At 42.3% G+C, this 576,716-nt stretch overlaps 2 protein-coding genes and 1 non-coding gene across 19 annotated transcripts; 1 reads left to right on the top strand and 2 right to left on the bottom strand.

The window, feature by feature from the left end:
- Positions 1-8,931: 8,931 nt before the first annotated feature.
- RASGRP3 (RAS guanyl releasing protein 3) lies at positions 8,932-115,776 on the bottom strand. 5 transcript variants are annotated; one of them, XM_044261759.1, is made up of 19 exons: positions 115,534-115,776; positions 51,565-51,697; positions 51,238-51,375; positions 48,657-48,851; positions 47,577-47,679; positions 46,306-46,368; positions 45,590-45,721; positions 44,683-44,830; positions 42,823-42,996; positions 42,098-42,214; positions 39,607-39,882; positions 33,805-33,882; positions 30,121-30,237; positions 26,056-26,171; positions 22,487-22,634; positions 17,514-17,550; positions 15,276-15,401; positions 14,573-14,937; positions 8,932-10,815 (listed from the first exon to the last, which is right to left on the bottom strand). In XM_044261759.1, exons 4-19 carry the CDS (start codon positions 48,724-48,726, stop codon positions 10,807-10,809), a joined length of 2,079 nt encoding a protein of 692 aa, XP_044117694.1. In that variant the 5' UTR covers positions 48,727-48,851; positions 51,238-51,375; positions 51,565-51,697; positions 115,534-115,776; the 3' UTR covers positions 8,932-10,806. The 5 variants fall into 5 exon arrangements, with proteins under 5 accessions (XP_044117694.1, XP_044117693.1, XP_044117697.1 ...); XM_044261758.1 differs by lacking the exon at positions 51,238-51,375; XM_044261762.1 differs by lacking the exon at positions 51,238-51,375 and having other exon boundaries at positions 14,596-14,937.
- A 31,288-nt stretch (positions 115,777-147,064) lies between these two features.
- On the top strand, positions 147,065-147,255 carry LOC122916552. Its single transcript, XR_006386218.1, has one exon. It is a non-coding gene; the product is annotated as a U2 spliceosomal RNA (small nuclear RNA).
- Positions 147,256-158,870: 11,615 nt separating this feature from the next.
- LTBP1 (latent transforming growth factor beta binding protein 1) lies at positions 158,871-565,841 on the bottom strand. 13 transcript variants are annotated; one of them, XM_044261743.1, is made up of 34 exons: positions 565,351-565,841; positions 564,252-564,322; positions 520,734-521,031; positions 425,778-425,947; positions 399,747-399,914; positions 356,648-356,872; positions 355,184-355,458; positions 333,316-333,418; positions 328,523-328,594; positions 306,786-306,908; positions 297,470-297,637; positions 294,366-294,593; positions 292,263-292,285; positions 289,147-289,246; positions 288,536-288,634; positions 277,335-277,460; positions 275,910-276,035; positions 275,384-275,506; positions 271,804-271,923; positions 260,385-260,507; positions 254,881-255,003; positions 252,562-252,684; positions 244,592-244,714; positions 238,297-238,422; positions 208,948-209,073; positions 205,451-205,594; positions 192,076-192,252; positions 191,241-191,327; positions 189,134-189,262; positions 188,310-188,450; positions 187,518-187,688; positions 165,439-165,561; positions 161,058-161,207; positions 158,871-159,885 (listed from the first exon to the last, which is right to left on the bottom strand). In XM_044261743.1, the coding sequence occupies exons 1-34, from the start codon at positions 565,839-565,841 to the stop codon at positions 159,704-159,706; spliced, it is 5,157 nt and encodes a 1,718-aa protein (XP_044117678.1). In that variant the 3' UTR covers positions 158,871-159,703. The 13 variants fall into 13 exon arrangements, with proteins under 13 accessions (XP_044117678.1, XP_044117680.1, XP_044117682.1 ...); XM_044261745.1 differs by having other exon boundaries at positions 288,536-288,631; XM_044261747.1 differs by having other exon boundaries at positions 294,366-294,434.
- Positions 565,842-576,716: the final 10,875 nt, after the last annotated feature.

The following is a 576,716-nucleotide window of genomic DNA, read 5'->3' as shown; positions in this document are numbered from 1 at the left end:
CCCTGCTGAGCAGGGAGTCTGATGTGGGACTCAATCCCAGAACTGCGGGATCACGACCTGAGCCAAAGGCAGCGGCTTAACCCACTGAGCCACCCAGGTGCCCCCCCCCCCGTTTTTTTTTTTTTTTTTTTTTTGAGAGAGAGAGCGCCAGTTGGGGGAGGGCAGAGGGAGAAGCAGACTCCCTGCAGAGCAGGGAGCCTGACGTCGACTTGATCCCAGGACTCTGGGATCATGACCTGAGCCCAAGGCAGACACTTAACTGACTGAGCCATCCAGGTGACAGAAAACTGAAATCTTCATGATGTTTTCTTCTTATCCAAAAATGTAATGCTTTTCCATTCATTTCAATCTTCTTTCATGTTTCTTGGAAGCATATTAAAGTTGTATTTGTTTTCTTTTTCTTTTTTAATTATTATTAAGGTTTTATTTATTTATTTATTTGAGAGAGAGAGAGTGCATAAGTGGGAAAAAGAGAAAAAGAATCTCAAGATCTTAAGCAGACTGTGTGCTGAGTGCAGAGCCTAACTCTGGGCTCAGTCCCAGGACCCTGAGATCATGACCTGAGCCAAAATCCACAGTCAGCTGCTTAACCAACCGAGCCACTTAAATGCCCCTGCTTGCTTCTTACTAAGTTTTTTCCTTGATATCTTAACTTCTTTCTGTCACTCACAGATGAGGTCTTTTATCTTGTTAGATCTCCATATTGCTGTCTGTATTCAGGAAAATTATTTCTGTCTTTAATATCCAACTACCTTATTGATTTTTTTATTGTAGTATGTTTTCAGTCAATTCTCTTGGGTTTCTAAAAATAGAGTCATATCATAATAATGATTTTACCTACTTTTAAATGTTGCTATCCCCAGGGCACCTGGATGGCTTGGTGGGTTAAGTAGCTGCCTTCAGTTCAGGTCATGATCCCAGGGTCTTGGGATCCCAGGGTCCTCATGTCCAGCTCCCTGCTCAGTGGGGAGTCTGCTTTTCCCTAGCCCTCTGCCCTTCCCTCTGCTTAGGCTTTGGCTCTCTCTTTCTCTCTGTCAAATAAATTAAACCTATAAAAAGAGAGAAAGAAAGAAAAAAGTTTACCAAAAAAAAGAATAAAAATTGATAACCCTATCAAATCAAAGAATGTTTTTCTCTATTTTATTACCTAATACTTCTCAAAGCAATGTTAGGTCATAGTGAGGATAGGCCTTCTTTTTTTTCCCCCTTTTTAAAAGATTTTATTTATTTATTTATTTGTCAGAGAGAGAGAGAGAGCAAGCGCACAAGCAGGCAGAGGCGGAGAGAGAAGCAGGCCCCCTGCAGAACAAGGAGACAGATGCGGGACTTGATCGCAGGACTCTGGGATCATGACCTGAGCTGAAGGCAGCAGCTTAACCCACTGAGCCACCCAGACATCCCGGATAGGCATTCTTCTTATTTTATTTTACTTTATTTTATTTTATTTTTTTAAAGGTTTTATTTATTTATTTGACAGAGAGAGAGACAGAGATCACAAGCAGGCAGAGGCAGAGAGAGAAGCAGGCTCCCCGCTGAGCAAGGAGCCCGATGCGGGGCTCGATCCCAGGACCCCGAGATCATGACCTGAGCTGAAGGCAGCGGCTTAACCCACTGAGCCACCCAGGCGCCCCTTCTTCTTATTTTAGATAAGACTTTAGCATAAATGCTTGTGGTGTTTTCTTACTAGGAATCATGCTGGTTTTGGGGTTGAGATAGGTAAATTTTAATCACATTCAGGAATTTTATCTATTTTTATTTTTAATACTATTTACATTAAAACATGTTGAATTTTTCAAATGTTTACTTAGCATTTATTAAGATGATCATATATTTTCACTTTTTTGATTTATTAACATAATCACATATTCATAGATATATGAATATTGAACCATCCTTAAAACTCTAGTATAAACTTTCATCTGTGATTATTCTAGTTTTCTTATTTGGGGCAATACTTACTGAGTTTTATTGCCAATACTATGTTTGCTTAATTTAAAAGATTTTAGAAATTCTTTTCTTCCGTTCTAGAACAATATAAGTTATTCTGAAACTATACTTTAAAAAGTCTGATAATATTTTCTAGTAGAACCATCTGATGATAACTTTGAACAGTAACTCTTCAACAATGCCACTTTTTTATTAAGCCAGTTTTTGCAGATTTTCCTATAAAATTATCCATTTTAAGTGGGTTTTTTTTCTAGATTTGAGCAAAATAGCCATTTATTTTACTTCCTTAATGACTATTCATGTTCTCATGTATTTAAGACTTTAACTTTCCTTCTGAGTACTGCCTATGCTGAATCCTGTAGGCAGTTTGTACAACGTTTTCATTCACATATGTTAAACTTTCTTCAATTTCAATTTCCTCCCTGAGTCAGAAATTGTTTGAATGATTTAAAGAGGTGGGCTTTGTTTTTTGTTTTTGTTTTTTTTAATATTTTATTTATTCATTTGACAGAGATCACAAGTAGGCAGAGAGGCAGGCAGAGAGAGAGGAGGAAGCAGGCTCCCTGTTGAGCAGAGAGCCTGATGTGGGGCTCGATCCCAGGACCCTGGGATCATGACCTGAGCTGAAGGCAGAGGCTTTAAACCACTGAGCCACCCAGGTGCCCCATAAATAAATAAAATCTTTTTTTTTAAAGATTTTATTTATTTATTTGACAGAGAGAAATCACAAGTAGATGGAGAGGCAGGCAGAGAGAGAGAGGGAAACAGGCTCCCTGCTGAGCAGAGAGCCCGATGCGGGACTCGATCCCAGGACCCTGAGATCATGACCTGAGCCGAAGGCAGCAGCTTAACCCACTGAGCCACCCAGGCGCCCCAAATAAAATCTTTTTCAAAAAAGTGAAAAAGGTAAAATTATTTTTAATACTATATTTTAACCCATTGTATCAACATGTAATCAATATTCAGAATTTCTTAAGTAACATATTTTACCTTTTTTGTGTGTGCTATCTTTGAAATCAGGCATGTTTTATACCTACAGCACATTTTATTTTGGAGTAGCAATGTTTCAAGTGCTTGACAGCCACAGTGGGTAGTACCTGGTGTTTTGGATGGCATAGGTCAGAACTTAATTTCTGTGTACTTGGTCTATTATGAACTGAAGAGGTGAAAATAAATTTCTTATACCATTAATATATTTGTGTTTTTCTTGTTAAATCTCCTATACTTTTTGGTCTATAAATAAATGTGAGGTGCCTGGGTGGCTCAGTGGGTTAAGCTTCTGGCTTTGACTCAGGTCAAAGTACTAGGATTGAGCCCCACATGGGGGGGGGGTCTCTGCTCAGCAGGGAGCCTGCTCCCCCCTCTCTGCCTGCCTCTCTGCCTATTTGTGATCTCTCTCTCTCTCTCTCTGTTAAGTAAAATAAAATCTTAAAAAAATAATAAATAGGGGTGCCTGGGTGGCTCGGTGGGTTAAAGCCTCTGCCTTCAGCTCAGGTCATGATCCCAGGATCCTGGGATCAAGCCCCACATCGGGCTTTCTGCTCGTCAGGGAGCCTGCTTCCTCCTCTCTCTCTCTGCCTGCTTCTCTGCCTACTTGTGATCTCTGTCAAATGAATAAATAAAATCTTAAAAAATAATAATAATAAATAAATGTCGATGCTCTGTAATTTGGTGAAAAAATATTTGTAATTATTATATTTTCATTGTGGGCTATATTCTTTAGCATTAAAATAAGCCTGCCTTTGTCTCTTTGTGTCTTTTGCCTGGCATTTAATTTTGTGTGATACTATATTTATGAGTAATGTTTTATCTTTGTTTTCATTTACCTGATATATCTTTGCCTGTTTTCTAACTTTTCAAACACTGAATCACTTATGCCCGTGTCTCATACATAGCTTAGAACTGGATTTTTCTTTACCAGTCTGAGAATCTTTTTACTAGTTGAGTTTAGCCCATTTACATTTATATGACAGATATATTTGAACTTAGTTCTGTCTTATTATTTTAGGATAGGTTTTCCATTTTTATGACTTTCAAAATTTATAAGGTCTCTTGGCTTTGTTTTTGTATTCTGGTATATAGAAATTTTGTTTTGTTCCAGTGTTCACCTTTGTAACTATGCAGAACTGCCTCCACCTTCCATTTTCCTAGAATTACAAAGAAAAGTCATTGGAAATCTGGAAATAAAGCCAAAGATGGCTTCACAGCTTTTGGGTCTCAGTCTAAGGGTCATCTGACTTTCTGGAGCAGTGATTCGCAAATGCTATATCCAACTAGCAGCATCTGCGCCAACATCACAAACAATTAGAAATGCAAGTTCCCAGCCCCTAGTCTGGACCAGCAAAATCAGGAACTCTATGGACAGTGCCCAGCCAAGTGTTTGAGTGACACCTGAAGATCATTCTGATGCATGGGTCCTGTTTCTCTGACAAGAGCAATTCTTCCCCATAGAGAACATTTGGAAACGTCTGGAGACATTTTTATTTGTTACAACTTAAGGGAGAAGAGGATGTGCTCCTGGCATCTAGTGGTATCGCCTGCAACGTACAGGAAAGCCCTCCCCCTCCCCCCCAAATCATCTGCAAACGAATGTCAGTCAAGCAGGGCTTGAGAAACTCTCTTCTAGGGCAACAGAACTTTGTTTGCTATGCTATTTATTACGGATTAGGACCCAGACACCAACTTGTAGAAAACGTGAGGAGAATGATTTTTATCTGGTAGAGATTCAACTTATTTCTGTGCAATAGAGAAGATAATCTAAATCTTAGGGTTGGATTGTCCAGCAAGATAGTTCTCTATTGTCCAGCCTTAGTTCTCTATTATTGTGTAACACGATACCCTAAAACTTAGTGGCTTAGAACAACACTATGCATTTATTATTATTTTTTTAAGATTTTTATTTATGTATTTGACAGACAGAGATCACAAGTAGGCAGAGAGGTAGGCAGAGAGAGGAAGAAGCGGGCTCCCCACTGAATAGAGAGCCCGATGCAGGGCTCTATCCCAGGACCCTGAGATCATGACCTGAGCCGAAGGCAGAGGCTTTTTAACCCACTGAGCCACCCAGGAGCCCCTAAGCATTTATTATTATCGTGGATTCTGTGATTTAGGAATTCATTAAGTGGCTTTGATATGTGGAGAAACAATTTTCAGATGCTCTGTAACAATGTGGCTTGTTTTCCGGTGAGAGGTCTTCTGACATTAACTATCCTTTCCCCCCCCCTCCTCTACTATGCCCCTGGGGTTTTTGTTTTGCCTTAACTGTTAATTTTGAGCTTTTATCCAAAATTTGTGCAAAGTTCGGTTAGGAAAGGAGCCAGGATAATGTCCAGGCCAGGTGAAATTTGTCATGATCCTGGGTTTCGCATGTAAATTCAATTAGCAAAGGCTAATTGGCAGAGATTGGCAATTGTGGATCCCCCCACCCCCCACCACAAGACTGTAGCACTCTGCTATCGTAGAGACAGATGGTTTTCTTGCAAATATTCCATGTCTGTGTGCTCTGCTTCTTAGAACAAACCAGGTTCTACTATTTCCTACCACTGGCTGGTTGGTGCATTCCTTCTACTGTAAACAAAGGATGAGGCTAGTACTTCTGAATGTGCCTCTTTGTGTTGAGAGGGGTTTTTGTAGTGGTCTTTGTTTATAATCTCTCTACTACAGCGTCTTCTCTCCAGGCTCTCCTGTAAACCTCTGATCAATCTCTCATGTTTTGGGCCCATCTATCCCGTTGGGCCCAGGATTTCAGATCCCTCCTTAGTTGCTCTGCAAGTGGAATTTGTTTCTTGTTTTTATTCTCGTTGTTGTTTTAATGATTTCCAGTAGATTAGAAGTAATGATTTCTTTTTCTGTAAATTTTTTTTTTTTTTTTTTGACAGGGAGAGCCAAAGAGCAGAAGTGGGGAAAATGGCAGAGGAAGAGGGAGAAGCAGGCTCCCCGCTGAGCAGGGGGCCTGATGCGGAGGCTCCATCCCAGGACCCTGGGATCATAACCTGGGCCAAAGGCAGACGCGTAACTGACTGAACCATCCAGGCGCCCCTTCCCTACTTTTTTTTTTTGACAGAGAGAGATCACAAATAGGCAGAGAGGCAGGCAGAGAGAGAGAGGAGGAAGCAGGCTCCCTGCCGAGCAGAGAGCCCGATGCGGAACTCGATCCCAGGACCCTGAGATCATGACCTGAGCCGAAGGCAGCGGCTTAACCCACTGAGCCACCCAGGCGCCCCTACTTTTTTTTTTTTTTTTAAACTACAAAACGTCAGAAAAGCTGAAGATAGTACAATGAATATCCAGACCATTTACATAGATTTAACTGTAATTAACATCTTGCCACATTCGCTTTCTCTACGCAAAAATTTTTTCTTCACTGAAAATTTTTTTTTTTATTTTTTTTAAAGATTTTTTTTTTTTTTTTAAGATTTTATTTTATTTATTTGAGAGAGAGAGACAGTGAGAGAGAGCATGAGCGAGGAGAAGGTCAGAGGGAGAAGCAGACTCCCCATGGAGCTGGGAGCCTGATGTGGGACTCGATCCCGGGACTCCAGGATCACGCCCCGAGCCGGAGGCAGTCGTTCAACCAACTGCGCCACCCAGGCGTCCCTTCACTGAAAATTTTAAAGTAAATACAGATATACTTCAACCCTAAGTACATTAGCAGGCATTTCCCCAAAATGAAAATGTTCTCTTATGTAATCATAAAGTCATTATCACTCTGAAGTGAATAAACTTTCATTCAGTAAGTTATTTAACATACACACTTTGTCCCCTCAGAGGAGAATATGTTCTAGGAGCCCCCTAAAACTGCAGATAGTACTGAAACCTATGGGTGTTACATTTCCTCCTCTACATATGTACCTATGATAAAGCTTTATTTTATTTTATTTTATTTTGTGTGTGTGAGAGAGTATGTGCACAAGCAGGGGGAGCAGCAGGCAGAGGGAGAGACAGGCAGGAGAAGCAGCCTCCCCACTAAGCCAGGAGCCCGATGTGGAAGTCGATTCCAAGACCCTGGGATCATGACCCGAGCTGAAGGAAGGTGCTTAACCAACTGAGCCACCCAGGCATTCCTATGATAAAGTTTAATATATAAATTAGGCATAGTAAGAGCTTAACAACAATACCGAATAACCAAATGGAGCATAACAAAATCACTGTAATGAAAATATGTGAATGTGGTCGCTCTCAAAATATCTTATTGGGCTGTACTCACCCTTCGTCCTCTGTCACATGACAATCTGCCTCCATGATGGTGAGAGGAAGTGAAGTGACGCCTGCGTTGTGAGGCTAAATGTTGCCGCGTCTGACGTCCAACGCCCAACGTCTGACGTTGCATTAGGCCACTATTGACCTCTGAATGGGTCAGAAGGAGAAGCACCTGCTCCCAGCAGTGTTGCCTACAGGTGACTGGAACTGTGGAAATCAGAGCTGCAGAGAAGGGGGATTGCTGACGTCCGTATTTAAATTTCCCTAATTGCTGCCCCCAAAGTGTCTGCTTTATTTATTTTTTGATCCAAAATCCCATCAAGGTTTACAACATATTATGTGGCTGTTGTGTTTCATTTGGTTAATGCGTTTCATGTGATCCAGAACTGCTCCGTCCCTCTTTTTTTTTTTTTTAAAGATTTTATTTATTTATTTGACAGAGAGAAATCACAAGTAGACAGAGAGGCAGGCAGAGAGAGAGAGGGAAGCAGGCTCCCTGCTGAGCAGAGAGCCCGATGCGGGACTCGATCCCAGGACTCTGAGAGCATGACCTGAGCCAAAGGCAGCGGCTTAACCCACTGAGCCACCCAGGCGCCCCCTCTTTTTTTTTTAATTACATTTTATTTTTGAAGTTTCAAGCCAGCTGCCATAGAGTATTCGACCTGATCTTTCCAACAGCTCTGTGAAGTAGTTGAGGAAGGTGGTGAAATCTCTTGTTGTCAAAGGAGGAAATTGAGCCTCCAACAGATGTACATGACTTGCCCAGGGTTTCACAACTATAACTGGCAGAGACGGGATTTATTTTTTTAACTTTTTAATTTTTTTGTTCAGAGACAGGATTTATTTATTTATTTATTTATTTAAAAGATTTTATTTATTTATTTGACAGAGAGAGATTACAAGTAGGCAGAGAGGCAGGCAGAGAGAGAGAGGAGGAAGCAGGCTCCCTGCTGAGCAGAGAGCCCGATGCGGGACTCGATCCCAGGACCCTGAGATCATGACCTGAGCCGAAGGCAGCGGCTCAATCCACTGAGGCACCCAGGCACCCCCAGAGACAGGATTTAAATCTGATTGCGAATTAGATGCCAGCGGCATGTTGCAATATCTCTCTTCACCGAATTTACCTTCTTAATCAAAAATCAGTGTGTTTGTTTTAGGAATGCTAAGGTTTCTACCACCAACAACAGTTGGGTGCTCCCTTTCATAGGTGTCCTACCTTCACTGTTACACAGCAAGCCCTTTGGACCTTTGGAAAGACTCCGTTACCCTGGACATCTGGGGACATTATTGCATCAGGAGGCCACCACTAACATAAAGTGTTCAACAACAATTAGGCCCACCCTCTGATTAGGCAGATCTAAAAAAAAAAAAAAAAGCATCAGTCCAATTTGTACATTCTTTAAGGTAGTCCCGGTTGCAGCGTCTAACATACTCTCTCCTGGTATCTAAAGACAGTCACTGTGAAGAGTCTGGTTTCGCTTTTGCCTTTCACCTAAAAGGTATTAATGATCATTAAAGCTACAAAAGGGAGGTCTGGAGGGACCAGACGTCATAGTTCTTTTCCCTTCACTGATAAGTAAGAATTTACTTATCTTACTAGTAATGGGAAACTGACAGATCGGAAACCTCAGAGTCACCACCGATTGTGAGTAAATAATGTAACCAACATTACAAAGAAGCTTCATTGTGGACACAGATTCTTCTTTAGCAAATTCGTAACAGTAGTGTGTGTGTGTACCTGTGTACCTGTGTGTGTATACACGTCTGCACACAAATATACATTTGTTTCATTTTCTTTGTTGTTTATATTTCTTTCTTTTTTAGTTGAAGTACATTTAGCATCTTTGTCACAGGAAGGCTGACAATATAAAACTCTTCTTATATATGAAAACTCAAAAATAACCCAAACTAAGTGACTAGTGAAATAATCACTTTGAGAGGAAAAAGAACAATCCAAGTTTTCTTCCTGAATTTTCTTAAAATAAAAAAAAAAAAAACAAGAATGTTTCATGTACTTCAATGGCCATTTTCTGTTTGTATTTCATTGCATTTGTGACTAGGAATAGATAATATATACACACAGAGCCAACACTTGGGGATGGCTGCTTGCTTTCTGAGGTGCTTTGCAAATGGTGAGTTCTCTTATTACGTAGCTTGTTCAAAGCTCCCTCAACTAATAACTTCATTTAATTTGCAATATTTCTGCAAATCGATTTCTCAATCTGTTTGGCACAATTAAGTCTGTCTTAGCAAATCCAGAAGTGTACTTTAAGGCACCATCTCTTCAGAGGGTAGAAATCAAATGTTGCTTGTCTTTGTGATCTACCACAGGACCTGCCCCAAGCAGGTGGTCAAGTGTTGGGTGAGTAGAACTGTCCTCAATTTTATATAATGGAAAAAAAGAAGAAAGGTATTTCTTTACTGAAGTGACTGCGCCAAACAGAAATAAATTCAGTCTTACATGGTAGACACATCTGAACTCCCAGTGCACTTCTGTGGGTACAATTTCTCACTGGCCACATGGCAGCAGGTCATTCCCCTCGTCCAGTGGCTCAATCTATTTTCCCTATTTGAACACCTTGAACTAAGTTCTTTGTCCTCTGATCATGTAAAAACCAGACCCATGTGTAGTTGTTTAGGTAAAAGGGAGACACTGAAAATACTGATACTTGAAAAGCTGAAATGAAATAGTATTAATCCAAGGTGGTTCCTGATGATTTGATTTCTATGATTATTCTTTAATTATGGATGGAAATTTCTTAGGAAGAGGACAAAAGCTCTCTTTTATAACCCAAATTTTTCATTTTCAATAAAGTTCTTAAAACTGTTTTGAGTTTTTAAAGAATTGCTGGTTGTTTTTCATTTCACTAAGTGGTTTGCTTTTCTCCTAAATTTTATTCCCCGAAAACTTAATTGATTTTGTAATCACTATCCACATTTTTTACTGGCAATCTTAACGGGAGTCTTAAGAAAGACAAAGACAAAGCTAAGACAAGTACACTTAATTTTCCCTCACAACAATTATAAATATCAGGAGAGTTTTCATGGCTGTGTCATAGCTTCCTTATGATGCAGAACTAGTAAGACTTATGTGAATATAAATGTATGACTTGTTACACATTGTAATAGCCACTGTAGGATAAGAACAATGTAAACATCTCTTTGTGTTAGAAGAAACACCTCATTCCAGGATCTAAAGAGCTTTCTTGTCCCTCAAGAAAATAAGTCCTGGTCCCATCCAAAAAGTACAAAACAACAACAACAACAAAACCCCTCTAAACTGACTTCTCCACCAAAAGTTTACAAAAATACTGAAATAATATTCTCACAAAAAAGTAGAGTTTAGAGAATGTGTATCAAGTACATGCAGAAAGGCTTTCACTTCACTCATATATAAATGGGAAAGATACAGGATACATCTACCAACTACATCACCCAGACCTGGTGACACCTGAACTAGGGCCTGGGAGGAGGAAATAAATAGTTCATATGGTAAATCCTCGGTCCCATAGTCCAATCAGGGAAACCATGGAGTCATCAGGCAGTAAAAGTCCAAGATATATTTCCAGATAACTTCCTGAGTTGGAGAATTCTTCACACTTTCTCATCGTGCTCCTTCCAAATGCTGACATCATTGCCTCCAGTGTCCTCAGCCCGAAGTCAGCCATCCTGAAATATGAATCAGAATCTGTTGTATGGCTGGGTCACATTTAACCAAACAAGAATATTCTTAGATAGTGGCTTATCGGTTACATTTGAGGGAATATCTCAAATCATTAGTACTTTGTACCCTTAAGATTTAGAGGGAATGAAAAGACCATGTAGTCTATCTACCCAGCTAATGAAATCTTAAATCTTATGGAGTCCAACAAGGTCCTTTACATTAATGCCCCTTAAATAAGGTGCATCCCAAGACACTGGTCTATGAAATACTTCTTGTTGAAGTTTCCCTCTTAGAAATCCACAGCATAAATCTGTATAAGGATACTGAGAAAATCTGTGAGGGAATACAATATGGATCTGCATAGATATATAGAGAGATACATAGGGAGAGATATACATAAACATATCAGACTGTTTACTCCAGGATTTCCTAGCCCTTCTACAATATTTGTTAACTAGATTTAACAGAAGATAAGGGAAAACAAAGAAGCATTATAAGGAAAATAGACATGTTCTTACTGCCAAGAGAGCAATCATGACCTGACATTTGTCCCTGCCATCCAGTGCCTCAGTGATCATTGGTGAAATGATATACATAGTCACAAAAAATGTTCAGACCCTCAGATTTTAAAATGAGTTTAAATCCTGGAACTCCACCAAAGGAAATACACAGATTACAAACATAGCTTTCTTTTCTGTCAGTTTCTCATTTTTACTCATAGGACCACAGACATTATCTGAGTCTACATAATAAATCTGTAGATCACTTCTCCGAATGCCAGTCATTGCCTTGCCTGGCAGAAAAAAGGTTCTTAAATATGAAAACCCCTTTGTCTACATATTCAACTCTGATGTAATTTCATCACATTTTTTCCTTTTTCCTCAACAAGGGTAATTATCTTTTCATCTGTTACTGATTTGGATGAGGACACTGTATACCATATGCATTACATATACAAACATATTGTGTTCTTTAATTAGCACACATGAAATTAAATACTAGTAGTCAGTGAACCATCCCTATGATTTATGACATGAGAAAATTGAAAGGATGAGACAATACTTGAATATAAATACTTGATTTTCAAAGAATAAAATTAAATTTAAAAAATCCAGATCTTTGTCTCTATTTCCTTATAAAGACTGAAGATCAGGAAATCCTACTCATGTAAGTGATTGTCCTACATTGAACAGGTCATGAATTTCTCCTAGTCCCGGAGCAAGGTTTAAGTACCCTGAACAGTGCTAGGAGAATAGAAGTGAGCTCATAGCTCATTTCACTATTTATTAAGCAAAAGCAGGTACTCCCCTGAATTCAGAGGTGGTCTACAAGGTGAGCACCATCTTGAAAGCTCTAGGTAGGCATCCTATGACTCTGCCTGTAGAATCTCTTGTTTTTCCTGAGATTTTAATTATAACTCCATTGCTCATGGAAACAGCCTCTATAGGCTGAGGCAGTAATGGAATGACTAGCACTATTTCAAAGAATCTTGCACAGCAGCTTCTCACTTTTTTGAGGGGTCATAGACCCCCTTCAGCATCTGCTCAATACTGTGGACCCTTTTTCCAAAATGAGCATATATCCATAATTTCATATAAAATATAATACAGTTTCATGAATTCCTTGAGGCCCTTCTTGAGACTGCAAGTTAAGATCCCTTCCCCTAGATATCTTCTTCTGTCATAGTATCAGGAACATTTTCTTATTCACCTTTATATTCCCAGTTTGAACTATGCCAGGCCAGTAGAAGAAATGGAAGGATAGGACTGAAATACTTGCCAAGATGATCAACGAAGAAATGTTAAAAATAAAGTTGGCATTGCAAATCTATAGGGACAGAGAGTAAATTAGTGGTTTACTTAGGGTTGGGATGAGGTAGGGGAGATGAGCTGTGACTGCTAATGGGTATGTTCGGAGATGATGTAAATGTTCTTTTTCTTTTTTTGAACAATTTAATTTACTTATTTTAGAGCAAGAGAGAGCACGAGTGGGTGGAGAGAGGAATAGAGGGAGAGGGACAAGCAGACTCCACAGTGAGCATGGAGCCTGATGTGGGGTATGATCCCACGAACCTGAGATCATGACCTGGGCTAAAATCAAAAGTCTGATGCTCAACCAACTGAACGATCCAGGCACCCCCAGAGGATGATATAAAAATTCTGTAATTAGATTGTAATGATGGTTGTGTATCTCTGTGACTACTGAAAACCAATGAATTACATATACACTTTATTTATTTATTTTTAAAAAGATTTTATTTATTTGACAGAAATAGAGCACAAGTAGGCAGAGTGGCAGGCAGAGGGAGAGGGAGACGCAGGCTCCCCACTAAGTAGGGAGCCCGATGTGGGGCTCGATCCCAGAACCCTGGGATCATGACCTGAGCCGAAGGCAGCCGCTTAATCCACTGAGCTACCCAGGCACCCTATATATACAGTCTAAATGAGTATGTGGGGTTTTTTTTTTTCAAGATTTTATTTATTTGACAGACAGAGGGAGATCACAAGTAGGCAGAAAGGGAGGCACAGAGAGAGAGAGAGAGATAAGCAGGTTCCCCACTGAGCAGAGAGCCCGATGCGGGGCTTGATCCCAGGACCTGGGATCACGACCTGAGCCAAAGGCAGAGGCTTAACCCACTGAGGCACCCACCCAGGCGCCTCCAAATGAGTATGTTTTATAGTACATAAATGAGGTTTCAATTATGGTGTTTTCAAAAGCTGATGTTAAAAGAAAGGAAAAAGAAATGGCTCAGCAGGAACTTAGAGTAAACTGCCTAAAACTGAAGATAAATTGTGGCCTCCTTATTAATGATCTTCAATGAGGAAGGAACTAGAGGAATTTTGGTTAAAGGTCATCGGGATTTTTCTCATGGTGCGAAACCAAGGAGACTGTGTGTTTAGGTGACCTACAGAATGGAATGTGGAGGACCACCCATAAGAATAAAGAGTACTGGCTTGATCCAGTAGGATCTTTGCCTAACCCAATAATTCTGTTTATGACGACGACTCCATAGAGAGGCGATGGCTGCCCTCCATGGCACCGCTTGAAAGGTTAGGAATACGACACCAATTTCCCCAAATCTTTTTTCTTAATACACTACGGACTGTTGACTAATAAATTTATCTAAGTCTATCTTGAGTCAATTTATATTTTCTGCTTATTCTAACAAATTCCATATGCTTGGAAGATGTGACTGTAATATTTATGCGGAGCCAGAGCCTGGCTTATAGAACCTTGAGGCGCTCATGTCTATGCTTCTCACCACCCCCTTCTCCATGATGCTGTCAAAAGCCTTTTTTTTTTTTTTAAATTTTTTATTGAGGGCAAGAGTTTCCAATGCCGCTTCTCTATCTGCAAATCTTTTGCTTCCATTGCCCATCACTCTCCCTCCCCGATCCCGAGTTTGGCCCTGATTCTAGCTTGGAAAACTACACTGGTTGGTACAGGGCATTGGTCTCTTGGATACATGCAGTAAGTCATGGATCCCTGGGACATCATTTCAGTACCCAGAAATGGGAACCTCACTAAGCTTTAGAACCCATCTGGTTCCATTTTAGACATGATGAAACTGTGCTGCAAAGAAAAGAAGTCATTTTCCTGGGATCACAAAACTAGCCAACAGCAAGATGTAAAGTGGTATGTGTTAATGCCTAACGATTCGGCTCTCAAAACTGGCTGTCTCCTGGACTCACTATAATGCTCATCTCCGCCCCTCTCATTCTCTTTCTTGTGATGTTACTTGTGGTTTGACCCAGCACTGACCTCACCGTCCTGTCTTGTCTCACCGGCATCTGCTTCATCCTGGTCCGGCTCGAACTCCGTGCCCCGGTCGACAACATCCACGCCAGCCTGCACTCTGGGCTTCTCGTTTTCCCACTTGGCAAAACCTTTGTCCTTTGCTGCTTTGTCATGGAATTTGGATTTCATTTTGGGGAAGGTGTGGGACCCTGAGTCCCCCCAGCCGGCCTCGGGCCATACGGGTTCGGTCTGGGTGGCCTGGCTGGTGGTAGCCCGCTGCAGCCGCACGGAGATCTTGCGAGAAGAGCCTGTGACCAGTGTGATGGCTCTGCTGTCCAGGTCTCGGTGTCCAGCAGCGACGCCGGGGAACTCGAACACCTCATCCTGCACTGGAGGGGGGAAGGCTGTTGTGATTATTTGACATCTGATCACTTTCGAGTGAACCATCAAAGTTGGGGCAAACAACAGGAGTCTGTTGGTCAAGGCCCTAGGGGGACAGACCAGAGGCAGACCTAAATGGGCTGCAGGGAAGTTGCGTAGAAGTGAGACCCGAAAGCAGAGAGCAGCAAGTGGGCATCAAGGCTGTAGCCATAGCTACTCTCCCGGAAGTAGGTCTTGATGTCGATAATGACACTGACCAGGTTCAGATCCAGAACCCAATGGAAGCCCAAGTGCAAGAAGGCGAGCAGAAAGAAATCAAGGTAGAAAAGAAAGCAGAGGCTATTACCTGGGGGCAGCGAGGGACTTCCGGGCAGTGACCCATGACTACTACCCAAGGAGGGCGCCCGGGTCAGTCTCCTGCAGGCCAGAACCAGGAGGTCTTTGCACTGTTTGTGACAATTGGCTCCACAGTCTGAAAAATTCCACAGTATCACAGATGATTAGTGGGAACCATGGGCATCGGGTGCTGCCTGGGTTTCCCGGGTGCCACCTGAGCTGCCAGCTGTGGCCTCCCGTCTCCCTTCCTGTGTTGACTCAGAGTCTGGCCAAGGCCTCCCGGGTGTGGCCAGGAGCTGGAAAAGGGCCAGTGGGGCTTGTTAGCCTTCTTGGGGTTTCTCTCACATTTCCTCGACTTCTTCCTCTGCACAATTGACTGAGGTGCTAGGGAGCAAACGAGCAGGGGACAGACCTACTGGGGAATTGCCTTTGCCCCAAACAGAATGGAAATCCCATGGGATTGGGGTTCTCTCCCAGGCCCAGACACATTCTCCACCAAGAGGCTCCCTGAGCCAGAATGAGGCAAAGAAACCCCGGCTTCCTGTGTCTCCCAGGACCCACAGCCACCTCTGATCAGTCACAGCGAGGTGTTCATTCAGTATTCACTTGCATTTTTTTTTTATTCTTCTTCATTCCTCCAAATCTTTTCCAGAACAAGTGATTTTATCTCCTGCTTTCTTTCTTTGCCATAGAAACAGAAAACAAGGTGGGTTTATGCCCAGGGTCAGGTTCCAGATTTGACTATGGCTTTGAAGTAGCAGCAGACTGAAAAAGTCCCATTAGATCGCTTTAGTTAACAAAGTAGACTATTAATTGCTACTTGGGGTAGAAAACTTTGGCTGCTTTGGAAAACAGCAACACAATTAGTTCCCATAGAGGGTCCTACATTTCTCTTAGAATTACTGAACAGATAGGATCAATTTAAAGGCATATTTCTCGCTCACTATCAAACAGGACCTTTCTAATTTTTTCTAATACTTGCTTTCCCTCCAAATGGTCTTATTTCAAATGCTCTTGTAATGACATCATGGAAAGACCTAATTATAATGAAATGTTCAGTCTATTTTAATTAGGTTTTTCATTCCATTGCCTTTAAGAGAAAATACTGCATATACAAAGATGATCCAAGGGCTTAATTGATTTTCATCTTCATAAAAGTGTGTGTGTGTGTGTGTGTGTGTGTGTGTGTGTCTTTTTAGAGGATAAGGGTCAGAAACCAGAATAAGACTATGGCTAGGTGGTAAGATACTGCAGTATCTTTGCAGCTTGCAAGTAAAAATCGAAGTTACACTCAGACAATGAATACCAGAAATTAAAGGGAAGGTTTTTGAGACTAAAAGGTGGCTCCCACCTAGCTTCAGGGAACTCTGTTCATATAACACAAGGGCCAAATCCTGAAAAAGAGCTGGGGGAGGGGGAGGCACCATAAAGGAATACTATTAATCTGAAGGCATTTTGTGATGAAGATGTTTCCTATTGTAGCTATATCTTTCAAGAGCATTGTCAGATTCTTAAAACCACCAGTACAAATAATGTGCATTAACTGTCCAGCAATTTCGTAAATACCGGTAATAAATGATGATCATATATGCATACACAGTAACAAAGTCCTGAGGCTTATTGAGATGAATTTGTATTGCATTTATCAAGTATATATTTATACTTGATATACTTGATTGATATTTATATATCAAGTATATATTTATTTGTTTCTAAATTTCAATTAAATGGGGAACTATATGAACAAATTCACTGAAAGGGACAAAAATAAGTTTTAAGGCTTCTCTTCTTTTCTCATCATCATCTGTGATTTGGTGGAGATAGGAAAAGCTACCTATGAGAGCGGACAGAAAGGCATACGTATTATGGGAATGAGTGTCTGCTTATTCCCATGAAGGACAAAGTTCTTTTATATGGTATTTTGGTTAGGCCTGTCCCACTCCAGAACCCCCACCCTAATTCTGTGCTGAGGATTCATAGTCATCCTAGAGATGGGGCCACATGTATGTGGGTTGATAAGGGTGGTTTGCTTGCTCTTGCAGCAAACTATAAAATTCCAATTGGGACTCTCCAAAATTCCAAGTTGTTGGATTTTTCTTCCTAGACGTGTTATCTCTTCAGTTGCCCGTGGCCCAAAGAACAGGGTTCTTTCTCCATGATGCCAAGAGTTTTTGTGGTTTCATCAGACAGATTTGATTCCTGCCCCAAATGTCACATTTTAAAATTTTACAAAATAACATTGATTTACCTTTGCATTTGTATCCTTGCTTGATTATGCCCCAAAGCTGTTAACAAGAGACAAAAGAATGTCAGAGAACCTGAATTAAAATCTGGAAACAAACAAACAAACAAACAACAGCCCCCACCAATCCCTCCCCCAGCCACCCCACAGCCAGAGAGAAGGAAGTAAGTCCTGGGAAGCATGATGGTTGGCAGAGCACAAACAGGATGTAGCTGATCCTGACACCCTTCCTGTCAGACAGAAGCTCACTCCAGCTGGGGTGATAACAGCTTTGCTTCCCTTTTCTTTCTGGAAGCCAAATGGGAGCCAGGATGGGAAACTGACACGGGTACATTTATTGGCTTTTGGTATGGTGCGCTCTCAGCACAATGCACAGTGGGGAAACTCTGTTTTTGGAAGCCCCCAGCTCCCTCTGCCTTCTTTTGAATCACTCCAGCTGCTCTTGGCGCCCCCTACAGGAAATTAGGCAACGGATGAGACGTATATCCCACTAAAGCATTTGCGTGGCACTAGGTTCTTTTCAAAGTAGCATTTGTATCTTGAAAGAATACAGAAAAGGGAAAAGATCTATTTGTTCATGCATCCATTCTCTGATTGCTCAGTGTTTGGCCTGTGTCAGGGCTCAGGTTGATGCAGTTAAGGCTATGATTCTGCCAACCACACAGGAAGCAGGATGTAGGAAGTGAGGAGTGTCTCAGGAGAGATGCAGGGGCCCACAGTTTAAGAAGGGGGGTGTTTGCCCAACTGATTCAGAGGATCATCCTGCGGGTAGTGTGTTCACCATCCTGACACACCATGTTCTTCCCTGTGTCTCCCTCAGCATGGCACGTGGCTCCCCCAGACAGAAACATATAATATTGATGAATTCAGTGGGTTTAACTCAAGCTGGAAGAACTCCCGTTTTTAACCTTTTAGTGGTTAGGTTAGGTGATTGATATCTATTGAATAAAATGATTTTGAAAGAAACAGGGCCGGTGGCCTACGGGGCTGATGGTGGTGTCATTTACATGTGTGATAGGGGACCAATGCCCTGAGTGGGGTCATCACGACCCTCCCCGTAAGAAGAATGAAGAGTTGCCAGTGTGAAGTGACTCGAGGCATCAAGAAGACTGATCCTTACCCTCTTACCCGGAAATTCCACCAGCGGAAAGTGATTCCTTTGAGCCTTAAAAGTTATGGGGTCCTGGGGCGCCTGGGTGGCTCAGTCGGTTAAGCCACTGCCTTCGGCTCGGGTCATGATCCCGGGGTCCTGGGATCGAGTCCCGCATCGGGCTCCTTACTCTTCGGGGAGCCTGCTTCTCTCTCTGCCTCTGCCTGCCACTCTGCCTGCCTGTGCTCTCTCTCTCACACAAATAAATAAATGCAATCTTTAAAAAAAAAAAAAGTTATCGGGTCCTTCAGAGTACATTATTAAGATGGAAATGTGTCCTGGGAAGGAAGGATTATTAAGACAACTAAGTGGAAGCAAGGCCTCAGTAAGTCAGTGACGGGAAGAGGTCAGAAGCAGTCTATACAGAAAAGGGAAGTGGCATTGGGGTAATCATAGCATGTCAGAGATTCAGGGATCTTCAACATAATCGCGCATAAATGGTGAGTGGGATGGTCCAGAAAATTAAATAATCTGCAAGGTCCCACATCTGGGAAACTCTGCAGTGATAAAGACATTGTTTCCTCACAGGGCCCTTGATGATAGAAATAACCATAATAATGATAGCTTACATATTGAACTTCTGTTGTGTGAGAGGCACAGTCTTAAGCTTTTTATGTGTACTCACTCGCTGAACGCTACGTATGTATAGACCAGGCTCTGGAGAGGTGAAGCCACTTGGCAAGGTCTTGCTGCTAGTGAGCAGGGAACGAAGACTTGGATCACAGGAGGGAAGGAGAGGAAGCCACTGCTCTTGGGTGTTTTGTGTATGAGCAAAAACCACTGATTTAGGACAAGGAAGGTTAAGATTTAAGAAGAATTCTAATATCCAGATATGGCACAGTATTAGCATAGTTTCAGGAACTGCTAGAAAACACAGAATGAAGCCTGAGTCCTATCAGGAGGGACACTCCCGGCACTGCTTGCTAACGCTCCTCAGTGACTAGGAGACAACACAAGGCAGGAAGGGGCTCTGGGTCAGTGTGCCAGCCATGACAGGAGACAGGGACCTCATGGAGATGGGCGTATAGGACTATTTCCTACAGTCCTTTGATTTGAGAGCTCAGGTTGTTTTAGGATTTGGAGGGAACTATGGTGTGAGGAGCACTGGACTGGGAGTCCAGTGCACATGAGTGTGCACGACTCATGATCCTTCTGCTAACGCTCCCTGCAATCGTACAGAAGTCACTTACCATCCCAGACCCCAAAATAAGGGAATTAGCAAAACTCGTTCAGTTTGGGAATTCTAATTCTAAGATAAATATACTTCAAATCGTGTTTGTTTTGCTTACCCTTAAAATGGAATTTATTTTAAAGGCAGGTGGTCCTGGCACAGAAAAATGATTCCTTGCCTTCACCCGCAATTCTTTCAGTGACACATCTAAACTTATAAATTCCCGTTGAAAATCAATGAACTTGTGTGTGTGTGTGTGCGCGCGCGTGTGTAAAGATTAAATTAAATCACATCCATGAAATTAAATATATTTTAAAGAATAAAAAGGGCTATTAAAACTTTAAATGACTTATTCTCAGTTAAACTCTAAAAGTAATCATGGAATACTTTTAAAAGAGAAGTATTAACTCTGAGCATGCTTGATATCATTTAATTATCATAACAACATGGTAAGTTTTCTTTTTTTTTTAAGATTTCTTTTATTTGAGAGAGAGAGAGAGAGAGAGAGAGCATGAGCAGGGGGAGGCGCAGAGGGAGAGGGAGAAGTAGACTGTTTTCTAAGCAAGGAGCCTGACATGAGGCTCAGTCCCAGGACCCTGAGATCATGACCTGAACCAAAGGCAGATGCCCAACCTACTGAGCCACGAGGTGCTCTATGATATGGTAAGTTTAAACCTCCTTTCACAGATAGGAAAACAGAGACTCAAAGATGATCCGTAATTTGCTCAAGGACAAAAACTTAAAAAGGGCAGACTTGAGATTCAAAGTCAGGGTCCCAGACTCCAAGTCCAGAGCTTTATCACAGAAGCATCAAGAACCTGATACGAGCAAACCTGCTCTGATGAGTCAGGAAGGGGAGTGTGGAAACTCCTGGGAAAGATCCCTCGTTGTTGCTTCTTTTTATTTATTTTTTTTAAAGATTTTTTTTATTTATGTGACAGATCACAAGTAGGCAGAGAAGCAGGCAGAGAGAGAGAGAAGAGGAGGAGGCAGGCTCCCTGCTGAACAGAGAGCCCGATGTGAGGCTCGATCCCAGGACCCTGGGATCATGACCTGAGCCGAAGGCAGAAGCTCTAACCACTGAGCCACCCAGGCACCCCCTCATTGTTGCTTCTACAGAACCCATGGCTCCACAGAAGGAAGAGATACCCAGAAGGACTGGAGGGCACGGATAAGACCTTGAGATTTGATAAGAGCCCGCCAGCTCTCACACCATACCAAAGAGCAGATGTCTCCACCTGACTTTGGGGTGGAGCTATGCCACGGCCTAACAGATTCCCTGGGCCCTGCTCTGCAGAAGAGCTGCACGTGGTTCTATCCCATTTAGCATTTTTCACATCAGATAGAAACAAAAATTCCCATCAGAGGATAGAAACATGAAAAAGGGGACATAGCTGTTGTATGATAAAGTGGTCAGGCCATAAAATTCCAGCGGTTAAGCTGACAGAAATAGAATCTCTCCTTCTCTGGGGTGGGCAAAGACAGCTGGGTGAGCTGGCCTTGCCCCTTGACCACATCAGCTGCAGTGACCCCCGGGGCCATCTTTGAGGTGACTACTACCTCTTATTTACCTATTCTTGGGGTGTGTGTGTGTGTGTGCTTGAACACAAACTCCTGTCCTTGGGCTCCTCAAAGCCAGTCCTTCCAGCCTAGGATGGGAAAAGTCTAATTTTTGCAGTAGCATATAGTAGAAGCTGTGAATTCAAATGGGTCACCAATGGAACCTGATGGTTGAATGAAGCTAACACAACTGAGCTTTGGCATCTGGATGAAGGAGCAATCGTCATGCTGGGTGCTGGGCCACCTGCATCTGGAGAACCACATTTTCATTTTCTAAACTTGGGTAACAATTAGACTTTTGGGGCCCATGACTCTTGGTTCAATATCAGAGCCAACGCTGTGCTTAGCTGCTAAAGAATTATCAAATGTGGGGGAACAAAGTGTACAATCTTCATTCGTGCCATGGTATAAGTAGAGCAAGGGATTTAGAGTCAAAACACCTGCAATTGAGTCCTGGCTCTGGTAATTACAGGCTGTATGATCCCTTATCCTTCCTCTCTGGACCCCTTTGTCTTGATAGGCAAATGGAGAAAATGAAGTATTCACCTCATGAGCTAGTTATGAGGATTAATTACACTAACATGCATGGAAGTACTTCATTACTGTCGAGTGCCAAATAAATGTTATTTATTATTATAACCATCTTCTCTCCAAAAAGATTTTTTTTCCTTTTGAGTTATGAATCATTAAGCCATGCCATGATAGATTTCTAGTGACTGACAGCACATGAAACAAGAACTGGGAGGAACTGGCTAAGATAAATAATCCCCCTTAATTGCACCTACTATGAGTATTAACGATGAATGCCAAGGCTCATTGGGCAGAACCTTTCGTTGGCAGGGATTAACAAACTGCTCTCTTGAGTTAACAATCCTCACCATCCCTTCCTGTCACCAGCCCAGCATTCCTAGAAAGAACACAATGAAACCTGCAGATTTTGCTTTTGTTTTTAACTTAATTTTTAATTTCAGGGAGCCATCATAGTTTACTTCTGATCTAAAGCAGACAGTGAACTTGTTTGGGGTATCATCTTCCTATCTTCTCAGAATGAGGCGCAAATAACTGCACACAAGAGAAAACAATAGAAAAGGGACTTACAAATCCTGCACAGTGTTCGCAGAAGGTTGGCTTGAGATAGGTCATCTCCTGAAAATTGTGGACAAATCCAGGTCCCATTTTACAGTGTAATTGGGACTTAGCTCGCAGAAAGTAAGCCATCATTTCGTCTTTACTAATGAGGCCATCCCTGTGAAGAGAATCAGAGAAGGGAGGGATCTTTGAAGACCATGTTGTGAGGTGGCTGACACACTGTAATCACACAACTCCCCAAACCTTTGTGGTCAAAAGCAGGTGGGCAGTGTTCTCCTTTCTGAAAGGAGAGGACCTCGAAGGACAGCTTTTGGTGCAAAGGCTTTCTTAGTAAAGAAAAGAGATGTATGTGTATCCTGTGGTCCACAGCATAGAACTCTCCTTCATTACCAAATGGAAGCTTCTAGAAGGAAATATCCTTTATCCCATCCCTTAGCAACAGGGTGTGCAAGAATCAGGCTGCTGGAGAACGGCAGAAAACCGTAATAAATGGGCCCATCATTTTCAAATTCATTCAGCCTGACGTCATCTGGGCCACTGCTTTGGTAATCTTTCATTCATGTCTTACTGGCTTATGGACCATCTGTTAGAACGATTCTTTCAGATCTTCACATAGAACCTCTGGTTACACCCACCAGCACACAGCCAGACTTCTTGTTTATCAAGAAGATCAAATCCACTTGAAGCACGTGGTCTTCATACCACCTTCTCTCTATGTCAGCAAGAGCCGTAGCATGTGCCCTTCTGTGCCAATTCAGAATGCCTTTGGATCTCATCTGTCCTCTCTTGCGTCCTCCTGTCTCTGAGGAAGTCATGCTCCCCTACCCAACTCCGCAGTCTCCCAGGACACAGCTCCTTCCATGTTCCGCTCAGTCTCTTCACCCACTCCTTCCTCTGTGTACAAGTACGCTTGCCACTTCCCCATCTGGAAAATGTCTTTCTTTTTTTTTTTTTTTAAGATTTATTTATTTATTTGACAGAGAGAGAGATCACAAGTAGGCAGAGAGGCAAGCAGAGAGAGAGGAGGAAGCTGGCTCCCCGCTGAGCAGAGAGCCTGATGTGGGACTCGATCCCAGGACTTTGAGATCATGACCTGAGGCAAAGGCAGAGGCCCAACCCACTGAGCCACCCAGGCGCCCTGGAAAATGTCTTTCTTTAAACTTGCTTCCATCCCTGGTACCTGTCTTTTCTCTCTTCCTTTTCTTACTCCCAAAGTTTTCAGGAAGAATATTTTTTAGAGGGTTTTTTTCTTTTCCATTTCCTTCAATTACTTTCAGTCCATATGACCAGGATTCTAACCCTACTGTTCTGTCGAAACTGTCACGGTGACATCCTCAGTGGCCTTTCCTCACTTCTTTTTTTTAAAAAAAGATTTTATTTATTTATTTGACAGAGAGAGAGAGAGGGAGAGAGAGCTATAGAGGGAACACAAGCTGGGGAGAGGGAGAAGGAGAAGCAGGCTTCCTGCCAAGCAGGGAGCCCGATGTAGGGCTCGATCCCAGGACCCTGGGATAATGACCCAAGCCGAAGGCAGATGCTTAATGACTGAGCCACACAGGTGACCCTCTTTTTTTTAAGATTCATTTATTTATTTATCTGACAGAAGGGAGAGAGAGAGCGCATGCAAAAGCAGGGGGAGAAGTGAGGGAAACGGAAAAGCAGTCTCCCTGCTGGGCAAGGAGCCCAACGTGGGGCTTGATCCCAGGCTCCTGGGATTATGACCTGAGCTGGGGATAGACGCTTAACAGACTGAGCCACCCAGGTGCCCCCTTTTCTCAATCCTTGACGTTGTCAACCTCCTGGCTGCATGTGACATGCAGGCAAGTTTCTTTTCTTTTTGACACTTTCTCCTCCACGTACCCGTGTGATTCCACACAGCCCTGGTTTCTCTCCTGTCTCCCATGTTCCTCCTCCTCTGGCTTTCCTGTAGGATCCACTTCCTCCTTTCAGCTGAATGTAGGGGGGAGAGTCCCAAGCTGCAGTTCTCGGGCCCTGAGCTCATGTGCCTTTCAATTTTCCCATCAGAATTTGCTCACATGCCCAGGACTCCAGCTTGCATGGCTGGGCTGAAGACCTAGAAACCAATATTTCTGATAGCCACAGCTTGCTAGAATCTCCTCTGGAATGTTCTACCCCCCTCTCAACATCAACGTATCTCAGCTTACCTAACAAAAATCACGTAAGCTATGAATATTTCAAACTTTCATTTTTAGAAAAAAATAAAATTTATATATCTTTGCCAGGACAAGTGTCAGGTCTATCAAAGAAACAAGAAAATGAAACAAGAAATGAAACAAGAAATGAAAAGTAGGAAGTGATTTTAAGTTCATGTCTTACCTACATGTCACAGATAGAAATGAACTAAGGGAAGTCGGTAGTTAGCAGGTAGTAACTTGAATTTTATTTTGTAAAAGAGGTTCATGTTTCTAATAATTTAATTTATCTTAAAAGTATTCTTTGTTCTAGATATACAATAAAGATGAATTAAGGTTTTAAGATGTTATGATAAAATATCAAGGCTTTCCTTGGTGTATTGAATTACTTATAGATTTAGTTTTTTAAAAAATTCTCACACCAACAAAAACATTAAAGAATTCTAAAGTGATATGATTTGGACATTTCATCAATATAAAATCTAGCACCTCATTATAGATGATTTTTAAACTAGGAACTAATCTCACAGAATCAAAAATGAAGCAGTCAAATTTCTAAGTCCAGTGTTTCTCTGATATATATATATATATATTTTTTCCCCCTATTGTTTCATTTTCCACTGTTTTCTACTGAGCTAGATCTTAGCCTCTAAGATCATTTAATTTTCCAGGAATCATTTGAGGCTACAGAGAAATGTATGTTTACTTCATTTATCAAAACAGCCTTGAGCTAGGAAAGAGAGAAACAAAGAAAGGGCACTTCTTGGCTATCTGTAGATATTACCTGCTCTTCTGAAGACTGTAAGTAATTTAAAATAATTTTAGTTATTTGGTGAGTTCTAGTCCTGCCCGCAGGTCCACTGATGCTGAGGACTCTACCAGCCTAGGTATAACGATATTTCTCCTCTACACTCCTTTTCTTTTTTTTTATAAGATTTTATTTATTTATTTGACAGACAGAGACCACAAGTAGACAAAGAGTCAGGCAGAGAGAAAGAGGTGGAAGCAGTCTCCCCGCTGAGCAGAGAATCTGATGTGAGGCTCAATCCCAGGACCCTGGGATCGTGACCTAAGCCAAAAGCAGAGGCTTTAACCCACTGAGCCACCCAGGCGCCCCTCTCCTTCGCACTTTTTGATGGAGTTTTGGGGGCTGATGAAATAGCTAAGCAGAAGTAATGTGGGGATGGAGAATCAGCGTCATTTGCAAATGGGCACTCGGACTGCAACTGATGGTATAGTCAGTCCTGTGATTTCGCCCAACCCCTCATGTTTGTGGACACCAAGAAAAAAATCAGCGAAATATTAGACTTGTCTCATCAGTGCCCTAGGATTGAAACTGTCCGAATGTACACTAAACGTTCTCCTCTGACACTAATTTTCTGCTTCAGGACAGTTGCATTAAAATATAACAAAATGAAAACTTACTGATCTTTGTCCAGCACACAGAAGGAATCCAAAAAGGGAAAATTGGCAGCTATACTTTCAAAGTCCTCTTGGGAGATATACCCATCATGGTCGTGGTCATAGTTTCTAAACACGGACTGTAAAGGAAAAACAAATATTTATGGAAAAACTATTTATGAGGAAGGCTCTGAACTTGTCATTGGGAAAGCAGTGATAGCCAGCATATTGTTCTATGGAAGAGCTCAGAATCCAGTAGGAGATAATGAAATTGAGAAGCCTTTATGATATAAAAAGATAAGTGCAATGGTGAGGATAAAAATGGGGTATCATGGGGCACCTGGGTGGCTCAATTGTTAAGCATCTGCCTTTGGCTCAGGGCATGATCCAGGGGTCCTGGGGTGGAACCCTGTATTGGGCACCCTGCTCGGCAGGAACCCTGCTTCTCCCTCTATCACTCCCCCTACTTACGTTCCCTCTCTCACTGTCTCTGTCAAATAAATAAATAAAATCTTTAAAAACAAAAAACAGGGTGTCCTGGGGAGGAGTGGAGATGGGAGATTTTAAAAAGTTTCCTGAAGAGGGGCGCCTGGGTGGCTCAGTGGGTTAAGCCGCTGCCTTCAGCTCAGGTCATGATCCCAGGGTCCTGGGATCGAGTCCCGCATCAGGCTCTCTGCTCGGCAGGGAGCCTGCTTCCCCCTCTCTCTCTCTGCCTGCCTCTCTGCCTACTTGTGATCTCTCTCTATCAAATAAATAAATAAAATCTTTAAAAAAAAAAAAAAAGTTTCCTGAAGAAAGTAAGGCCTAACTGAGACCTCAGTTTTAGTAATATTTAAGCTTGGTGAATTCACGAATGCCAATACCATGCCGATAGAAAATGAAGCTTTAAAGTTTTAAAGTATCCAAAAAAATTCAAGTATATTTTTAATGCAATTCCAATAGAATTCCAGCGGGAATTTGTTTTAAATAAACAAACTGATTCCAAAGTTCAAACAGAAGTAAACATGTTGAGAATAGCCTAAAATTGTTTAAGATGAGAAGTAATGAGGGAAAAGGTGTCCTATCAGAAATCAAATAATCTACAAAGCTACATTAATCGAAACAACATGGTACTGTAACTTACTGCGGATAGCAGAGTCTGAAAATAGATCCATGTTTATAAAGGAATTTAGAATATCAAAAAAGTATCTTTTTAAATCCACAGGGAAATGAAAAATTACCCAATAATTGCTGTTGAGCTAAATGGCTAATAATCTTACAAAATCAATTGCCCCGAAACTAAATTCTAGATGCATTAAATATTTTAATGGAAAAAATAAAGCTATAGGGGTGCCTGAGTGGCTCAGTGGGTTAAGCCTCTGCTTTCAGCTCAGGTCATGATCTCAGGGCCCTGGTATCAAGCCCCGCATTGGGCTCTCTGATCAGCGGCAAGCCTGCTTCCCCCTCTCTCTCTGCCTGCCTCTCTGCCTACTTGTGATCTCTCTCTCTCTGTCAAATAAATAAATAAAATCCTTAAAAATAAGTAAAGCTATAAAAGTATGAAAGGTAAATAGACAAAAATAATTTTTACGTTTTGTTATCTTTGAGTGGGAAAGGCCTACTGACATCAAAGTCAGCAGCTCTAAGTAGAAACATTTTATTACATGAAATGCAAAATATCTGAATCAAAAAAGTCCAGCTGATAAATTTAAAGATAAATAACAGAGGAGATTATCTGCAATATACAAGAGAACAAAGACATAGAAAGGAAATCAGGAGATCAGAAAGTAAAAATACAAACGGCCAATACATTTGTGGAAATTGCTCAATTCTGCTAATAATTATAGAAACGCAAAGAAAACTTTTTTTTAACCTTTCAGATAGGAAATGTTAAGATCACTGATAATTTCCTAGGATATGAGAAAATAGGCACTCTCATATTAGTTGATGAAGTCAATAGCCACGGTCATTCTGGAGGACAGTCTGCTTACTCTCTGACACAGCAGTTCCACATAGGGGACTCTGTTCTAGGCAAATAGGTGAACAATGTTACTCAGAGGCATATGTGGGCATGTGTGTTTATGGGGGGATTAAGTCATACGAGATAATTTACAAATTATCAGTGTTTATCCCCAGAGAGCAGAATTCCCAAGGTCTGAAAGCAAAACTTGGATTCTCTCCATTTTATGAAAAGTTTGCGTATTTACAATGATTCTGACTTTCTTTATAATCAGAGGAAAATAAAAGGAGTGTTCCAATGCCCTCTGTTAAATTGGGTTTTCAAAAAGGTATGTTCCGCTCTCCCCAGAAACCCATCTATGCAAGCAGGTAATGATGAGTCTTTCTCCCTTTTCCTGGTGGTTTCTGTCTATTCTATTTTATCCATGGTGCTCGATGTTGCAAGCTCCTTCACGAGTATTTTGGGAGATGGGCAAGGTATAAATGAACAAATTACTTAATTAAAAATATGACCTATTGTAAGTTTATTTATAGATAACTGAATTGTGCAAAATCCTAAAGCATTATCTTTTTTGTAAGTCCCAATATCTGTATTTATCTACAATCAAAATTGCTTAAAACTGACCATTGTACTGTGCCTTCTATTTATAGGTAACATCCATATTTCTGTTGAAAATACAATCTTTTTGTGGAATAAAATTGAGTTTCCAAATTTCATGATAAAACCCAGTCTTTCATTTGATTGAGCTGAAAGTAGGCAACTTATCCAAACTGGGCCAACCTTCTCCTCTATGAAATTGGAATTAGAGAGAAAATAGGAGAGATGGCATCAGGGTGGCGAGAGGGAGGGAGAGAGAAAGGGGGAGAGAGTGAAACAGACTCCCCACATGGAACACAAAAAGTCTTTCAGCAGGTAATGGAATGAGCATTCGGAGAAAAGAGTGGGAAAGAGAATCATTCTGTCTTTCACTTCCTGGCTCTGGACCTTCCTGAGCTGCCACTCTGTCCTCCCTGGATCCTGCCCCATACCCCCGCCCCCTTCCTTGGCTCTGGGTTGGGTCTGTGACCACAACATCAACACATGGCCTCCTCCACTGGATCTTATGCAACTAAACACCTTCCCCCATCCTTTCTGACCTTTCCTTGCTGCCTCACATGCTCCACAGAACTTTTCTTTCAATGCACTGTAATTCCCTGGATGATCCAAGATATAGAACATTCTTTCTTTTCCTTTAAACACCCATTCCCAGCAAAAAAGTTCATTTTATCCCAAGACACAATCCTATTGCATCATACCCACCCATTAAAGCTGATATTTAATCAGGGGTCATAGTTTTTAGTGCCAGGTATGTTTCCATTTTCCCCACACTGGCACTCCTACCCTTTCTGTCTTCCTTCCTTCTTTCTTTCCTTCCTTCCTTCCTTTCCTTCCTTCTTTTAAGATTTTATTTATTTATTTTGAGAGAGAGAGAATATGCAAATGATTGGGGTGGGGGGAGGGGCAGAGGGAAAGGGAGAAGCAGACTCCCCGCTAAGCAGGGAGCCTGAAGAGGGGCTTGATCCCAGGACCCCAGGGATCCTGACCTGAGCTGAAAGCAGACGCTTAACTGACTGAGCCACACAGGCGCCCCTCTACTCTTCTCTCTATGTAGAAAACTCTGATGGAGACTTTCCCATCATTAAGTGATGTTTCTGACCTAGATGTCATTGTGCTGCTGTGTCACAGATCCCCAATACATACAGCAAAAGAAACTATGCAACCTATAGGATCTTTTCCTACCCCCAGGTAATCAATTTCTTGGGCATTTTATTGTGACCCATGTAGGTTTTTCATGAGTAGATTCTAATCCCCAAACAGCCCTTCGAGTAGCAGGGGCAACAGTGGGGGCGTCAAATGCCACTGAAAGAGAGTTGGGAGTAGCTGAGGGTATTCCGGCAAATGAGAACATGAGGACAAGAAGGGAGAGGGGGGCCTTTCTGGGATACTTTCCCCCAGAGGCCAATGCCAAGTACAGAGAGTGTCTGCTAAATTGCTCCTACCTGCCAGAGGCCTGTTTTCATTGACTTCAGTTGATTCTTGGCAATGGTAGAATATTCTGGAAAGAGAAAGGGGCCTTCTAGTGCTCAATCTCCACTCTCTCAACCACTTACCTCAACTAACTTCCTTATGTGCTTATTGATGACTGTGGGGTCTGGCTTCGGCATCACTCCTGATGCCCACTCCAAGGGCACCACAGGCTTCGTGGGTGTCGTAGGGGAGGTAGGCTGCTGACAGAGAAAACACATTTTTTTAACTTTATCTGAGACTTTGAACAATTAGGGGGCACTGAGAAGGACATGCACCTTCTATATTAAAAATACCAGCAAAAACATATATGCAACACTTAAGTGTTCTGAAAGCAAACATCTTCTATCAATGGAATCTGATCTGTGACTAAATACAAGTGTGGATACTGTATTTTGTTTAGCAATAGCCTAGATTCCATTATTCTAAATGGAAAAAAAAAGATGTTGCTCTCCCAGCCCACTCAAAAATTCTATTCATGTTCCCCAAATATTACTAAAACAGCTTTGAAACTTATTTAATACTCCAAACAGATTTTTGTATAATATAAAATATATAAAACACCAGTTGAAAAAACAAAACAAAACAAAACACCAGTTGTCTAATTCTTTAATAACTGCATTGCTGATAAATTAGTAGATGTGTGCAGTGAATGGGCCCATGAAAATGGTCAAGTTTATGTCCTCAAGCCGGCATCTTTCTCAATATGCTTAATCCCTTCTCACTGTTTGGCTAATTAGGTTTTTCTAGCCTCTTTGGTGGATTTGCCTTCTCTATGTTTTTCCATGTTCTTTCAAGACATTTTCACTAAATAATGTGGAGGAGATGGTGGTGATAATGTATTACATGTTCACACAACACAAGGGAAAACACAATCCCCTCAAGAGACTAGCCAAGAGTGCTGTGCACTTAATTCCTCTCCCTGGGACTGTCATACAATGTAAATATCTTTGCTGGTGCATGCATGCAAACTGTATTGGAAGGTTTTGATACTGAATTGGGGATAAATATGTTTGCAAGAGGAATTAAGGAGTATCTATACTGGATTTAAGCCCCTCACAATGTTGTGAGATGAGAGAGCAGGACCAAAAACTACCTGCTGCCTGGATGTGATCACCAAAACATAGACTCACTCCCACACACATCATACATATCCTGGCTCCTTCTTTCAAGCTTTTTATTTTGTTCATCTGATGAAGGATAAACCCATGGTTCCCAAACTGTATAACAAGGTGCCTCATTGGGAACATGGCAGTGGACTCATATGGGGGTGCCAAAAGATATTTCAAACTTCCAAGGGAAATAAAGCAATACTCCATATTTGACAGACACCATGTGAACTACCATCTTAAAGTAGTTCACAATTCCTGCATTAGATCCCGCTACATTTCTTCCAATATTATCATATCTTTCCAAAACAAAAAATCAGTGTGGAACAGGGAGAAAGGTGGCAGTATTCAACCTGATTCTAAGATTTAAGAAATTGTTCCATGCCCAACAGGCACACCCATCCATTTGTAAGTAATTGTGGTTATTTAAGAATGAAATTAAAATATTATTTTTATTTCAACATGTGTTATTTTTTCAAGTGGGTTCTACATCATTAGAACATTAATATATATTAAATTGTTTGGCCCTAACTATCATAAAAGTGGAATTATGAGGTATTTCTTTTGATCTAGAGGTAGTCTGAAAAAACTGAGACACAAAGTAAAACACAAAGAACTAGTGAGACATGAAGGATGCGCTGTGCAGAGCAAAGGTTCAGAGGGGGACTATGCAAGGTCCACCAGCATTAACCATAAGCACACCGAGTTACAGGCTCCCGGTACTATCATCCTGACAGGAGCTTGTTCTCTAGTGTCAGCGTATGTCAAACCTAAACACAAAACAGGAGGACAAGAGATGGAAAAGAATTGGGGAAATGTGTTCGCATAGATTCAGAGGCTTTTAGTCGTTGGAAGGGGCTTTGAAAGTTTCTGCTTTTATAAAAGATAAAAAAGACTACATTGGATGGAAATGTCTCCTACAATTGGAAAAAATTCATCCTGAAAATAAACTAAAATAAATCTAAAGAGCACAAATCAGGCAAGTATGCTAACATGGTCATTCTTACCATGTTCCTGATACAAGGGGTGGCAGGAAAATGATGGGCAGCATCCTGCGGTAGAAAAAAAAAGCACAGAAGGGGCGCCTGGGTGACTCAGATGGTTAAGTGTCTGCCTTTGGCCCAGGTCATGATCTCAGAGTCCTGGGATCGAGCCCTGCATGGGGCTCTCTACTCAGCGGGAAGCTTGCTTCCCCCGTCTCTCTGCCTGCCTCTGACTATTTGTAATCTCTCTCTCTGTCAAATAAATAAATAAAAATCTTAAAAAAAAAAAAAAAAAAGAAAACGAAAAAAGCACAGGAGTTGAAGACAGACAGGCCTGACACCACCTCCCATTTCTTCCACATATGGGCTTGTGTGCTCCATGTGAGACACCTGTCCTCACCAGACTCCACTTCCTTAAGAGTTAATGAGATACAGAAGCCCCAGCAGGTGCTCAACAACCAATGGGTAGCAATTAAGGTGCCTGCTTATAGGTAGAGGAAGGGGTGAGGAGGTGGAAATGCCATGTGCACGTGTAACAGCTTGCCACACTGAAATCAGCGTCCTCCCATCAAAGCCAAGGAATGAGAAAAGAGCTCATGAATTCCTTTTTTCTAATAACTTTGCCTTTCTCTCCAGCTCTTAGGCATGCTAGCTTTGCAGAGTCTAGACCTCATTCTTCCCTTTGGCCTGTATCTGGCAACATGGATCTGTTCTTCAGTGTCCCCAGGAAATGAGCCTCTGGGGACTGGTGGGGAGGTGAACATGCTTATGGAAACACCATACGCATGATCATAAGAAGATGCTACCTGGTCAACCAACTCAAGCTCAAGTGCATAACCTCCCAGCACCTCACAGTCATTTTGCCTCTTTTGGGCTGATGCTTCAGAATCAGAATAGAGGGTCACACTTAAGGTCCACATCTCTGGCAACATGCCACAGAACTCAATGGGTAAGGAGGTAAGGCATGAAGCCTTTATCAGAAACCTGATGTCAGGATAGGAGTCTAAGAAGCCAACATAGAGACAGTTTTTCCTTCAACATGTGAACCTCATCCTCACTGTAAATTTCAAATTCACCCAGGTATTTTTTTATTAGCACAAAACATATCTAAGACACAGACAACTGTTTCAGTTTGCTGCATAAAATATTTGATAAAACTAATGGCCAGTGTACTTTCAGTAGTGCAATTTCCCCAATCTCAGCATAGAATGTTTCTTTACTAAGAGTCAGCGATCTAATGTGATACTGAAATTCTAAGCTGAGTCAATCATTAGCAGGGAAATTTGTGAATTATGATCAGGGTCTTCAAAATTTATTACACTTAATTTCATACTGAATGGGTTTTATATTGGAGAGACTAAATGCTGTTTAACATTAAGATGAGTTCTTGTTTTGTTGGGAGGAGGGCCTATATGTACACAAATTCTCAGATGGGACACAGCACATAGAAGATAAACAATGAAATGAAATAATTGGGAATAATGTTCTTCTTTATTAGCCTCTGATATGAAGAAATAATCTCAAACTGTCAGAGCTCAGCTTTTCCACGGGCAAAATGGAATAATACGGATTTTTAAAATTATTCAGTCTTCAGATCACAAAGCATCACTGGAACAGGCATCATGATATATGACAAATGGTATTTGACCCTGATCCTTATAGAGAAAACACCACCTACCGATTTAGAATTTCTAGGCTCCAGCACCAGTGACAGTTTGTAAATATCGTCTTCTGTGTGGTAGAGGTCCAGAGAAAGCTACAACAAATTAGAAGGGATAAATAATGATGTTGGATCACATTTACTTATTTATTTACATTGCTGAAATATTTTTCAAACTCAATGTGTAACCTCAGTGTCTAATAATTTGAGAGAATGCAGAACATTAAAAAGAGAGCATTTGGAGGTGGAACATAAACTTTTAAAAAGAAATAGTGAAACTTAGTATGGCCATCAGTCATACTATGAGTTATGTCAGATGTGTTTGCATCAACAAAAGGCAATGCGCTCAATGCAATAGGGATTGTTCAGAGAGGTGACAAATATAGCAGAGGGAGAGGTTCTGGAGTCCAGTGGGTCTGAGTTCAAGTGCAGAGCCTGCCACTGCTTAGCCCTGTCACCTTGAACCAGTTATATCTTCTCTGATACTCAGTTTCCAACATCTGTAAAATGGAAATTATCTTAAAAGTCCCTACCAAATTGCATTTTGATCAGGATCAAATGGAATACCTCATGGGAAGGGACTACAAAGGGGCCATGGTACACAGTGAAATGTCAAGAAAGGTTGTTTGGTATTGCCATATCTTCTCATTTGTCAGAAGAAGCCAGAAATCTGAAGTTTTATATGAAATACTCAATTTTTAAATATTAGCAACTAATTTAAAAAATTTAAGATTCCATGTCGGCCAAATAAAACCCATCTGCCATGGGCAGTTGCCCACCATTTTGTAAATTCCATAATGGAAAACTCTACTGGCCTCTAAGCCTCAAGAAAAGAGGCAGCTCATTCGTCTTTTCTGCCTCTGTAACCCCACCCATGGCTTGCTGCCTTGCATTGTGAACGCTACATAAACAGAAAGAAAATCAAATGACTTCTTTCTTCTGAATTCTTTGTTACCAGGAGTTATTCTGGACTTTGATGAACCTGTTCCTGTCCTCCTAATTAGGTCTCTAGTGACTGGCACTGACATCTGCTGGAGAAGGGATGACAAGAGTCCTAGAACATCTGTCCAGAAACCCAAATAACCACATGCTATATAGGGGAGATACTCTTTCAAAAGACACAGAACATCCTTGAGTATTTTCATATAGCATATGGACAGATACGAGATCCTATGATGGAAATATCTTCTCCAAACCTTTGCTCTCTATTAGTGGTATTGTGAACCTGGGCAAGTCATTAACCTTCCTGGGGCTCAATCTCCCGGTCTATAAAATGGGAAGCATAAATAATAGGTCCCTCCCAGAACTAATGTGAAGATTAAATGAACTAACGTGTAACCAGTGGGGTTTGTTTAGTGGGCCATACTGATAGGTTTCCAGCCAAATGCCACTGCACACATCAGTGAATGTGAAGCTGCCCCCTGGGTACTCCTACCAGCGCTCTGCTTCCCCAGCCATGATCCTACCTCCGTGCATTCTCTCATCTCCTCTGGGTTTTATGGTCCTGCGTAGAGTAACCTGTTGTACTTCCTATAGGCCTGTATTTTATAATTATAGGCAGTGGAATTTCAGGAATGTTTGCTTGTGTCTAACATATTTTGAGTCTCACTGTTTTTGAAATATGTCCTGAGTCACTGTTTCCGTTTGCTGCATTTACATCGAAGTCTATCAGCAACGATGGTTGTGGATTTACTCCATACATTAAGACCACATTGCCTTGATTAGAGAATTATAAAATAAAACACACTTGGTCATCAAACTATTGCCATTCACCATTTTTGCAATTCTTCTTCTTCTTTTTTTTGGAAACTGTAAAAATACAGGGGGCTTTCCAGATATTTGCATATACTCAGAATGGTAAAAGTAACTGATAGATCTAAAAATACTATGAAAAGAATCATACGATTTCATATGCCATGAAGCAAGAAGCATCAGCTTTTAAAGATTCTGGTTCCAGGACCGGGAGGGATGACAATGGAAGATCCCTTTTCTAGATCTTCCCTGAAAAGGGGAACAATTCAAATCCCAACAGTGTAGTGCTGGGGTCCTACTTCTTTCACGTGCTGGGTACTTTTCAGGGGATAAGTTTACAATGATAAAAATGGCATCATCACAGTATCTGACTCATAGATTTGGTTCTGTAATTAACTCCTTCTTTGAACACCCATGAAGAGGGAGAGAGAGACTATTTAAATTTTTTTTATTTTATTTTAAGGATTTTTTTTTTAAGATTTTATTTCTTTATTTGAGAGAGAGACAGTGAGAGTCTACGGCCATACCACCCTGAACGCGCCCGATCTCGTCTGATCTCGGAAGCTAAGCAGGGTCGGGCCTGGTTAGTACTTGGATGGGAGAGAGAGACAGTGAGAGAGAGCATAAGAGGTGAGAAGGTCAGAGGGAGAAGCAGACTCCCCATGGAGCTGGGAGCCTGATGCGGGACTCGACTCTGGGACATCCGGGACCGTGACCTGAGCCAAAGGCAGTTGCTTAACCAACTGAGCCACCCAGGCGCCCTATTTTAAGGATTTTATTTATTTATTTGACAGACAGAGATCACAAGTAGGCTGGGAGGCAGGCAGAGACAGAGAAGGAGGAAGCAGGCTCCCTGCTGAACAGAGAGCTTGATGTGGACCTCCATCCCAGGACCCTGAGATCATGACCTGAGCCGAATGCAGAGGCTTTAACCCACTGAGCCACCCAGGTGTGCCTAGACTACTTAAATTTTTACAGATGAAAAACAAAATAAATGTCAGCAATGTTTCCACATTACGGAGTAAGTGTCCATGGTTGAGGAGAGGAGTGCCCCCACCACTCCATAGCGGGATTCAGAAGTTTGCCATTTGCAAGCTTCTTGTCCTTCAGAAGTCTGTTTGTTTCTTTGTAAAACACAGAGGGGCAGGGGTTGAGGTTACAGGCTCCGGTCTGCTGAGGCTAGCTCCTAGGGTGTCTGTGAGAACCTACCAAGGAGAAGTTCGTGGAAGCGCTGTGAAAATGCAATCAATTATTACAGGAAGTTCGCACACTGCTGTGCAGCTCCCTGCATGGGGCAAACACTCAGTAATTCTGGATCCATTGAAGAGTCCTAATTTGCTGTTCTCCAGGGCTCTTTACTGTGAATTGTCTTCCTCACCTAGGGCCGTGTTTAGAAGCAAACAATCACTCTGGGCAAAAACCTGACCCAGAGTCTTGGGGCTTCCCCATGCCTTCGCATGCATTTGGGTAGCTTCCGTCAATCAAACGGTTCTAATCCCAACACATGTGTGCTCCGTGAAATGCCCCGTGGGGTCCAGGGAACCCCTGACGGGAGTCTCCTCTATCCGCTGAAGAGATTCATCCGCCGGTGGCAGGAAGAAGGAATGCGTGTTCCTGTGCCCTGAACCTTCTCCTTGGTGGTGGGGAGGACAGAGGGATGTGGGTTCTTAAGCAGGACCTGGCTTGCTGATGGGTGCTCAGAGGGGGAGCTGTGCTATCGTGAGGAACCACGGGGCTAGAACCACAGAATCAGACTGACACCGGCTGCCTTAGTCTCCAGGCTCCCCCCGTGCTTATATCCAGAATCACAGAAGTTTAGAGCTGGAAGAGATCTCATAAAGGAGCACGGAACCCTTTATGAAAAGTCCAAAGTCAAGACCAAACAAAGTAACTGCACACCCAGAGCTAAAAAGCTCAATCTCCCACCGGGGATCCTTGCCCCTGCAGTACACTAACAACATGGGGCTTGGTGGCTCCTATATACTCCTTTAATGGCCGAGAGAGAGTAAGAGAGAGAGACTGAGTTGGCATCCTCTTTCTTTTTTCTTTCCTTCCCAGAAAAAAAAAAAAAAAAAGTTTTCTTCATCCTTATTTCTGGAGTTCAAATTTTCCATTTGTACCTGAAATTTTTCATTCAAAATCCTTTGATACCTCCCTAAATAGCTGTCATTAGGCTGCTTGCTGCATTCGTGACCCAAAATGTATTCCCCTCCTCCATCACTGTCTTTTTTTTTTTTTAAAGATTTTATTTATTAGCTTGAGAGAGAGAGAGAGAGCTTGTGTGAGAGAAAGCATGAGAGAGGAGAGGGTTAGAGGGAGAAGCAGACTCCCCGCTGAGCAGGGAGCCCCATGTGGGATTCGATCCTGGGACTCCAGAATCATGACCTGAGCTGAAGGTAGCCACTTAACAGACTGAGCACCCAGGCACCCCCTTCCATCACTATCTTTTGTGTGGATGAGAAAATGCATGGGCGCCTGTTCGATGATGCTCTCACAGAGCCGCCTGGACACAGACATGGGGAACTCAGGCCAGTCTGCAGACATCACCTGGGTCTGTGGGTTTGCAGTCCGACTGGGGCTGCAACTCTGGTCACTTATTCATGGAAACAGATTTACATGGCAAATGATTAATAAATGCAGGTGCCTGGTCTATTGCGAGGGTTTTTTTTCCCCCAATGGCGAACGTCTGCGTGTTTACTGTTTGTCATACAGACTCAACCCCAGGAGGTTCATGTTTCTGTGCATCGCCCACTTCTGCTTTATACTAAGGCACAGCTAGCTTTACGACGTGCATTTAGGGGGTTCTGTTCTTTGGTAAACAATTATGTGCTCTAGGAACAGTCTATGAAAGGTCTAGGAACCAACGCTCTCATTCCAATGTAGCAGTAGGGGATTTCAGCTCTCAGAGCTTCAGAAAGTTATTGTTTTCATTTTCCATGGTCATTACGGGAAAATAGTCAATTCGGTGTTGCAGCCACAGGTCAGAGGCTTCAGTGTTATAAACCCAAACAGGGAAGTTGCTTGTGCATTTGTGAAATGAGGGTGAGAGAATTTGGTCATGCCTCTGCCCCCTGACAAAGCAGCCGCCAGTGGGGAAAGCTCTCTTCTCTACACCTGTTCTCTCTAAAAGCGCTAGGACCTGGAGACCCACCACAGAGGACAAAAAGTCTGATTACTGGGTGAATGTCTTCTGTCTGACCCACTTCATTCCCAGATAGAGTGTTCATCTGTTGAGTGCCTAAATATGCCAGGTACTGCAAGAGGTGCTGGGGAGATGGGCTGTGTCAGGCAGGTAAACAGGAAAAGAAATCTATTACCGAGTGATACCGCCTGTGGTTAAGAAAGCATAAAGAGCAAGAGCCACACATGTGACCTATGTGTTACTGCTCTGGAGAGGAAGAGAGAATGCTCCAGAAAGACAGAGGCTTTTGAATTTGAGCTAGTCACAGGGGTGGGTAGGGAAGGGATTTTCCAATAAAGTGCAAAGGCCAGGAAGCAGAAGGCAACAGTTCACAGTGGAAAGTCCAGTGTTCCTCAAAGGCGAGCGTGTTGTGGGAGCAGGTGATGGCAAAACAGGCTAGATAGACAATGAGTCTGGAAGGGTCTCCAATGCCAGGCGGCTTTGGGGAGGTTGGCGTTAGGGGCAGGGAGATGATGGAGGAGGTCCTGACATTACCCCAGGCTTCAGCTATGGTTGTGCAGCAGGGGGGCAAAGGGAGGCAGATGAGATGAGCCATGGAGAGGGAGGGGATGAACAAGACAGGTGTGGTGAGGGAGAGTGAGGGGCTGAGAGTGAAAGGGGCTGAGCGCGGGGCGTCTGGATGCAGAGCTGGAGCGGTGCTGATTAGGCTCCTCCAGACAATGGGAAATTTCTTGGCCCCAAGATTGCAGTCTCAATTCATGCTGCTTAGGGGCTGGGCTCCCCTCCCCTCCCCCACTCTTGCAGATCTCTCCGCGTCCACTGGCCCAGCATGCAACCTGGTGAGTGACTGGCCCGGATGTTCCCGTACACCCTGTGCAGGGAGGCACGGAAGAGCCCTTAGCACAAACCCGGTCCCTTGAACTCACTGTGAGCAGGTTGATCAGGTCCATGTTGGGTTCTAAGTGGTGGGAGGCGTTCTGCAGGGACACCAGTTCACTCAGGGTCACGGAGAGTTGGTGCATTTTTACAATGTTCACTTTGTTGTCCTCTGTCCAGTCTGGGAAAATGACGTGGACCGCTATCAAGTCTTTCAAGTGCACGCCAAGGATGGGGATCTTGAAGCCCTCACAGTCTGCAAAGGCCCTGCGGTAGCTGCAGTAATTGCCGTTGGAGGAGACCAGCTCTGTCATTTCGTGCCAGTTCTGGGAACGGATGGGAAAGGAGAGGTTTCAGTTTTCCTGTCCGCCTACCCCCCTGTGCATCTGCTGTGTGCAGCTAGGACATTCCTCGGCCACTGAGAGAAGCATCGATTGAACCAGTACTGATGAAGGGAAATATTAACCTGGGAAAAGAAAATTAGAGAAATGCACTGGGCCTGGCTAGGAGTGGGGCAGCCTGTTCTATTTCACTGCAGAGCAGAAACCTCCCTGCACCTCTACCTGCCTGCTGGCGATGTCAGGATGTTAAATGACATCAAATAGCTATAAGTAGTTTGCAATTCATGGAAATCTTACAGTCCACAAATATAACCATGTATCCTATTAAAATATAGTAGGTACTATATTGGTGTGTCCTAGTTGTTCTAAGAAAGTTGCATTCATGGTATTACTTGAAGGTTCATCTGGGACAGGATGGGGTAGGAAAAGCCACACTTAGATGTAAGGTAGCTAGGGGTTTGGGACTCTGCTACTAACTACAAGCATGACCTTGAGCAAGCAACTTCATTTTGAGGGGCCCGAGTTTTCTTTTCTGTAAGAAGGAAGAATTCAAATAATTTTCGAAGATACACTGGTGGTTCCAAGCCTCTAAGAGCCTCTACTGAATTCTTACTCTTCACAACATGTAAAATGTGTTTTGCTCTTTATGTGTGTTGTACTTGAAATTCAGTACAAAGACAAAGGATATTAAGACACTAAGATAACGAGCCCCTTTATGCTTTGAATGAGTGTTTTAGGTCAGACAGCTGTGTATCTTGGCTTATATCCTGCTGTTTATTGTTAGTTGCCTAACAGCAACTAGACCTTTGTAAGAAACCTCAATTTCCGTGGGGCTATACTTTCTCCAAACGGCCCACGTGACTCAGATGGAGCTGCCTCCATTCCCAAGTCCAAGGATGGGTTCTGATTACCATCATCCCAATTCTATCCCCTCTGGTTTGTGATTGGTTCAGGAGCATAGACCTAAGCCAATCAGTACATTATATTTCTCTAGCCACTGTGATTGGCCCAGTGATGAGCATGGAACTTGAGGTGGGCCAAGCTGCCTAAAAAGAAGGTCTTCCATTCCACTGGGCAGGGCTGAAGAGAGTTTTCCCTATCTCCAACTTTCGTGAACAAGAGCACATCATTTATGGAACACCTGGGTGGCTCAGTCGGCTAAGCTTCTGCCTTCAGCTCAGGTCATGATCCCAGGGTCTTGGGATGGAGCCCCACATTGGGCTCCTTGCTCAGTGGGGAGCCCGTTTCTCCCTCTGCCTGTCACTCTCCCAGCTTGTGTGCTCTCTTTCTCTCCCTGACAAATAGACTAAAAAATCTTAAAAACAAACAAATAAACAAACAAAAAAAAACCCAAAACAAGAGAGCATCATTTTCCTGCTGCTACAGATGGTCTAATCATGAAGGAAGGCAGTCTAATGAAATGAATAAACCTGATCCTCCAAGGAAGACAGAGCTACTGAGCCAAGAGCTCTGATCAGACCATGCTTGGATCTAGCCCTGCCTCTGGACTTCCAGGTATGTGAGCCGACCCATTCCCTTACTGTTCCAGCAATTCCCAGATTTTTTTTTTAAACTTATAACTGAAAAGTGTCCTTACTGATAGAGCGAACTCCACACTTAAAAGGAAATCTTTTCGTAAGGATGCAATGTCCTTTTTCACTCAATAGAGGCCTGGAAACCAATGTGGCAGAAAAAGCTCAGTTTGGGAAACGATCACTGTTTTTTTCAAAAATATGTTTTTTCCCTGAAAACTCATCTATCACTCTGAGGGATTTCTGGACAAGGTCTACACCTGCCTCTTCCTTTGTCTCTTTCACCTTGCCAAACACAGGGCCTTGAAGAGAGCAGGTGTTCAACAACTTCATTTGAGGAGGGTAGGAATGACTTGTCTTATTCATCTTGTATCCCCTGTGTGTGTCACGGGGCCTGTCACACAGTAGGCATGAAATGCACACTCGTACTCACAACTGCAGTACGTTTATGGTATTCAAGGCCTTCCTACTGGGACACTTGCCACCACTTCCAATCTGTTTTTCCAGGCAGTGTGGCTACTCCTTTCCTATTTAATTCTCCATGTGTAACCAATCATCACCTAAGAGGAAAACTTCCCCCTCTGAGTGACATTTCTTAGGAGCATCCTATCCCTAAACAACTTACAGATGAGTTTTTTTACTTAAGATTAGGATCTAATCCACTGTACCTTTGTAACTTCTGAAGAAAGATGAGAATGGGTCTCCTTGAGGCGTGAAATGGAACTGTGACTAAGGCCTCCCACCACCGCCATCAGAGTGTTAAAATTTTTAAGCTGGAGGAGCTTCTGCAATAAAAAATTAAAAAAAAAAAGTTAACATTAATACTTTGTAACAATTTTTCAATTATTCTGGTCTATCTGAATTACAGGTGAATGTGTGCACCATTTCAATAACAAGCATCAAAGAAAAATATCATCAGTTTAAAATCAAGTACAAATGCAATTCACCAGAAAAATATGCCAATAATTTTACCAAAAAATAGTTATAGTAAGTTCTTCGAAGTTCTAAGTATGGCCAATTAAAAGCAATCTTCTCACATGGTAGCAGTATGAGTTGGTCACCAGATATTAAGAATACTTTAATTGTCCTTTATATTGCAAACCCCAAATTTCTTCAACAGCTTTTCTCTAGAGTGAACGAACGTTCCTTTAAGAACCCTGTCCAAGGGGCACTGGGGTGGCTCAGTTGGTTAAGTGTCTGCCTTCAGCTCAGGTCGTGATCCCAGGATCCTGGCCTTAATTGGGAATCCTTGCTCAGCAGGGAGCCTTCTCCCTCTGTCTGCAGCTCCCCCCTCTTGTGTTCCCCCCAACCTCTCTCTGACAAATAAATAAATAAAAGCCTAACCCCCCCCCCTCAAAAAACCCAAAACCATCTAACTCCAAGATATACATACCTTGGCAACGTTGATAAACTTTGTAATGACTTCTGCCCTTTGCTGGGGGGTTGGTTTGCTAAGAACCATCAACTGGACCCACTTAGAGATTCCATTAAATAAAGCAATAGATCTCTCCAAGGTTGGGTTATTCTCCAGGCAGCCATGGATGACATAGCTTTGGTAATCAGTGAACTAGTAAAGGAAGATTCAGAGACTCTGAATTAAAAGGGAGCCTTTGCAAAATCAGAAATTAGAACGTTGGATGGAAGATGTGGGATATTGTTTCATAACAACAGAATGATTTCTTTCATTTCACATTTATAATGGCATCTTACATATTTGAATATACATGTACCCTTCACATATTATTTTGCTGTTTCACTCCCCCATACACAGATGCATACTTATACATCACAGCGTCAGGGGTGGGGTGGGGAGGGACAAGATTCCAAATCACATTCCAGTGAGTCCCAAATTTGCCAGATCGTGAGATTCACCTGGGGCATTTGTGTTATAACCTCTTGGTTTCTGGGAACCCTCGAGACCTAAAGGATCAATCTCCCAAGGAAAAACCCAAGAACCTCCATTTTTCAGTCACGGGTGCTGGTGATTCCAGTGGTCAGGCAAGGTTGAGATACAATGGCATGCATTAAAGAAAAGGAAATGGGGGCGCCTGTGTGGCTCCGTACATGATCCCGGGGTCCTGGGATTGAGCCCTGCTTTGGGCTCCCTGCTCAGTGGAAGGCCTGCTTCTCCCTCTCCCACTCCCCCTGCTTGTGTTCCCTCTCTTACTGTCTCTCTCTCTCTCGCTCCCTGTCAAATAAATAAATAAATAAATAATCTTTAAAAATAAAGGAAATAAAAATAAAGGAAATTTATATATATATATATGTAAAATGATTTCAAGTCAGAATAATTCTGTAAGGTTTTTTCAAGAAAAAAAAATAAAAACAGCAGTTGAAGTAAGGTAGCTCCTTAGCAAAACGGACACCTTTTCAGGAGGTCATCATGGATGTCATCAAATACATATGAGCCTTCCATCATATAAACAGTGCAGTGGGTTACCTCTCGTGGCCTGCTGGTGGAGAACCATGAAGGTCCTCCCCAAGTAGGATTATTTATTGAAAAGAAGCTGTGTTTCAGAAATCCATACTTCTAACTTCATGTTCTTCTTTGTAACTAATAATGTAATTAACTCCCTGGCATCTTGGAAAAGTAGGAAGAAGAATGGCTGCTCCAGAGCTTGGTGAGACAAAGGCTGATTATGAGCCACTGCAGAAATATTATCATGACAAGTGGATAGAGAGGAGGTGGCTAGGAACAGGCAAGAGACCATACTCAGGAGGAAGAGATTAAGAGGTGGAGAAGGAACACTATCAAGACAGAGTAGGAAAGAAAGGTTTAATTCAGGACCTCCATTCTTGGGAGAGAAACAACCTAATGGAAGATTCTTATCAAAGCCTACAGCTCTTATTTTCAACCGACACCCATAATTAGGCATTTACAGAAATCCCAACCTAAATAAAGATTTCTTCCCTCAAATGAAGGGCCTAGCAAAACACGTTCACTTGGGAGAAGTCGGTGGAGCTCCATAAACTTTGAATGGTTAAATCTCCACGGAGTATTCAGAAAAATCATGCTTTAATCCTATGAAAGGAGACATTGAAAATAGCGACAGATATATAGCTCCTAAGCCATAAACTAAAGACAGGATAATATTTATCTTTGGTTAAAAGGGATTGTTCCTGTGAATTCAGGGCACTTTTCCAGTGGAGCACAATGACGGGGCTGCCAATACTTCAGAGTATGAAAACGCAGCTCTTGGGAAAGTTGGCATGGTGGTTGTTATCCTTGGAAGAATAAATGTCAGTTTCTTACTGAGATCCTTCTAAAAGATTTATGCTCCAGAAAAGTGAGGTGCTCAGCCAATTCAATGGGCTCCAGATGGTCAAAGAGCAGACAGGCTTTTCCCTTCTTGGATACTTTTTTCCTCTGTGTGACTCTTCTCATCCAGTCATAGGAAGGACTATAAAAAAAACAGTGAGTCTGGTCAATGTGCTGAAAGGCCATTTCATTCGATGGAAGTTATTAACCTACTGACTCTGTAACTCTTGGCCTGCTTCCAGGAGCGAAATACACGCCCTGTCCTTCATATTTGAAGAGAAAACCACTGACCCATTGCCAATAGAACAGAAACTTTGAGTTGTTTTTCCAGACAGGGTGGGTTTGCACTGATCCATCAAGAAATTCTTACTTGCTCTTTCTTAGGACCAGTGAGGTTGGGCTCACAGGGGAGAGGTTTGGGTTAGGTATATAAATTTGTCAGATTATCAATACATAGGATGGTGATTTAAGGCACATGAAAGTCACTAGAAGTTGGTTCTCACACTTCAGCAACATAGGATGATCTGAAAGCCTCGTGATAAAGACAGAATCACTGCTGGAGATTCTGATTAACTAGGAATGAACCTGAATAATCTCTATTTTTAACAACATCCCTGATGATTCCTGGATCATGCCACCTGGATCAAGATTCTTGAAGAAGTATTCTAGGAAAATGGACTAGAGTATGAATGCCCACAATACAAGAGCTTATCTTTGCAAGACGGATAACCATACTTAGAGTCATTAAATAGTTTTCTCTGTGGCAAGTTAATAGAAGATATAAAATGTCAGTCTCATTAGCACTGAGTTCCTAATAACTGAGTTAACCAGCAGGGCCATCACCACTCCCTCCCCCAACAGTGGGCTCATCATGTTGGAAAGAAGTGTGAGCCACTCTTACATGCTGGATATGTCGATGAGGCTGATGTGCTTTTCATACCCTAGTTGACTAGCTACTTCCCGAAACTCTTCAGTCATACGGATCAAACCAAGGTCCAAGTTAAACTCTGCAGGAAACTTGAGAATCCAGTACCTGAAAGGCATTAAGTAGTTTTGATGAAGAGAAGATTTCAAGCTAGATCTTTATGGATAATGTTGTATCATTTTCCAGATTACAATTAACAATGAACCCAGGACCGTAACCCAAATTAGCAATCTCCTATTCCCCACCGATGACACAGAGTCTCACTCTTCCCTCCTTCAATTAAGGACCCAAGCCTACCACTCCCACTCTGAGCCTCTCTTTCTGACCCTAAGTCCTGAACATCTGGACTTGCACCTAAGTGCTGAGACACAGCTGAAATCGAATGCTTCTCCCAACTCACGGCAACTAGATGGGAAAGCATATGGGGGGAAAATAGGAAAAAAAATGAATTTACTCTTTCCAAGAGTTAGTTTTATTCCCTAATCACATGTGCTACTGCTTAATCTCTAAAAGAAAGATAAATTCTACTCCCAGGAACAGAGGAAGGCCAATTTAAACAAAATCAGTAAAAGGGGGTTGGGGGTGTGAATCTGAGTCAATTCTATTGCCAAAGTAGGTCTACTGTCTGGGGGGAAAGAAATGGTCAACAATTCCAGAACCATCCACTGCAAGACAGTTACATGTATATTTACCTCATGAAGTAGCAGATCTTTAACCGAAATTCATCACAGGTTTCTCCACTGGCATCTCGATACGTGCACTAGTTAAAGAAAAAATCCCTGCACCTTGTTTCCTTTGCCCACACCTGCAGCTATCCGAACAATTTAGATGAATTCCTAATACAAAGGCCATAGTGGGGACATCTGGGTTATGTGGGCATTCAGATGGGGAGAGAATGGGCTCTGATGATGTCAGCAATGAATAATCGTCACCTACACACTACTCCTCAATATTGAGACCTGGGGATTAGGATCTTGCTCACTTTCAGGAACCTCTGTTCAAGGCGAATGTCTTCTTACCCTCTCAGACATCCCCTCTGGCCCTGAGGTTGTTGGGAGGATGGAGGGGAGAAGTAGGAAGTGAAGGAAGCTTGCAAGGAGCAGAAGGATGACCACATGGCCCTAATAATCAGACCTTCTGCCTTTCAGGCTTCTCCTACCCCATAAGGCTTCCCAGTCATCTGCAAGGTCCCCTAGGCTTGAAGCAGGCTGAGACTGTGGGAACCAATATTAGTGGTTGCATAATCAACATTAGATCTCCGAGAATAAAATCACCTTTTAAATCCAAGAGTGTTTTGTCATTTTGAGTCATTTGGCTTTCAGTCACCTTTTAGGACTGTTGTATGTTCAAAGGTGGTAGACTATTAAAGCCCTTATTATAGAACGGAGTCTCTAACTAGGGTTTTTTTCCCCCTGTTTGTTTTTGCTATTATATCGAAGGAAATCTGAAATTATGATCAACGAACAGATTCCAATAAACTGCTAGAATATTCTTTGTGTTTTGTAATCAAGGGAAGATGTGAAAACTCAGGTGCTGTTTGTGCCTGAGCCAGATCCCATTATTTTGGCTGGCATTTCCATATGTCTAAACTGTATCCTCTATGTCCATCATTTTATCATCCCAAAAGGAATAAATTAGGTCTGGAATCAGTGTTGACTATTCTTTCATTGTACTAACAGCAGAAATGTTCAAGTCAAGTTAGAAACAGTCAGCCTACAGCTTCTGTTTCATTTTATATCTAGTGATTATTTTTCAGTAGAGCCAAAACATCCAGATGGATAGGCAACTGTTTGGTCCATCATCCAGATGTCTTGTCTAGACATCTATATATATCCATAAAACAGCTGGAACACTGACTAAAGACTATTTATTCATCTTAATTTACCGGCTTTTGTTAGACATTCTATCTAAATACAGAACTTGATTTATGATTGTAAAAATCACACAGTAGTTGAAAAGATATATGCAGAGAAGTTTTTCTGCCAATTCAGTGGAAGATAAATACCATCGGTGCATCAGTAGAACTATTCTTGGCAAATAACTATTATTCAGCTCTCCATTGTCATCTGTTAAAAAATAAAATAAAATGAGGGGTGTGGAGACAACAGTGCACTCTTCTCTTTTTCTAATACCAGTAGAGAAACATCAGTGTCAAAAATTTCTTAGACCCAATTATTGTTTTCCTCCTCCTTCCACTGGCTCTTCCTTGCAAGTCAAGTGGATGGACGGGGGGGTTCACCCTCCCTCTGGTGTTGGATTACCAGATTCAGCAAACCGAAGTACAAGACACTTAGTTAATCAGAATTAAGGTAAACCACAGATAATTCTTTAGTACAGGTATGTCCCATGCATTATTTAGGACATGCTTACACTAAAAATATACTTTATCTGAAATTCAAATTTAACTGATCTCCTGTATTTTATCTGGCTACCCTACTCTGGTCTAACTCTTCCTGTAACAATCAATTTAAAAAACAATTAAAAAACCATTCACTTTATGACTCTGTTTGTGCAAAGAATAATCTGAAATGCTGAGGTGGATATGTAAACAACATTAGAAAGCATACAGCTATAAAGTCTGTAAACTACTAGGAGATATAAGACATACATGCAAAGGTAGAACACAGCAGATTATGCTACTTGTCTGAGTCGAAAGACCGAGAAATGATCACAGTACCATGGGAAAGTCACAAAGAGCTGTGGGAGAAGCAATCAGCATTCCTGACAGTGGAGATTAGGAATGGTATAATGAACATCTGACCGGCTTCTGAGATGAGCCCTGAAGTAGAATTTCAGTGAAGGCACAGAGATAGAAAGATGCAGGGAATATTCCAGAAACATTAAAGTGGACAGGATGCCTGGCATATTAACTATGGGCATTAAAGGGAAGGAAATGCACATGGCAGTGTTACTGGGGAGACAGACTGGAGTCCATCAAAAAGGACTTAAATGCCAAAGATGGAGACTGAATTCTGTTCCACAGCATTCCGATTAGGGAGAAGTGAGAGTATCAAGGTACATCAAAGGGAGAAAGGGCTCATACCAAACATCTCAATGCAAGTTCTCAACAGTTCATCTAAGGTCGCTGCTTTTCCAAGTCCACTTGACCCCATGGTTATTTAGCCGCTGTCAAAAAACTAGATACATTTTGAGCATCAAATAGACCATCTCCATAATCACGTGACTTGGTAATGTTTGTGCCACTACTGGTGTCTGTTCTCAGTCATACTTCAAGACTCTAAAGAAACAGGAAACAGAAGTTATCAGGCTAGAGTTCAGACCTCATTAAGGCATCACTTTCCCACATAAAAAGATAAGGGCTTCCATGACTGTATCGTTCTAGAAGAAAAGTCTCCTAGTGAGAAAGTCCATCAACCACCATGACGGTCAAATGCCTGCTAAAGTGTTCCTTCGCATGGAGGGCGCCCCAGAACGACCAGAATGTTCTGTGAGGTACCATTCCATTCTGCAGCTGACATTTTCTGGATACAGTATCTTACACTTTCTTCATATTCTTAAGTGATAAGAAAGCCATTCAAGAACATTATAAACGTTACCCGGCTTAATATTATTACAAGTATATAGGAGGTAAATTTTAAAGTGCAAATATATTAAAAAAATAAAAATAAAGTGCAAATATATTGATATGCATCATCTGCTGTGATCATATAAACATTCAACAACTGATTTAAAAAATCTTATTTGCCTGATTTCTCTAATAGTAACACTAATAATAGTAGTGAAAGTATTAGCAAAAAACAACTGAACACACATTCTGTACCAGGTGCCATACCAAATGCATTATGTGTATTATCTAACTTGACCTTCATAATAATAACATTATGGCCAACACAATGATACTTCATAACAAAGCTAACTAACGAAAGTAATCATTATTCCCAGTTTACAGATGAGGTCATGGGATTTGCAGAGATTCAGCAACTGGTCTAAACCTACACAATTAGTAAGGCCTATAATCAGGACTCCATTGTAAAATAAAGTTTTTACTTTCCTTTCCCTCCTTTCACTGCTCTCTCAAGTAAGGATATCATAAGCTGTCATAATTTTGCCCCCTAGTCAGAAAGAGGACATAGCTGAATGAGCGGTCACCTAGGTAGAAGGAAAATGTGGGTATGACAGAGGTCCTATTTTACAGCACTGTCATGGGAAAAATGAGGATTAGAAACAACCTCTTAGAGTTCCTCATACTGGAAGTATTGCTGTTGGAAACACCACCATTTGATTTTACAGAGTCCCGGTGACAGCTCTATACAGGGCCTAGGGAAGACAGAGGTTATCATGATGTAACAAAGTTATCAATGTTGGGTAGTTTAATAGGTAAATGTGGCCTCTGGGCATTAATCTCACAAACTGTTTGAAGTCAATGTCTATTTTACTTTCAAAATTTATTTATTCAACTAGTAATCATTGAGTACCTGACAAATACCAGGCACTGGGCTAAGCCCTGAGGCTGGCAAGATGAATAAGTCATTGTCCCAACCCCGCCTTCAGTAGGCTCCAAGTCCACTTCAGGAAGCAAACACATGTACGTATAGGGAAAAAAGCTAACATTCACCTGTATGGTTTTGTTAGTTCAATCAGACCACCAAACAGTGATAATTTGAGTGGATCTGCACACTAGGCATACAACTCCAAGGAAAAATTTTTACCATGTATTATTTCTGTGTAAAAACCATATTCTTGTGCTGAAGGTGCCATGCTCCAAGCATAAAAAGTCAGATTATTTCACATGTGCGGTAAAAATAACAGAAACACTGGATCAGGGCTCTCCCACTTCTGCTGCTCAAATGATTTGTGAAAGGGAAATATTAAAGATGTCTGGGACCAACTCCTTTTACATCTCTTCACCAGGTTACCTTATCAGTGAGACCTTTCCTGACCACCCCATTTAAAACAAGACCTCTCTCCCCACACTCACCTCCTACTAGCATGCCCTACCTCACCTCCTGGATTTATTTTTCTTCATAGCAGTTATCCCCATATGACACACTATATATTTCACTAGTCTATTTGTTTTGAAATCTCTCTAGCGCTATAAACATAAACTCTATGAATGCAGGGATTTTTTTGTGTTTTGTTCTCTGGTGGACTCCCCAACACCAAAGATTTTGTCCCTCACAGAGAAGATACTGAGAAAAGCAATTGATGAATTAATGAAGAAGTGGATGGATGGATGGAGAAATGAAGAAAATAAGGAAGTGTAAAAAGTTTGCCTTTGTAAGTATATATTTGTATGCACGCATGCTATAAATTTTTTAGTTTGTTTTAGTAAACAGCCTAGGGCAGGAGTTCCTGCCAGCTTTCTAGACTTAATAGGATCTCTCTGTATTCATAATAAAAACTTGATATCTCTTCCAGAACATTTGGGAGCAACACTTCTCTTATTTCCCTAATATAAATTCTCTCAATCCCATTAAAAGTCAAGATTGGACAACTGGCAGGTTTGATTCTCCTTCATGTCTGTATAGACAATTTTTATCTTATTAACTCTTGTTACTGGATAGTAATTATATTACTTAGAACCAAAGAGCTTAGATCAACTAAACTAGATTCTCAGGTCAAAACCAAAATTATTCAGCTGATCTACTTGAGGAAGTTATTACCTTTCCATAAGGCGTTCAGTCAGGAGATGTGTCTGTGCCTCTACTTAGCATTCTGTCACCTGTACATGTAGTTGAGGTCTCATTCCATATGTGTGGCTATTATTGTGTCTACAACTGATTTTTTCAACAGTAAAGCTTCTTTATTACAAAAGCAAATATATTATTCATTTAAAATAGGACAGAAAGGAAAAAGGAAGGAAAAATATGTTAGCCATCATCTCATCATCATAATTGTTAGTATCATAGCACCTTTCTTTTGGTTTTTCTAGGCATATTTATCTTGTCAAGCTTCTTACATCATCTACAATGGTTTACAGAAATACTTACCCACTGGCTTTACACTGAAAGATCTCCAGGTCTGAAAAAATTGTAAGGGCAGTTATCATCCTTGGAAAAGGGGCTGGGGATGCAGTCAGCAGAACCGGTTTATCCAACTTGAATTATAAGTACTTTGGAGAATCTGATAAAAGAACATAAAGAAATCCCCAGGCAGAGTTAAATAATAGAAGCCCAAAAGAATCCATATGGTGTTAAAGGACTTCCAAAACCCTTGAGTTATAGGTGGTATCGAGATTTTGTCTAAATTTCATCTATAAAGTCAATTTAAAAAGAAAAATATTCAAAATAGTTATTTGATGACATGTGATTTTTATTTTTATTTTTATTTTTATTTTTTAAGATTTTATTTATTTATTTGACAGAGAGAAATCACAAGTAGATGGAGAGGCAGGCAGAGAGAGAGAGAGAGAGGGAAGCAGGCTCCCTGCTGAGCAGAGAGCCCCATGCGGGACTCGATCCCAGGACCCTGAGATCATGACCTGAGCCGAAGGCAGCGGCTTAACCCACTGAGCCACCCAGGCGCCCCAGTGACATGTGATTTTTAAAATCAAGTAGTTTTCCTTTAATTCTGCCTATTACAATTCTGCAAGTGTGGCAAAATTGAAATTTATACACATAGTGTAAGATACTATTTTGGTCCAAATATACTTCTATTATTGGAGTACTCCTTAAGAATTTCCAAACACTGACCTTGGAGTGTTAGTAAATCTCCAGAATAGTTTGTTGTGGTGATCATCAAACTCTAACTCTAAATCACTCCTGACTGTCTCAACGTGAATGTCAATGTTATTTTAGTCCAGGTTGTTTAGTCTCCCGATGGTTTGGGACTTGCTTTAGTGTTGATAGGTACTCTCTGGCTGCAAGGAAAATTATTGCTCCCCAGCATCCACATTTTCTCGCAAGTTTGAAAAGGACACCATAAGCCAAAATTTCCCCAGGGCTTCAATTACTTCTAAGAGAGAAGTTCTCACTTCAAAAGGGCAATAGATTTCTGTTGGGTGTGATTTCCAAAGGCTATGATGTATTCGTGCAGCGAAAAGGCTTTCACTAACATGAACGCCTCTATCTTCAAATAAATCCTCGTGAGGTTGTCTAGGACAATAAGAACTAAGCTCCCAAGTTTAGAAATAGTAAAAAGAGCCAACTCTATGCAGCTGTCCATTAAGAGACATAAATTAGCACCCCAGCCTCTTGACTCAGAATCTTGGATTGGATTTCAACATTAGATAAGCAAATGGGGAAAGTTTTACTTACCTCTGAGTAAAATGTCATTAATCCTGCTTTCTTTGCTAGATTGTTGAAGGAGTTATAGAGGTAATGTAAAATCTATCCACTGGATGTCTTCTAAAACACTGGGTGCTCAGGAAAGCTATCTCTCTTTGCCCACTCTACCTCTTCCCTTCCAGTATTTAAGGGTTTCTAAGTTGAGGACTTAGGTGAAGTAGAAGACATATGTTTGAAGTGACAGGAAGAGAGATGTTAAGTTAGAGAAGGAAAAAGGAGAAAAAGTATTGTGACACTAGAGCTTCTAGGAGTAGGGCAGGTGGCCTCATCAGCAATGGAATCTCATTCTTGAAAGTTCTCAAGCCAAAGTAAAGTAATGACTATCAGAGATGTTGTAGGCTTAATTCCCAGATGGTGTCTAGGAAGCATGCCAGAATGACAGCAAAGGTTGCTCCTGGCTCCAGGACTGTAGGATTTATAAGGTGAAATATTATATCTGTTGAGTATTCAATAAACAGTTTTGAAATGATGTTGGCCCTATTAGAACTTCCAAAGGTAGTCTTGTCTATAGTTTTATCTCTATTGCAATAAAAAACTAACAAAAACCCGTAAAGACTCTTTCCTCCTAATGGCAGATATTGTCTTTATGTATTAATAACCACGAACATGTCTTTGCTTTTTTTTAACCCTCATATGGAGATAAGGGGGGGGGTGTCTCTAAATGCCTAAGTCCTTAGTGAAAATGATTGCTTGATTACAAACCTTAAGCCTTAAGGATTAACATAGCATTTGTTGTTCTGGCCATGTTCAAGCTTAATCTCCCTTTCTCACCACAGACATGAGATCTGAAAAGTGCTGTGATTATATTCTCTGAAACTCCATGGGAGAATCAAGATTATTAAGTTCAGTAAGAGAAATGATAGCCAAACGCTGAAAAAAAATCAGGTTATTTGACAAATACTGAGGATCTATTAGAGACCAGATACTAAGCAAGATACCAGAGTAGCTGGTAAAAGAGATTGGGAGCAAACAGAGAGAAGGATAAATTGGTGAGCAAGAAAGACATAATTCTTTTTTTTTTAACATCTTAATTTTATTTTTTTCATGTTCCAAGATTCATTGTTTATCCACCACACCCACACCCACTGCTCCATGCAATATGTGCCCTCCTTAATATCCTCCACCAGGCTCACCCATCCCCTCTCTTGCCCACTCATAACCCTCAGTTTGTTTCCCAGAATCATAACCCTCAGTTTGTTTCCCAGAATCCAGTCTCTCATCTTTCGTCTCCCCCTCTGATTTCCCTCAATTCATATTTCCTTTCCTTCTGCTAATGTCCCCCATGTTAGTCCTTATGCTCCACAAGTAAATGAAACCATATGAAAATTGACTTGCTCTGCTTAACTTATTTCACTCAGCATAATCTCCTCCAGTTCTGTCCATGTTGATGCAAAAGTTGGGTATTCATCCTTCCTGATGGCTGTGTAATATTCCACTGTATATATCGACCACATCTTCTTTATCCATTTGTCTGTTGAAGGGCATCTCAGCTCTTTCCACAGTTTGGCAATTGTGGACATTGCTGCTATGAACATTGGGGTACATATGGCCCTTCTTTTCACTACATCTGTATCTTTGGTGTAAATGCCCAGTAGCACAATTGCAGGGTCATGTGACCCTGCAAGAAAGACATAATTCTGATACTCTAGCAAAGAATTAAACAAGTTATTGCACTAAAGTATCCCAGGAAGGGGAGGAGCACTACTTTAGTCCACGAGCCAAAGGAGTTTTAGCTAGGCAAAGAGTAGATAGGAAGATGGCAATAACGAAAAGCTGAAAGACCTAGAGTGATTGAAGTACTGAATGTGGTGAGACATGAGACTAAGAAGTTCATAGGAGTAGCTCATGAACAGTACTGTAAGCTATATGAAGAAGTATGAACTCTATCTGAAAGGCAATAGGAAACCGTGATTTCAAAGATGAGTAAGAGTGTGGCATGATCCTATCTAGACTTTTTAAAGATTCCTCCAGCTGCAGTATGGAAAAGAGATGAGTAGAGATGTACACAGATGATCGTGAAGCCCGTTAGTAGTTAGTTATGACCATCTAGGCAAGAGATGATTGTTATCTAAACCAGTATGTGGCAATAGAGATGAAGAAGACTGGTTGGTTACAGGATATAATTTGAAGACAGATCCAACAAGATTAGCTGATTGAATGGCTTTGGGGACTGAGCAGAAAGGAGGAATCAGGGATAATGTGATAATGTCCAGGTCTCTAGCACACCATTTGGTTGGGTTATGAAGCCATTCCCCTGAGACTGAGAAAACGAGGGAAAGGGAAAGGAGAAGGAAGTTCATTTTGGACAAATGATGAGTGCACTTGTTTTTTTTTGTTTTTGTTTTTGTTTTATTTGTCAGAGAGAGAGGGAGAGCGAGCGAGCACAGGCAGACAGAGAGGCAGGCAGAGGCAGAGGGAGAAGCAGGCTCCCTGCCGAGCAAGGAGCCCGATGTGGGACTCGATCCCAGGACGCTGGGATCATGACCTGAGCCGAAGGCAGCTGCCCAACCAACTGAGCCACCCAGGCATCCTTGATGAGTGCATTTTTAAATGTGTTGAGTTAGAGATGTCTGAGACATCCAAAGGGAAATGTTGACTTAGCTTCTGGATACGTATTACAGATTTCTGAACTGACACCTGAGCATATTTAAGTGCTAACAATCAGTGGAAAGGAAAATTTAAGAACAGGAGAAAAAGAATTTAATCTATATAATAAGGTCCCCAAGAGGACAGAGGTGATGTATCCTTTTATAGGTGGAGGGATTTACCTTGGATAAGGTAGCAGGTCACCTTTTTAAATTTAATATGAGGAAAGAGGTGGGAAATGGGTAGAGGTATAGGTAGGTCTGTCCATTTGATAGTAGGGAGTTGAGGAAGTTTCTGTCTAATGACTCATTTGCTCTAAAAAGAAAGAGACAAGGTCATCTGCTGGAAGATCTGAGGTTTATCAAGAGGGAAAAAAAATATGCAGGAGATGTTATAAAGCACAGAAGAAACCAGAATTACTGGGCTATCTCCCATTATTTCCATTGAAAAGGCTGATGTTTCTCTTCTGGAGTTTGTTTTGAAAGAAATTTAGTGTTCCCTGTTCCCTGGGTGACATCACTCACTTATGCCATGTTTCTGAAATCATTTAACTTTTCTGGAACAACTTATACAGCAAGTTCCTTCTTTATGAAGCAGGCAATTCTGAGTTAATGCCATTATGGTCTAGTCACATGTGGTTTCCATAACTCAGAGCTAAAGCATGGCTGGCATTTGCTAGGTAGTTTCATCACAAGGACACGAGCCCCTTCCATTTCATCTAGCTTTGCTTCAAATGGTGAAGAAGAAGACAGACACTATTGGAGAAGTCATTTGTCTCCCACCCTTTGTCTTGATCCAGGATACTGCATTCCACAGCTACAGCCTCAGCCACCATCCCCCTGTCTTGCACTTTCCCTGCGGGGACTTCTGTCTCTCTCTGCCCCACCCCCCACACATACTCACCAATGCCTTAATTATCCATTACCTCTAAAAAAAGGTCATAAATAAAAAGATACATTACTGTTTCTTCTCAGTTCATTCTTCATACCTGGCATTCTTTGCTTATTTCTGTATTGGTGGTTGGTTTTTTTTTTTTTAGATTTTATTTATTTATTTGACACAGAGAGAGAGATCACAAGTAGACAGAGCAACAGGCAGAGGAAGAGAGGGAAGCAGGCTCCCCACTGAGCAGAAAGCCCTACACGGGGCTTGATCCTAAGACCCCGAGATCATGATGCAGAGGCCCAACCCACTGAGCCACCCAGGTGCCCTGTATTGGTGATGTTTTAACTTTGATTTTCCTTCTCATTTCTTTCCACATTGCCTCTTAGTTCTTTGAATTGCTCTTTCTACCTTATTTCCTCCATTCAGTAACTCTTGTCATGGCCTCATTGTCATTATTGTCAATGTTGATTCTATCACAGACCAACTAGGATAGTACATACTGAGGAAATGAGTTTATTTATTTGCTTATAGCAAAGTTATAACATTTTAAGTGAGCCATCATGATGACCCAGTATCCAGAGTCCAGTATCCCATATTTATAGAGAGTAGAGCAAAATCCCCAAAGGTTATTTAACAATGACATACGGAGTAGCTGTGGAAAATATTTTCTCAACTCTAGAGTAATTTTTTTTATTCTTGCCTTGGATAGGTTTACTTAATGTGATAATGAGTTTTTCCTGGGTTTTAAGCTTTCACTGTTGTTGTTTTTCTCCTACAAAGAGCTTTTCCTAAATCAGTAGGCCATTAATAATCAACATTGTTGTGGATTTTGTGTGTGTGTATTTTAGAAAACAAAGTAATAATATCTTCTTCAAATACTACTTGTTCGTGGCATGTGATGTGATATACATAATGTTGGGGAAAATTAGCTATATGATGTTTAAATCTTATAACACCCCCAAAGCAAAATATTATTCTCCCCATTTCATAGATGAGGAGATTAAGGCCTATGGAGGTTAAGTTACTTGTCCCATCATGTGACTAGCTTAGTGACAAAGCCAGCTCTGACTTGGAAAATTTATATTTTTCCTACTACCAATAGAAATTGTTAAGGCTTGCCTATTAGATCAATTTCTGAGCATTGTCTAGAACAAATGTGTACTATGCCTCTGCTTCATTTCTAAGCATTCTATCACTGGCTCTATTGTCTGCAGATGAATAACCATTATTATTAGAGCAAGCTTGGCATTTCAGGGACTCACTGGTACCAAATACTGAACGGAAGTCAATAACTAGCTCAGAGCTCATTCCACAAGGCCCTGTTGTAGTTTGGGTTAACAATTAAGTAACAAGGTTAAGCTGCATTATATTTATTCTTTCTTGGTTACTGAAATATACTATTGTCAACCCAACGGATATATCTACAGCTATCTGACATAAGTTGAATGAGAGATGAGAATCTTAAAGAAACTCTAGGAATAAGTATGAGGTTCCAAAGTCCGATGGAGGAGGTATTTTCCTAGCATTAGGCTGAAGCTAAACACAGAGGAGAACCGATATACACACATACTAGACATTTGCAATCTGATGGTTTCCAGAAGGATACATTCAACTCCATGGAAAGGTTATGACCTACTACAGCAACTCTGGTGTTCAAATTATAAATAACATCCCAAAATAAGATTCAGAACTAGAAAATATTTAGCTTATAAGTTAAAATTTTAAGCCTTGGGAAAACAGTTTTTGTGAAGACCAGTGTTTTCTTCAGCATTATATTCATAAGAATCTCATCTGTGGCACTAATGCTTGGGAAGGACCTGGTTCCAAATCCCCTGAAATGAAGTCACATCCCCTTATTCATTGACTCCAGACTGAGTTTGATGATGATGTTGGTGGAGGAGAAGGAGGAGGAGGTCATTGTTTTGAATGCTGTCTGTACCATCACGGTGCTTTTGCTTTACCCATTGAACTCTGGGAGGCCAGTATTCTCCCCAGAAATCTAGCAACAAATAAAACACAGCTCTACCTTGTTACTTAGTTGTTATAAAAAATTTCAAGGAAGCCAGGTTCCAGGATGAGGTCTGAGCTGGTTATTGACTTCTATTCTGTACTTGGTACCAGCACTAACATGGTATTGTCTATGTGCCCACCAGGGGCAAGGAGACATTTTCAGTAACTGGCATGAGTAAATAAAACTCTTAGGGATCCACTCACTGGGGCCAAAGGACAACCTTGGGGGTTAGAGTCTACATAAAGGAGGTTCTAAGAGAATGAAGATACTATACAGAAAGCCTCTAAGAAACGAATGTGAACAGAAGGCACAGCTTGCCGTATACTCTCTCTCTCTCTGACCTACCACCGTTCTGTGCTGGGAGTGGAAGCTGCTTATCTTTGAGAACACTAGGAAAGCATTTTCTTTTCTTTTTTCTTTTTCTTCTTCTTCTTCTTTTTTTTTTTTCCTAAAAGCAGGCTTCCCCCTAAGCAGGGAGCTCGATGTGGGGCTCGATCCCAGGACCCTAGGATCATGATCTGGGCTGAAGGCAGATGGCGAATGACTGAGCCACCCAGGCACACCAGAAAAGCATTTTAAAACCTGAGTTCTAAGTTGTTTCATGGGAATGCGGCAAGAAACACTAACATAATGAAAAACTGACTTCCATGCTCACAGAAAGGCATTTGTTTGGTTGAGAGAAAAAAAAGCCAATGATTATTAAATATCTACTAAGCATTAAGTGCTATGATATGGGCTGGAGATGTAAAGAGCTCATTTAAGGATCCTACATCCCACTGCAGTTTACAGATCATAAACCAGTTATTATAAAACAACGAGCCCATTAAGTCCAGTGTCAGAGAAACATGCCCTGGGTATTATGGGAGCACAAAAGTGGGATAAAATTTAACCAAAGAGAGCTGGGAAAGCTTCCTGAAAGAGGAGACATCTGAGAATATTAAGTTTTATGGGTCACAAAACTAGAATGGAAAATACAAGTTAAAGGCAGTGTTATCAGATAGCCAAGTGCCCTCCTCAATATCCATCACCTGGATACCCCATCCCTCCCTGCCCCTCCCCTCCCCTCCAGCAACCCTCAGTTTGTTTCCTATGATGAAGAGACTCTCATGGTTTTCTCCCTCTCTGATTTCACCTTGTTTTATTTTTCCCTCCCTTCCCGTATGATCCTCTGTTTTGTTTCTTAATTCCGTGTATGTGAGATCATATGATAACTGTCTTTCTCTGACTTATTTCACTTAGCATAGTACCCTATAGTTCCAGTCACATCATTGCAAATGGCAAGACTTAGATTTTCTCCATTTTAAGTGAAACGGTGCATGTTATCATTTAAATGAAAACTTTTGATCCTATTTAGAAACCAATACATTCATGGTACTCTTTTGTGGGATGGTAAAGTCCCAGTTTTCAAATACTTCTGAATCAGGGATTTGGGGCTAGACCTTTTGCTGAAAACAATTGAAAATGAAGTGTAGGAACCCAAAAATGTTTTTAAGATTATTTCCGTACTCTCAGTTAAATGTATACAGCCTGAAGGCCATAATTAGAAGCCTCCACTTAATGACTTTGTCATTCTCTCTGATTTCACGTCTTTTTCCTACAGCAAGTGTTTCTTCCTTTCTTCAAAAGGAAAACAAATCTCAAGAGGTGGTAATATCTCCCTTCTTCTCATTTAAGGCATTAACTAATTTCACTTTACTCCTGAAAAGAAATCCCTGTACATAGCAACAAAAGAGAAAATATTAGTGACTAACAAGCGTCCGTAGTGTCTTAGGTCCCTATTTAACTACCTTAATCCTTGTTTTCATCATCCCTAACACGAGAGAAAACAATATTACTCTGTCTTCCTCATCAGAACAAAAAAAGCTCTTTTAGAAAAGGTTTTCAGAGCATAAAACCCAATGGGAAAAAAAAGGAAGTCCTAGAATTACGAAATGTTTCCAACTATATTTGTAAAGTGGTTATTTGGAATTTAGAGTATATTTCCCTACTAGAACAACACTATACATGGATTAATGGCACATTACATGCAGAGGATAAGGAGTTTGGTGGGCATCTATCAAAATGCTGAAAAGAACTTTTGGAATTCTCATGGACTTTACAGGTTGATGGAACTAATTGGTTCATATGCCAAATTACCCTTCGGAAATTGTGTAACTGCTAGAAACATGAATCAGATGGGTTTATTAGAGGATCTAGAGACGCACAGGAAGGGGGGGGGAAAGGGAGAAGATGGATCCTTTTCACAAAGTAAGTACTGAAGAGTTGGAGAAGGCAAAGGACTAGAAATAAGGGTTTTGTTGATCCCGTTATAAAAAAGGAAGAATTAATGAATTGGAGCTAAACTGCTAGCAGTTTGAGTAAAGATGGCCAAGTCCGGCCAAAACCAGAAACAAAAAAATACCAGCTCCCCATTGGCCAACTCTCTTATTTCTCCCATCCTTGACGGCCAAGTAGAATTTGCTGGATTTGTTTCATTCCCTCTTCAGATGACCCAAATCAAGCTCTGTCCAGTTCTCCCCTCACTTCCCACTCCCACACTTGACCAAAACTACTCTGGTGGAGTCCCCACATTTATGCTAAGGCTCAGCAGCCTTGTGTTACCTCTTTACCACACTCCCCCTGAAATTCTTCCCTTGAATGATTTTCCTGACGTCTTCTCTTCCCTGGTTTTCCTCCTGTGCCTCTGGTCACACCTTCTCAGTCACACACAGACTCCCCTCCTTCTGCTGGGGGCCCACAGGTATCTATGCCTGGACTTTCCTTCTCACCTCAGACTCTCCATGGTTAACTCACCCACAACCATGGCTTCAACTACCACTTCCATGTCAGTAACTCCAAATCAGACTGAGGCCAGCTGCAAGGTGTACAGTAGAGGGCCAAGAGTGGGGGCTGCCACTTATGAGTGGGTGCATTTAGGAAAGTTTTATTTAACTTGAGGATAGGTTTTCATATCTAACCATCTTACATTGCTAGTGGAGATATGAAATGATGCAGCCACTTTGGAAAACAACTTGGAAGTTCCTCAAAAACTTAAACATAGAGTTGCCTTATGATTCAGAAAATTCACTCCTAGGTAGATAGATCCATAAAAGAACTGAAAATATATGTCCACACAAAAGCTTGTACACAACTGTTCAATAGTATTATTCATAATAGTCCAAAAGTTAAAACAACCCAAATTTCCATGAACTGATAAAGAGATGGACAAAATAAAGTATATCCCTACAATGGAATTTTATTCAGCCATTAAAAGCATAAGGCACTGATACATCCCACAATATGGGTACACCTTGAAAAAATGATGCTAAGTGTTAAAGGCCAGACCAAAAAAAAAAAAAAAAAAAAAAGCCCTATGTTATAGAGCTCTATTTAGATGAAACCCCAGAATAGGCTATACTCATGACTTTGACTCTACTCATAGAGACAGAAAGTAAATTAGTGGCTTCCAGGAGCTGAGGGAAAGGAGGCATAGGAGTGATTACAATGAGTTGAGGGTTTCTTTTTGGGATGATGAAAATGTTCTGAAGTTTGATAGTAGCAGTTGTGGTACAAACTTGTTAACAGACTAAAAATCACTAAGCTATACACTTTTTTTTAAAAGATTTTTATTTATTTATTTGACAGAGAGAGAGATCACAAGTAGGCAGAGAGGCAGGCAGTGGTGGTGGTGGTGGGGAAACAGGCTCCCTTCTGAGCAGAGAGCCCGATGCGGGGCTCGATTCCAGGACCCCAAGATCATGACCAAAACCAAACCAAAACCAAAGGCAGAGGCTTAACCCACTGAGCTACCCCGGTGCCCCTACACTTTTTTTTTTTTTTTTAAGATTTTATTTATTTATTTAATTGTCAGAGAGAGAGAGAGAGAGTACGCACAAACAGGCAGAGAGGCAGGCAGAAGTGGAGAGAGAAGCGGTCTCCCTGCCGAGCAAGGAGCCCAATGCGGGACTTGATCCCAGGACCCCAGGATCATGACCTGAGCCAATGGCAGTGACTTAACTGACTGAGCCATCCAGGCGTCTCTAAGCAAAACACTTTAAAAGGGCAGATTCCAAAAGCCTGTGAATTATATTTCCACTAAAATTTTTTGATTACTTAAAAAAATATGTCCTCTTCACCCTCCTAAACTTTTGTACCTGTATCTCCTTCCTTGATGTGTGGTCCGTCTACCTCCCAGTACTCCATGCCAGAAACCTGGGACTCCTCCTAGACCTCCCAGGGCCTTCTTGCACTATCCCTCCATACCCAAGTCTGCTCCTCTACCTCCCAAATGCTTCTTATATGGGTTCACCCCTCTTCCTCTCCAGTGCTTCTCCTGGGTTTTTGGAGATGGGGCCTTTGGGAGGTAATGAGTTCATGAAGGTACTTTATTGCTTAAACCATCCAGTGTATGGTATGTTTGTTACAGGAGCCTGACCTGACCAGGACAACATGCTTTGGATATATTTTTTCCTTTTTTTTAGAATGTTTTCCTTTTCCTCACTAAGTCTGTTTGGTAATCATATACTCTTTTTATTTAAATTTAGATGTTATTTATTTATTTGCCAGAGAGAGAACAAGAACAGCAAAAGCAAGAGAGAGAAAGAGAGCACAAGCAGGGGGAACAGGCAGAGGGAGAAGCAGACTTCCTGCTGAGCAAGGACCCTGATGTGGAACTTGATCCCAAGACCCCAGGACCCCAGGATCATGACCTGAGCCGAAGACAGCCGCTTAACTGACTGAGCCCGCAGGTGTCCTACATACTCACTTCTTAAATGCCCACTTGAATTCTTCTCCTCCCTCCCAGCTCCTCTGGGCAGATTTTTTTTTTTTTTTAAAGATTTTATTTTATTTATTTGAGAGAGAGAGACAGTGAGAGAGAATGAGCGAGGAGAAGGTCAGAGAGCGAAGCAGACTCCCCATGGAGCTGGGAGCCTGATGTGGGACTCGATCCCAGGACTCCAGGATCACGCCCTGAGCCGGAGGCAGTCGTTTAACCAACTGCGCCACCCAGGCGTCCCTCTGGGCAGGTTTTTGGCACTCAACATACTCACTTGAGTGAGTCTTTGTCTGACTTTTGTTACTGAATGGTTCTGTCCCCCCGGTAGTTTTTTTTTTTTTTTTTTTTTTTTTTTAAGATTTTATTTATTTATTTGACAGAGAGAGATCACAAGTAGGCAGAGAGGCAGGCAGAGAGAGAGAGAGAGAGGAGGAAGCAGGCTCCCTGCTGAGCAGAGAGCCCGATGCGGGACTCGATCCCAGGACCCTGAGATCACGACCTGAGCTGAAGGCAGCGGCTTAACCCACTGAGCCACCCAGGCGCCCCCCCCCCCAAGTAGTTTCTTAAGAATTAGAGAGTGTCCTTTGTCTTTCTAGCTCTCGACCCAGAAGTGTGTCTGATACCTGCACATGCTTATCTTGCTCCGTCACCCTACTCTTCCCACATGATCTGCAGACTTCAAATTTGTTTCTTTTCCACTTTTTTCCTCTACTCTTATTTTTGTCTTGAAATTTTTTTTAATTGAATGAATTTACTCCTCTTATATTAACTGCCCCTGATGGAATTTCAAGACATGCTTCCAGATTTTTATTACAGATTTATGTTACAGAGAATAAAATTACACTGAATACTTCTTCCAGTCATTTTATCATTTATTAATAAACACTTATTTCTGTGCCAGACACTGTGATTAACACCACGGCAGAAGTACAAGCTTATCTCAGGCACAGATTGTGATCTCAGGGGCCTTAGAATCTAAAGAAGGGGGGGGTTCAAAATAAACAGAAATGACGATACAGGGCATTATGAAAGAGTCACGAGAGAAGTAAAAACTTCTGACTCACAGAGTTGGGCTGTGGCCTTAAAGCATGAGTGGGGTTGCACTGAGTGGAGAAAAAGAGAAACCACATGCAAAGAAAATGACACTGAAAAAGGCAGAGAGCAGTGGAGAAGCAGGAATGCTAACAGAATGGGGAGCTCTTAAAACTGGAATTGAAGAATCTATGTGTTCATTCTTTCATTCCACAAACATTGAGGGGGGAGAGCAGGAGGACCATGTTGTAAGGAGCAGAACTAAAAGCCACTGTGAAGGTCTGTGTGATAGAATCCAACGTAGCCCTTCTCTGTGGCTTTGCACAGGCTTCACATGTTTTAGTCGCTTGATGAGTTCTGAGTAGAGCTGGACGGTTGGATAAGAGTCTGGACTCAAGAGCCAGACCCCTGGGACCAAATTTGACTTTTGTGCTTTCTAGTATGTAGCCTTGGGCACTTTATGGATTCTTACTGTGTCTCTGTATCTTTAGTTATAAACTTGGATAGTAATAGGATCTATGTTGTAGGGTTGTTCCAAGAATTAAATGAGTTACTAGAGGTTAGGGGCTTATTAACTGGAACATAGTATGTCCTTGATAAGTGTTAGCTACTATTATTTTTTTCTAGGTAAATGACGACATTCTTCTTAAGGAATAAATGATTCCTATTTATATCATTTCTCTCGAAGTTATAAGCCCCATAATTTTACCTACATACAGTCCTTTTGCAAAAGAAAGAAAGAAATATGAGAGAGAGAGACAAAGAAACTGGGGGAAAGGGAGCACGGGCTAGGAATGTGAGCTATGAAATGAGAACTAGTTGAAATTCCATTTCTTCTAACTGACTTAGGCCCACATTTCCTTAAATAAAGAATTCAAAATCAGCTTCTTACTATGTAATATTCACTATTTGGGAGGACAAAGTAGCTGCCTCTAGACATACAATCCAAACTATTCATATTCACCTACTTATACATATGTATATATAATTAATGTACCTGAAGTACATATATATTGAAGATTTTATTATTTATTTATTTATTTGCCAGAGAGACAGAGAGCGAGCACAAGCAGGGGGAGCAGCAGGCAGAGGGAGAAGAAGGCTCCCCACTGAGCAAGGAGCTCGATGTGGAACTCAATCTCAGGACCCTGGGATCATGACTGGAGTTGAAGGCAGACACTAAATGACTGAGCCATCGAGGCATCCCTCAACTATTTGTATTTTTATCGATCAGTTATAATCTATTTTTTAAAGAAATATCTATCAAGCATTTAAGTACTTAAGGGGATACATAGACACAAAGAGGTCCCCAAAGAAGTCAAAGAGGAGGAGATTTTAGTAGATTCCTATAGAAATCCCAGTAGTATTTCATGTGTACCAAAGAGTCATGAAGAGGATCCAAGTTTTAACATTGCCATCATTTTTCTCCAGCATGGGAATAAATGCATATTAGTTTATTAATATCCATAAAAACAATTCTTGAGGGGAGAAATCACACAAAGGCATTTCCACCAAAAGTTCTCCTGATGGATCTCCTAGTCACAATAAGGATGTTGAAGAGTTGAAATAGTAAGTGAAACCAGGCTGGGCACTAAAATTAGAATCATCAGCTTCTGTGGTAATTTGTGGGGATTTCACAAGTCCCCATGTTCACACAGTTTTAAACCCTCACCAATCTTTATCTCACCACAATATCTCATTTTCAGTGACTTTTTTTTTCAACAGCTCTAATTTCTAGTCCAGGAACCAGAGCATGTATTTATTTATTTAGCTATTTTACCATGCTTCAGCTGTTAATCACATACAACCTGAAAGGATTTAGCAAACATGGAGGTGAAAAGATACTTCCTCACTACTTAATGCAATGCTGATTACGATTATTTATTGCCTTCTTATGACAGAAAAGTACAAATGAAAATGTTTAAACCTCTCATTAACTTATTACTATCAGTAATATTTGGTTTGGGTGATAAAGGGGGAAAAAGCTACCATAAAACCGTCAGTAACCGGGGGAAAAAAATACTGGACTATCTCAAAGGTGTCTTAATGAAATATAAAGGAATACTCAAGACCCAAACTGAGTTACCTTCAGGTATATAAAGCAATGTGAAGGGAGCTTGAGTTTGATAAAAGTGGTTTTGGTTCTCAGGATTCTAGTCATTTTTTCCCAAAATTCAGTTTTGCTTTTGGATAAGGGAGTCTTGACTTCAGTAATGTGCTGTCTACACGGTGCCAAACTTTCATTTTATAAAAACTAGAAAATTGTTTATGTCGTCTAGATGTCTCCAAGTCTCCATATCCTTGTTGTAGTATGGAGCGATCTGAATCACCCCAGTGAGTTTTTTTAATTGAGAACTATGTTCACGGCAAGATGACTGAACAGATGCCATGTACGTGACATCAGCAACATCTTGAATAGGTGTTCTTGTGGGTCCTAACACAAAGTCATACTTTCCATAAAAATCTAAGAAACTGGCTCTGAAGCCATAGAAATTAAATATAAAAGTACTGCTTAAATATCCTATTGTTCTCAAATGCTTTTCTTTTTCTTTTAAAGATTTTATTTATTTATTTGACAGACAGAGATCACAAGTAGGCAGAGAGGCAGGCAGAGAGAGAGGAAGGGAAGCAGGTTCCCTTGGGAGCAGAGAGCCCGAAACGGGACTCGATCCCAGGACCCTGAGACCATGACCTGAGCTGAAAGCAGAGGCTTTAACCCACTGAGCCACCCAAGCGCCCCTCAAATGCTTTTTTGACATTTTTCTCTTTATCTGAGAATACCTATTTAAAGACATACAAATCCTGAACCACAAGTCAAGTTCTTTTCTCCAAATTAAAGATGGTGCAAAATAAGGTCTTCCTCACTTAGCATCCACGATTATAAAACAGTGACCTCTTGGACAGAGATCTGGCCCACAGATTTTTTTTTTTTTTTTTAAATTAGGCCCACACAGGATTGGCTCTCACAAAGTTTCAAAATTTTTCCATTATTTGCAACTTGCACAAATCCAGACTCTCACTTTTTACAAATCCAGTTTTCTAGATTCTTCTCCTTTTTTAAAAGATTCTATTTATTTATTTGAGAGAGAGAGAGAGCATGAGCAGGAGGGAGAGGGGGAGAAGCAGGACCCTGGGATCACGACCTGAGCCTAAGGCAGACACGTAACTGACTGAGCCACCCAGGCGCCGAAGTTTCACTCATTGTAATATTTCACTCATTGTAATATTTTCTTGGCCCTGCAGACATTTGCATTTTTGAGCTCCAACCTCAGACACATCAGGCTGCCAATTGACATCACAGATGCTCAGCGAAAGCTAAGGAGGACTCTTCCCTGGGCAGATCTTAACAATGTTACTATTCGTGGATTAAACAAAGAAGAATCCCAGCTACTATGCCTTCTGGCACATTTTCATTTACAAAGTAGGTTCAGATTGCAAGACAAACTTCACCTTGTGCCCAAGCAAGAAAGTAAGTTTGAGGATTTCTACAACATTTTTCAAGCTTGCTTTGGCTAACATATTATTATTTATTTCCATTTATAATATTTTTTTAAATGTCAATGTTACCTCCAAGCTTTGCAATTCCCCCAGATTTCTGGGTTTTCGTTTTGGAGAAAAGCTCTCATAATAAACAAAATAAACGTCTACTAATGATTCCCAAAGAGCATGGGACTTGGTGCAAATGCCCTTGCAACACTTTACTCTGTAGATTCTGGAAAGACTAAGGGAAAACAGAATGTATACTGGGATATTTATATAAAAAATATGTAACTACTCATGCTTAGAGGCAAATACATTTTTAGATTCCTCACATTATAATGAGTGTCTAGTTTCACTCTCTCCCACTTCCTCTCTGGGTTGCTTTGGATATGTTGACTACAACTGTTAACAACTTACTCCTTCATGTTAAATTTGGGTAATCCGCAAGTACTCATCGCTGTGGGCTTTTCAAGATCGTTTCCTATGGATAAATCCCACCACTTAGATCATGAGTCACTTGGGTAACCAGTGACTACACAAGTTGAGCTGGTATTCTTCCTTTGTTGTTGTTTATTGCTCTAAAAGGAGAAACCAGAAACCAGGGAAGGGTTATTTACTGGTCAGTGCAGCTGCAGGGACTGGTCTCTAAACACCTGATTTCATCAGCTTGCTCATTCAAGTCTTCCGATAGTGCTTTTTTGGGTCTACTCAGAGAAACTCTGTAGTTCTAATGGGGAAAGAGATTGTGGTACAAGAGAGACTGACAACATTTCTATTTTTCAGGGGGACCTTTTATTTTCCAGGTAAACTCCCTCACTATAAAAAGGAGAGCCCTAGAATCAAAAAGTCAACATAATTTACCCAGGTTTAAAGAGTGAGTTTATGGGAGAAAGGGAAATATGCCACCATGGTCAGCGTCCAGAAAATCCAGCCTCTTCCTGAGGACCATAGGACATAAAAAGGGCATGTATCAGAAAGCCAATTTTGAACTTAGACTTGGAGGAATGGATATGACTATATGCCGTCTGTCACAGAATTTCTGCTCAGCAGTCCAATTTTAAGGGGATTTGGCTCCTTGAGTTTGCAAATATGATTTCTATCCCATCATCTCCCTTGGCCAAAATATATTTATATATATATATATATACACATATATATATATATTGCATTTAAGGGTCTAATGTGATAAAAGGAGGTTTTAGTAAGAGGCTAAAATCCCTGGTCAGTGGGTCCTGGGCATCTGGATACTTCTGAGCTAGGCAGAGATGTGTTTCTTGGTAACGGTGACCTTGAGAAGGTGGAACCTTGGGACTCAAAATGGTCCTGACACAAAGAGCTGGCTCTCTGGCTCTGATGTTTGCATCCTAAACCCTGTCTTGTCATTTACTTCTGTCCCATGAAACCCCACATATTTTGTTGGTTAACTTTGGTCACTCAAACTTTGACTTCTTGTTTAAAGTCTTCCAGAAAAGACCTGCACACATTCCCCTCCCCGAGTCTAAACTCACTCCTATGGCATCACCAGGCTTTGAGACTCTGCCCTTGCTTTCCCAGGTTGGAAGCAAATAGTCTATAAATTACAGTTCCTATTGTCGTCACCCTCAAATTCCACCCACTTCAGAGAGCGGCAGCCTTTTTAAGAGGGATAAAGCTGGATTTTTAAGCAGCAAATGCTTCCCACATTCTCAGAGATTTGTCTTTGGGTTGGGTAGCTCTAACCTTTTTTTTTTTTTTTTTTTTTTAAGATTTTGTCTATTTATTTGACAGAGATCCCAAGTAGGCAGAGAGGCAGGCAGAGAGAGAGAGGGGGAAGCAGGCTCCCCGCTGAGCAGAGAGCCCGAAGTGGGGCTTGATCCCAGGATCCTGGGATCATGACCTGAGCTGAAGGCAGAGGCTTTAACCCACTGAGCCACCCAGGCACCCCAGGTAGCTCTAATCTTAATTGGAGAGAGACCTGCCTCTTACTAAATGCTTGAAAGAAATTCAAGGAGGTCCTTGGTTCAGAGGGACAATCTTGTCAGCGAAATGAAGGAGAACCTAGAAAGAAGTCTACACCCAACTTGAGAACACATTTCAGCCTTCAGCATGACCTTCATACTTTGCTCTGTGAGTGTGGACTCATGAAGCCAGGGACAGAAAGGGAGAGCCAGGCATAGTGCTGGCAGCTGGTCCTTTCCCTGATCTCCCAGGTCCCATACACAACCACCATGTCCTCCCCATCCTGCCAAGTTGGTTCTTCCACATGCAGGAAAGTTGGTCCCTAGGGAGTCCCCCTTCTCAATACCCATTCCTTCAAAGCACAACTAGTTTACAAGACACAGCAGTTTCTAGAGTAGACTGATATTAGTCTGTACCAGTCACTAAAATAAGATCTCACAAACTGGATGGCATAAACAACAGAAATTTCTTAGAGTTCTAGAAGCTAGGAAGCCCAAGATCAAGGTGCTGGCCAATTTCGGTCCTTGTGAGACTCTTCCTGGCTTGCACTCTTCTTGCTCTGTCCTCACATGGTGGAGAGAGAGAGACAGCTCTGGTGTCCAGTCCTCTCCGATGAGGGTCTTATAGTTATGACCTCATGTAACCTTAATTACCTCTGTATAGGCCCTATTTCTCAATTCGGTTACATGGAGAGTTAGAACTATGACTTATGAATTTGGGGAGGGACACAATTCAGTCCACAGCAAGACTCTTAACCAAGAATCAGAGATTTATAAGACCCCCCCAACACCATATATGGAATAATATGTGTTTGTGCCCATGAGCTTCCTCTTTTTATTTTTTTTAAGATTTATTTAAAATTTATTTAAGATTTATTTGACAGAGAGAAATAGCACTCAAGCAGGTGGAACAGGAGAGGGAGAAGCAGGTTCCCCGCTAGGCAGGGAAACCAATGCAGGGCTCGATCCCAGGGTCCTAGGATCATGCCCTGAGCTGAAATCAGACACTTAACTGACTGAGCTACCCAGGTGCCTGCCCACTGACCTTCGTTCTGGGAGAGGGTCCATAGCCTTCTTCATACTCTCAAAATGGTCTGTCATCAACAATAGTTTAGGAACCACTATTTAAACCCACAAAGACTGATTGCCTCAGAAGATATCAGAAGAAGACAAAGTAAACCTCAAATTCCTTGAAGTTCTACCATCTAATGTCAGTTTTTAAATGTACTAAAACAAATGTAAAAGGAGAGGAAAAGCAAAATTATTCTCTGACTCCTACCAACAGCATTTTAGTCACAAAAATTTGAGATACTGGTGGGGCTCCTGGGTGGCTCAGTGGGTTAAGCCTCTGCCTTCAGCTCAGGTTATGATCTCAGGGTCCTGGGATCGAGCCCTGCATCAGGTTTTCTACTCAGCAGGGAGCCTGCTTCCCCCTCTCTCTCTGCCTGCCTCTCTGCCTACTTGTGATTTCTGTCAAATAAATAAATAAAATCTTAAAAAAAAAATTGAGATACTGAAATGTTTTCCCCTCCCACGATTCTATGTGCAACCTTGGACTGAACACCCAACTTAAAAACAATGTGAGCTTCCCCCACCCCTCACCCCCCACCCCCACCCCCTCCAACAACTCTTCTGAGATATCTATGGCGCTGTCAAGGTCTAGAGATACTACCCCACTCCTCCCAGTGAAGTTGCTTTTTTGGCCACTTCATTCAGCACCTTGGCCAGATGCCATCAGGTGAGGTGGGGTGGACACTGCTGTGTGGTCCACCAGCTTCGATGGCAATTCCCACATGGCACAGCAGCTAAGAGGAAGGCTCCAAGGTACATGGACAATGATTTAAGTCCAGCCACTTCATAAAAACACTGTCAAATGGTATCCTTTCAAATAGGGCTTTTAACAAAGAAGACTGATGACATTTTGTTGACCCACAAACCACAAGAGTTCAGACATTAGTGCAATACAGTTCTCAGCCTAAGGAAATTGATAATACATGTAATCTCTGCACCATCTCGAATGGGGCTTTGTGCCTATCTAAAGTCTTTATTCAAAAGACGTTATAGCACAAGGATCTAATTTCACCCTACAAAACAATTCTGAAAAAGAGAGTTGGTAATATTATTTCTATGTTACAAATGAATAGGAACACAAAGAAATTAAGTAAATTTTCAATTATCTACTCAACCAATTCATCAGTCAACAAGCATATTAAAGATTAATTTTTTTTACTTTTTTTAAAAAAAGAAATTCGTTTATTTATATGACAGAGAGAGAGAGAGAGAGAGAGAGAGGGAATACAAGCATGGGGAGTGGGAGAGAGAGAAGCTGGATTTCCTGTGGAGCAGGGAGCCCAACTCGGGGTTTGATCCCAGGACCCTGGGATCATGAGCTGAGCTGAAGGCAGATGCTTAATGACTGAACCACCCAGGCACCCCATTTTTACTCTTTTTGGGAGGGGAGGGGCAGAGGAAGAAGGAGAGACAGAATCTTAAATAGGATCTATGCCCAGTATGGAGCCCAGCATGGTGCTCAATCCCACGACCCTGAGATCATGACCTGAGCTGAAATCAAAAGTTGGATGCTTAACCAACTGAGCCACCCAGGGATCCATTTTCTCTTTTTTGAATGATGTATAACTATTATCTTTTCATCTTCTTATGAGTATGATTCAAACAGCAAAAGGATCTGATTCTTATCTCACCAGGAAAAAAAGCGTTGGTTTTAGGTGGTATCCAAACTGTCCTTTATTGACTAAATACAATATTGTGTTTATTGAACACAATACCTCTACCTTCCAAACATTATGACAGGGCCTGGGTACCCAGCAGTGAACAAAAGAGACCAGACCCCTGCCAAAGGGAATGTACAGTTTAGAGGGAAACCAACATCAGACAAGTAGACAAGCTGATACACATTTACAAGCCTTTATAAGAGCGATGGATGAAAACCCACACCAGAAGCGAAGAAAGAGGGTGACAAGAGGGATTATTCTAGGTGAGTATCAAGGAAAGGTCTCTTTGAAGTGTTGGAACTTGGAGAATATTTAGTGAGAGATGTGAGAGAACGAAAGGCCTGAAGAACTGTCAGGATTACAAATTCACTACTGAGTTGGGGAAGATGGACAGGACAGAGGGAGAGGCACACTGGGAGAATTCTAAAGCTGGGCTTCAGAGGTGCTAAGGTTGAGTTGTCTGTGAAGTCCCAGGTGCAGGTCTCAAGATGCAGTGAATTCATCCAAATGTGGCAAGATCAGAGATGGAATTTAATTTTTGGAATTATGCCCATGTAAACAGCATCTAAAGCTATAGAAAGGATTTGAATCGCTCAGGAAGAAAGCAGAAGGAGAAAGGACAAGAGAGCTCACACTGCACCTTGGGGACCCAACATCTAGAGGTCAGAGAAAGGAGGTAAAGCAGCAGAGTGTTGGAAGGAGCTCCCAGAGAGACAGAAGGAAAATGTACAGCATGTTGTGCCATGAGGCCAAGAGAAGAACATGCTCGTGGAAGCTGAAACCGTGTGCTGAATGCTACTGAGGGAGGTCAAAGAAGAGAAGATGGGAAGCCAGCTGCTTTGTGCATTTTCGCTACATGGAGGTCACTGGCAATTTTGACAAAAGCAGCTTTAATGGAAGCTGTGGGCAGAAGACTGGTTGGTGTGAGTGGAAGAGTAAATGAGAGATGAAGAAACAAAGATAGCATGTGTAGAATAGGAGTTTAATGACTTTATCTAGAATTGAAGAGAAATTGGCAGAGGATGTGGGATCAAGGGATATTTTTATAAGACGAGAGATGCCCAAACATTCCTGTACCCTGATGGCGATGATCTTGTAGAGAGAAAGAAGTAAACGACTCAGAAGGAGGAAGGAGTAACCAAGGGGATGAGCACCTGTTGAAACGTGGATGAAGAAAGGAGAACATGGTTGCCAACACAGATAGAGTATGTAGAATTAGTAAGGGGAAGATGAAGGAGAAGAACATAAATGAGAGGGGCACCTGGGTGGCTCAGGGGGTTAAAGCCTCTGCCTTCAGCTCAGGTCATGATCTCAGGGTCCTGGGATCGAGCCCTGCATTGGGCTCTCCGCTCAGCGGGGAGCCTGCTTCTTTCCCATCTCTCTCTGCCTGCCTCTCTGCCTACTTGTGTCTGTCAAATAAATAAATAAAATATTTTTTTAAAAAAAGAACATAAATGAGAGACATAATCATCAGGTTGGTAGCAGTTTATCTAATCTACCTGCTTCCAATAGTCCTAGTTCCCCTTCCTGAGATTTTTGAAGAGGGAAGAAGCAAGCAGAGAAAAGCTCCCCAAGTCCCAGAGGGAGAAGTCCCAGGATGAACTTTCCTGTGACTTAGGATCTAAAGATCCCTTTTCCTGCCCGTTAAATAGTATGGAGCTAATTCTCTTGAATATTTTTCTAGTCATCAAGTATCTGGATTCTTGCCTGCCAACATGAGATCCTCTTAGATAACGAAGTGTTGTCTACTTACGTTGTAAACCACTCAGTTTGGCTTTCTGTGGACCTTATTCTGAAAGACTGGTCATTTTCCATCTCGTTTTTTTGCCCTGGTGCCCATGCAATAGTATTTCATTAAGGGTATTGGGTCATCATTAGTTACCACTCTTCGACAGCACTCACGAGATGACATGGCATGTGTAAATCATCTAGTGTTTTCAAGGCACATGAGAGTAAGGTTCGTAACCGACACATATTGATCAGGATTTCTCAACCTCAGTACTATGGGTACTTCAACTGGGTAATTCTTAGTTGTGGAGGTCTGTCCTAGGTTCCGAGGGATGTTTAGCAGCACCTTTGGTCTCTATCCACTAGCTGCTGGTGGGACTCCATCTCCAACCCCAGTAGGAACAGCCAGAACTGACTCCAGAGGTTGTCAAATATCCCTGGAGGATAAAATTGCGCGCGCGCCCACACCCACACCCACACACTCACACCCAACCCTGGGGAAAACCACTGAAACAGACTGATGTCTTAACATCCAAATGGAAACTGAAAAAGTCAATCAAACACCTACATTTTTTTCTGGTATCAGAATGTCTTTTTTTTTGTGTAAGCAAAGGGTGACTATTTGAATTTTTCAGTCTTCAAATGAATCCTAGATATCTTCATCGGCAAGAAGCATTTGAGAAAAATGCATCTTCTAGACATGCTCTCCGCTTGATTTTTAATCCTTGAGCCAATCAGTTGGTTTTAACATGTCAGAATCTGACTTCATTTACAACATTTCAAAGCTTCCTACGTCTAAGCTTGTTATATCACTCTAACTGACATATTTTGGCCCTTGTTCTATTCCTGTGCTAATCATTTTCAGTTTTATTTTGTTTATGCCGTTTATCATAAGCTGCATTTAATCTTTCAGGAGACTGTCAGAAGATTTATGAGCATGGACTTTTTTTTTCCTCAATATGTGAATAAAGAGTTCTCTTTTGTGTGGATAGTTTACCTTCTTTCCTCTTACACACCTACCGGGGATGACTCTGTATGGAATGCATTGCCTCTCCTACAGTTTCTCCTTATAAACCATTCACTCTGTTAGCCTGTTCTTCTGCGGAGTCGTTACAGGTAGGGAGGGATGAGATGCTCAGCGTGAAACGGTTGGAGGTGATTTGTTGTCATACCTGCTCAGTCGTTTCCTGGCAAAGAGTTTATGTTTCTGGGTGTCAGTTTCTTCACATTCAGATTCAATTAACCTTTACTGAGAAGCTTTAGGTTTGCCAAGTCAATAACGGACGTTGCCTCAAAGGCTGTTTTGTGGATGGGTATGGTTGCTCCATATGGCAACAACTTTTGAGAATCAAGAAGTTCTCAAACAGCTTCTCATTTTCATAAATAACCCAGTAAGAACCAGCCATGAACTGTGTTAATCCTTCTTCTTTTTTTTTTTTTTTTTAAGATTTTATTATCCATTTGACAGAGAGAGATCACAAATAGGCAGAGAGGCAGGCAGAGAGAGAGAGGAGGAGGAAGCAGGCTCCCTGCTGAGCAGAGAGCCCGATGCGGGACTCGATCCCAGGACCCTGAGATCATGACCTGAGCCGAAGGCAGCGGCTTAACCCACTGAGCCACCCAGGCGCCCTGTGTTAATCCTTCTTGAATCGCAGACTTCCCTTTTGGCAAAATAAATGTATAAAGTTAATCTCTCTTGTGTAAAATACAAATTTTGCACAAACAAATATTGAACTCCAGTTAAAAATATGACTGGAGAAGTATTTTGAAATGAAGTGCACTGCTGTCTGCAACTTATTTTTTGGGGGAAAAAAAAGGATGAACCAATGGATGGATAGAAGAATGGATAAGTGGATAGTTGTGAAAAAGCAAATGTAGTAGATCGTTAAGGATAAAATTGAATTGGTGGCACATGGATATTCACTATACAATTCTTTCAAGTTTTTTTGTTTGAACATTTTCATCAAAAAGTGTGAAAAAATTCCTTCCGTTATTTTATTTTATTTTTTATTTTTTAAAGATTTTATTTATTCATCTGACAGACAGAGATCACAAGTAGGCAGAGAGGTAGGCGGGGGGGGAAGAGGCAGAGAGCCCCATGTGGGGCTTGATCCTAGGACCTGAGATCATGACCTGAGCGGAAGGCAGAGACTTAACCCACTGAGCCACCCAGGCGCCCCTCCTTCCATTATTTTAAATTCACGTCTTTCAAAACTTTAGTGTTTGGGGATTTGATGAATAAGTCATGTTCATTAACCTTTATGATTTTGTAACTATTATCAGCTGTAAACTAAAGCGATCTCAGTTACCAGTCTGTCCAAGTGGCTCCTCTATCCCCTTCAACATTTTAGATGTTATTCTGGCTGTTTCCTAACTTTTGTTAATGACTTTCTTAAGATGGGACACTCAAAATTACTCCAAATGTTCCAAGTCTGAAAGTTATGTTTGAGGAAGATTTTTTTTTTTGGATTTCTATCCACACATCTCTTACTAATGAAAAACCAGGCTGAATTGCTTTTCAAGGACTCCCTACACTATATTAGTTATTGGTGTATTCATATGCTGGTTATCCAAATTTTCCTTCTTACTCCCCTTCACCCCCATATCTAATTGATCTCCAGAATTACCAGTTTACTTTTTAAGTACTCTGAAAAAAAAAAATGTACTCTTCCACCTTCTCCATCACTATTGGCTTGGTTCAAACCCACCTCTGGAGTCTTCTATTGGTTTGGTACTTTTTTCCAAAAATATTTTTGGAATATTTTTTGACTTATTCCCCTCATTGCCTCCAGAGTTTTTTTCCAGATTACAAATATATTCATATCACTTCTTTGGCAAGCTATAACAAAACTTATAAGTTATTAATTATTTGAGATGTATTAATGACCTCGTGCGTTTTTCAAAAGATAACTTATCTTTTAGAAATACACACCAAAATATTTACAAGTGAAATGATTAAATGACCGAGATTTGTGTCAAAACTAATATGGAAACAAGAGAACATCTGTGGGGATGGAAATGAAACAAGATTGGCCATTAAAAATTGTTAGGTAATGAATATCATGGGGGTTCATTATATTATTCTGTCTACTTTTGTATACGTTGGGAATTTTCTATAATAAAAAACTTTTTGGAGGGTATGTGCTATGGTGAGTGCTGTGAAGTGTGTAAACCTGGCGATTCACAGACCTGAATCCCTGGGACTAATAATACGTTATATGTTTACAAAAAAATTTAAAAATTTAAAAAAATAAATAAAAAGCTTTTTAAAGACTTTCAGTGGTCCTCAAAAACATCTAAATGCTTCGGAGGCCTGGGTGGCTTAGTGGGTTAAAGCCTCTGCCTTCAGCTCAGGTCATGATCCCAGGGTCCTGGGATCAAGCCCTGTATCGCACCAGGCTGTCTGCCCAGCAGGGAGCCTGTTTCCCCCATCTCTCTCTCTCTGTTTGCCTCTCTGCCTATTGGTGATCTCTGTCTGTCAAATAAATAAATTAAATTAAATTAAAAAATCTAAATGCTTCAAAAGTGTACACACTACCCTTAGCCATCAGAACCACCTTATCTTTGGACCTTTTCTCCAGTTCCTCCTCTCACGTGTACCCTCTGGTTCAACTGTATCAAATTACATGTTCTTCACGGAAAGGAGACTTCCTTTTTTTTTTTTTTTTTAAGATTTTATTTATTTATTTATTTATTTGTCTCAGAGAGAGAGGGAGAGAGATAGAGAGAGAGTGAAAGAGGAAATACAAGCAGGGAGAGTGGGAAAGGGAGAAGTAGGCTCTCCACTTTGCAAGGAGCCCAATGCAGGGCTTGATCTCAGGATCCTGAGATCATGACCTGAGCCGAAGACAGATGCTTAAAGACTGCGCCACCCAGGTGCCCTGAAAGAAGACTTTCAAAATATAGTTTTTTCTCCTCGAAGAGTGATTACTTATCCTTTTATACCTAGTTCAAATGTCACCAGTCCTAGGGAACCTTCTTTGACTCAGCCAGATATATAGACATCTCCCTTTTGCCAACTTCCATAAGACTCTACACAAGTCCCTTTTATAGACCAAGTATTTGTGTGTCATGATTGTCATAACAGTTTTTAAAAATATTTATATGCTTAACTAGGTGGTAATATCCTGTAAGGTAAAGTCTGTGCCATTATTCATGTGTGTAACAAGCAACACAATGCATATGTTTAAAAACACTTGCCAAATGAATTGTATGAAAATATATTTGGGGTCTTTTTTCCCTTCTTACTTTTGTTATGTAAATGTAAGCTCCGGCTTCTACATAAGAAGTCTCATAAAATGGGCCATACTTACTGATGTTTTGATAACTTTTGGTTGACTAAAATTTCCGTTATTGAGGATTAAAACTCAAAACAGTTTTCCAAACATACTGGCCTCTCTAATATGAGAGAATATTCCACATAGTTACAGGGTTTAAGGCATACACATTTCTCAGTCATCCTTATAGCCAGAAAGATAAAACCTCAAATCTTACACAATAAAACCACCATGACTGACTTAAGTCAACCAAAGTTCCTGCAGCTTCCAAGAGAGGGTGAAGGAAATATTTCTTCTAAAACCCCAGAGAATTAAAATAGCATGAGATATGTTCCACTGGTCCTGCTTCAAGGTCTGCTTCATCCTTTTATCTATTTGTAATCATGGCCCCAAGACACAATTTATTAAGTGAGTATGATTGCCTCGTTTGATGCCAATATTATGTCACTTCTTATAAAAACCAAATATAATTTAAAGCAAACTGTCATTGCTGGCTAATCATCCAGATCCTTTGGTCATGATCTTTTTTATACCTGTCATCATCTGAGATAGTGTCGTGATTTTCGAGCATAGCCAGAGGCTTGGCTCTGGAAGAGAACCCTGCCCAAGGTTCAGAGGACCAGAGTTGAAAGAACAACTCAACAACAGAAACAGGATGAGTGCATTCTGGGTAGAGGCTAAGAGGGGACTGCAGGACGTACTCATGAATCCAGAGCCCTAGGAAGTCTTTTTGTCATTTAGCATCCCTCTAATGGAAACGGCTATGTATTGAGCATGACATAATGTTGGTTGTGTGGCAAAGCCAGCAGAATCCAGACTCCACAGAAAGGCTACCCTTTCCACAGTGAGCAGCAATTTTTAACATAAATATAGTGAGAGACATGTGAAGCTCAATAGAAAAAGTACGTACTTTGTTTACGGGCAAACTAGGACCAGAATCCTGGCTTTGCTACTCGCTGGCTTTGACCTTACGGAGGATACTTGACTTCTCTGAAATTTAGTTTTCTCTTCCATAAAGAGCATCAGTGATGGGTGCCTGGGTGGCTCAGTGGGTTAAAGCCTCTGCCTTCACTCGGGTCATGATCTCAGGGTCCTGGGGTCGAGTCCCGCATCGGGCTCTCTGCTCAGCTGGGAGCCTGCTTCCTCCTCTCTCTCTGCCTGCCTCTCTGCCTACTTGTGATCTGTCAAATAAATAAATAAATAAAAATCTTTAAAAAAAAAAAAAAAGAGCATCAGTGATGAAGTCTATCTCTGGGAGTTGTGAAAAGAAATACCCGTTTCTTTACTCTCTCAGCCGCAGATTCTGTTTAGATGCGGACTACAGAAGGAAAAGAGAGATGGATTCATCTTATAACCTGAGTGAGCCGGGAGAGAAAGAGACAACAGAGAAATTTAGACACTGCCATTCAGACGGAGCACTGTCCTTGCCATAAACAAACAAGGATCTGCAAAACATCCTGTCAACTCATATGATTTTGAGTGGCAGGCATTCCACACATACATGAAATACTTTCTACTTTTGAAAAGCAGAACCGAAAGGAAAGCAGAATCCTAAGTTCAGTCAAATTGAAGCCAGGGTATGATTTTTCCAGAGCCAAGTATGGAAACTATACTCAGTTCTTCTATTTTAAAATGGTTTTAAATTCTTGAGTAGTTTTTGAGCTTCAGGATTCTATATTAACTTGAGATTTGAGAACATTACTCCTTGATAGTCACGGGCAAGTTGATAGAGTATGGCTGGGGAAGGCTGTTTGTCCTTCCTAGCTCCTTGACTCCACACCCAGAAAGTTCTGTCAAACCAGTGTGTCAAGTTCTAAAAAGGTTGAACAGACCCCCAGATGGTACCTTCCTCAAGTGAACTCATATACAAGTCTCCAAGGAAAATTGGTTCAGCTCATTTTGAATTGTTAGTTGAAAGGAAAATTACTAATCTCTCAAAACAAAACAGATGACTGGCTGAACAGCCTTTTTTTCCTTCTTTCTCCCTCTCTTTCCTTTCTCTCCTTCTTTCCTTCCTTCCTCCCTCCCTTCCTCTTTCTTTCTTTCTTTCTTTCTCTCTCTCTCTCTCTCTCTCCCTCCCTCCCCCCCACTTGCTTGCTTGCTCCTCTGATTCCATGACAGATTGATATCCTCTTTGCTTGAATTCTTCTCCAGCCCCTTGACTTCCTTCTGGCCCTTTCATCAATTGCTAAGGTTGCAACCACAGTACAAAGACCTTGGCTGTGATTTTTGAAACAATGAGGCAGCAGCAAGGTAGTAACTAAAGTGAAGTTCTGGAATTAATGACGAACCTTTTTCCATGTTATTTTCCCCATCACTAGTTCTCTATCAAAGACTACTCAGAACACATTCTCTTATAAACACTTACAACACAAAAACAAATCAAGGACACAATGATCTCGGCACGGGTCTTGGAATATTTTGTGGGGTAGGGGCACGTCCTTTTAAAGCAGCACTAAATTAAGTGTAAAGATAGGACAGCAATTGGAATATATGAGCCTTCAAAAAATAAAATGACCAATTTGATCCCATGGAAACCTCCAAGATGATGGGGTACCTGCAGTTACATGAATCATTTGTATACTGAGTTGAATTCTCAGAGAGAGAGGGGAAGCAGTCTCCCCGCTGAGCAGAGAGCCCGATGCGGGGCTCAATCCCAGGACCCTGAGATCATGACCTGAGCCGAAGGCAGAGGCTTTAACCCACTGAGCCACCCGGGCACCCCATTGTTCTGTTTTTTGTTTTAAGATTTTATTTATTTATTTGAGAGACAGAGAGAGAGATAGCAGAGGGAAAGGAGAGAAGAGACAGAGAGAGAGATAGCAGAGGGAAAGGAGAGAAGATCTCAAGCAGACTCTGCACTGAGCACAGAGCCCCCATGGGGCTTCATCCCATGATCCCAAGATCATGACCCAAGCTGAAACCAAAAGTTGGACACTTAACCAACTGAGCCACCCAGGGGCCCCCAGGACACCAACCCTTGAACCTACCCTTGAATCTACCATTTCATTTTCTTTCTTTCCCGCTTTTAAAAAAATGTTCTTTCCCCTTTTGTCCTCTTGAGAGGTACAGAAAGTTCTGATTATTACAGTAGTTACTAAGAAAAACATTCTTTGAGTCAATTCTTGAATTAAATGTTTTTCAGGATTTTTTAAATTCAAAGAAGGCTACCTTTCACATTCATACTAAAAAAAAAAAGGAGGGGACAACTTTAGAAAGAAAGACTGTAATGGCTATTACTGTCAAAGGGCCGTTCCCTTGCTTTCCCCCATCCCCACCTGTAAGTCACAGCCATTAAAATGTGCAGCTACATTGTAAAATCATCAGGCATTGGGTGCTGTCATTTTTATGACCTTGCCAACACACAGATAACATTGTTATACAATGAACTGGGTGACCATAACAGAAAACGGACTAGTAGTGGAGATGCTCAATTATCCTACCAAGCTAGGACTCTTGACGTAACTTTGTGGAGGCAAATAGTCCCAGTGGACCCTGTTCCTAGTAGTCAGATTTATACATTTCCCATGGGAGTCCAGGTATTCTAACCAGGAGGATTCCAAGACTGCTGACGGTTTTGTGGGACAATGGGAGTGGCATGCTGAACGACAGGCTGCATTTTTTTGTACCTAAAATGAACAAACAAACAAATAAAAAACCCCAGATCCCTTATAGAAGTTGAATATTATATCATGCCCTAGTTAGTAGGACCCCAGCTTAATCATACTGTGTGTGCAGAGGAGGAAAACAACCACTAAGTTTGTTTAGAAATACTGCACAGATACACTCACTGACATGCACAAGATGATACAGTCTGAATCAGTCTCCCATTTACCCTTTGCCCACCAGAAATAATACAAATTATGGCACTTTTGATCACAGAGGACAATTCTCTAGATAGTACTATTCAGAGTCAGAGGACGGAGGATTTTGTTGAGCTCTGCCAGGGACTGGTTCCCTGTCACTCACTTGGCCTCATTCTCAGTTTCCTCACGGTGATGATGCCCTCCCTCTTTCACAGGATTGTAGCAAAATGCAAGAAAGTGCCTTACCCCAGAACATTCCAGTATAAATGCAGGAGTTGGTCTTCTAGATACTCCAAACAGACTCAAGATCAAACACAGCAAACCTACACAGACTCAGAGATGCTACTGTGATCATTTACAACTACGAAAACAAACAAACAAACAAACAAAACTCCAGACTTTCAAATCTACCAGAGGAAGGGAATGGGACTTGCAAGTAGGGGAACAACTCTAGGGACTGTAAATGCACCATCAGTACAAAGGGGAAGTGGGACCCAGGGGAGGGAACTCTGGTAACAGGTTCTTTGGAACACACCATCTGGAAAAAAAACAAAGAAACAAAGCCAACCAACACGGTATCACAAATTTTGTTTCCTCATCCTAAAAGCTCCCAAGAAGATAACCAAACACTTTATTTTGCTTTAAACTGGCTCTGGAGTATAACTTACAAACTCTGCAGTGATTTTGAATCTGTCTCATGTGTCTCTGTTTATCACACTGGACTGTTCCCACTGCCATGGAAATAAGCCATTCCCAGCAAGAAGTGGAGGTAATTTCTAGTGGTTCTGGTTTAGCAGACTGTTTTGGTGACTTCTCTGGAGCTGGTTTAGAAGCATTGGCAGGTGATAAGTTGATTAAAAATTCCCCTTTCTTGCTGTAAATAGCTTGACCTTCAGAATGTGTATTGCCATGTAACAGCCTTGAAAAAAAAATTGCAAACTTTCTCAAAGACATCCATGACTGGTCTCCAGACTTAATTTTCTTCCTGATTAAGCACAGGACCCTTCTGCTGTCTATGTATCACTCAGTCCTCTTTCTCATTACCAGCCCTAATTTGGACATTTAACGACAGGGAGGAACCAAATTAAATTTTTAGAAGGGTTCAAGAACTACGTCTTTCTTTCTCTCTCTCTCTCTCTTTCTTTCAGATTTTATTCATTTACTTGACAGAAAGAGCACAAGCAGGGGGAGCAGTAGACAGAGGGAGAAGCAGGTTCCCTGCTGAACAAGGAGCCCCATGTGGGGCTTGATCCCAAGACCCTGGGATCATGACCTGAACCGAAGGCAGACTCTTAAGCAAGTGAGCCACTCAGGTGCCCCAAGAACTATGTTTCTTTAAGGGCTTGGTCTCTGTCTGGCCGATGACCCAGAGAAGCTTCAGGTTCATGGCCCACAAGTGAAGAACCATCCGTCTTTAGCTTTGCGACAGTTGCAGGGGTAAAAGTGTACCTGGGCCAAGGCCAGAGCCCGCAGCACTTCCTTTGACAGGGAAAAGCAGGCCTCTCCTCCCGCACCTCACTACCCCCCAGCCTCCAACCTCCCCCTCAGCCTCAAAACAGCAGGAGCAAACAGGTGGAAGGACTACATTGTTTCTATGCATGAGGAACACCCACCTGCTGGGACAACCAGCCTTCCAGGTGGAATAACAACGAACAGGTCTGTAAACAGTGTTATCACCACAAAGCCAGCTATTGGGGTGCGGCAGGGGTGGAGCAGCTGTCCTCCAAAGGAAAGGAGTGACAGGAAAAGCTGAGGAAAAGGCCAGAATGGGCAGGGACCGGGGAGTGCTCCAGCCTAACGGTAAAGTTGTCCTTCCCAATGGGAGAGCCATCCCTGAACCACTCTCAGTGAGAAAAACATTCTGCAGGTCAGTGATCTGAACAGCTCAGGCCTGGACTGTCACAAGGGGAAACCTCGCCCTTCCTGCCCGGCAGCAGCGTTCGAAAAGAGCCTTCCCGCAGGGTGTGTGCGGTGTGTGTGTGTTGTGTGCAACTGAAATGTTCTCGTTTGCATTCAGTTAAGCACTTCATTAAGCATTACGCTTTTAAGTGTGAATGTGTGGGATCAGTGTATGTGTTCCATGCTTTTTTTTTTTTTTTCATGTGTGCAGTTTCTGGAGTCAGATCCAGGAGCCGCTTCTGTCTGTGCCATGGACTGCCCAGCGGCCGAAGGGGACCCTGAGGCTTCGGTTTCTCCGTCTATAAAACTGGAATGATGATAGCTAGTACACAGATGTATTGTGAAGGTTATATAAAAATGAATACACTTGCTTAGCACATCATTTGGCAGAGTAAGTGCATGGTAAATGTAAGTTATAATTATTAGGATTAATGTTATAATCATAATATAATAATAGTGGCGGAAGCCTTGAACCCTCTTTGCTGGCTCTACAACAAAGTAGCCCTTTGACCCAGATAAATGTGTTATAATTTTCTCAACTTTGAAATGGATGGTACATTCTAGAATTTCTATCCAAATCTAAAAGTCTGTGACTCTATAGGCATTCTTTTGGCATGTAAAATAATTATTCATTAGGCTGTTAATATTCAAGATAGCATGGGGTTTTTCAAAATCATCTGTGGGCCTTGAAAAATTCAGCACTTGAATAACTCAAAGGATACCCTGTCAATGAGACCCCCCTCCCATTTTATCGTGGGTGTCTCTATTATCCTGGAGACAAAATTTCACCTGATAGTTCTTTTCCACGATGCCTGCAGTAAAAGCGAAACTAAACCATGAGCAAACTCCCCTAAAAAGTGGCCCAGTGGGCAACCCTGGGGGCCAACAGGGAAGTCACTGAGCCACACGGCCATGGGCTAAATCAAGGCCCTCACATAAATGGCATAAAGAGGAATTTTTTGCTTGCTGAACTTTCCAGGTCTTGTAGACTTTTCTACATTTTAAGGAGAAGAAGGGGAGAAATTTCCCAGTGCCAGACTAGCCCCATTTACAGATGGGCATCTGAAAGTGCATTCGTCCCAGATGTTTGACTGATGTGGTACCCAAGACCGGCTGCGCCAAGGGAAACCGCCACAGGCCCAGCGTGCTCTGGTCATTTTCAGTCCATCCTCTGCCTCCCATGGGTGGAGGGGGTGTGGGGAGGGCAGAGCTCCCTCCAGGCAGGGAGCAGAAACGGCAAGACAGCTGGACCCCTTGAGCCTATCTGACCATCCATCAGTCATCTGGGGGAAACAAACTCACTTGGAATGCCCTGTGCTTGTCTCAAGCAAAACAACTGTTTGGTAAGAACCGAATCAAAACAACCTGCCCCTGCCTCTCTTCCTAATGTCCGGGCACTCCAGAAAAAGGAACTTGTTTGGTTATCTCCCCCAGGGCTCTGATTCAGAGGCCTGTCACTTCCAGAAGTTTACCTCACTGATTCCGGGTTCTGTCCTCTCCCTTTCCCCTTTTCCTTTCTTAAGCATTCTGGCTGGTGACGACCACAGAAAGACGAAAGTCCCTGAACCACAGCCCCATCCAGCATGGTGCCTGCTGCGCTGCTCTCCTGAGAGCAAGCTCCAGTCAGCCGAATGAACCCGAGAAAGAGAGAATAGGTCTGTTACTTGGAAGCTGGCTCTCAAGCCCCCAGAGCTGATAATCAGCCACAGGCAGCACTTTCATCACCCAGATCATGGACAAGGAGGGACACTGAGCATCATCAAAATGCTAACTTGCCCTTATCTAAAGTCAGGAGGACCAGGGGGTGACTAAAAAAATTAGCTTTAAAGTAATGAGGTTGAATTAGCTTGTTCCCGAAAAGAGCTATAAAATGTATCTTCAGTGAGTTCGAAAGCATGCCTGAACTAAAAAAAAAAAAAAAAAAAAGCTTCCTTATCTAAATCTACATATCCTTATGTTAGTTTTCTGTATTGCAGATTGTTATACACTGTTAAATGAGATCGTTTCCCAAGCTGACCGATCAAGTGAGACATACACCTTTTTCAAAGCACTATTTTTTTCAAATTTCAATGGTGAAATCGATTCAAATCCAATCCAGTCATCCGTCCACTTTATTGTAAGCTCTCTTCTTCATAACCTGAGTCTTGGCTTTGAACCTAAATACCACAGACCATAAAAGTCCCAGACACCAGGAAATCAACTCGTAGCTTCCTAGGTAGGAATCAAGCAAAACGCCTTATTCACCCTTAAATTAGAATAAAACACTGCTGCAAATGACAGATTCTAAAAATAATAATAATAATAATACTAAATCAATAAAAACGCAACTGGTTATTAACAACAGATAACATAAAATACTTCCTTGAATGCCAAATGGAAACCAAGATCAAAATTAAAATTTGTCAGTGCCTTGCAAAACACACACACTCTCTCTCTCTCTCTCTCTTTCCCTCCCTCTCTCTATCTCTCAAAAGTTCTCCAGTTACTTACTGGGGCGGTTCCGTCGTCCTCCTCACGTCGGCAGCCTGCCTGTCCGGCTGCCAAGTGCTGGAGTATGCCTCGAGCAGCTGTTTCCTTCAAGCTGCGGCTCTGTGTCTTAACCAGTCACATGCGCCTCCTGATAAATACTGCTGCCGTGCCAGGAGGTCAGAAACTGAAGATCATTATTCTCCTAATTCGCAAGCCTCATAACCCCTGAGCTGGCTCAGCCATTTCATTAGCACGCAGAGCGGTGCATTCCACAATTTGTTTTCTTTCAGTGGCAAACCCCAAACAGCTGATAAGTCACCCTGAAGGGCAGGTCACTGCAAGTGGAAAGTTGATGTGTATGTGGGGGGCGGGGAGGGGTGGGAAGGGGTGTGGGGAGGGGAGCTGCAGTCCCTATGGTCTCTCATCTCATCAGGTTTTCACTGGGGTTCTTGAGCAGCAGGAAGAAGGAGACGCAGCAGGTGGAAACCATGCTGCGTCCGGGTGCCCCCAGGGTCCATCAAGATGCTGCTCCAGCTTGGTTTTGTCTGCTCAGCGTCCAGGCTCCGGTTTGTGGGAAGAGCTGTTTAAGACTGGGCAGCCTGGGCGCCTGGGTGGCTCAGTGGGTTAAGCCGCTGCCTTCGGCTCAGGTCATGATCTCAGGGTCCTGGGATCCAGTCCCGCATCGGGCTCTCTGCTCAGCAGGGAGCCTGCTTCCTCCTCTCTCTCTCTCTGCCTGCCTCTCTGCCTACTTGTGATGTCTCTCTGTCAAATCAATAAATAAAAAATCTTAAAAAAAAAAAAAAAAGACTGGGCAGCCTGTTGTGAGGAAGGCGGACTAACCGTCTCAGGATGTTTAGGTTTAATTTCGAAGGCCAGGGCTGCTGTGCCAGGTGATGCTGAGGGGCGAGTGGGTGAGGGGTTAAGGAAGACCATCAGAGGCAGCTTCGTCTAGAGCCAGTGGAAATGACTTTCAGGTAACCTGAGACTGAGCTTCTGCACACTATAGTTATCTGTTGGAGCGTATCAACATTTGGGGGGCACCGCAGAGCCGTTGAGACTATCAGCGGGGGAATCAAGAGTGGAAACAGAAATGATCACAAGATGTACAGGCCGCTTTACAGATGTGCTGCTGCCCCCTTTGGTGCTAGGAAGTTGAACCGAACTGCTGTTTCCTGTGTGACTCACGAAGGTGGCAGACGTTCTGGGAGGCATGTTGAATTCATACTTCTCACCTGAGCTGATGTTCCCCCTCTCCAAGGAAAGCCTGTGGACGCTCTGACTTTGGAGAGCACCTGACTTCTTGTGCCACCTTCTAACAGCAGAGCCCAAGCAGGCTAGAATGTAGGTATGACAGGCAGTGAGCTATTTGGCAAACTGAACATCCAAAAGAGATTTTAAGAGGTTAAAATGCCCCAGGGGATTTCTGCACCATAATGAGCCCGTTAAACTGTCAACCTTGATTTTTAGTAAGTGAGATATTACTCAACAGAGGAGCTTGTGTAGGCAATCTTCCATATCTGGGTTTTGTCTCATAATTATTTACAAAATTAATCAAACCAGAAGTTTCCCTCCATACAGAGGATAGAGTGTTTTTCCAGAATAACAACAACAACAACAACAGAAGACCCAAACCTCTCCTTCTTGCCATTCTTTCAGGGGACTAATTTGTTACCAACATGTGAGTGACCAAAGTGTAAATAGAAAAATGTTTTGCAAGCTGCAAATCATACCCCTTTTGTTCAAAGTTAGTAATACAACGAAACTACAGATATTAAAATACAATGTGCTAAAATATGTCACCTTCCTAACCCTTTTTCCTCATATGACAATCATGAATCAGAAACAGAAAGGGAGGCCTACTGAAGACTGGAAATGTTATTTTGATTTATTTATACTTCACACTTAACAGTAATGGAAACTTTTGTGATCTTGTGGCATCCATCAATCACCTTATTTGCAACTGGTGGTGTTAATTATTCTGATGATCCATTGCATACCACATACTTAATGAGGCAGAGGCTTCTGGAAACCCTTCAATGAACAATGAAAAAAACAGCCTCGGGAAAGGTAAGCATAGAAATTCTCTCATTCCTTTGGGAGAGAGGAAGGGATGGATTCCAAATCATACATATCAAGCGGACTGTCAACACAGACGAAGATCCTGGGCCCTTCTGACAGCGTCCAGGAGTGTCCCGGAGGTTCCAAAAGACTCTTTTCTAACCTTGCAAACAAATGGGGAAATCCCCCCTTTGTGTCCCAAACACCTATAGGTACCAATCTTCTCCTTTAACTCCAAAAGAAGTGCCCTCCTCCTACCAAAGGCTACCCCCACCCCGGCCCTAGCTTTCTGTCTCACCTTGGATCCTTTGCCAACCATCACGCCTTCTCTCTCTGTCCACTTGCCCTCCTCATTATCTAAATATGTTCACATTATTTTTACGTCCTAAAAACAATCTTTTTTGATCTTTTGCTTCCTTAATTACTGCCCTAACCTACACATTCCCAGCACAGGTGAGCTTCTAGACACACTTCTTGTGTCGCCCATCTTCACATCCCATTGATCTTGAGGTTGACTTCCAGTCTGCCTCTTCCCCCAACTTCACAGAAACTCGTGTCCCCAAGTCACCAAAGACCAATGCGATTGGACACCATTTTGCTTTTATCTGACTTGACCTCTCTGCTGCACTTGACCTCACTGGCCAAGTACTCCTTAATGTGTTCTCTTTGGGCTTCTGTAAAATTTCATTCCTACCTCCTTCAGCCTCCTACATGGACTCTTCTAATAGAGTCCCACTCTATTAGAGTTATTTATTTATTTATTTATTTAAAAGATTTTATTTATTTATTTGACAGAGAGAAATCACAAGTAGGCAGAGAGGCAGGCAGAGAGAGAGAGAGGAGGAAGCAGGCTCCCTGCTGAGCAGAGAGCCTGATGCGGGACTCGATCCCAGGACTCTGAGATCATGACCTGAGCCGAAGGCAGTGGCTTAACCCACTGAGCCACCCAGGCGCCCCTAGAGTTATTTATTATTACTAGTCCCGCTGGTCTCACATGTAAAATCCCCTCTGTTCTTCATGTTTTCTAACAGCTCCCATATATCTTAATTTATTACTGAATGACTGCAGTAGTTTCCTGATTAGTTGTTCTGTCTCCAAAAGCCTGTCTCTGACAAACAAAAATTTATTTTGTTTTATTTTTAAACTTTTGTACCATAAGCCTCTCCAAAACTATGGTAGAATCTCAGGCATCTTTGTATTCCCAGAATGTAGAACAAGGCTTAAATCCTTCTTTTGTACATTCTGTTACTGTTGCATTTCTTACTCTATGTTATAAGTAGGTCTTAATGTGTCTATGTCCCATTCACACTTTGACAACCTTAAAGAAAGCCTGTGACTTCCTCGTTTTATATCCTGCAGTGCCTCATCCAATGTCTGACCTGTAGGAGACACATGGAAACAATGCTGAATGAATAAATGAATGATTAAAAAGAAAGATCTTTTGTTTACTCCTCTCAGGAAAGATGATAAGAAAAGTAACAGTAACTCATTTTATATTAGACCATCAAAAAATCTTAAGTAACGTCCCCCCACAAAGAAATTATTTTCACCACATTCTATGACCACATTGTAATACAACTATAAAATAATAGCAAAAGTATAAGTCAAAAAAGAACTAAGCTCTTCGAAAATTTTTATGACTCTTCTTTAAGGAAATAATTGATTGGAAAGAAATCAAAAGGGCAATCACAGAATGCTTAGCAGGTCTCAGTAATGAGAATACCATATCCAATACTGTAGATAGAGCCAAAAGAGTTAATGAGAAGCAAACTGACCCAAGGAGTTGAAAAACAATGGATCAATAAGCAAGGGAAAATGCCAAAGTTATTAAGAAATTGTTTCCAAAGAAGTTTTTTGTCCAAATTACTTACACAATCAAGTTATCCTTGAGTTTCAAGCCACGGATAATTCCCAGGCTGTATAAAATGTTCAAATGAACAAAAGTAACAGAAACCTAACATAATACCCCAGACACAAAAGCACACAAACAAACCAACTGATAAAGCATAATAATGGAAACCACAGACTAACCTCACAAATAAACATAGTCCACTAGAGAGACGTAGAAAACTGTGAATATTAAGGAATGCATCAGTATGACGACGTGATGGTAAAAAGCCTTTGAATTAGCGCAAGAGGTACTCTTCAAAAGTCTTTTGATAAAATTTAGTATCAATTATTTTAATTAATAAAATGGAATTAGGAGAATTTTTCTTGGCATGATAAAGATGATCCCAAACCAAACACAAGTGTCATATAGTATAGTAGTAGAGATATTAAATGGTATATTAGTAGAGACATTAAAATTAAATTGAGAAACAGGGAAAGGGTGCTCGTTGTTACTACCATCCCACAGCACTGTTTCCGACATTCAAGCCCTTGCAATCAGACAAGAATAAAAACAAACAAGCAAACAAACAAACCAAAAAACTAAAGAAGAATTAGGGGAAAGCAAGAGACAAAATTACCCAACTTGCATATGTTATAATCATTTACTCAGTAGAATCAACTTTTAAAAATGTTTTAAATGATTTTAAATGCCAGTGAACAATCACAAAATCAAATTAATTGGGTTTCCCATGTCACAGCCTAAAACTGTTAGAAAAATCATGGGGAAAAAAAAAAAACCTCATTCAAAATGGCAACAGTAATAAAATTTCTCGGAAAGACAAGAAAATATAAAGGAATTTATAAAAGTCTACTGAGAAAATAGGAAATCTTTTTTTTTTAAGATTTTATTTATTTATTTGACACAGAGAGAGAGAGAGAGAGTGATAGAGGGAATACAGGCAGGGGGAGTTGGAGAGGGAAAAGCAGGCTTCCCGCTGAGCAGGGAGCCTGAAGGGAAGCAGGGCTTGATCCCAGGACCCTGGGATCCTGACCTGAGCTGAAAGCAGATGCTGAAAGACTGAGCCACCCAGGTGCCTCAGAAATATTTCAATAAAGGGAGCATTCTATGATTTTCCAAGACTGGAAGACTCAACATTGTCAAGCTGTCGATTCTCCTCTATTTAATTAATACATATAATTAAATTTTGATTAAAATGCCAGAGATTTTAAACAACAGGTCAAAAAAGAAATTCTGAAGTTTATGTGAAAGAATAAAAAGCTGAGAATGGTAAAGAAAATTTCAGAAAACAACAAGGCTGGTCAAGGGTACTAGGTATTAAGTAGGCCGAAAAATCAAGAATTAAAAGTTTGATTCTGGAGCCAAAAGAGGCAGACCAATAGCAGAACAGAAAGCCAGAAATATAAAAACAAGTACTATATTAAAATGTTTATTCGTTGGGGTACCTGGGTGGCTCAGTGGGTTAAAGCCTCTGCCTTCGGCTCAGGTCATGATCTCAGGGTCCTGGGATTGAGCCCCGCATCGGGCTCTGCTTGGCGGGGAGCCTGCTTCCCCCTCTCTCTGCCTGCCTCTCTGCCTACTTGTGCTCTCTCTCTCTGTCAAATAAATAAAATCTTTAAAAAAAATGTTTATTTGTTAAATATGATATTTAAACCCAGGGGAAAGAAATGGACTATATAATGACTGGTTGGATAGTTAAGTATGAGGAACAATAAAATAAATTATTACCAATTATTAAAGTAAAAAAAAAATCAATTATTACCTCACAAAAATAAAATCAGTTATTATCTCATACCATACACAAAATAAACGCCTAGTAGATAAAGGAACTAAAAGTAAAAATAAGACCCCACATAAACTTGAAGAAAATCATGTGATTTTTTTAACATCTTAAAATTATTTTAATTTTAATTATTTTAATCATGACTAAATGCTTTTACCATGAAAATTATTTTAATTATGATCACAAAAGTGAAAACCATTTAAGAATGTTTTAAATATTTAAATAAGTAAAAAGTAAAATGTCAAAAAAAAACCCCACCATAAACAAAATTAAATCACGCATGAGAGAATGAGATTAAAAAATGAAGCCTCTGCCTTCAGCTTTAAATGCTTTAATCATCTACACAAAGAGGAGAAAGCCATAAGAAATGTGATCATGAAAAAAGACCCAGAGCTGCAATGCCTCACCTTCCCCTGATTAGGTAAGACACGTTTTTCTAGTCTCAGTTCTCCACCCTTCTGTGTCTGGACTCCATATTGGACAGCAAGTCACTGCACATGATGGAACGAGCAGGTTCAGAGGACGTGGGAAGAGGAGAGAAGTATGGTCTTGCTTGAGCACCGTGGGTTCAGAGATGCCCGGATGGGCCTTTATGTCTACCTGAGATACTCCCTTAAGTAGAAAGTCCCAAATGGTTTCCATCTTATGCACACATGGTCAGAGAGCAGGAAGGTCCTCTGCCAACTGCCCCCACAAGAAGCTGCCATTCACTTTGTGCCAAACTCCTACTCCAACTTGGTGACACACCACCTCCTGGTCAATTTGAGGTACTAACGCCATGCTGCATCCCCAGCCCTACCTGCCTTTCTTTCTTTCTTTTTTTTTTTTTTAAAGAATTTATTTATTTATTTGACAGAGAGGGATCACAAGTAGGCAGAGAGGCAGGCAGAGAGAGAGAGAGGAGGAAGCAGGCTCCCGGCTGAGAAGAGAGCCCGATGCGGCACTCGATTCCAGGACTCTGGGATCATGACCCCAGCTGAAGGCAGTGGCTTAACCCACTAGCCACCCAGGCACCCCCCTACCTGCCTTTCTTTTCAGCGGACCTTTCACACATTACTTTCTTATTTCTACTGGGTCATGTCTTTCTCAGATATATACGCTTCTTTCTTGTTTCTTCCAACATTTATCTTAGTATCATGGGGGGATTTTTCTCTCCCACTCTTGTTCGTCCCCTGTATTTCCCCTTGAGCCAAAATAACCCCCTAGACACCATCAGTTCTCCTAAGAGTTGTGCTAGCCACATGTCTGTAACAAACAGAAAAAATTGTGAAAAAAAAATCAGAGCGTGGAGTTCTTAATCTCTAAAACCCTTGAACAAAGCAAACCATTGTCAACAAATAAAGAAACATAGTGTCTGCTTTCAAAGTGCATTGCATTTAAGGAGTCACCAAAGCACGTGACAAAAATCTCTGCTCTCAAAGCTGACAGTCTCTCTTGGAGAAAAATGGGACATGCAGAGACCCATACATAAGGAATTCTAATTATAATATATCATGACACTTAATATCTATTAATATTGTACCATATTAATATAGTATTAATAATATATAACAAGCTAACATCTGTGCAAAATACTCATTTAATTCTCACAACAATGCCCTAAGGAGATGCTATTATTACTGTGATGATGACCTTTAATGAGATTAAGTAGCCTGCCCCCAGCTAGTAAGCAGCAGAGAGAGAAAGAGAGAGAAATATAGATGCAAACAAACCCAGGTCTCTCTGACTCGGAACCTTCCATGTTTACTATCTCCGCCCAACCAAATGATTTCGGGTCCATGGAAGTTTTCATAGACTTGCTCGTCTGTTTCTAATTAAACCTGCTCGCACTCACGCACAATGGCCAGGTCAACTGTATTGCACTGTGGCGTCTAATGACTGGCATTACAACAGCAGTTGTAACCGACTGATTCACAAGCGAACCTTTTGACACAAGCCATTCACAAACTGGGGTTGGGCTGTGTAAAAGTAAAAAGGTGGCTGTGTCAGGAGGACAACCTCTACCATAGGCTGCAGAAGCTTCTCCCACACCCTGTCTGGGCATCATGCCCCCTTTCTTCAGCATCTCTGGAGAAATTCCCAAATTTCTGGACAAATCAGTTACATTTAAAAATGGACTTCCTCTGTTGGTCTCTTTCTTTTTCGTGTATTTTATCTCTTTTCTTTCTTCCTTTGTGTTAAATTTCATTTGTTTTTTAAAAACACATTACATATTAATGTGGCATTTACTGAATCTAATTCATTTACATTTACCCTTATGGAAGATTCTTCTCCATCTAATCAGCTTCTCAGACTGGGCTAGATTTCTAGCTGAAGCTGGATTCGTTAAACATGAGATGGAAGAGTTAGCATCCACGACATGAATCACCTGGCTTAGCATAATTACTTAATAATAATAACTTAATAATAAATAAATAAATAAAATAGTAAATATTATATTAAATATAATAAATAAACAAAACAGTAATTTTATTTCTTTTTTTTTAAGATTTTATTTATTTATTTGACAGTCGGAGATCACAAGTAGGCAGAGAGGCAGGCAGAGAGGGGGGAGGGGAAGCAGGCTCCCTGCTGAGCAGAGAGCCCAATGCGGGGCTTGATCCCAGGACACTGGGATCATGACCTGAGCAGAAGGCAGAGGCTTAACCCACTGAGCCACCCAGGCGCCCCTTATTTCTATACTCCGATTTGACAGCAACTTGCATTAATCTTTGAAGATCTTACCCCTATAAACCACAGACTAGTGATCAAATTAATCTGATCTAAATCTTCTAACATACCACTGCTGCTTTCCGAATTTAGTTCTTTTTTTCTTTTTTTAGACTTATTTATTTGAAAAAGTATGCATGTTGGGGAAGAAGCAAAGGGAAGCGGAGAGGCAAAGGGAGGGGGAGAGAATTTCAAGCACACTCCTCAAGGAGCAGAGAACCTGATGTCGCCTAGATTCCAAGACCCTGAGATCATGACCTGAGCCACAATGAAGAGTCAGCGGCTTAACCCACTGAGCCACCCAGGTGCCCCCTCAGAATTGTTTTAGTTCTTGAAGAAGTTGCTTAGGGGGAAACAAAAAGCTTCCTAAGGCTGCCTCTGTGCATTTTTCTGAGAATCATTGAGTGTGCAGAAAATAATAGAAGGGCAATTTCAGATTTATAATTTCCTTTCTATTCAAGTTTCAGCATCATTGCTGTTTCAAAGGAGAAAATACAAAGCTGATTCAGGGAAAATGAGGCTAAGAACATATTTTTAAAAATTTTTCTCAAAATGTGTGATAGCTAAATGCATGAGATGGGCACAGTTTGCTCTTTGCAGGAATCATAGGAAAAGCACTGTTACAAGCTCCAAATCCTTTTTCTCATATGAGAATTTGAGACTTTCCTGCCTTCTCCCCACCCTCCCACTGCCGCTCCACTCTGAGTCTGCTGAACTGCACTGGGTTCATACCAGAGCCCACCAGTCTTGGCTGGAAGATGATGCTCAGGGTACGCTTTCTGAAAGAAGGAAGGAACTTTTACACCATGGTTGTAATGATAAAATAGCCATCTTAATTGATACTAAATCCATTCACTAAAATTGTGCAAGTGGGTATCCCCCACTTTTTGAAAGTTCAAGTTAGGCTACTTCACTTTTACAATGAAAGAGCTGCATTAGCACCTGTTTTGGTTAACCAACAGAAATTTTAAAAAAGGGTGACAAGTGAAAATAATGTTCTGCACTTGGCAGTGAGCCTTCACAGAGGCCAGGCACACCCCAGAGCCACGTGTGTGGCACCGCCCCCCTCTCTGGGGGAGAATGTGGTGCCACCAAGCTCCTTTCCCAGGAACTACACTGAGCATCTCAGTATCAAGCCCCCGTAATTTTCAACTGTGTGAGCATCTGTGCTTTTTGTGGATTTATTTTGTGCATCTATTAGTAAGATGTGATAGCAGAAAAGTCTAAGAGAAGTTATTTTTTGGAGTGTGGGCATGCTCAAAAACTTTTCCACACAGGGGCGCCAGGGTGGCTCAGTCCTTAAGCATCTGTCTTCCGCTCAGATCATGATCCCAGGGTCTTGGGATGGAGCCTGCATGGCGGGGGGGTCCCTGCTCCGCAGGAAGCCTGCTTCTCCCTCTCCTACTCCCCCTGCTTATGTTCCCTCTCTCATGGTGTCTCTCTGTCAGATAAATAAATGAAATCTTTTTAAAAGTCCCATATAAATTAATAATAAATTATTAATGTAAATAAATTGTTTTATCGCTTTATGCCATTTTGGCTTACACAAGGTTTCATAGGAATGCTCTACTGTTGAATGCCTGGGGAAACCTGTACTAATTCTAAACAATGTCCATGTTCTACATGTTCTAGATGATCACTTCTGCTCTTCACTCTAGCTATCCCATTATCCAAACCCAGATAGCTGACTGCAAGTCCTGTTTTTCAGTCCTTGGTGCCAAACTACTTGCTCACGTTTTAATCCAACCATCACCATCCCTAGGTTATAAACCTGTGAGGATTGAGCTTCTAACTTCATTTCCACATCCTTTCCTAAAGTATCATTACCTTTATCACACACTTCATTAAACATCGCCATGATTTACTTACACGGTGTTTGCTCCAACTTTTGGCTGCAGTCTTGGGATTACTTAGAACCTTTGTGTATAGAAAGCCTTTGGATAAGATATTCTTCATCACGACTGCCCGGGAGAGCACAAAGGCAACCACAGACAGAGCAAGAACCTACTGAGTAATAAGGCTCTAATAGTATTGCAACCAGATTTTCTGATTTGTAGATCAGAGGGGGTAAACTAAGAGAACACTTAAGAAACACATAAAAGTGGAAAATTTCCAGTTCTCCTTCATGTTTTAATTAAGCAGGGAGGTTTTGTTCTCAGGGCTCATCTTTGTGTTGCCATTCTTATTAGTGAAAAGCAGTAGATCAATGCATGCTGTGTCCAAACTCTCAAACTGAGGGGCAGGTGGAGGGGAGGGGTCAGAACTGAGAGTGGGTGTTGTTTCTTTAATATAGCCGTGGGAAGTAGGAACTTTGCAAAGCTTCTTGGCTGGTGGAGATAAACACATGGTAGTGGGAAATCAATGCAGGGGCTTGCGGGCTAAAACAGCTGAACAATACTAGCCTACGTGGTATTTGATAAGTACTGAATGCCTATAAATTCTTTTTTTTTTTTAAAGATTTTATTTATTTATTAGAGAGAGAGAGAGGGAGAGAGAGCAAGCACAGGCAGACAGAATGGCAGGCAAAGGCAGAGGGAGAAGCAGGCTCCCTGCCAAGCAAGGAGCCCAATGAGGGACTCAATCCCAGGACGCTGGGATCATGACCTGAGCCAAAGGCAGCTGCTTAACCAACTGAGCCACCCAGGCATCCCTATAAATTCTTTCTAAATTTATATTATAACCAGTCAGAATAACTACATTATCACATGGAAGAATAGTCTTGTTTCCTTTTGCAAAATAGGAAAAGCAGGACTCCTATGTTCCTCTTTGTACTTTGTAAAATATATACGTTTAAAAAGCAATAATGTTCACTGTAGCAAATCAAATGATACAGAGATAGACATACAGAAAAATTTAGTAACCTATCCACTTCCATCTTGCTAAGATGACATACACCTACGAAAAATGTATCTCATATATACATACATATATAGGGTTCTAGTTTTCCATTAAAATATGTCTGTATTTGGGGTGCCTGGGTGGCTCAGTGGGTTAGAGCCTCTGCCTTTGGCTCGGGTCCTTGGGATCAAGCCCCACGTTGGACTCTCTGCTCCGCGGGCAGCCTGCTTCCTCCTCTCTCTCTGCCTGCCTCTCTGCCTACTTGTGATCTCTGTCAAATAAATAAATAAAATCTTTTAAAAAAAGCCTGTATTTTATTTTTTCCCTTATCATATCATGGTCATGTATATGGTCAGTAACAGAGATTTAACTTATATTTTTCAATAGCTGTATACTTCTCCACAGCATAGTTATATCATACTATATTCACCCTATTAATGAGCATTCATCATGCTCTCAGTTTTGTGCTAGTATAAAATGTTGTACTGATTATCCTCACCCATACACCTTTAGTTTCTGGTGTTTTTCATTCCATGGTAGATATATCCAAAACTGGGATTATTGGGTTTGCAGAATTACTCATTTCACTATACAGTCTTAGTTATTTTCCCAAAACTAACTTAAAATCAGTGCAAACATCAATGACCTTAAGAAGACCAGTAAATATCAACTTAGAGGATCAAGATTTTAATCTGAGAAGCATTAAAATTTCCTTCCAGAATTATTTTCCATCAGGTATATTAACTACATCATTTATATTGGAGATATTGACTGGCTTTTCACAAGCAATAATAAGTTTTTAAAACCAAAATGTTTTAATCAAGTCGACTCGAAATGTGTCAAAGTTAAAAGTTGGAGCCTATTTCCCTCCAGCTAGTCTTTATTATCTTCACACACCAAAAATTCCATAAACTCTAAAGCCCATTCCAACTGCAGAATCAATTGCTGATTAATTTTTTAAAATTATGAGTGAACGTGAACGGATATGTTATGAAGAATGAAAATGTGAATGTTGGACTAAAAATGATTCACTGAACTTTCAAAGAACGCAGTGGTGCTAGTGCAAAAAAGGGTCAAAAACTCCCTTGTTTTGATTTTATGCTCTGGATTTTGGTCTTAGTAACTGAAGAGCCCACTGTCGTCTCCATGAGACAGGAATGGGCCCTGCTGTCCAAACACACGGGTAAGCGCACACACTGTCTACAGCTCTACTCCTCCTAGTTTTCTAAAACCGCCTCTTCAAAATTGTGTGGTTTTGCCATGACATTTGGTTTGGGGCTTTGGAATGAGAAGTTAGGCAACATTTTTCTATATTTTTCACAGCATATATTTTCCAACTGGTATAGCTACAGCCACCAACATACTCTAAGACATAAGTGACCAAGCATAAGGTTCCGTGCCCTCAGAAAAACTAAGTTACAGTCAACATAAATTCAGGGAAATTTGTTCACATTACCAAAGCATTCTTTGTTTTAGAAACTACTCATCGCGGGATTATAAGAAATGTGTGCACCTCTGGTGCATTAACAATGGCATTCAACCAACCAAAATTTAGCTCATATTATTCAAGAGCACATTTATTAAGTAAAATAAACATGAGTCCCATTTTGGACCCAACTTACTGGCCCAGATGGACTGTGTCCTTTCCTTCAGAACACAAAAGTGGGCAAGTAATTCTAAGCTGCCTGTGATGGACAGGCTATTTCACAACCCCCAGCCCCCAGAGGGCTTAAAGTAACCTGCTAAAAATAGCCCCTCAGGGCTCACATTAGCCTCCTTTGCTGAAGGGCCAGGTGAAAATATAAATTGCTTGAAATACGTCCTGTATTCTAATTCCATAGGAACTACCATTAGCTGAAAATCCCCACTAATCCTCCTGACAATTCCAACATTAATAACCTTTTTCTCTTTTAACCATTTTTCCAAGCCAGTAGGAGAGGCAGTGTGTTGAGTGTTGAGGACTTGGACACCCTGGGGCACTGGGATGTCAGGATTCTCATTCTCCCACTGAGTAAGCTTAACCCTTTCAGGATAAAATTCCTCAATTGCAAAAAGCCAATGATAATACCCAACTCAAAAGGCGGCTCTATCGGTTGGGAATAATGTGCTGTATTTCAGGATGTTCTCCTATAAAAATACTCAGCAAGTGTGCAAAAATAAATGTTAAGACAAGCTCAGTGAGACACTGGTAATCACACCAGAAAAACAAAAATAACCTAAAAAGAAAGGGAGATTGAGGGGTGCCTGGGTGGCTCAATTGGTTAAGTGTCTGCCTTCAGCTCAAGTCATGATCCCAGGGTTCTTGGATCGAGTCCCACATGGGCTCTCTGCTCAGCAAGGAGCTGCTTCACCCTCTCCCTCTGCCTTTCCTCCTGCTTGTGCTTTCTCTCTCTGTCAAATACATAAATAAAATCTTATAAAAAAAAGAAAGAAAGAAAGGGAGGTTGATAAAAATAATCACAGTGCATTAATTCAATGCTATACACATTATGCAGCCAGTAAAAGGATTAAATGGGAAGATGGCTTTGCTCTAAGAAGTGGAAAAAAGCAAGCTGCAAAAATCACTAAGTATAAATGATTATTGTTTTAAGCCAGAAAGAACCCTCCATTTTTATCATAATCAGGTATGTTTTCAAATACGCAGAAAATATCTACGATAATATCAAGCAAATATCCACCCTGAAGAAAACGAGAGGGTTACCAGAGTTGCTAGTCTTTCCTTTTTCACACTATTCACTTTTGATATTGAGTACATTTATGTATCATAAACCTGTGCTGTTTTTACAATTAAAAATTGAAGACACTGAAGAATGCAATGAAAATTAATCACCGTAAAGCACTTGGCTCAAGGCCTAGCGGGCTTTGATGAATGGTGATTATCACAGTTAATTCTATCCAGAAACCACAGAACTTCCTAAGTAAAATGAGGGTATGGAAAGCAAGCAGACCTTGATAACATGCAGCCAGTTACACTCAAGTGTGACCCTGATCCGTTTACTTTTTTCAAATGACTGTTTGTGATCTCAATGTGCTGATAGCTTCCTGGGTACCGCCAGGAGTCAAGACAGCAAACAGTATACTTGCAATAGGCACCTTTTATTATATGTCAATTACGCCTCAACAAAATTGTTTAAAAGAGAAAAAAGTGGAGCTAAAATTTTCAGCAGTAATAAGACGACGGATGGGAGAATGAGATCAGAGTCAGAGGTTTCTAAGGTCTTTGTGTTATTCACAAGAAGTTGTCCATGTGAAGACATTAGCGTTAGGCTTTGTTACATCAAAAGATGTCTTTAATGTGCAAATGCAAGAAAAGAAATAGAGGACATAGCTTCCAGAACACTAGAGGGGAGACACGAGAATAACGAAAACTTGAAAAATCCAAAAGGAGCAGGACAGGCAAGGAAAAGAACCTCAAAGAGAAAATAATGCTATTGACTCTTCAGAGCATTATAGCCTGGCTGAACTCACCATGAAAATGCAGAGACTTTTATTAAATAAGAAGCAAAAGAAGGGACTCATTTTTAATCAGTTCAGCCTCACAGGCACAGGGCGCGCAGGTGGGTGTGTGTACAGAAAATAGATCAGATATCTCTCCTCAACTCAACGTTTTTAAACTGCTTTTCTGAAGCCTTGAAATTCATGGAAGGAAAGTTCTTTATACCAAAAATAACAAGGGGAACGGACTTGGTCGGGAGAGGGTGAGGGAAGTGTCAGGGAGGCAAAGACAAGCGGCGAGTGGACAGCGTGTTTGTCTGCCAGGACCTCAGCGGAGGGGAGATGCAAGGCGCAGGGAGGTGTCCAGCGGATCCCGCAAGGGGCCACCCTTCCTACCTACAGTGAGGCCCTTTGGCCGGCGTGGGGGCTCCCCTGGGGATTCTTGAGCTCCTCTCTCCAGAGGGGGTCTGAAGGTACAGAGCCCTCCCCAGCTTGGCGGAGCCGGCCCTCTTCGGACACATGTGAACTCAACACGGCCACGCCAGATGGCACAACTCATCCATCCCTTCATGCAATCTGCAAAACAGGGTAGATGGTTCTAATCCATCTTATCTGGAAAACAGATGGAAAATTCTTCCCAGAAGTTACTTCTTTAGTCTTATTCCAAAAAAAAGGAGGCCACGTGGCTCCTCTGGCCCTGTGCACTTGGCAGCGCCCTCCCGGCCTCTGCGGATTGGACACGTGTTGGGGCGGCCGTGCGGGCGACGGTGAGGGAGACCCTCGGTGATGAGCGACACCTGTCTGCCCTACAGCCCGCTGCCCGGGAACGGCAGGCACCTCCACACATCCTTCCCTGCCCAGTTATCTGGGAATCTCTCCGATGGGGTGCTACCATAGAACTGGAATCAGAGGAAGAAAAGACAGACAAACCATAAAAGACTTTATGATGGAGAACAAGCCAAGGGCTGCTGGAGGGGAGGTAGGCAGGGGATGGGCTAATGGGTGACGGGGTATTGAGGAGGGCACTTGTCCTGTTGCGCGCGGCCGGATATAAGTAAGCGATGAATCACTGACTTCTACTCCTGAAAACGAAACAAAACAAGACCAAAAAACAGGGTTTCTCCTACCAGCTCTGCCTTAATCTCGCTGAGCAATAGGGAGCCAGTCCACACCATTACCATTAGAGGTCCCCCTAATCATCAAGAAAGTGGAAATGACACTATCTGTCTCATAGGTCTTTCTGGAAAGCTAATAAAATGATGTACTTTGAACCCCGTATTATATTGTGGGAATGCAAAGTGTACTCATTTCCTACAACTGGTAAGACGGCTTCCAGGCTTTATAGCACCTTTGCCTGCATAACACCATTGCCTGCAGAGGAGGCCACAGAGTTTCAGCTGACATCGATGATGGGCCTAACATGCCCACTCTTAGTGACAATCTCTTCTGCCCCTCCTACCTTTGGAACGGCTTTGGTGTTTGGGGCAGTGTTCACTGGTCCAGGGATGGGCATGTGATCCGAAGGGGAGTAGTCTTAATACTTCTCTTGCTCTGGCCACAGTTGAGTGTTTCAGGGATGAACATCTGACTGGATTCAGGCAGATGATTCCCTAAACTATGAGTCCCCGCCCCATGCTTTTCAGACATGGAGCTAGAACATCCTTTTCTGTGGCCAAATCTTAAGACGCAAAACCTAGAACCTATCGGCACTCACATTATCTGCTTGGCCTATACCATTCTAGGAGATGAGGGGGCGTAGAGAGTTGGTGTTGACCTTCAATTAATTCTCTAGTTTCAGCTATTAAAAAAAAAATGCCTGCCCTCAGCTGGGCCCTATCCAAAGTGCTTTTATTTATTTTTTTTTTAAGATTTTATTTATTTGTTTGTCAGAGAGAGACAGAGAGAGAGACAGCAGGCATGAGCACAAGCAGGGGTAGCAGCAGGCAGAGGGAGAAGCAGGTTTTCTGCTGAACAGGGAGTCTGACACAGGGCTTGGGGCTCCATCCCAGGACCCTAGGATCATGAGCCAAAGACAGACAGATGCTTAACTGACAGAGTAGCCCAGGCATCCCAAGCTAACCTTTTTTTTTTTTTTTTTGAAGATTGTATTTATTTATTTGAGAGAGAGAGAGAGAGTGCACGTGCAGGGGCAGTTGCATAGGGAGAGAGAGAAGCCGACTCCCAGCTGAGCAGGGAGCACAACACAGGGCTCTATTCCAGGACCCCGGGATCATGACCTGAGCCAAAGGCAGACGCTTCCCAGACTGAGCCACCCTGGCGCCCCCCAAGCTAGCCACTTTTTAAGAAGATTTCAAACCAGTCTTCAAATTGTCCTCATTTTCAGCTACAATTTCAGGGGTGGCTGGTGCAACTAGCTCCTGGGTCGTGCACGTGTGCTCTGGTGCAAAATGAATTAATTTTCTGATTTCTATTGTTGAATTAGTGATCAACTGTCTGTTTTCTAGCTTCCTAAATATTGTCTTATGACTTATTTATGACTTAAAAACAAAACAACACACCAAGCCCTGTGATCTCTTCGAATGGATCTCAGAAAGCAGAAGAGGAGTTAAATGTTTGTGTTACACCCTCCTTTAGCAGCAAACTCAAGGTCTGTACAATATACTTTCACTCTTCATCATACGCAACACTCTTTGGTAGTTCCCTGTGGGCCAGGCCTCCTCCAGGCTCTTTACCTAGGCCACCCTTCCCCGTCTTGTGTTCCGGATTTCAAAACTATTCCTCTTCCCATAGGATATTCCTAAATTACAGGATTATATGCCTAACCCAGTTTAGAAAAGTCAACAGATAACCCCAACTTTACGTCGAGGTATCGGGGATCGACTGGCTCCTATTTGGAATAGTTATGGTTTTTGAAAAGTGACTTGTGTGATTTCAAAACTCATGTTCACCACAAGTGATCTGAAAAGTATAGAAAAGCACAGAGAAGAAAAATAAGATCAACTCTTATCACACTCTTCTTAAAATTTTTTTTCTCTTTATCTACATGATAACCAGCATTTGGATGTTCCCAGTCCCAGAGACCCTCTTATGCCTTATACCTCCAGGAATTTATAATTAAGTGGGTGAGAAAAGAAACTCCTAGAAGATGAACCAACCAGGCATCTAACGACTGAATGAAAGAAATATCACCAAGCACCTTGTGATAGAGAGCATGTTATAACACGTCAGAAGAGGCAAAGTTAGGAGACGCATTGTTGGCTAGGGTCTGGCCAAGAAAAGGAAAAAAAATAAAATGCTCTATTCTGCCCGATGGCCAGGTGTGTAAGACACAGCTTCACAAGCACGAGCCTCTCTTCCGAAAATGGCCCCCACCCTCTGGATTAGTCCCGGGACTCGCCTCTCAATGTTATACAGGACTAGGCGAGGAATGGACACCTGAGGCAAGTTTAGGCCAGTCTGATAGTCAGATTCTTTCTAAAAAGAATTTGGAGTGGAAAGCAAGAGATGTATCCATTTCGATCAGCGCTTGAATAAAAAGAACCTTCAAACGAAGAGCCGTGGACGTCCTCCATGCTGGGCTTGGTGAAGCAGAGACAGAAAGAGCAGCCGGGGTGGGAGGAGGTGAGCAGAGCCTCTGAGGAATGGGGCAGAAACCATCACGTTCCAGAATTCATGGCCTTCAGCTCTGATCATCGAGTTTCTGGAGAGAGGCCCCTGCCATTCTCCACTTCATTACTTGTGTTTCCATGACGTACGTGTTTTCTTATAACCAATGTAGCTCTGCTGAATGTATTTCCATTCCCTGAGCCTTGGCTGAGATCCCAGTCGTGTGCAGCCTTGTGTCAAGAGCTTAGCTAATGGACACCAGCCCCTCACGCAAGGGCCTTCCCTAGATAACAGTCTGCAGAGCGACAGGTTAACATCAGTTCCTGATAGGACTTCTCTAAAGACCCTTGTGATCAATAGTCTCCCCCACCTCCTAGGGCCTTCCCTCCTGCTACCCTTAGATAAGACCTGGTGGAACTTACCAAAATCCACACTTTGTGGTTTGAATTGACCGATCAGGCCTTAGCCCAGGAACCCCAAAGCAGGCCAACCACAGCCTCTGACAAAGGCGTGTGCTCAGGTCCTGTGCCTGCACCCCGCCTTGACCTCCTTGTTTAGCCCCTCAAGTTATGTGGCACGCTTCCTCCAGAACCTGTGAGTAGTAAATCTATTTCAGTTTCTGTTGTGGTCTTCTGTTTTGCTCACCATCCAGCAACTCTATAGGGCTCTACTTAACAAATGTTAACTTCACAAAGTGTAACACCCTCCAAGATAGATCATGCTCTCAGGGATGTGGAGAGGTGAGTGTGGGGGAATGGGAGAGCCCGAGAGAAGGAAATCAGCTGGATGGCGACTGACAAAGTCCCGGGTATAGGTAAAAAGGACGAAGAAGAGAAGCATTGGTGACAGGAAGGGAGGAGCTGAATGTGAGACACATTCCACAGGAAGGATAATCTACTGGGTTACCAGGAGGTGAAGAGCAAGATGGAGGAAAGATGGCTCCAACCCAGATGGGATGATGTCACCGTCAAAGGAAAGAACACAGGGCGGCTGCGTAGCTAAGGGAGGAAGGGTTAAGATTTTTATCCTGGACGTGCTAAGTTTGAAGTGATGATGGAACATCGAGTAGAAACATACGGACCGACACCTGGTCCTAGAATGCAGGTGACAATCCCCTTAAAGCCAGAGAAGCGAGTTCAGAGTTCTTTACATATGGAAGCCATGAACGAGCTCTCTGAGGGAGAAAGGATTTAGAAAGAAAAGGATCTCTGGTAAATGGCTGCGTTTGAGGGCAAAGAAAAAAAGAAATCCTCGTCAGGATTGAAAGAAAACAGGAACAATGTGGCATCTCAGATTTCAATAGAGGACAAGTTTAGGATATTAAATAGTGCAGGGATCGAGAGGAATAAAAGTGGAAAGAGATTATTTCCTGCATCATTGGGAAAGTTTCTGACATTATACTTTCAGTGGAGTTAGGGACAGAGTGGCTGATTTAATGTGTTTAAAATCTTGAAAGAGAAATGAGAAAATAAAGGTGTTATGTGCCAGAAGACACATTGAAAGCTTCAGTGGTAGAATCTGAAAATTCAGATGGGTAACTCGTGAGGTCAGCAGATTTAGGTAGTCTGAGTCAGTTTCCACAGCAAAGAGAAACGTGAAAGTTTTAAAGAAAACGTCCTAGAATCCAAAGAAATTGAGAGAGAGGATGAATTTATCAGACAGGAGGGTTAGGGGTCGTTTCGGATACAGGAAACGCAGATGTGCATGTCCCAGCCGTGGCCTGCCTCTTTGAGCAGCACGTGGCACAGCACCCACCCTTGGTCTCTGTTGGCCAACCTCCCTGCCCAGGGAGACAGCCCCAGGTCCCAACCAGAAGGAAGGACAGGAAGGCATTCTAGAAGAGAGAGGTCACAGGCATACTATATCCTCCTGGACGAGGCTCCTGTTCTTGAGCTACGGACGTAATCTCCACTCACCTGCATGTCCTTGAATTCTCTTGTTGACTTGTGAAACCAACCAGCGGCCTTTGACCTTGCCCAAAGGGCAGTTAATGTCTCACTTTGTCACACACTCTTCATTTACTGGTGATGAGAAAAAGCCATGGTCCTATCCGCAAGATCCAAGAGCTCATGGCGCTCAAGGAGATGCAGAAAACAGAGTCAGAAAGTGCCCTCTACGTGCAGAGACCGGCTGCACATGCCTCGCTTGCCTCCTCTTTCCCACCCTGGAAACTGCAGGGGAAACACAGATGCAGGGTCCCTAGTGATGAAAAGGCCATCTCCACCGGCAGGTCACAGAGGTAAGGCAGCCTCCTTAGAAAAGAATTCCACCTGTTTTCTCATTCTTCAGTGAATTTGCTTTCCTGCCGACATTAAGGGACAAAATAGGTATATCTTTTACACTTGTTCCCATACCCAGTGGGACACCTGGCACTTGCTACCTTCTCTACCAGTGTTTGTTGCTTTGGATATAAGGTGACGTGTGCCTTGATTCTACATATTCTTTTTTTGTTTTAATTATTCACAGGTTATTAATCTATTAATGGAATGTAATTATTAACATATTATTAATGTATTATGTAATATACTCATGCAGAAGTGATATATTAGTAACTGCATTTCATGATAAATACATTGTAATAATTTAGCTAATACAGATTTATAAAAATTATAAATATATAACATATGATATATAAAAGATTTATATTAATCATGATTTAATAACGAATAATAATGTGATATATTGTGAATATAAATATATTGTAATAATTTCATTGTAAGTACACAGTATTTCATTTTTATTTTATTTATTTTTTAAAGATTTTGTTTGTTTATTTGTCAAAGAGAGAGAGGGAGAACATGCACAAGCAGGGGGAGCTGCAGGCAGAGGGAGAAGCAGACTCCATGCTGAGCAAGGAGTCCAACATGGGACTCGATTCCAGGACCCTGGGATCATGACCTGAGCCAAAGGCAGACGCTTACCCAACTGAGCCACACAAGCACCCCAGTACACAGCATTTTAGGTGCACATAGCTCATCACTATTTATGAATTTCTTTCTTTCTTTTTTTTTTTAATGACTTTGTTTCTGTGGGAAAAATGGAAAGTGGAGGGCCAAGAAAATTCTTACAAACAGGCTTTTGGAGCACTACCAATTTGTAAATCCCGTAATAGATGGTCATTATTTACATTGTAAATGTCTTTAAGTTTTATTTTGATTTTTGAGTTTTCTGACTGCTTTCAATCTAGCTCTTATAAACAGACCCTCATAGAATAAGAAATGAACCCAAACTATGAGGGGTCCAGGGGACTGGGACTCTTTGCCAGGACTTCGGGGCTCTCGTCTCCAGCTCTCTGCCATGGGCGGGGCCACAAGAACCTACAGAGTCCTTTAGTTTGATCCACTTCCACTGGCTCTATTTTTGTATCCCCATATTTAGCACACACAGCTATCTTTATCGCTCCAGCTGACTGGCATGCGAGTCCCCAGGGCATCAGAGTTATACAAGATTATTGAAGCATACTTCCTACTCTTGAAATAAGACAATGCAGAATGCCGAAAAGACATCAGCAAGCGATCACAATGTTAGAAGGAGTGTGTGTGTGTGTGTGTGTGTGTGCTTGCGTGCATGAATTTCTAAAGGTTTCTTTCTTTGTACTAAGTTGTATGCATTATTAGAAACACAATATTTATAATGCTTCCTGGAAATACGTCGTAGGTTATGTAATGAAATCTATTCCTATGCCTAAACTCACTTGAAAACATTAAGAAGTAAAGCTTCTTACCATCATGTAACCCAGATTTCAAAAACAGGGAACTTTATAACCTCTATTACCCTCTTCTCAATTGGGGCATCCATTAGTTTCATGGTCTAAATGAAGAGCTGAATTGTTCTAAAGGAAGAAACTCAAAAACTGCCAAGATTTTGCTTGCTTCTCAGTCCTTCAGTTTTAGCTGATTCCTGTAAGAGTGGCCAGCAGAATCGATCACAAAGGAAAAAACTGAGTCCTGAACAGATAGTAGGATCTCACAGACCAAGCTTCACATGCTGCTGATATAATTCTAGCTCTTCTGTTCAGATCTGCTGAATCCACTATCATGAGCCTCGTCCCAATGGGGATCTGTGCTAAGAGTAAAATACACACCTGATGTCAAAGACTTGGTCCAAAAAAAAAAAAAATGTAGACTATCTCACTAATAACCTTTTATATTGATTACATGTCAAAATGATGATGTTTTGATATGTTGGATTATATAACTACATTTTAAAAAAAGATTTTGTTTATTTATTTGACACAGAGAGATCACAAGTAGGTAGAGAGGCAGGCAGAGAGATGGGGGGGGGAGGCGGGTTTCCTGCTGAGCAGAGAGCCCAAACTGGGCTTGATCCCAGGACCCTGAGACCATGACCTGAGCCAAAGGCAGAAGCTTAACCCACTGAGCCACCCAGGCGCCCTTGTAACTACATTTAAAAGACCAATTCTAATTGGGGGCACCGGAGTGGCTCCAGTGGTTAAGGGGCCAACTCTTGATTTCTGCTCATGTTGTGATCTTAGGGTCCTGGTTGTAAGCGGCTCAATGTGGCATCTGCTTGAGATTCTCTCTCTCTCTCCTTGCTCATGCTCTCGTTCTCTCTCTCAAAAATAAATAAGCTCTTCAAAAAATTAATTCCATTTCTTTTCTTTCTTTCTTTTTCTTTTAAATGTGGTGACTGGAAAATACAGAACGACATTTGTGGCTCACATTTGATTTCTACTGGACAGCCCTGGTCTAGAAGCTTTCACAACAAACAGCAAGGCCTATAAGTGGTCTTTAAGATTGGAAGCCAGAGCTGCTGCAGAACTGTGCTTCCAATCAGGGTAACCAGAGGAGAATCTGACTTGGGATAAAAGTGAAAGCATGCCCTGTGTGTTTAGTTTCTCCACCCAAAGAATGTACTTCATTATTTTTTATTATCATATGATGTATTATTAGCCCCAGGGGCACAGGTCTGTGAATCATCAGTTTTACACACTTCATAGCACTCGCCATAGCACATACCCTCCCCAATGTCCATCACCCCACCACCTTCTCCCTACCCTCCCTCCCCCCAGTAACCCTCAAGTGTTTTGTGAGATTAAGAGTCTCTTATGGTTTGTCTCCCTCCTGATCCACCCAAAGACTTTTAAGAGTACCCAACCTGACAGTGACATTACACTTAAGGGCATAAGCCACTAGGGAAGAGAAATGTTACTGTAGTCTATGCAACACCCGCCTTCCTTCGCTCTTTCCTAATAGATAACGCAGGCTTCATTTCAGCTCTGTGGTTGCTAACTGTGCCCATCCCACTAGCGAGTGAATCAAGAATTCACTTGCTTTGAGTTTCTGCTGTTTGTTCCCCCAGCCACTGCTTATAAAAGGAAGACCAGGCATCCTTTCATGGAAAATAGAACTATAAATTTGAACTTTTTACATTTAATAGAAAAATAAAGCTTTTAGAGTTGTAGGTATGGACAACCAATGGCAAGTTTATTATTAGAGAAGCACTGTCAGCGGACACACACACACACACACACACACGGAAAAGTTCACACTGACCCCAAGTGTTGATATACACAAAAAGTTCAGCACAAAACCTGATGTGGGATTACCAGATTACTGAATCAAAAGCATACTTGGGGGGGGGGTCACTGCTGCCAGCAAAGAATTGTGTAACTGCTGGTAAAAACAACAGTGATTTCAGGAGTGGATTGAACACAAAACAATGACATCTTTGTAATGTTCTGAAATTGTTGCAGGAATAAAATTGAGACTGGCTCCTTTGCATTTCCCAGTCCGATCTGCTGACCATCTTGTCTGCCCATAATTGTTTTCTGCCATTCATTTCCTCCAATTGTCAATTATTACTAAAACAATTATGAAAAAAAAAAAAGTGTGTGTCTTTGTTTCCTGTTGCTGATGAATATAGTGAAGTCACAGACCAGGCCAGTGCATCATAATCTTTTCCATGACAATGAATTATGCTGTCACAAACAGGATACAGCTCTTTACTGGGCAAAGGGGCCGTAAATGGGGCTGAATTAGCTCAGATGTTATTGTCAGCCATGACAGCAAGAAATCCACCCTGGGACTTAACTCCTCACTTTTCTAAAACACACTGGTTTTTGTTCCTGATTATAAGAGTAGTTAGTGCATGCTTATCTTGAAGAACATGCTTATCCTGGAAACAAAGTAGAAAATGAAAATCCCCATTATCCCACCAAGGAGAGATTCCTATTGCTAATATTTTGATATGTAAATTTTTAGGTAACTAATTTTCATATAAACATATACAATTGTTAGGTAAAAGACTTCGCACCATGTATATAATGTTTTGCCTTCTTTTTCACTTAACATTTACTAAAAACATTAACTATTTTAATTAATGGTTATGTGAAATTCCACATTGTGGAACACTATTTGATGTTTTCCTCATTTTGTATATTTGTCCAAAATGTGTCCATTACAAATAGATACGCATTCTTTCACATACATTTTGGTCTCAATATCTGTGAATATGTCCTTAGGATATATTCCTAAGAGAGAGATTACTCACTTTTGACTAAAAACTATACTGTGTTATCTTGAAGTAAATATTTAGAATAAAATGCCTAGGAAACTTTCTTAACAATTAAAGCACCTATGTGAATTAAAAGCTTAATAACCAAACTTGATAATATGTGTCCTCCTAACAAGATAAAGAAGTGACATATTTTTCACGGTTACAAAGTTTAAGGTAAATCTGAAATATATCTATTCAAAAGACCCTTCAGGCCCACCAACTGTAGGGGGGTATATAATTCCACGAAGACCTTTTCCAGAATCTCCTAGCACAACTAGGCTCCAAACCATTTAGAAGCTCACAGATGTTTCTGCAGGGATTCTGTGAACTCGGTTTCCTAACAAGCTTGCTGCTAGCCGGGGCCAGCGCTGTCCCTGCCTGGCCCGGGCGTCATTACCGGGGACGGCCACTAGAGGACAGCCAGGGACAGAGAAAGAAGTTTGTTGTTTTTTTGTTTTGTTTTGTTTTTTTAACATTCGTAGGCCTGTTTTTGGCATAATTACTCATCTGATAAGCAAGGAAAAGTAAAACACGAGGCACGGAAGGTAAAACCAATTTTGGAAATAAATAACCATGAAAGTAAAGAAATACGAAATTCTCTTGAGTATACATGCTTCCCTTTTGGGGGAGATTAACCAAAAGGTGCAGAATTCTGAGAGCTACCAGTTAGAAAAAAAATTAAAGACCAGGAATCCAGCTAAAAATCGGGTGACAGCATGAACAACTGGTGCCTTTAGATCCTTGCAGATGCAGAAGGGGAATTCAGAGCTGATTGCTGGCTTGGGCCTCCTACACCTGCTTTTCACTGTCTCTCGCTAGCTAAGGAGTCATCGACAGATTACTTAACCTCTCCAAACCTCCATTTCCTCTTTTATAAAAGGTGGCTGGCGATGCAGCCTGCGCCTGGGCGGCTGGGAGCATCACAGAAAAGTCTTAGCATGAAGGAAATGCCCAATCAAGGCTGGCCCATTGTCATCTCTTCTGCTTCTCTCCTTCCTCCTAAGCTGTTTCCCATTTCCAGCTGCTCGCTTTGGATTTCCACCTGGCTGTCCCATCAGGGCATCAAAGTTAAGACTTCTAAAACCCAAATCCTCATCTCCCCGCCTCACTCCCTGACCTGCTGCTATCCCTCTGATTGGCTATTTCTTAGAATAGAAACGTAACACGAAACACAATATCCTCTCTGATGCTTCCTCTCCTCCTGTAACCATCACCAATTAGTTTACAAAACATGTCGATTTGTTCTCTAATGCGTCTCCATCTGGTTTCCGTCTCTCTGCGGCCACCAGAGCCCAGGCCTTGGCAACCTGCTCTCTCTGCCCCACCAGGTCCTGTCCTGAACAGGCAAATTCTATTGATGTCATTTCCCTTTCCAAAGCCCCGCAGTGGCTTCCCAGTGGCTTTAAATTAGATTCTAAACTCCTCTGTCCGGCATCACAGTCCCACCAGTCTGACCCCGAACCTCCTGCAGATGCCTCTCTCTGGCCCCATATGCTCACTGCCTCAGCCCCCACCAAGGGTTGATGCACAGCTTCCTACTATGGTTGCCCGATTTAGGAAATTAAAGCAGAGGACACCCACGTATGTGTGAATTTCAGATAAACAACAAATAATATTTTTGAACATGTATGTCCCGTGCAGTGGCTTCTCACACACACACACACACACACACACACACACATACACACACACACCTGTGCAATAGGACAGAGATATACTAAAAAGTTCATTGTCTAACTGAAATTCACATTTAACTGGGAATCCTGTTTTCCGTCTGGCAGTCCTCTTCCTTGGGTACATCAAGAATACTGCTGTCCCACTGGCCTGCGCAGAAGCCCACATACACGGCTCCAATCCTGTTCTGGACACTCTTGTCTCTTTAGTCATCAGCTGTTCTGCCCTGCAAGTCAACTCAGCCTCAGCACTCCAGGAAGCCCGCCTGGATTAGGATTTACCCAGTACCCACCATCTACATCGTTCATTTAGTTAATACGAATCAAGAAGTTGGTGTCAGGGGCTTTGTATCTTACATAATTCCCTTTCTCTGAGTAAATGCTGAGTTAGCAAAGGTAAAGATTGCTGGATAAGGAGGAAAACTCAATCAATATGCTTTGGTGGTGGCGTGTGCTGTTGCTAACCTGTCACATAGGGGTATGCGGGGATGAGAAAACCTCCAGAGGCCACTTATCACAGACAAACTAAAACCAAAATGGGACCCCCTCCACGGCACCTGGCCAGGTGGATGCTTCTCCCCACACTCCACGCCAACACATTCCACAAATCGTGCATCACATGCAGTGACTTTGCCGACTCTCAACACTTCGCACTATCTCTTCAATAATCTGATTTCCCCTGTATTTAAATGGGAGGGCCAGAGGTGGCTCTATCATGAGACCTATATACACAGAGCAATCATAAGAGTCACGTTGGAAACCCAGCAATACATCTCTATTTAACAGAAAACCTAAAAAAAGTTGACCATTTTTTTTTTCAAAAAATTGGCTAACTCTACCTTCAAATAGTCTGAGGAGCTTGAAATTACATCAAGAAACCAGTGAAACGATTCAACAATCCTCCCCCCAAATCTATTTTAAATGACTGGGATTTCATGAATATATTTATAATCATCTGTGGGGCCTCCAGAAACCAATGACCCACCATAAGGTTTCTAAAAGTGAAAAATATATATATTTTTAGAATAAAAAGCATAATGCCAAATTTTCTCTATTATTTAAACCTTCAACAGTATTTAAACCATTTTTATTCTGGTAATGTAAATATACAAATGTGTCAGATGAGAAAGTTGTTTTGAAACCATTAAGAGCAGGGAGTTCAACGTTCCCAGAAATCAAGATCACTGTCAGCACCATCTCTATCACTAGACCCACATGGAGGGGCAATTAAAGACGTTACCTGGGGCTTCACTTTGCAGAAATAAGAAAACAGATTCAGAAATAACTTTGCAGCACAGGAATGTCTTGGAAATGCATGCTAAGAGTTTGTCTCTTCAGATCTACCATATTTATCCAGATTAATTTTATTTCCCTCTTTCTTTGTACAGTTGAAGTTCAATGAAGAAAACTTGTTCTCCCTAGTCAAGAATACCACACTTGATTAGAGTTTCCAAGGAATGAATTCTAATATTCTAATTTAAAAAAAAAATAGCCCTTAAATTCTCCTAGGGAAGAGAGCAGCCAGCGGACTCCACGTGGAGACAGATCCGTGTCCTGGCGTCCTCGCCCCAGTCACAATCTGGTGACCTCAGCCTTTCTGGCTCCCAGCTTTGCTATCTCCTTGCGACAGATTCTAAACATACCAATCTCAAACTGGGATAAGCCAAAATAACAGCAACACGTTTCCTTCTGCTCTTTCTTGTCAACAGACCACAAGAAACATATTCTTTCGCTGTCCTTGTGACAACATTAATCAAGTTCCGCCAGGACACAAACGTGGGTATTCTCAGCAGTGGATGCAAATACGGTGCATCATTTAAACAAACGTACTTGTTTGATGGCAAGGAATGTTAAAAGAATTTGGAATGTCCCTAGGAGCTTTCCAAGTTTTTGTGGGCAGCATCGACTGTTCTTGGATTTAACCCATTCCCTTTCCACCTTTCCTCTTCCAAACCCGGGGGCAATTTTCAGGTCACTCAGAAAATGTACGCGACATGAATGTTTTGAAATCACAACTTAAATGTAAATAGTTATTGCGAACAGTTTCTATCACTGGAGCTGGTCAGTGATGTTTTTGGTGCTTCTGGAAGGTTCTCCTTTGTCTGAAAATGAATGTCCAGGAAAAGAAGCTCTGTATTAAAAACAACAACAACTTTCTCTCTGCTTACTTTTCTGCCAAATTTAACTTTTAATTAAAGCAACTTTTCTAAAGTTGACTATGTTTGCTTGCGAGCCGATTTCAATGTATTTTAAGCCAGGAGTGATCGAAGGAATGGTATACAGATTATTAAGTAGCGATTTGAAAGGACTGGACAGACAAACTCAAGAAATTATTTTCCAAAAATGATCTTTAGTAAAATTATTTATACTATTTACTCCCTGGTGATGATGAAGCAGAAGAATACTTTAAAGCTATCTTAAGGAAACAACTACGATTTCAAAAAAAAAAAAAAATTTATCATTGTTAAAAACTGAAGAAGTCATGATGGAGACTGGTTTCTGCATTTCTTCAGAAATAGAAGCAAGCTTCTGAGCTCTTTGTGAGGCCATGCCCTCACAGGATACACACTGTCTCTATTTGACACCCGTTGCTCCCGATATGCATGTAGACACAGCAATGGTTGGTCTTAAAAATGACACTTACCTTCACTCCCAGATTTGGACTCTTTTCCAGCTTATTCCTCTGTTGAACTATCTCTTTCCGCTTCTCCAACCCCTCCCAAGCGTCTCTTCCATGCATGCAAAGTCTTAGAGATTTCTGTCCTGTCTTCTAAAACGCTGCCATCACCTCCACTGCCCCAGCACTGGTCAAAAGTGGGAAGAGGAAAAAATTTCAAATTTGCAAGCTGTTTACGCCTCAGGACGACAGTGAAGCTGCTAAGCTTTGAGCTCAATGAATTAAAGGTTGTTTGGCTACATGGCAGGCACACTTCCTCCTATTCTTTCTGAACTTAGTTTTCCTGCCTCCCCTGGAGCTTTTTCCTTTCCTGGGCTATAAATAGGCTGGTCGTAAGAGCACGGAGGAAAGAAGAAGGCAGGAAATGTATTTGATTTCAAAAAGCAGTCTGAGGTGTGTGTGTGTGCGTGCGTGTGCATGTGTGTGCGTGTGTGTGTGTGTGTGCGTGTTTCTTTCAAGTGAATACCAATAAACAAGCTAAGGGAAATTCAGCTTTGGTCACAGTACCATAGTCAAAGTTTAACTTCTATCATCTTGGTTGTGCTAAATTGACATTTCCCACCAACAAAGCTGGGGGTTGGAGATGTACCATTTTCTATATAAGATACCATCCACAAACCTGTGTCACCTTCGTTTCCCAAGGGAATGATCTATAAAATGAAACTCCTGGGGGAGACGAGGCAGGGGGCAGACGATAGGGATCACCACACTGATTTCTTTTCATCCTTTCGGAGGCAAGGTTCAACAACAGAAGATATCAGCAGGTGGATGAGAAAAGTAGATGCTTTGCCTTACAAGAAACAATGAAGCGAAGTTTATAGACTCGTCATCCATCGGCATTAAACTAGAGGCGGTCCGCAGTTTTGCTACTCAAAGTTGTTTAACTTCTCTCATAATTACAGATGCCATAAAATAAAAATTAGACCTCATTTTTCACATGTCAGATGGACAGATCTAAATGTTGATATTGCCTGATATCATTCAAGTGGGGAGGAATAAGAATTCCCAAAAGGCCGAAGGATGGACCAACGGGCATTAACCACCGTATGGAGGGCAATTCTCCACTGCTTTCAAAATGTGACGCTCACATACTCTAACAAAATACTTAAACATGGCTCATGTGGCGAGCAAGAGAGCAGATCTGGAATATGGCGACAGCTCAGTTTGTGATAGATACATTGAATGCTCTTTTGATTTTTTTATAATGTGCATCTCATGCTTGAAAAACTTACTAATTTTCAGGAAGCCTTGATGGTACAGTTGGTTGAGCATCTGCCTTCGGCTCAGGTCACGACCCCAGGGTCCTGGAATCGAGTCCTACATCGGGCTCCTTGCCGAGCAAGGGCGGCATCTTTTCCCTCTGACTGCTGCTCCCCCTGCTTGTGCGTTCTTTCTCTCTGACAAATAAATAAATAAAATCTTTAAAAACTTACTAATTATAAAGAGAGAATTTTAAAAACTGGTATTACTTAAGGTCTTTCCTATGATTCTATGAGTGATCTGTGGATTATCTGTCATTTTCTGTTGGTCATCCCACAATCAGCGTCTGTCAACAAGCTGTTCTTTATGGGGGGGGGGGACTTTGAGAAGCAACACAGGGTGAGCCGGACAATCTCTTGATAGGAGGGGCTACTCTGCGTAGGCCCTGTCCACTGTCCACTGTCTGGGGACTAGTAGCCTCAGTAGCTCTTGGATCAGACTCTCCGGGGGAGGGGGCAGCAATCTGTGTGAACCCCCGCACTGAGGCTCACTACAGTGTGAGAAGCAGTGGTCTATACAATTATTTTATGAATACCCCACCTTCTTTTTCTTTTTTTTTAAAGATTTTATTTATTTATTTGACACAGAGCAATCACAAGTAGACGGAGAGACAGGCAGAGAGAGAGAGAGAGAGGGAAGCAGGCTCCCTGCTGAGCAGAAAGCCCGATGCGGGACTCGATCCCAGGACCCTGAGATCATGACCTGAGCCGAAGGAAGCAGCTTAACCCACTGAGCCACCCAGGCGCCCCAATACCCCACCTTCTGAAAAGGATTTGGTGACTCTAGTGAAGAGCCCTTAATGCATATTTGTTAGCTGCTAGAAGAGTGGAACTTAAAACTCCTTGTCACAAGAAAAAAATATATATATTTGTAACTATGTTTGGTGGCAGATGTTAACTCGATGTACTGTGGTGATCCTTTCATAAAATATACAAAGAGTGAGTCATGCTGTTGGATCCCTGACCCTAATACAGTGTTAGTTGTCAATTATGTCTCAAAGAAAAAAAATAAAAATAAAACTGAACAGGATTGAGGACAACTGATTTTATTTTACAGAAGAATAAGGAAAACTTCTAAATGCTTTTTAAGCTGGCGACTCCCGTTTAGAAGACCAGATTATATTAACATATAATGTTAGGAAGACACATTAACATATAATGTTAGGAAGACACACTAGTTTCCCTGTTGCCACGGAGAAACCACCTGAAGCAAAGCAAAAGGAGTGACAGGAACAAGCTGATGGGATTTAAGGGAGAGACAAAAGCTCTCTCTCATTTGGGGTAGTTATGATAAAAATGGATGAAGTCAAAGCTAACTTTACTAATATGTATATTTGAAAATGATACGTGGCCTGTAATAAGATGAAACCAAAGAAAACAGGAAGAAAGTAAGTCTCTGGATGAAAACAAAACGTCCCATTTCCCTGCTTTTGTTTCGTCATTTGATTATCATTTTTGGATCTAGCCATTTCTTGCCGTCCGTTTGTGGCCTTCATGAGAAGACCTCTATATTAGAAAGAATCGGTTAAACAAGGAGCTCAGCCAGAGCTGGTGGGGGGGAAAGCGAGAGTATGTGCATTCCCAGGCACAGATGGGGAGGCAAAGTTTTCTTTAAAAAAGAGAGACAGACAGACAATAGGGAGGGAGACAAACCATAAGTGACTCTTAATCTCACGAAACAAACTGTGGGTTGCTGGGGGGAGGGGGGTTGGGAGAAGGGGGGTAGGGTTATGGACATTGGGGAGGGTATGTGCTTTTGGGTAAATTGGAAGGGGAGATGAACCATGAGAGACTATGGACTCTGAAAAACAATCTGAGGGGTTTGAAGTGGCGGGGGGGGTGGGAGGTTGGGGTACCAGGTGGTGGGTATTATAGAGGGCACAGCTTGCATGGAGCACTGGGTGTGGTGAAAAAATAATGAATACTGTTTTTCTGAAAATAAATAAATTGGAAAAAAAAAAAAAAAAAAAAGAGAGAGAGAGAGAGAGAAAGGAGTGAATGACCCTCTTGTAACAGCAGATAGGAAAGAAGGAAGTCCATGGAGGTCAGGATAGAACAGGTCTAATGTACAGAAGTGATCAAAGGGACAGGAGTTCACATTGGCCAGAAAATGGCCAGCCACAGGATGGGAGGTTTCTGGAAGCAAACCATGTGCAAAGCATGAAGTCCACACACACAAACAAGCTCCCGGTGTATTTACCAGGCTTTCATTGTTCACCGGAAAAGCTCCTTGTCTTTTTGTGGGGAAGTGTTTTCCCTCTCACAAAGAACAGCTACACAGGGCTCCCCATACAGGCCATCTCTAGAAAGGAAGCATTAAAACATATATAGAAACAGAAAAGCTCTGTGCTCTTAATCTAAAATTAATGATAAGACTCTCTCAAAGGGCATTAGGGGAAAAAGTTGAAAGGCCTTGTGGGAAAAGGTCATGTGCAACTTTCTTCCACTACTTTGGTTTTGCAAGTGGAGGGAAACACACTTTTTTACTGTAGTCACCTACAAAGTATTCCTATGTATACAATAGAGAGGAAACCCAAGCAAAAGTTGTCAAAGAAAATGCAAAAAAAAAAAATACTCATATTTTCATTTGAGTGGGATACACTGTACCCAAAGGCCTCATAGATATTTTTAAGAAAAGCCTATCTTTGTTTACAACGTGTAGAAGTGCGAGGTGATCACACGTTGAGGGGAACTGTGCTCCTCTGACTTGAACTGTATCATCCTAATGAAAATAAGTCAGAACTCCTGGAATGACTAACCGAAAGAATGCTGGTAAATGATGGACCTCTACAGTGTAGTAGGTAATCTGAAAAGATGAGTGGAGGTTAGGAAGGAGTCCTACATTACCAAAAAAAAAAAAAAAAAAAAAAAAAAAAAAATATATATATATATATATATATATATATATATATATATATATATAAAAGTTAACAACTCTTTGAAGGAACAAGAACACATAGTGGGATAGGAATAAAACTCTTCCATTAATCTCATTAATATTGAATTGTGTTCATCAGTGGTTTATCTTTACTTAGTCTAATTGCCAGTAAACAGTAATGTCAAAGTCACGTTGCAAAATTCCAAGAATCCTGGCACAAAAGAAATAGTTCAGAATATCTCCCAGGAGAGGCCCTGCCTTGGTAAAGTTCAGTGGGAAAATCTAAACCAGACCGCCTGCCTTCACTGGCTTTGGCTTTGGCCTCTCTTGGTATTTGGTCACTGCCAAGCACCTAAAATAAAACAGCCCTAGTTTCCATGTAATAAAGAAGAAGAAGAAAAAAAAAAAAAAAAAAAGGATCCTGAGTCTCTGAGATAATAAACACCTAGAGCAGTATCAGTTTTGTCAACACTAAAATCTGGTGTCATCATTACCGAAGAAATTATTGTGGTAGAAGTTTTTGTATTGATTTTGAAACAGGGACACTTTCTTTTTGCTGTTTCTGCCACTTATGTGTCCCTTTGGGGAAAGACTTTGGACTCAACCATAAGCTGGTTTGTGAATGAATCGCTGCTGAAGGCAGCAGGAAGCAAAACCATTGCTGGGAAGAAATGCAGAAAAGAAAGCAGATCGCTGTAGGGACAGGGTGTAACACACTTCCAGAGGTAAAGGTAGGTTACCATGGGCTCCAAGAACGTTGGTGCCCAAACATTACCTTATTTTTGTGCAACATTTGGAAGGAAGAAAAGGAAGGAAGGAAGGAAGGAAGGGGGAGGAAGAACGTAGCCGTGAAATTGGTTTGCTGAGCAAAAAATACAATTTATTGCTTTGAAAGCCACTCTGGTCTGGTAAAGGCCAAATGGTAGGTTGGTTGCTAATTTAATAGTGGCATACAGTTTCCTTGCTGAAAAAACAACATTTGTTTGAATTCACAATAGAGTTAATACACCCTATTATCTCCGGAACCCTATAATTATGTCACTAACAAAAAAAATCCAAAATGGGTTTATTTTGATATTGTCAAGGTGAACATGATCACAAGGTTTAGAACTTTAACACAAAGTATGGCATGCAAAATCACCCCAAAGAGATGAAGTAAGTTAAAATAAGTGAGTCTTCTGGTCACATCTGATACGACCAAGAGATTCTCTCTTCCTTGCTGGCTTTGAAGAAGCAAGCTTCCATGTTGGGAGCTGCCTCTGGAGACCAGTACATGGCAAGGACCTGGGTGTAGCCTTCTTCCAACAGCCAGCAAAAAACCGAGGCCCTCAATCCGAGAGCATGCAAGGAGCGGATGTTGCCAACAATGCCATGAGCTTGGAAGCAGCTCCTTCTCCAGCTGAGCCTCAGATAAAACCAATGCTCTAGTGGATACCTTGACTGAAGCTTTGTAAGTCTCAGAAGAAGTGCACCAGGCTAAGCCATGTCCAGCCAGGCAGGCGATAGCAGAGTCTCCTAATAAGATGGTTTGCAGTCATAGACAAGGTAATCATATACACATAACCATGCGTACCCCATCACCTTTGCTTCGTTCTATTAGTTAGAAGCAAATACAGGTCCTGCCCATACTCTGGGGGAGGGATTCAAAGGGCTTGAATACCAAGAGGCGGGGGATCATGGCATCTGCCCAGAGTCTATCTGCCTCCATGGATAAAAGACACAGAAAGAAGAAACAAATACACGTAATAATAGCTGGTGGATTACTGAAGAATTGTTAGGACGACAATGTTTCCCAGAGACAGAACAGACAGAAATACTTCTTAATTGTTCTGAATGTCCTCAGGCTCCATCTCTGAGGTCCTTTCAGTTCTAAGTTTCTGTGACTTCGGACCTGACCTTCCAAGCCTCTGAGGACGTTTCGGAAAGCCACAAACTCCTGGGTGTACTCATACCAAGCATTTGGTGACCTCTGGATTACTGTCGACATCTCAATGAAACAAGACTGGGGAGAAAGAGAATCTATAACACATTAGTCCCTTAGAAAAGTTAAAAGCCAGATCTATCGGGGTGTTACTCTCTGATCCAACTTTTGATTTTCCATTCAAATGTTTATATTTCTACAGCATGATGTCATTCTAAAAAATAAACGGAGATAAAACCATTATGAAATTCACTTTGCATAGGCAAATTCTGAGCAAAAAACTCTGTCCTCTGTGGGGAACTAATTACATTTCGTATTACATCCAAGCAATGCTGAGTGCATCAAGAAAGGACTCTGGCACCGTGAATTCACAGACTCAGGGTTACAAAGCCTCCACAGACCACCGCCCATCTGATGGGCAAAATTCCTCCAGAGCATGAAGAACTAATTATCTTATTAATTTCCAAGTAAAAAGCTGCCATGGCACATTTTTGTGATATCATAAATATAAATGATTCTATTAGAAATAAAATCATGAATTTAATCTAAATGAGGTAACTCCAAATTGCTTTGCTCACTAGATAAATGAACTTTTCTTTTTCTTCAGGCAAAAAATGAAAGTCTAAAGTACATGAAACTTTTTTTTTTTTAAAAGATTTTATTTATTTATTTGACAGACGGAGATCACAGAGAAGTAAGCAGGCAGAAAGAGAGGAGGAAGCAGGCTCCCCGGCGAGCAGAGCGACCAATGTGGGGCTCGATCCCAGGACCCTTGGATCATGACCCGAGCTGATGGCAGAGGCTTTAACCCACTGAACCACCCAGGTGCCCCTAAAGTACATGGAACTTGAAGCATACATTCACAGTTATTCTTGTGTGGATGGACTACACAATGAAATATACCACAATGCTGTCTAATACTTCATTAAAAACGCAGATTAAAAGCTGTTAAGTCAGTGGAGACCAGGAATACTTCATTTCCATTTAAAGGCGGAAGAGGGATAAAAAGTTCAAGAAGGAAATGACTTTTTAGAGTTGTATGAGCTCAGAGGATCCGAGAGTCTGGATTTCAAAACACTAAACACTAAAGCCACGTATTTGGAACTTGCCTCATATTATAGCTCCTTATTATATGGCTTACTCAAATACCAAATATTAATGCACAATTAATTCTGAAAGAAACCACATGCTACAGATTATATTTTGTTTGGACAAGTCTAGCAAAATACTTTTTTTAACTGTATTTTTTCCAACCACGTGTAAGTCCCTACTAAGTACAAAGCTCTGAACTTGAAACGTGGAAGGAAAAAAATGAAATTAAACATCTGATTTTTACATACTTTCTAATGCAGACTTTCTCAAATTATGGTTCAAGGACCACCTGTGTCAGAGTAACGTAGAGTTTATTGAACATGCAGGTTGCTGGGTCTCAGCCTCTGAGGATTTCTAATTCAGTTAAGTCCAGGGTAAGCCTTGGAATATGTGTTTGTAATAAGCTTGTGACTGTTATTAGGCACTGAAGTTTGAGAAACATACATTAAAAAAAAAAAAGATTTATTTATTTGACAGAGAGAGTGAGAGAGAGATCACAAGTGTAGGGAAGAGCAGAGGGAGGTGGAGAAGCAGACTCCCCGCTAAGCAGGGAGCCTGAAGGGAAGCAGGACTCGATCCCAGGACCTTGGGATCATGACCTGAGCTGAATGCAGATGCTCAATCGACTGAGCCACCCAGGTGTCCCTCAAAACATACATTTTTACTAGTACAAGAGAGAGTGTCCCAAGGGGAATAGGTTATGCAAGTACTGGGGGAACTCTGATTATAGCTATAGCCAACATCAAGGTTCCATACCGGAACACAGGTTAACATGTAAACTTCCTTTAAAGTCAGTTCCAATTTCTGTGTAAGACAGCATTCTAGCATCAGTCTGTGGCTCTTAGGAATGAGCTGGATGGAGGAATTTTTTTCCCCTAGGTATTGAAAAAATTTTTTTTTTAATTTTTCTATCATGGTAAAAATACCTAACATAAAACTTACCACCTTCACGATTTTTAAGTGTACATTGCAGGAGTGTTGACTATATTACCATTCTTGTGAATCAGATCTCCAGAACTGCTTACAAAACTGAAACTCTACACCCCTAAAACAACAATTCTCCCTTTTGGCTGCCCCCCCCAATCCTTGGAAACCACCATTCTACTTTCTGTTTCTATGACGGGAAGGCCTTTTTGTTGTTGTTGTTGTTTAGAATGTATTTATTTATTATTTTTAAAATTAACATATAATGTATTATTAGCCCCAGGGGTACAGGTCTGTGACTCATCAGTCTTACACAATTCACAGCACTCGCCATAGCACATACGCTCCCCAATGTCCATCACCCAGCCACCCCCCGCTAGCAACCCTCAGTTTGTTTCCCGAGATTAAGAGTTTCTTATGGTTTGTCTCCTTCCCAATTCCACCTTGGGAAGACCATTTTATTTTATTTTTAAGACTTTATTTATTGGGCGCCTGAGTGGCTCAGTGGGTTAAGCTGCTGCCTTCTGCTCAGGTCATGATCTCAGGGTTCTGGGATCGAGGCCCACATCGGGCTCTCTGCTCGGCGGGGAGCCTGCTTCCTCCTCTCTCTCTGCTGCCTTTCTGCCTGCTTGTGATCTCTCTCTGTCAAATAAATAAATAAAATCTTAAAAAAAAAAAGACTTTATTTATTTGACAGTGATCACAAGTAGACAGAGAGGCAGGCAGAGAGAGAGAGGAGGAAGCAGGCTCCCTGCTGAGCAGAGGGGCCGATGCAGGGCTTGATCCCAGGACCCTGAGATCATGACCTGAGCCAAAGGCAGAGAGGCTCAACCGACTGAGCCACCCAGGCGCCCCTTGAGAAGACCATTTCTAAAACCCAATCCGAAGAGAAAGTACCAGTTATGAGTAAGGAGAGTCAAACATCAAAACCAGGGATTAGATTTAAGAAATGAAATCATAAAGCAGAAGAAAGGAGCAAAACAAGACAGACTGATGTGGCAGCAGGCATTTCCCAGAACTGAGTCTGGCCATCTGGCTATGGGTGTTGGGTGCCAGGGGACATGTTCTTTGAAGCCAGAACATGAGCTGTAAGTCACTGTCAGCTCTCAGATACTCCCCCTACATTTGGTGAACAAATGACTATGACTAAAGTAGATGGGAGGGATAAATACTGGTGATTATAAAGAATAATTTCCACTTTCAAAACGTGGTGCAGACTTGGGAGATGGGCAGCTCTGTGATAAAATCCATTGTGATGGTTTGCTAGGACTGGGATGATTGAGGTAGTCCTTGGAGCATGGTGGATCTCTCCATTCCGGGCACAGTTGTCCTAAGTATTATGTCAAAAGGCACATCCCAAATGCAGAGCCATCCTAAGTTCTGGAGGGCCATGGTTCATGCTTTGAATAGACCATGAGGATCTAACACAGTCGGAGAGATGGCCTGAGGGAAGTCGAGGACTTAGATGAAGGTGTCCCCCAAGACATTAATTTGGGAGACTAGACACCTCTTTGGTTGTGTATGCTGGGTAGCTGTGAATCTCATCCAAGTCCTGCTATAGGGAAGGAAGTAAGGAAAATGTAGAAAGAAACTATGCTTTAGAGTCAGACACATCTCGCTTCACATTTGACTGCCTCTTAACATCTGGATGACCTTTCAACCTTGTAAATATCCATTTCCTCACCTATACCTCAAATTGGAACAATACCTTTTAGAATTATGGGTACTCATACAAAATACTAGCATCACACCTGACCCAAGAGCAGTCAATAAATGGTTGTCACAATAGTGACAAGTTGTGTCCTTGCTTTTCTTATCAGAATAGCCGGAAAGTGGTCCCCGCCACACACTGTTATTCAAATGTGCAGAACAGATTTTTTTTTAGCTCTTTTGGCTGTCTGGCCTGTAATGTATGTGGAATTCAAATAAGAAAGAAAGAGGGGGTAGGATGTGGGAGGGAGACATGGAGAAACAGAAGGAGGAAGGGAAACAGGAGGAAGGAGGGAGGGTGGGAGGTTCCTTCTTGCTTTGTCTGAAATGATGCAGAATCCAATCATCAGACTTTCATCACAGGGAGTCTGGTCCTTAAAGGTTACATATCTTAAACATGGTGTTTGTTTGTTTTTGAGATTTTTAAAAATTTATTTGACAGACAGAGATCACAAGTAGGCAGAGAGGCAGTCAGAGAGAGAGGAGGAAGCAGGCTCCCCGCCGAGCAGAGAGCCCGATGTGGGGCTCGATCCCAGGACCCTGGGATCATGACCTGAGCCGAAGGCAGAGGCTTTAACCCACTGAGCCACCTAGGTGCCCCTTAAACATGGTTTTTAAGTATTTTAAGTATTAGAGTATTACATTAAATCTGTTTTATTATCTTTTGTGCCCTTACAAGTGAAAAAAATCCAGGTGTGGCTTGATATAGTGAGTCCAGTGATGAAATGCCTGGGGGTACCACCTGGGCCGAGGCAAGCCCCCACAGACATTTCCCATTTTGGAGCCAATGTTGTAGCTGGACTGGTCCATGTGATTCTTATTATGATTGCAAGGCACACCTTAGCAACGACCATTAGGGAACTCTGGAAGAAACACAAACAAGCAAGTAAACAATGTTTATTACCCACAAGCTCTAGAGGGTATATGTCATACCTGGGGCCACAGGGCAAGTTTGTGGATAGAGAGAGAACATGCAAAGACCTGGGGTTCTGCTTTTATGGGGGGTTGAGTGTTCCAAAAAAAAGAAAAAAAAAAAGGAAACTTCATGGGTGGGGTGGCCTGACCCTTCATCCAGTTGAGTTGCTGGCAGTGCGTTTACCGGAGGTGGCTGTCTTTGAAGTGGGTGCTTCTGCAGTCAGAAGCTAGTGTCAGGCTTGTATATAACAGCAAAATTGTCAGCTGTCGACAGTACAAGTGGCCTGTGAGAGTCTGGAAACCAACTCTGGAACATCATGAGGGCTCGCTCTTTGGCTAAAATCTTTAAAACTGTCAGACTGGATTCTCCTTGAGACTAGAAATGTACTGCCCTGGGCTCCTATCTTCACAGTGACTAGAAAGGAAAGGGACTCCCTCTCCCTGTTCCAGTAAGAAAACTCCTGTGGCAGGACTTCGATTGGCTTGGGCAACATGTCCACTTCTTACAAAAGTCACTGGGACCCCAAAGGACTGGCCCAGGCCAAGTCCATCCCCAGAGTCAGAGAGTCTCATTGCTGGAGAGGAGGGTGGGGAAGGGTCTTGACAGACAGAATAATGGGGATCCAGAGGAGACCTCATCTCCCATTTCCGCTCGGTACCAAAGGCATTGGTCCCAAGGGTTGGGGGAAATTTTACATCAAGATAAGCCAAAATAAAGATGAAGAGTTTGCAGTTCTCGGAATTAAGCCTGGGGGCCTGTATCTAAGCAAAAATAACTCTTTTGCTTCCTGTATTTGTTAACAGGACACAAAGAGTGAGCAAATGGAGGAGTGAAGTCCTGGTTCTAGAAAAATCTCTGGGAATTAGCGGATGGCATGAACAGTGAGTTCCACCAAGGCTAGAATCATGAACGGCATTAGCTACACAGAAATGAGTTCAGGAGTTCCATTTCTGGTCTACTGAAATGTTGATTTGGAGTCTGGAAACAATGCTTCTGCAGACTGGATAGTGAGTACCTATACTCTCTAGTTCACATACTCTCTAGTTCAGGGCCAAACATCAGTATTTCCAAAAATGGAGTCCATGTGTAGATATAAAAAAAATATTTGATTTTGGACTTAACAGAAATAATGATAACCTTTAAAGAATACAAATACTTTGGATCATCTGATCCACCACCTTTTAGCTAAGTTTTGCAGTGTAATATCAAGAATGTGTGTAAATAAACAAGTAAAGGACACATTTACCATAGAGAATAAATCAGTGGGGAGCTATATGAACCCAAATTCAGAATAGTTAGAAGAGAGAAAGGTGATTAAAGAAATAAACGGTCGGGACGCCTGGGTGGCGCAGTTGGTTAAACGACTGCCTCCGGCTCAGGGCGTGATCCTGGAGTCCCGGGATCGAGTCCCACATCAGGCTCCCAGCTCCATGGGGAGTCTGCTTCTCCCTCTGACCTTCTCCTCGCTCATGCTCTCTCTCACTGTCTCTCTCTCTCAAATAAATAAAATAAAATCTTAAAAAAAAAAAGAAATAAACGGTCATTTTGGCCAGACTTCGAAGCCAGACTTCAAAGAACGTGCATCACAGCAGACACCATAACTCATCTAAGTGAAAGAATTTAATCTTAGAAAATGTCATTAGTCATATTAAATTAATACTACTTACTAAAAATTGTTTTACTGTTTTGCTGGCTTGTAACTGGAAAATTTGTTTTGACTTTGTACTTGCAAAGGAGCCATGAGCACAGGGAGTCTATGTTTTATACTTGACTATGTAAGTAATATGATAAAAAGGAATTACTCAACACTGGAAAGGCACTAAAGGGAATTCGCAGGCTGTGCGTGTGAGTTGAATTTATGTTCACCCAGAACCTCAGAATGAGACCGTGTTTAGAACGAGGATCTTTGCGGGTGTACTTTTTGGGGATCTCAAGGTGAAATCATCCTGGGTTTAAGACTGGACCTAACTCCAGTGATTTAATGGTGTCCTTGTTCGAAGAGTAGAGGACACACAGAGACAAAATCCCCATGAAGATGAAGGCAGAGATTGGTGTGATGTGGCCACAACTCAATGAACTTCAAGGAAGGTAGGAAGAGGTAAGGAAGGGTTCTCCCGTAGAAACTTCAGAGGAGCATGGCCTGGCCAACACCTTGATTTCAGACTTCTAACCCCCAGAACTGAAAGAATAAGCTTCTGTTGCGTTCAGGTACCTCAGGTTTGTGGTAATTTGTTAGAGCTAACCCAGCCCTTTGCCACTTCCTACCAAGGCCACAAAGAACGGCTTCCAGGCTACCAAGCAAGAGAAGACCTCAGCCCTCTAGACATCAGGCTGGGTGGCTCAGGCCAGGCCCCATGCACAACGTGACATGCCCCCAGCCCCCTCCATACATAGCTCTGTGCCCACCTGGGGGTACCAGCAGAGAACACTGGCTCTAACCACCGCCCCGGCTTGCATTCAGCTCTTGGAGCTGTCTGGGCTCAACAAGGAAACTAACTCTCCGGGCAGCCATTCTCAGAGGCCTTCCTGGGACCAGGCCGGAAGCACTGATGACTCGTGTCTGGGCCTAGGGAACTCTCCAGTATGCAGGATGAATGCCCCCCCACCGCCCCCCGCCCCGATTCTTTACTTTACTCCAGTGCAGCCAAGAAAACGTGCCACACAGTATGGTCAGAAATCCTGCTGCTTGAAAGAAACTATTTCTAGATATGAGAGAAACAACTGTTTAAAACTTCCCCCAAATCCTAACAGGTAGGTGCCTGTGAGGTTTTAAAAATAGTTGAGAATTCTTTGACACCCTTTCCATCAAATGGTGGAGCTTATGTTCCCTTCCCTTGAACCCGGCTGGGCTTTTAGGATGATCTTCGTGAAACAAAACGTGGCAGAAATGATAATGCATGACTTTCCAGGTGAAATTAGAAAAAGAAAAGATTTTCTGCTGGCTTCTTTGGGGACATTTGCTCTGGAAACCATAGCTACTATGTAATGAATCTAGATATCCTGAGACCATCAGGTGGAAGAACCCATGGAGACAGAGGGAAAGAGAGACAGAGAGAGAGAGGCAGGGAGAGACCTAAAGTGCTCTGTACCCTTAGGATACAGCCTGACTGTGTGCAAATCTTTATGTGCCAAAATGCTCGTTGACTTTATCTTCCTCTTTCTGTTGCTGTAATTTTGTTCATCATGTTTCGCTGTGATGTTACATAGGTAGATTTGTATGTCATTTTAATGTCATTAAAGCATTTAATGTCATAGAAAGCATTTTAAATGAAGAGCTATAAACCCTTAGAGGCCAAAAGTTCTGTATATTAGATTCCTTTTAAAGGAAAAACCAGCTGCTGCTTTTATGTAACCGTATGACAAGCAAGTAGGTGGCAAACTTCACAGATTAAAAAAATCAAACAAAAAAACCCACCAAAATCTAGACACACTGATGTTGCAAAATGCTGTATAAAGCTGAAACCTGTGTGTTCATTGCCATTGTAGTTGACATGAAGCGATTGTAAAACTGTCTCCAATTTTTCTCTGGTTTATCAGAATGCTAATTATAACATTCTTTGTGAATACTCGGAATGCTTCCTAACAGTTGTGATGTTACTGTTCCGTTTTATGCTCTTATTCCTATTTCATTTTTAAAGATTTTATTTATTTATTTGAGAGAGAGAGACAGTGAGAGAGAGCATGAGCGAGGAGAAGGTCAGAGAGCGAAGCCGACTCCCCATGGAGCTGGGAGCCCGATGCGGGACTCGATCCCGGGACTCCAGGATCACGCCCTGAGCCGAAGGCAGTCGTCCAACCAACTGAGCCACCCAGGCGTCCCCCTATTTCATTTTTAATGGTTTAGAAGCCATTTTTAAAAAAATGATATTATTTATTTATTTGACAGACAGAGATCCCAAGTAGGCAGAGAGGCAGGCAGAGAGAGAGGATGAAGCAGGCTCCCCGCTGAGCAGAGTTATTCATTTTTATAATGAATAAATGTTTACTCCATACAGTATCTGTAGCAGGGATTAGTAAAAGCCACTGAGTCTGTGCAGATCAAATGGAGGAGGAAGAGGAGGAACAGGAGGCGGAGAAGGGGGAGGGGAAGGGGGAGGGGGAGGAGTTGTGGTTGTTGTTCCAGGTGTTCCTGCCCCCCAACTACTTGAATGTCTCCAGCCCAGATGCCAGAACCCTTCAAGGTGATACCAGCCTCAGCCACCCCCTGATAACAGTGTCATAAGAGCCCCCAATCCAGAATGCTCAGGCAAGCTGCTTCCCACTTTCTGACCCACTAAAGCCATAAAGGGAAATAAGTGCTTGCTTGTTTGTTTGTTTGTTTTTTCTTTTTTTAGAGACAGAGAGTGTCTGCGCACATGAGAGGGCCAGAGGGTGAGAGGAAGGGAGAGAATCCCAAGCAGGCTCCATGCTTCGCGGACAGCTGGACACAGGGCTCGATCCCACAACATGCTCAACTCACAGAACCACCCAGGCCCCCCACAAGTGCTTGTTATTTTAAGCCACTAAGTTTTGGGGTGACTCATTACACAGCATTCAATAACAGACCAGAGCCTGAGAATAACAAACTGCTTAAGAAAACCCCAGAGATTCCTGGAATAACCAGACTTCCCCAAAGAAAGAAGTGGAGGCAGGTTAAAATTCTGGGAGCAGCAGGGGCTTGTGTCAAGGATGCTGCTAAGGCGGCCGTTCTGCCCCCACCACCCTGACCGGAGTCCAGCGGCTCCCACCTGGAGCCCTAAGGTCCTCCTGCAGCATCACTGCACCAGCAGTCGGGGGAGGAGGAGATAAGAGCAGTTTGCTCCTGGCTGCCAGGGCGAGGGCAGTGTCTCTGAGAGCTGAAGCGGAAAATGTTAAAGACCTTGCTCTCCACTGGTGGGGGTGGTGGGGAGTGGGGGAGGAGCTGGAGCTGGCTGAGTGATCAGGGTCTGGGTTAGGACTCCAGAATGAGAGTGAGACGGTGCCATTTTCAATTACTTCATCTTTCTATACCCTGCCTTGTGCTGCTGGCGACCACGAGGCATTGGTTTTCAGCGGGATCCCCTTGAGGGTCGGTAGGGGGCGCTGGAGGGAGCCTGGAAGAAGGGATGACTGGCGCCTTCCTGTCCCTACCCCCATGACATCAGCAAAGCTTCTCACCCCGCCAGAGGCACCGCCTTCCACAGCAACAGTTGAATCTACTTTTCAATTACGTCCCACTTACATATGCAGCTCCTTGTACCCCTTCAGAGACACCAGCGCCCCCCTCAAACTGCCCCCCTAGTACAAACTCCTTACAGTTTGTTTCAGCTCTACGGGCAATTCTTTTTTATCTTTTAAGTTTTTATTTTATTTTTATTATTTTTTAAAAGATTTTATTTATTTATTTGACAGAGATCACAAGTAGGCAGAGAGGCAGGTGGGTGTGGGAGGGATGGGAAGTGGGCTCCCTGCTGAGCGGAGAGCCCAATGCAGGGCTCCATCCCAGGACCTGAGCCGAAGGCAGAGGCTTTAACCCACTAAGCCACCCAGGCGCCCCAAGTTTTTCTTTTAATTCCAGTTACTTAACACAGTGTTAACACTAATATTCGTTTCAGGTGTACAGTATAGTGATTCAACACTGCCGTACAACACCTGGTGCTCATCACTTGTGTCCTCCTGAATCCCCATCACAAGTCTCATCCATCCCCCCCACCTCACCTTTGGTGACCATCAGTTTGTTCTCTATAGTCAAGAGTCTGTTTCTTGATTTGTCTCTCTTTTTTCTCCTTTCCTTGTTTGTTTTCTTAAACACCACATATGAGTGAAATCATATGGTATTTGTCTTTCTTTGACTTATTTCAAGTTATATTACAAAGCTGTAGTGATCAAAACAGCATGGTACAGGCTCAAACGTAGACAAACAGATCAACAGAACAGAATAGAAAACCCCAGAAATAAACCTGCAACTATATGGTCAATTAACCTTCGACAAAGCGGGAAAAAAATATCCAACAGGAAAAAGATAGTCTCTCTGACAAATGGTGATGGGAAAACTGGACAACCATATATAAAAGAATGAAACTGGACCACGTTTTTTACACTAAACCCCAAAATGAGTTGAAAGTAGATTAAAGACCTAAGGAGAACTGAAACCATAAAAATCCTAGAGGAAAACACAGGCAGTAACGTCTCTGACATCAGCCACAGCAACTTTTTTCTAGGTGTTTCCTGAGGCAAGGGACACAAAATCAAAAGTAAACTGTTGGAACTGCATCAAAATAAAAAACTCTGCACAGCAAAGGAAACAATAAACAAAACTAAAAGGCAGCCTACAGAATGGGAGATGTTTGTAAATGTCATATGCGATAAAGGGTTAGTGTCCAAAATATACAAAGAACTTAAAAAAGCTCAATACCCCCCAAAACAAATAATCCAATTTAAAAATAGGCAGGAGACATGAACAGACATGTCTCCAAAGAAGACATCCAGATGGCCAACAGACACATGAAGATATGCTCTATATCACTCATCATCAGGGAAATGCAAATCAAAACCACAATGAGATATCACTTCACACCTGTCAGAGTGGCTAAAATACACACACACACACACACACACACACACCAGGTGTTGGCAAGAATGGTGGGGGGGGACCCTTATGGACTGGTTGGTGGGAATGCAAACTAGTACAGCCACTGTGGAAAACAGTGTGGAGGTTTTTCAAAAAGTCAAAAATAGAACTCCTCTACAATCCATTCTTTACACTACTGGGTATTTACCCAAGGAATCGCAAAACACTAATTCCAAGGGATACATGCACCCCTATGTTTATAGCAGCATTCTTTCCAATAACCAAAGTATGGAAGCAGACAATTCTTTATATTAAAATTCTCCTGTTTACATATCAGGTGTGGTTTCTGCCTCCTCAATGGATCCTGGCTGATACAGAAACGTTCCTTTCAAAAATACTCTGTAGTAGTAACGTAATTAAGATTTACATGCCAGGGAGAAAAAGCTCAAATACCAAATATAAGGACCAGAGACAGGATTTGAAGTAGCAATCATGAAAATCAGAAGGTTGAAGCTGGACAGAAACAGAATCAAAATAATAGTAGGGCTGGAACAAGGTAGGTTTAGGTCAATTGCTACGAAGATGAATCATGATCAACCCACTCCACCCCCAAAGGGGTCTCCTGTTGTGCTGAGTAATTCAGTATCCAGGGCTGGGGGCGGGGTGGGTAGGGCTGGCTTAAAAATTTGTAGTTGTCTAAGGTCATAGCATCAGATAGACAGGGAAACAGGTCCTTTTGCTTCATGGCTTTTCTGGCCCATGATATCTACTCCAAGGACCAAAAGTGCCTTGAGGCCAAAGTTGTGAGAGTACTTGCCCCATGTGTACTCAAGATTACTATCTGAATCTTGTCAAGTACTAATCCCCGAGCTTCCCAGCTCCAGACTGATTCAGACTGTGGGCTCTCCACGTCTCCATGTGAATGCCCCCAGGCATCTCAAACTCACCACGTTGAAGATGAGAGTCATCTTTTTCATCAGTTTTCCCAGTGGGAAGTAGGTATGAAGCTCTAGCTTCCTTTGAAGCAGCTACCAAAACCAGAAATCTAGCATCCTTCTGGAATCCTTCCTTCTTCCTTTTCTCTTATTGGCTTCCGACCATTTGGATAATTTATTTGGTATATCAGTGGAAATGATGAAGTCTTGTTGCCTAGTTAGGGAAATAAAGAAAATCCGTAAAAGATGAATGTGAGTAAGACTTTTTATTCAAATGTCTCTTATAAAAGGGGGTCCCGAGCAACGAATAGAGTGAGGGCAGTGCTCGTGGTAAGGAACATGGGGAGGGAGTTCTGAAGAACTCTAGCCCTGATCTGCAGGAGGCACGTGAGAACGAAGTGCTCTATGAGCTGTTTGACTCTTGCCTGATTCTGAAACACAGGAGTCCCCTGGCAGGAAACCCTGTGGAGACTCCAGACTAATCCATCCTGCCATTGTCAGCCCCTCGAGGTACTGAGCCACCAGAGCAAAAGGAAGTTGTTTTACTGTTTTGTTTTGTTTTTGTCTTAAAGAGATAGGCTTCTTTAAAAATTTGTATTAATGTCTTAGGTAAAGATGTCGGGGGTATGCAAACTTGAAAGTAACAGCAACCATATTGGAGGATAGAATCAGAATCTCAAACGACCTTGACAGGCTAAAGTAAAGGAATAAATGACCGAGGTGAAATTAGTAGGAGCAAAGGTCAAATTCTGCATCGAGGTCCAAAACGACCACTCATTCAGGTTCAGAATAGAACTTACAGGAACTCATCCTCTTTAAAATTTTTATTGCTGTTATGTCAATCTGGATAAGCTGATTGCTCTAATTACAATTCCCAGGCACCTGTGTTCTTAAAATATTCCATGGGGGAAAAAGTGCTAAAGGGAGGCCTATGCTGCCTCAGTCAATTGATTGCTTCTAGCATGTCTTCAGATATTTCCATTAATGTATGCCCAGTGAGGGGATTTTAGATATTATTTCATTTTACCTAAGTTAAATTCATATTGGGAAAAATGGTTTAAAAAGATTTCTGCAAAAAAAAGTGGCACATGAAAGAAAGGTAATAGCAAATTAACAAAAAGAAAATGGCAGAGTACAACTTATTTGGATTACAAACTCTTCATCAGCTGCATTATGGTTAACTAATCCCTCCAAACTAGAATCGTCAAGAAGGCCGTTTGAAATATAGATTTACATCCTGTGACATTAATGGTAAAACTCCCCCTTAACTGGCTAGGCTATTGTGTCCTGAGTAATAATGCAACATTGGTGATCAGCAAGACATTTAAAAATGAAGCTTCCAGAACAGGAAGAGGAACTTGAATTTTTCAGAGCTATGGAAAGCAATGGGGAGCTCCTATTTATACACATTTATATGCGTAGGCAGAGAAATCATTAAAACTTTTCACAGGATTGCAAAAAGTAAGAGATGAAAGATAAATAATGTGGAACAAATTCAGGTCTTGACAAAGCTCACAAAACTTACAGATAATTGCTTAGAAGTTTCTTTTGAGATTTTTTCACTTTATAATGAAGGAGCAAAAGACACAAACTCTGAGGGTCTCTGGTTTGTTCGCGATTGGGAGGAAAAAATATCATTCATGCTCTCTCTCACTGTCTCTCTCTCAAATAAATAAATAAAATCTAAAAAAAAAATCATTGAAATAATTGTAAAACAAAAGACCAACAAATTAAAAGGCATTCCTTTGTCAGCAAAGTTTTTAGAAAGTCACACAGAAAAACATTGCTGAGGATCCGAAGAAACAAACATTAGAACAGATTACTCAGTACTGGCCCCACATTTGGGTGAAAGTGTACAAATGTCTGTAACATGTCTTAGCTTATGGTATTTGTTAGCCTCTGTTTCGATGGTTACATTCCTGAAGAACTGCTTTCTCCTGAGGCACTGTGAAGAAAAATCTTGCCGAAGGCTATCCCAATGACAAATGATTTCATAAATAAAAACAGTATTTTTCCTGGGAGACTGTGGAAGTGTCACCACTGAATTCAGAGGAATGAAAGGTATTCCTGGAGAAGAAAGAGAGGAAGGTTTTGGGAGACCCTGACGGGGGCAGGGGTGTCTTGGGAGGGGTGCTGGCGGGAGTTTGGGGGAGCTTGGCTCTGTGGTGTTCATTCAATACTTCACTGGGTATTAAGGGAGGCAGTGGGGCCAAGAAACTGATGTGGCAAGGGCACATGATGTCACCTGATGTCACTGATGTTAGTTTTCATGAAAACCTTCAAAAGCAGAACTTCACAAGATTGTGATGAGATAGCAAGTCTGTTGAAATTGCATCATGACTCCTTTTCTTCTTCTGCCCAATACTGTCCCTCCCTTCCCTTCTACAGGCACCGTTCCCAAGAACGCTCCCTAATTCAGTTTCTGTCTGATCTCCACCTCTGAGTTGGCTTCCTGGGAAACTCAACTTGCAACACTGGCAGGTCTGAGAAGACAGATGTACACATGGGATTCCGAATCTGTCACCAACAGGCCAGCTCACGGTGACGATCGGATCATCAGAAGGAGGAGGGCTGCGGCTACAGAGAAGAATGCTATGGCATCCTGGCGATCTACTGGGATGCCACTAGAGATTTCCTTGCTCAACTTGATGATAAATGGACAGACAGCGCAGTTGTGCCTGAGAAGGGCACAGAACTCAGGAGCTCAGAGGCCTCAGTGATGCGGCTCTGAATTATACCAACAGGGAAGCAAGCTCTCTGCTCAGCAGAGACAGTGGCTGACAATGAAGCAATCCAGAATGGGTGGTAGGGGATGGAGAGCAATGGTGGCGCCAACTGCTTGGGTTCCAACTGCTTGTATCTGGGACTGCAATTCATCTGTTTCTCCTAGGAAAAGAGGTCCAACAGGATCCTGGAGGAAGTCTTTCCAGAATTGATAAGGAGAGCTGGATCAGAGGAGTGCAAACAGTAGATCACAGCAAAAGCTGGGATGTACCACGCTGACTCTTTTAAGACTGAAGTGAAGGGCTCATTCATCCCACTCCCAAGGGAGGTATGTGCCAATAGTCACAGAAATTACCATAGGTTGGAGAGTTCTGCCTTGCACAAAGACATGCTTCCTTCCCCCAGAGCAGCCCGGATCCAGTAATTGGTCACTGTACGGTATAAAACGTCACGGTTCTCCTCTTATCTCAGGACAACACTGAAGGCTCATGACAGCTTCAGGGTTCCCCAAGAGTTGGCCTAGTCCTTTTTGAGACTGCTTCTGTCCAATACTGACTGCTTCCTTTTTGTCACTTCTACAATGTTGATCCTAAGAGTGCTCCTTATAAAATTCCTGCACACTAATCTCCCTCCCAGAGTCTGCTTCCTGGGAAACCCATCCTTCAACAAGAACATTATTGGGACACCGATGAAATTTGAATATGAACTCTTGGTTAGATTATAAGACTGTATCTTGGGGCGCCTGGGTGGCTCAGTGGGTTAAGCCTCTGCCTTCAGCTCAGGTCATGATTTCAGGGTCTTGGGATTGAGCCCTACATCGGGCTCTCTGCTCAGCGGGAAGCCTGCTTCTCCCTTTCTCTCTGTCTGCCTCTCTGCCTACTTGTGATCTTTCTCTCCATCAAACAAATACATAAAATCTTCAAAAAAAGATTATAAAACTATATCAATGTTAAATTTCCTGATTTTTGATGACATGGTATGTTTATATAAGATTATGTCCTTGTTCTTAGGAAACACACTGAAGTAAGTAGGGGTAGAGGCACAAGACATCTACAACTTAATTTGAAATAATTTAGAAGAAAATGTACATGAAGAGGTGGAAAGTCAGAGAGGGAAAGGGAAAAGGAAATAGGGTAAAATGTAAACACTGGTGAATCTGAGTAGAGGGTATTAGGGAGTTATTCATATTCTTCTTGTAACTTTTCTGTAAGTTTGCTTTATATCAAAATGAAAACCTATAAAAATAGAATGGCCAGACCTTATCCCATCCCAGTAATTCTGATTTGCTTGGTAGGGTACTGGCATCAGTTTTAGTTTAGTTTTTTTGTTGGTTTGTTTTTAAACTTCCTGGGGATTTCAAACCATTACTAGCATGGGGAAAAGTTAACATTAAACAAGTAATTTCAGTCAAGTGTGCTGAGTATTATGAGAGAGGAAGTACAGAGTACCAAGAGACAACCTACAAAGAAGGACTAACCTAGTTATCTGGGTCAAGGAAGATATCCTTGGAAAAGATACAGATGAAACCTGAGGGAGAACTTGGACCAAGAAGTATTGATATTGATATTGAGTATTCCAAGCAACAAGAACAGGTTATGGGAAAGTCCCAAAAGAAGAAAGAGGGAGTCACCATCATGGAATTAAAAGAAGTTAAGGGGGAGGGGTAACCGCTCACTGGAGATGGCATGAGATGAGTCTGAGGAGGTCACAGAAGACACATGGAGATTTAGCTGCAAGACAATGGCAGGCCACTGGATGGTTTTTAGTGGGAGACTGACTTGATCAGGTTTATATTTTTGAAACCTCCCTCTGGCTACTAGAGGGAGAACGACTGCAGGGTGACAAGAGTTGGAGCAGGCAGACCGGTGAGGACAGACTCTGGCAACAGGAAGATGACGTAGACCAGAGTTTTGCGTGTAAGAACGATGAGATGTGGATGGAATCTGGAGAGATGCAGGACGTAGAATCAACAACACCTGCTATGGATGGGCCGTGGGAGACGGGGTGCACGCAGGGAGGGGAACTTTCAGATCATGGGTTGGACCACTGGATAAGGCAGGGAACATTGGAGCTCCATGGAAGTAGGGGTCTTGTCTGTGTTGAGCACAATCATATTCTCAATGCTCATCCCTCATCTGCAGGTGTTCCATAAGCAGTTGTTGAACAAAGAAACAATCGTGGAAGTGAAGATAATAGGTACCCGTGAGTCCTCTTCTGAAAGCAGACTCTGGGGACCATATATATAACCTCTCATCAATTCTGAAGGTAACCAGTGAAAAGACAACTCCTGTGTCCTTATTTTGAGACCATCATTCTCCCTAGTATTTGGAAGTCTGAAGTTCTCATGAGACCTTATATAATCAATATCTTATCACTCTGGACCTGATTTGATTTTAAAATGACACAGTGACTAAATATGGACCTTAACCAATGGGGGAAATTGTCTGCCTTTGTGGTCATCCAAATTTCTTTATCCTGTTTTGACCACAATACACATAATTGTCCACCCAGCCTCCTTTTTTTCACTTTTGGAACATGAGCACAACATGTCATAGATAGTTCACATCAAAATGTTAATTCTAAAAGCATGGTGTTTTGTTTTGTTTTGTTTTTTAAATTATTATTTATTTATTTATTTTCAGAAAAACAGTATTCATTATTTTTTCACCACACCCAGTGCTCCATGCAAGCCGTGCCCTCTATAATACCCACCACCTGGTACCCCAACCTCCCACCCCCCCCGCCACTTCAAACCCCTCAGATTGTTTTTCAGAGTCCATAGTCTCTCATGGTTCACCTCCCCTTCCAATTTACCCAAATTCCCTACTCCTCTCTAACACCCCTTGTCCTCCATGCTATTTGTTATGCTCCACAAATAAGTGAAACCATATGATAATTGACTCTCTCTGCTTGACTTATTTCACTCAGCATAATCTCTTCCAGTCCCGTCCATATTGCTACAAAAGTTGGGTATTCATCCTTTCTGATGGAGGCATAATACTCCATAGTGTATATGGACCACATCTTCCTTATCCATTCATCCGTTGAAGGGCATCTTGGTTCTTTCCATAGTTTGGCGACCGTGGCCATTGCTGCTATAAACATTGGGGTACAGATGGCCCTTCTTTTCACGACATCTGTGTCTTTGGGGTAAATACCCAGGAGTGCAATTGCAGGGTCATAGGGAAGCTCTATTTTTAATTTCTTGAGGAATCTCCACACTGTTCTCCAAAGAGGCTGCACCAACTTGCATTCCCACCAACAGTGGAAGAGGGTTCCCCTTTCTCCACATCCTCTCCAACACATGTTGTTTCCCGTTTTGTTAATTTTGGCCATTCTAACTGGTGTAAGGTGATATCTCAATGTGGTTTTAATTTGAATCTCCCTGAGGGCTAATGATGATGAGCATTTTTTCATGTGTCTGATAGCCATTTGTATGTCTTGATTGGAGAAGTGTCTGTTCATATCTTCTGCCCATTTTTTGATGTGTTTGTCTGTTTCGTGTGGGTTGAGTTTGAGGAGTTCATTATAGATCCTGGATATCAACCTTTTGTCTGTACTGTCATTTGCAAATATCTTCTCCCATTCCGTGGGTTGCCTCTTTGTTTTTTTGACTGTTTCCTTTGCTGTGCAGAAGCTTTTGATTTTGATGAAATCCCAGAAGTTTATTTTCGCTTTTGTTTCCTTTGCCTTTGGAGACGTATCTTGAAAGAAGTTGCTGTGGCTGATATCAAAGAGATTTCTGCCTATGTTCTCCTCTAAGATTCTGATGGATTCCTGTCTCACGTTGAGGTCTTTTATCCATTTTGAGTTGATCTTTGTGTACGGTGTAAGAGAATGGTCGAGTTTCATTCTTCTACATATAGCTGTCCAGTTTTCCTAGCACCATTTATTGAAGAGACTGTCTTTTTTCCACTGTATATTTTTTCCCGTTTTGTCAAAGATTAATTGACCATAGAGTTGAGGGTCCATATCTGGGCTCTCTACTCTGTTCCACTGGTCTATGTGTCTGTTTTTATGCCAGTACCATGCTGTCTTGGTGATCACAGCTTTGTAATAAAGCTTGAAATCAGGTAAGGTGATGCCGCCAGCTTTATTTTTGTTTTTCAACATTTCCTTAGCGATTCGAGGTCTCTTCTGATTCCATACAAATTTTAGGATTATTTGCTCCAGCTCTTTGAAGAATGCCGGTGGAATTTTGATTGGAATGGCATTAAAAGTATAGATTGCTCTAGGCAGTATAGACATTTTAACAATGTTTATTCTTCCGATCCAAGAGCATGGAATGGTCTTCCATCTATTTCTGTCTTCTTCAATTTCTTTCATGAGTGTTCTGTAGTTCCTCAAGTACAGATCCTTTACCTCTTTAGTTAGGTTTATTCCCAGGTATCTTATGGTTCTTGGTGCTATAGTAAATGGAATCGATTCTCTAATTTCCCTTTCTATATTTTCATTGTTAGTGTATAAGAAAGCCACTGATTTCTGCACATTGATTTTGTATCCTGCCACGTAAAAGCATGGTGTTTTTAAGTGGACAAGCAGGACTAGCTAATGAGGGAAAAAGAGAAAGAAAGAAAGAAAGAAAGATTGATTAGAGGGCAATCCAAGGATTTTTACTGCCATCCAGTGGTGGTACTCTCAGACAAATATGGTACTAAACCCATGGTTAATCTGTTTTCCACAGTAAAGTCCCAAATGCCATTCATTCAAGTGTAGGGATTAACCTGCCGTATTAACTTGCCATGAGAATTGTATTATGTTTCCTGATTTTCAAGTATGAACTTCAATTGGTCCTCTTGCGATCTTGAAGGAGACCTTAGGCTTCCTTAATGACCAGTTTACTTTGAGAAAACCCTTGCTTTCCGAACACTCAATGGGGGAGACTCTGGCTCATGAGAGCCTTGTCTTCATGACACATCAAGCTCCTGTCTTTGTTCTCTAACCTACCCCACATATACCCTCTTATGGAGAGGGTCATCACTGATTCACATTTTAGTCCCTTACTGGACCTTTCCAAGTCATTTTTTTATCTGTGCCTTGATAAATGTGAGCTCCTGGATTGACTGACTGTTTAGAGCCCGTGGAAACAAAAGAAGGAATTGGCCAAACCCCAGCTCATTGATTTTTAACTAACCAAGAGCCTTTGCCAACACACTGAGGAAAAAAAAAATACGGTTACCCTAGGATTTAGAATAAAAGAAAAAGTTGGCTGTAGCACATTATGTAAATTTTATATGAAGCATAATTTTTGGCCTTGACACACACTCACCAGTTTACATGAAGCCCATAAAAATGTTAATATTTCCTACTTTTAAAATGTACACAGAGTGTTCTTTGTGCACTAATGATGTGTTAACCAGGGTTTGACCCTTCTGTGCTGTGAATCCAAGCCCACCCACCTGCTTGTCCAATAATCTTGTCATAATCTCTGGCAGTGATGTCATTCCTTGACATTGAAAACAAACTCTACCCAGAGTTCTGTTTTCTTGCCTCCGGAGGTTTATGGTCCATTGTAGAGGGGCCAATGGGCAGGGGTTTGAGAGGTCGCAGGGTTTTGCTTGTGCCCACTGGCTTGAGCAACTGGCTTCCCGGTACTGGACCAGACCAAAAAACACTTACAGAGAAGACTGTGCAGACTTTGCTTACACAATTCATAAGGGTAGGAAGACGAAAGCACACATTGGCATCCAAAGAACGTCTATACACACACACACACACACACACACACACTTATATGTATGTATGTATGTACGTGTGTGTGTATATATGTATGTATATATACATATATATATATATATTGTATTTACTGGTAGATAAGATGCTAATCTTACAAGGAAATTTGTGGGGGGGAATTTGGGGAAAAAAAACAAATAGTTTCTACCTCACTTGTTTTAAAGATGTTTTTAAGTAGTTCTGTACATACAGTATACTATATATAGAATTCCAGATGAAAATCGTTGGTTATGGTTATACAATAACATTCTACTATACCTGAAAAAAACCGCAAAGCATATGGTTAAATTTTGGTACTGAGTAGTCTACAAAATAAAATAAATGTACTGGTAAGTGAAATCCCACATCCCACACGGAATGCTATAATAAATACCAACACAACCTTCCAACAAATACTGAAAACCAAAAGTAAATCGCAACATGAAATCATCCTGAATTAAGTTTCACAGAAACAACTGCAAACCAACTAGCAAAACAAAATACCTGAGACCAGTTTTCTACACAGTAGCCAAGGGAGTCAGTAAAAACTTGGTACAAAGCAGAGCAAGAAAATAAAGGTAAAGGAATACATGCTTTACACTTACATAGACAGTTAAGTAACTTTTTCATTGAATTTAGCAGACAGCACAACAGAAAGAAAATGCATGGATTCTAATACAAAAAGAGGATCTCCTAAGATTATAGCAATTCCTCCACAGGCTCATAAGTAGATAACATCCACTTGGCTCTCCTGTTTGGTGACACTATGCTTGGCCACCAGGGGGTCTCATCATTGCTACTGTTATTCTGTTTTCTATTCCTTCCCCCTCTCCACGTTGTTGAGCCTTGTGTTTTTAATACGGGTACCCCGGGGGGGGGGGCAGAGATGGGATATAGGCAGCCAGAGCAGATAACATAACTCTGTGCTTCCTAGATTTGAGGGTACCGCATGTGGCTATTCTATGACCTCGAACTGAATATTTCCTAGACAAACCTCCTGAAAATACAAGACACCTGTGGTTTTAATTTTGTACTATGATATGTACTTGAACTTGCATACTGTTAAAGAGAAGTCAAGTTATGATTTCTAGTAAGTGGCTAATGTAATTGCCTGCCTAAAGGGGGGGATAATAAAAGATTTTATCTCAACAAATGACCTTTTTTAAAATACTCTCAAGTGATTTTGTTTAATTTTATTTTTTTTAATACTCCAAAGTGGGTTTCTAGGATAATGTATGGAATATTCATCCCCAGCAGATACCAGGTTAGGTATGTTTCAGCTTAGAGATTTATGCTTGAGTTGCATGAGGTTTCTGTAAGCAACAAAACTAAAAGGAAATTTCTCTTTAGCTGCAAATAATCCAATAAAATTACATATTTATTTTCATATTCAGCTCACTAGCAAATTAAGAATAGGAAGAAAGATTCTTCCTCAGATAATAACCTACATAAAAACAGTTAAGCATCATAAGTGTCATATTTAAGAGGGCAACAGTGAAAAGATTTTCCTTAAAATCAGGATGTCTGCTGTCACTATTCAACAATTCAGTACTGTTCTGGAAGTCTTAACTAGTTTAGGAGACAAGAAAATTAAAAATAAGAAAACTGGAAAGGAAGAAACAAAACTGTTGATGTTCATAGACGATTCAATAAAATCCCCAAATTACCGAAGGGTCAACTGCTCGAATTAAAAAGACAATTTAGCAAGGTTATGATCAATATATAGAAGTCAATGTATTTCTAAATATCAGAAACAAACTATTAAACATAGACTTTTAAAACATGTAACATTTCTAGAAAAATACCAGCAAAAAATAAGATACTTAAGAATGAATCTACTAAAATGTTTGTAAAGCCTGTGGGAAGAGAATTATATAATTTTACTGACAGACATTAAACTAAACAAAATATTTTTTTAAAAAGAGGGATAGGGAGGGGTGCCTGGGTAGCTCAGTCGTTAAGCGTCTGCCTTCGGCTCAGGTCGTGGTCCCAGGGTGCTGGGGTTGAGCCCCACATTGGGCTTCCAGCTCTGCGGGAAGCCTGCTTCCCCCTCTCCCACTCCCCCTGCTTGTGTTCCCTCTCTCACTGTATCTCTCTCTATCAAATAAATAAATAAATAAACAAATAAATCTTTTTAAAAAGGTGGGGGAGGGTAGGGGTGCCTGGGTGGCTCAGTCAGTTAAGCATCTGCTGTTAGCTCAGGTCATGATCCCAGGGTCCTGGGACCAAGCCCTGCATCAGGCTCCCTGCTAAGCAGGGAGCCTGCTTCTCCCTCTCCCACTCCCCCCAGCTTGGGCTCTCTCTCTCTGTCAAATAAGTAAGTAAAATCTTAAAAAAAAAAAAGAAAAGAGACATTAAAATATACTTAAATAAATGTTGTGGACCCAAGGACTCAGTACTCTGAAGCTGTTACTTCTCCCCAAACTGATCTATAGAATCAATGTCATTCTAATTAAAATCATAACAGGGTTTTGTTTTGTTTTTTTAACTTGACAAAATGATTTTAAAATGTATATATAAAAGCAAAGTGTTTAACAGAATGCAAAGAAAGCCACAGACTGGGAGATCTTTGACAACACGTACCCAAAATGTACAAAGAATTCTTTATAACCAACAATAAGAAACAACCAGTTCATTTAAAAATGGACAACAGATCTAAAGAGGAATATATAAGAAGATACACAGATGGCAAATAAGTATGTGAAAAACATTCAATATCCTGTGTCATCAGAGAATTGCAAATTAAAACAAAATACCACTAATATACCTATTAGAATGCAGAAAACCCAAGACACTGACAATATCTTATTGTGGCAAGAATGTGGCCCAGCAGGAACCCTCATTCATTGCTGGTGGGAATACAAAATAGTGCAACTACTTTGGAAGATGGTTAGGCAGCTTCGTACAAAACTAAACATCTTTTTACTATATGATCCAGCAATTGCACTTGTTAAGAGGAGTCAAATAATTGGTCACCCCAATGAGACGAACACTCAGATCAAACCTTCACATGAATGTTTGCAGAAATTTTGTTCATAACTATCAAAATCTGGAAGCACCCAAGATGTCCTTCACTACATGAAAGGATAAATAAACTGCGCTACATCCATAAAATAGAATATTATTCAGCACTAAAAGAAATGAGCTGCTAAGCCATGTAACTTAAATGCATGTTACTAAGGGAAAGAAGCCAATCTGAAAAGTCTACATGAGATCTTATTCCAATGATATGACATTCTGGAAAAGGCAAAGCTATGGAGACAGTAAAATGACCAGTGATTGCCAAGGGTGCTGGGGGGCAAGGAGGGAGAGCTGGATATGTAGAGTACTCTGGGAAGTTAGGGCAGTGAAACTGTTCTGTATGATAGAGTGTAATAGGGGACACACGTCGTCATACATTGGGCACAACTTACAGATCTATAACACAAAGGGAGTACTCTAATGAAACCATAGACTTAATAATAATGTATCAATAGTGGCATCAGTTAGAACAAAGGTATGACACTTATGCTAGGCATTAATGGCGGGAGGGGGTAGAAATTGAGGTATATATGGGAACTCTCCATTCTTTCTCTCAATTAAAAAAAATTATTTATTTGAGAGAGAGAGAATGAGAGAGAGAGAGACAGAGTATGAGAGTAGGAGGGTAGGAGAGGTCAGAGGGAGAAGCAGATTCCTCATTGAGCAGGGAGCCCAATGCAGGACTCGATCCCAGGACTCCAGGATCATGACCTAAGCCAAAGGCGGATGCTTAACCAACTGAGCCACCCAGGCTTCCCTTTCTCTCAATTTTTTTCAATAAACGTAAAGCTGCTCAAGTAAAAACTGTTTTAATTTTTTTTTTTAAAAAGTGAATGTATCCCCCAAAAAAGAAACATGGAAGTATCTACCTGATATCAGCAATGAAGGATTAAAAAGGCTAATAATAATGAAAACAGTATGACATTGATCCAGAGAGAGATCAAACACTTTTGAACAGAGAAAATTCTCTGTAAAATTGAACAGAGAACTCAGAGATAGACCCATGCCTTGGTAGAAAACTTGATCTTGGGCACCTGGGTGGCTCAGTGGGTTAAGCCTCTGCCTTCCACTCAGGTCATAATCCCAGGGTCCTGGGATTGAGCCCCACATTGGGCTCTCTGCTCGGCAAGGAGCCTGCTTCCCCCCCCCCCTCTCTGGCTGCTTCTCTGCCTACTTGTGATCTCTCTCTGTCAAATAAATAAATAAAATCTTTTTTAAAAAAAAGAAAGAAAACAAAACTTGATCTATGACAGAGCTGTCCCTGTAGATATGTGGGAGTGGGGAAGGGGGAATGACTATTAAATGTATAGCCTGAAATGATGCTTCCCAGTATTTTTCAAATGATGGCAAAAAGCGTATTTCACAGGATATTCATTTGTCATACTGGAGTAAAAGGGAAGGGATTCGAGTCTTCGAGGTAGAGCTTGATGGAAAAAGATTAACCAAAATTTCTTTATATTATATAATCATTTTAGGAAAAATAAAATATGGGGATACATGGGTGGCTCTGCTGGTGAAGCAACTGACTCTGGATGTCAGCTCAGGTCATGATTTCGGGTTGCAGAATCGAGTCTGGTGTCAGCTCCACCCCAGGCACGGAGTCTGCTTCAGATTCTGAAGATTCTTTCCCCCTGCACCTCCCCCCACTCATGCATTAAAAAAAAAAAAAAGAAAATAAAATAAAATATGAAGCTTGAGCTTGAGCTTGTAGGGGCAAACGTTTTTATGTTTTATCTTCCAAATGACCACTTAGAGTTCCCGATCAAGACTTTTAATCGGATCTCTCAGGTTCTTAAGTTACCATCAGTGAAAAGTTTGCACAGATAGATGTTAAAACTTAAGGTCTTCTAAAAATCACTCAGAAATTTAGACATTTGATCGCTTCTTGGCCTTTTGGCTAAGATCAAGTGTAGTATCTGTTCTTATCAGTTTAATATCTGATACGTCCTCTATCCGAGGACAATATATTAAATGGATTTTTGGAGCAGGGAGATGGAATAGGAGCTTGCTCCGTCCACTCCACGCATCGACCTGGTATTGCAGTACTTCCAGGAACGGTGCACCAAAAAAAAGAAAAAAAGAAATTTAGACATTTGAAATTAATTTCAAAGCCGCTCTTCCTTTTTCACACTGACAAATGTAATTTGAAATGTCTCATCATCATGCCAGTGTAGTTAGAATCTAACTGATCCTTTTCACATGAAGTCTCTTCAGGCATTGAAGCTTGTGGAAAGCCCGTATATTGTTAGAGCCCTTGCCACCTGTCCCTATGCATCTAGGGAAGCTAGAAACACCCAGCTTTCCAGAGATTTTTCTAGACATTGGCTATGCTCCTAAATGGCTTTGTTAAACCATTCTAAAGGTAAATCTTCATGTAATCACAGTTAACGGGATTAAGAAATCAGGCTGAGGGACACCTGGGTGGCTCAGAAGGTTAAGTATCTCCCTTCAGCTCAGGTCATGATCCCAGGGTCCTGGGACTGAGCCTGTTTCTCCCTCTGCTTGCCACTCCCCCTGCCTGCGCTCTCTCTCTCTCTGTGTCTCTTTGACAAATAAACAGAATCTTTTTTCAAAAAGAAATAAGGCTGAGAAAGAGAAGACATTTTGACAAAAGGGAAAGCAAAGAATTAGACTTTTTTTGGTAAAGATTTATTTATTTATTTGAGAGAGAGAGCGCATATGTGTGCGTGAGCAGGGCGAGGGGGAGAGGGGAAAGGAGATACTCTTCAAGCAGATTCCCTGCTAAGTGCAGAGCCTCGCAGGGCTCTGATCCCAGAGTGCTGAGATCATGACCTGAGCCGAAATGAAGAGTTGAACGCTTTACTGACAAAGCTACCCAGGCGTCCCCAAAATTAGACAATTTTTGACATAGTAGGGACCTCCCACTTTACCGAGGACAAAACCAAGTTATAAGAGAAAAAGACTGGCCATCGAAGGGCCAGGAATGAGGACCCAGGTAGGTATTCTAAGACAGCGAGTTTAGTGCTCTTTCTGTAAGAGCAGAGGTAGGTTGTGTGACAAACAGGCAGGGGCAGTGGCTGCAGTGGCTGAGTTGTTGCTTTCTTTTCTGTTTCCTAGTTAAGATTTAAGGTCCATAAAATTCCATTTTTTCATCTTCTCTGTAGGACTTCTATCCTAGTCCTTCTCTCATCCGCCACACATCCCAGCCAGGCAGAGTTAACTAGAACCTCCTTGTTCCCATTACACTGAGTTCGAGCTTCCTCTGGATTCCTTACCTGTTTGGAGTTGGTTAGCTGGTTCACCCCCGTCTCCTGAGCCAGCCGTGACATCGAACACTCTAAGCCATTCTTCTCCATACTCCCGGGGTCAAGTACAATGCCTGGTACAAAACAAGCATTTAGCAAATATTCACCAAATAACAAAATATTAGCAACTCCCATTGGCCATTAAAATCTTAGCACAGGCTAATTAGTGCCTATCCAATTTTCCTACATGGGAAAGTTCTGAACAAACCATTTCCCCTTTCCAACTGCTTTCCCCTCTGCTCCCTGTATACCTTAATGTGCACACCATACTCCCCAGATTCCGCCTGTTAGGAAAGACTCCGTTTTCTAGAAGAGGAGCTGAAATGGGGCGTTCTCAACGCCCACCTCCTCACTAATTCCATATGAGGGTCTCATTATCCTACTTGCTTCTGCTCTTTGCACTTCCCAGTGGTGAGAGGAGAGAACCGGTTCTCTTCCAGGAGGACATTCCACCTGGGGCTGAAGAAGCAACGTAATGTCCTGTTCTGTATGTGGCCTAGGAGGCTCCGGGATTTTTAGAGCCCAGAATAACCTTCAGGGAACTGTGAAATCCACAAGGGAAGGAACCAGGAAGGATAATCCCTATGGAGAGGAAGAGAGAAGTTTGCTTACAAACAGGAAGACTATCCGTCACTCAAGGACATTTGCGTCTGGGAATGGACTGAAGAGTTGAGATGCCTAAGGGTTGAAAGAGAACTTTCCAACAACTTAGGAGGTAGAAAAACTTTGTCACTCTGACCAGTAATCCTCACAGGATCACGCCTTCCCTTGACTCTTTGAAGACGTCACCCACTCCCTCCTAGACTTTCCGTCCACGGCAGCCACACTTGGCCTTCCTGGTCCGAAAGTTCCCCACGTGCTCCCACCTTAGGGTTTTGGCGCTACGTCTATGGCAGAGGAACTCCTGCCCCACATCTCTGCAGGCCTTTCATACCCCCACTTTGCTGAGGTCTTTGCTCAAATACAATCCCAAGAGATGCCTTCCCTGGTGCCACACATTAGCCGCCCTCTATCGTCTTCGTCTACCTTCAGAGTTTTTCTTCAAGTAACACGAGAGTTGATGTTATTGTCCCCCCACTAGAGTGGAAGGTCCATGAGGACAGGACTGTTATTTATAGATCACTGCTGGGTCCTGGCACCCAGCAATACTCACCTTCATTGAGTGAGTGAAGGGACGAAAGGAGTGAAATTCAACACCAGCGGCCTGACATTCTGCTTCTTCCTCTGTGACCTGGGACTCACTGATGCTAACCAGGAGCCTGATAAACAGTTTGCCCTGAAAGAGTCTATGGGAGAATCTCCTCTATCCTCACTTTTATTTTCTGTTGTAAACTGAGAAGTGTGTGTTTTCTTCCTAAGCAATGGCAAGTTCAGGCATAGCAGATGGAAGCATGGGCTAGGACCGGAATTGAAGCTCTGGGTATTATTCCTTGTAGGACCCTGAACAAGACCCTTAGTCTCCCAAACTCTGTAACATAGACAGTTCTTATGAATATTAGAGGACAGGCTTGCCACAGAAGTCATCAGTGAATAGTAGCTTTAATGTCTGAAAAAGAAGACCAGAAAGAGATAACACAGAAAGCGATGGTTAACACAGGTGTGGCTAAAAGCAGCCTGCTGGGGGCGGGACCAGGCACATCCCAGTCCCTGCATTATGGGGCGCTGGTCAGGATAGGTGATCAGGCTCTTATGGGAAAAGTTCTCACCTGTAAAATGAGGGCAGATCTCTAGGATTTCTTACAAACATATACAAGAACCTAGCTTTCCCCATAAACATCCCAGGAGAGCAAGGGGATGAAAGTTAAAAGAAAAGCAGAAAATCTTACAGTGGAGGAGGTGAGTCAGCTTTCAGAGTGGATTTGATGAGTGTGGTGCCCATAGGAGAGCCCCCAGAAGAACGCACTGCTGTGTGGGTTGGCCTGGAGAAAACCGTCTGGAGTTGTTGGGTGGACAAAGTCCAGGAGGACAATGCAGGCCGGGTAAAGATGGTGATTCCAAAGAGATTCCTAAGGAGAGACAGCCAAATGGAGAACTGAGCTGAGGCTGCATCCCCAGGTGTCCATCAGGACAGAAAAGAAGCATAGAAAGCTCCAGAGCCAAGTTGCTCCGGGCACACTGCCAAAGGAAGCCAGAACCACTGTCACTCATAGTTGAGAGGGGAGCAACTGAGGGATCTGGCAGGTGCCTTTGAAAAGGTTCCAGCTCTATCTTGCCCGGGCTCCTAAGGACACTAGTGCTGAGGTAGGTTTGGCTGTTGGGATGGTGCTTTCAAGGTGAGTACATTATTGACAAGAGAAAAGGTCTTCTCTTTTTTAAAAGCTGGATGGACCTATAACAAGTAAAGAGATTGAATTAGTTTTCAAACACCTTCCTCCAGAGAGGAATGACCAATTTCATGAACTCTATCAAACATTTAAGGAAGAACTAAAATTGATTCTTCATAAGCTCTTTTAAAAATAAGAGAAGGAAACACTTCTCAACTTACTCTCTGAAACCAGGACTATTCTGATACCAAGAGCAGGCAAAAACATCAAAAGAAAACTACAGATCAGTATTTCTCATGAAGAAACCCCCCAACCCCGAGACACAACCTCCCCCCAACAAATACTAGCAAACTGAATCCAGCAACATATGAGAAAGGGTGACATACCATGACCAAAAATAATTTGTTTTAGGAATGCAAGATTTGTTTAACATCTGAGAACCAATTAATGTAATACACCACATTAACAGAAGACAAAAACCACACAATCATCTCAATAGACATAAAAGAAGCATTTCACAAAATTTAACAGGACTTTACAATAAAAGCCTTAATAAACTAGGAATAGAAAGGAACTTCTGCAACCCGATAAAAGACATCTATGAAAACCTTCAGTTAAATCAGACTTAACATTGAAAAAAATCAATCCATCAATCAATCAGAGCAAATGGGGAAAGACCAAATCTCTTCCCCCTAAGAATTAGGAACAGCACAAAGATGTCGGCTCTCAGCATTTCTACTTAACACTGTAAAGGACGTCCTAACAAGGAAGAAAATGGAAGACTAAGTATCCACATTGGAAAAGAAGTATAACTATTTTTGTGGATGGCATAATCTTGCATATACAAAATCCTGGGGCATGTGGGTGGCTTAGTTGGTTGGGCGGCCAAACTTGGCTTTGGCTCAAGTCATAATCTTGGGGTCCCGGGATTAAGTCCTATATCAGGTCCCATGCTCAGAAGGGAGTCTTCTTGAGAATTCTCTCTCTCCCTCTCCCTCTGCCCCTTTCCCCCAATCTCTCTCTCCCAAATAAATAAATAGATAAATCTTTTAAAAATTTTTTAAATGGAAAGAAATGCAGAAAAGAAAATCCTAAGGAATTCACTAAAACTATTAGAACTTACAAGTTCAGCAAGATCATAGGATATTAGATCAATATAGAAAACACAATTGTATTTCTATATACTAGTAATAAGTAAACTGAAATTAAAATGAAGAAAACACTTCCATTTGTAGTAACATCAAAAAGAAGAAAATTAATGTAACATTTATATTCTGAAAACTACACTACACTGTTGCAAGAAACTGAAGGTCTACATAAATGGAAAGACAACTCATGTTCATGGGCTTAGTATTGTTAAGATGACATTACTCTCCAGACACCTGGATGGCTTAGTTGGTTAAGCATCCGCCTTCAGCTCAGGTCATGATCCTGGGATCCTGGGATCGAGCCCTACATCGTAGGTTGGCCCTCCGCTCAATGGGTGGGGAGTCTTCTCCCTCTTCCTCTGCCATTCCCCCTCGCGTGGGCTTGCTTTCTCTCTTTAAATAAATACAGTATTTAGAAATGGAAGATGACATAGCTCCCTAAAGGGATCTACATGTTCAATGTACTCCCTATCAATATCCCTGTCTGTATCTCAAGATCCTGGTCAGGGCGGGAGAGTAAACCCCCAGGTAAACTTGAGATCTAAACTTGTGGGTCTGTGTGGGCAAGTTTTCCAAAAAAGGAGCCAAGCAAACCTTAAACATGAAAGACTTTCTTAAAGGGGAATGGTTTGAGAAATTGTTAAGCCTGTCCTGGAAGATATGGCTTTTTTGTGTAATTAATACATCTCCCCTCATAGGAATCCCACTTACCTGTTTGAAGCTCTAAAGTCTTCTCTATAGAAGGTGACTATAGAAGGTGACTCTGAGTGCCTTCTAGGCATGGCTTCTGTTTCTCCTATTTAGATTCTGGATGCCCCCAGTTAAGTGAAACTCAAGTATCACCAAGAGAACCCTGTAACAAAAGCAGACTGTTTTGAGAGTTGCTAATCTGGGTTAAATTCATACATATGTCATCTTGGCCAACCCAACTTCACTGATCCTGTTTCTTTCCCTTTATAAGGAAGGATGATTCAGTGGTACACTGGTAAATGTGTAATCATCAGCTGTTTGCCAATGTCTGTGGTGTACATATTCTCACCATGGCCAATTTCCAGCCACCAATGTGGTTGACACTAGATATGCACAGTTAGCTCTCTTGAGCTGGTGACACCTCTCCAAACTCAGGTTAAGGGTTGTTGGTTAAATGTGCAACACACAAAAAATAATGAGTGTTGTGTCCTAGTAGACCTTCAGTAAAGAGAAATATCTATTGGATGATGCACTCAGAAAGTCAGCATTTCTTTGGGACCCCTCCAGTGGAGGACACTGAATGGGTTGGACATTCCTGAAAAAAGCTATCATGATTCCTGAGGCCCAGTGAGCACGTGTTGCCTAGTGAACTGATGGTTATTTAGGGCAACAATCATGTATCAGGACATTCTGGAGGGCTTATTAAAACACAGATTGCTGTCTGGCACCCACAGATTATCTGGTCCAGTGGGTCTGAGGTACAAGTGAGAACCTGCATTTCTAGCAAGTTTCCAGGTGATGCTGATGTGCCTGGTTGGTGACCACACTTGGAGAAACCCGGAGTTATAATAAAGAAGGCCAGAGTTGCTAAAGAGGGGTTTTCTCTCTCTTGGCATCTATGTCTGGCTCTTTCTCAGAGTTTAGGGCTCCAATGTCTTCTTCAGGCCATTCTCTGCTACTATAGCAAAACTGGTTTTATCTTCCAAAAACGAAGCATGTTGGCTATCTCTGAAGATGAGACAAGCTGAGTCAGGTGATTTCATTTGTTGCTTTTCGTTTCTTTTAAAGCTTTTATTCATCTATTTGACAGAGAGGCAGACAGTGGGAGAGGGAGAAGCAGGCTCGCACCTGAGCAAGGAGCCCGACGCAGGGCTCCATCCCAGGACCCCGGGTTCATGACCTGAGCCAAAGGCAGACGCTTAATGACGGAGCCACCCAGGCATCCTCATTTGTTGCTTTTCTTAAACTGACTGCACATTTGCTTTGGAGGGCACTTGTAGCAATAAAGACATTGTTTTCTTTACCACAAACAGCTTTCTGCCTAGTAATGCAATAGGGACCATCGGCTGGGAGAAGGGAGTAGAAGAGAATGGGTCCTGGGGAAGGGCCAGTGAAAGGTCAGGTCCCCAGGTTGGTTGTCCAACATGGTAGTCACTAGCCACATGTGACTTTTTAAATTTTTAAGAAAAGTAGAATTTAAAACTCAGGTCCTTAGTCACACCAGCTACATTTCAAGTGATCAATATTCACTTGTGGCTACTGGCTATCACACTAGACAGCTCAGATACAGAAACTTTCCATCATCATGGAAACTTCTGTGGGACAATGCTGATCTGGAGCACTGATAAAGAGAAGGCTTTGATGATGAGGGAAGCAAAGATATCCCATAGGAAGTGGGTTTCTGCCCCACCCATACCAGGTTGGGGAGACTTTGGAGAGTATTTAATTACTCTCCAAATTTTGACTCAATATCCATAGGTACAAGGAGCCTGCAGATTCTGTCCCAGCCCCCAGCCCCTGCCTCCAGCCAAGTCATTTTGGAAACTAGAGGTTAAAAATCATGAATGGCAGTTGGACAGAAGGATTTGGCTACTCTTAATGGTCAACTCCTTATTTACCCTACAAGTTCTTAGTCTTCAAGCAAAATGTTATGGCCTTTGCTAGGAAAAGCCGCACAGTTGGTCTCAGACCGAGGCTAGCACTCTGTCCAGGAACAGCCTGCCCGTCAGTGGAGCACGGCCAGATGGTGGTCGACGGGCTCCTGGCCTCCTCCCACTGAGTCACCAAGGCCAGACTACTCTGATGTCAAGACCTCCTTTCTAGGTCTCTGTCTGTGCCTCAGGATCTTGTTCGAAGGTGGAGAATAAAAGCTCAGGTACGTTCCAGATGATGTGGGTCAGTGTGGCCATTTTTCTCCAAAAATAATAAGAGGATCCAAGAAAATCTTGAACACCGAAGACTTAACCTGAATGACACTTAACTACCTCATGTAGGTGAGATCATTTTGTTCCCAGACTAGTCTTCTCTCCCATCTACTTCTAATGCTTCTTACTGTGTTTTTGTCTCCAAAATCCCCTGCCTTATTTTTCCCCAGAAGGTTTAGATGACTCCTGAACTTATGTATCCATTTTCTGGTCAAGATCTACTGTTTCTGATGCCTCATTGCAGCAATTTCCTTCAGAAAATTATTTCAACAAACGCCCAAGGGTCAAGTCTCCAGATTGTGGGGATATGAGGAGTTTAAATCAAAGTGTATCCAAGGGAAGCCTCAGCTTTGGAGGAAAGAAGCTGGGAAGGGAATCAAGAAGGAGTCCAGACCTATTCTTCATCTAGGCCAAAGAAGTGTGTATAAGAGTCAAGGTTTTAAAGAGCATTTAGTGGCACGGAGCAACAAATCATCATTCCTCATTTACAGACAATTAATTCTGGCTTATAAATGTGATCTTATTTTGATCACTTCTAAACTCCTACAAGGTAGTAAGGGCAGGTGTCACTGTTACAGAGAGTAACAATTCGCTAAGAATTTCTCTACACTCAGAACATTAAACCATAATTTCTGCAGACAGGGTCATCAGTTTTTCAAGCTCCCCAAATCATATCCAGCCAAACAAACCAAACTTCTTGTTCAGAAAAGTGTTTGAAAATTTAATATGCGAGAAACCATCTGGAAGGTCTTGGTACACAGGCCCAAGATTCTGGATTTCTCTGTCAGGAAACATAATTGGTCTGAGGACCACACTCTGCGTGTGTCTGACTCCAGAAGATTTTTCTCTAGAAAAATCCAGATACTTATACAGATTTCAGTGAATTTTTAAAAAATTATTTTATTTATTTGTCCAAGAGAGACACTGAGAGTACAAGGAGGGGGAGCTGTAGGGAGAGGGGGAAGCAGGCTCTCCCCTGAGCAGGGAGCCTGATGTGGGATTTGAACCCACGACACTGGAATCATGACCTGAGCTGAAGGCAGATGCTTAACCAACTGAACCACTCAAGCATTCCAGATTTCAGTGAATTCTTACTTACATGTATGTGTTGGGGGTGGGGGACATTAAGATAATCAGTCTCCTGTTGAATATTCTGTCTGGTCACAAGATAGAAAAACCTGCTCTAGTTATACTCAGAGTCACAATAGAAAGAAAAATCCTCTTCATAAATGACTTGGGAGATAATTTCTTCCTCCAGTAGTGGCCATTCTACACTCTCAAACAGAGGGCAAGTTGGTTAGACACATCTCATATTCCTGTGATGATTGTATATTTTTTATCTGAAATGAAGGAACTCTTTCCCCGGAGGTGTCTTTTGTCTTATCAGACTGTGGTTTATTCCTGCACGTTGCAGCTGATATCTCCCCATAGAGTTTTCTCTTACTTGTGACTCCGCATCCCTGTGACACTGATCGAAGGCGGCAGTTGGTTCTCTTCCTACCAAAGATTTGAGCAGTCAACCACAGATGCCCAGTACATACTTAGGTCATTTCTATTTGAAAGGTGAAGAGAGTGTTAGAATCATAGTAGTTTAATGCTAGAATTAGAATAATTCCTAAATCGATGGTTCTGGTTTGTCTGCACAAGGAGGAACCTAGAACACCGACATGCATGTTGTTTTCTTGCACTGACGACTCAAATGAAATGTTCATGAACCTCATTCTTAAGTATATCGGATTTGCCATTTCTGCCAATATGAAGACATTAAGATCACTCAGGAAAATTTAGGCACATTTTAGAGTAAAAAAGTCCTTTGTGTGAAAATACTAAAGCTAAATTACTGTCTTCTTTTGAATGTATAGTCATTTTCTTTTTAGAGGAATGTGGATGCAATTGTATAAAACAACTCTGATATGTTTTAGGGCTTGGTTTGCTAGGTTTGTTTAGTGCTCACTTTTACTAACAGGGCAGGTTTCAAGAACATAACTTCATTTTATGTAAGTTTCGATCAGATAGGTCTAGTGTTTCTGGTGCAGAGTTTGCATTTTTTTTTTTTTTTTTGACCAAAGAAGAGAATGTTATTATTGGTATTTTAAGGTACGCAGACTCATTCTGTAGACAGACTCTTGCTCGGGCAGCTGGAAAAAACGTGTATTAGGCACAACAGGTTATATAACCAGTATAATCATCAGAGGGCACTGATGATGCACCTGTCTCTCCATGGCCAGCCACTTAGAAGCTCTGGCACAGAATCTGAAACCTGTGGTTTCAGGGACAATAGACGCTGAAAGTAAAATTGCAGTAACTACTGAAAGGAGCTAAAAGAATCATACATTATCGCAAAAACAAAATGTTTTTGGTGGGATGTGCACAAAACTAGGTAAAAACAATGGGTAGAGAGACATGGAAAGCCTGGTGGAAATGCACTGAACACAAGCACGCCAGCTGGCCAGCAACATCCCAGCGCCGATCTACTTCGTTGGTAGTCCTGGTGCTTCTCAAACATCCGCCATGATTCCCACTATGCTAACATTTGGAATCTAATTCAAGACCTGCGCCAACAAGTCATTTTATTTAAAATGCTTGTGCCGAGATTGAGGGCTATGATTGTTAAGTTTCTCCTATATATGAAGAGTTGTTGAGAGGTCCATTTTATGATACACGGGTGTTGTTTTAGATTTCTGTCACGGCTGCACCCAATTATTCGCAAGTTTAATGGCTTGCAATAACACACATCTGTCATCTTACAGCTCTAGAGGTTAGAAGTGGATCCATGTTACTGGCTGGAAATCAAGATGTCAAGAGAGTTGTGCTTTCTGCAGGGTCTAGGGGAGAATGGGACCTGCCCTTTTCCAGCTTCTAGAAGCTAGCCACATCCTTGGCTCATACCCTCTTGCCTCTTCTTCCGCCTTCAAAGCCAGCATGGGAGGGAAGTCCTTCTCATTTACATCTCACACTTCTCCCAGTCTCTCCTTTTCTATCTTCTTCCACGCTTGTGATGACACCGGGCCTACCTGGATAACGTCCCTGTTATGGCTGACTCGCAACCTTGATTCCATCTGTGACCTTAATTTCCATTTACCACATACGGTAACATAGTCCCAGGCTCTAGGAAAGAGGACATGGACATCTTTGATATCCCACTATTCTTCCTACTACAGGTATTAAAAACAAAGTCCTGTATTTCAGGAGAGTGTTAAATGAGATTTTCTGCTAGGTATCCCTATACATGGTTTCATTGTTTTTCTTTAAACTCAGATGCTTTTATGAAGTAAAAAGAAAAATGAATCTTGAAACTCACTTTAGCAATTGCGTAACGAGAGCTGTGTATTAAGAAGGGACTAGAACCTTGAAAGCGGTTTTCCCCGTTCCTGTGATATTTGACTGCAATCTATATCCTGTTTGCCAAGGTTGTTGTAACAAAGTGCCACAGATTGGGTGGCTTTAACACAAATTAAATTTTCTTATAATTCAGGAGGCTAGAAGTTTGAGATCAAGGTACTGCAGGGCTGATTTCTTCCGAGGCCTCTCTCCTTGGCTTGGAGATGGCGGACTTCTCCCTGGGACTTCGTATGCTCTTTCCTCCGTCTGTCTTCATCTCCTCCTCTTCTTTTCTTTTATTATTATTTTTTAAGATTTTATTTGTTTATTTGAGAGATACAGTGAGAGAGGGAGAAGGTCAGAGGGAGAAGCAGATTCCCCGTGGAGCTGGGAGCCCGATGTGGGACTCAATCCTGGAAGTCCGGGATCATGACCTGAGCCAAAGTCAGCTGCTCAACCAACGGAGCCACCCAGGCGCCCCTCATGTCCTCTTCTTACAAGGGCACCAGTTGTACTGGGTTAGGGCCCACCGCAGAGACTTCATTTAACCTTTATTACCTCTTTAAAGACCCTGTCTCCAAGTACGGTTACCTTCTGAGGTACTGAGGGGCTAGGACATCATCATACAAATTCTGGGAGTGAACACAATTCAGTCCCTAACGATATCTAAGAGATTTAATAATTAGCCTGTAAAAGCCTTTACATTACTAGAGAACCATTTGTAAAAATCAGTGGGGCAGGGGGATACAACTTGGACACAGATACTCACTGACAGTTACTCTCAGGTAGATTTTTTTTTTTTTCTAAAAAAAATGGTGATTTATTTTGCTTTAACATACAATGGTAAATACGGTGGGATCATCAAGTTTCCAAAAAATTTTGCTGGGCTGACTTTACACAATTACAATACTAATGTAAGCTCATTAATTCTTCCATTTCAATGCAGCAAAGGATCCAATGGACGCCTACTAGCAGCTTGGCTAAAGATGGACATTAAAATCAGACAATACGCCGTAAATATAAAGCACTTTCCTCCAAATGTGTATAAAAGTTTTGAAACAAAATTCACCATCTGCTCCACAGGACAGACGGTTTGGATTTAAAAAAAAAAAAAAAATGCTCCAGACCAGGAATAACATAACCCTGTGTAACAACACTTATAATACAGTTTAACAATATTTTATGAAAGACGTGTGCACTTGAGAATGAAAAAAAAAATCTGAAGAAAAACAGTAGCCAAGGAACTGCACAACCAAAATATGAAAATCATATAAAATAATTCCACCACTATTTAAATGCCGAATTTAATCAAGCAATAGTGAAAACAAAACAAAACATCATAATACAACCTTCTGTTTAAAATAACAGCACTGTTCCGCCTCTTTTCCACTGAATTTTACATATGAACAGACTATATATACTGGTTTTTCAGAGAAACGTCCATTTGGTCTGTCACACACCAGTCAGGCTTGCGCTGGATCCTTTCCGAGGACACACACAGCTCCGCCGCGGGGCCGTGCTTCCGCCGGTCCGGGCTAGGGGCAATGTCTCAAGTATAATACGTTTCTCTCTTCTCCTTTACACAGTGCAGAGTAGATGGGCTTCGGTTATGTGGATTCTCTTTTACTCCAGGTCACTGTCTTTGTCTAAATTCAAGGCAGTATTCAACGGGGTGCAGAAGTTGGGCTTGTCGGAAGGGACGTAGCCAGGCAGACACACGCACTTGTAGGAGCCTTCGGTGTTGATGCACTTGGCGTTCTTGCACAGGGACATTCGGTTGTTCAACTCGTCACATTCGTTTACATCTGCAATAAGCCAAACCACGCAGGTCAACAAGCTCCCCCACGACTCTGAGAGGAGATGTCACCTAGAGCTTACCTGAGGCCCTGGGGTGTCCGGCCGGGCACGGCCTGGTGGTTCTCTGCTCTCCCCACCGGCCAGTGAACGGGACAGTCTTCCTCACTACTGTCTCTCGCAGTCATACTCAACATAATACAACTTTGTACATCTGAGAGGTTCTAGAATTTTCTTCCCTATTTAATACAACATGAACATTCAGCCGGCTTGACATTTTAGAGTCAGAACTCGAGAAAGTTGGAAGAACTTTCCTACTTCTAAGTTCCTTTCTGCAGGTATGAAAAAAACCATTCAGATTGGTCGACAGGAATACACAGAAAAAGAACCAAGCAAGTGAGCGGAGAGCCCTCAAGGCAGCCTCTCTAAAGGCTCGAGTTACCTTCTTCGATTTCTTTCCATGCACTTGAAACACCTGTAATAACCCAGGTTTACCTCTCTTCCAGACCCACTGCCGGCGGAGACAAGCAAAACTAAACTGGGGAAGGGGGTTGCTGCCGGAGGGAGTAGAAGCACCACAGAAAGCGGAAAAACTCGTAATTCAAGTGCCAGGCCCTGGAAGGTGGCACGGCTCACATGAGGAAGAACAAAGGTATGCTGACCAGTCTTTTAAAAATAGAAGGGAGGGCCATGCGAGAGGCAGGAAGGGAGGGGGAGGGGTTTTAGGAGGAACGTTCTCCAGAATGATTACCACCACAGTTATATTTTTTTTGGATGTTTACAATCCCTTATGCTGGTGTTGGTACTGGGGAAAACACTACTTGCTGCAGAGTCAAAAGCTGAAGTTAGAATCCAACGAATTACCTGGAACATTCTGTCCTTTTCTCCTGAAGTACCACAATATGAGTTCTTAAATGAGCTGTCAATGTTATTTTTTAAAGTTGTGGTCAAATATACAAAACATAAAACTGGCCATTTTAGCCACTTTTAAGTGGGTCGTTCGGTGGCATGCGGTATGTTCACACTGCAGGGCAACGACCACCACCGACCACCTCCAGAACGTCTCTCCTCTTCCCAAGCCGACACTGCGGATCCCTCTTAATGTACTCAATATTACATGCGATCTGGCCACAGGGGATGTTAGGGCGAGCATAACCAGCCAGAGGACACACAGCGCCCTTACCAACACAGGTCATCTTGGCCATGTCCAAGTGATAGCCATCGAAGCAGTCACAGGTGTAACCTTCCTGCACCCTCACACAGCGGCCATTCTCGCACCCGTTGAGGATGCCACACTCTTCAGCCTGCAACTCCTCAAAGCTATTTAAAAAACCTGGAAAGGAGAAGACAGGAGCCAGGTTAGAAATCTGCAGCCTCTGGGGCCCCTGGGTGGCTCAGTCGGTGGGGTGGCCTGCTCTTGATTTCGGCTCAGGTCATGATCTTGGGGCCATGGAATCAAGCCCCGCTTTGGGCTCCGCTCTCAGCTCAGCGGGGTGTCTGCTCGAAGATTCTCTCCCTCTCTCTCCAACTGCTTGCATTCTAGCTTTCTCTCTCTCTCTCAAATAAAGAAATCTCTCAAATAAGTAAATCTCAAATAAATAAATCACAGCCTCTTATACCATCTTTTAAACTATATAATTATCAAGGTTATGGTTCACCATATATACATGTTTCAGACACCTGTTTCAAATGCCTTCAAGTTAGCAGTAAAATTTTATGTTGAATATACCTATATAAAACATTAAGCACACGATATTAAAAACTCTGTATATATTGGCCATGAGTAGCCCCACATCTTGAATTCTGATAGTGTATATTAAAATCACAAAAAATGATAAGTATGGATTTTGGTCTTGCCCTTACTTAACAGAAGTGTTTATCTAAAATTCCAAATTTCTGGGTGGCTCAGTGGGTTAAGTCGGGTCATGATCTCAGATCATGATCTCAGGGTCCTGGGATCGAGCCCCGCATTGGGCTCTCTGCTCGGCAGGGAGCTTGCTTTCCCCTCTCTCTGCCTGCCTCTCTGCCTAGTTGTGATCTCTGTCTGTTGAATAAATAAATAAAATCTTAATAAATAAATAAATAAAATTCCAAATTTCCTGAGTTCTCAGTAGGGCAAATGGCCAAACATCTTTCAGGATGGAACCAATGGAAGTCACTATCACAGGGCAACAGACATTTGCTCAGAAGATCTGTAGAGAATTTTAGGCTGTGGTTTTTCACTTGGAGTTCCCCAGAAAGCAGTGAAAAGCCAGGCTGGCCTTGCCCCATAAAGTCTGTTTGTTTGCTCTAGCGTTGGAATGAGCCTTACAAAAGGGCTCTCAGGAGATCAAAGGATAAAGACAGTAAAAGGGACTCGAAACATTCTGATAAATGAGAAAAGTACATCATACTTGTGTTTAGAAAGCCAAAAATCTTTTTTTTAAGGGAAACAAAGAAGTCCTTGTCTGGCTCTTTTTATAGTTCAGATATCTTTAAACTGATTTAGAGCTAGCGTTTAGTAATATAAAAACAGATTTAACAGGCATCACGAGTGTTCAGCTCTCTTTCTAGAGAGAAAAGTTGTAAATATAAGTCCATGGTGACATAGACACACTGTTGATGTAGGCTCTCCGTTCCCCCCACCCCCTACCCCACTTCTGAACCTCATCATGTGTCCGCTTTAAAGAAAAAAAAAAAAATTCAAAATACGGCTATAACTCTCCATCTGGCCTCTGAAGTAATTCTCCAGTGTAACTGCAGGGGGCAGCAAAACATCACTGCTTATGCGGGGCTGTAAGGTGTAACTCAAGTGATTTTAAAATTAAAACAACAACAACAAAACACACCCAGGGATGCCTGTGTGGTTCAGTTCGTTAAGTGTCTGTCTTTGGCTCAGGACATGATCCTGGAGGTCTGGGACTGAGTCCCGCACTGGGCTCCCTGAGGAGGGAGCCTGCTTCTCCCTCTCACTCTGCCTGTTGTTCCCCCTGCTTGTTCTCTCTCTCTCTCTCTCTGGCAAATGAATTAAAAAAAAAAAAAAATTAACACATCTATGACAGGCCCTTTTAAAAATTTTGAAGAGGAGAAAAAGAAAAGTGAAAGGCCATCCAGATTTTGTCTTTAGGGCCCGAAAGCCAGTTTGAAAAATACTTTAGCAAATAAAGTCTTAATTTATGAAAATATTTTCAAATTCTAGGTACTACGGCAAAATCATTTTGACTTTATAAATACTAAAATTTTTTATTATTACAGAAATTAAAACATGGAATTAAATTTTGAAAACTCCTAAACACACACATCAAGCAGACTCCCGAAAATACTTCTACAGGAGTCTGCAAAGTACAACCCCTGCTCCAAATATGGCTGGCTGCCTACTTTTGTAAATACCGTTGTACTGAAATACAGTTGTCCCCATTGGCTGACGTGTTGTCTATGGTTGCTTTTGCAACATCCGAGCAGGGCTGGGCAGACTTGCAGAGCCTTTTGCAGGCCTGCAAAGTCTGAAATTTTTACTCTCTAGTCCTTTATAAGAAAAAACTGATTTCTGCTCTAGGAGATTCTACTTTTATAGAGTACTGCCTTAACCAAAGCTACCCCCAAGCTATCAGTTCAACTTTCTTAAATAACCAGAAGTCAGGAGATAAGAAACCTCAGCCTTCCCTCTGCGTTACTCTGTACCCAATACAATCATTTCATCAGCAGGGCCAGAAAGAAAGTCCTTGCTCCTGGTCTGGGAAGGAGGAGCTATTTCTCATAACCTGTTGTAAGTTTAAAGGCCATTGACACAGTCAAAGGTCAAGGTCTAAGAATTGCATCTCAGCTTCCTATGTTGCTAAATAGGAAACTGAGGTGACGCCAACATGCTTATTTCTTAACATTTGTAGTGGATTAGAAAAGAGTTTTAAAGCAACATCAGCATTAAAAAAAGAAAGAAACAAAGTGCACAAGTCAGAACATTTCAACACGAAGATTCCTGGAATCTGGACTCTACCTAATGTGACAGAAGTGCACACAGGAGCCACATGACTGTGGCATACATAGCTGCTTAAAGACTTAACCTGTTACTTGGGATTTATGGCGCAGGCCAGCTGGGCTTTCTTTCAACCTTAATATTTCTTCTCCCTTTTTATTTTTTAAAGGTAGATGCCCATTGACCTGTAACATAGTCATAGGTAAGTGCAGAAATTGTAAGTGCACAGTCTTACACCTGTCGGTGTCTTTAGACACATTTCATGAAGTAGTGCAGGGTTGTATGTTGTTGATTAAAAGTAAAAATCAGAGGTATTAGAAGTTGGGAGACTGGTTATGCTTGGGGCAGGGGGGCCTGGCTGGGAAAGGGCTTCAGGGGGCCTTTTGGATGCTTGTAATGTTCTACACCTGGGTGAGGGTTACACAGGGCTGTGTTAATCAACTTGGCAGGACATATACAAGGCTGTTTTCATAAAGCACTGTTAATTCTGGTGAATGATCAATATATATTTCCATCAACACCTCCCTTAAAAAAACACAAAAAACAAAGGAAGGCAGAGGAAGGAAAGAGAAGGGGAGGGAACAAAGGAAATACTCTGACTCAGAACTGAAGTTGCTCGAAATGTAGCCACAGAGCTTGGGTTGCTCCTCGGGAATCAGGTCATGGCCAGTGTGCTTTGTTCACAGGTAACAGGGTCCAAAGAAAGAAAAGGCTTCACTGTGTCTGCAATTCAGCAGTGTCTCCAAAGTCCTAACTCCAACTCCCCGGTCTGCAGGGATTTCCCTGCCTGGAAAATCTGGTGTCGCTTTCCCCACTGCAAGGAGGGCCCCTCTGGGAGATGTGGATGAGGCAGCTAGGATCCACACTTCCCCATTCCCATTCTTGAAGTGAGGAAACCTATTCTTTACCAATACTGCATTTGGAATTTGAAAAGCTGTGGCTTCCCCCAGAGAAACCTTTAGCTTGAGTGGCTTCCTTATCCAGGACACTCCTGTTAACTGTCAGACATTTTTTTTTTCCTAAATGGGATCAGGGATCCCAGAGGCACACTCCACCTTCCACGGAAAAAACTCTGCACACAAATCTTGGAGAAGCCAGCATGCATCATTCCTTACTTAATAAATCCCCCCTGAGTTGATTCTCACAATTTCTGACCAGAAGCACAATTTTTTTGACCTCCCACTCTAAAATACCTGTATTTTGGCACAGTTGACATGCCATTTCCTTGTGTGGGAAAAAGATGGCAGTTATACCCAGGCTTTCAAGAAACCCTGCCCCTTATGTTAGACCATCATGGAATGGATAAAGAAATGATTTTGTTATGGATATGAGATCTTTTTTTTTTTTTTTAACTTTAAAAAAAGTGGACCTATCAGTATCCCACCAGCATGCCAATAATTTGATCCGATATCTCCCAAACTCGAGCATGCATAAGGCTCACGCAGAGGACGGGTAACACCGCGGGGTCTCACCCCAGCGTCCCATTCAGCAGGTCTAGAGTGGGGCCCCGAAGCTTACGTGTCTGACAGATCCCCAGGGGCTCCCTTCTGAGAATCATTGGGTAACTTTTAACCACAGCTGAGCTTCAACAGAACTGAAAAGTTTGGCTTACGGTCCTGAATGAAGTAGGGATCGGCTTCTGGAGCGTACTGTTCGCTGAAGTCCACCAAGGCATCCCGTCCATATGGGCGCCGGCGTCCCGTGACGGGGATGTTACACAGCTGGGCATAGTCGTCTGAGAAGGAAATGACAAGCCGTGTGAGACGTCATGGCCGTTTGCCAGCACCGGGGGACACCCCTCACAGCTCAGAGCACCAGGTACTGGCCAGCCTCCTCCTCCCCACCCCTGCACGGGCACCACTGGGTCCAGAGCTGTCTCCATACTCTTCAGGGGAGCTGTAGTCGCCCCGCACACAATGACCTGCTGGAGGGCGTCACTCAGCTCCTACCTGGAAGACCAAACGCAGCGGCTGAGCCGGTGGTAGGCCGAGTTCCAGGAGAGTAAGGAACCGTGACAGGAGCCAGTGCTCAGAGGACAGCAGGAGGAAAGACTTTATCTGCAACTGTCAGGTGTTATCACCGTGAAGGTACAGTTGTTCTTACCGACAGGGACATTCGTTTTCATTCGGAAGTGACAGAAAAGTTGGATCTCTGGTGATCCCAAAATAACACCACCTGGCAACGATGCCTGTATTGTGACTATTCTTTTTCTTTTTTTTTAAAGATCTTTTGTATTTACTGGACAGAGGGAGAGAGAGAGAGATCACAAGCAGGCAGAGCAGCAGGCAGAGAGAGAGGGGGGAGCAGGCTCCCCGCTGAGCTGACCAGAGCCCGATGTGGGGCTCGATCCCAGGACCTTGAGATCATGACAGAGCCAAAGGCAGAGGCTTAACCCACTGAGCCACCCAGGCGCCCCATGTATTGTGACTATTCTAATTCTCTGCTCCAGGCTGGGTCTAGATGAACAAAGTATTACCGTAGCGGTGAGGGCGACCGTCCTAGTGTAGTAACAGCGGTAGCAATAAGAGTAGCTCAGAGTCTAGGACGCTGGCTCTGTGCCAGGCACCGTTCTAAGCACCTACCACACATTAAGGCACAGAAACGCTCGCACCGGCCTACGAAGAGACACCATCATCACCTCTGCTTTACGGTCTCAGCGCCTCTGAAACCCTTGCCTTTACCTCTTCCACACCCCACACAGATCCTTCTACAGTTACCGCTTTCCACAGGCCATATTCCTACTCTAAGCTGGGCCAGCCCCAAGGCCACGTTCCAGACTCTCCAGTAGTTCCCTCACAGGACCCAGCTGGCGCACGGGATCTTGGTTTTCCAGATGTTCCGGCGTTACTGAGCATGCAAGGCATTTCACGGTCCTCGGCTCTTGCTTGAGTTTTGGAGCAGAGTTGTGGCAAGGTCTAGAGAAGAGAGCTTTAGAAGGGGGCGCTTCACGGTCTGGACACACGTTGCACCGAAATATACTGCCCAAGGATTTATCTAGGATGGTGAAAATCCTGGGGCTCCTCAGACTTCAGAGGCTCTGCCAGAACTGGGGAGCTCTGTCCGGAGGCCCCAGAACCGGATGGACACACTCAGGACAGTCACACAAAGCAAAAGCCACACTTGCCCGGACCGCAAATTGGGGGTAATTTTCCTCTCTTCTGTTTCCTCCTGTGACGTACAAAACTGAAGAAATGCACTAGGACAGAAATGCCTGGATGGCTCAGTGGGTTAAGCATTTGCCTTTGGCTCAGGTCATGATCCCAGGATGCTGGGATCGAGCCCCACACTGGGCTCCTTGCTCAGCAGGGAGCCTGCTTCCCCCTCTGCCTGCTGTTCCCCCTGCTTGTGCGCTCTCTCTCTCTGACAAATAAATAAATAACATCCTAAAAAAAAGAAAAGAAAAAGAAATGTACTAGGGCAATAGTGTGAATTCTCGGGCTTTCTTTCACCCTCTGTCCCCACTTGAAGGAGGCAAAGATGTGTGTGTCCGTGTGCATACAATTCTCTCCCCGAACTGCACAAAGGAAACATAAGGCCAGAAAAGACCCTGGACTGGTAGGATTATGGTTTGCCCCTTCCTCAAAATTTCCCTGTATGAAAGCATTCCAGGAACAGCATACGGACCCCAGATACGCCAACACCTTTGAACGAAACCATTTCAGAAGAAATATTAATTTCATTAAGGAAACAGCTAAACCTGGAAAAAAAAACCCTCAACTCCCCCTGCCCCCAAATCCACAAAGAGAACTCAAATGGTTGTCGGCTCCGCTTCAAGTTCGAAAAAGAATTAAGGATTTCCTCATGAGAGCAAGACTGCCGGAGTGTTTACAGGTTCCCAGAGCTGAGGTCATTTTCTTTCCTGACATTTTCTGTAGGTTTGTGGTATATCTGAAAGGGAGAGGGTTCAGTATCTTACACCCAAGCAAAGCTTGTGGATCAAGAGCAGGTATTAAAAATAAATTCATGTTCTTATTTTGTAAAACTGAATCCGGAGGTGGCTGAGCACAGTCCTAGCAGACATCTGCCAGGTGGGGAGGCCCTGCTGAGCCTTGAGGGTCCCGAGCTGTTGAAGGACATTGGGTCCTTCAGGGCTGCCTAGCCCTTAGGCCTGGGTCTTTCCCTAGATCATGCTTCCTCCTCCACGGAATATGCGGGTCCCTCCCCTCCCAGACCTCACCAGCCGGCACTGCAGAAGAAAAGGGCCCGCAGGGAAGTATGAAGGGGAGGTACAGCTGCCTGGGAAAGGGGGTACCTGACCCGAAATGAAGATGACAAGTAGGATCTACTTTGCCAGAAAAGGTATTTGGGATTTATTTGAAAGAGCTTGCCCGAAGGCGTCAAGAAAGCAAGCTGTACGCTGTGTTTGGGCACTACCACGCGGTTCCTAAGGTGGGCTTCTAACTGGACCCGGGCTGGTAAAGGGGAGGATTGGGGGGACCTCAGGGATGCACCGAATCTTCTTTCCCCGCCCTTTCTTCCTCATATTTGGGATTCTAGAACTTACTGTCCTTTGCTGATTTACTTTCTCTCACACATTAAACATTCCACATTTCAAAACAGTCTTGGTCAGTTATCGGAACACGATTTCTGCATGAAACATACGCTCTTTCGTATCTGAGATGTGCTATGTTCCCATCATCACCAGGACATGCACTTTGAATTATTTTTCTGGAAGCACGGACGGGTCTACCGTAATCCATTTGTGCCGCCCTTCCCATCTGCTCTCGTTCTCGGCCAGGGTCAAGGGTGAAGTAAGCATCGGGGTGATGGGAGGAACATGGGCTCTTCTGGAGCCAGAAGCTGGGGCTCAAAACCTGACTGCACCACTTACTTTCCAGTTTAGCAATTCCGGGCAGGGCTCAGTTTCCAGATCTGTCACACGGGGGTAACAATTCTCATCTGTCTACCTCTGGGTTACTGATGTATGAAAATGAGATAGCATTACGGAACGATCCTGAATTTTGAATCACCAAGGAAATGGGGGTTCCAATTTATCTCAGAGGTAAGAATCGCTAAGTGCAAATAAAGAAGGATTTTCAAAGATAGTAAAAGAACAAGTTTCAGTGTCAGCAAAAGGTAAAGGCAGTCGTCAGCGGGCAAAGAAGTACATAGCAGGGGCCCCTGGGTGGCTCAGTGGGTTAAGCCTCTGCCTTCCGCCTAGATCATGATCTCAGGGTCTTGGGATCAAGCCCTGCATCGGGCTCTCTGCTCAGCAGGGAGCCTGCTTCTCTCTCTCTCTCTCTCTCTCTCTCTGCCAAATAAATAAATAAAATCTTAAAAAAAAAAGTACATAGCAGAATAAAGAGCAATAAAGCGCGCTCTAGATGTTTTTAAATATTCTTTCAAAATTATTTGGAATTTTTTTTTTTAAGATTTATTTATTTGACAGACAGAGGCCACAAGTAGGCAGAGAGGCAGGCAGAGACAGAGAGAGAGGGAAGCAGGCTCCCTGCTGACCAGAGAGCCCAACGCGGGGCTCGATCCCAGGACCCTGGGATCATGACCTGAGCCGAAGGCAGAGGCTTTAACCCACTGAACCACCCAGGCGCCCCTTATTTGGAATTTTTAAATACATGGAGGGAAACTCTTGCTCAGTCAACACAGGAAGATGTCTTCATGGACCTGATCTCAAACAACAGGGGACAGAATGATTTGCTGCCTTGACACACTGAATTACCTGTTCAGGCAGTGAGAGCAGAAATACAAGATTAACGGACCTCAGAGAAGGGGACTGACATTCAGCAACTCTCATTATATGCCTGAATCCTTTAGCGAGGTCCTGAGTACACAGACTTATCCTCTTCAGGGGAGCGACTGGAGAGTCACAGACTTTTCTGAGACTTCAGCAAGGCATCCCCTTCAGGAACTGGGCATGGGCATCATTTCTAGCACCTGTTGGGCCTCTGAGCACCCCGAAGCCACAACCAGAACCCCTTCTGGCTTGGAGGTGCATGGCCTTGGTTATCCCGAGGGCTGGGACATGGCTACACTCCAGCTTGGAGACACAGTGAACTGTGGTGGGCGGAGGGTACGGAACCCAGGAAAAGCAGATCCCTGAACTATTTCTACAACTTCCCAGGAGAGCACACGAGACTCCCTCAGCTCTCCACTTCACCCAGCTCAGCGTGTGGGGATGAACACATACTGTGCCTTCTCTAAAACACCTTTTACTTAAACACATCAATGATGATTACGTGCCCCGTTGCCTGGGGATGGATACAGAGACAAGTCTGGCTTAGCAAAGCTAATACTTGAGGCAAATACCATTTCTGAGCCACCATACAATGTGTTCATCTGGGATCTACGATACGAATGTGAAATGAACAGAAAATGGAAATATTCACACCTCAAAGCCACCCCCCTGCCGTGCATTCTTCACCCCAAGGACAAATGAGAAGGTCTTGCTCAAAGCTATGAAAGACACACATGGGACAGCATGGGACACCGTCACAACCTGGTCTAAACAAGATCCAGGCCATCGATCACACTCCTTTCCCTGGCATGGAAGATTCCTATGACAGATGGTGTGGCTTTGATTTTAAATTGGAAAAAAAAGAGAAAAAGAAAAAAAGAAAAAAGTTTAGAAATTACCCCCTGGAGCCACTGGGTCTGGGGCCTCTGCTGTCAGCGGCCCTGAGAAGCACTTTACTCTATCCTGGCAGGAAATCTCCTCTCCTGATGACAGGCCCATCTGCAGGGCTGGTCTGGACGGTCCCACGCCACGATGCCCCTATGGCATGTGAGGAGACCGGGAGGTGAAGGCTTAGTCGAGACAGATTAAAGCCAGCTGCTTTGAGAAATGAGGACGAGGCTGTGTTTCACGGTCTACACACCGAGGCTAAAAATTCAGGGCTCTGAAGTTTGAAGGGCGTTATTTTCAAATAGAGGAGGACCAAGGACCGATTCTCCTACAGTAAGAACCGGTCATATTCTGCTCCAATTTCTAGAGTGGGTGTTTTTCTCAGAGTCTTCCACACGTATCACCGATCGATGACGGTGTTTGGAAAACACAGACGCACAAGCAGGACACGAAGGGAGAGGACAGGGAGAATGGAATGAGCATTTCCGCCCGCGCAGGCCGAGCCGGCAGTATAAACAGGCATTTGTGACTGAAATCAGCAAAAGCTCTGAGGTTAGAAACACAGTCGCCAATGACAGAAAATGCCAGCCAGCACCGACGACAGAGGACTGTGTGAGCATTCCACCGGCCATGTCACATCCTGAGGAGCTGGACACCTGTTTGGGGTGGGTGTGTGGGTCTCTACTTAGATTCTGCTCAGAAAAAACTCTGACCCACAGAGCCTGGGGAAGAGGCTGTAACCCCGTTTCCCGGATATTAAAACCTGCTGAGCTGTGAGAGAAAGCAGGGTTATACTAACAAGGAAAAGGACCCGGAGTCACAGGTCTTGGGTCCTAGTGCTGCTTTTCTGCTTTCTAATTCCTCGGACTGGACCCATTTTTTTGAGCTTCATCTGCTCAACAGGATTAGGGTACCTGCCCTTGCACTCTCAAAGGCAAGTCACTGTCTCATTCTGTGACTCTCGTTCACTCATTCCGCCAGACACGGAGAGTTATTATGGTCAGGGTGGGATATGGGAGAGAGGAAGGTCACAACGATGCTGTGAACAAGGGTGCATACACAGTGACATGTGCAACAGTTGATCGGGACCACAGAGAAGGTGATGACGGCAGCCAGCCAGGAAGGTTCACCTTGAAAGTGAGCAAGTGTAGTAGGGCAAAGGCCAGCGAGGTGAAGGGGAGGAAGAAGGTAACTCAGAATCACAGGCATATGTTAATGGATAAGAAAGCTTAAGAGAGGGGAGCCTGGGTGGCTCAGTTGTGAGGTGTCTGCCTTTGGCTCAGGTCATGATCCCAGGGTCCTAAAATCAAGTCCTTCATCGGGCTCTCTGCTCAGCAGGGAGCCTGCTTCCTCCTCTCTCTCTGCCTACTTGTGATCTCTCTGTCAAATAAATAAATAAAATCTTAAAAAAAAAAAAGCAAGCTTAAGAGAAACAAAAAAAGTACCATGTAAACACTGGCTACTCTAGATCCCTTCTTTAGGAACTTCGAAGAAAAAGGACTGTGAACTCTCAGGGATAATTAAGTTCCCCTACGTCAGCTGCTGTGAGCTTTTGCCCACATTTTTCACTTCCATCTCAGAACACCCTAGGAAACTATCGCAGTTAATTCCTTTTGTTTCTGATTTATCCCGTCACTTGTCCTAGTTTAGGTGAGAGATTCAAATAGAAAATGGTCCATCTGCAAAACCAGGTTCTCTTCCGCAGCTGACTTTCTGAAACCCCGCAAAGAAAATTATTCAGTGCGCTCCCTAGATGGTAAGCCCCAGGTAAGTACGTAGTTCGGCAATAAGCATTTGCGACTGAAATTCCAGGGAGAGTAATAACCAGGAACGCTGATGAGCTCAGCCCCACCAGGGTCAGCTCTGTCATTAGCAGGATTTATGTTTATTGAACGTGCTCGATTTATTAGGTGAAAGAGATCAAATTGCTTAATGTTCAATTAAGCTGTACTTGTCGAGGACAGGGAGGTAATGAAGTCTAAAGTCTTGGCAGGGTTTATGTTCTGCGGGACTCCCGTAAATGTTAATGCTCTAAGGAAACTCATGGACCACAGACCAGCCGGGCTCCCCCACCCCAGCAGTCACCTAACGCTGCCCTTCCAAGTTCAGTCACTCTTTGCGTTTCCAACAGATTGCTGTTTATTTAGCCGGACTCTCCCGGAGAGACAGATTAGTTGGGTACGAATGCCAAAAAGTGGAGGCTCCCTCTGCTTTCTAAAACCTGGATCCAAAATTTATACACTTGTAATGGTATTAAATCATGCCACATACGAAAACCCTGAAATAATGATTGATCTCTTGTGAATTTCTTATTAAGGACAGCATGAAGAGTTTTCCCCATTTCTAAATACCCAGGGCTTTGGAAATAGAGCATTCAAGTCTTACATTCAGGCAATCACAGGGGACACGGGAATGAGGTAACCTCTAATGTTTGATAGGAGAAGACCGAACAGTATAATAAACAGGCAAACAAGAGGACAGTTCAACATGTTCGTTTTCTCAACTGATTTACCTCATATTTTCTTTTTTTTTTCTTTTAAATTATTTATTTGACAGAGATCACAAGCAGGCAGAGAGGCAGGCAGAGAGAGAGAGTAAAGGAAACAGGCTGCCCGCTGAGCAGAGAGCCCAACGCGGGGCTCGATCCCAGGACCCTGGGATCATGACCTGAGCTGAAGGCAGAGGCTTTAACCCACTGAGCCACCCAGGTGCCCCCCCTCATATTTTCAACTGTAAGACACCTACACCATTTTATTTTCTTCTTTCCTACTCTTTAAATATCACTCTGCAGGGGTGCCTGTGTGGCTCAGTGGGTTAAAGCCTCTGCCTTCAGCTCAGGTCATGATCCCAGGATCCTGGGATTGAGCCCCACATCAGACTCTCTGCTCAGCAGGGAGCCTGCTTCCCCCGCTTTCTCTGCCTGCCTCTCTGCCTACTTGTGATCTCTGTCTGTCAAATTACTAATCTTAAAAAAAAATTCACTCTGCAGTGACAATCTGAGAAGGCAACAAATAGCAAAAATTAGTAAGTATTATGTATCAGGAATACACTTGGGTCTTCTCTTTTTGCATTAACCAAGTAAGAATTTAAAATAGGAGCTAAGTGTATGCTTCAGAATAAGGGGGAGGTTGTACAATGTAGGGGATGTACTAAATGCCACTCAACTGTTCACTTGAAAATGGAAAATTCTATGGGGAACCTGGGTGGCTCAGTCGGCTAAGTGTCCAACTCTTCATGTCAGCTCAGGTCTTGATCTCTGGGTCGTGAGTTCTAGCCCCATGTTCAGATCTACTCTGGGTGTGGAGTCTACTTTTAAAAAAAGTAAACTCCAAATGCTTAATTTTCTTACGTGAATTTCACCTTAATAAAGAAAAGACATGAGAAAGAAAAATACTACTGGAGTTCAGCTAACCTTTTTATTTTTAACTGGTAAAATGAGGAAACTAGTTGATCTCTGCAGTCCTTTCTAGTTTACATAGTCCATGATCCTGAATAGAAAATCTTTACTATTAGGCTGCAGAATCCAGGGAAGACAACTTGTCATGGAAATGTGTGGTTGTGATAGAAGGTAAACACCACGAGATGCCGGTATTGAGTTCAGCGATGCTCACCTAGATGTTTCCAGAATGATGGACAATCATGGAATTTAATACACTGTAAGAAGTCAGAGTAACCTGTAAGGTTAGTCTCTCATTCACTTCTCTGCTGAGGAAATGGAGGTCCAGACAAATTTAATGATATTCCAAAGACCAAGTGAGGATAAATTCTCAAAATATAACATTTTCTTTTACTAAAAACAAATTATTAAAATATAAGGGTAAAGGTGATTGGGTTTCAAAGTATAGTATTTTAACATTGTTTTTTTAAGTTTTGAAGCAAAGAAACCTGTATTAATATTTGTTCAAAACTAGCTTGAGGGATGCCTGTGTGGCTCAGTCAGTTAAGCGTCTGCCTTTGGCTCAGGTCATGATCTCAGGGTCCTGGGACTGATTGAGCATCATGTTGGCAGGTTCCCTGCTCAATGGGAAGCCTACTTCTCCCTCTCCCTTCCTCGGCCCCCGTCCCTGCGTGTTTGGTCTCTCTCTCTTAAATAAAGTCTTAAAAAAAAAATTGTTTAATATTCTGAAATACAAATCTCAAGGTTATGAGATACACTGTTAAATCTGTTATAATTTGAAGGGCAAATTCTAGATAATTTATAGAATATTAAAGTAATCCCAAACAGAACCAATATTATCCATTCACTTAGTACAAAGTAAAAGTGAGCTTTTTAAAGATGATTTTCCTATATATTGCCATTTACTTTAATCTGAAATGACTCTCTTTTACCTTCCCCTCTGAATCTATTCAGAGTCAGAGAACGTCTCAGTAGCTCTTGCTCCTGGCAGTGATTTCTTTAGCTACACTCTGTAGGTGCTCACAGATGACCATGTGAGTGGCATCTTCTAGAGTGGAGCAGTGCACAACCAGCACAACCGTTCACAACAGCTCTGCAGGCCACTGAGACTTGAATCTCAGAAGGAAGCAGGAGGAAGGCATGCTGTGTCCTAAGCTCCCCAGTGAGCTGATCTTTTGAAATCTGCTTCTCTTTTAAGATACTGGCTACTGATAGAGAGCCAAAACAGTACCCTCCCTAGCTTCTACTCCTTGCAGATCTGTGTCAGCACAAAGACAAGAATGTGATTGCTTTCTAAGCACTTTCTCAATGCTTTTCTCCCCCAAACATCACAGGCCCAATCTGGGTGTTGCCTGAAGGGAGACCGGATAAACTTCCCCTTGGCCCTGCTCTGCCAGGATTGCCTATTCTGGCCAAGAGGTCAGAGGCATGGGTGGCCGGCAGCTTTGTTCTAAGCACATCTGTCTCATAAGTTCAATTAAGAAAAGGTCAGAATAAGCACAATGTTATTTGAATTCAAAACCTCAAACATAAAATGCAGCTTTCAATAATTATGTGCAGTGGCTTTGCCACAGCCCCCTTCACCACATTTCATTCTCCTCTGAGGACATTTCAACTCCTCTTATCACTGCAGAGCAGGGAAAAGAATCATCACAGCAGCAAAGTGTATTTAAAGTATGTGAAAGCAAAATTTCCACGCGGAGCAAATCACTGAACAGAAAATAACACTGAAAAGGTGTTTCTAGAAACTGAGTGCCTATTTGTAATCTCTCACTTCAAGGGAGAAAGCCCGAGCTGCTAAACATGGTATTTTTGAGAAAAATGAAAATGCTTGTTCATTAAAAATAGAAGTGTTGCTTTTCGTCAGCAGATGGCTCATTCGATGTGTATGTCTTAATTGTTCTGCTTTGGCTCTAAAGGAGAAAGATTCTAACAGGACATCGCAATCAAATTGACTCTCTGTTCAGAGTATTTTATATAAGAATGGGGCCAAATATCTTCTTAGCCCTTCAAGGCAGCACAGCTTTTAAGAAAATAAGCACTGAATACAACGAACACCGCAAAGTCCAAGCTGTGTGCAAACTGAAGTTTCGGAAGTGCTCAGGACCCCAAATGGCAATCCTGTCATCAAATTCTGCTCACACCGAACTGTTCTCTCTTTGTTCGGGAGCTCTTGAGACAATCGTTTCCACCGGTTCTCAGAAGAGTTAATACTCCGCTTTGCAGTTTAGCAAGGTCTGCAGCTGGTGTTCCAGACCCATGCTGGCTCCCAAACCCAAGGGCACTGGGTTTGGGGACTATATGGTTCCAGGACACACCTCCAGAGAGCTGTCTCCAGTACTATGGCAGGAGATGGAGTCCATTCTCCCTGCCATTAGGGCTGGGTTGTCGCTGGTGTGTTTATTCGTTTTTTTTTTTTCCCCCCTTTTAACTGTCCTTACTCCGAAAACACACCAGGTTTCCTTTTTTCATAAAAATATTTTTATTTCATTTTTTTCGTAAAAAATGTTTTTAAACAGTGACTACAACATACGATCTTAACCTGAATGTGATTGACTTGTCTGGTGCTTTCTCTTTGTCTGATGCACCTGCCCAAAGCAAGGTTGTTTTTATAAATGCACTTTGTAGCTTCATTTCTAGTATTCTTCCTCTGAGGCACTGACCCTCCTCTTTGTAGCAGGCTTCTCTGTCACTCATCCCTGCGGACTCCTTCCCCCCCTCAAGTCCCCTCTCTCCTTCACAGTCTGACCTGCCCTCTGCCCAGCGGGGGGGGTGGGGGGGTGGGGGGTCGAGGGGGTGGGGGTGGGGTGGGGCCCTGGCTAAGCGCTAAGTATTCTACCTCCTCCCTGCCCTTCCCCAGCATGCATGGGGGAGGGGGAAGAACTGAAAATTAAGGTCCTTCCGTGAGTGTGATTTCAGGGGGCAGTGCAGAAGGCCCACAAAATGCAAATATTTAACTTTTTCTTAAGTTTAAATCCTGTTTACCAACATAATCAAGTTCTCTCAATTCTCATTCAGCACAAACCCTAATCTAAAGTCAGCTTTATTTCAGATTAAAATCTTAAAGTCTCTCTGCTAATTTCATGTGCCAACCTGGCTGGGTCCTGGGGTGCCCTGATGTAGTTGGTCAAACATTGTTTCGGGAGTTTCTGTGAGGGTGTTTTTGGATGAGATCAACATTTAAGTTGGCGGGTCTAAATAAAGCAAATTGCCCTCCATCTTGTGGGTGGACCTCACTCAGTCCTCAATGACTGAGTCACTGAGTCCTTGAAAAGAACAGAGAATGACCTTCTTCTGCGTAAGAGAAAATTCTCCAGCCCACAGCCCACAGCCCACTCCCTTGGGCTCTTCCTGCCTGAAGGCCTGTGACCTGAAGCCTGGGGTCCCCTCAAACGTCCCACATCGCCAGCCCACCCTGCAGATTTTGAATTTACCAGCTTCTATATTTACGGGAACGATTTCCTTATAATAAATGAATGAATGAATCAACCAATCAAGAAATCCCTCTTTCTTTTATTGGGTCAGTTTTTCTGGAGAACTTTGACCGCCCCCCCAGCCTACCTTACAGGCACAAGGGAAGTTAATCATCAGTCTGAGCCGTCAGGGTGGTGGGGAATGTCCCCACAGGGTAAGCACATCCCTTGAGAAGCAGGTATCTGATTCTTACGGGGAGTCATGCGCAGACGGAGAAAAACTTTTCCTAATTTTATCTGCCCTGTTATTCTCTTCAGAGCCCCTGTACTAGAGGATACTGATTATAAAAATAATAGATGAGAAACCCCGCTCACATGGAAGGAATGAAATGTGCCCAGCATATCACACACGAACCCTCAGACCCCCACGGGACTATACACACCCTACGCGCTGGTCCTAATTCTCTAATAATGGACAAGCACAGCCATGAATCTTTCTACCCAGTGACTTCAACTGGCCTGAGGTGGAAATTCTGCTAGTAATGATGTACATTAAGTCTAGAATAGGAATACTCTTCTGTTAAGGTTTGAGAATGGGGTTTTTGTTATTTTGTATATTTATAATGTTTCAGAGAACCATGTACGAGAGAATCAGACAGAAAGACTTTAAGATTTTAATCTGAAATAAAGCTGACTTTAGATTAGGGTTTGTGCTGAATGAGAATTGAGAGAACTTGATTATGTTGGTAAACAGGATTTAAACTTATTAAAAATTAAATTAGTCATTTTAAGTTTCATTTATTAGATTTATAAAAGCTGCTTCAGCACTTAAGAAGAAAATGCTTATTAGGATTGTGGGCTGCCCTCTCCAGTATATATCAAGTGCTGGAGAGAAAATCAAATAGATAAAACTTATAAATGGAGGCCAAAGTGTTAAGAGAGTTAATTAACACAATTTCGATATAGAAGTCACTCTAAAGGAAAGTTTTATTTCTTCCTTGATTTATTTAAAGGTTCATCAGAAAATAAAGTTTGATCTTATTATAAACATAATGGACTTATAAGGAGCAAGGCAAATTCTTAGGAAAATCTAGGTTCTAACATTATTTTGCTTTTTTACTAAAAAAAATGGATACACTGAACACATTGAATGTTCATTTAAAAGCCAACATTAAATGATCCTTTCCAGCCATAAAGCCTGCCTTAGCTTACATTTCGTAGCTTTATAGACTGGAAGGGCATGAAAGGAGCAGCATCTCTTGGGATTCACCGAGCCCTTTGACTCTGTGAGTCCCCAAACACTCTTCCAATTTTTCATTGTCTTTAATTCTTGCCTCCTTTCAAAGAAGACTTCTAGCCCAACTAAAAGGTAGCAGTGGGGAGAAGCATTAGCTCAGCTCATTTCCTGGAACAAGATCTGATTTGCTAACTTCTCCAGAGCATTTCCTGTGATCCAAGCATCTCCCGTACATTCATCACATTTAACCCTCGGACGACCTATTGTTGCCGCTGCCTTTTGACAAGCAAGAAAGCTGACGTAATGATTACATCACAAAGCTGTGTGTGCCTAATCTGCTACTAAAAATTTTATTCTGCAACAGAGGAAGTAAATACATCTTTTCCGTAAGAAACATAAATTGCTCACGTGCCATGCCATACAGTGGCATGTATCCCATTCAGCCTAGTTCCACGGATACCAAGGATTATGTCCCCGGGAACGGGACCACTTACTGCTCGACGTACCTACGGCAGACATTATGTGCGCAGGTTTAGTAGCCAGAATTTAGGAGGCCTTTTATATCTTTCCAGGGCGACTTCAATGCTCCACTATGATTTATTAACAGCTACACTTCCTTTAATCATCATACTCAGGATCTCTGATCAAAAATGATCAATGCTTTTGTACTCAGAGAGTATTAATTACCATATCCCCTCACAAGAGTTCTCCACTTTGGATAAAGGAAACTAAAGTAACTTGTCCAGGGCAGCCGACGGAAGCAGTGCCAGAAAGAGAACGAGATCCCTGGGCTGCCACAGCCGAAGGCAGTGACCACTCACTGTGCCTCGGTTGGAGGATGTTCCAAAGTTATTATTAACATTCTTTGGAAACATGTTTCTTGGAAAAGGCTTTAAGCCATGACTGCTGAAAGGACCTTTGGAACCACTGCCCAGTTATGATATTTTTTCAAGTTTAGTCCATGACTCAAATCCCTGCCTTCCTTCACACCTCCAAGGGTATTATGAAACTTCTTACACAGAGATATTTGGGAATATGTAAGAGCCGGACACGGATATGGAAGAAATGACCAGTTCAGTTGTTCAGAATCAGATTCCAAAGTCTTTTCCTTTTGCAAAACCGTATGAAAAAATTGCGGGTAGGTCAGCTATCAGGAAGTGTTAAAAAAAAAATTGGTGTTGCAGCAAATAGAGAATTTATTAAATAAGGGTATCACATACACATTAGCATGAGACAACATTTAGGAAAAAACTCTTCTAATTTAGTAAGATAACTGTATAGTATGTTAGTTTTACAGAATTAAAATTATACTTCAGGTAAAAGGCAAACTGTACACCTGTTCCAAAATTTGTTGGCTAGTGCATCCAGGTGTATAATAAATAATGAAACAAAGGAAGGAATATGTAAGTAATTGGGGCGCCTGGGTGGCTCAGTTGGTTGAGTAGCTGCCTTCGGCTCGGGTCGTGGTCCCAGCGTCCTGGGATCGAGTCCCACATCGGGCTCCTTGCTTGGCGGGGAGCCTGCTTCTCCCTCTGCCTCTGCCTGCCACTCTGTCTGCCTGTGCTTGCTCTCGCTTCTCTCTCTACGACAAATAAATAAAATTTAAAAAAAAAAAAATCTTAAAAATAAATAAATAAATAGATAAATAAATAAATAATGAAACAAAGGAAGGAATATGTAAGTAATTTAACTAAAACTGAAAACAGGTAAACTATAAATAATTTAAGATGGCTTTTCAACCACAGTTTTTATTCCTAATTGTACCTTGCATATAATAGTTTAAAAATTCCCTAATGACAGAATTGATTTCAAATTTTTCTTATGCTGAAATGATTACATTTCCCCCACCCCCGCACTCAAGTAGAAGCATGATTCGTATCTCCAGAACTAGAATTTCTGCACCAAATGTATCTCTACATTTCTATCTCCCAACTGTTCTCTCAGCAAAACTGAGAGGACCATTCCTCTCATTTTGATTAATATTAGTATTTTACAAAAATTGTTTTAACATTTTCCCATCTCTTTTGAAGCACTAGTTTCCTTAGAGGTTTATTTATTTATTTATTTTTTAACTACTCTCACCTTGCCACACCTGACATTAGGCATTAAGAATATTTCAGAGGGTGGAACACCTGTAGTGCAGTACACCATACTACCCATAGGTGGCACTCTCCAAACATACTAAAGTGTCCCATCAAATTTCTTCAGTTTTAGGTCAGGACTTTAATTAAGTCTTTATCTTCAATTTACTTACGATACGTCTAATTATTTTGATAATTTATTTAACAGAAGCCTAATTTTAATGATATAGCCATAGACATTGGGATCCCTGGGCATTTTGCTTATTATTATTATTTAAAAAAATTTTTTTTTATTTATTTAACCACAGAGATCACAAGTAGGCAGAGAGGCAGGCATAGAGAGAGGGAAGCAGGCTCCCTGCTGAGCAGAGAGCCTGATGTGGGGCTCAATCCCAGGACCCTGGGACCATGACCCGAGCTGAAAGCAGAGGCTTTAACCCACTGAGCCACCCAGGTGCCCCTATTATTATTTTTAAGATTTATTTGAGAGTGAGAGAGCACGTGCGTGTGCACATGCAAACACTCTAGCCTGAGCAGGGGGAGGATCTAAGGAAGAGAATTCTCAATTCTCAACTCCCCACTGAGCATGGAGGGGGGCCCCCTCCACTCCCCCATGGTTCTTGATCCCAGGACCCTGAGATCATGACCTGAGCTTAAAAAAAAAAAAAAAAAGAGTCAGACGCTTTATGACTGAGCCACTCAGGCACTGTAGCACTGGGTATTTTAGATTCCAGTATTCAAGTGTGTCTAATTTTCTTTCACATGTGGGTTAATGGGTTTTTATTTCCATGTGATAACAGCATCCCATATATCTTGCAATTCATAGGTACATTTTCCAGAAAATTCAAGTTTATGCTTTTAAGAACAGCAATAAAAATCTTAAAAATTCATTTTAGATAAATGCAAGGCATCACCACGTTTTACTTACCAAGAATTACTGCCTTGCTTTAGTCCCTTAATTCGTAAAATATATATTGTTATTACTCGCAGCAGCGTGGTAGACTGACGCAGAGCTGATGACTCTGACACCGGCTCTCATTTGGCTAACCCTTATCCCCTGGCTCTGAAGCTGTCGTTTCTCCCGGTCCTATTAATGATGTGGGTAAAACAGTTTGTTTTCCCTGACTTGGTTTTCCAAACAGTGTTTTTTTCTCCCAGAGTCCGGAATGAGACATCATGATAAAGAAATCAAACTTGCGGGTCCTCCCAAAGCAGTTCAGGCCCCCTCTCCTCAAACATTTTAAAAGCAGGCAGCGCCCAAAGGTATGGAGAGGGAAAGGAGAAGAAGAGGCAGGAGTGGGAGGGAGGGAAGAGAGGCCTCCAGACTAGGATGGGAAGGCTGAAGGCACACGATGCCGTCCGCAGACGACGCGCTGTCCCACCTGCAGGGTCGCCCTCAGTCATCCGGAACCTCGGCTAACGCCCGGTGTCTGGCCTCCATCTAGCAGAGGATGAAGACAGGAACCTAAGTGGCCCCAGGAACATTCTGAATTATACGACTCTGTAATTCTCCTCATGTAAAGCTGCCCAGACACAATGTGTCCCCCTCCACGCCTTTCCCCAGCATGTGGTACCAATCCTCAAGATGCCATCGAACTTCAGAGAACACTACTGAACCAACCCCTCCCTACCCTCTCCAAAGACCAGTCTTCTCAGACGGAGCTGCTGCCTTAGCAAGAATTAGTGCCCGTGACCTGTTGGACCAGAAGTGTGAAAGCCCGCTCCAGAGCCAAGGCTTTACTTTACACCCACCGCACTTTAATGCTCGAGGCTGATGACAAGCTGCGATTTATTCCTCAAGCTCCCCGGCACTATTTCCCTCAGTAACTAATTGTTCCCCGAAGCAGTGCTGAGCTCCTAGGGAAACTGGACGGTTCAGTGCCCGAGAGGCTGGGATGAATCCAGTGCTTACACTAACACACAGACGATGTGGTCCTTTTCGACTCTCAGGATATCCATGAACAACATATTTAAAAGATTCAGTGACAGAAATGATGAGGAAATGTGTTTGAAAATCACACATTCTTTGTTTCCTCGTTGGAAAATTGGTAACAGCTTCAAAGCTGGTTTTTAACAAAATTAAGGCAGATGCTCTTAGATGTCTTTCGAATATCTTGCGTGCTGGTCTGAGGACCAGCGGCATCTGCGTCATCTTGGGACGTGCTAGAAATGCCGAGCCCTGCTCACCTCTTCGCACCCAAAAACCAGAATGTGGTTTTTGATAAGATTTCCAGGTACATGTAATTGGCACGCCCACTGATATTTATGAAGCAGCTGTCTCGAAAAGCAAGTCTTCTACGAGGACAATTACTTCTGCATTTGTCTGTCCTTCATTCATGCCCAGATGCTCTTAGGTAACTGTATATTTTATAAGACCCTCTGATTTCAGGTACATTTGAAAAAGGCATCTGACCTGAGTCACTCAGCAGTAAGTAGCAACGGCTGCTACTATCTTCCGGCTTGTCAAAGACTCCTCTAGGTGTTCCTGTATTAACTTACTCAATTCTTAAAACAGCGCTGAGGCAGGTGAAATTATTTTCACTTGAGGAAGCAGAGGCACAGTGACCAGGTAACAAGGTTCAGTAGGTAAGCTGCACAAGCAGGAGTCAAAGGCAGCGCCTGTGCTGACCACTGTGCCCTGGCTCCCCTCAGTGACTCTATTCCAGCAGCAACGCCCAGCAGGAGATGGTCTGCTGTAGGTACAACCGGAATGTCAGGGGCTAACGCAGGCAGTGCAGGCAGGTCGGGGGACCGCTGGGAAACCTCTTTGATTTCGCTGTGGACCTTCTCTGTGGATTCAGAATGAATGACTCCTAAGTGGAGCCTAAGACCATAATCGTAGGGATGTAACAGAAATACTCCTTGCTTAACTTACCTCCCTGCTTAACTTACTCCTATCCTCCAACTAAACTGTTCAGAACAACAGTTTTCAGTATGTGTTCTCTGGAACCCTGGGGTCCTTCACAGATACCTCAAGAGCCTAAATAGCTATTCTCCCAGCCAGTTCCCTCAGCATCTTTGAGGTTAATGAATTTATATACTGCAGCTTAAAGTAATTCAGTGGACAAAAAATTACCAATGTTTAAAAAATAAAAGATTGAAAACCACTGACTTTGAGGATTTGGTGGACTACAGGCTAGAGATTCTTTCTGGAGAATTTATCCTAAGTACTGTACTATACATATATAAATTAAGAGTGTGGCAATGCTAGTTATTATAATTATATAATGCTATTATAATTAGCAATGCTAATTATTTTTAAAATTTGCCAATGGGTACCATTCTTTTCCTGATACCCCATACCCTCCTAAAAATGTTATACAGTATGTATTTGTTCACACATATTCGTTCAAATTTACATTTAAAATGTGTTTAGTCTTCCATAAGAGACTCTTAATCTCACAAAACAAACTGAGGGTTGCTGGGGGGAGGGGGGTCTGGAGAGGGGGGTGGGGTTATGGACATTGGGGAGGGTATGTGCTATGGTGAATGCTGTGAAGTGTAAACCTGGTGATTCACAGACCTGTACCCCTTGGGCTAATAATACATTATTATTATTTTATGTTATATATATATGTATATAACATATAATAATGTATTAGATATATAACATATATGGTATAGTTACCATATATGTTGGTATGGTAACTATACCATATATGTTATATATCTAATACATTATATATATGCTATACCATATATGTTATATATATAATATATTATTATATGTTATATATTATTATATGTTAATAAAAAGTACAAAAAAGTGTTTAGCCTTTGTTAAAAATAACTGATACAATATTCTAAGATTAATTCCTGACAGCAACATACTTGACTATTCTTCCAAAAGCTATGTCAATTAAATTTGATTTTCAAAGGCACGGCTTGTCAGATTTATATGTAGTAACTAGTTAATATCACAGGAGCAGAACAGGGACAGAAGGAAATGGAAATATGTGCAGAATCTCCATAAAGGAGTTTGCAGAAAGACAAGCACACATACCATAACCCAAATGTTGGGGTTGTGGACAGAATATGCACAAAGCTCTTACAAATTAATAAGAAAAAGACACCAAGTCCAACGGGGGGGGGGAATTGGCAAAGGATGTGATAAACAGTTCACTGACAAAGAAATGCCTATCATTTGAACATGAAAGACGGGAAAAACATGAAAAAGATGATCTAATTCCCTAGAAATAAGTGAGACACATGTAAGATACTCTTCTCACCCATCAGATAAAAACAGTTCTCAAGGGGCACCTGGGTGGCTCAGTGGGTTAAGCCTCTGCCTTCGGCTCAGGTCATGGTCTCAGGGTCCTGGGATTGAGCCCCACATCAGGCTCTCTGCTCAGTGGGGAGCCTGCTTCCCCCCCACCGCCTGTCTCTCTGCTTACTTACGATCTCTCTGTCAAATAAATAAATAATGTCTTTATTTAACAACAGTAACAACAACAACAAAACAGTTCTCAAGACTGCAAATACCCAGTGGTAGAAGGATATGAGGAAAGAGTCATTTCAAATGCTGCCAAGGTGAGCGCTAATTTGCGCAATAAGTTCAGAGTAATACAGTAAATTTAAAGTGCACATACTTCCCGACCCAGCATTTTCATTTGCAGGAATTTTCTCCTGCAGGTATATATAAGACACACACACGAAGGTTCCCTGCAGCTGGATTTATAAGAGGAAAATCGAGATCGCGGCAAGGGGTGAGAGGGACAAACGGCTAGATGTCTGGGGACGGGAGGTGACTTGAAAGAAAACCTCGCACATCCATAAAACAATCTGTGTAGCTGTGTAAGAGCTTCCATCTTTCAGCGGTTCTCAGATACTGCAGATTGTAACAAGCATTGTGATAGAGCAGACGTTAAAACGTGGGGGGAAAGAAAAAAGGCTCGTGGCCGTTGTTTGATGCTGTCATTTGTACGATACCCCCAATTTCAGAGATGCTGAAGAGTAAAACAGAAAAACAAAGCGTTTGTTATGGATGATACGGAATTCAGTTTTAAATAATGCTCTTAAACACACAGGCGCCTGAGTGGCTCAGTCGGTCAAGCTTCTGACTCGTGGTTTTGGCTCAGGTCATGATCTCAGAGTCATGGTCCCATGGGTGGCGAGCTGTATCCCCACGTCTTCAAGCCCTGCTCAGTAGGGAGTCTGCTTGAAGCTTCTCTCCCTCTGTCCGTGCTCGCTCGCTCGCTTTCTCTCTCTCAAATAAATCTTTAAAAAATACGGATATAAATGCAGCTATATAACAATAATTAATGTGAAGGAAAAAATGTTTCGATGATTAAAAAAAAACAACTGTTAAGAATGAATATCGTTAAGGAGGAGCAGAGTTCAGTTGTGGTGCAGTAGGTGGAGAGGGACGGAACATCTTCAATTATTCTTTCAAGAGGGGTATATGCTATTTTTGAAAAAAAATTAAACAGCAAAAACCACTGGCTAAGTAAAATGATCTGAGGTATCAGCACCGTGAGATGTCTCAAGCCTCCTACGGCTGTCACTCTCCTCTCCGTGGGCATCTGCCTCCGGGAGGGGAGGCCACAGTAATGCTAACAATTACAGCCTTCCCTGTGTCCCTGCCCTGCCCGCGCCTTCCCCACGCTCAACAACCCAACAAGGGAGACATGGGTGCTGCTGTTTCACAAATGAGCTGAGCTGGGTGAGGTTGTTTTTCTCAATGAGCCGTTCTGGATCCCCAACCGAGACTTTCTGGCCCTAGAACCCATCCTCTTTCTTACCTTTTTTTTTTTTTTTTTTTTAAAGATTTTATTTATTTATTTGAGAGAGAGAGAGAGAGAGAGCACAAGTAGGCAGAGAGGCAGGCAGAGGGAAAGGGAAAAGCAAGCTCTGTGCTGAGCAGGGAGCCTGATGCGGGGCCTGATCCCAGGACCCTGAGATCATGACGTGAGCGGAAGGCAGATGCTTAATTAACCAACTAAGCCACCCAGGCGCCCCTACCCATCCTCTTCCTAGTCCTGGGCTACTATCACCATCGATTTATGTCTTTACTCTTTATCCTTTGCAAGTCCTTTCCTTTTATGGCATTTCAAATCATTTTCTTTTTTATGCTACACGGGTTTTAGGTTATTGCCAATTTGAAAAGCTATAAAATAGCTCGAAAGTTGCATTCGAATGAACTGAAAACCAATGCATTTCCTCTTTTTGGGAAATGCTTCTCCTCTTGACCATTCTGAGAATGTTTTCACGACACACTCCTTCGCTTTATACCCCCCCCACACACATTGTCTTTCCAGCTTTAACAAATGGATTTCATAGCCAACGACAAAATGATACACCAACACTCTCATGGACTTTCCTCTGAAGAGCAGGAAGTGGCTGCCGGGGTAAGGAGAGAAGCACGCAGTCGGCGCACAAGCCCACAGTCACCAGACCACCCAGAGTCAGAACCGCCAGGTCCTCCCCCAGCGCAAGGAGAGGGGATAAACCCGGAGCCTAGCTGTTGCATTTTCCATCTGGCCAAAGGTTTATCCTCCGATCTAGCCCTGGAAATCAAAGGACATTGGTCCGAATACATTTTCACTTACTTTCTACTCTCTGCCTTCGTTGTTCTAACCCCTTTTTTTGGCCCCTCTCACCAAGAGGCTGACATAAAAACCGGGACTTTGCCCTACAAATATTGTCTACAGTCTCTAACACCTTTTTTGCTCCGAGGAGACACTGTTAGAAATGAGAAAGACTGTAGGAAGAAAAGGAAGTGTCAGGAAATATAAATTCCCAAGACGGATGTCACCAACCGCTAAGTGGCGTGATGTTTCTTTGGGTCATGTGTCCTTCTTCGGTCAAAGAGAATGGGTTTCAGAAATTCATGGCGGGGTCTGGACTGGAGCACACGTCCCACACCACACCGCCGATGAAAGTAAGGAATCGGGAGCGAAGCTGAAGATCGAGAAGGGAAAGGATCGCCAGGCTCCAAAGGAGGGGAGAAGAGCTCCAGCAGAAGGAGCTGCCTCAGGGCTCACCTGAATCCTTCATGGGGCAGAGCGCGCACTGCATACCCCAGGCCTCGCCATACAAGCAGCAGCACTCCGTGTAAGTCGTCTGCTTGCCAACGAGGGGCCGGCTGCACACATACTCCTCGCTCAGATGTTCCCAGCACAGGTCCTGGTAGACATCGGTTTCTTCTATTTGTTCTGAAAGGGAAAACATGGTTCCATGACAATCGCACTGTTTTTCTTCTTTCATAAACAGTGTGGTGGAAGACAGTGAGTCTCAAAGTTTCCATCTCTGTTTCCGAGAGTGACTTCCAAGTACAAGTGTGAAGCCAGCCTGGTCTTTCCATGGATCGAACCTCTGTCATCTCCCACCGGTGTCATTCCATCCGCTGACATTCAACCTGCCCGTCATGTTCCAATTAAACCCCGCCCTCTGCAGCTTCCCATCATTATAGAAAGCACCGCACTGTCTTCCTTCTACACTCCATAATCCTAAAGCACTTCTGATTTTCCAATCTTCCCTTTTTTTTTTTTTTTACACCCACGCTTCTGTCAGATCCTACCAATTCTTTCTACATAACACTTTGCAGATTCATGCTTTCTCACCCAATTCATCCACCAAAGCCCTGGACTAGTGACACTTCCTGCTCGAGTACTCAATTCCAAACTTCCTGCCTTTCAACTGACGTCATCCAAGGTTGCTCCTGGCAGTGATGATGGATAGATCAATTATGCCAATTACGAGTAGCATATCATCTCCCCGGGGATAAACAGTGCGATTTACTGGGACGTAGACTTGCATCTCAGATCCAAACGTACCATGCGACTCCGTTGGGGGTATACACCTTTTCTCTGAAGCATCCAGGACCATTGGGTGGGTACAGAAGCAGTTATAAGAGCCTTCTGTGTTAACGCACTGGCCATCAATACAACTACTGGGGTCCTGACATTCATCCAAATCTTAAGAGAAAAAAATTATTAAAGACAATCAGCAATCAGTTGTACGTCATACATGTCCCAAACTTCACACACTGCGAACTTTCGTCCAGATCCCAGGGGCTGCCACACGTTCAGTAACTACACATCATCATCCAAGACAGAATAGCTCTGACTAGAAAAATATTAAGTTGTATTGATTGGAAAAATAATGGTGCCCTGCTGCTGCTGACATTAAAGAAAGAAAGAGAACATTTAGGAACAGGATATGCTTCGAAATTCAAGATAAAATGTCTCTTTATGATAGCTTTAAAATTATTTCCTTTTGCTATGTTTTTTCTGCCTAGTGTATATGGTTTTCTGCTTAAGCCTTAAAGTCTGGGTCAGTATTTAAAAATGACTTTCCCTTGCATGGTTTGAGTGATGAAACAGGAGGCTCCCCAGACCAAAAGAACACTTTGGTTAAACCAGTGACCTGAATTATAATTCCACATTGAATATTAACTCTTTGCTTGAAATCTGTTCAAATAAGAGTATGGAGGTTTTTTATTTTCTTAAATCTCGCTCAAGAAAAAGATCCACAAAACATCTGAAGATCTTTCCGACACGTGACTCAGATGCTAGGGAACTGTTTTTACTACACAGCGTTTACTTATCTTTTTCCATCTGTGTATTTTCACAGCATAATGTGGCTTCTTCACACTTACCAAAGCACTGTAGTTTGACGGGATCATAGTATGTCCCCTGTTTACAGTAGCATTCGTAACCAGGCTGAGTGTTCAGACAGAAGCCATTTTTACAGATTTCTTGCCCAAAGAGCATGCATTCATCCGCATCTATGGGGGGGGGGAATGGAGAAAGAGAACAGTTAGCTTAGGTCTTTCAGTTAAAAAGAAAAGTCTAACCGATATGGGGCTTCAAGTTAGATATTATGATATTCATAGCCCAAAGAATCTTCAGAAACAACAACAGAAAATTCTTAAGGTTTTCAGAATTTATCATAGTTTTAAGAACGAGTTTTTAGAAAAATTTTTAGACAAGTTTTCAGAAATTTAGAATAAAATTTTAAGAAAATTCTTAAAGACCCAACTCACAGATGTGGAGACAGACTCTGTGATCCCTATGGAACAATGTCCAAAACATTAGTGCAGAAGGTCTTCTTGCCAAGACCATCTCTGGGGTGCTACCTCCTCTTTGATGAAATAATCTATGGACTTCACAACGCAACCAATGATATTTTCATAAGCATATACCTTTTAAGAAAAGTGGCTTCTATAAATGTATATTTTGGCCCATTAACTAGTTGAGATGAAGAACACTCCCAAGGAGAGTTTGATGGGACTCGATGAGGCTTCTTTCTTGGTGATAATGACCAGCTAAGAAAAGCACAAGTTGCTAAGGGGGATGGCAGGCCCATTCCTCCACAGAATTTATAGCGCTCGCCATCTGCAAGCCTCAGTTTACTCAGTGCTGAGTTGGAGACAACAGGAACATCTGCCTGATAGGACTCAAACAACTGAATGAGAAAATCCATGTAGAAGAATCCACAGACTCTCATAAACTATTATCCCTTGCTTTCATTGCTATTATTATTATCATCAGTTCTAGCATTTTAGAGCAAATGCCGTCTCATTAAAAAGAAATCACAGGCTCTGAAGATGAATCACTCAAAGTCACACAGCTGGAAAATGGCAAAGTCAAGTCCATAATACATGGCTGTTTGGATCTGCAACTAATATTCCAACCATTTACAGCACTGCTAAGACAGGGTGAGGAGGAACTTATTTTTATATGAGAGAGGGTGACTTTATGGTAAAATCAGGGCTCTGTTCCACAATATGAAGTGAGATTTAACCATATCCCTGCAAAAACAAAGTAGGATATTTGGGAACTTGAAAACCATTAAACACATATTGCAAACCAAGTCTTCTTATTTAATTGGACTAAATCATAAATAGATTTTAAAACACATATGGAATTTCTTACCCAGCTACTGACTATCATTAAGACACTATTCTCAATAACGGAAGGACAATAAAAATGTTTAGTCTATATTCTAGCCACTTAGCAGTTTTCAATCTTAAAATGTAAAGGGGGGGAAAAACCCACATTGTATATGAGATGTCAATAATACCTCTATCATGGAAATGTCAAAAGTGAGTGGTTACCAAGGAAATATTCATACATGTGGTTTAAATTTTGCCAAAAAGGCTGTGCATTTATTTTAGAATTATAGACTAATAGCATTAAATACAGAAAACACATCTACTTTAGTTTTCTTCTTTTCTATTCCTTATGAGGAATCTGTAGCCTTTGGTAAAAGTCTCTTAGTCACAGTGGGACGAGTTCTAAAAAGGGCAAGAATCTTAACTTTGTTGATAACCACACAGACCATCATAATGACAGTCAAAATTACACGGTTTTAAATTATATTATTTCTAATGTATGTCTGGAATAAAAGAATAAACTTATAGAAGTACCTCGTAGGTACAGAATTTTGTGTCAAGTATTTTGAGTATGTTATCTCATTTAATTCTCACAATAAACCTCGGAGACATTACTCCCATCTCAGATAGGAAGAGATGGAAACTCTGCCCGTTAACATGACATCCCAAGGCCAACAGTCCTACGTTTTCTAAATCGCAAGACAGACTTCTGCCTGGAATCTGTAGGGACCCTCCAATAGAAGAATTAAAGACTTTCTAATAAGTTTCCATGATTAGAAGAACTCTAATTCTGTTGAACCCAAGCCATTATTTTACTTGAATGATGATATGCACATGTGTTGCAAATTCGCTTCTGTTCGATTCTGACCTTTATAGCTCTCACCACCCGTCTCGTAAGAGGATTCTCCACTGGGGACAAAACCTTTCCCTCTAGGACACATTTCGGTGAATTCAGCTGAGTTCAGGAGAGACCCAAAACAAACAAACAAACAAACAAACAAACAAAGAGTTAAAAGAAGAAGAAGAAGAAAAAGAACATCCTCCATTAATTTGTGCTTTAAACTCAGTTTTTCTTTCTCAGACTCAGTAACTTTAAGGCAAATCTTGTCATCTAATTCAGGCAAATACATTCAGCACAATCTCTGAAATTACAGAGTAGGGGCAAATAAATCTAATGGCTTTATAAGTTTACCAGTAACTTTAAAAAACTCCCCAAACTCATGCACTTTTGATTTACCTACATTTTGGCTGATGTGAGGACTTCCTTCTACCTTACTATGGTTTCTAGTGTTTTAAAGGTTTAGTAAGATTCCATCCAGGCAAGATCTTAGTCTAAATATGCAAGCTCTAGTTACAGATAATGCGGTGTCTGCTTTAGCAAACAAGACTGGTTTGTAAAAATGTAATAAAACGGAGTCACCTTTCTACCAAAATACCCTATGGGACCTCACTGTAACAGTGTATTCTGTGACGGGACTGAAGTTAAGTTTAAGATTTCTTTTGAAGGTAGGTTGATGAGGGAGGATTCCAGGCCTGAATGAAATGTACTGCAAGGTGATCTCATCTCCGCTCTGCTACGGCAGGTCCCAGGCAATGCCATCGTTACAAGGCTTCAATGCAGAGACCAAAATGAGAAAATGCCAAAGCCCTGGACAGCAGAGGACCAGACCCAATTATGAACACACCACTCAGCTGGTCCTTACCAGTCCCCACCACTGGGCAAGGGAAGATCTCACAGTTGTCTCCCCACCCGGCCCCGGAAGTACAGCAGCATTCTTGTTTGGTGACGTTGGGGGCCAGCACGTTATCACAGAGACTGGCATCGTTGAGATTATAGTAGCATTCTTTCTTTTCTTCCTTGGGTTGATCTTCATCTAAGACTAAAGAGAGTGGAGAAAGTGAGAAGAGGACCTCCAGGACCCATCAGATCTGTATCACAACACAGCAGAAGACACAACAGTAAAAAGGTAGGTGTGTCAGCATCATTTCACTTACACAAAGTGGCCCTTTTGCTTTTAGTGGTGATGGATTCTTCCACTGCAAGATAAAAATGCCTGGAATCCTGAATCTTGATGGATTTTTAACACACCCCAAGAGTGTAAATCTGTCAAAATCATTTCCTTTTACATTAACCAATTACTTTATTCTTGTACATTTGGCCGTGACAAGAGTTTCCATATATGCTTTCTTGCCAAACATTGAGCCGTTCTATATGAGCTGTAACACCTACTTAAATCAATGAAAATTTTCCCCAACATTTGACCAGAGAAGTGGGGCCACACAAAACATTTAACTCTTAGGTGGTTATTTGAATCAACCATGCCCCAGTCTTTTCTGAATAGAACAAGGCAGCATAAGATAACCAAAAAAACACTGCAGTAACCTAAAGTCTATAAAATAACCTTTTGTTCCTGAAAGTCTACCTCAGTTGCTACAAAATACAGTTTTGAAGGATATAATGAGTACCAGCTAAACCTCAGGGTAAAATTTCAAGGCTGGGTTCTAGTTGGGCTCATGTATTTTCTAACAGACTCCGTTTAATCCTCTGTGAGAAAAGACAAAGTGATGGGACAGAAAAGAAACAACGAGAACAAAGTCTACCTACTTTCAGAAAATACCACAAATGATTTAATCCCATCAGGTTTGTAGTCTGTGAACAAGAGTGTGCTTTTAAAAAACAATCAATAGGGGCACTTGGGTGGCTCAGTTGGTTGGGCAACTGCCTTCGGCTCGGGTCATGGTCCCAGAGTCCTGGGATCGAATCCCACATTGGGCTCCCAGCTCCATGGGGAGTCTGCTTCTCCCTCTGACCTCCCCTCTCATGCTCTCTCACTCTTTCTCTCTCTCAAAATAAATAAATAAAAATCTTCAAAAAAAAAAAAAAAACCAAAACAATCAATAGTTTCAGACTAGGCTTGTAAAATAGTCTAATCTCTTCCCTACCATAGGCTGTAGAGGTCGAATTACTGCCTGTGATTTAGTTAGAACTTATTAATAGTTTTTATTTTATGCTGTATCAAATAAAGAGCTGACTACTGCCATCACAATTATTTAGATTAATTCCAGCAAAATATTTTCATCAGAAGGCTGTTGCTGCCAGATTTTTAGACACAAAGAAACTACAGGGACAAAGGGAAAAACATTTGCCAGGGAGGATAAGACATTAATGTCAACACCTACCTTTGTTTTGCAGTTGGTAGATAAATTGTATTACTAGGAAAGTTTAGTGAGGTATTTTCACAATAGTTTCCTATGTATTTATTCTGGCAGGTTCAGATGGACTGTGAAAACTAGATCAATATGCCCTATAGCAAGTCTTCCTAAAATAGAAGTTCACAGAATTCTATCACAAAAGCTACTACCCCTTTCTTTCCTCCTATGGCAAAGAAAACAAGCAAAACTACAAACAAAACTGACATACATATTACTCTCAAAACACAGAACATCCACGAGAATGTAAAAGATCCCTGCTCACAATTGATTTCGGCTCCTTCTCAGATCATTCTGTCTTTGACATAATTCAGTCTGGACTCTCAGCGTTCAGAGCCAATGACAAATTTCAACCTGGAATAAGCGTCCAGGAAAAAGCAGAAATGCTGATTTCTACAGCAGTTTATGAAGCGGTTTTAAATCATTTCCTTGTGTGTGACATCAGATAAAAACCTGCCACAACCCTCGTCCCCTCTAGGTTTCAGGCGTGCAGAAGACAGAAATGGGCTTTGCCCACATGGATGGAGCAGACGACCACCACTTCATTCTCCTCGGGAGGGGCTCCAAGCTCATACACACAGAATTCTCTGGGAAATGTAAGGGCATTCCAAGATATTAAAATCCATGGGGCGTCTGGGTGGCTCAGTGGGTTAAAGTCTCTGCCTTCGGCTCAGGTCATGATCTTAAGGTCCTGGGATCGAGTCCCGCATCGGGCTCTCTGCTCATTGGGGAGCCTGCTTCCCCCCTCTCTCTGCCTGCCTCTCTGCCTACTCGTGATGTCTGTCAAATAAATAAATAAATAAATAAATAAAATCTTAAAAAAAAATCCATCATGAGCTCTGTAGAAAATTTTGTAAATGCTTCCCCAACATTTGGGAATAAATTGACAGCCTACTACTACTAATTCTGCTCATTTTATTCAGAGGACCTAAACGTGCAGCTAGCTATGAATGGATGCATTTAGAAATACTATTCAAATCAGCACCACAATTGGTCAAGTTTACAGTCTGTGCTAAAAGAGGGCTGGATAACTGTTTTCTTCTTGTGTTCAAAGTCATAGGTATGTCATGGTGTTTCTTACAAAATGGAAAACTATACAGGAGGACATCATGAAGACTGCTACATCCACAGGTAATGAGACACCACAGGCTTCTGTGTTAATAAATATGGTCTGGGTTCTACCATATTTGTTTTACTCATAGCACAGAAACTAAGAAAAAATATTATCTTTGTTTTCCTTTTTTTTTGGAAGGATACTCCCAAGTTATTGCATAAGGGAAATGACCAATAACATTACTATACTATTCAGGTTTTATATTGGTTGTTAACAGGTTTTATTTGTTCTCCAAGCAGATTGAAAATTCAGTGTTTACACAGCTGAAATTGGGGATTAGGCCCTCATCTGTGTTTGGAAAGAGATGCAAATTCTTTTAAAAAAACTGGTCCACAAAGGTCATTCTGTGAAAAAACGGCAATTTCTCTATCTTTCTAACCTTTAAATAATTAACTTCCTAGAGCATTTTTCCACTGGGGAACACTGAGCCATGAACACAATGCAATGTAATTTCTTTAGAGAATCTCTGTATGGGTTTAGGTCACTGTTGCCACAGGAGGAATGGTTCTATCGCAAAATAATTTTAAGACATCTAATCAACGGACACAAAAGCATCAGACATTAAAAGGAATGAATTTTATTTTTCTTAAAGCTTTTATGACTAAGATTAGCTATACCACATACTCCAAGCCACAGACTTCTATGAAATAAACTGTCTCTTTTCTAGTATTTTCAGATGTCATTTTTAAATTTTATTAAGAGGTTGGCATAACACCTGGGCGTAAACAGCAATCTGTGCAGTTCAATCCTAGGGTACAGACGGTGACAAGAAGTGAGTTTTTGGATCTTTTACTGAAGCAATTTTTACAGAGCCCTTCCTTGTGATCCAGAGTAACTCCGTGAAGCGGACTGTATGGGTTATCAAGCAACCTCACCTTCCAGAAGAGACAATTCAGGCTGGGTCCAATGTGTCATGCTTACTGCTTTCCCTAAACCTCTTCTATGGGGCTCAGCTTCCTGGCATCTGAACGGGCACGGGTTTGTTTTGCTTTGCTTTTTTCCTTTCTTTCTCCTCTTTGAGACAAAGAAGGAGGGGTCATCAGATAATCTCTGCTAGGGTAGGGTGCAGCTACAAGGTCATACAGGACCATCATGTTCCCTTGCTCCGAAGAGAAAGTTGTGGGTCGAGTCACAAGTGCCACTTATGAAGAGCACCTTCTAGAAATGTCTTCTCCTGGTTCATCATGAAGAAGAGGATGTGGCGTTTATTTATAGGACTGTTTCCTTCCCTGGTCTCATCTTAGGTTTGCTGTTAGGTTGAAGAAACCTGGACTATTTTCCTAATAAAAGTGGACCTGGGCATTTTAAATGGGCTTGTTAAATGGCTTTTAGGGGTGCCTGGGTGGCTCCGTTGTTAAGCGTCTGCCTTCAGCTCAGGTCATGGTTTGAGAGTTCTAGGATTGAGCCCTGCATCTGGCTACCTGCTCAGCGGGGAGCCTGCTGCTGCTTCTCCCACTCCCCCTGTTTGTGTTCCCTCTCACGGTCTCTGTCAAATGAATAAATAAAATCTTAAAAACAAACACACAAGTGGGTTTTTATTTCCAATTTCCATTTGCAATGTATTCTGAAGGTCTTTCTGAGCTAATAATCCTCTTCATACCCTTCTGGGACAGTCAGGATTTTGACAATGACCAAAGAGTAACATCACAAATACTCGGATACAGTGCTCCCCCCACCTCCAAAACACCCGCCATAGTCCTGAAAAAGACATCAATTTATAAAACTCTAACGATGGTACTGTTCAGTAAATTACTTTCAACACATTCATGAAGCTTTGTCTTTTTTTAAATTTTTTTTTTGTCTTTTTTTAAATTTTAAAATCTCTACAGGCACTACTGTTTTATACCAACTCATGTTTTTACGAGAAAACAATTTCTAGTGTAATATTCCAAGGAGGAATAAAAGCAAGCTTGGAAATTCATTATTTTTCCTTTTCCCCCTGGTTGTCTTGATTAAAGACTTGCAAGATGAGACGTGTGTGTGTGTGTTAAGTGGGATTAAGGAAAGAGCCACTGGTGAGTTTCAGAAAATGAGCACTGACAACAGGAAGGGGCCAGACAGGAAGGGACGCAAGTAAAAAGGAAGACTGGAAATAAGGGCTAATAAGTTCAATGGTAAAGGTGTGAAAGTCAAAATGGAGATGAAAAAGCCAAGCACAAGAGAAAAAATATATGGGAGAAGATTCCTCCACATAGTTCCTATCCCTAAAGCAGTCAGGCAGGTGGGGAGTCAGGCCCTGACCTAAGCCATACTGCACATGGCCAGGGTGGGCAAGGCTACCATGGTAGGCTGCCTGGAGGAGCTGACCTTTGAGCCAACATCTTAAAAAATAAATTCTGAAAAACTGGACAGAAAATAAGGTGTGACAGGAGTGAGGAGGAATGAAAAGTACAATCGTCTTGAAGTCTGTGTGGGTGGAGTACGGTGCGGGGAGGTGGGCTCTGCAGAAGGAGTTCAGGGAGGGGGACTCTGAGAGCCCGAGGTTGGGACAGGGATGCATGGGCACAGAACAAGTGAAATTTGATTTCCTGACTCAGGTATAGGGTAGAGGACAACACCACCGTCTGCTGGAAGAAGGTTGCCTCAGGGCCTCTGCTGAGAAGACAGGAAATAAATACTGGCCAGGGTGAAGGAAGGATCTTGGTCTTCGTTTCTTTTTCGAGAAGAGAATGGGAGAAGTGAGCCTGAGATAGGAACAGGCTGGGGAGAGTGGGGAAAAGAGAAAGCTTATGACTCAGGGAGAGAGTACTAGAAACTGGGAAAGTCAGGGCAAGAGCCTAGGGACAGAGAAGCCTCCCGGAAGTAGAATGAAGCCCCACAGGAAAGAAAAATGGGTGTGACACGCTGAGGCAGGTGAGCAGATGTTGCATGTGGAGACAGAGAAAAGAGAAGAGGTCACAACAGCAAAAGCACTGTCGTGGTCACAGGGCACCTGGGTGGCTCAGTCGTTAAGCGTCTGCCTTCTGCTCAGGTCATGATCCCACGTCATGATCCCAGGGTTCTGGGGTGGAGCCCAGCCTCTGGTTCCCTGCTTCTCCCTCTACCCCTCCCCCCACTCATGCTCACACTCTCAAATAAATAAAGAAATAAATAAATAAAATCTTAAAAAAAAAAAAAAAGCCTGGTCACAATACGGACACACAGGTGTCGTGAGGGCTTGTGAAGACTGGGAGAGTAGAGCCACATCTGACGTGACAGGTGGACTCTCTGGAAATGTTTAAAAGGAAATGCACAAACCCTTCCTCTTCAGGCCCTATTCATGGCAAATGCCAGGATCCCACGGGATTTTCCAGCGCAACGGGGTGGGTGTCTCTCCCGCAGCCTCCAGAACACGAAATGACTCGCGTCCAGGCCGAGTCTGTCACTTGGTTCAGCAGGTACTGGTTTGTGCAAACGTGGACATCTCTTTACTGAAAACGAGGATATTATTTTGGACACTAGATAGAGCAAGTAAAAAACTTCCTAAAGTAAAAGCACGGTTTGAAAAATTTTTCTAGTCTCCCTGAATGTGGGAAGAAAACGGACCCAGCTTTCCCCTCCCCGCAAACATATGAGACTGTTTTCCTTACACTTACCTTATTTGACTTTTCCTATAGACTCACCTTATTTTATGGTATAGCGACATTACCGATACACAAGAAGACCCCAGGAGCTTGTTGGCATTTTACAATGTTTACATTTTAAATACTGGGCTCTTGCTGTCTTTTTTTCCTACCCAAGGCCTTTTTTTCTAATCAGAAATTATTTTTAAAAAACTCTTTCAATGTTAATTTATTTTACAGGTTAACTAAATACATTATTAAAAAAAACCCTACTCTGCCAAATATAACAGTTGAATGATATTATATGTGGTTTCCTGTCTTTAAAAAAATATTGTATATACATAAAACCTATAGTGAAACTACCTCTCCAGGAAGAGAACAAGAATGCTGTGTGGGTTAAATGTCAGAACCATGAGGATGATTTGCACATGCCCCTTGACAGCAGGGAAGCTCTTTTTTTCTTCTGTTCCACTTGTTATTTGACCAAGCATAGAGAGGAGTATAAATGCATAATTTATAAGTATAAATGCATAGTTTATACTTATAAATGTATACTTATACATTTAAAAGTATATAATATATATAAAATGTATAAGTATACATTTATAAGTATAAATGCATAATTTATAATTATATATACATTTATATATAAGTATATATATAGTATAAGTATAGTGTAAATGCATAAGTATAAATGCATAATTTATAAGTATAAATGCATAAGTATAAATGCATAATTCCTCATTCAAGTGTGGCCCCCACTGTAACTTTGATGAAAATGTATCTCTGATAAAATGAATAATTATATTAATTCTACAGAACTACCTGGGAATGAGATGGTTAGATACAAAGTGGATACGCTCTCGAATCAAACAGGCAATTTGATTCAAGAGTCACTGAGTGTCTGCCACAGGTCAGGTACCATGCATGCTAAGCAGTGAACAAGGTTACAGGGGATGCAGAAAAGGAGTAAGATGGAGTATCGGGTCCTGTTGCCCCGCTAGTGGATTTGGACTTCATGCTGTAGGGAGCAGGAAGCAGCTGAAGCTTTCTGTCTGAGCCACTGAGCACCGGGGATTGCACGCAATGGATCACTAAATTCTGCACCTAAAACCAGCACGGCACTGTATGTTAACTGGAATTTAAGTAACAACTTGGAAGAAAAAAAAATAATAAAACCAGACTCATGTTTTGCAAACATCAACTGTGGCAACTGCAAGGAACAGGAATTGATGGGAGAGGCTGGAGGGAAATCAGGAGGGTACTGCCATGGTCCAGGTAAGAGAAGCTGAGGGACTGGCCCGGAGGACTGAGGAGCAGGGAGAGCTTTGAAGGACACTGTGGAAGTAGAATTGGCAGGACGTTATGATGGCTTGGAGGAATGGTGAGAAAAATTAAGGTATGATGATGTCAGGATTTCTCATACTGACGTTTGGCAATTAATGAGTGAACACAGATTAGGGAAGGAATGGTAAAGAATTCGGTTTTGGATAATTTCGGGCAGATACACTTACAAGACGCCCTGGGAGAAAGGTCCAATAATAGGCAGCTGGAAATAAGAGCACGGCCCTAAGGACAGAGGAGGAGGCAGAAAGGATTTACTTGGCAGTGAGTAGCACGTAAGTAATAGTTGACTCAGAGACGAGGATTAAATATCCCCGGAGAAGCATAGAGAGTAAAAAGAGGCTTGAACATGCAACTCCCCAGGACATTATTATTTAAGGAATGGGCAACAGAAAAAGAGTCTGGGAACAAGAAAGAGAAAGAACAGAGAAAGAGGAAGGAGGATACAGGGAAGACAAATGTCCTAAAATCAATCAAAGGGAAAAGAAGGGGTGGGGGGAGATGGGAAACCACTGTCCATTTTTTTCTTGAGGAGTCAGCAGGGAGACTAATGGCTTTAGCATGTAGGAGCTCACTGCTGACCCAAGGGAAAAGCGCTTCACGCAGACGAACGAGCGGGAGGGCCCTGGATCAAATGGGAGACGGTCCCGTGGAGGTAGGTGGAACATGGATGTCCCCCCAAAGAATCTGGAGGTAAGCGCGGTGATAGAGGGCATCACTGGATAGCGCCATTGCAGGGGATTTTCATTTAAAAAAAAAAACAAACACATTTTATTTATTTATTTGACAGGGAGAGAGATCACAAGTAGGCAGAGAGGGAGGCAGAGAAAGAGGGGGAAGCAGGCTCCCTGCTGAGTAGAGAGCCCGATGCGGGACTCGATCCCAGGACCCTGAGATCCTGACCTGAGCTGAAGGCAGAGGCTTAACCCACTGAGCCACCCAGGTGCCCCTTATTTTTATTTTTGATCTATTTTTGTATTTGCCAATTTTCTGAGGAGAAGGCACCTCATTTCAGTAAAGAAAACAAAACAAAGAAAGGAAGTGAAAAGGAAGCCAATTTTAGAAGAATCTGGTGTCACGGGGTCCTCAGCCTTGAGAAACGGAGAGGTGAGGTGGAAGACACCTGGGAGCGGGGTTTCTGCACAGCATCAGCCAGCGGGCCCTAAGGAGAACACTTAGAACTTCTCTCTGGGCCTGGGCTTCCTTACACATAAATATCGGAGCTGGGCTGGAAAACCATGAAGGCGCTTCCTTGTTGTAGAAGTCTAGGCCTGAGCTTGTGAGGCGACGCATTAGCAAGAAATGGTATTTAGGGAAACCCTGAAATAAACTGTGTCAAGAACGATTCATTTATAATTTATAATTTATAATGCCAATTATCCCTCCAACTTATGTTCTGTAATTTCTAATCTTGCTTATTCACTTTTCTTAGAGTGAGGAACCCTTGCCTCAACTATAACATACATCTTTTTGTGTTCTTTTCTTATACCTTTTGTTTTAAAAATAAAACCCCGTTCCTACCCCCCGAGTCTCCTCTGTGCACCAATCAAGACAGAGAGCCGCATTTTGTGGGTCAGGCCTGAGGGCTACAGCTGGCAAGACTACATATTTACTGCTTCCTTTAGAGTGCCCACGGACGTCAAGTTTTTATTGACCAATTACCACAGGCACTGAGGAAACAGAAGCACCAGGCTGTATTTCACGTGCATACCCTCTTACACGTGATGAGTGGCGTGGACTTTTTTTAGTCATTTCTGTTGCAGGTGCTTTTAGGCAATGTACAGCAATGTCAATTAGTGGCCAAAGGCCCAGGTAGTAAAAACCATTAAGCCAGACCTAAAAAGAAAAAAATAGGTGGGAGCCAAGATGTAGTTTAGAAACAAAAATCCTATGATAGGAAAATTCAAAAGTACAACCGGGCATGATGTCCTGTGGGAAGTGGGTGCCCTTCGGGCCCTGGGTCTCCCACCTGTTCCAGGATACCTCTCGGGAAACACCCACAGACGCGTGACCGTGGTCTGCTGTCTCTAGTTATGGGACAAATCTGCACACTGATGTGAAGTGTGCCTACCTGCCACGCACCCCTCAGCTCCGGTTCTGTCCGCAGTCTGATCCCACCGCAGATGACTCGCTACTGCCCACTGCTGGAATGCCCTGGGTCCTGGGGAAACTGTTCCAGCAGAGGAACAGCGTTCCAGCCTATATTGCAAATTTTCCTTTCTGAATTACGTTTCAGGAAGGATGAGGTCTGTGCTGTTGGTCTATCATATGGAGAATACTATTAATCTGAGTCCTTGTTAAAAACATTCACGTGGATTTCCTACACCACGGTTTGTTTTATTTAACAGCAGCTCCTTTGATTGGAAGAGACTAATTCTTTGAAGTGGCCTCCATTTAACCAATCTGTTGCATGAACTAATGTTCCCTCGCCCTCTGAAAAGCACCCTGGCCAGTGTCCTCAGCCAGCTGGCCGCTCTCCGGTGGGAGCACACGCGTCTGCTCTCACGTGTTGGGCATGGTGCTGACCGAGGCTCGGCTGTGTTTATTCTGAAACATTCTGCGCCAGCGTATTAATTGTTGTAATTGTATAACTGAACAGTATACAGATCAATAAAATATGCCTTTAGAAGAGTTGTTTATAGAACAAGATCAAGGTTTGGAAAGACTAATGTTGACTTGGTAAAAGCAACGTTATCAAATTAGGTGTGGATAAGACAACCGCAAAAAAAAAAAAAAAGAGAAAAACTATAAAAATCTAGAGGGATTTTACACTCATTTACTTCACAAGGGACTTTAAATTCTTACTCCCTTTAAAGTGGGTGATGTCAATCCTGTGTAATACAGTTTATGCAGGACAAGCCATGCAGGACTCTAAGAGTGGATTTCTACTTGAAGAAAGACTCTGGCCCTCCTTCTAAGATCGGCAAATGAATGTTCCTTTGTGTGCTTTAAGTTAAAACTTAAATACTTAAAAACTATATTATCTTTTTTAAGATTTCCAGCTTCAATCACCTTTTTAAATAGCAGGTCAACTACTGGCCCTGACGAAGTCAGGGAGGGAAACCTCCTGCGGTTCACAGCTGGCCAGTCTCTCAGGACCCAGGCAGAGAACTGCTCAGATGAAGATGTCATCACAGACAATCTTAAGACTGCGTATCATCAGTTAAAGTTTGCCAAGAACTATGCAAATTGAGGTAGAGTAGTCAGAGCTGCCAGGAACTATATAAATTAGTCAGATTATGCTGACATGGACCAATAAAAACAACTGGGTATGTACAATATTTAGCAAAAGTTAAGAGAACTATGGGGGAAAATATGTAAGAAACCATAAATGGAAAGATTAGATATAAAGTTAAGAGGAAAAGAAACTATGTAACCATTGGCAAACAAGATTTATGAATCTGAGTATTCAAAATGAAGTTCCTTAAAAAAATGTAGGACAGTACATAGTGAGCTCTGACTGGGAGAATTTTCCAGAAAGAGTCACTGAGAGGGCAATGACACTAAGGGAGGAAAAAAGCAAAGCAAGTGTTAGGAACTTTGTTACAGAAAAACTTAAAAATAGGAGATGAGGAACAAGGCTTACAAAATGAATCATTGTAAAGTTTTAAGAAGCAGCTTACAATGAATTACTCTTGTTCCCCCAAAATGGTTCAGGTGGTCTCATGATCCTATTAAAGCACCATTCATCTCTAAGAAAAGAAATGAGCAAGCTTTAGGATCTCAGACATGCACCTCATTTCGAGTCTATGTGAAGTGAATGAACCATTCTTTCTTTTTTTTTTTTTAAGATTTTATTTATTTATTTGACAGAGAGAGAGATCACAAGTAGGCAGAGAGGCAGGCAGGGGGTGGGGGAAGCAGGCTCCCCGCCAAGCAGAGAGCCCAATGCATGGCCCGATCCCAGGACCCCGAGATCACGACCTGAGCCAAAGGCAGAGGCTTTAACTCACTGAGCCACCCAGGAGCCCCTGAACCATTCTTTGATGGTGCTAAAACATTCTAGCAAAAAAAATACCTATTTTGGAAAAAAGTCATTAAAAGGTCAATTATTTCAGAACAGATTCTAAAAAAATAAGAAAGAGGTATCACTTAAGTGTTTGGATTAGAGCTTACTTCCTATTGAACTCTGCCATTAACGAATGGCTTTTACAGAGAGGATTTTTAAAAAATTCATAAAATTCTGTGAGGTAAATACCACCTTTCTATTTTGTAAGCAAGAAAATAAAAACTCATAAAAGGTGAATGATATGCCCAAGCTTACACAGCTGGAAAACAGCCGCCCACCACGGTCATTCCAATTTAAAGTATTACAAGAAGTTTGGAAAACAAAGGACTAAAGTAAAGTTTCCATTAATTCCAATAATTATCTTTTTAAAATATCATCTCTTCTTCCCCCCCACCACAGACTGTGATCATTTGAAGAGCCTGGTCTGTCACTCAACACGGGACCACACGCATTTAGCTTGACTACCCAACCTTCATGTGAATCATTCAATGACTGTACAATAATATGTGAATGACTTGAGTCAAAATGATACTGTGGGTGAGGTGATATTCTACAAAACCAAAGACAAAGAAGAAAAAGATACTTACCCAATCCTACTATGGGCCAGCCAGGTTACTGACTGTGTGTTTTTTTCAGATTGATTGATTGATTGATTTGTCAGAGAGAGAGAGCGCGCGCACACGCAATTGTGTGCACAAGCAGGCAGAGAGGCAGCAGAGGCAGAGAGAGCAGCAGGCTCCCCGCAGAGCAGGGAGCCTGATGCAGGACTTGATCCCAGGACCCTGGGATCATGAGCTGAGCCGAAGGCAGCGGCTTAACTGACTGAGCCACCCAGGCATCCCTGAGTGTTTGTTTTTGCTACTACAGGAACAACTGAGATGAAAAGTCTTTTCTCTTTGGTTCATGCGTTACAGGGGTGGTCACCGGAATGAAGAGCGACCCCGGTAACACTTCATCCTGTCCCCTTCACAATGTTTGTGAATTGCCGTCTTTTTGTGTAATTCTGCACCCCTCCTTTCTACGTTTAATAACTCAGAATATGTGTAGGGGAAAATATTTTTACATTTTATTCCCTATTACTTGCAAAGATGGTTATTTCACACAGAACAAGTGTACCCTGTCGAGAAGTAGTGAGAACTCTCTTAGAAGCATGGATATAATCACCGAGATTGAGCAAGAAAGTCAAATGGCCAATGTTTCATTTTATTTGGCTCTCGAATGACCATTTGGTCTTTTGCTTCCCTTAAAATACAACCAAACTATAGCTACATGGCACACACTAAGAGTGATCTGGAAGTTGATTAATTTATCTGGAAAACCATCAGCTCTCCATTTCAATTCGTGCCATGACGACACAGACTAAATCAAATTTTAAACGAATGCAAACACAGCCACTCTCTGGGCCAACTTCTGAAAAAAACACCTTAACTCTTCCAAGTGGAAGTCTTTGTAGATCCTAAGAGGCCTATATGTTGCTTTTAATTTAGAGACGTGTCAAGATACGCCTCTCCGAGGGCCAAGAAAGCAAGATTATGCAACCTAGTGAGAAGACGCCATGTTAAACCCTGAGCTGATGGCTCTCTGAGTTGTGAGCGGTTCCCAGTGAATGTTCTCATCATTTTGGATCCTTTACCCTACCCATGGCGTCTCTGGGTTGGAAAGCATGACAGAGGCCATCTAGCTCAAACAGTCATCACTGACCACATCCTAATTCACTGATAAGGCAGGCTTGGAAAGAGCACGGAACTTCCAAAGACAGCAGTGTTCCAGGACATTTGGTTATTCCTTACCTCACTTCCAGAGCGTGTGGCTCAAACCTGAGTAGGGATAAGCCCCCAAGAGGAGCCACGGAGACTTACCTCCAGAGTCCCGGGAGCGGCACTGCCCAGTCATGGGGCTGTACTCCTGGTTTTCATCAGCACACACACACAGGAAGGACCCTTCCACGTTTTCACAGAAGGCTTCACCACACACCCCACTGAGCAGCTCACACTCGTTCACATCTGGGAAAGGGAGCACAGATCAAGTCAGATGCAAGCCTCCCTCCTGCCGGCTCTCTATTTCACCAGTTGTGCCAGGGCTAGTGGTGTCTGCTGGTCCCAAATGGTCCCCCATAAGCAATCAGAGCCTCCCGCTATTTTCTGGGGAAGGGGTTGCTCAAGACTGGGCTGCACAATTCAGCTCGTGTAAAAGGACCATGAAAACACAAAGCCCAAGTTTCCATATTCCAGTTCCACTTTACGGAGGGCCCTGGGATCGAACTGCAAGTGGCCTGTGTACAGCCTGACCATTTAATTCTCTCTTCCTTGACTTTTTGACATAACGAGGTCTTAAAGAACAGGACAGTCCGCTCTCACGTTTGAATTCAGGAAAATTAGCAGATCTGGCACTTGAGAAACAAGAACCTTTCTTACATTCATTACAAAATTGTTTTCAATCTATTCATATATCTGAAAATACAATTCCCTAGTAGACAAAATGTCCATACTTCAACAACCAGAAATCAGGTGTGTGTCCCTTTAGGAAACGAAGGGAAGACCCCTGTAAATACTCATCAGGTTACATTAGTCATTCACATGAAACAAACTATTCCAGGAACGTATCACAGGCTGTGCCTTTAAAAATTCTGCAGGTCTTCTGTGGGTGCTTTCTATTTTGCTAAGTGCTATTCATTTGTACTTAATACTTAACTAAAACATAGCCCAGGAATCTACTACCGAGTACACTTTATTCAATATTACATGAGCACATAGTCCTAAAAAGGGCTAATTCTAACGTCGGACCTTGCCCAACACTACATTTAACGTGTCTCGTCCAAAGAAATTTTATTAAGGAATGCCCAGTTCAACAAAGTACTTGAATTGACATCTGAAATGCTCACGTATTTTATGCATTAAACACGTACAAACATCAGCTCTCATAAGCGTACTCTGAGATGGTTTATACAAAGTTAAATATTATATAAAGTTAAATATTATCCAAATCATTTAAGGAAAAAAAATCTTATTTTTACCTGCTATACCCAGTTAATTGGACAAAAAGTTTATGAATTTTGACTTATTTGGATAATTACCTCAGTTTTCCGTTTCACTTTGTATATAAACAGATATAAACCTAATGAGCTGGGTTTTGCTTATGAAAGGTATTAGAACATGAAGGAAAGCAGAGAGCTGGCATATTTAATCAACTCAGACAGTCATAATGTAGACCAGAAAAATTGACTTTAGAAATTTGCCAGTTCACATTTATCAAGTTGGTAAATGTCAAATGGAACTTTCTACTTTCTAACTTGTATTATTTACATGACTCTTGGTATCTCTCCCATGAGAATGAATTCACTCAATCAAAAAAGTACTTTCTAGTTTACTTCTGCGGGCCAGGCACTGGGGCAACAATGATGACGCAGGCGGGCCCAACTCCTGCCTTCACAGAGCTTAGAGTCAAGCCAGGGAAATCAGCCAGACGTGGTAAGCGCTAAGAATGAAAAGTGCAAGGAAAGCATGGAACAGTGGACCTTCAGGGAAGGGGTGAGTTAGGGACGGGATACCAGAGCCAAGTTCCAGCTGAAGGATGAGGGGGTGATATGGAGCAGAGCTGAAAGGGGGTTGATGGGGGGGTCAGAGGGTGTGGGGAGTGAGGCGGTAGGTACAGGCAGAGTCCAAGTAGAGGAAACAGAATGGCCGAAGTTTGCTCTCAGGGCTGATTTGACTCTCAAATCCTACAGAACACCCAGCAGCAGGTGCATATAGTAGACGCTCAGTTAATACTTGGGGAGCATGAATGAAAAGATGAAATGACACCTGTTGAGTTCGGTAAAATGATAACAAATATCCTTCCCCTAAGGATGGTGCTTTGTGGGCTGAAGCAGAACGTCAGGATGGTTTTGCTGTCCTCATCGGACTGGTCCGACGTGAACCTCTACCAGGGGCTCAGGAGCGGACATGGAGTCCGCGGCAGGATAGCTGCTATCTCAGCAGGTCACAGTTAAAATCGGCCGCGCACCGACAACAGGCCAACCATTAGTCCCAGCCAGGACGAGAGACAAGGTTCTCAACCACAGGCTCTGAAGGCCTTGGAAAAGGCGGCTGCAGGCCGTCTACACAAATGACAGCCCCACAGTTCGGCAGTACTGTAACTGAATCCGCTGAAGGTGTTCGGGAAGCAGGAGGAGGGGTCCGTGCCGAGCTGGAGTGGGACAGGAGAGGGGCAGGATCCTCAGGAGGCAGTGGGATGAATCCCCACTCAGGCAAGGGGACGCTGGGAAGATGTCTCCAGCAGAAGCAGCAAACAGCAGCCCCGTCCCTGCACAGCCGCGTGAGCAGCCACACGCTGATGTACATTTTACGACGCGGGAGTGTGCAAGGTGAAGAAGGAGGTGCCGAGGCTGGGAGGTGGCATGCAGGTTACCTGACCTGTTTTGTCAAAACATTTAGACAGTTTTCGTTGCCTGCATTTTAGCGCAAAGGAGACTAAAGCAGGAGTTGGAACCAGCAATGATGAGAGTGTTAGTTTTAAAGTGGTGACTACTCACGGGGGCAATTTCACCACTAAACTTTGGGGAAATCAATTTTGCTTCCCCCGTTTAATCTGGATGGGAAACGAATTAGTGCTTGGAATTGCAGATGTTCAAACTCAGGAGTTTCGGACTCCCCCTGAGACAGTGTCTGCTATGAAACGGACAGAGTAAGCATAAAGGAAAAGCCTCGTTACCTGTGATGATCTGCATTTCGTAGCCCTTCTTCCTTCCCCGATTATGGCTCTTACTGCAAATGTTTTGTAATGATTTTGATTTAAAGCAATCACAGCTGATCAGAAAATGAGATATAAAATGTGTTGTCTATAGGAGCATGAGCTGGACCCTGTTCCAGGACATGTGATGACATTCAGGATGCCTTCCAGCTCCATCAACCCAGACAGACTGGAGAAACAGAGTTGCACAATCCGAAGCATCATTTTACGGGTGTCATTCCTGGAAAATGAAACTCCTGCCAACACTTTTCCTTAACTGCACTGCTTAAGGAGGTACATCGTGAAGACCCACAAGCCATACCACACACCAGACAGCTGCCTGGGCAGGCGGGACTCTGCAGAAGGGCTCCGTAGCCACAGCTCAGAGTTTCAACAGATGTTCTTTTTTCAATACACATGGAATTCAGTTCTTCTTTATTTTTTAATGTCCCGAGCAAGTTCAGAAGCCATCTTTCTGCACACCCCCAAACTGGGCTATCACATCGAATGAGGATGAAATTCTATCCCAATGACCTTGTTTACAGTCTCTCCTGCTCTGGATAACTAGGGCTGCATTTCAATAGGTGGGGACGTGAAACATGTTGTGGAAAGAAATCTAAACACTCACCCACACACCCTTGCCCATCCTGTGGGGCCTGAAAGCCCTGATAACAGAGGCAGCGGAAGGAGCCGGGCGTATTGTCACAAAACCCGTGACTGTCACACACAGTGTTGTTTACACATTCATCAATATCTGCAAAAAAGACATTTCACATCAGACACAAAACACAGACTGACAAACACCAGATATTAATGGACCGACAGAGGTGCTCGACATACCTCGACTGGTATGAGATGATCATGTTTACACAGAATGAACTTCTAAAACATTTTACATAGAAATAAAATGTTTTGATGACAATGTCTTCAGAGACAAAGGCTGGGCTCTGTGAGAAAACATGTACTTTTCCTCAGGAAATGTTTTCGAACAGAAAGAGCTGCTGGAATTGCCACTGTCTGTTTTCTGCCTGCTTCCAACCCTGTATTTCCAAGGAGAGGATATTCTCCTACCAGGGAAACCCGGCAAAGTACAGTCACCCTTTCTGAATCGTGGTCAATGCTCACAGTTCTTTCTGCAGAGGTCGCTTACTCATCCCTATAGATAACCTTGGACAAATCTCAACAGCATTTTCAGGAAGGGAGGAAAGAAGGAGAGGGAGGATGAGCAGGAAGGGGAGGAGGAGAAGGGAGAAAGGGAGGGAGGATTGGAGGAGGAGAGAGAGGAGAGACAGGCAATCTGATGAGTTCAGCAGGGTACCCACCCAGTCTGACCTATTCAAGTTATAGCCACTCAAGGTCCTAAATGTCAATGCTGGGCCCCCCACAACCCCGTTAGCCAGTGGCCGACTTGTAAATTCACGTGTTCTCTAAAAACTTGATGATAGTAGTCTTACGCCTTTTTTCCCCCAATAAAAATGTTTTCATGAAAGTGATGTCTCAATTATGAAGTTAAAAACAGACTTTTAGATATACTTTTTTTTTTTAAAGATTTTATTTATTTATTTGACAGAGAGAGATCACAAGTAGGCAGAGAGGCAGGCAGAGAGAGAGGAGGAAGCAGGCTCCCCGCCGAGCAGAGAGTCCGACGCAGGGCTCGATCCCAGGACGCTGGGACCACGACCCGAGCCAAAGGCAGAGGTCCCAACCCACTGAGCCACCCAGGTGCCCCTAGATATACGTCTTTATCCTTACAGTGATTGACTGTAAGTGACTGACTTTGCCTTTTCGTTCCCCTTCCCTTTTTCCTGGTTTACTGCCATACCGCACGCTTTCATCTGTCAGGTTTTGTCCTCTCTGCTTCTGGATTACACGCTCCCCAAATACAGGCTTTTGGAGAAACAATGATGAAAATGCAATTGCTGCATCCAAATACATGGGAAGATAACAAATGATTTAAAAAAAATGGTAAGTTAAGTAGCCCTTGACGGAATTTAGTTTGGAGGAGTTAATAAAACTGAACTTTGCTCTTCCTCAATTTTTAAAAAAGTTTTATTTATTTAAGAAAGCCCTACACCCAACACGGAGCTCAAACTCATGACCCCAAGGATCAAAAATCACACGCTCTTCCCAATGAGCCAGCCAGGGGGCCCTGCTCTTTCTAAATTGTTTAATGTCGAGTCAGGAAACTTTCCAGAAGAAAAAGAAAATGAACCCAAAGATGATTTGGGAATTGTTTCTCTTCCCTTCCTAATTTTCCAACACAATCAAGCATAAGTCCAGAGAGTGTCTCGCTTCTGAATTGTGATGAGGGACCACCCACTTTTGCTTTACTCAACTCAAACAAAACTGTTCCTTCTCCTTTCAAGGCTGGGCTCTTTCCGTACCACGCTCTCCTCCCTTGAGTCCTACCTGCTCGTCCTTCTCTAGCTTCCTCAGTTCCTCCTCCCTTCGCTGACTTCAAACATGTTAAAATCTCCCGGAATAGCATTCACTTCACTGTGAGGTCACCTACTGTGCTTTCCTATTCATTCTACTGCTAAAAAACGTCTCAGAAGAACTATCTATATGCATGGCCTTTGTTCTTCACGTACCTCACCAGTAAAAAACAAACTAGTAACCACACTACTACTAGTAACATGGGTATAGTCCTAAAATTACTGGGAGGACTCAACAAAAGAACATGTATCAAGTGCTTAGAACAGTGCCTGGTGTGTGACATGGGAAGCGTACACTACGGGCCAACCATTGTTATGATTATTCCTCCCCCTGTTCCTTCTTGACCTACAAACTCACTTTCTCACTCTTTATTCCATGAAGAGAAAGACCACCAACGGCTGACCAGTCCGTAAATCTGATCATCATTTTCCAGTCAGCAGCCACCATCACTGTTGACGTCCCAGGCTGGCCAACTCCCTCCTTGAACTCTTTCTTTCCATATCCCATGACAGAGTATTATTCCTGATCGACGTTTAACCATGGTGCCTGGCCCTTATCCTTCCACAGTCTGAAGACGGGGTCTGCCAGGGCTCGGGCTCCCTGGGATCTGCTGCTTCCTTAGTGTTGCCTTGTCCCACCCTTTCCAGACAATCTGGATTTCAATTACCAAATTACCACGGTCCTCGGAATGAATCCCAAAGCTTTATCTCCAGCCAGGATCCTTCTTAGTCTTAATCATTTCCATTTCATCTTTTACTCTAATCTCAAACTTATCAAGCCTGAAACCAAATTCACTGTATTATTCCTAAACCACACTTCCTGAGCTGACTGACAAATCTTATTTCTGCCTTTTTTTTTTTTTTTTTTTTGCCTCTATCTCCTACCTCAACTTGAACCAAAAACTCAATGACATTATTTCACATCTAAAAAAACTGACTTTCGGGGCACCTGGGTGGCTCAGTGGGTTAAGCCTCTGCCTTCGGCTCAGGTCAGGATCTCAGGGTACTGGGATCGAGTCCTGCATCGGGCTCTCTGCTTGGCAGGAAGCCTGCCTCCCGTCTCTCTCTGCCTACTTCTCTGCTTACTTGTGATCTCTGTCAGATAAATAAATAAAATCTTAAAAAAAAAAACAAAAACTGACTCTCCCCTGTAACATCTAACACAGAGATGACATGCAGTAAATCTGTTCTGATGGGTTTCCAATGTCAGCATAAGGCTAGGATTTATTTACTGACCACAACAGTGAGAGCTGTAACTACACAGTATCATCAAATCACTTAATACAGGCCATTACTAATTTTAGACTTCTGGAAATGGGTATTTGTCTAAGAAACTATTCATGGAGCCACAGGATTTAAGAGCTGGAAAGAAACGCAGAAATCCTTCAAATTACCGATTATACACTGATGATTTCCTAATCTTTCTCAAAGGTTGACCTCCAGCATTTAAAGCCATTTATTTGAAACTATGGGACATTTCATGACAACTGAGCTGACAGTCACACCCATCTTACTTCACCTTCATTTCTCCTATACTCTCTTCATCAGAGCCTCCAACCAGTCACCCTGGCTAGAAATCTTGGCGGTATGCTTCCCCCTCTCCTCTGTCATGTCCCTTACCCATTCTTCACTAACAGCAAACCTGTCAGTGACATTCCCTTTTTTTAGAATATTCAGGATCGCTTCTTGGCTGCAGGACACCAACCACTCTCCTTGGCAGAGCACAGAGCACCCTTCCTCCTCTGGCTCCTGGCTAAGCATCCAGCCAGAGTTCTTAGCCAACACTTCCTTCCCAATTTATGTCTCAGCTGTCTCAGTACACCAGAGTTCTTGAAAACGCTATGGTCTTTGTCTTCTCACTGACTTGGAACCCTCCACTCCCTCCCTCCACTAGAAAGTCTCCCCACCATCAGCTTTGCTTGGAAACTCCTCCTGGCCCATCAGGAGTCAGCCCAAGGGACACCTCCCAAGTGTCAGACTTCAGGGTCCCTCCTCTCTCCTCCCAGAGCATTTTGTGCCACTGCTGTCCACCCCCCTCCAAGGGCCACTGTTTGGGGTGGAAAACCTCCAACTGAATGTCACCGGCAACTTAGCTCCCTGCTAAAATGAGACGGCAAAGAAGGAGGAAGGAAAACCAGTGCTGAAAATCTGGCGACTTTTAGCCCAGATTCTTGCAATAACATCTCTTGCTTTCCTTCTCATGAATTCTGCACAATCACAACAGAGGATGACTTCGTGCTAACGGCCACCAGCTCAGGGACTGAGAAACTGACCTAAGGTGAACAAGTTCTGAGATGGTTATGAGTTACTGGGCGTCTTGCAGCCTCAGAATTAATGTATCAGTGATTAACACAGAAAGTTTAGATGAGCAATATTTTGGATTTGAATGAATAGGAAAAAATAACGTGGAGTGCCTGCTGGAGACTAGCTCTTCAACAACTCATATTTTATGAAAATGATACACTGTAATGGTTCCATGTTTTCAACAATGAGGTAAGGAAATAGCTGAACAAAAGGACAACATGCATTTTACTTCTCTAATGACCTGTATAAAACAACACTACTTCATTAGAATTGTCTTTGATGATGTGAGTGCGGAGATATTTTTCCATTGTTAGTCCTGTCTATCAAGTTCTAAGATCTGCTATAATTAAGATCAACTCTATAATAATAAAACTAAAATGCAAGAACATTTATTATTATGTGAGACTAAAAGCCTACCAAGATGAAAGCTTCATTACATGGACAAGTGAACACCATCTTGTTTTACTGAAGCTGATTTTTAATACTTTTTATATTTTTAATATGAAACTCCATTCTGAATAAGAGAGGTTTTTCCTTTGATTAATGAAGGGGTCATTCTACTAAAGTACTAAAACCAATTTTGCTTTGGCATCTGGAAGAGCCACGCATGATCTTATCACCAGTCATACTGTCTCCCAGATGAGTGATGAAGAAATGACTTTCTAGAAATCTCTCTGTTGGCAACCCAGATGAATTAGTTATGCTCCTACAAGACTGATGATTTCTCATGCAACTTTTTGCCATTAATATTTTTTACAGCAAGGCAGATATAAATATTATAAATATAGATATGAATTCAAGGAAGAATTACATAGACCAAGGATAGGGGATCACTGATAGGAATTCTCTAATAACAAGAATAACATAACCATCGGAAAGAAATAGAGCATCATCGTGGGTAACCGGAACTACCTCCCAGTGGCTCGTTTTTAAAGGAGCAATGCTGTCAAAGACTACACAGGCCCACATTTAGGAGGTCTTAACTTTTGACCCATTTGGTACATCTCTTTTCCTTGCCTAATTGCTTTTTACCTGGTACCTTTTCTCCACAGAGCAAAGCTTTTCAAAACCTACTAATTATTATCAGGGATTTTACATATAAGAGCAGAACCCCACCCACGCTCCTCAAATCCTCAAATAAAATCTTCCTTAGGTAAAGTGAGCTACAAAATAAGGTGAAAGTATGGAAAAGAGGCATGATTTTCTAAAAGGGATTGGGGTTCTGGGATAAGGCTTATTTACTCCCCAGAAAATTACCAACTATGTTCAAAGACCTCAACAATGAAATTCCTAATAAAACCCCAATGATTCTATTAGGTTTTCTGTACTATATACCAAAAAGTATGGGTATGGGGAGAAAGGAATCTCTACCTGCATATACTTTTTTAACAAAATGATTTGGTTTTCTTCCTCATATTTTTTGTTCTCTATTTTTGTTCTCATGTTTTTTGTTCTAATTTTCTTTTGAACTAAGAAAAAAGTGTTTCTTTTTTTCTTAACATGTCCTATCTTTGTGCTGTTGATTTTCTTTCCTCTCTTTTTTTTTTTTAAGGTTTTATTTATTTATTTGTCAGAGAGAGTGAGCAAAGGCAGACAGAGTGGCAGGCAGAAGCAGAGGGAGAAGCAGGCTCCCTGATGAGCAAGGAGTTGATGCGGGACTCGATCCCAGGACGCTGGGATCATGACCTGAGCCGAAGGCAGCCGCCTAACCAACTGAGCCACACAGGCATCCCAATTTTCTTTCTTCTTATTCTGAGTAGGCCGTAACTACCTGTTGGAAGTGAAAGCTCATTAATGGCCCTCCTGCCGCTGCCCGCACTCTCTAGAGAGGTGGATGACAGAAACTGAGTCCCGTTTCTGGTAGTGGGTCTTTTCACAGGAAAATCTCCACAGCTGCATGGTTGAGAAGAAAAAGCCTTCCTGTCATCCAAACATTTTTTTTTATGAATGATAGGGTTTGTCTCAACTGGAAGGAACTTTGAAGAGTATCCAGTTCAACCCCTTCATTTTAAGATCCAGAAAAGCTGAGGCCTAGAGAGGCTAAGTAACTTGCCTCAAGGTTACCCCATCAGAGCTGGCCAAGGAGCAGAGTGCGGGGAAGGAGCACCCTTCTGAATCTGAGTTTGTGGCTCTAGCCATCACGACCTCTTGCCTCCCATCACAGTGATGATTATAAAAGGCCAATGCAAGAGGACAAGCAGAAACAAATGTCTGTGAGTCCCACAAGCATACTGGTGTGTTTTCACCACAAAGATGTGAGTCAAGATACTCACTCTCCAACTTATCTCCTACTGCCTTACGGTTTAATCAAGTACTCGCCTCCTATCCTTGGACAAGGTCTGAACAAAGCAGTATCATACTTGAAAACTAAACACCCAAGGTACTGTATGTCCTGAAGAGGCTATATTTCTGGGAGACCCTTGCAAGAAAGGCCCGTCAAGCTCCAAGGGTGTTGCAGGCCCGGGAAGTCCCAGGACCATGTCTAGCAGTGGGGCTCTATGAATTTACTATTAAAAAGAAATGACCTACTATTTCAGCTAAGGGCTTCCTGACCAACTGCAACTGGTTAAATATTTGGTGCCAGAATCTTCGGAAAATAAAGCCAAAAAAGTGGGGGGGGAGTGCTGGGGGGAGGCTTATACTGGAAGGGATGTAGGGTTCCTGCTTCAGGGGAAATGCAACCCTCATACTTCTTACTGAAAGGAACGGAAGCCGACCAGGAGACAGTAAATCCCAGCCAAGAAGTGGGATTGAACAATGTTAAACCAGCTGCATAGCTGCCCAGAGGAATTTTAAAATGGCATGGCGGCTGGCCCAAAAGAGATTAAGGTCTCTCTCACAGCGGAGGAGAGAAGCCAGGATTAAGCGGAAGAAGAGTGCAAGGTCTAAAGAAAAAAAAAAAAAAATTTAGCCAATAGGAAATTAAAAACTGGATTTGGAGATGGTCCAGACAATACAATAGGATATGGAAAGAGCCTTTAAAAGAAAAAGGTCCACTGAGGTCTGGCAATATCGACAAGGCTGGAGAATCTGGGCCTTATGTGTTATGGAAAAGAACTTTGTTCTAAGAAATGGGGATGTGCCAGAAAACAGCAAAACGACGTCCTTGTGCAGAGTTGGACTGCCACACCGATGCCCGACAGAGGAGGGGAGGGGAAAACCTGGGGACCTTGATGGTCACAAGTATGTTCTGAAAGCTAGTAGCCTAACATAAGCAGCAAAGAAATGATAGAGGTAGCAAATTATACTTCAAATCCAGCTTTCTAGTACATGACATCTTGAAAAGAAGCCTAGCCAGTGAGAGATCATTTTCTTCCTAGTTCTGAAACCCACTACTTCAAAAAAAATTTACTTAAATTATTCTTTAAAAATTACCCAGAGCTGGCTCCCATTGGATTTCTGGAAACAGCTAGAAGTTCCAGAGAAAGTAAACCCAAATTTTACCCTGATTTTAATCAATCATTATGTGGACAATGTATATTCACCATCCATAATTAAAGGCATCCTAATGACAACCACCCTAAAAATACAAACATCATCCCAGTCCAAAAGCCTGGGACTCATTCTTGACTACCTACCCACAATTCAGTCATCACACTCTTCTGATTTCCTCTCTTCATTCTTTTTTTTGTTGTTGTTGTTCAATTAGTCAACATTCTAACAGCAAAATTTCTGGACCTTTCCATACATGTTGTATCCACATCATCAGTTTTTGTATGTTCTTGGGTGGCTCTCAAATATACTAATCCACTGGGATGGCTGTTGATAAGGTCACCCTTTTGTAAAATCCAAAGGACTCTTCTTGACTGGTGTCTTCACAGATCTCTCAGTGGTATTTAATATAGTTGACCACATTCTTCTTAAAGTACCTTCTACTTCTTATATGCTCCTGGGTTTCCACTTAACTCTGTGGCCACTCCCACACAATCTTTTACTTCTTCCTAAATGTTAGTGTTTCTCAGGGCTTAGTCCTAGACCCTCTTTCTTCTCATTCTGTATCTCTCTTGATGGCCCCATCCACCCTGATAACCTTCAAATACCATGTGTATCTGACCACTCCAGGTTGTTTCTTCGGCCTAGACTTTTCTTCTGAAAACTAGATCTAAACTGATCCAACTGCCTGCCTGATACAACCACATGAATATTAAATGGGCAGCTCTAATAAACCCAAATCATAAATGTGGTCTTTTTTTTAAAAAAAAAAAACCTCCTTCCATCCCCACTGTCCCGTGAGCGGAGTGCCAACAAATGTCTACTTGCTAAATCCAGAACCAGAGATCTATCCTCCGTATTTCCTCACCTTCTTATCCTACATTCAAACCAACACTATGCTCTAACCCAAGACCAGGTTCCATTTTCAAAAGATTTCGTGAGTCATTCATTTCTCTCCATCACACTGTTGCTACACCAGCCCGAGGACCAATATGTTTGGCTTGATCAACATCCTGCAAGACTCCTCCTGACTTTTCTCCTGTCCCTCTAATCTCATTTCCAAACAGCATCCTGGGTGATGTGCGTTTTAAATATACAGAGTACTGAGTAAAACCAAATGTAAGAGTACATACATTAAAAAGGACACAAATATTTTATGTGCCTCTAAGCAAGGGGAGGAAAATTCTGTCAGCTGTTTCATACTGCTTTAAAAAAAATCACATCAACTATAAGAAACATCCAAATATTATAGTATTAAAGATATGCACCTTCAAAATGATGACATATAGTATATCGTTGTCCTTAAAATTAACCAGTCAGTTTCTTTTACACTTACAATGATACCCAAACCCTTAATGTTTCTGGGGAGGCTTTGCATATTCTGCCCTTGACTCTCCAGCCCAAGAGTCACTGTGCCCCCTTCTCTAGAAGTACCACCACAGGTGTTTTACATTTTCACTTTCCCAAATGCATCTACTACTTCCATGCCTCAGAGTCTCTGCTGTCACTACAACTCCCCCTGGGAATGCTCCACCGCACCTGCCATCCTTACCCGACTCTTCCAGAAGCTAACTCACTCTACAGAGCTCAGCTCAAATACCATTCCCCCCCCTTTTTTTAAAGATTTTATTTATTTATTTGACAGACAGAGATCACAAGTAGGCAGAGAGAGAGAGAGGAGAAAGCAGGCTTCCCACTGAGCAGAAAGCCCGATGTGGGGCTCAATCCCAGGACTCTGGGATCATGACCTGAGCTGAAGGCAGAGGCTTTAACCCACTGAGCCACCCAGGTGCCCCTCAACTGCCATTTCCTAAGAGAGTTTTCCCTCCTCCTCCTTCTCACTGTCTCTTCTCTTTCCTTCACAGCACCCATAATGGTTTGTGTTTTCCAAACATGCTGTTTGGAAAGTTTATTTGTATATTTGCTGCTTGCCCCTTGCATATGCAGATCCTTGAAGGAAGAGAACGTATCTGTTTTGTTCACCATCACATGTCCATAGTTTGGAACCAAGTCTGGCACAGAACAGGTGTGCAATGGCAACACTGTGTGTATTCCTTGTTTAATACAAAAGCAAACAACTTCCATGATCCAGCCTTGGTCTACCTTTTTAGCTATGTCTTATGCATCACTTTTTTCCCTTTTACATGTTTAACTGAAACTATTTTACTTAGTATTCCTAAACTTACCCAATATTTCAGGTCTGCAAATCTTAGCTTGTGGCATCTATTCCAAGCCCATCCTCAAGATTCAGCTGGAGCCTCCTGGAAGCTCTTTTGACCCAACCTTGAGTTGAAAATGTGTCTAATCACAGGGCCTCCTCCTGCCCCTTGCTAGACACTTATCAAGACCCTAAAAAGATGGCGCAACATATCACCACCCAAACCCGAGGCTGAGCACTTACTGCCTTAGCCTGGGACAAAGAGCCACTGAAACAGTGGTGATGGGCTGGAAGAACACTGACGACACAGCCATGTGCCGTCTGACCAAAAGCAACAGTACACGAAAGCTGCACTGGAGTTTAAGAAGCTGAATTTATGTTGTAGGAACTTGCATTTGAAACTTGCAAAGGTAAACTTGAGAAGCTCTTCTAGGATGAAGATAAAAGAACAAACTGAATGGCAAGAAAATAGTCATGCTTATATCCCAGAGTACGAAAGAGTTAAATATAAAAACACTACCACAGAGATAAATATGCTAAGAAATAAAAGTATACAACTGATCACAACAGAATACAGAAAATGGCAAAGTAAAAAGGTAAGACAGAAATAACAGCATCAGAAAATTAAAAGGCAAATTAAAGAATGAGGGAAATATCTATAAAATATTGATAAATTATTATCTTTTTTAATTTAGAAAATTATCAGCCTTTATTTATATACACTGTCTGCTCTTCTTCCTTTCTCTTGTAAACTCTAAAAATGCAGATTCTTTATCTTAATGTTATCCCATAATTCACAAAAATGATGCCATCTTGTTTTATGTTATTTTAATCTATCCCTACCTCTTACTGGATAATTTTAAATCACCCGTTATGGTCGTCTAATTTTCTTTTTTTCTTTTTTTTAATTTCTTTTCAGTGTAACAGAATTCATTGTTTATGCACCACACCCAGTGCTCCATGCAATACGTATTATTATCCTTAATACACATAAATTGGTCAGAAAAACACAAACTCTACCTCATATAGGCAAAAAAAAAAAAACATTTCATAGGAGAGATAAATATAAAAGAAGTTAAGCTCACGGGTAGTAAAAGGCAGATTAAAATGAGATATTTTCTCTTTAACAAATGAAGAGAAAAATAGGAACAAAAACTTTTCTTTTTTTAAAGATTTTATTTTTTTGACAGAGATAACAAGTAGGCAGAGAGGCAGGCAGAGAGAGAGGGGGAAGCGGGCTCCCTGCTGAGCAGAGAGCCTGATGCAGGGCTCCATGTGGGGCTGGATGTAGGGCTCCATCCCAGGACCCTGGGATCATGACCTGAGCCAAAGGCAGAGGCTTTAACCCACTGAGCCACCCAGGTGCCCTGCTTTCTTTTCTTTTCTTTTCTTTTTTTTTAAGATTTTTATTTATTTATGACAAGTAAGAGAGGGAACACAAGCACAGAGGAGCTGGAGAGGAAGAAGCAGGCTCCCCGCTGAGCAGGGACCCTGATAACTATGGGGCTCAATCCCAGGATGCCCGGATCATGACCTGAGCTGAAAGCAGGCGCTTAACAACTGAGCCACCCAGGTGCCCCAAACATATGCTTCTTGAGAGTGTTAAAAGCTAGGTCTCTCTTGGGTATGGATGGAAGCAGAAACCAGCAGAACATTTCTGGAAAGCAAGGTGGTCTCAGGTGTGGGTAAGGCCTGTAAGGTTGTCCTTTGATCTTGTATTAAGTATCTTACAATCTAGCCTAGGGACATGATCACTGATAAAAATAAACATGTATATAGACGTGTATTCACTGAGCACTAAATGGCAACAACAAAAGAAACAGTCTATCTCCATAATTCAGAAGATACTTTTACAAATACATGGTACAATCATGCTATGGAATTATGAGGTCATCAAAAATTTATTTTTAAAGATCAATAAAATACAAATAATATAATGCAAAGCGGAAAGGTAAAAATAAAAGGTATAAAGATCTTATTTAAACGCTTAAATAAATTAAAACCCTAAAAAAGAAAGAGGCTGAATATTAACTGGCAGTCAGAAAAATGATTTTATACTTGTAAAGTCACAAAAACTTCAGTACTTAATGATTTTCTAAATTTTATGCAATGAGCACATGCTACTCTTAAAATCAGAAAGATTACATATTTGAAAAAAATTATTTGAAGGTACTAAAAGGAGAAAATTCTTTGAGTGTATACCCAAGTATAGATGGCACCCTAAACAGAAAAAGCAAATAAAACTATATAAATAAAAGTAGAATATTCATTAATATTCTACAAAGAATTTAAAAACTGAAAACATTCAAATATCTCTATCAATTCAACTAAGCATAGAATGTCTTTTTAAAAAAATCTCTATTTTAGAATCAAGTATTTTGCTTGAAAATGATAAAAATTACATGAGGGGCCCCTGGGTGGCTCAGTCAGAGCTCAGTCTGAGTCTTTTGACTCAGACACTTCTCAGGGTCATGATTTCAGGATCCTGGGTTTGAGCCCCACATCAGCCTCCCTTCTTGGCCTCATCAGGAGTCTGCTTCTCCCTCTCCCTCTGCACCTCCCCCTCCTTTGCTCGCTGTCTCTCTCTCTCTCAAATAAGTAAAATCTTTTTAAAAAATTACACAAGAAAAATGCTATTATTAATAATAGAACACAAATATTTTAAGTTAAAAAACCACAGGAGTTCTCAATAATTGCAATTACAATTGAAAGCAAGCAAAAAGAAAAATTTTCATGATTTTTAACCTAGCCAAGCTTTTGTTTGTTTGTTTGTTGCATACAAAGCTGTATTTGGGGACGCCTGGGTGGCTCAGTTGGTTAAGCAGCTGCCTCCGGCTCAGGTCATGATCCCAGCGTCCTGGGATCGAGTCCCACATCGGGCTCCTTTCTCGGCAGGGAGCCTGCTTCTCCCTCTGCCTCTGCCTGCCTCTCTGTCTGCCTGTGCTTGCTCTCTCTCCCTCTCTCTCTGACAAATAAATAAATAAAATCTTTTAAAAAAAAAAAGCTGTATTTGTCTAGTTTCAAAAACTCTGGAGACCCTGCCCAAAAGTATAATTTTCTGAACAGTAATTCAGAGATTCTGTTGAATGAAAACTAAAACCACTTTAGACTTAATCCCTTCCTCCAATACAAAATGGCAAATTCCCAGTTATAAATGTTTTCTACTGAAGAATGACTTTCCTACAGTATATAGTTGAGTACTGTATGCAATTTTACTTTTCACTGTGTGAAAATAAACCTTGGGCCGTATGTTTCAAATCCTAAACTTATTTTATTTTTCTTTCGTACACTGTTTCATTACAAATCATAGGGAAACATTCTTCAAAAATAGGTATAAAGAAGAAGGGTAGGAAGGGATTGATATAATAATAAAAACTCTAGAAGGCAGCCAAAAAAAGGAAAAAGAAATGAGACAAATGGAAAACAGAGTAGATTTGAGCCCCCAATACCAGTAATTATGCTAAATGTATATGAACTAAATTCTCCAATTAAAAGACATAGATTGTCAATCTGGATTTTAAAAAAACTACCATATCCTGGTTACTTCTAAGAAAAGGGCCCTTTCAAAATAAGAACAGGGAGAAGTGAGAAAAGACAAACCATGCAAAATCTAATGAAAAGAGACATATGTAATTATACTGATAAAAGACAAAGTAGATTTAAAGACTAGATGCACTGAAAGAGACAAACTGGGACATTTCAAAGAAATAAAAGCGTTAATACACCAGTAAGTCACAAAAACTTCACTAATTCCAGTCAGACAATATGTAAAACAAAACTCAGAAAACTAAAATCAGAAACATAAATTTCCATAATAATGGGAGATTATAAAACACCCCTTCAGTAAATTATGTAATTAGCAGACAAATACACAATAGAGATATTAATGATCTAAACAACTTGCAAACTGGGCCCTAATTAGCCTATATAGATCCAACTGCAAAATACACATTGTTTTCAAGTACACAAGGAATATTTACCAAAATGGATCATATTCTGCACCCCAACAAATTCCAAGGATTGAAATCATTGAAATTATGTTCTCTGGCTAGAGAGCTATTCAGGTATAAATAAAAAAAAAATAAAAATTCCCCAAATGTTTGGATATTAAGCAAAACCCCTTTAAATAATTCACTGGTTAAAGAAAAAAAATGACAATGCATTTGTAGTACTTTTATCTGAATAGCAAAAAACATATCAAAACTTCTAGCTGCAGATGAAGCCATTCATAGAAAGAAATATATAGCCATAAATATATATCAGAAAAGAATATACACATTATAGAAAATAAGTTTAAAAACCCAATGATCTAGGGGCGCCTGGGTGGCTCAGTAGGTTAAAGCCTCTGCATTCGGCTTGGGTCATGATCCCAGGGTCCTGGGATCAAGCCCTGCATCGGGCTCTCTGGTCCGTGGAGAGCCTGCTTCCTCCTCTCTCTCTGCCTGCCTCTCTGCCTACTTGTGATCTCCGTCTGTCAAATAAGTAAATAATATCCTTAAAAAAACAAACAAAAAAAAACAACCAAAAAACCCCCAATGATGTAAGGATCTATGTCAAGAAGTTATAAAGACAAATGAAGCCCAAAGAAAGACTATAAAAACAGAAATTAACATAATAGAAAACAAAGAGAAAAATCAACAGAAGTTGTTCCTTTGCAAAGACTAACACCTATGAAACACTGATTAAGAACAAAACAAAGTAAGCACAAATTACTAAATAAAAAATGAAAGCCATCACTAACACATTCTACAGACATTAAGGTGAGATAAGAAAAAGTATTATCAACAACTTGGTGCGAAAGAGTTGGAAATTTACCTAAAATTTTACCTAACATGGATAAGGTCCTTGAAAAAGAAAGTTACCAAAACTGTCATGAATGGTCCAAGAACTGAGACCATTACTTCATCTTTTAAAAAAATCTTAACTGTGGGGCGCCTGGGTGGCTCAGTGGGTTAAAGCCTCTGCCTTCGGCTCAGGTCGTGATCCCAGGGTCATGGGATTGAGCCCCACGTCGGGCTCTCTGCTCAGCAGGGAGCCTGCTTTCCCCCTTTCTCTCTCTGCCTGCCTCTCTGCCTACTTGTGATCTCTCTCTCCATCAAATAAATAAAATCTTAAAAAAAAAATAAAAAAAAAGAAATCCTAACTGCAATTTAAAAAACTTTCATAACAGCCCCCCAAACACACACACAGACACACAAAACAAAACCAAAAACTTCCAGGCCCAAATGATTTTACTTGTGAATTCTTCAAGGAAGTCAGGAAGGAACTAATACGAAGTTTTTAAAAAAAGATTTTATTTATTTATATAAGAGCTAGAATGAGTGAGAGAGACAGTAAGAGCCCACAGCAGGGGCAGAGGGAGAGGGATAAGCAGGGTCCCTGCTGAGCAGAAAGCCTGGGGCAGGACTTGATCCCAGGACCCTGGGACCACGACCTGAGCTGAAGGGAGACACCCAACCGACTGAGCCACCCAGGCGTCCCTAACACAAATCTTACATATACTTTTCCACAAAAACCCAGAGGGGGCACTTTCAAATTTAGTTTATGAAACCAGAAAAACCTTGAGTCTACAACTTCACAGAGCATTCAAAGAAAGGAATATTAAAGGTTAATCTCTCTAATGAACACAGATGCACATATTCTCAACGAAATGTTAGCAATTGGACTCCAGGGATATACTGTATAAGGATACTATAGGATGACTGTTAGGTTTATTGTAAGAATGTAAAGGTATTATTTACTAAAAAAAAAAAAAAATCAATATGGCTTAAATGTGTATGTGGTGGTGGGCAGGGGAGCTGCCATGATTTACAGCATGTCAAAGTTAGCACAAGACAGATGTCGCCCGGGGTCCCACACTCTAGACCTGGATTCTCAGCCCTGGATTATTTATGCTTGAACTGTTACACAGAGAGAAATAAACTTTTATCTTGTTTAAAACAAACAAATGGGGGGCAGGAGAAACCAGTCCGTGTAACTCATCACATTAACAGAATAAAGGGGGAAATAGGATTTTAAAAAATAACACAATTATTTCAATAGATGCAGGAAAAGCATCTGTAATAATTAAAAACCACTCAGAATAAAGACTCTCATCAAACCACAAGTGTACATACCAGAAACAACTATGACAAACATCAAAGTTTAAGAAATAGTCAATATATTCAATGCTTTTTCTGCTGAGATCAGGAATGAGACACGTAAGCTAGCTACCACCATTTCTATCGGAGAGCACGTCCCAGATAGTGTAATTAGAGAAAGTATAATTATTGAAAGAAAATAAATAAACCTAGTGCTACCTTATTTGTAGACAACGTAACTGTTCTGTTCAAAATCCAAACAAATCTGCAGATAAACTTAGGGAAATAACAAGTAAGTTTAGCAAGCTCATAAGTACAAGGTCAATGCACAAAAATCAAATTGTTGTAAGGGTAGAATACATTTTAAACACCCTTTGCAACAACATAAAAATACTGAAAACTTACTTAAGATTAACTCTAAAAAAAATTCTGTCCAAGACTAAACAAAAAAACAACAAAACACCCAAACAAATGAAAGAAAACCTAAATAGAAGGATATGTTATTTATATATATGCATTGGAAGACTCAATATTGTAAAATATTAAATCTCCCCAAATTGATCTATTGATTGAATGCAATTCCAACCAAAATCCCAGCAGAATTTTTTTTTCTGGTATGATTTGATCAGCTGATCATAAAACTTACATAGCAATGTAAAGGGCCATGAATAACACCCTGATTAAGAACAGAACTGCACACTTTAGAATTTATAGCACATACATTAACATTCATTATAAAGCTACTATAATTAAGACAATATACTGTTGGTGTAAGGATAAACCAACCAGTGGACAGAAGGAAAAAGAAAAAGTCTCATACGTATTTACACACTGCTCACGACAAAGTTACTAGTGCAAATCAGTGGAAAAATTGTACTCTTTCCAATAAACGGAGGCGATCCAACTGGAATATATTTAGGAAAAAAGTAAATCTTGACCTCTATTTCACACCATACGTACAAAACAGTATCAGACTGTTACAGATTCCAAAAGTAAAATATAAAACAATAAAGCTTATAGAAGACAATATAAAATTTTATCATGGGGCGCCTTGGGGGCTCAGTTGGTTAAGCAACTGCCTATGGCTCAGGTCATGATCCCAGAGTCCTGGGATCGAGCCCCACAGCGGGCTCCCTGCTCAGCGCAGAGTCTGCTTCTCTCTCTCTCCCTCTCTCCCTGGCCTTTGTTCTCTCTCTCTCTCTCTTTCACTCTCTCTCTCAAATAAATAAAATATTTTTTAAAAAGTGGGTCGTCATGACTTTAGGATTTGCAAAGACCACAGACACAAAAATTACTAATCTCAAATGAAATAATTAAAACACTGGCCTTCATGAAAATTAAGAACTTTGGCTTCATTTCTTTAGACAGTTGTATTGAGCCCCTAATTTTGAAGAGGTCTGTTATGCAGAATTAGATAACTAAAAGAATACCCCAAAAGCTAATAAGGGTGTGAAAAGCTGTGGAATATCAACCCTCACAAAGGAAACACAAATGGATAGACACCATGACGAGAGATCCCTTACTAAGCAAGGCTAACCTTGAAAAGAAATAACAGCACCAGTGGTTGGCAAGGAGGTAGAACTGAAATGCTCAGAAGTAGATCTGGTCGGTGTGAACCAGGACTCTGAGAGCCGGCTGTATCTATGCAATGGAGACATTCTTTATACAATGAAACACCATACAGCAACGAAGATGAAGCTTGCAAACATGATGCTGGATGAAAGAAGTCAGACACCAAGGAGTGCCTCCCGTATGCCTTCACTGATAAGATGTTCAAAAACAGGTACAAAAACAAAGCCAGGGTAACAAAGACAAAATAGAACTCTGTTTGGGTCTTGGGGAGGGGAGTGGGTTAAAAGTAGGAAGAAGCTCGAGGGGGTAGTTCGGGGAGCTCATTACCAAGTGCGCTCACTCTGTAAAAGTTTGTCAAGCTGTACTCTTATGATTCATGCACTTTTCTTTTATGCATTTTAAGCAATTAGAAAGTTTACTTAAAAAGAAGAGCCAATCCACACTGCTTTATTTCTTGGTTAAAGACCATCTTACCCATTTCAAAAAGTTCATTTTCTCTCTCTCTCTCTCTCTCTCATTGGTAAGAGGTATACATTAGACTAAAATATTAAGGGACTCTGAATAGTAATTCTGATCTGTCCATAATATGTCCCTATCTGTCCATAATAAGCCAAATACTGTGAAATTTAATTTCTTCCAAGTAGAAAATAAAGTCAAGCTATTTTTTTTATAAGAATATAGGTGGATATACAAGAGCATATGTGAGGGCGCCTGGGTGGCTCAGTGGGTTAAGCCTCTGCCCTTGGCTCAGGTCATGGTCCCAGGGTCCTGGGGTCGAGCCCCACATCGAGCTCTCTGCTCAGCAGGGACCCTGCTGCTCCCTCCCTGTCTCTGCCTGCCTCTCTGCCTTGTGATCTCTCTCTGTCAAATAAATTAAAAAAAAGAAAAAACATATGTGACACAACAGTCTTCCTTAAAAATGTAACTACACTTTTATGTGACCCACTGCAAGTCAAGGGAATTATGTGATTCTCTGTCCTTAATATGTCTCTATTTTTTTTTTTGGGGGTCTTATAGAAGGTGAGAATTATTATGGAGTGAGTTTTTAAATCATTTACTTAAGATTATAACAGCATTGCTATGTATTCAGAACAGACTAGAATTCTAATATTCTAGGATATCTAACTTAGGAATTATTATTATTTAAACACACAATAGAAAATGGAAGACACATTTAAGGTTCGAAGGGGAGGTCATATTTGATGGTTAAGCGTTAATGATGAGACCCGAGCTCTGGACCAGAGCCCTTGTCAGCTCTGCCCCTCTCCAGAGTCCACCTGATCACTGCGAGTGGGTCCCAGTTACCGTCTCTCTCCCCACTCCACATGGCCCCTGCATAAATTTAAAGATAAACAGAGGGAGTAAAACATCCTTTTACATGAGGATAAAATACAAAAATTAGTAAGATTTTATTTTCTTTTTTTAAAAGATTTTATTTATTTATTTGACAGAGATCTCAAGTAGGTGGAGAGGCAGGCAGAGAGAGAGGAGGAAGCAGGCTCCCTGCTGAGCAGAGAGTCCCATGCAGGGCTCGATCCCAGGACCCTGGGATCATGACCTGAGCCGAAGGCAGAGGCTCTAACCCACTGAGCCACCCAGGCGCCCCCAAAATTAGTAAGATTTTAAATTTTGTGAATTTGTTTGAACACCCGAAAGAGTCCCAAGAATTTTTCAAGAATTCAAATTAAGTCCTTGACTCTCACTCACAATGGGTTTTCAAAGACGATGCAGTGGGACAAAGGTATAGAAGATTATCTCTTTATCATCCAAAATGAGGTCAAGAATGAAAATCCTCATGAACAAAATCATCTTAGATTCGTTCCTTTAAAAAAAATCCAAGAAGAGTATTTCAGTCTTTACATTTCAAACTGTCTTAACAAGTTGACACAGTGAGAGGCCAAGAACATGGGGGAAATGCTCTGGGTCTCGGGGATCCTCATGGGGGGGGGGTCAAAAGGCTCAGTTCCTACAGCTGGAGAGGACATGCGTCAGGAAACAGGTTCAAGAGTCTGCAGTATGCCCCCGGCGCCTGTCTTCCCTCTCAGAGAACCAGGACACAGGGTGGGGAAGCCACTGTGTGTGACAGATGTTTGTTCAATTAACAATAAAAAAAAAAAACCCTCAATATTATCGGCTAAAATCCCAAACTAAGTATCTGTGACACTTAGAGGAAAAATTCTGAATTGAGTTGAAAAGCAGGGCATTTTTCAATGAGACGTAAAACACTCTTTCTTTGGACAAAACCTAAACCTGTATACACAAGTCATTTAGGTTTCTTTTGACAAAAAGAGGATCGCAGCATATTTCTGAATTCAAAAAGCTGTTTTTTCCCATTATGTACTGACAAAATTTTATATAAGAACTGGAAAAGTGAATGAAAAGGATTTACATTTGCTACAGAAAAGAAACATTTCTTAAAATGTGAAGGGAAGAAATGAGAAGAAAGCTTAAAAAAAAAAAAACTTCTCTGTTCCTGAAGGTAAAGAATAATCCTAATTTGCTGTTATACAATGGACTACCACAAAAAGTAAATTATGTGAATACTCCACGGGGAATAAATTCTATGCCACTCAGAAAAATGTCCCCTTAGATACTTACAGAAAGTAGCTTGAACTTCAATTGCATGTTACTAACACAGTTACTTGCAAAAGATAATGTGTGAAATAGATTTTGTGTTTTTTTACACTCTATACATTTTTTAAAATGCACTGTTTTCTCTGAATATATTTATTTATAACCACTGAATTATCTTTGCATTAATTTAATAGCTGCACATTTTTACAACCAAGATTTTCCAAAAAATAAACATCTTCCTCTAACTTCAGAGTCATATTATAGATTTTCTCTTTTCATATAGTCTTTCTTACGCTAAAAGGTGCTGCCAACGAGGACCGGGAGAGAGCCCTAAGCACAGGCCAAACACATCAAACCCTAGATTCATCTTTTTGACACTTACGCCCCAAAAGCAACACAGTATGGGCCAAAATAATTCCCATTTTTTTTCCGCTATTCTAATTTTTCTCTTCCTATATTCAAATAGGAGGCCAAGAAAGATCAGTTATGAAGCCACAGAAAATAGACAGTGTATCTCTAGAAACAACTTCAGCATTTAAATGCAAATAAACATCAGCATTAGCCATCGGTTTATTGGCAATTGATTCATGAACCGTTTTAAAACCTGCCATCTTTTAAAACTTAGTGGGTCAATAGGAAAGTCAGTCATCTAGAACTCTTAGGGAAAACAAAGGGTAAGGAATTAAAGCAAATTATGTATAAATGGGTTATTATCCTATATTTTGTATGATTTATATAATTTATATTAAATAAATTTGGGATTTAGAAATAGATAGAATATATGTAGTATTTCATTTATATCCAGACTTAGAACTAACAGACAATTTAATTCACAAATACTTATGTAATCGGACTGTATGTTGTATATTTTGTAAGCACTGATAACATAAAAAAACAAATAAGTGTTAGATGCTCCCTCCTTTCAGATGTCCACATGTTAAGGAGACAAATGGCAACATAACTAGGGTTTCAATGTAAAAAGTGCTAACACACTGCACAGAATTCACATTCCTGGACATCTATGGGGACAGGCTCCATTCTAGCAGATACCTGTCAACACCCATCCACATTCTTAACTCTTACAATGACTCCATGAATGCATTATGCATGTGGGGAACTTAGGCAGATGTGCCTTAAGTAAATTCCTTAAGTTCACACAGCTCAGACGTAGAGTAAGAGTTCAAGCCCACGAACTTGGAATCGCAGCCTAAATGCCTTCTTTTTTTTTTTTTTTTAAGATTAAACTTATTTATTTGAGATAGAATGGGAGAGAGCACACACAAGGAGGGGGAGCAGCAGGCAGAGGGAGAAGCAGGCTCTCCACTGTGCCGATAGCCCCATGCGGGGCTCGATCCTAGGACACAGAGATCATGACCTGGGCTGAAGGCAGATGCTCACCCAGGGGCCCCCACAGCCTAAAAATATTTTTTTTTTGAAAGATTTAATTAATTTATTTGACACAGAGACAGAGACAGTGAGAGAGGGAACCCAAGCAGGGGGAGAAGGAGAGGGAGAAGCGGGCTTCCCGCCAAGCAGGGAGCCCGATGTGGGGCTCGATCCTAAACCTTGGGATTATGACCCGAGCTGAAGGCAGATACTGAATGACTGAACCACCCACGCCCCTCACACCCTAAATTCTTAACCATTTCTGTACCCAATACACACCCTAAATTCTTAACCATTTCTGTACCCAATAACTATGCAGGGTGTGCTTGAAAGAATTAAGTCTTCAAAAAATAGGAAAGACTGCACAAAAGTACACAATACATTCAATTTGGAGTCATCTTATCATACCTGCTTCCTGATATTCCAGGATGAGTTACAGACCTCCTCTTTACCTTTTCATTCATGCACTATTTATTGTGCCCTAATTATTCTCAACACCATACAGCTGTGAACAAGACCAATCGAGAGGTCTCATCAACCTCAGTATCCAGGAGTGGGGTCTGACAATAAACTACAAGAGAAAGAAACAGAAAAAGATAGCTAAAAGGGAGCAAAGGAGGGAACAGGAAGTGTTAGAGGGTGAATGTGAGAAAGGGTGGCCAGAAAGATTTCCCAGAGAAAGACATTTGAATAAAGACCTATAATAGACCTATAAAGACCTATAATAGACCATCTCTACACTTCTTAGTGTAATAAATTTCCTTGTTTTAAGCTGTTCATTGCAGCCAAAAGCATTCCAGTTAATACTCACCCTACCCATTGGTTTGTCATGAAGATTATATGAGAAAATTGGTACCATGTCCTTAGTATCATGCCTGGTTCCCAAGAAGAAGTCAACAAGTGAAATCATTTTTAATAAAGTCATGACATCCACTATGGGAAGAACCTCCAGTCTACTCATGCTGGGAGTCCTACCAGGGAATACTCCATCAGCAGAATGCCCAACAAATACCCAATTCTGGAATCGATGTATTAAATACTACAACTGAAGCCTAATGTATACAAATACTACTCACAACAACTTTCCACGACCTATTGAGTATTTTATTTGCAAAGGACGTCGAAGGACTCATGGCAGTAGCTGCAGGGAGACTGACGCCCCAGCCAAGCGCTGGGTGACAGCAGAAGGTGTGAGGGGGAAGCGGACTATCTACAGACTTCACTTTCTGGCAGTTCCAGGTCTGTTTTTTGGCTGCAAGGAAAGTGTTTACTTCTCCGACTGTGAACAGATGATTTTCCATAGCTCTGGGGTTTGAAAAGGTCAGCGGTGATAAAAGGTTTAGGAAGAGCTCTTGAATTTCTCTGCTACTATTATGAATTTCTTTATAAAAATGTTGATATACGGAAGACAATCAAGCAATGCATGGAAAATATGTATTCCAGATCCAAAAGCAGCTTATTCCAGCAAAATTTCCTCAGCTCTCTCCCTAATGATTTAAACATCCATTTTTACTCACTTCTGCAGAAGTATATTCACAGGAGCGAGCGTGAAGAACAGTAGCCCTTATAGCAGGAAGCCCTTCTTTACCTGGAATGTTGTAAGATCCTTTTCCTTTTTACATGGGGGGTAAAGAGGATCTTATTGTTAATCTAAATGATCTTTCTTTAGAAAAGAAACATTCAGGTTGTATTCTCTCACTAGATTTTTCATTTTGGGACCGTAAAGCTGCTTAAAACAACAACAACAACAACAAAACCCCCCCAAAACGAAAAAACCCCAAACCCCCCAAAACAACAACAACAAAATAAATCTGAAAAATCTTTGGGCCAAGTGGCCAGATGTAATATATTACTGAGTCAGGGCACTTCAATGTCCTACTTGGCTAAATCCATTTAAAAAAATATTTTCTCCTTGGTGACAGAAAGTTCTATCTCTGTGCCACAAAACCTCCAAAGTGCCTCCATGCACAGTCAGCAATGGTTTTATACTTTCTTTCCATACTCTTTATAGAAAATGTACCAAAAATCTGAGAACAACACCATGCTGCTCCAGACTTAGTTTTTATTTCTTCCATTTGGCAAAAGTTGCCTTTACCGTATTTTCTGGTTCCCACGAACACAAAATTAGCCTCAGAGCTTGAACCTAACTTCTTTTAGGCTTTTTTTTTGTTTTTTAATTTTTATTTTTTAGTAGTATCTACACTTAATATGGGGTTCGAACCCACAATGCTGAAATCAAAAGTCACAGGCTCTATCGACTGAGCCAGCCAGTGCCCCTCTTTTAGTGTTTCTGATATCACTGTTCTCGGCAAAGTTCAGGAAGCTAGCCATCCTGACCACATGCCTCTGATTACGTTCTCCCTTTCCAATGAGTGAGTTAGCAAGAAGTGGTTTGTAATAGATATCCTAAAAAGTTACAGGATTAGAATCTCTAGGGCCATTTAACAACAGGACTGGATTCTTTGAATACGCTGGGATTCAGGGTTTAGTCACCATGTTATAAGAAATCCGCTTCCCATCTTTTTAGTTGTCAAATTCGGAATCAGCATTAGAATTGTTTTGAAAGCGGGAGCAGAAGCTTCTGATCACATAGCCGGACCATGGTATTATTTTAAAAAGTAAGAAATAACAACCAGGGGTAGAAAATATAGGGAGAACATGGAATTAAAATGAAGGTTTTTGATTTTTTTTTCCTTATGAAAAACAGGTAATGTTTTTCATAAGACTAACTTGAATGCTTGACTTTTAAAAACAGACGTTATTTTCAAGAGTAGTTTCAGGTTCACAGTAAAATTTTACTGCAAATTCCGATAATCCCATCTCCCCAATCCCTGTCCTCTCCCTCAGTCTCCCTCACCATCAACGTCCCTGAACATTTGTTATGACTGATGGACATACACTGACATGCCATTATCAACCCTCGTCCGTAGTTTACATTAGGGTTTGCTCTTGGCGATGCACTCTGAGTTGGACTCCCCCGTCAAAACAGAACTCATGTGGGCAGGATGCTAACGGCCTCAGCAGACAATCTCATACCTTCTGTTCTAGGATTGACAGGCTATTATCCCTTAGCTGGGGGATGACCAGTGTGAAAAAGGTACTGATAAGGCTTCATTTGTTCCCCAGACACAAAAGCTCTCTGATTTCTCTTCATATAGAGAAGAATGGCCAATTCAGCCCACCCGAGTTAGTAAGATACCAGCTTTCCATTCCCTGCTCCAGCTTTCAGATCTCCCTTACCCTGCTCTACTTCCTTTTCCCACAGGGCTTCTGTCGTTCGAGCCGTTATGTAGTTTACAAGAAAGCAGGCATTGATGCTGTTCACCGACAGAGCCCCAGGACGGAGAACGGTGGCTGGCATCTAGCATACATGTAATATTTGGCAAATGAACCAGTGAGGATGCTTTCTTTAAGACAAGGCTTCAGGTAAACTTGGTCTTGGGGAGGGGGGTTGGGAGAAGGGGTGTGGGGTTATGGACATTGGGGAGGGTATGTGCTTTGGTGAGTGCTGTGAAGTGTGTAAACCTGGCGATTTACAGACCTGTACCCCTGGGGATAAAAATATATGTTTATAAAAAATAAAAAAATAGAAAAAAATAAAAAAATAGAAAAAAAAAAGATCACATTTTAAATTAGTTTCAATTTCAATAAACCTTGAACCAGATTACAAAAAAAAAAAAAAAAAAAAAAAAAAAAGACAAGGCTTCAGGGAAGGGTTTTGGCCATGGTTTGGAGGCCTGATGAGCCATGACTAACCAGGTTCTGTGAGCTACCAGTGCTGTGTTGCTGGGCTCCTTCAAGGTCCCTGCTAGACCGGTGTGGCCATTTTAAAGTGTGAATGGGCTGGAAAGCATAGTGAAGTCTAGTCATGTCTGATGGCCCCGAGCATAAACTCTCATTCAACCGGGATGCCCGACAGGGAGAGCACCACGGCCGCTGGCCAGAGCAGTGTGCAGAGACCCATGCGAGTCACGATGCGAAGTAAGAGGCCGGGGGGTGGGGGAGAGGCACCTCTTCACACGGGTCAGGGGACAGAAGCGTGACACATAGGCATCGGATGGTCCCAAGTTTCCCCGCTCTCCCATTCACACACATTCTGCTGTTGATGATGAACCCAAACCCTGGGTCAGCTTATTTATACATGGGATGATCAATATTTTTCACGACTTAAAGCTCTGCAACAACAATAACAACAACAACAACAACAAAGGAAAAAAATAAAAGAGCAAAAGGACTGTGATTTTGAAAAACACACGAATAAGATAAATTGGGATACAGAACAGTGAACTTCGTTAAAGAGGTGAAACGTTTCCTTTGCTTTTCTACACAAGATAAACACTCTGGCTAAGGGGACACAGAGGTCGTGGCAGGAGGAGAAGAACCACAGTTCGAGGAAGAAAGGGAGGTAGAGAGGAGGAAGTCCACCAGAAGAGTCCAGTTTCCCTGCACTCTTCCAACACCCATGTGCGGGACGGGAGAAAAATGACCTGCATTATATATATATTTCAGGGGGAGAGATAGAGACAATGTTAAGCAGGCTCCACACTCAGTGCGGAACCCGGTCTATGGGGCTCCATCTCACAACCCTGAGATCATGACCTGAGCCAAAAATCAAGAATTGGGTGCTTAACTGGTTGAACTACCCAGGCACCCCAATAACCTGTATTTACTTTTCTTAAAAAAAAAAAAAAAAAAAAAAAAAAGAAAGATTATTTATTTATTTATTTCACAGATAGAGATCACAAGTAGGCAGAGAGACAGGCAGAGAGAGAGAGAGAGAGAGAGAGAGGAGGAAGTAGGCTCCCCGCAGAGCAGAGAGCCCGATGTGGGGCTCCATCCCAGGACTCTGGGATCATGACCTGAGCCGAAGGCAGAGGCTTTAACCCACTGAGACACCCAGGCACCCCAGCTTCTATCCCTAAAGCATAAATGTGTTAAATTGTTTAAGGTCAAAAACATAATTCTCTGTATGTACTATATCCTTATTTATCACAGATTGCCCTCCTGCAATGTAAGCTCCCAGTGGACAAGAACAGTGTTTTGCCTGGTACAAGACAGGCACTCGGTACATGAGTAAACAGATGAACAGTTCACTCACCATGTACCTCCCACTCTACTCCAACTGAACATCTAAGAACACTGTCGTTCTTCATGTGCTACAGGAGAATCAAGGTGTGCCTCCTTCCTCTATCAGGTACATGCTCCCAGAACACTATGTACAGAAGGGCAAGGAAGGATCCCACGGTGCTGTTTTTATTTCTGTACAATCTGCCATGCTACCTGAAAGTCGGAATACTCGATTCTGTCGGAGTAGGCCTCTTCACTGTGCTTCAGGAAGTGGGATCAGACACAAAGGAAGCCATGGGAAATCAGGAAGGGCCCTCCTTCCCTCAGCTGGGCCAGACACAGCCCAGCTTAGAGCAGACTATGCCAGCCCCGCGTCCACAAGTCTCCGGCTGCTTAAACCCGAAGTTCAGAAATAAGTCGGTGGACGGGCATGAGGAGAGCCAGTCCCTTCTCAGTGTTAACGCAAGTCCTGTGCACATCAGTTCCGCAGCTAGCCCTGGTCACATGGGCTGGCTTCACCCTACACCACAGCCTGGGGTAGAATCAGGACATTCTGCTACTGCCACAAGTTTCAGGTTCAGTCCAACACAAGAAAATCTGGACCAGTTTAATGCAGCGGAGTAAGCCCATAAAAAATGAAAGCTTTGCAAAGCTTCTTCTAGAAAGAGAATAACATGCCTAATACTCTGGGAGATTCCTAGTTACACTACCATCTATCAACACAGTATTCTAAATTATCTATTTTATTACTTATAAAACTGTCCTAAACTGTTTCTAAAGTAAAAAAAAAAAAAAAATAGGGACCAAGTGTCAAAGAAAGTATACTGAAGTCTAGTAATTTACAAAGACCTGGAGGTTTTCTAAAAACGTATTTTAAAATTCAACTCTTTGCCAAGTAGATGCCTAACAAATTTAAAACTGCAAGTGAATTAGGGTGATTATATAACTCTTGAGTTGCAGCAATCGGTATTTAAAAAGACACAGAATTAAAAGAAAATCGCTTAGACAAAATGGAGGTGAAGGTTATTTATACTGGTATATTCTTCCAGAAGAGTAATTTTGGCTCGTGAGCATAGGAAGGGACCTGTGTTTTTTTCTTTTTTTTTTCTTTTTTCCAATTTATTTATTTTCAGAAAAACAGTATTCATTATTTTTTCACCACACCCAGTGCTCCATGCAAGCTGTGCCCTCTATAATACCCACCACCTGGTACCCCAACCTCCCACCCCCCCGCCACTTCAAACCCCTCAGATTGTTTTTCAGAGTCCATAGTCTCTCATGGTTCATCTGGGACCTGTGTTTTTTTCTGAACATAATTTCTGCACAGCACCACCACTGGTGGTTATAATGTGGACCATTTTTCAGGGAAGGAAGCCCTTATAATCCATGTTCCAGACCCAAATGAAGAATCAAGCCTGCACCTTTCTGGAATGCGGGAAAATGTGCATTCTGCACATCAGTGTCCTCCGAGACCCAGGTGGGCTAGCACTGTGGCCCACTGCTGGGAACACTGTGGTCTGTGCAGCACAAAGTGTGTATTCATGCAGGGTCTTTCTTTCTTTCTTTTTTTTTTTAAAAGATTTTATTTATTTATTTGACAGAGAGAGATCACAAGTAGGCAGAGAAGGAGAGAGGAGGAAGCAGGCTCCCTGCTGAGCAGAGAGCCGGATGCGGGACTCGATCCCAGGACCCTGAGATCAGGACCTGAGCCGAAGGCAGCGGCTTAACCCACTGAGCCACCCAGGCGCTCCACGCAGGGTCTTTCTTAAGAACTCCAGGCTCAAGGTCTAAATAAAAAATTCAGGTAAAACTTGAATCACCGCACCATGGAATCCTTGCAAACCCCCATGGCCACCTTTAATGATGTTTTTCCCCATTTCCCAACGTCTCAGGGCTTCCAAACCCCTCAAAATCCGCTTGCTCAAACCACACCCACACTCTCTCTCTTTCACTTGAAGCCAAATCTGGCATCAATGTTTTGTCTACTCAGCAGGAGAGTGATTTCAACAATCTCCTGCATTTTATAAGATCAGTTCATTCTTCCCAATATAATAATTAGTTTCAGATGAACCTGGTCGCTGTTCCTCGGCTCGATTCCACTGTGGTACGAGCAAGGAGAGGAGGCACTTCCTGCTGAGCTCTTTTTCGGAGCAAAGAATTTGGGTACTATCACAGGCCTGGGATAGAACCTTTGCCATTTACTTCTTTACAACTTAGCTGGCTTTTGATGACCTAGATGTTCCAAGAGATGGACTGAAATCATGATGATGGGAATCTTCTCAGTTTGCTTTTAGAATGGTTCAGATGAATTATTCCTCAATTTATCAAACTCTAATAAATCATTAAGAACATAAATCTCAGGACTACGAACAGTTCTGTGTCCCTGCAAACACACCGAGGTTGCAAAGAGGAAAGCCAACGTTGTTATCTGAGTATCTTACAACACAATTAACTTTTTAGAAGGTAATAAATACCAGTGGGCAAGGACATATATCAACCCACAGCTAAGGATGTTAGAGAAATAACTGGAAAATTCCTGTTGACAGTGCTTCAGAGAAGAATCACACAAGACAAGTTTACAATGGTGAAGACTATCGTACATCTTTTAATCAAAACTGGCAGAGTTCTGAGCTGTATCAAGGAGGCTGCTTACAGGTTTCCTCTGGGTCTCCCCCATGGACCTAAAATCATCATGTCCTGCACGTTTCCATGAATTAATTCAGTACCAGTAGTGGAATCAACTGTGAGTACTAGCATCATTATAACCTTAGGTCATCCTATGCGTAAATCCCAGCAATTTCTGAGCCGGGAATGTGGGCAGGAGTCACCTTGATACATACATGCCTGGAGGCCTAAAATCAGGAGTGTCTCATAGTGTCTTCCGGTGTTTGCTTGTTTCACAGAAAGTGATCTCCTTCCTCTCTGCTTTATCAGGAGATAATTATAGGCCTCCTGACGGTTTATCTTACCTTCACATGTACGGCCATCTGCAGAAATTGTGAAACCCTGTTCGCAGACACAGTGAAAAGAACCGTCTGTGTTGAGACACTCTCCACGAGGACCACAGCGTCCGGGTCGTTCGCATTCATTAATATCTGGAATTGAAATGAGTTCCAAATATGTGAAAAAAATTTTTTTCCTTTGGTTTCATATGATAGTATGAAACATGCTTACCCGACATACAGTAAGCAACTCCATTACAAGACGGTCGGACGCTTATTCTGTGGCCCAAATGCTCTATTTGTACCTATACCAGACCACAAGTTTTAAGGGAGAAACAACTTTGGTTGAATTATATGAATAAGCCCACATTCAACCATTTTCAATTTATGAAAAAAAGCATTTTCATTTTCAGACAATCAACCTTAACATACTTTTTAAAAAATTTTTTTTATTATTTTTTTTTAACATATTTGTTTTAAACACCTATTGGAGGCTTGCAGAACACTAAGAAACAAATTCTGAGAAATTGTCTTCATCCATGAGCATGCTGTGTTCTTCTTGATCTTTCCCATAGCTGTTGGAGCCCCACAGCATTGTGCCCCCTCCATGCCGACGGACTCCCACAATGTGAACTTTTTTTTTTTAAAGATTTTATTTATTTATTTGATAGACAGAGATCATAAGTAGAGAGTCAGGCAGAGAGAGAGAGGAGAAAGCAGGCTCCCCGCGGAGCAGAGAGCCCGATGTGGGGCTCGATCCCAGGACCCTGGGATCATGACCTGAGCCGAAGGCAGAGGCTTTAACCTACTGAGCCACCCAGGCGTCCACACAACATGAACTTCTTAAGGGCAAAACAGGACATGCCTTACCAATACCCTTTGGTCCCTAATGTGGGCCTTCACAATGTCTGCTGAATATATAAATGAAACAGTCTCCCATCTCTACTTGGTAGAAAATGGGTAAAAGAAAGAAAATACAAGAAAAGGAAGGTCTTCCAGATCAGTGAAGTTTTTATTATTTGCACAGCTTTGTGATGCCAATTCTTGAATGACGGGTCAAGGGCTTAGTGCAGTGCCTAATGGACAATGAAGGGTCAGCAAGTGGTAGCTACAATTATTAACACTCATGAAACTATACTGCTGTCCATATGTGCTGACCGTCTTAGTGTTAAGTCTTGTGCTGACCTGTTTGCTCTCAATGAAATGTGATTACAACTCCCCATGGCCAGGGTCACGATGCACTTCTAAACACTTCTAATGAATGAAGTGAAATGTTCTATCAAGCCAGTGCTAATTATTGTGGCCACGAGTGCCCACATGACGATATTAATGACTCCTGGAGAATGGTCACTTATTCACACCGGTACTGACCCATGCAACTACCTATCTGCACTGTGTTTTAATCAGTGTTTTACTCAGTTGTCCCTTATTACACTGACAGCTCCTTGAAGAGAACCATGTATCTGAATGGAGTCCCCAACTCCTAGTACAGCACGTTCACAGTGTATTAGGGATGTTTGCCCACCACAAAATCTCGGTTATGGTCATGCTCTCCTAATTAAACCATGATTGATTAAAATACTCTTAGTTAACTGGGGCCATGAAAACTATCACAGGTCCTTGGAACCCTGCAGGCAGGAGCCCTTCTAAGGCCATTTCCTTACCTTCCTGAAGCCTCTTTTACCTCTCAGTAAAGAAGTCCTTGATGTACTTTCTTAGAAGTCCATCTTTAATTCAACTGAAACTATTTACTGAATGCTTCCTATGAGAAGTTTGAACAGGCTGGGGTCCTTGCAATTATGAAGCTCACAGTCTAACAGGGGAGGCAGGAGCCAACATGAGTTGCTGTAAAGCTTAATGGGCACATGGAAAACGTATGGATTACGACCCCTTCCCAGTGACCTCGAGAACATGCTTACCCATCAATCCTAGAGTTCACCTCCATAAAGTTATCCCTTTCTCTGCACCCAGGATCTCCTGGTGCTCTTCTTTTTGGCCTGTCCCCTTCACTCTGACCCTCTGGGCGTCAACACCACTGATTTATTCATCTGTCTACATCAATTCTTAACTCTTTACCATTCTGTTGGCCATATAATTCGCACTAGCTGGCTTATCCACAACTGAATCAAAATAAGAAACCAAGCAGGAATTACTCATATTTCTTAACAATCTTCCCGCTCTTGTTATTGTCACTGATTTAACAGCATTTCAAGGAAGAGCAATGAATCATTTTTTTTAAAATTTTTTCCAATTTATTTATTTTCAGAAAAATAGTATTCATTATTTTTTCACCACACCCAGTGCTCCATGCAAGCTGTGCCCTCTATAATACCCAATGAATCATTTTTTACTTGACTATTTCTCAATGTGACTTCACCCTGTGAAACCCTTCACTTATTTTATTTGTTTATTTGACAGACAGAGATCACAAGTAGACAGAGAGGCAGGCAGAGAGAGAGAGAGGGATGCAGGCTCCCTGCAGAGCAGACAGCCCGATGCGGCACTTGATCCCAGGACCCTGAGATCATGACCTGAGCCGAAGGCAGCGGCTTAACCCACTGCGCCACCCAGGCGCCCCCCTTCACTTCTTTTATAAAATCTCCAATACCTTTTATGATTCGTCCCGACCCACTAGTAATACCTTAGACTGGGCATCTTTTTTTTAAACTCTGACCATCTCTTGGCTTTTAGTTTCATTTTTTTCTTTCCAGCCTGCTGTGTTGGGTTACCTCTATCTGGGTAACAAGGTTCAATAAAGTTCCACTGGCCTGAGGGGGTCAAGCCCAAGGTCCATATCTATCTTGTGGAGCCCAAGAGGTTTTCCAAACCTCCTCCTTACTGCATCCTATGCCTCCATGTGGCCCTTTAAAAGCTGCCAACTTGCAGCTTTGCAGAGGGAATAATGCATGAAGGGCTTGCTTCAAGAGTATTCACTGATTAACAAATAATTGTCTAAAAAGTTTGATGACAGGAACTGAAGACGAATTCCCAGACTTTTTTCCAGGAAACCGCTAAGAAAGAACAACACGAATATCTGGAACTAGAGAAACATATGCATTCAATTTGGGTTGTACTTATTGAGGCATTTCTAAACTATGCTGCTAGTAACTCAGCTGAAAGCCAGACTATATTTAAGTTGGGTTTCTTTCATGAGTCCGAGATTCCACAGAAATTCACAATTTGGCATCTGTAAGTCAAAATGCAAAACTGAAGTGTGTTCTGAATCTCAAATGTACACAGTCCCATTCCTACAGAGACTATTAACATGGAATTGCCATGCTGTCTGCATATCAGCATTGATTTTGCTGTGGGAAGAGACGCTTAGACTTCCAACTGAATATGCCCTACTGAATATGGAACTATCTTCAGGTTATTGGGTAAAGTTTAAAGCTTAGGTCTGTCACACGCTGTCATTCCTATATTAAATGTCCCATGGTCATTAACACTGGCGTCAATCTCATTTTCAGCATTAAAACAAAACTGAAATTGACGCCTGGGTACAGAATGCGACCTGGTCATGAGATTAGACAGAAGTAGGCTAGTAACCTCAGGCGGAGTGAAAGATCAGAAGGCTGCCTCCAGTGGCACAGCCAGAGGGACAGGATTTATTTTTTTTTTTTTAAAGATTTTATTTATTTATTTGACAGAGATCACAAGTAGGCAGAGAGGCAGGCAGAGAGAGAGGAGGAAGCAGGCTCCCTGCTGAGCAGAGAGCCCGATGCGGGGCTCAATCCCAGGACCCTGGGATCATGACCTGAGCTGAAGGCAGCGGCTTATCCCACTGAGCCACCCAGGCGCCCCGAGGGACAGGATTTAAAACAAGAGGAGTGTGCATTGCCGTTATAAACAGCCTCTAATCGGAGAAGGTGGGTGGTGGAGAAGATTCATAGATAATACTCTAAATGGCATTAAAACCTGTTTCAGGAATATTTTTCATGTGTTTGGATTTAAGTTTTTTTAAGCAGACATATTCATTTATTCTGGAAAAAAAGAATCACCCATGTGACGGAGCCTGAAGTCAACTTAATAAGGATTTACAGTTAATAAAACATGTTTGGAGAAGTGACATATTAGAGTTGATACCAAATCACAAATTGAATGTACTGAGAGAAGACAGTAGTATAATTAATAAATCAGATGACTAAATTACTTCCTTATGATTTAACTCTAGGAGTTTGTGAAATCTGCAATATGAAATCACTGCCCATTTAAAGAAGACTTATTTTGCCTCTATTTGGTCAAAAATTGTGGAGAAGAGGAAGGAGGAAAGAAAGTATTGCTTTTAAACCCAAACGTGTGCAATGAAAACAGGATACCGAGGTTTTTTAGGGGGTAACTCTTGGCATTTTTATATAAATCAAGATTCATTTGAGGATGAAAAAGCTCCAAAATGGAAATAATCATACAGTAATTTTATAATTCAAGTATTTCTTCTCTATTGCATTAAATCCAAGCATATTTACCTTCTGCATTGAAAATACTGAAAAAATTTAAATTCTCCTTACTGCATCACAATGACAAATGAATACAGGACATCCAATGGGGAACATCGCAGTATGGATAAATCTTGGGCTTGGTAAGTAAATTAATTTTTAAAAATCATGAGGCAAAGGCCCATGTCTTTGGTGTCACAGGGACATATAGATCAGTGTGGATAATACTACGGACATAGGGTAGAGTATGATTCCAACACTACGTACCTTTCAAGTACTATACATCTGGGACATGAAAGAAAAGACATAATTGAGAACAATCCAGAATTAAAAAGTTATTCGCTGGGGCACCTGGGTGGCTCAGTGGGTTAAAGCCTCTGCCTTCAGCTCAGGTCACGATCCCAGGGTCCTGGGATCGAGCCCCGCATCGGGCTCTCTGCTCAGCAGGGAGCCTGCTTCCTCCTCTCTCTCTCTCTGCCTGCCTCTCTGCCTATTTGTAATCTCTGTCTGTCAAATAAATAAATAAAATCTTAAAAAAAAAAAGTTATTCATTTCCAGTAGCAGTGGAAAAGGAGAACTCCAACAACCTTTATTTATACGTACTTTGGGATATACTGCAGAGTTCGCTAATGGAGGGGAAACAATAGGGGAAAAAAATTACCCAACTAGCAGAAATAAGTATCAAGGTAAATATAAGTGAGAGCCTTCAGTGGAAGAAATAGGCATGGATTTATTAAGACTAATACAAAGGAAACCTTGCATGGCAGCCAGGTAGAGCTGAAAAAGTTGAGATGAAGGGTTCAGACAATCTGATTTAAAAAAAAAAAAGATTTTATTTATTTATTTGTCAGAGAGAGAGAGCACGCAAGTGAACACAAGCAGGGGGAGCAGCAGGCAGCGGGAGAAGTGGGCTTCCTGCTGAGCAAAAAGCCTGATGTGGGACTTGATCCCAGAACCCTGGGATCATGACTTGAGTCAAAGGCAGATGCTTAACAGAATGAGCTCCTCAGGTGTCCCAACAATCTGATTTTTCAGTCCCAGCATCACCAGTAACTCAGTGTACTACACTGGAGGAAAAATATGGAGTCTCACAGTCTCCTCCCTTGTTGCTATAAACATGGTAATAATTGGTAGGGCAACATAGGGAAGAATAGTGGAAAAAGATCTTGGGCTCAAATCTCTACTATTTATTTGGGAGGACCAAGCTAATTTCCCTAAGCCTCAGTTACTCATGTGTAATGGATATAAGAAAAGCTGCCTCTTAAATTCTCCACAAATCTATGAGCTCCTAACAGCAACTGGCACATAGTAGGTGTTCAGTTAAAGCTCTTATGATTGGTGCTGTATTCTTACAAGTGCCTTGTGTCCTCTATACTTTTGGGAGATGCAATGTGATAGCACTTTAAGGAAAATAATAAAACCCTGCATTCTATACCTCTAATTTTGACCAAATTATTAATGAGTTTTTTTTTTTTTAGGAAGAGAAAAAGCTGAATACTGGATAAAAACAGGGATCATGGAAAAAAAGGATAAATACCATCCATGAGACAAAATGAAACATACCCACAAAAGACATTAAAAAAAAAAACCAGAAGATAATTTTTAATCTAGCACCAAGATTGGCCCATGGAAGGAACAGCAAAGTATAGGTGATCTCAGCTACCAGAGAAGTTTGCAGAGCTAGGACACAGTTCCAAAATGCCCTAGTTTCAGTTAATATTGAGTGTAAAGTGAGGACTTCCCATAGTTGATGTAGACCCAAGAAAGAGGTTTCAAAACTATAATTTGGCACGGCTCATTTATATATAAATGGATAAAGCCATAGACTACCATCAGGAGTCATCACATAACTGTACTATGTAAATTAGGACTAAAAAGCAGAGAAGTACCTTGACATCCTTTATGGTCATTTAGCTGGAATCCATCTGGACAAGTACAATCATAGGACCCTTCAGTGTTAATGCAGTCTCCTCCCTGGCAAACACTGTTGTCCTCCAAGCATTCATTGATATCTGTAAGTCAATTTTAACAATTTATTTATTTATTTGACAGAGAGAGATCACAAGTAGGCAGAGAGGCAGGCAGAGAGAGAGGAAGGGAAGCAGGCTCCCTGCCAAGCGGAGAGCCCGATGCGGGGCTCGATCCCAGGATCCCGAGATCATGACCCGAGCTGAAGGCAGTGGCTTAACCCACTGAGCCACCCAGGTGCCCCAATTTTAACAATTTAAAAGACAGAATAAACTATATTAAAAAATTAAGCATTACTCTTACACGCATTCATGTAAATGAACATTATTTTGCATTGTTCACAAGAACATAAAGCTTTTTAACCTTTTTTTTCCTTTTTTTTAAAGATTTTATTTATTTATTTGAAAGACAGAGATCACAAGTAGGCAGAGAGACAGGCAGAGGGAGAGGAAGGGAAGCAGGCTCCCTGCTGAGCAGAGAGCCCAGTGCAGGGCTTGATCCCAGGACCCTGGGATCATGACCTGAGCCGAAGGCAGAGGCTTTAACCTACTGAGCCACCCAGGCGCCCCGCTTTTTAACTTTTAATTTTTTTTTTTTTTAAAGATTTTATTTATTTATTTGACAGAGAGAAATCACAAGTAGATGGAGAGGCAGGCAGAGAGAGAGGGAAGCAGGCTCCCTACTGAGCAGAGCGCCCGATGCGGGACTCGATCCCAGGACCCTGAGATCATGACCTGAGCCGAAGGCAGCGGCTTAACCCACTGAGCCACCCAGGCGCCCAACTTTTAATTTTTTAAAATGAAACAATTTGAAAGGATTTTGGCTTTGAACAATATATAAATTAAGGGTTTAACATCAAATGAAATTGGGAAGAGAAAACATCAAAGTCTTGTACTAAACAATTCACTTGGCTATGTTCTTGGTGACAACAGGGAATAAAAATATTCTTTAAATATGTATTAAGAGGGGTGCCTGGGTTGTTCAGTTAGTTAAGCATCTTCCTTCGGCTCAGGTCATGATCCTGGGGTCCTGGGATCCAGCTCAGAATCAGGCTTCCTGCTCAGCTGGGAGTCTGCTTGTCCTTCTCCTTCTGCCCCTCCCCCAGCTTATACTCTCACTCTCTCTCTTAAATAAATAAATAAAATTAAAAAAAATAAACAAATGGAATCAGGAGGGAAACAAATCATAAGAGACTCTTAATCTCAGGAAACAAACTGAGGGCTGCTGAGGGGGTGGTGGGATAGGACAGGAGGATGGGGTGTCTGGGTTATGGACATCAGGGAGGGTATGTGCTATGGTGAGTGCTGGGAATTGTGTAAGACTGATGATTCAAAGACCTGTACCCCTGAAGCAAATAATACAATACATGTTAATAAAAAAAAAAAAAGAAAAAAATAGAAGTAACTTCCATCATTACTTTACCTATAGTTTTGTGGGAATGTGAATCTTATTTTATTTTATTAAAGAAGAAGGCCTCTCAAAGTAAATAATGAATGAATGGATGAATGAATACATAAATATTAAGAGAAATCTTGAGCATCTAGGGGTGCCCAGGTGGCTAAGTTGGATAAGCATCCCATTCTTGATTTTGGCGCAGATCATGATCTCAGGGTCCGAGACTGAACCCCAAATCAGGCTCTGCACTGGGTGTGGATCCTCCTTAAGATTCTTTCTCTCCCTCTCCCTCTCTCCCCCCCAAAATAAGTAATAAATAAGCAAAGAAAGCAAGTGGGGGTGGGGGGCTCAGTCAGTTAAGTGTCTGGCCCTTGATTTTGGTTCAGGTGATGATCTCAGCGTCATGAGACCAAGTCCTGAGTAGAGCTCACACTAGGCAAGGAACCAGCTTAAGATTGTTTCTCCCTCTCCCTCTGCCCTTTCCCTTACTTCTCTCTCCCTCTCAAAAAAGAAAAGAAAAAAGAAAAGAATATTTGGAGCATCTATTTATACAAAATCCTATACTATGAATTATAAGAAAATTTTTAAAGTATTTGGCATGATTTCTGCTCCCAAACAGAAATGATTTAAATTATATTAATAAAAATAAACACAAAATATTACATTGCTTTGTAAGTCCAAAACAATTCAACCTAAGAGTTGCCAAAATATATAATTACTTGTCAAAAGAATAGTACCAACTTCATGTGTCACATGGATTCGGAGAAGAGATATCATAAAACCAAAGGTGGCTTCATGTCACACGCTTGAAGTTGGGACCACAGAGTAGAAAGTGGAGGAGGGGAGAAAGAGGGGGCTTTTGGCAGGAAAGGGCATCAGCAAGATCAAAAGCTCCATTGAAGTCACTTACTCAGCAGCTATCACCAATAGGTTTGAGGTTGACTGGATTTTTTAATGGATATATTTATAGCATATGCAACTAAACATGGTTTACGTAACCAGAATGAGTTCTGACTGTGAGCATGTGAGACAATTAATGACCCCCCCTCACTGCGCGAATGCTGGGCAGATCCTTCACGAGGGCTGTTTATTACCACATTTACTTCCAGTCAGAGCTCATTACTCCTAACACAGTCCATGACTCCCTCTTCTGTTGTCTGTGCAGGACTTCAATTATTAGCACTGAAGAAAGCTAAGGAACAAAACCTTCTTTGTTTCTCAGAACTTGGCATATGATGGCATTTCTTGCCAATAGTTATGATCGCTGCGAAAATGCATGAGAAGTTCCAGGAAGAAGTGAACAGGGAGACAGTTACAGTCTCAGTCTCCTCACTGTCCTGTTCAAAACGCTGGCACACTAAATCGAATTCTCCTTGTGGAACCCAATCCACTTATTAATAACTGTTCATGAGGCAAATAAAAGAGAAACAAGAAAACACATCTACAGTTTCGCTCCACTAGAAGAGGCACAAGTCAGCCTGTCCCCCTACATTAAAATGTTTCTAAATACTGACCCTAGGACATAAAACACAGCTGACGTGACTTCATCACACCTAAAGTGGGGTGTCCCTTCTTCTTCAGTGTGTTTTTCCAACGTCACTCAAGTGAAATTTACATATAATACATGCATCGAATTTTAAGAGTCTAGCTCAGTGAGTCTGAACAAATGTAGATACATTCTTGTGACCACCGTACAAAGTACAGACATTTCTTTATCCATTTATATCTGTTGGGATCACTGCTGGATTCTTAAATCATCGCGAATGCGATCATTTTTTTAAGGACCTATGAGATATCTCTGTAAGAATGTTATTCTGTAGTTACAAAAATAAGGCTTGGTGATATTTCTCTTTGCTTCTTTTTCCAGTCTGCCCTTAAATTTCCATTCCTAATTAACCACGAAAGAGACACTACAGGAAAATTATGCACAAGAGAGAGAAGAGCATGCAGGAACCAGGGTCTCCCATGAGGTCTGAAACCTTCAGGTTCCATTCCCATGCCAAAGAACGTTTTATTCGCCAGCTAACTGACACTTGGTATATCAAGATTTCTAAAAGTGGAAACAAAGTTAATAGAGAATATTTTTAAGGCTTAATATAAATTTTTAAATTTTAGATATAAAATAGATAAAAATTCCCTGAAATATTTTAGGCTTTTATTTTTGATATAAATTCTATAAAAATAATCCATAAGCTCCAACTCTCTGATTTTTTTTTCAATAATGATTGTGCCACATGGGGATAAATGCTAGTCTGCTGTGTATGAATCTCTGTCATAAAACATGGATTAAGTGAATATATTAGATCAACCATTAAAAAGAAAGCTGTAGGCATTTCCATCACCCTAAAGTTTTTCTTGTGCCCCTTTTGTTTGGCTTCTTCTGGTCAGCACAGTGTTTTTGAGACTGATCTAAGTGACTGTGTGTACCAACAGCTCTCTCCTCTTATTGCCACAAAGTGTTGTACTGTATGAATGTGCCCCAATTTGTTGACCCATTCACCTTTGATGAGTGTCTAGACTGTTTACAGCCTGGCTATTATGAATACAGTTTGTGTAAGTCTTTGTGTAATCACAGGCTTCCATTTGCCTTGAGTAAATTCCTAGGGGAAGTGGCTGGATCTATAGTAGGTCTAAATTGGGACGGAGCGGCCCCCTGAAGTGGTTGTGCCATTTTATTTTCCCATCGGGCAGCCATGAGAGCTCCAACTTTCCACACTTATTCTAACAGCTCCACTGCTGTTTTCGTGGGTGTTACGTAGGCCTTTGCTTTTTAGATGTACCTTTCCTTGTTCTGTAGGAAACTGGGAAAGGCATATTTCATCATCAGCGTCGTGTGAAGAACCTCAACTCAAAAAAGACGAAGGAGATTCCTAAGAACACGAATTTCACTCACAAGGGAAACACTACATTACCGAGATGTTTGCCTTCGCATAACCAAAGTGCGTCAGCTTTGGTCATACTACTTTAAGATCATTTGATTTTTTTCAAAATCTAAGAGAACCTATGTGAGGAAAAGAAATAGTATTCTAAGTATTTATAAATGATTGTATAGATTTGAAAACCCTGCATTACATTAGAGTGCGATTTAGTCTAAATTTTTTGAAAGACCTCTATCTTCAAAAGCAAAAAAAAAAAAAAAAGAAAAAGAAAAGAAAAGAAAAAGTAGGTTGAACATTGAGAGAGAGCCCAACATGGGACAGTCCTGCACCACTGCCTAGGGTGGTGTAAAAGACAGAGCCCTTCTAGGATTTGGGCAGGAGGCTCTAAGTGTCAGTCTTGGTCACACCCTCACTAAGAATGCACTGGTCAAAGTCACCAGGGATCCCCACCCTGCTTAATCCCCTGGTCGATTCTGGTCCTCATTCTGCTAAGCAGCAATGTTTGACACAGTCCATGACTCCCTCCTCTCAGAAATGTTTTCTTCTCTTGGATTTTGATTTCCCTCCTTCCTGTCCTGCTGTTTCTTGTTCTTCATCCCTTTAGTTGCTTCCTATCCTCCTCCTCACTTAAAATGAGGGGCCAGAACTCCATCTTTGAACCCCTTCTTTCTTCTAGCTATGCTCACTCCCTTGGTGACGTCTTCCGATTTCACAGCTTAAACACTGGCTACATGTTAATGACTCACAGCCTGGGACTCAACCCTGAATTTTACACACACCGGTCCAACTGCCTCTCAGAGATCTTCATCTGGATACTCATGATGGCCACCCCAAATTTAAAGTGCCCAAGTCCAACTCCTAGTTTCTTCCACAAACCCTATTTCTTGGCACCCCTGCACCTGCTATTCCTTTGAATGGAATCGTCTTCCTATCAATAACCAAATGCCATGATCTCAAGGCAGCCTCTGTAAGGTCAGCCCCATCCCCTCTCCCCACTGTCCATATACCCCCGTTTTTTCTCCATAGCATTTATTGTCACTTAAATTATATATTTTACTTATTTATCATGTATATCTTCCTCACTAGAATGTTAGCTCCACAAAGGGAGGAATTCTTGTCTGTCAGGTTTATTGCTGTATATCCTATACCTAGAACAATACCTGGGACATCCTGGGAACACAATTATTCGTGGAATGAATACGTACATGAAAAGAATGAATGATTTTGACTTGGAAAGAAATGTCATGAGGAAACAAATACAAGCACTTCTTTTCTCTCCTTTTTTTGATTTGGTCCACAAAAAACGACCAGAGAGAGGGGCCACAGAAAGGCAGAGTAAATCCTAAATCTTTTTCAGGCTTTGCAAGGGACTAGCATGGCCCAATCACAGTGACGGGCTGGGGAAGGTGCTAAGGTGGGGCATGGAAGGAGAGATTGTATCTAGAAGGGGAACAAGTCAGAGGCAGAGCCTTTGGGGTGCCTGGGTGGCTCAGTGGGTTAAAGCCTCTGCCTTCAGCTCAGGTCGTGAACCCGGGGTCCTGGGATAGAGCCCCGCATCGGGCTCTCTGCTCCATAGGGAGCCTGCTTCCCCTTCTCTCTCTGCCTGCTTCTCTGCCTACTTGTGATCTCTGTCAAATAAATAAATAAAATCTTAAAAAAAAAAAAAAAAGCAAAGCCTTTGAAGGCTGAGATGCCAAGATCTCTAATAACCACGACAATGGACCCAGCCTTCGCAGGCCAAATGGCTACTGAGCGTGTTGGAGCAAGTAACACACAGAAGTTAGCACAATACTTGAGATTCTGACTTCCGGAAGGACTGAGGATAAACACTGCAAGAAAACAAGGCCTTTGGCAGAGTTACAAGAGGGAAGTTACACATGTAAATATAGAAGCCAACAAGAAAGATGGTTCTTCCTCCCACAGCTGGGGGAGGCATGTGAACAGCAAGAGCTCAGTTAATTACAGCTGAATACCACTGGGGAGGGTTGGAAACACTACTGGTTGGGAATTAGCAGGCTGAAGTGCTATTAAGAGTTTCAAAGACAGCACTGAATTACTTGAATGGACTCCAGCCCTATTTATAACCTAGAACACTAGGGAAATTATCCCTGACTTTAAGAGAAAAAGGACCAATTATATACTCCAAAAGAAGCCTTCTTATCGAATATCTGTGTTAACAATGATGAAAGTGGGCTAAAAGCTTTTATTTGGCTTTTCATGTGGTTGATGTTGACAGACTAAAAATCTGGACTTCTGATGAAACAGGCAACACATTAAAACAGCTGAAAGAGAGCAACATGCCCTCTATCGAGGACCAGTCAATGGTCTTGGTTGCCCTCTATGTCGGTTAGGGGTTAGGACAGAAGAGATGCTGGTGGTCGGCTTAGGTTTTCAGGGCCTTACCATGTGCCCTGTCACCTGTTTACTCTGGAAGAGGTTCCTCCATGGCCGGTCCCCAGCTACACGCTTGCCTCTCCCAGCTTGGAAAGCCACTATACTGAGTCATTAACAGTTATCCATATGTTATAGAGTTCCCAACACACAATTTTTCAATCAAATTTCACTATCTTGATTCATCACTTGTTTGCCCGTTTTTCAATACGTATGTTGATTACACCTCTTGACTGGAGTGAAGACCCATTTGAACACCATCATTACCTTTGGATCAAATCCTAGATGATTTACTTATTCAGCACTAACATTCATTTTAAGGCCTCTAAAACTGTCCTGACTGCCCTCTGGAAAGGCTGTCTCTGGTTCTGCCAAGTTCTCTGGTCAGGAAAGTAGGGTGCTAGGAAGTATGATGGCTCTTTCCCAAACAAGAGGGATGACAAGTGAGAAAGCATCATGGCCATTTTTCAATGTGTGTCACATTTGTGCCATAAAACCCCTCACCAAAAAGCTCAGGTGCTTCTCTCCAAGGTGGGGTCCAACCTCTCACTCACAGAGGCTAACTCTATGTGAGGCACAACACTGCCTCGCTCACATTTCTGGTTTCACAACTGATCGGGTTTACATGCGGGACCTCAGAGGACGAAGAGGGAAAAACACAGTGAGTTGAGCAGACCATGAGCTCAGAGAAATCACATGTGACGTGCTGGGGAAAGATCAGCTCAGCCCTGACCCACCCCGGGGCTGGGAGGCACAGCAGGGGGTGGGGTAGTGGGTGGCTAACAATTACCCAGTGCTGTACACCTGGGGTATCTTTTAGAAATACTTACACAGAAAGCTCAAAACTGACTAAAATTTAGCTCACAAAAAGCTTCACAGTTATCTGGAAAATTAACTTGTGTTTACGTATTTGGATGCTGGTCCTGCTTAAATAAGGTATTGCCATTCAGAACTATAGACCCGGGATAAACCATCTAAACCAGAGGAAAGTGAAACTGATTCTTTCCGCATTTAAGCTGGCATCACACTTCTAAAACCTAGCTCTGAGCAGTGCAAGGGAAACCTGGATTCTACTGGCTTCTTTTCATTATTTGTGTAACCACAGGGAAAACGATTTTGCAGGAACCTAGTGTCCTGACTGTGAGGTCAGAAGGTAGGACTCAAGGACAGAAGGCAGGACGATGTCCAGATTTCTCTGGGATTCTGCAGTCAGGAGCAATTCTCACCTTCACAGTGGTCCCCAAGGGCAGATGCTCTGTAGCCTCGGTCACAAACACAGAGGAAAGAGCCCTCTGTGTTCCTGCATTGTCCATTACTGCAGAGATGATGGTACCGACACTCATCAATATCTACCGGGCAAGACAGTAAAAGGAAACTATGTGAGCGGTACTCTAAAAATATTTTTAATCATGCAAGAAAGAAGTCTATGAACTATCTAGTTATAACCAATTTAGACTCTTGGTTATGTGAATTAAACTGATCTCTAGGAAAAAGTCATGAATCCCCCAGGAGGGAAAATCCAGATGAACTTAAAATCTTAACCAGGGGGACGCCTGGGTGGCTCAGTTGGTTAAGCAGCTGCCTTCGGCTCAGGTCATGATCCCAGCGTCCTGGGATCGAGTCCCACATCGGGCTCCTTGCTCCGCAGGGAGCCTGCTTCTCCCTCTGACTCTGCCTGCCACTCTGTCTGCCTGTGCTCGCTCTCGCTCACTCTCTCTCTGACAAATAAATAAATAAAATCTTAAAAAAAAAAAAAATCTTAACCAGGAAGCTAAGAATCTGTATATATGAATCCCAATGTTCATCGATGAGTGGCAAATACTTTGCTGTAATCTGTAAACCTCAACTTAGCTTCTTGAATCTCTTTTAGAAGTTCAAGTAAAACACCGAGGTTAAAAGCACTTAGGCCTGTCATTGTCTAAAGAAGAGGTTGGCAAACGACAGCTCACTGCCTACTACTTGCACATGCGTCATAACTGCCCAACAGAAGGCACAATGATACATTGCGTGTATTCAATTCTTCTACTTTTACCAGGAGACTTCAAGTCTCCTGACGGGGGGACTATGTCTACCACATCCTTTCTGACTTAGATGATCTAGCATTTTATGGTGGGCAGGTGTTAATTCACATCATTTGTTGGCAGGCTTTGTTCTTCACATCTGAGCACACTGACCTACTTCTGAGATTCTAGAAGAGTCAGCATACTGACCTACTTCTGAGATTCTAGAAGAGTCAGCATAAACATCAGTTTCCACAGGGACCCCGCACGACTCTACTCTCCCCTGCTCTGTTACAGCATCGTGTTGATAATCATGGCCTTGGGCACCTAAACTTGGTTTGCCCCTATTGATAATTTGGTGGGTAGTTTTGCATGTATCTGACTTAGTGACATCATAGGCTCTTCAACAGAAAGGATTATGCATATGTGAGCCTTATTGTATTACCTGTAGATAGACCTCTTTTCTTATTATACATTCATTTGTAGTTCTCTATGCACGGTGGGCATCTGATAAATGCTTAGCTAATTAAGGTCAGGAGTCACAAACTAACATAAAAAACTTTGAGATGGACTTGTAGAATCTAGAACAAATTAATTTACCTGTGTTGTATGAGAATGCTTGTGTGTGTTCTCAACTTCTAGATTAGGAACTGTAATGTCCTTCCTTGTTCAAAAGAGGGGAAAATGGGGAAGGCCGTGATAATATTGGTAGATCTCTTCTTAGTACCATCATTTATAATAGCATCTCAGAAGACATTTGCACTCATTAAATAGAGTTTACATACAGACACAGATATGATTTGTTTCCTTATTGGTCCAGTAGAGTGTGTATTCTGTTCTTAAATAAATGGCATTCAAATGACCTTTCTATTTAAGAACTCTGGACTCTGGTGCTTGTCACCAGGATAGCGTAGTATCTTCAAGCTCAAGAAGCACATACTTATCGGGAAGTGAAGTAATTCTGTGTGAAGTTCGATGAAATTTGTATTTTAAGTCTAAGGTCAGCCTCAGCGAGATCCAAAATACTATCACCTGCAGGAACAGGATGTATTTCACAAACTTCATCCGTGATATAAGGGGGATGCTGTTCTTTCACTCTTGCTAAAAAGCTTTCTTCAGTAACATTTTTTTAAAAAAGGAAAATTTTTAGAAAGGGGAAGAGACACCAAGACGAAGGTCATTAACATTCCATAGCATCATGCCGGGCTGATCTAACGACCTTCCAATTACTGAAATCTGAGTAGGTAAAACTTTCGAATGAACTGAATAGAGCTGATTTTCCGCAGCAAGGAATTACACAGAGGGCAATGCTTTTGCTTCCTAAGCCGAATACTCAGCCACTGATCACAAATACCTTATTTTTCAGATTTAACCCTTTCCTATCCCGTGTTACGGACTTTTCTGACCTCAGCTGAGGGCTTGCTTTCTGGTGCTGTCATGCAAGCAGGCAGTTAGTTTCTGAGAGACACCCCCTTTCCTGAATACCGTCTTTCAGGCCAGGGGCTTAAGCGAAAACCACAGCAGTTCCCGGGGCCCCGCTCCTACCTTCACACTGGTCTTTCGCCGCTGACAGCTGGTACCCCTGCCCACAGGTGCACCTGAAGGAGCCGTCCGTGTTTCTGCACTGCCCATTCACGCAGAGATTCCCTTGCTGACATTCATCAATATCTGTAAATAGAAACAGGGACAATTACATTAAATCAGGCCTATTTATATCTATGTATCGAGATATATATCTGTATCTATATCTAGAACACACGGTTACCTAAACTTTGAGCCTATAAATCAAGCTATGAAACTATGTCCTAAAGATCAATGTCTAACTACTCTTTTCTTCTGAAAATATCTTATTATCTTATTATTTAAAATGCATCTGAAACCTTTCAGAACTCCATGTGGGGCCCAGACCTTCCCCTGGAGTACGACCGACGATTACCTGTTTCCTGACCAAATCTGTATTTCTTAGCCGCTCGTGTGGCATTAACCTTTGGAACTGTATCCCGATGTAAGGAAGGTGTCCCATTATCCCACGTTTTCTGAGAGAGCCCACATAAACTATGAATGTAACTGCAGCTCATGAAGGCGTTTTTTGATCATTGTTTTAGAGAAATTAATTTGGTTTACTAGAAACTTTTGTTTCACTTAATTGTAAAGAAAACGGATCACCACCACATAAGTCCCGGCTGCCTACTATTGGCTGCCAATAGGGAAATTAACTCATCGAGCTGAATGTCACTTTCAGAACGATGCTGCACCTTTCCAAATGCTCTAGGTCCATTAGCTTTAGGAGTGGTCGACAGCAAGGAACTGCCTACCTCACGTTTTCCTTTCAGCACATTCTATTAAATACTCGAGACGTCAGTCCAAGAACTTAAGACCAACAACAGCAACGTGGAGCCGGCTGGACCTCGCGTAATGTCTGACAACATTTTTAGTGCCTTGGACTCATTTAGACTTTCTCAAAGAAGATGACAAATTAAGCATTCCCATGTGAAGATGTCTGCAGCAAGACTATACCCTCCATTCCAAGTCCTGTCAGGGTACGCCAGACATCTTACATAAGTTACTCATTTACGTCGGGAATATTGTCAGAAGTAATTCATTATCGGTGATGACACGCACACTTGGAACAACTTGCGGCAACCCAGTTATCTTGAGTAAGGTGATCTCTGGGTCTTTGAAATGACCACGGGGACAGAGACAGGGTAATTCTACAGATAAAGAAGCCTTTTCCTTTTCTGATGAGGCACATAATTCCTACGACAAAAGAACGCTTTCTAATAAAACAGGCATTCAGGACAAATGTCTTCTCTTTTTTGTGCCAAGAGATGGAAACAGAGCATATTGTTTTCCCTGAAAAGGGATCTCTCTAAGGGACTTTCGTGCATATCACTATGACGAATCCAGTTCAGAGTTACAACAGAGGCTATCTCTGGGTATTTATAAGTTTAGGACATATAATGCTAAAATATACAAAGAGATACAAGAACAGAGACACAAAAAAGAAATAAAGAAACAAGTACTGAATTAATACACTAGATAGCATATTTACAACATGGAAAAAAGTTGTTAGTAGATTTAGTGAGGTGAAACAAAGTCAATATTTAGCACCAAGGTGAAATTTGGCAGTTGCTGGAAAATTGGAAAAGGAGCAGATTTAAGATCTGGGAAGAATTTGATATTGGTGAGCTGAGGTGGTTTGGGAAAGATTACGAAATAAATACAGAGAAATGTGTTATATAATTTATTGCAAAAAGCGTGCACTTTGATTGGGGAGTAAGGAAAACAGTGTATATGTAGGTTTCTAGAGCAGCAGATGGGGGCCTTGCCTGACCCCACCCCACACTGCGATGCAGACACCAGGAAAACCAGAGTAGGGGGGCAAGGTTCACTGGCAAGTGGCGATAACAGCCCTTTCACACCTCCAGCCTTTGACATGTGCTGCTTTCTCTGCCTCCTAAGGTTTTCTCCCCTCCATATTCAAAATTTTAAGACCAAAGTCGAACAGCAGCACCTTGGGTAGCTTCCCAGCAGCACACAAGCACTTTTTGGCTTTAACAGAACTTTGTACCTGCCTATGACTTGGTGAATAACAACATCAACTACATGTCAGAATCTGTCCCTGCGTTATCTCATTCTCCGTTTCTGTATTTTTTCACACAATCATCCTATCCCCCTGAGCGAGTACCATTATTGTTACTGATGAGCAGATGAGCAAGTACATACAGCGTAGCAAAGGAAGAAAACTTACCCAAGCTCAACTTCTGAGTGTCAGAGCTAGGTTCCGATATTCCAATACCCACTTCTTTTTTCTTTTCTTTTTTTTTTTTTTTTTAAAGATTTTATTTATTTACTTGACAGACAGAGATCACAAGTAGGCAGAGAGGCAGGCAGAGGGAGAGAGAGAAGCAGGCTCCCCACTGAGTGGAGAGCCCAATGTGGGGCTCGATCCCAGGACCCTGGGATCATGACCTGAGCTGAAGGCAGTGGCCTAACCCACTGAGCCACCCAGGCGCCCCTACCCACTCCTTTTTAAACTGAACTCTAGACTTTGTTTGGTTTTCACCAGTGTTTTCATTCATGCCCTCTCTGTTCCAGGACCCAATCCAGGGTACCACAACTTTAACAGCTTTGAGAGTATGGGCCAGACTCCTATAGGATGTCCCCGTCTGGATTTGTCTGAAATTTTTTTCTGGGGAAACTGGGAAACCCAGAAACTGGGGTTCTGGGTTTTGGGAAGGAATAGTACAGTGGTGAAATGCTCTGGCCCTCAAAGAAGGTCAGGGGTACATGATATTTCCATGACATCACTGATACTGTTAAACTTCATTGCTTGGTACTTCATTATCTATAATTTTCCATACTGCATTTCTATCTTTCCCAACCAATACAAGTTCTTTGGGAGATTAAAACCCCTCAGTAGCATCTGCATTTGAACAAGGGCCCAGATCACGTGGGTTCCTCGATATGCCCCAAAGGAAGGGAAGGATGAAGAAAGGCATCCTCAGCAGCCCAGCAGAGGGTTACACAGAGGGGAAAATGAGTGTTCCCAGGGCTGGCATCAACGGACAGTGTGAATTTGGGGATGTTGGGGAGCATTCTTAGAGAGGAGCAGGCTCAGCTGGGATGCTTGAGTCAGAAAGAGTAAAAAAGTGGTTATACGTCATTCACCCAACATGTGTTTACTCAGAGCACTATCCCTCTAAAGAGTCCAATCCCCAAACTTTAGAGATGATATGAGACCTGGAAATTTGAGGTTATTAATCCAAGGTGGCATGGCCAACCACTGGAAGAGCCTTGCAGGAAGGGTGTAGATACGGGCCGGCAGGAAAGGATCCAGAGAGAAAGGACATGTGCCCATTGCCCTGCTCTGCTGGGAGTGGCCAGTGTTCCAGTGTCCACAAGGAGCTGGGGCCCCAGCGCAGAGGTCGGTGAATTTGCTACTGCCAGCGGGAGATGCTACAATTCTTACAAGACTGTAAGGTATCAGCTTACTACCTGCCTACCACGGTGAGAAATTAACTTCCATCCTTCCTTCACTTTCATTGAGACACTTCCGAAAGAAGAAAGATTTCACTTATTTCCTCTCCTCCTCCCCTGCAAAGAGCATGCTTTTTGGTATGAAGAACGAGGAGCAGAACGGAAGCCATCCACAGATTTGACCACAGAAAAAATTTAAACTTAAAAAAAAAAAAATCATGCAAAGAAAAATTGGAGAAACCTTGGACAAATTACAACAATATACCCCCTAAAAATGTATTTATAATGCACAGACACATGTATATAAGTTTATGCATGGGTTATATATAATGTGTTCATACAGACTGATTAAAAAACCCGATAAATGGGAACAGATATTAACATAAATTTACACACAAAAAATACAAATGTTTAACAAGCATATGAAATAAATGTAATAATAAGAAGCATCCAGGGAATGAAAAGATATAGACATAAATAATAAAGATTCTTTTAGAATTAAAAGAAACACATTTTAAAAATTAGAAATTAGGGTTCAAAATAATATTATGTCAAAATAATAAAAAACATTAAAATATTTGACCCGATTATTCCACTTTTATAAAAAAAGGAAAGGATCCTGAAATTCAGACCAAGTTTTTTTTTTTTTTAAAGATATTTTTAATTTATTTGACAGAGAGAGAGAGAGAGGTCACAAGTAGGCAGAGAGGCAGGCAGAGAGAGAGGGGGGGAAGCAGGCTCCCCGCTGAGCAGAGCGCCCGATGTGGGGCTCGATCCCAGGACCCTGGGATCATGACCCGAGCCAAAGGCAGAGGCTTTTTAACCCACTGAGCCACCCAGGCGCTCCCAGACCAAGTTTTATTTTAAAAAAATCTTGTTAGGTTTGCTTTTTTTTTTACATAATGATGAGACGCTGGGAAAAAAAAATGTGGTTGTTCAACATAAGAACAGTAAGAAAATGCTGAAATAGTAACACACTGGACTATTAAGCAGCTTTCAAAAATAGTATTTGAGAAGAGTTATTAATGATGTATAAAATGCTCATGATACACTATTAAGTGACAAAAAGCAAGATACAAAATTGTACATACGTGATCTTAGTGATAGAAAATATCCAAAATAGAGGACCAGTGGTGAAGGAGATTGAGAAACTCTTATTTTCGGTTTGCTTACTTTCTGTGTTTGTTAGATTTTCTACAGTGGATGTTTTTTTGAAAAAGATTTTATTTATTTATTTGAGAGCACGAAAGGGAGGGAGTGAGAGAGAGAGACCATGAGGGGGGCAAAGCGGGACAGACAGAGAAACCGAAGCAGGCACCTCACTGGGCAGGGAACCCAATGAGAGCTCAATTCCAGGACCCTGAGACCATGACCTGACCTGAAAACAGATGCTTAATGGATGGAGCCACCCAAGGCGCCCTTACGATGAATGTTTTGTGACAGCAATTTGTTGAGGTATAATTTACCACCACATTATTCATCTAAAGTGTACAATTCAATGGTTTTTAGTATATTCACAGAGTGGTGGAATTGTATTGTTTTTATAATGAGAAGAAACGAAATAAATAGGTCTGTGGTTTACAGATGCTCTCTAAAAATATGCTGTTCTCCTCTATGTAAATAGATATGGTCTGTATGTAACCACAATGAGGAGTGACTTCCAAACATGTCAACAAAAATGTGCTCTGAGTAGCTCAGTCAAAATACATGAGAGGTAACATGGTTCTTTCTCTCTTTCTTTCTCTATTTTTTTTTTTTTTTGGTTCCCTTTTCTTTCTTTCTTTCTTTTTTTTTTTTTTAAGATTTATTTATTTATTTGACAGAAAGAGATTACAAGTAGGCAGAGAGGCAGTTGGGGGTGGGGTGGGGGGAAGCAGGCTCCCTGCTGAGCAGAGAGCCTGATGTGGGGCTCGATCCCAGGACCCCAGGATCGTGACCTGAGCCGAAGGCAGAGGCTTAACCCACTGAGCCACCCAGGTGCCCCTGGGTTCCCTTTTCTAAGCTAATTACTCTAACATAGTTTCAAGTGTAGTTCAAATAAAAGGGAGAAATCCGATAAGAGCATTTACCTTTGCAGTGCTTGTGGTCTGGCGTCGGAGAATAACCCTTGTGGCATGAACACATGTAGGAGCCCTCAAGGTTGGAGCACGTGCCGTTTGTGCAGATCTGTGGTTCCAGGCATTCGTCCACGTCTTGAGGAATGTTGCAGAAGGGTGAGGGGAACCCACAAAGACAAAGAAAAAAAGAAAACATGAATAAAGTTGAATTTGGCTAAAAATAGAAACGGTGCAACCTCCATCAGGGACAGATTCTTTAAGGTAAGTTTTCAAATGAGCCCAAAGGAGGAAGAGGAGCTCTGGTGTGAGCTGCGTGTGTGACAGCTCCGTGCCGTGATTTACTCTGGGCAAAGTAACTCAGGGAAGGAACCAAACACGCTCCAGGAACCAATTCCACGGAAAGCTTGTTGTCGAGGGGAGGGCAGAAGAGAGGGCAGTTTTAAAGCAGCCTTCCCGACACAATGAAGTCTTCCAAAGAATCAAAGAGGTACTGAGGTCTAGCTGGGAGCTGATGAGTTCTGCAGGAAGTGAGCATGTGCGAAAGCCCAAGACAGGCCTTAGGACCTGGAGAAACCACAAGAGTTCTTCATAGAAAGGTGAAAAAGACTCCGACACAATGTTCAAAGATGGCTCTGGATCGGTATTAGAAAAACCAGTCTAGGGGACGAACGAGCCTGGTGGGCAGTTTGAAGGTAGGGGACAGGCTGCAGAGACAGAGAAAATAATACTCAAATTCACCAAGCACTCACCGCGTGGAAGCACGAAAGGCCGTGCATGTCTGAGCTTATTTAATCCTAACGGGAACCATACAAGCTGACCACTGACAGACAAAGGAACCAAGACTTGAGGAAGTTCTAACAGATTGCCCAGGGCCACAGGGTTTGAAACTGGGGGCTGGTAGGAGCACCCCGTCAGCGTAACTCCAAAGACCATCCCCTCCTTTGGATCTGTTTCTAGTCACCCATGTTAAGTGTGGTGATGGAAACCGCTGGAGAGAGGATTAGGAATGTCTGCTTATTACCTGCTAACACAGCACTGACAAAGAAAACCACCACTGAAGTGCCCACTGCTTTCATTCAGCATTCATCACATTCTAGAATGTGGGGAACGCAGGGGCGCCTGCGTGGCTCAGCTGGTTCAGCGTTCGACTCTTGACTGATTTCAGCTCAGGTCATGATCTCAGGGTTGTGAGATCAAGCCCCATGTTGAGCTCCAGCCGGGGAGTCTGCCGGAGTTTCTTCTCTTTCCCTCTGCCCCGTCTCTGCTCACTCACTCTCCCAACCCACAAATAAATAAATCTTATTTAAAAAAAAAAAAAAAAAGAATGTTGATAATTCCAAAAAGATAAACTTGGGTTCTATGCCCCACCTGATTGCTTCCGGTAAGCCCACTGTATGCTGCCGTGAGAAGACACACGGCGTCTTTTGCTCACCTTAAGGGGAAAAATTTAAACCACCAAGTGCTGAAACTACACACAAAGTCATGATGTAGGCTTAATTTTACAGCAGTCTGTAACTTAATCCAAGCATCTTAATCGTAGGGCAGGCCAGCAGAGCAGAGGAAAATGCTCTTGACTACATCCATTTCATTTGGCAATGCTCGCCATGAAAGCAATAAAACTCCCCGCCCTCTTACTACGAACAGGCAGCGAGCTGCCAACCCATGCATATCAGAGGCTGAGCTCTAATTCAGCATTCCAGAGTTCAGACTGCATTTGTGTGCACGGCATTTCATTAAACCTGTATTCTGGTGTTCCCACAATGATCGCTAGAAACAGAACGTTACCAAAATGAGGCAATGGTGGTGGGGGGCGGGGCACACCGGCAAACGCTTCACAAGCAAACAAAACAGCCAAGGAACCCGCACCGTCTGCGTGCTCCGCCTGGCTTTCACAGAATCACTCATGATGGTGAGCCAGACCCTACTCTGTGACAACAAAAACAGCACTTCCAGACTGACTCATCGTCCATCGTTTCTTTGGTTGTGGGAGTCCACTTTCATAAACACCGAACGCAAACAACTTAAAAGAAGCAGCCAAACTCTGGAGCCAAAGTAAATAATGGGACAGAATGAGCCGAGACACGAGGCACGTAAATTCCAGACAGCAACGTTAAGATATCACGTCTGGTATCTGGATCGGTTTCAAAAACGTGAAAAAGTTGAGAAATGTATGGATTGTTCTCTCTGATTATTCGTGTACTAGGAAATGTGATGATAGGGCACGGTATGCAATGACACAATCAATTTCTAAAAGCAGATTAAAAGACAGCCTAGATGGTCAGTCATGAAATACTTTTTAAAAAAATACTTGATATGAGGGTTCCTGCATGGTTCAGTTGGTCAAGTGTCCAACTCTTGATTTTGGCTCTGGTCATAATCTCAGGGTCGTGAGATTGAGACCTGCATGGGGCTCTGCGCTCAGCTTGGATCCTTTTTGTCCCCCTCCCTCCGTTCCTCTACTTGAAAACACCCTCTCTCCCTCTCAAATAAGTAAAATCTTTTTTTTTTCCAAATAAATAAAATCTTTAAAAAAAATGCAAACATACCCTCTCCCTCTCAAATAAATAAAACTTTTTTTTCAAATAAATAAAATCTTAAAAAAAATGCTTGATACTTCTAGGATACTTGAATGAAGAGTATCACAGTGCATATTTAAGACCTGCTGAAAGAGTTGGCCTTAAAGTCCTCATCATAAGAAAATTTCTTTAATTCTGTAACTATGCAGGGTGAGAGACTTTCACTGGACTTACTGTGGTTATTTTGTAACGTATACATATATCAAATTACTGTGTTGTAAACCTGAAAAGAATATAACACCATAGATGTATCATACCTCAAAATAAAACAACAACAACAACAGAATACATAGTAGGAAGGTGCCTGGAGTGAGGCTTCACTTGATGGATGTAAAAGGAGTGAAATAAACTCATTGTTTTACCTTGCACCTAGACCTGCCTCTTAAACTGCAGACCCACGCAGCCTAGTTGGTCAGTGCACTGGCCATCTCCCCTTGACGTCCCACCGGCACCTCCAAGTCTTCACAGCTAAAACTCCTCTTTCCCCCTGTGTCTCTTTTATTCCAACTCAATATACAGTACCACTATCCACTCAGATGACCAAGTCAGAAATTGGGAGTCATCCTTTCTAGATTCCTTTTTCTCCCTCTTTGCCCACATTTGATTTGTAACAGTCCATTCAATTCTATCTTCCCAGTATCTCTCAACTATACCAGCTTCATTTCATTCTTACTTCCACCATTCTGTCCCACATGGGTTACTGCCAAGGTTTGCTTCTCTACTTCAAGTCTTGCCCTCTTTAATCCACTATCCAGCCAGTAGCCAGTCTTCTAAAATACAAATACAATCGATCATATGGGTCCTTTAAAAACCCTCCGTGGTTTCCAGCGTTCTTCCATTAAGTCAAAGATACAAACCTGTAGGGCCCTGAGTGTTATCAACAGAAAGCGTGCCCTCAGTTCTTACTTCAAACCCTTGGGAGGATCAGAGTTTTGGGAAACAAGGCAGTCCTTATCCACTCCACCAACCAACACCCATAGCCTCTGAGAGGGAGATGGTTAAGTCTTTGGTTTTCTGTACTGGAGCTCAAATCTCATCTTACTCTAGGGTTATGGTCTTGTACAAGAGTCCGATTATCCAAATTCTTGTGATGCATACACATAATCAGTTCAAAAGAGAAATGTCATGAAAAACACTCTGTCCACAGAAAAATGTGTTCCAAATTCCCAAAACACAATTTACCAATGGGCTTTTGGGACATAATTTGGCATCTGCTATTCACTGAATTAATTAAACCTCCCACAGTAAGGAAATTGCCAGGGGTTTATGAGGTCAGCCCGTTGTGGCTATGATTGTTCAAAAGTTTATGCATCCATCCCAGTACACTATTACCCAATCCAAATTGATCATTGTCATCTACAACACCCCGAGAGACTTTAACAGAGGCCTGTGGAAAACCAGAGTCTATAGGATTTCATGATCTGCTCCTCTCAGAAGCCTATCAGAAGAGGGAGTCACAACAGTGGACATGATTTGTTCTTAGTGAACACTGGCTGATTCCTTTTTTTTTTTTTTAATTTAAGATTTTATTTATTTATTTGAGAGAGACAGGGAGAAAGCATGAGCAGTGGGGGAGGGGCAGACCAAGGAGAAGCAGACTCCCTGCTGAGCAGCCCAATGTGGGGCCCAATGCCAGGACCCTGGGATCATGGCCTGAGCCAAAGGCAGACACTTAACCAACTGAGCCACGCAGGCGCCCCAACCCTGGCTGATTATTACGATCATCTTTTTCTTTTAAAATGTTTCACCTTGGGGCACCTGGGTGCCACGGTCAGTTAAGTATCCAACTTTTGGTTTCGGTGCAGGTCCTAATCTTAGGGTCATGAGATCGAGCCTGTGTCAGGCTCCATGTTCAGCATGGGATGCGTTTAAGACTCCCTCTCCTGCTCCCTTTGCCTCTTTCTTTCTGTCTCAGGTAAATAAATAAATTAAAAAAAAAAAGTCTCACCTCACCATTTGAATCTTGCAGCCTACATTTTTTTGTTAAGATTAATAAGAAGCTCACTGGTCATTAGTTCCTGAACTCCAGCTTCTTTTTTCTTTGGGGGGAAATGAGGACATTAATCTCTTTCCAGCTCTCTGGCAACTTTCCATTCTCCACAAATTTTACAAAGCTGACTTTCAGCTGGCCAGCAAATCCACCTGCAAATTCTCTCATTGCCTTGGGATATAATTTTTCTGGGTCAGGAACCCTTTTGAAATTTCCCTTCCTACTGTCCTGGGAGAACAGCCTGAAGCCCCCCTCTGAGGGTCCAGAGGTTAGTCAGTGGCTGGCCTCACATAAATTTCAAAGTCCAAGGTTGTGCTGTCCCTTTTCACTTTACCCATCCGCTCCTCAAGGTTGGTCAGACTTGGTTTCAGAACAACAATTTACCTGCATTACTTCCTGTGCTTTCAAGGAAATGAATCTCTCAACACTGCACACCAGTCATCCTTCAGAGGTCATTGAGTCTCATTTAATTCCTTAGTGATCACCACAGATTTCAACGAGTGAGCTCCATTTGATGCGAAGTAAACATCTTATTTTGTCACGATGACTACAGGAAAATACAAGATTACTCCCCACACCCAATATGACATTACTTCAGTGAACCCTCAACTATTCTGTATACATAGTCTTTTATAGTGAAGATGATGGCAGGACATTTTTGACAGAAAAGCAAGCATGGTGAAGTCAGACACTGACGCTGGTTAGGCCAGTGGGATGGAACAAACCGCTCTCATGGTACAGGAAATCCTCAGGATCTCAGGCGCCCTCTGTCAAGTTTGACCAAGTTAAGATAAGCAGTAGCAATGCAGCCTACAAAAATATGTTACGCATCCCTCAAAGACTCATCACTGTTTTTCAAAGCTGGAGAAGAGCCAATGCTATGTACATCCCAGATAAAGAGCCAAAGATGATCTCAGAAAATTAATCCGTTAATCCTACCACATCACTGGCTTCCTACCTCCCCTTTCTGAAAGAACATTTTGTCTTTCAGCAAAACTCAACTGGGGCTATCTATGGTGGAGACTGCCATCTTAGAGTCGAGAATCCCTCAGCCATTCTTACTGCTGCTTGCCAGGGATGGTTCCCACCCATCCCACCCATAGATCTTCTCTCTATGAACTTTTCTTTCCTCATTATCTTAATCATATTGCTTTGTCCTCTTATTTTCTTATGTGTAGAGGAAGAGGTAGTATAAAGAGCAGAACACTAGTTTTGGAGATAAAAGACTTGGGATCATGTCCTAGCTCTGCCATTTAATATCTATGACCATAAGCAAGCCCATTAACCTATCTGGGAATCAATCACTGTATCTGTACTATAGGGATGACTGTCCTGATACCAAATAAAATAATGAAGTCAAAGCCCCCTGTAGCAACATAAGAGAAGTTTTTTGTTATTATGGTAGTTGGTCTTTTCTCACACAGCTTTGTTTCCTGCTGTTAAAAGTGGTTTTTTGTTTGCTTTTGTGGAGATATAACTGACATATGACAAAGGATAAGTGATAATTTGGTACGCTTATATATTGCAAAGTGATTAACAAAGTTATCTGATGCCTCTCTTATGTCACATAATTATTTCCTTTTTTTGTGAACATAGTTATCATCTAGCCTCCTAGCAGCTTTGAAGTTTATAATACAGCACTGTTGCCTATAATCACGATAAGACGGCACTGTTGACTATAAACACTGATCTGCACAATAGGTCTCCAGGGCTTATCTACCTGCCAGTTGCAGGTTCGTACCCTTAAACAACATCCCCCCAATGCCCCTAACTCTCAGCCCCTGATAACCACCATTCTATTCTGTTTTGTTTTGCTTACTTACAACTTCAAGTCTTCTCTGGAATTAAGTACATAATTAGGTATTCGATAATAACATAATGACTAATTACAAGACTTGTTTAGCTATAGCGATTTGGGATTAGGTTGGTGTTTGCACATTTAATAATGTCTGCAAAAGGCAGATGTTTGGTTCTATTGCCATCTTACACAAAGTAAATAAAAGCAACATGAAAGCTTTCAATTTCAGATAAGTCTCTGAATATTCACCTATTCCATAAAGGTTAACAATGCTTCTTAAAATTTGAAAATAAATCCTAGTATGCAAAGAAGTCCTAGAACAAGGAGCTTTCCATGTTGACCATGCATGTTCTGTGCACCTGGTTTTGGTGAAGACTCTGGCTAACCAGTCATCTGGATCAAATGACACCAAGTTCTTCAGATGCCTAAGACCCATTACATTTAGAAAACGTAAATCGGAGTCATCAAGTCACTATTAATGATGGTTTGACAGTGAAGGATTTGTGTGATAAAAATCTCAGAAATTTGTCTTCCCAGGTTGCACAGTCTTTCGCAGACTCCATTATAAAGCAAGATAAAGTAAACTCAATGAGGGGTAGCTGCCTACATTGACCAGGTGATAGATACTGTGTCTTATGAAGGTGAACCAAGAAAATGAAGTAAGAGGATGGAGATGGTAGCATTGCAGAAGGTAAAACATTTGTTAGGGATGATCGATGACCCTACAGAAAAGCACTGTGGTTCTCAAGAAATAGATCCCACCTAAACAAACATGCTGGAAATTGAAAGGTAACTATGAGATTAAGATTACTTAGATTCATAAAAGAAATTCTTATCAGATGGATTTAAGAACTACAGGAAATGAACTTGTTAAAGAAAGTCAAAGACTGCTATACATAGAAACTCGACATAAAATTTACTTAAACGAGTACCAGTTATTACCACACTTCTTCTATTTCAGGCTTAGGGCAGTAAAAGGGAGGATAACAGGGTTGGGAGAAGAAGGGTCATAGCATTTATTGGGGTCTACCTTGTGCCACATGCCTCACGAGGTGCTTTATCTTGCTTATTTAATTCTGACAGTAAATCCCATGAAGAGAGTAGTTCAAAGGTATGGAAACCAAGCTTCATAGAGGTCATATATAACTCCAAATCTGTTAAAATTCAGGGAAATATGATCTTTATATCAGAGTTGCTGAATGTACCTTTAAATAATTAAATATTAGAGAATGTCTTTTGGAGGATGGCTCCATAGGGTTTGAGTTGGGCCTGTTCATGAGTGAAGAGAAACCTGCTAATTGAGTTCCTGATAGGCTGGCTTCCCTCAAGAAAGGCCTGGTTGAAGCAGCCAGTGGGAACTGGCCAGGACCCAGGGTGATGAGATAGTCATTAGGGCCAGGGATCAAGCAGCGGGCAGCAACTCCAGGCTGAATGTGAGGTCCAAGGAATACAATGTTGAAGGATGAAAGTGGCTTTTGAGAGAGGAATGAAATCCTCAACTTGAAAGAAGAAGCTACGTTAACAGAGGAGCCAACAAGAGTTGCCAAAAAGCATCAAGGGATAGATATTTTGAAAGTGGACAATAAACCATTGAGAATAAAGGATCGGCTGCCCCGAACTCAACACTAGCACCCGGCATGCTCTCCCAGAAAACACCTGCTACCATCTGACCTGTTTCTGCCCCAAACAATTTTTGTTCTAATTCATAAATCAGGGAGAAGCCATCAATCAGTGAGATCCAGCCCACACGGCATAACTACAAGGAGGCCATGAACAGTGTCACTAAGTTCACCTTAGAGTCAGTGAAAGAAGCATGTGTAATTGGCCTCAAATCCCTGCAGAACATATGGGACCAAATAGCGGTTCTCAGTTTGTAATGAATCCATTTAACAGAAAAAAGAAATTCAAATCAACATATGGACTGATGCACTTTAGAAAAAACCATAAACATCATGCCACACAAAAGTAGAATTACATATAACACCGTACAGCTTTTTAACAACTTAAAAATATGAGAGTACAGTGAGAGTACAGTGGTCGAAAAGGGAGAACACGAAGACTTATGGAACAGAATCCCTTGTGAGGTAGGGATTATCTTCTCTACAGATGACTCACAAATGCCAAGTGTAAGACTTTTCTTCAAATGGTGAGATTTGGGAAAATTTTAAGTCTTTAAGTTCTCATATATATAAAATTGGGAGGGAGGAGTCTTATCGATGTACCTGAAATTATATGGACTACGAGGATATTAAAAAGCCACAAACTAGCCCCAAATAACCACTGGAGACAAAAACAAATAGAAAGGAACACCATATAAATAACTTCTTATTATTTGACCCCCATAAATCTCTGACACTCTCTGTCTCCCTTAAGCTGTTCTTTCTTTTTTCCTTTGTGGCACTCAACAAGCATGTGACATACCATATGCTTTGCTTGCCAATTTGTTTATTTGCGAGCACAACGTGAGCTCTCCAGTGCAGTGAGGGGAGGGAGGACCTTTATTTTGCTCGCTCTCAATGCTCCGGGTCTTGAAAAATGCCTGCCTCTGGGTAGGCACTCAGCTGTTAAACGGAATGAATAAATATATAGCCAAGTTGTTGTCCATGATCTCAACTCAGTGATAAGCTTAAGTAATGACTACACCTTCTAAAAGGTATTTTAGAGCACCAGGAGGGTAAGGGTGAGAACTAAAATGTACGCAGCATGGCTGGGTATTCACTAGCATGGTCGGAGTTGAGCAGAAAAATCTAATTCATTCATTGGTTCAGTAAGAACAGAAAAGCATGTTGCCCTACGAACTTTCCGTCACACTCAACTTTTAACGTGTGAGAGCACTACTACCATAAAAAATGAAGACGGATCCGTCTTGGTATAATCTGTAAAAGTCCTCCCAAGAATTGTAGAGGAGCTGCACGTCCAGGATGAACAGTGAGTGGAACTGGAATTGTATCATGTAAGAGAAGCTTCATCTGTAGATGGCAGAGCCTGAAATTTTAACTGAGGCTGAAGGAAAAGGTACACAGTATATTTTTCATAGGAAATGTGTGATCTTAGCAAGGCAAAGATGAAAACTAGTGCTTGGAAAAACTGGCTAACTATGTGACTTGGGTCGACTACACAGTGACCTAATAATTCTGCTTAAGATCCTACTCATCTGGTTGGCGAAGTGAAGTTACTCTGAGCAAAGGTTTTGTGTTTCTGTCACCAAATCGGGGCAAAATGTCACGCTTAGACTGATTGCATACATCTAGGTACAATAACTCATTTATTTTTTATAGTCTAGATAAATGCATTTATCTTGAAGAGCAATTGCTTGCCAATTTGGTCAGTCATGTTACATTAGTAAAGTCATGAATCAAAGCTGTGGATTCCACTATTATGGATTTTAGTTACTTAAGGTAAAATTCAGGCTCTACTCTTGGATTATAATATGCAGCAGTATGTGAAAATGAGAACACGAGTGGAATCTTGATAGGCAATTAGGAAATTTATGCCAAGCGGGAAATTAAAACCAAATGTACATTCCGACCAGCACTGATCACATAAACAAAGGCATATCAAATAAGCAATTAATGAACAAAAAAATCTCTTCTTGCAAAGATCAACATCTTACAATTCCAATGACAGACACTCTCGGAGATGGGCACAGGCTTCAGGGCAGAGGGCCACCTGAACCATGAACAGAGGCTTAGCGCGTGCAACCTGGGGATGAGTCCAAAGCTTTGAAACTGGAACTGTTTCTGCCAAGCCTCCTTAGCCCGCCTGCTCTGCAACATCTAAATGTCCTTCCCAGAGATGTATGAGTAAAGATGAACCTTTTATTATTTTCTTTATTATGTTCAGTTAGCCAGCATATAGTACATCATTAGTTTTTTTTTTTTTTTTTTAAAAAACATCATTAGTTTTTGTGTAATGTTCAAGACGAACACTTTAAACAGGACTGAGGGGGTCTGGCATAACATGAGGGGGTCTGGCCCCTCATCCTGCACCAAATCTCTTGTTCCCTGTTCTTCAGCTGCCCTTGCCTTTCAGCTTCCTCCTTTCACAAGCTCCCTGAATATGCTCTTTCCTCTGTCTAAAACTATCTCCCTCCTATCCCCTTCCCCAGTTAAACCTCAATCAGGAATTTTCCCAGAGGTGACTTGTTCTGTGACACAGTCTTACAGCATCTCAGAACCTTTCTTCCCAGCACCATCTCGTTTGTGTTTGTATATTTATTTCTGAGATGTCTCGGTATCATTCTTCCTCACCAGACAGTGCCATGAGGAAGGCTTTTTTTTTTTTTGGTTCCTCAATGTATCCCAGCACCCAGCACAACTCCGGGTTTATTATAGTAAGTTCTTCAGCATTTTTGGATGAAAAGAAAGAAGGTATGAATAAATGAGAAGTTGAACTCACATCGACAGAGTCTGGCACTGAGTGTACAAGAGCTCAGCTTCTAAGGAAAAGATGACACAGAGATAGAAACAGAGAGGAAAGCCATTAAGGGGAAAAGCTACTTAGAAGCAAAAAAAAAAAAAAAAAAAAGAAGCAAAGCAAAGTTGTTGCTTGTCTTCCTCACTGCCTGGTGTCAGTACGAAGTATTTATTCAATACCTAAATGAATAAATTTAAGAGGCGTGGCAATCCATCAAGATTTCTCTTTTCTACTTCTGCTGCATGTTTGTGTACGTATGCTCCTAATTTTACTAGCTTCTAGTAGCTTGCTTCTTCTTATGCCTTTCCTCTCTTTTTTTGGTCTTTTGTTCTCCACCCTGTGATGATTATTGTTTTATTTGGTCTTGGTTATGCATCACATCAAGGACAATTTGCTTCCATCAGAATTATTTCTTCCAGATAAAATCTCATATTCTTTGTGCCAACTTGCTTTCTTGTATTTTCCCCTGGTTAAAACTTACTTAGAACGCTGCTTAGAAATTTTCTCAGAAGGATATAAGGTTATTATATTCCATGTGTTGTTTTTTTTTTTTAAATTTTGAACATGGACTCACTTGGCATTATACCACTATTTCAGAAAATGCACTGGACAGAAGAAACAAGACCATGATAAGAAAACTCTAGTACCTACCAAGACACTGCCCATTCCAACCTCGGAACCCTTCTGTGCAGGGAACACACTGGTAAGACCCTGGAGAGTTCACACACTGCTCATCTGGACAAGTGCTTGCGGTCAAGCATTCGTCAATATCTGGAAAACCGAAAAACCAGGTCACAAACATTTTATCAGACTACTGAAGCAAAAACATACTTTGCTGATGAAGTGGAGGGTGGGGTGGGGGAGGTGTGTTCTATCTACATTTTGATGGAGAAAATGTTAAGTAGGTAAGTCAAACACTGTCTACACTTAAACACCACAGGGATAAAGGCACGGCCAGGTGTATTTTGATTAAAATATTTACACACATTCAAAAGAAGAACTTGACCCCAAATGCCCAACTGGCAGGGTCAGACCTCTCACCCTGGGAGCTGGCAGCTCCTCGTGGGCCACTTCTGGAACATCAAACCTTTGAGGCTAGAGTGCAGCTTGCCAGATAGAAATGTAACAAACAGGCATGAGAATGACGAAGTCACAAATCCACCTGACCAGAGGCTCTCTCTGCAGACAACAGATGCTCTAGGGAAATGCTTGCTCTGGCTTCATGGGTCCAAGAATACCCTGGGTTTGAATATTTTAAAACTTTTCATAGGATAGGAATTCCTTGGAGGTGGAAAAAACACATTAGGAGAGAATGAACTCATCAAGTATTTCCAAGAGTTTCCAGAAAACATGGTGATATGATCACAGGGTAATATTTCCTCACAAAAATACACCTTATTTTTCACATTCACAGCTAACTGAAGCTATTCATCATCTTTCTTTTCAATGTGCGTTGGAAAAAAAACACCTTCAATCTGGCTGGAGCTGTGGCAAAGGGAGCTACTACAGTGACTTCAGGCATTCTGAAGAATGGTAGAACAACAGAATGGGGGAAAAGAAGGAGACAGGAAATGGTTCAAGAGTTTAACATAACAGGTGGTACCATGGGTACCAGTCCCGTTAGAAATAATCATTTTTCTAGAGTTGGATACTGAATTCATGTGACTAGATTTAATGTCTAAGTGTTCTCATTTAAAATGTATATAGGACACCTGATCACACTTAAAATAGAGACCGAATTTTCAGGACAGAAGCTGAAAAGTAAAAGAAATATATAATGGCTACAACCATTCATTCTGGTAAATTTTCAAAAATTATCTCTCCCTTATCACTAGACTGCTGTGAAAAGATGCTTAAAGTAAAAAAGAGGCTCAAAGTAAAAAAGTTGAGGGTGATATTAATAGAATAGCACAGGTCAGCGTGGTAATTTTTTTTTTTCCTATCAGCGAAAAATCCTTGCCAATAGACAATGACACACAGTGTTTTTTTTTTTAAGGTCAGATGTTCTGGGACTTCTTGTTCTACAAAAAGATGATGCTTGCCAGGTTCATTTTCCAAACAGCATTACATTCTTCTCTGGAAGGAATTTTTTTTTTTTAATAGAACTACAACTGCTAAGTCAGAGAAGGTCATTGAAAAAGCCTGGTCCAATAAATAAGGTACAATGTTAAGCAATACAAGACAATATCCTTGAACTTCCCACTACCCCTTACCTCTGCTTGCTTGTACCCTCATCCATAGATGCGGGACTACCTGCCTGGGAATACCTTAGCCGAGCAAAGTAAGGACGCATGAGATAATGTCTCTGAACTACAATAGATTCCTTGGAGACCGGCGCTGTTTGAATGCAGCTTTGTTAGTGGCAGCTGAGAAAATCTTTGGTGAGCCAGAAACCTGGGGACCTTTGGTTCCGGTCCATGACGAAATTAGAAAACAGCCATGTTTTTTGGCTCCTTCCTCTTCTCAAGCCATTTCATGGGGATAGAATTATAATATTATTTACTCAGGGAACCCTGGTAGTATTTCTGTTAATTTCCACACGTTGAATGGTCCTGAATAGTCCCCTGACTGCTTCCCATTTGCTTACAGAGATTTCATATTTCTTTCCTACTCCTTCCCAGTTTCCATCCCTATGCCACAGTTACCAGTTAAACGTCCTCTCTTCCCATCCTGAAACTGTAGGAAGAACTGAAGATATCAGCATTTGACCTCTCTGGGGAGTGTTGCTTTGCACATCCATGCTTGTCAGGCAAACCCACATGATTAAAAAAACAACAACAACAAACCTGCTCCCACAGATACAGATGTACTGAGAAGGTCTCTGCAAAAACACATCTTCAGGAAAAGGGGGAGGTTTCCAGAGACTAAGAGTTCTTGAGAACCAGCAAGGCGAGAGGCACCACACAAGACACAACAGCATGTATTTATTCTCGCGACAGCCCGGAAAGTTAACTTTGCGGCTCCCATTTCACAGGTTTCAAAGGGGCTAAGTCACCGGCTCCAGACCAGACAGTTCCTAAGCGTGGGAGCCAGGAGCCAAGGCCACAGTCCTGCCCTTTCCTGGGCATGCTGCCTCTCAGGGGCACAGGGAGGGTCCCTTATAAGAGGAGAGTGGGGACACTTCACCCCTTGCTGTCCCATGGCCCCCGGCTGCCAGGGGAGACCTTACAGCTCCATTCTGATCCGAGCTGGTCAAAGATTCAGTAATGAAAAATGCTCCCGTTTCTCTCCAGATCAGAATACAAGGGGCTGAACAAGAGGCCAGGCGGATAGGCAGCTGCAGGCTGCCAAAAAACATCTAATTAGCTTTCCCTCTGAGTGCGGGTCATTAGATCATGAAGAAAACCAACCCAGAGGAGCCAGGGACAGCTGAGCGCAGCCCGCCTCAACGTGGCTGTCCCTGCCCTGGCCTGGAAGCCCAGCCACGTTAGAAAAAAGGCTGCTCCTCGGGCAGGCAGGCAAGGAGCCCCATGGAACCAGCACCGTCCACAGCAGCCTGGCCCTTCAGACACATGCTCAGGGACCCTGCCACTCTTCTGCTGGCACGCATCCACGCAGCCCTGAAGAGGCAGTGCAATATATTTCTTCATGGAAATAATTCTTGCAAAAAGAACTTTTGCAACTGGGACGCAAACATGAGCAGAAAAATTAAGTGGTTAATCATTCTGGCCATGCTCTAAAAGCTTTTCAGAACTTTTTTTTTTTTTTAACACAACACTAGCAACTTCATTGCTGTGGTCAATAATAAAGAAATTCTATCTCGCGTGCTGGAATGTGACCTGCAGTTAGTCAGACGGGGCTTCTGTGGAGGGCTGGTGAGCTAGTCCCAAAACACACGGAAGGAATGTAACGAGGCAAAAGGTTGGAAACTAACCGTCAACAGTGGGTAAGCCTGTACCACGCTCCCAGAGGAAAGATCCAAAAGCTGGAATTAAGTCTGGGTTTATGCTAAGATACTCTGCAATTAATTGTTCCAAAGTGATTTACTCTAAATGCCAGGGAAGGCAGGTGCTGAAGTAACAAGGAGAACGGGATGATGGACGGTAATCTGGACCAAGCCACTGAGGAGAGGCAAAGAGGCTGTGAGTCCAGAAGGCAGGAAGAGTGTGGATGAGTTCGTGTCGCACACACAAGGGCTGAGGAAGGTAAGTCCCTGGCAGCCTCGGGTGTGGACCCAGTCCTGCATTTCAAGCTCACGTGCACCCTGCATGCAGATGTGGTGCAAACTCACCCTCGCAACGGCCGCCCCGGGTCATGCGGTACCCGCTGTCACAGTATTCGCACCGGAAGGCCCCCGCGGTATTGACGCAGTGCCCTTCCCCGCACACATCTGGCCTCAGGCACTCGTCAACATCTACATGAAGCAGAAAACATCGTCAAGTTGTATTTCTCAGAATAGAATTTCAAATCCCTCCCATCTCCCAGGTTGGTTTGAAGTCAAGAAAAAAATAACCTATTCCTACCACCATCTCTTTGATTGGTTTGACATGTTTCAAAAATTGAGTGGTTCTGATTTACGGGGGGCCCAAAGCATTTACCACCTAGGGCTCCACACACATTGGACACCCTTCATTCAAAAGTGATGGAGAAAAGATTCCATTTTTATATTCTCCAGTACCTAGCAGATGACTATGTCATAAAAGGTGTTCAGTAATAAATTCTGGGTTGCCTGAATAAGCAATAAGATTGATGGGATCTTAAGGGAGCTAACAACCCAGATCTGGGAATTTATGCATCAGGAAGAACACTGCCATTACCTATGCAGTTAGTACCCTCCTCACTGGCCATAAATCCTGCTGGGCAAATACACAAGAAACTTCCCTCAGTGTTTTCACAGCGTCCCTGGGAGCAGAGCTGTTGGGCCTGAGTGCATTCATCAATATCTATTAACAAAAATACAGATAAAAGGATTAGTGCAGTGTAGCATGAAACTCAGTCTCCCTGTCCATAAAATACCAGTGTACTATGCCCTGTGTGCCAAGTCTTCCTAACTGAGGAGAACAGTAAGTGGAGACATGATCGACGTCCTCAGGTACTTGAAAGATGGTTACTAGGAACAGGGAATATGCTTACGGTGTATTGCTTCAAGAGCCAAAACTACAAACATGGCACTGGTGTTTCTGAGAAACAGATTTGGGTCAACGCAGAAGGACGTGCCAGACTCATGAAGTCATCTAAGCTCTGAAATTTGCTGTGTGACTCCCAGGTCAGCTCAGCAGAGGTGGCCAAAAATATACTGAAAGGGATTCTTCTGTTGCACATGTGGGTGAAGCTAGACCAGATCATAACTGCTCCTCTCAACTTCATATTCCAGGGTTCCAAACAGAATACATAGGATGTATGTATGCAAATTCAAGAGAAAAAGCTGTGGGAGAGAGCAGGTGGATTCTCCCCTTGACCTAACCCACATGTACACGTGAAACCAAACAGCACAAGTCACACAGCCTGCAGAATGGCAGTTAGCACACTAAAGCCACATTAATTGGGTCTTCGCCTTCGTTGCTTTCTATTAATTGGGTCTATGCCTTTGTTGCTTTATAACTCTTAGTGCTGAATTTCCTTTTTCTAAAAAAGAGAGAAATTAAATTTAGTGTTAATGTAATGCACTCAAATGATTTCCATAACGCTAATATACCTTGGAGATACATTTTTTTCCCAAAGAACGATGTACAAGACCCTGTGTTTTGTAGATTCATTAACAGCTTTGTGTCAGCTTGTTTTCCTTTTTTGTTTTTGTCAGCTTGTTTTCAGTTTAGAAATTGTTTTTAGAAATCAGATTTTATGCATTTACATCAATGTAAGTCTTTATTGTGGTACATATTAATTTTATTTTGCTAAATACATGTTTGTAAGTAGCTATTTCTACCATTTTATTGTTCTATATTTTCTTATATTATTCTAGAAACCTCTGAAAATTTTTTCACCTTTACCTTTTTTAAAAAATTTTTTCCACCTTTATCTAATTATATTACATATGGCCAGGTAGGTAGGTAGGTACTTGAACCAGGAGACAAGAGCATCCCAGAAGATTAATAAACCTCTTTTTGGGCTCTCTTAGTTCGGGGATAAAAATTTGAAAAAATTAAACACAATAACATTTCCCATGAAAATTACATAAAACATGTTCTTAATGTGTAAATATTTGGTATTTAATAATTTCATCTATCAAAAGCTTCTCTTACCAACACATTTCCTCTGTTGCTCACTGAACCTGTAGCCCTCATAGCAAATACAGGTATATCTCACGGGTAGGTTAATGCAGTGTCCTGCTCCACAGATATCGGGGTTCACAGTACATTCATTGATTTCTTAAAAATAAATAGAGAAAAAAACAGACATCAACAAAGAGTTCATCCAACAAAGAGTTTTTTTTTTAAACCATCCCTGTGAATTTTCTGCTTAGCTTATCGTCAGGTATGCAGTTAGAAGACAAAGGTCACCTCTGATTTATCCAGAGAAAATAAAAACCTTACTTCAAAAAGATACACGCACCCTTATGTTTACTGCAGCATCATCTACAGTAGCCAAGATAGGGAAGTGAGCCAACTGTCTACCAAAAGACAAGTGGGTAAAGAAGATGTGGTATAGACAGTGGCCGATAACTCAGCCATAAAGAAGAATGAGATCTCGCCATGTGTGACCACATGAGTGGACCTAGAGAGTATTCTAAGAGAAGCAAGTCAGAGAAAGACAAATACCACACGATTTCACTTACATATGGGATCTAAAAAAAACAAAACAAATGAGCAAACAAACAAAAAAGCAGGAATAGACCTTAAATACAGAGAACAAATGATAGTTGCCAGAGGAGAGGCGGGTTGGGGTTGGGGCAAGGTGGGTGAAGGGGAGTGGGAGATACGGGCTTCCAGTTACGGAAAGATGAAGCCCCCGGGATGAAAGGCACAGCACAGGGACTCTAGTCGATGGTAGTGCAACAGCATTGTCGACGGCTGCGCGTGAGCGAACACGGCACAGCAAACACACTTGTTGAACGACTCGGTTATATGCCTGAATCTAATGCAACACTGTGTCCACTTTACGGCAATTTGGGAAAAAAAAAAAAAAAGACAGCGACCTCTAAAATCAAATACAAATTCATTTGCTTACTGCGTAATTGCTCAATTAGTTGCGCCCCAAACCATCAATAACTCCGAATGGAACAACCTCTAAAATGAACGGGAGTGGGGAGTGACTCAGAAAAGGGCACTTTGGAAGTTGCAAGATAATCAGTTCTTTCTAACTTCTAAGAGGGCCTGCAATGAGTTTCTATCCGCTCCAGTTCATCTGACAGGATGGACTCGGAACCATCAGGTGAGTTCTCCTGATAAGAAGTATGTGGTAACGTTTTATTCATTAGCAGGTCAAATTCAATTTCCAACAACTGTGTCCAACCTCCTCCAAAATTTCTCTTTAATTCTCAAGAAAGGTTTACCATTTCTCATCAAAGCCAAACTTCTGGGTGTAATTCACTCTTAATTTGTTAATTTCAGCATGAGCATATTTGTATTGAGGTAAAGCAGAATCTTCTTCCCAATCTTCTTTGCCAAATCCTTTGTGATCCTAATGGTTCCTGCTGGAAACTCGGTTCTCTGTAAGGCCTGAGCAGACTGGCACCCTGAGTCCTCACTTTATTCGGGGAACACACTATGGTAGAGGCAGGAATCCATGCTCAGTGAAGGCCATCAAAATGAGCTTCATGACCAAAAGGATATAAGATGGCCTTAAATTACCTGAGGACTCAAAAGTGGCCTCCTAAGAGGCCTTAGTCTGTTTTCGATGACTTTGTAAGATGTTATAGTGGCCTTGTGGTGGTGGAGCAGGCCAGCTGGTAGAAGCCCAGGTTTACAGACAGTGCAAACACAAATCCTGCTGCCCTTTCTTTGCTCTATAACACAGGGGCCAGCTACTCAAACACTCTACGTCTCACTTTTCTGCGTGTTAGATAAATGGGAATAATCAGAGTACCAACTTGAACATCAGGTTCAAAAATAGCTAATGCACACAGCCCAATGTCTGGCACACTACACATGCTCAATGCAAGCTAGTCATTAAAGACCTACATTGAGACCCGAAACCATAAGAACCCTAGAAGGAAGCACAAGCAGTAATTTCTCTGACATTGGATATAGCAACACTTTTCTAGATATGTTCTTTGAGGCAAGGAAATAAAAAGCAAAAATAAACTACTGGGACTTTATCAAGACAAAAGGCTTCTACACAATAAAGGAAACAATCAACAAAACTAGAAGACAACCTACTGAATGGGAGAAAATATTTGCAAATGATATACCTCGATAAGGGGTTAGTTAGTATTCAAAAATATATAAAGTGCTTGAAGTGCTTGTATACCTCAATACCAAAAAAAAAAAAAAATCCACTTAAAAAATGGGCAGAAGACATGAAAAGACATTGCTCCAAAGACCTACAGAAGGCCAAAGGACACATGAAAAGATATTTAACATCATTTGTCATCAGGGAAAATGCAAATCAAAACCACTGTGAGACATCACCTCACACCTGTCAGGGTGACTAAAACCAACAAAAGAAACAAATGTTGGTGAGAACATGGAGAAGAAGAAACCCTCATGTACTGTTGGTGGAAATGCAAACTTGTGCAGCCACTGGGGAAAACAGTATGGAGGTTCCTCAAAAAATTAAAAACAGAACCACCATATGATCTAGTTATCCCACTACTGGGCATACCAAAAGAAAATGAAAACACTAATTCAAAGGTATACATACACCAAGATGTTTACTGCAGCATTATCTACAATAGTCAAACTACAGAGACAGCCCAAGTATCCACTGACAGAAGAATGGACAGAGAAGATGTGGTGTAGATATATACAATGGGATATTACTCAGCCATAAAAGGAATGAAATCTTGTCATTTGCAACGTGGATGGATTTCCAGAGAGCATAATGCTAAGTGAAATAAGTCAGAGAAACACAAGGACCATGTGATTTCACTCATAGGCAGAATGAAGGAAACAAAACAAATGAACAAGGGGAAAAAAAGAGACAAATAGACTCAACTATAGACAACAAACTGATGGTTACCAGAGGGGATTTAGGTAGGGGGTTGGCCGAAATAGGTAAAGAGGATTAAAAATACCTTATGATCAGCACTGAGTAATATACAGAATTGCTGAATCACTATTTTGCATACCTGGAACTAATATAATAATGTACGTTAAGTATACTAGAATTTAAAAATTAAGAAATTAAAAAAATAAAAATTTAAAAAAGGAAATAAGGGAGGAAAGTTCCTTTAAGTAATCCATATACTTAATTTTTTTTAATTTTACTGATTTAACAGTGGCTTATAAACCAATAACTTTTTATGTGTAAGAAAGCCCAGCTAGCCATTATTATCATCATTGTAGATGTTGTTCCTTTTGAGATCATTTAACAATATATAACAAAGAAACTGCACATTTATAACAATGTTACCTTGGACTATGATCCCATTGCCATCACCAAGTAAACAAAGCTCACAAGGCATGCTGTCACGGGAGAGTCTGAGTGCTCAGGGCAAGCAGACCGGGGCCTCAAGCAGGATAAGCTATAGCAACAGCCTTGCTCGAGGGGGTCTGTGGTTTGAGCATGAAGAAAAACAGGTGCGCTACCATCACCAATAACCTACCATGCATTCTGCAGGAGAATGTGAAAACGCAGTGCTTTAACAAAGACTATGGACATGACATGAATTAGGGCTGAGGCTGCTTTCCAAAAACCCAAACCACAGTATTCATTTCTCATCAACTGCTATTCACTGTGCTTCGACTTTAAGACAATTGGTGCAAATCATTTGGAAAGTCACTTAGACTTTAAAAGGAAGCATATGCATACAGAGCTGCAGTATCCACTTCGATACCCCATGCTTACAAACTACCCAGACCTTTAGTCAGCCTATTTATGCTAATTCACCACCAGAAAAATAGTTTAGTCTGTTTAATGTAAAGTCAGAGAAAACATACAGTAACTTGAAAGGCTAAAAACATGGGTAACTAACATGACTGCTTAAACTCCAGTGACTGGTAATAATGGAAAAAATGAATTATGAAACATATACAGCATAATACATCATTGACATGATAGGAAAATGCTTATTTGTTAAAAATATATAGTTGGTTACAAATACAGAATATAATCTAAATTCCAACATACGCAGAAAAGACAGGAAAGAAAGAAATCTCCATGTTATGATTATGGGAATTAGTATTTCTGCTCTATATTTTTCTTCATTTTTCAAAATTTCCACAATGAACATGTATAATTACTTTTATAATCAGACATCTTCCTTTAAAAAAAATCATTTTTATGCCACAAAAAACTGAAGGTAAAAGGTCACCCTCTCCAGGTTAAAATCTTAGACACTCAGCGTTCTCTTCTCTGTTGACAGGAATTCCTTACAAGAATAGTGTGAAAATCACATCTCTAACCATCTCTCCCATATTGTAGGTATATGCCTTCTCTGAAAATTATTGGTATTTACTTTTCTCGATTTTCTCTGTAATTACTTATCTTCCTTTACAGGTTTCTGACATTTTCTTAAAACAGAAAAGATATATTAATCAGATTTTAAAAAAAGATCAGAAGATGAATTAATGTAGTCGGGATAAGGATTCAGAACAAGTTCAAGTCTATAATAATCTGGGGTTTTCATGCAGTGCTTGAGCAGGACTCGCTGCCCCAATACCCACACATACCAATTTGTTGATTACCAAATATCTGTAACTTACCAAGCATAGCTGTAGAATGGAAGTTTTACATGTGTGAACAAAAATCTTCAAAACTGTGTGATGTTTAAATCAAATATAATACATCCTTACACCATAGTCTGCCAACATATTTAAACTGTTTCTTTTTACATCAGCTCTAAAATAGGGGAAATACTCAAGAAATGTATTGCTTAGTCTTTGGAAATAAAGTGTATATAATGGCCTTTTCTTCCATTCTAGTATCTTCAGGAGAAGCTATGAGGATAAATATTTATGAGGCATGTTTGAGGATCTTTACCTGATTACCTCACCGATAAAGTTTATAGAGATATAGCTTAAAAAGGTTGGTCCCAGTTGGCAGGGTACTAACGTATGTAAGAAAATGTTACTCTGACACCACTAGAGGGTACTAAGAGATACATCAAAGGAGTGGAGGGACATTTACTAAAATGTACTTGATTTCTACCCTGTTTGTCCCATTTTTTTTTAAATGTAAGTGATTAATTAATGTGACTTTCATCAGTGTGGCCTCAGAGCTCCCTTCCATCCGTGAGGCAGGATTCCACCCTTGTAAGTAGAAAAAAGAGTTGTAACACCATCAAAACACCTCAGAATTTTTCAAACAAGTCTCCTAACCACCTTTGCCTGTGCTTTCCCCTCCTTTTCTATTAGATTTAGATTTTCATTCTCCAGGGTGTATTATTACACAGAAAGGCGAGTCCTGAAGGTACTATCTTGAGGAAGATTTGGAAAAATTCTCTCATTTTTTCATTTTTTTTTTTAAGGAAAAAGACATTATGTTTTCTATTTTTCTAAGAGGTCCCTCATACATCGGGATGTGAACCTGTTCCCATAAAATGAATCAGCTTATGTTGAAATCTACAATTCTTTGAGCAGACTGTGTGGACATAAGCACAAGAATTATTGCAAAACCTCACAGAGGAAACACTAATTTATTGGTCTCCAGGGTACTCTAGTTAATGAAAAGGTCTAGACTTCTTTAGCATGTTTGGTTTCTCAAAAGAGATCATCAAGAGGCTCTTTCTACTGGATTCATCCCTAATGCTCATCACATGTCCCCTGGTCCTCAGAATCACCTTAATTTTTCCTACTCTCTGTGCCCCTAAGACACCCTTACCTTCACCTAGTCAAGGACCATATTCTGTTTCTTTCACTTGGAGTTCCATTTAGAACCTGGAAAAAGAGCTATGACCAAAAGCCAATGGAAAACCAAATACTCTATTTATCACAGCAATAAGGCCAACAGTGCATTTAAGAATTTGATATCTTCAAATGTAGTGATTCGAAGGGGCACGTGCACCTGAATCTTTATAGCAGCAATGTCCACAATAGCCAAACTATGGAAAGAACCCAGATGTCCATCAACAGATGAATGGATAAAGAAGATGTGGTACATACAACACACACACACACACACACACACACACACACACACACACAGGAATACTATGCAGCCATCAAAAATGAAACCTTGCCTTTTGTAATGACATGAATGGAACTAAAGAGTATTATGCTAAGCAAAATAAATCACTCAGAGAAAGACAATTATTATATAATCTTTCTGATATGAGGAATTTGAGAGGCGGGGCAGAGGGTCGGAGGGGGAAGGGCAGGAAAAATGAAACAAGATGGGACTGGGAGGGAGACAAACCATAAGAGACTCTCAGGAAACAAACTGAGGGTTGCTGGGGGGTCAGGGGAGGAGGGGTAGGGAGGCTGGGTTATGGACAATGGGGAGGGTATGTGCTATGGTGAGTGTTGTGAAAGGTGTAAGACTGATGATTCACAGACCTATACCCCTGAAACAAATAATATATTATATGTTAACTTTAAAAAAATAATTTGGTATATTTATTATATTTTTTCCAAAATGAAAAAGAAAGCTTTTTGGCAAAATATAAGAATGAGTATGCTGACCTTTCACTTTTTTCCTCATTAGATGATTACTCAAAGTAAGTAAGTAACTAACTAAGTAAATAAAGCCTGGAAATATTAAAGCACAGTGATTTTAAATGAAAAAAGGAGTTCATTTTCCATCAGCATACAGAGTTTACTGAAGCCGTAATGACCGGCAATACACTTTAGGGACAAACATTTTTTAATGGGGTCAATTCTGAACTTTGGAAAAGCCCTGATGAGCAAATAGTTTTTAAAATGTTGGGCCATGATCATTACAAAGATTTCCACAAAGTAGTCATGAAAGTCAAAGAATAATTTCTGGCTGTTATGCGAGAGCCATGGAGGAAGTTTGGGAAGAGGAGGAAGAAGGCGTCAAATGTTAATTCATGGAAAGGTTTACAAAAATGCTCTGGCTTCCTAGCTGCCCCACAATGAGCATAAATTGTCCCACAACAATTGAAACAGATGTTTCCACTTCGCAAATATTTGCCAGAGGTTTGATTTTCCAACCTATCCTTGAGCTATTAAGACACTATGCTAAATCAAGAATTTATATGCTGAAATGTATAATTTATTTGGAAACAGTATGCCAATAATGTCACAAGCCACCAAATCAGCTGTTACGAGTGGAATATATCACACTTATGTCCTGCAAATGTGGCTCACTTCATAATTACTGCATGTCAAAGTATGTTTGAAGGAATCTGAAAAGGCTCCTTCCAATCTTACCACCATAAAGATATCATCACTAAGCAATGTGGAGCTGATTTCGTTTATTTTAGATTGTTATGTATTATTCTATTCCTTTCTTCAACTTGTGAGACAAACTAATAGTGACAAGTAAGATTTACCTCCTCCGTGTTTTAGGGGAAAAAAAAAAACCATTGTGTAACAATCTGGACAGAACGGATCAGACTGCTCCCTTAATCTATATGTTTGGCTCTCATATCAAACCAATGGGAACATCTATAGTTTGATTTAAATTAAATTTGATACAAAACAATCTTCTTGCTCTAGTGTCGATTGCTGATTATTGTGTAGCTCTAAAATTGCAGACTGTTTTAATTCAAAGACTGTAATATTCTCCCCATGGATTGTTCCAGAAAGATTCCTCTACTACAGGACGTAGGAACACCTACAAATGCTGCATAAAATTTCAACGTCACTCTTTTCCTGGAAGGAAACAGTTGTGCTTCCAACATGTGATAGCAGATGTTGGCCCTGTATCTTTGCCAACCTCAAATGAAGCTGTCTTCTAACAACTTCATAGAGCACAGCCACTTTTTTTGGGAAAAGGCTCTGTAGTTCAGTTGAAGCTAAGTACCTTCAATTTGTTTTTCCTCACATAGCTGCATTTACATGGCAAAACTGCGTTTATCTAGTCAACCTTATTCAACCTCTACGAAGCTTGCTGGCAAAAAGTCCACCCACTGACGTCTGCCATTGTTAAAAAGGCATAAAACTGTACTTGTACACTGGAAAACAGAAACATAGGTATACAGTATTCAGACCTAGTACATTGCATTGTCACACTGCAATTTTCCTTTCTAATAATATGAGGTCAACAGTGCGAAGATCCTTGCTGTCCAAGATGGTGTATCGTATCTTGGTGTATGTTTCAGTGCACAGCACATTCTCTAACAGATGTGCTTAATAAAGCAAGCAGACCCATAAATGACTTCAGAATAGAGAAGAACTGTTTAGCCTTGGCCATTAAAAACAACAATAACAACACTATCATTTCATTGCATCACTCTAGAAGTACTGAGAAGACCTGATATTTCTCTATCACTTAACTCAGTATTAAGAGTAAAATCAAAAAGCGGTTGCCATGCACTAACTGGGGAAGGCTACGGCTCTGGCTACAGTGCCCTGAACTGAGTAAAAAAACAGTGAGGTCCACGATGTGACTCTACGCTCCTTTGTCAAGTGCATTTCATCTTGGAACACACAGGTGCTTTCTAAAAACACTTTCCAGGGGTGCCTGGGTGGCTCAGATGGTTGAGGATCCAACTCCTGATTTCAGCTCAGTGCCAACATCAAGGGTCCTGAGATCAAGCCCAGTGATGGGCTCTGCACTGGGCTTGGAGCCAGCTTGGTATTCTCTCTCCCTCTCCCCACCCCCAAACCTGCCATGTCCAGCTTGCACATGCACTCTCTTTCTCTCTCAAAAACAAAACAAAACAAAAAACAAAACAAAATAAAACGCTTTCCAGTCCGATGTCTCAATTCAAATATCTAAGAGAACTTACAACCACATTTTTGAGAAAACAGCCAAAAGGTTTTTTAACATATAAAAATGACATATTTTTATATGATTTATTTTATATATATTTCACTTATATAATTGTACTGTTTTTTCATATAAAACATATACATACTTAAGGTACACAACTTGATGTTTTGATATACACAAGCATTATGAAATGATCACTGTAATTCACCTAAGTAACACACTGAGCATATTTTTATTTGAAAAATTATACATATCATATTTCTGAGGAAGGAGTATTTTAAGAAAGGCTGCAGACTCCTCTATTGACTTCTCTTGTTATATACAGCTAACCTCATCCTGACCGTCAGTCAGCATGATACATCTTGGTGATCTATTTCTGACTATAAAATATTTGCCCACTATACAGTATATGGAAAATAGAAAATATTCTACAATACCCCCACATCTCTTGGATCTTACTATAAAAAACAACCACTGTTAATATCTGGCATATTTTCTCCCCGGATTTTCTCAATGTATAAGGTGTTTATTTATTTATTTAAAAAAATTTTTAAAGATTTTATTTATTTGACAGACAGAGATCACAAATAGGCAGAGAGGCACACACAGAGAGAGGAGGAAGCAGGCTCCCTGCTGAGAGCCCGATGTGGGACTTGATCCCAGGACCCTGAGATCATGACTCAAGCCAAAGGCAGAGGTTTTAACCCACTAAGCCACCCAGTTGCCCGTTTTTTTTTTTTTTTTTAAAATAACTGGTATAGTGTTCTCCACTCCTTCATTTTCATATACTTTGTCTTGTGCTTAATAGCATTTTGTGAACATTTTCTGCTAGATTTCAATAAAAATTCTTCAAAAAGAGTGTATTTCATGGCATCATGTTCCAATACCTAGATGTAACATAATTATCTATTTCCCTATAGTTAAATATTTAGATTGTTCCTACTTTTTCTCTATTAAAGCTGGTGCTGTGGCAAGTATCCATTTATATAAATCATTATCTCAGTCTTCAGAGACATTATTTCTTCACACTAGATATTTCAATATAGGATTACTGGGTCAAAAGTTCTGAATATTTTTGGGGCACCTGGGTGGCTCAGTCAGTTAATTGTCTGCCTTTGGCTCAGGTCATGATCTCAGGGTCCTGGGATCGAGTCCTGCATCGTCGTGGATGGTGGGAAAAAAAAAATCCCTGCTCAGCGGGATGTCTGCTTCTCCCTCCCCCTGCTCATGCATGTGTTCTCTCTGTCTCTTTCTCCCTCTCTCCCTCTCAAATAAATAAATAAACTCTTTTTTTAAAATAAAAGTTCTTTATATTAAAAAAATTTTTTTTTCAGAAGATTTTATTTATTTGAGGGAGAGAGAGAGAGCTAGCATGCACAAGCAGGTGAAGGGGCAAAAGGAGAGAGAGAGAAGCAGGCTCCCCGCTGAGCAGGGAGCCCAGTTCGGGGCTCGATCCCAGGACTCTGAGATCATGACCTGAGCCAAAGGCAGACGCTTAACCACCTGAGCCACCCAGGCGCCCTATTTTTAAAATCCCTCATACATTATGCCAGTTTGAGCTTTCCAAAAGTGGTGAACCAGTTTACATTCCCTTCAGCAATGTGTCTGACCTCCATTTTACTCTAGTAAAAATTAAATGCTAATTTGATAATAATTATTTTGATCTGCACTTCTTTGATTATGGGTTGACATTTCCTATTATATGTTTTTTCTATAAATTACTTGATTTTATTATTTTCCCATTTTCCTATTAGTATTTTTATTGCTGACTTATAAGAGCTCATTATACATTAAGGATATTAATTTTTATGCTGCTGGTTTGTTTCACATTACTATAAATGTTTATAATGTGTCATTAATGATTAAAATTATAAAGAATTTTGAAAATATATAAAAATAAATCAAAGAACAAAGATTATCTGTGATCCTATGAATTGGTAATGGTTGAACACTTTGATGTACTTTTTAATTTATGTATTTTTTGGTGTTTTACTTGTTTACTTATTTTAAGATTTTATATATTTTTTTGACAGAGAGCACGTGCAAGCAGGGGGAGGGGCAGAGGGAGAGGGACAATGCGGGGCTTGATCCCAGGACCCCGAGATCATGATCTGAGCCAAAGACAGACACTTAACCCACTGAGCCCCTCAGGAGGGAGCCCCTTGGATGTGCTGTATCTTTCTCTGTGTTTGTAAACATTTAAAAAATAAAATTGGAATCATACCGTGTTCTGTATTGCTCATTTTGCCAGAAGCATCTCCTCATGACATTAAATAGCCTTTTACAGCATTAAAACCATGAGATATTTCACTGTATATGTACCATAATTAATTTAAATGTTCCTGCTTTTTAACAGTATTTAGATGATTTCCAAAGATTTGCTATTAATGACTAACCTGCCTTGAGCCATCTCATACCTTTGATACAATTTTGATACCACATTTGACGGGAGGCTCACCCCCACGTCTCAAGCACAGGCAGTGGCACGTACCACCACACCCACCTGTGACTTGGGTAGGTGCAATCACTTGGCTGGCACTTGATGTAGAAGCTTCGGGAGCTACTTCCACAGGCACGGGAGGTGATGTTTTTTCAATCACTACTATATGAGAAAGGAGGGGATGAAAAAAATTAAAGCCTGTCAGGTGCTTGGAGGTCCCATTCCAAAATGCAAACATAATTTAAGTCTACTAACATATCACAGTCCTGCTTGGATACAAAGGACTCTTACAGATCCCGAAAGCCCCTGGTAGTCATCTATAGCCTCAGTTTCAACATTCAGCAGGAATATATGAGAACAATTCAGAAGCCAAGGAAAAATGAGCCTTCATCAAATGATGACCCTCAAAAGTGTTCTAACAATATATACCTACTCCTGGCCACTGAAAACCATGAGAAACTTAAGTTCCTTCTACCATTCTAAAACATACAAGATCACCCCTACACTAACATTACGAGTATATTAATATTCTTAAGTATATCTTTCATAGGGCACTTCACTTATGAATTCTAATGATTTATCACACTTTAAAATCAAAGACGAAAGAATCCTTATCTTGCTCTTTTATTCATCGATAATAACTCTTACGAATAGCACAGATCAACAAAGGTTACCTGGAAACTGTGGGTGCAGGTGAATAGTTGAGATGCCTGGAGAGAGCTGGGGTTGACCAGGCTCAAGTTTGGTTTTCTCTTGATCCAATGAAGGTATTTCCTGGGCGGTTGTATTAAAAAGAAAAAGAGAGAGGGAGAGAGCAAGAACTGAAAGTAGGAATTATCTTCAGTTTCCACACATTACTATCTTTACTTGATTCTACTCTCAGAAAGCCAACAAGTATCAGGAGACACTCGACAATGATCTGTGCAGTTTTGTGGGGGAAAAATGCATACGGGAAGTGATACTGAGCCACGACTAAAGCAAGCCTTTGATTCCCTCAGCAGTGCTGATGCATGTACACACCCCCACCTGTGTCCCCGGGGGGGTCCAGAGCAAAAGGTCCCTTTAGACACTGTAAACAAATGCATTGGCTCAGGGGCCCACATCTGGTCTCAAACAAGGCAAAACAAACACCAATGGAGAACTAAGCTGTCCTCTCATGGACATGGTGGTGCCCTGCTCTCGCAAGATGACCAGCCACACTTTGCAGAGTAAATCACGGGAACAGCACATGTGTCAACCAAGAACACACAATACATTAAAATATTTTAAGCTGGGCAGTCAGTAAGGCCTCTCTGGAACCTCCCATCCAGTAACTGTGCACCTCCAGCTCTCAGCGTAGTCAAGCAGAGCAACATAAACACAGGGACCTGGACCCGGGGCTTCCTCACGCGTCCGGCGACCCCCTCCCGTCCCCTGGACCGGAGGTGAAAACACAGACTGGCGGCACTTGTGATGTAGCTTCCAGTTAGAGCTGCTCGGGGCTCCAGCAGACTGCACCAGCAGGGACAGCAGCTGGGGCCAGCATGCCCACGCCCCACGTCCTTAGAAGCATTCATTGGGTTACTTGGTCCTGGCTGCCCTGCACACCACTGCCATTTCCCCAAAGCTCACTCCCTAGGTCTGTTTCCCTTTTCATCGCCGTCCTAATTTCAACGATCTGCTCTTTCACTTTTCATAAAATAGATATCCTGCCGGGGTAGCTCATCAAAGACCCAATTTCGTAGGCATGAGTATTTAGAGTGACTCCATTTCGATCTTCCATGAGTACCTCCAATCCATCCCTGCCAAAGCCCTGCAGGCTCTCATTCCACGGTCTGCGTGTCTGTCAATGCCACAGGCATTAAATCACGTTGCAAGTCACGCTATGGTCCCTGCTCTTTCATTCTTCGTTCCAAGCCCTGCCCAGCTGCACTGTTCTTTATGTTTGTTGACCTTTTCATACCCACAGCCCCCACTGCCCTGGTCTGGACTCTCTGTGTCATCCTGTTTATTATAATCATCTAACTGGTCTCTTAAGCTCCCTCATCTCCCTATCTCAGTTAATTCTGCTGTGATTCATCTTCCATAAAGACTGAGCACCTATTACTTTCCCCCACATTTTTCCATCTTAAGAATACAGACTAATCTTCCATTACCTATTCAAGGGGACCTCAATCAGTCACAATGGCAACCCATTCCCTGCAGCCCGTGGTCAATGCCCGCAAGGAACAGACCACCATCAGGTGTTTAGGCACTCCTGAGACTTACAGAGAGCATCTCCCCCATCAGCACGGGGCAGCAGACTTCCTAATCAATGCTCCTTCTCCACTGGACAAGTAGAGTCAAGAGAGAGGAGCACAGGATCCTATCCTGATTACAAGTGCAGTTGGATTTCAAGCCTTCCTCAGCAGCCCCAAGTTCTCCTTCTAACCAAGCCTCCCCTGTTCCCCCAACTGACCTCTTGCTATCTCCTCCACTGCACCTATGCACATATAATTTCCTACCCACAGACTACCCTGCTTTCTCTTCATCCATCCTTAACATCATGAGACCTCCGTGAGGAGTCAAGACCGCAAAGACTATGATGGCATTTTCCCCACTGTCTCATCTCCAAAAAATTTACAGTGTAAATTGTAAATTTCAGAATTTAACAAGAGTTACCATAAACTCCGTCCTCAACAGTGAAGAAAATAGGTTATCAGGGAGCTGGCTGGTCTGCTCATGCCCTGAATGATTGCTTCCACATATCAACCAAGACTGAATTCAAAATCAACAAAATTGCAAACCACTGCACACTGCTGAACTTTAGAAACACAATCCAGGAGCTGTAAATGTGCATATAAAATATGCACATGTGTTCTACTTCTTTTGGTGTCAATATAACAACATTCTTCTTTGTTGGCCGCTGTCACTCTAAAATCCTATGTCTTTATTGTTCTGGATTCTTTCAGCACTTAGGTAGAACCCTGACGTTATTCTATCCCATATGCATAAGCTAAAAACTTTAAAAACTTTTATAATAATTTATAGGTGTTCGTGCCATCTGAATTCTAACACTTGGGTGTGAAGATTTAATAATGATCTAATTTTCATGTTATTAAAGAATCAAAGCAAGACTCAGATGGGGTACAATATTACATAAACAAGGCTTAGATCCAGCAAATTTGTATATTTCCTATGAATAAATCTCACAATTCATGGTCCCATTTTTATGCCAAAAAAAACAAAAGGCTGACTTAATATTTCTCTAAAATTTCTAAGAACCAATATTCTAGTGTTGGGTTGTAAATTCCAAGGGTAAGTAAGCTCTGTTCTTTAATGTAACCAAACACCACGCATGTTAAATTTTAGTTGACTTAAGAAGTACTTCACTCAGTATATGAGAATATGCAGAACATATATATATCTCCACTCTTATATATATAGGAATTCACAATTGCATATAATCTTTCTTTCTATCCACAGTCCAGGCCATGAACTGACCTGAATTCTGTTTAAACCTCTGATTCCATCAGTCCCACCTTTTTCTCTCACTACAATTTACGTTCCATGAGAACAAGGAGTTTTGTCTGATTTTTCTCGATTGTTATCCTAATACTCAGAATAGTGCCAGTTACGTAATAGGTGCTCACTAAATATTTCTTGAATGAATGCTATAATTCCTCACACCAAATAATGAATACTAGGCATGTTACTGTATTTAAGTTTTAAGAATCCATAGAATATCAATAGGTATTCTAAAAGAAAATCATTTTGATAGTTAAAAAAAAAAAACAAAAAAACAAAGACTTGCAAATAATGAATGAATTACCTTCTCAGGGGGTGCAGTTGCCACTAAAACCAGAAAAGAAAGAAGGACATTAGTACAATCTAAGTCAATACACTACATAATGGCTAAATTTAAAAAAAGCAATAAAAGTCAATTGTCACTCCAAAAGGATTAAGAATCAAACAAAATAAGATGCAGAATTATGGCCATCTGCCATTTTGGAGAATTTTACACAAGATCAACAGACATACACTCCATGCTACATCATTCCTTAACTACCAAAGTTCAGGTAGATGTGATGAAACTCTTTCCAACTCTCTCATTGACTGAACAGGTTAAAGGAAACAATACTTTCTGGTTCATTATTTTAGGTCTGATCTCAATTTTATGGAACTTCCCATATCAAAAAACATTTTCATTAATTGGCTATGTACTGATCCTTAACATAATATATGATACTGGATGTTAATGTTAAAAAAGGAAGCCACTATTTCAATAAGAGATCTAAGACTGGGTACTGTACTCGCAATCTTTATTGAAGCCCCGTGAGCATCGTCAGTAAGATAAGCTAACTAAATTAGAAGGAGAGAAATCACAAGCCAATAAAATCTAATTAGAGATTAGCATCAGTATGTTGAACAGATTACATATTACACAATCATAACATTATTGAGAAGCAGTGGGAGTGGTTATGCCTTTGAATTTAGAAAGACTTGCTTCTCATTAATTGGCCTTTAGTATTAGTTCTCCAGCTTATGATTAACAACTACTGGGGTTTTTCTCATTAGTCATCGTCTCCATGAACATTAGTGTACAGTGTTGGTAGATGCCTAACTTCCAAAAGCAATGAGGGAACCAGATGGCTTATCACTGCTGCTATATTCTTGTGGTTGGAAAAAATCAACGAACGGTCTGTCCTGCTTAACCCACCAAGGATATCCTGAGGCAGAAGCTGGACCAGAGCCCATTTCCTGCTGCCTGCTGCAGAGTATGAGCCATTGCAAACATGTGCAAACATACCCCAAGTGTAGAGCAAACCAGTCAATACTGTCAATTCTAGGTGAGGGCCTCCCTGCTCTGCCTAACAAGAAGGGCCACAAGTGGAAAAGTGAAATACAACAGGCTAGAACACAGAAAAATTCAGAGATCTGAAAAAAGGCCTCTCTATAAGGCAGCTTAGCCAAGCTCCTGATTCTCTACTAAACTAGATACCTTCTCTCCTCACAAAATCCATAAATGGGCACCCTATATTCTGACCCACTAAACTGTGAGAAGCCAACAGGAGCGTCATTAAAGAAAACACATATTCTGTATAAATCTAAAATGTTTGCTCCTTCTATCTGTGATAAACATTCTTAGGATAATAAAGATATTCAAGGGATTGAATATGCTGGCTTATATAAAGTAAGACACAGTCTTGCTTTATAAGAATACAAAGCTATACCCTCTTTCTTGGAAAAATGTGTTCCTCGGCCCCATTACATACTCTGCATATGACACCTGGCAAGCCATGTACCCTCTCTAGGTCTCAGGCTTCTCAGAAAGTCAATGAAAGGACTACACAAGGCGATTTCCAAGATCCCTTTGGGGACTCTACTGTCCTGCCTCATTGGTCTCCCATGATCCCTGACTGTCTGTTGCCCTCTATTTCCAATGGAAGCTCCATCAACACTTTAACTTAAGTCTGTAGATTCCACTTAGTGAAGTAGGTAACAATTTATTAAATGGACCTCTAGACAAAGAAATGAACTAGGGCTATTCCCTAAAGGATGTAAATTACCCTTCAGGAATAAACACCAAGACAAAGTAGCCCCCAGCAATCCCTGAGATCACCACAGAATATCGTTACCTGCTCCAAACATATTACTCTACAGAGGTGGTTCTCAATCAGAGGTCATTTTACCTCACAGGGACATTTGGCAGGGCTGGACACCCTTCTGGTTGTAACACCTGGAGGGGAAAGGGTGCTACTGGCATCTAAAAGTTCGAGCCCAAGGAGGTTGATGCAATCCTACCACACACAAAGAATCATCCTACAGTATCAATAGTGCTGAGGTTAAAAACCCTGTTCTAGAAGGGTATTAACAGAGAAACCAAAGACACACAAGACGGAGGGCTGGGTCCTCGATGTACTTCCACTCTCACCTTCTGGCTCCGCCACACCTGGCCCGTGTTCCTGGGAGAAGGTCAGGGCCTCCACTGGCTCTTCCTTGGCTGGGAGAGGTGGAGGATGAGTACTTTTAGCAACAGGTTGAGTGTTCTTTGGCTTGACAAATACAGGTCCTTTACCTACATGGTGATGGATTGGCCTGCGTCTATGAACGCCAGAAACCGTATAACCCATTCCACCAGGACAGATTTCCTTAAAAGCAGCTAGATTTGGGATGGGAAAATATTCCTTTTAAAAATCTAAAAGTGCAAAACTTAGACAGAGGAAAATATCATGATGAGTATTTCTTAGTAAATCATCATTAATATAGTTACATTTAAAAATTTCAAAAACAGATGCATAATGCTTGAATTTCTCTTAAACTTGCATATTTACAGAAAAAAACCCAACCCTTTCTTTTATTCAATACTTCTCCATCTGTTAATTCCTTACATAGCACAGAGAGAGCATATATTCATATATATTATATATATCAGCAATCAATTAGGAGATACCATATATACATTTTCTATATTTAGTTTCCTCTACATAGCACATAGAGAGCATATATTCATATATATTATATATATCAGCAATCAATTAGGAGATACCATATATACATTTTCTATATTTAGTTTCCTCTACATAGCACATAGAGAGCATATATTCATATATATTATATATATCAGCAATCAATTAGGAGATACCATATATACATTTTCTATATTTAGTTTCCTCTATCATATGATATATAACATATGTGGAATCTATGTGATATATTAGAAGGTTTTTACATACAGAAGATACCATATATACTATATATATTTCATAGGGTATGTGTATAAGGTCGACAAAAACCAGGCTTTCTTCTTTTCCTCCTGCTTTGGTATAATTGCATTAGTTATTAGCAAGGAACTCAGGAACATCTCTCTACACTAGATGACTAATAAGAAGGCTAAAAGAGAAAAATCAATCACTGGTCAGGGAAAAGAGATGCTGAAATTTTCATAATTTGTTTCTAGTTGAAGAGTCAGCCAGAATGGAGCATATCAGCTGATACGGTGAGGTTGATGAAGAAGGACTAAAAAGGGGAGAGTTTTTGAAGACAGTCTCAGGATAGTGAAAAGGAATCCGGCAAAGAACTAAAGGGATGATGGGGAAAAGTCAAGAACAACAGGACATGCCAAGTCAGAATGGAGTTATTTTCAGAAAAAAGGGACAAGGAGGCAACAGCCTGATCTTGACCAGCTGGCTTAATTATCCAGAGGACAAGGAGATGTTCTGTGCCCTGGGACTGCTATCCTTGCCAGGAAAGTGGTCTTGCCTGTTAAAAAAAAAAAAAAAAAAAGGCAGACTGGGCACATAGGATCTGCTAACCTCCACTGCATCATCTCCAGGAATAAGTGAAAGAGAAAGACAGGGGTGGCGAGGCAGTGTGTGGCCTGAGAAGGAAAATCCACCTAATCCCTTTGGTGTTGGTCTTGGAGGCAAGTTACCAAATGCAGACACTGAGGAGCTTATGGTCAACTTTTTTATTTCTACTTTTCAAACTGAAAGTAAAAGAAGTCACTTCTCCCTTCTACTCAACAAGAGATCCCCTATTGAGTGTTCTGGACCTAAAATTAGTCCTCAATAAAAAGGAAACTCTAAAATACTCCTTGAAGCACACTAAAACAGTGTTTTTCTAAGGATTGCACATTAAATGGTGGAAATTCATTCTTAAATTTAACTATGAAATACAATTCTTACTTGAAAGACCAGATGTTTCCAGAAGACAACATGTTTTCCTATCAAATATTTTCAGTATTAATGAATCAAATGTTAGAAAATCACCATATAACCAAAAATTGGGTAAGTACAAAAAGTCTGTCTTTAATGTTATTTTCCAGTTTAGTTACTGGATGTCACGGAGATGTTGCCTTGTGTTACTTATTTATTTTTAAAGTTTTTATTGTGTTATGTTAGTCACCATAAAATACATCATTAATTGCCTTGTGTTATATCCATTGTCTTGATTTATGCATCATGTAAGAGTTACAAAGCTATTAAAATTGAACTTGAAGAGAAATGGGTCTATAAATTCCAAAGGTCATTTATTTCATGGATTTTTATTACTTTTCAATAGCTAATAGTTCAGATCCCACAGGGGGATAACCAGGCCCTCGTGAAGGTGTCCAAAATTACACAGCTACCAAAATACCATCAACACTATATTCTCCTCTGCCTTACCAATTCTTTCTGACCCTAACCACCAACAAAGGTGACTCATGAAATTTATGTTGATATTTAAACCTTGTCTGCTGCTGTGTAAGCTACAGCTTTGAGACATTCAACAGTCCCATGAAAGCTGATGTACTTCCCTAGGTGGGAAGCACCTTATCAAACGAGCACCTGGTGAGACTTTTTTATGGTCACCACATGCTGTGAAATAGGGACCACTCCTCCCTTGATAATATCACGCCTGGTCTTCACAGGTCATGTTTCTTTCTCTTCCTGCTTGAGAAGTTGAGGACTCCTTGGTAGGAGTGAGGCACTGAGAGAAATATAGTTATCCTTTCAGAGCCTTAGGCAACTATGTACCAAACTAAAGTATGATGTTTATAAAGTATAAGTTGATTAAACTTCCATTAATATTCTGACTTGGAAGTTCCTCAGTGCACTGACAGTGCCCCTGAGTTATTAATCTTCACAGCACAAATTCAGTCGTGAAGATAATTCCCTCCATTTGCAAGTGGAGAAAGTGACAAGCACATGTTCAACCAGTGAGTGAGTGAGTCCACCAACGCAGGGCCTCGTGGCCATGCATGGGACACGCGGACAGTCGTTAGGACCGCACGCGGCCCAGCAAGGTCTCTGGTCTCTTCACACTTCTGAATGCCAGACTCGAGAGGAAGTGTCATGTTACAGAGAAACAGGAAAATCTCTTTTCCACTGATTCAACCTTCTATGGTCATGGTTTGTACAAAACAGATAAAAATGTGTTGTATTATTAACACGTCAATTAAAAGTTGGAAACCAAAAAGAACACAAGCTGCCAGAATCCTCCTGGGTCCTTGCGTGGCTGGGAAGGAATAGGAGCATACATCTGGTCATGTCTTACCTGTGCCTGGAAGGGGACATTTCTCACAGTGTGGGCCCCAGGCCTTGCCCACGCTACAACAGCAGAGCTGCTTGGTGAGGTGAACAGACAGAGGGTGCATACACTGCCTTCCGGAACTGACCAGACGGTAACAGGGCCCCTTCTCTTCAGAGATCACAGGGGTATCCGCTGAAGCAGAGAGATAAGGTCTGATGTCACCCAAGAAACAACAAAAGACTACATCGACTTTTCCTGTCATAATAAAATGAACCCTAAAGTCTGGGTTAGATACCGTACTTCAGAACAAATTTAGGTAGATTTAGGGCATTGCCTTTCCTGATTTAGCATCTGTTTAGATGCTAAATCAGAGCCCCAAACCTCCCTGTCCCTATCTGGCCTTTTCTTCCATACCAGCAAGCATTAGATCAGGTATGTGTGCGTGAAGTAAACAGAAACCATTTCAACCAAAATCAACTTCCCAACTGAACCTAGGTACCTATTATCAAAATCACGACGTCATTTATTTGCTTGTATTTAGCCATAATAGGGGTCGTTCTGGGGCAGTCTGGTAAACAAGCAGGTGCTGTGAACATCAGGAACTTAACATAGCTGATGCTGAAGCCAGCTCTTGCCCTTCCTAAGGACAGTGAGAACTTGCAGGCCTTGCTGAAGGCCGGTCTACAGCAGATGGAAGGCAGGGAGCAGCTTCTGACCTGCCGGGCTACACGAGACAGCACATCCGGGAAGGCAACGTTGTGTTCCGTCCCTTAGAAAACATGCAAAGGCACACCAGCCCATAGTCATCCAAGACCTAAGCCCGATTCCTGATGCTTCTATTCTAAGTTTAGTACGTAAGACTTCACTAAACCAACTGCTAGACACTCTACTGAGCACACAAGGCAGCTATGAGGATAAGATACAGTCCTGCCACTGAAGAGTTCGTTCGTTTACTAATGTAAAGGTGAGCCAGATCTAGGCTAAGCCAAAGTGCTGAACAGACCGAGCTTGATGGTCCCCTCTTTGTCCCTTCTCCCATCCCAACCAAAGTTCTTCCCTACTGTATCACCGGCCAGATGAGGTTCTTCCAATTCGCCTTTCCCTTACCCAATTCCTTTGGCTCCTGCCACTTCCAAGATCACCTTCCCTTCCTGCCCAGATCTCAGTTTTCAAGCATTCTAAAAGGACTGACACCTTAGGTAGTTCTCTAAGAAAGCTTCTGATCAAATTAAGGTACTGCAACACAGTGAAAAGAGCAAAGGTTTGTAGAGCCAGGCAGATCTGGATTCTCACAGGACGTCTACCAGGTGCCAGCAAGACAACCTGTGGAAGTCACTGGGACTGTGATGGTTCCCTGGATCTTCCCGCTGGGCGAGGCCACAGCCAGGAGGTATTTGGTCAGACACAGGTCTGACAGTTGCTCAGAGGGTATGTTTTACAGGAGGTTAACATTTATATTGGTAGACTTTGAGCAAAACAGGTAATCTCCAGAACGTGGTTGGGCCTCACCCTAATAGTGGAAAGGCCTTAAGAGGAAAAAGACTGAACTTCCAGAAGAGAAGGGAATTCTTCCAGCAGACTGCCTTCAGACAAACACTGTAATACTAACTCCTCCCCTGGTCTCCAGTCTACCAGTCTACCAGTGGATTCTGGACTTACCAGCCTCTACAATCACGTGAGTCATTTCCTTTAAAACCTCTCTCTCTCCACACACACACACACGTGCACCCACACACACCGCCTCATTTGCTCTGTTTTTCTGGAAGGAACCCTACTACCCTGGGTGAGCTTCAGTAACCCTCACCTAGGAATAACAGGCTCAGTGGGATTAGAAATACCATATGCTCATAAAGTTTTGGTACAGAATAGCCACAAAATACATATCAGCCACTCTTTTTAATGAAAATATATATCTCCATCCTCTCAATGGGCATTTGCACACATCTTGATCGCTGCTTGGAGGCAGAGTTTGAACAAAGTGAAGATATTCAAAAACAGCTATTATTGGTGAATAGGGGTGTGGAAGCAGCGGATTGAGGGGAGCAGAGGAGACCTTCCCAAAGCTTCAGAACTTATCCAGGGCTACTTAAAAAGTGCTCAGAGGAAAAAATTGGAGTGTTTTCCTCTCCCTTCTCCTACTTACTTTCTGGAATCTGTGTAAGACTGATGAAGTATCAAAGGTCACAAAGCAAAAATAAAAGACAATGTAAGCATGGCTATCATCCCCAAAGGGATAATGAATCCCTGGAATGACTGAACATCACTCACGTGGCATGTGTGTGTTTGTGTGTGCACGTGCACCTATAGGTTGTACAATCTTAAGAACATATACATAGTTCTAGTAGAATCAGCTTATAAGGGATTCTACCAAAAACTTCCTCTTCAAATTATTTGGAACTGACAACACATATTTCCATAGAAACAATATCAGGCCATCTCACAGGAGCCCATTTACACGTGGCAGGGCTTAATTATAACACTAATTGCATTAATGCCAGTTCTAGATCCCAGGAACGAGAGCCATTCAGAGCATGGCAGAGAGTTTCCTCAAATCCGTGACACTGGCTAACGGTGACATTGATTGTCTTCCACTCCCTTCTCCACTCTCCCTTCTATGTAACCACCTCACCCTCACACCCAGGCAAGTGATACTGTATCAGGCACCATCTTCATTACATTCCAAGTGCTCCCCCATCCAAGGACTCGAAAGAAACCTCCTACCATGCCTGTCCCCAAAATTAAACCAAAACACCACATCAGCAATCCAGTGTTTTAAGGGACTTAAATGTGTGAATTTTAGAGAAATTGCTTGTTCATTAAAGTGAGCTGATGGTTGTTGAGATCTTGTGCACTATACAAACACACACACAGAGTTTGGGGTATTTTATCATCTGGAGCATAAAGATAGAAGCCTAGTGAACCGATTCTTTCTAAACAAACCATCTGTAGACTTTTGTCTTCCTATCAGATGCTTCCAAAGCATTTCAAATTGGGGTTTTTAGGGGTATTAAGAGAATCACTGGCTTATGGTCATCCAGTCAATTGTTGCTGAGTATGGGTGTGTCAGACCATGTTCTAATGAGACACGCCTTACCCCAACTACATACAGGAACAAGAAACTAATTTAAAAAAAATGTACTCCTCCAATGATGGAAGATAACTAAGAAGGAAGCCGTTGAGAAGGTCTAGCCTACATACCTCCGTTTTACTGGTGCTCCCACGATTCAAATTTCCTTTGACCTACAACTACGTGGAAGAAAATGTTCTTTATGCCTCAGATTTCTAACAGGGTGTGCCTTTTTTTTTTTTTTTAAAGACTTTATTTATTTATTTGACAGGCAGAGATCACAAACAGGCAGAGAGGCAGGCAGAGAGGGAGGGAGGAAGCAGGCTCCCCGCTGAGCGAGGGCTGGATCCCAGGACCTGGGTGTGCCTTTTTAAGCCACTAATTTAACCCCTACATAACCTGTCCTTCTTTTATCCTCTCCAATCTCTCACATGGCAATTCTGCTTAACTCTAGCACTTTCACATTCTAGTCAACGTGACATGTAAATCCAGAAACAATATGCTCGGAATCATGAAGTTGAGGATCTTTAGTCACAGACTGGAAGGCCAGTCATCATGGGTAATTCATTATACACTACATTTATTATTTTAAAATATGACACACATGATCATGAATTCTCTTGAGTCATAAGGTTTTATGCTACACTAAAAGAAATCAGTATTGCCCCAAGATTTCAAAAAAGTAAGTGGAAATGGGTATGGCATGGAGTACTGACGTTCCTATGTACAGACACACTGAAACAGTGGGTTTTGTAGATTATATTTTTGCAAGATGCGCTGCTAAGATTAAGGTGGAAAGATTCAGGTACTCTATATAGACAGAAACACATTTCAAGAGTGCAAAACCTGGGGCATCTGGGTGGCTCAGTGGGTTAAAGCCTCTGCCTTCGGTTCGGGTCATGATCCCAGGGTCCTGGGATCGAGCCCCACATCGGGCTCTCTGCTCAGCAGGGAGCCTGCTTCCCCCTTCCCCCTCTCTCTGCCTGCCTATCTGCCTACTTGTGATCTCTGTCTGTCAAATAAATAAATAAAATCTTAAAAAAAAAAAAGAGTGTAAAACCTACTGGAAATGCCACATCAGTCAGTCAGGAGCCCAGTTCTTTTTTTCCTTAGCTAGAGATATAGAAATCCCCAAAAGTAATAAGCATATAGCTCCATACCCTTGTCTTGAATCATCACCATAAAGCCAATGGTAATGGTGCCCACTTACAAAGCACAGCATGAAGGAAAGATGCTAAGGTTCTCTTATTTGGGTTCCCTCGTAGTCTATCAAACAACTTAATTACAGGGCTAGACAGTAAATTCTGATCATACATTCAAAGACATCTTCCACACATGAATGATAAGTATCACTAAGCAGATATAAATTAATCTGGCACTGAGAGGAAGGCAAAAAATATTAAAGACTGGAGAAGATGGTATACAGCTAGCCTGTTTTCAACCCCCTACCCAGCCCCAATATCCCCAATATCCTCATTCATCTCTTGGGTGAATCCCACATCAGAGTTCCATCCCTTTACGCTTAAAACCCCCATGGGAGGAGTGATGGGAAAGAGGGAAAATGTGGATGAGGATCTGAGAGACGAATTTGCTGAAAGAAGAGCCACCAGGCACCCTTTTTGGGAAACGGGCTATTCACTTCTGGGAGAACTAAAATAAAAGAAACTGTGATCCAGGAGCCAGTGCAGAGTTATGCCATCTACTCTATCATGTGGCAAGGAAGACTAAACCACGGCTCCCTTGGTAAATAAAGGACTTGCTCTCATCTATTCAGACCCACTTCTTCTTCCTGATTCAAGGCTCAGCTTGTGCAGTAAGAGCCAGCTTCAAACATGGACTTTGCCACTTAAAGGCTGTGTGGCTTTCTGCAAGATCCTTACTAACCGCTCCAAGCCTCCATTTCTTTATTTCTAAAACAGAAAAAAACAGCCATGTAAACCTCATAGATGTCTTGGAAGTATTTTACCTGCTAATGCATACCAAGGGCTTCGTGCCTGATGCTTATAAAATGCACAATAAACATGCTGACGTCACTGCCCTGGTTTCTGCTGTTACTGTCACGTGGGGGCAAACACTTTGCAGAGACGTGTCTGTCTAGCCCCCAGGCCACGATGCTGCAAGACCTCTAAGTGACAGACCTATGTGGGGATGGCTGCAGAGGAGGTAGAAAGACAAGAGAAGGTGCAAGACAGATTACAAAGATGAATGACTTTCTTGAAGACCAGAGGAGAGGACAGGGTCAAAAGTGGCCTAGGAGCTCCCAGCCTAACTGCCTGGAAAATGGTGTCACTTGCCCAGAATCACTAAGTCAGAAGGGAAAGGAGGAAAGGAGAAAGGAGGAGGTCCAGCAGTCACTTCCCCACCAGCTGTGTCAAACAACAATCTAGAACGGAGCTGTCCAATACATTAACGCCTGGCCACATGTTACTACTTCAGTAAAATTTCAATGAAACACAACTTAAAATTCAATTCCTTAGTCGCCCTGCCCACATGGGACTAACATCTGTTACATCAGACAGCACAGATCCAGAACATTCCCATCATCACAGAAAGTCCTACTGGACAGCGTTGACACAGCTCAAGAGTAAGCAAACTCCTTCCGTAAAAGGCAAAATAATAAATAGTTATTTTAGACCTTGTGAGCCCTCTAGTCCCTGCTACAACTTCCCAACTTCTACAACTTCTGCCATCGTGGCATTAAAGCAACATGAGAACCACCTGTAAATGACAGGGCCTGGCTGTGTTCCAATAAAACTTGACAAAAACAGAAGGTGGAACAGATTTGGCCCATGAGCCATATCTTGCCAATCCCTGATCTGGGAGCCTAAATGTAGAGGCACACAACCCAGTTTTAAATCTCAAAAGAGTCCCTGGGGAGCCTGGGTGATGCAGTCCGTGAAACTTCCCACTCCTGGTTTGGGCTCAGGTCCTGAGCTCGGGGTCGTTGAGATTAAGCTCTGTGTCCTGCCCCTGCGCCACCCTCAACACAGAGCCTGCTTGAGAGCCTTCCTCCCCCTCTCCCTCCCTCTTGGGCTCGCGCTCTCTCTCAAAAATAAATAAATAAATCTGTAAATCTCAAGATTCCCTTTACTAGCTATATCATCGTAAGAAGCTGTGGAAAGCTCCCCGGACTTCAGTTGCCTAATGCGTAAAACAAGAAAAATGGTATCTCATTAAGACGTTAGAGAAGTAGAAAGACGACGGGCATGCACATGACTAACTTTCAGAAGGAATGTGTTCCTCATCTCATGATTTCCAGGTTTGTTGGGTGCATTTCTCCAACCCTCTATTTCTTAAATTAGCACCCAGGCCCCAGGGCAAAAATGCGACCAGAGAGCAGGGTCAGAGATTTTGCATCTGGGCATTTTTCTACCAAACCTATGGACATACCCACTGTAGCTCTCATCCTGGAGCTCCTGAATTCCCAAGAGAATTGCAGCTCAGAAAGTCAGAAAGTTTCCCTATTGCAACTGCAAAGGTTATTATCCTTTTCTTGGATTTGCTCTGACAAATCTTACAACTTCCCCTTTCCCCACAGTAAAGCAGAAGGAGGTCTGAAGACGCAGCAGCAGTATCCGAAGGCGCAGACCCACAGGTCTGGACAGCAGAGGCCAGAGCCCTCTGGCTTTCCTTCTCTCAGCTTTGCTAAGTCAAGGACAGAGAGCAGGCAAGGAGAAAGAGAAATGGTTGCAACCTTTGGCCAGAGTCAAGGAATTCTGAGGGTGTTCACTTCAGTGCATTTGAAAACAGGGAGAGCTTCCCGTTGCTCCCTGGCCATTGCCAAGTGCCTTTCTTTGCGTTCAGAGTCAGCCACACCTTTTATGGCCTGGCTATGCCCTAAATTCATGCTGCCTGAGCAAACGTGGTCAGTCTCTCCCATTTGCTTACATGCTGTATCCGTGGCAGTTTTCACACCTCTCAAAAACAGATATTCTAAATGTTATACAACAACTCCTCCCGGTGCCTTTGTGTGTCTGGGCGCGGGTGTCTATGTGTGTGCATGAGTGTATGTGACACCCCAGTCTCCTTCTGCTATTTCCCCATGACTATTAAGGATACCACCATCTTGCCAACATTTTTCCCCCTTACTCCGTAAACATCACCTACTTTCCTGATTCTTCTCAACTGTTTTCAGACTTCTGCCTCCCCCCACCCTCGGTGCCCCACATAGATTCCTTCAAAATATAGTTCACAAACAAATTAGGCTGGACTGAACCAAGTCACAAATCATTAGAGAACTCCACAGTTCTGTGATGTGACATGTGGTAAATTCAAAGGAAAGAGAAATAAATCTGCCATTCAATGTTGGTAAAGATCCCAGGTTTTAACTCAAACTCTGAAATGGAACATTAACTAGCAACAAACCTCTCTTAATACTTATCATTTCAGCTGTTGCAGCTGAACCATAAAATTGAATTATTTATTTTTCAAATACGAATGAATGGTTGTTTAATAAGTTCAGTATTATTTGGGCAACGACAGGGAAAATAAATGCTAAGGAAACGTGTAAGTGTTTCAAAAATCTCATTGGCAGATTTCTACAATCTTGTTAAAAACCTAGACATCTGCCCTTGACTCTAGACATCAGATCTAGTCAAAGTTCAATAAAACACTTCGTGACCAGCTCTCCAACTTTACCTAATCTGCAATCTTCAATGTGGTAATTTTAACCAGACTACAAGTCAAATGAAGAGAAAAAAAACCCCAAACATTTAAAGCAAATTCTATATCCAAACTCTGTAAAATCTTCTACGCTTAAAATTATAAAACTATTCAAAATATTTACTCATGTAATTCTAATCAGCCAGAAAGAATCTATAAATCATCTGGGTATTGTCAACAATGTGATTTTTGACCTGAAATTTCCAAATCCTTGCATTAGTTTTCAAACATAACTTGTATGCAAACATCATTTCATAGTCTAATTTTACCACCCACCACAAATGCCCTATAATTAGGTGTCTGCCTCATGATCAGAATTGTCTGTGAAAGAACATGGAAAAAAGAACTTACGTGCAAAATGTCCTAATCTGCATTTGACAGTTTTTAAAAGAAAATAGTAGTAATTAGTAACAATTTTCCGGAAGACTCTGTGAACTCAGATTTTTAAAAGTAATGAATGAAACTGTCATTTTCATTTTATTATATGTGCCCATACTTCATCATGTCTATGTATCTCAGGGAGAGCTACACAATTAAAACAATAGATAATGTCCAGCAGGAACGTGTCTTGACCAAAGACCCAGTTTAAAAATGGAGGCCAGAAGGACACAGCTTAACATATATCAAAGTCACATTAAAAAGGAGGCAATAAAAATAAAAACTTATCAGAACAGAAATACAGAATTGTTCTTAAAATTATCCTAACAGTTTTTGCCATACATTAATTTACAATGTTTAAACTTCAATTGTATATGGCTTCTAAACAACTGCAGTGATTACCTGCTTTGCCATAATGAACACCGTTCTTTAAAAAGTAAGGTAATCTTAAAAAAAAATCTGCATGTGAGAACTTTTTATCTAAATTCATCCATCTCTGGTTGTTGAGTGATCTTTAGGGATTACACTGGATTAGGTTTTGTGGCTAGAGAGTTTCTTTGGAGAAGCTATATATTTTCTGCATTAATATTAGGACATAGGGTTTGACGAAGGATTTTTACCCTTACCAGGTACAAGAGAAAAACTTAGAGACAACATTTGTAAGGCAAAACAGTCTAACTCTGGAGACACATTTTGGTGGTTTTTGAGGACAACAGAGAAGAATCTTAGAAATTAGAATTGAATAGAAAATCTGAAATGCAGGGTCTTTATAACTATTTCCCAGACTCTACCAACGGAGCAAGTACAGTGAAACCTCATTAAATCAGACACCGGTGACTCAGAACTTGGACTAATTAAAGACAGAAGCTGGACAAAGTTTAACCCAGCCTAAATAATGCTTAAAATGCTCAGGAAGGGAAAAACTGTTGTCATCTTTCAGGTATGAAAATTTTAAATAACTCTCCACAAGAGTTTATTTTCTCAGTGTGCTTCTTCCCTACCTTGAAGTTATAGCTATTATAGGACTGCAATAAAAATTTAATTTGGAGAAAGATTCAAAACAGGGATGTTAGTAGGTCTGCCTCCTTCCAGCTGTCCTTTTAGAGATTTCCCCACACATTTACAATAGTCAGTTGACTTCTGAGTCTTCATCTTCCTTTGGATACCCCCCTCCTCAAATTTAAAAAAATAAAAAAAGATCCAAAATAGGAATAAAAAGTGATCATTACTTACGAACACAACTCGAAAAGGTGGGATCCGGCCCAAATCCCATTTTGCAGGTACATCTGTAGCTGCCCATGGTATTCAAACACTCACCATTAGGGCACACGCCCTGGAGCTGGCATTCATTAATATCTGCAGGAAAATACAATCCTCTTAGAAGGGGTGGTCCAGCCCAGTTGCATAGATTCTGGCTGTAAACAGCATTCACCCTCTTTTTCACTACATTAATCTCTTAGTGACAGTAAATGAGAGATGTTGGCTTTTAATGCAGCGGGCATGAGTGACCCAAAATTGAATCAAGCATTCAATGAACATCTACAATTTATATCATAACTACTATATCATAACTACTTATTATGCACCTACAATGTACCCGGTTCTGTTCGAGATACTAGAAATTTACTAGTTATCAAACTGACAAGATTCCAACCCTCACAGTTCTTACCTTAACAGGTATCAGATTTTAGAGATCATACAGGTAAGGCAAAGACTCTTGCCCTAAAGACACAAGCTATCTATCTGGACATACAATGACCTACCAATTAAAGAAGTGAAAAGCAGTTGAACTTACCATAATAAGAAGAAAGGTCATTAATGTGAAGAAGTCAAATTACGAAACCGCCCACGTAGATAGTAAGAGCTGACGGAGTTAGCTGAAGTTAGGGGAGACCAGAGCCTTGAGGAGGGCTTAAGACTTCATTGGGCATCAAGGTCAGGGAGAAGGTGAAAGATGGGTGGATGGGTGGATGGATGGATGGATGGATGGGGAGGAAGGGGTAGGTGACCTACACAGTCTTTGTGCGCAGAGACTGCACAAAGGGAACGGGGAATCAAGAAACGCTAAGTCAAACTTGGTTGGAAAAGTAGTTTCCGGAAGGTAAACAGTTGGAAAAAGAGCCAGTTAAAGCCAGGCTAGCTTTGGATTCACTGGCACTGAGACAAGGAGCCATCCTAAAGGTTTCTGAGCACAAGGAAGATAGCACCAAAGGCAGGATCCAAGGAGATTCATCTGGCCAACACATGGCTTGGTGAGAAGAGACCAGAAGTTGATGACTGAAGGAGTAATGCAAGTAGGAGACAGGACAAGCCAGGTTGGGACAGTGAGAATAATCAGGAAGGAATTTTTCTTCTGAAAAGAAAAATGAGCCAAATGAATAATAGTGTTTGACTGGCCAGCAGAATACTGGAAAGGAGCAGAATGGAGTTGAAGATGCCTGGGAGGTATCTAATCTGGGAAAAGAGGAAAAGACACCGTTGGTTTTATGGAAAGTTCTGAGGAAAAAAGAGGCAAATGAAGAGACTAGTTTTACACCTGAAGGTCACATAAGGATACACAAGTATAAAATCCAGCAATAGTGGTAGATTCAGGAATAAGGTAAAGAGACAACATGGCTAGAAATAAAGATTTGAGGTCACCCATATAGGGTGATTGTTATGGTCTGAATGTTTGTGTCCCCCCAAAATTCAGGCATTGAAATCATAACCCCCAAAGGTAATGGTATTAGTAAGGGGGCCTTTGGGAGTCGCTTAAGCCATGAGGAAGATCCCCACTCCCTTCCATCGTCTGATGACACAACAGAGATATCTGCAAACAGAAGAGGGCCCTCATCAGAAGGGACCATGCCAGCACCTTGATTTTGGACTTCCCAGCCTTCAGAACTGTGAGGAACAAGTATCTGTGGTTTATGAGCTACCCAGTTGGTGATATTCTATTACAGCAGCCCAAATGGGCTATGACAGCAATCCAAAGGAAAATCAAAATGATTTGGAAGAGGAGAGATAAAAACATGTACTTAAAAAAAAAAGATTATAGAGTATTTTGCAAAGGTACTTAATTAAAAATGAAAAACAGACTAGGACAAGATAAAAGTGAAAAATTAATGGTCATTTCTACTTTTATTCATGGTGGCTTATGAAGTTTAACAATTAACAGACATGGTTATTAGCATTTCTGTTTCCAATAATGTTTGCCTGTTTCAATCATCAATTCCAATAAAATTTCCATTATTTAAAAATTAATTTTCTGTATTAAAATCGGACCCAATCGGTAGCAAAATATTACCAGCAAATCTGTCACATAATAAGGAAATATAGTCCTCAATAAATCCTTATTTGCTTGTATTTCATATTCTAAGTAGCCACTGATTTCCATAATGGACCTATTTTATTGAACACATACAGTCTGTAATTCCAGCGATAAAACACTTTTTCAATGACATCCAAATAACAAAAGAACACATATATTTGCTGTAGAAATCCTACAGCTTTCTAACTTGGACCCAGCTGAAAGCTGGCACCGCCAGACCACACCTGGCATGGCATATGGTCCCGCACCTGGTCATCTCACTCGTTATCAGAGCCTACATTGTGCTGTGATACATGCCCACGCACAGCAGGCAACTGAAAATATTCCCTTATCACTCACTGTTCTTAAGAAAACCACCATGGAGGACCAGAAAGAATGGCAAATCCGATTGGGGCTACATGGTACGAGTAAAGCCCCTATTGTATGTCCCAGGTTAAACCTCAAATTTGGGTAACCAGCCAGTTGCGGGCAAAAAAGGCAGGACAAAATCTGCACTCTCCTGTTTTCCCTCATGTCCCCACTTGTCTGTGAGTTAGGAGCCTTCCTCCTTCTCTGAGTGGCCCCTACTCCTGCTCATTGGTGGCACTCCTACATATTCCACGTTCACCTTTGGGATGCAAAATTGTCCCTTGACTGGAGTTTTCTATGAAGTGGTGTAGCAGCCTCACTGCTGGCTGCCAGGTTACAATGGCGGGTTTCTCCTCCAATGCATAAATATCTGATGTACAACCATTTGCTTGTGCCCTCTTCCAATATCCTCTCTTTGACTCCCCTCAATGTTGTCCATTGCTTCAACCATGATGCCGTGGGAATGGAGGACAGGAATTAAGACTTAAGAAAAAAAAAAAAAACCCACCCTGGTGATAGATAGGAAGAGAAAAATTCAAGAGGAAGGGGAATCCTGCATTTCCTACTACCTCTACCTTCATCAGCTTGTGCTCCCGGCACTAACTAGCCACACCACTTCCCCTAATTTTGGCCCTAGAAGCATGCAACTTTCTACCTCACACTTTCTCGGCTTCCAGAAAAACGATTTCCCTTCACTGTCTCCATTTATTTTTTAACCTGTTCTCTAAAATACCATAAATTAGAGATTAAATTTCCAAGTTCCTTCCTAATTTATATACAGCAAAGTATATTGATCTTAAATATACAGCCACATGACCTTTCACACATCCATATGTATATGTATATCCATGCATGCACACGTACATAACTGGGTAACCACCACTCAGACTGTGATCTGGAACATCTCCATTGTCTCCGAAGGCTCCTTTACTGCGCAATCCCATCAACATCTCTGCCCCCACAGGTAACTGCTCTCATCCATTAGTCTACCCTGTTTTTCTACTTCATCGAAAGGGAATCCTATTGCGTATGTCTTTTGTCTGACTTTTACTCATTATTATGCCTGTGAGATTCATCATTATTGCATATAGCAATTCATTCTTCTACTGCTATTATATTTTATTGTGTGAGAATATAAAAATTAATTTATCCATTCAACTGTTGATTGACATTTGGGTTAGTTCAATTTTTGGCTATCAGTAACAATGCTTCTGTGAACATTCAAATACAGACGTCTTTTGGTAGGCCAAGGTGCTTAATACTCTCCTGTATGTATATAGGAGTAGAATTTCTGACTCACTAGAGAAGACTCATGATTATTTTAATAAATAATCACAGAGTTGTCCAAAATGGTTATGCCAATTTCCATCCCTGGCTCCAACTGTTCCACATCCTCACCAAATTACTGTCAGTCTTTTTCACTGTAGCCGTTCTGGTGGGAGCGTAGTGTTGTTACACTGTGGTTTTAACTTGCATTTCCTTTTCATATATTTATTGGTCATCTGAATATGAAAACATTCTCTTCTAAAATGCAAATATCTAGGAAATGTTGTAGGTCAGTAAGATTGCTTTCCTCTCAGTAGTCAAGGAGATCACTGGTAATTCCCCAAGGGAGAATGGTGTGTGTTGCCTTCAGGCATTTTGGGTTGTCCCAAGGACTGGCGAGTAGAGAGAGTACATAGCAGGAAGTCTAGCATTCAAGAAGTCTGGGTTGTCCCCCTTGACAAGGACTTGCTTGGCCAAAAATGTCCACAATGTCCTCGCTGAGAAATCCACACAGAGATGATTAAACTCTGAGTTTGTAAGTACAGAGGGTCCATTTTGACTCAGCATCTGTATCTTGTTCCAATGACAATCTTCTGTTGTCACAGAGATTGTCACAAGAGACTGAGTCCCTAAGTTTCAGCCTATGTGGTTTGTGACCTACAAGGCTACAGTCCTCACTACCAAGTCTGACCAGGTCTCTGACATGGTTCATCAGACTTAACTGTCACCTACGGAGCTGTCCTCAGGGCCCTGGGAACCTGGTACAGCTATTTTAAGCAAGGTGCTTCTTTTGCATTTGCTTCAAATATTGAGCTTCTATAATAAGATGGCACTTGTCAAAATTTGTAAAAGTTTTATATCCCAACTTTTTATTTCTGTGCCAAATCATATGGCAGATTTCAACAACTTATTCACAAAACCTTCAAAAGCATTCCAGTCATAAATTGTTAATTCCCAACACACAAAATTTTACACCTAAAAGCTAGATAAAAATGGTCTTTTTCTTTGGGGGGGGCACTTCTTCCATCCCCAGTTTTGCTCCCAAGGAAGCTGTTGGTGGTTAGTTTATATGCTTTGTGTTTAAAAAAATAAAAACAAGGGAGCCTGGGTGGCTTAGTCAGTTAAGGTCTGTCTTTGGCTTGGGTGGGGCGGTGTCCCTGCTGGGCCCCCGGGGAGTCAGCTTCTCTGTCTGGCCCTCCCCACCCCCCCACCCCCCCACTCATGCTTTCTCTCGCTCTCTCAAATAAATAAAAACTTTAAAAACAAAATCAAAAAGATAAAAAACACATTTCCCATCATTTTTAATTTAGAACCTTAGAAACTAATAAGAAACATGAAAAGTTACCCAAATGACTTTCTCAGGTAGCCAAGCTCCTTAAGATCTTTCTAAACAAAGTGAAGGAAATGAGGGGTTCAAAATGCTTGAAGAAATAAGATGTATTAGGGACACCTGGATGGCTCAGTGGGTTAAAGCCTCTGCCTTTGGCTCAGGTCATGATCTCAGGGTCCTGGGATGGAGTCCCACATTGGGCTCTCTGCTCAGCAGGCAGCCTGCTTCCTCCTCTCTCTGCCTGCCTCTCTGCCTACTTGTGATCTCTGTCGGTCAGAGATAAACAAAATTAAAAAAAAAAATGAAAGAAGATGTATTAGCTAAACACATTATATCTGGACATGAGAGGTTTGAAGAGTACACTAGATGTTATCAGGCAAAACTTGAACAATTATACGGAACATGATGGGCAAATTATGAATTATAATTCTATTTAGATCCCAATTCCTACGGCTATTTTTTAAAAAATAAAATAAAAGCCTCTAACTTGATTCTTTTTATAAATAACATATTTGACAAACTTGACTGGGTTTCAGAAGTCTCATATTTTAGAGGGTCAGCCAATCTCCCTTATTGTATTCTGATTAAATTGAAAACAGTTTAGTGTTTAAAGAAACAGATAAACAAATGAACGTGTTCATTGTTCTCCCTCTATAGAGCCCTGAATTTTTCTAGCCAACTGTGGAAATCTATTTTTCCAAAGAATGGTATCCCCTCACAGTTCATGGAGTTAACGAATATAGATCCAAAGGAAAGGCAGGAGGAGCTGACCCTCTTGAACAGCCAGGCCCTCTACCTCCCAAGCTGAGTGGCTTTGTTAAGTCCAGAAGCTGACAGAAGCAGAAAGAAGAAAAGAAATCTCAGACAGCCCTACATGTTCCCTCCCGGTAGGCAAAAATCTATAGGGCTACAGGGAGCATGAAGGGGACTTAACCTACTTCTCAACTCACTTAAAACATTTGTAGAGTTTCTCTGCCCACTACAGCCTACCATGTGAGTCTGGCCGTAACAAGTTCAATAAAACAAAGCTCTCTTCTTGTGAGTTTAAAATGGTTGAATATTAGCAACGTCTCATGGTTCAACCTCATACAACCAAAACTGAAGGCTAGGCATCTATTAGCAGACAGCAGACAAATAGAGAGGCGTTGGAAAATATGCCAAACCAGGGACTCTTTAAACAACTTAACGTAACACAGCTTAAGTATCTCGAGTAGGGAACGGCACAATAATCTAGTAGAATGAGACAAGGACCCTCCTCCTCCTCCTGTACGTGTGTGTAGCCCACCTCCTCTCACTATGGATGGTGAGCCACACCACAGTTATTCTTATTTTACAAGCAAAATGTGGGCAAGATCTTTTTCTTTTTTTTTTTTTTAAGATCTTACTTATCTGAGAGACAAGAAGCAGAACGTGTGCGAGAGAGTGAAAGAGAGTGAAAGAGCGTGAGTGGGCGTGTCCATGCACGTGTGAGCTGAGGGGAGGGGCAGGGAGAGCGGGAGAGGAAGAAGGAAAGCATGTCAGGCAGACCTTGTGCCACATGCAGAGCCTTATGCAGGGCTTGATCTCAGGACCCGGAAATCAATTGAGCCACCCAGGTGCCCCAAGATCTTATTTTTTAAAAGGGTTGGGGGGGGCATGTGTGAAAATCTAATGAGAAGCATATCCCATTAAGACCTACATTGGTATAACAGGGATGCGAACTTATGTTACCTACGAGAGCAAGTCACTTAGTTTCTCTCGATGTACACTCCTTTTCTGTAACACAAAGGGGCTGAGCCAGAAAATTCCCAAGGTTACTTCCAGCTTAAATATTCAGACTTCAAAACAAGCTGGTTGGAAATGCTAAGGAATAAATAAAGTATGACAGTTCGTGCATAATATATTATGAACAGCATAAGTGTCCTTATGGGAAATAAATGCACTTTGATGTATCCATTCTCCTAAAGGAAAGTATGTATGTTTAACAGAGTCATAATTTACTGCCTTTTCAGTGACGTAAGTTTATACAGGAAATGAGGCATGTCCAGTAACTGAAAGGAATTAAGTACAAGGTGAGAAGAGTACATGAAGATCTTTATACTGTGTGGAACTATGAAGCTTTCTACAGATTCTGCTGTGGATATTCAGTTTTTGCTGATGGACAGAAATTCCAGCATACAATCTCGTAAGAGGACTCCCACTTGAAAGCAGAAAAAATACGTCTCAAAGTCAATACTTTTCCTAGCCAGACAGACCATTTGGCTACTTAATAGGGACCACTTGCTTTAGAGAATGCGTTCTCCCAGAGGACATGTGGATTCCTTCAACTCCTGTAGAAGCAGATTCACACTGGGTGCACCGTAAAGGCATATGACGGTATGTCAAAAGGTACACACAGGCTTGGATACTTTTTTTTTTTAAGATTTTATTTATTTATTTATTTATTTATTTTTAAAAAGATTTTATTTATTTATTTGACACAGAGAGATCACAAGTAAGCAGAGAGGCAGGCAGAGAAAGAGGGAGAGAGAGAGACAGGGAAGCAGGCTCCCTGCTGAGCAGAGAGTCCAATGCGGGACTCGATCCCAGGACCCTGAGATCATGACCTGAGCCAAAGGCAGTGGCTTAGCCCACTGAGCCACCCAGGCGCCCCAAGATTTTATTTATTTATCTGACACAGAGATCACAAGTAGGCATAGAGGTAAGCAGAGAGAGAGAGTAGGGGAAGTAGGCTCCCCACTGAGCAGAGAGCCCAATGTGGGGCTTGTTCCCAGGACCCTGGGACCATGACCTAAGGCAGCGGCTTTAACCCACTAAGCCACCCAGGTGCCCCCAGGCTTGGATACTTTTACTTAAGGGAACCAACTTTATATGTTTCTTTCTTTAAAAGTAATTTTCCCAAGAATACATGTGCCAATCTTCCTTTCCTATCCCTCCTACCTTAAGAGCCTTTATCCTCTTTCCAAAGTCGAGGCACACCTCTTGTTCATCTGGAATCTTTTCTATGTGAGCACAAAGATTCTCAAAGGCACCAAACATACAACCATTTCACAAACCTACCCCTCCTGAGGACAAGTCACAGGAGAAGCGTTAAGTCTGGTTTGTTCAAGAAGGCCCAGCTTTTGTCAATTAGGTTAGGCAGTGACATTATTCATAAACTGAACAAGGCATCTCCAAAGCTCCAAGGTTTTGCTGAAAATACGTTTAAAACACATATCTAACATATATGTCCCAGAAATTACTCTACATCGTCTACTTAATTTTGATGGGAAAAATGTAGACATCAGCTTAAAAATGGGTGAACCCTAAGCTTTTCCAAATTATTTTAGGAGATAAGTGAACCAGGAAAAAAAAAAAGTTTGAAGGTCAATGTTCTAGAGCAACTTTACCCAAGGTATGTTATGTCCAACAAGCTTTGTGAGCTTCTAAAAGGGTCCTGTGGCCAAATATGTTTGAGAAACACTGCACGTTCTACATACATGAGCACACTACAGACCCCAAGAAGTTGTTTAGCAAGGAACCTCAGTTTTCTTTAACTTGGTGTTTTTCACACACTGTCCATTAACATCTCTCTGAACTGGGGGTCTGTGGAGCACATTTGTGAAATGCTCTCTGGGGATGCCCCCCCATACCATTCTGTAGGTCTCTTTACAGTCACGTTTGTCTCAAGCTTGACCTCAGTGCCGTAGGTTCCCTTCCTGATCTCTAACTGTCCCACCTTTGCAAATGATAACCTAGCCCAAGATGGATTTGCTCGCTAGACTCACTGAGAGGAGGCAAAGCACCGTGCGAGCAACTCCCTTCCTTCCAGCTCTTCTGTCTTCAGAGTAACATGATAAAAGAATTATCACAGCCCAGAGAACAGCTTGCATTTATTTCTTGCTACATGTGTGCTACACATGGAAAACACTAATAACATACACATCTCTGTTGGTCTTGGATTTCTGACTCTAGTCTACAGGCACGACATTAATTTTTCCTTGAAACATTCACAGGAACATGAATCCATCATGGGCTTTCCTCATCACTCGTGATACAACAGTCATCTTCCCATTGATTTTATAGCCCCAGAGATTCAGGTCAAAGAGCTATTGGAAAATACAACGTGCTAATGACTCACTTCACCACTGTCTTTCCTGAAGAAAAGTGAATAAAATAAACAGACACTTCCTTTTTGAATCCTATCCCAGTGATATAAGCACAGTAAGAAGACACACTAGAAAAAGACTCTCAAATGGATCAGAATGAGTCCCAAATTGGTTCTTAAATGCTGAAACATGAAGCTCAAGTCCAGACCAAAAGCTTTTTAAGTTCTACCTAAAATTATGTGCTTACTTAAACTAGAAACTACAGCAGAAGCTCCAGAAAAATGTCTAGGAGGGTAAAAGAACCCTTCATATCAGTAACACATCAATGCTCTCTTAGTCACTGACTTCTGTAAAACTTGATCCAGAATCACATTAAGTACCACAGCACTGGGATTAAAACACTAAATATAGCAGAGTGCTATGATGAATTTCTGGCAGCTAAATAAAAGGAATTTTAAACATTTTAAAGTGTTTTGAAGAACTGATTTATCAAGTCTGGTGGGCTTCAGACTTAACTTCTACCTATTGATTTTCTACTGTAACTTTCCAAATACATAGCAAGAACAATGGATTCTAAATCTCATATTTATACCCACACTGCTGTCATATACACATTCCCTATTTCTTCCTAGAAAGAAATAAACATCACAAAAATTAATGCCCTTAGGTTGTGGAACTGAAAGCAACTTTAGAGACAATGCTAACTAGAGAATACTGCATAGACAGTATTCTGAAGAAAGGGAAAAATGTATTGAAAAGATTTTAAATGAAGACATCGATGGCTATTATCACGTCCTGGCCAGAACTGTGAATATTAGGAATTGGTACTGGCCACATGTTGCTGAGTGAAAGGAGCAGACATGAAAAAACAGAGACTAGACAATCTGGAAAATCATTAAAAAACCCAAATTGATCTATTCTTATAAGAACCAGGCTAGGATTATTTCTAGAAAAGAGAGTGCATTGTTCTACATCCGGTTACACATAGATACAAAGTTTATTTAAAAATATAATGAACTAAGGGCGCCTGGGTGGCTCAGTGGGTTAAAGCCTCTGCCTTCGGCTTGGGTCATGATCTTAGGGTCCTGAGATCAAGCCCCACGTTGGGATCTCTGCTCAGCGGGGAGCCTGCTTCCCTCTCTCTCTCTGCCTGCCTCGCTGCCTACTTGTGATCTCTCTCTCTGTCAAATAAATAAATAAAATCTTAAATATATAATGAACTATACAGTTTCTAATATAATCACCAGAATAGTGTTTTTCTTCACCAATACTTTGTCAATATGGCTCCTTACATAGAGGTAAAGTGACCTCACATTAATATAAGTAAATATCTTCATTTCCTTTTTCCCCAGGCAAAGGCACTTCTATTTCCTGAGTCAGGGTAAAGCATCAGGATGTTGCAGACTGATTGTCAAAATGACCCCAATTCTCCCCGCCTTTCACTATGTGACTTCACGGGTCCTCCCATGAAGGGATAGAGTCCAATTCCCCTCCCCCTGAATGTGAAAGTCTTGTGACTTCTGACTTTCAGCCACTAGACTAGGTGGAAGAGACAGTGTATCAATTCCAAGCCTTGGCCTAAAAAACTTTGTGTGCTTTTATTCTCTCTTGGAGCCCTGCTACCGCCAAGAAAACAGCGCACGTTAGCTGCCCAGAAGATGAGAGATTGCGGAAGACGATGGAGACATCCCAGCCAAGACCACCCTACACCATCCAGCCCTGGGCACCAAGCGGCAGATTACAGATGCATGACTGAGCTTGACTGAGCTCACCCACACCTGGTGCAAGGAGAGAGGATACCAGAAAAGGAGTGCTCCAGCACCCAAAGGAGCTCGAGCTTACACAAAAGCACAGAAGCATAAATACAAAACAAAATCATACAAATTAACACAAATGCATTTAGAAGCATAAATATTCTGCTCATTAAAGACTTCTGGAAAAAACTGAGGAGGTACAATGACTTACTAATAATATTAAAAAAAAAAAGCTTTTAAATGACACAGCAGACACATTTACAAGACAACTTGCTATAAAAATAAATGATGTCTGGAGAACTTTATGATTTCTAAACCAAACCAGCAAAGAAGCCTGAGCGAAACACAGACTGTGAAAGGACTGGCGAGTATCACACTGCCCGTCATGGTTTCCCCACCTGTAACAAGCAGGTGTGGTCACTGTCAAGAACTAAAGACCTATAGCATGGAGGACAAGGGGCGTTAGAGAGTAGTAGGGAATTTGGGTAAATTGGAAGGGGAGGTGAACCATGAGAGACTATGGACTCTGAAAAACAGTCTGAGGGGTTTGAAGTGGCGGGGGGGGGTGGGAGGTTGGGGGTACCAGGTGGTGGGTATTATAGAGGGCACAGCTTGCATGGAGCACTGGGTGTGGTGAAAAAATAATGAATACTGTTTTTCTGAAAATAAATAAATTGGGAAAAAAAAAAAAAAAAAAAAAAAAAAAAGAACTAAAGACCTGACAAAATGTGTTAAAGTACTTCCAGTAGGGGGCGCTTAGGTGGCTCAGTTGGTTAAGCATCTGCCTTTGGCTCAGGTCATGATCCCAGGATCCTGTGATCCAGCCCCACATCAGCAGGGATGTATCCCTCTGCCTGCCTCTGCCTACTTGAGTTCACGTATCCTCTATCAAGTAAATAAATAAAATCTTAAAAAAAAAAAATGTACTTTCCGAGAACCCGGGTGGCTCAATCAGTTCAGTGAGCATCTAACTCTTTTTTTGTTTTTTAAATAATTTTTAAATTTTTTTTTTATCAACATGTAATGTATTATTGGTCCCAGGGGTACAGATCTGTGAATCGCCAGGTTTACACACCATAGCACATACCCTCCCCAATGTCCATAACCCCACCACCCTCTCCCTACCCACCTCCCCCGGCAACCCTCAGTTTGTTTTGTGAGATTAAGAGTCTCTTATGGTTTGTCTCCCTCCCGATCCCATCTGGTTTCATTTCTTCTTTTCCTACCCCCCAACCACCGCCCCATGTTGCTTCTCCACTTCCTCCGATCAGGGAGATCATATGATGGTTGTCTTTCTCTGATTGACTTATTTCGCGAAGCATAATACCCTCTAGTTCCATCCACGTCATCGAAAATGGCAAGATTTCATTTCTTTTGATGGCTGCATAGTATTCCATTGTGTGTGTGTGTGTGTGTGTGTGTGTGTGTGTATATACACCACATCTTCTTTATCCATTCATCTGTTGATGGACATCTAGGTTCTTTCCATAGTTTGGCTATTGTGGACATTGCTGCTATAATCATTCAAGTGCATATGCCCTTTTGGATCACTACATTTGTATCTTTAGGGTAAATACCCAGTAGGAGCATCTGATTCTTGATTTTGGCTCAGGTCTCGGGGTTGTGAGATCGAGGCCCAAGTCAGGCTTGCTGCTGGGCGTGGAGCCTGGAGCCTGCTTGGGATTCTCTATTTTCCCCCACCTCAGCCCCTTCCCCTCACCGTGGTCTGTCTCTCTCTCAAATAAATAAATAAATAAATAAATTCTTTAAAAAAAGTACTTTCATAAACTATAAACAGCTACATACAAGCTAGTAGCACAGGAAGGAGAGCCCAGGCTGCAGAAGTAAATTCTACCACTCTCTGGCTATGTAACCCTCCATTAGTTAATTTCTTTGAGCCTCAAGACTCAGTTTCATTATCAGTCAAAAAAAGGGGTGCCTGGGTGGCTCAGTGGGTTAAAGCCTCTCCCTTCGGCTCGGGTCATGATCTCAGGGTCCTGGGATCGAGCCCCGCATCAGGCTCTCTGCTCAGCGGGGAGCCTGCTTGCTCCTCTCTCTCTGCCTGCCTCTCTGCCTGCTTGTGATCTCTGTCTGTCAAATAAATAAAATCTTAAAAAAAAAAAAAAGATACTACTACTTATCTCAGAGGGTTGTTAGATTATGGCATACCTGAAACATCCAACACAGTGGCCCCACCAACTGGGCTCTCAGTAAATGCTAGTAAGATACATACATGGGCAGGGAAACATACGTAAGCAATGATGACCAGAAAGGAAATGTATTGCATTAGAAAAAAGAAAACTATCAAGTTATTCTTATGCAAGTAATGCCATAAGGAGAAAAGCCTCATGTCACTAAAATCAACAATAATTAGAAATAGAGCAACAGGGGCACCTGGGTGACTCAGTTGGTTAAGCACTCAACTTGATTCTGGCTCAGGTCATGATCTCATTGGTGGTGAGATCTAGATCTGCGCCAAGGGGCTTCTTGCTGAGCATGGAGCCTGCTTGAAGATTCTCTCCCTCTGCCTCTTCCCCTCCCCCCAATAATTAAATCCTTTAAAAAATACCTGGGGAATATATTTTATAAATATTTTTATATCTATATATTAAATTAGATTTAGATCAATTAATTACATTAATTAGATATTAAAATATAATATTTTCTATATTTAAATAGAAATATACAGGGCCTATGTAAAGAAAAAGATACTATTTCACTGTCCTCTGTGTGTTTTCAAATTTGTAAAGAAAGGAAGTAGAAGAGGAGAGGAGGGACACGGTGAATAAACTCTCTAGTGATAGTCAGAAGGGAAATGGACATCACGCAATGTTCACGGGAAGAATCACAGCTTGGAACCCGTAATTTCTCTTGTAAATTTAACCACAGATTCATTGAAGCTTCGTGTTCAAGTATGCCGGTGACAGTATATATACTACAAAAAAAACAGAAACTAATCTGGAAATAGCACTTTAGGGGGATAGCTAAATGAATTATCCTATATCCATTTAATTGGTTACTAAGTCAGCATTAGGTGTGGTGAAAAAATAATGAATAATGTTTTTCTGAAAATAAATAAATTGAAGAAAAAAAACAATTTTTCTAAGATTTAATAACATCAGAATGTATTATGTATTAAGTAAAAAAAAAAGTTTCACTTATCCATTAATTATAATCTCAAAAAATATATACATACATATGATTGGCAGAAACTATAGCAAAATGCATCAGTTTTTGAGGGAGGTTAAGGTAATTTATATTTCTATACATTTCTTTAGTTTCTAAATTTCAAACAATAGGTACCATTTATTTTCCAAACAGCAGAGACAATGTGTTTGTTTTAAAGAATAGGTTTTTAAACCAGAAATTTCTTTCTTCTGGTTCATTTTTTTTTTAAAAGATTTTATTTATTTGCCAGACAGAGATCACAAGCAGGCAGAGAGGCAGGCAGGCTGGGAGGAAGCAGGCTCCCTGCTGAGCAGAGAACCCTATGCAAGGCTTGATCCCAGGACCCTGGGATCATGATCTGAGCCAAAGGCAGAAGTTTTAACCCACCCAGACGCCCCTCTTCTGATTAATTTCTTAAGCATTTACTATATGCTGCTTTAATATTTTAGTTATATAACAGTGATCTTCTAAGGGCAGGAATTGAGTCTTATTATATTCTAATATTTCTCAAAGTACTCCCACTTAAATCATTATTAACTAAAATGAATGAGATAATGAATGGCAGATGGTTAATACATTGATGCTGTGGGCTACTTAATTACAACAGGAGAAAAGACAATCTTTGAATAACATTTAATTTATATAATTTGAAGCTTTCTCAATGCATTTTTAGCACCCTCAAAGAAAATTTGTAAAAATATGTACACATTAAATGCCACATTTCAATACTGATATCTTGAATTTTATTTATTTATTTATTTATTTATTTAGATTTTATTTATTTTTTTGACAGAGAGAGATCACAAGCAGGCAGAGAGAGAGAGAGAGAGGAGGAAGCAGGCTCCCTGCTGAGCAGAGAGCCTGATGTGGGACTCGATCCCAGGACCCTGAGATCACGACCCGAGCCGAAGGCAGCGGCCCAACCCACTGAGCCACCCAGGTGCCCGATATCTTGAATTTTAAAAAGTTCAACCCTGATATGGATAAATGTCAAAGAAATGTTACACAGACACTTTGTGCTTTGGCATTCTCTCTCGTTCCAAATACACAGCAACTGCAGATAAATTATAAAAGAAAATTTAAAAAAAAAAAAAAAACACGACAAATATCCCAGTAAACCTAAGATACACGGCAGTAGATGGAGCCATTGAATTTCTGGGGCTAGTGACTAGGAAGAAACATGGGCAGCCAAGAATTTAGCAACTGAAGATAAGAACCTGAAGGGAACTGTGCAGAAATTGCTTCCTTAGCAACTGAAATCCCACTAAACTTTTCAACATGCTTAAAAAGTTAAACGAATGAACACCTTCAAAAGAAACAAGAACAGGTAGCTTTGAAAAATCATCAGAAACCTCAGAAGAGGAAAACAGTCTCAAAACAAAAGTATAATGGATGGGATAGAGTCCAGATGGGCAGAATAAAGCAAGAATTAGAAAACTGTAAGATGGGGGACGCCTGGGTGGCTCAGTTGGTTGGGCGGCTGCCTTCGGCTCGGGTCATGATCCCAGCGTCCTGGGATCGAGTCCCACATCAGGCTCCTTGCTCGGCGGGGAGCCTGCTTCTCCCTCTGCCTCTGCCTGCTTCTCTGTCTGCCTGTGCTCGCTCTCTCTCCATCTCTCTCTGACAAATAAATAAATAAATAAATCTTTAAAAAAAAAAAAAAGAAAACTGTAAGATGGAACTGAGGTATTCATTCAAAAGCAGCCAAAGAAAGAAAGAAAGGACAAAAGGATACAAGCACGAAAGACTTATTCAGAGGCATGAAATTCAGAGAGGTTCCCAAAACTAGTCAACAGGAGTTTAGCTGAGAAGGTGGTGGAAAAACAGAATCTGAAGAGATAATAGCTGGTCATTTTTCAAATCTGAGAAGAGACATGACTACCTGGATGGCCAACACACTCTGTCTACTGAGAAAAGTCAAAATAAATGCAAATATTGACACAGCATGATAAAACAGCAAAAAAAAAAAAAAAAGGATTCAAAGATCTCAAAAGAGAGAACAAGAGAGTATCTCCAAAGGAGGAAAAGTATCAAAAAGAAGTTGGAATACATCAGTATAATGTATTGCTAGAAAACCACTTAGAGCTGTACACCTGACCAGTCTTTTTTTTTTTTTTTTAAGATTTTATTTATTTATTTGACAGAGATCACAAGCAGGCAGAGAGGCAGACAGAGAGAGAGGGAAGCAGGCTTCCCGCCGAGCAGAGAGCCTGACGCGGGGCTCGATCCCAGGACCCTGAGATCATGACCTGAGTAGAAGGCAGAGGCTTAACCTGCTGAGCCACCCAGGCGCCCCAGGACCTTGAGATCGTGACCTGAGTCGAAGGCAGAGGCTTAACCCGCTGAGCCACCCTGATCAGTCTACTTATAGAAGAAGCTCAAAAGAAAAATTTTTTCAGACCTCTAAAGTATGTACTTCTTAGGGGCCCTCATTTAAAGAACCGTGAAAGAACATCATCTTGAAATACAGACTGGCAAATACAGGACACACAATTAAATTTGAGTTTCAGATAAACAGGTACTTTTTGGTATGTATGTCCCAACCAAATTATTTGCTAGTTACATGAGATTCAAGTTTAACTGTGTCCTATATTTTATCAGGGAAACATACTTTTAAAAAAAACCCAGAAATTAAGCACAGGATACAAGAAACGATGCTGACTGTAAAACCTCATAAAATGGATTAAATTCATTTAATAACTAACTATATGGGGGAAAAACCATCTCAGTTTCCACTAACTGTACCTCTGAAAGTAACTGTAAAATGATGACTCTACGTGAACCCAGCACTATGCCATAACCACATTCTTTTCTCCAGCCAAGCAAGTTTTCTTAAAACCTGTACTTTCTAGTTTTCTCAAAGTACCTGAAGACCAGTCTTCTTCTATATGCTTACCATACTGAAGTCATAATTTTTTATAATGATTAAGAGGTCTGAAATAGAAGCTACAGTTCAGCCAACCTCTTCAGAACCCAAAAACCCTATGTATGGCTTACTGATGTGGAGAAGTTTCATTTAATGATTGAGAAATGCCCCTGAAAAAAAAAATGTCCATTATCCTATGTTCCAAACAAAATCTGGTTTCAAATGCAGTGTGGGGCAACATCTTAAAAAAGCTCCAGAGTGAAAGTTTTGTATTGGGTATGATGATGTCCCATGGATCTGTTTTGTAAATTTATTTTATTAAAGCAGAAAAACTGGTGTAATAAAATGACACCAAGAGAAAGTTATGTGGGCAGCTCTTTCATATTTGCTTTAACAGGCTCATCTGGAGTCAGCTAAAATTTAGCTCATTGGGAGAGTGAACAAAGCAAATTGTGTCCTGCTGATTCCAACTAATTTAATTACACTAAGTCCAAGGTCAGGAAGGATGTCTTAGTCATTACTTATCCTTAGTCTGTAGCTCAGGAGAGCCCTGCCAATTAATGGTTGGGGAATCACTGAATATTTTTAAATTTAATATTTTTGAGACTATCTATGAAAAAGGAATACACAAACACTGGATCATGAAAGTGTAGATGTCTCTTACTTACATATTTTGGCATTGCTAAAAAATGCACAAAATAATACTAGCTGGGTTTTATCCCTATAGCTCATGAAGTGGGTAATTTCAATGGATCCAAAGAGGAATTTGTTTTTAACAAAAGATTTCACTGAACAGATGGGTCCCCAAGTAATTTCAGAACCAAATGTATTTTTTTTTCAATTTATTTATTTTCAGAAAAACATTATTCATTATTTTTTCACCACACCCAGTGCTCCATGCAAGCCGTGCCCTCTATAATACCCACTACCTGGTACCCCAACCTCCCACCCCCCGCCACTTCAAACCCCTCACAAATGTATTTTTAAAGCTTGGATTTATGTCAAATTTTTAAGAGTTCATTCATCTCGTGACAAAGTAATGGGCAAGCGAGAGTTCTGAAAATGCAGGAAGAACTGAGCTCTAGAGTCGGGGAGTATGAAAGCAGGCATTCCTATTAGCCTATTCGGGAGGCACGAACCCCTTTAATTCTAGCTCTACATTGAACTTTTGCACAATAATTGAACGACAAATGTTACTCTAGATCCACCATGGAATACGCTTGTGTTGTTTGTTATGATAAATGAAGGAAATTACAACAATTCCGTCATGTTAAGGGTAGCGAGGGCAATGTTTTAAGCTCCGTGTGTGTATATGTAATAAATCATTCGTTTGAAAAGATAATTGCAGCACCGCTAGAGAGCAGAAAAAAGCCCGACTTTGAGAGCAATTATTCCAAAGCTCCTCAAATTAACTTGCGCACAGTTGGTTCTTTGTGACTGAGCCCACATTACTAAACGTTGTTTCAGGACATTAGTTCGCTTAGGTGAAGGAAATAATGTAATTCTAGTTATTAATCACTTTAATGTTAAATGTGCTTTGTAAACTGAGAAGACATTAAACTCTAAGAACAATGTGGAACGCACAAGCAATTAGTGGTTAATGGGCTTCTTTTGAAAAACTCTAGCAAAACAAAATCAAAAGCTTCAACTTTCTCGGAAAAAAGAGTGTGCATATGTAATGTGAGAAAGTTCTATTTAATTTTGCTGACTAATAGTGTCACAAAGGGAGTGAAATTAAGCCCTTCTCTCAAAAGTAATTTTAATAGGTTATGATGAATGAAATCATATTATTTTATGAGTCAACCTCCTCTATAGTATAATTTAGCAGTGCCTTTTGGAGGCACCATGAAATAGAATTTTCTGTGATACTTCACTCCAGAATCCACGCCAAAAAGCGTAATGCTGTTCTGCAAATATCCTCCTAAGACAAATGTAAGCCAGGATTTGGTGTTACTGACCATCAGTGCAAAGAACGAGATGGAACCATTAAGATAGGCTCAGTATGAACAAAACTTGCGAAAGGCAACTCCATACCAGCCATACCAGAGAAGGAAAATACAAAATTAACAACAATAATCAAGCAATTATTTAAAGAATTCTTCATTCTATTTCGCTAAATAAGACAACCAGGGTAATAGGTGCAAATTTTTACTTCCACTTCCATAATGGTTTTTTTTTTTTAAATACCGGTAGAACCTTGAACCAGCTAGAAGGAGGAAGATATTGGATAACCATCCTTTATCATTACACAAAATCAAATTATTATTAATTATTTTGACTCCTATTACTCCTCACAACAGATGGCATGTCTTCTGTTCTAATGAGCTATATCTACATCAGTCATACTTCCAGATACATATAAAATCGGTAAACGAGGTCATGTGGCACATGGAAAAGGATGTGGTTTAGGAGTCCAGGCCTGGCCGGGCCTCTTATTATCTGTGTGATCTTGGTAAAGTTACTTACTCTCTCTGTGTCTCAGTTTTAATTGGGATTAATAATGTCCATATCCCACACCCCATCCCATCACAACCACAAAAACATGTATACTCTTTATCATTTGTGGTTGGGAAAAGGTGACATTCTGTAGAATGTCTGCCATTGAGGCACACAGGTTTATAATGGAGAAGGATAAGTAGGGATCCTCGTCTGTCTACAGTCTAAGGAGCGGGCGGGTATACCTCATCACAGGGCACACTTGGGGAAACTTCCTGTCTAGGGGTTAAAATCTGGGGGACCGACCGAGATGTCATTTCTTTCTTCTCATCCACAGCCAACAGAATACCGAGAGCATCAGACAACTGGAATGTACCAACAAAGTCACACAAACTCACGCTCTGCCCAGGAGAGACACGTCCCTGGCTAGCTGTAATAAGGGTCTGCTGGATCACCTCCACATGCAGGAAGTTCAGCACTTCCAAAGGCATTTCAGTGCTGGTGAATGCTAGTCCACACAAAAAGTTTGCTTGTAGTTATAAATATGCTTCCTTTCAACTCCATACTATGGACTGTTTTTTTTTTTTTTTTTTTTTAAGATTTTATTTACTTATTTGACAGAGAGAGAGATCACAAGTAGGCAGAGAGGCAGGCAGAGAGAGAGGAAGGGAAGCAGGCTCCCTGCTGAGCAGAGAGCCCGATGCGGGACTCAATCCCAGGACCCTGAGATCATAATCTGAGCCAAAGGCAGAGGCTTAACCCACTGAGCCACCCAGGTGCCCCTGGACTGGTTTTGTGAAGGAACTCATCAGAGACTTGTTTTGTAGGACAGTTAATCAAACATTTAAAGGCCGGTTTGTACGGCAGTCGGCTACATGACTCTTCAGTCTGCACTTCTCCAGGGCTAAACACCCTCAGGTTTCCAGGCCTTAGCAAGCTTTGTTGTCCTTATCAGCCAAGAGACAATGAACACCAAACACCCAAACCTCAAATGCATTCTGAATGGTAGAGGACAAGACTGTTACTTCCAAGCTCATTCTGCTTCTACTAACACATTCTAAAAATGGGCTAGGGCTTGTCATATAGATTTGTATCCAAATCTGTGAATTCAATCTTCCCTCTTTTCACAGAATCTTTTGAGGATGTCTTAAATTCTACTGATTCCTAGGTAATATTGATTAATCCGTTATTCCTAGTACTAAGGTTTACAGAGGTTTTCCAGTAAGTGTCTTGAGCAGTTAAATCTAACATTCCCAATACTCTTTCACATGAGGGCTTATCATATTTTAAGGCAAAACTTTTTTAAAACACATGGTACACCTCTGTGAATTTCAAAAGAAAATTCTTTGTTTGCTAAAAAGCTCTACAAATCATAAAAGTTAGATGCAATATGGAACAACTTGAGAAAATTCTCAGGTAATTAAGATAGTCCATTGAAAGGAGCCCTTTTAGTAGGAATTAATCCATACTTTGTAACATTACCTTAATTTACTCTGTCCTACAAATACTTACCGGTCAAGGATACAGAGCCCCAGACAACAAGTCAGAAAACATGTGCTGTATTCCTGACACAGGTCTGGGTTCACTAACATTCTTAAAGGCTCTTTATTTCAACACAGACATACTTCCAAGTTACTAATAATACCTTTATCCCAGATGTGTAAGGGGAAATTAAGAGCATTAATTGAACATTTCACAAAGTAAGGGACATAAAATTTGCTATCATCTTTGTGTACTAAATGAGGCATTAGTCAGCCTGAATTCTAACCTCCATTCCAGACTCATGAAAGCCTCTTAGCCAGTCTGGGCTTGAACATCTCCATCTATACAGTACAGATGCTGGGCCAGGCTAAATGATCTCTGAGGATCCCTCTGCTTGCTCCAACTCTGCTACATGGTTCAGAAAAAACTGAGCAAAGTACTCAGGACACTTCATATTTAGCTACACAGCTTTAACTTTGCCTAAGAGTGCATTCATCCTGATATTTAAGACCTCAATGCTTCAAGGTGGCTAGCAATATTCTGATGGGGGGGGGGAAGAACTCTCCTACCCAATCTGTGTCTGCAAGGAAGCAGTACTGCTAGGAACATGTGTGTAGTCATCTGCACATATACATCTGCCCACACGTGGACAGGCAGTGACTAACCTGGAGACCACAAGGGTCTCCGTAATGGAATCTAATCTCCTGTGAGTTTCATCAGAAATTAATATAAGGGGATAAAAAGTTCCATGAAGTTTAAATACTAATTCTAGTAACCATACACTAAAACTCTTTTATTTCCTTAGAGCTAAACTGAGTGAGGAGGTAGTCCCCGCTCTGACCTTTGCATACTGAGCTAATGAGCGAAAACATGATAAAACAACTCAAGATTCCTCAAAATCCAAAACAATCAAGTCCACACCAATGAATTCAGTTAAGCTTACCTTGACAAAAGGTGTTGTTAACCCGCTTATAACCTTGTAGACATTCCATCATTTGGTTATATCCATGATAAGCTGTAAGAAGACATAATTCTTTGTTACATACTTACGTTCTTACAGTCCTAATTTACCAGTGTGATAACCCAAGCCACCAAAGTCATCAGGGGTCTGTCTTACTCATTTCTAAGATACCCAACTCAATATATAGCAGTTTCTTTCATGTTACCACTGTTTTTCAGTATACTTCCTCGTCTGCAACAGATATAGTCCCAAGTAATTGTCAGCAAATCTTGATTATATTAATCCAAAGAATCATAAGACTATATTTTCTTAAAATTAGTGATTATTTACATTACAAAGGATCTATTCCTCCCCAGTGATCTGCTTCAGGCATTTGAATTTTCTTATAAGTTGAACATACATCCTGGCCTGCTTGGGAAAGGCCTGGGTTAAGATAGTTATTTAAGTGAAGTTCATTAATAATAGCACTCCATTTCACTCTCAGAGGCATCCCAGTTTCAACAATAAATGGTATGCTCACCTAAATACTGGCTCACATATTCTGGTAATGAGGGATTCTTACTACTAGGAACCTGAGAATAACAGGCGATGAAGAGAAGAAGCCAGGGGATGAGAAGGGCTGCTGTGATCATGGGTATGGTTCATCACCCAGAATTTTCACCAACAATACAATGTTGACATTAACAATCACCAACAAAACTGGATTCACTGATTCTGAAACCCTTAAGTGAGACTCGAGAGACTGTGGCATATTGGATACAGGATAATTTCAGGAACCAAGCAGACCTGAGTTCAAATCTTGACTCTGCCTATCAAGCTCTGCGACCTTAGGAGACAAGCTTTCTGGGTTTCAAATGGTGAGTCCATACAATGTGAGTATTCACATCTACTGAGCAGGTCAGGGCTGTTGTGGATTTTTAGATATAATTTATGCAAAACGATCACCACCGTGCCTGACATAACCACTCACAAGATGACAAATGCCCTTATTTTCTGCCATAAAATATTCTTCCATTAAGAAGACCATGAGCGGGGCGCCTGAGTGGCTCAGTAGGTTAAAGCCTCTGCCTTCAGCTCGGGTCATGATCCCAGGTCCTGGGATGGAGCCCCACATTGGCCTCTCTACTCAGCGGGGAGCCTGCTTCCTCCTCTCTCTCTACTTGCTTACTTCTCTGTGATCTCCGTCTGTCAAATAAATAAATAAAATCTTAAAAAAAAAAAAAAGATGATCAAGAGCAATAGAAAATGGGCAATAATCAAAATAGGGTGGATGGTGAGACCACTAAAAGGACCTGAACAAGGAGTAAAGAGGGAAAATTCAAAATAAAAAGAAAATTTTCTTTTGGAAAATAAAATTATTTGGGCCCTAACACACACTCTTTGCTCTCACCACCTCTCTCCTCCTTCACTTCCTTTCTCTGTTATACATCCTGTCTCTTCAGATCCTTCTGAATTCTGGGAGAGCGTTATAGTGAGGAGTCCTGGAACAGTGAGTTATAAGGAGGAAGAAAGTGACATGTTCAAGCTCCTTGGCCACATAACTCGTCTTCCACAGAATGGAAACCCTCTGGAGCAGGGTGCCTCCAGAGATTTTGGGATCTCTGTCCATGAACTGTTCAAAGGCAAAAGAGAGGCTATCTTGTTTTGAAAGTTCCAACCGTCATCCACCTCAAGGCAGAGAGCCAGACCAGATGATCTCTTCAGGTCCTCCTCAGCTTAGAATTCGATGTTAATTTTCTTCTAAAAACTTTTAAAGGACCAGTGACTTGTTCACGCTAAGTACATTTTTAATAGATTACAGAGTATCTAATGGAATCATTTGCAGATTTAAAATTAAGTTTTTGCAGTAAAAACTGATCAAGAGTGAAAGGTCTTTCTGTATGTGGCTGAACAAAAACTTCAAACATTAAATAAAAGCCACTTGAAAACTGAAGTTTGAACTACTTTAAGTGAAAATTTTTTTTAAAAAGGGCATGGAACACAAAACCATAGCATATAAAGCCAAGGAAAGTCTTCTCTCTTCCAAAATGAATATGATTTAGAGAGTAGTATGAACCAAGGAAAGGAAAGTTTCTAAATGACACAGGAAGAATGTGACCCTGAGTGTGTTTCTTGGGAGTGAGTCACTTAGGACAGCACAAACAAAGTAAATGTCAAGATGTTAATAGTTTACTTCAGTCATAATCCACAGCCCTTCCTGAAATGAAATCAATCGCTTCAATTTTATATATTACGTGAGCCAACATGAATTTATTTTCATCAGCATTTAGTCAGAAGTGATAGCAACTTTGTACTTTCACGTTCTCCTTAAATTATTACTAGCACTAAAATACAGAATTAACAAAACCATTTATAGCAATGAATTTATTTATGCTCAGACAACACAATTCTTTTTTTTTTTTTTTTAAAGAAAACACAATTCTACATAAAAACAACAGAAGGTCAAGAATAGAGATTAGGGATTAAGAAACAACAAGAATCTAGGATTCACTTTACCCCTAACTTCTGTCCCTCTCTTGCAACTTTGGAATTCAGAAAATGGAGGAAAGGGAGGCAGTTAAGCAAAAAACACAGAGAGAAGGAGGAAGAAGAAAAAGAAACAAGATAAGGGAAAAGATGGAACAAGTATTAGAGAACATGAACTTGGCCCCAGAATAAAGTTGGAAGAATTGGACTTTAGCTTCTGCAGTCCTTAGACCTAGAGCAGGAAACACACTACTCCCTCCACAATATTTCTACAGACAAACCCACACAGTATAATGAGGGATAGGCCATTTAAAAAAAAAAAAAATCAAAGCTTTTACAACATTTTATATACAGACTCTTGTTTCATGATCCATAAAATGTAACAGCAAATGACCAAGTTAGGAGTCAAACTCAGGTCTACTGAGCTCCAAAGTCCATGCTCTTTAAATCATATCAAATCTCTCCTGGATATCCCTTTAGTCAGGCTTCCAGAATAATTTTAGGCACATGGATCTTTCAGTGAGGAGGAGCTATCACACTCAACCCACTTACTGGAAATCCACATTACCAATCGTTATTAAATCAGCATTAAAGTCCACAGGGGACATTCTCAGTAATGAAGGTCTTTATTTATGTGACTCCCTAAATGAAGAATTCACTAGTTACGGGAAACTTTGGTGGGTGTTTTCACATATCAGTCCTCAAAAAAAAAAAAAAAAAAAAGTATCAAGAAAATAAATGAAATTTAAGGCATTACATGCTTTAATAAGCAGTTCTCAATTGCCTTCTTAGTAATTTTAGGGTTCCATATTAAAAAAAAACACATAAGGTTGAGAGACAAGGAGGTCCACATGAGAGGCAATGAGACAATTACTGACCACAAGTTACTATGATGACAGAACAGTAGGACATAAAACAAAGCTGTGGAATGGTGATTCTGAGAATAATATAATAATAATATTTCTACAGACAAACTCACACAGTATAATGAGGGATAGGCCATTTAAAAAAAAAATCAAAGCTTTTACAACATTTTATATACAGACTCTTGTTTCATGATCCATAAAATGTAAATGCAGATTCTGGATTGGACAGAGGTGTGAAAGGCAACTGAGAATATCAAATCAACAGGTGCTTGAGAAGAATAAATAAAAATTATCCAACTGAAGTAAAGGAGAAATTCCTTACAACATGAAGTGTAAAAACCTACTACAAAAATCTTCAGTTATATAAGGCAAAGGAAGATGACTGAGAAAACTATCCCTTGCTTTCTTGGGAAAAATGTGATAAGTAAATATAAAAAAAAAAATCAGGTTACCTCTATTTTTCTAAAATACTCCTCTTACGAATCAGCCGGAGTTAATGCCACATTCAAAAACTAAAAATACTAACTGTAATTGGGGAAAAAGTAACAGAGAGTCACAAATCTGGATTTACTCAAATCAACAGGTTCTAAAAACCAGAATTTATAGACTAACCAAAATGTGTGGTATCAATATAGATTCAAGTCACTGAGAACTGGAACGGTATAAAAAAGTAGTGACTGGGGCGCCAGGGTGGCTCAGTCAATTGAGTCTGAATCTTGATTTCAGCACAAGTCATGATGTCAGGGTCCTGGGATCAAGCCCCATGCTCTGTGGGGAGTCTGCTTCTCTCTCCTCTACCATCTCCCTCTGCCTGTGCCCTTCCCCCTACATGTGTGTGCACAAGGGCATACACACTCAGTCTCTCTGCCCCTCAAGAAAAAAAGAAAATCTTAAAAAAAAAAAGTGGTGATTGAGAAGGGGAAATAACTGTGTCCTCGTGATTTTTAACCTTTTTTTTTTAGTGAAATCTGAAAACTTAACAGTATCACAAACTTCTACTGTGGCTATTAATAAAAATTCCATTTAAGGTATTTAACCTAAGAAATAACAGTTTCACTAACTTTTTATCAGTTTTTGAAACATTTATGATTTTTAAAGACATCTTACTTTTTCTTCACTTAAGAAAAATGAGCCTAGTTTAGCTCTTCAAACACTTTCTAAAAATAAGTAATAATAAGTAATAACTGATAAAAATAAAGTAATAACTGATAGTAACTTATAAAAATAAGTAATAACTAAGAACTGCTTATTAGACCACGGAATCGACAGGAAATCTTTCTCAGACTTGCAGCAAGGTTCCGGAAATGCAAATTACAGTACCATGTTCCAGAATTCAGTTAAGAGTTCTTTGAGAGTCCAACGCTATCTCACCGTTAAACCAGTTCTCGTAAGGCAACGGATAGGCTACATTAACATTCAAAGGAATGATGAAATGTCACTTACATGGCTTCTTGGGGCATTTCTGGCATTTGTTAAAGCCCCAGGAGGTACCCACAGTTCCACAGCAGTCCTCCTGCTTTGAAAGGCCAGGGAGCGCCTTGCCACACTGCAGTGATGAGATGTGAAATATGAAGGTTAATTGAGTGCACCATGCCCAGCCCCAGAGCCCCGCTGTGCTTCCCAGTCACGTTATAAAACAGTTCCCTTGTTATCGACACAATTGGCAGGGGGAGGATAAAAAAAAAACCTCAAACTTTGAAACAAAACACCAGATCAGAATCAATACGACAATAACAAACAAACCTATTTTTTTTTTAAAGATTTTATTGATTGATTGATTTGACAGAGAGATCACAAGTAGGCAGAGAGGCAGGCAGAGAGAGAGGAGGAAGCAGGCTCCCTGCCAAGCAGAGAGCCCAATGCAGGGCTCGATCCCAGGATCCTGGGATCATGACCTGAGCAGAAGGCAGAGGCTTTAACCCACTGAGCCACCCAGATGCCCCACACAAACCTATTTTTAAGAGCTTCTTGGCAGTTTGAGAGTCTTAGAAAAATCTGTCACTACTCAGAGCAATTCATAAAACATACGTTTCCAATGCCCCCCTCCTTTTTTCCCCCCCTTTAGAAGAGTCTCAACTCAAAAGTACAACATAAACTTTTACAATTTAGTCTAAATGTCTGCTGGAAAATCTCTGCTGCAGGAACAGAGCTGTAAGGAGGTGGGGCAGGGGTGTCAACCTTGAGAATGTGGCCCGGGTCCCATCTACAGAAAGCTTTGGGTCTTCCTATAACCACAAAGGCCTTGGCAGGAAAAGGACAGGAGAGAATGGTATGAGAAATGATCACTGGCCAGATCAGCTTTTGGCAGATGAAAGCTCCAGAGAGCCAAGTGGTCTGACCCAGGGGAGGTCAGCCAGGTTAGGAAGGTGCTGGCAGGTTTAAGCAAAGGCTAGTAGGCAAAAGAAGAGGACTTACACTAGTCAAATACAAAGACCCACCTCCTCTCCTGGTAAATCACAGAAGGGCTAAGAGGCTGAGAGGCAGGGGCCTGAAGTCAGACCAATTCAATGAGGTCAGGAAGGGCCTAGGCGAAAAGAACCTACTCTGTGTACCCATCCTAAGGCCACTTGCACAAGAAAGGCCACATGGCTCTCCATCGATACTCTGTAGGCTAAGCCCAGACCCCATATCTGAGGGGCCACTCTGCCTTCCTATGCCTCAACCTCTAAAAAAGTCCTCCCAGCAGTTTCCAGGGTCATCCTTCCAAAGGCGAATCTGAGGACATCACTCTACGGACTAAAAACCTTCCGTGACTCCCATAGTCTGAGGACTGCAAATTCCCTGGGATGATATACAAGATCTTCCTTTCCCTGCCTCAGAGCCGATGACTTTCCCTCTGCCCTCCTCCACCTCTCTACACCTAGCCTTCGGGCACACTAAAAGGCTTGATTTTCCGAACAAACGTCTTTCCAAGAGCTGTCTCGGTCTTCTCGCATACCTTACACCTTTCCCTTTCCCTTTCCCCAGCGAAGCTTTACCCTGTGAACTCCAGCTCTGAAAAGCTGTCAGGAGGACGCCTCCTGTCTCCCCAGCTTCAGTGAGCTCCTCCTTTCTCTTCACCCCCCGGCACACCACACAGCTCCACCGCTGCCGCTACGCTTTTTAATTAAATGCAGATGGATCTTACGTATCTTTATATCCCAATACGCAGTGCACATGCTCCATAAATTCTGAAAGAAGGAAGGCTCAAACAATCCCAGGGACTAAGAAACAACCCAGTTGTGGTCCATCCAGACAAGGAGTGGCTCTGTGAGAACCAGGGAAGGGTAGCAAACGCACCCACGCTACTGAGCGCAGCATGGTGACAGAGAGTCTGGGCAGGGGACGGCAGGCACCTGGCAGGCCTCCAGGCCCGGGCAGACAGCACTCTGATGGAGGCTCTAAGTGCCCGCTGGTTCGAAATTGTAAAGCAAAGTCAGGGAAGCCCTGGCACCGTTAATGAAGGTTTAGTTCCATCCTAGTTCTGAAGTCCTTAGGTTTTCGTGGTTTTTAATGATTCTGACAGGATGCCGTGTGTTCTCGAAGCAGTGAGGAGGGTTTGCGGGGGAAGGGCAGGGAGACAGGGAGGAAAGTGAACACCCCAAGAAATGAGAACCTGACAGAAGAAAAGCATACAGTGGCTGGATTCAGGTCATTCCCCAGACTTCTTCGGCTCAGTCACAGAAGGCTCACATCTGAAAGAGGAAGCAGGAAGAAGGAAGAGGGAACTGTGCTCCAGGCCCAAGACTCAAAACCAGTGATGATGCTGAGAACACAACACAGAGGTCTGTCCCCACCGCTGCATCCAGCTGCCAAGGTGCCTCCTGCTTATTTCCAGTTTTATCAAGACACTAGTGTACCTCAGATGTAGATCATTCTTGTACCAGATTCCACAGGTCCTTCTCTTCATCAAGCAAAACTTTCAACATTTGCTGATTTTATACGCTCAAAATTTTAGTAGCAGTTAAAATCCAATTTTCACCTCAGATTCCTAGAATGTTTTATTTGGTAGGGTAAGAATAAATCATCTCTCTCTACCAGGCCTCAGAAAAGGTACAAGGTTTTCATTACAGGATTCGGGCTGCCTTATCCCATCGCTTTGTTTTTGCAGGTCCAAGGCCAAGAGCAGCACAAACCATCCATATCGATTAAATAAATGACGGTGTCAGTGGTACCACGAAACTGTGTGTTCTTCTCAAAATTGGGCTTGCACAAGATAATAATAGGCTGCAAGGGATGAAGTCGGGCTTCTGACAAGGCACAAAGTCTCACACATGCCCTTTGAGGTAGTTAATCATGAAGAAACTTCCCTGTGAGCCAGAAAAGGCCTGAGAGACCTAATGTGGGCTAATGTGGGCTCTCACACAAGAGACTACACCTACCACCATGAAGTCTTACTTGGATGTAAGCAGTGGCCAGAGGAAAAAGAAGGTGAAGAGGAGCGTTTCTCCTCCACACTGAAGGTCACCCTGGAGAGAATCACAAAGAATAGGAGGAATTAGCATTCAGAAAGCCCTTCTCTCTGAGTAGCGCATTCTGCTTCTTCATGAGACGCCATCACAAGGACCCAACGCTGGCTCTGCCCAACTGCATTTTTATGCTCACATTGAGGTGATTTTTGACAAGTGAAAAACACAAATGGAATTTCTCCTCAGTGTCTCATTCACCACATCTTTAGAGAAAGCCTATCTCTCGTTTCAAAGCATATCTTACATATAAGTAACCCAGAAGAAATAGGCTAAAAAATTTACAACCAGTATTTAGGTATCTCAAGCCAGAAAAAAAAAAATCTATCCCATCAAATAAGCATTGTCCTGGAGCTCCTCGAAAAGCTCACCCACCCTCCAGCCATACACCGGGAACACTGTCACTCCACACATCCCAGCCAGGGTTGAGCAACAGCATGACCCCCCTAGAGAAGCAAGCAGAACAGGGCTGGTTCTGAGAACCAGGTCCTATGAGCGTTAAGTGAAGAAAGGAGAGGCGAGACCGGGTGTGACCAGGATGGCAGAGTTCAGATACGCTGAACAAGCTTATGGCCCGAAGCCAGGTGTGGGATGAAGGGATGAGCAGGACTAAAGGCCAGAGATCACAAGAAGAGAGGATTTATGTCATCCAGCAGGAAAACTTTATCACAGTGAACACTCCTCAGCGATGGAAGACGATGACAGCTTCCCGGGGAGCGGAAGCTGGGGGACCACCTGACAAAAATGTCCAGGACACGAAGTGAGTAACTTCTATGGTTTCTGCCACATCAGGGGTCCTGTGTTCAATACGTATACTGATAGGTCACATTACTTGATTTATAGAAGGCAAACTACTAGACGCCGCAGACAACCTCAAGAACTTCTGATGCTCTCACAACTGCGTTCAAGACTGTATCCGGGTAGATACACTCCTAACCATCTTTTTTCCAGACTCACGTCCTTCCTCACATCAGTCTCTCCAGAGATGCTCACCCCAGACTAAGCTTCCTCCTACGGGACTTACGTAAACTACACAGAAAAGAGAAAAACAAACAGAGCTACTCCCAGCCCCAATTCACCAGGGTGCTGGCCATGATTCTTAGAAGACTGAGTGCAAGAAAATAATTCAGCGACCTTTCCTCTCTTCTGGGTCAGCGCTCTGCCTCAGAAGGTAAAACTATTCAAGAATTGTTACAACTGCTCCATGAATAGCCACGTTTTACCTTTTACAATGCAAAATTATCACACGCGATGGTGCAAAAACCTTACTTTTTTTTTCCAATTTATTTATTTTCAGAAAAACATCATTCATTATTTTTTCACCACACCCAGTGCTCCATGCAAGCCGTGCCCTCCATAATACCCACCACCTGGTACCCCAACCTCCCATCCCCCCGCCACTTCAAACCCCTCAGATTGTTTTTCAGAGTCCATAGTCACATTTTTTAAAGCAGTTAAGAGTAAACAGATTATGGGGTGCCTGGGGTGGCTCAGTTGGTTGAGCGACTGCCTTTGGCTCGGGTCATGGTCCTGGAGTCCCGGGATTGGGTACCGTGTCGGGCTCCCTGCTTGGCGGGGAGTCTGCTTCTCCCTCTGACCCTCCCCCTTCTCATACTCTCTCTCTCTCAAATAAATAAATAAAATCTATAAAAAAAAAAAGAATAAACAGATTGTGGAATAATGTACTTTTCTAAATCTTGGCCTGGTTGAGAAAACTTCAGATTCCAACCTCAGGTTTGAGGTGCTACCGAGGGATGGCGTTTTCTTGAGATTTGAAGTTAGGCTATGATTGTAGGTTTTTCAGATCTCCCTATAAACACCTGAGCAGGCTTGATAGTTCAAAACTTCCCATTTGGCAATGAAGGGCTGTCATTTTTGTCAGTTAAAAACTCACCACTGGAGATGCTTCAGAGATGAATGGTAATTTGAGGAGGTTGTGATAAATATTGGAGCACGGCTTCGTAAGATTTAATCTTCATGCCTTAAAATCACTAGCACCTACAGTATCCTCATTCTGAGAGTGTTTATTGTGTTGTGCCAAGTTCTGGGGAAGGAAGATCTAGTAGTGGGTGGAAGACGACGGTGCTGGATTAGAATTAGTAAACCTAGATCTGGATCCCCACTCTCTCTCATGAGCAGTGAGATGTTCACCAGACTGTCCAGCCTCTCTGGGCTAATAATGGGACAATGGGACAATAATCCCAACAGCCAAAGATTGTGGTGAGAGTAAATGATGTGTGTATGAGAAGGGCTGCCCTATCCTTGTAGCCCCTGTGCAGGGACTGGGAGAAAGTGACCCTTAAGATGTGTTCTGCCTCAGGACACAGCATTCATTAAACACAGCATGGGCTGAATCCCTTGTCTGCCCTCTCAGCTGGTGTCCTGTGTTCAGTACAAGCTACAAAATGTTCAAGAGCTGGCCATCTGTTAGCTTCCTAGCATCCAATCATTAAAACAGTTCAGATGGGGTGCCTGGGTGGCTCAGTCATTAGGCAGCTGCCTTTGGCTTGGGTTATGATCCCGGGGTCCTGGGAACGAGCCCTGCATTGAGTTCCCTGTTCAGTGTGGAGCCTGTTTCTCCCTCTCCCACTCCCTCTGCTTGAGTTCCCTCTCTCACTGTGTCTTTCTCTGTTGAATAAATAAATAAATAAAATCTTTTTTAAAAACTAGTGAGTTAAAGCCTCTGCCTTTGGCTCGGGTCATGATCCCAGAGTCCTGGGATTGAGCCCCGCATCGGGCTCTCTGCTCAGTAGGGAGCCTGCTTCCCTCTCCTGCCTCTGCCTGCCTCTCTGCCTACTTGTGATCTCTATCAAATAAATAAACAAAAAAATAAAAAATAAAATAAAACAATTTAGATTATTCCACTAGTAAAAGGGCCACTCAATGGAGATGGCCACCATGTCAAAGACCTACTATTTAGCTTTCCTATTTAAGACACTTAAAAATGACAATCTGGGGGTGCCTGGGTGGCTCAGTGGGTTAATCCTCTGCCTTCAGCTCAGGTCATGATCTCAGGGTCCTGGGATCGAGCCCCACATTGGGCTCTCTGCTCAGCAGGGAACCTGCTTTTCCCTCTCTCTCTGCCTGCCTCTCTGTCTACTTGTGACCTCTCCTCTGCCAAATAAATAAATAAAATCTTAAAAAAAAAAAAAACGACAATCTGAAAATACTCTTGGGAATTATCCATTATCACATATACAGAACTCGTTTTACTTTGCGATCAGGAACCATGCTACAAAGAAGCATAAATTACTGAGTTTAAATAAAGAATGTTTTCCCAAAGAGAAAAAGGCACTGGAGCCAAAAAAACAAATAACAGCTTAAAATGTTAAAGTGATACAGATTTTTTATATGCATTAAAGTAAAACATGAAAGAACAGAGAAGGCTGACTCACTGCAACCCTTGTAAGAGTACTCAGGACTGTATTTAGGCAAGAGCTGAAGCAAGGCAGTGACTCAACCGCTGGGCTGGAGAGACAGATTCCAAAGAGATGGAGCAGCTCTGGCTGAGCCCAGGACTGACCACCGACTGGGAGAGGACCCAGGGGCAGGTGGGTGGGAGGGAAGGGCAGAGGAAGGCAGGCCAAAGACGGAGGAACGGAGGGAGTGGGTGGGGAAAGTCAGAGGATGAGATAGAGCTGAGCCATGGAGAATTTTCCAAATCTGGGATTCAGTTTGTGGTTAGGTACCAAAATTAATCAGGAGATAGTTCCCTTCCCCGAAGTAAGAAGTTGTGGATTGCTTCCAGTGAATATATAGCATCTTTGAAGTGATGATAAACACAGAAATATTGATAAAGAGGGGGAGATGGGCACCTGAGTGGCTCAGTGGGTTAAGCCTCTGCCTTTGGCTTGGGTCATGATCCCAGAGTCCTGGGATCGAGTCCCGCATTGGGCTCTCTGCTCAGGGAACCTGCTTCCCCCTCTCTCTCTGCCTACCTCTCGGCCTGCTTGTGCTCGCTCTCTCTCTCTCTCTCTGTCAAATAAGTAAATCTTTAAAAAAATAATAAAGAGGAGGCAAAAGAGGAGGAAAAAATTATTTTTATTTAAGTATAGTTTTCTACATCTGAAACTCCCCCTCAAGAGTAAAAAACATCTACATGTCCATTAGAACTGGTGCTCTCTGAAGGTGAAATTGACCTTTTCACACCATCACAGTCCCTGTGGACCAAGTGAGAAGTAGTGTAAAGATGACTGTAGCAGAGTAAATGATAGGAGAACAGCTTTTTTTTTTTTTTAAGATTTTATTTATTTATTTGACAGAGAGAGATCACTAGTAGACAGAGAGTCAGGCAGAGACAGAGAGAGGAGGAAGCAGGCTCCCCACCAAGCAGAGAACCTGAAGTGGGACTCTATCCCAGGACCCTGAGATCATGACCTGAGCTGAAGGCAGAGGCTTAACCCACTGAGCCACCCAGGCGCCCCAAGAGTACAGCTTTTGAGCTTGGACCAAAAAGGGCTGGTGCTGGTTGACTTGACCAGTTACCACATGTATTATTATCATGGACAAAACTCTCAGCCTCTCACTGCCTATGTCCTCCTCTATAAAACATAACTAAAACTCAAGAGGAGTGAGCCATTACCTATGAGACAGTTAGATGGCCGGCATGCACAAGGTTCACAATGTTAGATCCCTTTCTCCGGGCCTAGAAACCAGGGTTGATTTAACAAAGGACTAAGTAACTTAACAATTTTCAGTATGTGATGTCCCAAATTCAGTTTCTCAGGGAAAGAGATATAAAAATAATTTAGATATAGAAATATGAAAAGAAAAAGAAGATATTACATAAATTTTGCTAAAAATGTTGAGGTTTTCACAAAAATGCACCTTTGTGAAACACTTCAGATTATTATTATTTCTGGCTAGTAAAAAACAATAAATGCTCAGAGAATAAATGCTGTGGAAGATTTCTAATTGTATGAACTTCATTTTAATTCTCCTCAAGAAACACAACATGATGTCACTGAATCACCATAATTCAACCAGTTAATATCAACGTTCCAACAGCAAATTTCATTTTGGGGACATCGAGATCCTTTCTGTCACCCACCATGTCTTGGTGCCAGAAGATCAAGACCATGACGCCAAAATAGCAGAGCCCACTCTGCACCTCTTGCCCACAAGCACCCATGGTTTAGTCATAAAACACTGCAGAACATGGTACTCATGCAAATAGGTCCCAGAAAATCTATCTGTCCTTCTAGGTTCAGCGAGTGTTATAGACTGAATATGTGCCTCATCCCCCAAATCCCCATGTTGAAGCCCCTGCGCTCTAATGTGATGACATGGGCAGGTGAGGACTTTGGGAAGTAATGAGATTTATTTTTACTTTTTTCCATATTCACATAACTTCTATTATAGTATGTTATTATAATTGCTCTACTTTATTATTGCTGTTGTTAATCTCTTACTAGGCCTAATTCATTTATTCATTTGTGATTAAATTTTTTTCAAAGTTTTATTTAAATTCTAGTTGGTTAACATACAGTGGAATATTGGTTTCAGGAGTAGAATTTAGTGAGTCATCACTTACATGTTAACACCCAGTGCTCAGCAAAAGTGGCATTTAGTGCCCTCCTTAATATCCATCACCCACTGAGACCATTCCCTGTGCACCTTCCCTCTATCAGCCCCGCTTGGTTCTCTGTAGGGGAAGTAATTAGGTTTAGATGAAGTCATGAGAGTAGAGCCGCCATGATGGGATTAGTGTCCTTATTAGGAGGGGAATAAAGACCAGAGCACAGATTCCTTCTCTCTCACTATCACGTGGGCACATCAAGAAGGTGGGTGTCTGGACATCAGGAAAAGAGCCCCACCAGGAACCGGATCTGTGAGCATCGCGATCTCAGACTTCCAATCTCCCCAACTATAAGAGTAAGTTTTGGTTGTGTCAGCTACCCAGACTATGGAATTTTGTTATGGTAGCCCGAGCCAATTCATACAGATAGCAATGGTTTCTTGTGAATATACCGTGTCCAAAAGCAATGGCCTAAGAGCCAGGAGGGACTAGTACAAAGAACACCAGAGTAGGATTCAGTTCTAGTCCTCACCAGCCACAAAGTCAATACCAGATGTGAAATAAACTAATTCACTTCTCTGGACTTCAGCTTCCTCATTAATAAACTTTTAAGTATAGACTAACAGCTCATACTCAACAATGTGCCTACATTCTATGATTTTATAAAGGCTCCAGTGCAGAAGTAGAGAATAACCAGGGAGCTATGAGTGGCATGGTTTGCCGTATCAGGGAAATCCTACGATGGTCAGTGTTCCTTAAATGTCCCATGCCTACCAGACTGATGCAGAACATTCTCTGATGCCGCGTGTTCACCAGTCCTAACGACATACCCTGACCGAGATAAGGGTGATCAGTGATGATCAGAATTAGTCTCCTCTTCTTCTTCTTCTTCTTTTAAGATTTTATTTATTTATTGACACAGAGAGAGAGAGATCACAAGTAGGCAGAGAGGCAGGCAGAGGAGGAAGGGGAAGCAGGCCCCTCGCTGAGCAGAGAGCCTGATTCGGGGCTCGATCCCAGGATCTGGGATCATGGCCTGAGCGGAAGGTAGAGGCTTAACCCACTGAGCCACCCAGGTGCCCCTGGGTCTCCTCTTCTTGACCGTACTTCATGCCCATCCCTTTCCTGCGAGCCAGTACTCACACACACACACACACACACACACAAAAACGCAGCTCTGACTTCCTGAAAATAGTCTCGGCTCTTAAAACAGCTATTTTCTAGATTATAGTAATTATAGTGAATTACATTATGATTATCAAGAGGCAAAGTATCAGAAATCATTCAAGAGAGTCATGGAGATGTGGATTTTGCATATTGTGAGCTGTGACCCATAGAAAATCACATTATGATTTATGAACCCCCACTGCACGGGTCTCCTGTAAAGTCTTCCACCTGTGCCGCTGAGATGTTCATCTCCACCCAGAGCTAGAAAAATTTCATTCCAACGTTCTGGCAGAAAACTGAGCTTTTCTGGCAAACAGAAGCTATACCCTCAGTACTCTAAATTTGGTTGAGGAATGTGAATCCCTTTTTTGGAAATCCTGGACTTCTCGTAAGAACCAGAATGAGGTCCCTTATGGGGAAAGTTTTAACTGTATATAATGGGGACGGGGTTTCATCCAAACTTCTGTCCCAGCTCTTCTCCATTCCTATCATCAATCTACTCCACTATGATATAAACACCTCCATGTGGCAAAGTGACTTTTACCCATCTTCCCAGCCAGACTGTGTTCCTGTAGCCTCTGGACCAACAGCGGTCCCAAACTACACTGGAAAACCTCAGAAGAGCTCCTCAGTGTCCATGCACTACAACATTAAATATGCTTATTTCTATGTGCCAGTAAGAAAGAGGGTCCAAATATCGAAGCCTATCATTAATGCAACTACAGCAACATATTTGATCAACTTGTCCTAAAGGTCTGTTGTCATAAAGGAGAATATTGTAGGGGGGAGCACAGGCGGGATAACAGGCATTGTCTCCTAAGAAGAGGAAAACGCTTAAATACTTCCAGATTTTCTAAAAGAACTTGTAAAAAATTTGCTTTGGCTTGAGCAGAACATTCTTTATAGGCAAGGTTTTTTTTGTTGTTGTTATTGTTGTTGTTGTTGTTGTTTTAAATCCACCCAGCTTTCTTTTATTAGAGTAATTAAAACAATGTTAGGCATTTGGGGTATCTGATACAACCATAATCCTCTGATATTTCAGGCTATTGATTTTACAAAATCTCTACTGTGACTCGGGCATTAACTGCTGGAAATGTACCCACATTGATTTCTGACAGTGTATTTGTTTAAAGCCTGCTGAAGCCAAACCATGGGCTTCAAGGAATTCCAGACAACTACTTTAGTTTATGAAACGGTCTTTTAAAAGGCAAAAATGGTTTTAAAAGTAACATACAAAGGGAAAAAAAATTTCTTAAGCCTGAAACTTTTGATTCTGCTTGACATCATTTCTAAAGAAACAAATCTGGGCTATTTTCTCCATCTCTACAATGATTTAGCATTTCAACAGTTGCTTATATCTTGCTATTTTTATCTTGCTATTTGTACATTGTGTATTTGTACATTGTATTTGTACATTGTACATTGTGAAAAGAATAAGTATTGCCATCATTATATTCTGACATCATAATTCCCATTAGCCTGTCCTTGCAGCAAAACAAGACAAATCACATCGTAAATCCTTGCCCTCGATACTGAGAACATGAAATTTATTCAAAGTTCCATTACCCAGGATGTGACTAAAAAGACAGACTCGTGTTGAGAGGGAAATAAAGATGGGCATCCAGGCATGGCTGTTGTTACCGTGACAACCGGATCACTCCCAAAATGATGAACACAAAGGCCTCTTTTCCCCAATGTTTCTTTCTACAACTGTACTGAGGGAAATTTTCTATATTAAGCTTCAGTGCATCTCAGGTTCTTTTTTTGTTTATGTAGAGATACTGCAAGGAACAAAACACATTTTGGGTCTCATACCACTGTGCAAATTCTAACACGTGCCTCATCTGGTTACGCTCCCAGGTTTTCTGTGCCTTATCCAAGTACACAGAACTCAAAACTAATAATTACCTGTGGTTTGGTTGCAAATAGTGTAGAAAAACTGAATGCCACAAATCATATTAATAGGTTTCTTTAGTTCCCTGGGAGCAGAAAACCAGGTCTGTCTTGACCACACGCCACCGCTTGTGGCGGGAACATTCACTGCTCACCAAAGAACCACTTGTCCTAGCTTCCCCACATATGCCGGCTTCCTAACTACCATGGGTCAGCTCAGACTCCTGCTAACAAAACAGCAGAGAGCGGGGGGTTTAAATAACAGATGTGCATTCCTCACAACTCTGTAGGCTTAAAGTAAGAGAATGGTCAGCTCTGGTGAAGTCTTTCTTCCTGGCTTGTAGGAGGCTGCCCTCTTGCTGTGTCCACATATGGCAGAGAACGGGAGTCCTCGGGGATCACTTCTTAAAAGGACACTAATTCTGTCATGTCAAGGCTCCGCCCCTACAATCTCACTGAATCTTAATAACCTCCTCATTGACTCCACCCCCAAATAAAGTCACATTCAAGGCTGAGATTTCCACATACATTTTGGGAGGGCCACAAATGAGTCTGTAGCCCCGACAGGCAGGGCCAAATGACTCCTTCTGAACAAGGGTTGTGGGAAAAGGAGGGTCCCTCACAGCACCTCTTTCTCCCCATTGTAGGAATTAAGGAGGCCACCTACTGCCGATAGCGTAGCATTAAGGTGGTAGAAGCCCATCAGCTTGGCACTGGAGGGCGATCTAGCAGAGAGCTCTCTGCAAAATGCAAGCTTCTGTCATGTTAATTTCTGACTACAGCGCAACCTAGCCGAACCTAATAATGTATTTACTGACTATTCGTCCGTGCCCTGCGCTGAGCTCAATTCCTAAAAGGCCCTCCCCTCACAAGAAGCACAGCCTTGTAGGGGAAAGAGGGTCGAAACCAACCATTTTAAGAGAATGACATTCAAAATGGTCTGATTGGATTCCAAATGCAGTGAGAGTTGAGGGAGGAGAGAGTGAACATGGGCCCCGGAGGACTGGAAGGCTTTCTGGAGGTGCCAACACCGGAGAGGAAGCTCTCAGGTCAGGCCGGATTTGGGACATCATCGTAGGTCTTGATGTTTTTGATATTGATGCAATTTGCTCCGTCCACAGATCTTGTGCATATGTAACTATCAGTGGCACGTAAGACTGGAAAAGAAGAAAGATATCAAAATTACCACAATCAGAGGACTGCAGGACCAGAGGAGGCCGTGGTAGTCTTCTCAGCCAAAGTTATTTGAAAAAAAAAAAAAAAGAAAATCCTGAGGGCCAGAGGTAGGGCACGTTTGCCAAAAAAAATGGAGAAAGATCTATGGACATGGAAACACCCACAGAGCTGGTCCCCACTTCTGAGCCTCCATTTCACATAAGTAAATGGGAGACAAAAATGCCAACTTCGCCTTGTGTTTTAAAGGTCATGTAAGGTCCTAAACGGCAATGTTGTCTATCAACTATTGATTTTATACAAACGCACTGAATTACTAGGAGGCCTGCTGCTAAGCCGTAGAACCCTCATACCATCTTCTGAACAACTCCGTTAAAGCCTGCACATTCTCTAAACTGGACCTCTTCAAAGTGTCATCTCATTGCTGTTTTTGTTCAAAACAGAGCTACTCTGTCTGGATTTCAGAATACTCTTCAGGGCTGAAGATGCACATTTTAAATGTCCTCCATGGTGCACATCCTTGCTTGCTGGAGGCTGAATTGACCACTGGAAGGCTTCGATCCACTGACACTGTAGCAAATGAGGGAGGTGCAGAGAGAGAGAGACATTTTCTTAGGCAGCTCAGAAACTGATTCTGAAACAGCAGCTTCAAAAGAGCTATGGCAAGTCTGTTTGTACAACAGCATCGCTAGAATAAAGACACAGTCTCATGAAAAAGACCTCAAGGAGACAGCATATTCTATCTCCTACATACATTTTCTGATATATATAAAAGGAAATGGCGGGCGGCGGGGGGAGAATGGGAGGATGAGAAAGAAAGAGAAACCTGGCCTATCATCACTGTGGGAGAAGAGGCAGGACAGCCCAGGGGAGACATTCTGTCATCTCTCAACCCAGGGCAATGCTGCTTTCTTCTCCACAAATTTATGGGTCAGATTCCAGAGGACTGGGGTTTATTTTGATTTTTTTTTTTTAAGTAAACCAGATGATTCCACTTTGTTTTAGTGAATCTCAATTCTAAGAGATCACGTAGATGAAGCAAAAAAAAAAAAAAAAAAAAAAAAGCCAACAGACCCTAGAATATCAGCTGCAGCTCTAAACAATTTTATAATGTCCAGAGCCCCAGTCAACCAGCATCTCAAGCCTTGGTCCCTTCGAACTACTTCCAACGAACTCAGAACTGTCACCGTCAAACGTGAGCACCACAAAGTCGTGCCACGTTGCCAGCATCTGAAGCGACCTATCACACGGCCACTTTCCGTTGCCCCCGAAATTCCTTCATTGCCTGTTGCTCAGCAAACGTGGGAGTCTAATTATTAATAGGTGTCTTATTTTAGTGAGCCCTAGAGGTATAAAACATGGAGATCTGATATTCCGTGTCGTGATAAAGGCATTTTCATTGCCAGTAAAATGAAAACCGTCTGAGAACAGGGGCTTGAGGAGGACTCAGGAAGCGTAAACGTGTCTATGAAACAGGCCAGGGGCCGTGAACACCAAAAGGGGACACTCGGAGGCACCCAGAAGCACTAGCCCGGGTGAAGAGCAGTGTTAGGCAGTGGGAAGGGGCATGTCTGGGTCATCGACTGTTCTCTGAAGGACTCTACTGCAGTTCTATGAATCTATATTTTGATTTTATCCTAATGTCTTAGTCCTACGTTCGCTCCAAGTCAAACTAGCAGTTCCCCCTGCCACTGGCAGAAGCCCAGTGACATGCAGCCCTTTCTCCCTTTGGATTTTATCCCTGTCTTTATTGATCTTTACAGCTCGAAGGAAGAGGGGCCTCGCACGAAGGAGGTCTGGCAGAGGCTGCTGGAACAAGACCAGCCCCCGCCAGAGCGCCCCGGGCTCCCGTCACTGACACGTGCGGGACACGCTCACTGATAGCTCTGCTGCCGACACAGGTAAGCTTTGGCAAGGGTGGCCTTTTTCGAGCCACTGGAGACAACCAGACTCACTAACACTCCATTAAATATTTCTTCGATTATGCCAAAGGAGTATTTGAGTGGGACACTGAAGAAAAACCCAGATGTCCTAGGAAGTGCCTGGTGTTAATGACTTACTCCACCTGAAGGAGGCCAAACGTCAGTAAATGCAATCAGACACCGCCGGTGGGGCTCTCTGCTCACAGAGACGGTCGATGTCTGGTAGCCCTGGCCCATCCTTTCCCAGTCACTGCCTGGCAGTAGATCTGCAAGAAGATGAAGGCCAAGTTCACCGGGGACGGCCCTGCCCCTCCAAGTATGCGGCTGGGGAAATGGGGACGGGCCGAGGGCCACATGCACACCTGTACCCACTGCTGACCCAACCTGGCAGACTCCGCTCCCCTTCACACAGAAGGGGTAATCCATCCGCGAGAGGCCAAGCGTCTTTGGTAAAATGTCTTACAGTTGTTCCTTCTTTAGAAGTCTCAGCTGCATATGTCACTTGCGGACTCAGTGGAGGGAAATAACCAATACGAAAATGTTAGCCTGATTCTGGCCTCCTCCCCATCAGAATACCCTCAACCAGCTATTTCATCTCAGCCTTACGCCTCTTTCCAGCAATGCACTTGCGGTCATGGCCGAGGTGACTCTGTGGAAACTAAAGAACAGATTTCTAAGCAGAACTTCATGTCCCAGCCCCCTTGATTGAGCACTAAATTCATTTTCCATCACTGAGAAGAGATTTTCAAAGTCTGCAGTCTGCTCTATATGCACATCGGTAACAAGCCACATGGGTATCTATCCATTCATCTGTATTTTTTTTCTGTCATGTGGAACTGACAGACCTGGCATCTGTTTCCCTACTTTCTCACTGACTTCTGTGTGGTAGGAACCAAGGAATATTTTTCTTCAAAGTCCTGTCACAGAAGAATTGAGATTTTTTTTTTTAAAGTACTTTCAGCCATAATTAGGACAGTTTCCACTTTGAGGAGCTCACACTTTTCTGTTAATTTCTCCATGATGTTTACTTAAAAAAAAAAAAATTTAAAGGAAAGCAAGTCCCCCCCCACCCCCAGAGATTTTATTTATTTATTTGACAGACAGAGGTCACAAGTAGGCAGAGAGGCAGGCAGAGAGAGAGGAGGAAGCAGGCTTCCTGTTGAGCCGAGAGCCCGATGCGGGGCTTGATCCCAGGACCTTGAGATCATGACCGGAGCTGAAGGCAGAGGCTTAACCCACTGAGCCACCCAGGCGCCCCTAAAAAATTTTTTTTGAAACAAAAGTTAAGTGCATCTGCTTGACCCTTCAAAAATTGTGTGTGTGTGTGTGTGTGTGTGTGTGTGTCTTAGTACTAAGGTTTAGAGACTGGGAATGTTATTGAATTTATCTACCAAAAAAGACAAATTTCCAATTATATCCAATTATTTCTCCAAAGGCCCATTCTGCTTCCATTTTTCGTGTCTAAAGAGAACTGATAAAACAACGTCTGGAACCTCTAAGAGGATCCCCCACATAATTCTTGGATTGCCTTAACTTAGTTTTGCCCCAGCTCTTATTACTTGTATGAGCAGGAATTAAAGGAAAGAAAGGCTTTTCCAATAGTTTCAGGAATTCACAACAAGTACTGCTCCTTTCTCTTTTTCCTAATCCACATAAGGATTATTTTTTCTACAGAATGCATATCATAGAATTTAATCTTACAGTTTGTTTCTTATGGGTGTTTTTTAAACGTATGGACATTTTATAGTTGCAAACTACAAAAGAGGGTTTGTATGTTGTTTGATCATCTTTATCTGTGCTAAAGCACTGTACTAAAAATATATTTTCTGTTTACACCTACTTCAGGTTTTCCAGTATTTCTGTTCTTAGTTAACTCAGGTGTTTATACATGGAATTTTCTGCTCTTTTGGCATTTTCAACAGGAAGGTCTTGAAGCACTTGAGGTTTTTTGTCTCATTTTGTAATGTCTGTGTCTAATTAAGGGGCATGTTCCCATGTTTAACAAAGAGCACATGATTGCACAACTAGGCAATGGCAGACCCAAGCATGGACGCTGGACCCCAAGCCCTACATCATGATACTAAACACTTCTCAGACAAGGTCTTTTCATACCATCTGGCATCATTAGGTCACTGCAAATGTTTGTTTCCAACAACTGGGCAACAAATAAAACATGCTTAAAACAACCAAAAACTCAAATGCCAAGTACATTTCAAATTTAGGTCACTGTTAATAGAACCAATTTAAAACAAAGGAAACCCTTGTACAATGGAAAAGGTATATATATTCAATGTTTCTGTGATGCAAAAAAAGAAATTGGAGGGGTATTTTCTGAAATTTGGCCTCTCCTCAGGGATGAAGACTAGCATGGAAATGTTCAAATTTTAAGCATCTGAAATACCAGGAGATTTTCCTAAAAGTAGATGGTAATTGTAACCACTGGAGATGTGATTCTAACTTGATCAATACAGTAAGCAAACCTTCCAAAATGTTTTCAAACATACGACGATTTACTTCAGGTAGCACAGATACCTAATTGCCAAAATTATGACTTGTTAATGACCTCAGATTTGGACTACATTCAAGAAACCCATTTCTCTCAGCCACACCATACATTCTATTAATTTCTATCCTTTTAATACTTTAACATGAATGTAATGATGCCTGTACCCAACAGATTCACACAGATATCAGTACTTTATATGATATAAAGAATAAGAAATTATTTTGAGGACTCAAAGATGGGACATCGGGATGCCTGGGTGGCTCAGTGGGTTAAGCCTCTGCCTTGGGCTCAGGTCATGATCCCAGCATCCTGGGATCAAGTCCCACATCAGGCTCCTTGCTCAGCAGGGAGTCTGCTTCTCCCTCTGCCTCTGCCTGCCACTCTGTCTGCCTGTGCTCACTCTCTCTGACAAATAAACAAATAAAATCTTTAAAAATACAAAAGATGGGACATCACTTTCTAGAACAGTAAAACAATAGGACTTATTCTTCCTCCCCACTCCACCCCCTGCCCTCATATCTTGATACCCTCTGTCAAGGTGAAAAATATTATAAACTTCCAATTCCATTATTCCTGTTCTTTTCTCTTCATAATACAACAAACCAAAGAGATGCCCTCTGTTCTCATGAATTTATCCCCACTAGATTTACTTGCTGTCCACTAAATCTTCTCCATTCATTCACTCTCATTCCATCTCTGAAACCGTACTGGGTCTCCCAACTGATACTCAAGAATACACCATTCTTGATGTCAGTCAAGGATGGGTCTGCTTAAAACAAAGATGTACCTACTCATCTTCACCTAAAAATCCTCCCCCAGGGTCAGTTAATCAAGGAGAGTGAGCATTTATCTGATTTCTGAAGCAAGGAAGTTCAGAATGGTCCAACTCATCACCATCTTTTTCTTTCCAACAGCCCATAATCAAATCCTGATGCCTGACTCTTCACAAAAACTCAGACATTCATCTTGACTTTCAACTTCACTTCTTAGACTGGACCCTGGTCAATTCACAAATGGACCAAGGCCAACTTCTCTTCCCTGGCCTCCCCATATCTACCATTCCCACATCCACCCACCCCATTCTTTCCTAAGTTGAAACTTTTAAAATTATTTTTTAAAAAAAGATTTTATTCATGTATTTGACAGAAAGATAGAGCACAAGTAGGCAGAGCAGCAGGCAGAGGGAGAGAGAGAAACAGGCTCAACACTGAGCAGGGGGCCTGATGTGGGGCTCGATCCCAGGACCCTGGGATCATGACCTAAGCCGAAGGCAGCTGCTTAATGAATGAGCCACCCAGGAGCCCCTAAAATAACTTTCTTAAAATTCATAAAACGTATCAAAGTTATAGCTTTTAAGTTCAGCTTAAAATTCGATTATTCTAAGTCGAGAAAGTGATCATTTTTCTGTTTCTCTTCCTCAAGAAATTATCAAGACTCTGACATATTCAAAGAATAATACAATGATCACTTGAATACCCACCTCCCAGGGTCAACAACAGTTAGGATTTTGCTGTATTTCCATGTAAAATGCACTTGAAAATAAATTATAGACATCACGGGATTTTATCCCTAAAACTTTCAACATACATCTCTCAAGAAAAAGGACACGGTCCTACATGATAACCCCAACACCATTATCACATCTAAACAACAACAATTCCAAAATATCATCAAATATCCAGTCCTGTTTAGATTTCCCCAATTGCTCCCCGAATGTCCTTTAGAGTGGGGTGTTGCGTGTGCATGTTGTTCTAACCAGGATTTGATTAAGGTTCATATGTTACATTTGTCACTGTGTCCCTTTGTCTCTCTCTAGAAAAGTCACTCTGCCCTTTTTTTCCCATGAGAAGATTTTTGAAGAAACAAGACAATAATGTCCCACATGATCAATCTGTCTGAGGGAGGAGGCATGTGTGTGGTACTTTTAGTTGGCTTCCTCTTTCCTGACGAGCTGTAGAGGTCACAGTGTAAGAGCTTGAGTAGGTTCAGGTTAAACATTTTTGGCCACAGTACCTCAAGGATGATGTGCAAATGCTGTACTTCAACCCCAAGTTTACCATCTAATTATTAGAATGTGCCATAGAAACAAGGGAAATTTATGCCAAATTTGTTCTGTATATGACCTCTCCTGGCAACACAAAAACTGAGGTGCTTACCAATGACTCTAAGGCATTCAAAGCCTCAACAGCCAAAATCTGCAGCTCGTAAGAGTGTTTCAACTCAGCAAAGCAATGCGCCCTGAGTGGATGTATGCTGTTGTTTCTGCAAATCATTCACAATCTACCTACACCTCTTTCTGGAGTTTTATTTGCAAACTAACCACAGCAAGAAAGCACACATGTTTTTTCCAACACCCTTGTAGGATGTATCTTGTATACTACTGCCTATTTACCAGTAGTGTATATTTTCATTTTTTTAAAAGATTTTATTTATTTCAGAGAGAGAGAGACAGAGAGAGAGAGCACAAGCAGGGGTAGGGGCAGAGGAAGAGGGAGAAGCAGGGAGCAGGGAGCCTAACACTAAGACTCCATCCCAGGACGCTGGGATCATGACCTGAGTCGAAGGCAGACACTTAGCCAACGGAGCCACCCAGGTGCCCCAGCAGTGTATATTTTTAAATGCCCAGATCATCCTAATTACACAAATTAATTGGGCAATCACAGGTACCTGGCAACACTTCTCAGTAACAAGAAGACAAATACACACAAAATGTTTTCTGAAAACGGGTCTCATTTTGAAGCCGTGTATGAGTGACTACACATGCAAAATAAATTAAGAACTGAGATCACTGCTGGATCATTCAGACCCAAAGTCAGAAAAGTATCCAGATAAGGCAAAAGTATTCCACGGAGTTCGAATTATTTGGGCAACACCACCAATTACCCAATTCACTTTGACTGCATTGTCCAGCTGAGGCTCAAAAGCAGTTTATTTTTACCCATTCTGGTAAGCAATCATCTTCCTACTATTATACCAAACTTGTAAGTTTGTTAATGCCTCCTTTTGTTACTTTTTAGGCTCTGTGTTTCAACTTGGAAATCAGGGAGAAACATACTGGGCACGTAGTTTTAAAAGGACCTGCTTTTTCCTTTCTCATGACCAACCCAAGCCGGAATGACTAAACAATGCAAATGGCACCAAAATCATCCTCTCTCTCCAAGGCCAACCGAGGGCAACATTGTGAAGTCTGAAGCTTCTTTAGACCATTGACCCTATCAGAACCTGTGCTTAGCACAAGAATCCAGTCTTCACTTCTAAGCTAAATTGATGACGTTCCTTCTCTAAAAAGCATTTGTTTAAGCCTGGTCTTCAACTGAGGAATGAAAAGGTGCCCTTCAGTGGGCCTATGTCAGGTATCTGCAGGGGGGTGACAAAGGTTATGATTGGGGAAATCGAGCCTTCCTTGCTTTACTGAAATTACAGGACATGAGCAATCACCTACTCTATTTTTAAGTTTGACTCTATCTGAATAGATAAGCATCTTCTAAGCTAACACTTGTAGAGTTCTCTAATGTTGCAAAGCAGGGCTCACATTATGTTGTCTCATCTTGACACACCTCCATATTCTTATCTCTACCTTACAGATAAGGAAGCTGATTTCCCAGCACAGTGCTGGGCCCATGGCGCTAGCCAAGGCCCTTAACTCTATCCCCATGGGTGCTCTTTTCTATTTGGGACTATAAACCAATTTTGTCTTACTGCCCTGGAAGAAAGATTATAACCCTACCACGAACTTGTCCAGAACCTAAAAGTATTTTCTAGGTGTCAAAGCAGTAACAACTGATTCTACAAATACTTCCCACACACAGTATTATTTTTTTAATATTCAGGTAACAACAGCTAAATTATAATATAGTTACCTCATCTACTCTTCTCATGGGGGATCCAAACCATATCAAAATGACAAGGAGAACCATAGGACAAATCAACATCACTATCATGCGATCCCAAAGCAAGCAGCACAAAGTAGTTAGGGTAGAGAAACCAATGTATTTCCATTGCCTTTGCTATGTACATTCAGCAATGAGTTTTAAAGAAAGTCAAGTCTTTCTCCCACTTTATTATATAGGCCTGAAGTTACATGTAAATTCAATATTAAAATGCATTTCAAACAACTCTTGTATCGCCATCCCAGTGATGAATTTTTATCAGGAGAGGAAAGATGTCAAGTTATTACTACACAAAGGGGTCAGATTTCCTCTGTACCTACAACCCCACAAGCTATTGCAAAAAGGCATAAAGGTTTTCAAACATCTTTGCAGAATTCATCTCACATACTATGTCTCACGTCAGACACATATTTTATACATAGATCACCTTAAATGAAGAAAATATATAAACAGGCAATCATGGACTTCCAGCAGCAATTATGAAAGATCACTACTTAATATTACAGACTGAGGTCAGCAAACTTTTTTGTATAAAGGGCTTTGAAGACCACATTTTAGGACTTGGCTGTCACATGATCTCACCGACACAACATAATTTTATCATAAAGCATGAATGCAAGGGCAGACCTACGTACATGAATGGATGTGTCTGTGTTCCCGTACAACTTAAAAACAGCCTCGTGGGTCAGTCTGCCAGCCCCTTCTGTAGAAGATGATCTTACCAACTCTGGTTTTCCTACTACTACAAGACCACATCTAGAAGGCGTTCCTAACACGGGCTAGACGGTGTTGCTCACCTGTGACCCGACAGTTTCCTGGAAGCACCGGCCAAGCTGCGTCTTTGCAGCCACAGGATAGACATGGGGGATGACTTGCTGGTGAGAGTACGTGGAATGTACTGTCTGGGTCTTCTGGACAGGAAGCCCTTGGTAAGAGATTTGGGATTGGCCTGGTTGAGCTTCTTTTGCCTTCTGGCCTGTTGGGCCATCAATTCTTGAAACCTGATGTATCTGGACTGAAGCCTCAGGAGGGTGTTTCACATGGATGTTGACTATGTTGGGAGGAAATTTCACTACAAGAGATCAGGACAAAAAGTCAGTCATGAATAACCTACAAATTGGCACGAGAGCAAATATTACATACACACGTATGTAGCTATATGTGTATCCCCATCCAGGGCATAAAATATAGAGTGCATAAGCATGTCTGCTGTATAGCCATCAACTCTAGAGAATAAGAGGATGCATCTCAAATACAAACTAGCCCTGAATTTATGTATTTTTAAGGGAAAAAATTGGACGTACACAGAGAAATTAAAGCCTCTCCCAGTAACCCATTCATGAGACAAAAATTTGTTTTTTAGAGTCAGGAAACTATGAAATCCATGCTGCCTATGGTTGTTGGGTACATTTTATCAAAGGATAGGAGTAAAGACTCAAGAGTTTGATTACTTTTGCATCTCTCAGAGTTTCCATTGCCAAACTTGGAAGATTCACCTGTCCACATCAACAGAGGAAATAACAATTTCACAAAGCGTCATTCTCTGGGCCCGAACAGCAGAGTGTGGATGTCCTCGTGTGCACCTTGTGACCCACCAAAGACCCACGTGTGATATTTTATGTATTTACTTTCTGCTGCTTTCACATACAATTTCATCTTGTGATGCTAACACTCAAGTTTTACAGAGTAAAGGCCAGTCACTCTTCTCTGACCCCTTTCCAAAAACTGGGCATGGAGGAGATGCCAGGTTTAAAAGAATGAGTTAGTCATAGAATTCCTGAGCTCCAAATGACCTAGTTTACCTTCCTCTACAGAGGAATCAGCTGAAGCCCAGTGAGGTTAACTAATTGTTTATTACTAAAACCAAGCGTCCTTCAACTACAAAATAAACCAGGCATTCACCAGCAGGTAGCATGTGATCCACGAGCATATTTGTCCTCAACATGGCCTTGCTCATCTTTCTGTTTCCTGGGCCTTCCCAGAAATGTGTGGGTAACAGCTTTCGGTGCTCAGAGCCAGCACAGAAGGATGGGCTCCTTTCTGGTTTATTTCCTAGATACCAAATCTCTGTGGTCTAGAAAGTACTGCAGCCATTGACCTGGGCCCGTATTCTGTCCCTGCTGCCATTTCTTGGGCCACAGATCACATACTTGTTTCTGATTCAATACCAGCCCTGCCAGGGGCAGATACTCGCTTCCGTGTGGGTTTGACAGGTTAGCAGAAGTCTGATGAATGGGCAAAAAGAAAATAAATAAGCTTACCTTTGACTCCTTGTTGGCTGGTCATGGTCAGAGGCAAGGTATGAGTGGAGTGGACTACATGCGTTCCCAGGGCCTTGCCTGACTGCTGGGAATGCTGATACAATTTTGGCACGCTGCCACCGTGGACCGGGATCTGACAAAGCTTCCCTGTGAAATTCGGAGGGCACTGGCATTTGTCCCTTGAGCTGCACTGGCCGCCATTCATACATGGAAGATGGCAAATGACTAAAAGGGAAAAGAGAAAATGTGGAGAGTTGGTTAGTTTCTCAAATGCTAACTAACAACCAACCAACAAAACTCTCAAAACACACAGCCCATTATAACTATTACATTCCTGCTGACTTTAGAAACAGTCAACAACAAAGTAACTACATGAAGAAAACAATAGTCTCTGTTACTCACTGTCTTCTTACATCATTTAACCCTCCAACTGCTTATGGCTGTTCTCCCCAACAATGGAAAGAATTCAGGGAGAAGAAGATCTCTATATATGTATAGATATAGATATATGTATATAAATAGATGTATGTATATATAGATAGATATAAATATATTCATAGATATGAATATACACACACATAGTCACTCAAGATTATTATCTGTCTTTTGCATTCTATAATTACTTTGCTTTTGTGTTTTATTACTTGTTTATTAACTGTCTCCCAAGATTATAAAGTCCTTGGGAAAAAGAGATATCTCTGGCTTAGTGATTTTTATATCCTTGGCATCTAGAATAATTTCTGGCACACAGGTGACATTAGTTATCGCCTCAAAAAATAAACAAAGAAACACGGGAGAGTGCCAAAAGTATCTGTTAAGGGTTTTCACCAAGACAGGGAGCTAAGTGCTAACCAGAACCAGGGAGAACAGTGTGGGCCCTGCTGTATAGGAATTTGCAGTCTCATTGGGATAATAAGATCACAGTGAAACAGCGGATGCGTTTGTGAGTGATTAGTAGTATGAACTTTAACTGATTTAGAATAAAGAAAGATAAAAGGACATATGGGGTCGAGAACTGTAAGGGGAGTTTTAAATTCTGTCTAAATTCAGTTTATAGACAACTTCTTTATCGCTAACAAATTCTTCCCATCAGCCTTTTAACATGATCAGATTCCTACCAGCTTGAACAGTAAAAGCACCTCAACTCCATTTCCTTCCAGCTTCTACCCTCTTTAAATTTTCTCCTCCATGATCAGCCTTTCAAAGAACTGTCCACTTCTCCACACACATTTTATAAAAATACATAAATTCAGGGCTAGTCAGGTCCATCTGGCTTGGACCCTGCCTGTTTTCTACAGGATGCTCCTCTTACGAAGGTGACTTATAGGCTTCATGTTGCTAAACCCAACAAACGCATTTCACTCTTCCTTGGATTTCCATCACATCTCACTCACCCATTGTTCTCCTTCCTCTCTGCCCCTTTCAACTTAATATTCTGCGCAGACTCCACTTCCTATGCCTTTGAAGTATTGGTATGCTTTAAGGTTTGATGTTAACCTCCTCATCTTTGCTAATGCTATATACTCCTTCTCTACCACGCCAGATGCTGATGTCACCCACATTTGTATTTCTTAACCAAAGTTTTCCACCGAGCTCCAAACTCTCTACCACAATATCTCTTCATGTAGAGATTCCACAATCAACTCCAACTGGAAATATCCAAAATCAAATTCATCATCTTCCCCTAATACCTCCATTCACCAAGTGGTCCTTAACAGAAACCTCACTGTTGCTCCCGCATTTCACCCATCCCAGTATCCAGTCCTGGAGGTCCTCCCTTGTAAACACTCATCAGATATGTCCAGTTTCTTCCCATTACAGGACCCCTGGTCCTTCTGAAGGTTTATGGGTCTCACCTTATTTTCTACTACCCAGCTAAACTGAATTCCATTCGTTTCCTCAGTATTCAGGGTCCTCTTGTGCTTTACCCATCCCCTGTCCACGACCTGAACACTCTTTCCACTCCAGCCCCCCTCACCTACCTGACACCTCCTTATCTTTTAGACTTTGTTTCATTGTCCCCTTTTCTAGACGCGTTCCCAGTTGCCCTTCACCACCTGGGCGTTGTGTCCCTCTTCTGTGTCTCCATGGTTCTCATTCACTGATGGTCCTGGCACCCAGCTTACCCCTGCATGGGTTGTCTGACTACTTTTGTGCATGCCTCATTCAGCTGGAGTTCTGTGAGGTCAGGGACCGCATCTTGCTATGTTTTACTTCTAGCATGCAGTTCAGCTTCCAGAGGAAAGCCGGAGGTGGATAGAACACTGAATGAAACAATGAAACAATGTGCGCCTACCACTTTGTCCAATGCCATTCCTGGTGCTCCTGAAGATCCAGCCCCTGCCTTTGAGAACATCAAAGCTAACTGAGCGGACAATACAGGGTAGCTATCAACACAGATCAGCACAGAAGTGACAACTGGAAATTATAAAATGCAAATCTGGTGGGCTATCAGAGAGGAGCAAACACCTTTCTGGGAAATCAAAATAGACCATACGGGAAAGATCATTTGGGGTAAGTCTTTGAGAATGGGCAGGGGTCAGAAAAACAAAGAGAAGTGCTTTCGAGGAAAATGAAGGAAGGAAGCAGGCATATTTGGGAGATCATGAATACAGCTGTCTTGTGAAAATTCTGGGTTCCTGAGGCAAGGGGTGAGGTGATGAAGTGGGAGAGGCAGGCTTGAGGCAGACAGTGCAAGTCCTTAAAGGCCTGCCTGGTAAGACGTGTAAGTTTTACTCTGCAATTGGTTCGGGAGCTGGGAGGCCCCAAGGAGAGAACTCAGGAAGACGGACTCTCGGGAAGATCTCTCTCATGATGGCAGGTGAGGGTGGCTGGAGAAGTGAGCGAGGAAGGTGGGGAATTCAGTTAGGTGGTGACAGTAGTCACCGAAGCACACGTTGAAAACCACCCAGATGCGGATCATCACAGCAACGGGAACCGAGACACACACAAATATAATGACAGAGGGAGAATTGGTACCAAGAGACAGGACACAGGAAGTAATGAACAGGCCGAGAAAGAGAGGGGACCGTGGAGGAGGAAGGAGAGAGCCAGAAAAAACAACAAAGGGGGCCACCCGGACACTGTGTCCAGGGCCTGCCCATGCTGGATGGAAGCTGATACGCTTTCTCCAGCGCCCACTCCACTGAGGTATTAGGTAAGAGGAGAGGAGTCAAAGCAGACTCCGTGGTTGAGTCAAACACTTCATAACTCCCTGTTCACTTCTCAGTTCAATTTCTAGGTCACTTGGCTACAGTGGATTCACTTGATGTGCAACAGGCAAGGGGCATCAGGCCAAAATTTAAATGTATTACAAACAGTTTACCACCAGACTAAGGCACTCTTCACTTTGCATGGTTCCAACGTGCTTGAATTTCAGGGACCACCGTTTGGTCACCTAACACCAGTAGCCCCCAGATAGCAGGGTTCCCACCTCAGTTGTCACAGTATATTAATGCTGAAGTACATAAAGCACAAATTTCACCGCTAGTGTTTTGGTCCAGAAATCCCCGCGCGAATAACCGATGCCTATCATGATCGCCCAACCATTGTGTCACTTCCACGACGGTCGGCTTCCAGTCCCTGCTTGTCCATCGTTCAGTTCACATGCAGACAGACAGACAGACAGACAGAAGGCAGTCGTGTTACCCTCCCCCATCTCAAGGGAATAAACTCACTGGACATTTTACAGAAGTGCATAATCAACAGGAGGTATGGGGTCAGCAGAAACAAGTGTAACCCAGAAATAAAAAGCAGTAACAGTGGAATTTCACTAAATTGGAAAGTCACTGTGAGGAAGAAGATGAAGATGTCCCAGAGGAAGTGACATGGAAGGAACACAGCTGAGTTCACAGCTGTGAAAGCACCAATGCTGGAAGCAGATCCAGACTCAGGAAGGAACAGGACAATTCACTGAAGCAGAGAAAGACAGACATGTCGTATGGGACACAATAAGAGGGCAAACGTGTTCAAACTACTTTTGGTAAGTTCTCCTCAAAGAAATAAAACAGGTTGATTATCAGTGTCCCTAACATTTTAAATTGTAGGGCAATAAATTAATCTTAGCTTCACTTTTATTTTTGCATTGCCCTACACATTTATAACCTACAGTAAGAAAGTTTTAATATTTTGACAAAAGACTGAAAAGGTCATAGAACTGGTCATTTCCCCATTGATTATTCAGGTGATTTTGCACAGTTTCGGTCTGCAGATCATGTCCTCTGGTGCCATGTAGACGGCCTACAATCAAAGCTAAAATAACTTCATATGTGTAACCATCTTTCCCCTTCACAGAAACGTTAACCAATTCACTTTTGTGAGATATTCCTAACATCAACTTCTTTTGAACCTAACAGGAATTTAATCAGTTTTATTTAAATCTACCTTTAAAGCAGCTTTCATGCAAGTGTCAAGGATGCACCAGAGTATGTGGATACAGTCATATCCTACCATACAGCTCTGGTAACCTTGTGTGTCTCTCTCTCTGTTCATAAGGAAACAGTTTCTGTTTGACTTATTCTAACCCATAAGTGGGCACTCTTTATAACTATTTATGATGGAGAGGTAAAATATCTATTCCCCCATTCCAGCATTTTCTAAAATCTAAATTACAATAGCAAGTTCTCTGCTTCAACTCAATAACTACAGGTCGAGTCCTTTGTGGTAAGCTCACTTTTTATAGCTCAATAATCTTTTATATCAAAGAAAACAAATTTAAAAATCAACCTACAAACTTCAGGATTTAACTATGAATGGCTTCTTTCTGCTTCCCAAGTTCATGCCGCTCTCCAAACAATCACGTAGTGATATATGGTCTGTGTTGCCAGCATTCTTTAAAACCTTCTCAACACATGAGGAGGAAAAAGACTAAGTTATCTTTAAGGCTGACTCGGGAAGCCTGCGGTATGCTGGCTGTAGGTCCAGCTATGGCACATATATTTTAGAACGTGTAACCAGGGGGTGTAACGTAGAATGCTGGCTGAGAAATTCCATCGCCCTGGCAGCCTGACATTTCATACCCGCCACCACCACAATTCACTAATTCACCCTAGGGCATCCCGTGGTCCCCTGGGACCTACTGCAAATAACGAGGTAGATGGATCCACAGCTTCTTATTCCAGAAAGTCTAACCTTGTGACAACCACTTGGTATATCTCGCGGTAGTACTCTACGAGGTCAGAACGAGCAGACGGATCCAAGTTCGAGGTTTTAAATACGCCAAGTGTCTCAGTGGGTTCCCCCATTCGCTCTGGTCTAGAAAACAACTGGCTGTACTCGAAAAACCGGGCTGATGCAACAGTCATATTGTACGTCACAAGCTGGAACTTAAACGAAGAGATACTCATTTGGGAGATCATTGGCCAATACGAGCGGACTGGATTTTCTTGAGAGTCGGACTATAAAAAGCCATATTCCTTCTTTCCTGTTATCTCAGTTGACTATAAAAATGCTTCAGCTGCTTGTCCCCAAAAGGCGCCCTCGGAATGTACTCGACTTTCCTGCAGCAGCATCCTGGCCCCTCCACCCACCTCCTCGGTTTTCGTGCTGGCAGACAGACCATTTCAAGTTATTGTGGCTAAGGCAGAACAGGGAAAACAAACCTCCATCTGAAGAAAAACCTACATCTGTCCTTTCACAGAACAGACACACACATGATTTTGATTTGAAGAGCTACTTAAAGTTTCCCACTTGTCTCTGATTAGAAGAATAATGTTCCCTTGAAGGGCTGCACCATTTTTGCTGATATCCCTGGGAGTATGGGGGAAAAACAAAAAAGCAACAATATCTTTAGAAAGTCAACGTTATCACTTCATTTCTTCCCTGACACATCCCTACACCACCCCCTCTTTTGAAGGGCATTCTTAAAGTCTACTCAGCCAGAAAGTGGGTTCATACTGTAGTTGTCTAAAGCTTTTGGGTAACAAACGTTAGCTAATAATTAAGGCTACAAACCACTGCTCACTTAAGAACCTATCCCACTGCTCTAAAAACAAAAACAAACCTTGCCTACTTGCCTTTTAATTCAGTAGACATCACTAGAAAACAAACAAACAAAAACAAATAAAACCAAAAACCAAACCCAGAAGCTGAAAGCAAAGATGAAGGTCACATTTTTTTGAAGCCCAGACAGGACGGTGGAGGGGGTTCTAGCCCTACGCAGGAGCCAAAGAGAAAGCCTGGAGATTAGCAGGCATTTACTATAATTTAGGTTTGGGGTTTATTTGTGGAATGTAGAGATTTACAATTGTTCTGCTCTAAATTTGTTCGTAGTCAATTCTTGGTTATCTGTCTGCTAACGTGGATGGACTCACAGGGTCTTCCAAGAAAACATTTGAGATATAGGGGTCCGGAACAACCTGTCCGAGAAGGCGGCGTTTAAACTGAACCTAAGAGGAGAAGAATCCGGTGATGTCACAAGTTGGCAGAAGAGCATCAGCAAAAGAAGAAATAACAGGAGCCAAGATCCTGAGGGGAGACAGGGGTTAGAAAGTGGCAGGAACGCGGGAGACAAGGACAAAGTGAGAGCATCTGGGCTGGACAGAGAGTGACAGGAGCCAGATTCCCATTTCTTCCCACAAGGATATAGGGCAACCAGTAAAGGCAGATACAGAGCAACAGAATAAGTAGAAATAGAAACTAACAGCTCAGGACCAGGACGGACAGCCTATCTGCAGGTTCTCACAGGAGTCAGAACCAGGGGAAAAGAAAGAGGACAGAGACGTAAGGATAAACAGGCTTCTCATTACGAACACACAAAATGTGCACTATAAATCTGCTTTGAGTTCCTGGACCTCATTTTACATTTTTGAGTAACTATTTAGCCAGATACAAGTTAAATTCCAGAAGGTTTAATTTAAAACTCATTAGATACAGAATCATTCCATTGGGAAGAGGATTTTTTTTTCCTTTTTTTTTTTTTTAAATGTGTGAGAGGAGAGATTCATGTTCTTGATAATACATGCAAAAGGAAAAAAAAAAAAAAGAGTCCAAAGAAATCTTGGGGCAAAGAAAAAAAGCTTTCATAAGAGTTAAAAACAGCACCCACCACTCTCTCCCCGCCAGAGAGAATCTCTTTATTTTACCTGCTCTGGTAATTAGGAAGACCACATTCATCCCATCCCCACTTACCAAATTCTGAGGTTTATCACTGGGCTCGAGTTAAAGGGATTGCAGATTTCAACAAATGCAAAATATCAACCTTAATACAAACAAGAATTCCAAGAATGTCACTAGTTTTTAATGCTGTGTGCATTAGCAAATGCTTCAATACCATGTTCTGTTTACAATCCCAGAGATATGGAGCTCTGCCACACACATGCACACTAGAGCTTCCAACTTGGGATGAGGCCATTCATCATCTCAGCTTTGTTTATGGATTTCTGTTCCTTTAGCTTCAACCTCACCAGAGCACTGAGCTATCTAGTCTGATCTCGTTGAATCCTCTGCATGACCCAAGGAGCTCCATTCATCAATGCTATCACAAAATTCTACTTCCTACCCTTGAGCCACAGAAGCGGTTAGTGCAGCTATGTCTTCAAAATTCCTGGACACCAAGGCTCCTTCACCCTTTGGAAAGAAACACAGCAGCTTTTGCAGGCTGCAGAGTCAACGCAAAAATCCCAGACACCTTGGGACGGAGGTATCCTCTAGAAACAACCTCTGAAACCTGAAGCAGGTGTTTTCACTTTGTGGGTTATGGTGTCCCCGTCTGTTAAAAAGGGTGACTCCATAACACTATCTGCAGGTTCTTTTCCAACCCTGAAATTCTGGTTCTCAAGAGTTTAACCAAGTTAGTCAATACCGTGACATCCAGACGGCCCCCTCTCATCTAATGGGGATGGTGGGATTTACATTTTAAAATGGGGAAGAATGACTATCCAGACCCTTGCACTTTGTGTAGAAGTGATTGGGGTTACTCTGCTAACGGGTGTGCTTTATTGAATTATATGTATAAAGTATAATCAGACACGGATTCAAACTTAAGTTTTATTCTTACTGATAACACAGTTAATAAAATGCTCAAGGAGTTAGGAAAAGTGGACTTCATTTGGTGGAGTCGTATAAGCATATCACACTGGCGGGGGGGGGATGGTAATGCTGCCCCTTATGGGCAGGGAAACAAGTTTCATCAAAGGACTGCAGGTTGTCATCCTCAAGAGACCCCACCTTCTACAATGCTGTCACTGCAAAACTGTACAGACCCAATGCCATTCTAGTCACGGCTGCCTGGCACGTTCTTTGATATCACTGCAGAACGCTTCCGCCAAAACCAAGTAATACCACTTATGCCTAGTACCAAGTAATACCACTTAAGCTACATACAATAGTATTACAAATAAAGGTTAAAAACCTCTTAGTATTTACTGTAATTTTCAAGCTCTGTGGTGTCTCCAGGGACCAAGTTCAGACTCCCACTAAGCTCAGTAACACCTGCTTGTTATTTGTTTATTCCTAAGCCTCAAGAAAGGACTTACATGTTAGAATTTTAAATTCTAAATTTTAAAATACCTGCAAAGTCAAGTAACACATCTCTAACACAAAATTGCACTCCAGCCTTCTGACATCACAACCAGTCCAAATTCTGGCAGCACTTTAACCTCTGGCCCAAAGATGGCCTCCAAAAAAGGAACGTTCCTCCAAAGAAAGGGGCATGCTGTATTCTAGAAAGAATGCTAGAGCCATTTGCAAATTTGGGGCCGGCATCTAACAACTTGTGTCATTTATCAGTCTATGTTGTGTTATAATTATTTTTTATTTTCCCTCTACTTTGTTTTGAATATGGTAGGAAAGAGGCTATCGTGTTCTCATCTTTGTACCTCCTGTATTCCATAGCACAGTATTTTACAAATAAGAACTCAACAGAAAATTCACACCCATCTCCCAAAAATTCCAAATGGGAAAGAACCCAGCAAGCACCTATACCTCTTTCAACACTCCTCGTTGTTGTTGTTGTTGTTCTTGTTGTTTTCCTGACACACGATAACTTAAGCATATACTGGAGTAGTTTTCTAACTACTAACTTTCTAACACTGTTGCAGAAAGTGCTAAGGTTCCACAGAGGTGCTAGAAAGTATCTACCAAATAATCTAACTCAAACACCTTATTCTACGGACAGTGAGCTACAGACTTTGTGTGTACTGAGGACATCATGGCCATGTAGTCACAGAAATGGGACCAGAACACAGGTGTCCCAAACCTTGGTGCGGTGCTCTTGCCCACACAGCCCTTAGGATAGAAGGACCAAGAGCTGTCCCTCAAATCTCACCAGAGTCTTGCCTCAAGCCCTTGTAAGTTCTTCTTCCAGAAGCATGCTTTTCATAAGTGGTTATAATAGAGTTTACTAACAGAGGCCTAATTCAGATGGGAGGGTTTAGCTCACTGCAGATCAGGGAGACTCATGTACTTTTCAAGGGAGCTAAATACATAAATTGAATCACACCAGGGCTTCTTGTTCCTCTAACAGAGAGACACATGGGTTTTCTGGGCTATAGACATCAGAGGAAGAGTAGGGGTATAGGTTCAAGAACAACACAATGAAAAAGGAAATGAACAACATTTGTTGGATAGCAGAGATTGGACCATTTCCATCACTGAGAAAACTCTGCGGCACACTGCTGGTCCATCACATGTCCCCATGAATTCCACTGAGGATGGAAGTGAAGGCTAGAAGCTCAAAAGTGGTTGTTTGCTCATTCAATGAAGATATATTGTAGATCTACCATGGGCATGTCCTATTCCAAGCATTTGGCAAATATCAGTCAACAAAACAGACAAAATTCTCTGCCCTCCTGGCCCTTCACTTCTGTCATCTGCAGTCTCTGTGAAAATCTGGGCAGAAGGAGAATTATTTTAGGGACCTGGAGTCAATCAGCAGGACATGGTCGGAAAAAGAACTTTTCTCCCAGTTCTGCAGGCTACTACCACCAATCTGGCCCTTTCAAGGAGTGGGAAGAGGCATCAGGCAGGACAGAGTTCTGGGGAAGGGCCTTACACGGGGCAGAGGAATGGTTCTCTCCTGGGGCTCTATCTGTAGTGACCCTGGAAGGATTTAGACAGGAAGACCTGGGCAGATGCCATGTGGTGACTACAGGTCACCAGAACTAGGTGAGGAACAAAGCACCCTTGGGGAACCTCAGACACACTCACACGGAAAGTAGGGGCAGAAGGGATAAAGGTTCTGTGTAAGAAGGTAAGGGTTTGGGGCTAGCATATGCTGGCTTTTTCATGATCACTCTGTTACCCACGAGCCGGTGAAGCCTACAAGGACATCTGGGTTACAGTTACAACACTACAGTCCACATGTGCATTCTTCTATCACTACATAGCCACACTGTTTCATGTTAGATACTGCTACAGAGCCTTAACATTCATAGGAGCTATCTAACAGTCTATTAAGTTGACAGAGGATAAACTACATAGCCACTCCTCTCTTTGTTTAGATGACATTTCTGTTTTAACTATCACAGATAAAGCTGCAAGGAATGTTATCCAGTATATAGTCTTACCTTTCTTAGTAATTAATTACTTGCTCATGCATTAAACTAATATTTACTGATTGTTTAGTATGCACCAGGCAATGTGCTAGGTGATAACAGGGAACAAGTGAGACACTGATGAGTCAGTTATGCCTGCCTCATCGTGAGGATGACAGATGAGCCCAGGCTCTAAAACCAAGGGCCTCAAACGAGACCTCCAGAGGGTGTGAATCCCAGTTTCATTATCATTAGCGTTAGAACCTTGGGCAACTTATTGAACACTTCTCTGTCCCCCATTTCTTCACCTATGAAATGGCAATCAAACCATACCCAGCTTGGCTGGGTTGTTGACTTCAATGAGGTCATATATTCAAAGCACTGAGAATTCAGCACAGAGTAAGAACTCGGGGGATGTGAGCCCCAGCAAACCAGCATCAACTTCATGAACAGGGTGCAGTGGAATCATACAAATGTGACAAGGAAGGGATGTGCATATCCTTATAAAGAGTGCACTAAACTGTGCATTATTTCACTTGCTGCTGAATTGCTGAGTATGTCAATTGATGAATCATCCAGAAAGAGCACATGATTCACATCAACAGAATCTGTCATTACCGTGTCAATTTCACATCTACCTTGTCAAAATTGGATCTTACTTTCAAATATTTCTACCAGTTTAATAGCTACAAAATGTTAACTTCATTGCTTTAATATTACACCTGTGATCAGATTATACTATCACACTAATTTTGCAAGTCTTTACTTAGTCAGGATTTTTGACATTTCCCCTACATATATGCTGTTTTTATTTCCTCTTGTCTGACCTATTCACATTTGTATATTCTCCATAACCCTTACAGTCTTGATTAATTTAATTACTTTCACAATGCCTTATGGACAAGAATTTCAAGATCTTGTTTGTCCTTTGATGAAATAATCCTTGTAAATATAGTTCCCGTTCCTTTTCGTTTAGTTTGGTTTGGACACACGCATTTTCTTGTTTTCATATAATTAACTTTGTACGCTCCTTTCTCGATAATATATTCCCCGGTTTCATCCGTTTAAAACCTACTATACCTCCAGGTACCTGATAAATAACCTATTTCATGCTAACTTTCTAGATTATTTTCATCTCTCTTCTGCTAAATTGTGTGACTCATCCCATCTGGAGTCTCTACCCAGGGGATAAATACGGATTATAACTAATTTCGCTTCATACTGCAATCTAAATATCTTTGTATTTGTTATTACATAAAACTTGCTTTCCCACTTTTGGAAGATAAGCAGCTATTTGTGAATAGAAGGTTTCAAAATCAGGAAAACACAACGTGGAGGGGGAGAAAAAACGAAACACAATGTGGCAGTTTCGGGCGGAACTGGGCTGGGAGCAGGGGGAAGAATGCGGGGTGGACAGGAGGCGAGGCACAGGACTAACACATGAGCAGAGAAACACTCCCTGGGAGACATGAAAGAAGAAACATACTGGGTAATAAAATTAAATGGGGTCTGTAAAATCCAGGCAGATGCCAAAAGGGATAAATTCTGGGTAGACCATGTTTGGGAACCACTACTATAAACACCCGTCGGCATGGGCCGTCGACAGCTTCCTTTTATCCCCGCCCTCCATGGATCATTACTCTCCCATGGCTCCCACCTCACTGCACAGCCGTGGCGAGGATATGCCACCACGAGGCTGCTCTCTCTATCCTCGCCTTGCTCCTCGTAAAGGGCAGGGAACTCTTTCAGCCTTCTCCTCCTGAGGAGTAAGCAGTTCCCCACAAGTAGTAAGGCAGGGAACGTTGAGCGGCAGCACCAAGAGTCAACACCACCACAATGAAGGAATTATTCACTTGCGAGAGAGTGGGGTAGGCTGTGTAGCTGCTGAAGGGACAGACATTGGAGAAGCTCAGCCTTGGATCTTTCTAGATTCCTGAATGGAAAACTCTCCAGTGGGACAACAGGCTCCCAAGACCTTCCTTATATAGGAAAGACCCCAGACAGGAGTGTGGCCTGGAAGCCTCCAGGTGACACAAAAATGCCCAAGGAAAAGCAGTTTAGAGGCCTCTCCAGGCTGGTGGGGAAGTTCTTCCCAGCACTGACGGTTTCAAGGTCTTACGCATAGGATGCAGGGGGTACACACAGGTGCAGACAGAGATTGCCTACACTCACGGTCAAAATGGGCTGAATAACCCCCTGACCATCGCTGCCATGATTGCACAGCAGTTGTTACTTCAGATACTAAGAAAACAGCTGCTTTTTCACTCTTTGCCTCTTAGACTTACAGGCCTGATTTGCAGGTACTGAAGCTAGAGACAGAAGAATGGGTTTTTATATATACGAAATACTAAAAATTTATTAAAAAAAAAAAGATTTACTTATTTATTTGAAAAGGGGGGTGGGAGGGAGGCCGCAAGTGCAGGGAGGGGCAGAGGGAGAAAATCTCCAAGCAGACCGCCCCCGCCAGCCAACAAGCGCAGAACCGGATGCAGGGCTCCATCTCACGACCTGTGAGATCCCGACCTGAGCAGAAACCAAGAGTTGGACACTTAACTGACTGAGCCACTCAGGAGCCCCAATACTGAAAGTTTCTAAGACCACATCCCGAGTTTCAGTTTTACAACCTGTTCGATTAAAAACAAATTTAATCCATGTTTCTTATCTTACACAGCATTCCATTTTTCATATTGTACCTGTGTGCAGAGAAGGATGAGAATGTTTAACAGGAACCAGAGGGTGACCTATGGACATTACCATTTATGTGGATGGTAGGAAAAAAGTTCTTGAGTAGCTTCTCCTGGATCATTCCTTCTGAGATACAGACTCCTCTGAGCTAAAAGCTGAAGACATCAATATCCTGCCTATTTACTTCAGAGATGCTGGGTATCCCCTGCAGAAGACATCAAAATCCAGCAATGGCAGAAGGACTCTTCTTAATCTAGTCCTTGCTACCCATCTAGCTTGTTTTCCCACTACTGCTGTCATGTCCTCTTCAGTTCCATTTATACCCACCCCTTGGTCAGTTCCAAGCGCCATGCTCTGTCTCACATGTGTGGTTCTATACAGTCTCTTCTCTCCTTTCCAACTTACCACCCCAACCCTACTACCTCAACCCAAGCCTCTGACTCAGTTTTACCTCACCCCTAGGCCTTCCCTGATGTGACATAAGAGCCGATAGATACCACTCCCTGCCACAGATGAGCAGTACATCTCTGTGCAGGGCAGCTTGGCACAGACAGCAAGGAACTGGAACTTTCTGGGTGCCTGTCTGATTTCTCCAAAAGGCCATGAGCCCCCAGAGGGAGGAAATCTTATTCAGGGCCTTGCCTCTTTCAGTAGCCCATCCTTAGAGTTTGGCAAAATGCTAGTCACATGGTGGGTACCTGATATTTTTTGAAGGAATAACTGAGAAAATGGAACTTTTTACAGAACAATTTTTTGATTGTGAAGCCAAATGAATGCCAAGTTCTAGATTTTTTTTAATAGTTCAGTGTCCAACTTTTTAACTTTGTCTTAGCTGACCCTAAAGTGACCATGAATATTACATTAGTCATTTGCTTTTATTGTCTTTCCAAATCATTTGACTTGATTTTCATGGAAAAAAATCCCTATTTGCACTCATTTTTTTTGACTGGTTTACATAATATTTCATTCAATGATGTAATTTCTGGTCGGAAACAAAAGAACTGACCCTTTGTAGCCACTGAGCTCAGACCTGGGTGGGGGGGATATTGTATATATGGGGTGAACTGTCAGATAGGAAGAGCCAGTATGTGGTAGGCATCAGTCAGTATATTTTTAAAAAGGAGTGGAGGGAGTTGGTTAATTTGAAAAGTTAGTTAGACAGATGTAGTTTTAGAGAGCGTCCACCACAGACTGCTTAAAATCACACAGCAGAACTTTCCAGAGTCAAATGCTAAAGCTATTCAAAGCCATGTGATTCATTACCAACTGATGAGATGAGCCAAGATGTCTCCTTCCATTTAACTTAAATAACTTGATATGTTAAGTTCAGGTTATTAAAATATGCCTATTCATTCCTCAGGGCTCCATATATACTTCCTGGATCTGGAACATTCCATTAAATCAAGACAATATGTATCAAAACTGACTTCCTGAAGATAATTCTTTCTAATCCCCAGTATTGGCCCATGGGTATGTTTCTAATTAATTCTCTTGAGATGCAGCTCAGCCTCAGATGAAGTGAACTTTCGAAACATCTTAGTGTACACGCTAATACTCAGTTACCACAATAAAACAATTGGAAGTCTAGATTTTGTACAGGATAAGAATCAGAGACATGGAAGAAAAGTAAATTAAAACTACCATCATTAATCAGGACTAGAAAAATTTCCAAATCCTTCTGGCAACTTTCCTAAATAAACCAAGTATCATCAGGGAAACTACTTGGGTATACGAAGAAGAATTTCAGAAACTTTTCCCTAATATGCCTCCTGTTTCCCCTCTCCTTTTATGGCCTGTCAGACACTGCACTTAAGGCAACTATATAAGGATGTTTTAATTCAGAATCAAAATGCACCATGCAACCATTTTTACTGATATGAAATGAAATACTATAAGTCTTACAAACTAAAAAATTTACCAAAGTGATTTCAACATGAAGTTATATAGTATATAAGTATACTTATAGTAAATATAGTATATAACAACCTAATCCAAACAATAAGAAAAGGCCCACATTATTCTTAGATGTGTATCTACTTTTAAAGTGACTCTGTTCTGGTAGAGGTAATTTCCACAACTAACCTGGTAACTTGAAAAAGCCAATGGGGAAAGAGGGAAACATTTCATAACTTTTATACCTATTAATAGGTTCAGCACCATTGGAGCCTGAAACTTATCAAATGCCAAAGATGCATTTTCACAAACAAGCTATTTGGAGCAAAACGTTTTCACCCTTAATATTCTACTAAACCTGGAACTGATGTATTTAAGCAACTTCACGACTTAAGCACTTTCCATGGGATTCACTTTTTCTGGTCCGTAATTTTTACCAGGAAATAGATCCAGATAATAATGATAATAATAATAATAATAATAATAACCATAGTAATAACAATAATGCTTCCTGGATGTAATAAAATCACCTTCACTACAGAGATTTTTTTTCTGCACAAGCTGAAAGTCTAATATATCAGAAGTTCTCTCTTCTGGGAGCCAAGGGACCCAAGTCCCAGCCCTGGCTCAGCATCGCACAACTTCAGTGACCTCCGGCAATTCAATCTGGCTCCCTGGAACCTGGTTCTCTAGTTACTAAAACAACAGACCTAACTGAAATATACATTTCCTTCTTGGTGCTAAACTTTTATGAATCCTATGATGTACAAAATGTTAGTGACGACTGCTTCTGTGCCACAAACACTGGAGCCAATTTCTTCTCTGTTCCACAACCTGCACATTGTGACCAAGTCCTACTGTTCCTCCCTCTTCACCTTCAGGAACCCTCCTATTTATTTTTTTTCCTCTGCCTTCCCTGATGCCTTTGTCCAAGTTCAGGCTACTGGATATTGAGTGGACTATGGCAAAGCCCTCTGGATTCTTCTCACCTCTCTCCATACTGTGTCTAAAATGTACTTCCTGACATAGATACTCAGTTAGCTCATGACCCTACATCGTTTTTCTGTGGCTCTCTCTTGCCTAAAAGAAAAAAAAAATGTGTTTTCTCAGTGAAATTGAGGTATAAGTCCCAGGAGGGTAAGTGCCTCATGGGGTTTGTGGTAAGAATGAGCAGCTCTACTCAACAGTGCATCAAACACCAAGCACTGTGGTCTTATCTCCACGAGGTCCTGCTTTGGACATTTGTGACCACCAAATCCAATTACATGTGATTTTCTGGAACATACCACTCTCTGTTTTCCGTTCATCCAATGCACCTGGCTATATTCTAGAAGAATTCACACCTTCCTTTCTTCTTCAGTACTTGGGCCCACCACCATTCCATGTCCTCTCTTTCTGTAAAGCCTCCCTCGATCGCCCCCTGCAGACCTAGGAGCTCTGCCTGTGCACCTAGAGTGCCTAAGTAGATGCCCAATAAATGCAGTGGTTTGAATGAAGCCCAGTGGAGCCAGCTTGCCAGCCCTCTGACGGAAGGCTAGGAGACCCGAAGTTAAACTGTCTGGGTTTATGCAGGGACCAGTCAAGAATTTTTCCCAGTACAGCCTTTTCTGTTTCTTTTTATTCCAAATGACACCAAAATAAGTTGAGTAATAATGCTTGAAGTGAAGGGATAGTTTCCGCCAGCGTTCCATGATATTTTAGCTTCCCTCTAACGCTTTTTCCACGACTTAGATAGCAGCAATCCTGGAAAGAGTGAACACTTCTGCTACCTTGGTCGCAAGCCTCAGATTGTGTTAGAACTTTTAATGCTATATCCAGAATATTTCTAAACTGTATTTTGTATTCTTTCCATAATTCATAACATACTGAATATTTCCAGTGTTAAGCAATGATTCAAAGTCTCTTAAAGCTTCCTATTTCTTAGGTCGAAAATGAGCACTCCCTCTCTTTACCAGAGCCCTTTGTCTTTGCTTCTCAGACACATCTGTGCCACGTCTGTGAGTCACCGGTCTGAGGACAAGAGTCCTTGTCTGTATCTGGCAAGTCTCCTCTGAACGCCTCCCACAAAATCCGACTAATTGCTCACTTACACTGTTCTCCCTATAGAAAAGCTTCTACTACCAATGAAAGGGAAATGCTATACATGTGGATAAACTCACAGCTTGTTCCTAATCTTCATGAGTGATTTATGATGAGATTTCTTCCAGCTTCTAACAAGCTGATCAACAGCCATGCAGAGGAAAGACAGTGACTCTTATTTGTCAACATGTATAACCAATATGGTCCAGATGAGGAAAGCTTGCACTTTGACTTGAGGACAAGAACAAAATTTCTGCTTTTACCATTTGCATAAAACTGCAGACTTCTTACAATTAAAATGGAAAAGTCCAGTTTTTCCCCATAGGAAACACACCAAAAAAACAGAGATTGATGGAATTATTAGATATATGATTATGACATCCAGTCAGAATTCCTAAAGCCAACAAGAAAAATAATGTTTAAGGACTCATTTTGATTTTAAGATGTTGTGTGACCACTATCTTTATATGTTCTTGTTTATAAATCTATTGAAACACATATGAGCCAGTACAAATCTCCTGAATCAACATTCAGGACTGATAAACCCTACCCTTTATTCCAGCACCTTAAATTCATGCCCTCACAAAAGGTAGAGAGGAACAATACCACTGCCTCCTTCCACATTTGCTCTTCTGAGCCTCACAAAACAAATTACCTGCGGCTGTCACTCTATTCTTAAATTCTTTTTTTTTTATTTTTTTATTTTTATTTAAAGATTTTATTTATTTATTTGACAGAGAGAGATCACAAGTAGACAGAGAGGCAGGCAGAGAGAGAGAGAGAGAGAGAGAGGGAAGCAGGCTTTCTGCTGAGCAGAGAGCCGGATGTGGGACTCGATCCCAGGACCCTGAGATCATGACCTGAGCTGAAGGCAGCGGCTTAACCCACTGAGCCACCCAGGTGCCCCTATTCTTAAATTCTTAAGTATCAATAAGTTCTTACACAGGGGTTCCTCAGATGCCGATGGAACTATCAAGGACTGCCAGCAAACGTGCTCACTGTTACTTTATTTCCATTTGAAAAGAAGCAATTCAAAAGCCAAGGGAGATACAGAACAAAGAGCTGAAGGAGCGTGGTCCTGAAGTACAGAAGAGATTATTTAGTAAGGAACCAAACGATCTGAAATTTCTAAGACTTGTCAGTAAAAGTTATCACACATCAATGTTTAGTCTAAGATCCAAGTTCTTCAATATCTTTCTTCTTTCAATATGCCCAATATAAACCTGTTGAAAACTCTCTACTTCATTAATAGGTTAAAATATATTAACACTTTTCAGCTAATACATCTAGTCTTAAGTGATGGAAATAACTCTTAAAATGCTTTTATGCCAATTTTGACATTATCTAACCAACCACATGAAAATGTTTGCACAAGGCAAGGACAATGAAGTTTCAATAAGGAAATGGCTATCTGTCCTCTATGTAAGGGAAAGGTGATAATAACTGCTGGACTTCTACTCTTTTTTTTTTTTTTAGATTTTATTTATTTTTTTAATTTATTTTCAGCGTAACAGTATTCATTATTTTTGCACCACACCCAGTACTCCATGCAATCCGTGCCCTCTCTAATACCCACCACCTGGTTCTCCCAACCTCCCACCCCACCCCGCCGCTTCAAACCCCTCAGATTGTTTTTCAGAGTCCATAGTAGATTTTATTTATTTTTTGACAGAGAGAGAGATCACAAGTAGGCAGAGTGGCAGGCAGAGGAAGAGGGAGAAGCGGGCTTGATCCCAGGACCCTGAGATCATGACATGAGACAAAGGCAGAGGCTTAATCCACTGAACCACCCAGGCGCCCCATGGATTTCTACTCTTTTTAGGATACTATAGTCATTGTCTCATTTACTGTTTTAGCAACCCTGCGAATGGCAGTTTCATGTCAAACCATAGAAGAGATAACTGAGATTCTAAGACCATTAATATTTTTCTCAAGGCACACCATTAATAAACGGCCATCAATATTTACAGTCTACCATGGTATCTTCAAAGTGTGCACATTGTCCTAAAAGATTCTGGAGTGGTCAGGTGATGGAAAGGCCCAGTCATGGTTGTTACAACTAGTGGCTACTGTAAAGACCCACGGAAGCAGCAGCCACAGGACAGGTGCTCTAGTCTCTCCTCCTAATGAAGAGTACCAACCCCTCATGGCTCCTATTGAGCCTAGATGTAGACTCGGAATCCTTCTCAACACACTGCACACGCTACTCTACATCCCTAAGTACTGCAATGATCAATAATCATAGGGCAGAGGGGCACCTGGGTGGCTCAGTGGGTTAAGCATCTGCCTTTGGCTCAGGTCATGATCTTAGGGTCCTGGAATTGAGCCCCAAATCAGGCTATCAGCTCAGCGGGGTGTCTGCTTCTCCCTCTGAACCTCCCCCATCCCGTGCTCTGTCTCTCTCTTACTCCCTCTCAAATAAATAAAGTCTTAAAAAAATAATAATAATGAGGCAGAAATAGTAGTTGTTACTAACTGCAAAGGCCCAAAACGTAGTTACCAGGGTCCTTGTCTCTAATAATGCAGTTATTCCCAACAGAGCTGAAAAAGCCTATTTCTATTGGAGGTCAACCCATTGCACTGAATTCCCATACTTTCCAATTTCGTATACGAATCATTATTAAAAGAACAAATGAAGATGTGGTGTGTCATCTGTAAAAGCTTAGAAGCTAGCTAGAGGAAACCAAACTTACACAGGCATCGAAACTCTGGGGAGGGCCACCCAAGGACGCTGACACAATCAGTCAAAATATCCCCTTGGAAGCAGCACTCCCCTAACCACATGAATGACCCGCTCCAAGGAATTCCAAGACACTTGGATCCCATTAGCTTTGAGTCTGGCTATTCATCTACCAACAATTAAAAGGGGCAGGTCTCTTCAAGACCCTAATAAATTTTCTCCATGTGGTTATAGAAATGGAAATTGTCCACAAAAGTTATTTTTACAGTTGGAGTGAATCTTTTTTTTTTTTTTAAATATTTTATTTATTTATTTGTCAGAGAGAGAGGAGCAAGAGTGAACACAGGCAGACAGAGTGGCAGGTAGCGGCAGAGGGAGAAGCAGGCTCCCTGCCAAGCAAGGAGCCCGATGTGGGACTCGATCCCAGGACGCTGGGATCATGACCTGAGCTGAAGGCAGCTGCTTAACCAACTGAGCCACCCAGGCGTCCCTGGAGTGAATCTTTAATTCTCTGGGTTGAGTACTTGGACTTGCCAGGCCTCACTTTTCTCATCGGTAAATGGGAATAATACCGCTACTGTTCACAGGAAGAAGAGAAAGACTGTGTGAACCATGCCTACAACTGCGCTGGGGGCCCAGAGGGTGCTCAGTAAACATTAGTTCTCCTTTCCCTGCCCCTCCAGGCCAGATCTTTCCCCAGAGTTCTAACTCCAGGAATTCTGCTTCTCTAGAAAGTCACTCAATTATCACACAAGCAGCTAAAGCAGCCCCACAGGTCCTACCCATAGGTCCCAGGGCAGAGTCAGCATGCAGCTTCAGCCGGGACCCTCCACAGAGAAGCACAAACACTGGAGTTTCTGTCCTTCTGTTACTGAAACACGAGTCAAATCATGAGGCAGAAAGATGAACGACAGAAGAGAGGAGGAGCAGAATTCTTCCTCTGGAATTGGAACCAGTGATGTCGTCTTTAACCTACTGAGCCACCCAGGTGGCCCGGCGTGATGTTGTCTTTAAAAGGTAGATGGGCTGGGGTAGGGAGGTGACCGCCATGGTGGCTTTTTGATGACTCAGACTCCACTGCTTGGCTAAAGGGCTGCTGGACGGGCTGAGCCCTGATTTGACAGCAAGCACGAGGTTCAGAGGAACTACTGCCATTCCTCTTGCTGCGGCTCAGAAGGACCCATATCTTTCTGCTATTTGTGACAGGAAGCCCTTCAGTCGCAGTGTGCACAGCGGCAGCAGGCTCCTCCTCTCTGTGAAGACCAGCAGACCAGCAGGGCTCAGTCAAAGCCAAGGGGAAGGAGCCAAGCTAAAGGCGGCTGTTGCTGTATGGCCGCAGCTTTGTTCCCTCACTCAGAGAGGCACACTCAGGGCCGGGATTCAGCAGACCCGAACCCCACATTCCCATCGCATTGCCTTCTGTCTGGTCATGAGACAAAGAAGCACAAGGGGCATTTCATCTTACCTTAACTGAGTTCTCCAAAGAAATGTGTTTCCTGCCTCATTACCTGATGTGCTAGACTAAGCCTGTGTCAACAGTTTCATAGAAAAAAAACTCTGGGTTTCTACCATTTTGAAGACGAGTAAGATTTTTGTCTTCACAGCTACTCTGCATTTAGGTACAGTACGGTCCAGATGAAGGAACAGGGTTACAGAGGAGGGGTAGTGGGGGGGAAAAGAGGTGGGGGAAGGAGAGGTAGAGAGGGGAGAAGAGAGACAGAATGGAAGATTCATTGATTTGTATCATTTAGAAGTTATTACACTAAGGGATTTTCGCTTATATTTTAAGTTCTAGGAAGTCAAAATGTTCTGGGTAATACATGTGAATCACTGGAAAGAAATCTTCCATTTTCTGGCTAAAAGGTGACTCCTGTGATAACCACAAAGTCAATGAATCATAGGTCCTTTATTACTCGACTTCCTTTCATGAGCTAAGAAAAAGTTACTCAGGACCCCCTCTAGGAATTAGCCAAGGAAAAGTGAGTCTCCCAGACTTGTGTTCATACTGGGACATCCTCTCTCAATTTCTCCTTTGGGTTCATTCCAGAAAATGGCATATAACTGTGGCACCCAGGCTTTACCAATCCCTGCATAAGGTGCTGTGGGCAGCAAATTGCCTTCAGGGGTGGGGACGGGAGGGCCTGTGTGCCAAAGCCCTGGGCTATTTCTTCAGCATGACTGCTTGCATTTTTAATTCTAAATCCCTGTATATCTGGGTTTGGTATTCCACATGTCAGTCTCTATCTGAAGTTTTCAGTGTTATCTACTCACTGTATGGTTGAGCAAAATTTACATAATGACTGTGGAATATTCTGTTTTGCATATATATTCTTTTTTGAGTATCGACATCCTCGTTTCCCCCAGTGACTATCATCTTGTTTGGGTGGGAATGGGGTAGGGAAGGCTAGAGCTAGAGCAGAATCCAGCTCTAATACTCCCTCCTAAATCACCACACAGCGGCATCCTTCAATAGGCCACTTCAAGAAATCTCCAGATATAGAACCTTAAACCTCAAAATCCCGTTTGGCAATATAATGAGAGTCATAAGTCTGAGTCTGAATGAGCACTCAGCCATTAGCTGGACAGTGCGGTAGTCCCCTTCTGTCTCTGGGGCTCAGTGTTCAGATTTATAAAATGAAAAATGTGAATTAGATGCTCTCAGCTCGAAGGATCTCCCACTCACAGGACTCTTTGGTATAACTGTATGACCACCGGCTCTCGACTTTTCCGGAACACCAATGACCATAGAGAAGCCATTTCTGGAACGCCATTTTCCCTCCTTCACTGCTTACTGTCCTCACGGCAATTCATTCCCATACAGGCATTAACCACATTTTAATGCTTTCTGCTGTAACAACTTCTTAAGAACCAAGACAATAGCCAGTGTCTGGAATCCAAACACCTTTGATGTGTGACTTATAAATTTTTCAACATCTATAATTTTAAGATTAAATTGTATATTAAATTTCAAAGGCCAAGTACTTCAGAAGGGGTGGGGTTGGGGGGAGGGATTCCATGTGCTTTCCATACATACCTTGAGTCCAAATAAAAAACCACTCTTTAGTCACCAATGGAGTGACTATCAACTGTGTAAAATCTGTCATATATGGAACTGTGAAATGCTTAAATTCTTTATGAAAACCCCATATAGCAAGTTAAACTGAATCAAAGTTCTTTGGATGCTCCTAAAATTTATTAAAGCTATGTAGAGAAGATAATTTGTATCAGACTGAACACTGCAGCTAAATGACATAGAAACATCGACTTACTAGGCAATGCGATGAATTTATATTTTTCAAGTTTAATGTACACAAGAAATTAGACATAAACTAGTTACATTTGTTGATGCCAATCTCCTATCTTACAGTGTGTCAAAATATGCTCGGCGTTACGATTAATGAATTGCTTTCTGATGTCATCAAATATATGCTGCACGGCCACAGGCAATGAATAACTACAGTGAACATGTGGATGCTGCTGTGGTCAGAAGGCATTCTGAGAAACCATGCTTCACCGAACCCTCAGAACAACTTTCTGAGGTGGGCATCAACTTTCCGTTCCACAAATGGGGAAGGACTTCCACTTCCACACACACACATACACACACACACACACACACACACACACACACGACTGAGCTTCCCCCAAGAGTCAGTGAACAACCTGAATCAGATGTGATGGATGAAAGTAGGATGTGGGTCTGTCCATGCCCAGCAGAAAGAAGACAGACCAGACACATCAAACGCACTCTTTCTTCTGAGGCTTCGCGCCCATGCTGGCACAGAGGGAGCTATGAGACACCACCATGCACAGGGCAGGGCGCAGCTTCTGAGCAAAGCCTCGCTGTGCTTACTCACTTGCCTGGTACCCTTAGGCAAGCTACTTACCTTGTCCGTACCTTATTCTCCTCACCCAGAAAGTGAGAACAATCAGGGCTGTTGTAAGGTGAAGACAGAATGCATATAAAATGTCTAGCGCTGCGCTGTACATACAGAAGGCATTCCCTAAGTGGTAAACTAAAATTTCCTGATAAACTCCAATATATTTACAAGCTCTTCATCAACAAAATCCAGGCTTTATCCTGGAATACCCCTCAGAGTTTGTTGTGTAGTATTGAAGAGGGGGTCACTACTGATCAAAGGAAGAAGAATCCGGTACCTTGACTTGATGGACAAAATTTTATCAAAAACAAATTTCCCTATCAGTTGTATGTAAGGAAGAAAAAACACACTGGCAACTCTAACCACATAAAAAAAGTCACAAGTTTCTTCACGGTGTATAAAGAAAAACACACTACCATAAGTAAAGTGAAAGCACCAACAATCCAGTAGAAAAGAAAAACAGCAAAGGAGAAAAATGTTGGGACACTTGAGTTCTCGACCAGGAATGATTTTTGCCTGCAGGGACATTTGGTAAGGAATGGAGACATTTTTGGTTGCCATGGTTTTAGGGAGGGGGAGAGGGGAGACTGCCACTTGACTCCATTAAACATCCTACAATGCACAAGGCAGCTCCTTAGAACAGAGAACGGGGCAGCCCACAAGGGAATAACGCTGAGGTTGACAAACCTACTGCAGACACAGGAGAAGACTCCGAGTTCAAAATGCTTAATACTCTGGATCGGAAAGGGTACGGTCAAAGAGACAATCTCTGCCTGGGGAGATGAAAATCGGGGTTCTAAACCCAAATGTAAATTCTCTGAACTGGGAATGTATACAAGTTCAACTATATTAAAGAAAATTTGGTAATTATCCATTAAACTTAAGCAAGAACTTCCCCTCTGATGCAGCCATTTTATTTCTAAGGTTTGATGAATCCTTAAGATAGTCACGTATGTATACTAAGAATTCATTATTGGGGCGCCTGGGTGGCTCAGTGGGTTAAAGCCTCCGCCTTCGGCTCAGGTCATGATCCCAGGGTCCTGGGATCGAGCCCCACGTCAGGCTCTCTGCTCAGCAGGGAGCCTGCTTCCTTCCCTCTCTCTCTCTGCCTGCCTCTCCCCCTACTTGTGATCTCTGCCTGTCAAACAAATTAAAAAAAAAAAAAAAGAATTCATTATTCACTACAGCTCAGATGACAATGGCAAAGGTTGAAAAGGCAAACACGGAACACCCTAGTGACGTTCACTGCGTTACAGTATATGCCAGGATAAAACAGTACGCAGCCTTAAAAAGAAAAAAAAAAAAAAAAGGCAGATTCGTTTGTGTGGATATTAACTGTTAAGCAAACAAACTAGACGGACTTTCACTCCAGGGTAGGTCCTGTTGTGTTTTTCAAATCTTGTGCCATATGTTACATAATGTTACAAAAGTGCATTACATTTTTCTTTTTTAAGAAGATGCCATGCAAATCAACTGTCTCAAAAATCTGCATTCGGGTCCTTACCTCTAATTTTAGTGTCAGTCAAGGCACAGTCAGGACAAAGAGGTACATTAAAATGTGGCAAAACTGAAGACAGTCTAATAGACTCTTTTTTGAAAAGATTTTATTTATTTATTTGAGAGAGAGAGAGAAAGAGAAGGAAAGAACAGAGGGAGAGTGAGAGGGGGAAGCGGACTCCCTGCTGAGCAGAGAGCCCGATGCGGGGCTCCATTCCTGGACCCTGAGATCATGCTCTGAGCCGAAGGCAGAGGCTTCACCCACTGACCACCCAGGCGCCCCTAATAAACAGACTCTGGACGCAGTTGTACAGGAACTTGACTGAGTTTTGGGAAAACCACAGTGAGAACAAGTACCCTGGAATTGCAGAAGAAAGAAACTGGCAAAGAGGGCTCCTCCTGACAGAGGCTGTGGCCTCAGGTGGAAAATCACCAAGACCCCAGAGACTGCGGGCAGCAGTAGGAATAAATACCCTGACCTGTCTCCCCTTCCGCCCTCCAGTCGGCTACGGAAGGGAGTCCACTGGTGCCTCCAAGGACACAGAGCTGGGGTGGAAATTCAGGCAGAAGCATTATTCAACTCTGTCCTTTGGCTGCTTAAGAATGCTCACTCATCCGGGCTTTTCTTTAGGTCCGCACAAAGAAAAAATTCAAGGAGCTGTTAATCCAAGTAAATTAAGATAACCAGAAGAATTGGCAAGAGATCAATGAAGCTAAACACCCATCAGATGGAAAAAGCTACCTCTTCAATTACTATGAAAACCGTGCTCCTTCAGTTTAAAATGAGCTTTTGACTTTATTCCCCCCAATAAGGTGATTTAAATCCTTGCAGCTCAGATTTTTAATCCTAAACCACACATCTGTTACAGTTTGTAGAAGAGACCCAGCGTACTCCAAGGCATGTAGGCCTTCACGGCAGTTTTCTGAAAAAAATTTTTTTAAAAAGAAAGGAAAAAGAAGACAAAGAAAGAAAAAGGAAGAAAAAAAAAATGAACCTTCTACAACCTGACTGATCCAACCCAAATCCACATCCTCCCATTCCGTACTACAAGAGCTGTGTGTCCTTCAGGCCACCGTGGAGTCAGTCCTTCTGTTTCTGGCCAAACACTTCTGAGTTTAAATAACTAACCAAGGGGAAAAAACAAAACAAAACAAAACAAAACAAAAACACCAACCAGCAGTCCTTTGTAAGCTTGTCAAATGTCTCAGGTTTCCCATTTTCTGTTTAAACCTGTCAAGGGCAATGACATACCACTATACAATAGGTCACTAGACTCACATAAAATCATGCTTTGATTTAAACTGGAAAACAGAGTCAGACAACTAAAAAAGGGAACACACTGCATATACTAGGAAATAACAGTAAATAGGTTCAGAATAAAACATACTGAAGAAAGCCCAATCCTACTTCTATTGTATTTTTTGAATCATAAAAATGGTTTTTATATGAGATTGGATATTATCATTTTAGGGCTACAAGAGATCGTGAACATCAACTGCCTCAACTCATCCTTTTGCAGATGAAAAATTAAAACTACAAAATGAGTCTTGTTCAAGGGCCAGGACCAGGACCAGAACTCAGGTCTCCCAAAAGACTTGCATTCAGTGTTGGCTATTGATTAAGTTCGTAGCATAGTGGAAATCTCAGTTGTTGTTTTTTTTAAGATTTTATCTATTTGACAGAGAGAGACATGGCTGGAGATACAACATAAGCAGGGGGAGTGGGAAAGGGAGCCACGCCAAGCAGGGAGCCCGATGCAGGGCTCAATCCCAGGACCCTGAGATCATGACCTGAGCCAAAGGCAGATGACCAAAGACTGAGTTACCCAGGTCCCCCTGGAAATCTCAGTTTTTAAAAAATCATCTACAACAAGCCAATTGAAAATTGGGCAAAGGACTTGAATACATATTCCTCCAAAGACAATATACAAATGGTGATAAGCCCATGAAAAGACACTCAACCTCCTTAGTAATTAGGAAAATGCAAATCAAAACCACAAAGAGATACCACTTCACACATATTAGGGTGGCTATCACAAAAAAAAAAAAAAAGGCAGTGGGGGAGAGTAATAAATATTGGTGAGGATATTATTAAATTAGAACCTAGCATGCCACTGGTGGGAATGGAAAATGGTGCAGCCACTGTGGAAAACAGTTTGACAATTGCTCCTCTAGGTTCAACAGAATTATCGTAGGATCCACTGGTTCTACCTCTATGTATATTTCTAAAGAAACCAAAGCAGGGTCCCCAACAACTCCGTGGGCACCGGTATCCATGGCACCATTATTCACTGCAGATGGAAACCTGAATGTCCACCAACAGATGAATGAGGAAAGAAAAGGTCGCTACACATACAAGGGAATATTATTCAGTCCTAAAAAGGAAGGAAATTCTGGCACATGCTGCCAACAGGGATCAACCTTGGAAACATCAGGCTAAGTGAAATAGCCCAGATACAGAAGGACAAATACTGCATGATTCCACTTATATGAAGTACCACAAACAGGCAAGTGCAGAGAGACAGAAAGTAGAACGAAGGCTGCCAGGAGCTGGGCGAGGGGAGAGAGGAATGGGAAATTATTGTTTAATGGGTATGGAGCACATTTGAAATGATGACAAGTTCTGGAAATGGTTAGTGGTCAGGGCTGCCCATCGCTGTGAATATACTCAATGCCACTGAAGTATATACTTGAATTTGGTTAAAATGGTAAATTTTGTCTTATGTATATTTTACCACAACTTAAAGAAAGAAAGAAGAGATACAATTGAAAAAAAAAAATCAGCCACGTGAATTATGGACTGAGGGTCTCATGAAAAGCAGCAATAAAATATTACTGTGCTGATGGAATTAAGAACAGGCATTTCATTCAAGAAAAAAAAAAAGTACCAAACAACTGAAAATTCCAAGTTTCCTGGGCAAGATGACCCAAACCTAAGGGGAAACTGTGTAAGAGGTTATACGCAGGTGAGGGCAAGGTCTTACTTGCTCTCTGGGGCTGTTTCTCAGGCCAAAAGTAAATGCTTTAAAAACATGATATACCTCGTTGTCCAGCTAACCTGGAGTGTTTTGGCCACAAAGAAGCTTTTCTTTTTTCAACAAGTTAAATAATATGTCAGACTCTCAATGCTTGGATAGTTTTCTCCTTTAAACTTGGCAAAAATGGCCCTTCAAAAGCCATGTGGAAAGACATTTGGGTTAGAAATAACAAACCTGCAACCCTCCCAAGGTGCTATGTTTATTTGAACATGTGATGATGCTATGGTTCAAATAAACACACTCAGCTTTCTCTCCCTTTCCAACGGCCGTAGCACAGACACTCTGCAAATGAACGTGTACGGTAGCAACGCTTAGTGTTGAAAAGTGGTTTCTATTATACGATCACTTCTGAGATGTGCAAAAAATGCCTCCCATGCTAAGCATTTTCCCACTTGTTATTTCTTCGGTTTCCAAAGAATCCCCATAAAAGCCAATCAAGCCCACGTGAGTCACCCGGAGACGCCACAAATCATCTCAATCCCTCACCCTTGGAAATCCAACATGACCATCAGGTATAAATTATCAAATGCGAATTTGGCCTCCGGGAGCCAATACATGTACAAGAGGGCTGGAAGCACTGGCTGTCAGTTCGAGCCCCCACACCATCACCAAAAAAGTGCCCTGTGACAGAACACTGATGGTTTTAGCTAGAGAACAATCTTGAGATTTAAGAGGGTGGGTTCTCCAGGGACCTGGACAAAACATTTGAGACAGTCTGAGATACTGTCCAACAGGGAAAAGCAGCAATGCCTAGAGCACACAGCACTGTTAACACTGGGGACCAAATAATGCTTTGTTGTAGGGATAATCCTGTACTGGAGGGATGTTCAGGGGCACCCCTGGCATCTGCCGACTACATGCCAGGAGTAAACCCACCCCTCCTTCCCCCAGTACAGACAACTACTAATGTCCGACTCTGCCAAATGTCTCCTGGTGAGAAGTGGGGGACAAAACTTCCCCATGTTGAGAACCATTACCAATCTCGGCTCTCCCCTTTCCGTCTGCATTTTGGGTATGAACCAGAGACTGCATGGTGACCGAGGGCACTGAGCATGTGCCCCTGGGGAAATGCCTGTTAGAGGCACATGAAGAAAAAGGAAGGGGCCAGAGTGAGGGGGAAGGAAATACAGTGGGATTGTGGGGACAAAAGGAAGAGAGAGTTTTAGCTCTGCTATCCCAGTTAATGAATTCATTTTATTTTATTTCTATTTTATTTCCCATTAAGTCAATTCTCTAAGATGCTGTTGGTGCTCCCTCATATCATATTCACGAATCAAAATCTCGGCACTGCAGGGGTCCCTGGGAAGCTCAGGTGTAACAAAGTGCAGGACAGAGATGATGTTATCAGAGATCCAGGATGATCGTTGCATAAAGGGTTTGGACAAGTTGGTGTCATTCGAATATACCTTATCTTGAAGACTGTATTCTCAAGTCCTTTCAGAAGGCTTACTATTACTCACAAGTAGAGCTTCATTGGAATACGGATGGATCTGTGAAAATTCATCTCCCACATCATTTCATCCAGAAAAACAATTCAAATTTATGTCCTATTACTAGTAGGCAAAGAGCATTGCCCTTGCATATCATTGTGCAGACTATGAAATGGAATGTTTCTAAGATTTTTATTTTCATTTATTTGAGAAAGAGAGAGAGAGAGAGCATGGCAGGGAGGGGCAGAGGGAGAGACAGAGAAAGTCTCCAGCAGACTCCACACAGTACAAAGCTTGACACGGGGCTCGATCCCACAATCCTGAAATTAGAACCTGAGCCAAAACCAAGAGTCGGATGCCTAACCTCCATGAGGGGATTTGCACTGCATTCCAAAGCCGACAGAAGTCAGTGACCGTCATCTCATTGTGTGGGGTGCCCACTGCACTACAGAAACCATCTTGCTGCCCTAGGGAGGGAAGGGGACCATCATCTGGAGAGCCTGATGCATATCCCTTGAAATCAGGGGACATGATGAACAGAGACTTTCTGCAGAAAATTCTTAAGGCAGGAGACCAGCTAGAGCAGGCTGAACTGGAGGGGTAAAGAGAAAAGGCAGCCCTGCACACAGGCATTAGATGCTACCCTTTGTGACCCCCAAGAGGCTGTCTGGCAGGTGAGGAAACACCAGCTTTAAGGGAGAAAGGAAAGGAGGTAGGAATGTTGCAAAGGGTTAACATATTTTGATTATATAGCATTTAGAAATCATCACCTAATATAGTGTCAGACTCAGTAAGTCTCAGTAAGTATCACTAAATAATGATAATGTACCTTTTTCAAATCATTTTTTGTTATGAATTAATAACACCTTAGATCTTTGCTACTCTGTGGGTGGTCCATGGCCCAGCAGGATCCCATCCCCAGGGGCTTGTTAGGAATGCAGAATCTCCTGAATTCGAACTAATTCGAATTCAGGAGGGTAATCTAATTCTCCTAAATTAGAACCTGAATTTTGTCAAGATTCGCAGTGATTCCTGACCATGGAAGGGTGACAGGCTCTGGCTTAGACTACAGGTTCTCTATCAGAGCCAAGTTTAACAATCGCCAGCATCGGTGGTTTTCACAATATATACATCCAAAACACACTCAGCCATTTTGATTCAGGAAACAAGCTGGGTCGGTTGGGCATCTGTACCTTTCAGTAATCCATAGGACCTTCTCCTGTAGAACCAGGACTGAGAACCACTGGAAAAGGCAGACATTTGAAGTCAGATTTCAGCCAGAAGTTCTAACTACTCTCCTATGAACACCCCATGAACCCTGTTAAACAGGTGAATCCACTTCTTCTAGAGGCTTCATTAAGTCACTGCCAACCTCTAACAGAATGTAGAGTTAGCTACACTTTCATCTCAGGACTGACAAGGAACCCCATTCAAAATGATCAAATGGGAACAAAATGGCACACCCAATGGAGACCCACAAAGCAAGACAGGTTGAAAAGATACTGGACGCCTCCAGCTTGAACCCTATCCATGGCCTGGGATGTGTCAGTTTGACTCAGCACTGACTTGTCAGGAGGGCTTGCTATTTGTGAATGAAGATGAAAGGAACCATTCACAAGCCACCAGCAAATTGTTAGGGTTTCTTGTCTAGATTTTGTCTTGAGGGAAGAGAGAACAGGACCTGATTTAAATCAGACCCTGATTGAGCCGCTGTTATTGCTGCATACCCAAATATTCACACTCAGCCACCACGGGAGCAGATCAAATTTCAAATAACCAGCTAAAAAAGAACCCAAGCTCTTGAATCCCACCCTGATTTCTAGGAGAGACTATTAGGCAAATTGGACACTATTTGTCCCTCGTGCAGTATGTTTCTAAGAGTTTATTTCCTTAAACGAGATCCCTCAGAATTCTGAAGATTTCAAGTGACTGCCAGGTAAAAAGAAGAAATACTTTTGGCAGAAAACGGTCTATAATATGATGAAGTTTGACAGAAGGGAAATGATAATTACTGTATGAACAGCACACTGAGAAGGTCCTTTACCAAATAAGGTTATGATTTCTGCAGTGAATGTGTTTCAATAAGAGGATATTTTCAGCCTGAAGAGTTAGCTTCTTTTTCAAAACGTGTATAATACAGAGTAAATTCTGTTTAATGCTAATTCATCTATTTACCAAGTACACAACTTTGGCATGAATTTTTTTTTTTTCTTTTCCATACAACGTCATGGTTTTCTGGGCACATTACGGGACTCTCAGATGTTTCTAATTACCCTCTGTGTACACCCAATAAAACAGCTGGCTCAAAACGTTATTAATACCACAAGAAGATCCAGAGAGCCATAAATCACCCTTTCTTCAGAAAGGGACAACGTAGTGGCAAGAAGTGACATATTCTAATCTTACTAAATAAGGCTGGTTAAGAATGTTCCAGTGCATTTCCTAATTTGCCAGAAAGAAGGGCAGTGGTCTGCCTTACTTACTGTAAAAAAATCTTAATATCAAGTTTCCCTTTCACCTTGTCTAAGGAAAATTAGATGAAAATCAGGTTGAGTTTTTGTACTAGGAAAGCTTAGAAACTCTTCATAATCCAGAACAAATTTTTATTAAATCTGATGGGCATCTGAAGTTTGGTCTCAGAGTGAAGAAATCTCTCATTACTGCCCAAAGTTTGCATTTTTCCCACCAAATCTTATAAAAGCCAACACTGCAGTCATGCCCGGTTTTGTTTTTTTTGGGGGGGGGTAATTATTGCGTGAGTCTAAATTCAAGATAATGGTGTTGAGCAGGAAACCATTCCCTTAAGCCCTTACTCTTAGACAAAAGAGAAAGACAAGTTTCCTTTTTTTTTTTTAAATCAAGTTTCAATAAGTGTATCGATGACAGCATTACATTACATTACATTGGCAAAGAAAGGGCATCTGGCTCTTTTCATTTTATTTGTGATATAACTTTGGAGGGTAAATCTCAAACTTCCTAACTAGCTTTATCCTTCCCCATTTGGTAGTTATTTTATTTTCCTGGACTGCATAACTCAAAGACGACTGTGTGGCTGCCCTCAAAAACATTTTCATATCATCTGTGATGTGAATTCCAGAAGGTTTTTCCAACAATACACAAATGCATTATTCCTCTACCACTTGGGGGGGAAAAATACACACACACACACACACACACCTCGATACTAAAAGCTGATCTAAACGTTTGACTCTTGTGCAACAGATGCAAAATTGAGCCTAAAGTGTATGCCAGTAAGTGCTGCAGATATATACCGTATCTTATAAATATGAGTTCAGTATTTATGTTAAGTCCAACTTCCTTAAATTTACTATAACCAGGGTGCCCAGAGGTGAATTACGCAATGACAGCAAAGTGAGTAGCACAAAGCAAGATCAAATGTTATAATCATACATCACTGGAGATTCCCCCATCTATGCATGATGATTGTTTATCCTCCTGATGGCAGCATTCAATTCCTGAATGTGCTATGCTGTTTCAATGCTCTTACTCTTGCTAGCAGGCTTTGCAATGGGCAAGAGCTTCCTGGGTCAGCCATGGGACCCCTCCAGGAGGAGCGGATCCAAGGCAGAGGGAACATGGTGCTATTCACTGTTTCCACCATATGACAATGATACTCGGCATTACTCTGTATGCAGTCTAACCTGCCCCGTGCTAGCCTAAATGTGAGCAAGTGTGGAACCTTCTGTGCACTAGGAGCAGAGGACCAAAGTGGAGGAGGAACAGAAACATCCGTGTGTGTGTGTGTGTGTGTGTGTGTGTGTGTGTTTTAAAAACAGGAGAGCAGGAAGGGGAGGGGCAGAAGGGGAGAGAGAGTCTTCAGCAGGCCCCACACCCAGTGCAGAGCCTGATGCAGGGCTCAATCTCACTCACACTCTGAGATCCCCACCAGAGCTGAAATCAAGAGCTGGACGCTTCACAGACTGAGCCACCCAGGTGCCCCTGTGTCTTTTTCGAAGACAGTGTGTTATCAGGATCAGTAAATGAAGGAACTATGGTCTCTGTGGTACAAAGGGAACATACCCTATCCAAAGAGGTAAGCACACCAACCTGTATCACAGGACACAGAAGTCGTGAATTAAGAGAAGGACGGGGGGGGGGTTATGGACATTGGGGAAGGTATGTGCTATGATGAGTGCTGTGAAGTGTGTAAACCTGGTGATTCACAGACCTGTACCCCTGGAGATAAAAATATATTATACGTTTATAAAAAATAAAAAATTTTAAAAAAAAGAGAGAGAAGGACTGGTTATGTTTGGGAAAGACAAAGCTCTTCTTCTCCTTTTTTTTTTTTTTAAGATTTTTAAAATTTATTTGACAGAGATCACAAGTAGGCAGAGAGGCAGTCAGAGAGAGAGGGGGGAAAAGCAGGCTCCCTGCTGTGCAGGGAGCCCAATGTGGGGCTCGATCTCAGGACCCTGGGATCATGACCTGAGCTGAAGGTAGAGGTTTTAACCTACTGAGCCACCCAGGTGCCCTGACAAATCTCCTCTTGAACTCAACCCAAGGAATCCATATATGCTCTCGGTCTGCGCCTTCTCATAAGCCTAGGGGAAGCACTGCACGGAGGTCAGGTCATACTGGAGTCATTGTACTAGTTTGGAACCAGGTTAAATCACCAGCCCCGGGCTCCAGATCAATCAAGAGCACACCTGAGCTACAGCACCACTGCCAACTGACAAGGTGATCACTAGAAAGAGAAAAGGAAGGAGAAAAAGCATTGGACATAGAGCTTGAAGATGTTCCTTAAGAGACTGTGGGTATTTAGATGTCAGAATGGGGAGTGGGAGCAGCTCAAGGCATAGGAAGCTAACTGCCCTTGGCCATGAGCAAAAAGTACCCCACAGCCCGTGTTCAAAATGTAAACTCCCAACTCCACCCAAAGTGCTACAAAGGTGTCCTTTCTCATGCATCTTGAGTCACTGGAATGTGTTCTCTTCTGCGTCCCCAAGCTCTATAAAGACTGCTCAGATGGCTATTGTACTGGGGTGATTTCAGCTGCCTGAGGATTTATGAGGAAGCTGTGTCGGATAAAATCTCTGCGTCCTAACAACAGGCACCTGCGTAGACAATTTGCTTTGTCAACCCAGAGGCCATAAGCATTCCTGAAGTAACTCAGCGTGCTGGCCCCAGGGAGACCAACAAGAAGCAGACAGGTCCCTGTTCCCAAGCAGGCTGAAATTTAGTGGAATATACAGGTATGACAACAAATGAGGGAAATGAGGCTTCTTGGCATGAGCGGCGTGTGGCCGACTCCCAACAGAGCAGGGAGGGCCTGCCCAAGCACAATGGCTGGGGACATGCAGCGGGCGGGCAGAGCCAGCCGTGTGAACAGAGGCATGGCAGCAACCTGTGGACCTTTGGTAACCCAGACCCTCACCTGGGTAGCAGAGATTAAGGCCATTTAAGCCAGGAAGCCAGGCAGCAGCTTCTCCTGGAAGACCCAGCACGCTAAGCTAAGTAGTCTGGTTTTCCAGAGATCAAGCCATGTGCTCAAGCTGAGTGAATAGGAAAGAATATACACTTTCAGACACCGTGTTACGGACTCCAAGGAATTCCGAAAGGTCATTTATTCTAGGCGAGCCAGCAGAACCCCATTAAGGGGTCCCAGTCAGCCCCATGATATAGGCCAGGCATGGCTTACAAGGAACGATCGATCACACACGCCTTTCTCACAGAGCTAGCAAACTGCTGAACCCTTTTACCGACGGTCGTTTCTTTTCTTTCGTTCTTCTTTTTAACTGTTCTGACTACAGACAAACTTTCATATACAACTTTCTTCTTTTTAACTGTCCTGACTACAGACAAACTTCCATATACAACTTCTCAGTTTCAAAGATCTTCCTCCTCAACCAAAAGGACCTCATTTTCTCCTGATTTGGGCTCTTAGCATCAACTCATGGCCTCTCCTTGGTCCAACGAACCCCTAGAATTGCCCTTCCATGTGGCCTTCCTCCACACTGGACCCTCCCTCTTAACACAAACACACACACACTCACATGCACACACTCACAGACACCTGCCCTCACAACCAGTTTTCTTTCCATTAAAAGCAAGCTCCACACCAAAATCACACGATCTGTCTTCTATAAAATATTGGAGAAAGAGGCAACCCAGCTTCTTTGGTAATTCTTTCCTATATTGAAGACCCTATACTTTTTATTATAAATAACCAAGATTCCTTCTGCAATAATTCCAGGATCATTTTTACACCAAGAGACATGCTTGCATACACATCCTCTGTGTATAAGGCTCTTTGTCTACAGATGTTATTAACAGGATTCCCTGATACAGTGTGTGTGTGTGTGTGTTCCTATATACAGATCGATAAAACCTAATCCAAGAGGACATATAGGATAAATTTTTTTTTAATTTTACTTATTTATTTGACACACAGAGATCACAAGTAGGCAGAGAAGCAGGCAGAGGGAGAGAAGGCGGAGGAAGCAGGCTCCCTGCTGAGCAGAGAGCCCAATGCGGGGCTCGATCCCAGGACCTTGAGATCATGACCTGTGCCGAAGGCAGAGTCTTAACCCACTGAGCCACCCAGGTGCCCCCATATAGGACAAATTTAACTGAACGCTCCAAACATCAGCCCTCTAGAAAAGAACCGCAATTTAAATTAAACAAATACAGTGACAGAGTTAGATTACAGAGTTTGTGATGTTCCCTCCCAGAGCTCACAACTCACTCCATTCAGGTCTCTGCTCAAACGTCCTGTCACCAGAGCCCTTTGGGACAGGTCTAAAACAGCAATCTACTTCCCACCACCACTCCCAACTCTATCCCCCTCCCAAGTTTCTATTCATTGCTTGGCATATGCCCAATTTTCCTTATTTGTAGTATATTGTGTTAGCAGCATACATTTGACACCAGTGTATACTCACACTATGGCTTGGGTTTTTTTAATTTTTTTTTTTTTTTTTTAGATTTTATTTATTTATTTGACAGAGAGAGATACAGCGAGAGTGGAAACACAAGCAGGGGGAGTAAGAGAGGGAGAAGCAGGTTCCCTGCCAAGCAAGGAGCCCGATGTGGGGCTCGATCCCAGGACCCAGGATCATGACTTGAGCAGAAGGCAAATGCCTAACAACAGAGCCATCCAGGTACCCCTAAGTTTTTAAATTTTTACCTGTGGTAAAATACAATACGTCTAACCTAAAATTTTCAAACTTAGCCATTTCTAGTTGTACAGGTCTGTAGTGTCAAGTCCATTCATACTGCCAAGTATTCAAGCTCCACAGCTTTTTCATCTTGCAGAACTGAAGCTCTCCACCCATTAAACAGCACTTCCCTATTTTCCCCTTCCATCAGCCCCTGGGGACCACCATCCTCTCTCCCTCTATGAATCCAGCTACCTAGGTAACTCCTACATGTAGAATCCTATACGATTCGTTACTTTGTGACTGGCCCATTTCACTTAGCAGACCACCATCAAGGTTCACTCACCTCCTTCAGCCACACTGTATTTTTTTTAATGTGGTAGGGGCAAGTGTCTGTTCTGTTCATTGCTGTATTCCTAATGCCCACACCCATCCTTGGCACACGATAGGCGCTTGATAAATATGATAAATTAATTTCCTAATAGCGCCTCCACAGCTCAAATAGAATAAACAAGAAATTGCTTTACATTATAGCATTTATTCAGTATCAGAAAATATTTCGAGAAGATTCAAAATATTTGGTAATAATTTCTTTGATAAGTTCTTAAACATTCCAAATTGCCCAAATGAAAAGCAGCCACTTTCTTTTAGTTTCAGATTAGATCCCGTGTTTAAAACATACACTCTATACAATGCATCAAGGGGCAAATATATGCACCCATTAATCAAAGAGTGAATGCTGGCATTTCACCGGTTTTTATGCTGGATACACATCAAGGGATCCACATGAAGTCAAATGGCGGAGGACAAAAGACTCACCGGGGACAAAAGACTCACCCTCTGAACTGAGTTGTCAGACAAAAATCTCAAAGCTTCCCCCTCCCTGAGCAGGTATTGGTTTACAGATAGCCTCAGTGAGAGGGAACTGGTCATCGCTTGTCACAAAGAGATCCTACGTAATGAGTGTAACAAAATGAACTGCTTCCCTGCCTCAAAACACTTCGGGATGAAGCTGATTTTGTGAGACATGTGGGGAACATTCCCAGTGCAGAGCAGCAAGCCAACGTCTAAGCTGTTAAAAGCGGCTAGAGGTTGTCAGCTATTATGAGTTGTTCAAAAACTTATTTAACACTATTAAAACCCGAGTTTCCTGCTTTACAAAAAACAAAAAACAGACACACAAAAAAAACCCAAAAAACAAAACAAGAAAGCGTCCCTCCTTTTTTCAAAATGATATATATCTCTGCCCCCTTTCAGAGAACTTTAGTAAGTTCTGAAGAAGTCCAGATTCCTAAGCTTGGAATTCAAGGTGCTCACCAGCCTTGCCCCTTCCTTCCCAGACTTGTCATGTATCACATATCATTACCTTTGGAGCTTTCTACATTTAAGTGAAACTACCCCCACTTCTCAGAAATGACCTGTGCCTTCTTGTCTCCATGCCGAATTCTAGCAGGTAAATTCTCCCCCGTACATCAGCTTTACCTCCCTTCCCTCTATTTCCCAGCCACCTACATTTTGGAACTTAACCAATGTTTCAGGAACCACTGCCCCCAACAGTCTATAATCAGGCCACATGCATGTACCCAGCTCCCATACCCAGCCAACCTGGGTAGCAGCAGGGATAGCATGGTGAACTAAACGAGAATGTCACACGCCATTCCTTTTCTCTCAAAGTTTCCCTCCCTCAGCTAGATGTGGTATCTCCTTCTCCGGGCTCCTGCGAAACATCTTCTACCTTGATTTAGATTTATTTACACATACTCCTCATCTCCGCAAAGCGAAAGCTCTCAGGGGACATCTTCATGATTTGTCTTGGAAAATCTAGTACCGTGTTTTATATATATACTCGCTTGGCAACATAGAGAGCAGGAGGTATCTGGACTCGGGAACAGAAAACCCAAGTGAGAGTCACCTTTAATCAAACCACCAGGGCCTGGATATTCACATCCACAGAATATGAATACTGTAATTTACCTCTCTCAGAGGAAGTACGCATCAAATGAAGTAACATATGGGAACATACTTTTTAAATTATCCAATAATTTATATAATTATTCACTTGATGCTGATGGAAACTAAGTCCCCTGTAAGTCCTCAGAGAAAACAGCATCATATAAACCAAATGTGTTATTTTAGCTATCATGATTCCTTTTCACTGGTTCTACAAATAAGCTGTGCCATGGATAGTACTATTTTATTTCAAATATTCTAGTTGTGACAACATGAATTCCTGTGTTCTTCTTATTAGGGGAACTACGACTCTATAAACAACTTTAAAAATACCAGAAGGTCATCTTCGTTATATCCATATGAGGGGAAGGAATCCTTTAAAACAACAATGATTAGTTAACCTGCCGGCCCACCCAACTGGGAATATGTTCCCATTTTTTAAAAAGGCAAAGCTGGGGAGAGCAAAGAGGCAAAGCTCAGAATGTCACAAAAAAAGTTATTATCATTAGAAATCTGCTTGAAAGGAAATGCCATTTAATGTAAACATTCTGTTATATCATACTAATATCATGTTCATAAAAATGAATTTATTCTAGAATCTCAGAGTACTTCCCTTGGATATCATCATCATTTGGGCCTCACACTCAGCGCAAGTCATACTTTAGATTCTTCCAACTGAGGATGCCTGTCTGGCTCCGTCAAGGGGCTGATCTTAGGGCTGTGAGTTCAAGCCCCACATTAAGTGTGGAGATTACTTAAAAATAAAATCTTGGGGTGCCTGGGTGGTTTAGTGGGTTAAGCCTCTGCCTTCGGCTCAGGTCATATCTCAGGGTCCTGGGATTGAGCCCCGCATCGGACTCTCTGCTCAGTGGGGAGCCTGCTTCCCTCTTTCTCTGCCTGCCTCTCTGCCTACTTGTGATCTGTCTCTCTCCGTCAAATAAATAAACAACATCTTAAAAAAAAATAAAATCTTAAAAAAAAAATATATATATATATATATATTTTCCCAACTGAATATTCAAGAACAGAGACTCTGTGCTTAATAGTCATGAAAAATACACCTGCCTCTCATATCTAAACAGCCCAGACTCATCATCATCATAGACCAGAACACCTACTACAGAAGAAGCACCAACAAAAAAAAAAAGGAAGAAATGAATATCACCCCTGTGTCTGCTGCAGAATCACCCTCTGAATACCCATTATTACCTGTCCTCTGTGATCAATGACCAGAGCCCAGGAGGATCTAAGGCCAGAATATGCCCAATGGCCATGATGAAGTCAAGACAGCAACCCAGGGCTTCTGGTCTCTGTTCTCTCTCAGACCACCCGTCCTTCCCACAAAACCAGCCCCATGGGGTCCTTCACCTGTGTCCCTCCTGCTCTCTATGTTGCCAAGCAAGTATATGTATAAAACAACCTCCTACATGTTGTGGTCTGACCCCAGGAAATTAAGTAAACAGATGACCTAAGGGGATCTAAGTTCTGGTCCTAGGTAGCAGACTTGCTGTGTAATAAGTCAAGCTCACTTATACCACCCAAGTTTCCTTATCAAAAAATGTTACTATTATGTGTCCCCACTTCCTTCAAAAAACAAACAAATAAACCTATAAACCGCCATGGAAATGTTCAAAATTATTTCTGTGTTCTGATTATCCAAATGGATTATTTAGTGAAGATGCCTTGACTCTGAAGTCCACGTTTTAAACCAGTCCACGGGTTTTCCCAGTATTATGTTGACTCCTTGGAGTAGGGGTCAGCAAACCATGCCACTCAGGTCAAACCTGGCCCACCGAGGGTTTGGTACAGGGCCACGTCCAGGCTTGTACATATGGCTGCTTGCAAGGCCAACGCAGAGCTGAGGAATTGCACGCCGTGCAGTTTGTACTGCAAGGTCTCAAGTATTTACTATCTGGCCCTTTACAGAAGTCTGTCAGCCCCCCACATCTTATATACCAGAGGCCAAAGAGAGTAGCTAGCAAGTTATGATGAATTTTTAATTGTCCCCAAGCTGTTCTATTTTCCATATACATATCCGATTTGTCAAAAGACGCAATGTATTGTAAGCAAATACAAAAAGAGAAAAAAAAACAGGAAGTTAGAAAGTCACATTTTCTGTAAGTAATCCAGCTATATTACACCAGCTAAGTCCACAAAGATACAGGTCTAAAAAATGAATTTCTAAAATTTTCTGTATCTCTGAAGAATCATAATCTGTAAGTTCTACAGAATCACTTTTCTTTAATTAAAAGAAATGTACAGCTTCTCCCTCAAATAATCTAACATTTGCATCTAAATAAAGAGAAGAGGAAAATCACTGAGGGCATACATGAAGTATTTCCCAGGGTTACCAACATGAAACTTTATTCCCGAGCCCTCTCTGTCTCTCTCTTTTAAACTACTCTGCCAATCCTTTTGTGGCAGAGTTGAGTTCTGGTTTTGAGATTTTTGTGTGTGTCAATAAGTTTGCTCCATTTCATATTGTGACCAGGCTACGTGTATCCTGTTCTCCTGTTCTTAAACATCTACTTAAATGCCAGACAGGAAAGTGTGCGGCGTGTTTTAACAAGTAGACTTCCTCTGTTTCTCAAAGCCTGCAAATATTTAGTTTCAGAATGAATACACTGTAAGCCAAAAAATTACCACCCATCCGATTACTTTGTCATTCCTACTGTAAAGATTTATGGAAAATGCGAGGAGGAGGAGGAGGAGGGAGAGCCGACACCTTTGAGGGAGCTGGGAAACCCGTGAGAGCAAGGAAGGCAATCAAGGAAAGTAAAAGTGGGAAAAAGTCATTAAGCCCGTAACAACCTCCTGGGAACTGCCTTTTCTCTTCCCCTCATTGTCTACAGCCCTCCAGAAAATAATATTACTTGTTACTCATAAAAAGTCCTAAGATTTTAAAGACAGACTGAATTTCAGAGGTCCCTAAATGTAAGCCGTTTGTTTTATGGATGAGACGAAACCGAGGTCCAGAAACAGTAAGTGTCACACCCTGTGGATTAGGTCGTTAGTGGCAGGACCGAGACCAGAGTCTAGATTCCCGATCCGCGGTTCAACACACTTCCCATGAGACTCGGCTCTCTGCCCTGAGAAGTGTAATGTACCACTTGGCACCTACCAGCCACATTCTTTTTCAAATATGCCCAAACACCCCTATCGTAGCCAGGAAATTCACAATACCCTTTTAAATAGTATCTACGGGCACATGTTTTTTCCAAGTACAGACTATCTCGAATACTGCTTTGACTTCCGAAGGAGTAGGAGTCACAATAAAGCAGGAGAATAATCAAAGAGCTAATAAGGACTTCAGGCTGTGCCCTTGTATTTTGTCTTGATGATGATCAGTTTGAAAGAGACATCCTCTCTCCTGGCCACCCCCCAGACACACACACTCAAGACTAAACAGCAATATTCCATAAAAAGACCAGATCTAGCCAGTGTTATTATCTGTCTGACATTTGGGTTATTCTTGTGAGTAGCTCATAATGTAATGTGGGTGTCTGTGATTATTTGAGTACACATGGCAAACCATAATTGGTCAAAAAAATAATAAAAGACATTTTTCCGTGACAAAAATACCGTATTGCGTGACAACATGGCAGTGTGACAGCACTCAGCGGACCACAGTGCTCTCTCCCTTGACGAAGAAGTAAAAACAACACAAAAATTCTTAAAGTAAAAATCTTTCTTTTTAGTAGCCTCCACAGTTCATATTTAAATTAGTTATGAGAGATTCAAAGGTCCTGAGTGCTGACAGCTGCATTTTTCCCTGAATCCCTGTCATATATCAATTTATAATTCAGCCCTCGGATACAGAGCAGCAACGCGGCGCAAGACACAAGTCCGTACTCCTTCCTACAACCGGAATACAGTTTTCGACAATTTTTTTTTAGAACATGACTCTTCATCCAGCAAAAACTTCAACTGCATCACCACTATCCACATCTTGTAACATGAGTCCGATCTAATGCAAACTCTCCTTATGACCGAGCAGATGAGAATCTGAAGCCCATCGGGGCAAGTCGTGCGTGAGGGTCTTCATCTAAAACCGACCCCCTTCTGTCCTATTGCTACCTCCCATCACCGCGGGTTGCATAAGGGCTAGGCAAGAAGGGGCAACGTGCTAGCTGCCACTGCTCTCAGAAGCCCAAAAGCAGGTTAAAAATTATTCCAAAAGTCATTTACAAGAGCTCAGGCAAGAAGCACATTCGGTCTCCCAGACAGAAACCCGCTCGAGCAGAGAGCCGTCGGAGCGGAGGGGGCTGTCTCAAGGCTTCGATCTCATAAAGCTCTCCTGAGTAAGGACGGTCAGGGACCGTGCAGGAACTCGGTCCCGAGTAAGGACGGTCAGGGACCGTGGAGGAACTCACCCACTCGGAAGTTCGTGGCCGTCAGCGTGTCGGCAGCGTGACCATTTTCACTAATGAGAGTGGTGGTGTTCCCCTTCTCACAGCTGTTCTGACAGCTGCCCTTGGTGCAGGTCACTTTACAGATGCTCGGAGTAAAGACCACCTTGATGCGGCCAGTGTGGTTACTCACTAGGAGCGGAGGCAGGGAGAAAAAGAACAACAAACACATCAGCTTAGTATCCATGAACGTGCCTTGGAAGGTTTAAAAAAAAAAGGGGGGGGAGAAAAAGAAAGGAGAGGAGAGGGGGAACGGGAGAGCCCACAACCCGACAGGTTTAAGGAAAGAGGGAAGCCTTTAGTGCTCGCTGCTCTGTATCCAGTGGCGTCTCTGAAACAGGAGTAGGAAGCTTAGCAAACAGAACTCTGGGATGCACTCCAAAACCACATTTGAAGTCGAGTCACTGGAGTGGGATTACTAACCACAATGCTGCACTTTATTCACGGGCAGACAAAGAGCAACACGGAGGGCACGACAGGAAAGAGCCAACCCTGACAGGCACATGTAATGCAAAGAGGTTGGCCGTGTACCTCACGGTGAATAAACTCTTGTGTCCTCAGCTTGCATACTTTCCCTGTTTCTCCACTTCTGAAGTCACTATTTGCAGCCCGACCCCTGGAAATGTTTTAGGCATGCGGCATGTCTGAAAACATCTGTCTCAAATCTCCTGGCACTCTCAGCTGAAGTGATCAAATCCTGTGAGGCAGCTGTGGGAGCCCATTTCTTTTTCACAACTCTGGGGCAGTATTTCTCCATCTTAATTTATGCAACCTGTATTTTGTTGTACTGTAAACGGGGTCCGCCTGAGGGAAAGGGAGGCCAGGTCACGAGGCCCAAGGGCTGCCTCTGCTCAAGGACCATCCGGCAGACAGTCTACCTCAGGCAGGTATTTCCTGCTGTCTCGTGGCTCTCTCCTCAAAACCAAATGCTGTAACCTGACTGCACAGCAGAGGCAGCAGAGTATCACGAAACGGGCACTGATCTCAAAGTCAGACTCTGTCTGGCTCATAATTTTGGCACAGCCATGGTGTGACTTTGGACATGTCATTTCACCACTTCTATAAAATGTGAAAGAATCACAGCTGATATTTTCTAGCGAGTTCTAACTTTCAACGTCTCCATCAACTGTGGCCCTGGGATCTAATCTGGCCTACTGCCTGCATTTATAAATAAAGTTTTATTAGAACACAGCCACATTCCTCCTTTACATGTTCTCTACGGCTGCTTTCGTGCGGCCATAGCAGAGATGCACGGAGAATGTATGAGCTCACCCAGAACTGCCATTCATGGCCAAGTCCCAATCTAGGCTCCATGGCAAAGTGCAGAAAGAAACTCTAGTCTGACTTCTACAGCTGTGATGTGACCCCATCCAGGTCCTTCCTCTTTCCAGGCGCCTAAGGCAGAAAGCAAAGATGGTAGCAGAAGCTGGAGACAGATGATTCATCTGTGAGACTAAGGGTGGTCGGAAGTAGTGCTTATCCTATTGTCACTGTGTTACTTTAGTGGCCAAAGAGGAGACTAGCTCTGGGTCGCCTTTCTGCGGCCACCCTCTGCCTACCAGAAGCAATTCTGCCTCTGTATATACTCCTTTGGTCTGACCAAGGTTATATTTTCAGGAAGTCATCTAATAGGCCTCTATAAGCCCTCAACAAAATAAACTATGGTCAGATCTGAGCTTGAAAACCAAAAACCTTATCAACAACAACAACAAAAATTAGAATTTCAAAGCTGGAACTTGGGCTCAAAGGTTGTATGACACAACCTTTATTTAAACATCTCTGGTGACAGGGAGCTCATTACCCACTAAGACAGCACGTTCTAGTTCTAAGCTATTCCTACCAAGTGCTCTTCCTTCTGGAGCTCAAGCATGGCAGTTGCGTCCATTCATCCTGACCTCACTCCCCATGGTCTCCCAATCTAACAACTGGAGCTCATGCTCCACATGAGCGCCCTCCAACTACTCAAAGAGAACTACCAAGTAAGCAAAGAAAGCTCAAGTTAGCAGGATCTTGAACAGATCAGTTTGGGTTGGCCCACTCACTTAACACAAGAAAACGATTCTTCCAGAAGAAAAAGAGCCTCAGTTCTTTTCAAATGTTTTTCCAAGATGATTTCCCATTCCCATTCAGCGGTTCTAACACAAGAGATTAGGACACCTAGTGTGAAGTGGGGAGATAGTCTAGGGGCCTGACCAGATCTTCCAGCACCTTAAAAAATGGCATCTGGAAAGCTTTTTTTCCTATAATGAACCAAACAGTACATATTTCAAGGTTGTAGGCCTGATGGACTCTGTTGGCAACTATGTAACTCTGCTGTGGCAGCAGGAAAGCCAACTGTCAAAAACATTATGTAAATGCATGGTGGTGGCTGTGTTCCAATAAAACTTTATTTAAAGAAACAATTTGTGAACCACTGTTTTGAATGCTTATACAGTATTTAAAATTTTTGAGTGTACCCAGAACTTTAAAGAACTACAACAGAATGTTAATTCCACAATCAGGAAAAATTCATGCAGTTCGACTTTTTTTTTTTTTTTTTACAGTAGCACACACACTCACACACACGCACACACAGCCCAGCTCATGCTCAAAACTGCCAGACCATGCTTACAAATATCTTGAGAAAACTTTGTGTATCTAAGTGTGTGGAGCCCATTTAAAAAAAAAGAGAGAGAGAGAGAGAGACAATATCGTCCCACTTCAAAAGAATATAAACTTCTATTTTTTCTGGCTCTTGGTACAATAATGAAATTAGAAATGGTGTGCCAACTATTCTGTCTTCTCTGGCATTAACTCGTGGCACCAGCAGCTGCCATGCAGATGCTCAGACCGTCACCTAAATTATGCTCACTTAGGCGAAGAGAGACATCCAAGGAAAGCAAGCACTTAATCATTATTCCCATTTCACCTCTCGGCTACAGTAGTCACTTTATAGGCACTTGAGATTCTCTGGGCCTATTGTTTTTAAAAACCTGTTCTATTTCTTTGCCAAAAAAATATTTTTTGGCCTGGAATCGTTTGGATTTTCAAATGGCGGAGACAGTTTCATATGACTTGATTCTGATTTTTACAATGTTCACATCGTCTTGGAAGAAGACACATTTCATTTCATATTTTCCCTTTGTGTTTTACTAACTCTCTGCTATAAAGTAGTCTCCTTCTAAAGCAGACACGTAATCTCAGCGGGTCCTCTTGTCTTCACAAAGCACTGATTTCTTCATTATAATTAGCTTTTGTTTTCCACATCAGTCTCACAATCAGTATTGAAAAACTCGCAACTTCTTTTGACATTAGATGGCCATTTGTAGTTCTCACAGGATCTCCAAAAATATTAAATGAGTTAGAAAATACACTCTCCTATCCCCTTGTAAAATCATTTCTATGTTTCTACTAGGGTATCATGTAGAGTTTGATTTTCAAAGTACCCAAGAGTAAGGTAAACTGCTCTGAGTTTCGAATTCCTCACATGTGACAAGATCAAGACAATACCGCTCGTCTGTTAAGAGTTTACATGGAATTCACCAACAGTGGCAGTGAACTTTCCTCTAGAGACTCCTTGGTCTGTAATCTTCCTCAAATGCTTAGAGTAAACTAAACTCAAGAATTCCACATGCCTACATACATGTATGCATCAAGTGTAGAATACATGAAGTGACCCCAACCAAGAAGTCTGTCGAACCCCATGGAGACCATGGATTCGCCGGATGCTGGCAGCCATTCTGGTCTAAGGCCTTGTTTCACCAGAGAGGAGAATGAAGCCCATGGTGAAATCAGTGGTCAAAGACCATCCCTGGAGCGCTAACAGCTGATTAAGAATTACAAAACTGGGGGAGCGCCTGGGTGGCTCAGTCAGTTAAGGATCTGCCTTTGGCTCAGGTCATGATCCCAGGGTTCTAGGATCAAGTCCCAGGTCGGGCTCTCTGCTCAGCAGGGAGCCTGCGTCTCCCTCTGCCTCTCCCCCAGCGCCCCTCACTCCCGTCCTGGCTTGTACTCTCTCTCTCACTCACCCTTCCTCTCTCTCAAATAAATAAATAAAATCTTAAAAAAGAAAAGCATTACACGGGGCACCTGGGTGGCTCAGTGGGTTAAGCCGCTGCCTTCGACTCGGGTCATGATCTCAGGGTCCTGGGATCGAGTCCCGCATTGGGCTCTCTGCTCAGCGGGGAGCCTGCTTCCTCTTCTCTCTCTCTGCCTGCCTCTCTGCCTACTTGTGATCTCTCTCTGTCAAATAAATAAATAAAATCTTAAAAAAAAAAAGAAAAGAAAAGAAAAGAAAAGCATTACAAATCTGGAAAGCAGAAGTCAGGCCAGTCAGGACTTAGCAGGAAAAACTCTTGCCAGAGCCTTCATGCTTGGTCCCTCTGATGAAAAAATTGTGATTTTTAGAACCCCACAGGTAAATAAGCCCCAGAAATCTTAAGCAAGTGCTTTCAAACCTGGCATTTTAGAGGCCTTGGCTAGAAACATAGATTGCCTGGAGCCATGTAGCACCTCCATCGGGCCTCCTAGTCAGTCAGTCAGTCAAGATACTCAGGAGTCAACATCCTGTCTGCAGGTCCTGCCAGACCCTGCACAAAGTTAAACCTCCAAGAAGAGGCACTGGCACATGGTTTAAAACAAACCACAGACATTCAGAGCATATGGTGAACGGGATGGAAGTGAAGCCGATATCCTCCCAATAGAAAAAGCTTTCACTTCTGCTTCCCAAGCACTAATGATGGAGAAAAACTCAAAAATGTGAAAATTGTTCTTGACAAACAGACTTCAGTCTAGAAAAGTGCCCAGCTACCATCTTTCCATCATTGGCCTAGGATGGGACCAAAAGCAAAGGCAGCCAAAGAAATAAACAGAGCAAATTCAAGACTCATGTCAGATGTCATGCACACAGTCTCCTCCATATCCACACAGAAGGCTGTGACAGCCCATCAGCCTTCATCCAACTGGAACGCCAGGGACCAAGGCACACAGGAAGTGTCCTCGGCAAAGGAGAAGCACCCCCTCTGTGGTTAAAAGCCGTCAACCTGCCCATTAATGGAGGCTGCTTAAAGAGACTTCAGAGCTCAATCAATACACAGGTCCCATGTGAGAAAAGGAGCTAAGAGCTCACTCTTCAGCTGCAGTCCATTGCTTGCCCGAAGGCCAAGAATTCTTTGAAGGACAAATCATCAAAGTATTAAATAATGCTTAGAATAACAGGAGTTCATTGTTCTGCTCTCCAGGCTTGCTTAGCTCCTCATGGACTATTAAAATAATTGCCACAGAATACTGTGTTCCTCGAGAAAGGTGCTGTGCAAACAAACTAGCATCCGATCTATTACTTCATCGGGTGGCTGTAGTCCTGGAACAGATTTCTAGTTGTCACAGGAGCACCTCCTCAGATGACTTATATTCCAGGACCATCTCTTGAGGTTTTTTCGGGTAGATGTGACTAAATGAAGAAGTAGAGGAAGAACTACATGCTACCCAGTTGATATGATACACTTTAAAAGAAAGACCATGTGAGTTTCCTCTGCCCCCTCAATTCTCCATTAATACCCACTCAAGGCAACTAGGTCAATTACTTATCTCTCTCACATCTCCATACAAGATTTCCTTTCCCTTTTATACTTTTAAGGAGATGAACTCTTCATCTTCACCGTTCTGTGGGTCCATTAAATCATTTAATGTAAGAATAAGCTTCTGGATATATTCTGAGTTCCTTATAGAATTGGCTACCACGCATCAAGAAAATAGGCATCAATAGTACACCATGTTTGAAAACGTAAATACAGTCCTCAAAATAGCCACTTGGGCAGAAATGCAGCAGCAACCTAGTCACACACTGTCTTGTATGAACTCACTCCCTGACTCACTAAGAAAATAAAAGCTCTAATGACCCAGGCCTACCAACTTACCTGGATCTGTACCTGTCCTGCCTTCCCCCGATGAAGGATGGGGTTCCAGCTAAAGCCAGCTTCTCCCTATTGTCCCCTCCCCAGCTAAAGTAATGGATCCCTCCCTCTCTTACAGACTCAAAGACTTGCTCTCTTCTCATCTGTGTTCGCATGCAAACACGTTGCACTCTTGCCCAAATATCAAGAATAGCACTTCCTATTGTCTCCATTCCTCTCTAGTGCAAGTGATGCTCTAGTGATCTAAGTGATGCTCTAGAGCATCTAGTGATGCTCTATTTCTCTGCTCTCCTTACAGCAGAGCTCTTTAAAAGACTGCTCTACTGACTGTAGAACTGCCAGAACTGCCCTTGTGAAGGTCACCAGGGTCTCCACATTGCCAAATTCAATGGCAAATTCTCTGAGTCCTTCTTTCTCCAACATTCAGCCTCTCTGACACACAAGGACACAGTTTCACAATACACTTTCTCTGCCAGTCTCCTAAGTCACTCTACTCTTTCATGGTTCTCTCCTACCCTGCTGGCCCAGTGCTCCTCATGACCCTCTCTGGGCGACAGCCCCAGAACTCAGTCTCTGTGGCCTTCTCTTTTCTAAAAAGACTTCCTAGATGAGATCATCCTGTTCTAGCTCATGGATTTAAATAGTATCTATGAACTTATATATAGAAAATGTAAAACTCTAGCCTGGACCACCTCTACCTTATATGTGTGTGCAACCAAGCAACCAATGGTCCAACCATTGATGGGTCTTTCCTAAGTAAATATCTAACACCTAACAGACACCCCAAACAACATGTATTCAGAATTAAGCTTTGATTCCTTCCTGTACCCACACGCAAATTTGCTCTTCTTCAAGTCTTCCCCCAACTCAGAAAATGGCAACTTCTTGATTGGTGTCCATCTGAGACTCAAAACAACAGCAAATCCTGTTAACTGTCTTTCTAGAAGGTAACACCTTCTTACTACTTCCATGATGAACACTCTGGTGCAATCCATCGTCATCTTTGGTCTGGATTATGTCAACAGTCTCCTAAACCAGACTCCCTGCTTTTACCTTTGCCCTCGTCCAATTTACCTTCCTCGCAGCACTCAGGCTATCTATTCTAATTTGTCTGTGACATCGTAGGGCTCCTACTTTCCGGGACTTCCCTTCTCTATCAGATCACAAGCCAAAGACCTCACAATGGCCAACAGAGGCGTCCACAGTGGCAACATCTGACCTCATCTCCCACAGCCTTCCTCAACCCATTCACTCTGGCTTCCTTGTTAGGATGGGTGTGCTTCCGTCCCAGGCCCTTGCACCTGGCACTCCCTCCACCTAGAATGTTCTCTCTCTGCCATACACAGCTTCCTCCCTCACTTCCTTCAAGACTTCTCCAGAACGTCAATTCATCAAGAGGCCTTTCCTAACGACCTTCATAAAACTGCAACAGTCCCACACATCACCTATCCACCATACCTTGCCCTACATTTCCTATTGACTATAAACATACTTTATATATGTCATTGATTATCATCCTGAGAAGGCAAACTCCATGATAGCAGGAATACATCTGGTCACTATTATATGCCCAACATGTTTTCTCATAGTAAGTGCTCAAGAACAATAAGTGAATGAACAAACTTCACTAAAAGAAATTAAATAAATAGTATTTATCTATGGGTTAAGTGCCAGTAGTGTTAAAATAGTAAAGAATACTCCTATTAAGCTTTTAGCCCTAAAACATACTTGTTGTATGCTGTATTTGTCAAAGAGAAATGTTTTATCCATAAAAGTTTCAAATCAAGCAAAAACACAGTTGTTATTCAGGAAACCCTGCAGTCATTACAAAACACAGTTTTCCCAAAAATCATTAAAACATTACCCAAAAATGGCCAATGACATAAAAAAGTGAAAATTTTCATTTAAACATGCCAATGAGAGAATAGCTGAATAAACAGGAAACAGAAATTTCTCACTTTTTCAAAAGAAAAACAATTATTTGCTCCCAAAGTTTCACAACATATTATGCAGAAATCAAACTGACACATGATAGAAACCTCCTTTAATTCTGTCAGTAAGAGTTATGATGATGTGTAAGGAGTTTTTAAACCCATTTTTTATTTACTAAGCATCCATCCCCTTTGTCAAAGAACTAGGAAATTGAAAACATCTCTACTGAGATTCCGTGAGCCTATTATGAATTGCCACTGGACAATAAAACCCACCCATAACCTACCCATGTTGGGAGGTAGCTGGGGGCTCAGTCAATTAAGCATCAGACTCTTGGTTTTGCTCAGGTCATGACCTCAGGGTCATGAGATCAAGTCGCATGTCAGGGCTCAGTACCAAGTCTGCGTGAGATGCTCTTCCTCTCCTTTCCCGTCTGTCCCTCCCTGTGCTCACGCACCTGCGCATACACTCTCTCTTAAAAACAAACAAATAAATAAAATCTTATGAAATACATTTTGGTTCCCAGCACAGGGAGACTGGTCAAGAGGTTAGCCAGAGATTCACCAACGAAGACGGTAGATTTCATCCCAAATTTCCACATATTTCAGGAGTCAGGTGTAATTTCCTATTCACTCAGTCTTTGTTTTACCTTGACTCAAGGCATAAAATCTTAGATTGTCACCTATTACCTGCCACATTTTCTCAGCCTTCAATCTTGCCCTGCCAACCAGACCCTACCGCCCCAGGAGGACTCTAAGCCACACACCTTGAGACCATAGATTTTGAGCAAAATCAAGTATGTTTGAAGGTGTAATAGATTTTACAATCAGAAAACTTAACTTTTCCCCAACAAGTTGCTCACCTAGCAGGATCTGGTCCAGTGTTTGCAGAAAGAAATACAGTCAGTACGAAAAGTGGAAAACTAGCAAAACAAACCGATGGCTTTTTGGCATTTTCATATTCTGACTCTTTTTGTAAAATACTTTCTTTAACATCTCCTGAAGGGATTCAACTGTCCAGGCATATCTCAGCTGACAGACAAGAACACCCTGGAAAGTTCAGGACAAGCCCTGGACTACAGTCATTGATTATCATCCTGGATGATACTACAGTCCAGGGAAAGAGGGGACAACACTCTTAAGGCACTTCAGCCCTGGAGTCCTGTAACTGCACCAGGCTGTTTCACAGGGGCTCCCTGGATGTCATTTTTAAAACTCTCCTGTCTAGAACATATCTGGAAATCTCTGCTCCTAATCTTGAATACCAGAGAACCTACTATTCCCAATCTGTCCAGAAGCGGTGGTGGCATTTGAAATGCTGTGCTACATCCCCTTAGTCAGGCCAGCGTCCAACTCTTGGTTTCAGCTCAGGTCATGAACTCATGGGTCGTGAGACCGAGCCCCACGGAGGGGCTCCCCACTCATCAGGGAGATTGTAGATTATCTCCCTCTGCCCCTCTCCCCACCCATGCTCTTACATTCTCTCTCTCAAATAAGTAAATCTTCAAAAAAAAAAAAAAGAGAGAGGGAGGGAGAGAGGAACACACCCCCACGGTGACAGGACTTAACTCAGTAGGTAACAGAAAACAGAGCAAAGAACAAAGGGGGACAGGAGGGACTCACTGCACCCATGTTCTCAATTCTGAAGTGAGAATGTAATCCACTATCTGGACTTAGAATCCTGACAATTATGGGAAACATACTTGGGGATGGTTGAATGAGTTCATCCAGGGAACTGGGTTTTTTTTTTGGGGGGGGGGATGTTTGTTTGTTTTCTTTCTTGGCATCAACATTCAAGATGCTACACCCTCTAAGAGTCTCCCAAGGGAGAAATACCATTTAAAAGATGCATTTTTCGGGGTGCCTGGGAGGCTCAGTGGGTTAAAGCCTCTGCCTTCGGCTCAGGTCATGATCCCAGGGCCCTGGGATAGAGCCCCGCTTTGGGCTCTCTGCTCAGCAGGGAGCCTGCTTCCCCCCTCTCTCTCTCTGCCTGCCTCTCTGCCTACTTGTGATCTCTATCAAATAAATAAATAAAATCTTTAAAAAAATAAATAAAAGATGCATATGAAAATCTCTACCTCCCTTAAAAAACCCACACTGGTCTTCTCAGCAACACAACTAGCGATCTCACAAACAGCCCTGGGAGGCCAGGCTTCCTACAACCGGTTAAGAGAGGACTTCGAGGCTGTCCCTGAACCCAGAGAACAAGGTGCAGAGCAATGAATACTTAGGTGTCTTCTAGTTCTAGTCCTCACACAATTCTGGCTAGTTTGCACAGTCTCCTTACAGAAAGCATGGGTTAGATATACTTCACATGATTTGAATTTTCTGTGCCTTAATTTTGGAACAGAATTTGGTTTTATTTATCCTCACATTTGTTGTTTTTCCAAAGAGAAGTAAATGGAGGCATTTGTTATCAGTCTATCACTCATCATTTCCATAAATAACATCTGTTTGTTTGCATGTGGAGAAGCAAGTCTGACTCAAAGGCAGAAAATCTATTGGGCTATTTGTTTACCAAGGAACAAATTTCATGACTTATCACAGGCTTGATTAAGTGGGGGCCACTTTTCCTGAGGGTCCCAGATTATATCTACCATATGCTTTGAGAATTAGGATTCCATAGAATTTACAGACTGGTTATGAGAAATATCTTTGACAAATACTTCTGACAACATCATACTCCTTAAAAGAAAGTTGAGATCCTTTCCCATCAGACAGAATCTGGCCTCACATCCTGAAGCATTCCACACAGAGCCTGGGCATTAGCTGAACCCAACTGCCCCCACGGTCCTTGCTAATAGGCCTACTTCCTTCACGTGCCCTTTTCTCCCCCTAGAAAACCACCTTTCGTCCTCTGGAACCAACCCACTTATCCCCTCCCCATACAATGTTCAGCAACCTAGGCATGCCAGTTTGGACAATGCAGCTCTCATTTTCCCCTGGCTTTTAGCACATAAGTCTATTGATGTCTATTTTCCTACTTTATCAATCTTCCTTTGGCCTCAGTCAAGCCCAAGGAAGCAGTTTGTATTCTTATCCTCCTCTATTTGTAACAAATAACCCACCTGGTGGTTTTCCTTCTTTGGGAACAACAGAAAATTATGTGGTCGGAAGGGAGTGCCATAGGAAAGAATGCAGGCGTAGGAAATGAAAAGAAGTGAATCGAAGGTGTTATGAGCCCAGGAGAGGAATGCACAGGCATTCAACTGTCTCCTGCAAGGGCAAAGAAGCAACTTTTACTCTAACTAGTAACTGGAAGTCACAAAATTTGAAAGGAGTTGAAAGCAATCAGGGCGCCATTGCCTTCGTAAGGGGGCATGGAAACTTTCCTCCTTCACTACAGGCAGACACAAAGAAGAAAATGAACTATCATACTTTACAAAATTTAAATTCTACCTAAAGAAAGAAACAACTCAAAAGATAGGGCAGAGAGTCTGGAGACCAAAACTTCTGTGTCCTGTTGAGAACGAGTTGGCCTGGCCAGAAGCAGATACCTTGCTGTGCCTCTCGGGAATTCCAATCTGGCCACAGAGTCAATAAAAAGTCCAGAGCAAAGAGATACTATAGTGTGAATGCATTTTATTTTAGGAAGCCCCAAGGAAGGTGAAGATATGAACACTTTTGTAACTACCCAAACAACTTCTAGGTATGATGCATTCGGTTGAAAGAAAAAAATCTGTCAGGCAATTGGTTCGTTATATAGAAGAAAAATAACATCTTTGAATCTCTGAATTTAGCATTCTAGTATCAGAGATAACCAAGCTTGCAGAATACGGATTCTGTCATTCACTTTTTGTTTTCTTCCCTACAGCACAAACTTCTCTCTGGCTCAGTTTTTAAATGAATCCATCAAATGGCCCCAAATATTCTCTCCAAGGGATTACTGCCAAATTCAATAGAACTCATCATTAGAAAAGATTTCAGCCTAAATATCCCTTCTCTCAAAGTCATATTCTATCTAGCTTTTATTTATCCTGTGATAAATAAAACTGAAAAATGATTGGTTGCCAATAAAAAATGAATTACTGATGTGTCATCACACACACTAAATTTTCCAGCTTTTAGTTAATTCTTTTTAGGTTACTCATTCTCAACTTCCTCTCCCATCAAGACAGTGCCTCTCCTGTTGAACACTGTGACGGTTTTCAAATCTCTCCACTCTCCACAAATTCTTCTGACATCTAATTCTGCTCCCCTCGAGCATGAGCTGGTCTTAGCAACTCGTGTCTAAAGAACAGAATAAAAGAGAAGCAATGGTTTCAACTTCAGAGGCTCCGTCACAGAAAGCAGCAGCTTCGGTCTTGGGCTCTCTCTCTCCAATCACTTGCTCTGGGGGGAAGCCAGCTCCCATGCCACGGGAATACTTAAGGGGCCCACAGAGAGGCTCACATGGCAGAGAACCAAAGCCTCCTGCCAGATGCCATCTGACTGAGCCACCCCGCAAGCCAATCTTTCAGATGATGGCGCCCCTACTGATATCCTGATCACAGTTTCATGACAGAACCTGAGCCAAAACCAATCAGCTAAGGTATTTCTGAATTTCTGAGGCATAGAACGTGTAAGATAATGTTTGTTACTTTAAACCACTAAGGTTTGGGTTAATTTGTCACTCATTAAAAGTATAACCACGTAAACACATTTTGCTGTTTTTCTTTTTTCCCTAGATTCTGAAAAGAAAGACGCTTTATGTATGGACCTTTCTACAGGTACAGGGCACTGTCTGCATGACGGACGGACTCATAAAGCCTGTACCAATTCCCTAACTGAACAACAGAGCTCACATGAACACCACAATCATTTAAATGATACGCATCCCTTCCCAGACTAGGAAACTACAGAGATGTTCATCAGAAACCTGACCAAGGTCATTTTATTAGGAAATGGTAGAGCTGGCATTTCAGCACAAGCCTTCACTCTCTTCCTCACTACCCAATGCCTCTCCTACACTTCCAATGAGCATGCACTCTGAAAACTTCAGGATACCAAGCACCTGGGAAGGTTGTAGCAAGGGAGGAAAACAAACAGACTGAGCACATACTATGTGCTTGGCAGTACACTGGGTTTCATATCCCTTACCTCATTTCTTTCTTACAACAGACCAATGGAATTAGTGCTAAGATTTTTCTTTGACAGAGAAACAAAGATTCAGAGGTTTGATGGAATAGAATACAGTGAAACGAGTCACAGGCTCCAACCTCCAAGATCTTGCAAACTAGAGTAAGAAAAAAAGACACACAGAATAATGCTACCTGAACCATCCGCCACACAAGGCCATGGCAGGGGCCATATGAAAGAATCTGTATGGGTATAATTCATGAACTGTTAAACACTGGGCAAAACCAAGAGGATATCGTTGCATGTGGCGAGCTCTATAGTGGAGCAACTGTGGGGGAAAGTTCAACCTAGGGGTGACATTTACCCCATGATACATTATATAGCAAAACCCACAAGCGCTTCTAAATATGGAAAATTTCATCTCGTTTGTTTTACAGTCCTAATTATTATTTAAGACTCTAGAATAAAGGAAAGTTCCACTGTGGACTTTGATTCCTTCCTAATTTCCAGACAAGATCTGATGGCTTGACTTGGTCTGAAAAGTATCCAAATGGATTTCAATGAATAATAGAAACCCATTGATTAGAATGGCTTATTTTCCATTTGAGTAATTAAGTTCAACATTCTTACCAGGAACTCTATGTTTAGATCATTTTCAAGTGAAACTGTCATGAAAGCCCTACATATAACAATAAAGCTGACAGATTTTTTTTAAATGTCATCAAAGTTGGCTTTGCATTCACTTAAAAATAATACACGAAGAGCTAAAGTAGCACCCTTTTTCCCCCACCGTTATTACAGAAGTATTGTTGAAACACGATGTTACATTCCCTTCAGGTATACAACACAGTATTTCACAAAGCTGTACTCAACTTTAGCCACCATCTGGCACTGTGTCACACAGAGCAGCTCTCTTCCCAAGGAATAAGACTGGTTTTGGCAATTTTTTTTTTAAAGATTTATTTATTTAAGTGAAAGAGAGAGTGAACAGGGGGAAGGGCAGAGGGAGAGGGAGACCAGCAGATTCCCAGATTCCCCGTTTGATGGGGAACCAGATGCGGGACTTGATCCCACGACCCTGAGATCATGACCTGAGCTGAAATCAAGAGTCAGATGCTTAACCAACTGAGCCACCCAGGCACCCCAGGTTTTGGCAATTCTTAACTCATTACAGTTTTGGTTCCTAACGAACTTACATAAATACACAGGTAGGGTAAATTTTAAATAGTCAATATACTAATATTATAATGTAACACCCTGACTTAATGTGTATCAGGCTCTCAGCACAGTGGCTGGTGTGCATGAGTACCCCATAGATGAGGGAAGAGGAAGACGGGACCTACATAGTGCCATTGGTGGGAACAAATGAGCTTATGTCCAAATTTCCTAATTACCTGACATTCAGAGACAAGAATATAATTTCCAATACATTCAGCAGGTTTTTAAAAATACATATTTTATGGTCTTGAGGTATATTAAGGTGTGGTTTGGAAACTGGGATCTCTGACAAGAAACATCATGAATCACTTTCTCCACTCAGAGTCTTTTTAAAACTTTAAAAAAGAGGCATCTAATTTTGCTCTATTTCCATGTTCAAGACCTGGCAGAGTCTCCCTGACAGGTATTTGCACACACAGCCCACTGTGGTGTCCTGAAAACCCAAAACAAGAGAAAGATGCACAGGAGGCATGATGGGATTTCAGGGTCTTACTATAAAGGCTCCGGTCCGTACTCACTCACAAACAGAAGCTGGACATTCTCCATTCCATGTGAGCAAGAATCCGAGAGCTGAAAACACTTCTATTAACAATCCAAATTGGGGGGAGGGGGGCACCTGGGTGGCTTAGTAGGTTAAGCCTCTGCCTTCGGCTCAGGTCATGGTCTCAGATCCCGGGATCAAGCCCTACATCAGGCTCTCTGCTCAGCAGGGAGCCTGCTTCCCCCCACCCTCTCTCTCTCTGCCTGCCTCTCTACTTGTGACTTCTCTCTCTGTCAAATAAATAAAAAAAATCTTTAAAAAAAATCCAAATGGGTACTGATATATAAATTAGGTAACACCACAGGCCCTATGAAACCCCAGGCCAGGCAGGGCATCTACCAACACACCAAGCTTTCTCGGGAATAAGAGGATAAAGACCAGACTAAAGGAGGGAAAAAGAGTAATGCAGCTGGGCTATCCTTCTCTAAAAGACAGTCTTTGGTGCTCTGAGACATGAAGACATGCAGTTGTTGAGGGGAAGGGTTCAAACAGAATGTGTGCTCGCTGGGATCTCTGCCTACAACACCCTGGGGGGTGCTCTGCACATACTCGCAAGTGATGGGGCTGAACAGTAAAGCTGTGCGTAGCAAAACGGGGGATGCAGGTTTCAAGACAAGCCAGAACAGCCAGCCACACAGGCCAGACCCTGTGGAGACCAGAATATACTTCCATAACTGGGAAGACATTAAGAATCGGTATTATGGAGGGCACGTATAAGGTGTGATACATAAACAATGAATGCTGCAACACTGAAAAGAAATAAAATAAAATGAAAAAAAAAATCTGTAGTACTTTCAGCAACCCATTATATGTTGCCCTATATCCAGAAAATGCCCTTCAGAAAATGCCATTGGACTTCATTCTTGGACCCAACATTGACATGATACAAAGCTTCTCCCGGCTGTTTCTGCTTCTACTTGGTATTCTACTTCTGCTCCAATTGCTTACTGTTCAACCCTAACTTACAAATTTCTTGAAAGGTTCTGATTAATCTTTTTTTTTAAAAAGATTTTATTTATTTATTTGACAGAGAGAGATGACAAGTAGGCAGAGAGGCAGGCAGATAGAGAGACGAGGAAGCAGGCTCCCTGCTGAGCAGAGAGCCCGATGCGGGGACCCAATCCCAGGACCCTGAGATCATGACTTGAGCCGAAGGCAGCGGCTTAACTCACTGAGCCACCCAGGCGCCCCGGTTCTGATTAATCTTACTTCATCAGTATCATCCCTCTAAGGGAACGCTCTTCTGTCAGGCCACCTTAGAGCAGCTGGCCAGCTCAGGGTGGTTTTCTTGGGTCAAGGGCCTACCCATCTTCTGCTCCACTGTGGCGAGAAGCTGAGGTCACCCAGACCTCACACATTTTTGCCTAAATGTACCCTAGCTGATTAGAACAGTATCATCAGCTCTGAGAGCAACAACTGCCCAGACTGTCTTAGAAAGTCAATCTCGTGCCTTGCTAAGGTAATCTCAGAAAAGCAGAAGTCAAAGGAACTGGCAGGCCAGCGGACTGGATCCATGGGGTTTTCGCGGTACAAGGAAGAGGGGAGCCAGACAACCTAAAGCTCAGCTCTGCCATACTTGCTCCATTCGTAAAAGCAAGTCACACAGCCACGCTCCAAGTCAATGGGGCGGGAAAACCCACTCTACCTGCAAGGACGCCTCGGCAAGGAGGAGGTGGAAAGAAAGAATTACATGGAAGTAAGATCCTCATTTTTATTCTTTATTCTGGGCTAAAAAAAAAAAATGTCATGGATAAAGGTTAAATAGGTCAGGAAAATGTTAACAAAATGTATGTGCCTCTCTCCTTGTAAAAACAAACCAAAGCACACTTAACATCGGGCCTTGTCTTTGTTGAGTATCTACAGTTGCAAACACAAAGAAAAAGACCTTCGGACCCGAGAGCATCTACCCAACGGTGTCACCAAAGGCGGCATAATATTTCTGAAGGATAAGTAAAGGGGAAAAAAAAAATATCAAAAGGTTTTGCTCGGGGAGTGTTATTCTGGACCGCTCTAAAGGGAAGCAGAGCTCTGAGGGCAGGGAAACTGAACATGTGGGAGGAAGAGCTCGGCTTTCGGCGGGATCTGAGGCAGGCAGTGGCCATCGGGAGATGCACCCGTAGCCATTAAGTGGCAGTAAAACAAGCAGCACAGCTGCGGCTCCCGGCATCGTTAGCAGCGAGCACTGGATCCCACGCAAGCCGCCCGGGGGGCCCATCTACCAAAGGGAGCCACAACCACTGCCCTCCCACCTGCTGTCCAGATTCTTGTTCTTCCCCGAAGCTTTCTACGTCTGTTCCTAGGATACAGGGGTTTTGAAATAACTGTGATGTTTTTCACAAGAGCAACCACGGCTAGTTTAAAGTTTTCCTTTAGTTAAAATGCTGGGACCTTGGGAAGAGCGAACGTGGGAAGCGCTGTGAGGGCTACATGAATTTTTTTTTTTTTTTTTAACAGATCATGGTGAGATGGATAATGTAGGCAGCTTCAGAAAAAATAACTTTTTTTTAAAAAAAAGATTTTATTTATTTATTTGACAGAGAGAGATCACAAGTAGACAGAGAGGCAGGCAGAGAGAGAGAGGGAAGCAGGCTCCCTGCTGAGCAGAGAGCCCGATGCAGGACTCGATCCCAGGACCCTGAGATCATGACCTGAGCCGAAGGCAGCGGCTTAACCCACTGAGCCACCCAGGCGCCCCCAGAAAAATAACTCTTTAAATAACACACGTTTATGTCTGTGATTGAACATGTATGTGTATATATGCATATACATACATCACACATACACATTTCGTGGTTTAATGTTTTCCTGTCAGAAGAACTACTCAAATACAATCCTACTGCAATTACCTCTTAGGGAAGAAAGGTTTCCCTCCCATCGCAACCGTGTGTGAATCTGTACTTCCTCTGTACGGGAACACAACTTGGGCAACTGGGTTTCAGTAAAGGCACATTTCAATTTCATGAGGGGCTAATACTAATACCAAAAAAAAATCATGCAGAACTAAAATTGTATAAAATTACAACACAAACTCTCAAAGGTCATAAAATGTAAGGGAGGTAGGGAGGGCTTTACCTCAGAGTGGGGAAGACAGACTCACCACAAGGCAGTAATTTTCAGTGCTAAGAGGACCCCTCTTTAAGGGGACTAACCTGAGTAAAAACACATTTTATTTCAATTCCCTTTGGAATATCTCCTTAGCATTATTTTTGTACAGTCTCATTTCTGTTGAATCAAAACTATGACTGAAACTTTAACAATGATTATTCCCTAGAAACCATTTGCTTATTCAGAATTAAAATCAAAGTAAAGCCCTCTGTCTCTGCAGAGAAATACAAAGGCTGAGTAAAGCATCTCTTCTTTTTCAAACACGGATTTTCTCCTCCCAAAATGCTGTTCTGCACTTTCGAGGCAACCTGTAAATTCACTCGTGGCATTTTCCCCCGCCATTATCACCGTTTGTTCACAGAATATTCTGGAACCATACAGAATCTATTTCTCAATATCTTGAACTTGGTCCCAATACCCAGAAATATCCTTGGATTACTTTGTTTATTTATTATGAAATCTTGGACCCTTGGGATTGAAACCTCCTTCTCTGGCATGAAAGGCTTCCCATTGGAGAATTTAGATTACATAACCCTTCACTGTATGCTTTCCTCCACTGTTGTTTTTAATATTGCTGGATACACTTCCTGGAAGTGTTTCGAATCAGTCTATGTCGACCATTACCCAGCAATCTTCTACTGTGTGTAAGCAATCAAGAGGCAAAGAGAACGTTAATGTTCACCGACCTTCCTGGACTGGGATGTGATCAGACAACTCCTGGATAAAACATACCACCTGCCCTCACCACCCCAAATGAGGCACAGTGGCCACGGCAGGACGGCACATGAATCCTTCCTTACAGCAGGAAAGGACTCAGTGGAATATAGATTTTTAAGGACATCAGCTCAGCAAAACCCTGATCCTTCACCCACATGCACTGGAATGTTTTCTCGACGTCAGTTTGTACCAAGGAATGCTGTTACTTTGGCATCTAGGCATTTAAGCCAACAAGAGGTGATACTCTTCTAGTCATCTACAGTGCTAACAGTCACACTGACATACAGCTGGAAACTGGCTCAAGGTTCCTTATTCCCACACAAAGTGTGGTGTGGGTGACCAAAGAGACCAATCAAGGACTTGATTTCATAAGGCAAAAAGCATGGAGATTTACCCTAATTCCTTCTTTAAAGCAGGCTTTTTTCACACCTAGTATTTTTTTTCAATTTATTTATTTTCAGAAAAACATTATTCATTATTTTTTCACCACACCCAGTGCTCCATGCAAGCCGTGCCCTCTATAATGCCCACCACCTGGTACCCCAACCTCCCACCCCCTTACCACTTCAAACCCCACAGATTGTTTTTCAGAGTCCATAGTCTCTCATGGTTCACCTCCCCTTCCAATTTACCCAAATTCCCTACTCCTCTCTAACGCCCCTTATCCTCCATGCTATTTGTTATGCTCCACAAATAAGTGAAACCATATGATAATTGACTCTCTCTGCTTGACTTATTTCACTCAGCATAATCTCTTCCAGTCCCGTCCATGTTGCTACAAAGGTTGGGTGTTCATCCTTTCTGATGAAGGCATAATACTCCATAGTGTATATGGACCACATCTTCCTTATCCATTCATCCATTGAAGGGCATCTTGATTCTTTCCATAGTATTTTAAATGCTATATTGTTTGTTAATTTTCATCAGCTCCTTGCAAGATCTAGCTCCTGGCTGGTTCCCACTTCCACTGCCACTCGTACCCAATCCCCAAGACATTTATTTGCACATGACCCACCAAAGGTGTTCTCCATGCAGGGAGGGCTATCAGGGCAGCAGAACGTGCACCTATGGAATTCTCCTTCCCTCGAAGTGCACACTCTGTCTATGGGCAGAACTTTGCCCCAGTGAGGCTCTCACCAATCAGTGACTGTCAGTGAGGGCATCGCAGACATGGGGAGTTGCCAGCACATGCAATATCTCCTTCCACTCTTTCCTTTCTCTCTTCACACTGATTTCCTAAAGTGAGGCTTGGGTGGTTCTCAGGACCACTCCTCTTGACCTGCATTTTCAAACTGCTCCTCCCCTGAAGATCTCCCAATCACAGTCCGTCCCATGCAGAACAATCTGGCTTGCATTTCCTCAACTCTACCGATTGCATCTACATTTGTCTTTACCCAATTGCCTGTTCAGGGTTTCTCTCTTCTTTTGGGAAGGGCCAGCAGGTGGAGGATGAATTTGATCTCTCTTCTTCACATCACCTTCTTTCTGTCCCATGGTGGGCTGTCTGAGCTATACCACAGACTCTCCCCCTGTGAGGATTCAGACTGGCACTGGGCACCAGAGCATTTTAGCAGTGTTTTTATCTACCTTCTTGAAGTGGTTGGGATAAGCAGAACCATCCCGGCCAAACAGGGCTGGCTTCGTAACCTTTGGATTTGTTTTGCCAAAGAAAAAACTCCTTGTCAGCTCTGAGCCTTTGCAGAAGCATTGCCTTCCCACAGTGAGGACGACCAGGAAGTGCATGGTTTTACAGGGAATCTCTTTGCTGTATCAGTCTGCAACCATACACACTCCTCACTCCAAACACAGGAACTTGCTGTTTCAAGGGGGAGACCTAACCAGCAAACCCTGAGATGCTTCCACACCTTGTTATGCTTCTTGATGTCACTTGGAACAAAGCCTGGGGGCTCCTGCTAGCACACCCAACCAGTGTCACTAGAAGTACAAAGCAGAGGTCTCGTGCCCAAGGGCCCATGCTCTTCACTGCCTGGGACTGGGGGCTACAGTCATGCCAGAACTGAGATGCAGGGGCTTAGCCTCACTGCTGCTGTGAGAACAATGGCATCTTTGCCTCCCCATCTCCAGCCTGAGACCCGGGTGACTGCTCCACCTTCATATGGGGGAGCCAGGAATTTCAGGTAGCCTGGGATCAGCCACTGGCTGGTGGCTGAGTTGGCTGATCTGTTTCAAGGACCTGAGAGAAGTCAACAGACACCACAGGATCCAGGGCTAAGGAGGTCCCAGGGCAGGCAGGATTATATTTTCTTCTGTCAAGAGGGGCCCAGCGAGGGCGGCGTATCTGCTTCCTGAACCACGATGGCTGCTTCGTCAAGCAGTAAGGCTACACTTACCGCTGAAAATAGTGAGCTTGTCTGAACTTCTGTAATTTAACAGGACCATGTGTCTGAAAGGCCAGCAATCCATCTCTCCCCCGTATTTCAGCACAGCGGGGGAAAAACTGGCAATTCTTTCAAAGAGTCTGACTTGTATCTACTTTTAAAACTTTAAAAAGGTAGTATGGGAAAGTGGACAAGTGTCTTTCCTGAAACTTAAAATTTAAATGAAACTTGAAATTAAATTTAAGATTTAAATGAAATTAAAGAAAATCTAAATGAACTGAAATTATAATTGTAGGTGACCTTGAAACATAAATAACCTGTTTTAAAAGCTAGGTCCACCTTGATAGGAACTGGCAATGGAAAATCTGATTTAGAGAAGTTTAAATTTCTAAATATTTCCAAATCCTAAAATGCAATAGAAAAAGAGACAAAGCAGATGTATATTTAAGACAGGGATTGAAAAAGAGACAAAGCAGATGTATATTTAAGACAGTTACATGAATATTTCTGCTTATCCTAATGACCTCCTTTTTAAGTAAGTCTACCACCTTTCTTAGGAAGCTGTCTAGTACTTACAACCCTGAAGATAAAAATGTCCTTCCACCATAGATTATAACAAATAATCTCTGCTTTTAGCATCATCAAGCATCCCACGGTGTTTTTACTATAATAGCAGACAGTTGTATGGACATTTACTACCTTCGAGGCCTTTTTCTAGCAAGTTATGCCAAACTAATCTCTTTTTTGTGGGAATTATTTGGGTTTGCCCCTGAACGTATGCTATACTAATAATCTCGACTGTTTTTTGTAAAATGATCTTTCAAATGGTTATCAAGTCACTTTAACTTTTCTTCCTCTAGGTTATAAATACTAAAATAAACACAACAGAATTTGGTTTATATACTCAATTTTTTCCTAGAAGTCACCAAGGAAGATACTGGATAAAGCAGACCCCTCAGCCCATACCATACTTAGAGAGAGCCCAAGGAGTTCCATTCCTGGAGTTCATGCTAAGTCTTTTGTTAACTACCTACCTACACACACACACACACACACACACACACAATATATATATATAAACTTTAAAATTTTTTAACATAACAGGGCTTTTAATATATTCACAGGTCATACAACCACTATGACTACCTAATTCCACAATACTTACCAACCCAAAAGAAACTCCTTATCCATAAACAATCACTTCCCCTCTCAACTCATAGCAATCACTAATCTATTTTCTGTCTGTATGGATTTGCCTGTTCTGGACATTTCGTATAATGGAATTATATGTGATCTGAATCCTTTTGTGTCTGGATTCCTTCACTCCACATGTTTTCAAGGTTCATTCACGCTGTGGCACGCATCCGTATTCCATTCCTTCTTTATGGCTGAACGAGCCCTTATAAGATACACCACATTTGGTTTCTATTTTCATCAGATGAGAGACTTTTTGGTTGTTCTCACTTTTTGGTTGTTATGAATAATGCTATGGACATTTGTATACAAGATTTTGTGTGAACACATGTTTTCAATTCTCTTGGATATATACCTAGAAGTGGAAACGATGGGTCCTACAGTCACGATGTTTAACTTTTGGAGGACTTCAGGTGATAGCTTAATGTGATTTAGTCTAGCCAGATGGCAGTTACCGGTTCATCCAATAAAAATATTATTTCTGTCAATATTAAATGGCTTTCCTTAAACACAGGAGTGACATCCATTATTTTCCCAATTGCTGTGTGGCCTGCCATTCTAACAGGAAAGGAAACTGGACTTATCAGACAAGAGTGGTCTAGTAGTTCATACATTTTTGGCTGCCTTTGAACTAATGGAGATTAATCTGAGAACATGATGGTGAGGAGGGTGGGCTGAAGGGATGGGGACAATGAAGGACAGCTGGTGACAGACAGAGCCTCTTGGACAGCTTTTAGCTCAATGGGTATGACCTAGCTACCTACAAGCCCAAAACCTAGATGTTTTTTGTACACTGACAGACTAAGTCACTAGATCGGCACCTGGCATACTTGACCACCCAGGAGACTAATCAACCCAGCCACTCAAAAAAAATAAATAAATAATTTTTTTTTTTTTTTTTAACAACCCGTCTGCTAAGAATGATTTTCACATTTTTAAATGTCACGTTTGTAATAGTCACGTAAGAACCTATCTATAACATCCTCACGATTATGAACCTTGGCTCACCAAACCTGCAGTATTTACTATCAGATCCTTTAAGGGAAAGTTTACAGACCCCTGCTGTAGTGGATACACATGCAAATTAAATTCTTAAGACGAATGAATAAAGCATAGCCCCATTATGAATCTGTCACTAGAGATAACCAGTAAGCAGCCAACGCCCAACACAGGATGTCAAGCGACCTGGGAAGTGACTCAGAAGGATGGCAAAGCACAGAACAAAAACAGGGAACGCAGAATGTGCACAGTGGTAAGGGATGGCGCATCAGGTCATCAAATCTCTGGGAAATTCTAATAAAATGCTCATGCTTTACAGCAGAGAATAACACACTTTGCTTTACTGGACCCATCACATACACCCCCCACCACTGTCATCCTTTTCCTGCTTCTTCTGACCATTTTCTCTCTTGGTCTCCTGGGCATCAACAGCAAATCCTTATTCACTTGGGCTTGCAGGGCTATGGCTCCTCTATTACAAGGTGGTTAATTTACACCATGCTGAGAGCTCCCAGTAAGAATCGTGAATGCTGTTATTAAACTTACATTCACTACAGCAGACCACCTCTTTTATTTCAATTCAACAGGGAAAACAACTCTTGGCTTTTGCCAACCTCAATGTTTTCTTTAGTTACCGAAGTTTCCCAAAAGTAACGACGGTGGCCGCTGGTTGCTAAGTCTCTTTCCAAGACATATTATCCCTACCTGCTGGTAATATCTTCTGTTTTCCTCATGAGTCAGGATGATCTACACCTAAAACTGGACCTTAAAATTCTTCAGCAAAATGAGAGTTTCCTCTGTTTATATTTGATCTCTTCTATAAGGATGAAAGTAAAGACATTAGAAGTTCCTGCTTTTCCTCAGACTTTGCTAACTTTCTCTCCCTTTCTATTATATGTAAGGTTTCCTTGGGGGCTCTTTTCACCTAAGGCGAAGACAGTACCTTTAGGTTCTTAGTATTCCTTGTCCCTCCTTTCTAGTTTTAATCTTTCTATTGTTGTTCTCACTCAATTTTGCCGTATCCGTATCCTCATGGTCCTGCCAAATTACCTCTTTCTAAAACTTTCCTATTAGCCTTCCAGCTCTCAACAGAGTTCTGGGCTCAGCAAAAAATTAGCCACATCCCCTTTCCTGGCCTTCCCAAATGCCTATTTCAATTAGTTCCTAAGCCTTTTTTTTTTTTTTTTTGAACTACCTAACTTCTGGGGAGTTTGAGCAGAGAACCCCATCACTGTGATTATGCGTTAGTCTGAATTACTTTACTAGTTCGCTGTGGAAAAACTACATTTAAACAGAATGGGTGAGAAATTTAGGGGCAATACAGATAAACTTCTCTTCCTATTTTTCTAAAATGTAATTTCATCTTCCAGAAGACCTTTCTGGTCCAGAAGACCTCTCAGAAGGTCGGAGAGTTTAAAATACACACACACATTGTGGGACCCGTCATTCCAGTAACAAATCATCAACAAATCAAAACCAGTATTATCTCTAGTCTTATACCAGTGGTTTTCAGACCATCTTTTCCTGATGTTTCCATACAGTTCAAAATTCTCTCCTTTACCAGTATGAGTATAAGTTTCCAAAAACTCTCCTCCTATCACAATCTAAATCTGGAAAGCATCTATGAAATCCTTGATCTATATAAAAATCCAAGGAAATAATAAGTACCTCTTTGGGGTTATTTTTTTTTAATTAAGATTAGACAAATACTATATATTCAGGGATATTCACAAAGAATAAGTTATGAAGCACTTACATCAAAGGATCTTTAAAAACAAGATGGACACCTCGATTGTTCCACAAATAACGGGGAAGTGTCTTGCCTAGTGGACAAGGAGATCATCTATAGGATTTCTCCATTGTTCCCTTTTGAAAATCCCCAGAGCTTGCTTGTCCTCACGGGCCCAGTCAACCTCATCCAACTACTATTGCTCTGGGGAATCCAGCCTCAGGTCACTGAGCAGAATTTTCTCAATACAAAACAAAACGAAAATGAAAAAACAAAATGAAAAGTGCAACGTGCAAACCTTACATGAGATACTCTTTTTATTAAGTCACCAATTCTCAGGGAAGGGTCAATCACTCTCGAACAGTGACCAACTCAGGGAGGTGGCCCTAGGCCCATGGAACCAAACCCATGCAGACAGAGACGTCTGAAGGACCCAACAGCAGTAAACACTCTCTCTCGGCTATCCTCACTCTTTTTGGTGGTGAAAGACACTCCTTTTCAACCAAACAACTGGCATTCTCTTTCATTACTTGTGGCGGAGGCAATCAGTCAACGTGAGACGGAGCAGGAAGCTGCTGGAACGAGCGCGTGAGTCTAGCTCTCGGCTCTGAACTCCAGAACGTTTCCTTCAGATGCTGCCAGCAGACACTCTGTAATACCTAAACCACAAATCATCACATTCCCCACCCTTAGAGCCAGGGCTTGTCCTTGAGCTTCCCACATAGTGAGATATTAACCAAGCTGGCCACCGATACAATACACTTTACAAACTCGGACGAAAACCTGCCACACCATCCACGCCACATACTGAAAAGTGGAACTTGGGTCATAAAAATAGCCACTGGAGGTAAAGCTCAGAGAGTAATGCAGGGCATTTCAGACATGTCAAAGGGCATGAATCCTGGCTATTTTACTAAAGAAAATATGTTATCAATGTAAACATGTCAGGCATACAACTGTATCTAAAAGGAGACCAAGCATGTCTTAGAAATGGCGCCATCTTGCAGAAATTACAGGCAGGTCACTGCAGACTCTGCCAACATCCAAGGAAACTGCCATTCCTCAAAAATAAAGAAAATGGGCTGCTGTCTGGTTGTTTTGGGAACCAGGGTGGGTTTGTTGTGTTTGGGTTGTTTTTTGATCTTTTGGTTTCTTTTTTTAACGACTCTTAGGTTTTATCTACTGTGACACATTAAAGCCATCTAAACCAAACAAAGTATTTCCAAACTATGATACTGTAACTTAGAAAAATCGTTGACTGGACTATACTCACACTGAAAAGGTGCCGGGACTCGACCCTGCCCGAATCTCAAAGGGAACGAACCTTCAGTGGACTGCTCTCCCGAAATCACCTTCTGGGATGCAAAGTACTTAGGCTTGAGCACGTAATCCTGGGTCTGGCCATGATGAATCATCACATTCTGTGAGGAAAGGGGTGTCACTCTGGGAAGAAACAAAGCCAGGATAGGGAAATTAATTATGGATTTTTAAAGCTAAGGTGGGAAAAACAAGAAATTTAACTTAGGAAACAGACTCCACACAAGGCTCAATTTTTCCTTCAAATACTGTAGTTGCCAATTATAATACTAGGAACTAAACACTTATATGCTTAGAAACCTTAACACAGGGCACCTGGGTGGTTCAGTAGGTTAAGCATTCAACTCTTGGTTTGGTCTCAGGTCATGATCTGGGGGTTATGAGACTAAGCCCTGCATTAGGCTCCACACTCTGTCTCCCTCTCCCTCACTTGTGCACACACGCACTTGTGTACACACAAACACACACACACTCTCTCTCTCTCTCTAAAATAAATAAATCTTTAAAGGGAAGGAAGGAAGGAAGGGAGGGAGGGAGGAAGGAAAGGCAGAAGGAAAGAAGGAACCTTAATGTAAAAAGGGACTCTGCCTATACAGTCAAGAATAGGCTGAACAGACCACCACAGATGGAGTCTATCACAGGAATCAGAGCAAAGTTAGTACAGCCTGTATGCAGTACACACGACATTTATACATAAGAAAGACAATGACCTATACATGAGAAGGATCACATATTTAAAAAGCACATTTTATATATACTGATAAGTAGACAGTATTGGAAATGCAAAGAGGGGAAAGGAAGAAGGAAAAACAGAAAGGGGGCTATGAAAGAAATTCCCAGGTTGACCAGTTGTGCAAAATCAACAGTCAACAATCAGAGCCTGAACAGTAAACGGTGGGACCTTCCTAATGACAGAAGGGAAGATGGGCAAGCTCCTTGAGCCTCACACTCCTAACCAGTACCATAGAACCTCTGTCACACACACAGAGCAAAGAAGAAAAGGCTCATAAAAATTCTGAACCCATAAAAACTGGAAAAAAAGAATTTTTAAATTATTTCTTGAAATACAATTATGATAAAAAGGAACATTCAACTTTTTCTAGTTAACATTTAAATATTTTATGCTGCATCTCATAATAATTAAAAACTGTACTATTCTGGTTAAATGTTTTATAATAACTAGTTCCTGAGAATGACAACAATGGTAAGAATAACTAAGCACAATCTCATTTCCTCACTGTCACAAGTCAAGAACCTTGGGGACTCCTAAACACAATCACCCTCTGGCCCAGCCATTTTCTAGGACAGTTCTCTTTTGTTCCATGTAATGGAAACCATTCTTTTTTTAAGTTGTTGTTGTTTGTTTGTTTTTAATCTGGCATAGTTAACATACAGTGTTATATTAGTTCTGGGTATTTATCCAAACAATACAAAAATACTAATTCAAAGGGATCATGCACCCCTGTGTTTACAGCAGCATTATCTGCAATAGCCACGACAAGGAAAGAGCCCAAGCGTCCATCGATAGATGAATGGATAAAGAAGATGTGGTAATATATACACGACAGAATATTATTCTGCATGTTAACTTTAAAATAATAAGCCTTTGCCCAGATTTAAAATTCCCTGGGAAACAGGACTAAAATTATTAGCTAAACCAGATGAATAAATAATCAAATAATATAAAGAAGATATAACCAACTAATTCCAGAAAATGCTTTATTGCTACCAAAACTGCTGGGACAGAGCATTTTAACAGCAAACAGAGCCTATGGAAGGAGACCTTTCCAGTGTAACCTTGAATTTTATCGAATGTGGCACATTAAAACCACCTCAATCAATCAAAATATTTTCAAACTATGATACTGGAACTTAGAAAATGGTTGACTGGGATAGAATCACACTGATAAGGTACCCCAAAGCCCCAAAGAGTGTTCCTAAAGAGGGACTCTATATGCGAGGAAGAAATGACCCTGTGACAGGTGTGACAGGTGTGACAGGTGCTCCATCAAGGAACCCAAAACAGCACCACACAGTATCTCATCAAAATCAGGAACAGTCCTGAATAAAGTCAGCCTGTTTGGCTGACTCTAACTAGAGCCGACGAATGAGCTCTTCTGTGGGACAAGGCGTCCATGAGAAATGAAAGAAGAGGCTGGGATGAAGAGTGCTTCCCTCTTAGCCAGTCAGGGACCTCAATCCACCATTCTAAAATGGAGAGTTGCCGGAAAGCCTAGGAAAACCCACCGGGGGCCTGAGTTTTCCCAGACACCATTCCATGGACGGGCATTCCCTCTATCACTAGACTAATGACTTAAATTACTAAAAGCCTAAGTAAGGCTTAATGCTGAAAACACTTTTGTTTTGATGATGTAAGTGTTGGTTTGAACTTGAAGCATGTTTGATTGGGATCGAGTAGAAAGTGTAACAGCTGGACACATCTGGTGGTGAATGATAAGAACCACACGTCTACTCCATCAGCCTCGCGCAAACGGGAAGCCCTTCTTCTCATCTCTGGAACAACTCACTCCCCAGCTATGCGGTCATCCGGTCCCGATGCTGCTGGCACCTGTTGGCAGAAGTACTTCTGTTCGCAAGAGGACAGCATTGCAGCTCTGACCGCTGCCAGGTAGGATGGATGCAAAGCGGTCCAGGTGGGAGGTGGGGAGGGGGGGTCTGCCTGCTAGTCAAGGTCCTCCCTTTTCTCCCCTCCGAATCAAAAAAGTGAGAGGCACCACAAAATGAGCTGAAAGCTTATGTATGGGCTCCTTTTCCCTACACCTACCTGGAAAGTAATGAACAAACAAGGAGGAAGGGCTTACCGGGACTTGAACTTGAATAAAAACTCTCAGCCAGTAGGGACTTAGAAAAATGAGCCACTGTAATGGTACTTAAGTGTCCCTAGAATAGAAACACTAGGCAAGTCGCAAACACAGTGCAGATACGGAGCTAACCTGAACGGCACTTCCCCTTCCTCCATCACCTTTCCTTTCCCCCAGTGCAAGAGTGTCAACACACAGGAACAGACTGAGGCCACTGTGCATGACAACCCCACCAAGAAAGAAGCAAAGCCACGGATGGCGGCACCACCTAGGGCAAATGCAGGAAGCCGTGCCATCACTCATTTCACCAAGGCATGATTCGCATTCTCTTCTCTCTTCCTCCCTTCACGGCTGGCCTCCACTTTTCCCTCTAACATCACCATTCAGTTACTTCCGCTCCGGACCACCTCTTTACCTCTTACAAATACATATCCTCTTTAACTCTTCTCTTTTGCCTAAGTATTTCAGGAATAATCTCCCTCCTTTCATTTCAGTTGGATTTTCTCCATTCTTTCCTCTCCCAGGGCTGGGGGATGGGGAGGCTCATCTATCCCTAGTGAGCATAAGATGTGTCAGAGCATTACAATTTTATTTATTTATTTATAAAAGATTTTATTTATTTATTTGACAGACAGAGATCACAAGTAGGCAGAGAGGCAGGTAGAGAGAGAGGAGGGGAAGCAGGCCTCCTGCTTCGCAGAGAGCCTGATGCGGGGCTCGATCCCAGGATGCTGGGATCATGACCCAAGACGAAGGCAGAGGCTTTAACCCACTGAGCCACCCAGGTGCTGCGCATCACAATTTTTTTTTTTTAAGAGAACTAAAATATTTGAGAAAATTAAGCTAAAAATGAAAACTGTAGGACCTCTGGTTCAAAATGGGGGGTTTTTTATTTGTTTTGCTTTAGATGCCTAAAATGTCTCACCTACCTCCAAAGATGTCCTTAACACTAGAAGGAAGAAAAAAGATTTAAATCCAGAGCTGACATTTGGCTGTTACACAACAGTACAGCCACACAAGTCATTAAAATATGGAAATATTCCGTTCTAATAAACAGCTGCTATCCCAAGGCCCTTCGTGCCCCTCCCTCTTCCAGCACTGGGCCTCCCAGAACATACAGCCCTCAATCCTGTAAAGGAGTTAACACTTGGCCGAGCTGGATTTCTAGGTCCCTGTTCCAGCATGGCTTTGGATTCGTCAATACCTGTGCCACAAAGGGGACTTAAACATGGTTCGTTGTACCCACTAATAAACACACAAGAGATATTTCAACAAATCTGTAAAATTCAAATTGGACTGAGAAATGCTGACTGTTGTAGCAGCCAGGAGGAAGCCATGGCCTGAAAAATATCTTCCTAATTTCTTTTAGTTCAACCTGCAGTAAGAAGTCCATTTTACTTGGAGATCCAATCCGTGTATATACATATAGGTCTGTGTTTTTATTTAACTAAAATAAGTGTTATAAAACATTATTTACCCTTAGCATGTGTAGGACACTTTGAGATTTTGTCCGCTCATCTGTCTTTTTAAGTGACAGTCCTGAACCACTACATTGATTTCATGACTTCATGACTCCCTAATGGGTTGCAACCAGTAGGCGTAAGGGCACTAGTCAAGAGTGAGGGCACAGGCACAAAGGAGACAATCTTCTCAGGGAAACACAGAGGAGTTTTGGACCTGAAACCAAGTAAAGCAAAGGGTGATTAAAAAAAAAAAAAAAAAAAAGTAGAGCTGAACACTGGTGTCGTAACTAAAAATCTTTATATAAAGGCAGTTATCCTCCCCAACTCTAGCCAACAGAACATCCAGAAGTCAGACTTCCACCCTTCTGAGGGGTGAAAAAAAATGCATACTCTTCTCTAAAAGAATGGAACTATGTTGTATAAACCACATAACTTACTGCTCCCCACTCCCAGAGCAAGGCCTTCTCATTCTTGATTCTGGGTTCCTCCAGCTCAAAGACTGGTCTCCCGTTTTCCCCCTGAAAAGATGCGTGCCAGGAAATCAGGAAGACAGGGAGTTCCAGGAGAATGATCCCAGGGGGGAAAAGGAGTCACAAGAATGGAAAATACAACTGCAATGTTGGAGACACTTGACTATATGGTATAAAATGCAACCACTGGAAAGAAAAATGAAGAATACATTCAAACATGATACTAGGAACACTCTTCTTCAAGGAGCATACAAGAGAGCGAACACAACACACAGAGAGAGACCCCAGCACTGAGTGGTACTCCCATGGACAAAATATTGCAAATGCTGTAACTGTCAGGAACAACCGGGTTCCCAACTCTGGTGATATTAATGTACAGAGTTAGCCAGAGAAGGTTGGAAGATTCTAGAAGAAGAGGAGAAGGGGAGGCAAGACTGGGATGGCCACTGCCCTCACCTTATGAAATGCAAAGTCATCAGATAAGATTCATGACCTTGAGAGATGATGTTGACAAGAAAAAACAGAGGCACAATCTGCTCTTGGGGTGTACACGAGCTACGAAAATGAAATAATGATTTTGAGAGAAAGGGTGGGGAGTGAGAGGTGATGTAAATGAGCTAAATCTTCACTTTCTATGGCAAGAAGTGTTTAGACAGCATCTAAAAGGAATAAGTGAGGAAATGGCTGGGTGGAGACAAACTCCCTGAAGGACCAACAGGACTTAAGGTTTAAAGGCAGGACAGTTGGGGGCAAAAGGAAAAGGACTTAGGTGACAATGAAAGTTTCAAGCCTAGTTGACTGGACAGTTATTTTTGTTCAAGGCCAAGGGGAAAAGAAACAGCAAAGAAGCATGCTGAGTTACGGCAGGCAGAAGAAAGGGTCAGTTTGTGAGGACAGTAATTACATTCGAGACAGAACACGGAGCAAGTCTCCGAGGGGCAATTAGGGAAAACCTCCAAGATGTGGAAAAGTGATGTTCTAAGAGGAGCCAACTTCTTCAAAGGCAAAAATGTTTCAGAAAAAAAGAACACAGAGCCACATGGTCTGGAGGATATTCACACTTAAGGGTAGGGACATAGAGAGAAAATGGGGCGGGGGGGAGAATTAGAAGAATAATGTGGGTCCTGAAAGAATAAATGGAAGAAAGTTCCTAGGAGGAAAGGAGAGAGCATCACCTGCCAACTGCAGCAGAAAAAGCAAGGAATGAAATGAGGAAAGGTTGTCGTGCCGGGGTTGGGAGGTCACTGGTACCATCCACAGTGTGTTTTCAGTAGTGACAGGAGTGTGGCTGCAATGGGCCATACACTTGATAGGTGGCATGCTGTGACATAGGGACAAGACAGACAAGGAAAAAGAGGCTGGACTTAGGGATAGCACTGGCCATCTGAAGACCTGAGTCCGTGGAAACCTCTGTATCTTTATAAGCAGAGGGGAAACAATCGCATACAATTTCTTTCCTTAAAAGAAAGGATTAGTCACACACTGTTTACACTGCTGCCTTCAGAGTGGCAATTTTTGGCACACGTACCGACTAAACTTTTCCATATTTCTACTAGATTCATTATTTGACCTGTGGAATGGGTGGGAGGATCTGGCAAAACACAAGCCCCTTTCCACTTAAGGAAAGAGCTTTGGACCTCACAGAAGGAAACCCCCAACAGGCCATAAAATGTTTCCCACAGAAGTCCAGTCTAAGGCGATCCAAACCTTTCCCCTCTGTGTAGCATACTCAGGTTTATAATCCAGACTAAGAGAAACCAGAAGGGGAAGAAAACGGAGCTGGAGGAGGCCACGAAGAGTCATGTCCGGACTCTCAGGGCCAGTTTCTGCCAGCAAAACTCAAGGGATCCTAGGTGGCCTGCATGGGTTCCAAGTTGTTGAGAAGCATGGGTACATGCTACTCAAGGGAGAGGCGTTGCACTCAAATACACAAGACGCCAGCTATGGTTTGGTGGAGGAAACAAGAGTTCTCGAGGCTGAGATGCACAGAGGGAAGGACCAAGAAAAAACATACAGCTAAGAAGAGGTCATAGGACAGCAAAACACACATGTGAAGGGAGGCTAATTTTTGTGGTGAGCCCATTCACAGTGAATTATCTTTCAGACCAAGAAAAGGATTAGGAGGTAAAAGACTGCTGATGATGAGATCAAAGGGCAGTACAGACAGCTTGCCAGTAACAGGATAAGGCAGAGCCGGAGTCTGCCAGAACACACACAGTGGAAGTACAATGAAACAAGCAAACACAAAGTCTGGAGAACAGAAGGAAAGAGAAGAGTATATGAAACAGCTAAGTGTAGGGGATAGACCAGTAGGGGACTGAGGAAATGAAATGAAAGAAGGTAGATATTGTGGGGGGTGGGGGTGGGGGTGGGGGAGGGAATGCTTGGAAATGTAGTAAACTGTGGTGTTCATCATTAATAAACATGGAAAACAGAACCAAGTACGTTGGGAACCAATAGTCTTTGGCAAGTGGTTCTTTCCTGGAAGTGATTCTGCCCCCAGAGGTATGTGGCAATATCAGAGACATTTTTGAACGTGATGATTCAGAGGTGAGGGGCTCAATCTCGTGGGGAGGAGCCAGGGAGCTACTGAATGTCCTCCAGTGTACAGGACAGTCCTCCACGAGAAGGAATTATCTGGCCCCAAATATCAATAGGGCCAAAGCTGAAAAACCCTGTTATCAACACGTGCTACTATTACCAAACAATTTTAAGAGACATGAGTAAAGAGCAAATGGCCTGTGGGAATGGCCATGGAAAGCTCTAGAGGAGATAAAAATCTGTACAACCTCCTATGTACTTTGTATCCCCTATGAGGCCAGGGACATAGCCCTGGACTCAGATTGCCTGGCTGGCAACCTGGAAGAGGGGGCTGGCCTATCCCTGAAAATGGCATGGAATAGCAATTTTAAAAAAAAAATCATTTACTAGAATTCCTTGCAGGAACAGTACAACATAGAGTTGGAAAGAACTTTTTATTAAAAAAGGAAGGGAGTGCCCCGTGAAGAGACGGTGGGAAAAGAGTTGCCATGATGCCTTCTAAGATGGTCCAATCATCCACACGTGTTTAGCTATGCCAAGAAGGTCACATGTGTTCAGGGCTTGGCATGGCCTGTTGGGGTAACAGACAAGGCTGATAGCTGCACCTACAATTTCCCACATCTGCCTTTTCTTCAAATGGTCCTCCATATCCTAAGAAATGTCTAACTTGTGGTGTCTCACAACTGGTCTTCAAGAGGAAACCCATGTCTCCGCACAGCCCTCTTTAGGAGACACTCTTTTGAACATGACTGCTACAAGAAAACATCCCAGGAATTCTCAACCCATCTAATCCCAAGTTCCTAGAAGAGGGGAAAATATAATCAAAGAGCTGTAATGAAGAGGAAACTTTAAGAAGCAAGGGGAAAAAGACTTCCTCTTGGAAAGTTTAATGAAATAATCCCAGCCCTTCAGAAATAAAAAATGAAGTTGGCTGAAATCAAGTGCTTGGGGGGGATAAAAAAAGGAAATGGTCTAAACAACTCAATTAAAATCCAGAGCTTGTCAGACTGGTTAGAAAACAAGACCCAACTACACAGCTGCCTACAACAAACCCACTTCAACTATTATGACAGACATGTTAAAAGCAAAAGATTGAGAAAAGATTACACATGTTCACATGAATCAGAACAAAGCTGGAGTGGCTAGGACTATGTTAATACAGGCAGAGTAGATTTCAGAGCAAAGAATATTACTAAGGATAAAAAGGATCATTTCATAAGGATAAAGGGTCAATTCATCAAGAAGACACAAGAATCCCAAACAGCTGTGCACTTGATAACAGAGCTTCCAAGTATGTGAAGTAAAAACTGTTTAAAAAAAAAAAAAAGTCATGATGGGGCGCCTGGGTGGCTCAGTTATTGGGTGTCTACCTTCGGCTCAGGTCATGATCCCAGGACCGTGGGATCAAGCCCCACATCGGGCTCCCTGCTCCGTGGGGAGCCTGCTTCTCCCTCTCCCTTCCACTCTCCCTCCCTCCCACTCCCCCTGCTTGGGTTCCCTCCCTCGCTATGTCTCTCTCTGCCAAATAAATAAATAAAATCTTAAAAGAAAAAAAAAAAGAAAAAGCCATGAGAAACAGATAATTTTGTTGTTTTAGTTCCTGTTTCAATACCCATTTAAAAAACTGACAGAACAAGTACAGTGGAAAATCAGTACGGATATAAAAGACTTAATGCTATCAACCAACTTAACCTAATTGACATTCATAGAACACCCCACCCAACAACAGCTGAACACATGTTTTTCAAATGCATTCAGAGTATTTACCAAGATAGACCATAATTTCAGCATATAAAAAGTGTCAGTAATTTTTAAAGGACTTGAGTCATACAAACTATGTTCTTTGGCCGTCATGAAATTAAATCAGAAATCATAACAGAAAGATCTCTGGAAAATCTTCTAAATATTTGTAAACTAAAAACTAAACTAAATTTGTGAACTTCAAAGCAACCAGAATCCACAGGACTAGAAGAGTCACAAAATTTGCTTGGAACTACAAAAGACAGCGAATAGCCAAAGCAACGTTGAAAAAGAAAAGCAAGGTTGGAGGCATCCCAATTCTGGACTCATGTAAGTTATATCACAAAGCTGTAGCAATCAAGACAGCATGGTACTGGCACAAAAACGGACACAAAGATAATGGAACAGAATAGAAAACCCAGAAATAAACACACAGCTGCATGGTGAATTAATCTTTGGTAAAGTAGGAAAGAATATCCAATGGAAAAAAAAGTCTCTATACCTTCAACACATGGTGTTGGGAAAAGTGGATAGCAACAGGCAGAAGAATGAAACTGGACCACTTTCTTATACCATACCCAAAAATAAATCCAAAATGGATGAAAGACCTAAATGTGAGGCAGAAAACCATCAAAATCCTAAAGGAGAACATAGACAGTAACTTCTTTGACATCGGCCATTGCAATTTCTTACTAAACATGTCTCCTGAGGCAAAGGAAACAAAAACAAAAATAAACTACTGGAACTTCATCAAAATAAAAAAACTTCTGCATAGCGAAGGAAACAATCAACAAAACTAAAAGGCAACCTACTGAATGGGAGAAGATACTCGCAAATGACATATCAGATAAAGGGCTAGTATCCAAAATCTATAAAGAGTTTATTATCAAACAAACAAACAAAAAAATCCAGTTAAAAAATGGGCAGAAGACATGAACAGACATTTTTCCAAAGAAGACATACCAATGGCCAACAGACACATGCAAAAATGCTTAACATCACTGATCATCAAGGAAATATGCATCAAAACTACAATGAGATCTCATGCCTATCAGAATGGCTCAAAATTAACAACACAAGAAACAACAGGTGTTGGTGAGGACACAGAAAGGGGAATCCTATTACACTGTTGGTGGGAATGCAAACTGGTGCAGCCACTCTGGAAATAGTATGGAGGTTCCTCAAAAATTTAAAAATAGATCTACCCTAAGATCCAGCAACTGTGCTAGTAGGTAGTTACCTAAAGAATACAAAAATAGTAATTCAAAGGCATACATGCACTCCAGTGTTTATAGATTATTTATAATAGCCAAATTATGGAAAGAGCCTAAATTCCCATCAACTGATGAATGGAATAAGAAGATATGGTGTGTGTATATATATGCATATGTACATACACACACACAATGGAATGTGTGTATGTATGTGTATATATATATATGTATATAGCCACAGGAAAAAAAAAGATCTTTTATAGTCATATATACACATAGATAGATATAGATATATCCACAGAAAAGAATGAAATCTTGTCATTTGCAACAACTGGAACAGAGCTAGAGAGTATCATGTTAAGCAAAATCAGTCAGAAAAAGACCAATACCATATGGTTTCACTCATATGTGGAGTTTAAGAAATAAAACAACAGATCACAGAGGGAGAAAAGAGAGGCAAACCAAGAAACAGATTCTTAACTATGAGAACAAACTGATGATTACCAGAGGGGCAGTGGGTGGGGGCTGAGTGACATAGGTGACGGGGATGAGGAAGGCACTTGCTGTGAACAGGTGTTCTACAGAAGTACCAAACTACTATATCATACACCTGAAACCAATATTACACTGCATGTTAACTAACTGGATTTAAATAAAAACAAACAAACAAAAAGATGAACAAGTCCTGGGAAATACACCGTACATACAGCATGGTGGTTATAATTAATATTACAATATTTATTAGTTTAAATTTCCTAAGAAGGTAGATTGCAAGTACTCTCACCACAGTAACTTAGGAATAAATGTTAATTAGCTTGATTGTATAATTATTTTACAATTACACATAGCAAGCCATCACATTGTAGACCTTAAATATGTACAATTTTTGTCAACTATAAAAAAACCCCAAAGGATCAGGGCACCTGAGTGGCTCAGTCGTTGGGCGTCTGCCCATGATCCCAGACTCCCGGGATCGAGTTCCACATCAGGCTCCCTGCTGGGCAGGAGGCCTGTCTCTCCTTCTCCCACTCCCCATGCTTCTGTTCCCTCTCTCACTGTCTCTCTCTCTGTCACATACATAAACAAAGTCTTAAAAAAAAAAAAAGGATCAAAGAAGAAATCAAAATAAAAACTCAAAATTACTTTGAATTCTGAAAAATGAAAACACAACCTATCTACGTTTACAGGCTGCTGATAAACCACTATCAAGGAGCAAACGTGTAAGGCTAAGGCTAAGCACCTGTATTAGAAATGAAAGTCTCAAATCAATGACATCAGCTTCCACAAAGACAAACTGGAAAAAAATGAAACCCAAAATGGAGAGGAAATGAAATAAAGGTCAGGGCAGAAATCAATGAAATACAGAAACAGAAAAAAATCACTAAGTGCAAAAGCTATCTGAGATCAGTGAAATTGATAAAACCACAGCTAGACTGATTCAAAAAACAAAATAAGATGCAAATTCTCCCTATCAGAAATGGGAAGGGTGATGTCACTTATATATCCAAAAGGTCTGATAGAATAATTTGAAGAAGCCCCATTAGCCAAGGATGAAAAAATTTCAGCATTGGTAAGAAAAAGTGATGATCTGAAATAATTCATATGTGTTTAAATACATCCATTCAATCCATCCATCCATTTAAAAAAAAATTCTAAGTGGGGACGCCTAGGTGGCTTAGTCGGTTAATATCTGACTCTTGATCTCAGGGTCATGAGTTTAAGCCCCAAGTTATTAAAAAAAAAAAAAAGACAAAAAATTCCTAACTCACCTTTGGAAAATGCTAGATCATCAACTCATTTCAAAACTGGTCATGAAAGGACAGAATCAAGCAGAGTATACCGTCATGTGATGGGTATTTCTGTATGTCAACTTGAAGGGTAATTTTGGATGAGATTAACATTTAAGTCTCTGCACCAGGTAAACAGAGGACCCTTCACAATGTGAGTCGAAGGCCTCCCTGGCTAACAGCAAACTCTTAGCAGCAACTGTCTTTGAAATTTACCTGAACTACTGGTTCTCCATGTCTGCACCTGCTGGACTCACCGCGTAAGCCAATTCCCCATCAATAAATCTCTTTATACATACATACATACTTGCTGGTTCTGTTTCTCTGGAGAAGCCTAATATGCCCACTACTTCCCTATACAAACTGAACCCCAGCCAAATAACTGAGGAAAGAAAATGAAAAAGGAACAGGATTAAGACACCACTGCTGGCAAACCCTTATAAGATGTAGGTGTTGATTATCAATGGCTGCTAACATCACAAAGAGAGACAACATGTTCTCCCTGATGGAAGAGAGAAGCCTACTTATAAAGAAGTCCAATCAAAAATCAAACTCGAATTTGACCAAGCCTCGAGATCTATACACATTCATAGGAAATTCAGCGGGGGCAGAATACATGTGAGCATCACTGGGGTACTGCCAACAAGCTCTCTAGTTTCTGCGAGAAACTTCCAGTAAAAAGAGGGGAGATTAAAAGATAGGAGAAACAGAACTCTAATGCAACAGATGAACATGGTTTCGATCTAGGAAGAACTTACGAAACATTTGGGGAAATTTAGATACCTGAAATTTTATCGATTTTATTTGTTTTGGGTAGGCTAATAGTCTTGCAGCTACTTATTAAGGGCCCGTATCGTTTACAGATACATGCTGAAACATTTATAGGTTGATTTCAAAATAATCAGAGGGAGGCAGAGAAGCAGATTGAGTATAAAACAACTAACTTTTGAGTTGTTAAGCATGAAAACTGGTGCATGGATATTTAAGGTTTTTCATACTATGTTTTCTGTTATTTTTGTGTTTAAACTATTCTATGAGTTTATAAAATATAAGTATCCTACCACAATTACCTTTTGTGATTTTTTTTTAACCTGTATCAAATCACATATTTACAGGTACTCTGAAAAGGAGAAAGCACTCTGTGAGTAAGATACCAATATTACTTATTCACAAAAAGAAAAAAGGAGACCAATAAACAGCAAGGGGGGGGGATGAAAGAGAAAATCGCAGCAATGCATATCCTCTCTTTCCTTCTATTATTATTGAAGCTACATGCTAATGAGACAAATATCCTATCTACCAAGAATGAAGTAATTATTCAATGGCCCTGAAAAATCCAGAAGACTAAAATAATCAAAACCTTGAAATGGATTAAGTTATTTAGCAAGTAACCATGGAAAGAAATACTATTAATAACTAAAGTCCTAAGTTTTGTCAAAAATGAGCTGCCACATTTGGTTACTTGGGACAATGTCCCTGAACACAAATTAAAAAGGAATTGTAGGCATCTATTTATCTGAACCAAGAAAGCCCAGAGGAAACCTAATTGAATACAATCCAAAAAAATTACAAAATGTAAACAACAAGTCTTCTACTCTATTGAGGAACTGCCAACTGCAAGGCTTTTTAATCAAATTTTAGGAACCAAATCCTGACTCTACTACTTACTATGGGAAGGAAGAGGAGAATTACCTCAGTTTCCTCATTGTAATCGAAGAATAACATCCACCTCATAAAGTTAACATGAAGACAAACACAAAATGTGATTTTTTCCCCCCTGATGTGGGGAAATACCTAGAACACCTAGCACAAAATCTGATATGCCCACAAGGATGTTCGATTCTTTCTTTCTCCTCCACCAGGTAAGGAGGACCGCACAAAAACAAAATTTCACCGCTCTGGTTATATTAGAGTTCTTATTCAGAAATGACTCAAATGTATAGTTAAGAGGAAACCAACATTTGTCTCAAAGTCTTATAAGTAACTTCAGACTTTTTTTTTAAGACCATGAGTTCAGAATGTTCCCATTCAGCAACCTTAAGATGAATTGTTCAAGGGCACCTGGGTGGCTCAGTGGGTTAAGCCTCTGCCTTCGGCTCAGGTCATGATCGCAGAGTCCTGGGATGGAGCCCCACATTGGGCTCCCTGCTCAGCGGGGAGCCTGCTTCCCCCCCTCTCTCTGCTTGCCTCTCTGCCTACTTGTGATCTTGATCTCTCTCTCTCTCTCTCTCTGTCAAATAAATAAATAAAATTAAAAAAAAAAAAAAAGATGAGTTGTTCATACTGATACACTTACAAAGGAAAGCCCTCCGTGCTTGTGCAGGAGTCAAGGGACCCAGCACCACAGCCGCTATGAAATAAAGTTTGGCAGTTCCTCAAAAAAACTAAACACAGAATTACTGATGATCTGGCAGTTCTACTGCCAGGTATGAACCCCAAACAGCTGAAGGCAAGGACTCAAAAAGATAAGTGTACACCAATGTTCATGGCAGCATCCTTCATAATAGTCAAAAAGGTAGAAACGACCCAAGATATGCCCTTCACGGGCAAATGGATAGACAAATTGTGATGTACACATTCAATGGAACGTGACCCAACTCTACAAAAGACTGAAGTCCTGACACATGCTATAATGTGGGAGGACCTAGAAAATGTTATGCCAAGTGAAATAAGGCAGATTAAAAAGGACAAATTTTGTACAATTCCACTTTATCAGGTACCTAAGAATAGACAAGTTTATAGACACAAAGTAGAATGAATAGGGATAAGGGATGAGAGTTTTGTTTAATGGGTACAAAGTTTCTGGTTTGGGGTGAGGAAAGTTTCAGAAACAGACGGTGGTGATGGTTGTAGGACGCTGTGAATGTAATTAATGCTAATGAATTATACACCTAAAATGGTTAAAATGGCAAATTTTGTTATCTATGTTGTACTACCATTGGAGGAAAAATTACATAATAAAGACCCCAGATCTATTTAAAAAAAAAATAGCACTACAGTCAGAGAGGAAGGGAGAAGGCAGGTTTCTAAGCCCCTGACCTCCAGCCTCCAGTATTTCTGGCAATACAGCAATAACACTTCCTCATCTCAGCAAATTCTAAGCATGTTCTTGTCCCTTTCAGCCAACTTTTTCATATGCCAATTCTACAGTAATGACCAGGAATATGGTTCCATCCCCTATATTATCACTTCAGTCTTTTTTCCTCCTGCTTTCTGACACTCTTCACTTGAGTAGCTACTCCTTGAACCCACTGAGATTTTGGCATCAGCAGCCCTAATGCCCTACATTCTCCAATGACCCTCTTCTTACAGCAGTGGAGGAATTAACATCCTGTTTGCCAGATGGGAAATAACCTCTACCCACCTGCCTGGGAAGCTTTTCATACTTAATTGTGCTCCTTCTCTCCAAATTCTTCCCCCCAGCACTGTTGTAGCTGTCATATTTCATGAATTTTTTAAGTCAGCTCTCCATCATGGACCCTGATGGCAGCAAGAAGAGACACTCATGGTTTTTGGTTTTGGATGCTAACTTCATACACTCCCTTTCATTACCTGGAAAAATAGAACTGATAGTGGGAACACGTCAGACAAAACTACTCTTTCACTATTCCCCCTTCCCAATTACCAACATTTTCCTTACACTGAGCTCTCTGATGGGCATCTAGAGAGTGTCAAGGACAGACACAATGGGTATGAGGATCCAAGGGCGCACTTCTCCAAGACCAAGGTCCTCACAGTGTTCAAGATGGCGGAAGGATCAGATTTGGTCAATTAAAATCATAATTCTGCCTGTACCACCGAACCCTTGAGCAAAGGGTCAGAGTCCTATCTCAGTTTCCTTGTCCGTAAAACAGAGGGATCTATGAGCAAAACCTCCCAAGTACGCTCCTCACCAGCTCTGAAATTCAGTTATAAACACATCAACAACCCTAACTCCAGTTAGGGAGTCCTCTAGTCACATTAAGGAATATTTAATGTGAGATGTATTTGTTTTTAATGTAGTATACATTTAGGTATCAGTTAAGTAGAAAGAGAATCTCTCAATGTTTTATTTCCCCACCCTGAAACTACATTAAAAAAGAAAATTCTTCCGATTTTTAAGGTGAATGCAATAAACTCTGTTTTCCCCAAATGGCCTTGTTTTTTTTCTATTACATTGCTGCTAAACTAGGTCACCTAAGTAATAAATATTGAAACCATTTAACCAAATTCAAACATCTGTTCCAATCCTCTCCTAGGGCTTGATCCAGCTGAAACAAAATACCCACTGCCCTACAGGACCCGCAAGATCCACACTGTTGGAAACGCTAGGCTTTTTCCTAAAACCAATATACCTGGTGAAAAAAACGTGGCTACTTCAATATGTCTGGAGAACAATGAGTACAGAAGTACATGAGGAGCCTCAAAATCCAACCCAGTAAATCAAGCCACACTGGATCCTCCTGTACTAGAACTAAAGAAGCCCTAAGCTTCGGCCGGCGCGTATCCAGCTGAAAGCCTGGCGTGGTGGGCCTATTCAGAGAAGGCAACGAAGGCAGGCCTCTCCAGCTTCCATCCGCTAGGAGAGCTTTGCTCTGAGCGTAGCCATCACGTGTTCCACCGGAATTTCTACGCCAGTAACTCAAATTTGACTTCGGGGAAAATTATACTGAGTTTAAGAAATAGAAATGGTTTGGATATAAAAAGACTTTTATAAAAGTTATTAAATACAAGATGAGAGCGAGCATCTCCAAGGCACATAAAAAGTAAGGGTATTAGATACAGAGATCTCTTTTAGAGGAATGACAGAACTGGTAACCCGACAGGAACGAAACAAAACCTCATAGGAAAATGGACAAGGATATGAATGGGCAATGTACTGAAGACTAAATCTTTTTTTTTTTAAACTAGAAAGGGAGAGGTGGGAAGGGGCAGAAGGAGAGGAGAGAATCTTAAGCAGGCTCCACACCCAGTGCAGAGCCTGACAGGGGGCTTGGTCTCATGATCCTGAGATCATAACCTGAGCCGAAATCAAGAGTCGGACCTTAACTGACCCACTCAGGCTCTCTGAAGAGAAAATCTAAAACGTTGTGGCATCCCAACCACACCAGTGATACAAACTTTAAATTGCTTCTGATATTCACTTGGCTCATTTTTTCAAATTACCAAAATTTGGGGGGGGGGGAGACAACTCCTGCCAATAGGAATATGAAGCAGGAAGAACATCACTGGTGGAAATATGAATTTTAACAGAAGTTAGAAATCAATCTAGAAAAACCTAAATTCAAAATGAACATACACACTGACCTAGTAATCACAGCCTATGATTCACTCAAAAGAAATAAACACCTAGAATGTAAGCATATATTTGACATGTTTACTGAATCACTGTTTATAATAGCAAAGGAAAAAAATACTGGAAACAAACTGACCATTGGTTGAAGAATCATCTAATAAATCAGAACATTGGAAATGCGGAATATTATAACCATTAAAAAGATTTCTATTCATGTTATGGAAGAGTTTCTATGATAGTGAGAAGATGATGATTCAGAAACATTTATGTATTATGCCCCTATGGTTTATTAAACAATTAAAAAAAACCACACATGACTATATGGGCATAAGAAATACAGAAGACTGTCCTCCAATTGTTATTAGTTCTTTGTGGAAGGGAAAGGATACTGTTAAAGAGGGCATAAGTTTTAACATCAAAACCCCATCAAGTTTTGATCACCTAGTTACTTATAGATTCTACAGAATAATGAATCTGTAGATTCTATACAAATATAGATTAGCTCTGGCTCTTGCTCCCACTAGGACCAGGTTATTAGCACGTTCCTCTCCCTTCCTACCCTCTCAGAGTCAGCAAGTTAAAAAAAAAAAAAGTAACCCTCAATCAGGGTACCTGGGTGGCTCAATCCAATAAGTATCTGACTTTTGGTTTCAGCTCAGGTCATGATCTCAAGGTTGTGACACTGAGCCCCATGTTGGGCTCCCAGCTGGATGCAGAGTCTTCTTGAGATTCTTTCCCTTTTCTTCCCCCTGTCCCTCTGCACCCACCCCACCCCAGTTTGTGCACACACTCACTCTCCCTCTCAAGTAAATAGATAAAATCTTTAAAAAAAAAAAAAAGTAACTCTCAGGAGTTAAATATTTTTAAGTCTTTAAATTCTAGTTAATCACCATAAACGCAATATTTGTTTCATGTGTACAAAATAGGGATTCAACACTTCCTTACAACACCTGGTGCTCACCACAAGTGTAATCCAACAGATCAGTGAAACCAGGAGCTAGTTCTTTGAAAAAAATAAAATTTATTTTAATCTGCTCCTGCAACTAGCTCCTGTCCTTTTAATATGTGATCAATCTATCCCTACTATCACCACCTCTTTCTTTCTTAATCTGATTTTCATATTCAATTTTCATATTTCAATTTTCATATTTCTTCTAAATGCCTGTTCTCAAACAATCCAGAGTGCATGATCCCGTGAATACACGCCACTAATAAAAAACTCGGAAAACTAAAAGAACCATAAAATTCTATTGATTACTCTCATCCTTGTAAGAATAAGCGTCACAGATCTCACTACCTTTGAAATCTCTACAGCACCCTACACCTTGTGATATATAGAAAAATGTAAGACTTTAACATCTACTTATATAATAAATCTCCATGCTATTATACTTAGTTCCCATCTCACGCCATTTCCCTTCAGCCAGAAGAACTTCCTTGGGAATTTTTTGATGTACCAATCTACAGCAAATGGTCTCCATTTTCATTTTTCTGAAAACATCTTTATCTTACCTTCATTTGTGACTATTTTTCTTTGAGCACAAAATTCCAAGTAGATAATTGGATTTTTTGGCACCTGAAAAATGTTTCACCATTTTATAATCTCCCTTGTTCCTGATGAAAAGTGACCTGTCATTTATATCATTGCTCCATAGTATATCTCTTTATTTTGTCTGATTTCCAGATTATCTTTTATCTTTGATTTTCAGCTGTTTTACTCTGAAGTGCCTTAGGTATGGTTTTCTTTGTATTTACCTTACTTGAGCCAGGTAATCCTTCAAACCTCTTTCCTGCCATATGCTCTCACTTCTTGCCTTCTGAGATTACAAATACATATGTATTAATTTATTTTATCCCAATGGTACTGAGACTTTCCATTTTTATCACTTTTCTCTTTTCTCCAGATGGGGTAACTTCCTTTCTTCTTTAATCTTTATCCTACTTCCACTTTTATGTTTTCTGATTCTATTAAAATTTCCCATCTGTTATTTCATTATGATATTTGAAGTTGAAAATATTTACAATAGCTGCTTTGAAAGTCCCATTGCATGAATTCCAGCATCTCAGTCATCTTGGGGTTGTTTTCTACTGGCTGCTTCTTCTCTTGACCAAGTCATGTTTTTGGTTTTTTTTTTGTTTTTGTTTTTCTCATGATTGGTATTATGGAAAGAATATTATGAACATCATGGTGTAGAGACTCTTCTTCTGAAGAATTTTGGCCAGACAGTTACTTGGCTAGATTCAATCTCCAAATTCTATTTCCCTATGGTGTGCACTGGCTGAACTACTCAGTTTCTTCAGCTTTCCAGCTTTTGCATTTCACTGGAAACTGTAGAGTCTCCCCATGGATCAGCCAGGAATTTGGGCAGAGTTTATATACAGATGTTGGGGCTTTCCCTACTGCGACTCCCTCCTTTCCTGGAAGTGTCTCACTCTGCAGTCACTCTGGCAGTCACAAATGCTATTCATCTCCTGACTCGAGTCAGTAACTGCCACTTTCTGTTCTAAGTCTAGCCACCCTACTCTGCACAGACTGGGGAACGCCATCAGGCAAAAACAAAACATATAAACGTTAACTTTACCCAACGGCTATTCACTGCTTTTAAGAATGAACACTTCTCCAATTTGTCTACTTTCAGTTGTTCTCTGGTATCTTCAAGTCATCAATGTTATACTTTACCAAGAGTTTATAAATGTTATCTGCAGGAAGCTTAGTCTGATAAAACTCTATTCCTATCACCATCACCAGAATAAAAACCTTCCCCATCTATATTTTAAAAACATGTTTCCTTTAATCAAGACCACTAGCAGTTTACATGGATATGTTTAGTTTTTTTTGAAAAAGCACAGAATAGATCTATTTCCTGTTAATTTTTAAGTAATCAGATTACCGAAGGAATAAAGATCTTAGTTTTCAGTTTCTAAGCGATGATTTGTTTACACTAGTATTAAAACATAAGGTATAAATTTGGAAGTGATCACATGCATGTTTACATTTGGTAATGGAATTATTTTTAATGTGGAGAAAAAAAAATGTCCTCTTTAGAGAGAGGGAGAGATGTCGTTTTTTTCCCATTTGAAAGATAGCATTACCTCGCACATGAGTCAGAAAACCATGAGGTCTGTTATCATGTGCAATGCAACTCGGGAAAGCAGTATGTTTGCCCAGACCAGCAGGATTCATCACATTTCTGGCAACTGGGGAATTTGTAAAATTTAACTCACTAAACAATAAAATAACATCATTATGTGGTCCTCACTGAGCACGACAAGCCAATTACAGTAAATGGCTTTGTGGAATTCCCCAGACTGAATCTGCAATTCATGTGATAACGGTCTGGTATTCTGCATTCTGCAAGACGGCCAGTTATAACTTCATTGATGAAAAGCAGTATTCAGACAGCTAGAAGAGACTTGGATATCCTCTACCCCAATCATGTCATTCTACAGATGGGGAAACTGGGGGCCTGAGGAATGAAGTAACTTACTCAAAACCAAAAATTTAACTCTTGACAAGTATAGAGACAACAGCTTGTTCCAATATCTTCCATTATTTGTCCTAGATCCAGCAACAAACAAACAAACAAACAAACCAAAAAACAAAAAGCATTTTTACATATGAAAGACTCAGAGGTAAAAAGTTCTAAGGGAAGAACAAAAAAAAACCCAAATCTACTCTCCTACAGCTTGGCGAGATTAGGAATTTAGCCTTTTTATGCCTGTTAAGAATTCAAAGAGCAAAATAAACTTACCCCGAAAGAGTTGTCTTATAGAAATATCAATAAAAATAACTACAAATAAGTGTGTGTCTGGCTCAGGTCGTGATCCCAGGGTCCTGAGATCAAGCCCCATGGAGGGCTCCCTGCTCTTGTGGAGAACGTGCTTCTCCCTTTCCCTCTGCCTCTCCCCTGCTTGTTGCTCGCTTGCTCTCTCGCTCTATCAGATAGATAAATAAATAAATAAATAAATAAATATTTAAGAAAAATAACTACAAATAGCTTGTAAACATGAATAACTGGAAAAACTCTTTTGCCAATTATTGGTCATTAACTAACATCACTCATCCACTACCTTTTACCGCCAGAATCCATTTATCCCATTAAAATCTCTTCCTACATCTTTCAGTCCCACATTCAACTACCCACGTGGGATCTGGGAGATGCTAAGTTCTAAGTCCGCATTTCCACCAACACCAGGTGCTGTCAGGTCGCCATCGTGGTCGTCACTTCGGTCACAGGGCTCTTCCACGGAATTCTGTGAGTTATCTTCGAACAACTGCAGCTTCACAATGGTTCCTCAACAGAAATAATTGCATTTTGAAAACCAAAAGAACAAGAGTAGTGTGCGGGTGTGTGCGCGTGCGTGTGTGTGTGTGTTACACCAGTTGCCTGAGTTCTTAAGAGAGAAATCAAGAGAACAATTTGGAAACGTTTACACTGGCAAACACAGAGCCCATGAAGGTAAAACATTTTTTTAAAAAAATATTTTGAGCAGGCCTATCTTAGCTGCCAAAAAAAAAAAAAGGAAAGAAAAAAGGAAAAAAAAAACCTGCCAAGAGACTGTTTCAAAATGCTTGGATTGTTCTGCCTTTTTTTTTTTTTCCTCCCTTCCCAACTGTTTCCACCAGGCAGTAAATAAAATCCCAGAGTCCTTGGGCAACAGTCTATCTCCCTGAACAGAAGGGAGAGCAGGAGCAGAAGAATATGGAGGAGAAGAGGGCCAGCCAAAAACGTTTGCATTTAACCATCTTAACGGCTGTAAACCAAATATTTGATTTTGCTCACTTATTTCCCTTTGAAAATACATGCACATGAAACAAAGGTTTGATTCAAATATATGAGGGACTGGTGAGCACGTTATGAGCAAAACACTAGTTTGCTGAAAGGTATGTTCCACCTCAGAGAATGTCTGCTGGAACGGGTGTAGGTAGCACGTGGTTTTCTGCTGCTCTGAACGTCCTGTGGGGTGGTCTCTTTCTCTTACCCTGAGAGTTCCTACCTCCCACCTGTGACAGGAATCAAGGAAATATAAAATTAGAAGTGACTGAAATCTTCCCACTAAGAAGGAGCAGCCCAGGTCTCAAAAGCAGCCCCATCGGGTGGGTGGGATTTATACAAAAAAGGACAGAAAGCACCAGCAGCAAACAGGCCCACAGAGGGGGAGAGAAGGGAAAAGAGTTTGAAAGTTTAGGGTCACGGGAATGGGGACTCTTCAGAGGTCATTCCTGCACGCAGAGAGCAACAGCCATGGCGAGGGAAGATTTCCAACTTTTCTGTGGCCCCAGGAGCTCCTCAAATGCTTGATCAAGAATCTAAACAAAAACCAAGGATGAGTTACTTATGTTTCCCTATGGCTAAAACTTCACCCACGAACTATCAATCCGCTATGTACTCCTCTAAAGAAAACACTTTTATCCCATTGTTTGTATGAAATACAGCTGAGGAGAGCACGGAGTCCAGAGTCAGAAGGAATAATCCAGAAGTCTTAAAGTCCAGAGCTGTCAACACGTATATGATGGGAGTCTACACTGTAATCCTAGGTCTTTTTTGTGTGTGTGCCTCAAAACACAGGCTGTAAGGTTTATGAATTTCAAAAGTTCTTTTTTTTTTTTTTTAAGGAGATAGAAGTTTATTGAAGTTTATTGAATACAACGCAAGGAAGCAGCGGGTCAGGACAGCAGAGAAGAGGCTGTTTGCCTACAAGTTCAAGTGCTAATAGACAAGATTCTCTTTTCCACAAATTTGCTTAAAACAACAACAACAAAGCCCATATTATCCAGGCATCCCATACACTGTGAGAGGTAGGACCCAGTAAAGACTAGATCCTCTCCATGGGATAACTGGCAGGTGGGTGGGCTGTGGGTAAGGGGAGTCTGAGTCCCACAGAATTACACAACTAACTATGTATGTATGCACTTTTGTGTTTCTGGCAATTTAAGAGGTCAATAATTTCACACACACACACGGTACTACTGCTACTACTTCGATAACCTGCTACTTCAAGTCCCTTCCATTAGAGATGAGAAGCCCGAGGCACACTGAGAATGACCTCTGTCCACAGTCACACAGTGAGAGGTGCCCACTCCTGGTCACTGTGGTTTGGGGGACCACGAGGTAGCATGAGGACTTCCTTCTCATGGCAATGGGGGAAGCCCCATCAGGGCATGTCGGAATAAAGAATCATGCTGCAAGTCAACATCCAAACAGCATCCAGGCAAGTCTGGAAAGCTTTCTCTGCCAGGGCTCTGGAAAGAAATTCAAAAGCGAGACTGGAGACTGAGAAATTCAGCCCTGTGGAGACACAGACGGGCGGAGACTCGGGACACAGAGCTTCCCTCTGCGGCCAGTCGGGCTTCCGGGACCAGGGGCTCTCGCCACTTACTCCTATTTGTTTTCCCATTTCCCCATCTACTTCATACCCGGGCAAGAGCAATGGTTGGCTTCACCTAGAAGCATCACTCATTCACTCAATTGATTACGTACCACATGCCCGAAATGCAAAGATAAAAAAGATCCAAAAATGATGAAGACAGGATGGCAGTGGTGACGAGTGCGGAGACGTCGCATCAGACAGCCTGGTGGAGGGATCCGAGCTCCGCCAGCCACCGGCTGAGTCTCCTCGGGCAGTTCTTTCGGCCCCTGACACTCGACTGCCTCATCAGTGAAAGCAGGAGCGCTGAGAACACAAATGGGCTCTGGGAGTACTAGCAGCAACACAGTGTCCGTCCTGAAGCAGCTCACAGACCAGACAGCAGGAGGCAGAAGAACGAGTTCCCCTCCCACAGGACCTGAGCTCTCCCACCGAGCACCCAGGGAGGAGCCCCCACCGTCCCCATCTCTGCCAACGGGAGGCACGCGTGATACCCACGCATGGACGGGGCACAGTACAAACCTCCATTCCTACGGCTTCTGGGGCAAGAAGGCTCCATAAAAGGGCTGCGACCTAGAGGCGCAGCAGTCCCAGACAGTTACGAGGCACAACCCGAGTCGCACGTGGCAAGCAGAGGTGTTTCTAGACTGAACACCACAAGCCTACCTGGAGAAGGCTTCTCCTCAGATCACCCGTGCTAATCCCTGTCTGTACACCCCCATTCTGCCCCAGTGGCTAACAAAAGGAACCGAAACACAACTCACAAGGTAATCCTCTTTGAACCCCACTTCTTCTACCAACAAATACCTTCCCTGTCTTCGCAGAACAGTAGGAAATGGTAACTGAGTTCTGCTTCACTGATGCTTTGTTATCGTTAAGGTCGGATTTCTCTCTAGAACTGGAAGTACCGCCACCACCTAGGCCCTTCCTTCCAACACAGCAAAGATCCTTAGCAGGATCTCTCCTGGCCCCACCATGCTTTAGTTATAATAACTGTGAAAAAGTAACGTAAACCTGCCTCGGTTTCCTTAACTCTTAAAATGGGAATCCTAATAGTAGCTACCTAACGGCACTGCAATCAGGACAAAATGGTCATTCATGAGGAGCATTTTGCACTGTGTTCAGTAAGTGTCGCCTACTTTCACGACTGGGAGTTGAACACAATGTCACAAGCGTGAAATAGATTCATCCTACATCAAAACCTCTTTTGACAAAACATCAGACCACCCAAGACAATGCCTGTTACCCTAATGAGTGAATGACTGATGTGTCATGAAACATCCAGAAAAAGAAGTCAACTTCAGGGGCGCCTGGGTGGCTCAGTGGGTTAAGCCTCTGCCTTCGGCTCAGGTTATGATCTCAGGGTCCTGGGATCAAGCCCCACATCAGGCTCTATGGTCGGCAGAGAGCCTGCTTCCCCTGCTCTCTCTGCCTCCCTTTCTGCCTACTTGTGATCTCTTTCTGTCAAATAAATAAATAAAGTCTTAAAAAAAAAAAAAGAGGTCAACTTCAAAGACAATGTTAATAAACACAGAATATCTTCAAAGTCTTTTCCCCTCCATATAATTCCTCAAACATGATACATTGTACAACATCTAAATAAGAAAGCAAATGAAACAATGGAATTACTCAAATTTTCCAACTTTCTTCTCTTACCTTGGAAATTCACAATATTCTTTCAAGGGGAGATAGCTTTTAATATAAAAAAAAAGGTATATTTTTTTTCAGATTTTAAATGCAGGTTGTTAAGTACAGATGAAGCATAAAGGTCAATCAAGTTTAGTCAATCAACATCACCAATTTGATCAAATGTGTTTTAATCAAACGTAATTTAATAAAACTTTCAATAAGTCAATAGTTCCAGTCTTCCATGGTGGTTGTAACTGTATCAAATAGTATTATTTATTGAGCTAAGCAAGGATTCATTATCTATATGTTTATTCTACTGTTTGGGAAGCAAATAACTTTCTAAGATATATAAATATATTAATGAAAAAATCCAATACTTATAGAAACTACTTTAGGTCTGGAATCAAAGCATCACAAATTTTAAAATTTCATCTACATGCTACATACTAACAGATTTTAGTTGGTAAGTAATACCTGATCCAATATAGGATTCATACAGTGACACGGACTTTTTATTTTGCTCAATTTTTTTTTTTTACGTTTTTTAAAAGATTTTATTTATTTGAGAGAGAGAGCATGAGCAGGGTATAGGGGCAGAGGGAGAAGGGGAAGCAGACCCCCCACTGAGCAGGGAGCCTTATGCAGGGCTAGATCCTAGGATCCAGAGATCATGACCTGAGCTGAAGGTAGATGTCTAACTGACTAGGTGCCCCTACTTTGCTTAATATTTTAATATTATACTTTCATGACTAATTAGGACAGGGTTTCTTAACCTCAGCACTGTTGATGCTTTCTGCTAGCTATTTTTTTTTTTTAAGTAGGCTCCACGCTCAGCATGAAGCCCAAGGTGAGGCCTGAATTCATGACCCTGAGAACAACACATGAGCTGAGATCAAGAGTCAGACACTTAACCAACTAAGCCACCCCGGCACCCCATGCCAGATAATTCTTTATTGTGGGGGCCTGTCTTCTGCACAGTAAGGTAGTTAGCAACATCCCTAGCCTCTGGCCACAGGAGCCCATAGTACCCTGCCCCAAATTATGAAATCAGCCATATCTTCAGTCATTGGTGGAGTGGGGGGGTGGGGGGAGGACAAGATTGCCATGGCTGAAAACCACAGACTTAAGACATGACTGTTTCCTTCTCAGTTTCATCTGGAAAACACATATGAGATGAAGAAGCAATCATTTCATGCCATTATTCAGCAACAGGGATGCTGCAATGTGTTCTTCATACGTCTTGCCCAGTCTCACAATCCTATTTCGTCCCCATTAAAGAAAGATATGGCCAGAGCAGTCTTTCAAGTCCTGAAGCCCAAAATGTGCCCATTTTGTCATTCATTTATAATACAGTTATTTTCCATGAGGTATTATTTTAAATGCTATATTCAAATCACCATGATCACCACTGGGTAGCACACAAGGACCTTCTTTTCATTTCACATGTCACCAATAAAAATCTACCTCATTTCTTATCCCCTTTATACACCTATTCATGGGTAGCAGAGTTGCGCAGCAGAAGCGTGCTGGGCCCATATACACCCATTCACTAAATCACTCAACACATACACGTTAAGTTCCTACTTTGCATTGAGGCCAAGGAATTCAGCAACGAACAAAACTGACAGAGTTCTTGCCTTCGTGGAGCTCAGAATCTAGTGAGGTATTTCCAAACAGAATGTAACATGAGAAGGCACTGGCAAAGGCAAATCACAAATCTGCCTTAGGATTCCTGCTTCTAATTCCAACCTCCAGGAATTAATGAAAGATTTCTTTTGTATTATTCTGTAGAATGAAAGTAACTGCCTTAGATATCCTACTTGTCAAAGCTTTTATGCTTTATATACTTGGTTTTATCCAAGAATTTTAACAAAGTAAATGCCTAAAGACTGAAATTTACTATTTCATTTTAATTTTTTTTAAGATTTTATTTATTTATTTGACAGAGAGAGATTACAAGTAGTCAGAGAGGCAGGCAGAGAGAGAGGAGGAAGCAGGTTCCCCGCTGAGCAGAGAGACCAATGCGGGGCTCGATCCCAGGACCCTGAGACCATGACCTGAGCCAAATGCAGAGGCTTTAACACTGAGCCACCCAGGTGCCCCTTATTTTTATTTTTTAAAATATTTTATTTATGTATCTGAGAGAGAGAAAGAAAAAGAGAGAATGCACAAGCAGGGCAAGGGGCAGAAGGAGAAGCCAACTCCACGCTGAGCAAGGAGCCCGATGCGGGGCTGGATTCCAGGACCCTGAGATCATGACCTTAGCCAAAGGCAGATGCTTAACTGACTGAGTCACCCAGGCACCCCTGAAATTTACTATTTTTTTTGTTGTTTTTTTTTGAAATTTACTATTTTAACAACAAAAAAATTTAATTCATTTTGACAGTACTTAGAATTTTCTGCATACCAGACAAAAATCACTCTAGGTCCTAAATTTGCACTCCTGTGCTATCTACTCTACCCACAAATCCCATCAGTGTTTTGAAGTTCTCTAACTTCCTAAGGTAGTAATCAGCACATTATGGTACAGCTTATAAAGTCAGCTCATTTCAATTCCTGCAAACTGGTGAAACCTACTTCAACTAGTAAGGCAAAGAAAATTCTGTTTGAATAAACTCCACTGACAGTTCATAAACAAAAGAGTCTGTTTTCATGGCCAGCTTTCTCAAAGGTAAGATTTCAGACACCGTTTGTTGTTCATATGCTGCTTTCTCCCATGCGTCAAGTTGGGTCAGGTGGGGGATGGAGGTAGTAAGGGATGGGCAGAAAGAGGATGAGAAATTTCTGACCTGAGACCGAATACTGATTTACTGTCATGTTCTCTCAATTCCCTCATTTAGAAAATGCAGGCGAGTCCCTAAGGCTGCGTAGATGAGCAAATGAAACCATCAAGTTGGGCAGACATTGAAAATGGGAAAAGTAAAATACCAGGGTAAATGTAAAGAAACACAGCAGAAGTGAGATAGTCCAGAATCCAACGTGACAGCAAAGTTGGAGACCACAGAACGATCTCTGGGATAAAGTGCCCAGACAAGTGAGTTTCTCCACAAGATGGGGACAGTCTCCCATTAAAAAAAAAAAAAAAAAAAAAAAAAATTGTCACTCCTTTTTCCCTTGCCACAAGTTAAAAGATGGAACAGGGCCCAATGAGACAAGGAAGTAAAAATTATCCCACGCATTGGGTCAACAGAAACTGTTCTTAATGCTTCTGATGAATTAAAGACATGAACAATGACTGTGAAGATAATTTTACTAAAAATAAAAGTTAAAAGATTACATCATCAAGTTCACAGAAAGCGCAGAAGCGGGCAGCCAAACCCTCTGTTCCCTAATTATATGGAGAAGGTACAAGAGAACAAGCCTCGGGGCCATCAAAGGCTGATTCAAAGTTTCAAGCCTAAGATAGGTCATCGTCCCCATGAGATCATAACCCTAGGGAGTCTCAACATCAAGGTCTACCTATTTCGCATCATCAGCTGCTGCTACCACACTCCCCACAGTGAGTGCCAACTGACCTCTTGACTTGAAGTCAGTCATTTCTGGTGAGCCTGGCCCTCTGGCCATGGGCCGCGGGTCCATCTCGCTGTACGTGGGATTTGCTTAAAGGGATATCCACCTATGGTTCAAGCCAACAGCTCCTTCTTGGTAACCTATCTGGCACCTCAGTTCCTCAAGACCAGAGTTCTGTGTATTCCTGCCATCCCCTCACTGGGGAACTTCTCTGTACCTGAACTCTAAGCAGGTGCTTATAGGTAGCGCCCGCCCTTGCTAATACAGTGTCTGCTTCCTAGTGCACTAACACATGGGAAGCACTTACAGTAATGCCTGGTGTGACGTCAGAACTAACGATAACCCGAAGTTTGTCATTACTAGCCTTGTAACTCCTACATTTTCACTCCACCTGTGAGGGTCTCATTACTCCAATGCACGGTGCTATTTCAGACTCCCCGTGTCCTGAGGATCCCACCTTCCACCTACCAGACCAGATCCATTCCCAGGTGCAGCTGAGCCTGTCACCCCTTCAAGGACCCACTACAGCCAGGCCATGTCTATACAACATGGCACCCAGACATTTCAAATGGGGTTCATATTTTCAATCTAGTATTGTGGGTAAGAACGCAGAATTTGGAGTCAGATAAACGGTTGGTTTGAATCCTGGCCTTGCTTCCTACTGACATACAATCGTGTGCAATTGACTTTAGTACTCAAAACCTCAGTTTGCCATCTGTATAATGGGGATGCTAATAAATATTTGATAGGGCTGGTATGAGACAGTGTAGGCACAGCGCTTGACACCCATGAGGACTCAGCACCCACAGCTGCTACAGCAATTCCCGTTATTCCTCAAGCAGGGATGCGTGTATTATTGTATTTGAGTGGGAAACTGGGATCAGGACAGAGAACCAGATTTCCACTTCTGGAGACCTGTCTTACAGATGAGAATCAGCAGGTGTGCGGAGGAGGCTCTGGAGGGGATGGTCAGTAGATGAGTTTACGCAGGGTAGTAGCGTCCTAGGGCTGCCCTCACAAATCACCACAAACTGGGAGGCTTAAAACAACAGCCACACATTCTCTCATAGTAACTGAGTCCAAACCCCCGGTGCTGACAGGGCTGCCCTCCCTCCCAAGTGCTCCAAGGGAGAATCCCCCCTTGCCCCTTGCTTCTGAGGGTTGGAGCCTTTCTTGGCATCTGGCGGTGCCCCTCCCTCTCTGCCTCCCTCTCCACACAGGGCCTTCTCTCCTATCCCTGGGCTTCTTCCTCTTCTGTTCGGAGTACACATGATTAAATTGGGGCCTATCTGCTTAACCCGGGATGATCTCATCTTCATCTAAATCCATCTGCCAAGACTCTTTCCAAATAAGGTCATATTCACAGGTTCTAGGGATGAGGATGGGGATTCTCCTTGCAGAGGGCCACTATGCCATGCAGTAACAGGAAAGGCAGGAAGGCAGGGACAGTGGTGGTGCTTATCACAGAGACCTGGTCAAACCAACCAAGGAACGGGGAAGAATCCTCCCAGCTGTGGGAGGCATCTGAGGGCATCCTCGGCCACAGTGTGTAGGACAGCACTTGAAAATGGCGGGAGGAGACACCTGGCTGGCTCAGTGGGTTAAGCCTCTGCCTGCAGCTCAGGGCATGATCTCAGGCTCCTGGGATCGAGCCCCACATCAGGCTCCCTGGTCAGCGGGGAGCCTGCTTCTCCTTCTCCCTCTGTGTTCACACTCTCTCTCTCAAATAAATAAAATCTTTTTTTTTTTTTTTAATGAGGGAAAAGTGTTTTTTAAAACATTTTTAAATGTTTAAAATGCCTGTGTGTGCATAGGTGTTTTGTTTTGTTTTTTTACCAGAATGAACAGGAAACTCTTCAGTGACAACTTCTAGAGGGTGGGACGCCGTGGGGAGGGAGGCGGCCAGGGATGGTGACCCTTTTAATGTTATATTCCTCTCAACAGTTTGCGTTTCTATCTGCTTGCCTGTAGGATCTCCAGAATCCCCTAAATCCAGGTTATTACTATTACCCAGGATCCACAAGAAGCCCCCACCTGAACTGGAGCAGAAACAAGGAGGATACAGACAGAAACCTCAGAGACATCCCTGCCTACAGCACCTTTGCAGTCCCCAGAGGCCTGTCAGCCCCGCGGTTCCCTGCACAACCTCAAAGCCTCTTTCTTCCTGTCTTCCCCTGGAGAGGCCTATCTGAACGACTCATCTACAAATTGAAACACATACATCCCTATCTGGATGCACGTATGCACGCGCGTGCACACACCCACACATACACACACGCAGCAAGTATGCTCTGGTCTATCTCCACACTACACATATAGTTTCATCAAGTTTCACCAAGAAATATTCCGTCTTTACCCTGCAAAAAGGTTTCTTTGTCTATTTCCTCAAGTCACAAAGAGTCTTGGAGATTCTCAGCTCACCCCCTCTCTGAATGGAATGAGAAAGCATTTTCAGACCTCAGATCCCTTCACCTGTAATGCAGATTTAATTAACACTCAGCAAGGTCTCCCGGGCTAATGAGCCATTTGGGCAGCCTATCTGATAACCTGATAGCCCACCTATCAGGGCAGCCTCCCAAGTACAAGCAGCTTCCTCTGTTTGAGTATTAAATCCCCTCTCAGGTCAAGAAGCCCATTAGGAATTTTGGCTTCCTCCATTCACAGTGCATGAGGAGGTCGGGACAAGGTCTCCTTCATCAGCGACCTTCTGGAACTTCCTCATTCCGTGACTGTTTCTTGACCTCTCAAGTTCCTCATTTGAACGGCGACATTCTGCACTACCTTAGCCCTGCCTTGAGATCACACACAGGTAAGAGTTACAAGCCCTTTTGGAGAAAGAGCCAGGAACCAAAGCATTGGCTGAGGCCCCCAGGACCCAAGCTGTGCCATTAGGGAAACTGACAGCGGCACAAGAAGTCACAATCACCTTGCCTGCTGTAGGGACCACACCCAGAGCCTTCTCCACAATGTCACTGAATACGAGACCCTTCCTTCCCTGTCCATTTGCTGACCCCGCTGCCAGGTGACTGCTCCTAAAGCACAACCCTGACCCCGTGTCACTTGGGCCTCCTATCATCTGCCCCTCAGAGGAATCCAGACTCAAGCAGATTTCTAAGCCTCTCCTCAATATTGAGACCCATCCTACTGCAGCCGGGGTAGGGGTGGGGGGGCAATATTTTGTGACCTGAACATGTTTTTCTCCTGGTATATCCCCCTTTTCTCTCCATTCAAACTAGGTCCTTATGTTCACCATCTTGAGAGAGGCATGTGCTTGGAAAAAGCAGAACCAGCTTGCAAACTTTCCTAACTTTTATGTCCCAAAGCCCAAGCCCACAGACGACAAGATGGCTCTCTCACACAGAACATACAACCCGGCCAGAACCACCAAAGAGGGCATTTCCAGAAACTATAAGGAGACTTCAGGCAGAGGGGAGAAAAGGTTGATTTCCAGATTCAGAAACAGAGCTTCCAGGGACGCAATAAGACTCCAACAAGCGTAGGGCAGAGTGGTGGGTCTCAGCCATCAGCAACCTCACAAGGGCTCCCATGCAAAAGAGAATCACAGGTTCATTAGGACTAAGTCATTTTAGGGTTCCATGGAAAATTACGTGGGCCAGCAATGAGGAGCAGATGCCCACATTCACTTGGCAAATCTGAGATTCCAGAATCATGATACAGGGCAGGGAGAACTCAAAAAAGGACTAAGGAGATGCTCCTACAGCACAGGCAGAGATGAGCTTGAAAAGTAAGTGGAGTTATAATCAGTAATATTTCTGCCACAAGTAACTTTATGAACTGAGATGTGTTCCTACTATGCTATCTTTCCAACTCCCCCCCTGTTTAGACCCAGTGTGGCAACAATCCCAAGTCCTTTCAACATTACACACCCTGTGATGCCTGACCCCAGCCTACCTGATCAGGATATTCCTCCGATATTCCTCCGACTTTGAACGCCCTTCCCATATTTTACCCATTTACCCTTACCCATCCTTTAATTCCTAGCTCAGTGTGTGTACAGAACCTGTGTGTACAGAACATGAGTTAACGATGCACATTAAGCATGTCAGGTACATGTGTGTATATTAAAATAGAAATTAATTTGTCTATGGCCTAAACACAGATATGATAAAAAGAAGAACCTGGATGATGGACAGAGACATGGAGCTTTTCCATAGAGCTTTTGGGATTTTTCAAGGGCTTTAGCCAATGAGGACATCGGTTCTGCTTCAAAACTTGGCCTGTCTTCACCCTAACATGGCAATATCATGTTTTAATTTATTTTTCATAGTCATGATTAGGACTTTTTTTTTCTTTTAAGATTTATTGATTTATTTTAGAGACAGCATGCAAGTGAGCGAGGAAGAACAGGGGCAGAGGGAGGCAGAACCTCAAGCAGACTCCCAACTGACGGGGAGCCTAACGCAGGGTGATCTCAAGACCCTGAGATCATGACCTGAGCCAAAACCAAGAGTCAGAGACTGAACCAACAGCTACCCAGGCGCCCCCATGTTTAGGGTTTTTTTGGTCTATATTCACAATGTAAAGAAAGGGTAACATCAAAAAAAAAAAAGAAAAAGCAGTACCATATGGATTTAAAAGAACATATGGTGGGGGAAAAGCAGTGTGTTGGAAAATTAACTGCACTGCAGGTGGTTAAAGCAAAACCAAACCAAAAGTTTTCTAAGGATCAAGAGAAAAGCTTACCAGGGAGCTTTTGCACAACGCGGTCCCTGGGAGATGCTCTAGGTGGCGCCAGCGGTCTAGAACAGCCTGGTTGCCTGTAGAGGGACCTGGGACTACAACTTGAGGTGGGTGGACGTGGTGGGGGGGTGGTGAGCAGGCACCTCAGAACAAGAGTGCACATGGGCATTTCCAAAACAAACAAAAACAAACAAAACACGATCCTTCTTAGGTCGGATATTCACACAGGATGTATTTCTATTATTATCACAAGCTTCACTCTCAAGAGTCAGATTTTGATCCACCTGGTAGAAATGGAAAGGCTCCCGAAACACCATCATTCATCTCACACACATCCCTTCTATTAACACTGGATTTCTTTGAGCATTTTTTATTTTAAATAAAACTTGGGAATAAGAAAAATGCTTCCCAGGGGTGCCAGGGTGGCTCATTGGTTAAGCCTCTGCCTTCTGCTCAGGTCATGATCCCAGGGTCCTGGGATCAAGCCTCTCACACTGGACTCAGTGGGAAGCCTGCTTCTCCCTCTCCCACTGCACCTGCTTATATTCTCTCTTGCTGTGTCTCTGTCAAATAAATAAAATCTTAAAAAAAAAAAAAAAAAAAAGGAGTAATTCCTTCCCCAAAGCAAATAAACAAATGGAAGAAGAATTACCCTAGGTAATTCTGTAGAGTACAAGTTGAGCCCAAGGAAAAACTTCAGTCTAGCAATGCAGCAACTTTCCAAGTGGGTGAAAGAAATGTGGCCTGGGCATTGGTTTACAAAGTGTGTATGGCACATCACTCAGCCATGTGATCTTTAGCCATGGCTGTGTCCTCTTAAAATTCACGGCTTGCCCACCTTAAGTAACAGAGAGCAATATCAATCACCTCCCTAGCTCCATCTAGATTACCTCCACCAGGACAGAAGTAGAGACACGAATCTGTCACAAAGCATTCACACTCAAAGTACTGACAATCCCAACGACATACTCCTTTCTCCTTTGTTGGCACACTGGCATAGAGGACCAGCCCTGAATCATTTCAACAACTCAAAGAGGTTTCACTAATTACTAGGAAACTGAAAAGCCTTGGTCACTTAACTCCAATATTCTAAGAGATAAATGACATACATAATAACCTAAAAATAAGGTCCAATGTCTAGAAAAATAAGCAAGCAAATTTACATGAATTAGGAAAAATGACCCTTTGTAGGATGTTTGCTAAAGCATTTCACTTTAAAGCACCTGGAAATGACTTTTTAGCAGAATACTATCATATTCTAAGCAATATGGATTAAATCACTTAGAGTATTAAATTTAACAACTCCCCCCATTAAAAAAAATAACACCCAGTGAAACAGGTAAATTAGTTAACAGGCAGCTGGGTAACTTCAAAGTCAGATGTTGGTTCAAAGACACCTAAGGCCATCATAAAGGTACAATTTTACAGTCCATCATTCTCGTGTCTTGCCAAGAAGGCTGGAAGGAATTTTTCATGAACATAATTCCAAGATAACTCTCATAGTTGAATACTGTCAAAGACTTTGACGGGACCAACAAATACATGTTTTTTGCAGATTTCTCAAGATAATCATTTAAAATCATACTAGTAACTTGACTGCATTTCAAATTTTGAAGTTTAAAAATCACAATGCCAACTTATTAAGTCAAAACACAGATCCAATCCTTGCTAGGAAGTTTTATCCCCCAAATATTTTCTACTTGTTCGCATATCACATCTCAATTAGCCATAGGTCATAGAAAACATATCAGGAAGGGATAATCACATTATTTGAATCCAAGGTAATATTTGACATCCAAACCCATTCTGTGTAAGGGCAGCCTCCTAAGGAAATAGAATTGCAGATGTTTTCGAGATTTTAGGAATATTCAGAGGTCCACTCTCATAAGCCCCCTCTTCTCACTTTAAATTCTACCGCCACAATATCCTTTTTGATTCCTGAGTGCAGACTTGCTCCTCTCTCCATCTGCACCTTTTGCGGAGCTGTGAAGAAGTGACTGAAGCCACAGAAGCTGCTGCAGGAAGAAAGTGTCATGCAAAGAAATGGACTAGTGACAAGTAGTGCCAAGGAAGGAAGAGAGGGAGGGAGAGAAGGGAAGAGAAAAAAAAAAAAAGAAAGAAAAAGGGAAAGGAAAAGGAAGAAAAAGGAAAAGGAAAAGAAAAAGAAAAAGAAAAAAAGAAAGAAATTGGGGCAGCACTTGGGCTAATCAGACCTGATTTGCAGCTAGGTCTATTCTCCAAATTTGTGCATTAATGGAGTACCAACTTATCTAAATATTTAGTTCAGAATGACATATTGTATGTTAAAGCTACTTTTTAAAATACTGTGCGATCAAAGATAATGGATACCTCAGTTACCATCTGCAGATCACCTGCCTCTTGAGCACAGCTCACAATGGGAAAACACACGCTCTGTTACTCCTCGACCACCAAAAAGTCATGGACAACTGGAGTCTGCGTCACTCTGCAAGTCCCATACCTACTTGAAAGACTGAACTCAGCTAAAATGGAAAACTGATGTTCTGGAGCAAATTTGGAGATTGTACCAGATTTTATTATAACCAAACTTCTAAAAGCAGTTAATAATAATTAAAAAAAAAAAGGCCATATCAAGAACAACAAACATAAAGTAAGTTTCTTCAAACAGCTTGGCAGTTCTCATAATAACCCCATTGGGTTCCAACAGGAAAACTATAAAAAGGTGCAATTTCTTTGTTAAGTGCAGTCCTGAAAGGGCACACAGAATTCAGTCAACTCCCACTGGTCACTGCTGAGACCATCCTCAAAGCCGGAGGGCAGAGCAGCACGATGAAGGTCAGGAGAGTCAGCCAACAAGGATTTGACGCACAACAGAGAAAGCCACCATGATACCAGTCAATGGTGCATGGAAAGAAGGCAACGGTTAGAGCTTCTTTTCTGCCTGAAAAAGCAGTTTGGACTCTTTCTTCCTGCGACCTCTCCCCACGTTCTCATCTCCTAGTCAACCTTCAACCCCCTGCAATTAGGGTATGCCTCAGCTCTCCACAACACCAATGACAGGGACTCACTGCCAATCTCAATGCCACGTTCAGTCATGCTGTCCTCGCTGCGGGGGGTGACACTCAGGACTCTCCCCTCCAGGGCTGTCACAGGAGCAGATGACCAGATGGCTCCAAACCCCCACTGTCTAGGTCAATAACAGGAGGTGAGGCAGGCTAGAGGACCAGATGGGGCCAGTGAGCTGTGAAAGAAGTCACAGGGGCTCATGTCCTGAGAGCTAACAGCTGGTTCTCTCTAACTTTCCCTCTCCATCACAGCAACCAGCAACATTTCAGACAGTGGCAATTCCCTCCGTCAAGCTCTGTCCATGGAGGTTCCATAAGAAAAATGAAGGAAGAATTCCTAAAAGACCTTAATGGACATGTCCCAGGGACGGTTATGTGGGTGCAGAGCCCAAAGCTACTGGCAATGAATATCGACATGGACAGGAAACAAATCTTTGTTTTTAAGCCCAAGATTATGCATTTTTTTAAAACCACATCAGAACCGGCCTTTACTTGAATTCTTTCCTTCTTCTACTAGCTCATGAGAGCTGATTCTTTACTTGCCTTTCCCACTGTGAACTGGGGCAGCTCCGCTACCCATTCATCATCAGCTCACCTCTTGGGTGCTGAGCTAGGCAGCCTCCAAGAAGATGGTTCCCACCCCCTGGGATTCAGGCTCTTACGTAATCCCCTCCCCTGGAGTGTGAGGAGGACCAGGTAGATCATTTCTAGTGAACATGGCAAAGAGAAGTCATTTCTGATTCTGAGATTAGGTTATGAAAAGGCCCTGGCTTCCACCTTGCCCACCCTGTGGCTCACTCTGAGGGAAGCTAGCCACGTATCATGTTGTGAGATGCTCTTCAGAGGGGCCCAAGTGGCAAGACACAAATGAGCCTAAACCAAAAGCCAGCACGGAACCGAGACCTACCCAAAACCACTTGAGTGACCTTAGAAGTGTATCTTTTCCCAAGTCAGTCCTTCAGATAAAACCACAGCCCCAACCAACAATCTGACTACAGCCTTAAAGAACTTGCAAGAGAAACTCCCAGGTAAGCTGCACCTGGAATCTTGACCCACAAAAACTATGAGATAATAAATGTTTATTGTTTTAAGTCAACATTTGGGATAATTTTATTACACAACAATGGCTAACTAATGTAGATTCAAGTGTTCCTTGGTTTCCACTACTTTCCATGTTTGGGTAATTTTATTATTTTCCCTAGTATTAACTTCACACTCATCACTCCTGAATCTATTTTGAGCACAGACCCTTCTTAAATGCCCACTAGATATTTTGCCTAAAATGTCCACACATCTCTTCAACCTCTCAGCCAATACCTCTGCTTTCTACTCCCTGTAATGCATATGTCAAATGGTATCAAGATCTTCCATTTATTACATAAGCCAATATCCTAAAATCAGCCTTGACTTCCTCTCCTTATTCCCAACATTTAATTACCAAGCTTTACCAACTTGACCTCAGCTGGCCACTGTCTGCTTAGTCACTTTGACTTGTCTAAACAACAGACCTAACTATGTCCCTTTCCCACTTACAAGATATCAAAAATCTAGGATACAAAACCCAAATCCCAAGTCTGGAACCCAGAACCCTTCAAGATGAACCTGGTCCTTTCACTTCACAAACAAGTAATATCTGTAGTGCCTGAAGCTTAGCTTGTTATGTCATACTGCCGCACCTGTATGGCCTCCCACCTTGATTCCTCTCCCTCACACATCTACCTGTCCCAGAATGCCAAGTCAACTCCTACCCAGCCTTCAAAACTACTCAGGCATCACTTCCTCCGTGAAACCCTCCCTGATCACTTCACATCCCCAAGAGTAAACTACTCCTCTGTATTCACAAGTGACTGCTCTTAGCAGATTGTATTCTAGTTACTTTTCATAAACGTATCTTCCTCTTTTGAGCTTCTTGTCTTCTGAGGACCTCCAGCATCGAGCCCAGAGCCTAGCCCACAGTAAGACATAACATATAGTACTAAAGAGAACTGTATTATATCAGAATACCTTTCAATGTCTAACTCAGAGATCTGAAAATCAAAAATTTTAAAAACCACCTTCAGCCTTTGTAGAAACCAGAAATTCCAACCCTGTGCTCAAGACCTCTCTCTCTTTTGCTATTGTCCCTAAGCTATAGTCCCATTTTCCCTGTCCCCTAGCCTCAGAGTTCTTCCATTTCATTCAGAATAGGATGTTCCACATGTCAGAGCACAAAAAAATCCTGAAGTTTCTATTAAGGCCAAAAAAAAAAAAAAATGACCTATTTCACCTCACTCCATTTCCACTATTTTTAAAACCTGCCCAAAGGTCCTACTTAAGACACGTTAACACACCTCATTCAAAGTATCTTTAACTAGCCAGTCTTCGCTCCTATTATCTATCTAGTTAGTCCTTTAATTTATTCATAATGGACAGATGTGACTATAGACAGTGGTCTTCAAACATGGCCATAAAGAATTCTGGAAAAATACTCTCTCCCCAGGCTCTACCCACCTAAGAGGTGACCCCAATCATGTCTACTTGCAGGCTAAAGAGTCCACAGGTGTTTTGGATGTATAGCAATAATGAGAAACATAATATTAGACAATCCCTCATTTGACCTAGTCATTGAATAACAATGAGATAGCCAGAGAAATCAATACTCTGGGCCATAATCTTACAGCTACTGACCAGCCCAGAGTTCTGATTCGGATCTCCTATATCACACTGCCCTTCCTAGAGGGGTCCGCTGTGAGCTATCACTGTGGACAAACACCGAAGCAAGGCCCCAGCCTTCCTGGCGCTGCTTGCACAGGATCTATACATTCGAAGTGAAGGAGCCTGTTAGAACATGCCTCTTCCACGAACTGGAAGAATAAAGAAGCAGGAGCTCCTTTTCTTGTAAATTAGGCGTGGTCTTCGGGCTGCTGGGAAGTTCTCAGCACGGGCTAGCAAGTTTAGGCATTCTCTTGGCACAAAACCACTCCGCAGTGAGGAAGCATCCACTTTGATGAGCAACTGGGCAGGCATCACTTAAAGGCCTTCTCTGAGCAACTCGCAGCCACACCTGAAGCGAGGACCCGTGGCCACCGGCCATAGCTAGCCACCCACCGCCGGACATCAGCTGGGAGGTTTCACCTTCCCAGATAGGCACAAAGTCCCAGTTTATTTCACCCTTCCCTTGGGGCCACAGTCACCTTGCCATGGCCCTCAGCAAACTCCTGTTGACAGAACAACAATAAACAACTCCAGATGGAGAAATGACAAACTATTCCAACAAACTCCACAAAGGGGAAAAAAAAAAAAAGATATTTCTGAGTTTGTTTTTTGCGGGCAGCCGGAAAAAAAAAAAAATAAGTCTCCCAAATACCAACACCTCTCCAAAGAGGTTTCTTGCCAGGACCATGATGACTGGTGTAAGAATGTGAGTTTCCGGCAGAGAGAATGTGACACATCACTTAGTCAAAGGCAGGCCCAGCCCTGGCTGGAAATCTTTGTCAGAACTAGGTTATGCTCTCCCTGGAAGAAGTTTAAAATGAGGGCAATGGTGAAGTCACACCAATGAGTCATTTTCCCACATGCTATGCTCCCTTCCGACACAATCAACAGACCCAGTTCTCCGAGAGCTTCCTCTGGATTGTGGGCTGTATCCAGCACTGGGGAAGAGGGTTTTGATATTCTCAGTCTGTCAGAAGTGTTAATAGATGCCCCCCCACCTCCCAAATAACCCAGGCAAATTAAAATTGCATGGAAGAGTAACAACAATGGGCAACTGTGTACAGGAAAGAGGAAAAGAAGAAACCGAGAGGCAAACATTGAAACTGCACCGTAGTCACTCTTGATCTGTTTGTTTTATGAGCAAAAAGACGGCAGCCTTGGGCCACAGGATCCTTGGTCTGTAAGCTTGAAAATAATCCCAACCCAGGACTTACAGACTATGAGCGTGTATCTGTGTGTAGGTACACACACACACCTACACACTCACCATGGGAGTCAAAGGCCCCAGGATCACTGTACCCACTTCCTTTTCTTTCTTCTTCACAGGGAAGCTTTAGAAAGAGCAAGAACTCTGGGGTAAGTAGCTCTGACATGTCCAAGCCTTCAAAGAAGTAACACCATCTTCTACACCAAAATGGATCACCCAAAGGGAAGGGTAAGAATGGGTGCTGGATCACTGACAGATTAGAGATATGTTTCTCTAAAGGCAGACAGGGTGGGGGCCAAAGGAGGGGCAAGGAGGGATCCCCGCACAGAGCCGGCGGCCGTGTGGTAATGGTTGCTCCTCCTTCTCTTCCTCTTCCCTCCTCCTCCTCTTCCTCTTTTTCCTCAGTCCAAACTCTCAGAAACCAGGCCTCGAATGGGGCCATTTCTCAGGACAGAAGGACACCTAAGAGGTACAGGGAGAGGGAATCTCAAGCCTTGTTTTGTGCTCTGCCCTCTCCTAGACAACTTGACACTACATAAGAACAAGACTTACCACTGTTAGTTTGTTGACATTGACCTTTACCAGGACACAAAAGCATTCATTCCCTGAATATGGATACAGAATAAATAAACACAGATAAATGAGAGGTTAGCAAAATTTTTCCGTTTAGGGCCACACAGGAAATGTTTTAGTCTTTGTGAGCCAAGAAGGAATATCAAGGACATCATAGGTGTACTTTAAAAAAAAAGAAAAAAAAACAACTTTCCACAAATTTTATACTGATAAAATTCATAAAACATAATAAAATACAATTATTGTAATATTAGCCTCCTAATGTGAAAAATGCTACCATATTTGAGAGATGACAAGCTGGAGTTGAAAGTTAACATTCCCTATCATCAAAATCAACAGCAAATATTTACCTGTTAATACTGATCTGTAATGTAATTTTCTGTATTTTGGCTCTGAAATTTCTTTTCGCACACATATGTAATACTGATCCATGAGTATGATTTTAATTAACTATATTTAGTACATGGATGGCATTTAAGAAATTCTATTAGATTCTTCTCCTGGTATTTTCCTTCTACCACATCATATAGCAGATTCCAAATGAAATTCGGTGGAAGCTTCTCATTTGCACAGTTAAACAGATTTTGACATAGGGAAATATCTTTTGTACTTGCACTGACGTCTGAAAAGCACTGCTGGTATTTTGTTTGAGCTGAAAGAAAATTAACCACTACAAACTGGTTTGAAAATAGAGATCCCATTTCTTTTTTTTTTTTTTTTAAGATTTTATTTATTTGTCAGAGAATGACAGAGATAGAACACACAAACAGGGGAGCAGCAGGCAGAGGGAGAAGCAGGCTCCCCGCTGAGGAGGGAGTCCCATGTGGGACTCAGATTCCAGGACCCTGAGATCAAGACCTGAGCCGAAGGCAGACGTTTAACCAACTTAACCAACCGCCCAGGCATCCCAGAGATTTCATTTCTTATTTTAACTTGACAACATAGGAAGTACATGAAGCAGTTTGACATTGCTAGTGATTCAAACAATGCCAGTTATCTAAATAAGTACTCCAGTATTGAGTTTCTCATATAAGCATTGTTTTGCGTTGTAGTTTTATGTTAGCTCGTTACTAAGTCTGCAACAAAAGCTGATCTTGACGTTCAATATTAGTGGCTAAAGGCAGTTCTTCCTGTTCAGAAGGATTTTCATCTTGGCCCTAAATTTTAAAAACTGACAAAACACACATACACTTTTACTCATGCAAACCCATCCGAGTGCCGAGGTGTCGGGCAAATCAGGATATTCAGCTTCTACCCCTGACCGAAATTCACAAAAGTTACTGACTTAAGAGAACAAATGAAGTCTACCGGGGGCACCACTTGTTCAGTAACAGAAGACAAATTCAAGTGATCTCCAAAGTACCTGGTGATAAATACAATAATCATAGACTTTCAAACCCACTATTTTCACAAGCTCTGTAAATTTAACCAACTAAGTCTTTTTCTGATCTACACTTTTTTTTAAATGATTTTATGGTTAAGTAATCTCCATGCCCAACATGGGGCTCAAACTCACAGCCCTGTGATGGAGAGGCACGTGCTCTAATGACTGAGCCCACCAGGTGCGCCTGAGCCATACATTTTTATCACCAGTCATAATCCACCTTGAATTCAGTACAGTCTGAAGTAGAAACTGTGTTTGGTTTCCTTGAGAATATTCTCTCTGGTACGTCCCTGCTCTGTACAGACTGTTCATAGACACTAACCTTCCATCACTTCCAACTCTACACTGACCAAGTAAACAACAACTGAGCCGTTCCTATCTGCAGACTCCTCAAGAACCAAGGAAAACCATTTGCCTTGTTAGTTGTCTACTGATATTAAGCACAATATTCTCAACTCTCAGAGAACACTAACGGTATGAACAATTTGTTTTCACATATTTCTTCAACTGCTACAATGAAACATGACGACATTAATTCAGCACCATAACTGGCTTTTCTGACTGGGCTAATGAGCCACTTGAAAACTTACTTTGGTTGCAGCCTCACTTAACGTTAGGGATTAGGGAGAGAAACTCTATGATAATGAGATATTTGCTCTTAAATTCTCATTGTTCACTGCTGCTCTCCTGTGAGTAGGGCATACTGTGTTGAGCACTTGGTTTGCTGAAGGAGATGCCTTATAGCACATTGTTTCTGCACAGTCTCAGCACATAACACAGTGCTTTGCCATATCCTTGAATAACAAGGGAATATTATGGCTGTAAAGGGATACAAAGGACACTCAAAACACTTGTCAAGCTATACCAGCATCGTGATTCGTAGCACACCAAACAGCAGCTTGATCAGCCTCTGTCACAACTGTTCGATCTTGCTGACAACTCCTTGACCTTGCTGTTGTATTGAAAAAGCAGCTATAAACCCCATGGAAACAAATGGGCAGGGGTGTGTTCCCTCAAACTTGACTTAGGACACTGAAATTTGAATTTCATACAATCACATTATGTGTCACCAATTATTCTTCTTTTGATTCGTTTCAATCATCTAAAAGTGTATAAAAATCCTTCTTAGCTCTTGCGCCAAACAAAGGCAGCCGGCCACTGATTGCCAAGCTCTTATTTACATGAGCTCTGGTTCCACCAGCATATAGTGAGACAACCCACTGTCAGATTCCTGCTTTCCCCATTTGAGGAAGTGGCCAGAAACTAGAACATCACTGGGTACATGAATGAGGAAATGAGAGATCAACAGAGAATGAAGAGCAATTAGAGATGCCACAGATAAGACTTGCCCATTTCATAGTTTTGCCAAAGTCAAGTTTATTTACATTCACAGAATTCTCAGATGACAAATTTCCTGATGTCTGAGTATAGGTGTGATTATTTTTATGGTAAGCCCACACCTATGGATTGACAACTGATGTCCCAGGTAATGATTTAGGACCTTTACATTTAACCCTCTCTATAACATAAAAGAGATATTCCACCAATATGGTAAGTGAATGCCCATCAGTCCTCCTGGTTAAGAGCAGAGCAAGAATTTGAACTTGTCTGACTGATCACACTGCTCTAAACAACTCATGGTAAAGCACCTAGGCTATCATAAACATAAGCTGCTGTGTGCAGTAGAACAAAGACGGTCTCTTCAACAAATGGTGTTGGGAAAATTGGACAGCCACATGCAGAAGAATGAAATTGGACCATTTCCTTATACCACACACAAAAATAGACTAAAAATGGATGAAAAACCTCAATGTGAGAAAGGAATCCATCAAATTCCTTGAGGAGAACACAGGCAGCAACCTCATTGGACTCAGCCGAAGAAACTTCTTTCTAGAAACACTGCCAAAGGCAACGGGAGCAAGGGCAAAATGAACTATTGGGACTTCATCAAGATCGAAAGCTTTCGCACAGCAAAGGAAATGGTCAACAAAACTAAAAGACGACTGACAGAATGGGAGAAGATATTTGCAAATGACATATCAGACAAAGGGCTAGTACCCAGAATCTATAAAGAACTTATCAAACTCAACACCCAAAGAACAAATAATCCAATCAAGAAATGGGCAGAAGACATGAACAGACATTTCTGCAAAGAAGACATCAGATGGCCAACAGACACATGAAAAAATGCTCCACATCACTCAGCATCAGGGAAATACAAATTAAAACCACAGTGAATACCACCTCACACCAGTCAAAATGGCTAAAATCAACCAGTCAGGAAATGACAGACGTTGACAAGGATGCAGAGAAAGGGGAACCGTCCTACACTGTTGGTGAGAACACGAGCTGGTGCAGCCACTCTGGAAAACAGCATGGAGGTTCCTCAAAAAGTTGTAAATAAAGCTTCCCTATGACCCAGTAATCGCACTACTGGGTATTTACCCTAAAGATACAAATGTAGTGATCCTAAGGGGCACGTGCACCTCAATGTTTATAGCAGCAATTTCCACAATAGCAAAACTATGGAAAAAACCTAGATGTCCATCAACAAATGAATGGATAAAGAAGATGTGGTGTATATATACACAATGGACTACTATGCAGCCACGAAAAGAAATGAAATCTTGCCATTTGCAATAATGTGGATGGAACCAGAGGGTATCATGCTAAGCAGATAAGCCAATCAGAGAAAGACTATTATCATATGATCTCTCTGATATGAGGAACTTGAGAGACAGGGCGGGGGGTTGTGGAGGGTAGAGAGGGAAAAAATGAAACAAGATGGAATCAGGAGAGAGACAAACCATAAGAGACTCTTAATCTCATGAAACAAACTGAGGGTTGCTGGGGGCTGGGGGCTGGGGGGATAGGCATAGGGTGGTTGGGTTATGGACACTGGGGAGGGTATATGTAAGGGTATGTGAAATGTGTAAGACTGAGGATTCACAGACCTGTACCCCTGAAACAAATAATACATTATATGTTAATTTAAAAAAAGAAGAAGTGAGCTTCTGAAAACAACAAATGAGGCCAGGAAGAAAAAAAAAGTTCCTTAGCAAAGAACAGCCCCTCTCCCTGGGAGGATCATTCTCTCTCCCAAGACTAAAGCTTGCTCTCAGTACACATGGTTTGGACAGGAGAGGACTGATTCTCAACAAGCCAGCTACAACTGCTAAGAGCAGGCACAGAACAGCACAGCCTAATGACTTTCCCCAGTAAGAATGGCAAGTGTGGGCGCCTGGGTGGCTCAGTGGGTTAAGCCACTGCCTTCGGCTCAGGTCATGATCTCAGGGTCCTGGGATCAAGTCCCGCATCGGGCTTCTCTGCTCAGTGGGGAGCCTGCTTCCCTCTCTCTCTCTCTGCCTGCCTCTCCATCTACTTGTGATTTCTCTCTGTCAAATAAATAAATAAAATCTTTAAAAAAAAAAAAAAAGAATGGCAAGTGTGACACACGAAACAGGCAAACACATCAAAAAATGGGCAGAAGATATGAACAGACACTTCTCCAATCAAGACATACAAATGGCTATCAGACACATGAAAAAATGTTCATCATCATTAGCCCTCAGGGAGATTCAAATTAAAACTACATTGAGATATCACCTTACACCAGTTATAATGGCCAAAATTAACAAAACAGGAAACAACATGTGTTGGAGAGGATGTGGAGAAAGGGGAACCCTCTTACACTGTTGGTGGGAATGCAAGTTGGTGCAGCCTCTTTGGAGAACAGTGTGGAGATTCTTCAAGAAATTAAAAATAGAGCTTCCCTATGACCCTGCAATTGCACTCCTGGGTATTTACCCGAAAGATACAGATGTCGTGAAAAGAAGGGCCATCTGTACCCCAATGTTTATAGCAGCAATGGCCACAGTTGCCAAACCATGGAAAGAACCAAGATGCCCTTCAATGGATGAATGGATAAGGAAGATGTGGTCCATATACACTATGGAGTATTATGCCTCCATCAGAAAGGATGAATACCCAACTTTTGTAGCAACATGGACGGGACTGGAAGAGATTATGCTGAGTGAAATAAGTTAAGCTGAGAGAGTCAATTATCATATGGTTTCACTTATTTGTGGAGCATAACAAATAGCATAGAGGACAAGGGGCGTTAGAGAGGAGTAGGAAATTTGGGTAAATTGGAAGGGGAGGTGAACCATGAGAGACTATGGACTCTGAAAAACAATCTGAGGGGTTTGAAGTGGCGGGGGGGTGGGAGGTTGGGGTACCAGGTGGTGGGTATTAGAGGGCTTGGCTTGCATGGAGCACTGGGTGTGGTGAAAAAATAATGAATAATGTTTTTCTGAAAATAAATAAATTGAAAAAAAATAAAAATAAAAATTAAAAAAAAAAAAAAAAAGAATGGCAAGTGTGGGCCCCATGCAGACTCCTGGCTTTGAATAGGCATGATTTCTATCCTTCCTGCATACCTGCTCCAGGCCTACAGGAGATAGGAAGAGGGAAGGGAAAGCATTTATCCAATTTGATTCCTATCCCATTCCATTCCTGGCCCCTTCCATATTTCTGAAGAGAATGACCTTGCTCAAAGGTGGCCCTGGAGCCTGGCAGTAAGATAAGGTTTCAGAGCACCCAAATCTCAAGACTAGCTCCAGGTGAATGGATGAAGGAAGCCCTGATTAGAATGCTAGAACTTATCAAGGAACACATCACAAGCCATTGTCAGTCTTTAATATATTGTTAGTCTTCCAAACCCTGGTTTCTGGTCCCCCTAAAAAAGAAAATCTTTACAAAGGGCCCCCCTTTCCATGTCTACTCACATACCCTCCAAAAACTCTACCACATCTTCCAGATGACCCAAGAATTCATGAATAAATCCATTAATTTTTAATAGCGGTCTGTATTCCAACATACCTTTCCAACTACCTCCTAGCCCAGTATTTCCCCAATCCTTACTTATTACAGGGTGTTTCAACCTTTGGAAAGTAGATATGGTTACTTACCATATTTTACTCTAGGTGAAAGCAGACAGGCAAACTAACTTCCCTCAAGTGACACACAGCAGTACAACTAAAAAGAACTAACATACTGGGGCACTAAGTCATTTTTAAATTTCCTGTTCTTTTGCTTTCCCTCAAAAGTATGTTGAATACTGGCAACATAAGAATTTTGGTCACTTTGTAATATATTAATATTGAATTACCACATTGTACATCTGAAACTAGTAGTGTATGGCAATTATTCAATTAAAAATTTTCAAATTTTAGAACTTTTTGTACACCCTGTAGATCAAATCACATTTCCATATAGCTGATAAAGTTTCAGAAGCCATTCTTGAGGTTAAAACATAAAGACTTTATAAATATTTAGTTGCTGAATTCATGAGTAAAGCACCTATCAAGTTCCCAACACTAGGACAGGCACTGAACAACACACAAGGCATAAAAATCAATCCATACATTACTTGGGAGAACAAAATTAGCCCAAGTAGAGAGCCACCAGACCAGAGTTGTCTAGTGAAAGAAACATAAAATGGTTAACCTCTGCCTTTTTCTAAAACAGTGATACTCTCTCATTCTGTAATTAAGTAACTGCAGTTTACTGTGTATGTATTAACAGATATATGACTATTAAATCATGGCCCTGGTGTTTAGAAAAGAGGAAGATTAATGGTTGTGGGGAGAGCAAACAGGTTGAGGAAGTACCTAACAGAACTGGGGTTTGATCAATGTCTTGAAAAAGAGGTAGGGTTTGGAGAAGCAGAAGGGACACAGCATGCCAGGGAAGAAAACTGTCTCCAGAAAAGTGAAAGAGTGAAAGTAAGCCTTAGGACCGAGGAGAATATTACAAATGATGCTGGACAAACAAGGCATCAGAGAACCATAAAGTCAAGACTACAGAACTAAGCCCCCAGTAAGTAGTGAAGTGATATTTCGAAACAAAAGTTCTAGGTAACTATTAGAGTAAGCATCTATACAAAAGATAAAGTTTAAGGAGTAGAATCAGAAAAACCAGAAGGGGAGGGGAAAAAAATACCTATGGTGGAAATCAGAAGGAGAAACATTGTCTGCTGTTTCTACAGCTTTTCATCTTTTCAAGGATATCTGAAAAGCACATAGCCTTGAATGATAGAGATAGTGTCTCCATCTGGAGCAAAAAAGGTTTGCTGCCTAGGAAAATGAAAAGAACAGGTCTCTCTAGGGCAAAGGTTTATGTAAAATTCCTCAGCAGCTTCTTGTGGAAAATGGAGCTTCCTAAGCTCAGGATTCCCTGGCTATGGCACAAACCCACACACAAGTCAGTAGCCCTATGGGACTTAGTAGCTATAGGAATGAATGTGAACTTGAAGTGTGTGTTGCCTGTTGTACCCTAAGTAATAAAGTCCTTTGTCTCTAAGGATTCTCGTATCCTCTGTCAGTATCCACAAAACTGCGGGAGGCTAAACTGTTAGCCTGCTATCAGGAAAACAGTTCAAGCTCTTCACAGTTCTTGATAGGCAACTTAGCAGACTGAGGTCTGAATTTCACAACTTTGCAGGACACAAGGTTACCCAATATAAATCAAATGTCTGAATACATTAAAAACCATCAGAAAACATACATCGCATCAGAAAGCATACAATACCAAGGGACACATTTACCAAAAGGTACTTTTGAACATCTGCACTGAAAACTACAAAATGTAAATAAATGTGGAGATGTATCATGTTCATGTATTTGAAAAATGAATACTGTTAAGATGTCAGTTATCCCAAATGTGATCTATAGCAGGAGTTTCCAAATTCTTTTTCTCAGGACTCCTTGACACTCTTAAAAATAATAGCGATATCCAAAAAGCTTTAATTTTTGTGGAGGATATCAAATTTACCATGAGAAATTTATAACAAAACTATGTTACAATTCATTTAAAATTAATACTCATTAAACATTAACAATTTTTATTAAAATTTCTAAGAGAGTAAAATTGATTTTACATTTTTGCAAATATTTTTCATATTTAGCATAAGAAAGGACAGCTGGTTTTTCCTATCTGCTTCTGCATTCAGTCTATTACAAGATCACACATCATGTAGCCTCTGAAAGACTTTGCACACTCTGAAGAAATTGAGTGTGAAACAAGCAATGTCTTAGTATTACTATGAATATAGTTTCATCTGGTAAACATCAAGGACTCCAGCCTCAATACAATGCAAATCATAGTCCTGCCATGATGCCTATTTTGCTTTAAAAAAGTAACAAGCTGATTCTATCATTTATATGGAAATACAAAGGTCCTACAAATATCAAACATCAAAAAGTCAGTGTTGAAGGGGCGCCTGGGTGGCTCAGTTGGTTAAGCAACTGCCTTTGGCTCAAGTCATGATTTCAGGGTCCTGGGATTGAGCCCCAAGTCAGTCTCCTTGTTCAGCGGGGAGCCTGCTTCTCCCTATCCCCCTGCCTGACACTCCGCCTGCTTGTGCTCAATCTCTGTCAAATGAATAAATAAAATTTTAAAAAAGCAGCATTGAAGATGAAGAACAGGGGCACCTAGATGGCTGTCGATCAAGCATCTGGGAGTGAGCTCCCTGCTCAGTGGGGGGTCTGCTTCTCCCCCTTCCCTCTGCTCCTCCAACCTACCTGTGCTTGCTGTCTCTCACTCACTCTCTCTCTCAAGTAAATAAATAAATCTTGAAGAAAAAAAAGAAAAAGAAAATGAATAAAATTGAAAGACTTACACAACTTTGTCTGAAGACCTACTTTTGAAGCTACAATATTCAAGACAATGTGGTTCTAGCTTAAGGTTCAGCAAACAGATCAATAAAACAGACTAGAAACTACCAAATAGACTCTTACAGACATAGCTGGTGGATTTTTGACAGAAGGAGCCCCGAAGGAGGGAAAAAACTTCTCCACAAACGATGCTGGAACTGGATTATCAATATGGGGGGGAAAATGCACCTGGATCCTTACCTCATGCTACCCACAAATATTAACTCTATGTTAACCATGTTAAAACTATAACGCTTCTAAAGAAATCATAGGAAAGGATATAATTTGGGAAGGTGCAAAGATTTCTTAAATGGTACACAAATCAACAATGTAAAAACAGACAAATCAGACCTCAGAATTACTATCTTCTGCTCATCAACAAACAGTTTAAGAAAATTAACAGGCTAGTCACAGACTGGGAGGGAAAAAAAATTCATGGTGTGTTTGACAAAATAGATTGGTATCCAGCATAAAGAATTCCAACTCAGAGAAAAAAACAATTAGTAAGTGTGCAAAAGACTAAACCGACCTTTCACAGGGGAAAATACACATATGGCCAAAGTGTTTATTAAAAGCCATTCACCATCATTAGTCATCAGAGAAATGCAAATGAAAAACATAGCGAGATATACTACGCACTAAGAAAAATTAATATCAAAACAATTGACAATGCCCTGTGTTGGTGTATATGTGGAGCCAATAGAAATCTCATTCTTTCTCTGCAGGAGAGTAAAATAGTAAAAGCACTTTGGAAAAAGACTGTAACAGTTTCTTATAAAACTAAGCATATGCCTATGTTCCAACACAGAAATTCCACTCCTAGGTATTTACCCAACAGAACTGAAAGCATATGTCCACAAAAGGACTAACACAATGATGTTCATAGCAGCTTTATTCATAATAGACCCAAACTAGAAACATTCTCGGTATTCATGTGCAGATGAATGGCTAAACAGATTGTGGTTTATTGATGCAATGGAGTACTACGCAACAATGAAAAGGCAGATGGCAACATGAGTGAGTTTCCCAAAAAGTACAGTGAATAAAAGAAGCCACACACAAGAGCGCACACTGTATAAATTCATTTATATGAAGTTTGCGAACAGGGAAAACCAACCTATGGTGAAAATACCACAACAATCAAGGTCTCTTGACAGAGGGTAGGACTGAGAGGGAAAGGGCTGACAGACGTCTCCAGTAGGGTTAAGGGTTATCTCAAATTTGGGTTCCACAAGTGTAGACATTTCTCAAAATTCAAAGGATGCACGTGTAAGAATTGTTCATTTCAGGGCATATACACTGGATACAAAAAAATACTATAAGCAAATACTGACTTCTAGTTAATAATATGCATGCTGAAGTGTGTATGGGTAAAAGGTAGCACTAATAACGGCAACTCTGTCTGAAAACAATCAAGTAGCCAAATTGGTTTTACAAACACACACCGCAGTACCATATGAGATGCTCGGTTAAGAAAATGAAATCCTCCATAAATACAGACTATATTATATTCCATAACCACTTTGATCACCTTATCCCTCATTATCCCCCTAAGTGAAAGGAACATGCCCCACGAATATCAGTTTCTCCATCTCAGGACAAGGCAACAAAACCCCCTTATTAAGTTCTATGATCTGCATGATAGAATTAAGTACAAGGCTACAGCTACTTTTGTTCAGATGTCTATAGGAGCCTTTTCAGAAAACATTTTAAGTAATGTCATTCTTAACTTAAAAGAAAAAAAAAAAAAAAGCTGCCAAACAATTCCAAGAGCTATAAAACCCGAGTCTTAAAAGAATATAAACATGGAGCTTTTCATTTCAAAACCAGAAGCCTCTCTCACCCCTTCATTTTCTATTGAATATGAAAATAATACATTGTCTCTGATTGCTTTGCTTTTAAAGACCAAAAATATTTTAATTTTAGCCATCTTGAATGTATTTCTGAAAAAAAAAAAAAAAACTTGAAATTTTAAATTCAGTGCAGCCAATGGCATTTAAGCCCTACCACCCCACCCAAGCCCCCTCCTCTCCATGCAGTGCGCACATGCTCCCCTAAGATGATTTACACACAGCCAAAATTAAAATAAAAGCCTTTATGGGCAAAATAACCATTCTATTCTGCCTTGGATTGAAATGGTTCCCAGTAACAATCAAAAATAACATGTCACTAAAATCCATTGAAACCCACCCGGTATGCAAATGATTTCTTACAGTTATTAGAATCAAGTACCTTTGCGTGTTTCAGCACTCCAGTGCATTTTCAAGGGAGAACATTAAACAGGGAAGGGCCCCTTTTACATGGTCATCTCCTCTCAGCCCACCTCTAACACCATTTCGGAGGCCTAAATTCTCATTCCATCATGCACCGGCCAGGAGGCTTTCAACAATGCCGGGTGTGGGCCCTCGACCAGCACAAGAGTGAAGTATGTGGGAGTAAAATGGAATCGGCCGTCTAAAATTGGCCTCTGTGCACGGTCCAAAGTCAGCTTGCAAGAGAGGAGCTAAGAATTTCTGGCGCTGCCTGAACCAACAACATCTAGAGGCCTTGGATGTCTTATTCCAAACATCTCTTGCCTGTTTTCTTTCTGTTTTTAAGAACGGAGGGAAAGGCCACCAGAACCCTAGAAACAGCCTGTTTTCAGATTTGCACCAGATGTACCTGACATCTAGAAGGCACTCCTCTGTTCTCTTAGGGAGGTGTCCAACTGATCCTCTAAAGTTCCCACTCCTTCCCTCTGTCTCAGTCGAAAAGCTGTTATGCTCCAAATTTATCGCTGCAGAGTTTGTTTCAGAAGCCCACCGTAACTATATACTGAAAGGAACATACTGTCCCTCTCGCAATCATCTTAGGATTTCTCAGAGAACCTATGAATACTGATACTGAACACTGCTCCACCTCTACGGGTCCAGACTACCAACCACAAGCCTGTCCAATCCGAAGGCTAAGCATGAGAGCATGGGACAGCTTTTGTCCTGTGGAAGTTCTTCGTTCTATACCTAGATTTTCTGGCTCAGCCATTACCCTGAGCAGCATGGTCCTAGCAGTCTGAACCCAAAAAAAGGGAGTCCCTTTAAGATGTTTGAAATTAGATCCCAAGGCTCCCTGAAGTTTCCATGTTCATTCTGCTGATTTATGGGTCTCATTAGTGGTGAAGGCTGGAATAGCCCTCTTCTTTTCTCTGCTAGGGGCTTCAAAGCACTGTACGCTTGGTTACCCAAGTACATTAAAACTAATTTAAATCATCATCTCAAGCACCAGTGTGTTCAACAAACCAGAAAAGACCCTGGAATCCAAAATATATGGTCCCATTTCATACTTAATAGGACACAAAGTAGCAAATCCATCAACATAATGGTATAGTTTTTTTATGGGCATAGGCAAAACACTTCGTAAAGGTTATACTACCTAATGCTGCCTTTGAAAAAATGAAATTCACATCATCCTTCCCCTCCTGTAAGGCCAAGTTAATTTCATGGTAATCACTTGTAAGGACAACACCAAGTAGCAGTGAATGTATAGGCCTGTGGAAATAAGATAAATACCTACATCTGGATAAATCACAGATAAAATTAACAAGTTGGTGCCACTCATTTTCTAGCTTCTCCTTGCAGCACTGTCATTCCAATATACACATGCCATGTCACTTTCTGAACATAAAAGGAAATGTTTTTTATCCTGCTACCTTTATACCAAAGCTGACATTCTCAAAATAAAATAGAAGCAATTGAATTAGTACCAGTTAAACAGAACTTCTGACATCAAAGTATATCCAAAAAACCTGAAACATTGGTTTTCTGTGCTGGAAACCTTACCAAAATATGAAATTCAGTAAGTTTTTTAATGTGCTTGTGATGCAAGCTAACAACTTCAAATATGAAGGTCAAATATGCAAAATTCATCCTCTTGCATATGTATCATTCATAGCAACTGAGATTCTATTATCTGCAAAATGTTTCAAAGTATTTGTTTTTGTAAAAGAAAAAAGAACAAGAAGACTGCTTAATTCAGTGGAAAGAACTAGGCTTATAAGTCACTGAAACTAAATGTTAGATCTGGCTTTGTACAACAGCAAAGCACTTTAATTTTGGAAGCTTTCACTTCTCATTTATAAAATAAAAGAGGTAGGGTGGTTACTTCTAATTTCCTCTAAACCCCTAAGAATCTATTATCAATGATCTCTTGCAGGAATTAATCTCTTTGAGATATCTTTTAATGCTAATTATATTACTACATGCTTACTACTTTGATAAACATTGGAAAATTTCTATGTACTTCCTTAGAAATGGTTCTTACTGGCCTAAAAAGATCATAAAATTCTTCTCATGTAGCAGTTAACACTTTGAGGAAGTGAAGAAGTCCCAGTTTACCCAAGCTAAAGTAACTGGAAACGTTCCTAGGTTTCTTCTTACTCAAGTCAACCAGAAAGAGCTCTCAGTGACCAAAGGTGGAATGACTTGAACAATTATCATCATATAATCTAAAGAATAAAATAAATATCTGGCTAAACTAATATAAATAAGGGACTGAATTATAAAATGGAAACAATGGACAAGTACTCCTTACAAAAGAATTCCAAATAAAATACAAAGATAGTTCCCCATTTATACCCCCAGAGGTAGAGCTTAATTCCCCACCCCTTGTATGTGGATGGTACTCAGTGACTTATGAGAAAGGATGGAACAGAAAATGTTCAGTAGAAAAATGTGGGAGACACAACCTTAGCAAGTGGTCAAGGTTATCACCAGTGAAATAATGTGTCTTATGATATGTCATATGATAATGTCTTATCATATACCTCTCCTTATTTGAGGTGATGAGAAGGGCACTTCACCGTTGCAGTATTTTTCTCCCAAACCCATAATCCCAGTCCCATCATAAAAAAAAAACACTGATTAAACCCAAGTTGAGTAACATAGTACAAAAATACTTTCAGAAGTGTCAGGGTTTATTAAAAAAATAAGAGAAGAATGAAAAACTGTACTAGATTATAGGGTTTATTAAGGAGACAAGACAACTGAGTGCAAAGTGGTATCCTAGACTGAACTTGGAACAGAAATAGGACATTAATGGAAAAACTGGTGAAATCAGGATAAAATCTATAGCTTAGTTAATAGCAGTATACCAGTGTTAATTTCCTAGTTGTGTCAAATTTACCAAGGCTGTATAAGATGTTAAGATTAAGAAAACCTCTTAATGAGTACATTAGAATTAATTCAAATTATCATCTTGAGCACCAGTGTGAAAGATATATGGGAAGTCCCTGTATTATCCTTGCAATTTTTCTGTAAATCTACAGTTAATCCAAAATAAAGCTTGTATAATAATAATAAATCAAATGCTTGAGTCAAATTTACTCCATGGTGACCCATACTTCATATTAACTCACTGAAATACATACTCACTGAAATAAATAAATAAATATGCCAATACACTAAAGAATTTTGAAATATACTGAATAAACATTTGAGCACCTTGTTGATATTCCCAGAAGAAAAATCATTTTAAAAGATTCTGAATTTTCGGGGCACCTGGGTGGCTCAGTGGATTAAAGCCTCTGCCTTCGGCTCAGGTCATGATCCCAGGGTCCTGGGATGGAGCCCTACATCGGGCTCTCTGCTCTGCAGGGAGCCTGCTTCCTCTTCTCTCTCTCTCTGCCTGCCTCTCTGCCTACTTGTGATCTGTCTGTCTGTCAAATAAATAAATAAAATCTTTTAAAAAAAAAAGATTCTGAATTTTCAACTGTTTCTATGGCAACTCATGATTTTGTGGAATTATACAGAAAATCCTCTCATTTTCCATAAGAGAGACAGCTTCCTTCTATACGTAAGTTATCTGCTGGGCACCTGATGTTTGCCCTGTAACTCCAAGCCTGAACTATAAAGGACAGGACTGAGAAAAGAATACAGAAGAGAGTAATCAAGTCAACCACCTTGTAGGGAACTGGGTCTTTCTGAAAGTGAAGCAAGGAAAGATATACCATTTGAACCTCCTGGAGAATTTGGGATTTCCCAGCACATAGAGAGACTGGTAATTGTCCCGCAGTGCACTGTGCCTGTCGGAACAGGAGAGAAGAAATCAAGCAGCCAGGCAGAATGGAGCCGGACTCTAAGGCAAACAGCCTGTACTTCCATTAGTGTGGGCCACAGTAGAGTGACCTTCCTAGGAGTCAGGGGGAGGTCAGAGAAATGCAGTGGAGCAGTGACAACATACTGTGTTTGCCGGTTGGTTTTTTGTTTGTTTGTTTTTTGTTTTGTTTTGTTTTTTACCTTCCTGGGGCCCAGAAAGGGACTCCCATTTCCTAAGCTTTCTTGGACTTAAGTTAGGACCCCTAAGTTTTCCCCCATGGGAATCCGAGCGACAGGCAAATAATTGTAGGTGTATTAGGAAAAAAAAAAAAAAAGAAAACCCATCATCAAAGAGAGAGAGAGTATGAATCTCCTTTTTCTCCCTTCCTCCCTTTTCCTGTTCTCTCTTTCTTTCTCCTGAACTTGGAGATGAAAGTGAAGAACTACAAGGTGAGGAATGACAAAATGCAATCCCCTGGGCCTCCGATTCACTACTGAAGAAGAGCTGGCATAGGAGTCATGGGTGCCACACTGGACTGGGACATAAATACATTCGGTTATTGAAATTGTTAATCACAGCATAACTTAGTTTATCTCTAAAGCTAATTAAAGATTAAGTCCTCATTGAAGATTAAAGAGAGCTTGAGCTTTCTTGTGAGTATCCTACCAAAAGTGGTTGTCCACGGACATCACCAATGGACATCTGTCTCTTATACTCACCCCTCTTCCCTGCCCCAGCCTTGAAAGAGGAGACCATGCGCCAGTTCCTCCTCCCAGTCCCTCTTGCCCAAATCTAAGGGGGCAAAGGTGGATGGGTAGAAATTCAATGGGACACTGGCATTTCAAAAGTGAAAGCAACCCAAAAATCATGGAATCTAAGATAACAGATTTTAACTAGGCTGTATTCTAAAATAACACTTAAGGGGAAAAAAAATTGTTATTAGAATCCCCTCGATAAACTAATTTCCCTTAGCATCTCAGTTTCTGCTTTGTCCTATACCTTGGTCTTTCTCTTGTAGACAGCCTAAGTTTTTGGTCAGAAATATTTGCCAAATAGTACATCAGGTTCTTGACTATCTCACATAATATTAGACATTAACGATTTGGGATTTTTTAAAACCTATTCTCCCAGATTTTAATAAAAGGGGCATTGTCTGTTTTCCCCCAAATTTTCCCATTCACTTCTGGAGAGACAATGTTTAAATATGTTTAAAGAACCTAATTTAGGGCGCCTAGGTGGCTCAGCCTGTTAAGTGACTGTCTTTGGCTCAGGTCATGATCCCAGGGTTTTAGGATTGAGTCCCACATTGGGCTCCCCTTCCTGTGTGGGGAGCCTGCTTCTCCCTCTGCTTGTGCCCTCTGTCAAATAAATAAATTAAATCTTAAAATAAATAAATAAATAAATAAATAAATAAAGACCTTAACTTATTCTTAGCTAAATATGAACATTAAAATTGGTTCACAAAGTGAACATCAGCAAACACCACTTTCAAAGGCAGCATCACTAAAAATTTTTCACCTTAAGTTTTCCCTAATAGCACAGGGGCATGTATTTGCTGTCAGCAAATTCTGGAGTAAGAGCTCATAGGTAGTTCCCGTATCTGTGGTGGAGAACACAGCCCTTCCTCCACCGCACCCCCAGGACACCCAAGTTCCGTGGCTCCCGACAGAAAAGCACCAGCAAGTCCTCGCAGCCTGTCCCTCTGTCGCACAGGCAGAAGACCAGACTGTGCCCCCCCCCAAAAGCACTGTTGTAAAACTGGATGGAGACGCGCAAAGCTAACCCCGAGCTCTGTACACACACACGTTTAAAATTCAAACAGTTTCTACAAACCACGGGTCGGGATTCCAGTAAAACTTGAAAAGAAGCTGCAGCCTTCAAAAAGGAAATGAAAATATGTGCCTGACTCCTGGGGTTCTACGTTCCCTGAGGAGAGCTGACCGCTTTCTAGGATTGAGACCGGTGTCGGGCCCAGACACGGAGCGAGATGTGGGAGCAGCAACGAGCCGCCGTTTGGCGACGAGGCACCTGCACGCCCGGCCCCGGGGAGGGGGGCCCTGGGCACGCCACGCACAGGCCAGGGCCGCAGACCCCCGCAGCTCGGCGCACGCCCCCCTACTTGGCAACACAAGCTCTGGGAACCCAGGAGCCGCCTGGCAGACAACCGAGTCACCACAGAACCCAGCTCTGAATGGTACAAATATTTCACAGGCCCAGCTGGAGAAGCCTCCATGCCCAAGGGGGCCAGACCACCCCAGTCCGCTCAGGGCAGCTACCTAAAGGCCTCTCCATTCTCAGTTCTCACCCCTCACTCGGCAGCCCTGCAGAGCGCTCCGCAGTTCTTAACAGGGCTTTTGACCACGCTCCCCCGCCTCCCTAGACTTGACCTTAACACCATGACCAGCGATCACGTTCACATTCTAGCTTCGGAAACCTCACCGGGAGGTCCCCAGACTTGCCCGAATGAAGAAGCTGGTGTGGAACAAAACAGAAACCTGAAGCTGAGTGTTCTTTCCAAGCCTGGGGCCTTCCCGCCCTCCCCGCCAACTCCCCAAGGGTCTGAGCTCTTCCACACGACCCTGAGCACCTGCAGGGGACGGAGAAGCTGCATGAACTTATATGTAATCTCTCTTCGTTGAGCCACTGTCAAAAGGTAAAAAGTAGCCATTCTGTCTTTCTCTGCCTGGAAAAAAGAAAAAAAACTGAAGTTCCAGGAACTGTACCCAAGGCACCCATATGCTGGCTACAAAAAGGTGTTCAAATCAGTTAACTACTATGTATTCTTTACAAATACACAGGAGTCTAAGGGGCCTGGGTGGCTCAGTCGGTTGATCGTCCAACTCTTGGTTTCAGCTCAAGCCACGATCTCGGGCTAGTAAGATCAAGGCCTCTGTCGGGCTCTGCACTTGGCAGAGCATCTGCTTGGGATTCTTTCTCTCCCTCTGCTCCTCCCACACCTCAGACAAGCACACATGCACATGCGCACTCCCTCTCTCAAATAAATAAATAAATCTATTAAAAAAATATAGGGCACCTGGGTGGCTCAGTGGGCTAAGCCTCTGCCTTCGGCTCAGGTCATGATCTCAGAGTCCTGGGATCCAGCCCCGCATCCGGGTCTCTGCTGGATAGGGAGCCTGCTTCCCTTTCTCTTTCTGCCTCCCTCTCTGCCTACTTGTGATGTCTGTCTGTCAAATACATAAATAAAATCTCTAAATAAGTAAAATCTTTAAATATATTATATATATATAATATGTATTTTATACACACACACACACATATACAGGACTCCAGCTTTTTAAAACTGGGAGGTAGGAGGGGCACCTGGCTGACTCACTCGATAGACTGTACAACTCATGATCTCAGGGTTGTGAGTTCAAGCCCCACGTAGGGCATAGAGCTTACTTTAAAAAAAAAAAAAGTGGGTAGGAGAAGATCCTTAAGCCAGCCAGGCCCCCCAACCCACAAGCTGGATGATCTCCAGGTTTCTTTTCACTTTGCTGTAACATTTCTGATTGATGGTCTAAAGCTGCACCAGCACTGGCCAATGAGCACTCAAACGTGGCTCATCCCAAACAAGGTGCCATAAGCATCAACTGTTCACTGGTTTTAAAATCTTAGCGTGGCGGGGGGTTGGGGGCGGGGAAACAAACCCAAAATCTCATTCATATATTGATTACATGAGATGATGTTTTGGATATCTGGGGTTAAATAGTGTTACGGAATCATTTCATCTGCTTCACCTTTTAATATACCTACCAGAAAATTTAAAATCACACATGTGGCTCACATTATATTGCTATTGGACAGTGCTGTTCTAAAGACAGAACTCAGGATCAAAACCGTTGCTGCCAGAGATGTAAAGCAAAACAGGCCAGGCAGAACCTCTGTTAAGGCATTTCCTCCCGTCCTCCGGCGTGCCAGGCCCTCACCAGCAGGACACAGTCCTGCCTCCTTCACTGGAACCCCGCCTTCCCCACAGCCTAGCCCAGGTGGGGCCTCCACCCTGAAAATGAGCACCCCTTCCCCTCCCCCACAATCTTCCAAGTAAACTCCTAGTTCTTCTTCCTCCTCCACCACTGGAGCTCCCCCTCCAGGGCAGAAGAGACTCCAATCCCAGCGACATCTCCCATCCCTCAGAAACCCAGATGATTGTGTTAAGAAAGCTCCCAGCAGCTCTCCTTCTGTTGACCAGAGGCCTCCTGACATTGAGTCATGTCTGTTATTGCAGGGTTTGGGGCAGGGGGGAGGTGGCAAACAACTTTAGTCTAACCCCCAGTACACACGTTCCACTCCGTTAACACATACATTTAAAACATACTCAAAAACATCAATTGAGAAGGCTGAGATAAAGATGACATTAAGAATTTCAAAACGTGGGGCGCCTGGGTGGCTCAGTGGGTTAAAGCCTCTGCCTTCAGCTCAGGTCATGATCCCAGGGTCCTGGGTTCGAGCCCCACATCAGGCTCCCTGCTCAGCAGGGGGCCTGCTTGTCTCTCTCTCTCTCTCTCTCTCTCTCTCTCTCCTCTCTGCCTACGTGTGATCTCTGTCAAATAAATAAATAAAATCTAAAAAATATATATATATTTCAAAATGCATTCTGCTCTTAATCCTTTTTGTTTTTACTAAAAACATTTCTTTCAGTAACTCTACCACAGAATGTGCTTCGTTATTTTTCTAAATCTTGGTTTAACAAACTCTGGTGGAATCAGACCTTGGAAATGCCTGAAATACAGTGCATTTCAATATTTAGCTTCAGCATCGGCTCTAGCTTTAAAATGACACCTGACACAGACACGTAGATCCAAACGGCAGAACTCTTCTTAAGGTTTTAATTCCCTGGTTTCAGTCTCCTACACTAATTACCCAAAAGCTTCTGTAGTAAAATTAGAACTTTCCATTTTCCCTGTCAGTCCATTGGTCCTGCAAACTAATTGGAAAGTGTTCCATTTTGACAAAAGTCTCCACTAGGTTTGAAACCCTTTGTTTGCAAGATTTTAGTTGAAGATTTTCAAGTATCAAGAAAGGATACTTGATTGTTTTCCCCAATGAAAACCATTTAACGATCGAAGTGTGTCCATACTTATTTTACAGATGTTTGCTCTGTAGCACAAGACGGTTAAAAGGAAAAGCTCACTTTCTTATTCATTAACTTATCACCTCTACTTTGAAAGCAGATTGTGTGCATTCATTTTTAAAATATCTATGGGGTAACAATACCACAGTCAAGTATCATTTAAAAGGCCAAAAGTTTTGAAATCCCTGCCTTTGTAAGAAAAGTTCCTAATCCACACTCAACAGCTCCTTTAGGTAATTTGCTGCCATTACTTCTGTGGCACCAGAGATTACAAGGATCACCCCCCATGCCAGTGTGATGCACTGTTAAGACTTTTTGGCTACTTAAGATGCTGTAATCTATCAACCTACTTAATTGGGTAGAGATAAACCTCTATCCAGTCAGCCTCCCCTGTCAGCAGAATGCACACTCTTCCCCCGAAATGCCTCGGGGCTTCAAACCCCACTCCCAACCACTGGGTACTGAAGGCACAAGGGGGCAATCTGTAGCTTGACTATCAGGAAAGGACAATTCCTATCTTCAGACAGAAGTAAATATCAACAGAATGTCTGCTGTTTTCTTGCACCCCAGAGGAAGGTGTTACGCAGGTCTGGAGTCTCAGTGAGCACCTTACTCTGGGAAGTGCTACTGTCCACATCCACGCGCCAGGTCAAGACTGGCACTGTTCCAAGCACTTCGAACCAGCTAACTGGTCTTCTTCTACTAGTAGAACCAACAAGAGTGTTCTCCTCCGGGAGGAATCTGGAGGATCGCTACTGCCCTCCAAAATCTTTTCCTAGTTCTGGTTCTGTCGTTCCTGCCAGCACTTGGCTGTACTCGAAGGAATGGGTTCAATTACGGTCATACACCTCCTTCTACTAAATGAACGCTCTTCGTCTCTTTCCACCAAGACAGCCTTCGGCCACCTGAAATCCCCAGCTGCTTCCAAAGGCCTCATTGCTTTTTTGTTCTCTTTACAACCCCTCTCTGAACCCACCACTCCCAAATGATGCCTGGAAACACGATGGCTCCCAACTTATCCAGGGTCCTTCATGGTAGTTGGTTTAAAAAAAAAAGAAAAATTGTTTTTTCTTTTAACAACTCTACACAATAAGAAGTACTTATCCTTCTGAACATACAGGAATTTTTTTTTTTTTAATGGAGTGGAGATCTATACTTTGAGCCCAGAGTCTATGAGTCAATTGAATCACCTGCTCCTCGGCCCCTGTTCTGCTCTACAACATGCCTGGCCCTCCACCACCAGGCTCATTTTCCAAACCAGCATTTTCCCTATGTTGCATTTTTAAACTCACTTGTATCTATTCCCCTATCGCTATACTCCAGGTAAAGCACCCTTGGCCCAATTTCTCCTTATATGTCCTCCCCTCTGGACCTATCAACTACTACCCGTCCATCCACAGGTAATACCTGTCACCCCAGCCCAACCTGCTCTCCCCTCCAGCTGCTCTCATGCTCCACGCTCTGCGTAGACGGCCCTCATCATCTCAACAACGTTTTACCCTGTTTGGTCTTCTCTAACACAGAGCGTGGGACTGCATAAATTCAGCCCACCCTAGAAGTTGGGTTTATTTTTTATTAAACACTATAAATTTTTTTACAATTATAGCCACATAATCAGGAACACACACTGTCTGGAGTCCTTTTAATAAGTGAAAGAAGTGTTTTCTTGGCCAGTTGCTAATTATGTCAGAGAGGGAATCAAAGCTGCTTCTACAAAAGCAGAAAAGACTCTGGGCTCAATCCCACTGCTTTAACATACAACAATTTTATCTGAGGCAGGACTTTCTGCCGTGATATTTTCAAGCTGAGACACAGAATGTTTGCGTTGCCGTCACCACAGCCAATTTGCCAAGCACACCCTCGACACCAGAGATTCACTGCCTTTGGGGACTATAAACTCTTGTAAAGCCCCAAAGAGCCCATGTCACCATGCCCCTTAAAAACACTCATATACACAAGAGTGGTAGAAAATGCGGGGGTGGGGGATGGGGTCCAAAGCCCTGCCAGCCTTGAACCCCAGTACAAGACCGATGGTTGGTCCTTCCACAAGTCAGGTGACAGGCAGGGAGTGCTTCAGCCTTACAGATTCCTTCTCAGAAGCTCACATAGACACCGACCAATATTAAAAAAAAAAAAAGAAAAGAACCTATCAGAATGGATGTTGAAAATATATACCTATTGTCAATATCTAGGCATAAATTAAGACATTCTTACCCTTCCTAAAAGTATTCAATATCTGCTCCCTCTAGGTTACAAAATAATTTGACCTCACTCTCCAGTGGTAGCAATCTCCCACTGGTCTGGCCTCACCCAATTCTGGGCAGAAAAGGATGGACAGTTCTTGTTGTTCAACTGCTCTTTTCAGGGTAAACCATCACTTTGGCATTTCTAACCCTCCCAGCTTCCACTGGCAACCAAACAAATCCCTGTTTTCCTTTTTAGACTGAAGATCAAAGTCCCTCCTGTGCTTTCTGGCTCTTCTCTCTTTCTTTTTTCTGTCCTCCTCTTTCAAAACCACACTGAGGAAAGCACACCCTCACCACTCCTGCCCTAGTCAGAACCCAAGTCCATCTTCGTTTTCCTTGGCAACCACTCCTAGAGCATCTTCTTTGAAGCACTTTATAAACTGTTTATATCAAACGCACTGAAAACCTAATTAACAAATCCCTGAAAAGGAAGTTCTGTTAAAGGGAAAAAAGAAGCCATAACAAGAAAGCAAACAGCCCAATTAAAAACATGGGCAAAAGAACCAGGCCCTTCAAAGAAAATATACAGATGGCAAATAAACACATGAAAAGAAAAAAAAAAAAGCTCAGCGTTTTTCATCTAGAAAAATTCACATTAAAACCGCAGCGAGCTACTGCTATACATCTATTAGAATGACACAAAGAAAACCTGACACTGTTCAGTGCTGATAAGGATGTGGAGCCACTGGAACGTTCACACATTATGTGAAGAATACAAAATGGGACGGTCACTGTGACAAACAGTTTGGCAGCTTCTTAGAAAGTAAAGCGCACCCCTGCCGAAGGACCTGTAGCCAGCTACCATCAGCGAGCCATCTAGCTAAGAGAAATAGCCTAGAACCAGAGGAAATGGTAAACACAAGACCCTGAATGGCGACCCACCAGCTGTGTGGAGTGGTGCAGAGTTAAGGAGCTCAGGATCACTTCTGAAGGTCAGACAGGTGTGGGCTCAAGGTCTGACTAGTTGTCACTTTGGCGGGTAGGTCCCACCAGCACAGTGTTACCATGGTAAACATGCTTGTACCCTTACAGAGCAGATGGGCAAAACATGCAATTCTGGGTATCTACTTCCCAGGGCAGCTCTGCCCAGGAACCTCCCCCAGACCTCCTGATAGTTCAGCACTAAAATCACACTCTCCCCCACCCAGGACAGCACGCAACCTTGCGTCACCCCAGAGCTGGCTCTGTTCCAACCGCCCTGGGTCTCTGCGGTACAGTCATGACTTGAACACTGTCCCTGTCGTGAGACCATGTCTGCAGAACTCGCGTGTGAATAAACGCTGGCTGTCATCAGAGTTCCTGGGAAACTCTTGGAACAAGAAATTGTATCTCGTGATTCAAGGGAGGATCTGTGAGATGGAGGTGAGAGGAAGGAAGTGGGGAGCTGGGAAGGAGCACAGGGGAAGTCAGGAGAGGAAAGTGGTCTCCAGGGAGCAGGAGACATCAGCTGGAGAACAGTGCAGAACAGGGCTGAGCAACTGGTAGGTGGGCCCATATGATGGAGGACTTAACAAGGGGTTTAGGTTTGATGGAGAAGGAAATGGTTAGTCGTCCTTCTCTCAACTCCCAGAGCACCTGTTGCAAAACCTCTCCTGTGATCTTTATTGCAAGAAAGTAGTATTGTGTGTGTGTGTGCATGTGTATGTACCACGGGACCATGAGCTCCTTAATAGCAAAGAAAGGGCTCCATTCCCATCACACATGATGAGGAGGCTATCTCTGGAGCTGGAGTCCACAACGCCCACCGCAAGTCAACCTCAGTCCGCAGCCATGCTCCAATCCCCGGTGCTTTCCCTCCGACTGACAGGTCCCCTCCTGTTGGCAGATTCTCAGGCACTAGGGATTATGGCCTTGGGTAATCACTACTCAAGAGGGCAAACCCAAGCTTGGCCTTCAAGTAACCTGGGCTCATGTTCTTCTATGCCAAGAGATAAAAATTCCATAAATCTCTGTCTTCGGCTCTACCTGGACTTCACCCATTATTTTTGGACTCCCAAAACCTGTCCTGTTGGATCTCTTCTCTGATCTCTCCTTCTTGAGAATAGAACAGAATAGAAAAGAATAGAGAACAAAAGAATAGAGCATTTCAGATCTAAAACCTCAACTTTAAGCAACCACATTCAGCCTTCCCTCACCTCAGGACCTCCCTTTCCAAAAGTATCACCCCAGGTTTGATACTGACATACTAAAGTGTTGGTTATCAAATTCCAACCCGGATTCCTGAAAAAGAAATAGTATGGGACCAAAAAAAAAAAAAAAGTAATTTCATTGACTCCCTCAATTCAATTTAATTGCCTATGATTATGTTATTATAACCCCCCACATTCATAACATGTAATTTCTCAATGACTTAGACAAGTTTGGGATTAGAATTGGTCAGCCAAAGATATATTTGATCTCAATTTCGGTTAGAAAAGATGTTTTACTTGGTGTCCTGATATTTTGGGCAAGGCTCTACAGGCTGCCAAGGTGGTCACTGTAAGGGAAGACTCTAAAACATCCAACCTTAAGGGATTTACAACTTAAACCCAGGAAAACAGCATGGTCAAAGAGATCAATATTTCCATTGCTATGCAGGTACACTAATTCAGGAGTAGTCACGGCTTAAGAAAATATTTATCAATGGGGCTTCTACTCTCTCTTGTGACAGCAGTTATGTTTTTCTTTCTGCCACAGGAGTAGAAGCAACAAGTATGTGTCTGCCCTTTTCCTACCCCAAATTACTATCTCTCTCCTCCTCCCTTAAAATAAACAGTTCAATTTTCTCTCAAACTCTAAACAAGAAACGTGGGATTAGAACACATAAAAGCCAATTCAGCCTCCACATATACTCATCAGTATTCTGGCTCACATGTTTGTGAGAGCTGAAGAATGCCCACACGCAACTACTGAGCAAAATGAAGCAACAGAAGATAGGGTTTAACTACTAGGATGGCCACGAAAAACAAAGGGCAAGAACTAGAGGCACAGTCCACAGCACAGGTATTCCAGTCAGGGTGCCAAGGAACAGATGCGGGGAAAATCTGCCCCAGAGTACTCTGCAGATCCCTCAAGCTGGCCATTCAGTTGAAAGAGCACCCCCCTCCCAAGCGAGGTTTTCACAAGACTTCTCATGCTACAAACGACAAGGAGAAGAATGCACGAATCTCTCCAAAGACCAGGCGTCTAGTTATTCAACTGTGATCTGAGCTCCTTGCAGCACAAGGAACTTTATGGCTTATCCCCCAAATATTAGGTTTCTAATTTCTCAGAATGAAAACTCTTTAAAATAAATTACTCCTGGCAAAACAGAGGGTTAGATGTCCAGAGAAAATCTGCCAGTTATCAAATGACAAAAATTGCTGGACAAAATATCCAACGATGGTTGAGCTGGCACAAGAGTCAGAGAAACTCTCGGAGGCCAGAAACAACCAGAGAGGATGAATCCAGGGAAATGAGCTGGCACTGGAACAGGAATGTGCCCTGGAGGGGCATCTGCCATTTCTGGATGCCTCGATGACAGGTTCCAATGTGCTGCATGGGGCACAGGAACAAACCTGGTAACTGTACAAGGTAACAGACTCCACATAAGATCAAACAAATACTTCTAGTAAATGAACCAATAAAAAAACCACCCTACAGTGGGCACGTGAAGATACGCGGCTGTCTCAGCTACGTCTTTGGCTGAACATGAAAAATTAGGGTAATGACAAAAACAAGCTCAGGTGAGACTTCCTCACAACAGGTCCACCTTTGTAGACGTCTGGCAGTCAACTGAAAAACATCTGGGTGACCAGAACAAGAGCAACTCTGACTGGGGGAAACGTTGGTACCTCCAGGAACTTCTGAACCACAAACACAAATGTCCTCCATAGGGACATACCTGAAAACTTAGATCAGAGGAATTCTAGAGATAAAAAGCCAGGGAACATTTACTCACAATCAGAAACATAAAGTGCACAAAGAAATAAGACCGAGATTAGCATGCACACACACACGCAGATCAAACTATAGGATCCGTCCCGTAACAGCAGCCCATTATTCCACTGGGATTTTAAGATACAGGATGTGAGTGTATTTAGTATGCATAGGGAAGATGTTGAAATTTTGACTGGTTGATTAAAGATTGCTATAGACTAGAGAGGTTTGAAAAACAGAACTTTTAAACATAAAAAAATAACATTTGAAATGGGGAAACGGACAGCAGGTACAACAGAGTTCAGTCAAGAATTAGAGAACTGCAAGAAATGTACCTCAAGGGACGCCTGGGTGGCTCAGTGGGTTAAGCGTCTGCCTTTGGCTCAGGTCCTGGGATGGAGTCCCACATTGGGCTCCCTGCTCAGTGGGGAATCTGTTTCTCCCCCCTCTCTCTCTCTGCACCACAAACCCCCACGCTTGTACTCACTCTGTCAAATAAATAAAATCTTAAAAACAAAAAAAAAAGAACCTCGATGCAGCTCCTTCTCTCCCTTTGCACCCCAACCCCCTGCAGTTGTACTCGCTGTCTCTCTCTGTGTCAAATAAATTAAAAAAAAAAAAAAAAAGAACCTTGGTGCAGCTCAGAGACAAGGAAACACAGGAGAGACACAGGGAATACCAGGAAAAGGTATCATAGTTGTCTAATCGCACTTGTAAAAGGAGGAATGTGGGAAGAGGCAAGAAGTCAAAGGGGGAAAAAGGACTTAAAAACTTTCCCAATGTATAAACACAAATCCTCACAGGCAATCCTAATAAATTCCAAGCAAGACAAATTTTTAAAATCTAAACAGAAAAGTGACTGCCCATAGAGGATCAAGAATCAGACCTCCAGCTGATTCACCGACCGTTAACCAGGGCAGCCACAAGCCAGTGGCAAAATGGCTCCCAAATACTGAGGAAATGCTAACTGATCAGCGACCACTGCACACCCAGGATTTGATGGAATAAAAAGACCCTTACCACAGGAATTTCTAAGAGAGGCACTTTAAGAAAAACTGTCCCAGAGAGAATGTATAAAATGAAAGTAGGAATAAAGAACAAGCCCAAAAAAGGGGGAAATCTGTGTGGCAATCAAAAATAAACATTGACTATATAAAGCTACAACAGATTATCTACTTCGTTGAACTAAAGATTTTTTGTTTTGTTTTTGTTTTTTCCTTGAAAGCTTGAAAAATAGTAGCTTAGACCTCTGGAGGAAGAAATCCAAGTTTCAGTAGCCTAAGGCCTTAGGTTGTTTGGTAGGATGGTAAAATACGGAATACCTTTGCCTGGGTTAATTTAAATACATGTTGATTTGAGGAAAACATCTGTGATAACCAGTAAGAACAGCAACAGGGTGTATCATGCAAAGTAGTTTGTGGGGAGGGAGGGAGGAATGAGGAGAGGAAGACTAATCAATCTAAGAGAACCATCGTACCACCCCCCAAAAAAAGAAAGAGAAAGAAAAATTTTAGCAATAATAGTACAGGGGTGCGTGGGTGGCTCGGTGGGTTAAGCCTCTGCGTTTGGCTCAGATCATGATCTCAGGGTCCTGGGATCGAGGCCCCTAACGGGTTCTCTGCTCAGGGGGAGCCTGCTTCCCCCTCTCTCTCTGCCTGCTTCTGCCTACTTGTGATCTCTCTCTCTCTCTGTCAAATAAATAAATAAAATCTTAAAAAAAAAAAAAGGACAAAATGACACAACAAAAATTAGATCACCCTACCTGGAAAATACCCAAGCAGTTTTATAAGCCAGTTCTACCAAACATCCAATCTCACACAAAATTTTCAAGAACAGACTGGGAAGGAACACTCTCCAGCTCTTTCTATTATGCTAACATAACTTTAATGACAAAATCTTATCAAAGCAATGTGAGAAAGCAGAATTATACGCCAGTCTCACTCATGAAAAGTGATGCAAAATGAAAGCAACGACAGGTTTAAAAAAGACATCATTGAAATTTATTATATAAATGCAAGGTTATTCCAACATTACCAACTCTTTTTTTTTCTCAATTTATTTATTTTCAGAAAAACATTATTCATTATTTTTTCACCACACCCAGTGCTCCATGCAAGCCGTGCCCTCTATAATACCCACCACCTGGTACCCCAACCTCCCACCCCCCCGCCATTTCAAACCCCTCAGATTGTTAGGGCAGCTGGGTGGCTCAGTTGGTTAAGTGACTGCTGCCAGCTCAGGTCATGATCCCAGGGTCCTGTCAAGACCGGGGATCGGGCTCCCAGCTCAGCGGGGAGCCTGCTTCTCCCTCTCCCACTCTCCTGCTTGTGTTCCCTCTCTCTCTCTGTCAAATAAATAAATAAAATATTTAAAAAAATCAAAGGCATCATACATGATGTAATTCTCTGTACAAAACTCAGAATATGGCCACCTGAGTGGCTCAGTCAGTTAAGCATCTGCCTTCAGCTCAGGTCACGATCCCAGCATCCTGGAGTCAAGCCCTGCACTAGGCTCCCTACTAGGTGGAGAGTCTGCTCCTCTCTCTCCCTCTGCCATTCCCTCTCATTATGCATTCTTACTCTCTCTCAAATAATAAATAAATAATCTTAAAAAAAAAATCTCAAAATACCAATGTACTAGAGTAACTTCAGCAAAGGTTCAGTGCACAGAAAAATAGGAAACCTCATTTCTATAGGAAAGCATATTTGAAAGATGAAATTTTAGAAAAGATTCCACTACAACAGCAACCAGGAATACTGGAGCAATAGGTCTCACAAAAGATGTGCAGAATCTTCATAAAAATGAGTAGAAAGGGGCGCATGGGTGGCTCAAGTCATGATCCCAGGGTCCTGGGATCGAGCTCTGCATCTGGCTCTCTGCTCAGCGGGGAGCCTGCTTCCTCCTCTCTCTCCCTCTCTCTCTCTGCCTGCCTCTCTGCCTACTTATGATCTGTCTGTCAAATAAATAAATAAATAAATAAATAAATTAAATTTTTTTGAAGACTAGAAAATATTCAAAAATGTTAAAGATGATCTAAATAAAATGGAGGGATATTACATTTATGGATAGAAAGTATAAAAAAGATGCATATTCATATCAAAATTATATACTAGTTCAATGTAATTTCAATCAAAACCCCAGCCAGATTTTGCTGGGTTTTTTAAGTGACAATCCAATTCTACAATTACATGGAAACATAGCTAAAAAACAAAGAGGGAGTATTTGTCTACCAAGACTTGTGATACAATTATAGTACTTATATTATAGTATTATATAATATAATATATATAATATATACTATATTATATATGGCATTGGCTATAATATAATATATAATATATTATATATTACACTATACTATAATTATACTATATTATATTATATATATTATATTATAGTATTATAGCCAATACAATATGAGGTATTGGCTCAAAGACAGAGACCAAAGGACCAGGACAGAGAATCCAGAAACAGACTCGAATCTATTTAGAAGTTTGCAAATGACAGCTATGGTATCAGGTTTTGGGCAGGGGGAAATTAGTCAATAAATGGTGTGTTATCTATATGGAAGATAAAATCACACCACACTCAATTCCAGGTGCATTAAGCAAATGTGAAAGGAAAATTACCTCAAAAACAATGCATTAGAGAAGGATATTTTTTCTGTCGGGAGTGGGGGGGAGGTGTGGGGAGAACAGAGGTGGAGGGAGAGAGAGACTCCTAAGCCGGCTTCGGGCTCACCATGGAGCCCGACTCAGAGCTCGATCTCATAATCCTGAAATCATGACCTAAGCCGAAATCAAGAGTCAGATGCTTAACCGACTGAGACACCCAGGCGCCCCAGGAAAGGATTTTTTTTTTTAATCAAGACAACACAATAAAAAATTTGATCCATTTACCCAAGATGAGTGGTTCTAAGCTTTGACAAGAGCTCACTACGAAAAGGTACGCCACCTCTCTCTTCCAGCCATTCAAGATGCTGAAAGGCAGGCAGGCTATGGGGAGAAGGTGGCCCCTGACCATGCTGTTGTGAAGAAGCAGGAGGACAAGAAGGTGGCCCATCCCTTGAGAAAAGGCCCAAGAATTCTGGCATCAGACAGAACATCCAGCCCAAAAGGGACCTCAACCACTTCATCAAATGGCCCCACTACCTGTGGTGGCAGTGGCAGAGGGCTACCTCCATGACTGTCTGAAAGTCGTGGTGTCAGGTTTTGATACCTCCCACAATTAGCCAGCTCACCCAGGCCTTGCACCACCCAACAGACCAGAGGCAAAGAGAAGAAGCAGAGATTGTTGGCCCAGGCAGAGGAGAAAGCTGCCGGCAAAAGGGATGGCCCCCCTAAGAAGCTGCCTGTCCTTCAAGTTGGGCTTAATACTGTGACCACCTTGTTGGAAAACAAGTATTGCACACGGCGTGGGTCCCATTGAGCTGACTGTCCTCCTGCCTGCCCTGTGTCAGAAGATAGGGTTCCCTATGATGTCATCAAGGGGACGGCCAGGCTGGGGTGTCTGGTTCACAGGAAGACCCGGACCACTGTAGCCTTCATACAGGTTAACTTGGTAGACAAAGGAGCTCTGGCTAAGCTATGGGAAGCCACCAGGACCACTGACGGATAGGAGAAGATTCGTGGTCATTGGAAAGGCAACGTCTGAGTCCAAAGTCTGTGGCTCACACTGCCAAGTTGAAAAAGGCAAAGGCTAAGGAACTGGCCACCAAACTGAACTAAGTGTCCACTGAATCTGATACACATAAAAAGAATAAAAAGTTCTTTCAGCCAATATAAAAAAAATATAAATCGCGTGAAACAAAACCCACCCTTAAATACTGATTTTTTATTCTATTGTGTAAAACTCTTAAAAATGTTTAACAAAAGACTTATACAAAAATGTTCGTCACAACACTGCTGGAACAGCCAAATACTGGAAAGTCAGATACCCTTCATCAGGAGAAAGGATATATAAATTGTGGTGTATTCCTATAATTGGACACCAGAAAAAAGAAAAACAAACTAAGTCCCACTATAAACCCTCAGGATCATCCTTGGTTCTCAAAGCATGGTCCCGACACCAACAGCATTTGCATCACCAACCAGTTTGTTAACCAAGCAAACTCTCCTCCCCAGACTGAATTAGAAACTAAGGTGGGGAGGGCAGCAAGTCAGGTTTTGAGGAAATCCTCCGGAGGTGGGGGGAAGCGGTGGCGGCACACACCTGTATGGTTCAGTTGGTTGAGTATCTGACTGTTGATCCCGGTTCACGTGTTGATCTCAGAGACATAAGTTTAAGCCCTACACTGGGCTCCATGCCAGGCGTGGAGGACACTTAGAAAAAAAAAAAATCCTTCAGGTGAATCAGAAAGACACAAGTTTGAGAGCCCCTGTTACAGGTGAAGATCAATAACAGCTGGGCAAGAAAAGCTAGTCTCAGGGGAATATAGATAGGTTTACTGAAAAGTGAAAAATTGGCTAACTAAAGTAAGCGTTCAGAAGTGCCGAAAAACATAATAAAGCTATTTTAAAAGGCAGAAAACGTTTAATACAAGTTACTTTGTGAAAGAAACAGGGTAAAGTATGGAGAAAGGTCACACCAAGAGCCTCTAACAATGACAGTGTTTTTATTTCTTCAGTTAGGCAGTGTGTATGAGAATTTCGCTTTGTCATTACTGTCCTTGATGCATGAGTTGTAAAGCATAGTTTCTGGTAGGTGGTACTTTCAAAAAAAATTTTTTTAAGTAGCACTAGAAAAGAGGAAACTTGAGAACATATAAAAATTATGAACATAAAAGAGCATAGCCCATATGAACTCATTTCTAACAAAAGGCACAGGAAAAATAGAACGCACAGCAGGTGCTGAATATTGGTAGACCACTAAATGTTCAAATGTTCACAATGATTCACATGCTTCTTCATTCTTCTGCTCCCTCAGGTTTTTCCACAATGCGTAACTACCAAGAAGAAAATTTGATAGAGAGCAGAACAGTTGATAAAATAATCCGGTGCCCACCTTCCTATCACTCCCATCTTTACACGGAGTCTCTTTACCAGACAGGAGATCCACATCCGGACTAAACACACCGCACAGACTACGGGAAGACAATGTGTTTCAATTCGGGGCTCAAAAAGTATTCTTCTTGCTGAAGTTTCCAAAAAATCTTTCATGGAACTCCATTCAGTTTTGTTTGTCAGACCTCCGCATCAAGGTTTCTAGTCAGATAGAAGTGATTTTTTTTTTTTAAAGTGGAAGCAAAATAAGGGGTGTGTGTGTGTGTGTGTTAGTATTAAGGCTGTACAACAAAACCTCATACAAACCATACAGGGATTGCCCCTCAAACTCATTTGTTTTTAATTTATTTTCTCCACCAGCAATGTGTTGCTAAAATTGCAAAAGGATAAAGCATTGTGCTTGTATGAATTAATTCCTATCCATCTGTAACAAAGAGAACTGAGGGAACCAGCTTCAGCATCCAAAGAAAGGCAATTATGCACAATGAGCAAAGGAGGTGGTTCGAGGTTGCCCTGCCAAGAAATGACATATTCCAGTGGATTCAAACCACCTTCAAATTTTGGCATTCCGCGCTTCAAAAATAAAACCGGAGTTCATTGAAAAGCAAAGCTTGCCACCTGCTGCCCGATGGCATAATCGTAGAAGTTCAAATCATGTCCAGGTTTCTCAACCGAAATCCTTTCAGGATTGATCAGCGTGGATGCCTGCATTTTCTATATTCGTTCATTCGTTGAGTCTTTTTTTAAAAGAAAAACAATAAGCCCCCAAGATTTTTAAACCAGACACTATTCCAAACACTTTAATCAACTCTAACCAATGTGCTTAAAACAAAAACAAAAACCAAAAAAAAAAAAACCACCTAACTTCCAAACTATTATACATGTTATGTATATAATAAATCCACCAACTCCATTTGCGTCTATGATGGTATCCAGACCAGGGAAGAATGTCTTTGAAAATGTACCAGCATTGTCCTGCACTTACACAGCCTGTCATCATTCTAGAGGATATGAAATACTAAATCCATTTTCTCATCTAGGCAGACTTTAAAATGCAAATGTTAATAGTTTAACGGAGGTTTCTACACACTTACATTACACAGTTTCAAGTAGCAGTCCAGCGAACCCAAAAGAAAAAGCACTCCCGTAGGGCACCATTGCTTTGTCGACTCTAAACATTTAAACTTTTAAAAATCTTCATCAATACTGATGAGCCCTTCTATCACCCAAAGGTTTCTAGTATTCTTCATTTTGATTTAAGAAAATCTGAGCAGTAAGAGCATTTTCAGCCTTTTTTTCCCTTAAGAAGCCAACCTTCAAGTTTTATCTCATTTTTCAACTCTGTAGATTTGTGTATCCATGCCATCATCCCCTTGAAAAGAAACTCAAAATGCTCATAGGAAAAAGTGAAACTCTGAATTTGGGGCGGGGCGGGGGGTGGGGGGCAGAAATAGCATCGCAGAGGAAGATGTCCTGAATCCGGAGAGAGAATGTGTAAGGGCTCTTCCATGTGTTCTTTTTTGTCTTCCTCCTAAAGATTTTATTTATTTATTTGACAGTCAGAGAGGGAACACAAGCAGGGGCAGTAGGAGAGGGAGAAGCAGGCTTCCCGCAGAGAAGAGAGCCAGTGCGGGGCTTGATCCCAGGACCCTGGGACCATGACCTGAGCCCAAGACAGAAGTTTAACAACTGAGCCACCCAGACAGCCCCCATGCACTCTTCTTTCACCCAGGAACGTGGGTCAGGGTGCAATTCTTGGGAGCTTTACGGCAAGCAGCCTCATCACACCACAGCGATAGGTCCTGACGTGATTACCCTTTGATATCAAGCCTTTGCAAGGCTCTGGCCATATGAACGTGTCCATATGCAAAATAGCACCAAGGCTCATTGACGTTTCTCAGTTGTCTGGGAACTACTATGAAGCAGACAATAAAAAAAATAATTCATTTTCAAGACAGACGGCACCATAATGTCGCACTAGTTCCTAGGGTGTGTTTTCTCCCTAAACACTAGAGGCAGTGTCTCCATACGAAAGGAAGCCTGTCCAGCTGCAGTCAGTTAAGCTTTCAGATGCGGCTTCTGCGAAGTATCACACACACACACAGAATGCCCTTTCATCCTGCGGCTGGCCTACCCCTTTCTTCAAAAAACTCAACAGGAGCGAGGAATCGACGCACTATTATCGCTGCGTGTTTCTGATCAGGCAAAAATCTCTTTCCCAGTTCTCACTTATTTGCCCACGACTGAAGTGGTTTTAGTTTGTAAGGTGTGTTAGGGTTTGGCTCCATCTTCCCGGGTACCATGTCTGCAAGTCAGACATGGTGCCCGGTGTGATGATACAGGGAGCTAATCTTTTGATTGATTAATTTCAGGCCTGCTGACTGGACTTTGATGGAACAAGTCAAACATCTGACTTCATGCCAGCAAAGGGAAGAACACTACGTAGGCTTTGTTCTATAAAAAAAAAAGCAGCTCTCTACTAAAAACACCAAACTAATTACCCATTCTGGAAATAGAAAAGGAAGAAAGAAACACGGGCACGGGTTATTTGCTGAAATTAAAAAATACTTATTTGAGCCTACCACAGTACCTGGCCCACAGTAAATTACTCAATAAATACATGTGAAATTGGAGGTCCCAAATCATTTCTTTTGATTTCTTGCCAAAGACTTTCTAGTAAAGCTTGATCAAAAATCCTTATGGTTTTTTTTTCCCCAAGTTTTTATTTAAATTCTAGTTAACATACAGTGTAGTATTAGTTTCAGGTATAGAAGTCAGTGATTCATCACTTACATACAATACCTGGTGCTCATCCCAAGTGCCCTCCTTCATCCCCTGCACCCATTTAGCCCATCCCCCTGCCCACCTCCCCTCCCGCAACCATCAGTGTGTTCTCTATAGTGAAGAGTCTGTTTCTTGACACATGAAAAAATGTTCAACATCACTAGCCATCAGGGAAATACAAATAAAAACCACAATGAGACATCGCGTTACACCAGTTAGAATGGCAAAAATTAACAAGACAGGAAACAAGTGTCGGCAAGGATGTGGAAAAAAGGGAACCCTCTGACGCTGTTGGTAGGAACGCAAGCTGGTGCAGCCACTCTGGAAAACATCCTCAAGATGTTAAAAACAGAGTTGCCCTATGACCCAGCAGTTACACTATAAGGTATTTACCCCAAACATACCAACATAGTGAAAAGGAGGACATGCACCTCCAATGTTCACAGCAACGATGTCCACGATAGCCAAACTGTGAAAGGAGCCAAGATGCCCTTCATTAGATGAATGGATAGAGAAGATGTGGTAAATATATACAACAGAATATTACTCAGCCATCAGAAAAAATGATACCGACCATTTACATCAACACGGACAGGACTGGAGAAGATTATGCAGAGTGAAATAAGTCAAGCAGAGAAAAACAATTAGCATATGGTTTTGCTCATATGTGGAACATAAGGAATAGCATGAAGGACCATAAGGGAAGGGAGGGAAAACTGAATGGGTAGAAATCACAGAGGGAGACAAACCATGAGAGATTCTGGACTCTGGAAAACAAGCTTAGGGTTACAGAGGGACGGGGGTCGGGGTATGGAGTAACCAGGTGATGGGTATTAAGGAGGGCACATGTGGTGATGAACACAGGGTGTTAAAAGCAACTAATGCTCTGCTGAACACAACATCACAAACTAATGATGCTAATGATGTACTATATGGTGGCTACCTGAACATAATAATAATAATAAAAAAATCAGGATAAGAGTCTGTTTCTTGGTTTGCCTATAAGAGGTTCCTTTGTTTTGTTTCTTAAATTCCACACTTGAGTGAAATCATATGGTATTTGTGTTTCTCGAACTTACTTCACTTAGCATAATACTCTCTAGCTCCATCCCGTCATTGCAAATGGCGAGATTTCATGGCAAGATTTTTATGGCTGAGTAATATTCTTCTGTGGTGTGTGTGTGTGTGTGTGTGTGTGTATACACCACATCTTCTTTAAATTTGGGTTCTTTCCATTATTGGCTATTGTTGATAATGCTGCTATAAACATGGGGTGCATGTATCCCTTCAAATGAGGGGAAAATCCTTATGTTTTAATGAACATCCTAAATTAATCTGAATATAAAGGTGATAAATACAAGGTATTTTTTTAAGAGAAGCACAGTATTTCTTCACTGGCTTTGGAAAGTATTTCTGATTTTTGTGAAAGACAAGACTAGCATTACTCTCAGGTAACCTGGGGCTGGACCAATTACTTTCCAGAGCAAATCAAATACCTTCCTAACAACCCCTAGGCCCTCCATATCTAAGCTAAACAACAAACATAAGTGAAATCTGAAACAAAACTTATGACTTAACATTATACAATAAATAATGAAATCAGTTTGGGATTTTAATTATTATTCTTTTTATTACATTATTTTCAGTAACAACTAATGAGAATACAATCCAACTAGAAACCAGATAATGCAATCCAACTAGAAAGATATCTAGAGCCATTCATCACGTGGGCTGTTAGACACCTGTGTGTGCACACATGCCCAAGTAGCCAAGGCTCACTTTTCAGTGATCAGTAATGACATCATAAACAATGTAGGAGTTCAGTCACCTACTGGAGGGGGAATACTGGTGAGCTGAGTACTCCTAGCATAGCACAAAAACCACAGAGCGGATACACAAAGACTTATACTGGAAGGAGCAAAGAAAACACACCAGGGCAAAAGCCGTAGAGCCAACAAAGGTAAAGATAGAAAACGGGAGTCTGAAACACCTGAAAAAGAAAAAAGAGACCCTGACTTTTCTACAGAGCATGACAAATGGTCACCAAAAACATTCAGAAGAGTGTCAGTTTGATCAACACAGAAGGAAATCGAATCTGCTTCTGATGACAGGTCCATGAACTTGAATCCAGGGGCAGAGTGGAAGAAGAAAAAAGAAAGCTTTCAAAGACAACCCCCCATCTTCCTTTCCTAAAGTGGCTAAGATGACAGATTCTTTGACTTAACGTATCTAGGGAGAGAGAGAGAAACATTAGACTCTACATAACTCCTTAGCCTGGAACCAAAGGAAGGGTTTTCTGGACCGCTAGTCTGCACCCCTTCTATTTTTTAAAGAAAATTAGATTCCAGAAGTCACTGGGAGAAGTAGGTGGGCCATAAGGCCTGCTCCCACAGGAACCTTTCTCTCACCTATACAACAACCACCGGGGCTGTTCTCACATTTCCACAGTACTAGTCTGACCTGGCTCCCCACAGGTACCCTTCTTCTGCAGGAGCACCTCTCCATTTCTCACAGCCCCACTCGAAGACGCTCTCCCCAACTGTCAAGGCCTGCCAGAATCTGGATCCATCCATCCAATCTCACTTTCTACTGTTCTTCAATTCCCCCCAAATAGATCAATCTTCCACTTGTCCTACGGAAATCTGAGACTCGCTTCCACCATATCTTCCATCCTGTCATATCCATTACGTAATGGCCAGCCTCTCACTGTGGTTTTGATTTGTATTTCCCTGATGCCGAGTGCTGTGGAGCACTTTTTCATGGGTCTGTTGGCCATCTGGATGTCGTCTTTGCAGAAATGTCTGTTCATGTCCTCTGCCCATTTCTTGATTGGATTATTTGTTCTTTGGGTGTTGAGTTTGACAAGTTCTTTATAGATTTTGGATACTAGTCCCTTGACACCACCTCACACCAGTCAGAATGGCTAAAATTAACAAGTCAGAAACAACAGGTGTTGGCGAGGATGAGGAGAAAGGGGAACCCTTCTACACTGTTGGTGGGAACTCTGGAAAATAGCACAGAGGTTCCTCAAAATGTTGAAAATAGAGCTACCACCCCCCCAGCAATTACGCTACTGGGTATTTACCCCATGATACAAATGTAGTGATCCAAAGGGGCACATGCACCCCAATGTTTATAGCAGCAATGTCCACAATAGCCAAGCTATGGAAAGAGCCCAGATGTCCAACAACAGATGAATGCATAAAGAAGATGTGGTATATATAGACAATGGACCATTACACAGCCATCAAAAAACCTGGAATCTTGCCATTTGCAACAATATGTTTAGAACTAGAGGATATTATGCTAAATGAAATAAGTCAATGAGAGAAAGACAATTATCATATAATTGCACTGAAATGAGGAATTTGAAAAACAAGACAGGATCATAGGGAAAGGGAGGGGAAAATGAAACAAGAAGAAACCAGAGAGGAAGACAAATCATAAGAGACTCTTAATCTCAGGAAACAATCTGAGGATTGCTAGAGTGGAGGGAGGTAGGAGGTACGGGGTGGGTAAGTGATGGACACTGGGGAGGGTTTGTGCTATGGTGAGTGCTGTGGATTATGTAAGACTGATGAATCACAGACCTGTACCCCTGAAACAAATAATACATATGTTAACAAAATTTTTAAAAATAAAAAAATAAAATAAAGGCTAGCCTCCCCCTTCACTTTTGAAGTCTTCCAAGATTCTACTAAGTCTTCCTTTACTCCAGTCCCTACTGATGGCCCTCTTCCTTATTCTCCACTAGAATCTGTAACAGATACTACCTAATTTATGTTGATAATACTGTCAATACAGTATGTTGATAATACTGTCAATACAGTATTATCAACATATTATCAATATGTTAGTCCGATCCTCTAGCTGGAATGCCTAGAACAGTACTTGACATATGCTTGGCACTCACTATTTATTAACAGACTAAATGAAACAATTATAGTAAATTTTTTTTTGTATTGCAGAGGTAGGGAGAACAGATTTCTATCTTCACTATGGTGAACCTGGGATAAGGCAACCGAGTTAAAAATACACTAAGAGGGCGCCTGGGTGGCTCAGTGGGTTAAAGCCTCTGCCTTCGGCTCGGGTCTTGATCCCAGGGTCCTGGGATCGAGCCCCGCATCGGGTGCTCTGCTCAGTGGGGAGCCTGCTTCCACCCCTCTTTCTCTGCCTGCCTCTCTGCCTACTTGTGATCTCTCTCTGTCAAATAAATAAATAAAATTTTTTTAAAAATACACTAAGAACTATACAAGCTTAACCATCTTGAAAATTAAGATGGTTCAATAGTACCTAAATATTTATATTTGTGTCATCCAACAAGCCTCCCATAGGACTGAAGTGTTCTCAGATACATTACCCGAGTCATTGATGGTATTCCTGTTCTCCCAGGTGACTGCAGTTTTCAAAAATTCAGTTTTAGAAGTTTCTTCCAAATTAGGGAATAAAAAATTCAGTAGGTGCTAATAACATTCTTTGCATATAAGCCCCCCCCAACTTTGAGAGTTCTTCAAATGTTTCACAAAAAAGGGGGCACCTGGGTGGCTTAGTCAGTTAAGTGTCTGCCTTTGGCTTAAGCCATGATCCTAGAGTCCTGGGATAGAGCCCATGTTAGGCTCCCTGCTCAGAGAGGAGTCTGCTTCTCTCCCTGCCCTTCCCCCCACTCATGCTCTCTCTTTCAAACAAAATCTTTTTTTAAAAAAAAGTCTCAAAAAACAAACAAACAAACAAACAAACAAAAAAAGTCTCACAAAGAGATCTGTAATATTAAAAAAGCTCTTACAAATTAAACAAGAACATTTCTAGAAATTACATAGAAATTCTATGCAAGTAGAAATTTAAATGGGATAAAGAATGTTAACAGATTATACATAAAAACACAAAGGGCTAATAAACATTTAGAAACTGTTCAACCTCAGTTAAAAAAAAAATAACAAGAAAAACAAACTGAAATTAATCTGTGAGCAATGTGATAAGATCATACTCCTAAGGAATATTCAGAACCACTAATGCTCTACAGACTATCATTCATTCGTTTTATCAGTGACCACACATACTCTGTTCAAAATATCAAGGATCTGAAATGATCTAATACACACAACACTAATCTATTTATTCTTCACATAAAAATCACTGCCTTCCAGTCATACAAAGCAACATGGCAACAAAGAAAATCAAGGAGACGGCAAAGTGTTTCAACCTTATATAAAACATTTCTAATACACTAAATTCTCCAACTATTTACATTCATAAGTCACCTTTCAAGATATGAAGGCAATTAAGTTGTGAAGTGCTTGCCTCACTCATGGACATGGGTTGTTTTTTAAGGAATTCTGTTTCTCTCCTTCAAAATAGCTTCATGAAGCCAGGAGATAAAGAGGAGCTACAGGAACGGAAGAGGAACAGAAAGGGGAGAGTTTCGTGAAGCGCCTAGAAGGTGAATGGCTGTTGGACTTCCTGAGTGAGGTATGGGAAACGGAAAGCATTTCCTTTCAAATTCCTTTTCTCAGTGAAGTGCATCTTAATCATCTCAAAATGTGCATGTCGTCTTGGAGTTAAGAACATCCTTCCTAGAAATATAATTAGGAAGGATTAGCTGCTTCAGAAAGAGGCTTTGAACAAATTAAGGAAGAATGATGTCTCACTTTAGACTCTGTCCATCAAATTCCCAAATACCAGCACTTGGCAAAACACCAACATCCGGCAAAGAATAAAAGCGGTGTGCTTCACAAGCAATAAAAGTGATGCCTACATCAAGAAAGCCTGAAGATGAAGGGCGTCTGGGTGGCTCAGTTGGTTAAGAGTGTGACTCTTGATTTCAGCTCAGGTCATGATCCCAGGGTCGTGGGATTGAACCTCACGTGGGTCTTCCCAAGCCCGCTCAGTGCAGAGTCTGTTTCTCCCTCTCCTTCTGCTCCTCCCCCTGCCCATGCTCCATCTATCTCTAATGTGAATTAAAAAAAAATTTTAAAGCCATAATATGAGAATTTTTAAAAAGTAAATTCTGTACCTGTGGCAGACAGTCCAATAACTTTTTAAGGATTTGAAAACAGCCTCTATATTGGTAACTGAAGATAAAGAAGTAAGTAACTGTCACATTTTCTTAAGACAGGACACATTTTGGTAAGTGAACCTTGATCGTTTAGAAAATAAACTTTTTGTCAAACAACAGTGTTTTACTTGAAAATTCATGAAATGACTCAAATTTTTCATCACCCCTCTATCTTTTTTTAGGTTTTCGGCTTCAAATATGCTGTGCAAATTTTTTTCCTACACTTTGATAGCCAAGAGTCTGACAATGGCATATAAAAAACAGCAAGGAGAATGTAGACTAAGTAGTGGTCGGGTTCAAGTCACAGCTCTGTTACTACCCACCCGGGTGACTCTGGGCAAGACATTCATCTTTTTATGTTATAAAATTTTATGATCTGTGCTGGATGAAGATGTTTGATGGAAAAAAGGTTGTACCCAATGCATTCTTGTTCCATTTCCCATTTCATCAAATAACTCTCAAAAGGGACGAATAACCAGGATTCCTTTTTTAAAGATTTTTAAAATTTATTTCACAGAGAGAGACACAGCAACAGAGGGAACACAAACAGGGGGAGTGGGAGAGGGGAAAACAGGCTTCCCACAGAGCAGAGAGCCCAATGCGGGGCTCGATCCCAGGACCCCAGGATCATGACCTGAGCCCAAGGCAAATGCTTTATGACTGAGCCACCCAGGCATCCCAGGAGTAATTCTTTTCAAAGACACTGATATTGATAAAATATTCCCTTGCATTTTGGTGAGAGCCAACTCCATGAATCATGTGCTCTGAAACCATAGGAACTCTACGTGGAAAATGGTTTCAGTCTAAGTGAAAAATAACTCTAAATGAAAAATAATTAAGTTTGCCTGGCCCTCCCTGTTTGCTTTTGAGAACTGCACCCAATCTTCCATCAAGGTGCAAATCAATTAATATTCCATTAACTACTCATGAGGACTAGGAAGTTCAAGCTCATAAAATGGATTTTCAGTGTCCATTTCAGTCATTTTCCCAAGAAACGGGCTGCCTGGGCTTAGTGGTCCCTTTTCTACTTGCTAACGTGCCTCTCAGGAGTTGTTGGCATCTGAAGAAGTGCAAGAAGCGAGAAGACCTGACTTTGCAAAGGCCAAGAAGAGATGATCCGGAGAACTAAACAGAATCTGTAATTGTCAGAGATAGACAGCAAGGTCCTACCGTCACCTAGAAGCACCACCAAAGAGCGGGGTATCAGGGCAGAACTGCTGGCTAAGATGGGGTGGGAGGTGATGGAGTCACCTTTTGCCTCCTCTCCTCAATGACTCATTAAACTGGTCTCTTCAGATTACTTGGAGGAAACTGAGGCAGCTTAGCGGATGGGCTACTATCTGCATTCCTGCATGGCCAGACCTCTGGATCCAGAGCCGTCCAAGTATCACCTGCATTTATGCATTCACCGAGGAAGCCTTGTGCCAAGAAGAGTAAATCACACAAGCTGAAATGAATGCTGTGAAGGGAGGGGATGGGGAAATGGTATGACAGCATCTTTGAGGGAGTAACAGAGGTGTCAGGGAATGCTTCCCTGAGAAAATGGAAAGCAGGAAAATGAGCAGGTGTTAGCAGGGAAGAGGAGCACGGGCAAGGGAGGGGGGCAGACTGCAGACAGACAATGTGCCAGGAAAGAGGTGGACAGGGTTAAGGAGCTGCCTGGGACATGGTGACAGGCTAGTGCCTGGGTATGATGACAACTAGGGGATAGCGTGCAAGATGAGACCAGGGAGCCTGATGTCCCAGGAGGGGAGAACTCATCTTTCTCCCCAGAGCACTGAGAAGCCACGGCAGGCTCTTATGTGGAGCAAGGCAAGACGAGACTTGTATTTTGAAAAGATCCTCCAGTTGTGGACCAGACTTCATTCTTGATAAAATCCCAGGCACCTGGGCTACAGGGCCAGCCAGAGCCTTCCCACCCTACTCATGGGAAAATCCACCTAACTCCAGCGGGTACAGGAACATTCCCCAATCCACAGTTTAATTTCATCCAGTCTTCCCGGTTCCTCCTGCTATCCTGCACAAACACATAAACATCTTGTCCAGAAATAGCAGTCCTGAAAAATGACAGACATTTTTCCCTGGGTTGGTGAAATCTAGGGTTTCTTTTCTCCACAGGGTTTAAGGAGACATTCCTTCCACTTCGAAGTTCCTGCCTCTGGGACCACAGGATCAGCTCTTATGCTAGGTCATCTCTAACACATTCAAGGAACAGATAAAAAGGTCAAAAATATACTCAACTTTGAGAGCCACAGTGAAAACATACAAACTCTAAGCAGGTTTACCATACCCATGAACTTGTTTTTTCATTTCCTTCTTATTTCATTTCATTTCCTTCTTATTCTTATTTTTTATAATGTGAGTTGGGCTCATCACCTCCCGCACAGAGGACGTACGTCTTACAGGTTCCTTTTTTTTTTTTTTTAACAGGTTCTTTATTCTGATCCAAGGCGACGCTGGGGCAGAGAACAGCTATAAAAGTTTAGTCTTCAATTTTAGTCTACATGCCGCTTGAACATAAACAAACTGTTAAGCCAAGGAAAACAAGGAAAAAGGATTTAGTGCAACCCTAGGGGCACCTTGGAAGGATTTACGGGCAGTATCTATGGAATGCCAGACATATCCAAATGTAGAGAAGGATTTTTACTGTAATCTAGGCAACACCCAAAATCAGGCGCTAAAAATCATTCTCCAGTTTGGGATGAGCCATGCAGGCCAGAGCTAAAGCTCATGGGTTCCATGTGTCCACCATTTGCAATTGGCCCCAACTGCTTATCAGGGGATTCACGTGTGTTTCCATCCCAGTTCCACCAGCAACTGCAACAAGTCCTTGGACAACTAATTCATTCCCGGTGCACAAATTTATTTCAACACAAAATAATCCTATGGGGAATTCATTATCAGGCTCAAGGGCTCCGGTTGTATTGTGGAAGGAAGGGACATGCCTGGCTCTTTCCCCTCTCCTCTACATGTCTGCCCATCCCTTTCTAACCGCCCCGCACCCCCTACCAAGAGCACTGCAATCAGAGCCCCCAAGCCACTTGTCTAGTGCTTGGGGCTGTTGCATGCCAAAAAGTACTTGTTTGTGACTGGTGTTGATTTTTCAATGCCAGCTCCACAAGGCTAAGGGCATAAGGAGAACCAGGGCCCCTCCTGCTTCCTGGACAGCTCTAGGCTCTTGGTTTTTCCCTCTTCCAGTCACCACGTGCCTGAGGGTGCTGGTCCCAAGATTTCAGAGAACAGTGGGGGCTACATTTATTTCTTCAATCTATGTGAAATGCTTAAATTTAACTTTTATCAGAGTCATAAGGTCTAGCTATGTTATTAATGGAAGGGTGCCTTGATGATTACTATCCCTTGTGACTATGGTTCACTCTTGAATATCAGGGAAGATCACAAAAACAAGGCTGAGTCCTTAAGAAAATATTCTGGAAGTCAGAATAATGGCTTTAGCATTATTACCAAAATAATTTTACCAAGCCCCTCAAAGATGTCCACATCCAGAACCTGTCAATATATTAGGGTACCTAGGCAAAGGGAAATTAAAGTTGCAAATGAAGTTAAGGCTGCTTATCAGCTGACTCTGAGATGGGGAAAGTTATCCTGAATTATCCAGATGAGCCCAATATAATTACAAGTGTCCTTAAAAGTGGAAGAAGGAAGAGGCAGATGAAAGAAAACTGGGGCAGCATAAAACACTGAAACGACATCCTGATTTCTACCAATGAAACTGGAAAGCAAATTCTATCCTAGCACCTGCCCTTTTTTAAAAAATTATTTTTATTAACATATGATGTATTATTTGCCCCAGGGGCACAGGTCTGTGAATCATCAGGCTTACACATTTCACAGCACTCACCATAGCACATGCCCTCCCCAGTGTCCATAACCCACCAGCCTCTCCCTAACACCCCACCCCTCAGCAAACCTCAGTTTGTTTTGTGAGATTAAGAGTCTCTTATTGTTTGTCTCCCTCCCAATCCAATCCTGCTTCATTATTTCCTTCCCTAGCCTCCAAACTCCCTACCCTGCCTCTCAAACTCCTCATATGAGAATTGTCTTTCTCTGATTGACTTATTTTGCTCAGCATAATACCCTCTGGTTCCATCCACATCGTTGCACACCTGCCCTTTTTAACTGCACATTTTTGAGTTTCCAATTCCTTATGTACCTTTCACCAGAACTTAAACCCAGCCAGCTGCTGGTTCTATCTCGAAACTACTCCTGGCGCAGCCTTCCTCATGGGACTCAGTGGGGTGCAGACAGGGCAATGCACAAGTCACCTCCCCTCCCCTCCCTCTCCCATCCCCATCCCACAGTTCCGTCCTCCTGCCAAGTCCCACTCAGGAGAAAAGGTGCCCTGCTTCCAGGGCCTCAAACACCATCTCACCTCAGCATTTTCCCTAAGTGCTGACAAACAAAATAGTGCTGACCAACAGATGATCCTAATATGAGCACACACTGTACAATGGCTCCTAAAGTCCTTCTCAAACCTTGACAAGGTTATGTCCCATTGGGCGTGTTTCTCTGATGAATTCACGAAGGTCATCTTCTGGAATTCCCACACAGACCCACCTCCACAGCCTTATTCCCAAGAATCAAAAACTAGAAAAACTCTAAACATCCAGTAGTCTCTGGCCCTGGCCCTGTGAACCCCAGCCGCACACAACCACACGGACCAATCTGAGACATAACAAGGGGTGAAAAAACATGCACTAGATGATTCGTTGATAGATATGCTGTTGAAAAGCTGGATTTCTGGTGTTAGACGTCAAGACAGCAGCTCCCTCTGGGAAGGAGGGAGACGGCAGATCTAGGAACACGGGGGCTTATGTGGTTCTGGCATGTCCTACTCTGACGTGGGTGATACTGACAGGAGCATGTTATCACTTTGGGATAATCGCTAGGCTTAATGCACTTTTGATTTGTAGACTCTATGTACGTGATCTCAATTAAACTTCAATTTTTTAAGTTTAAAATACACATATAAAATGATAAAAGCAATCACTGGTTCAAACTATGAGTTCTCAACCCATCCCTACAGTGTCATAAAACATACACTAAAATCCTTGGATTGAGCTCCTTTTCATCAACTTTCTGCCACTCTGCCTTTTCTCCCACACCATCACGTAGGATCAAGACCTTCATTGCATAGACAGGTTAGGTGGATCAGACACAACAGGAATGCAAAGTACTCTGCAAAGCATTCTGGGCTTTACAAAGGCAAAGAGCATTATTCCAAGGGCAAAAGGTAATTCCTTGCAATACAAGTAGGTATTCATGAGACAACACTCACACAAGAACTTAGACCTTATTTTTTTTCCTCTAGGAAAAACTAAAAAAATGTATTCAACATTTATCAAAGCCCTTCTGTGTACTATGGAGGTAAAGAGATGAAAAACTGTGCAGTGAGTGTTATGATAACAGGGGGTAGAGGAAGCACAGAAAGGAGTCCCGTGGGACGATCAGCAGAGTAGGGGGTGAGAGTCAAGACTGAGCAAGGTCCCCTACCTCTAGGTTGAGAGATCATTTGGGGAAACTGCCCATTCAAGTACTGGCCATTTCCTTGACTTCTTTCATAAGTTTAGGTAAGATCCCAATCTCAATGTTTATGCTACAAAAAGTTTAAAACTTCTCCCCAAAGTTTTAACTGTTGGTGTAGTTTGGGGTTTTTTTATATTTTTCTTATTTATTTATTTATTAGAGAGAAAGACAGCGTGAGAGGAGAGAGGTCAGCGAGAGAAGCAGACTCCCTGCTGGGGAGGGAGCCTGATGTGAGACTCGATCCCAGAACTCCAGGATCATGAGATCATGACCTGAGCTGAAGGCAGTCGCCCAACCAACTGAGCCACCCAGGCACCCTGTTGGCGCAGTTTTATAATGAGGTTCCTCCCCCCCTTTCAGGGTAGCATGAGGAAACCCAAATAAAGGGAAGGCGCTTACATTTCATTGTTGTTGTTGCTGTTAAGTAGGAGAAAGTACTGGAAAGAAAGAACATTATACTAAGCCCCCCAAGCTTATGGATATCATGGCATATAATTTTGGGGTTTGGGCTTTTTTTTTTTTTTTTTTAAGACTCACAACCACAGGGACAGGAAGGTAAGAACGGGGCAAAGATAAAGGACAGCACAGCACCCTCTTCTCCCCAGCACAGATACCACTCAGCCCTGCCTCCTATCCACTAACCCATGGTAAATGCAAAGTATTGAGTTCTCAAGAACTTGGAAAGTGGAACCCATCGTGTCAATGTGGATTCTAAAGGGCCTTGCCTATATTTAGAAAATATCTGGCATACTATGAGCTCACTTGATAAATATAGAATGCATTTGAATTACTCCTGTCTTTTAAAAGAACATTGGCTCATTTGGTTCCTTTCTCTTCACCACATCCCTGGGAAGAAGAGAATGAAAAAGAGGGAAAGTTAATGCCCTTAGATAAATGCAGTCCCCTCACCTGAACTGAGACTAGACAGGATTTTTCCAGGGAAACTAACTACCATCCTCTCTAACATCAGGACACCACAAGATGATGAAAATAGCCATCATCAGGGAAGAAAAAAAAGATGGGACACATGTGAGCTCCCCAGATAGATTTGACATCCATATCCTGAGTGAAACCAGACTTCCTTCTCAAGCTCCAAGAGAGGGGACTGGGTACAGTGTCTCCCGCAAAAGTGCTTCCTCTTTATACCGTAGAGATAACAGCTCCCACTTGGCAAAGCAGCGGTCATTTGTACCAACCCTCTCTAGTGACAAAAAGACTCAGCAGCTAAAGACCGGCCCTCACAACCCCCCCGTGTGGTTCCATGGTCAGTGCCTATAACATCCATCATGATTAACAAGGATAAAGACGACATTTTATGCAAGTCCAAACAGTCTCGGTGAGCAACGCAGAGGACTGACAGCAAACTTTTATGGGTCACTTCAATATATATGGGAATAATGATACTGACAGGTGATGAAAAAGTTCTGGAACACTGAACAATTTTGAATTTTGCTCCTTTGTGGAATCTCTCCACCACAACTTATAAGCATTAACACCTTTTTGCATAGAGGACAAAAGACAGACACTAGAGGTGCACGGGTGACCTAACAGTGGCAATTCTCCGACAAAGACATTGAGAGCCATATGCAGATAACATCTATAGGATACGCTCTGAGAGTAACCCGAAACGTTAACACGGAATTTCTCAAGGTCAAAAAGAAGTTCAAAGAATCGGAAGTGGCGGCCAAAATCTGCATACTGGAGGAGGAAGCATCCTTTGGTCTTTTCTTTAGTTCACAGAGGAGCTGTGATGTGGCCTGCCAAAACTGGAAAAAGGAACACCGTAATAATGAACACCTTCCACGAAGAGCACGAATGAAACGACCATCTACAGCAGCGACTACTGCCAGAATGCCCTGGCCGGGGTCTTTCAAAACCCAGAGCTCAAGTGTCCTGCCGTGAACCATGGACACCCACCTGCTTTTCGTCCCTGACAGAACAGAACAGAGAATGATCCTGGCTATTCACCCATAAAGCTCTGTCAGGGACCATTCATTCACTAAGGATCAACCACTTCAAAGACCTTGGAGACCCATGATATTACAGAAGAAACCTTCAAAAACAGCAGGATGGGAAGACCTCCGTATCCCTCCTTCCTCCCACAGTCCCAAGCTTGGATCACACCCAATCCTCTTCACCTCTGCCTCCCACATTTCACGCCATGCCAAGGTTTTTCACGTACAGGCACTCCTGAGTTCACGTCCTTCCTCACACCTGTTTCAGAGCCATCCTCCAGTGACCTCTCTGGCTAATCCACTGCAGACACTACAGCCAGATTAATTTTCTAAGGCAGAGAAAAAAAAAAGAAAAAAACCCACAACGTTCCTTCCACTTGAAATTCTCTCTTGGTTTGTTCTATCATTGTTGTTACAGAAAATATCAAAAATAGAGCTCTGTGAGAAACCCCCAGGGACCCCCATCATCCCCCTTCAATAATTATCCCTTCATGGCCAATCTCACTACCTGTACACCTCAACCCACTGAATAATTTCAATCAAAGCTCAGACGGTGGGGGCGCCTGGGTGGCTCAGTGGGTTAAAACCTCTGCCTTCAGCGCAGGTCATGATCCCAGGGTCTTGGGATCGAGCCCCACATCGAGCTCTCTGCTTAGCAGGGAGCCTTCCTCCTCCTCTCTCTCTCTGCCTGCCTCTCTGCCTACTTGTGATCTCTGTCTGCCAAATAAATAAAAAATAAATAAAATCTTAAAAAAAAAAAAAGAGTTCAGACGGCATGGGATTTCATCTGCAAATTCTTTTTAACATCATTCTCCTTACGGAACTATGTTTTCATCACAGCCCCCCAATTCAACAATCATCCTTTGCTACCATAAGTTTCAGGTCAATGTCAGCATTTTCATGATTCGCCTATACGTCATTTTTTGCTTTTATTTACATTTTTTTAAAAGATTTTATTTATTTGACAGAGATCACAAGTAGGCAGAGAGGCAGGCAGAGAGAGGAAGGGAAGCAGGCTCCCCACTGAGCAGAGAGCCCGACGCGGGGCTTGATCCCAGGACCCCGAGATCTCGATCTGAGCCAAAGGCAGAGGCTTTAACCCACTGAGCCACCCAGGCGCCCCTACATTTTTTTTTTAATCAGGATAGACATAGGCCAAACATTTTTATAATTAGCATGTTTCTTAAGCCTCTTTTAAACTAGTTTCCCTCTGTATTCCTTTCTCTTTTTTTCTATTTTGCTTTGTATAAATTTTTAGAATTGTTTTGTTAAGATCTTAAGTGTTTAACTTGGTTTTTCAACCAATTCTTACAACCTTTTATTACCACTGGTCTACATCTAGATCAAGTTCCAATCCAATCATATCCTAAATGTGGTCTTTTTTAAATACGTCCTAAAATTCTTTGATATTTGTCCCTTCAAGCAGAGCAACTTAATTTCACTCCCTTTGAGGGTACATCTGACTTAGACTCATTCCTAATGAGGAGAATACAGTGGGAGTGAAGGTGTGTATTTTCAAGGCTAAAGACTACAAAGGCTCTGTGGCTTTCTCCTTGCTCTCTCCAGCAGGGGATCCCTGATTGTGGAGGGAGCCAGCGGCCACGCTGTGAGGACCCTCAGGCTGTTCTCAGCTCCATGCTGAGAGGAAGGGAAGCCTCCTTCTTTTTTTTTTTTTTAATTTATTTATTTTCAGAAAAACATTATTCATTATTTTTTCACCACACCCACTGCTCCATGCAAGCCGTGCCCTCTATAATACCCACCACCTGGTGCCTCCTTCTAACAGCCAGGGGAGTGAGTAAACTCCAGCCCTAGTTGAGCCGCCCTTGTGGAATGGAACCTCATGAAAGACACTGAGCCACAACTCTCTGGGGTTCCTCACCTATAGAGACGGTCGGACAATAAATGTTTACTGCTTTAGGCTGTAGAGTTTTGAGGTGATCTGTTTTACACAGCAGGGGCTAAGTAACAGCACACACCCTTCTTCAGGGTTCATGCTCTCACTTCCTTCAGGCCTTTGCTTGAAGGTCATCTTCTCAGCTGGGTTTTCCCGGAGAGCCTATTAAGATCACCAGAGCCCCCACGCCATCCTACCCCGCACCCACCCAGCACTTCTGGCCCCTCACTGCAATTTTCACCACAGCAATTGTCATAATGGTTTAATTACGCCAAGTGCAATTGTCTCCCTCTTTGGAGACCGTGAACTCCAGGAAAGCACACACTTTGTTCATCTGCTCATTCTGTACCCAGCATGTGCGGTACTTAGCATGTGCCCAGTTTAACAGCTTGGGGAATAAATGATCAAGACCAAAGGGCTTCAGATGCCACAGAATGAGTAGAACACTAAATACACGTTTTGATATTTTAGCTATCTTTATGTCTACAAGCACCTCAAGGGGGCTTAATCAATCTCCTCCCTCAGTAGATTAAAATAACACAAAACCTTGAAACTCCCCTAAAGTAGGCAATCTTAAAAATAAATAAATAAATAAATAAAAGCTAACTTAAGAATTGTTACATCTCCCAAAAGCAGCAGAAATTGGTCCCATCGTATGTGTTCTTTGGCGGTTTGATTAAATAGGGTTTCAGGTGATTCGGTCATTACTTAAAATCATCCACGGGCCAGCTGCCCCCCCACCGCCTTTGTGTCCCTCGAAAGTTATAGCTCATCCATCATTTCAAAAGTTCCTTAAAAGCAGAACTGGATCGTGTACCTCTTAGTACCCCTTGCAGTGCCCAGCTAACAGGGCAAGCTATAAAAGTTTATTAAGAAACTGTCAGAATTGCTAGTGCCTCAGGCTATCCCGTCTCCTTACCCAAAAGCACACTGGAGGCACACCGATGCACACACACCCTGTAACAACATCAGGGTAAAAAGTGTCTTCATTCAGCAGATGAAGCCTCTGAAGCAAATTTATCTACTGACTTATTTTTCCAAAGCCGTGTTTGAGCTGAAACCTTAGCCACCTCTTTGACTCACAACATTCTTGTCTAAATTATACGGCTGCTACCAAAAAAAGAAAGAAAAAGTTCCTCCTTTATCTGACTTCTGACATATGGTTCTTACTAACAACCTATATATACACATCACAGAGGGTCAAACTGTAACAGGAGACGGTGATATTCAAGATGAATGCTATCGCTTGTAAATTACTTCACAGTTTATGTAAGTAGTAATGCAAGAAAAAAATAATTGCAATGCACGGTAACCTGACTCTTGATTGCCAAGGCATGGTTCTACACGGAATTGTTGTTTTTAAGATCCAGACCAATGCTGGAAAAGAGATGTCTAGCTAGGAGATCATCAAAGCTTTGTTTCATTTCAAAGACACACAGTTCCATCCACGTTCCGGCCCAAAAAAGCACCATTATCTTTTTAGAGAAAAGGTCAGTAAAGCACAGCTCACAGGCCAAAGCTGGCCCACAGCCTGTTTTGGTATGAGCCACAAGCTAAGAATTCTTATACACTTACATTTTTTTAATGGTTGAGGGGGAAAAAATAAACAAAAGAAGAATATGGGGTGACATGTGAAATTTATATGAAATTCAAATTTCAGCGTCTATCAATAAGTTTTATTGGATCGGTCACACCCGTTCATTTACACGTCGTCTGTGGCCACATGTACAACAGCAGAGTTGAGAAGCTCCAACAGAAGCCATCACAAAGCTGAAAATATTTATTACCGGGCCCTTTGCAGAAAAAGTTGCCACCCTCTACTTCAGGGCACGGATGTGAGTCCTAACTGCCTCTATCTACACCCTAACATGTGTGAATATTATCCATTTATTAAGGGTTACATATTACATAACCACTCTGTACAGCCTCAGTTTCCATATCTGTAAAATGGGGTTCATCATAGTACCCACCTTATGGGGTCCCTGGGAGTTGTAAATTCAGAATACAGGCAAAGCACTTGAAAGAGTCCCTGACACAGAGTGAGCCATGACTACGGATTCGCCGGACCTGCCAATCCTTGTCGCGGGCTGCGTTCTCCAAAGGAAATGCTAGCAACATGGTCAGCTTTCCAACTAGCCCCCGCATCTGCTTATCACGGTAGAACAGAAGGACGAGAAAAACGAAAGAAAAACAGAACGGTGAGGAGGGAAGAAGAGAGAGGAAAAAGTATGAGGACCCCACTCAGCTGGGACAGTAGGTGGCCTACTTGAAGGGGAAGTATAAATTAGGGTAATTTCATCTATACTAGCAGATTAAATAACTCCTGTGGGCTGCCTGGATACCAGGCACCATGTGGAAGCTGTCTCCAGGGGGGGAAAGTATTCCAAATTCCCAGCAATGACTTACAAATGAACCGCTGGGTCAAGCCCATTTTCAAGTGGAGAACTTCCTGTATTTTACATTCCTAGACAAATGACAAGTGAGAGTTGCAGTACATTCTGTGTCTTGTTATCCGTGTCGAGGAGCTAATTAGAAGGAAACAATGGACATAAGGCCGCTGGGCGGTGAGGAGCTGTTCCCTGGCGGCTCCGAGGAGGGCGGGGATAAGCAGTCTTATCCAGGAGTCCTCATTGTGTGCAGAATGGCACTTACTTCCAAACGCTAAGAAAAAACCACGTTCCCATAAATAGAACACAAGCTCATTCACCAAAAATGGACCTGGGTGGCAACTGGGACGTAAACATGGTGTTACTAGAAGAGACAGTTAACCTGCTACCGAGGTTGAGAAATGCTCTTTCCCAGGGTTCCGCTCACTTGAATACCTTCTCTGGGCAGCGCGGCGTTCCTGCCATTGCCATGTGCCTTTGCAAACTTCCCTCCTGCTTCTCTTCTTAAATTATTTCAAAACTCTAGACACTTCCCCTATCCCGCTAAAAAAGAAGAGTTTTTTACCTCACGACTGCATCACAAACAGCTATCTTTGTTACCCTTGTCTCACCTTGATTCCCCTAGTCCTCTCTAAGGCTTTGGTTTATGTTTATGGTCAGTCTTCCCTGCAGAGGCTAAACACACCCACCAAATATGTTTAAGAGACTTGATGTGTCAACCTTAAGACAAGAGAAGACGTTATTATCCAAGGGATTTCAGCAAATTGTGCAGAACAAGCAGAGTGACTGAAAGCAATGCATCCAGGACAATAATGACTGAAAGCAATGCATCCAGGACAATAATGAAGGTGCTCCTGAAACACTCACTGAGAATGAATCTGCTGGGACAGTCCCACTGAAGGCTTCGGCTTGAGGGTCAAGGTCATCTGGGCCACCGGACTGACTCGTGGTAGACTGTCTGCCTTCTTCAGTGAAGTGCGCTTTGCTGCTTGCTCAGGTGGGACCCAGGAGGAAGCAGCCCCGGGACTCTGCCCTCCAAAGCCTGGTGACGAGGTGTCCTGGGCAGCTATGGTTTCACAGGCTTTGCCCTTGGTCCCCGGTTTACACACACAGAGTTGAGGCCGGAGACACATCCCTCCATTCTGGCACGGTGGAACACAGCTTGCTGCAGAAAGACAACAGAAGACATGACTTTGAAGAAAAGCTTTGTAGGGGCACCTGGGTGGCTCAGGGGGTTAAAGCCTCTGCTTTCAGCCCAGGTCATGATCTCTGGGTCCTGGGATCGAGCCCCGCATCAGGCTCTCTGCTCAGCGGGGAGCCTGCTTCCCGCCCCCCCTCCTGTCTGCCTACTTGTGATTTCTGTCAAATAAGTAAAAAAATCTTTAATAAAGAAATGTTTTGTAGACTTCACAAATTCTTCCAAAGCCTTCACATTAGCACCAGTATTTTCCCCCCCAAAAATAAAAGTGTATTTAAAAACATGATGAAGGGGCACCTGGGTGGCTCAGTCAGTTAAGCAGCTGCCTTCGACTCAGGTCATGATTCCAGAATTCTCGTATCGAGCCCCACATCAGGCTTCCTGCTAAACAGGAACCACTCCCCTGCTTGTGTTCCCTCTCTCACTGTGTCTTTCCGTCAAATAAATATATAAAATCTTTTTAAAAAATTAAAAAAAAAAAACACGATGGAGGGGTGCCCTACTGGCTTGGTTGGCTAAGCTTCCAACTCTTGGTTTGGGCTCAGGTCATAATCTCAAGGCCGTGAGCTCAAGCCCTGTGTCAGGAACAGGATTAAGGTTCTCTCTGTCCCTCTCCTACCACCACTCACACTGCCTCTCAAAAACAAAAAATACTTTTAGACAAAGCAAGATGGCAGTGACAATGATGACGACAGCTCCTGTTTATTAATGACGTTCTCTGTGCTAGGCACTGTTCTCATGAGGTATCGACAAATTTAATCCCCCTGCAACTGCTGTAAGTAGATGTTTTATTTTGCCTATTTAACTGTTGGAAGAAACAGACACCCAGGGGTTATGTAACTTGCCCAACGTCACACGATTGTGAGTAAACAGTAGAGCTGGGAATTGGATCCAAGTGACCTGGCTACAACATCATCATTCCAACCACTCTGTCACAGTGCCGCTCAGAGATGCATCAGAAACACAAAGGGGAAACTTAAGAAAATGCTTTGCCCTTCTTCTTAAACTGTGCTCTGTGTCAATTTTAGGTATCCAAATAAGACTCAGCAAAACAAACAAAACAAAACAGAACAAAAAAACAAGTTCCACCTCCAACCCCCAAAGTTGCAACAGACTTCATCTGACATAAGCTATCAGAGCTTGGAGTGACTGAGCAAATGTAGCCCAACCCACTTTCTTGTTTTTACAGGGCAGAAGGATGCACAGATTGAGAAGGATCCAACATACACTTTCATACTTTTGTTTTTAAAAGCCAGGGCCCTGTACACCATTCCTCATGTTACAACGGGAGGCAACCAAAAAGAAATGAGCTCTTTATCTCCTATCCGATAGGATGCACGTATTCCGAATCACTGACCTGAGGTAAGCGGATTTCATCGTAGGCAAGGTACTAGAGTTGTCTAGCGGTTACGGACTTAAATTTTATTAGGTGTATTAGGTTGATGTTATAGGCTGATGGACAGGATTCCTTCAGTTTCTTCTTTATTTGTCCAAATGCTCTGATTTACGCCAACTGATTTTTTTATCAGTCCACTTTTAACTTTAACTCTTGGTCCTGAGGCAGATCACACTACAAATCTCTATAAAATTCAATGCCGGATTCAGACCACATGAATTTTTACAAAATAGATGAGGGACATGAACCAGAGGAGGCTGAGTTATGGAGAAGCTGAATGACCAAGACCTAAAAGCCCTTCAACCTCCTGATCCTCTATAAAAAAGAGAAGATACTTTTCCCATTGTCGTACAATATGATTCATATTAGTTATAGCAAATAATAAAAAATGACCATCAAGTGTCAGAATACTAGGCTGACAAATTTTCCAAAAGTGGGAAAGGATTCTTAAAAAGCAAAGAAAAATGCAGTCAACTCCTTTGATGACCTTGGGGAAAGTTATTTAACTTGGCCTCTGCACCTGTACGTGTTTGGGGGCAGGAGGAGGGCAGTAACTGCTTTTTTCTAAAATGGTCCTGAAGAGCTCTTACCAAATTAGGCTTCCAGAATGCAAAGCCCAAAACTATGAACTTCCAGGGTTCAGGATTCTAACTTATCAGCATTTTCTTGGCCAACTGATGACCACTGGGTCCCTCCTCCGCCACGGTTATTTATGGAATGTCACAAGAATGGAAATGGGCTCCACCCAGAGAGAACAGAAGTAGCCACGAGGGAGAACAGGACGGGGCTTTCGAAGCTGCGCCTGCACCAGAGATCACCCCCTAGGCACTCTGACGTACACATTCTCTTCATGCTTTCAATTAGAAACATGTTTCATTTGAACATCTGAGAATGATTTCCGCTTCTCCTCCCAACCAAGGTGTACTGCAAATGTCCCCTCATCTAGCAGGAAGGCTGCACAGAGCAGCTGACAAACGCTGGTACCTAGATAGGGGCCAATCGTGTAATCTTCCAAAATACCACTGAGAATATACAACAAGAGCCTGCCTTTAGGAGGAGGATGTGGATGGATCGGAAGTAGTAAAGGGTAGAGATCTTTTTTAACTCTTCAAATTTGGTAGAGTGTGGGAGGCAGGGAAAAAAATTTCAACAAATTTACTAAAAATGTTCTACTGTAAGAGAAAGAACGTGTTACATAGTAGTGTTTCTGGATACACTATCACCCTTTTGCAGTAAATGTTGAAAGAACAGCATGGAGAACGACTAGAATGTTCTCTTCCACCTACCCCAGGAAGGCTCTAGAAGCAGCTTCCTGGAGCACGCAGACAGTCGGGGCTGGCTCAACCTGGGGCAGGGAGTTCGGGGGACACAGTCCCTAACTGCCAAGATAACCCCCTCACCTGACATGAAAAGACAAACAAAACTCATGTCCTGCAACCACATTTTATCAAGCCATTTTTCCTCGGAACTGGGACCTCACGCAGGCGTGGTTCTTGCTTCCCAAAGCGTGGTGCCGGGACCAGCAGCCGCCTGCGGAAGCCCTTGAGAAATGCACATTCTCGGCCGCCCCGGGCCCACGAATCGGAAACGCCAGTCCAGCAGTCTGACTGTCTTCTACATGAGGCAGATGCATGTCAAGTGTGAAAACCACGGACAGGCATACAGTGTTTCGAAACTGACACTCTTCCACCAGCCAGTCTTTGAGGATTTTTTTTTTTAATTCCACTATCATTAGCATACAGTGTTATAGTTATCTTTTTTTTTTAAGATTTTTTTTTAAATTTATTTGACAGAGAGAGATCACAAGTAGCAGAGAGGCAGGCAGAGAGAGAGAGAGAGGGAAGCAGGCTCCCTGCTGAGCAGAGAGCCCAATGCGGGGCTCGATCCCAGGACCCTGAGATCATAACCTGAGCCGAAGGCGGTGGCTTAACCCACTGAGCCACCCAGGTGCCGCAGTGTTATAGTATCTTCAGGTGTAGAGTATAGTGGTTCAACAATTCCATACATTAGGAGGTATATTTTTATAAGGGCAAATTTGGTGTTTGCACACTACAATTGCATTTATTTTATTGAATTCTTGCTGTGATAAATGTGTTTGTTTTACATTGTTGCCCTTTTATTTTTAATGCAAAAAAATTTAAAAACTCTCCCTAGGACCAAATTCCCAAGATGATTATAGGTCCCTTCCAAAAGTTTATTTGTCACCATTTACTTCCAATGTAAAAATCTGTAGGCAACGTAAAAAAATGGTTATTCTAACCAAGGCGCTCAAGTATGTGGAATATTATAAATAAATGTTACAGAAGCACTTTAAAAATACTTTTTCCACCAGTGGATTCTGCATTGGCCCAGCCAGAAGTGGTTCAACACAATGAGTAAACACTCCATCAAGATCTTACCAGCAGCTTGGGCCTGGGTTCTCAGGCTTAGCTGCCCATTAGAATCGCCTGGGGAGCTTTTAAAACTCTCAAAACCCAAGGCTAACGCCAGGCTCTGAACCAAAATCTCTGGGGGAGGGGCTCAGACATCAGTTCCGGTTTTAGCTTTTTGCTTTTTTAAAGTCTCCAGGTAATTGCAATGTGCAGCCAAACTTGAGCAAAATCCTAATCCAGACTTGCTGACAGACTGGGTTTCGTAAAATGCAGCTCTTTGGACTTTTTCTCCTTCATTCAAAAGCTTTCAGCATTGTTAGCTGCCCATGAGACACATTTAAGACCCTCTACACCTGCCCCAACCCCCTTTCTATCCCTACTGCCATTGGCCCGTCTCTGCAGAAGCCCACCACTCCTTGCTTCTGCACACGGTGCCCTGTCCTAAAACACAGGCCTGCAAGCTCGGACTTGTGCAGAACCTCCTCCTTCTCTCTGAAGTCCTGCCCACTCCTACCACAACCTGTTCATCGCCCAAACTCCCACCCCCTCCCATCATTCCTATCACAGTCCCCATGTACGGCCGCACATCATTAACCATCTCCCGACAAGTTCTCTCATTTCCCAAACTACATTATCTGCTGAGGTCAGGTAATTGGCTCGTGCAGAACTTTCTGCAGCCTGGAACGTCAGCTTTAACTGCATCTTGGTCAACTAACTGGTGTGAAAGCAGCACCACTCCTTTCCAAATTATGCTGCGATCTGAGGACATCTGTAAAGAATCCGTAGGCTCCTAATCTGTTATGTTACAACCGTCTACACCTCCGGACTTCATTTGCATGTGGCATCTTTGATCAAATCTCCAATCCTCCAAAGACGTTTTTAAACAAAAATCAGTATTCAAATATACTCTGCTAATGTAGAAGATCTGTAGTGGCATTTAAACAACATGCGCTTGGGTGCACCTGGGTGGCTCAGTCAGCGAAGCCTCTGCCTTCAGCTCAGGTCATGATCTCAGGGTCCTGGGATTGAGCCCCTCCTCCGGCTCTCTGCTCAGTGGGGAGTCTACTTTCTTAAAGAAACGATTTCAGAAGCCCAATGTATTCCAAAAAGAACTCTGAAGGGATGCGACTCTCCGAAACAAGCTGGTGAAGGACTAACAGAAGAGAACATCACAGTGCACTTACAGGAAGAGCCATGATAAGTTACTAAGCCTCCAGTGGAAAATCATGTTAAGGGGATTAGCCTAAGAAGTTCAGATGAAAACCAAACAAACAAGACCTTCTTTGAGGAGCCTACACGTGGAGATGGTTCGGAGACCTACAGACTGTCCTCTGAACCTTCACCGGCAGGTGAAGCTGCACCGGCAGAGGGGCAGAACACCAGGAGGCCAGGACCTGTAGCCAGCAAATCCCCAGTCCTGCCCCCACCAAAGTCAGGACATTCAGCAGGGTCCCCAGAATTAAACTCCTTTAAAGAGGATAGCAAGGGAGGTGTGTGGGAGGTGGGCTAGATGGGTGACAGGTATTAAAAATGGACACCTGGGGTGCCTGGGTGGCTCAGTGGGTTAAAGCCTCTGCTTTCGGCTTAGGTCATGATCCCAGGGTCCTGGGATGGAGCCCTGCATTGGGCTCTCTGCTCAGCAGGGAGCCTGCTTCCTCCTCTCTCTCTCTGCCTGCCTCTCTGCCTACTTGTAATCTCTATCAAATAAATAAATAAAATCTTTATATAAATAAGTAAATAAATAAAAAAGGACACCTGATGTGATGAGCACTGGATGTTGTATTTAAGGGCTGAGTCACTGAAGTCTACTCCAGAAACCAATACTGCACTGTAGTTTAACTAAAATGTTAAGTTTAAAAAATAAATAAAGAGGATAGGAAGACTTCAATGTTAATATCAGGCAAGAACAGTACATGAAAGGAAACTAACACACATATCAGTTAAGAACACAGATACAAAATACCTAAATAAAATATTAGTATTAGAAAAACAGAAGAGCAAGCAGAATTCCAGAAATACAGGATGGCTTTAATGTCAGCAAATCCTGTCTATGGAATTCCCCATGTTAAAAAATCAAACGAGAACTTATCCCAATGAATGCAGAAAGTCTTCCAGTAAAATCCATCACTACTCATAATAACAAAAATTGTTAGCCAACTAGGAATACAAGGGGATTTCCTTGTTCTGGTAAAGAGTACCTACACCAAATCCCACCACAAACAGCATACCAAAACCTACAGCAAGTAATAGAAGGAAGCTGTAGAGGCCTTCCTATCAAAGTGGGAGACCTAAGGTCTAAATGCCTACCCTAACCTCCAATAGCTAATGTTGTGTTGCAGGTTCCAGCCACCAGGGCATGTGAAGAAAAAGAAATGAAAGGTCTCAGAACCAGAAGGAAGACACAAGTTTATCATTATTTTCAATTTAAGTAAATTTTCAATTTAAGTAAAATGTCTATGTAAATACAAAGACTCTACAAACTATTATAAGCAATAACATGGAACTGGTTCAGAGATAGAGAAACAGATCAATACAGTGTAATATAAAGGTTAGAAATGGACGAAAACATAGAGTCTTGCAACAAGACGGCGACACAACAAATCTGTAGAAAAGCACTGGGCTACGTAATGGCCTTGGAAAACAGACATTCATCTAAAAGAATTAAAATCTGAGCCCTACCCACATAAGAAATATACATTCTAGACCTTTAAAAACTTTAAATGAAAATGTGACAGAATCTCTTCATGATTTGGGGTAAGGAAGAATTTCTCAAACCTGAAACAGGAAGTAAGAATCGAAAAGGATTGATGAACCTGACTATACCCAGAGAGAGAAAATCTTAAGTAGACTCCACGCCCAGTCCAGACCCCGACGTGGGGCTCCATCTCACATCCTGAGATCACGACCTGAAGGAAAATCAAGAGTCAGACGCTTAACCATGTAAGTCACCCAGGTGCCCCAAACTTGACTAGAACATAATTTAAAAGACACTACATACAAAATTGACAGACAGGTGACAAAGTCACTTGCGATAGATTTAACAAAGGATTATAACCAGATAGATCAAGAATTCCTAAAAATCAAAGGAAATGCCCCCAAAATGGACAAAAGATATGAATTAGTTATTCACAGATCATGAAATGGGAGTGACAAATAAATGTGAAAAGATATTCAACCTCTCCCATTATCTGAGAACTGCAGACCAAAACAACATTGGGATGCAGTTCTACAGTCCAGAGACTGGCAGTAAGTCTGTCATCACCCGGTGTTAGCAAAGATAGAGGGAGATGGGGACTCTTACATAATGCTCATGGGTTATTTTACACTCAGCTCTGCAAAGAGCAGTTTGGCAGTGTTCAGTAAGGTTCTAATGTGAAAACCCTAAGGGCCGGCAATTGCCCTTCTAGACTGTCATGTATTCAAGCAATGTTCACTGCACACCACGAACAGTAGGAAAGTACTGGCCTTGATAAACTGTGGTATATTTGTACAATGAAACACTAGACAGCAGGTAAAATCGTGATCCAGGTCTACAGCCAGCTGCATGGAGGGATCTTGAAAATAACATTCACGGAGAAAGTAAATTACATGATGCTACTTTGTGATACTCTTTTTGATATGATAATAAGTATCCATGCAATTTTTAAAATATATAAAATGCTAATCATTTTTAGACGTAGGAAATCAACAAAAGCATAAAAAGGTACTGGATTCACACTAAATTCGTGACCGTGATCACCTCTTAGAAAGAAGCAGAAGGGGCACCTGGGTGGTTCAGTGGGTTGAAGCCTCTACCTTCAGCTCAGGTCATGATCCCGGGATCCTGGGATTGAGCCCCCCATCGGGCTCTCTGCTCAGCGGGGAGCCTGCTTCTTCCTCTCTCTCTGCCTGCCTCTCTGCCTACTTCTGATCTATGTCTGTCAAATAAATAAAATCTTTAAAAAAAAAAAAAACAAAGAAGCAGAACAATACTAGAGAAGAAAATAAGTCACTTTACTGGAGTTTTTTTCTTAAAGGAAAGAAGGGCAGCAAATAAGACAACGAGCTTACCTGTATTAGCTGTGTGTAGTATATAAATTGGGATTTACGACTGTACCCTTTGTACTTTTCTGCATACTTTATTTTTCAAAATCAAAATAATTTTTAAAAAACAATGCGACAGAAGGCAATTAAGAACGGAAGGCAGTGAACACCTGTTCCTTACACAGGGGGTGAGGCAGGGCTCACGAGGACGAGGCAGGTCAGAGTCAGAAACTGCCATCATGATGATGAGCTCAGACCACAGAGCCTGGGCTTGCGGAAAGCTGATATTAAGACACAGGTGAAGAGGACATACGACAAAATTTTACTGTATCCTGGAGGCCAGAGCAAGCCTCTGAAAACATCTTTTCGTCATTTGAAACAAATTCTCAAGTTCTACCCTAAACAAATACTCGCCCATATCTTCCCTATTTGATTCCTACTCCAGTTGACAAGCGGATCCTAATGTTCTTTAAAAGTTCGACGACTGTATTTTTAGGAAATAACCCATGCCCTGAGGTTCAGCCTCTACTGCTTTCAATTCTAAAAAAGTAACTCTTCGTTATATTTAAAACTCGTCCCAGCCCACACAGGGCCAACAGGATGACTCTACCCCCTCGCTTTTCTCTCCAGACAAGTTGTAGCATGTCTCCTGCATGTGTCCCGCAGAGAAATGTGAGTCTCACTGTGTCTTCTGTGATCAGAGACAGCAGGTGAGAAATGGCTTTGCTGTGTGTGTCTTCACAGTAATTCCCAGCTGCCCTTTGAAGTTATTCAACAACACTAAGTGATATCAGATCACAAGAAACCTAGCATGAGGTCACACATTTTAGTCTAACTCTGTCTGCTCCTTGTACCAAACCCAAATAAATGCTGTGTTTGCCTTGCAAATGTCTCTGGGTCAGCGTCCTCTGAATCCCTCAAGAGCAAAAAAACATTAGCATAACATCCTGATGCCTTTTCTATCCAGCCTCATGGAATAATGAAGGATTCCCCATCACTGCATTTTCTGGTAGGGGAACCAAGCACCAACACATATACTAAACCTTGTGGGTTTTCATCTTTAGGGACACCCGTGAGAAGTACCTCAGGTAGGGGTGTGGGGGGTGGGGGGCAGTGATTTATGTGCATGTGTTCAGGTCCTCTTTCCAGGTCAGGCTGCCAACTAGCCCGGCCTTTCTCCCCACTCTTTCCTATCCTGTTGGCTTTTGTCATCTACGCTCTATCTCAAGTGACATCTTACCCAAGAAGACAGTCGGATGGTTGTGCACAAATTACAAAGAACACAAGTCACGAAGGTTATGTGCAGCATTTCCTGGCTTTTTCAGGAGTTTAATGCCTTGATGTCAAGTACTGAGCTACCATCTGCCTAATTCCCCGGGAGCTGTGTTCTGGAAGGTGGAAGCTCTGGAAGCCTGAGCTCAGCAGGAGTAGCTTGTTACTGTGTGATTTAATTTAAAATAGGTGGTCAGCAGAGGCCTAGCACAGTCCTCCTGATGCCATCAAGAACGGTGAAACCACTCATGGAATATAACGTAATTAAGTCGTAAGTCATGTAATGAAAAACCACCAGCACTTTTGCTGGGTTCTGTTTCTGGCCTTATTACTACCATTTTATTAACGTTTCTTAACTTTTTCTTTTTTTTAAAGTCAGTGAGAAAAGAAAAGAAAGCAACGTTAAAGATCTACAGTTTTAGACCACAGAAACACTTCATTTAAAATCGTGAAAGGAAGAGAAAGAACAGAAAAAAATGTTCAGGAAATGCTCTTACATAGAAAAGATAAAAGGTGTCCTGAACAAATGAAGACCAAAATTGGGACGGGGGAAAAAAAGAAAGGAGGACAGAAACAGACAATGAAGACAAAAGAAAATGCAGTTAGTAAATAAACCTGTTGGGTAATGTCCAAATTATCAAAAGAAATACAAACAAAAAGGAGGAGCTACAATACTCGGCTAGTTTTTTTTTAAGTCCCCTAAAAGTATTAATATAAATAAAAGTAATATTTTCAGAAAGCAGTTTAACAATAGGTTTCAAATATTTCAGTAGCCTCATTTCTAGAAATGTATTCTAATAGTCAAAAAAGGAAATAACTAGGCACATACATAAGTCAGCCATAGCAGTGTTATTTATGCCAACGAAAAATCCAAAAGAAGCACACAGGTTGAGTCAAGTATGCTATTACAGCCATTCAAAATTAGAATTTTAATGTCATACTGTTAAGTTTTTTAAATGTGGATACTGTTACTATGAATAAAAACCCAATGTTATTTTGTGAGTTACTGACCCCCTTCTCCAACAGTAGGATTTGTTTTGTGCACTAATGCTCATACATATGTGTGACAAACCTTGAGTTCTGTCACAAGTCTGTGACAAATCTTGAGTTCTACAGACTGTAAACTATTATGCACATATAGAGTATGATTATAATTGACATCTTTACAGTTCGTTAGAAGACCACGTATTTCTAAGTCATAAATGTGTGATGTGTTTTAATCCCTTCATATTATCCTTCTTCACTCATTCACACACTAAGACCCACATCCTAGTGCTGTGCCAAGAACTGTGGATAAAAAGATGAAGAGACAAATGTGCTCTCAAGATCAGAGGCCAGTTAGGACAGATTAGTATTTTAAAAAAAAAAATCACTGTACAGTTATGTGCTGGTACAAAGGTATAGAAACAATGAGAAATGAGGGGCCCTCGTTGGGTAAATGATAAATATTTTGATCTATTATATCCAGGGGACCGCAAAGGATACAAAGAATTCTTTGAATGGTTTGTTTCCTGAAGGAGCAAGAAAACCCTCCTGCTCAAGCTCACCTACGGATGCAAGAAGAGGATACTGGGCTTTGGAGCCACACCGATCTGAGTCTGAACCACGGAGCCACACCGATCTGAGTCTGAACCACACCAACCCTAAACCCTTGCTGGGTGCCCTGTGACCAATTGCTAAGTTTGACCTGCACCTTCTTGGTCCTTCCCTGCACCAAACACTGAGTGGCAATCCTGCATTCCATTTTGTACCAGGCACTATCCTCTGCCCCGTGACTAGAACGGCACACAAGAACATGCTGTCTCCACCCTGGGAAACTCATGGCCCAGGCAGAAGACTGACAGAAGCGGTGATTATCACTATTATAAGCATTTCAAAAAGAGGATGGTACAGAGGGGGGCCCACCCATATGGGATTTAGGAGATGAGGAAAGACCTCCCTGAGATCATGAACTTAGGACCAGATCTGAAAGCTGAGAGAAGTGGGTAACATATGGCCTGGCCCTGGAGTGTGGGGCCAAATGTGAGCAGAGAAACCTGCTACAAGGCCATTAAGAAGCAAAATGCAGGGGCGCCGGGGTGGCCCAGTCGGTTAGGCATCCGACTCTTGGTTTCAATTTAGGTCATGATATCTGGGGCCTGGGACTGAGACCCTCACTGGGCTCTGCACTCAGCAGTGTCTGCTTGAGGATTCTCTCTCTGCCTCTCCCTCTGTTCCTCCTGGCCTCATTCTCTCCCTCTCTCTCTCTCTTTCAAATAAATCTTAAAACAAAAACAAAACAAAACAAAAATGAAGATTTTAATGAATCAAGATAGCCACTTGTATGTCTTCATTGAAGAAGTGTCTGTTCATATCTTCTGCCCATTTTTTTATACGATTGTCTGTTTTGTGTGTGTTGAGTTTGAGGAGTTCTTTATAGATCCTGGATATCAATCTTTTGTCTGTACTGTCATTTGCAAATATCTTCTCTCATTCCGTGGGTTGCCTCTTTGTTTTGTTGACTGCTTCCTTTGCTGTGCAGAAGCTTTTGATCTTGATGAAGTCCCAAAAGTTGATCTTAATGAATCAAGATAAAAATGGACTCTGCTGGCCCCAGAGCAACTTTTCACTAGCGATCAGGCTCAGCGGGGTGAGGAAGGAATTACGAGCTATTCTTACATCCATGTGTCCAGTACTCTGCCACAGTACAGTTTATTGTGACCAGCAGAGAGGTTATCCCACACATCAGGAACAGAACTCTGATGCCCGTCATCCTCCGCATAACCTACTGCTGTTCCAGATGCCCCAGTCAACGCAGGAATAGGAGGAAGGGAGGAGTACAGGGAGACAAGCCAGCTCTCATGCTGCCAACAAGACTGTCCACAGGTACAGACCTTCTGTACGGCGATCAGCCATATTGTCGGATTCAGACCTAGAAACACTAGTGCCTGTTTGGTTTGTGTTTTGCTATCCCTAACCTAGGAAATCAGATACCCAAATACGGCCACCGCAGTATTACAATCACCTTAGTAGTACAAAATAGAAACATCTTACCCATAACAACAAACGGATAAAAGTCATGGCATGTGATAAGTCATTAAAAAACAATGTTTCCAAGACATTTTTAACGGCATGGAATAAAAAGAAATACATTAAAAAGTTCCTACTCACTCTGGAACTCACTCCAGTCAGCTTTGCACCTCCCCCTGTCCACTGAACTGGATCTTGTCAGAGTTGCCTGTGGCCTCTGGGCTGCCCGTCTAATGGGTTTTCTCGTCCTTGGCCAAGGGTAGCCAGTACTCTGATCCACAGTGGATCAGTCCCGTCTTTCTCACCACTCTCTTCCCTTAGCAGAGAGGTCATACACCGCCGCCAGCCCCTCAGTCTCCCTCTGGCTATTTCTCCCCCTTCCTGGCCTCTGCTGAAAATGCCCAAGGCTTGCTTGGTCCTTAGACCCTTCTCCTGGTGATCTCATCCAGGGCCATGGTTCCGATTTCCACAGAGACTGTGCCCAAAGTTAGATCTAGGCCAGGTCCTTCTATCTGAACTGCAGAGATCCCTGTTCAACTGCCGCATCGACAGCTCCACGTGGAGAGCCAACAGACTTCTCAACCCGAGCATAGCCTGGCTCCCCCGCCCCACCCACCCCAAACGCCACAAGAGGCCCCCCTTCAGCATTCATCTCCTTGGAAAGCACCGCCATTCACCAAGGTGCTCACCGACTGCATGAGTCTGCTGGGGCGCTATCCCCAAGTGCCACAAACTGGATGGCTGGAAAAACAGAAAGTCATTGTCTCAGCTCTGGAGACAGAAGCCGGAGACCAAGGGGTCGGAGCGGCTGGTTTCTTCTGAGCGGTGGGAGAATCTGTTCCACTGCTTCTCCCCTCGCTCCTGGTAGTCTCGGGCATTCCTGGCTTAGAGAAGCTGCTTGGAGAAGCTCTCTGTGCCGTCACGTCTTTCCTCTCTGAGGGTCTGCATCCAATTATCCCTTTTATAAGGACACCGGTTATACTGGATTCGCCACCCCCCCCACCCCAGTAGGACCTCTTCTTAACTGATCCCACCTCCAGTGATAATTTTCTCAAAGGGGATCACATTCTGGGAACCTGGAACTTGGGACCTCCGCAAGGGAACTAGAACAGGGTAATATTTCAACGCATCACACCCAACTGACATATTTGAGTCTTCTCTTTATCTCATACCACACATCTCATCCATCTCAAACCCTGGGAGCCCGACCTTTCGATACACCCTGAATGTAACCGTATCTCACCACCTTCCCTCAACCCTTCCTCCAGCCACCTTGTCCCCTGCAGTCTTTGCTCACCAGGACAGCCAGGGGGATCCTGTTAGAACATCACTGCTCTGCTCCAAACCCTCCACGGCTTCCATCTCACCCATGCTAAGCTCTTATTTCTACGGCTGCGAGTCTCTGCCACGTGTCCCCCATCATTTCCCAACACTCCTGGAGCGCCATACGGCCAGAACACCGGCTTCCACTGCAGGGTCCTCGCATTGGGTGCACCCCGCTCAGGATGTTCTCCCCCAGACAGTACAAGCTGCCTTCCTCACATCACTCAAGACTCCCCTGTGACCAGCTGCTCCCAAGCAGCAGCCTCTGGGCCTCTCTCTAGTCCCTTCCTCTGCCTCCTATTTCTTCAAAGCACTTATCCCTACCAGACATTTCTCTATTCATTGTCTGTTCTGTTCTTCCCTCCATGGCAAGACAGACTATTTTAGTCACTACTCCTTCCCCCAAGGCCTAGAAAAAAGTCTGGCACATAGAAGATAATTGTTGAAAAAATGAACACATGAATAAAGACTGGGAAGAAAAACATACCTGAATGTGAACATGATTTATTTACCTTTGAATGGTAAAATTATATGTTATTAATTTTGTTTATGCCATATTATACTTTCCAGATTTTCAAAAATAACCTGTTGTTTTATAGTATGGCAAAAATTAACAATACTTTTTGGAAAAGAAATGTTAGTTCACTTAAGGGCTTGTTTAAACATGCTTAAATGTTTAAGGGCTGTAATTTCCACAATCGAAATAGTACGTGAGACAGAGCACCAAACATGAGACTTTATGGTAACTCTACTATATTGGAACTTACACTTTTTACTTTAAAACTTATTCTTTTATACTATGATTGGGTAATAGGTCTTGTTCTATTATTAACATGTTTAATCTGTTTGAAAAGCTGACTTCTTTTATTTTCATCAACCAAATATCTTAAAACAAGGGAAGCTTTTTTGAAAAATCAGAGCAATAAAAAATGAGTTTTATAAGGCCAAAATGACTGCCAACATGAGACTGGAGTATCTGAAAGTTGGATTAAAATAAAGGGGAAAAAAGACTAAGAAAACTTTACTTTGATTACAGAGTGTCACATAGTGGTAAAGAACCCACCAAAGCCAGACAGCCCAAACCATGCCCCTCTGAGATGGTGACTAGCTGTGTATCTTTGGGTTTGTTTCCATGACCGTTTAGGCAACTCAGTTTTCCCATCTGTGAAATGGGAATGAGAAAAAAAGAGGGTTTCTATATTGATTAAATGACTATAACCAAGCCCACTTAAAACAGTGCCTGGTTCAGAGAAGTGCAAAACAGGTGTCAGCTATTAATATTATTACCAAATTCAACCCACATGTGCCCCAAAATAGCCTTCAAGGAAGCTTTTAAGAAACAGAACATGTCTCTATCTGGGATATAATTTTATTTCTACTATTAGAACTTTACATTTACCAGGCACCTGGGTGGCCTGGCCTAGGGAAGGCCTAGCGAGCCTTCTCTCGCTAAAATAAAAACACTTGCAAATGTCACTGATGCCCGAGCATCATGACAGAACGCAAACATCGGACAGGCTGTGGACACGGCCCCTGATACAGAGACCATGGTAATTCGGTTCTTGTGTCCTGCACAGAAGAGGTCAAGCCTCATGGTGAACTCTAAGGCCATTCCTCTAATGGAAAGAAGCTGCCCAGCAGAAGATGTATTTGTAAATAATTAGTCCTTCTCTTACTGTGAAATGTGATAGAAGTATTTCCAGCATTGAAGCTGAAATAGAACCCTGGACTCTGAGGGCTCATCAGCAAGCAGCTGAAAGGAGCAAGCAAGAGCTCTCTTTTCAAAACCTTAATATATAAAATCAAAAATTGTTTAGAGAGCATTCTCATTTACAAAATCCTGCTGGAGAAATTAGTTCAGTGGCTCCTTTTACCCATACGGTAGGCCTGCCTTTCCATCTGCATCTAAACTGTCTTTTAATTTAAGTGATCTCTAAAGTCTCTTCCATAATCCGTCACCTCTGATCAGAAGTAAAAACTAGGGGCGCCTGGGTGGCTCAGTGGGTTAAGCCGCTGCCTTCGACTCAGGTCATGATCTCAGAGCCCTGGGATCGAGTCCCGCGTCGGGCTCTCTCCTTGGCAGGGAGCCTGCTTCCCTCCCTCTCTGCCTGCCTCTCTGTCTACTTGTGATTTCTCTCTGTCAAATAAATAAAATCTTTAAAAAAAAAAAAAAAGTAAAAACTATGTCATTAGGAAACACATTTAAATAATTATTAAAAGCAAGGATTATTTTTTAGAAGTCAATTTCATTTTCCCTCTAAAACATTATGCAGACTTATTAAGTGATGATAACTGGCTGTTACTCTTTCCAAATTCTTAATGCTTTTGTTTTTCAGTACGGTCACATGAGTTTTTAAAGATTTAATCAAAGTAATTCTATTGTTCAAAATATTCCATATATAACCAACTTCTATTCATAGTAATTTTGTTTGCCTGTTTTCTTACAAAGTGGAACTGCTAATTTTTTTTTTCTTAAAGATTTTACTTATTTGACACAGAGAGAGAGATCACAAGTAGGCAGAGAGGCAGGCAGAGACGGAAAGCAGGCTCCCTGATGAGCAGAGAGCCCGATGCGGGGCTTGATCCCAGGACCCTGAGACCATGACCTGAGCCGAAGGCAGAGGCCTAACACACTGACCACCCTGGTGCCCTGAAACTGCTAAATTTTCTAATCCATTCTGGAAAAACCTAATAAAGAGAGAGAAAATAAGGAAATTTTACACAACAATTCTGGAAGCAGAGATTTTAATGAAGCAAAAAATACAATCATGAATTTCTCAGAACTACCTATTTAGCAGACTATGAAGTCATTTATTCTTAAGCCACAATCTCCTAAAAATAGTGTATTCCTAGTACCCATTTTTGAGTATTTTTCTTAGATTTCTTCCCATTGCTCATCACCAGCTCCTACTGTGATCAGCAGCAGGCTTCTGCGTGCGGAGTGGGAAGGAGGAAGAAAGAGAGAAAGGACTACTGTGGTTCTTTGTGGCAGCTAGTCTCTAAAGATGACCCCAAACAATTCCACCCCTCCTTAGTGGCAAATGCCTCTCTTCCCATCAAAAGGTGGAGTTTATGTCCCACCCCCACACCCCCAAATCTGACCTGGGTCTATGACTGTTCCAACCAAAGAAATGCAGAAGTACCATTCTGAGACCTCTGAACCTGAGCACTAAAAAGGCCAGGAAGCAACACTTCTTCCCTCTTGGAACCCAGCCACCAGGTTATGGGGAAGCCCATGCAACCACCTGAGAGAGACCCGGGTGGGGGAGAACTGAGATCTCCAACCAACAGCCCCTTCTGAGCTCCCAACCAGCCAGCCTCCAGCATCATCTTGCCAGCCACATCAGTATTCTCTCTTGGAAGTAAAGCCACTCACAAGCCACCCAAGCTGATGTCACATAGTACAGGAATGAGGTGTCCCTATTAAACCCTGCCAGATTGCAAAATCATGGGTAAATACATGTTTGTTTTCAGCCACGAAATAGTAGGGAAATTTGTCTTGCAACAACACATTGCAGAAATAGTCTTCCCAAAGAAGATTCACCACATCCCATGCCAGGGCTTCTGCTAATTCTACCATGCTTGATCACCCTGTAAGAACACTTAACACGGTGACTGCGTGATCAAGTCCTCTCACTGAACACTAGCACAGATGTGATTAATAACCTCAGGAACCCTGTGAAGCAGGGAGAAAGCGCAGCACAGACCTCCGTACCTATGTATTCTCAAGCACTGAACTGGATCAAATAAATACAAGGCCAGCTTCCTCATGAGCGTCTGACCAAGTTACCAGGCACAGAAAAAAATACTCACCTTTGATAATAATTGCCACGACCAAATACTATTTTACCGATTTTGTTATACATAGTTTGCCATTTTATAAATAATGCAATATGCAAAAACAAAACAAAAAATCTAACTGTGCAATTTTTTTCTAAGATTTTATTTTTGCGAGAGAGAGAGAAAGTGAGCACATGCATGAGTTGGGGGCCGGAGGGCAGAGGGAGAAGCAGATTCCCTCCTGAGCAGGGGGCCTTATAGAGGGCTCCGTCCCAGGACCCTGGGATCAAGGCCTGAGCCAAAGGCAGATGCCTAACTGACTGAGGCACCGGGATGCTGGAACTGTACACTTTAAGTGCGTGAATTACATGGTATATGAGTTTTATCTTGCTGAGTTTGTGTAAAACAAAACCGCCATGCCCATATAAGGCAATTCCATCAACCAGCTTATAAAGCTCAAGGAATCTAGGATAACAGATAAATTGGCCCAGCTGTGGCCAAAGCTTAAGTCAGAGACTGTGAGAATAAGCAGGACCTCATCCAAGGATTAAAATTCCCCTACAGTCTGAGTCAAGCACCTCTAATAAGAATCTCCACCCACCAGCAGCTCAGGTCATCTTTGAACAGTTCATCTTTTTTTTTTTTTTTTAAGATTTTATTTATTTATTTGACAGAGAGAGATCACTAGTGGGCAGAGAGGCAGAGAGAGAGGAGGAAGCAGGCTCCCTGCCAAGCAGAGAGCCCGATGTGGGACAAGATCCCAGGACCCTGAGATCATGACCTGAGCCAAAGACAGAGGCTTAACCCACTGAGTCACCCAGGTGCCGTGAACAATCCATCTTTTTAAAAGACTTTTCGTTGTGACACCTGGGTGGCACAGTCGGTTAAGCATCCAACTCAGTGTCAGCTCGGGTCATGATCTCAGGGTTGTGAGATCAAGCCCTGCATTGGGTTCCACGCAGCAAAAAGTCTGCCTGAGTTTCTCCTCTCTCTGCCTCTGTGCATGCTCTTTCGCTCTCCTTCCAAAACGGATACATAAATCTTAAAAAAAAAAAAAAAAAAAAAAAAAAGACTTTTCCTTATATTGAGTTAAAACCCATCTACCCATTGCTTCCATTCAATGAGTCCTCTTTCCCCAACATTTGAAGGCGGCTCTACCACACCACCTGCGGCTTCTTTCCTCCTGACGCCACACTCATTCCTGCTGCTCATTTCCACGTGCAGCTGCTCCTCACGTGGGCACGGTCTTGAGCTCCTCCATCTCCTGGCTGCCCAGCTCGGAGTACATACGGTATGTGTCTCAGTATCCCAAGGGGATGAGCTTTGGAGTCAGAATCTCTTGGTTTAAATCTGACTCCCATCTCCTATAGCCGTATGACCTTTAGCCAGTCATTTTAGCCTTTTTTTTTTTAAGATTTTATTTATTTATTTGACAGAGAGAGAGAGAGCTCACAAGAAGGCAGAGAGATGGGGGGAACAGGCTCCCCACTGAGCAGAGAGCCCGATGTGGGGCTTGATCCCAGGACCCTGGGATCATGACCTGAGCTGAAGGCAGTGGCCTAACCCACTGAGCCACCCAGATGCCCTTCATTTTAGCCTTTTAAACTTCAAGTTCAACATCTGGAAGATGGAGATAGTATAAAGGAGTCTCACCTTTTGGAGAAGAACCAGGATGGGACTGAGTACCTAAGATGAAAAGCTCATGTAGTCAGAATTATCCTTGCCTATATATCTATGGAGGGTCGCCAACTTCTGATCTCTCCAAATGTCTTTCTGTTTGAACAGGTCCCCATTTCTTCATTTACACGCCATCGCTCCCCCTCAGCCAAGCCCACGCAAGTACCTCCAGCTTATTATGCGCACAAGATGGACCACACTATGAATGACCCCCCTCAACGTTCAGCAGCTAGCACCGTATCTGGAACCCAAGAAGCCCACCCAAATTCTTAGCTTTTATTATTCTACCTATTGTGATTCTAGCAGGGAAGGCCAAAATCTAATCTGAGGCTTCTAAGGTGGGCAGCCCAGGGCAGAACAGGACAGACCTTCACAGGGACAGTGCTAAGAATTTTTTTTTTTTCTAATGTCATGCCCAGGATGACTTTCTGGTTTTAATGATGTACTTCCATCCGTGGGCAAGATGAAGAGGGCTGGAAAAACCCCCAAGAGCACCCGGGAGACGAGAGCCAGGTCCTACCCTTCCAGGGTCGCCCCCACCTAGTGCCTATCAGCAGCGGTGCCCGCGCTTCGTCTGGAAGGAGTCATCCGGATTCCCAGACAGCTCGGACCCCCATGCACGGACACAAAAGGAGAGGGTGGTTCTGCTGATTCCACCCCGCTGAACATGAAACACATTTTCCACTCACCACCCCGCAGATGCCTGCCCTATCACCTGTACAAATGTAATTACCTTGTTAACTAAAACTGTGTGTGTTCAAGACTAGCGAGGGGAGTCACCTGGGTGTACTGCTAAGAACTAAAACCCAATCCCTTCCACCACGGAGCTGAACAGCTACGCAGTGAAGAAGCTTAAGGGCTATTTTTTTTAAACTGTAACAATCATTATAGTCATTTGCCTGGTCAGACCGTTCAACAAGCAAGGGGGCTTTCCCACCAGTGACTGGCGACACCTCTGCCCCCATGGCAGGGACCATGAGCCTGGGTCTGCCCGGCCACCGGGAGGATGGCCCTCTCTCCCACCGCACCACACGCAGCTCTGTGCCGAAGTCTGAGATGGTAAGGGTGGGGGAAACTCCTGGAAAAGACCATTAATAACACTCTTTCCTTTCACTACTTGTTTCAGGGGGGAGAAAATATTTGCATTCCTGATAACCTGTCTCAGTGACACACTCTTGCCTGACCAAGCCATAGGCAATGCAAAGCTTTGGCCAGATCCGTCACTGACCCAAGCGCATCTGGCAAAGACCGTGTGCTGAGAGGCAAGGAACACCCCGTGCAATGTACTTTCCTGCAGAAACCGTGTAGGAGACAGCTGTTAGCTTGGACGCCGAGCCCAGCCGACCTTAATGAGCACATTCAGGACTGAGCCATAATCCTTGCTGACCCGGAGTTCTTCATTCCACTTACTGGTTACTCTTCAGCAAGACATTTCCTCTACTGGGACGACTCGATGAGAAAATACATGTGGCAGGAGAATTAGGCCCCACCTGTATCAACATGTTTAATCTGAAGGCAGGGGCTGGTAGGGTGCTCCCTGGACTGGCAGCGCGCGTCACCTGGGATCTTACTAGAAATGCAAGTTCTCATGCACCGCCTCAGACCTGTGGAATCCAGCAATCTGCTTTGCCAAGCACTCCAGGTGATTCTGATGCACGAAAAAATGAGAGTCCTGGTCATGTTTGAGGGTCACTTGTCTTAAGGTACTGTGAGCTTGCAACTGGGTTCTCTGGGGTGACCAGCATTCCATTAGCTGCAAAGGAGCATGGTACCAGGGGCAAAAGGCAGAGTCTGGCAATCCCACAATAGGAGTAGGGCTGGGGTCACTCAGCACAGTAAGCACCATGGGCCAACGACAAGGCAGCTCAGAGACTGAGGTCAAGTGATAGAAAGGATTGGGGGGAGGGAGTCATATGGCACAGATGGGCCTTAAGCACAGATGTGTCATAAGCCACAACTGTGGCCAACTTCAGAGTGGTCTACATCAACGCACATCAATCTAGGACTCACTCTTCAAATTTTTAAAAGGTTAAATCCTCCTTGAAATGCAATTTTACACTGAAGCTTAATTTATGAAACAGCAAGGGCTGTCTGAGCATCCCCAACACACACCTTACATCTCCTCTTACCTCTCCCCCTCGGGCAGCCCCTGACATATTTCAGTGGATACCTGAGGGTTTCTGAGAGCAATCTGAAAGGCAGAGGCTGCTTTTTTTTTTTTTTAAGATTTTATTTATTTATTTGACAGAGAGAGATCACAAGCAGGCAGAGAGGCAGGCAGAGAGAGAGGAGCCTGCTGAGCAGAGAGCCCAATGCGGGCCTCGATCCCAGGACCCTGAGATCATGACCTGAGCCGAAGGCAGCGGCTTAACCCACTGAGCCACCCAGGCACAGGCTGCTTATTAAACATACAATTCCTGAGCCCCGCCAGACCCAGCGAACTAGCAAAGCTGGGTCTGGGCCCCGAGGACCTACCTGTTTCCGTTCCTCCAGGCTATCCTGAGGACCAGCTAAATGGAGCTCTGAAGCAGTGTGAGTCTCCAAGGGGGTCGTTTAAGTTTTATATCAGAATCATTTGGGGAAGCGTGTTAACCCTGCCAGCTCCTGGGCCCTTCCCAAGCCCTACAGACACCGGCTCTCGGGAGCCCAGGAATCTGCACTGTTAGGGTGATTCTTATGAGCATCGGGAGTGAGAAATCCTGTAGCCTGAGGCCAGAGAACAGACACCATCCTTCATTTCCACACCCCACACCAAACTGGGTGGTCCATGCATCTCCCCACCCCAATCTCCTTCAATCTCTCACGCTCTTACCTGAAAATATCAAAAGAACTTATCCTTGCTCATCTCTTTGGACAGGGAGTTCTTCTGCCCAGTCCCTGGGCCTTCATCCCCAGAGCCTGAGTGTCTAGTCCCATGCTGGCAGCAGGAAGGAGACACGTCTTGGAGCCCTGACTCCTGTTCAGTCTTACCCCTTAAGTCTGAGAACAAAACTGCACACAACTAGGCACCAATGAACGGCTTTGACCACAAGAATCACCTGCTCCACAAGAATCACCTGAGAAATTTTACAAACTAGATGTCTAGGTCCTACCCAACCTCACAGATTCTGCCTTCATTGCTTTGGATGGGGGTAGGGCCTGGGTATTTTTTAAAGGCCTCTCTGGTGATGATGCACCATCAGGGACACCTGGGTGGCTCAGGAGGTTGAGCATCTCACTCTTGGGTTTTGGCTCAGGTCATGATCTCATGGGTCGTGGGACTGAGCTCTGTGTCGGGTTCCCCACTCAGTGCTTGAAGATTCTGCTTGAAGATTCTCTCCCTCTGCCCCTCCCTGCCTCAAATAAATGAATCAATCTTTTTTTTTTTTTTTAAATGCACCATCAGGGAAGAAAACCACTGTCTAGAGCAAGGTTTCTCAAATGTGACTATGCAGAGATTGTATCAAAATGAAGATTTTGATTCAGTTGGTGGAGTTGGAGCCTGAGGCCCTGCATGTCCAGCAGAGTCAAAGATGATACCGGCCCCTGGATCCCACTTTGAGAAGCAAGGATCTTGTGGTTCTCAAACTCTGGAATCACCTGAAGGGCTTGTTAAAACAAACTCCTCGACCCACCCCTATAATTTCTAGCTCAACATATCTAGGGTAGGGCCCCACATTTTGCATTGCTAACAAGTTCTCGGGTGATGCTTATGCTGACAGCCCAGAAACCACACTTGGAGAACCATGAAGGCCATGGTTTTAAATATTAGGTACATCAGAACAGTCTGAGGAACTTTCAAAAGCAGGTCACCAGGCCCAATCCACAGGGTCCTGGGAAAGAGCCCCAAAATTATAGCTCAACAAGCTTCACAAAAGGGACTGCTGTGGTCCACCAGGCCCGAGACCGCAGGCAGATCTAGAATTTGCCTCTCGCAAATGCAATCAACATTTCTGGGACTGACAGCCAACTTTACTGGAAATCAGTCTGAACATCCCAAACACACTTCATGATAAGATGCCACCACTGCACACCTGAGACACTTTCTCAGCAGCCACTACCAGGTCCACCGGAAGGAAAAGAGAAAAAGGCCACGGGGAACCAGAAAAGCTCCTAGTAACCACTGAGTTCCCTGGGAGCCTTTCCTCTAGGGTTGTAAACCCAATGCACGGGGTTAGAGAGGACCTGCCACGGAAGCCCTTCTTGGGAACAACATTTATACGTATAAGGTGGTGTAAGGTGGTTAATCACACACCCGTTAGATTCAGAAGACGCAGGTCGGGATGCTGGCTAAACTCATGAGGCTTCCGTTTCCTCATCTCAGAAATGGGGGAAACAGTATCTCCTTTGGGTGCTGCTAAGAGAACAGGAGATGATGTCTGTAATGCACTCAGCAGAGGGCTGCTACTCGGTAAGACCACAAACACGGGATAGTTCTGACAGCAGAGACTTTGAGTCTTAGGGTTGGAAGAGACCATGATGCTTAGTCTTCAGCCAATAAAGGAAACTCAAAGAGTAATCACACAGCATCCCCTGGGCACCTGTAAGAAATGCTGTACCTCTGGGCCAGCCCAGACCTTCTGGATCACAAGCCGCATTTTAACACGACCTCCGGGAGATTCCTGTGCCCATTGGTCTGAAAAGCATGGCACTACGCTAACCCACTGGCTGTGGCACCGACCCATGGTTCTCGACCTTGCCCCTTTGAAATCATCTGCAGAGCTTTTTAAAAAATACTCGGGCAAGCGCTGGTTTCCCACCCTACCACCTGCAGACCCCGCAGCAAGCAGGATTTGTAAGGTACACGGATAGTGATATGGATATAAAATACTAAGCATATTAAAAAAAATACTCATGTAAGGTGTTACCCTCAGAGAATCTGATTCAACTAATACGGGAGGTAGCCTCAGACCTGGGATTTTTACAATCTTCCCCAGATACTCCACTGGCAACAAAGACTGAGACCCACTAGCACAGAGTAAGCCTGCGGACTCTGGGGTCCCGTGGGTGGGTATGATCCTGGCCCACCACTCCCTGCTGTGTCACTGTGGGCAGGTTACCCTACCGACAATCTCTCTGGCCTTTCTCTCCTAACCCATAAAATCAGCATCATGACGGTACCTGTCTCATAGAGATACTAAGGACAAAATGAGATACAACCCTTGGAACACATGCAGAACTGTGCCAAGCACACGGTCAGCTCTCCGGGAACGTTAACTAACTTGAGCAGACGGACAGAGGACAGCTTCTGCCGCAGGACTGCCAATGACAGGGAGTCCACGCTTCACGTTAAGCCCTTTCCTCTGTGGGACACTTGTTAGAAAGCTCTTCTTACAGCCGTGAGGGTACAGCAATGATCATTCCGGTTGGCCCTCTGTTCTTTGCCGCAGTCCAGGCCTCGAGCCTTGCAGCTGGATGGGCCTCCACACAGGCACACATACACATTCCTCACGGAAGACCCCTGCGTCTGGGCCACCCACTTGGGAAAATAGCCCCAAGGTCCTGGCCTGGGAAGAATGGGTTACTTCAAGCGGCAGGAATTCTTAGCATCAGGCTACAGGCTCTGCCTCTAACGAGCTGTGTGACCCTGGACCAGTCACAAGGCTCTGGGCCTCAGCTCCCTTTCCATTATACAAGAGAATCCCTGTGGCGGCTGCCAGTGCCACCCTTCTTGGGTTCCCTGGGGTCACAAAGGACCAAATCGTGTTTTTACTTCATGGTCTTCAATAGAACAAAAAAGGCCGCTTTCTTCCCACTGCCCTCTCCCTATGGCCGTGTGATTTACATCTCTACAGTCTCTCAGTGATTAGCCAGTAAATGAGAATTTAACAATAGGCTTTCTCTAAAAGTCTTCTAAATATAGACACATTCTCTGGGAGAGCAGAGGATTTCCTGAAGGCTTTTTCTGAGGAAACTAACAGGCCTAAATAATAGATGGTGTTTGGATTGAACTTGTGTATAGAGAGTGAGTGTGTGTGTGTGTGCGTGTGTGCATGTGTAAAAACAATGTGACAATTGTGTTGGGTTTTCCCTGAGAACTCTTAAGACACCGGGAATCATCTGTCAGACTGTCTCCGCCAAGTTTGCTTTCACTGTGTCTCTTGAATTCATTCCATTCTCTGCTTTTAAATGAGCCCCTTTTAGGTCCAGGCTGCTCGTGTGCCCGCCTGGACGGTATTTCCCCACCCGTGAGCTCACCTCTCAAGCCCAGCCTCTCTCTCCACCTGGAGGGCCTTCCAGATCCCCCATGGCAGCAGCGTGCCCAACACCCGCCACAGCCATCTGGCCCACCCTCCTTCCCCCACAAAATCCTGAAGCAGCTTCTCTCCCTTCTCCCTCCCACCCAAAACGTGAAATCTGGGTCTTCCTCCTCAATCCCCGTCTGTGCCGCCTCTTTTACTCGTTTACACCTTCCTTCCTAACCTGGAACACTGCCTCGGAGGTGGATTTCCCCTGAAGACGCCCCCGCACCCCCACAGCAGGGTCTGTTCCTGTCGCCCCCCAGCTTCTCTAAGCCTGTCAAACTCAGAAATCCTAACAGCTGCTGTTCACCAAGACTCTGCTATGTTCCAGGCAGGGTGCTAGATTCTTCACAGGTTGTGCAATCCCCTTTATAATGGACACAGAACTCCATCTGGGGCTCCGCCGTTGAGGTTCTAGGACAAGACCTGGATTCAAATCCAGCTCCATGCCCTTGCCATGGAATCATGGTGCTGCTGGATGGAAAAGTGAGGTGAGGAATCCAGCTTCTCCTGGCTCTGGGTTCAACCTACCACTTCACACACACCCCCACCCGCACCTTCCCTTCCTCTCCAAGCAGCCTATAGTCTGAGCAAATGGAAATCCTCCCCTGCTTCTAGGACACAACTTCTGGTTCCCACCCCTGGGCTTTTGTTCACACTGGTCTCTGCCTGGAAGGCCCTACTCCCAGACTCAGGCTCCAAAAACACCCTACGGCTATCTCCATTCCCTCCGGATCCTGCTCTGGAGCTTGGCTAACACACCTGAGTTGGAGATCAGTCTCTTGCCTTTGAAGCCCAGTGGCACTTGGTTCCTCTCTCTTATCATCGCAGGTGCTTTTCATATCCATCTTACATTGGGCTGACTCTTGACTGGTAGGAACCAAACCATCCTTGTGTGCCCACAGAGGTCTTCTACCCCAGCACCCTCCAGGAGAGTGCTTCCCACACAAATGGTACTCAACAAATATCAGATATTTTCAGATGCTATCAAGGAGAAACAAGAGCCTCTTTTTTAATCACCTATAAGTAAAAACCAACTCTAGCAAATGGACAGAACTTATAAGAAAGCATGCTTCAATTGCACTACTGGGTATTTACCCTAAAGATACAAACATAATGTTCCAAAGGAGCAAGTGCACCCAAATGTTTATAGCAGCAATGTCCACAATAGCCAAACTATGGAAAGAACCTAGACATCCATCAACAGATGAATGGATAAAGAAAAAGTGGTGTATACACACACACACACACACACACACACACACACACACTGGAATACTACGCAGCCATCAAAAGAAATGAAATCTCGCCACTTGTGACCACGTGGATGGAACTAGAAGGTATTATGCTGAGTGAAATAAGTCAATCAGAGAAAGACAACTATCATATGATCTCCCTGATATGGGAAGTGAAGATGCAATGTGGGGGGTTTGCAGGGTAGGAAAAGAAAAAATGAAACAAGATGGGATGTGGAAGGAGACAAATGATAAGAGACTCTTAATCTCACAAAACAAACTGAGAGTTGCTGGGGAGAGGAGGGTAGGGAGAGGGGGGTGGGGTTATGGACATTGGGGAGGGTATATGCTATGGTGAGTGCTGTGAAGTGTATAAACCCGGAGATTCACAGACCTGTACCCATGGGGCTAATAATACATTATATGTTTATAAAAAAATTTTTTAAATTATTTTAAAAAAAAAAGCATGCTTCAGTGCCACAAAAATCAATTTTATTTTTCACAAAGTTGCGTGTAAAATAAAAGGGGTATCAGGGAAGAATGAGCTTCTTGTCTCTAGGAGGATTCAAGTACAGGCTTGCTGTCCTGTGCTGTAAGAGCCTGGAGGATGCCTGGGTTAGAACAGGGATGGGGTAGCTGAATTAGATGTCTGACTTCCTAGATCATTTCCAAATAGGAGCCTAAGCCACCCCCTTCGCCCACTGAAGATGATGAGCACGTACTGTCATGTAACAACTGAAAACAGTGTCCTGAAACCTTACCCCATGTCACTCAGCCAAGCATCAATGTCCCTTAACCCTGAAGTTGTGCAATAAGAAGTCAAAGCCAGAGAGTTCATCCTCTGATCCCAAACCGTTGTTTTTCTCATTTTCCTTCTACATGTGATTTTAAAATTTTCCAAATCCATCAAAAGCCAGCTTAAAATGTAGATAATTCAGGAGGTAACTGCTTTGCAAAGTTCAATGAAGTTCAATGACACAACTCTAAGACAGATTATTCAAGCCATTAGAATCATAAAGGCTTGCCTGCAAGTAATAATGATAATGAACAATGAACCAAAAGGTAGGATTCATGCAATCCTGGACACCTGAGGTCCACTGAGAAAAATACACGGGCTTGAGTCCTCTGTAGCAGCACGCACTGATGTGGACAAATATTTTAAAAAGAGAAGCTAACGTGAGGTCATCTTTTATAACTATCCACAACAAGTTCTGCAACGGAAGATAAAAAGTCAAATGAGTAACAATCTCAAGCGAAAGAAAATAAACACTTTCTTCTGCCCGAGTCAAAATCTTGTCATCGCACTTTCAAAAATCTGCTACAGCTATCTCTATTAACTGGGTAATCCCACTTTGAGCCAGGGGGAGTAGCCATTATAATCTCTGAAAATAAATGGCTGATCTGTGAGGGATGAACCGTCACTATGAAGAATGAACAAAGAACGGCGCTGCTTCCCGAGGCAAAGGACAGACCCAATGGCCTCCAACGGTCCGAGGGCGACTGACTTCTCTTACAGGCATCTGGACGTGTCACCCAAAAGCCTCAGCGGTCTCCTACCCAGATGAAAAGGCTGCAGAGACAGGTAAAATCCTAAGACCAAAGTGAGTCATAGTGTTTACTAATGAAACATAACTTGACCCACACAGCTGCTCTGCAATGCTGTGCTATGAATCAGACCAGAGAACCTGGGGATGACTCCCATACACACCTCCATTTATGCAACAGTTTATAAAACAGTCCTCAAAAGCCGTGTTCAAGAAACCTGTAGGAAAAGCATCCAAATCCATGAAAATGTGGTTAAGGACCCAGATACCAGTCTTCATGCAAGCATCTAGGGAAATAGTAAAGGATAAGATCACTCCAACCCAACTGTGTTAAGCTTTGGGAAACTCATTCTGTTTCCAAGTGACATTTTTTTAAATGGAACTCCATTAGAACTTCATAGAAAGGTTACTGAAACTGAAATCGCACTTTAAAAAAATGCATTTCTGGGGCACCTGGGTGGCTCAGTGGGTTAAGCCTCTGCCTTCGGCTCAGGTCATGATCTCAGGGTCCTGGGATCGAGTTCCGCATCAGGCTCTCTGCTCAGTGGGGAGCCTGCTTCCTCCTTTCTCTGCCTGCCTTTCTGTGTCCTTGTGATCGATCTCTCACTCACTCTCTCTCTGTGGCAAATAAATAAATAAAATCTTCAAAAAATTGAAAAATGCATTTTTATATACCCTATACTTGTCCCATATGATGTGATATAAATATGGATCCCTGGGTTGAAATCCGAAAATTAAACATGAGCTATAGCAGCAGTCCGGTCCCACAGAATGCCTAGAGATCACAACACCCCACAGACACAGGAGACTTCGAGTTACCCAGCCAGACCTCTGCCAACTGCATATGAACAGAATATTGGTAAGCACAATATCGGACTGATGCAGCAGCTCCCAAAATGGTAATAATGCAAGCTTTACACTTGGTTATGCTTATTCTTGCTTGGAAACTATCAATAGGTAACACTTAGCCTAATGCTATTTTTTAAACAATAGTTTCTACACTTCCATTTTGCACTGGGCCGTATAAATGATGTAGCTGGTTTGGTCTTGATTTGATGATTTGAACCCCTGAATCCAGTAAGGGCTGAAGCCAGCGTAAACCTTAGGATCCCCAGTTACTGCCAATAAACAGCCTCCTTTCCTTTAGCCAGTCTGTGTATCTTTCACTTAGACCAAAGGGTCCTGCCTAAAATGACCTCTGGTCCATCATCTCTCCTACAACATCCTACAGACACCCACTGCCCTCGGGCCTGGAGGCCGCTAGGCGGGACCCTCCAAGATCTACACATCCTTCCTTGTATTAGTTTCCTCTTACTGTCTAAGAAGTTATCAACGTCTTAGTACCTTCCGAGAATACACATTCATTATGTCATAGATTCCATGAGTCAGTAGTCTGGGCACAGAGTAAGTGAGTACTCTGCTCCAGGGTCTCAAGACCCTGAATCAAGGTGTCGGCCAGGCTGCAGTCTCATCTGAGGTTGGACTGAGGAAGACTATTTCTAAGATCATTTAGGTAGTTGGCAGAATGCATTTCCTTGGTGGCTGCAGGACCAAGGGCTCCAGCTTCCCCCAGCCTACCGGTGAGAGACTGCCCCCACTTTCCTGCCCCGTGGCTCTCTCCACAGCAAGCCACAAGTACAACGGGCAGCTTTACTTTCTCCAAGCCAGCCAGAACTCTCTCACTGGAGTCGGCCAGGAAGGAGTCCTATACAACGTAACATAACCAAGGAGGGGACATCCATCACCTTTGCCTAGAAACAGAACAGAGTACTATTGACTGGAAGCAAGTTGGAGGTTCTGCCCGCACTCGAGGGAAGGGAATTAGACTAAAGCGTATCTGCCTCAATCCTAGAGCTGTGATCATCTCGGCCTTCCACTTGGGCTGTGAGCTCCGCAGAGCAGCGTCCTGACTGCATTCTTAGCTCCCGGCCTTCTACACAGTAGGCACTTCAGAGTTAGTGAGGGAAAATGAAACGTTGAGGCCAACACAAGACATAGACTTCCGAGGACATATACAGAGAGACAAACCAGCTATAAAAACATTAACAGTTATTTAAAAAAAAAAAAAAAAAAAAGTTTACCCACACCAAGACTAGAGGAGGAAGAACTAAGGATTTTTAAAATCTAGCTATTCCTCAAATGTGGGTCTTTTCAAAATGTGAATACCATTTTCTAAGGCTGTGCTTGTCTACAGGATAAACATTGGGGTGCTTTATCAAAAGTAACACGCAGAAAATTTGCTCACATTGGGAACAGAAGATAAAATAATTACTTTCAACCAGGTAGAACTATTCTCACAAAAACTGATGATTTAAATAAGCCTTGCCCCCACCCCCGCTCCCCACCAAATCTTTGCACTTGGAAAGGAAATAGATATTTTTTAGACCTAATTTTTTCTTGATATTCAGGTAAAGTGTCTTTGCATTCATTTATTTTGCAGAAAGAACAAAAATACCTAATGGGGGGGGACCCCCTATTTCACAGGGAAAGTAAAGCAACTCTCTCAGCTCTTTCTAGAAAGGTTCCTGGTCTCATAACAGGGAATTCCTTTCCTAAAAACACATCTAATAAAAGTGTGGATCATTGCTGAAATTCTTAACTGGGCTGTTTCCAAACATCTGATGCATTCCTTCAGCAACGTGCAGGACTGAGTCAGCGGGACCCCAAGGAATGGCCAAGCAACACTGCCTCATCCCTTCTCCATCTCAACGTCCTCGTCCTCAACAAAGCCTGGTCCCGGCCAACGCTGAGGGCATGTTCTGGACAAGAGCTCACTCTTCGTTTCACTTTTGAACTATTTTGGAAACAAGTAATGGCACCTGCTTCCAAAATAAAATGTCACATTCACTTCTGTTACTTTAACTAATGTTGTAATACCTTTCTCTTCATTCCTGGCCTTTTATATCTTTTATTCTGGTGTACCCCCTTTAATTCCAGCATCCTCAACCCTCAGTGTGGCTTGGTCCTGAAGTGCTTGTGAAAACCAGGCTCATGGGGTCACCCCTGGGGACTCCAGTTTGGTAAGGCTGGGGTGGGGCTCCACACCCTGGTGTGTTACACATCCCACGGGGGACCACAGTGCACAAGGGGTCCAGGCACCACACCTTGATACAAGCAGCTATGACGAATACAAAGAAGTGTGATTTAAGCGTCAACCCCAGTAAAGAACAGAAATTAGCTAGAAAGTCCCAAAGGAACAAACACACATTCACTGAATGGCAAAATGGCTTCCCAGGTCCCCACCGTGAGTGCGCAAAACAGAACGTGTAGTGATGTGCACGGCTCGGATTACGAGGTGCCCATCTGACACTGGGGAACTGCCCCCATGCCCTTGGGAAGGGTGAGAAGACAAGCTTCTAGTCCCCAAGGCCTAGAACCGAAGGGAACCAACCTCTCCTCTGCCTACACATGATGAAAAGGAGGAGCAACTGGGTGTTTCTCGAGCACTGGTTCTCAACCCCTCTGCTTTAGCGGTGCCCAAAAGGCCGGTTAAAACTCAGAGCACCGGGGGCGCCCGGGTGGCTCAGGCAGTTAAGCATCTGCTTTCCGCTCAGGTCATGATCTCAAGGTCCAGGCATCGAGCCCCACATCAGGCTCCCTGCTCAGACGGGAGCCTCCTTCTCTCTCTCTGCCTCTCACCCCCAATCACGGGGTCTCACTTGTTTCTATCTGAAATAAATAAAATCTTAAAAACAAAAAAACAAAAAACCACACACACACACACACACACACACACACACACACAGTGTTGGGCCCCATGCCTAGTTTCTGGTACAGCCTGTCCAGGACAGGGCCTGAGAATCTGCATTCCCAAGTTCTCAGGCGCTGCTATCACCCCTGGTTTAGGGACCACACTCTGAGAACTACCAGGTTTGTGGAGTGCCAGTCAAGCCGGCTATACTACTGCACAGAATGGGGCAATTCTACCCAACAAAGAGCCCCAAAGACTCAAAACTGAGCACTAAAAATGGCTACACAGGAAGACTGGCTGTAATATACAGTCTCTCCTACCAAAGGACCTGCTTAATAACATAATCTCAGTAGCCACTGATTTAAATGAATTTCAGCTGCTCTCTCCCTCAGAAACAAACGTGACTTGTAATGCTTATTCATCAAGAAACCTTACTGAGGGTCTATTGTGCACACAAAACCGCTGTGTAGGCCAACTTCCTAATGGATAAAAAGTAAAACAAAAATAGGGTCCTTGCCTTTAATTTCCTTATCATCCGTATTTTTTCACCTCCAATTACTAAGAAATTTTGGACTAACTTAACATAATCTTTTCACTATCACCGTTAAGGAAGAAACATAGCTCTCTTGAAAGGATTCTTGTCTTTGCTTACACCCTACTTTTAGGAGGACAAAGCAAGTTAGTTGAGTGGAGGGGGCATAAAAGTGGGGATTTAGGTATTTTTGTTTATTTTCAAACCTATTTCCAGGCCATTCCCCACAGAGACTATAAAATCTTTGCCAGACAGCCCCATCTATATAAAGATGTAAGACGCAGATCTGTAATCATCAAAAACCTACTGTAACACACTAAGCCTCCAATTTTTCAAGACAACAAATAAACCAACACATTATAGACAAAAATTTCACAAACTGGGGGGGCCTGGGTGGCTCATTTGGTTAAGCATCTGCCTTAGGCTCAGGTCATGATCTCCAAGTCCTGGGGTGGAGTCCCCAGGCTCCCTGCTCAGTGGGAAGTCTGCTTTCCCCCTCCCTCTGCCCTTCCCCCAGCTTGTGCTCTCTCACTCACTCTACTGTCTCAAATAAATTAAAAAAAAAAAAAAAAAAAAAAAAAAATTTCCCAAACTGAAAACTTCTCACGGAACAGTCAGGAAAAAATAACATCACCGCATGTTTTGACAGCTTTTTGGTGAAGCACTTTCATGAACCTCATTTTATTTGATATTTACTATAAAACGGGAGGTTAGCCAACAGTATTATTAACCCCATTTACAAACAAGAGCAAAATCTCCCAGGGACAAGTGAGCGGACTGCCCCCAAGGCCCAGCTGAGGTGGCCTTTGTTCCTACCCCAGGCTCGCTCCACAATTTGTCAGACTAGATGGGGCTTGGAGGGGTGCATTGAACAAAACCTCAGAACAGCGTTCCAGTATATTCCAAAAATTGTATACTCTGAATTTAACACATCCTAACGGCTCTCTGAATTTGCCATGGTGGCAAATGGGATTCTTAGCTGTCGTTTTTAAAGAATTTAACATTTTTAAAAATTTAGAACCTTATGCAGATCCCCACTAATTTGCCCTTGAACACAGCAGTGACCAGAGGCTTTTCTTTTCTTAACCCTCAAGCTTTCATCCTAAATCTTGGCTGGTGGCTTTGGAGAACCGTTCACCTTTCGGGTCTCCCAAAGCTCGGCAGAGGCCTGGGGGCTGTCATCGGCCCAGGGGCTGGTCTGGTGATCTGGGCACAACACAGACAAGTCAGGCTATGATGGTCACTGTGCCACTGGCCTTCACTGTTCTATATGCAGTTTTTCTCACCCATTAAAAAAAAATCACATCAATAGAAAAAAAATTGAATGACTTTTCAATTTAAATTGTTCTTTGTGCCTTCAAAGAGGTGCTGTAAAAAACCAAATCCTGTATTATGTTTTATTCCTTAACAATAAAATCCAATTGCATTTACAATTCCCTGTGTTATTTATGGCCTTCCACAGCCCACAAGACCTGACCAGGATATAGCTCTAGCTCCCTGATCACCTATCTCTCTGGCCCTCTCAGATAATGCAACCAACTTCACTTCTAGGTCCCTGCACAGGGCCAGAGCTATCTTCTCCCATAACTTTGTGCTAGCTGTTCTCACCTCAGAACAACTATCTCCTCTGTGAAGATCCTTCCTTAACTCATCGCCAAAATACATCCAGCCTTTAGTTCTCCCCTGTGAAGAACAGATGCCATCAGTTCGGTTGGCCCTCATCAATCCCAGAGTGGCAACACCTTCCTCAAATTCATCTTCCTATCCATGAACCAAACTCATCTTTCCTCTGGTCCAGCAGGACCGATGGCCCGGATTCAGAAACCAGCCCATCCATCTAATTTACAAAACATGACATTTCGCAAACTGTTTACGTACGTCTGTGCCAACGATATTACTCAAATGTGGTGCAGTGAGGGAGCCACGGGGAATAGGAGAGCTGGCCAAGAGCAGTATTCAGGGATCTAAAATTACAGGGAAAATCATACAACATTCATTTTACTTGGTCCCAAATCTCTATCAGATGATGTTGAGCAGAAAGATTCTAAAATTGGCAGGGAGAAAGGAAAAGTTGTCTTAAAGTTTGGGCCATGCCAGGGCAGCCTCCAGAAAGAAAGCTGGAGGAAACAGAGTAAGGTGGTGTGCCCTTGAAACGCCGTCATAATAAGCAGTGACTGGCGGGCGAGGAGAAGCCCAGGGGCAGAGAAATCCAAATGGAAATGATTGCCAAAAGGTGAGCATACGCAAAGAAGAAAGGAAGGAGAATTCTCTAGACAGTGTTTCGAGGACAGTATTTAGCATACAACATCGGAGACGCTAGTTCAACTCTATTCAATTCAGTTAGGGTTAGCGTTGATGCCACAGCAAGGAACGGAGCCTGGATGCTTAATGTGACACAGAGAAAATCCCGCTCCACACTAATGGGGAGACAGACGCCTCTCCCCGCTGGGTCCTCCTATCCCCAGAGCCAAGAAAGAGCGAAATCACAGTCCTCTGAGAGAAGGGAAGAGGGAGCCATGGTGTTCACAAGGGGACCTGAGAAACACAAACAGGGGTGTGTAAAAGGCAGGGGTGTGTAAAAGGTGGGGGTGCCCAGGAGGGGGTGCACCAGAGCAGAATGGAAACCCGAGAGAGCTTGAATACAGTTGGGCAGGAGTCCAGCTCGCATGCACGTTTCATACATTACTTACGTTGGTTCCCCAACAAGTCTCTGAGTGGTGGTCCAATTACCCTCGCAGTTCTGTCCACGGGGTAACCTAGTCTTCCCCCCTCTACCTCCCTGGTCTCACAGTGACGAGGTGTTCACATCCAGACAGGAGCCCTGTATCCTAACTCCAAAGACTGAACTTCTTTTTTTTTTTTTTTCTTTTTAAAAAGTGGGATGGGAGGGAAGGAACAGAGGGAGAGACAGGATCTTACGCAGACTCCACACTCGAGTGGAGCCCAACATGGGATTCGATACCGTGACCCTGAGATCATGATCTGAGTCGAAATCAAGAGTCGGACTCCCAACCGACTGAGTCATCCAAGTTCCCTCAAACACTGAACTTCTAACCAATGACCTAGAACTCCTTCTGGTTCAGGGTAAGAAAATACGGACCTGGTAAGGGGGGAAGAGGAGGAAGGCAAAGAAAGGCAGGTAGGCTGGGGAGGGGGGTGGGAACTAGTAATAGGCAGTATTCCCTTCACATATCCACACTGTCTTAGGCACACAGATTCTTGACATCCAATGCACTGTGCCTACATGAAATGCCCAATCCTTAATAAGTGAGGCAAATTAATAGGTACACATGAGCATATACAAATACATTCAGCTCTGATGGGTTTTTCCATAAGTCCCGAAACAACTAATTTGTGTCACACTAACAAATTATGTACGATTTTCTCTCCACTAACAAGACAGGAAACATCATTAGTTAAACACGCATTTAGGGCAAGATAAGACCATAGTCTCTCCCTTATCTATAAATCATGTGCTTAATGACCACATCGGGGAGTTTTTAAAAACATGACCCCAGTGGGCAGCTGTTGGATGTATTATATTCTATGTTTTTGTGTATTTAAAATAATTTATAATTAAAAATAGAATATCTAGTGTGGGGGAGGGAACCAACGTATTTAAAATTGTTTAAAACATTTTGAAAAACATTTCAAGAGCACCTATGTATGTATCGTTAACAATTTTGTGTATTTTCAACTCTTACAATGATGTACATGTATTTATCAGACATTCAACTAATTAGAAAAACTGCATGAAGTAAACTTGTCTGCAGCAATCTCTGTATGTACTATTCAACACCGAGCTAAACCAGTATTCCGAGGGCTCTGGCCTTGAGGAGTTCCTAAATTATTAAGTGTTCAGCTTGGGCTTTTAAAGTTCCATACAGGGGTGCCTGGGTGGCTCAGTGGGTTATAAAGCCTCTGCCTTTGGCTCAGGTCATGATCCCAGGGTCCTGGGATTGAGCCCCACATCGGGTTCTCTGCTCTGTGGAGAGCCTGCTTCCTCTTCTCTCTCTGCCTGCCTCCCTGCCTTCTTGTGATCTCTGTCTGTCAAATAAATAAATAAAATTTTTAAAAACAAATAAATAAATCATAAAGCTCCATACACAGAGTTGTAAATAATGTCCAGGAACGAAGGGTTCCTTCTGGATCACTGCTTCTCAAAACGCAGACTACCTTCATTAGCATCACCGGCGGTGCCTGATAAAACCTGAGACGCGGGTTCCATAAAACAGTTTAATAAACTCCTCCTGGGATCAGTTGCACATTCACGTTTAGGAACCACCAATCTAGAAGTAGTAGTAATGTAGTAATAGTGGTAGTATTTTGAAGATCCATTTATTTATTTGAGAGAGGGCAAGAGCAGAGGGAGAGAGAGAAAATCTGAAGCAGACTCCGAGGGGAGCCCAGAGCCCAATATGAAGCTCCATGTCAGGACCCTGAGACCATGACCTGAGCTGGAACCATTAGGACATGTAACCACTGAGCCACCCAGGCCCCCCAATCTAGAATCTTTTAAAACAGGCCATGTAAAAATGGCCACAGTCATAACCAAAATCACCAGCAGCCCGTTCGTTATCTCTCCCACTCCCCAGAACAGCCAGAGCGCCTGTGTTCGGGAAAACGCGCAGACAGATCCACAGTCACAGACTGCATGGGAGGGGCCCAACTCAGCTTCTGCATCCTCTTTGGGTCGTTGTTAGGGACGCCAAGTCTTTTTTTTTTTAAGACTTTATTTATTTGACAGAGAGAGTGAGGGAGCACAAGCAATGGGAGTGGGAGAGGGAGAAGCAGACTCCCCACTGAGCAGGGTGCACGACATGGGGTTCAATCTCAGGACCCCAGGATCACTACCTGCGCCAAAGGCAGACGCTTAACCGACTGAGCCACCCAGGTACCCCAGGACGCCACGTTTTAAGCAGCCTGTCTCTCAAGCCACGTGCACAGCAACTCTGGCCTTACTCTGTGAGCTGATTATATCCTCCCATCCCCACCCCCTGCAAAATGTGTTGGAGTCCTGACCCCCAGTACCTTCATGTGTGACTTTATATGGACCCTATTTGGAGTCAAGAGTCTACAGAGGTAATTTAGTTAAAACGAGGTCATTAAGGGAGGCCTGGTGTCCTGATCAAAAGGGGAAACTTGACACAAAGACAGACACACATAGAAGGAGGATGATATGGAGGAAGACAGGGAGAAGGCAGCCTTCTGCAAGTCCAGGAGGGAGGCCCGGAACAGACCCTTCCTGCATAGCCCTGAAGGGAGCTAACCCTGTCCACACCCTGATTTTGGACTTCCAGTCTCCAGAACTCTGTGACAATAAAGCTCTGCTGTCCTAAGCCACCAGTTTGTGGTGCTGTGTGATGGCCAGCCCTTGCAAACTCACACAGCTTGGGAACTGAACTCAACCAGGTGAATTCAGGCCGTAAGAGCCAATCCGTATTGGGGCTGACAGGAGGGGCCCCGGCACTGAATGTCCACGGAGTCCAAGGCAGCAGAATGAACCAGGCATCAGGAGCCACAAGATCTGAGATAGGGTCCAAGCAGTGCCCCCCTGCCTGGAAAGGGGGTAATAAGTCATACCTGCCTCTCCTACCCGCACAGGGTGCGAAGATCAAGAAAACACTCCCCGCGTGCAATAACGCGCTTTGCAAGTTGTCCCCCCCACCCCGCTCCGCCCCCAGCAGCACCTCAGTGTTTGCTCTGATCTTGGTCAGCGTTAACAGCGATGACACAGCCCCAGCACTCCAGCTCCCCCCGCGCATCGCTGGGAAGGACTTGGAAACAAAATCTGCGTTTCAGGAAAATTCAGTTCGAGCTCCCAAACATGTTTGAGTATGTTTGGCATATCCAAGACAACAAATAACAGGGTCAGAAACGGCAAACTCCCGAGGTTGCCAAAGGTCCTTTCAACAAGTCAGGCTTCCTAAGGGCCACGGGTTCACTGGGCAGAGAAACGCTTCAATAAACCAGGCCAGGCAGGAGCAGGCGGTGTGTCCAGGACGGCCCACGGGCTGGAGGAGGCCGTCACCGACAAGGTTTAAGTTCTATCGCAACACAGAATTTATGGTTCCTCCATGTTTGTTTTAACTAGTGCTGAGAACACATATTTGACCCAGGGTGAACTTGACCTCTGGGTCTCTCTCCCTTTGCCGGGCTGTCTGTGCCACATGACAAGATTTTCCAGCCGACCCTCCCACCCCTGTTCCCCGCAGCTGCCATGGTAAAACCTCACGGCAAATCTATTGGCAAAGCAGCTGTCAATGGCCATAGCAGGCATACGAAAAATGTGCAATCGTTCTGGGCCTGACTCCCAAGCTTGGCTGACGCAACGTGGAGCCAAGCGGGACAGGAGGCAGCCTGAAGAGTGCTCTCGGTCATCTGAACTCCCGCCACACTACTCCCTCCTAGAGGATGCCAGCCACTGCGTCTCTCCACACCAAGGGTATCCGTAGCTGTCTCCTCTGCATATAATTACGGAACACTGCTAGGTTTGGGTGTGTGTGTGTGTGTGTGTGTGTGTGTTTTCCAAAGCAGTGTGGGCTGGATGCCAATGGAAAAGCAATGGAATATCGATTTTTCTGTTTCTTGCTAAGGAGAGAACAAGTCATTTGATGTGCCATGAGTTAAGTGAGTAAAAACAGACCTGTACTCCGTGCAGCTGGCTGCATTTCTCCTCTCTTCATAGAACCTGGCACATGGTAAAAGCTAAGCAGATATCCGTTGAATAAATGAAAGAACCATCCATACATTTACGGAGGGTCTGCAAAGTGCCAGGCCCCCGCACGGGACCCCTATTTGCCAGCTTTCCTCCACCGTCCTCCCCCCTCTGCCAAGCTGGCTTCACCCTCATCTGCCTCCGCTCTTTCATGTCCTCTGCTCCCAATCCAGTCTCCTTTCAAGCTGAGCCCACTGGCTGTGTCTCTCTCCAGCCCACACCTACCCCGAGGGGGGAACAAAAAAGACTGCAAGAACCAATAAGGGGAAGGTTCGGTTTGAACACAGGAAAAAAAATGCAAAAATGAAGAGAGGCAAAAACAGTACCCATCAGGAATTTAACGCCCCAAGTAGGAGACAGAGTCTCCTAAAAACAAAGACCCTCCCCTAAATGTAAACTCTTTGGAAAGAGAACAAATGTGGTGCCATCACTTTTGCCCAAAACAGATGATCACTATCATCTCAGTAGTAAGACCTAAAAAGACATATCCTGCACGATACGTTCGGCTTCTAGAGGTCCACACACAAAGGATGTCTAGAAAAACAGCATTAATATGCAACTGGGCACGTTTAGAAAACGACTGGGTGGCTGGAGACCCTAAAACCACCTTTGTGGACGCACAAAGGCATTCCCTGCCGCAGTGTGGGTCTGCTGCCTGCCAGGCTCACATAGGATTTACAATGCAAGGCTCACTAAATCTGCAGTCTTCAGAAGCATTTGCCTGTGGCACATTTAAATTAAGTTTCAATCAACTAAAAACAATGGAGTCTGGCTGCAAGGGCACTTTATTTTCCTCACTGGATTAAGCAAACTGAACAACATAAACACAACCGATCTCTTACACAGAAATATTTTTGGCATCCATTGGACACGTCCTATATAAACTGAAATTCTTTAGCTAATTGTCAATTATCCTCCAAATATAATGACAATTAGGAGGCATCCTGGGTGGTACGTTTAAATGTGCAAACCCATTTTACGATGACGACTATCTAAGAGGGAATGTCGTGCTTGTGTATTAAGTACAATATAGAATACTCAGGCGCAATTGTTCAACTCAGCAAAATAAGGAAGTGAGAGAGGAAAAAGACCACAAATCAATTTCTTTTGCAATCCCAAGTTCACCAGCACTTCCTGAAGTAGTTACAGTCACAAAAATGGTGTCAGGATTTTTTCCATTTAATTATGTACACCCTAGGGGAGAACTCTTACCTCTTAAACGGAAGCTTTAGCCAAAGAAAACTAGAGACACACAAATACTCTAATACTTGGTCACTTTTAAAGTTCTATTAAAATAAATCATTCAGAACAAACTGCTTTCTTTTTTCTTGGTAATCAAAGCCAGGACAGCATGGGAGTAACTGGCTTTTTCATTTATTCTCGCCCTCCCCATCGTTATTGAGGACTAATTGACAAATAAAAATTGTATATATTTATGATACGTGATGTTTTGATATACACGTATGTTGTGAAAGAATCATCACAATCAAGCTAATTAACACAGCTATCGCCTCATACAGTTAACGTCGTTTAGAGAGTAGAACACTTTAAGATCTACAATCTGAGCAAATTTCAAGTAGGATTGCTAACGATAGATACAGTACCGTCCATTAGATCCCCAGAACTGATTCATCTTGTGTAACTGAAACTTTGTACCCCTGACCACAATTTCCCCTTCCCCTGACCCTAAACTACTTCAAAAAGGGATCCATATCTACATTATTTAAAAAGAAGAGAATGATGACACCAGCTGGGGAGACACACACAGGAAAAAAAGAAAACCAAGTAATGAGTCAGGATTTGCTTGGCTTAATCCCACAGTGACTAAGACTCTTTCTGGTTTCATCAAGGCTTTTATACCTTTACTCTTTCACCTGGATACCTGGAACAATCCAACAAAGTGAGCAAGGTTTTAGCACAGTCATTTCTGGATGGGAAAATATGGGGTCAGAGAGGTCGAGTGAATCCCTCAAGGCCACAAAGGATTTGAACTCACAGCCAGGGGCTTTTCTAGTAGCGCAAGGCTCCAGCATGGACACGTGTTCCACAGCCTGAGCAGGAACCCCAGTCGTCCTGTCCAAAGGCAGAAGGGTCCTTCATCTCTCTGGTTCTCCCACATACTCAGAACAAGTCTCCCATTGAAACATAACCACCTGGCAGGTAGATTACCTCACACTGGGCACTGGCCTACCCCAGCATCACTTTTAAAAATTATTCCTGAAATGAGCTTTGATATACGTTTCTAGCACTTGGGCCTGAATTAACTTGTCAGACTGGGCAGTATAGGAAGGCCAATTCTCTGAATGCTGAAGATCATCAAAAAAGAAAGGGATGCGGCGTTGCTAACTTAGAGCCTGTGTCGTCCAAGGGCTAACTTCTAGGAATCGGAAAGAGACCCTAAACCAAAAGCCACGCATATTTCTTGTAGATACTGTTAGACTCAATCAGTGCAGCCTCCTCTGGGACCACGCAGTAAGGGTTCTGACCCAGAGCCTTCTGCAGCTTCTTCCAGGGTCACCAGAGGGCAAACCCAGCCAAATCTAGACACAACCCTGCCCTTGCCTCCCTCTCCCAGAGAAGCAGGAAGCCATGAAGTGGTTCCTGAAGCTCTGGCTGCTCTCTTTTCCAGGGTATCTTTGGATCTTCTGAGACATCTTTGGAGGCCCAAATGCTCAGACAACCTTTTCAGAAAAGGCACTTGATTGCATCATTTGCGAAGTAAATGTCTTCAAGTCTTGGTGCATCCCAAAGGGCATCAAGGAAGAGAACCCACCCACTGTCTGTGAAATCCTGCTCTGTATTTTCAGTCTTTACACAGCAGCATCTCCATGTTCTAGGGAAACCACATCCTATCGGGTTTTGAGCAGGAGATACTGAAAGGAGGAAATTGTGTGTAATTTGACCTGATTTCTTCGTAAATTCAAGAAAATGCTGGTGCACTATTGTCAAGTGTAATCTAAGAAGAAGTGAAAAATTATGACAGTTTAAATGCCTACAACCTTCAGCATTTCTGATCTAATGGTTTGAGTTCAATAATCAGGAGGCGGAGAGTGAGTTCATATCTGCCATTACTCCTTGATCACAGTTAAATCCTAACCCATCCAGACATTCCTTTCTACAAAATCCAGGCCATTACGCCAAAGTCTTGTTTCTTTCAAGGGGTGAAGGTATTTTTTTTAACAAGCAAGTTCACCAGAATGACTGCACGAGAAATTTTTTCCAGTATTTTAAAATCCAAACTACCTTTTATTTTGAATATTTAAATTTCAAATATTTTTTTAAAATTTTTTAATTTTATTTTTATTTACTTGTCAGAGAGAAGAAATAGAGCACAAGCAGGGGGCCGGCAGCAGGCAGAGGGAGCGGCAAGCAGAAGGAGAAGCACGCTCCCCACGGAGAAAAGAGCCCGACGTGGGACTCGATCCCAGGATCCTGGGATCGTGACCTGAACTGAAGGCAGACACTCAACCAACTGAACCACCCAGGTGTCCCAAGATACTTAAAATATTAGAACAGTATTTTAAAATCCAAATGATATATAAGATAAATTGCTAAGTCCTAGTTGCTAAATACCAATACGCACCTAAATTTTGGATTTTAATCCACAATGTTTATGGCTCAGGGTCCATGCAGAGAACACCTAAGAATGCTAAACTTTGAGTGGAAGATTTTTAAATTTCTAATTAGCAAAAGACAGAGTCCACTTACCCAGCAGAGCCTCAAAATATGTTTTCACTGAATCCTTAACTTTACACTGATCAGGAAAATGTTTTCTGGTGTTCTCAAACCTATATGCCCCAACAATACATTTTTCCAAAACACTGCTACAATGTGTATTAATTGGAGAAGCACGGAAGGAAACCCTACTTGGCAAATTGGTCACCTCACGGAAACACTCAGGCCTCAAGGATGGAGGATTCTCATTGCTGTTTTCAGAAAGCTTTAAAAACTACTGATATTTTATTCCAGAACTCGGCCACCTACTACCCACCCATTTCCCTCCCGCCATCGACTTGCAGTTTCTCATTTATCCATACCCAGGTTTGAGTTCTCTGTACTGATTTGGTGTAAGGCACATTCTCCACTGGGAAATTTTTCCTGGCTCCTGATCTGCCAGTGTGACCGTGATTAATACTCAGTTGGGGACAAGGGAACCCTGAACCCATGGCCCAGTTCTGTACAATACATTGCCACCCTGGTACCATCATTACTGTGACCCAACCTTCATGGGTGGTGATGAAGGCTACAGGTAATGGGGTACACTGCACTGCTGATGTTAATTTCTCCAGGACAGCATTAGCCCCTTCATGTGACCCCTATGGAATCCTCCACCCCCCATGTGGACAGCCCCACTCTGCCCACCGTGCAGGGCCACAATGAACAGAGAAACTTACGTTTGGTGCACCTCTGGGAGCCAGGGGCCTTACTCCAGCCATGGCAGCACTGCCCTCCACAGACATTGACCCTAAAACAAAGCAAGACCTCTGAGTCCAGCAGTAGCTACGTTCTCTTCCAGAGAATCCAAGCTTCTAGGGGTTCCTACAAGCCAGCCTCCTGCTTCCACATTCCTCTGCCTTCCAGAGAGTCCTACGCCACACTGAGGATGCCCAAGCGGAGAGTGCCCAAGGGTCCCCAGGGCGAAGGGTAAAGACCATGCATCAAGGGAAGACAGGAGAACCAAAACGCCTGCATAACACAGGAGGGAAGAACGAGATCCACAAAATTATTTTCTTAACCCCCAATGTAGAGCCAAGTGTTTTTCGTACATTATCTCACCCACAGTTGAAACTCAATCTGAGTTTGAGAGAGAAGCGTCCAAACGGGTGAGATCACCATCAATGCCTGGAACTAGCCATGAAAAGAACCAAATGGGGGGGGGGGGAGGCTATCCCCCACACCCTGGACCTGTGATTAATGGGGAGGGGGGCAGGAAGGATATTTATCCGCGCTCAGTAACAGAAACTTTCCAACCAAAATTTCTGTCAGTGCGGAGACACCCCCGCCCGGGGAAAGCAGACCCCACAGGTGCACGGAAGCTCAAGCCCACGATTTCTAGGACGCTGAAAAGCTTCAGGCCACCGAACAGGGGCTGATCTTTACAGCCAGCCCTCCCAGGACGTTTTTGGTTTCACTAACTAGAAAAAAATGTAAAACTGAGTTGCAAAGTTTAACTGATGCTGAGGGAGTGAGTTGTAGTGACTTCATGCGTCCGCCCATCTTCTCGGAGCAGTTAGGTTCTTGCACAGGAGGTTACGCCCCAGGCAGAAATGCCTTTTGTGTTTACCCGCAGCTGAGAAACAATGCCCTCGGAGCTCGTCCTCCAAGTCCCTGGGCTTCCCACACCCGGCTCCTCGCGCGGCGCGGGCGGGCGGGGAAGGAGAAGGCAGCCCCACCGCGCACGCCGCCCGCGGCCGCCGCCGGGCTCCCAGGGGCCCCGACCCCGCGGGTCCCGGCGCGGCCCGCGCGCGCCGCGGAGGGAGGGTGTGGGCTTACCCCTGCAGCTGCTGCTTCTGCTGAACCTGCAGCTTCGAGCCCCCGCCGCTCTGGCTCTCCGGCGGCACTTTGGAGCGCACGACTTGCCTGCCTTGTTTAGCGAACGGGGCGGCCGCCGGGTGACCGCCGGGCTTGGGGTGGAGTTGCCCGCCGGGGGCCCCGGGCCGCGCCGGCTCCGGCGGCGGTGGTGGCGGCCGGAGCCCCTGCAGGGCCGCGCCGCCGGGCTGGCTCGTGCGTCGTGTCCGCTCCGAAGGGGCCCCCGGGGAGGCGCGGCTGGGGGCGCCGGCGCCCGCAGAGCCGCGGCTGTACCTGGCGTCGAGCGCGACGTTGAAGGTCCGCGGGCGCGGGGGCCCGCCTAGGGATAAGGCGCCCGCCGGCAGGCCGGGGCCCGGGCGCACCACGTACGTGATCCTCCGCACCCGGCCGTGCGCCGACGACGCGAGCAGCCCTGCCCAGAGCAGCAGCCCCCACCTGAGCCAGGGCCCCGCCATCGCGGGCCCGAGCCGGCGGCCCCGGCGCCCGCCCCCGGCCGTGCGGCTCGCCCGGTGCGGCCGCCCGCGCGCGCTCCGGCTGCCCGAGAGCCCGGGAGGCGGGACGAGGAGAACTCGGTTGCCGGAGAGGAAGTTCTGCGAGCGCCCGAGCGGCCCCAGACCCCAGCCGAAAGCGGCGGGGAGGAGGGGGCGGGCGTGGGGGTGGGGTGGGGAGCGGAGCCCGGGAGGGGAGGGGAGGGGCGAGGCGAGCGGGCTGCGCAAGGTGAGGGTCCACTCCCGCGGCCGCGGGTTCAGGGGGGCGCCGCGCCGGGCCCGGGGGGCAGAGCCGGCGAGGGCGGGCGTGAGCGCGCGGGACGCTCGGAGGCAGCCGTGGCTGCAAAGTCTTTAAAAAGTTGCTCTCGCCGTGGAACCGAGTGTCAGATCCGAACAGCCAATCTCCGGCAGACGTGACGTCAGGCAGTAAATCCTAATTGGGGAAAGCGTGAGATGAGCCCGAGAACGCGCCGCCACCCTCCACATACACATAGATTGTAACTCTGGGGCGGCAAGGCAGAGTCCCCTGTCCCGTGTCCCGAGTAAGGACAAAGGATCCGGCAGAGCCACTGACCGGTCCTTTCCTGCTGGAAGCCCCACAGGATTCGTTTCGTATGGCTTGGAAGGCATTTTCTTACCCATGTTTGCTCGGATACATGCGAGGTGTTGGATTAAAATACCAGATCGGACCCTAAAAAGGACTGCTCCGAAGGCGCCGAGCTGTCCATGGGAAAGCGTTTAGATGGTTCTCTTTGAGATCGTAAACCCCGCGTGACTCTGTCTCGGTCTGCGGCTTCTGGTACCCTACTCCCAGCTCGGCGTGGACGACAGTGCGGGGTGGGCAGCAGGGGGCGCCCGCGTGGACTGAGAAAACCGCATCGGGCGTCAGTCAACCCCAAAAGCAATCCTGCTTTTGGTGAAAAGGCCTTTAGAATAGGAATACAGACTTTGGGATCCATGACAACCCCAAGCCATTTCGTATTTTTTAAAAAGGTGAGCTCGGTTTCTTGGACCCCTATCTGAAAGGGAAGGATCACTCACGATGACCCAAATCACATTAAGGAAAATGCAGAATGTTCCAGGGACAGTCCTTGGATTTCATAGTGCTCCCTGGGGAAAACGGTGAAATAATGATACATTCTAGCATTTGAACTTAAAACAGTGTCTCTAGCAGAATGTACGATTTTATTATATGAATGCACTAGAAAACCCATAGGCATAGCAGCTTAGTTTTTTAAAACCGAAAATGAGACTTCGTTTCCAAGGCTTTGGTTGTTCTTGTTCATATTTATTTGCGGGTAATCTTGTTCTGTTGTCTGTTGGCATTGGCTCATAGACAATTGGTAGCAGGTGATGATGGTTTAAAAAAATTAATGGAAGATAATGTGAAGTCGAAGATAATTCATTAATCTCTTTTTTCTGTGCATTGGAGAAAGACCTCCAATATTTGATTCGGCAGAGAAGGGCCTCAGTGCATCTGCTTGAGCTCCATTTCACGTGAGAACAGAAGAGAGCCACTGCCATAGATTAAACAGCACTGCACTGGAGGGAAAGACTACAGTTCAGTCCTAACACTGTGGCTAATTAGCCAAAAGACCACAGGCAGTCCACCTCTCATCCCTGAACCTCCCCTTCCTCCTCCATTACAGAAAAGTTGGATTAAAAGTACTTTCCAGCACTAACGGTCTGTGGTTCTAAGAACATCCGGGTTCCCTATGGACAGGATCAGTGAGGTCATTCAAGGTCAGTCCCTGAGCCAAGCCAAAGAGAACTAGCTGAGAAGATTGAGGAAGGAGGGTGGGTCAAGAAACTGTCTCCTAGCCTTAAGTTCTTAAAAAGACACAACAGGAGCTAGTAAATATCCACCCAGTAACTACTGAGGCAAGCACAGAGGCTGACCCTCTGCACATACCCAGAATCCCAAGGCATAACCCCTTTGTCTTGGAGAAACTTCCTATCTGGTTAGGGAGACAAGATGTAAATAAATGAAAGCTTAAAAAATAAGGATAATAAGTAACAACTGAATTAAGCGACACTTTGAGATAATGATAATAAAAGCTTCATAAAACAGGACCTGATTTGTATGAGGCCAGTGTCACGGTACTACCCATTATTCTTTTTTATCTCGTGGAAAATTCACAATATGGAGGGAAAATATTTCCTACCTGCAATTCAAATCAGCCTACAGAGATTTTACCTCTCAAGTAGGGATTATACAGCAGCAGTCAAAACGCATGGGAGGAAGAGTTGTCTAGAAGCAAAGTCCATTCTGAAGCAGCAGGACAGAAGAGGAGAGGTGTCAGGCAGGGAAATCTCAGGAAACAGTGAGGAACAGCATCACCAGAGGACCAGATTTTAGTCTGCTGTGCCGGGTACACTCTTCTTGGGGGCCGCTCACAGAAGCCACACAGATGTACCAGTTTCAGTCAGTAAGAGGCAGTAAGCTGCCTTGTAGAGGGCAGAGCCTGGAGGGAGCCACACTCTGGGCTCTGTTGCGACAGAGGGCCTCGAGGTCAACCTGAGGCCTCACATTTGGGGATAGCAATGACCATAACCATGTCGCATGGCTCTGCAGAAAAATGTTCCCCACCATCGAAAAAGATACAATGCAGGCTTCCTTTCTCTTGACCCAAAGCAATAAACAGGTGGGTATTCCACGAACCTTCAGCCTGATTACAAACTGTTTTATGACAGAGTTGGATATATCATAGATCAACTCTGACACGTAAAAACCACACAAAGAATCTCCAGTGGGATCGTCGGTCTCATCCCTAAAGGATCCACATATGGGTCGGTATATGTGTGTGTATCCACAACTATTAATCTGGTAATAAGTAAGCAGCCCCAATCTAGTGAGAAAACACTGGCAAAGTCACAGTTTTCCACATCAGTCTCTTGCTACCTACATAACTAGGAAGATGATCCTAGAAAAATATGCTGTTACCCATATGAAATGGTTACTCATCTAAACACTCAACTCACTCTTATTCTGAAAGTGAAAGCCCAGTTCCTGTCAGGCATGGGGACCAGCCTTTGCCAATTCTAGACCCAGTTTAATGCCATGGGTTTTGGACCCATGCCCCCTAGGTTTCAAGGTCCGTTTATATTGGCAGTACCCAACTTCCTAGTTCAAAAAACAAAAAGTCTTTAAAGATCTCATAAAGTTTCTTGGACTTTAGATGGTTTTTACAAAACAATACTCAGATGAGCTAAGTGTAAATGAATCAGAAAAGAGGATTATGTTTCCCATAAATCTCATGGGTTGGAGGATTAGGGGAAGAAAGGAAGGCTGGCAAATGCCTAACACTTTAAAGCACTTTGAAACCATTAGTCAAACTCAAAATGCAGCCAGTTTCCCTCATCCTAACACTTTATGAGTTTTGTAATTGAAAATCTTTTCCTACATTTAGGATAAACTACAAATCAAGTTTAGTGGCTGCCTGTGATCAGAAATGCTTCTACCTAAGTTTTCTCCCAGCCTAGGACTTCCCGGGGCCCCTTTGAGTCCTCTTCTCATTTCATCAAGAAATTCTTTAAAAAAGAAAAGGAAAGAGACCAACAGGAAGTCCGTTGGTCGCAGACAAAAGGTAGAGAAAGAAGGAGGCAGAGACTGGGGACCGGAAAGCGAAGGATCGCAGGAAACAGGACAGAAAGAGCGTGAAGACAGAAAGAGGGGCCGTGGTGTAGGAGGGAGGAGCAGAGGAGGGCAGAGGAAAGGATGGGCGAGGAATGAACCGGGGAATGGAGTAGGAATCCATGAATGGGGAAGGGGATACACAGAGTAGTGGGAGGAGGCAAAAAGGAAAAACTTACCACAGAAATATAAGTAGCCAAGAATTATACCCAGAACCTGGGGGTTAATTTTCTCAGGCTCTTCACTAGGATCCTGGCAGCAGAGCATTTGCCAGGTCTGACCTGAGCATCAGCCTGTTCAGGTTTGGGCTGGACGTCAACCTGCGACCCTAGCAGGGGCTAGCAGGCTGTGGCTGCCTGGCTGTCCACCTCCATATGAGGCAGGAGGGTCCCGAAACCCCAAACGCTCCCACCCCAGCAGGTAGCCAAGGACCCCCGCTTCCGCTCAGATGCCCACAACTGGGTTCTTCCTTTGCTGTCTCCCTTGTTCTTTCAACCATTCCATCCAAAAGCGGGAGTGAGGGAGATGAGACATGTGTGATCTCCTCCACATTTCACTCAGCTTCCAGGAAAAGCCACATGAAGCTTTACCAATGAAGAAAGACAGCAGAGCTTCATCTGATGAAGATGTCAGCCTGTCAGCCAGCTGTGTGAGCAGAAGAGACGGGCCTGTTCGCAGAGAAAGATGAGCCGCCCCTGGAATTGAGCAATAAGCAGAATCGAGGTTTATCCCAGTGTTTCCCTTCCCTGCAAAGTTTCAGGTTTGAAATTTAAACATCTTCAGTTGTCACTCAATAAACATTTATTGAACCACCCTGGGGCCCTGAGCTAGCCTAGGTAGACCCTTCCAGCAAAACCAAACCAGACTTCCATTTCAGAGGGAGATGTGAAAATAATGCCTAGTTGGACTGTAGCCCAGAGATGCCCCGGGGCCAGCGAGTGCCTTTGTGCCTGACCGTGGCAACACAGACCCTGTCCCCATGGAGTAGGCAGTCGAATGGGGTTCATCAGGCCCAAGACAAATCATGACAGGGGTGGTGAGTACTGCTAAAGGACCATCAGAGCGAGAAATGAAACCCATAAGAGGAAATGAGGTCAGGTTCATGGGCTGTCTTCCTACAAATTTAGAAGAGCCAGTCAATAAAAGTAAAGTCACTGAAAGTACAGTATTGTGTGCACTAAATTGTTCTAATTATTCTGGTCCCCTTCTCACCTGCCTTTATAAAATTAAGGTCGAGTATCACACAATGACAGCTTTGGAAGACAACAAAACGCCTCTCTTCCTGCTAACTAAAAACTCTCTATTCATTTAGCTCTCACGGAAGTTTTTCTTAGCCATTTATACAGAGCTTTTGAACATAAAACATGAAGCTGCATAATAATAATTAAACAGGTATCAGTACAATTGTACACTTGTCATTCACAACCCCCAATCCTCATTGGGCCACTGGCAGGTCAACATTCAAGAGAGAAGAACTGAATTATATTCTTCGTCTTAAGGAGTTTGAATCTTGGAAAACACTCGTGTGTATGCTGACCTGCGGGGCCCCTCTCCAAAGCAATCTAGGAAATGCTTGCCTCTGATCAGAGACTGGATCCCAAATGCTTGCATCGTACTTTGGCATCTCAGTTTTAAACACTCCTTTGACCTCCCATTCCGTCAAGGAACATTCCTGGTTTCCAGGCTTAAATTTACATTTCAAGATGCCCAGACACCTGCAAGGTTGGTGGAGGGCCAGGTGGGCAAACAAAGTAAGGCTCTCTTCGCTCAGATACAACTATTTATAAACTGTGATCCAATTTTTAAAAAATGTTCGTTCTTTTTTTTTAAAGATTTTTTTTTTTTTTTTGACAGAGAGACAGGCAGAGAGAGAGAGAGGAAGCAGGCTCCCCACTGAGCAGAGAGCCTGATGCAGGACTCAATCCCAGGACCCTGAGATCATGACCTGAGCCTAAGGCAGAGGATTAACCCACTGAGCCACCCAGGCGACCCCCCTGTGATCCAATTTTAAAAGGAACCCTCCTGCTGTACATCAGCTTCAGTGCTTCCCAGGTTGCTGAGTTGCTGGAATTGCTTCTCAATTTAAATTTCGGGGCATTAGTAATTGTTATGTCTCTTGCCCTATTTAGAATTTTCACCCAATGGCACTAGAATGTGATGCTGCCTGAGTTTAACACTTGATCCTAATTTTATTTCATAATATTTTCTCTGCTTTCCACCCAATGGATGATTATATAGTGAATAAAGCAACCTAGAAGGGCAGCTGGGTGACTCAGTGGGTTAAGTGGCAGCCTTCAGCTCAGGTCATGATCCCAGAGCCCTGCATCTGGCTCCCTGGTCAGTAGGGGAGACGGCTTCTCCCTCTCCCCTTGCACCTTCTCCTGACTGTACTATTTCTCTCCCTCTCTGTCAAATACATAAAATCTTTAAAAATAAGAAAAGCAGTCTAGAAAAAAGAAGAAAGTGAGAGAAGTTACTATACCATCTCTACATACTAATTCCTAGCCAGCCTTTCTGTTTTCTGAGATCCAAGTTCCTTCATAAATTGCCTCCTTCTCACTGTTACAACCCATCCTGGGCTACTCCCCCAAATGAATCTTGGGTTCCAGCTACATTTATCTACCTATAACTCTTCTTTCTCTTTAAAAAAAAAAAACAAACAGGAGACTCATACTCCTTCCTTTAGCTTCTGCTCCGGGAAAACCATCATCTGCTCAACAAAGTCCTTTACCTCCTTCAAAATTGCTTCCGTGAAGCTCCTGGGGCATCAAAACCTCATCTGATTCTCACTGCTAACCCTTAGAGCATCTATTGTCCATCCTAGGCAGTAAGCACATAATACATGCTTTGTAACAGATGTGGAAGCTTTCCTGCTGGGGAAGCTTTTTTTCTTGATTCCTGGTCCTAGAAAGATGAACCAGAATTAAGGCAAGTTGTGGTTAACCATCACTGAGGTTAGATTCTGATGCAGTGACTTTAGCTTGCAGGCAGGGTCCTGGTTGGTGTGTGTGGGGGGGCGGTGTTTGCCCAAGCTTCCCCCCAACCTAAATGAAATTGTTCTATCCAAATGGAGCAGTGGTAGGAAGTTACCTACCTCTGAATTAATGGTTTGGAAAGTTCTGTAGAAAGAATTTTGTCATACTTGTGTCTGAAAACTGTTACACTGCCAGAGATATATATTAAAATAGTCAGTGTTTTTAAAGCTTCTCTTCTTTGTTGCCCTCTCATCTTGCCCTATTATGGAAGACCAAGATATACCCAGAAAGTGCAACTAGTAAAAGTCCAGATAACATGGATGCACTGAGCTGCACGCATAAGTAACTCACACCACTGAGGAAACACCAGCTCTGCAAGGAAAGGCCTGGCTTTATAAACAGTGAGGGGAGACCAGTAAAACCAGCCCAGGGTCTGTGATTCCTCCTGGTTTCCAGGTTTTAAAGCCCAGGCTACTGCTGAGAGGGATCAGGTTACATCTGCCAGCTGCCCCAGAACTTTCCTCTTAACCCTTTCCAACCCACCACATGATCGTCGCATTTCCATTTCATTTACTAGAAAGAACGTCTTTAGTCTTTATATCACTCCCCCCAACCCAGCCCGCCCCCACCCATCTTCCTCCCCATGTCTCAGGTCACCTGTCCATGCCCACACTGTCTTCCAGACCTCCACCTCATCCCTGGAGGCCTGTATTAAGGACAGAGATCTTGTGGGTCACAACCCCAGTGCCCAACACAGTGCGCCAGCCATAGTAAATGCAATGTAGTAGTGTTTGTTGAGAGTAAATGACTATCTCTTCAGACACCTGACTTCAGTCCACAAAAACAAAACGGTCTTTTTTTTTTTTTTCCATCATGAGCACAAATCTTGTTCAAGATCCTTAAGTTGTCAAGGATCTGGAGATCGATTCAGTCATTGACTCTATCATTCATTCATTCCCTAGACAATTTTGATGACCAATGTTTTTTTCAAATAACAAAAATGGGAAAGGGCTTCAGAAATTTTTGCTTAGGGACCTAATATTGCTGACTAGATTCAGACTTCTCTCTGAAAGTTGGGGAAATTCAATAGAAGGCACCAGATAAAGTGTCTAGGTGGAGTCCCTTCCTACGGTCCTTCCGCAGCCAATGCTAGAAAACCTCTGGCAGAAAGTCTGTCTGTGTGCACAGAGCAGTATCCACCCAATGTGCGTACAGAATCCCGGGTATTTGCATGCCAGGAAGGAATAGAATGTGCCGTTAAGGGGACAGACCTTGATGCCAAACAACCTGAGCTCAGTTCTTCCTTCAGCCTCCAAATTTGGGAGCACAGGCCCATGCTCTGGGTGAATCTAGGAAGCAGCCTGCTGGGCGTTAAGGAACTAAACTCTTGAATCCCCTTTGAACAATCACTTTCATGGGGGAATGTTTTTGAGTTACTCAGTGCTGTCCTGGGAACCACTTCTCAGCTGGAGGCAGTTGGAAATCAATCATCTCCGCCTTAGATCCGAAGACCATCAAGGCTCCACTTTATGTGATCACTTTATGGATCAACACACAGAGTAAGTTCTCGGTGATTGTGAAGTGAGTCCCGGTATTCAGCTCAGCTTCTACACGTTTACTGCCCTAACACTTTCCAGTGGAAAGAAAGCATTCTGGAACAATGGAGCTTTCTCCAGCGGTTTGAGAGTCAAAGATACCAAAACCCAATGGGCTCCTCGAGCTCTTCATCCAGTGGAGAGAAGTCACGAGGGTCACTATTTCAAGTCTGCAGAAGACAGATTCAGTCTAGGAGAGGATTAGAAATGGAAATGGAAGAGGAGATCTCAGTTTGACAAAGGGAGATGGTGGAAGGAAGTAAAGGGAAGAGAATCCTTTGTATTCATTCACTGAGCCCTTACAAAGGCCCATAAATGGTATAGGAAGGTTCTGCACCTGCCATCACAGAAGGGAGTCATTCGATAGCACGTTGTCTCTTTAACTAAAAAATGGCATTCTGTGTCAAATGAATCACGAACAGGTCTAAGCTTCTATTTTCTTACCTATAAAATGCAAACAATACCTACCCAGGGCTCAGCAAGCTTGTTCTCAAAAGGGTCAGATGGTAAATATTTTCAACATTGTAGGCCATATAGTCTCTACTGCAACAACTCAGCCATTACAGTATGAGAGAAGCATAGACATTACACAAAGCAGTGGGCATGGGCAGATTTGGTCCGTGGGCCATAGCTCACCATCTCCTCATCTAATTCCTTGATCCAATGCATAGTGTGTTGTGGGGATTAAATGAGCTAATCCAAGCTAATCCACAACTAAAAAGTATTACTTGCTCAATTAATATTAACTATTATCAATGCTTGAATTTTAGACTCTCTTGTAGTGAGTGGGGTAGACCTCAGAGCTCCTCAGGAGATATTCCCAGCCCTTTCCTCTTGGGCATGGGTGTCGGAGGTTGGATTCTCAGAACCCTGAGATGCAGTTCAGTATACAGGATATCCATTAAGGAGTGTCATTGGGAGCAGCCCTTGTGGAAAGGAGGAGAAGGAAGCAGGATTGGGCAGAGGAAGATGTCAAGTTGCCCAACAGGTTGAGCCAAATCCACAGGGATCTCTGGAGCTAAAATGGCCATCGAATTGCCCTACATCGGGTTAGAGTAGCCGGGCCTCGGTAACCTTACCTGCAACAGTACTGCATGTGGGCTGTCCTAGGAAGGTGGTAACCTTGGATAAGGCAGCCCTGCAGTTCAGGTACTTCTGGAAGCTTCAATAGGTGACATCTTTCTACTGACAGTGTTCCCAACAACCAGGGGGACACAGATGGGAGGAGAAGGTTTGACCAATTCTGACCATGACGTGTGCATAGAAACGACATGGTTACCTGCAGACCAAGCATTTAATTGTTGCTGAAAGACCTTCCAGAGCTTCTTCCCTCTGTAGTGACCAGCAATTTCAAGATGGTGGCTGCTCCATCAGTCTGGGTCCCTGGGGAACAACAGTGAACAGAATCTCCTATCAACCTGTAACAGAAATGCAATATAAGCAAGACTTCAATCTGAGTGTGATGTTCTAAAGTGAAGATGCCCTAAAAATCTTGAAAAATCAGGGCACTGGTTTGAAACCATTATCATCTTGCTGGCATCATCATCATAGCTAACACTAGCATTTATGCAATTTCATTAATTGAATGCACACAACCTATGTACAACACAGATAGTATTATTATATTTATTTTTAGAGATTAGGAAACTGATGCTTAAAGGGGTTCATTAACCTCCAGCTCACTGCCCATTTCTAGAAATAAAGTTTTATTGGAACACAGCCATGCCCATTAATTACACAGTACGTAATTATGGCAGCTTTCCTGATACTGTCGCAGAATTGAGTTATTGAGTATGGCCTGCAAATCCCTTTACATAAACAGTTTTGCCCCTCCCCTCCTTTCCCCACTCTATATGAGGCCTGGTTTCAGACTCCAGAGACACGACGCATCATTCAGACAGAGGTAAATACCAGGTAGGCTTGGAACCTGTAGAGGTGTTATAAAATTTTCCCGTTTCCATTATTCTAACTGTAGATTTTTTAATTTAAAATTTTCGTGACATTTATTTTCAGCAACATGACAAACTCCGTATCCTAAAAATCCTCCCCCGAAAAACACCCAGAAAATGCTGGATAAAATGAATAGCCAAGTTGGCAAGAAATTAAGGTATATCATCAGAGGCAAAAAATGCAGTAGAAACCAGAATCCACAACAAGCTGGTAAATGCTCTGCTCCTTCAGTCAGGCATTAAGGCCTCAAGACCCCTGAGGGCCTTTGCCTTTGTGGGGGGCGGGGGGTGGGCAGAGAAAACAAGGCAGCAGAGTGTCAGCATAGAGACTTTAGAATAAGTCCCCAAAAGCCCACTTTTCAGTGAAAGAGTGGACTAAAAAGTATTTGCCCTGCAAGGGAGACAGCAAAGAAAAGCTTTATGTCTCAGCTTTGACTTTGGTTGGAAGAAAGGGTCCATCCCCCACCCCAGACCCGCCCCCCGCCCCGCATCCAAAGGTAATAACCACAAACCAGGCCTCAAACTGTGGTTCGAATTCACTCTACTTGCCCATTGCAAAACTATTTTAAGCCAGAGAAACGAATTTAAAATAGTCCTGGTTTAGTAATTCCTAGGTACTTGGCAAAGGAAACACAAATAGAAAGAATATTCTCTCAAGTTGTCTCACAAAATTCTCACAGATAATGCCC

Source organism: Neovison vison, chromosome 8 (assembly GCF_020171115.1).
Source record: "Neovison vison isolate M4711 chromosome 8, ASM_NN_V1, whole genome shotgun sequence".
Lineage (NCBI taxonomy): Eukaryota > Metazoa > Chordata > Mammalia > Carnivora > Mustelidae > Neogale > Neogale vison.
This window is presented reverse-complemented; position numbering and strand designations above follow the sequence as displayed.

Bases quoted from the DNA above. Each gene is read 5' to 3' on its own strand.
- RASGRP3 (XM_044261759.1), bottom strand. From the start codon at position 48,726: ATGGGGTCAAGTGGACTTGGAAAAGCAGCGACCTTAGATGAACTGTTG. The intron at 30,238-33,804 runs GTAGGTGGTGTT...TTTCTCTGTCAG, and splicing joins AGCCTAGAAATTCTAAATCG to CAGCCTACCTCCCCTACGAC. The intron at 22,635-26,055 runs GTAAGTTTTCAT...TTCTCTTCACAG, and splicing joins TGTGTGCTGGACAAAGATCA to GGATGGCCTCATTAGTAAAG.
- LTBP1 (XM_044261743.1), bottom strand. From the start codon at position 565,841: ATGGCGGGGCCCTGGCTCAGGTGGGGGCTGCTGCTCTGGGCAGGGCTG. The intron at 289,247-292,262 runs GTAATTCATTCA...ACAACCGCCCAG, and splicing joins CAACTGCACCCCCTGAGAAG to GAAATACCTTCATTGGATCA. The intron at 244,715-252,561 runs GTGAGAATTGCT...ATTGACTTACAG, and splicing joins CCTTGGGGACCACTGTGAAG to ATATCAATGAATGCTTGGAG.